The 576716-nt window shown below is 45.2% G+C and overlaps 5 protein-coding genes and 1 long non-coding RNA gene across 9 annotated transcripts; 3 read left to right on the top strand and 3 right to left on the bottom strand.

The window, feature by feature from the left end:
- Positions 1-10417: 10417 nt before the first annotated feature.
- On the bottom strand, positions 10418-17118 carry LOC128837294 (uncharacterized). The gene is made up of 2 exons (XR_008444925.1): positions 16355-17118; positions 10418-12832 (listed from the first exon to the last, which is right to left on the bottom strand). It is a non-coding gene; the product is annotated as an uncharacterized LOC128837294 (long non-coding RNA).
- A 121599-nt stretch (positions 17119-138717) lies between these two features.
- Positions 138718-155508, top strand: CHST1 (carbohydrate sulfotransferase 1). 2 transcript variants are annotated; one of them, XM_054026738.1, is made up of 2 exons: positions 138718-139587; positions 153599-155508. In XM_054026738.1, exon 2 carries the CDS (start codon positions 153643-153645, stop codon positions 154900-154902), a length of 1260 nt encoding a protein of 419 aa, XP_053882713.1. In that variant the 5' UTR covers positions 138718-139587; positions 153599-153642; the 3' UTR covers positions 154903-155508. The 2 variants fall into 2 exon arrangements, with proteins under 2 accessions (XP_053882713.1, XP_053882714.1); XM_054026739.1 differs by lacking the exon at positions 138718-139587 and adding an exon at positions 152666-152732.
- A 4868-nt stretch (positions 155509-160376) lies between these two features.
- On the bottom strand, positions 160377-491120 carry LOC128836747 (transmembrane protein 263-like). 3 transcript variants are annotated; one of them, XM_054027296.1, is made up of 4 exons: positions 490987-491120; positions 450419-450509; positions 373564-373629; positions 160377-162551 (listed from the first exon to the last, which is right to left on the bottom strand). In XM_054027296.1, exons 1-4 carry the CDS (start codon positions 490990-490992, stop codon positions 162265-162267), a joined length of 450 nt encoding a protein of 149 aa, XP_053883271.1. In that variant the 5' UTR covers positions 490993-491120; the 3' UTR covers positions 160377-162264. The 3 variants fall into 3 exon arrangements, with proteins under 3 accessions (XP_053883271.1, XP_053883272.1, XP_053883273.1); XM_054027297.1 differs by lacking the exon at positions 373564-373629; XM_054027298.1 differs by lacking the exons at positions 373564-373629; positions 450419-450509; positions 490987-491120 and adding an exon at positions 208343-208463.
- Positions 491121-501280: 10160 nt separating this feature from the next.
- LOC128836148 (hatching enzyme 1.2-like) lies at positions 501281-513825 on the top strand. The gene is made up of 12 exons (XM_054026166.1): positions 501281-501349; positions 501588-501612; positions 502990-503052; positions 503961-504101; positions 505645-505762; positions 506654-506832; positions 508136-508217; positions 508438-508565; positions 510229-510344; positions 510577-510799; positions 511172-511290; positions 513565-513825. Exons 1-12 carry the CDS (start codon positions 501281-501283, stop codon positions 513823-513825), a joined length of 1524 nt encoding a protein of 507 aa, XP_053882141.1.
- An 11958-nt stretch (positions 513826-525783) lies between these two features.
- LOC128836642 (astacin-like metalloendopeptidase) lies at positions 525784-543765 on the top strand. The gene is made up of 14 exons (XM_054027106.1): positions 525784-525852; positions 526025-526049; positions 527238-527375; positions 528994-529111; positions 529372-529550; positions 533014-533095; positions 534711-534838; positions 535113-535228; positions 536538-536763; positions 538753-538871; positions 539855-540077; positions 541103-541375; positions 543336-543381; positions 543658-543765. Exons 1-12 carry the CDS (start codon positions 525784-525786, stop codon positions 541114-541116), a joined length of 1437 nt encoding a protein of 478 aa, XP_053883081.1. The 3' UTR covers positions 541117-541375; positions 543336-543381; positions 543658-543765.
- Positions 543766-548171: 4406 nt separating this feature from the next.
- LOC128836643 (astacin-like metalloendopeptidase) lies at positions 548172-563560 on the bottom strand. Its single transcript, XM_054027107.1, has 12 exons — positions 563492-563560; positions 563231-563255; positions 561012-561077; positions 558824-558892; positions 557849-557989; positions 557090-557207; positions 556094-556272; positions 555878-555962; positions 553051-553178; positions 551528-551643; positions 550841-551066; positions 548172-549726 (listed from the first exon to the last, which is right to left on the bottom strand). Exons 1-12 carry the CDS (start codon positions 563558-563560, stop codon positions 549704-549706), a joined length of 1245 nt encoding a protein of 414 aa, XP_053883082.1. The 3' UTR covers positions 548172-549703.
- Between the last annotated feature and the right edge of the window lie 13156 nt (positions 563561-576716).

Raw genomic sequence — 576716 nt, 5'->3', positions numbered from 1 at the left:
GCAGCTCAGACAGTTTCAAGCACTAGTCTCCCCCTGCATCAAAACCCTCAGAGAATCCCTTTTTTAAAAACCGGCCTTTGAAGGTGCTAGTTGCCATGGAAACATGCTTTAAAGAGTGCCTTTTTTTCTTTGCTTGATCTTGAGAGCTTGTTACCATAACAACTGGGCCCTGCCCCTCCCTTAGCTCAGTCTCCCTATTGGGTTTTGAGCCCCGAACCAGGTCATCACCATTTGCTGAAGAAAACCACAAAAATGGGGTGAAATCTCAAAGCAGTCAAATGTGTTGCTGGTGACTCCGACTTGCAAAAGGAAGTGACAGATGCCCCCCCCCTTCTGTCATTAGGACTACTCCTAAGTGTAGGGGGGTGGAGGGCACTCGATGTTGGAGCCTAAGGGCTTGTCTAACACATGCAGAATCTCACCCCAGCGGGGTGAGGCTGTGTCTTGCAGTCTCTTTATTGTGGTAGTACACAGAGTCCCCCTGCATCAGGATCAGGGCCCAATTGAGCTGGGCACTATATTGACATAGAAGGGCATGGCCCCTGCCCCCATGGGCTTAGATCTCTGCGGTCCCTGGGACAGCTTGTTCCCTGCCTCACTTCTCTCTCCTGTCAGTACTGTGGCAGCTCCTTTGCAGTAGGCTTTTTAATTGATGGGGTGGGTGGCCTACTGGACAGAGCACTGAACAGGGATTCAGGAGACCGGAGTTCTGTTCCTAGCTCTGCTGCTAGCTCTGCTGCTGGGTGACCTTGGGCAAGTCACATCACCTCACTGCGCCTCAGTTTCCCCATGTGTAAAATGGGGATAATGATACTAGCCTACTTTGTAACATGCCTTGAGCTCTACCGATGAGAAGAAATATATAAAATCTACATGTTATTATTAATTTCCCCCAGCTTCATCCGGCTGTATCAGTGGCCAGGTGAAGTACTGGACTTGAACTGGTGTGATGCCCTCTAGTGCCTTGCCAGTGACACACATGAGAAGGATGCACACTTGGGTGATTGTTCCTGAGACCGGGTTGCTGTTTTGGCAGCACTTGGTGCCTTACAGAAGTATAGCCCAAAGAGAGGGCAAGAACCTAGTGAAATGACCCAGCCTGTCCCCTCACACCCTACCCCCCAAATGCTGGTTACCACACTCTCCACACATGGGAATTGAAACAGCTCCTGGAGCATTAGAGAGACAGACTTCACACTAGGGTTACCATATGTCCGGATTTTCCCGGACATGTCCGGCTTTTGGGGGCTCAAATCCCCGTCCGGGGGGAAATCCCCCAAAAGCCGGGCATGTCCGGGAAAATCGGGAGGGAGGGCTGGGCCGGGGTTGCGGGGCCGGGCGCGCAGTGCCGGGCCGGGAGCCGGGCCGGGGCCGCGGGGTCGGGCCGCCGAGGGGGTGCGCTGGGCCGCGGGGCCGGGAGCCGGGGGGTCGGGCCGGGAGCCGGGCCGCCGGGAGGGTGCGCTGGGCCGCGGGGGTCCGCGGGGCCGGGAGCCAGGGGGTCGGGCCGGGAGCCGGGCCGCTGGGGGGTGCGCTGGGCCGCGGGGCCGGGCCGGGAGCCGGGCCGCCGGGGGGTCGGGCCGCGGGGTCGGGCCGCTGGGGGGGTGCGTTGGGCCGCGGGGCCGGGAGCCGGGGGGTCGGGCCGGGAGCCGGGCCGCCGGGGGGGGGTGCATTGGGCCGCGGGGCCGGGAGCCGGGCCGCCGGGGGGGTGCGCTGGGCCGCGGGGTTGGGCCGCCGGGGGTGTGCGCTGGGCCGCCGGGGCCGGGATCCGGGGGGTGCGCTGGGCCGCCGGGGCCGGGAGCCGGGGGGTGCGCTGGGCCGCCGGGGGCCGGCCGGCAGTGCTGGGCGGGCCGGGGGTGGTCGGCCGGGGGCCAGGGCCGGCACCCCAGGGTCCGAGCCGACCCAGGCTGGAGCCGCCGGGGGGGCCAGCCTGGGCCGCACCTCCTCCCCCCACAGCCCCCCTTACCTGCCCAGGCTTCCCGCGAATTAAATGTTCGCGGGAAGCAGGGGAGGGGGCGGAGACTTTGGGGAGGGGGCGGAGACTTTGGGGAGGGGGAGGGGCGGGGCTGGGGGCGGGGCCAGGGCCCCGTGGAGTGTCCTCCTTTTGGAGGCACAAAATATGGTAACCCTACTTCACACAAGCCTCCATAGCAGTGCGGGGAGGTACAAAATGGGTTGTGGAAACCTCATTTTGCTGCCTGCTGGGAGTAGGGGGGTCCCGTGAAGGCTACACCTGGGTGAGGAGTCAATCAATCCAGTAACAGTGTCTCTAGCAGAGGCCCCATCCTTCAGCTCATGGTAAGTTACTAATAGGGACCCTCTCACATGAATAGTTTTAAAACAGCTTTCACTCTGAGCTTGTTCAAACAGAGGGGACATTAAATATTAAATGAACTCCTCCTTCTTGTTGCTTTCTGCTTCCCAGAGGTATTTTTTTCAGTTTGGACAAGAAGAATAGATTGCTCAGTTTCTCATTTATTTCCAGCCGGTTTCCCATTCTGTGTCTCATGCACTAGCCCAGTGCTGCAATGCTAGGACCGCACACACGGTAGAGGAACGTTAAAATACTTGATCTCTGATTTCCACTGGAATTTTTAAGAGTTAATGGAAATGTTTCCATTTTGGTACAAATCCCAGATCTGAGTCAAACGCAGCCTAAAATGTCACCTTAAACAAACCGTCTGCACAACATCAGTTTTGGAGCAATCTATGACAGCAGCAGGCCCTTGGAAGCAGGCAACTTAAAGTTTCAAAGGACTATTATATTGAGATGTGCTAAGCCAGATGGGCCCACAGATTAGTCAATCTTCTGTATCTATAAATATTATATGTATTTTTGGGAGCTGGGGATTGTATTCTAGCTCCAAGGGGGAGGATTACCAAGCTTCTCCCAGGAATCAAAACTAGCAAGGGAGTAATTACTGCAGATCCCAGGAAAGCTAAAACAACTCCAAAGAAGTCCCATCTCCTGCGGAGAGTTGCTCAGACTGGGTGAGAAAAGGCCCAGCAGACAAAGAAAGTCTTGGGGGTAAGGGATCAGCCTGAAGTAGCTGAGGGGTCCCTCATTTTGATCCAAAAACTGACATGAAATGGTAACCAAGAGGGTAATCCTGCTGGAAGGGATTGACAGTAATCTGCCAGGGTCTCCCTGTAGAAGAGCAGTGGCTGGGGGTAGACTGTTTATTACTTTAGGATATGTTTTCTCTGCAATGCTTTTGTCCTTGTGCTGTGTTTTGTGAAAGCTGGCTGGACACTAGTAATCAGGGCAATGGACCGGGGGCAGGGGAGTAGTGGGGGCTAGCATCCCTGCAATGGAAACATTGTGGGGTCTAGTCTATGTTTCCATCCCTGTGCGTTGTTCCATTACACATGCTGGGAACTAATGTTCCCTGTAAATTGTGCACACAGGTGTGGAGACAGGGAAGGAGGTGAGAGTGGGACCCAGAGGGGCTGCAGTAGCTGTTGTGGTGCCTGGGATCAGGCTGGGGAGCACGTATGAACCAGGGTGATTGTGTTGGGTCTAGGAACAGCCATTGAGAAAGATGCAAACTGCAGGGACCCCCCTTCCCAGCCTGGAGCCAACTGCCCCCCTGCTGAGTCTCAGTAGCTCCCCCCACTCCCCATGCTAGAGCATCCCCTCCATTCCCCACACTCAATGTGAGCTTCTCCTGCTAATCATTGTCCCTTGCGAGAGCCAAGCTGAGGTGCTGGAGTAAGGTCAGAGCTGCTGGGATGAGCAGCGTGAACTGAGGGAACTGCAACCTAAATCCCCAGTCTGGAGGGAGAGTGACACAGGTCCCTGCTCATAAAGAGGTGAGACCTGAGCCCTACAGGAGCACCCTTAAGTGGACCACGAAGGGGGCAGAGTAGAGCAAACCCCAGTGCTGTGACACAGGCCCCTAGAGGGAGGTGATTGCTGTGATTCACACACCTTTCCCTTCCTCTCCTCCAGCCTCCACCTCAGACACACACCAATCTGCATGCACGCAGGCAAACAAACCTGTGTCCTAGACACACACTCTTCCCCCTGCATACTCTCCTTCCTGGTGCGCATGCACAGACATCCACTGACACGTTCGCCTCGGTCTTCGATGTTGAAGGGAAATTGCTTCCACTGCTGTTTACACCATTCTTTTAAATTTAATTTTGAAGATGTGCAAGTTGTGAGAGTGAGACACTAATGGGGGAGTAGGAGCCAGGTACCATGCAGACAGGCTCTACATAAGTTATCCATGAACAGCTCTGCCAATGCACCTCAGTCCTGACCTGCACCTGGGGCTCAACCATTCCAGCCCTAGGCTCCCCACACTCAGCTCTACTCAAACACCTGCTTGTTGTTCTAGCTGGGCATTTCCTAGTACACCCTGCTGCTCCAGTTCTGGGTTCCCATGTGAAGTCCTGACCTGCAACACCTTCTGCTATGCCAGTCATGGGTTTCTTCTGGGTAAATGCCTGTTACACTGAATTTCATAGTGGATTTGGAGGGCTGACAAATGTACACTAGAGACTAGGCTGAGACCCAATAAAATGGAACAAGTTATGTCCTAACCACAGTTTGAGCTAAGTCTCCAGAGACTTATACCCCAGGCGGGTTATGCCCCCCGCCTCCCTTCTCAAGCCCTGTATTGGCAATAGTAGAAGCTTTTCTGCACCATTTATCATAAAGGCCTTGATTAAACAATTTCCCCACAGATCATTAGGCAGCTTCCAGGAAGAACTCAAAGGAGTATCTGCATTTAACGTAGCTTTAATCTCCCCAATGCTCTAGGTATTACCAGTCTTGACTCTTCTCTGCAAGAAGCCACAGATGGCAGGGCCTCTTGTTCTTACCGTAGACCTCAGTCTGGACTGTCTGAAAGATGCAAATCAGGGAAGGGGGCATGAGGACTCTGTCTCTTTAGGAGAGGACCCTCAGGTTCCTTGGCCTTAGCTTGGGAGGAGAGGTTTGGGCTGGGCATGCTGCCTGCTGCTGGCCATACTCTGGTTGTCTCACAGCAGCGGCAGCCCTGTGAATCTAGTTTCTATTCCAGACATGCTATAGCAAATAACTTGTTTCCTTCTGATCTGATTTGCAGCCAACAAGCTGCTGTGGCCACAGCTCCAGGTTCCTCCCCAGCAGCTGAGTGATTTTGCATGTGCTTTGAATCCTGCATAACGGGCGCTGCCATCTGGGAGGGGAAATTTGGGATTAACAGCAACAAAATGACAGAGGAGTAAAGCAACCCCCTTATCCCCCCTCCAACAGCTTTCCAGTTTGTTGTATGGACAGCAGTGGGAATTTATGGTCATGAAAGGGAAGGCATAAGATACACAGAACCTGGGACCAAAAATCCTTACCAAGCTCTGCCAACATGACTCAATTCTGACCCACAACATACATGCTGCTATTTTGGTCCCAGGCATCCCCCCACAGCTTTGCTAATGTCCCTTACTCCTGTCTGACAACACTTCTGCTATTCTAGCCCTAAACTCCCCACCCAGCTCTGCTAAAGCTTGTCAAACCTGACCTGCAGCCCTGCCGTTATTCCAATCTCAGGTGTTGCCTGAGCAACGGCTTCCAATTGAGTCAAAATCTGTGATTCACACAGTTATACTAGAAACCAGACTGAGACCCAGTAAACTCATTTCACCCATGAACGATCTAAAGAAGATTTGTATGCAGGCCGCCATGACTGAAACAGAAACTCATTAGCACCACTCTCTCAGGTCTCTTCCTCTTCTCAGGAAACTTAGGGTCTCAGCCAGGTTTTCTAGCGGCAGCAGAGACAACACAATGGAAAATTGGATTCTGACCCCTATGGGTTTGCTTCTTCCATACAGACTGCTGCAGAGCCAAGACTAACTGAGAGCACATCCCTGGCTGCAGCCATTCCAATTAGTGTCCTGCTTGCTTTAGCAATTACCTGCCAGTGGCTCACAGCCCACTTACAGATGGAGATCAGCTGTCAAGGTTTAGAACAGGCAAAGTGAAGAGCAAGCAGGCAGGGCACTCTTCTCCAGCAAAACCCCAAGCTCCAGTGGACCAGGCTCTCCCCTGTGACAGGGGCTCTGTGCTATGTGCATGCCTGGGGTGTGTGTATGGGGAAGAAAGTGTTGAGTCTGAACTTTTGATGAGCTTAAACTTAACCCAGACTTGATGTCTCTGTCTGAACTTTTAACCAAAGCTCTGACCTGCGAACTACTCATGACACCCTCTCCCCTTAAGTAGCCATCTCCCCTTTTCTCTTTCTGAATTTACATTTTAACCTGTTTTATCCTGTAGAATCTTGATTGATTATGCATGACCATTATGATCTGTTAATCACTTTGTTTACTTCTGTGTATAAATATTGATGCTCACCCCTAATAAACTTGCCACACTTACTCTGAAGCCTTTCAAGCTAAGGATAGTGTGAGCCCGTTGATCAATGAATTGGTATCTGGTCTCTGACAGATTGTGAGCCCCATACCAACTCCGCACGAACTCGGGTGCTGGAGAGGTGAGTAAGGACTTGCTTTTTACCTAACAATTTGGGGGCTCGTCCAGGATTTCCTTCTGGTGCGGTGCCTCTGTCCAGTGGTCAGACCACTCATATACGAATTGGCAGGCGCCACGGGAGATTTCTCCCAGCCAATTCAATATTGAGGGGTCGTGTACTGGACAGCAGGGTAAACGCCAGTTGGAGGGCTCCTGTCAGACACCATGGGTCAAGGGACTAGCGTGCCTCTTGAGAGTCCGTTGGGGATTGTAAATAAGTTATGGAACGAAGGGAAACTCCCAGTACAGACAGGAATGTCTAGGAGGAAGTTGTACACACTGTGTGTAAGGAATTGGACTGGGTATACTGCGGTATTGGCCGACCCGGAGATGAGGTGGCCTTCGTATGGCTCTTTCGAACAGGCTGCCTTAAGAGGAGTAAGGAGCCAGATCGAAAAAGACCATCCGGGACAGTTATGTTACTGGTTTTGTTGGGACACAGCAGCAGAGCTGTGGAAATCTTTAAAAATTATGGCAGTCAGGTATTCTCCTGAGAGTGAACCTCCTCCATGTTATTTCGATGAAGGGTGTAAACCACGGCGTGTTTTGACTCGTCAGTTGGTCCCCACTGCACCTGCCCCTATTCCTTCGCAGGGGAACTCTCTCCAGGGCGCAGAGGGGAATCTGCAGGACTCCAGATCGGAATCTCTGCAGAGGGATAAGGGGGAAATGGAAGGGCACACCTCGGGAGGAGTAATTACTAGGCAAAAGATCAAGCAGATGCAGCAGGTTGCATACCCCTCCCCTGAGAATAGCCCAGAGGCTGCCTCCGCCAAACCTTTTGTGAGTGATAAAGGTGCAAGTAGAGAAATGCCTTTACAGGTGCACGACCAACCTTTTGTGGGTAATGATGGCCAGTTACTACATACTAATATTGTGGAATATAAAGGATGGCTAGAATGGGACTTGAAAGAGTGGGGACGGTTGTCAGGGTCTTTTGGGGAAAATCCCCAAAAGATCACAGAACTTTTAGAAAGATTGTTTTCAAGTCATAATCCTACTTATACGGATGTAGATCAGTTGTTAAGTAGAGTTTTGACCGGAGAGGAACGTAGTAGATTGTGGATGGCAGAAAGGACATGGGGGAATAGCGATGCGGTTAATATTACTTGGATGGATAGGCGGGATCAAGCCGCTGGCTGGAATCCCCTAGACTGGAGTCAGCCAAGGCTGACTCAGCTGCGAACAGATCGAGAGCGATTGTTAGAGAGACTCAAAGAAATGGCTCGCCGCTCGCCTAATCAGGCTAAGTTCATGCAGATTCGGCAGGAATCTGATGAGCCACCCAGAAAGTTCTGGTCGAGGCTATTGGAGGGGGCCCGAATGTTCACTCAGATGGATCCTGAGAGAGAAGCAGACCACCCTACTCTTATTTCGTTTTTTGTGAATCAGTCAGTGCCCCCTGTAAGGGATTATTTCTTAAAGTTTCGCCCTGGTTGGGGAGGTGAGTCAGACACTTCAGTGTTGGACGTAGCTGATTTTGCATGGGAGAAAGAAAGGGAAAGTAGTAAAAAGAAAGAGAAAAAGGAAGAATATAAGTTGATGGCTTTAGCTTTTCGCGGCGGTGTTCGAGGCAGAGGCCGTGGCCGTGGCAGGGGATTTCAGGGTGCTCGGGGAAGAGGGTCCTGGCAACCCCAGCCACCAGGAAATTGTTTTCAGTGCGGACAGCCCGGTCACTTTAAACGTGAATGCCCCTGGGGACGCCCAGAGGGTCCGGTTGCATCCGCAGATACTTACACCAGGGACGAATACACCCCTGCACCACCAGCTCAGCCTGTTCCCCAGGCCTGGATCAACTACGGGCAACAGCAGCAGCTGCAGCAAACTCAGCCTCCTCAATGACGGTACCCCGGGGGCGAAGGCAAACAATGTGATGGTCTTATTTCCTTAATGTCTTTAGCCGGCTCCTTCCTCACTTTCTCCCCTCCCAGCAAAGAGCCTCGTCTAACCCTTTCAGTCCAAGGACTGCCTGTCTCCTTCCTCATTGATACTGGAGCTACTTTCTCTCTTTTAAATCATGCCCCCTCTCCCTGGCTATCCTCTGAGGTTAAAACTGCAACTGGGGTGGAGGGCAACCCACAGTCTCTGGGACTCACTTTGCCTCTAAATGTTATTTATGCTGATAAATGTTTTTCTCACCGTTTTCTTTTTTCCCCAGCTTGTCCGATCCCTTTGATGGGCCGGGATTTACTCTGTAAGCTTGAGGCTACTTTAACCTGCACTCCTGAAGGGGTAGGATTATTGATGACAGTGTTAGGAGATTCGGCCCCAACTCAGGGTAATTGGGAAACCCCCCCCCCCCCCTCTCCCCTGACCTCACTGACTTGCCTTTAACCCTCTGGGGAATTTCTGACACTGATGTTGGCCTGCTCCTTTCAGCAGAGCCAGTAAGGATTCAAGTGAAGCCCTCCTTAACCCCCCGGTCAGTCCCTCAATACCCCCTGTTGTTGGAAGCCCGGGAGGGCATCTGCCCCATTATCGAGGGATTCATTGCACAAAAGCTAGTCCGCCCTCAGCGCACTCCCTGTAACACCCCTATACTGCCTGTCAAAAAGCCTCCTAAAAAGGACGGAGACCCTATTCGTTGGCGCTTTGTACAGGATCTACGGGTTGTTAATCAGTATGTGGTCCCTCTTCATGCAGTAGTTCCTGATCCAGCTACTATCATCAGCCAAATCCCCTGGGATGCTGAGTGGTTCACTGTTATTGACTTAAAATCAGCCTTTTTCAGCATTCCTGTGCACCCAGACTCTTTGGTTTCACCTGGGAGGGACAAAGTTATGTCTGGCAATGACTTCCTCAAGGCTACAGAGACAGCCCCACGATTTTCAGCCAATGCCTCCGCCACGACTTGGAAGGTTTCACCAGTCCGCAGGGATCCACATTAGTCCTATACGTAGATGACATCCTATTAGGTAACCGCGAAGAAGCTGCCCTCCGCATCGATGGTAAGGCACTTTTATTATACCTACACACCAGAGGCCACAAGGTAGACCCTAACAAGATTCAGTGGGTCTCACAGAAGGTCCGATATCTGGGCTTCCTGTTAACCCCAGAAGGGAGACAAATGGACCCAGTCCGCATAAAGACTATCCAAAACTGCCCTCTGCCAAACACCAAGAAACAACTTCAAGGTTTCTTAGGATTAATTGGCTTCTGTCGCCCCTGGTTGCCGTCCTGCGGGGAGTTAAGCAAACCGCTCCACCGACTCACTGCTAACCTTGCTCCTGACCCTTTGCAGTGGTCCCCGGACACAATCCAAGCCTTTCAGTTACTCAAGGACAGTGTGGCCTCCTCCATGTCTCTCCGCCCCCCCAATTACAGCAAACCCTTTCACCTTTTTGTCCACGAGAGGGGCGGAATTGCTAGTGGCGTCCTTACCCAGCTGAGCGGGCCCCACCATTTCCCGCTTGCTTTTTACTCTCAGCAGATCGACCCTGTCGCTCAGGGAACCCCATCCTGCACCCGGACTCTGGCAGCAGCTGCCCTGCTGATCACAAAGGCAAAGAGCCTGACTCTGGGTCATTTTACCACGGTTTGGACCTCTCATGCCTTGTCAGCCCTTCTGCGTAGGGGCACAACCCAAGTCTTTTCGGCCCATCGTCAGCAACAGCTAGAGGCTGAACTCTTAGAAGACACTAACCTAATTTTTGAAAGGTGTGGGCCCCTTAATCCAGCTACCTTGCTTCCTGACCTGCCAGTCCTCCAGGATCAGCACGACTGTGTGGAAGTAGTTTATAGCATCTTACAGATAATGGACAACCTGTTTGACGTGCCACTGGACAACCCTGATTGCATCCTCTTCTCGGACGGAAGCTCCTTCTATGCTGATGGTGTTAGCCAAATGGGCTCGTTTCCCCCTGGAGCTGCCCAATTACCCCAAGGAGGCACGGGAGTCGAGAAGACGGCTTCAAGTTCTTTATTGATCAGTCAGCTGAGCGGGTGTCCCCCTCGACTCATGCCAGAGGGAGGAACACACCTTACAAGCACAACTGGGCTTTTTTATACAGAGAGACAAACAACTTAGCGTGTCTAAATTCTGCTAACCTATGCATTGTTTAAATTCAGTTCTAGTAGTAATCAGGATACATCTGTTTAGCTTCCCGTCCTTCACATTCCTTTCCCAGGGTCCGTCCAACCCCCTCCCCTTTTCCATATATCTTCTATACATCCTGTATACGTGCAGCTTCATGCATGGGAAACGACAGTGAGAACTGAGATAAGCATGTTTACTGGGATAACAAGCAGAAGCCGAGATAAACATGTTTTTTGGTTTTTGGGCCTAACAAGATTCCCCCCTAAAAAGCATTTTGAGAGCCTTATGGCCCCCAATCCTCAGCCTTCACCGGCTGGTATAGGGCCATCATTTGTTGGTGTATAATTTGATTAGCCATTCGTCAGACTAATGCAACTACACAGGGAGCTAAGCAAGCTAGGGTTAATAGGGTTGTAATAAAGAGTACAAAGAGAAGAAGGCCTTCTCGGAGCCATCCCAGTTGCGGTAACCAGGACGTGAACCAGTCCATATTCCACCCACCCCATGTTTGGACCGGGACATGGGCTAGCTTCCTCATTTCTTTTGTTAGCTGTTTTACCGCCTTTCCATTATCATCTATTTGTAAACAGCAATTAGATTCGTTTAATTTTGCACAGATTCCTCCTTCTTCTGCCAGCAAATAATCAAGAACTAGATGGTGCTGGTAGAGCACATTCCTCATCTGAGTGGACTGATCGGCCAAAAGATCAAGAGCTGCAGCCGTCTGATTAGTTATTATTTCTAAAATGGCTTGCAGCCTAATTATCCGATTCAAGTTGTAAATGGGCTCCCTTGCCCCTGAGATCCACTCATTAGGATTCCATGTAGCTGGACCATAATGTTTTATAATTCTCTCAGGGGGCCACTCCTGAGCCCCCCATGTTTGGGAGCTTCCGGCGGTCAGGGTGGAATCCATGAACCGCCTTTCTCTAATTAAACCTTAATTCCCAATTTATTTCCCTGCAACTGGGATAATAGAAAGAACAAGGGTCTTATATATCCAACATAACATATCCCAGACCAATTTGGAGGCAATCTTCAGTAGGCATAGGACCCGCAGATCCAATAATGGCCCTTTAGAGCCCAGGTTCCATTAGCAAAGGGGCCATCCCAGGTTTCCTCATTCTCATCGTCCTCTAGATGGTCAAAATATAAAGGATTACCTGGCCCTAAAGGTCCCCCCACCATTCCATCAGCTGAACTGCAATAATCACATCTCCACGCCCCAGCTCCTGCTTTCCAGACTCAATCGCAGCCCCATTTTGGCTGATTGGTGCTAGACCAGAATTGTTTAAAACCCCATACTCGAGTTCCATTTTGATTTTGCCATGCCCATTTGAAACCACCGTACCACGTGGTCCTTGCTAGTGGTATTGTCTAGCTGGCAACTCGTGAATAGGGCGTCAAAGAACCCATCCTGTCCTACCGCCCTGCAACCTTCGGCCGTAGGGTAGTATTGTTTGGAGCATTGCACCCAACTATTATTGGTGAGCCTCACATGGGTCTGGTTCCATTGCCCCTGATATTTAGAGCAGTCATACAGATGACAATAAGGGTCCCAGCAATCAAACCCTGGGGATAGAGTCCAATCACACTTGCTTTCTCCCAAGTACACTCCCTCCCGCCTTGTCCAATTAAGGCAGAGAATACCCTTTCCAGAAGAATACAGTCGCCAGGGGCTACTATCCTCAGTCCAAACCCCCGTTCCATCGTGGACTATACTCAAATTGCTGAGCCACCATTTGGGCTGTACCGGCTGGGCTACCCAAGGCCATTCATTTAATTCCCCTGGGCCTCCGCATACCCAACAGTTACTGAGGTTAATGGATTTTGCAAATGTCTCCCCCCAGCTGTAAAAACCTATTTTCCCAACCATAATAGTGGTGGAAGCACATAAACAAAAATATTAACAATAATTTCATTATCTTTTTCTAAACAGTCCCTTTAGTCCGTCTAAGTACTGATACTCCCAGGTGGAGTCTTCACCTGTGCCACCCCGGGCATCCGGAGCCGGGGCGGGCAGAGGGCTGGTGTCCTCTTCCGCTAGTTCAGTCTCCGGGTTAGGGTTCAGAAACCACTTTACCTGTGTATGGTGTGCCCATTTGTCACTCCCAAGAACTTTGACTGCAGCTTGGCTGATAAGCAAGACAGTATGCGGGCCGTCCCACCGTGGTGTAAGGGGGTCACGCTTCCACTTCTTGACGAGGACCTGATCACCGATCTGGAACGGGTACATGGGCTGGTCCAAGGGAAGGGCCTGAAAAGGCACTGCGTCGATGCAGCTGTAACAAAACAGATTGCAACCCAGAGACCTGTTTCCATAAGGAGTCCTTCCCCATTTCCCAGTTTACATCCTCCCGGAACCCCGGGATAATGGTGAAAGCTTAAGACCCTTACGTGGGGCCCTTCGAATGCGGTAAGGGCGAGTGGTAACGCATCAAGCCACTTTAAACTAGACTCTGTGCATAGTTTAGTGAGGGTATCCTTGAGAGTTCTATTCATTCTTTCCACCTGTCCCGTGCTTTGCGGCCTCCAGGGTGTATGCAACTTCCATTGTATACCGAGTGCCTGGGACACCTGTTGCAAGACTTCAATACAGTCATGAGTGGGGCTGGTCTCATAGGAAACCCAAGGGTCAGGCAATAGGGTAGCTAGGTTGAGGGAGCTAACTGTCCTAAAGGTTAAGTTAGGGGCTAGCAAGGGCCCTACCTCATATCTGGTATGTCGACTGGGATTTAGATGCTTTTCCCCAGCGCCTGTCCCCAGTATTTGAGGCATCCCGTGGGGAACCACAACCTCAGTGTCCCCCCCAGGGTAAACTTTTCAGCCTCCTGTACAAGGAGAGCGGTTGCTGCAACGGCCCATAAGCAGGCAGGCCACCCCTTGGCGACAGGGTCCAAGACCTTTGAATAGTATCCAATGGGTCGCCAGGTTGGTCCTGACCTTTGGCACAGGACTCCAGCTGCCACCCCTCCTCTTTCATGAACGTATAAGGTGAATGGCTTCCGGGAATCTGGGAGGGCTAGAGCGGGAGGCTGAACCAAGGCTTCTTTAAGCTCTCGAAATGCTTTTTCCATTTCCCTGGTCCATTTCCAGTGGAGCAGACCTTCTTTAGTTAAAGACTCATATAGTGGTCTGGCTTTTCCCCCCTAGTCAGGGATCCAGAGCCGACAGAAGCCAGTCAGTCCCAGAAATGCCCTTAGTTCTCGGGGGTTCCGGGGCTGAGGGCTGTTAAGTATAACCTGGATTCTTTCTTTGCCCAAACTGCGACTCCCTTGGCAGAGGTGGTATCCAAGGAAGGTGACCTGCTGCTTAACCAACTGAGCTTTTTCCTTTGATACTTTATACCCCTGTACCCCAAGGTGATTGAGGAGCTCTACAGTTTGCTCCTTGCAGACTGTCTCTGTTCAGTACTCAAGAGCAGATCATCGCAGTACTGATCTATGTTACACGCAGGATGGTTAGCCAGGAATGGGGCCAGGTCCCTTTCTGGCTGGCTGCCAAAAATCTCTGGTGCGCAGGTGAGTCCCTGTGGGACAACAGTCCAAAGATATTGGGCCCTGTAATGGGTGTCCGGATCCTCCCATTCAAAGGCAAACAGTCTCTGCTATTAACTTGTTAATTTGTCTTAGGTCCTGGACCAACCGATACTGCCCATTAGGCTTAGGCACCCCCATTATTGGAGTATTGTATGGGGACGTGTCTTCCTTTAACCACCCGCACTGCAAAAACTTTTGAATCAGGGGTTTTAACCCGATCCGAGTGGTTAGCTTAAGGGGGTATTGTTGAATTCGGACTGGGCTGCTTCCCTCCTTAAGGGAAATATGCACTGGTGTAGCATTCCTGGCTCGGGCCACGCCTCCTTCTTCCGCCCAGACCTTGGGATTTACACCCCCCTCCCAGCAGCTGGCTTCCAGGGAGTGATCTCTAGCATTTATGAGAGCCATCTGGTAATTAGAGGCTTGTTGCTTAGGGATTCTGACTTCCATTGTCCCGTTATCGAATGAGATCTCCGCCTGTAATTTAGTGAGGATATCTCGTCCAAGCAGCGCTATGGGGCAGGAGGGACTGCAAACAAACTGATGGGAAATTTGACGGTCCCCTATTTTTACTAGGAGAGGCAAGGTTTTTTCCAAAGCTGTAGTTTGTCCCTCTATCCCCTGGACTATGGCACGTCCCCGAGCTCTATCTCGGGGAGCCTTATTAAGGGGGAGCAAACTAAGAGTGGCCCCAGTATCAATAAGGGCTTCAATTGGGCGGCCCTCCACTTTAATTTTTACTGTGGGATCCAGGCTGGCAGCTTGTGCTGTCAGGAGGGGCCGCTGGGTTCCCCGACCCCCCCCCTATGGGGAAGACTCCTCCCCTGAACGTCCTGTACTGTTGTAGAGGATGGGAAGGGACGGGGTTTTATCTTTACGTTCCTTTCCCATGGCCTGTCACCGGGGGCATTCATTCTTCCAGTGCCCCTCTTTCCTACAGATAGCGCACTGATTTCGACCCAGGCGGGGGCCCCGCCCCTTCCCCGGTGGCCCTGGCCGTCCCTTAACTTTGTCCCCCCTTTCTTCATATCCTTTCCTTTGGGCCATGGCTAAAACGTGGGCCCCTTTCTTCCGAGAACGGGGGATTCTGTTGCTTCCAATTATATAGATCACTAGTGGTAAAGGGAACATATACCATAGTGAGATTACCCTCAGGGGCTACAGTTTCCTGCAGTGGACACAAATAATTCTGTTGCAGGGGCCCTTGGAGTACCGGGCCACCCTTGCTCCTGGTGTGGTTAGACACCGGGGAGCTCAGAGAGATCGGAGGGGGCTCCCGTTTGGAAAAGTCCTGGTCGCTTGGCTCACCCCTTTCAGTTGAGCCATTATCCTCAGAGGAGGGGGTGGGGATTTCAATTGAGGATACCGGAGCCAGGAGGCCGGGATACAAAGGGGGAGAGGGCATAGGATCAGGGGCAGAGGGAATCACAGCCCGCAGACAAGATTTCTTAACAGGGAAACAGGGTTTCCTAACAGGGGCACGGGCCATTAAGGTTTTAATAGTTTGTGATCTACATTTTTGCAACCATGGGGGATGATTGGCCACAAGGTCCTGCCAAATATCTATATAGGGATATTGGTCCCAATGCCCATCCCAGATCACAATGCTATGTACTGCTTGTACAACCCCTGGTTTGAGCGTCCCGCCCTCGGGCCATTCCACCCCAAATGTCATCCATTCAAGAGTACAGAATTTTACAAGCTTGTCTTTACATAATACAATTCCATAATTAGCCTGGCGTCTAAACGCCTTCCAGTTATGCAGCATACATCCCAGGGGTGTCCAGGAGAAGGTGCTTTGTCCGGACCCCATTATGCTTTACCCAGAGTTTTCCGAGACAGAGATATCAAGAGGGGGAAGAGGTATAGATCTAGTTCTAACTCAGATATCCGCTGGGTCACGAGGTTCGGCTGACCCCCCTTGCAATCAAGATATCCTGGTCATCGGGTTTCCCCTTGCAGGAGTCTTGGGGCGGCTGAAGTCAGCTTAAGCCTCAGACCTGTCAGCAGCACTCATTCATCTTTCACACAGATCCTTTAATCAGTTACAATCTCGGTTTCCAACACACCATTAAGAGGAGAAACAAGATTACCCTTCCTATAGACAAGAGTAATCCCTGAGGTTGCTCCAAGTCCCAATAATTGTTAAAAACGGCCCATGGACTTGTGGAGTTAGTTACGTTTCTCATTGGCCGTTATTTGCTTACCCTTTAACCAAAAACACAACAACAAGACATTTACAAAGCTACAATAATGTTAACATACCTTCCCGTATACAGGCTGCCTAGGGGATTTCCACTGTCCAACCCACACCTCGGGGGCGTTATTCCTCAAACCCAGGAGGTAAACGCACTTACCGCCCGAAGTGGCCGCGTCCGGCAGTCAGACTTCCCCTCCTTCTGAAGCCGTCTTGCTTCCGTGTCCTTCAGAGTTCTCTTTAGAGAGGACGCAGCCGCCCCGGCCGATTGTGACGATCCGAGGCCCGAGCAAAGCAACAGCTCGAGGTGGCCACTCCTCGGAATCGCCCTCGGCCGTCGGTCAGTGCCCTCTACAGGGAGAGAAGTCCCGGCGGAGTCGCCATTTGTTAGCCAAATGGGCTCGTTTCCCCCTGGAGCTGCCCAATTACCCCAAGGAGGCACGGGAGTCGAGAAGACGGCTTCAAGTTCTTTATTGATCAGTCAGCTGAGCGGGTGTCCCCCTCGACTCATGCCAGAGGGAGGAACACACCTTACAAGCACAACTGGGCTTTTTTATACAGAGAGACAAACAACTTAGCGTGTCTAAATTCTGCTAACCTATGCATTGTTTAAATTCAGTTCTAGTAGTAATCAGGATACATCTGTTTAGCTTCCCGTCCTTCACATTCCTTTCCCAGGGTCCGTCCAACCCCCTCCCCTTTTCCATATATCTTCTATACATCCTGTATACGTGCAGCTTCATGCATGGGAAACGACAGTGAGAACTGAGATAAGCATGTTTACTGGGATAACAAGCAGAAGCCGAGATAAACATGTTTTTTGGTTTTTGGGCCTAACAATGGCAAGCGTTTCACCGGTTATGCAGTCACCTCTGAATGGGACATTCAAGAGGCCGCCTCACTGCCAGGCAACTGGGGAGCCCAAGCCGCCGAACTTTATGCCCTGGCCCGAGCTTGCCAGTTGGCCGCTGGTAAGACCGTTACCATTTTTACTGATAGCAAGTATGCTTTTGGAGTTGTGCATTGTCACATCCACCTCTGGAAGTTTCGAGGTTTCCAGACAGCTGCCGGTAAACCCATTCAGCACCTCCCCCTCATCCACAAGCTTTTGGACGCCCTCCAAGAACCCTCGGTCCTGGCTGTAGTTCACTGCCGGGCCCATACTAAAGATGATAGCCCCGTCACCCGTGGGAATGCCCTGGCTGACGCCTCCGCCAAGACGGCTGCCATCTTACCCTTAGCCATGCCCACGTTGGCTATTGCAGCCTCCTCCTTTACTCCACCGCACCCCGTACCAGTACCCGCTGCTGAACTACAGTCGTGGGAGAGCCTCGGAGCCTCTCTGGTCAAAGGGACCTGGCTTATGCCGGATGGCCGAGCCTGCCTCCCTCGCTCCACATACCCCGTGGCAGTTCGCTGGTGTAGGGATATTAAAGAAGGTACTAACAGTGATTCCCCCAAGTGACAGTGACCCCCTCATAATTTGGCCCCCATACTTTAAAATCCAACAGTTTCACCAAGTACAAAAATCTCTTGGGTCTTCTGTTAAAACTTGTAAGCTACTGTCTGTAGAAACCATTGATTATATCTATCCTGTGAAAGATATTTTACTACTATGTAAAACTTACAAACAAGTTAACTGACTTTGTTCTTGAAGTAATTGATACAATGTAAACAAACACTATAAGCTGTTAAGTGACTTTCACTTCATTCAATGGCTCCTAGGACAGACCCCCACCCTCTGTGATTAAAGGGCTGGGAGTCTCAAATGAATTAGCACACACTCTGAAAGTGGTGGAGACAGTAAATTAAAATATGATTAAGGGATGGAATGTATGCTGATGAATGCTTGATATACATGGATGGTTAGGGAGGTGCCAGCCTAGAAAAGGAGTATCCATCGGCCGAAGAATGTGTCAAGTGGATGACCAGAAACCCCCGGAGGGTAAACTGGGACCCACCCCATCACCTGGAAGGATGAGAAACACAAACTTTGGACAGTGTGGAGCCACCAGGAATGTGCCACTTTGGACAGGAATGTGCCATCTGCTGATTGAGTCAGCAACAGCAGGATGAAACAGCTCCCATAGAATAACATAGGAACTAATTCCTATAAGAATGGACTCTAAAGACTGATGACTTTGAGTCTCTGGTTCTGCTGCCAGCCTCCAGGAGCATCAGGTGCACCTGACACAGACTCGGCTCCATCCTCATGACCAAGATACCTGGCCAGTAACTTGGCATGAGCAACTTCTAGGCTGGTAACTATAACACCTATACAGAACTTGAATGAATGATTGTGTGAATGAATCTCTCTCTCTCTCTCTCTCTCTCTGTATATATATATATATAGAATGTATGAGTGTATGTATAAGAAATAAGTAGTCAAACAACGTTGTTTACTTTTATCTTTTGCTTTATCAGTATATTTATAATAAATGTGGCATCTTTGCCTTATCCCTCTTAATAAGATCCTGCTGGTTTTTATTCTATTGGTATAACATTTTGGTGGAGAATTGCGAAAGGGGGAATATTGGTAAAATGCCTCAGTTATTGTGAACATTGGTGTGCACACAGCCGGCTCTATAGAGAGCGGTTCTATTTTTGGTTAACCAAAGCCTACTGACCTCCGGTGGGTAGAGGCTTCATAAAAGAGCTCATAGAAACTTTAAGCTACAATTAATCTTATCCAAAGTGTTCACTGAGAAATCAGGGGTAACAAGAGCCTATAGGGCAAGGTAAAGCTGCTCGCTGAACGAGATCAGGGGTAGCAGGATAAGATAATTTAGGCTGTGTCACTCGCTGCAAGGGTTCAGGGGTGACAAAGGAAACTATACACGTGTTAAAAATGTTTAAGAAAAGACAAGGGAGAACAGTCTCAGAGACAGGAATGGAGTTTGAAGGAGCTCCAACCTCACCTTTTGTAAAAGAAATAACACCCTTTAAACAAATCCTTCAGAGATATGGGCACAGTCCTTAGACTGAACAAGCCCTTGCAGATGCTTGCTCTATTTCAGACCTGGAGGATAGATTGGCCCACTATATCCTCATATGTAAACCCCCAAATGCAGCAAAAAGAGACGCTGCAGGGATCTGGCTGCTGTGGGAGGCTTGTAATGACAGCTACCTCCGCCTAACAGCCTGTACAGAGGAAAACTTACTGTTTCTCGCTCTGATCCTGGGAAGGATTTTTATATTTGGTGGATGAACCCTCGGTGGTAAAAGCCCGAGCAATACAGAGGGAAGCTTAGCATCTCTCCCTCTGGCCCAAAGTGGGTTAAAATCATAAGATACAAATCTTGTTCTGTTAAACCAAACTCTGAAGAATATAGGAGTTTGGGCAGTGTAGTGTGGTTTATGTTTGTTTGTTTGTTTTGCTTTGTTTTGTTTTTCTTGTGAGTGATATTGTGGTCATTTCACAATATTGAAAGAAATGTTTAAGGAAAGGGACCAGGAAGGGTGGGGGCTGGTTGAGAAGCCCACCCTCCTTGCTAAATTGGTAGTGGAACATAGCTTGTGCCCATGGAAAGGAAAGGTTCATTGGAAAAAGCAGGATCAGGCCCAGACAAGCAGGCAAGCAACAGATAAAGAAATTGGTTGGAAGCCTTAAGGGCATAGTGGCAGGAGTAAGAAAGCAATAAGTGCAAGCATGAATCCCTGGAACAATACTTAAAACGGTAAAATCTAATTGATAAAGGTGTCATTTTGGGAGATAAACAGTAATTTAAGGAAAGACCCTGAAAAGTTAACTCTACAGAGGCCGAACAGAATTAAGCAGTTAAACTTTGTGAAAATGCTAGAAAGTACCATGTTAAAGAGAAAAGGAATTCTTGGTTTCTTTGCAGCCATTCTGAAGGAAAAATGGGCCCTTTTCCAAAGGAATGTCTGTAAATAATCCAGGTATTTGAAATAATTTGACTATGAACAAATTAGTCAAATTTGTTAAAAACATGAGGGGATTCTATTGGAACTTAACTGACCCAAATGTATGAAGGGAATATAATCTATGTACAGCTATGTAAAAACAGCAATGTAGAAAAGATGTTAAGGGAAAGAAAATGTGTATGTATCTATTTGTCTGTGGAAATATGTAAAGTTCTAAGAACCTAAACCAACACATCTGGTTTGTAAAACTCCTGTTTTGTAAGTTTAAGATAAATTACTTTTGTTTTGTTTTAAATAATGCCACTAAAAATCCATTTAACTATTTGATTCAAAGTTGCAAAACTGACAGACCTTTTTGCCAGACACAGCTAATCAGTGTTGGCTGGCTTTTGGGATTTGGCATTTAACCCTTAAGGGGTAACTCGGTGCTTTACAAAATTTAAAATGTTTTTAATAAAAACCAAAGTTGTGACCGCAGCAGGGCAGTCAAAATCAGGAGAATAGGAAAAGATTCTGGATTCTTGTTTGTTTGTTTGTTTAGTTGTTTTTGTGTGTGTAACAAAATAGCAAATGAGAGCTGTAGTAAAAGAATAAGAAATTAACAGTGCCCCTCTGAAGCAACAGCAGGGGTGAGGTGCACAAAACAAAAAGAAGCAGTGCTAGAAACACTGAGCCTTAAGATGGCTCTGTGTAATCAGACTGTCACTTTGACGAGGGTACATGAAAACTCTGTAAAAACAAAAGGAAGCAGCTGCAGTTTGGCTTCTATGGAAGACCTGTAACAAGGTATTCCTTCAATTGGCTACATGCAAAAATTAAAAACTGCACCAAGATTTACAAGCCTCTGCTGCAAAAGCAGAGAAATAAAATGTATGTCCATTAGTACCCAAATCCAGTTAGATGTCCTTAAGGTTGGGTACAGAGAGTTAAAACAGCACTCTCAAATCTTACAGCAGCAGTAACATCAGAAGAAGGAACATTTAAGACCCCAGAAGGGGCAGATTTTTGGGACCCCTCTGGAAATTGGGAAGGGAGATATTTGGGTAAATTCCTCCTTCCAGGGCCAGAATGCCCTTGCAACAGTAATAACAGTGCCTGCTTCTGCCTCAGACCTCCAGGCCATGGCAAAGTGGCTGGGGATTTTAAAATGAAAAAAAAAAAAAATTTAACTCACAAGAAATGCACCACTTAATTAGCATTTGTGCAGCCCCAAGTATCAAACACACTGTGGCAGAGACCAAGCAGGTTCTGCCAGGGTGAAAGCATTGTGCTAATTTGTTTCCAAGCTTCTATCTTTCAGGCTCTGAACCAGAACATCAGGAGAGCTGGTACCAGCTGAAGAGTTATAAAAGACCATGGTTATAGTGTCGCGACAAATTCTGTGTTCAGTGTTGCATGTTCTGTGTCTGTCTCTAGTGGTGTCCTGTGCTAGCATTGGGTCCAGAGAAAAAGGGGATACTACACTAGACAAGACAAATGTCTTTTCTTCTACTTCCCCCATATCCATCCAACTTATCAATCACCACTTGTGTCCAAAAGACTTTGGTCCCCAGTGCATCAGGTTTATTTTTTGTTAGGTTCTCTAATAGTCATTTTGTTGTTAATTTTTGTTATTGATACATTTGTATTGTTAGTTACATTTGCTTGTACTGTTAATTCCACACTTTCCTCTATGCACTCTGTATTCTACTTCCCCAAGCCCTGAAGGGTAGTTCTTGGGCCCCCATAACCTGTAAGACCTTGGCCCATAATTGTATGGCCCCATCTTTCAGGTCCCCAAAAACCTCTGAGAACAACTGTTAGAAATAGGGGATTCTGCATTAAAAAGGTCCTAACCTCAGTAACTTTTATTGTTTGATGACTATTGCAGCATCAAACTTGGACCTCATTTTATTTGTCAATGTACCTAATTATTGTAATGGTTTTAGGTTTTATTGTATTCCCAATTATTATAATTAATTGTTTGCATTTCTGTTTATATTATATCTGGTGTTTAGTCAATTGTAATGATTTTAGTTATACTCACCTGCTTATAATTGTTTGATTTGTTTACAACAGATCACCTGTGCCCTACAATGACAACAACTACTGTACTGTAATGATCATAGATCAAGGGGCGGAGTGTTGTAGGAGCAGCAGTGATCTGTATGTAAATGGCTATAGCTATGGGATGCACTGAAATGCAGATACTTGCCCTATCTACTTTGGAACACTAAATGTTTTGGGTAATATATAGGTTTTAATGCATTTGTTAAAACAAAGGAAATGATCTCTGTTTAATACTTACCAATATGACTGGATGCAGTATGTTTCCAGAACTGTGAAAGCAGACTTGTTAATTGGGAAAATAATTGTAAAAATAGCACATCAACAGTCTCTGGAGGCAAAGGTATGGAAGGTTAGCCCACTCCCCATATTACACATGGGATCATTCTGGCTGCCTCGGACCTCGAGCCAGTGGGCTGGGGAGGGAGGAAAACTATTGGACACTAGAGGTTGTACCGAATGGACTCCTCAAAAGTGGCTATGCCTCACCTTACCTGTTGCCCCAGAGCCTTGTAGTAAAGATGTTTCATTGGGATCATGTATGTGGGATGAATTGGACAATGACACCAAAGTATTTTACAATGGACAATGTGTATGTATCCACTCATGGGAGGAAGTATTTTGGGAGGATGGGAGTGTTAGCAACCCCCCCAGTAGATGAATGTAAATGATTCTCTGGATGGTCCCCGACTACCACTGGCATCCTATCAGTAATGCTACACCCCTTGATAGTAGTCTTGATATTAAATTGTATTTGTATAATTGGTATGTATGGCATGTGTTTTCAGATAAACAGAATGTATGCTAAATTGGAATCACAAACACGTTGCCTCACAGTACCTTCTCTCAAACAGGTTAAAAAGAAAGTGACACTAACGATTATATAAATATCGTAGTGTCAAAAGGGGGATTATGTAGGGATATTAAAGAAGGTACTAACAGTGATTCCCCCAAGTGACAGTGACCCCCTCATAATTTGGCCCCCATACTTTAAAATCCAACAGTTTCACCAAGTACAAAAATCTCTTGGGTCTTCTGTTAAAACTTGTAAGCTACTGTCTGTAGAAACCATTGATTATATCTATCCTGTGAAAGATATTTTACTACTATGTAAAACTTACAAACAAGTTAACTGACTTTGTTCTTGAAGTAATTGATACAATGTAAACAAACACTATAAGCTGTTAAGTGACTTTCACTTCATTCAATGGCTCCTAGGACAGACCCCCACCCTCTGTGATTAAAGGGCTGGGAGTCTCAAATGAATTAGCACACACTCTGAAAGTGGTGGAGACAGTAAATTAAAATATGGTTAAGGGATGGAATGTATGCTGATGAATGCTTGATATACATGGATGGTTAGGGAGGTGCCAGCCTAGAAAAGGAGTATCCATCGGCCGAAGAATGTGTCAAGTGGATGACCAGAAACCCCCGGAGGGTAAACTGGGACCCACCCCATCACCTGGAAGGATGAGAAACACAAACTTTGGACAGTGTGGAGCCACCAGGAATGTGCCACTTTGGACAGGAATGTGCCATCTGCTGATTGAGTCAGCAACAGCAGGATGAAACAGCTCCCATAGAATAACATAGGAACTAATTCCTATAAGAATGGACTCTAAAGACTGATGACTTTGAGTCTCTGGTTCTGCTGCCAGCCTCCAGGAGCATCAGGTGCACCTGACACAGACTCGGCTCCATCCTCATGACCAAGATACCTGGCCAGTAACTTGGCATGAGCAACTTCTAGGCTGGTAACTATAACACCTATACAGAACTTGAATGAATGATTGTGTGAATGAATCTCTCTCTCTCTCTCTCTCTCTCTGTATATATATATATATAGAATGTATGAGTGTATGTATAAGAAATAAGTAGTCAAACAACGTTGTTTACTTTTATCTTTTGCTTTATCAGTATATTTATAATAAATGTGGCATCTTTGCCTTATCCCTCTTAATAAGATCCTGCTGGTTTTTATTCTATTGGTATAACACTGGCACCATGATAAGGGGGGTCACTACGGCACGCATGCCCTTGTGGACACCATCGCTCGCTTTTGGTATGCTCCAGGCATTCAACCCTACTGCCTGTCAATAGTGAAAGCATGCAGCACATGTCAGCGTAATGGACCTGCTCCGCCTCTTAAAAAAATTAAGGGTGGAAGACCTCCGCCTGCTGCTCCATTTCAACATCTTCAAATTGACTTTGCAGATATGCCAAAGGCTTTTGGGAAAAAGCACCTCCTTGTTTTGGTTTGTCCTCTGACTTTCTGGGTCGAAGCTTTTCCTACTGCTAATTGTACTGCTGCCACAGTGGTGAAGATTCTCCTTAGAGACATTGTACCCCGTTTTGGCATCCCTCTCGTGCTTGACTCAGATTGTGGACCTCACTTTACTGGTCATGTCCTTGGCCGTTTAGAACAAGGACTGGGCATTTCACACTCCTTTCATACACCGTACCACCCTCAGTCTAGCGGGAAAGTTGAGCGTATGAATAGGGAGCTTAAGTTTACATTGGCTAAATACTGTCAGGAAACAGGATTAAAGTGGCCTCAGGTACTTCCCTTGGTCCTGTTTCACCTTCGTACTCGCCCAACCCGTGTATTGGGATTATCCCCCTTTGAACTGCTCTATGGACACCCCCCTTTCAAAGGCGGGGCGCTACCACGTGCTGATGTTTCACTATTGGGAGGGGATCATATGACCGCGTGCCAGTTTCTCTCCCTACAGGCTCGCCTCCATACCCTTTGGAAAGCCTCGCAGTTTTCCCAGACCGTGCCGCTGGAAGAACAGATCCACCCGTTCCAACCAGGGGACTTCGTCTGGGCCAAAAAGTTCGTTCGTGGCAACACCCTCCAGCCGAGGTTTACTGGACCCCACCAGGTTCTTTTAACAACCCAGACTGCAGTGTTCCTGGAAGGACACAAATCCTGGATCCACCACTCCCACGTCAAGCCAGCCGTAGTGGACCACAGTGACGGACCAGCAGCTCTTGCCACCACTGAGGACACTGCCTCCGACCAGTGGACCAGCTTACCTCTTTCAGACATCAAACTTAAATTGACTCGGAAAAAATGAGAGGACCTTTTATTCTGACAACTGTATGTTTTTTATTATGCCTTTTTAGTTTATTTTCTGCTTATGAAGACAATGCTTTTATTAGATATTCCCACTAGGTTAAAACTCGTATTTTAGGAAATAGAAGTAATTGCTGGGTATGTACTCAATTTCCAGTAAATGCAGAACAGGGACTCCCCTTCACACCCATTCCCCTGACCACTGCTAATATGACTTGGATGCCACCGGCTAGAGTAAAAGATCCAGTCCAACACAATCTTACATGGGACAAAACAGGAGTGCCAATTAACAGATATCTCAGGGTAACCAATCAGACAGGATCACTGTGTTTTGTTAAAGAAAAGGGGTCAACTTTTGTGGGAACAAGTAAATGCAACATGTATTTTAATGGCACCGCCTTTAGTAAAAATCTTGGCTTCAAGCCTTGCGCATCCCACTTATCCCATATGTGGATCCCTCACCCCGATCCAACTTTTTCATGGGTGGGCAGGCCTTCAGAACCAGCTTTTAAGAAGCCCTGCTCAGATCACGAGGGTGTCCAACTAATTGCTAAGGGACATACGATTGCCTTCTACAACTGCTCAAGCAGTACTACACTGCCCTTTGAAAACACCACTACCAAATTGTGCCTCTGCAGTTCGCACAACGACCCCTCTGTGTTACCAGGGGAACAGTGGTCCAACGGGTGGTGGGTTACCTCCTACTTTGAGAAATGGAATACCCGAAATGCATTGTATGGAACATACTGGGTGTGCGGGCCCAAAGCTTATTACTTTCTCTCCCCTGATTGGGCAGGGTCATGTTATTTAGCGTGGCTAACACCGCCTTCTCGCATCTCCCTCACTCCCCCTCATTTTCCCCACGTTCGTAACATCCGTGAAACCTTCAGAGATATTAATATCCGTGATGGTTTGTCGTGGCAGCGGTGGGCTGGTCTCATTAGCTTGAGGGGTGGTGTCATCCGTCTACAGGGACTACTAGAATCTTTAACCAATGAAACTGCGACCCTATTTGAGAATCAGGCCGGGGAAATGTCCCAGCTGCGCCAGTTAGCTTTGCAAAACCGAATGGCTTTAGACATAATGTTAGCAGCCCAGGGAGGAACTTGCGCCCTCATAAATGAAGAATGCTGTGTTTTTGTAAATGACACCTACTCTGACACTTTTCAACGTACCAAACATCTAAGGGAAATAGCTAAGAACTACTCCTCTGGCCAGCCACCTTATGATTGGTGGGGAGCCTTATAGAATTGGCTGCCTGGATTTGGGTGGGTTAAAAAACCTCTTGGTGGGTATTGTTGGGGCCATAGTAATCCTTATAATACTGTGTTGCTGTATTCAGTGTGTCCCCTCCCTCATAGACTCATGTAAGTCAGTTTATTCTTTTCCTACTTCAGCCAAGGGCCTTACTCTCTTCGAGTTGGCCCAGGCTGAAATTGCCAAGCAGCCCTTGGCTCCTTAAAATGGGGTGTAGCTTTTGGTAAATAGTTATCCCAAAGCTACAAATGGAGGAATGTTGAGTCTGAACTTTTGATGAGCTTAAACTTAACCCAGACTTGATGTCTCTGTCTGAACTTTTAACCAAAGCTCTGACCTGCGAACTACTCATGACACCCCCCCTCCCCTTAAGTAGCCATCTCCCCTTTTCTCTTTCTGAATTTACATTTTAACCTGTTTTATCCTGTAGAATCTTGATTGATTATGCATGACCATTATGATCTGTTAATCACTTTGTTTACTTCTGTGTATAAATATTGATGCTCACCCCTAATAAACTTGCCACACTTACTCTGAAGCCTTTCAAGCTAAGGATAGTGTGAGCCCGTTGATCAATGAATTGGTGTCTGGTCTCTGACAGATTGTGAGCCCCATACCAACTCCGCACGAACTCGGGTGCTGGAGAGGTGAGTAAGGACTTGCTTTTTACCTAACAAAAGCAATAGGAATGGTGGGAATAAGCCTCTCATATTAGCAACACTCTCATGCTATGTGGGTTCCAGAAACAGGGAAGATACACCCCTACCTCTAATGGTAACGCTGAGTGGGAAATGGTCCCCATCCCCCAGTCACAGAAGTGTTAGATCTAGATGGAGTTGGTGTGCCTGGCCCTGTTGGTAAGGCAGAAGGCTAGGAAAGCTGTTGGGACCAGGGCTGATTCTGTGGTGATGTCAGACATGCACTCTGTGCAGCCTTTTAAGTACACGCAGGAAAGGATGTTACAGACCCTTGCCAGTGCCGAGTGCGTTCCAGGCAGATGATTATGCTAGCCAAATATTTGTAGCACTAAACAACAGACACAAGCTACTCTCTGCACAGGAAAATGACACCCTGCTGAAAAATGGTATCAGCATCGGGTAGCAATATGGTGCACCCTTCAGTGGGTAGTTGACAGCAAACCTCAAGCTCTTTGTCCTGAATCCCACATGACCTTTATACCCTATCTCTTCCCATTGTTTCTGCTTGTCTCCCCCCCCTTCTCACTAGTGCCCCCCCCCCAAGCATTGTCTGTATTGCATTTTCAGATCAGGTAGGGTGACCAGACAGCAATGTGAAAAATCAGAACAGAGGGTTGGGGGTAATAGGAGCCTATATAAGAAAGAGACCCCAAAATCAGGATTGTCCCTATAAAAGCAGGACATCTGGTCACCCTAAGACCAGGTCTTGTCTGATCAGGTGAGTTCTGTTAATACATCTGCAGATTTAAAGTCAACCCAGCTCACTATGGAAGTATTATAGGGAGCTGAAACCCTGCAGCAAAGCACGGCCCCAGTCTGCTAAACATAATTACGGCAATTCTAAGTCAGTTGAAGTATTAACACAAAATGAAGTTACAAAGGCAAACACTATTCCACAGGTAAAGCATAAATGTCTCCAGCATTCTCCAGTTTACTGCACGTACCAGCTGCAGTGACTTTAACACTGATTTAAATGACCATAATGCAATTTCATTAAAATTTTATCTAAAACTGTTACCAGACTTCAGTTTCAAACAAGTTACCATTGTTTCCATAGCATTAGTATTTGCTTCATACTTTTCAGAGCCCTAAATTCAGTCAGAACATTTTCCTTTTTGGAATTCTATGCTGCAGCTTTTTTGCTAAAACCAAAATAACCACCTCACTTTTCTAAAGTCATCCTTTAGAATTGCTGTTTAAGCTTTACAACATCTCTACAAATCAACATAACAAGGAGAGTTTAACTAGAAGGATTACACATTCACAGATCTCCCAACTAAAACCCCTACAGTAGAGTGCTTTGTGGTCACCTGAACTGTTGACCTGGAAATAGAGTGTCAGATTTAAAAAACAGGAGTACTTGTGGCACCTTAGAGACTAACAAATTTATTACAGCATAAGCTTTCGTGGGCTACAACCCACGTCTTCGGATGCATATAGAGTATATGCATCCGAAGAAGTGGGTTGTAGCCCACGAAAGCTTATGCTGTAATAAATTTGTTAGTCTCTAAGGTGCCACAAGTACTCCTGTTCTTTTTGAGGATACAGACTAACACGGCTGCTACCCTGAAACCTGTCGTTATGCAAGATTTAAAGAGACAGAGCATGGACTATCTAGAGCTCTGGTATTTTACCCACCTCTGTGTGGAACTAACTCTTTTAAAAATAGCCTACATTTCTATTGAAGGAATACTGCAGCATACAACACAGCACTGAAGTTCTACATCTGTCCTTGCCTAGGGTTACCATATTTTGTGCCTCCCAATGGAGGACACTCCCGGGGGCCCCGCCTACGCCCCCAGCCCCGCCCCCGCCCCCGCCCCAACTCCGCCCCCTCCCAAAGTCTCCGCCCCCTCCCCTGCTTGAAGCTTGAAGCAGGTAAGGGGGGCGGGGGGGAGGAGGCGCGGCCCAGGCTGGCCCCCGGCGGCGGCCAGCCTGGGTCGGCTCGGGCCCTGGCCGACCACCCCCGGTTCCCAGCCCCGCGGGCCCGGCTCCCAGCCCCGCGGGCCGGCTCCCGGCTCCCGGCTCCCAGCCCCGCGGGCCTGGCCCGGCTCCCCGACCCCGGCCCGGCTCCCAGCCCCGCGGGCCGGCTCCCGGCTCCCAGCCCCGCGGGCCCGGCCCGGCTCCCCGACCCCGGCGCCCGGCTCCCAGCCCCGCAGGCCTGGCTCCCCGGCGCCCGACCCCGTGGGCCCGGACCGGCCCCCGGCCCCGCGCCCAGCCCGGCCTTGCGACCCTGGCCCCCGGCCCGGCACCATGCCCCCGGCCCCACACAAAGAGGCCCCGGCCGAGCCTCCCGATTTTCCCGGACATGCCCGGCTTTTGGGGATTTCCCCCCGGACGGGGTTTGAGCCCCCAAAAGCCGGACATGTCTGGGAAAATCCGGACGTATGGTAACCCTATCCTTGCCTCAAGGCAGAGGCCTTATTTGTATTTGCTAAGCATGCCTGGTACAATCCCCTGTCTGCAACATCATCAAGCTTGTGGCACCAGGTGATTTGTGTTTCTGTTTGGTGACTGGGAATGAGCAGTGATGGGAAGCATCTGGGGCTGACTTTGGTAAATCAGACCTGGCAAACAGCTCAGGCTGTGGTCTTGTTTGATCATAAGCAGAGCAGCATCAGGCCAGGTGTGTGGATGAGAGATCTATGAAGAATGCCCAGACACCGTAGGAAGTAGTACTGGGAATTCAGCAGGGAATGCTATTTCTTTTGGGACAGCACTAACCCCAGTGCTCCAGAGTGGTTGGGTTTTTTTTTTTTTTTTTAAAACAAGGCTTAAATGAAATCCTGCTTGCTAAACATCCCATGGTGCTGTTTGTAAGAATCAAAGCATTAACTTGATGTTCTGGCCAAATTCTAACTCAGGTAATTCTATTTTACCTCCCTAACTCCCCTGAGCAGTGTCTATTGGATATAATATTATTTTACTTCCTGTTTTAAAATGTTGTATAATATTGATGGGTAGCTATTAAATGGCTGCTAAGTTTCACCCCAAAGGTAGTTGCATTTCTATGGCAGGTGAAGTGATTCCTTGTCTAGAGTCCATAATATAATTGGACAAATGATGTTCATGAACGGTAGTATGGAGCTCTAGAAAGTAGGGGCTGGATTCTTTTGACATGCAGCCTGCTGTACCCCCATTTGGGGAGCCCTCTCTGAGCTCAGGTAGCAGCAAATGGCAGTGCATTAGGGATGTTGCTTAGGGAGGTGGTGGAATCTTCTTCCTTAGAGGTTTTTAAAAATCAGGCTTGTTGAAGCCCTGGCTGGGATGATTTAGTTGAGGTTGGTCCTGCTTTGAGCAGGGGGTTGGACTAGATGACCTCCTGAGGTCCCTTCCAACCCTGATATTCTATGATTTGTTATAACACCACACCCGGATGCCCTTTTTTAAATCTGCAGGTGGCTATGAAATTCCATGAAGCATCAGCGTAGCCAGAAGCAGCTGAGCTGCACAGTCTGAGCCCAGAGCCCTTTCACTCAGTGTAGGGAGGGGGACCCTACAGGGGTCAGTGCCCTTAGATTGTGACTACCATGGGTCCTTGCTGGGAGCCACACCTGCCTGCTGTGATAGTGCACAGTGGGATGTGGATAAGCAGAGCAGCGTGTGTGTGTGTGGGGGGGGGCGGGGGGGGGCGTGCAGGCACGAGGTTACTCTCATTAACACATTGTTAGAGACAAATTAACAAGCTGCATGCTTGTTTGCTCCATTTCCTTTCTGGTGACCCTGACTGGCAACTTCCTCATGCTGACTGGGCAGCAGGCAGATCTTCAGTCCTGGGTGCGGCTGCTACCAGGACTGCCTCTTAAATGTCTGGGATGTGTCTGAGAAGCAGGAAGGTCCCTGGCCAGTGTTTGGCTAGAGCCCACAAGAGACCCAGAGTATATCTAAGCAGCAAAAGCTGTGGCCAGGCCAGCCTACCTGAGCTACCTTGAATCCAGATAGTGAAGCAGTACAGCGCAGACTTCAGAGCGAGCTAGCAAGCCCAGTATGTACCCAAGGTCTGTGCCAGGCTTGTATCACATGCTATGAAAGTATTCACTGGTATTGTTACCTGCACTAGCTGGATACAAGCTGGTCTGGGTACGTTACTCCATGCAGACCATTTGCTGTGTAGACATATTCAAGTCTCCAGAAGCTCTTGGGGGGGGGGCACTGAATTAGCTCATATATATAGACAGCAACAAAACCCCCTGACTGGCCCCCTCCCAGTCCTGTTTCTAACACATCCAGCAGTCTGACAAAAAAATGAATCACTAACTCCAGCTGCAATCACAAAATGCTCACTGGAGTCAGCAGATGGGCAGCAGCCCTCACCTGCTCTTCCAGTCCTGGCCTCCCCCAGCTCTGCCAATGTACCTCAATCCTGACCCATAAGCCATCCTGCTAACCTAAGTTGCCATCTCACCTCTGCTGGTGCTGTTCAAAGTAGTCTTGTCCTTAGCTGTCAGGATCATGGAGCTGAGAGGGCAGGGAAACGGTCACATGGAATAGCAGGGGCTGCTGTAGGACAGGCCTGAGGTGCATTGGCAGACCTCAGGTGGGGATGGAATAGCATGGCTGCGGGAAGAGCTGCCCCTGAGGGGCACAATTCCCTTGTGGCAATGGAAATATCCCTGGCCCCGCTTGCTGAGTGTGCAGGTTGTGTCTGACAGGCCTGTGCTGGCACAAGATTGATGTCCTTTTTGTTCCTGATAAGGATCTGAACTCTCCTCTGGGTTCCACGTAGCAATTCTTTTATCCTTTCTGATAGTGGCATCCATGCTATGAGAGTCCTCAGAGGCGCATCAATCGCGGGGCTGCAGGCAGGGTGGCTGCTATCGGCAGAGATGATGGAAAAGCTACAGGAGCAGCTGTCATTTCTCCCTGTTTGCGTATTGCTCTCAGGCTATCAGCAGGACGTTTTCCTCCAGACACCTATCAATCTACCATGGCATAGCTCAGCTCTGCCTGCTGAGGCGTGTGCTGCAGTTTGCTCACATGGCCGACCTCTGCTCCATGTCAGCCCCTCTGCCTCCCCTCACATTGGGCCCAGCTTCCAAACTAGCAAAAACACAACCTCAGTTTCTTAGCTCTGTACTGGAGTTGAGGGGATGTAAAACTTCCAGGGCTGCAACCAGGATCAGAGCAGACATGGGCTCAGGCACTGACAGACAAGCCTCTGGTGTTGGCGGGGGGAGGGGGGCGCAGATGGGAGCCCTCAGTAAGAAATGACTGAGTGAAGCTAGTGCAGGGCAGCCCCATTCATTTTTGCAAGGGCTCATACGTTTGACAGTGCAGAAAGCCACTGACCAGTCTAGTGTCCTCTGCATAAAAGTTTGTCTCCTGTCCAAGGCCAGTGGAAAGGTGTCCATTGGCTCCAGCAGGGCTGTCACTATTCCATATCCTGGTCTGAAACCTGACTGAGGAAGAATACTGGATAGAAGAAAGCTCCCCTTGGAGAGTGGATGCCCCATGTTCTCAATGACGAGGCCTACAAAGGAGAGGTTGGAAACAGGGGCAATGGATGAGATTGCTGGTGTCAAATCTAGGCTTCTTCTATTGCATTTTCCAGGATGGCTGAGAGTCACCTTTGAAGGAGGCGATGATTATCTCCATTATCATGGGGCCCAGATGCTCTTTCCTTGCCCTTGCCATCCAGGAGGGAAGGACTCAGTTTCATAGGTAGGACTGTGCTAGCAATGGTGAAGAAATTTTAGAGGAAGAAAGCAGGTGGGATCCTGTGAAAACTGATCTGCCCAAGCCTACCCTGCTCAGTAAACACTCCAGGTCTCTGCTTCTGTCACTGAATGAAGGTGCTTGGAGTTTTTCCATCATTCCTCTCTGGACTGTCCCAAATGGCTGTTCACCATGCGAGGCTAGACCATGTCACTGTGTGTAGGACTTGGGATAGGGACAGCAAGAGGACAAGGAACAGCGTGACTAGATTATAAGTGTGACCATTGTGCAGTGACAGAAATAAAGGAACTGGAGGGGCTGGAGTCTGTGCTAAACCCCAGGCCTCCAGAGTGATGTGCTTCATGAGGGGCTCGGAGAGCAACGGATGGCAGAGACTGGCAGTAGGAGACTCATCAGGAGGTGTTCCTCTTTTTCCCCTTTTCCTGGCAGAGGAAGCTGAGCTGCTGTGTCTGACAGCCCAGCCTCTGTGTCCCCAGCAAGTTCTCACCTGTTCTACCACAGACCGTTTTACTGCTCCCTTCATTGTGAGTTATTACAGGTAAAGGGCTCACACCTCGGGATTCCAGAGGGGGACTTGGAGTTCAGCCTGTGCCCTTAAGGTCAAGTGGGATGCAGTGGGACCTGGAAAATACAGTGGCACAGCTGAACTAGTGGGAACAGGGGCATAGCATCAGCCAGTGGGGAAATCCAGTGCCAAGATAGATGGGGGTGGGGGGGTGGAAAGAGGAGGGGAGAGCAGGAACATGGCATCGGATGGCAGGCAAATCCATTAAACTCCTGAACTAGAGAGAGCAGGAACCTAGTGCCAGCAGGGGCATGGTGCCAGGTGACTGGCACAGCTGTTATCTGTCAGGCACATGGGCATTTCCAGTGTGAGGTCTACAGAGTTCATAATCTGGAGAGGCATTTTGGATTGTACCTTAATTCTGCCCCTGCCACCTCCCTGGCCCCTTCTGTACATAATCCGCCCCACATGATTTGGGAATCATTCCTTGAGGAGTATATACACAACCTCAGCCTATCGCATCTCAGTGTCTATAGTGCCTATCACTATAGTACCCAGGTCTTAAGTTCCTGCTCTGGGCAGTTTACTGATAAATTGACAGCAGGGGGCGTCCAAATGCAATAGATTGTCTCCCTGTGCAGATGCTGTGCTTTGGGGCTTGGATGAAAGGGACTGAGCACATGAATGAATAGGGTGCCCAGACAGCAAGTGTGAAAAATCGGGACGGCGGTGGGGGGTAATAGGATCCTATATAAGAAAAAGACCCAAAAATTGGGACTGTCCCTATAAAATCGGGACATCTGGTTGCCCTGTGAATGAAGCCTCCTCTGAGACACTGAAGCAGGTGCCTCAGCAGGGGTCTGGGGAGGAGGCTGCTTCCTGCTGAGCAGCCTCCTAGGGGCGGGGCGACTTTCTGCATGCTGAGAGCCCTGTGGAGAGGCAGGGGTGCTTTACTGCCCTCAGCCCATGTTGTGTGTATAAAAAGCAAGTTTAGCAGCAATGAATTGGTTTTGGGTGTGAAGAATCGGAGCCCACCCCTCACCATTGCTGCTCCAGGACTGGAGGTTTGGCAGCTCCTTGTCTGAAAGCGTGCAATGGGAACCCAGGAGGAGATGCTGTGGGTGCAATGGCTGGTGTCTGATACTCTAGGGCTTGCTAGGGAGAGGGAGACGAGGAGAATGTGTGAGGGGTGAGAGTGGAGGTGGAGACACGAGCTCTGCAGCTACCTAGCTCCCCCAGGGCTCCGGGGGTGGGTGCGCTGTAGGGCCTTTTGAAGAGAAGATGGGCTGGGGAATTGCTGAGCAGTATTACTTGCAAAGGGAATCCTGTGGGACTAAGGATGCATCTGAGTGGAGTGGGCTGTAGTTCCTACCCCTCCTGGAATAGCAGCTGCTTGAGACAGCAGGGTTCTGTCTCTCCCCCGCCCCAGTAATGAGTGTCTATTCCCCCAAGTCAATAGGAGACATTTGTCTCCTGCAAGAGCAGCATTGGGCCTCTAGCCGTGATCTAGGGCAGGAGCAGAACCCCCCTCCTCCTATACAGTCATTCAGCAGGCAGGAGGCCTGGTCCCTAGGCTCTGCCTCCCTAGTGCTCTAGACCAGGGGTCTCAAACACGCTGCGGCCCGCGAGCCCCTCGCAGCCCCCCGCCCTCCCCTAGTGTTTACCAGAGCGGCGGCCGGACGTGCACCAGGAGCAGGGCAGGCTCTCTGCCTGCCCTGCTCCCACGCCGTTCCGGAAAGAGGCTGGAACGTGGGGCAGGGGAGCGGAGTAGGGTTACCATACGTCCGGATTTTCCCGGACATGTCTGGCTTTTTGGGCCTCAAATCCCCGTCTGGGAGGAAATCCCAAAAAGCCGGACTTGTCTGGGAAAACAGGGAGGGAGGGACTGCCGGGGCCGGCGGGGCTGGGCTGGGCCGGGCCGGGGCCGGTGGTGCGGGGCCGGGAGTGCTTGGCTGGTAGTCGGGCCTGCCCGGCGGTGCTCGGCCGGGGGTCAGGCCCGGCGGTGCAGAGCTGGCGGTGCGGGGCCCAGGGCCGGCCGTGCGGAGCCGGGGGCCGGGGGCTGGCGGTGTGGAGCTGGGGCCAGGCGGTGCTGGGCCAGGGGCTGGCGGTGCGGAGCCGGGGGCCAAGCAGTGCTCGGCCGGGGGCCGGCGGTGCGGAGCCGGGGGTGCTCGGCCCAGGGGCCGGGGCCCGGCGGTGCGGTGCTTGGCCCAGGGGCTAGGGCCCAGCGGTGCGGTGCGGGCGGTGCTCGGCCCGGGGGCTGGAGCCAGCGGTGCGGGGCCGGCGGTGCGGAGCTGGCGGTGCGGGGCCGGGGGCCGGCGCCCCAGGGCCCGAGCCAAGCCGGGCGGGAGACACCGGGGCCAGAGCCTCTTGGCCTGGGCCAGCCGGCCGCCAAAGGGAGCCGCTCGGCTGGGGGGGCCGGACTGGGCTGCGACCCCCGTCCCGCCCCGGCTTGCCTGCTGCTTCAGGCTTTCCGCGAATCAAATGTTCGCAGGAAGCAGGGGTGGGGAGGAGCAGGGGGGGCCAAAGTGTCCAGGGGAGGGGGCGGAGTTGGGGCGGGGCTGGGAAGGGGCGGGGCAGGGGCGGGGGAGGGGCGGAGTTGGGCGGGGCTGGGGCCTGTGGAGTGTCCTCTTTTTGGACACTTAAAATATGGTAACCCTAGAGTGGAGGGGCTGTGTGTTTCTGTTGCTTTAGGCAGCGCCCCCAACAGCTCCCATTGGCTGAGAACGGGGATCTGTGGCCAATGGGAGCTGCTGGAGGCGGTGCCTCAAGCAACAGAAACACACAGCCCCTCCGACCCTCCTCCCCACATTCCAGCCTCTTGCGGGGGCAGGGCCAGCTCTGCCCCCGGTACGCGCCGGGCTAGATCCTGCCCCCCCGAACTCCTCCTGCAGCTGAACCCCTTGCCATGAGCCCCCTGCCTCACCCTGCACCCCGACCCCCTGCCCTGAACCCCCTGCCACACCCCACACTCCTTTTGCACCCCAACCCACTGCCCTGAGCTCCCTGCTGCACCCCATACTCCTCTTTGACCCCGACCCCTGCCCTGAACCCCCTGCCGCACCCTGACCCCTTGCTGTACCCCTCACCCCTCCTGCACCCCACACCCCAACTCCCTGCCCTGAGCCCCCACCACAGCCCTCCTGCACCTCCTGGGGGCAGGGAGGGGGCAGAGTTGGGGTGGGGATTTTGGGGAAGCGGTTGGAATGGGGGCAGGGAAGGGGTGGGAAGAGGTGGGGCAGGGGCGGGGCCTCATAGAAGGGGTGGAGTGGGGGTGGGTCCGAGGGCGATGGCTGGGGGAGGTGTCAGTAATGCGGCCCTCGGGCCAATGTACTAGTCCTCATGTGGCCCTCATGATCATTTGAGTTTGAGACTCCTGCTCTAGCCCATTCTCCTGCATCCGCTTCCCCGTGACTCTAGGATGACATATCCATTCAATTGCTTGTTTAAGCTATGTCATGCCCCGCACGAGGGCTCTGCAGCCCCAGCATGACATGTGCCCTATAGAGAAAATGAGAGGCTGTCTGCCTTGGAAAGTGCACAGCAGTAATGGTAATTTGTCTAGCTTGCCCAGCAATAGCAATCACCGCCTGTACAGGGACTTTGGCATTTGGAGCTAGAATACCAGAACTTGTATTCACATTTTTCACAGGCTTTTTTCAGCACTTTAGTAGGAGTGAAAGAGCTAATGTGAGCCCTGGTTTCCTTGGGGTGTTTCCATCCCCTGAGGAGACCAGACCTGATGTAGGACCCTGTTACTGCTCTCCGAGGCAGTGAAAAGCCCTTGAAAACGAAACACAAATACTCCTGGCCTGGGTCCTAATCTTGGTTGGACCACTGACTCCCTGCATGGCCTATGGAAGTCATTTCCCCTCTCTGCACCTCAGGCCTGGTCTACATCTTAAAATTAGATTGACCTAGCTACAACACTCAGGGCTGTGAAAAATGTCATGGCCTATGCAACAGATAGGTCGGCCTAATCCCCTCGTAGACACAGCTAGATTGAGAGAAGAATTCTTCCACTGACCCAACTACTGCCTTTCAGGCCTGGACTACACCTATATTGACAGAAGGGGTTTTTCTGTCGATTTAGTAAATCCACCTCTCTGAGGCCAGGAAGCCTCTACACTACGGCGGTGCTGCAGCACCCTCGCTGTGCTGCTGTAGTGTAGACATAGCCTCAGTTTCCACTTGCAGATGCAAATGATTGCTATTAAATGCACATACCAAGCTATAGAACATTATTCCTGGGACCTGGGTGCACAGCCTTAATATTCCCCAATGGCACAGGCATAATTCTGCTCTTAACTCCAAGCTGGCATCTCTGCTCTGACATCCTCTGACTCACCCCCACCTTGCTCCCTACATTCCTCCTTCTCCTCCCTGCACTCTTGGCCTCCATCTCAGCTGTGAGCCTTTTTTCTGGGCTCCCCCTACATCTGGACCAGACTGAAATCCCTCCCTCTTTCTGCAAAGCCTTTTTGGCTAATCCTCTCCCCGTTGTTGTCCAGTGCCAGCTTGTGCCCGAAGCCTTGTCCCATGTATCATATACTCTGCTAGCACGTCAGGACTGGGACTTTGCCTTCTTCTGCAACAGAGAAAATGCCATTTACCTTAAAGGTGAACTACAAAGAGGGAAGAATGGTGTTTGTGCCCATTGTTATTTTTCTCTGGTGCAGGTGTTCTTTTCAATTTTTTCCTGTTGTTGATGTAACCCACTGATGAGTGTGTGTTACAGGTCCGCCTCTGTGCCTGATCCACAGAGGACAGGAGTCTGTTACAGCCCCAGCAACAGCCTGAGGTACCTGGTTTAATCCCTGGTGTGTTGGACAAAAGATGGTGGCCAACACACTGACATTAGAAAAATCAGCCTTTGACCTAAGTGCTTTTTCCTGGAGGATTGGAATGGGATAGGGACATCACAAGACACTCCCCTCAGCTTAGACAAGAAGGGATTTTTTTAGTCACACAAGTTTAAAGCAAAATAAATCATTTATCTAAAACTCCTGACAAACAGCTGGGAGAAAGTCTCTGGGTGAAACATTCAGGCTCCCCTCTACCTTTCTGTTGAGCTGCAGTTCAGGGTTCAGCCTGTTGTGCTGTTCCTATCTTAGTCCAGCTCGTCCGTCTTCCAGGCCAGAGATCCTCCAGCAAAGCCAAAACTTGATACTCCTGGTATTTCTGAAATGAAAAGCAGACTGGAAAAGCCTTGTAGTTGCCTTTACAAGGAGCAGTCAAAGTACACAAGCAAATCACTCTCTTCCTTTGTAGTTTACTTTGAATACTGCTTCTTGGAATCACATCTGCTGCCTGCACCCTGCACTGCTAACTGCTGCTGCTTTCCTGGGCCCTGTACTCCCTAGTGCAACCTTATCCCAATCCAGGTTATGATTGCTCTAATTAAACAAATAAATCTCAATTCTAATGAATATCTGCAATGGGATTTATGTGACAAGTCACAGCAGGACGTGTGTTGCCAGTCAGCTGTGCAATTTATTGGGCCTTCCGGCTAAATATCCTTCTCTTGTGTCAATAAACTTTAATGGTGATTGAGATCTCCAATCTCTCTCTGCTTGGGGTTAATCCTCTCTTGTTGTCTTTGTGCCCAATCCTGCCATCCCTCCATGTGCAGAGCTTCCTCCTTGACTTCCTTGGGAGGTCCTGAAACAGAGGGGGCCCAAAGTCCCATGCACCAGGCCAGTGAGTGGTGTGTTGCTGATTGGATACATCTCGGCTTCCGATTGGCCGAGTCTTGTTATTTATTTGCCTTGTGCAATAATGGGGTCAGGGACCTCTTGTCTCACACAGTTTTGCTTCCCATAAGCCTAGTGGTACAAGAATTAAAGTATTAGCTAGAGGAGAGGCAAGGCCCAAATTTGGGACCCTCAGGACTCCTTGTGGGACTTTCCAGGGATACTCAGGTTGTGTTGAAATGCACCGACCTACCTTCTAGGATATATGGTTCTAACACCTTGCTTGATTGTCCTTACCTCTCTCTTAACTGATTAATACCACCTAGCTCTTGTTATCAGTAGATCTCAGAGTGCTTTACAAAGGAGGTTGGTATCATAATTCCCATTTTACAGAGGGGAAGACTGAGGCACTGAGAGGTGAAGTGACTTGTCCAAGGTCACATTGCAGGTCAGTGGCAGAACCGGGGGTGGGGGGGATGGACCTAGAGCTCCTGAGTCACAGTCCAGTGCTCTGTTCATTAGGCTACATTGTCTCATTTGTTCCATTCTTCATCACTGAAACCAAACAGAGGTGTTTCCAGGGCCACTCAAGAGATCTTCAGCTCTAGCCTGCTGCAATCCTCCTCAACCTCCTTCACAGCTGCTACTCCATTAGCAAAAAGGGGATCTCAGGTTTGCATTTCAGATTGCAATTCCCTACCCCCATGTGCCTTTGTTCCCTAGATACTTTTCAATTAAACCCCACTTGTCCTCATCCTGATAAGATACAAAAATCCACATCTGGAATTGGGGTCAGATGTTTTTGTGAAGTTCTGTGCATGGGAACATCCATATGGACTTTTACATTCAGTCAGGATCCCAGTTCACAGGTCTTGGAGGTAAACAATGGGTTTCTACTTCTCTGGTAATACTGCAGCAGAGATCAGTATCGTGTTTACAGCATCCCTTCTTTACACAATGTAGAGAACAGGTGTAAGAGAGCAGTAGAGGTGGCTCAGCATCCAAAGTGGAGGGATAAGCTTCTTCATGGGATCTCTGAGGACTCTTCCTTCTGGTAGCCCTCCTAGGAGAGGTATCACAGAAGGCAGTTTCCACATTCCAACAACATTGCATGTTGTCTGTGTGTCAGGCCAGTGGGCTCCGATAATGCTGACACTAGTAAAGAGTAACACAGGAGAAATGATTGTGATGAAACCACTGTCTCCTCTTTCACTGAGGCTCCTCATCCGAGGTGTTCTTTCTTTATTCTCACTAGCACTCCTCAGGATAGTCTCATATCAGGAACATGCTTGCAGCTTCCTGAAATCCAAGGACAATCTCCAGGGGTTAAGAGTGCAGTCCAGGCTAGAGCAGGGAGGGGTTGATTCCTTTCTCTGCGGAGCTGGTCAGGCCGTGCCTGGCACACTATCTTCATCTGGCACCTGGTCAGCAGGGGATGTAGACAAACTGGAGAATACACCTCAGAGAAGACCAAAACAAACAAATAATGCCCATGTGCCTGAAAGGCTCGTGTAACCAGAGGTGAAAGTAAGCCCGTATAGGCCGGCATGCCGGACCGGACTGGCATCTCTGGCGGTGATTTAAAGGCCCAGGGCTCCAGCCGCTGCGGGGAGCCCTGGGCCCTTTAAATCACTGCCAGAGCCCTGGCAGCTGGGCTCGGGCAGGGATTTAAAGGGCCCGGGGCTCCCCGCAGCGGCCGGGGCCCCGGGCCCTTTAAATCACCACCAGAGCCCTGCCACTGCTACCCCAGCCCTAGCCCGAGCGCTGCCGCCCTGGGGTAGCAGCGGCAGGGCTCTAAAGGGCCTGGAACTCCACGGCAGCTGGAGCCCCGGGCCCTTTAATTTGCCCCTGAGTCCTGGGGCTCCCAGCCGCCTCTGCAGCTGGTAGCTCCAGGGTGATTTAAAGGCCCTGGGGCTCCCAGCCACAGCCGGAGCCCCAGGACCTTTAAATCTTGAAAGGCCACCCCTCTTCCCATTGAGGCCACGCCCCGCTCAGGACTCCGGCGTACTGGTAAATCCTTTAAACTACTTTCACCCCTGCATGTAACCCACACATTTCCTGGGTGGGGTGTTCTGTCCCACTTAGTGGCACCGAGACCACTTAGAGAGAGATTGAGTCTGCTCTACAGCCTTAGCTAACAGCCATCTGGCTTTTAGCTCCTGTGGTAGAGATTCATGCACGAAGCTCCAGAGGCCCCAGGTTCAAACAGGACCGGTTTTTGTCAGCGTTACACTTGATTAATCAGAGATGAAAAAACAAACAAACCCCGATCTATCAAGCCTGGCTAAGCAGCCAGTAAGGGGGCAGGAGGCCAAGAACAGTCTAAGAAGAATCTGAAGAGACACCCAGGAGGGGGAGGGATATTGAGAGGGATCCAAGGAGGATAACTAGGAGGAATGGGATGGATTAAGAAAGAAATCCCTGCAATGTGCCGTGGGAGACTGCAGGCTCATCCTCCAGGGCATGGGGTGGGAACCTTTCAGCCATTTCAAGCTGACTGGGCAGAGCCTGGAACATAGGCTGAAGGGACCCAGAGCCTGGAAGGATGAACTACATCCCTTGTGGGGCTTTTGCATCTCTAAGGATTCCCTGCACACAGGGATCTCTCCCAGTTAACATGAACCTGGGCTGGTCACAGGTTTCAGTTGCTTTGGCCCAGTGAGGGGGTGATTCCCCTATATCCCCTTGGTGCCAGTCCTTCATCCCAGGCCTTTCCCAGGACACTAGTCCAGGTATGAAGGCTGCATGGGCTCATTTCTCAGCCATGGCACTAAGGTCTTTTTGTGCCCCTTAATCAAGGCCCTTTAGCCAGTCTGCCAGGGTACGAGGTTAATATTATCGGGGAATATTTCTATTGTGGCAGCATGCAGAGGTCCAGTTACAAATATATATGAGGCGATACGGAGGCAGCACTGGGACAGGGATTAGCTGAGGACATCTGCTGCTCACTCAGGGTGGGATTCCCAGAGTGCCGGGCCAGGAGTTCACAGCTCCTGTTCTGCTCCCCCTCTGCCTTAGGGCTCATTAAGTGTTTAAATCAGCTCATAAATATTCCACTTGGATTTCATGCTTAAGTGAGCCTGGGGCCCATTGCTGTATCATCATTCATTGGCTTGCAAGATTCACACTGCCATTGTCTTCCATTCCCCTCTGGGAGGGACAGTTTCCAAGGGAAAATATGGGGTGGGTGTGACGCTGGACTCCGCAATGTTTTATGGAAGTATGCTTATGAGTGTAAATATAATGTAATTAGAATATGCCTTATGCAAAAGGTCTCTTGTAATGTATCATTACAAAGCTTATAATCTACTGAGTGTGTTCATCCTATTTGTATGTATGTATCTATCATTCTTGTATCTGAAGTTAGAAATATAAAGTATAACTCTGAGGTACTATTGTAATTGTGCAAAGCGTGGGCCATTGATGATGGTTTAGAATCTTGATGGCTCCCATTAACTAGGACAATTGGTTGTAAATGGCTCTGTTTACTTGCAAGCCTTCCTGTGTTCGTATAAGCCAGCCCAGGAAGAATGGTGGAATCCATCTTAAACCTGGTGCTTTTCCATTTAGAAGGAGAGGTGGGGATCCAGACAGACAAAAGATTCCCGCCTTGTGCCAAAGCTATAAAAGGGGGTGGAAGAGAACAAAGGAGGGTCCCAGTTATGAGAGAGCCCCTGTTTTCACCTAAGATGCCTGCTGGAACTAACAAGGACTGTACCAGGGGAAAACATTGGGCCCAGACTAGGAAAGAGTCTAGTCTGTGAAAGAAGCTTATTGGAACATCTCTGAGGGTGAGATATTATCTGTAAACTGTTTCTTAATGTATTAGGCTTAGACTTGCATGTTTTTGCTTTATTTTGCTTGGTGACTTACTTTGTTCTGTTATTACTTGAAACCACTTAAATCCTACTTTTTATACTTAATAAAATCACTTTTGTTTATTAATTAACCCAGAGTAAGTGATTAATACCTGGGGGAGCAAACAGCTGTGCATCTCTCTCTATCAGTGTTATAGAGAGTGGACAATTTGAGTTTACCCTGTATAAGCTTTATACAGAGTAAAACTGATTTATTTGGGGTTTGGATCCCATTGGAAGCTGGGTGTCTGGGTGGTGGAGTCAGGTAACCTGCTGAGCAGTTTTTGGTTAAAGTCTGCAACTTTGGGGGCGTGGACCAGACCTGGATCTGTGTTGAAGCAGGCTGGTGTGTCTGGTTCAGCAAGGCAGGGTTCTGGAGTCCCAAGCTGGCAGGGAAAATGGGCTCAGAGGTAACTTCAGCATGTCATGTGGCAATCCCAAAGGGATCTCTGTGACCGAACCCGTCACGGGGGTACTTGCTTGTAACTCCCCTACTCCCCAAAAGGACAGCAACTGTCTCCTCATCTCAAGCTTGAAGGCTCTGTCCCCTTCCTGCTCCTCTCTGTTACTTTTAGGACTGTGTCTAATTAGCACTGCACCCTCTGATTACTACCTTCAGCAATCTCACCTGGGGCAGGAGGGGAGTGTCACTGGATGGCATTACTGTCTAAGCTCAGCTACAGGGGATAGAGGTCTCTGGAAAAAAAATGTGATGAATGCAAAGTAATGCAGATTGGAAAACATAATCCCACCTATACATACAAAATGATGGGGTCTAGGTTAGCTGTTATCACTCAGGAAAGAGATCTTGGGGTTGTTGTGGATAGTTCTCTGAAAACACCTAAAAAGCTAACAGTGTTAGGAACCATTAGGAAAGGGATAGATAATAAGGCAGTAAATATCATGTTACTATATAAATCCATGGTACACCCACATCTTGAATACTGTGTGTAGTTCTGGTTGCCCCATCTAAAAAGATATATAAGAATTGGAGAAGGTACAGAGAAAGGCAACAAAAATGACTAGGGGCATTGAACAGCTTCTATACAAGGAGAAATTAAAAAGACTGGGACTGTTCAGCTTAGAAAAGAGACGACTCAGGGGATATGATAGAGGTCTATAAAATCATGAATGGTGTGGGGAACTGAATAAGGAAGTGTTATTTCCCCTTCACATAACACAAGAACTAGGGTCACCCAATGAAATCAATAGGCAGCAGGTTTAAAACAAACAAAATAAAGTACTACTTCTCACAATGCACAGTCATTGTATGGCTGTGGAACTCCTTGCCAGGTGTTGTTGTGAAGGCCAAAACTGTAACTGGGTTCAAAACAGAATTAGATAAATTCATGAAACATGGGTCCATCAATGGCCAAGAGAGTCATGCTCTGGGTGTCCCTAAACCTCCAACTGCCCGAAGCTGGGACTGGATGACAGGGGATGGATCACTCAAAATTTCCCTGATTTGTTCATTCCCTCTGAACAACTGACACTAGCCACTGGAAAATGACAGGATACTTGACTGGAAGGACCATTGGTCTGACCCAGAATGGCCGTTCTTATATTTTCTTTGCTCTGCCACACACTCCCCTACTGTGGGCATGAGCATCTTCTCCTCTGTAGCTTCTGGAACAGTCTCTTTGTAGCTCTCTGCCTCATGCACGCTCCATCTCATTTGACTTCTTTCCTCCTGCCCAGACCCTCTCTTTCTCAGCTACACTCTACTATTTCACACCATGACCAGGCTAGCTGACTCTGGTGCCAGTTTACAGCTGTCTCATGTCCTGGCAGCATTAGTCAGGTCCTGGCTGGGAGAGGATTCTAGCAGGCTGCTGCTGTCAAAAGGGGCCATAGAGCTCTGGGGAAGAACCATCACCTCCTCTGCTTCAAAAGGGTGTGGATTCTCTGAGATCCTGATAGCTTTCCTCAGCACATGATGGATAGGCTCAGGTGGCACCTGTGCAGCTTGTGAAGGAGCTCTTAGGAGAAGCCACAGCAGTGAGCTTGTAATGCTAAGATAGCAGGGTGGTGGAATCCCTACCCCATCTCCCCTCCACTCCTTAGGGGGTCTGTGAAGAGTCCTCCTGCTTTCATCCTAGCTCTATCTGCACCATAGCTGCCACTGCTTGTAACCTGAAGAATGTTCTCTTCATCTGGCTATATGCTGATGGCTATGTGCCTGCTTCTTTCTGTAGGACCTGGTGCATGTGGTTAGCATGGCCATGAAACAAGAGGAGCTCTGTGCTGCAGGGAGGGGCCCGTACCGTAAAGATCAGTGCTGGCAACTGGGAAACTATTACCTCCTCCCCTGCCTTGCCTTTCAGTTACATTGCCCTTCATTAACTCTTGGGCTAGGTTTAGCAGGGATGCTAAATGTCACTGCTCCCTGAAGAACCTGCTTTAATAATATGAATATTGTAACAAACCAGCATAAATGCACCTCTCTTAACACTTGTGCACCACTGCCCTCTTCTGGATAGAACTGTTCAACCTTGTGTCATAAACCCCATGCTGCTGACATTCAAAGGAGAATCCCCGTTAGCTCACCTTGAAGGCATCTCTGTTCTGAAGCAGAAGAATCCGAGTTCTAACCTCAATTAAATGAAGCACAGCAGGGTCTAATAACATTGTGCAAGTCTCCGTAGAAGCGTTAAGCTGGAGAGGCAGCGTTATTCAGAAATCCCCACTGCAATGGCTGCTTTCCCAGAACACTCGACAAAAGCAGCCAGCATCAGCCTTCCCTTATAACAGAGGATCTCTATTCAGGGAGCTTTACCATCTTACAGCCCTTTGTGAGTTATGGGGTAACAACAAATCCCTCCATTCCCCCCGCTCCCTCCCCAAGCAGCAACTGCAGGGCAAAGAGATCAGAAAGCAACAACCCTGTGCAGCCCCATGTGTGGGATCTGACCAACGCGCTCTGTAATTCATTGAGTGTCACGTTCACTGTTTTACAGCCACAGTGCCCAGGTGCCGGAAAGCTTCGGCCTGTGCCTCTCAGGGGAAGTGCCCATTTGGGGTAAGCACAGAGCAGCTGTGTGTTACTGCTACCACATCGGGACAGTGGAGAGCCAGATGGGAGCAGGGGGTGGAATGCAGCAAGGACTTTAGCCCCAGTGTGCCTTGTTTCTGAACACTCAGCAGAGGGTTGACTTAATGAAGCTCATTTACCTAATTATTCTGGACCAACCTCTCCATCATCCCCATAACGTCCCAGTGCTGGCTGGCTGGGCATTACTCATCTAGCCAGTTAGTGCCTTTGCCCCCCTCCTCAGTGCCTGTGGCAATCCATCACTGCCACCTGGCTGGAGCGCTGGCTTTGTGCTGCCCCATCGCTGCACTACAGCTTCCTCCTGGCTGATTAGCACAGCCTGAAGTTCACATGGACACAGAATGGGATGAGGAAATGGGGCCAGCTCCAGAGTGAGATGAATGGAACAGGGAGGCAGGGACGGGGAAGTCCGGGCATAGCTGCATCAGGACAGAGAACAGGGGGACTGGCTCAGGGCTGTGGGAGGAGAACAATGTGCATAATTTTAGGCAAGAAGGTATCTGCAACTGTGTACACAGCACAACTGTGGGTCAGAGGTATGAGTTACTGGGGAGTGAGGACTGCACGTCCAACACACATCAGCAGGACACATTTGTGTCTAGGGTGCATATATACAGCAGACGGGTCTCCCTTCTCCAGTTTGGTCAGTGTCCCCTTCCCTGGTTCCCTCCCTGCTATAGATGGCCATGCTCAGGAACTACCACCTGCACCTATCTCCTCTGACTTTTCATTACTACTATGTATCAAATGTACGAGGCAGCTTGGTGATGCAGGCTAGGGGAGGGGGACCCAGCCTCCCCCACCCTTCCCTGCAGCTCCTTGCATCCCACCCTGGATTTCAATACCCGCCCACTTTGGGCCAGTGTTGAGCAGATTAAAATCTTACCACATTCCAGGCTTAGGAGCAATTAGTCACTGTAAACGGGGCTTTTAATTACCCCTGTGATTTATGGAGCCCATGCCGCATAATTAAGATTCATTCTCAGATGCGATCAATGAGCCAAAGAGAACGACCATGTTTTTATTTGTATGATTGAAGAACCAATTTCCCCCGGGAGGGCTTGCGCCAAGTTCATTCATCTCAGAGGCCCCTTTGAATGTTTTCTGCCCTTAATTGAAGGCTTTGCACCATCTTTTCTATTAGCCACATTGGCATGGGCCTGCCTCAGAGCTGTGCGAGCTCCCTCATCCATCATCCTCTCCTTTTCGGATCCTGTTCTCCCTTTTCAGACTAATGAGAAGTGAACTGAAGTCACCTGTAGCCTGTGGGCCCAGAGATGGGCCACCACACTTCCGTTCCCCTGTCCCTCATATTTCTTATGTACTGAGCAGCTTGGTATGGAGGCTTGTTTCCTGTAGAGCTTTACATCAGTTTGCTTTCCTGCACTGTACTCCAAGCTCCTAAACAGACTATCCCCAGCAAGTAACTTAGACACATTTCTGGTGCGAACTCTCCGCTGGTTGTCTGTGGTTTTTGGGCATGTGTTTGTTAGTGAATGGGTGGTTTGTACATAGGGTGACCAGATGTACATAGGGACAGTCCTGATTTTTGGGGCTTTCTTATATAGTCTCCTATCCCCCCCCAACCCCCCCCCCCACACACCCTGTCCCGATTTTTCACACTTGCTGTCTGGTCGCCCTAGTTGTACAAACATAGTTCAGCTCTTGGAACCAATTTGCTGCAACTGTTGCTTTGGAGCATTTGCAATTTGCAATCTGTGACTGGTCCACTCAAATCACATGGCCCCATGATCCTGGCTTCCTGACTGGATGACTGAAAGGCTGAGAACTAGCATGACGGCTTAGGTAAGCTGTGTGTGGCATGTACCCAGGTTTGCAACATGTTCTTTTTACATTCAGTGTGAATAAGACCCGGCTTGGGAAACAAAAGCCAGGGGATGGCACCAAAGCGAATTTTAGCGTTGCATTTGAACAATTGTTGGCGAGTACTCCTCTCACACTTTCCCCAGCTCTGGTTGCAGGATTCCAGCTCCTAGTCACAGCAATATCTCGATATTTCTGTACTCAGGGGCGATCTGTATCTCAGGACTGAACTGTCACGGGGCTGGCTGATCATCACTCTACCCAATGGGGCTCCAGGGTGTGACGTTACCTTGTGATTAATCATAAATTAGCTGTTTCACAGGGCTCCAGTTTTCCATTTTCTTGCTGTTTCTGAGCTGTCAGAGAAGAGCTTTATCTCATGCCAAGTCCCCCGTCTGTGTTGGGGGACTGGGGTGAGCCAGGCAGAAAATGAAAATAAATCGCTAATTCCTCCTAATAATGCCTGATTTCCTGATTTGATATCCCACATTAATTCTAATTACTCACCCAGAGTCAGGGCATTAATCAACATGTTAAAACTTCTTCTTGCTCAGCAACTGATGTGCCAGGCATCTGGCATGGCACCCGTGCCCAGGCACTGGGGATATGTCTCTGTCACACCAACTTGGGTCTCCGACACCCTCGCAGGGGGGCTCTGTCTCATGCCTTGCCTTGGCAAGGTGTCCGTGTACACTGACTCTGGTGGGCAGCTGTTCCATGGGCCTCGGAGGAGAAGGGCAGTGGCACAGTTAAGTCTGTGACACCTGCTCTTGGAAACTGCTGCCACAATTGCTTGAGAGGCAATGACTTGTTCTGGGGCTTAAAGGTCACAGAGGAAGAGACCCACACCCTCACAATCATTATCTCCTCTATTGGATGTAAGGGAGGTGCCATGCAGAGCAAAGGAGCTGCCACTAACTGCTGGGTGGGAGGCAGAAGTGACTGGCTGTGAAGGAGACATCAGTGGCTTCTGACAATGGAATGTGGGGCAGGATTAGAATAGTTGGGGGACCGTGGGTCAGGACTGAGATGTATCTGCCAAGCTGCATGGGGGAAGCCCAGGGCTAGAATATCAAGGAGTGCTCTAAGAGAATGGAGATGCACTGGCAAAACTGTGTGGGAAGCCAGGGTAGGAATAGCACGGAGTGCTGCAGGACAGGATTGAGGTACCTTTACTATGTCCTTAATGACAGGCTTCGGCTAGCACAAGACAACCCTTACTTCTATGAGCACCAAATTCCCCCTAATAAGCTTAGATATACTGCACAATACCTCCTCTCCTGAGTTTCACGAGTTGCCCACTCTGCTGCCAGAACCCAATCCTGCAACCTGCTCTCCCCATGTCCTGATACCTGCAGGAGTGACACTGCCTCACTATGGGCTGGTCCACACTAACCCCCCACTTCGAACCAAGATACGCAACTTCAGCTATGTTATTCATGTAGCTGAAGTTGAACTATCTTAGTTCGAACTTACCGCGGGTCCACATGCGGCAGGCAGGCTCCCCTGTCGACTCCGCGTACTCCTCTCGCAGAGCAGGAGTACCAGCGTTGACGGCGAGCACTTCCGGGATCAGTCCGGGATCGATTTATCGCATCTAGACAAGACGCGATAAATCGATCCCAGAAGATTGATTGCTTACCACCGGACCCGGAGATAAGCAATAGACATGAATATCTACCTTCCCTTCCCATTGTGCCTTGTGTCAGCATCTGCACCATTAAGAATGTTGTAAGTCCAGGATGAGCCACTGTCCCCAGTCCATTTCACTCGAGAATTTAGGGAATGGTCTGTGACCCCTTAACTGCTTTGGAACATTTTGCTGTTCAGAAATAACGCTGGATCGGGCTCAAGCAGAACCAGATTTCATTGCCTGGGCCACAACCGACACCCTTTTTGGCCCCAGTGGTTAGCCAATATACAGGACTTTGCTAGATTGTTTCTGTTACCGGGAGAAACTGAGGATACGCATCATGTATTTCTTTGGTGCAATCTTGTTTATTTACGAAGACGGTCCACAAAGTCCTGTTTCCCTGACCACAGTAGGGACAAACAACAGCCGGCAGTTTCCTTGCCTTCCATTTCCAAGACAATTTTCCCCACCAGTCCTGTGCCACGAGGAGCTCTGTCTCTATTCCCTCCCAAGGCCACGCTCTCCACAGCTTGTTTCTCAGTTTGCTGGCTTACTTGGCCATAGGTGTGGGAACTAGGTTCTGCAGCACCCCCAGCTTCTGTGCAGGGTCCTGCCCGCCATCCCGCACCCAGAGTCCCAGTGCTGCCAGCCCGGCACCCAGGGCTCCGTTCCTGGCCCTGCACTTGGGGTCCCAACTCCCGGCTGCAGGACCCACGCCTGGGGCTCTGTTCCCAGCCCTGCATGGTGGGTTCCGGCTGCCACCAGCCCCACATGCTGGGGTTCTGCATGCAGGATCCTGGCTTCCGCTGGCCACACACCCAGGGCTCTGTTCCTGGCCCCGTGCCTGGGGGCTCCGCTCCTGGCTGTCACCAGCCCTGCGCCTAGGGCTTTGTTCATGGCCCCCACCTGAAGTCTGCACGTGGGGTCCTGGCTGCCGCCGGCCCCACTCTGGGGGCTTTGCTCCCAGCCCCACACATGGGGTCCCAGCCTTGGCCCCCCTACTTTTGTTCATCTGGAAGGTAGCACCAGGCCCCCTAGTGACCTACTGAGGCATTGATTCAATACTGACAGAGTGGAGTAACACCTGCTGAATCACCAGCACCACTTTCTGTAGCCCCTAAGTTTTCCTTAGAGGTTTCTCATCTATCTACTGATCAGACTGACCTTGCTTAGCTTGTAACATCCGAGAGAATCACAACCCAAGGTTGCATGGCACAAAACACCAATTAGTACTCATGTAAATTACAGGAACAGAACCAAGTACCACTGCAATGCTCTCCCTCCCCATTTTGTTTCTTTCCTCTGCACACGCAGCTCCTTAATTCACATCTGAGGAATTTGCAACTACAATGCGAGGATTGCCAGCAGCAGGTCTAGTGTGGGCCTGGGAGTAATGGAGGAGGATTTGGGTGAAAAGTTCCTCTATGCAGAGTGCTGGGCAGGCAGCTGAGGTGTGCCAAGCATTGATGCTGATTTTTTTCTGGCCATACAAAGGGTGCTGGAATGCAGATTATGGCTGCTGGAGTCCCAAGGCACTGGCTGAAGAGCGGAATGAATTTACTGCACATCATGCAAATCAGTAGCCACTCCAAGCTATCAATTTCACCTGGTATTACTGAGCTGTAGAGTACTGTGCCTGGGGTGAAAGTAACTTAAAGGACTTGCCGGTACTCCCGAGTCCTGAGGAGGGGCGTGGCCTCCCCCGGAACAGGCGGGGCCTTTAAATCCCCAGGCCCTTTAAATCAGGCTTTAAAGGACTCAGGGCTAGGGCTGTGGTAGCAGCAGCTGGGAGCCCCAAGCCCTTTAAATCACCGCCTGAGCTCCCAGCTGCAGAGCCCTGGGATTCGGGGGTGATTTAAAGAGGGTGATTTAAAGGGCCCGGGGCTCTAGCTGCTGCTACCGCAGCGGAGCCCCGGGCCCTTTAAATTGCCGACGGAGCCCCGGGGCTGCAGCAGCAGGGCCCGGGGCTCTGGATGCCACTACCCTCCAGGGCCCTTTAAATCATCTCTGGAGCTCTGCTGCTGGAGCCCTGGGGTAGCGGCAGCAGGTCTCCGGTGGCTATTTAAAGGGCCCGGGGTGGTAGAGGCAGCGGGAGCCATGAACCCTTTCAATAGCCACCAGAGCCCTGCCATCGCTACCCCAGGGCTCCGGCAGGCTCCGGGGGCTAGGCCCTTTAAATTGTCCTTGGAGCCCTGGGGTAGTGGCAGTGAGGCTCCAGCGGCGATTTAAAGGGCCCGGGGTGGTAGTGGTGGCAGGAGCCCTGGGCCCTTTAAATCGCCACCCGAGCCCCGCTGCTGCTACCCCAGGGCTCTGGCAGCGTGGCTCTGGCGGCAATTTAAAGGGCCCTGGGCTCCAGCCCTTTAAATTGCTGCCTCAGGAAGCCGGTCCACCCGGTATGGTGCACCAGCTCTTGCCGGCATGGGTGGCAGGTTTGTAGAAATTTTGGTGGTGCCCAGAACCTGCCCTAACTCTGCCCCCCCCAAACTCCACCCCCCACCTGCCCAAGGCTCTGGGAGAGAGTTTGGGTGGGGGAGGTCTGGAGTGCAGGCCCTGGGCTGGGGCAGGAGACTGGGTGCAAGAAGGGTGCAAGGTGCAGGCTCTGGGAGGGAGTTTGGGGATGAGAGGGGGTGCGGAGGGAGGGGGTTTAGGGGTGAGGGCTGTGGGTGGGGATGAAGGTTTTGGGGTGTAGGAGGGGACTCAGGGCTGAGGCAGAGGGTTAGGGTGCATGGGGATGATGGCTCTGGCTGGGGCTGGAGATGAGGGGTTTGGGGGAGTTGGAGAGGTTCAGGGCTAGGACAAAGGGTTGGAGTGCGGGAGGATGAGGGCTCGGGCTGGGAGTGTGGGCTCTGGGGTGGGGCAGGGCTGGGGACAGATGGCAGGAAATGCTGGAGAACCTGGTTCCTTTAGAACAACTCCCTTCAGGCACTGAGCTCAGATGAAAACTCTGGTGTATTCTAAATCGAGCGAGAGCTGGGGTGGCACACACTGGTGACAGTATGACCAAATGGAAGGCACAAAACAGTCCTAAACATGGAGAACCTAGGCACACACTTGAACATTTCCTGATGTAGCACCCCTGTTGTATGTGAAGTAGTTGTAACTGTGTTGGCCCCAAGAGATCAGAAAAACAAGGTGGGTGAGGTAATATCTTTTATTGGACTAACTTCAGTTGGTGAGAGAGACAAGCTTTTGAGCTACACGGAGCTCTACTTCCAGTGTAGTGCCCCAGTCAATCCTTGCTCCTAAGGAACTAGTCAAGATAAGTGACAATGGCCAGCTCTTGGCTGCAGTTTTGGAGAGGCAAGCTCTGAGGAAAAGTAGCCACTGGAGTGAAGCAACTGGGGCCAAACAATCAATCTCTCTCTTCTCAGCACTCCTCTAAATTACAGCTCTATTACAGTGGGTGATTTATTAGCCCTCTGATTGCAATGGTTGTTGCATCTCTCCATGCTGCATATGCTGAGCTGGTATATAGATGGATAGCTGGCAGTTGAAAGGTTGAGTGTATGTCTTTCCCAGTTGCTCCTGGTGAATGGTGTGGGCAACTTCCTTGGATTCATACATCGATTCAAAGTCCAGTAGAGACCATTATGCTAATCTAGGCTGACCTGCATAATGCAGGCCATTGACTTTTGCTCCGAGATTCCTGCATCAAGCTGAGTTAGAACAGATCTTTTAGAGACACCCCATCTAGCTGTAAAGACTGCCAGGGGTAAAGAATCCACCACCTCCCTAGGTAAATTGTACCAGAGATTTTCTTTTAAAGCCTTATTTCTTGTCTGAATTTGTCTAGCTTCCAGCCACTGGATCTCCTTCTACCTTTTACTGCTAGATTAAAGAGCCATGTACTGTCAGAAATCTCTTCTCCTGTGGGTGCTGTAGATGATCAAGTCACCCCTTAACCTTCTAAAGATATTGAAGAGGATTTGGGTGGATCAGAAGAAAACAGCAGAGCTCACAGTCACTGGGCACACTGCACCCCTGTCTTCTCCTGGTCTCTCCAAGGGCACCCCCTCCAGCTCTCAGGCCTTGAGCCATCATCTGAGCTCTGGGTGGAATCATGTGATTCTCCCACTCTCAGACCAGGCCTTGGGTTGCAGTTCCATGGTACTAATTGGGATTACCTCAGAAGGTCTGATTTATGTCCAGACCTTGCAACTCTATTCCCTTCTCTGGGGCATGGACAGTGGTAATCTTGACCAAACAGCCTTCTTAAAGCAAAGATGTTATTTATTTAGAACAAAAGCATTTCAGAGAAAGCACATCACAAAAACTATGAACCACACACTACAAGCCTGTCTGCTTACCAGGCGTTTAACCATTTTCCACACAGGGACTCTAGTAGGACAAGCTCCCTATAGACTCTCCTGGAAAGTCTCTCTCCGTCTCTGTCTGAGCTCACTGAAAGCACCCTGGACAGCCCCTGGCAACTCAGCCCCCTTCACAGGAATAAAGACACTCTTTAAATGTTATAATCCTTTGGTCTGGCAACTCCCAGCTCTGGCAAAACAAGGTTTACAACAGGAGACAGGATTTCTGAAGCTTACAGCCTGCCCTATAGTCTTTCAAGCGTGTGCCTAGATGTTCTTACCTGGGAAGCTATTGTGTTGCTTCCCTGTTTATTTTTCCCATTGCCCCCTACTAAGCTAGATCAATGCATTCACACAGGCAAGTCTTAACCCCAATATACAACTTCCCCTCACTGCTCAGATCACATTCAGGAGTAATAAAATTGTTACATCTCAGTATTCATAACATTATTACATAGCAGCTCCACTTCTGTCACAATGCCCACTGTAACAGCAGATCAAAGCGGCACCCATGAAGCCCCCTTTCCCCTCTGCAGAGGGACCAAAGATTTCAGTGATTTCCCTTTGCTCTGGGGTTCCCACTAAGGCAGTGGTTCCCAAACTTTAACAACCTGTGAACCCCTTTCACTAAAATGTCAAGTCTCGCGAACCCCCTCCTAAAAATGAATATTTCCAGGGATTTTCTCCTTTACCTGAGTATAAATTATAAAAGCAGTGATCTTGGAAATATAAAATTTGTTTTTATGACATGCTTATTACACACTATTATTAATTATTATTATTTTTATTACATTATGAAAATGGCAACACTCTTCCAAGATCTCACTTCAGTAGCTTGTATCACTTTGAATAAGCCTGTTATAAGACCAGGCTCCTATGTTTCATCAAGGAGTATCAGATTTGAAACAGCATGAAGGTATTTAAGAAGCCAACTCAAAGAGTTCCTCCTGCATAAGCATTCAGGTCTTGAGTAGTCCAGGCAAACAACACACGTTACAACAAAGCTTAAACTTGTTCTTTATAATAATTTTAAAAACAATACTAGCTGCCTATTTAATTTTAAAAACAGCAAAAAATATCCACCTCCCTTTCCATTTCTTATAAGGAGTCTTGAAGTTTAAATCTCCTCAATATGCTAGATATGCTTGCTTTGATCTGCTTAGCTCTTGGAAGTCCAGGGGCTCCAGGCTGCTGGCCCGTGCTGTCCGGGGTCCCTAGGGACAGCTCTGTCCACCATTAGGGAATGTTTTCCCGAGAACCCCCTGTAACATTTTGTGAACCCCCAGGGGTTCACAAACCCCAGTTTGGGAACCACTGCACTAAGGTGAGCTCCTGCTAGAGCACCACCCACTAAGGAGAAATTGACTAACTCAGCCTCTGCTTGCTCCCACTCCACTGGTTTTAGTAAGTTACCTATCAGCATGGTATGGCAGGTGAGTGCTGACAGGGGCTCCATTAGTAGCATAGCTTCCCAGTGCCATCTCCAGGACCCCGTGTGCAACTGAATCATCCGGCTCAGAACAAATTCACCAGAAAGAACTAATTAGCTGAGCAGGGATCTCGGACACAGGGAACAACAGTGGCCCATAAAGCAAACAAGCAGCAGCGTGCTTTGCTGCTGCAGGAGCTACTGGCACACACTTCCAGAGAGATTAATATGCACCAAGCAATGGCCAGGGGCGGGAGACACTCCAAAGGTTCTTCTCATTAGCTCATTGTTCCAGCTGAGTTAATGACCCACCCGCTCCTTGCAGCCCTCGCTCTACCTCCTGTTAAACGGCACCACAAATTAGTGGAAAGTCGAGGGGGGCTATGGAAGCTTCCTCAGGCCTCTGAGGGGAGAGAGGAGGACAAGGGGAAGACATCCCTAGCGGGCTGGGATGCAAATAGATACTGGAGAAAGAAGCCATTGCCCAGCTGCTGGCAGCCCTTCAATCAGCCCTAAGTATGTGCCGGAAGCAGGAGAGTCTGGCCTATGTGGGGGAAGGGAAGGCGTTCAGGGTTTAGTTTTAAAGGGAATTGGTGCTGGCAAAACTGGAGAGCATGTGCATGGGGGAAGGGAACTCGGGGCCAGGAGCGTGCACAGGGGAGCAAGGGGGAAAATGAGCACAGGCCATGGGGAAGCGTGTTCCAGACAGAATAGGTGGCAGGATAACAAGGGAGAAGGGGTCACAGGGAAGCATGAGTTGCAACAGGGAATACCCCTATCAAATTGCAAGGGGCAGCATCCACTGCCTTCTGTTATAAGTGGCCCCCAGTACTGCACTGCGCCCTTCAAGATGGCAGGCATCATGCAACTCACACCCCCTCGACCCTCGCAAAGTGATCAATCACATCAAGTCCTGCTGCCAGTGAGTGTAGGAGACACACACTAGCAGGAGTGGGACTGTTCTTAGGAGCCCAGCCCCCGGTAGGTATGACACAGCGCCACCTAGTGGAATAGGGATTGCACATACATATGTGAAAAGTGTGACAGAATGGCTTGTATTGAGAAGATTTACAAAACAAATACATACCACTCTGGGGCAGGGATTAAATTTAAGGAAATAGCTGTTGAAAAGAGAATTGGGGAAAAGCCTGTTTCTGTAGCAGGTTGCAAATGTGTGCAATCGCCGGCAAGGACGGCAGCACTAAACCCTTCCAAGGAAGAGGAAGGATCATCCTATGAAAAATACCAGGTGCTGAAAAAATTGTTCAGACGAACGATCAAAGCAGAAATCTATAGTGAGGAACTCAGCAGGGGTTGGGGTCAGATCCTGTTCCAGATGCAAATGTTTGGAGGGTCTTATCCGAGGCTACTCTGGATATAGGTTCACATCACAAAAGCACCACAAAGTTTGGAACAATTTATCATATCTGGCAGTCTCTGTTGAGGAGCCAGGACTGGGATAGCAGGTGGTGAAGCAACTCTGTATTGGGGGGGGGGGGGTATTGGTAGAGCAGCTGGACTGGGATAGCAGGGTCAGGGTTAAGCTGCATCAGCAAAACTGTGGGTAGGAGTCTAGGACAGCAAGAGCAGAGGGCGGAGCTGTAGGTCAGGACTGAAGTGCATCGCAGAGCTTTGTGAAAGTCCATGATGAGATTAGTGAGGCACAGCAGGTGTGTTGGACAAGCTGCATATGTGAACCCTACATGATGCCTGCTTGCACTAGACCTTGTTGTAGCTGGTGCCCTCAGCCTGTCAGTAAAATGTGTTCCATTCACAGAGAGGGAGAAAAACAGTTCTCATGTCACACTAATTTATTTGGCTGAAAGGTCAAGAAATCTTCCGCATTCCTGTCTGGGCCAGCAAAGCCAGCTGGCTTCTTAGGCCCCATCCTGCTGAAGTCCTGTGCTGCTTTCTGCTGCTGACACTCTGCCAGCCCAGTGCCACAGCTCCGGCCCCAGCAGACTCTGACTAAGGCTTCTGAAAAGGCATCTGCTGGGTTCCCCTATCTTTCAGCACCACCTGCAGCTCCACAGCCTGCATGCTTGTCCTGTTTTCTATTGTTCACCTTCAATAGCTCAGCTTTTGTGTTCCAGCTCTGGTTCCTTTGTCAGGCAGGCGCCCTGTGATAGCCTCCTCCCACAGCTCCGAGTGGGCCAGCCATATGGAAGAACAGGAGGCAGATTCTCCCCCTTATCTTTCTTTCTGATATTTCTCTCTCTTCCCTCCCCTTCCCTTTTATTCTTTGACTCAAGAGCAGAATGAAAACACCTCCCTCCCACCCCCAATAGCCCCAGATGGCAGCAGGAGGGAGTCAGGCTTCATCTTATTGATTTGCAAAACGAAATACATAGACACGACTTGGTAGCATTGTATCAAAAGCCACTTCCGTGCTGCACTCAGATCTGTCCCAGGAGACTGGGACTCATCTCTGCTGGCTGCTTGAAGGCTCAGTTATTCTCCGGGGATCTCTGGTGCTCTAACTGACTGCCACTACTGAGTGGGAGAATCATATGCATCCGCTGATGGCAAAGGTTTCCCCTGTCGAAATCAAAGGAGGCTGCATGGAAGCTGTATAGTTTCAGTACAGCTGGGGAGGAATAAGATGTATGAAGAGAGGCTGAGGGAGCTAAATTTATACATCCTGGAAGACAGAAGAGTGGGGGGAGGGGAGAGAGAAGAGGACATGATCACAGTCTATAAATACTATCAAAGTAACAATATAAAGGAAGGACGGAGGATTAGTCACAGTCTTGCAAGATGGAAGGACAAGAAGAAGTGGCCTTGGAACTTGAGAGCAGGAAAATTTATTCTAGTTAGGAAACGGCCCTCAACTGTGAGAACAAAGGGGCAGGAGAAGTGACTCAAGGGGGTGAGGGGGAGAGGACAGGTGGGGTGGAAGTGCCAGAGGTCCAGGAATAGGGTAGCTGGAATATGTTGCCATAGGAAGTCAGACTCAAGGACCCCAGTATTCTTTCCTAACTGTTGCCTGATTTATAGGGGGTTAATATCTGTATCTTATAGGCTTGCCAATAGATCTGACCAGAAGATAAGGTTCTTGTCCCAGAATCAGGCTACTCAGAGTTAAATGTAGTGAGTTCAATATCTTGTAAGGACCCTTGGGGTCTGTGGCAAGAACACACACGCTGAGCACAAAACAAAGCCTTAGAGACTTTTATTAAAATAAATGAAAAAGTTATCAAAGCTCCAATCCACAGAACCAAAAGGGAATAATACAGTATTGGGGTTATCTGTGGTTTCATCCCTTATAAAAGCTTCCTAAACCGGCATACTCAGCCTCTTCCTTGGGAACCTGGTGGTAAGAGACAAAGGACCAGCCTCATTGCTGGTATACCCAATGGGTCAGGTTCCTCAATGCTCGAGATTGATGGTGAATAATTGAGCTGAAGGGTCAAATGGTGAATAGCTAAACAGCAAAGAGACTCAAAACTAAAGGTGGCAGAAAAGCTAAAGCAGACAAAAAAAAAAAACCCAAAAGCTCAAAGCTACTCCCACGTGGTGGTTTGCCCTCTTACAGGTCTGAGCATTATCCTGAATATTCGTGTCAGTGCCCAACCTTCCATGCCCAAATTTAATTTCTGCACCCACATAATATTGGGGAGCACTTATTCTATAGGCTAGTATATTCATTCCTATTAATGACAATTAGCTCATTCTCGAAACCTGTTTCTTCTTGCCTGAATTGGTTTCTGGTTGATACTTCCATGTTCTTGCGATGTGGTCTGTGGTCACCGTTAAGTCAGGGGTGCTGGAACAGGGGCGGGCCAAGGGGACATGCCCCCACCATTTTTTTACTGGCCATAAGGGCTAGTGATTGGGGGTGGGGGTAGAAGAGTAAGTAGGGGGCAGGGTCATGGGGGGGAAGAAGCGGCACAGGAGCCGAACCTTGGGGGAAGGGGCGGGGGCTCAAGAAGAAAGGGCAACATGAGGGGGTGGGGCCATGGTTTGGGCGCTGGTGGCCCCCCCACTTTTAGGAAGCTTCTCCACTCCTGTGTTAAGTCCCAACTTTCTTAGGTAAACATCTGGTTCCCCAAAAGCTAAAAGGATAATTGTTAGGCCATTTAACTGTGCCAAAGGTCACAAACATACTTAACCATGCTTATGCTAACTTGCTTAAGCTGATCATATATGATACAGGCCAATAGGTTCCTTGCATTACAGCCAAATACAATAAGGTAATCCAATACAAGAATACTAGCCAAATGTACTACAAAGAGCAAACCAGAAGTAAAGGCAGAATATAATAAAGCATGCCAGCAGGTTAGCCTTGTGGGCTACATGGCTCTACTCTTTGTGACTCATAATGATGGTTATTTAAGGGGTGGGGCTAGATTAGCAGTGCATGTGTGTGTGTCTGTACTTTCACCATGCTCCTTGAGGAGCCAGTGATTCTGGAACAACATTCCCGGGGAGCGTGTGTGCTAATGGCTTCTGAATAGTTTGGGCAAGGATCATGGTATCACATGGCAGAGACCCAGCTCCATCACCTTCTCCAGGCTCACAGGCTTTTGCGTTGTTGTTGAAGCTCATCTGTAGAGATCATGACCTCACCCACCCACACACTTGCTTCTCATTTTTGCTCTTGTGCCCAAAGCCTGCCCCTGAGATTTTAACACCAGACGCAGGTGTGGTGAGCAAGCACTTCTGGGGAATGCTCTTCTGTGGCCTTCCCAGGTCAACTGGTCTGAACCAGCGAAATACAGACCACCTGGGAACCAGGATCTTCTTCTTTTGTCACCTTCCATGGGTTTAAAGGGAATTCTGAAGAAAAGGTAGGTGTTAGCACTGCCCTTCCCTGACCCTATGAGCCTGACCACTCCTGGGACTGAGGATGGCAGCTGAACGTAGGATTTGTTGAAGAATATCCTGCCTCCTGAATCTAATAGACTCACATACCCCAAGTTCCCATCAGTCTCCTCTCCTGGGCTCCCGGTGTCTTCAGGAGAGAAGGATGGAGCTAGCCCAACACAGGCAGGTGATGAGAATATTTCATTGCTGCTTATTGGGGCAGAAAAACAAAAAGTTAATGAGGATCCTTCTGTTCTCAGCACCGTTCCCGGGTACCCAGATTGTATGTCATCTGCCATGCTTTTTATGGTGATTCACACATTCACCACTCTGGCATCAGTTAGCAGCTCCCTGTTTACTACCAGATTTAGTTTAAGCTCCTGATCTTCAAAGCCCTCAATGAATTGGGCTGTGGCTATCTCAGGAACCACCTCTCTTCTCTTGGCTGTGACAGCTGATCCTGGGAGGAAACAATGGAATTAATAGCATCAAGAATGAGAATAGTGAGAACTTGTGACCAGATCCACTTAGCTGGAGACCCAGGATGGCTGTGGAATCTCCTTTCCACCACCTCAGGCTAGTCATTAATCTAGCTATACATTAATCATACCAGAGAGAGAGAGATAAAGCTCATCTCTCTGGCCTCACTAACACCTCCAGGAATACCTCAGGGGAGGGGGAGAGGGGAAAAGATGGACAGATACATGAAAAGAAGAGAAGGAAGAGGGATAAAGAAAGAACAAAATCAATTATGCTAGCACTCTGACAGTACAAAGGAAGACAGTCTGGGATTTTCAGCCTCTCTGATTACATGACTGCTAGTGCTCAAATGCTGTGCTGATGGGCACATTACAGGCTGAATGCCTTTATCTCAGACACTGGGTTTGTGAGGGATGGGACTGCACCTGTCCTAGAGATCACTCCTGATCCCAGGCAAGGTGTCAACTTGGGATCAGGTGAGCACTGTTAGCACCCAGTATAGTTAACTCTGGTCTCCAGTAAGGAGCCAAGCAGATGGGCTGGGAGGAAGAGGCTATTTCACAGCCCTCTAGATGTTTCCTAGCAGGTGTGCTGTATTGTGAGCTCCGTTGATCAAAGCTCCCTGTTACCTGCTGGAACATTCCCTTAGTTCTGAAACACAGATACCAATTGCACAGAGGGGTCCAGAGATAGAATGCTGCCTTCCCACCTGTTCCTGCTTCTGGCCTCAAGCCATGTGTGTATCATTTATAAAGGAGACTTGGACCAGACAGTAGGAACCAATCACACCCTGGCTCTCCGGGCATGGAATAGATGAGGCCTAAACTGGTCTCTGCCATCTTTAGCTACTAGGTTTAGTTAGCATAGACAATTTTCAGAAATGACATTATTGTAAAATATGTGTGTGCATGCACACAAGTGCATGTAGTCATTATGTTAACTGACCAAGGTGTTATCTCATCAGGTACATTCATTAGTATGTCCATACATTCAAAGACTGTGCTCACTGTGAGCTCGATTCCCGCCCCCCTGCCACACACTAAGTTTACACTGATTTCACTGGGCTGACTTGCAATGAGACTATTCCAGAGTAAGGGACTACTCAGAATGAGAAAGGCACAGGGCGGAGGGTGTCACACTTGCCCTATGGAAGCGTGACAAGTTGGGGTTGGTCCTGCTTTGAGCAGGGGGCTGGACTGGATGATCTCCTGAGGTCTCTTCCAACCCTAATCTTCTATTATCTCAAATTTAACAGCTAAGCTCTAAAAACTCATTTCAAACATCCTAAAGCACTTGAACTACTAACACATAATACTGCTACAAAAGCAATACTATTTCACAAAAAATACATGGATGTCTTCAGAGTTCTCAGGAGTTTCCAATTATATTACCTGCAGAAACTGCAACGTTTCTTAAAAGCTGATATTAAATAGGCTACATGTATTTGAGGTCCCTGGAATGGATGTTTTAGAAATAGATGTGTACTGTTTCTATTTAGTAATAATTTGAATATTTGTTTATTATTGTATACATTAAGAGAAATGGGAGCAGCCCCTTTAAGAATAGGGTGGGGGTACAGTGAGTCAGCTACCGCAGGGGCTAGAGGAGTGGTGGGTGTGTGTGCGTGCACGCGCGTGTGCTGCTGCAAGAGGACGCTGGTCTATAGCTGAGGGTATGTAAGCCCAGGGTCAGTGGGACTCAAGTCAGCTGACCTGTGTTAAGGAACCTTGGGCTTGAGCAGCTACACTGTATTGTAACCGAACATTAAGAATTTTCTAACCCTGCTCGAACCTAGGGCTCTGGTGTCCACACTGCAGTGCGCAGACCTGAGTCAAAGTAGCCCTCTCTCAGAGTCCTTAGCACCACCACCACCCTTGTAATGTGGCTGCTGTAGCCCATTGTGCACTATGGGAAAACTTTACTGCCCGCCTTGCACATTAGCAGGAAGCAGCTCATTTTGCAAAAGGCTTGCTTGGTTTGCTCTCCATTGCAGACCCAGGAGGCTCTCCAATTGTGCGCTTGCAGATCAGTGATCAGAACAGAATGGGTTAATGCTGACCTAATCTGCTGCTGTTTGCCAGGTGTGGGGGTAGTCCCTTCCGTTTTCAACAGAGTGGATTGCAGATTGTTGGGACAGGGAGGACTAAGGAAGTTACCCCATGGAATTGTGGGATACGTCTGGATGACCCTCATCACGGAATCAAACAGGACTGTGGCTACACTGCAAAGCAATAGGGCTCAGACCCTGAGTCCCAGCTTGACTTGAGATCAGCCCTTCAGTGTTTGAGGACCCTGGGTCAGCACAATTGCAGTGTAGATGCAGAGGAGTTAGCCTCGAGCCAGGGCTCAAGCACAGGCTTCCACTACAGTGTGGATATACCCTGAGAAGGCTTCTGTCTGCAAGAAACTCCTAAAACAAAATATATGAATCCCAGAATAAAGAATGTTCTCTTTGAAAAGCTGAGCCTTGTGACTAAGGGTGTAGCATTTACACGGACAGAGCACCTCAGTGCTCAGCAACAGGGGCGGCTCTAGCTTTTTGCTGCCCCAAGCACGGAAGGCAGGCTGCTTTCAGCAGCATGCCTGCGGGAGGTCCCTGGTCCCGCAGATTCGGCGTCCCCGCTGCCGAATTGCCGCCGAATCCGCGGGACCGGCGGACCTCCTGCAGGCATGCCGCCGAAGGCAGCCTGACTGCCACCCTCGCAGGGACCATCAGGGTGTCCCCCACGGCTTGCCGCCCCAGGCACACGCTTGGAGCGCTGGTGCCTGGAGCCGCCGCTGCTCAGCAATGCTTGGACTGATACACAGTGTCCTGAGGGCGTGATTCAAGGCACAGCATCCACATGGGCGCCAGCTAGAGCCAGGAAAATGTTGGAGTTTTGAAATATTTTGACAGAAAAAAGGAGACACTTTTTTTGTGAAAAAATATTCCCATTTCTTGACCAGCTCTTGTGCTGAGTGGGCACCTTCCGTTAGCGAGGCCCCAGCAATCTGCTCCACCCTGTCACAGGGGGGAGACGAACTTCCAGCAGTGTTGGCATTTCCCACTCACAATAGGATGCCTTTAGAAAGTCACAGAACTACAGTGCACACATGTATATGCACAAACATGGCAACATCTACCCTTTAGGGTTACTAACTTTCTAATTGCACGAAACCCAAACACCCTTGCCCCGTCCTTCCACGAGGCCCTGCCCCAACCCCACTCAATCCAGCCCCCCCTCCCTCAGTCGCTCACTCTTCCCCATCCTCACTCACTTTTACTGGGCTGGGGCAGGGGTGCGGCCAGAAATGAGAGGTTCAGGATGCGGGAGGGGACTCCGGGCTGGGGGGTTGAGGTGTGGGAGGGGGTGAGATCTCCAGCTGGGGGTGCAGGCTCTGGGGTGGGGCTGGGGATGTGCGGTTTGGGGTACAATAGGGGGCTCTGGGCTGAGGCTGAGGGGTTTGGAGTGTGGGAGGGAGCTCAGGACTGGGGCATAGGGTTTGGGGTGTGGGAGGAGGTTCAGGGTCCAGGGGGGAATTTGGGTGCGGGAAAGTGCTCAGGGGATTGGGGTGCAGACTCTGGGAGGGGCTCAGGGCTGGGGCAAGGGGTTGGAATGCGGGAGGGGGTTCGGGCTGTGGGCTCTGAGAGGGTGCAGGAGGGGGTTCCAACCTGTGGCAGGAGGTTGGGATGTGGGTGTGGGGTCTGGTAAGGAGTGCCAACCTGGGGCAGGGGGTTGGGGTGCGGGAGGAGGTTCAGGGTGCAGGCTCTGGCCGGACGGTGCTTATTTCAGGTGGCTCCCGGTCAACGGCACAGCTGGGTTAAGGCAGGCTCCCTGCCTGCCTTGGCTCCATGCTGCTCCTGGAAGTGCCGGCATGTCTGGCCCCTAGGCAGAAGCGTGGCGAGGCGGCTCTGTGTAGCACCGCCCCTGCAGCTCCCATTAGCCAGGAACCATGGCCAATGGGGGTGCTGGGGGCAGCAAGCAGAGCTTCCCTGATCGCCCCTGTGCCTAGGGCATCAGGGACATGCTGGCCACTTCCGGGAGCTGTGTGGAGCCAGCCTTAACGCCGCTGCTGGGCCTTTTAACGGCCCAGCCAGAGGTGCTCACTGGAGCTGCCAGGGTCCCTTTTCGACCACCCGTTCTGGTCGAAAACCCAGCGCATGACAACCCTAATACAGATGTGAAAATATTCACAGGCAAATATCTAGGTGGATTTATGCATGGATTCTGGGAGCCTGATTCACCAGGAGTCATCAGTTTTAAGCCAGTGCACGATCACTCCTTTGTTTAAAAGGCTGTAAAATTGGAGTAACTCAGTGATGAACCAGGCCTCATATTTATTCTTTATGGGTTGTTTGTTTTTTGGGTTTTATTTTAAGTCTCTCTCCTTCCCTGGACATCCATATATGCAATCTCTGCAAACTGGTAGGGCAGGTAGAGCATCAACATGCTCAAAACTTCATAGGTCTCTCTCCCTCCCTTCAAGCTACCATGCATCCATCTCAGCTGCTCCCATCCCCACTGCAAAGCAAAGGCCTCCACTGTGCTATTCCTATTATTATTAAACATGTATTTTACCAGAGTGCCTAGAGAGCAACCAGTTCAGGGCCCCGTCATGCTGAATGCTGCCCAAACACATAGGAAATGATGGTCCTTCCCCGAAAGAGCATCCATCCATCCCAGCTGCTGCTATCCCCACTGCAGGGTGAAGGTGTCTCTGCACGGCCTCTGCTCATCCATTCATCTCAGCCACTCCCATCCTCATCATTGTGCGGGAGAGGCCCTTGCCTTGTTGCTGCGCACCCAGACCATGCCTGCTTCACCATCCTACCTGTGTTTATATTATGAACAGATGGGCCCTGTAGTGAGAAACCGGGAATAATCCTCACCTGTTTCCCCCCCCATATCCTGGCTATGCCCCCATCAGCATCTCCCTTAGGTCCAGTTTCACCCCTTCAACTTCTACTGAAAAATTTCTAGCATTTCTGTTCTCCTTGCCTCTTAGCCTGGACTGCTCCCAAAATACACATCTCCTCCACCAGTGGGAGAGGTAGATATGGAGAGGGGCGGCCCTGAGGGCCTGGCTATACCAGGCTGGCATGCTAAGGAGCCAGCTGCCTGGTAAGCTACCCAAGACACACCATGTAAACATGCCTGGCCCATATGTTTACTCAGGAATTGCACCACTCTGCTAGACCCAAAGCATTATTATTTTGCAAGCAAAGACACACTTCCATGCTCTCTCTCACTCACACACTTCAACTCAGTCATGCTTGATTGACATGACATGTTATGCAGGTGCTGCCAAATTGTAGGACAGCTAGAACCCTCAACTCTCTGTCCAAAGATGGTACGGGGTACCTAGGGCAGGGCCTCAGCCTGTGTTGGGGGTAAATGGCCAGTGGTAGGTCACGCCGTAGCTCTATGCTGTCTCAGTGACTCGCCCTCCACTATGCCCAGGCCGGCTCCTCCTCCTCGCCCCTTTTTGATGAAAAGTCTTTTCTTGTCCCTGATCATTTGGGGACTTGCTTTCTGAGTCCCTCGTGTGTGGACCCTGGAGCAGAAAGGGCCTCCCTGCCCAGTCTCTCCCTGTCCTGCAGTTGCTTCTCGCTGGGTTTGGCCCTGGGCTTTTTGTTGCCATTTATGTGTCTGGTTTAGGGTCACCAGTTCTGCATGTGGTGTGAGTCTGCCTTAGGTTTGCACGGCTCCCTGCAGTGAGGGATCTGCTGGGGTGAGAGATCCCTGCAGGCATCTGTAGCAGTCTAGTTGGTGGCGGTGGTTGTTGTTGTTGTTTCTCTCTCCTGTTCTCCAGCTCCGACACTGCTTTCTCCAGTGTTGCCATAACAACAGGCGTTAAGAGCTTGTTGACATTGCCCTGTTGTACTAATTGCACATTTTCCTGCCTCTGTTACATGCCAGTTGTTCCTTTCAAAAGGCTGAAATTGCTTTTCGCCAGTCTGTCTGTTCCCTTGCTGACTCTGTGGGTCTGATTAGGGAGCTTGAGTGAGGGAACAAATGATCCTGAAATGCTCTAGGGGAAATGTTGTTTAACCTGCTCAGAGCAGGTCTAGATGACTCAGTGGCTAAAATGCTGATGGCTACCAGTGTCACATCTACACAAGTGCTCCCACTGTTGCTCCTATTGATGGATCTGAAATTGTGGTAGCAATGAGGAGAAATTTTAGGGATGAATGTCTGGTGTCTACAAGATCTATGGGTCTGACTGTGCTGGCTAGAGCCAGCCAGCTATAGTGCATACACCTGGTGCCGTGCAGACTTCTGACACACAGCTTAATCCTTTGCTGAAGGATGTTGATAAATTGAGGAGGGTTCACAGAAGAACCACAAGAATGATTAAAGGATTAGAAAACCTGCCTTATAGTAACAGAGTCCAGGAGCTCAATCGATTTAGGTTAACAAAGAGAAAGTCAAGGGGTGACTTGATTACAGACTACACATACCTACATAGGGAACAAATATTTGATAATAGGCTCTTCAGTCCAGCAGATAAAAGTATAACATGATGCAACGGCTGGAAGGTGAAGCTAAACAAACTCACACTAGAAATACGGGTTACATTTTTAACAGTGAGCATAATTAACCACTGGAACAATTTGCCAAGGGTTGTGGTGGATTCTCCATCATTGACCATGTTTAAATCAAGACTGGATATTTTTCTAAAATCTCTGCTCTAGGAATTATTTTAGGGAACGTGCTGTGGCTTGTGTTACACAAGAGGTCAGACAAAATGATCACAATGGTCCCTTTTGACTTCAGAATCTATGAAAACCTGACTTCAAGGCCCAGGACAGGTCAAAAGCAAGGGATCTTGTGGGTCAGGAGTGACGGTGACTGGCAGAAGGGTGTGGGGCCCAAGGCTGGAGTAACAGGGGTGCTTCAGGTCAAGACTGAGGTACATCAGAAGGGCTCCAACAGGGAAACTTGCACAGAGCCCATCTTTGCTATTCTTGGCTGTGGCCAACTCCATCAGACTCTCACTCTCAGTTTTAGAAAGGAAGGGGGATGAAAATAAGGGGCCTGGCTGAAATCTGTAGCTGGCCTGGCTTCACTCAAGTGCTCCTGAGGCTCCTTAGGGCTGAGGCCAGCAGGGATCAGGTGAAGTGTTTGGGGAAGGCATTACTCCAAGGCCATTACCGAGCACTCTGGCTATGACAGCAAGGAAAGGGGAAGAGATTTTGGAGGCAGAGCCGAGTCTCTCGCCTGTGGGCAGAGCGTGGCAGTGGGAAAATTCTGCTAATTAGCGTCTGGCTCCGATCCATCTGGAACATTCTCTCGCTAGGAGGCCTCCTGCTCTCGGCTCACCTGACAGAGTTACCTCTCTGGGTCTGGCAGCCCTGCTGGGCTTGGGCCTGGTGCTTTCTGAGGTGGAACAGCTGTACTGGAGGTATTGAGTCCAGGCTTGCTCTTCACAAGGCTGGGAGTGCTGTAGAGACTAGGACCTTGGCCCAGTGTCCTACCCACTTGGACAACAGGACACAGGGGACCTTATTCTTTGCCTCTCTGTTCCTGTGCTCAGTGCAGGAATGATCTGACTGTGGGCAGCTGTAGGACTCCTGCCTGGCCCTGGTATTTGCAGCCCCAGGGCTACTTTGACTGATGTTCTGTTTTCCATAGAGGGCTAAAGGAACCAAGAAAAGCCAGAGCAGCATTCAGGATAAATGCCCCTTCCATGCTTGTCCCCAACATGCTTCATACACCACGATCTAGCATAGAGCTCCTCCTGCCACTCTGCACCTTCTGGGGAACCTCCGTATGCCTCCTTATGACTCTGGGGTGCAACAGACAAGCATTCATTCCCTAACACATCAGGGGCAGAGTAGGGGCAGGCAGAGTAGCATGGAGATGAGCTAAGTGCAGTTCTCAGGTCATCTATGCTAGGTGGGGGGGCTGGATCTGAGTAGTTTCTCTGTCAGGAGCACCTCTCCTCCCCTTTCTCAGACAAAGTGATCCCTTGCTCTCCCATCTCTCCACGTTTATCCCAGAGCTTAATTTGTAATGAAAGAAGTGCCAGGGCTCAAGCAATTTTTTTTTACTTTAATAAATGACAGGGCAAACCCAGAGGTGCCGGGTCTATGAACTGCCAAGCCTAGAGGTGCCAGTGCTCAGCCCTAGCACAAATTAAGCACTGGTCTATCCCTCTTACTCTCTGGGTTTTAGGCCAACAGTCCTACTTGTTAGTTCACAGTCTCCGCTCTCTGCTGAGAGGGAAACGATTAGCAGGATCAATTCCATCGATCCATCTAAGTTTCTAAACTGCACTCAGGTCACCTTGAGAGTCTCTCTGTTACAGTGCATAGCATCCCAGACCCCTCAGCCTCTCTCCAGCCTGGCTCACAAGGACTCTTCTCAGCCCCTAAGACTAACACTCCACTCTGGCTGGAATATCAAAGTTCCCCAGTACCCCATTGTCATCTGGGGTAAGATGGAGGCTAGTGACCAAGCAGCTCTGCTCTCCCGTAGTGAGGGGCACTGCCAGCTGGCAAATCTTGTTACTGATCTACTCTGCCCTTTCCATGTGGCAGCTTGGGGTGGACAGCTGGGATCCCAAGTAGGGATGTCAGTGTCTTACATCAGTGCACAGAAGCTCCAGGCAATGGAATGTCCCACAAAGCCTGAGGTTGGCTTCCAGCTGTAAACAGAGTCACCAGCACCTGGGAGGCTGCTTGGCAAGGACCTCCACCATCAGCACAGTCAGGAAAGTGCAGGCATTGCAGATAGGTAGAGCTATTACAAGAATTCAGTTCACGGCCATGCCGTACACATTGTCAAGGGCTTTTTCCTTCACTGTCCCACTGCCAGTGCCAGCAACACCAGGATAGGGTTACCATTCGTCCGGATTTACCCGGACATGTCCTCCTTTTTGTACTAAAAATAGCATCCGGGGGGAATTTGTAAAGCACTCACAATGTCCGGGATTTCCCCCCTCCCCCGGCAGAGCAGAGCGAGCGGCTGGGAGGGCTGCAGGAAAGTCCCGGGCTGGACTCCGGAGCAGCTGTAGAGGAGCCGGATCCGCCCTGCATTCTGAGCAAGTGTATCAGCACAAAGTGCAGCCCTCCCCTTTTGCAACTGGGAGCGGTTTCTGCCATGCAGCGTAGCAAAACGGGAGCGAGAGCACTTTGTGCTGATACAAGGGCAGCTCTCCCCTGCAGCCCGGTCCGGGCCAGGGACCGGGTTTCGTTGTGCTGGGGAGCTCAGCCACGTGTCCGGCTGCACAGAGCCCAACACCCTGTTCTGAGCAGCAGGGTAAGGGGGCCAGGAAGGTTCTGGAGGTGGCAGTCAAGAAACGGGGGGGGGGGCTTTTTGGGGGGAGTGGAGAAAGTTTTGGGCAGTCAGGGTACAGGTAGGGGGTAGGGTCCTGGGGGCAGTTGGGGGGGGTCTCAGGAGGGGGCAGTTAGGGGACAAGGAACAGGGAGTCTTAGGTAGGGGGTGGGGTTCTAGAGGGCAGTTAGGAGCAGGGGTCCCAGGAGGGGGCAGTCAGGGGATAAGGAGTGGGGGGGGGGTTGGGAGTTCTGGGGGGGGGCTGTCAGGGGGCAGGAGTGGGGAGAGGGATCGGAGCAGTCAGGGGACAGGAAGCAGAGGGGTTTAGATGGGTTGGGAGTTCTGGGGGGAGCTGTCAGGGGGCAGGGGTGGGGAGAGGGATCGGAGCAGTCAGGGGACAGGGAGCAGAGAGGTTTAGATGGGTTGGGAGTTCTGGGGGGGGGGGCTGTCAGGGGACAAGGAGCGGGGGGTGGGGGGCTGGGAGTTCTGGGGGGAGCTGTCAGGGGGCAGGAGTGGGGAGAGGGATCGGAGCAGTCAGGGGACAGGGAGCAGAGGGGTTTAGATGGGTTGGGAGTTCTGGGGGGGGCTGTCAGGGGGTGGGGAGTGGTTGGATGGGGCGTGGGAGTCCCAGGGGTCTGTCTGGGGGTGGGGTTGTGGATAAGGGTTGGGGCAGTCAGGGGACAAGAGGCAGGGAGGCTTAGATAGGGAGTGGAGTCCTGGGGGGCAGTTAGGGGCAGGGGTCCCAGGAGGGGGCAGTCAGGGGACAAGGAACGGGGGGAGGGTTGGGGGTTCTGGGGGGGGCGGGAAGTGGGAGGGGCAGGGGCGGGGCTCCTCCCGTCCTCTTTTTTGCTTGCTGAAATATGGTAACCCTACACCAGGACCAGGGGGAGGGTGCATGAGGAGCTGCAGCCTGTTGGCAGATCAAAGAGCTCACAGCATAAACAGCAAACCTATCTGCAGCTGCTGCCCCATCCTGAGGAGATACTGCCACAGGGGAGGGTGGGGCTGAAGGGAAACCCAACTGACAATCAGAAGGGGCAGGGGAAGGGGACCTGAGGGAGCACAAGGGACCAGCAGCTTTCCAGAGCAGAGGAAGAAGGCTCACATCCTCCACATAATCAACAAGACCCCGAGAGAGCCCACCTACAGTTCCTCAGCCCTCATCTCACTAGGAAACTGGATGAGGGTGAAAGCGCTCAACCTCACCCATCCCATCAAAAGACTATATTATAGAGGGGATGGGAAGAGGCTTCAGGCCACCAGCTGGATTTCCGCCCCCCCCCCAGTATGTGGTGCTGTGACTACCTGGGGAGAAGCACAGCCTACCACCAAATGGAGTTCAGGTCTCAAACCTTTCACCCCAGTGGATTAGTGGAGGAATGTCTTCTCCATCCCTTGTCCCCTGTTAGCACCCCAAGTCCAGCGCAGTACCCAGTGACGTGGCCAATTACTGTGCTGGGCTTAAGGAAACAGGGAGAGTCACTCCAAGGGGAGTCCCCAGCATTCATCAGGTTCCACCACTTGAGGGGGGGGAAGGCTGCTCTGTTTTGTTCCTTAGTAATTTATGACCAAGGCAGTCAGCACCTTATAAATATTGGATAAAGGGCTCCATAAATCTTTAAAGCAGAAATAAAGCTGCATTTGGTGGGGGAAAATGTCACCCACCCACTCCATCCTCGTCTCTCTCCCCCTCATCTATACTAGACAATGGCACCATTGCAATTCACACTGCTATGATTGTAAAGGCAGTGTGAAAGTCTGTGATCTGTGTTCACAGCCAGGTACTAGCTAATCAGGTGTGCTCTGTTAGTTCAGCTACAGCTTTAAGGCCAACTCAGCTCACTATGGAAGTGTTACAAGGAGCTGAAACCCTGCAGCAAAGCATTTCCCGGAACAGCTAAATATATTTGATAGAAATTCTAGTTAGTTGTAGAATTAACTCAAAATGAAGTTACAAAGGCAAACACAGTTCCACAGGTGATACATAAACATCTTCCACATTCTCCACACTTCCTGCATAACCAGCAGCCATGATTAACAATGGTTTAAAATTATCACCATGCAGTCCCTTAAGAACCCCTACCAGACTTCACTTCTAAACCAAATGCAATTCTTCACTCACCATCAGCATTTGCTTCATACAATAGCTGCTTTTCAGGGCACTAAACTCAGGCACAATGTTTGCAACCACACACTTTGTTTGCTTTGCCTCTGCCCACCACAGCTTTTTGTGGAAACTCACAGTTTTATAAAGTCATCATTTGTGATTGTTATTTCCCTGTTGGACACTTCAAGGTGTACAACATCTCTACAGATCATCATAAGAAAGAGAGTTTAACTAAAAGAGTTACAGTACCTTCATATCCAAAAAAGCCCCAGTTTCCTCAGAGGGAAGTGGGTGGATGAATTTAACAGGTAGCTCATATATCTTCCTGCTGTTGCTGGCCTTGGAGAAGTCTCAGATTTAAAGAGACAGATGGTGGAAATCTTGGAGGGAATTCACCCTTAAAGGCAGCCACCAGGAGGAAGATATTATTCCCAGGAGCCACTAGAAAGGAGCCCAAGAGTGATACATCCATGGGGAGAAGATGGAATCAGAGAAGTGAATCCCCCGTGACAGAAACAGGCCAATTGCAAAGGTAGTGCAGGGAACGGATACCCCTAGTTTCTGGGGCCCTACCCCCTCATAGCATCTGCCTCTTCAGGGCAATGCCAGCGTGTCTGGTGCCCCCGTCTCTGGTGCTTCATTCACTTGCAACTAACAACCCCTTTCAAAAGAAAATTCTAATCACAAAATGCTTCCACTTACAGCATCCACATTCAAACATGGGACCAAACAGGACAATGGGGATTGTAGACATTGCCTCTATGCAGTGTGGTTATAAATCTCTGGGGTTGATTTGGTGTTTGCATGGGTGAGTGACCGGTAGCTCTCAATGCAATTCAGACACAATTTGGAGAGGAGCAGTTCAGACCTCTGACCTGACCTCAGCAACTCTTATTATTCTAGTGCTCCCCACACAACTCTGCTCATACACCTTGATCCTGGCCCTACAGCCCCCTGCTAGTCTAGCACTGGGCCTGGACAGGACAATAGGACTTGGTACCATGGTTTTGTTATGTGATTGGGCTGAGGTGCCAGTTTCATGTATGTATAACTTAACTAGGATCTGAACCCATTAATTGAACAGTTTGTGACTTTACCCACCTTGCCAGCCTCAGTTCTCTCCCCTCACCAACCTGAGATGATGTCCACTGGTTCTCCCCTTTAATACCATTTCAGATATGGAGCAGGTGTTCACTGGTGCCTACTGTACTGAGCCATGAAGAGCAGCAATCACCTACTTTAGACTGAGCAGACAGGCATAATAGCCATATAACTTTGTATGGGCTTGTGTCCTGAGGGCAAGGTGCTCAGGATAAAGACTGACCAGCTAAGGGAACCCATGGAAATAAACACAATTTTCCACATTGCCCATATTACAGTGGATGAAAATCTCCTCCACCAGCTACAGAGAGAGAAACACAGAAGAACCCCAATGAACTCATTAAGACAGGTGTTAGTACAGCCAAGAGCAAATCAACAATGATTGGACACGTGGCAAATAATAGTTTTTTGCTCAAGTGTGTCACTCTTCTGAATTCAATTGTGGTTCATTATGCTAACCCCCAACAGGTGTGGGTGATGTTTAGCAGGGTCACAATGGCCACACTCAGGTTCCATCAGATGCCCTCCTGCAATTCAGCTGCAGTTAAATCATCCCACTTGCAAGCTAAGGATTAGTGGTCATGGGTATGGGAATGGCCCATCTAATCAATCCCCCTATTGATACCATACAGAATCATTATACTGAGCATCTGATTGCCTTATAGAAAGTGCAACAAAGCAACACCACCTGAAGCCAATTTGAACTGTGTCTTTTGTTCCCTCCTGTCTAACCTGTGTGTACTGCAGGAGACCCTTTGCCTCAGTATCAGCTATTGGGATGGCAAGACTTGCAGCAGTCCCTGCTAGCACAGTCACCATCTCCAGGAAACAATGGCACCTTGCGAACACCAAAGGATCTGTTGGATTCCTGCCTGGAGGAGAAGGCAATAATCTGGGGTCCCCTCGGTTAGCCCCTGCGAAGTGCAATAGTGATGCAGAACGTGTCCCCTGCTGATTAACCCCCAGTGGGAAATGGAAATGAATTTTGACCTTATTTTGCAGCAGGATCTCTTTTTTCAAGCAAATCTCAGAAACACTTGTGAGATTGCTCCAATGTTATGGCAGCTCCAAATTGAGCTTAGTTTTGCAAGATTTCACTATTTCCCTGCCAGCTGAGGAGCTTCACAGCCACAGCTCATAACGCTGTATGGATACAAAGTGATTAGCCCACATCCTAGTGAAACAAGTGAACAACCACAATGTGCCACTTCCCTTCTGCATGTGAAACAATCCCTGCTGCCATCAAAACCTGGGAGAAGCTGGCTAGGGAGACCATACTATCTGAAAAGGCTTTTCTTTAGCTGGAGCAGTCTCTAAATAGCTAATACCCTACTGATTGTCTAACCCCACCCAGATGATTTACAGCCTCTGATTCTGGGGTGTGCCCATTCATGTCATGAATGATATTATTGGTCAGCACTGTGGCCCCATTAAGGGCTCCATCCTGTTCCCATAGATGTCAGTGGCAAAACTCCCACTGACTTTAATGGAGCAGGATCATGCTGTAAGCCAGCAGGAGACTCAGAAATAGCCATCTGAATGAGATATTTTAATTCCAAGTACAATTCTCATCTTATACAAAGTGAGAAGGGCCTCTACTGCCGTGCGGCCTCTGAAGAGACCACATGGAGTCTGGTGATACTAGCTTTGTGCTCACTGCCTTGCCAGAGCTGTATCTTCTCTGCCAAATGAGAGACCTCTAAGATAAGACCCTGCATGGAGCACAAATTTAGTCCAGCAAAGTCCTGGGCTGTGTTTTCAGCAAAAGGGGCATCTGAGGTTAGATGCAAGCCGGATCCTGGCAGCCTGCTAGTGCTGAGTTGCCTTAGAGGGATGCTGCTGCGTGAAACACTTTCACACATTTACTGTCAAATAATGGAATGAGAGCCAAAGAGGGAGACTCAGCAAGTGATTTGATTAGGTGTGATATAAAGTGTATAGCCAGGGATGTTATTACCCTGGGTTTATTACACTTGTTAGCATGGCACCAGGGCAACACACAGAGAGTTCACAGAGGTGCTGAACAGAGGGGGAGCCTACTAAATGGAGGGATCAAGTCATGCTGGGAACTTTGTCTAGTGGTATCAGGTGCCTGTGCTTTTCACTCTGTTCTCAGCCCTTAGGGATCCTAGTAGCCTTACCTCCAGTCACTGCACCTGGGCAACAGGGAGAAGGAGATAAAGGGAAAGAGGAAAAGGGATAGAATTGATTTTGGAAGGTTTAAGTGAATTCATATAGATGGCTAAATGGAGCCAGGAAGTAATGCTGTTGGAGCACCAACCTCCATCCAAAGGCAGAGGAGGACTCGGGGAGGGTAGGAGTATAAGCGGGGGAGGGGAGAGAGATCTTTGGTAATTTAACATTTCTATTCTGCAAAACGTAAGAGTACAACACATAACTGAACATTTGTGACTGGTGACCCTGCCCATCCTTGTCCCCATACTCATGCTTGTCCTCAAATCCACTCACCCCTGACCCCCATGATAAACCAGCTGCCCTACCTCTATCTCCATGCTCTTAGCCCCAGGCTATCTGGTTTTATGAGTCTGCAGGACATGGGAAGAGCTGCCTAATACAGCCTGACCTGCAGAGTCAAGGGAGATTTCAATAGGTTCTCAGGGGGTGGGGCATTGTTGCACTGATATGGGGTTCTGCTCTGTCAATGATGATGGACGATTAAATATCAAAAGGAGCTAGCATAATGAAACGGCTTTTACAAAGGGAAAACATGCCTCACCAATCTATTAGAATTCTTTGAGGAGATGAACAAGTATGTGGATAAGAGTGATCCTGTGGATATATTGTACTTGGACTTTCAGAAAGTCTTTGGCAAGGTTCCTCTCCTAAGACTCTTAAGCAAAACAAGCAGCTATGGGGTAAGAGGGAAGGTCCTTTCATGGATCAATGACTGGTTAAAAGACAGGAAACAAAGTATAGGAATAAATGGTCAGTTTTCAGAATAGAGAGAGGTAAACAGTGGTGTCCTCCAGGGATCTGTACTGGGACCAGTGCTGTACAACATATTCATAAATGGTCTGGGAAAATGGGTAAACAGTGCGGTGGCAAAATTTGCAGGCAACACAAAATTACTCAAGACAGTTAAGTCCAAATCAGACTGCAAAGAGTTACATGGGACTGGGCAACAAAATGGCAGATGAAATTCAATGTTGATATATGCAAAGTAATGCACATTGGAAAACATAATCACAACTATACATACAAAATGATTGGGTCTAAATTAGCTGTTACCACTCAAAAAAGAGATCTTGGCGTCATTGTGGATAGTTCTCTGAAAACATCCACTCAATGTGCAGCAGCAGCAGTCAAAAGAGCTAACAGAATGTTGGGAACCATTAGGAAAGGGATAGATAATAAGACAGATAATATCATCATGCCACTATATAAATCCACAATACACCCACACCTTAAATACTGTGTGCAGTTCTGGTCGCTCCACCTCAAAAAGGATATTTTAGAGTTGGAAAAGGTACAGAGAAGGTCCAAAAATGATTAGGGGCATGAAATAACTTCTATGTAAGGAGAGATTAAAAAGACTCGGACTTTTCAGCTTAGAAGAGAGATGTCTAAAGGAGTGGGATACGACAGAGGTCTATAAAATCATGACTGGTGTGGAGAAAGTGAATAAGAAAGTGTTATTTACCCCTTCCCATAACACAAGAACCAGGGGTCACCTGATGAAATTAACAGGCAGCAGATTTAAAACAAACAAAAGGAAGTACTTCTTCACACAATCCATAGTCAACATGTGGAACTCGTTGCCAGGGAATGTTGTGAAGGCCAAAAGTATAACTGGGTTAAAAAAAGAATTAGATAAGTGCATGGAGGATACGTCCACCAATGGCTGTTAGCTAAGATGGTCAGGGATACAACCCCATGATCTGGGTATCCCTAAACCTTTAACTGACAGAAGCTGGGACTGGATGACAGGGGATGATTTACTTGATAATTGTTCTGTTCATTCCTTCTGAACCATCTGACATTGGCCACTGTCAGAAGATGGGATACTGGGCTAAATGGATCATTGTTCTGTCCCAGTATGGCTGTTCTTATGTTCTGACTGCACTGACTGCCTAGCATCTGGTCTCTGGGGGAGAGAGAGGTCTAGGTTAGGGACGTGCCTGTGACCCGCGCCTTAACCAGTGACCATACCTCACGAGAAAAGCTGCACTGAGCAGGAGACATGATAATTCAGGGCAACATGCAGGTTTAGTTTCACTCTCCTGGGAAACCCCAGAGCCCTGAAGCTGAGTGGTTTCCAAGGGATCAGTCAAAAAGAAACACACAAAAGACAACCTGCAGCTGCTGTGCTCATCTTGTTAACATTCCAGATAGTACATGGACCTGTTGGAAATACCACACAAGTCAGATAGATTCTCCTGAAGGAGAAGTGAGAGCTGGAACTGGCAGACAGAGGATCTGTAAACACGTCCACATGCTGCCTACCTCACCTTCTGAACATGGAGCTTTAGAGCTTTGAGAACCTCCAGCAAGATTACCCTAGGGGCTCTCCATCCCAATAAGAAGGCAATAAGATGAGATTCTTTAAATACAGTCGGAGCAAGAGAAAGACGAAGGAAAGTCCAAGTCCTCTACTTTGTGGGGAAGGAGAGCTAATAACTGCTAACATCAAGAAGGCTGAGGTATTTAATGCTTATTTTGCTTTAGTCTGCACTGAAAAGATTAATGGTGACCAGATATTCAACACAATTAATATTAACAACACGGAGGAAGGAACTGAAGCCAAAATAAGGAAAAAACAGGTTGAAGAACTATTTAGATAAGTTAGATATGTTTAAGTCAGCAGGGGTTGATGAAATTCATCCTAGGGTACTTAAGAAACTAGCTGAAGCAATCTTGGAACCATAAGAAATTATCTTTGAGCACTCAAGGAGGACGGCGGAGGTCCCAGAGGACTGGAGAAGGGCAAACATATCACCTATCTTTAAAAAGAGGAACAGAGAGGACCTGGGGTATTATAGACCAGTCAGCCTAACTTCAATAGCTGATTATTAAACAATCAATTTGTAAGCACCTAGAGGATAATAGGGTTATAATAAATAGTCATCATGGATTTGTCAAAAACAAATCATCCCAAACCAACCTAATTTCCTTCTTTGACAGGGTTACTGGCTTAGTGCATGGGGGGAAGCAGTAGGTGTGATATATCTTGATTTTAGTAAGGCTTGTTTTAACACAGTTCTGCATGACATTCTCATAAGTAAACTAGGGAAATGTAGTCTAGATGAAATTATTACAAAATGGGTGCACACCTGGTTGAAAGACTGTACTCAAAGAGCAATTATCGACTGTTCATTTTCAAACTGGGAGGACGTCTCTAGTGAGGTTCCACAAGGGTCAGTCCTAGGTCCCCTACTAGTCAATATTTTCATTAATGATTTGGATAATGAAGTGGAGAATATACTTGTAAAATTTGCATGACACCAAGCTGGGAGGGGCTGGAAGCACTTTGGAGGACAGGATTAGAATTCAAAATGACCTTGACAAACTGGAGAATTGGGCTGAAATGACTAAGATGAAATTCAATAAAGACAAGTGCAAAGTACTTCACTTAGGAAGGAAAAGTTGGGCAAGGTGGAAGTATTGCTGAAAAGGAATTGGGGATTATAGTAGATCACAAATTGAACATGAGTCAACAATGCTGTTGCAAAAAAGGCTAGTGTCACTCTGGCTGTATTAACAGGAGTGTTGTATCTAATACACAGGAAATAATGGTCCCACCCTACTCGGCATTAGTGAGGCCTCAGATGGAGTATTGTGTCCAAGTCTCCCTTTAGGAAAGATGAGGAGAAATTGGAGAGAGTCCAGAGATCAAGAAAAATAAATGGCTTAGAAATCCAGACCTATGAGGAAAGGTTTTAAACACTGGATATGTTTAGTCTTGCGAAAAGAAGAGTGTATGTGTTGGGGGAACCTAATAACAGTCTTCAAATATGTTAAGGGCTGTTATAAAGAGGACAGTGGTCAATTATTCTCTATGTCCACTGTAGGTAGGACAAGAAGTAACTGGCTGAATCTGCTGCGAGGGAGATTTAGGTTAGATATTAGCTTTCTAACTATAAGGGTAGTTAAATTCTGGACTAGGCTTCCAAGGGAGGTTGTGGAATCCCCATCATTGGAGGTGTTTAAGAACAGATGAGACAAACACCTGTCAGGGAAGGTCTAGGTTTACTTGGCCCTGCCACAGCGCCGGGGGCTGGACTAGATGACTTCTCAAGGTCCCTGACAGCCCTACATTTCTATGATTCTATCCCTTCCCACCCAGATCAATGCCCTGAGAAGAAGACTTCGTTACCTTTGGTGATGACCTCCAAACCGAGGCTCCCTTTCCCAACGCTGAATTGTCAACCCACCCCCTTGGCTCTGGTTTTGGGGACTCACATCCCAAAAACCTGGCTCTGATGATCTGGGAAGCCATCAGCCATCTCCAGGGAGGAGCGTCCAGAACTTGCTAGGCAGGTGTTGCTCTGTGCAACAGGAGGATGGATAGGCAGGAGGCAAGGCAGAGAGGGGGATGGGACAGGGGCAGGGGCAGGAGAAGGGCCAGCACAGCTTGGAAGCCCTTTCTTCCACCAGAAGCTGTCTGTGGGAGTGGGACTATACCTTCCTCCCCTCTCACCATGGAAACTGAATGCAACTGCTAGTTGGAAGTAGCCATGTTTGTATAGAGAGCATATGGTTGTTTGGAGGAGAAAGTGACACCCCCTAATGCCCTTGCCAAACCTACTATCTTCTCCAGGTAATCATCATGGGGGAGGGTCCTTGGCATTTGCCTTGGATAATTGGGATCCCTTTGCCATCGCACTGTGGGAAAACTCCCACTAAGGGACAGGCGGACCCCTCCCTCTCCTAACAGCTGGCAGCTCCCCATCTCATCTCTCACCATTGTGATCAGTGAGACACCCAGCCAGGTGTATATATTGGGGGCCAGAGGTAGGGCTGGGAGGTGCTGCAGTGTGACTCTGGATGCTGTTGCTATCAGGTTATCAGACAGACTGAGCTCCCCAGAGAAAAGCTTGTAAGGGATAGCACAGGAGACTGGTAATAGCTTCACCTCTAGGACACTGTTTGAATACCGCCTAGGAGTTCAGCCATGCTCCTGTTGAAGCCAATGACAACTTTAATTGATTTCAATGGGAACATGAGCAGGCCCTACCTAGGTAGGTAATGACCAAAAGTTGTTAGCCACAGTTTGGTGGCTTGTGTGAGAAAGGTTCTGGGTCTCAGTCTAGTTCCTAGTGGGCAAATGTTCATAACACCAAAAACACACAATAGTAACTAACTGCCCCCTTATTGGCAGCCTCCGCAGAGAAGCCAAGGACTACATGGGCCATGGAGACTGAACTCACCTCGCACATTAGAGGTTGACTCCACACGACAGGGTGAGGCATACTGATGGTGGGGAGCTGTGTGTGTGTGTGCGCGCACGTGCATGCGTGTGCGTGTCTTTGTGTGTGTGTGTGGGAGGGGGAGGCAAGGGGAAGCTTGCCATGTCAGTGTCCCAGTCCTGTGGATAAATGAGGACTCCAGTGCCCAGGGCTGTCAATCTACACAACAGAGTGAGTTTCTATTTTGTTTGATGACTAATAAAACCAATTTAAAAAATAATGGCGATGTGTTTGTTAAAATCCCTGCTCAGTAGGGTGTGGGGTTATTGAGTACTTTCCTGCCTTCTCATCACACTGTGGGATTGCCCCAGACACCGGGGGTAGAGTGTATGACAAGGAGAGACAACGATCAATGTTTAATATTGCATATTTAAGCAGGCTTGGGCTCTAATCCATCATATCCCCCAGCTTTTCCTAAAATTAATCTTCAATAGCTTATCGAGAACTTCACAAAATTAATATCCCAGCATTTCACCTTAGGGGAAAGTCGAATATGCATGTGTGAGAGAGAGAGAGACACACACACACAGAGCTGAAATGCTTCCCTGAAAAACTCCTCCTCCAGGTTCTAAAGATGATCTTAAAAAACCATCATCCAAATTTGTAGGAATCAAACTCTGTGTCTGCCCCCCAGGCTCTTCTCATGTCACTGCTGTAGTGCCAGGTAAAGTCATTTCAGAAATTGCATAAGGCGGAGAGCGACACAGACTTCGGGAGCCCCCCAAAGCCCATCCAGGATCCACTGCTGAGCCCCTGCCATCCCCTACATGACTAAAACCAATTGGGGTGGAACACAGCTTTTGATTGCTAATGAAGGCAGGACAAAACCATTTCCAGTCCCATTCCAGGAAGTGTGACACACACACACACAGCCCCACGTTTCTCGTAATGGGGCTGAAAGTGATTTAGTTCCATCTACTCTAGTAGCAGCTAAATTATTCTCAGCACCAGTCCAGCAGATCATGGGGTGGGGAGACAGGAACAAGTAATTTTCCTAGTGTAGATGGACTCTCATACCGCTGAATGAATAATGGGTTTAGCACCATGGGCCTGAAGATCCATGCACTTTGGTGGTGATAGACACAGGGGGAGTGAAGGCCACTCCCTGAGACTGTTCTGACATTCATATCTGAGGATTGTTAGAAGGTCCCAGCTGATCTCAGGTCAACTTTCACTGCGATTGGTGCATATTAGTGAGACATCTTTGAAGGACAGCCAAAATCCAGACCCCATGTGGCTTTGTAGATTAAAACCAACACCAGGAATAGCCACAGGAAGTGAAGAGAAGACTGGTGCTGTCTATGAATCACAGGTGTAATTTGTTTTATATGGCTCACACACTGCTGCTACACTAACCACACGATAGAAACACCTCAGTCACAAATTAATATATTTTTAGGCCACAAGGAACCATTATGATCATCTGCAAGAGGGTCGTGATGTATAACAGAAGCCTCAGAACTTCACCAAGTGGTCCCTGCATCAAGCCCAAAATGTCTGGCTGAGCTAGATCAGATCTTTGACAAAGTGATATCCAGTCTTGATTTAAAGACTTCAAGTGAAGGAGAATCCACCACATCCCTGGGTAAGTTATTCCAATGATTGCTGACCTTCACTGTTAAAATATATGCCTTATGTCTAGTCTAGATTTTCAGCTTCTAATAATTGGATCTCATTATACCTTTATCTATTAGATTGAAGACCCCTCTACTGTCAGAAATCTTCTCCCCATGTAGGTACTTAGGGATCACGATCTTAACCTTCTCTTTGTTAAGTTAAATAGATTGAGCATCTTTAGTTTTTCTCTGTAAGGCAGGTTTTCCAGATCTTGACTCATTCTTGTGGCTCTTTTCTGAACCCTTTCCTGTTTGTCAACATCCCTGTTAAAGTGAGGACATCAGAACTAGACACAGGATTCAGTCATGGTCTCACTAATGCCAATACAGTGGTAATAACACCTCCCTTAATTCTTGCTTATGCATCCAAGGATTGTATTAGTTTTTAGCCACCAGATCACTCTGGGATCTCATGTTCACTTGGTATCCAGCATGACTCCCAAGTCTCTGTCAGAGTCATTGCTTTCCAAAATACAGTCCCCAGTCCTGTAAGAGTGGCCTACATCCTTTGTTCTTGGATGTATAACCTTGCATTTGGCTGTTGGGTGAGCATATTATGGACTCAGATCCATCTTCACTGTCTGCTCATGGTGTCCGTACAGTTAAAGGTCAATGTACGCTATTGCGAAGGTCATAGAACTAGCCAGTGGCAGAGCCATACAGAGCACATTACTGTAGCAGGTAACCACAGGCCTGCACACTCTACCAAGCATGGGTGGTGCGTGCACCCCCCTGTTCTGGGACGCTAGCTCTCTGCCCTGCCTCTTCCACCTGAGGCCCCACCCTGCTGCACCCTTTCGCCTGAGGCCCTGCCCCACTCTGCCTCTTCCCCCCATTCACCAGCCGACTCGCCAGCACAGCCCGGAACCCCAGCTGGCACCTGGAGCAGCCCTGAGCCAGGGCCGAGCTCTAATCCCGGGCCGCCCAGAGGAGCTCTGAGCCCTGCTGCTGCCTAGCCCCGGGGCTGCGGTGGGGAGCATTAGCGGAAGTTTGGGGAGTCTTAGCCTCCATTACCTGCTGCCCTGGCTACCAAATAGAGGCTGAGGTATCTCTGTCTGGGCACTGCTGATATTCAGCAGTACCTGAATTTTCACTGTTTGAGGCTGGACTGCCCATCACCTCCCTCCCATATTTCTTTCCTCCCTCTCCCCCAGCCTCCATTGTTGTCTCTCTCCCTGACAAACTCTGCTCATGTGAGCGCGAGGCACGTGCTGGCTATTAGATTTTAATACACTTGCAACGATCTCTGGATATGTTAGCTGCTCTGGCTTATTTTCGAGGCAGCTTGTCTCTGAGACACACGAGAGATGACAGCACACGTGGTGGGAGCAGCACAGCCTGTCGGGTTGTGTGCTGAGGCAGAGCCTCATGTCTCTTCCAATCTGACTGTGGGGCTTGGCAAGCTGTAGAAATGAGAAGAGATGCCACAAGCTCTCTGCACAGAAGCCCTGGGTTCCCCAGTGCAGCATTCCATACCCCGTTTGCCCACCATAATGAGGGACAGATGAGTGACAGCTGCTGCTGTCACTCATGTCCTCAAACACAGGCTTCCATTCAAAGGGAGAGCTCAGAGGTGGGAGTGGGACAACTGGAGACCCTCGCTGAGGAGGAGTACCACTGCCAGCTGAACTAAAAGAGCAGCTCATCCCTAAGGCCCTCAGAGAGAGGCATCTGAGACTGTGAGATAGAAGAGAGCAGCCCACCTACTCACTGCTGCAAGTCACACACAAGTTCCCTGTAGGTCACGTGGAGGTGCCCATTTCATGTGGGAGCTACCTTGGGTCAGGAGATCATCGCACCCAGAAGCCCATTTCTGAACACAATAGACCATAGAGGAACCCACTGGCCCTGAGAGGAATTTGCCACAAAAGCCAAATCTGTACCTGTGGCTGTGCTTCGTCTTTAAAACTGGGGAGCTGGGGAGGTTCCCTAAGCTCTGATCTTCCATAGATCCGTGGGCAGCATGTAACCCCTCCGCCACCTTCGGGGAAGCTAGTCTCCTGGCACCACCCCTTCCACACGAGGCCTCACCCCTACCCTGGCCTTTTGCTTCCCCTTGCCCACCCCCCCCAAAGCCAGAGGAGCCCCAGCCAAATTGCCCCACTCCCCAGGCCAGCCCCAGGCCCGAATCTCCAGGCTGCCTGCTTGAGCTGACCCCCGCCAGCTTCGGGGGAGAGCGGGAGCAAGGGCGGGGACTCAGGGTGGAGCATGGATGGGGCCATGGCCTGGCTTAGGGGAGGCTTCTCCCTTGGCCTATGATACCCACCACCCATGCATAGATCAGTGGATTTCTTCCACAGGGCTGCACCTAGCATAGTGGACTCGGAGAGAGGTGACCGGATGGACCGATTTTCAAGGAACGTGGTACATTTGTGGTTGATTATACACCTCTACCCCGATATAACATGAATTTAGATATAATGCGGTAAAGCAGTGCTCCGGAGGGGTGGGGCTGTGCACTCCGGTGGATCAAAGCGAGTTCAATATAACACAGTTTCACCTATAATGTGGTAAGATTTTTTGGCTCCCGAGGACAGCATTATATCGGGGTAGAGGTGTATTGAAATCAATTGTTTTGGCTTCAGAACAATCAGCTGGTTTGTTGTCTTCCCCATGCTCTGTGACATCTGCCTCATGAGGAGGGACTGGGTCAGTCTCCTATTAGATCTCATGAAATTACTGTCTAGCACAAGAAGAAATGCAAGGTTCCGTGAACATTAAACAGGATTCAGAGGCAGGAATGTGCATTGTTGAACTGATCGGTGCATGGGAGGGATGGAGAAAGGCTTGAATGACAGAGCAAATAGCTGAGGGCTAGACGGGAAGCCCAGGGCAGTTTCATAGAAGCCCTCACTGGCTTCCTCATTAAATAGCAAATAAGATCAGAGGCTCAGGGATCATGGGTCTGAGGCAGAGATTGGATTACTCGGAGCAGAATTAAGTGGGGATAATCTCCAGCGCAGCATCTGTCAGTCAGGACCAGGTCACGCTACTTGTTAAATCCACCTGGCATTGGAGAGCTTTGAGAGCCCAGCATCCCTTCATAAAGATGGTGGCCAGAGGGACTGTCTCTGAGGGATTCATAGATTCTAGGACTGGAAGGGACCTCGAGAGGTCATCGAGTCCAGTCCCCTGCCCTCATGGCAGGACCAAATACTGTCTAGACCATCCCGGATAGACATTTATCTAACCTACTCTTAAATATCTCCAGAGATGAAGATTCCACAACCTCCCTAGGCAGTTTATTCCAGTGTTTAACCACCCTGACAGGAACTTTTTCTTAATGTTCAACCTAAACCTCCTTTGCTGCAGTTTAAGCCCATTGCTTCTTGTTCTATCCTTAGAGACTAAGGTGAACAAGTTTTCTCCCTCCTCCTTATGACACCCTTTTAGGTACCTGAAAACTGCTAACATGTCCCCTCTCAGTCTTCTCTTTTCCAAACTAAACAAACCCAATTCTTTCAGCCTTCCTTCATAGGTCATGTTCTCTAGACCTTTAATTATTCTTGTTGCTCTTCTCTGGACCCTCTCCAATTTCTCCACATCTTTCTTGAAATGCGGTGCCCAGAACTGGACACAATACTCCAGTTGAGGCCTAACCAGCGCAGAGTAGAGCAGAAGAATGACTTGTGTCTTGCTCACGCTGGAGCAAAGGACATGGTGGTGTATTGAAAACTGTGTAAAAATTACCCAATCACTCTAAATTGTAAGGGTTTTCCTGCTCTTGCTTGCAGGCTATGGGATGCCATAGGGACGTGTTCAATCTAGGCCTAGCAGCAGTCAGTTCGCAGACAGCCTAGAGTCAGGTGGGGTGAGTTGTTCCTCTCTATTTTAGAGAGCGGCCTGCTTTGTCTCTTGCTGGTTTGAGGTTCCTGGGTGCAATCATGTTGAGTTCTAAGAAATAAAGTGTCCTATTGCAACCTTCCAGCAAGAGGATTTTGTGTTTTTATCTAACATCTCTATTTCTATGCCATGAATCTAATGGACAGTGCCTCTGGCCCCACTATACCATAATCAAAACTGAGCTCAGGGCTTCACCCAGTCTGGGCTGTGACACCAAAGCCCAATACTAAGCATATTAGTAATAGGGTACAATTTACAGAAGCAATCAACCCAAGTGTATTGATGCTGTCAGACATTTGGTCTGTTCCCCCTCCTGCCTTTGTCATCACCCAGTGCATGCAAAGGGAGTCCCTTAGGGGATTTGCTTGATTGTACAGTGTTTAGACAATGGAGAAAGTAAGGTGTCTAGTGCAAGGAGCTTTGGCCTCTTTTATAGATAGGAAGCAGGTCAAGTTACGTGCCCAAGCTCACACAGAGAAAAGTCAGTGGTAGAAATGGCAGCAAAGTCTAGGATCTCCTGAATCCCAATCCAATGCTCAGTCCAACCGACAGTGTTGGGGTCAGTCACTGGGTCCACCCGATCTCTGCTCAGGGCAGAATTCAGGAAGGGAGAAATGGAGGTAAGCTTCTAGGGGACACTGTAATAATTAGGCCTACAAATTTACCTAATTGCGAGCTTGTGTGTAAAAAAGTAAGTGGAAGTTCATAAAATATCACAATAACTTGTTGATTGGAAAAGATACAAAAGGAAAACAGAGACTAAATTAGTCCAAACAAAAGACCTCCTACAATAACTCAAGGACTGTGTTAAGATCATGTCTGGTAAACAAGAGAAGTGTAGGACCAGAAATCAATGGATCAGAATTGGTTGTGTAAGAAATTAGGCCTAAGTGGTGGCCAAAATAAGAAAGGGATGGGCTATGCCACCCTACACTCAATTTTGGGACACACACAAGACTGGGGAACGGAAGGAATTAGTAGACATGAACACAGCAATTACTGAGAAAGTGGGGAAGGAACGAATTTCATCATCATGGCTGCCATCCCCCAAGTCTCCTGGGACCCACTGTAACACTGTTGATCCTCCATCAGATCAGGCCAGAGAGAGGGTCCCAGATGACGTTGCCACTTCCACCACTTCCGCTGTAAGATTTTCTTTCTCCCCCACCTTGTGTGTCCTTTTCCTTCCCTACCTTTTTTCTTCTCTCTCCCCCCCACTCCTTTTGCCTTGGGTTTCATAACAGTTTGACTTAGCCAGCCAAGACTGTATATTTTGCAACACTTCTGTGAGCCTGTGACCAGAGAACCAGCTAAAAGCACTGTCTTAACAGCCCAATGCTGGTACAAGTTGGCCAAGTTTTGGATAGCTTGGTAAGACCACGTTTCATGCTTGTGTTTCTCCAGTAGTGAGGTTGCAAGTGAGAGTCAATACCAGAGACAGCCACTGCATGTTCAGTCTTTGCTGTTTCTTTCTCTCCGCTTGTGTGTGTGCCAGGATGGGCAGGGATTATGTCCCTAGCCTCTGTTCGCCACAAGCTAGGAATGGATCATTTGATGATTACCTGTTCTGTTCATTCTCTCTGGGGCACCTGGCATTGGCCACTGTCGGAAGACAGGATACCAAGCTAGATGGAGCTTTGGTCTGACCCAGTATGGCCGTTCTTATGTGTGTGTTTGGCTTGATTGTTTTCTAGGAAATGGGATCAGACTTTAATAAACAGCAGCAACAGTGACAGCTTCAGCCCATCTCAATAACTTAGCAAAAAGGATAGTTATTACCTTCTTTAATGCCATTGAAAAGATGGTCAGACGGGGTTCTCCTAGTAAAACCTCTCTCCCACTAAAGGAAAAGGAAACAAGGGACATTGTTAAAAGACAGCTTTACTGCAGGCTTTACATTTCAAATATTTTAACTTTTTCCTTCTTTTCTGTATCTTTCATAAAGGGTTTACATGATTTGTAATGTTGCCTTTGCCATGGCAGGCCAAAAATCTCTGTACTAAAAGCCACAACCTTGTTTAAAACTTAATGTTGGACAGTGACTGGTCATTTTAACACTGTTGACTCTCTGGTCCCACAGACCCCACTGAAATTAGTACAATAGGGCCAGGTCAGACCTCAGCATAAATTAAGCCTTATGGCTGTTCTAATTTACACAGGCTGCTTATGGCCCCCTTGTGTCTGTCTTAGGTACTTATATAGCTCACATTGCTATAAGTATATCAGTGCCTTACAGTCTTTAAGGGATTGATCCTGGGAGATAGGGAAGTGCTCTTACCCCAGCTTACAGATGGGGAACTGAGGCAGAGAACCTAAGTGACTGGCCTAACAAACAGAAGATGTTTGTGATAGAGCAGGAATTGAACCGAGGTCTCTCACAGCATTCTAAACATTGGTCCACTCTTTAAGGCCCTTAGTGGGGAAGGAGCACAGATTACTGAGTGCAGCAGTATGTCCCACCTTCAACGCTAGGGGGCAAAGGCAGGGTCAAGCGAGGGTAGGGCACAGCCAGTAACAGCCATCCTATACCATACAGAGATTCCACATGCCCACTTAGGGCAGCTTTATAGTCCTTTGCTCTGTAGGAACACTACAAAGGAGCCATGTCTGGGGCCAGGATCTAGCCCCTTGCCTCTTATATAAAAGCAAAATATGATTTAAAAAAAAATCATTGAATACCTGAGAGGAAGGTGAGCAAGGTGGAGCCCAAACCTGAGCAGATCCCTGGAGAGTCAGATGACAAAAGTCCTTGGAAGCCTTTGAGCCATAGACCATTCCTGTAACCCACCTATCAGCATGTTGGAGCCATATGCATGAGAATTACAGTACATCACGGGGTAATGGAAGGGGCTGAAAGGGGACAGGAAGACAAACTCAACATGGGGGGACATGGAGGTGTGAGGTTGAGACGGGCCAAGGGGTGATGGCAGAGTGCAGACAATACAGGAGCTCACATTGTGACATCATGGGGAGAAGAGCCAATGGTGGGGGAACCAGATCTCACACTGGGGTAGCGAGAGAGGCCTTTCCCCTGGAATAGCGTTTGCAGCTCTGGGCCCCTCCCAGGATTAGAAGATGACAAACTTGATTGTGGAGAGAAGGAGAAGAGCCATTACAAAGGAGGGCAACAAAAATAATCCTCACTTGGGAGGACGAGAAACAAGGAGAGAGCAAGGGAGCTAAATTTATACCATCTGGCAAGGCGGAGACTCAGGCATGGGATAGCAGATTATAAATACCTTCAGGGGAGCAGTCTCCGCTAAGGAGGGGGAATTAGTCACAGGCTCAGATGGCAGCAGGACAAGGAGAAATGGATGGGAATGAACAATGCTGAAGTTCTGTCTCAATATCAGCAGAAAATTCTGAACAGTGCCAGCAAGTCCCCAATTAGTGTTTGCACCACGCCGAATAATGGGTACAGAGGCAACACCCCTGGGAAGGCAGGGGAAGCCCCCTCACTGTAGAGATGCACAAGAAGGTTAGATAGGGTGCTAGAGGAAGCAGGGAGAGGGTGCAGCCTGGATGCCCATGTGTCCCTAATATCTGTGAGTCTATAGTACTGTTGTGTTGGGGGCAGAGATCCATGGGATGAGGTGACTGCTGACATCTTGGACAGTGGATATTTCATATGACAGAGAGTTCCATTAGTGGAATAGGAGATCTGGACACAGCTCCTCCAATTCTGCTGAATTTTTTGGCTTTGTTCTCTTATTTCCTGAAAGGAAATTGTGTCTCTCTGGTTAGCTGTAGCCAGCTGCTCTCCCTCCCTTACCTCCCCCATTAGAGTGAAAGGGGCAGATGCCCACTTGTCCCTTTCATATTAAACTGATAAGTACCCTTTTAAACATTAAATGGACCCTTATGATAATTGCATTGTATACTTGTGGCCCACAGAAATGTACACTTGAGAGAAAAAAAAATACATGCTACGCTAAAGAAAAGGGCATTTCCCTAAAATGTCCCTTAAAATGAAGTGTTGTCCCTTATTTTTCATGTGGTTTTCCCTTATTTCCCATCCAACAAATGTGGTCACCCTCATTGTGCCTGGCCTGGCCTGGTGTTAGCATGTAAGAATGGTGAGGAATGCACAGGATGACTTTTCCCAGGAGGCCCTCACAGGCCAGTCACTGTTGGTGGAGGAGAGGGCATATGCACTGTGCTAAGTTAATGCTGATGACAGGATTGGCTTCCCCAAAGGGATGGCACAGGGTGGGGAAACCCCCACATAATCACTGTGGCAGCACTGCCATTCTAAATTGGAACATATCAGCCAGGGACTAGACTGCTGCATAGCCCCTCCACACCACCCTCCAAGGCGGTGAGTGACTCATATCCGCAACTTGGCCCAGGACAAAGTGTGTTTGTAGCAGGCAGTTTCTTGCTAGAGAGCATGCCTACCTAACAGTCAGGGGCGGCTCTATGTATTTTGCCGCCCCAAGCACTGCAGTGGGGCAGCCTTCGGTGGCGTGCCTGGGGGAGGTCTGCTGGTCCCGCGCCTTCCGCGTACCCACCGCCAAATTGCCGCCCAAGCCGCAGGACCAGCGGACCTCCTGCAGGCACGCTGCCAAAGGCAGCCTGACTGCCACCCTCATGGCCACCGACAGGATCCCCCCCGGCGGCTTGCCACCCCAGGCATGCGCTTGGTGCGCTGGAGCTGCCCCTGCTAACAGTGTAGACTGCATCCCATGGGAACACTTGTGTAACCTGGCATAGGGGGCTAGTGAGGGGATATCCAGCTGCCTACAGGGCTTTTACAGAACTAGTGATGCCAATGTCCTGACCCCCACCCCCTTGCCTGTCTAAAAGCCACGACTCATCCACCATGTCTCCTTTGAGTCAAACCCTTTGTTCTTCAAATAGTGTCCTACGGGTGCTCCACTGTAGGTATGTCTGCATCCCTGTGCTGCTGATCAGAGAACTTTGGTAGCAGGGTCTTGACTGTCTCTCTCTGTCAAGAACACCAGACTCCAAACTTCCTCACTTCCCCAAACAGCTCTCTGGAGAGATGGGTCACTGGGTGCAGGTGGATGGGGCTGGACTGACAGCTCTGAAGACTGATGATCCAGTTACTGGCCATGCAAATTCCTTACTTAAGGCTTTTTGAATCAGGTCCAAAGCACTCATGCTAATATGCCTCAGACTTGTCCTGGAAGGAGGGAGTACAATATTCATGGCCCATTCAGGCCTTGTCCTTTCTGGGGCTGCCAACAAGACAGCCAGTTGATGACAGTCATATCGTTCATGGGTGAGACATGGACACCAGGACTGATACTCATCAACTCATTCCACACAGGATCCACTCAAGAGCAACCATATGGGAATGGCCAACCTGGGCTGGACTGGAGCAGCTGACAGAAATGAAAGGTTCTGTAGCCCGTTAGTTAGCTCCCTGAGCCAGCCAGACAGCTCCCCTTAAGCTAATTTCTAAGAATCTGTGTTTCATTTGCAAACAGCTGGTCTGTTTCATGCTGCTTATCCCTTTTTCATTTTCAGCTACAGACATGCTCTCTAGGGCCAGCACAGGAAATATGTCTACCTTGCTGAGCTCACAATCTCCCCAGTTATGGGATGTCACTAGCCAGTATTGGAGGTGCTTAAAGCAGTTATTCTCCAGAAAGAGCCACCGTGTATTTCCATAAAGGTTACATTTACCATGCTATCAAATATGTCTGTTAGTCTATAACAGGACTCGGTCGCTTTTTACCATGCTATGTTCATCTTCTCTAATACCTCCCATAATAGGGCCTCAAATGGCTTTATAAACAGCAATGAAGTAAGCCTCATAGCCCTCCTGGGAGATGGGTCAGGATCATTATCCCCTTATTACAGAAGGGGAAACTGAGGCACAGATTAGTAAAAATGAGTAAATCAGTGGCAGGGCTGGGAACAGAACCCAGGATTCCCCACTCCTAGCTCCTACTCCAATCCACTAGACACACTTGCAACCATTTTGAACCAAACATAAGTCCTTCAAAATTTGGAAATCTGAACTAGTGAAGCCAATAAAAGAGGAGCATAAATTAAAGCAGCCAATAAGAGGGAAATTAGATTAGCTAAAAATATAAACAGTGATTCTTTTAATGTATCAGAAGCAGGAAGCCTGTGAAAGAACTGGTGGGTCCGCTGGATCAACAGTGCTAAGGGGAGCAATTAAGGAAATTAAAGACATTTCTGAGAAGCTAAATGATTTGGATCTGTGTTCACCAGTGAGACTGTTGGGGAGATTTACCCCAATCTCTCTCTCTCTCTCTCCATAAAGGTGAGGTGGTCTCAAAGAGTGAGGTGTCAGAAGAAGAGATGCTGGAGCAAACAGATGATTTAAAAAAACAGACACCCAGGCAAATTGTTTACACCCAAGAGCTCTGCAGGAGCTGAAATAGAAGGCAGCTGAGCTGCTAACAAAAATATGCACTCATTAAAAACCAGTTACTGTTCCAATGGATTGGAAGGTAGCAAATATTTTACCTATACTAAAAATTAAAGGCTGTAGGGGTGATCTGGTGAGCTATAGACTAATAAATCTTACCTGGCAGATTGGTTGAAATGATAATTAATAAAAAACAGAGCAACAAAACATCAGGATATAACAGGGTCCAGTCAGCAGGGATTCTGCAAAAGAAAATCATGCCTCACTAATTATCTTAGAATTCTTTGAACAGGTCAATAAAGTAGTGGCTAAAGGAGAACCAGTTGACATAATTTATTTAGATTCCTTTCAACAAGGTCTTGCATAAGAGGCTACTAAAGAAGTTAAGTAGTCACAGGCAAAGTATTGTCATGGATCAAAACTGGCTAGGAGACAATACAGAGAGTAGATATAAATGGTCAATTTTTTATCAGGCAAAAGTTAACAGTGTGGGGGCCTCAAGGTGCTGTACTATGTCTTGTGTTGTTTAATATAGTTATTAATGGCTTGGGAGGGGGAAGCCATGAGGCAGCAAATGGTTAGTCAGGACCAGAGAGATGTGCGAGGAACTTCAGTGAAATAGACAAGCTCTGAATGGGCAACATAATGGCAAGTGAAATTCAGTGTCCATAAATGCAAAGTAATGTCGATTAGAGGGAAAAATTTAAGCTACTTATACACCATGGAGTTCTAAGTTAAATGTATTAAAACAAACAAACAAACAAAAACAGGGAGACATAGGCATCACTGTGGACAGCTCAATGAAGACCTCTACTCAGTGTCAAAAAAGCAAACAAAATGTTAGGATGCTTAAGGAATGGGGTGGCAAATAACAGAGAATATTATAATGCCTTTATATAAATCAGTGGTGCTGCTTCATCTGGAACAGAGCACACAGTTCAAGTCATCTCATGTCCAGAAGGGGATTACACAGGTACAGGGGCTCAGAGAAAAGCAACGAGTCTGATCAAGGATCTGGAAAGAGCTTTCCTATGAAGACACTTGGACTATTTGCCTTAGAAAGGGGACAAATAAGAGCAGACATAATAGAAGTATATAAAATAATGAATGGCACAGAGAAGGTAGGCTGAGAACTTGTGCTCTCCCTGTTTCATAACACAAAACAAAGGGGACATTTCTCAATGAAATTCAAAACAGATAAATACTGTTTTACACAAGCTGGGATTAGACTGTGGAACTCATTACCTCATTAACACAGGAAGTTGTCAAGGCCAAGAGCTTAACAAGGTTCAAGAAGGGGTGGGACATCATAACTGAGTTTACCTCCACTAGGGCATCTTCCTACATCCAACTGCAGCCATACAGGCAAGTCCTGCCTCAGTTTCTGCTACATTCCCTGGGACCAATGAAGATGCCCATCTTTTCCACCAAACATCAGACTGAGGGTCACCTCTGCCACCCAGTAAAGGAATGTTGTCCCTCTTAGAGTCCAATTCAAGCCTGCTTCCCTGCATAATTTGTATGTGAAACCATCAGCAGATCGCTCAGGGTAAGGCAACCTGCAAAACCACATAGTAAAAGAGGTCACCATCTACAGGCCACCCACCCAAGTGTCAACCACCACTCCATTCTGCAGTTCCTCTGCCTAGTGCCAGGCCAGCTACCTGAGTTAACAGTCCCTCTTCTTCAGTTCCTGAGTCCCCATTCCTGAGCCCTCACACCTCAGGCAATTCTCAGGGCTTCTTGGAACTCTTCTCCCGCAGCCCCCAGCGCAGATCTTCTGAGAGAAGACTCCCCTCAGTGTTCTACTCCCCAGGCCTCCTGACCTCTGCCGAGCCCCTGGTCATGAGAACCTCCCTCCAGAATTAATCCTCCTTTCCTGGGTTTGGGCTACTCTTACAGAGCTGGTTCTCCCCTTTTTACCTAGGGCCCCCATGGAAGCCTTCTACTCAGCATAGCTCCCCAGCTCTGGCTAGTTTTCGCTAACAGTTCTCATCAGTCCTCCCTCTGGGCCAGCTCTCTTCACTAGCATCTCCCAACCACATCTCTCTTGATCTCATGTAGCAAACAACTCTGATCAGCTCCCTGCTATGCCTTCCTGGGTCTTTATAGGGGCCAGGTGCCCTTTATCAGCCCCCACTGGGAGGCCATTGCCGATTCCCTCTTAATGAGTCCAGGGAGCCTGTGACAGACATTTATATGGATAACAAGACTATCCACAGTTACAACTGGTGACAACAAATTTTAGAAGAGACATTAAACCTGGTGCTTCAGGGCTCCAACTGATCTGTAATAACAAACATCAGGAGAACTACTGTGGAGGCAGATCATCCCCTGACCTGCCTACTGTGGAGTTTTACACTAGCCTTTGAAGCATCTGGTATTGGGCACTATCAGAGACAGGATACCTGATGGGATGGACCCCAGTTCTGATCCAGTCTGTTGATTCTTATGTTTTTATCTGGTATCCTTGAAGGTGGATGCTGGGAATTTGTCGGGTTCATTTGCTTCATTGAATCAATTGCTAAGGGGCAAAGGAACTGGTAAGATCCTACCCATCGGGGAGGGGAGCCTGGAATGGAGAGGCAGCCACAAGGGAAGTCTCACAGGCAGCACAAAGGTGAAACATTGCATAGTTTAAAGAAAAAAAAAGGCAAAAAATTACCCATGTTCCAAGGGCAGATTTTGCTGAAATACAATAAGTAGGTGGAAAATAAATGTTTACAGAGTTTTTTTGGCAACACAAATTTAAAAAAAAGAAAAAGAAAATCTTAGGTTTTCTGTGTAACCACCTGAGCACCATGTCCCCGTGCAGAGCTACATCTGTAGTGTTCCTGAGTGTAGACTACATCAGGTACGTGCGTGCAAGACAAATAAAGTTATTAAAAAATAGAATGTTCGTCAAAGAGTGAGAGACTTGCTGAGCCCACGGAGAATTTTACACTGAGAGAATATTCTCCCATCCTTGTTACAAAAAAAATCTCACCAAGTGAAAAGCAGGAGATTGGCTGTGGCCTCACAGAGTATGTCTACACTGCAATTAAAATCCTGCAGTTGGCCCATGTCAGCTGACTCAGGCTCGCAAAACTCAGGTTAATGGGCTGTTTAACTGCAATGTAGATGTTTGGGCTTGGGCGGGAGCCTGGGCTCCAGGACCTTGAAAGGTGGAAGGGTCCCCCCAAGCCTGAATGTCCATACTGCAATTAAACATCCCTTTAGCCCGAGTTAGCTGGCATGAGTGTCTAATTGCAGCATAGACATATCCACAAAGGCTGAAGGGGTGACAGCTACAGGTGATGGGACCAAATCCCTAATATATAGAGACGTGAAGTCCAAGGTTCAAGGTCATATAAAACATGACCTGCAGTCCCCCCTGCTCTTCCATTTCTCAGCCTTTCAGAAGAAGTGACTGCTGAGCATGCCACATTGAATGGTGATTTGTGATATCTACAACTGGAGGCTATTGTAAAATGAGAGAGGCCTAACATCACTTTAATTTGTGATGAAATTCAGGTTTGAAGCCAGGTCTGCAGGGATGAAAGGTGAGCGCATTAACACCCTACTCCTTTCCCTCTTGCCATCTCTTGGGAAAGGAAGTTTGAAAGGCATCTGGCATTTCTCTCTGGCTCCTATCCGATACAAAATTATTTCTCATTATAGGGAGCAGATTCCACTCTCTTCTTATGCAGAAATCTGGTGACTCTGGACTTGACCTAATCCCATGGTTCATCTCACTAAACACAAGATAAGACTCAGGTTATTACATTGGGAATATTACAGCCCTGCTTGGTTGCCAAGCACCCCTTAAGAACTAATATCTTCCCATTATCTGTCTCCTTTTTAATGTATAAATTTAACAGAGGAACAAAGAGCTGTGTGGAAGGTGAGAGCCAGCTGGGCTGTGTGAGACAGGGCTTTGAGAGCTGTCTGCAAAGCAGCTTCCAAAAATAAACACCCAGGCCAGATGTGTGTCTTGTGAGCAGAGGGGCAGGGAGAGGCCCCTCTGCTCACAATTGGAATTCTAAAGCAACACATGATCGATAAACGGGACCATTTGTCATCTGGGAACTAGAGTAGCCAACTTAGTGCCTATCACAAACCTGACTCCCTTCTTCCAGGAATCAAGAGAGTCCTGCTGGGAAACCTCCCTCTTCACATCTCATCTGACCCAACCCTACTTTCCCCCTTCCTCTCTCTCATCCGTATCCCAGCCTGGGTGTGCTGATGACACACTTTCTTCCGGGGCTAGTTTCAGTCTCTCTCATGAGTGCTGACCACTTTCTGGCATATATATATATATATATATATATATATATATATATATATAGCTGGTGTCCTTCCATCTTTGTACTGATAATGAATCCTTTGCCCCTATTTTTAATCAAAGGAAGGAAGACCCTGTTAACATTCTGCCTATGTGACCCCCTGGAAATCCATCTCTATTTATTTTTAAGAGAGGAGACACTCCCTCCCTTCCAACTTCTGTACTCCAGATCCATCATCATTAGTAACCATAAACATCAGTGCAGGAGCCAGTTGGCTGCTGTTCCTAGATAAATAGTGCTTTCCCATATTTAATTTATAAGTGGTTGCAGATACTCTTTGGGGTGCACGGGGTTAATTAAGAGCTGAATTTGATGGAGATCCTTCTCCCTGAGGAGACTCAATTAAACTCTTCTTGCATAAAAATAAGAAGTGTCATAATTTCTCCCTATACAATGTTGTGGTGTGAGCTGGGCGACCAGTCTGGTGAGTGGTGACTGGGTTGCCATATCTATTCTTATCGCTTACCACGGCACAGGAGTGTGTGCTCACCTACCAGCATGGGCAGGCTAGCTTGTCTAATTGGTCACAGGTAGTGGGCTGGCTGGCTGAGTCAGATTCCCGTTAGACAGAAGGCAAAGAGAGAAATAGGAGGAATGAGCCAGGGGAGAAAAATGAAGAGGGTTGGAAGTAGTTGTAGCGACTGTGGGTTCACATCTCAGGAGCCGCTCAGGACACAGCCATGGAGATAGTGATCTCCTCTAGTTATCTCCCCTCATTGGGTCTGAACAACCTTCAGGATAAAAAAGGCCTATTGGCATGCTCTCTGGGTCCCTGTGTGTGGCTCCAGCAGTGATGATGCTGATTAATGCTCCCTGCTGTGCACAAACCAGCTGCTAAGTGCACCCTCCAAAGAGGGTGGTGGAACATAGCCCTGCTAGGCAAGTAAGGGGAGTTTCTGAGTCCAGCATTACCCTGTTCTATGCTTCTGCTCAGCAGCAAGAAGTGCAATCTAAGGGGGACAGTGGGAAATTGCAGGCTACCATAGCAAGACATGTGGGAAGAGGGCAGGATAAACAAACAGCTCCCTTTCCTCCTAACAAAGAAAGCCTGGGATGGAGCAGGTACTGTATTCAAGGGTAGGAGCTAGAGAGTGGGAGAAAAAACTCTAGGGCGAGGAAGTAAGATCTTCTGGAGGAAGGGCAAGTTATTTATTTGGACTTTCCCATAGACCCTTTGTGGGGAGCAGACATGCCCACAAGAAGGAATCCTGGGAGAGTTAGGGTTTTGTTCAGCTGAAGAAATAGACAGCTGTAAAGAGAGCTGTCAAGTGGCAAATACATCCCATCTAGAGACTGATCAATCCAAACAAGTATCCAGTGGCCTCATATATGCAACACTTCCCATCACCTTTACGTATCTGTAACTCCACCAGGAGCCTTCAATACCTCTGATCCATCGCTCTGCCAGTTCAGACAGATACAGCTTACTCCATTTCTTTGACTCTGTTCCATATTTCCTTTCAACAATTTGACAAAATAAGTTTTATGGTACAAATGACCCTTCTGCCACTTTTCACACACTTCGGATAGTCCTAGACTCCAGCGCAGAGTAGGGCTCAACACGCCACCTCAGAAATGTTTTCCAGAGCTGCTATTGGGCAGCTACTACCTTGGCTAAAGGTGCAATTCAACGTTCCTGACAAGAGCTAGTAACTATAGTGTTCGACTGCTAGCCGCATGCATTGACTGAACAGATTATGGGGACACTGTGGCAGGGGCATTGGAACAATGTGTATAGTGGGGGTACTGACAACCACTGAAAAAAAACTATAAAACCTGTATATAATGGAAACCATTTCAAGCCAGGAGGTGCAGCAGTCTCCCCCCACCCTCCCAGTGCTCCTAGTTCCAGCACCTTTGTACTGTGGTGGATTTTACCTGGAATTCCACCACTGCAAATCACGAGTAGCTGCATTGACATGGACTGATTGACATGGACATAAAGTTGGCATGTGTGTGGCCAGAATCAGGCCCATTCTTCCTTTAACTATGGAGTTGCTCAGTGAGAAATGGAAGGGCTACTGCAGCAGCGTCCTGCCCTTTAGCCTGAGAGCTCATCTGGGCTCTTGGTCAGGGCAGTGAGGCCCTGTCTTTGCAACAGAATGAACTTGTAAAACACACTTCAAATAGGGCTACATCCTAAAGCAGTTCTGAACACAGTCTGCCAGCTGGCCAGTGAGCGTAGGCCCCATTTGTCACCCACGCGTCTGCCAACTCATATCTCCTCCTTGGCCTTTCAGTTTTCCCCCTAGGTTAGCTGGCCACCATCCTTTGCAGGATACCCTAACAGGAGAGGAAATCTCTGTTTATACCCTGTGTGACTGACACCATGAAGGGGGGAGCCTTAGGCTTCAGCACTCCTGATATTCAGCACCTCTCTCTAGAGATCAAGGATTCTTGTCTCATAGGGGCCATGAGTGTGAAGTTACACAGCAATCTTTTCAAAAGCAAGATTTAATTGAGAGAGAGTGTGGTAGCAAATCAAAAGAAACACAGTGCATAACATATCTCATCTGACTACTTTACAAACCCCTCCCCCCCTTAACCTAGTTACTGAGAAAAGAAATCCTTCCATCTCTAGAAATGAAGCCCCTCTCTGCCCACTCCCTCCCCGGTCAGCCTGACAGCCTCTCCCTGCTGTGTCCAGAGAAGTCTTGTCCCTACTCTCCGCCCAGCCTGCTCATCAAGTGCCCAGGGTTAGAGTTTGCAGGTTGCATCAACCTTTCCACAAGGAGTGTTTGATCAGTAGTGCCTGGAGCACATACCACAGACTATGCCCTCCCCATTATCATCTTGGCTATAGATGCTAGACTATGCCCTCATGCTGGACGCACCCAATTTCTGTGTTAGCTGGTCACATGGTAGTACGGATTTATAAGTTTTCCCCTTGTCAGGAAATATCAGTTATTGCCAGCCCCTAGGCCCCTGACACACCAAGCAGGCCCAAAACTGTATGCAAGCCTAAGTGATGGTTTGGTCTCATGTGCAACAGTCATTAGCCAACGCTGTGCTGTGATTATTTGTGCAGGGGGAAGGAGGGAGAGGAAGAGGGACCAGGTTTGTGCTGTAATCATATTTGCAAACATAGATCATTCTGCAGAGAGGATGGAGACTAACTCTCCATCAAACATGCCACCTAGTCCTGAAGGAACATCTTGGAGCTCCTCAGACCAGTGCAGGTTCAGCTTTGCTGAATCTCAGGTTGCACCATAACATTTAGCCAGGCTCTCTCCCTCTCAGTGCTCGAAGCAGTTTGCTCTTCTATTGCTAGGCAGGGTGTGAAACAAACCCGTCTTGCTCCAAACCTGCCCTAGATGAAACAGGAACGTTTAAGTTGGGAGGTTGTTAATGAGAGAACCAGTGTAAATCTGAAGTAACGGCACTGACGTCAGAGGAATTCTCCCCAGCTGCGCCAGTGAAACTGAGATGAGCACATATACATCTTAGCATGTTGCTAAGGCCACGGCTGCTAAGGCCACAGGCCTGGTTAGGGACCCAGCTGCTGTGTGTATGGGGTAGGTTGCATTTTCTGGGCACACATCTGGGTTGCTAGGGCAGGTTTCCTCTTGTTCTTGCTTCTCTCCTCTTGTGTTGACTCCTATGCGCTGGTCCCTGCAGCATGGAGACAATGCTGCTCTGCTGACCATCACCCTGAGAAGACCGCAAAGGATACCCCAACAGCAGCAGGAAAAAGATTATAGGAGAATGTCCCTAGGCCCCGAAACCTCCCTCGAGCAGTGAGGCAAGAATCAGGCCACACATAAAGCCCAATCAGCTGACCGGGCTGCCCCAAACCTGTTGTTTCTGAGCAATGTTGAAAATCCCCAGACAATTTGGCTCTGTCTTCTAGCCTAGGTCAGACTCCAATCTGGGCAGCTGCACCTGCTGGCTGGTTTTAAATTGCTAGGCCACAGCCAGGGGAACATGACTCTGCCAGACGTGCTGGGAAGAGCCTGGGACTCTGTGTCTAACAGATTCCCTGCCCTCCCTCTGCCCCCCGCCCCCAAATACGTTTCGTATGTAATTAGAAACTGGGAAAACATTGTCCTTGTGTGGGAGTGAATCATCGCTCGGATGGCTGAGTCTCTGCCTACAGGAAACTGACCCCAAAGGAACACTGAATCCCCTGCATGGTAGCCAACCAAACCTTAGACCTGCAGGGACCGTGCTGTGCAAATGTTGTACAGTAACATTCAGTATCAGTAACAGAATAAGCATCACCTGAACAATCAGCTACCTCACTGTGAGCCCTCCCTGGGAGAGAGGCACCAGGCAGCCAGTCTGGGTGGACTCTGCCAGATCCTCAGGAGCACTGGGCCTGGTCTTCACTACAAATTTTACCAGTGTAATTTGCCTTTTGGCAGCACAGCCTAGTATGTGGCCACACCAGACTCAATTTTGAGTTCTCCCAACAAAACCCTGAACTCCTGCCAGAGAAGCAATGCGAGATCCCCAAGTGATGTGAGATCTGCTACCAGCCCGGTTCCATGGGCACTATGCCTCTGTGGACGCTTCATTACCCGTACTATACAAACAGACCTCCAACAACAATCCCACAATGCCTCTGTCCCTGCAGCTGTGACTGCTTTGGTTGAATTTTTGGCCTCTACTGCCCAGAGGTCACAAGTGACCATAAGCTCTTCCCCACTTCTAAAACCCCCAGGGTGTTTTGGAACGGCCTCTCTTCCTGCTAGCCCACCTTTGCAAGCACACCAGTATGGCTCCAGGGAAAGCTGCAGCTAAGGAAACCTCAGGCAAAGCACATGCTGCTGGCTGGTCCAGGAAAGATCCTGGATTTCCTCAGCCTGTAGGGAGAAGAGGTCGTGCAGGCACCGCTGCAGAATTCCTGCAGCAATAAAAACGTCTATGGGGACATGTCAAAGGAGATGCAGAACCTGGGGCATGACAGGGATGAGTGCCAATGCTGGGCAAAAGGGAAGAGGCTGCGGTGGCAGGCCTACCAAAAGGTAAAGGAGGGCAACAACACATGTTGCACTGTTGCTGTGGTACAGCATTTTCATTTGTCACCATTGACACCAAGAGGAGACACAATTGCACAACAGCAGCCAGTCACCTATCCTTGTCCTCCTAGAGTGAGCTTCTCTCCCTGCTCTGCTCCCAACCCCTCTGAATCCCCAGGAGGTGAGACTCATGCCAGCCCCAGGCTGTCATTGCTGGGAAATTAGTCTAGGTGCCAGTCACATTGCTGGGGGAGAGAGAAATAATTCGGAGCCAGATCTCTGTGGTATACTGTGTGTACACACAGTGGATTTGTGTGTGTGCTGTGCGTGTCTAATTGGCTGAGCATATGAGGCTTTACGCTTAACTCAATGGCATTTCTGAGTCTGTCTGTAACATAGGTGGTAACTCTAAAATCTCCGGGATTGTTCTAAACAGAGTGGGCAAAACCCTATTGATTTGGTGAAAATTTGAAAACCAGAAAGAAACAAACGGGAGACATGCAGAGCCCCTTTCCCAGCACAGCCCCAGCTTCAGACAACTATGCAATCATCTATAGAGTTTAACATACTGACACCCTGAATTACCTAGCTCCCTGACAGAAAGAAGAAAAATGGAGGGGAGGGGCTTCGACATAGCCCCGGCAGGTGAGGGGGAGAATGGAAGATCCTGGAATGGGTGGAGAGTGGAATGGGGGGACGTGCAAAGCCTGAGGTATAAGGAAGGAGGTGGGGGAAGTTGCATGGAGCTCCTGAAATAAAGGAAGATGCAAGAGTGGCACACAGAGCTTTTGGGAGGTAATGGAGGGGCACCTGGTGTGTGCACGTGTTCAGCCTACAGAGGCAATACAGTAGCGCAGACATAGCATACACATGTACCCACATCCAGAACGCTCACAAATGCACTCATCCATCCACCCACACTGCTCACAAATACACACGTGCATGCACACGCACACTGCAAACAATACACAGACCCCTTGCCTGCTCTTTCCTATATGCACAGTCTAGTAGGCCGTACACATGGATCAGAGCTGTTAATCTGAGCTGTGGGTGTTTTGCTTGTGACCCTTCTGCATTCTGAGAGCTCCTGCGAGTGGAGAGACATTAATGATACTGCCTTTTGATATGCAAAGGGAGTGCTCATTACGTCTCTCACCCCACATCCTCTGAGCTGTTAATTAAAGAGTGTGCAGCAGGCAGAAAATTATCATTGTCTCCTGCAAAATAAACCAACAGTGTCTGGGTGATTGACACCCCCCCCCCCCCCCCCGCATGGAGAAAGACCTTCTTCGCTTTGCCAGCCTGACAGGCCCAGACTAGCCTGGAAACACCCAGTGTGCTGGAGCAGCGGGCAGGTCATCCATGTGGACTTCACACAGAGAGGGACACAGGAGTGATCAACACCATGCTGCATGTAACTAATATGTGGCACTGTGAGGCAATGTGAAGGCAGCTGTACTTGCCAGCCTAGTGGGTCCACCTGCCATGAGACAGTAGCCATGGTAGATGGGGAAGTTCACAGCCCCCAGTTTGAAAAGGAATCAGTGAGGAACCACTGCCTTTGCCCCCAATTCCATCCTCTAGCATCTCATCCCACAGCACCAAATCCCCAGACTGCTTGATTGGTTTCCCATGCCCATCCCAGCCTTTTCTAGGGCTCAGTGCCCATATGCACTGGAAAGAACCTGTTCTGGGTGGTTCAGCATCTGGGAGATGTCCCCACTCCTCCCTGCCAGGAGCAGAGATGCAACAGAATGGCTCATTTCAAGACTAACCTCCATGGTGTCTCTGCTTCTCCTGGGGAGAGGGAAGCCTGGCTCCTCGTCATCTCTTTGCAGGGAAGCAGCGGAGGCTGGTGTGCCCTTGACAGTGAGCCCTGGAGAGTTCCCACTGCAGAGCTCACCTGCAGCCCTGAGGCAAGGTTAATTGGGCTGATGTGGCAGAAACAAAGCAATGTTTCAGTCTTGACAGGCCTTTTGGGGAAGAGAGGGGGTAAGCAGATGGGGAATAAGGTGTGTGTGAAGATGCTTTGATTTCTTGCATTAGCAATTCCTCTCCAAGGGGCTGCACTCCTCTCCACCTGCCACACTCCTGTCTCACTTTGCTCTGCACAAACCTCTCCCACACTCTCAGCTTCACCCCTACACCCATGCTGCCCCCTGCTTCCCATATACCGTGCCCCCTCCCTTCTCCCCTCCTTTAGGTCTCTTGCCAAACTCCAATACCTTAGCTGTGCTGGCCTGGCTGTGCTCTTTCTGCTGCATGGGATACGTCACAAAACTGGGCCTGAACTGCAGGGCAGAGAGTTGGGCTGGCCCCCAGTGTTTTGCTCACTCCCTCATGCCACACCCAGGCAGCCCCTGCCAGTCTGGACACAACTGAGTATGGCAGTGGAGCAGAGGACAAAACCCTAAGTCTGTGGGCCAGCGCCTGTTGGTCCGGAGAGCAGGTAAAGCAACATGGCACTGGGCAGAGAGCCCTGCTGATGGCCACGGACCTATGTGGTGATAGTTGCTGGCACTAGGGATGCTGGGGGTCAGGGACAGCTCCAGGCACCAGCGCACCAAGCGCGTGCCTGGGGCGGCAAGCTGCGGGAGGCGGCCTGCTGGTCGCTGTGGGGGCGGCAGTCAGGGAGCCTTCGGTGGCATGCCTGAGGGAGGTCCACCGGTCCCGCGGCTTCGGTGGCAATTCGGCGGCGGATATGCCAAAGCCGTTGGACTGGTGGACCTCCCATAGGCATGCCGTCGAAGCCGCGTTACCAGTGGACCTCCTGCAGGCGTGCTGCCGAAAGCCGCCTGACTGCCGTGCTTGGGGTGGCAAAATACATAGAGCCGCCCCTGCTGGGGGTGCTGCTGCACCCCCTGGTTTGAAGTAGTTTCCATCATACACAGGATTTACAGTTGGTTCAATGGCTCTCAACAGCCCCCACTATACAAATTGTTCCATCACCCTTGTGTGTGGTTTTATTTATAAATGCTAGACCCAGCCCTTGGCCTGTCTCAAAGATTCAGCAAGAATAGTATTATAGGAGATTCCTACAGCACTGATTGTCCCTGCCCTAGGCCCAGCCAGGCAAACGGAATGCTCAGCTCAGATGATCACCCACAGGGACTTCATGTGAAACTGCTTCACTTGGCTCAGGGGGCTTTACCGCCATGTAATTGAAACTGGTCAGCTCAAGCCATGGGGATGCATATAGGCCCTGAGGTTGGCCCAGAGATGCTGCATGAGGCACCTGAGCCCTGATTTGTTGGTCACCAGGCACTGTATGAAATGCATTCAATTTTGTTATTTAATTCTCAGAGTGACTGAGATTTATTTCTTTGCTACTATCGGGCCTCTGCTGAGCCTGCCCTCCCTCCTTCTGCTCCTCCCTTCTCACCTCCATAGGGCAGAGAGAGGGTCCCACAGCCTGTGTCCTCCTGGTATTGCCTGTTGGAGCCTGTTTGTGCTCTCTGCTAAATATCAAAGCATCTCTCAAACAAGAAATGCAAAGGCTGCCCTGCAGGAGTAGTTTGCTCCCCAACATGGCACCTTCCTCTTCAAGTCCTCCTCTCTCCCTTTGAGAGAAATACGTGGTGGATCACATTTGCCATGTAGCCACCAGAACTCAGCACACAGGGGCTATTGATTAAAGCACCCTTTAACTGCAGTTGCCTTTTATTAGCACATGTCTTTCTTAGGCTCTCACTCTCTCTGGTTTGGGATTTATCCTAACTAAATAACTGGGAGATTTCTACAGCTAGTTATTGACTCAGCCAGTAACAGGTGCCTAGGGCAAGCACAACTGATCAAAGGAAAGGATGGGAGTTGGGTGAATGAGGCACCTGAGATTTTGATCAAATTAAATGCAGGATCAGATTAACCAATTAGTGAACTGAGGAGAAACCTCTCTAACCCACTTTAGCTTTTATGTTTGTTTCTGTTTAACTCCAGATACTAAACTTCATGTTTTGCAACTTCCACGGGCTGTTTGCTCTCAGCCCCGCCATTTCTCCCAATGAAGTGTTCTACATCTTTAATAGAGCTGACACCCCCAGGTGTACAGCTCCAAACATGCACTGGTCCTTCTTGAGACAGAGGGGAACCTTCCTCCCTATTGAAAAAGGAAGTGGAGCCTTCAGGCTACTGCCTCTGATGCCAGTTACATATGGCTCTATGGTGGGTTGCCCACACAACCCTGGGTGGGGCCTATTTTGGGTTCCTTGTGTCACTCCAGGGATTAGGGTTGCCAACTTTCTAAATGCACAAAACTGAACACCCTAGCCCTGCCCCTTTCCCAAGGCTGTGCCCCCTGCCCCACTCCTTCCCCTAGGCCCTGCTCCCCTCTCACTACATTCCCCCTCCCTCAGTGGCTTGATCTTCCTCACCCTCACTCACTTTCACTGGGCTGGGGCAGGGGGGTGGGGTGCAGGAGAGGATGAGGGCTCCATCTGGGGGTGCAGGCTCTGGGTGGGGCTGGACATGTGGAGTTTGGGGTACAGGAGCGGGCTCTGGGTTTGGGGAGGGCTCAGGTCTGGGACAGGGGGTTGGGGTGCGGGCTTACCTCCACGGCTCCCGGTCAGCGGCGCAGCAAGGGGGGTAAGGCAGGCTTCCTGCCTGTCCTGGCTCTCTGTGTTGCACCCCGGAAGTGGCCAGCAGGGAAGGAGGAGGGAAGAGAGGGGAAGGAGGTTCTGTGTGCTGCTCTTGCCCGCAGGCACCGCTCCCACAGCTCCCATTGGCCATGGTTCCCGGCCAATGGGAGTACGGTGCCGGTGCTCAGGGTGGGGGCAGTGCGTGGAGTCCCGTGGTCCCCCCACCTATAAGCCAGACCTGCTGGCCGTTTCTGGGGTGCAACGCAGAGCCAGGACAGGTAGGGATGAACCTGCCTTAGCTCTGTAGCACCACTGCCTGGACTTTAAATGGCTCGGCTGGTGGCGCTGACTGGAGCCACCAGGGTCCCTTTTTGACCGGGTGTTCTGGTTGAAAACCGGACACCTAGTCACCCTACCAGGGATTTGTCACTGCTTCTCAGGGATTCCATCTCGAGAAGGTGGCACTCTCCTCAGCAAGAAGCAGGAGGCAGGGCCCTGTTTATCTTCCAGGCAGCTTTGAAGACAGTGTGTGCATTTTTCTCTGCTGTTGGAAAACATTATTGCAAGAACTAGAACCACACATTCACTCCTCACATGGAGCTAGTTCGAAACAATTCAAACAGCCTTCATGCCTGAAGACAGCAGCAGGCAGAACCGTCTCTCCCCTTATCTCCTGGAAAGCAGCAAAAGAGGGTCTCATTTATGACCCGTAGCCACCCTTAGGAGAGAGTTTGCAAGCTGGAAACTTGCCTCAGAGCCCAGAGGGAGGCAGCTTCTTATAATGTAGTGCATTTTTATCATCATTCTAAATGTAAATAAACCCTTAAACACAGCATTTACTGTAGGCCTTACAGGTAAACAGGGGGATGTAGTGGTTAATGCTAACAAATGATGTTCCCCTTGGCTTTGCTTATACAGAGGGCCTACAGACTGTGCTCTGTATGTGCCTTGTTATCCCCCACATCCTTTTCCTCTCCCCATTTCCCATTAGCTCCTCCCCATTTTCACTAGCTTAAGGTTGCTTGCATCCCCTAGAAGGTCCATTCTCCTTTTTGGCTGGAGAGACTTGTCCATTTCCTCTGCAGCTAGTAGCCTAGCACAACTGAGCATCTCTTGGCTAGTCTAGTCTCTGAGCTGCACATGTGCAGAGCACTTTGTTTGAGGGTGCTAGGACCCATCAAGCCAAACTCTATGTGGCATCTTCTGCCTTTATCTCTCACTCATTTCTAATGCTTCCAGTTACTGTAGTATTTAAGTGCCATCTTCTCTTCTCTGATCTCTGAGGGGCTGACTCAGCTCAGCTGGGGCTGCTCTGAAAGACAAACAAGACACAGCCTCTCCATCGGCATTTGCTCTTTCCATTGCACCAGGTTATTTTCCAGCCCTTTGAGACCCTGCACCAGGTGCTTCTAGACTCAGCCGAGATATTTAAGAAAGGCTGGAAGAATGCTTTTCCTGCTATAGTAGCAGAGAGGGCAGCCTCAACCTCGGCTCTTGGGAAGGTTTAGCAGAAACAAAGGGCACTTCGTGCGCAAGATTCCTTGAGAACTGTTTTCACGTCTCGTTTCATTTGTTAGCTTACAGTCGTCTTTGAGTTGCTTAGTAGACTGGCATCGCTGTGAGCAGTGAATTGCTGTGTCTGACTCATTATACATATGCTGCAACCACAGTGCTGATCACGCTGGAGGCATGACCACAGACTGCTAGGTGAAGTCTAGGCTCCTGGTTATCCACTCACGTAGGTTGGTTACAATGACCCTGACAGGCTGCACAGAGGGCCGTATTGAGTAATGTTTGCCAAGTGCTTTGAAATTCTTCTCTGGAAGGAGGCGCTAGAGAGAGATGCAAAGTACCGGTGTTAATTATGCGCCTCCATTTTTGCCTGAGTGAGGCAGATGGAGGCTGATGAATACTTACAAATCCAATGGCCAGGCAGGGGCCTGCTGGGATACAGACAGACACGGGTGATGGCTGAGGGAGGAGGATTATTGCCTGAGTCCCTGGATGATTTATATTGACAAAGGAAGTACAAAAGCCAGAGATGCAGCTTTCTGGAGGGCAGGATTTGCCAGCACAGAGGATATACGGTGACCAGGGCCCAGCTACTTCTCCCCTGCTGGCTCCACCGTGACAACTTGAGGAAGCGGCAGGAAGGCTGACATCAAGCAGTTTTTGTGTAGTGCCAGGTGATGCTGAGTAGCTGCTGCTGCCTGTGCCAGCAGAGACCTCAACCTGCTTTGCCTGCTGGACTTTGCTCCGTTATCAGCAATTCAGGGATCCCCTTGGGGCGCAGGCTAAGGAGAGGCAATCTCTGGGTCTGTCCAGCATTGCACTAGCTCACCCCACATGTGGAATGACTCCCTTCCAGCAGTTGTGACATGCACCACAGGGGCTTTGTAGCTTAGTGCCCCCAGGCTCTCATTGGACTCTCCCTCCCAAGTTCAAGTCCAGCCCCTTCAGATGCTTGGAAAGGCAGCATTGGCTAGTGCCCAGCGCACTGACCTGGGAGTGAAAAGACCTGGGATCAATTTCTAGCTCTGCTGCTGACCTATTGTGTGACTTTGGGCAAGTCACTTCATCTCTGTGTCTCTTTGCCCTTCCACGCTTTGCCTCGTTCGATTGTGAGCTGTTTGGGGCAGAGACGCTCTCTTACTAAGAGTGTGTACAACACCTAGCACAGCAGCTGTGATACAAATATTAAATGGCAGCGAGCCAAGTCTCTGCCCGCTTGGTGAGCCTAGCGCAGTGTCCAGAGGCACTGGGGAGAGCAAGGTGCTGCATGCTACAAGTGCTGGGTTTGATGATTGTGCTGAGTCATGCTGATGCACTGAGCTGTGCACTGTGCTGTGTTGCATTAGGCTCTCTCTCTTGGTGTCTGGACAATGCACATTATCATGGTGACTGAGTCCCTGGAGCCCCATTTGCATTTGAACATTTAAAGGGGCCAGGCCCAAGAAGCATCACCCCAAGTTCTGAAGGCAGTGAAAACAGAAACAACCTTGGCTAAGATTTTGGAAAGCTCTAATAACAGGGTTCCTACCTAGAACTGGCAGGCAAGGGGCTAGTGTGGTGGGGAAGGGTCCTGGGATTGAGACAGCACTGCACGCAGCAGGCAGTAATTCTGTCTGGGGCCATTCGCCACAGGGATTCATTAAGAGAGGATCAGGATGGCAGCTGAGGAATGTGCTGGAGACCCCGATTACATTACTGCACGGTGGGATTAGAGCAAACAGACAGCACTGATCCGCATTACAGGCAGCCATTTGATATGGTCCCACAGTGCAGCCTAAGTTCAGGGTTGAGGGAGTATGGCAGAGGGAGAACAGTGCAGCTGATTAATGATAATCCCCTGCCGTTCTCCAGCACCTCCCACCTGAGACCCTCAAAACCCTTCACACATAGCAATGAATTAACCCCTCACAACTCAGGATGTTTATCTCCTTGGGAGAGAGGGGTAATTGCATGGGCACAGAGAGGGGAAGTGTCTTGCTCAACTCCACTCAGGGAGTCAGTGACAAAACTGGGAATAGATCCCCAGGACTCCTGACTTCCAGGCCTATGTGTTACCCGGGATTCTGTCAACGAAAGCTCTTGGTAACTTTTACTCTGTGAGAGATGGTGTCAGGAAATAAATCAGGGGAGACACAGCTGTACGATAGATGGCTGGCACAAACAGGACAACACAAGAGGGCTTTCACTTAAAGCTAAGCTTTACTTAGTCTCAAGCACTTACACACGTCTGCAACAGGTTAGTAAAACACCCCCAACCCTCGATAATTACTGACGCTGAGTGTGGCTCTCGAGTGGCGCAGTGGCAGGTGGGGAACACCAGATGCATCCAGAGGGAGAGACCAGTCCCAGAGAGTCCCACTACCTCAAACTTTTCCCCCTTATTTATAACACAATGACATGTCCCTTAAAGAAAACTTGTTACAAGCAGTTTCAATGGTCCAGCAAGAGGTTTCCTTCTGATTATTGATTAACCAGGTGTGGGTTTTTCCCAGAGTTTGCAGCCTTGAGGCCCTAACAGACACATTCCTGAGGGCACATCCTGCTCTTCTAAAATGCATGTATCAGCAACTTCCACACAATTCTTATCAGGAAGGACACGGGGTCAAGCTGCCCTTTCTGTGGCACCCAAAACCCCCTCCCCTCCTGCCTTGGTCAAGCTGAGGCTGCTGCATGGTCACTTTATGGCCTGCTGACTTGGCTGCTTTTAGCAATAAGCAGTAGAGGTTTCAGGCACTTTACTGGTTTGCCAAAATCTCCCCGTACATATGGTTTACCCACTAGGTCTTAAGCACCGGCCCTAGGGCAGTAAAGAGAAGTGAGTGAGTAGGAGGCGGGGAGCATCAGGGAAAGGTAATGGCTCAGTGGGGAGAGCTAACGGAGGGCTGTCTCTTCTCGGAGGGTGACATCTGTAGAATTGGTGCCTACAGTTTGTTGAGGGAATGAGGCTAGAGATTTGGCTAAAAGGGAGCAGGAATGAGGTGGGAGGGTAGCAGGTAGCTCAAGCACAGAAGTGAGAGCCCAGGTGAATGGGATGCAACACACCAGCCAGGGTGGGGGCAGGTACCCCCCTCTGGCCACAGGGATCAGCTGGGGCAGCTCACTCCTCCCAGTGTGGGACCCTATGAAAGCTCCTACTTGTTAAGCCACCAATATTCCTTTAGCTTTCTTGGATGTTGCAGAGACCCTGTAATGGTGTCCTGCCTACCTGCTCCCCAAGGCCTGGCCCAGCCTGTGGGTAAGTCTGTTGTGTTCTGTTCATCAGACCTTGACAGACTCTGCTGTCCCCTTTCAACTGATTGCAGGCACCATTCCCATCCACAGAGGCAGTGGTGTCTGCTCCTCAAAGGGCAGGGACGGTCTTCAACAGCCCCAACTGGAGAGGGATCAATTCAAACCACAAGCATGCTAGTCTTCCTGGAACTGCACAGCCAACATGAGAACCTGCTGCTGGGCAAACTGCTTAACTTGAAAGGAAACAAGCCTGCCCCTTTCCCGGGACAGGGAAAGGGTTGCCAAGAGCATGGCCAACGCTCTTCACCTGATAGGAAATACACTCCCTCAGCACAGCAGGTACCCCCGTGTGCCTGGGCAGCTCTAGGACCTGCCCATACCACAGTTAAAACCCTGCTAGCAACAGCATGTGTCTATTTAAAATCATGATGTTACCTGCGGGTGAAGCCACTGCTCACCAGGGTCACTTTACTGCCTTTTGCTCATCCTTGGATAGTGGCACCAGCCAGTCAGCTTCCCTTTGCTGTTGCATAGATTCTAAGGCCAGAAGGGACCATTATGATCATGTAGTCTGACCTCCTGTGTAACACAGGCCCTAGACCTTCTCCAAAAGAATGCATTGAGCATCACTTTTAGAAAAACACCCAGTCTTGACTTAAACTTTGTCAGTGATGGAGAATCCACCCCCCCTAGATAAATTATTCCAATGGTTAAATTACTCTCGCTGTTAAAAATGTAAGCCTTATTTCCATTCTGAACTTGTCTAGCTGCAACTTTCAGCAATTAGAGTGTGTTGTAGCTTTCTCTGCTAGACTGAAGAGCCCATTATCAAATATTTGTTCCCCATGTTGGTGCTTATACACTGTAATCTAGTTACCCCTTATCCTTCTCTTTGTTAAACTAAATAGATTAACAAAGATAGATTAATAGATTTAGCTCCTTGAGTGTGTAACTATAAGGCAGGTTTTCTAATTCTTTAATCATTCTTGTGATTCTTCTCTGAACCCGCTCCAATTTATCAACATCCGTCTTGAATTGTGGGCACCAGAACTGGACACAGTATTCCAGCAGTGGTCACACCAGTGCCAAATACAGAGGTAAAATAACCTCTCTACTCCTACTCGAGATTCTCCTGTTTATTTATCTCACGATAGCATTCGCTCGTTTGGCCACAGCATCAGACTGGAAGTCCATGTTCAGCTTATTATCCACCAGGACCCCTAAATCTTTCACAGAGTCCTTTATCCTGTAAGTGTGGCCAACATTCTTTGTTCTTAGATGTATACAATTACATTTAGCCCTATTAAAATGCATATTGTTTGCTTGTGCCTAGTTTACTCTGAATCAGTGAATGTCCTCTTCATTATTTACCACTTCCCCAATTTGGGGGTCATCTGAAAACTTTATCAGTGATGATTTTATGTTTTCTTCCAGGTCATTGATAAAAATGTTCAATGGCATAGGGGCAAGAACTGATCCCTAGGCGACCTTGCTGTAAAGAGACCTGCTCAATGACAATTCCCATTGACAGTTACATTTTGAGACCTATCAGTTAGACAATTTTGAATCCATTTAATATGTGCCATGTTAATTTTATATTGTTCTAGTTTTTTTTAATTAAAAGGTCATGAGGTACAACATCGAATGCCTTACAGAAGTCTATGTATGCTATGTCAATACTATTACCTTTATCAACCAAATTTGAAATCTCATCAAAAAAGATATCAAGTTAGTTTGACAGGATCTATTTTCCATAAACTTATGTTGATTTGCATTAATTATATTATCCTTCTTTAGTTCTTTATTAATTGAGTTCCGTATCAGCTGCTCCATTATCATACCTGGGATCAATGTCAGACTGACAGGCCTATAATTACCAAGGTCATCCCATTTACCTTTTTTAAATATTGGCACAGCATTAGCTCCCTTCCAGTCTTCTGGAACTTCCCCAGAGCTCCAAGACTTAGTGAAAAATCAATATTCTGTGTTCTAGACCAATACTGCTCTGCCTGAGGTTTCTTCAGCGGTGCATGATAATTTTGGACCCTGCAAGTGGCTGGCATATTGGAGAGGTAGGGCATTGAGCCCTAAATCTCAACCAAAAAATGAGTGAGCTGAAATATAAATTCTGAAACTTGACATTAGAGAGTCTGTAAGACCCTGCTCTTTCCACTTCCAGACCCTGGGACAGATCCTCAGCTGGTGGAGATCTGACAATTTACACAAGCCAAAGATCCACCCTACATTTTAGACTGACGCTCCTCAATATGAAGAGAGCAGAGGGAGCGGGGCAGGATTCCTCATGCCCAGGATGGCCAAGCAATAATCCTCTGGGATTTCAGAATTTACTTGGATCCCTGTGAAATTCAGTGACTTTCTCAACAGCCAAATGAAAAATAGCAACATTTCAGAGGTTTTGGGAGTGGCTGAAATTAACTGATGGGGCAAGTTGTGAGTGGAGTGGAAGAGGGGGGCACCAAAAACATTTCCTCAAAATGACACAGAGCAGGATTTACGGCAAATATCTAGCCAAGCAAAAGATAGGAGGCCAGCTTTGGTGCAGAGTTCTCTTCCACCACTAGGCCTGGGACCAAGCAAAGGTGGGCAACGGGGGTGTTTGCTTTCTGTTCCCATTCTCTGGCCTTTAATTGGTCATTTCAGCCAAGTGATACATAATTACATTAAAAAAATATGTTTTAAGGTTGCAAAGTCAAGCACTCCAAAATTAGGAAATGCCACAGTTAAGGTTGTTGTGCAACTTCAGTTTGGCCATCTTGTGTATATGTGTTATGATACAGTCATTAATTATTCCCCCCCACCCCCACAGCACCTCAACCTCATTTAGTGCACAGAATGGACCTGCCTGGGGATGAATCAGGGTTGTGTAGCAAAAAAAGGCTGTTGTCTGTAGGATCCCTAATTCATTTGTTGCAAAAGTTGGAAGGTAGGCAGTGAATGAGGCAGGAGATTGCAGGGAGAGGAAGGGTGGTCTTGTGGTTAAGGCAGTTTCATGCTGCCCTTTGGAGAGTTTAACTGTGGTCTAGCAAGTCTCTTTTGAACATGTGCAAACTGTCATTTTTCAAAGGCTTGGCCACATTTAGGCAGATTTTCAAGGAGATGGTAAAAGGCTCATTCCTGACAGAGGCCACTATCCTGCCAAATTTCAACTCCTTGTTCCAAAGCATGTGGACACTTAAGCTTTTCTTTGAAAAGCTCACCAGAATTTTTTATCATCATGAGCCAAACAACATATTTTTCCCCTGACTCATTATTGGAAGTGACTGAACCGTTTTGGCTGAAAATTTCTAATTAAAAAAGAAAAATTTAACCCGAGGCATAGAAAATTTCAGCACAAATAGATAAAGTTAGGTAATGTTACTGAAAACTAGGCCTTATCATGAGACATGTCAAGGAAACTTACTAATAAGTGGTGCTACCAGCTCTGCCTATAATGTAATAACTGTGATGAATTAAGAACTCCCCCGATGTTGTACACCACAGCCATACTGAACTTCACAACTACAGTGGGGAAAGAATCAGATCCACTTGTTTGAACAACACAGTTCTCAACCACATGACCTTAAAGAGGACCTCAATTAGCTGTTAGCGGTACAGGGCCTATGACCAAAGGAAGCTGAAATGAATTAGAGCGGCTCACATCTGATTTCAATAGCTGTGCATTAGGAATGTATACCCCATTGGGAGGAGGGCAGATAGGAACATGTTATCCTACCACATTAGTCAGATAAAGAAATAATTACAGCAGTGTTTGCTCTGATCCATTCAACATAAAGAACCCAGCAGGAGAAAACTGTGATGAAAACTGATCGTCCCACCTCCTGGGCTGCCATAATAACAGACTCTATAATAGCACTGTGGCCGTGATGCTGATGTCAAGGATGAGGTGGCGCTTCCAGTCCATAGCCTTACATAGAACATGGGTACCAAACAGGCCTAATTTGATATCCCATAAAAGATATAGGGCCATCCCTTCAGCTGCTCCACAGAGCTATCCCAATTTACACTGGCTCAGGATTTGGCCCACAGGGTGAGTCTAAATATCATGTTCTATACATTACATTTGCTTTTAAGGTAGGATGCAGCCAAACAGCAAAGAGGTGAAAGGTGCCAGTTTGGCCCTGCAAGGCTCACATCTATGAGGCTCATTATTTCAGGGAATGGCTGAAGAATCTTTGCTTTTGTTCGGATAAAAGAGTCTCGCCTTTTGCTTTTTGAGGAACCTTGACAATATTAACCAGCATAGAAGCCTGAAATCTGCTTGCTAGGTACAACAGCATCAGCTGCCTCTTATTCCTTTTCTGGGGTCCAATTTATTAAGTCCTGGACAGTTTTTCAAAATAGAACTCAAGCCTACAGTCTTCACCTCACTTTCAAGCTGGGCCCAGCCCCTCCATCTGAGAATCTGTCCTTTTTGAAGTTCCTTTCTTTCACCCCAGTCCCAAGCTGGGCACAGCCCCTCTTCCCCAAGGGTCTGTCTTCTCTTTGGAGTTCAGACACTCTTCTGCTCCAGTCCTAACTTGGGCACAGCCCTTCCTCCCTTGCCTGCAGTTTGGTCTTCTCCACAGGCCTCCTTCCCTGCTGCTGTCAGCCAGCCACTGACTCAGGACAGTACAGGAGCCTTCTACTACCAACACCCATCTGCTACTCCTTCTCTTGCTCGCCTCTTCCTTATCTACTTCTGACTGGGTGACCTGATCCTCCTCATTCTCCCCACCTGTGGAGGAGAGCTGGCTAGGTCACAGGTGGGGCTTTGCCCATCTCCCCTTAAAGGGGCCAGCCACCCTGTGACACTAGGGTTGAAAGGAACAAGTGACTGAGCTCCACTTCTACAAAAGAAGAATGGGGAACCTGAAGATCCACAAGTCCTTTGTACGTTAAGTGAGTCTGTTACGTTTGCGGGTGTAACCAGGAGTGTAGTCGAGGGTAAACGGAGTACCTACCCCTACTTCTCATTTGGGGAACATAGAGTTTAGTGTAGATCAGTTTACCCACTTCTTTTTTTATCGCTAGACTACAGGGTATATCCCAAAGAATCATCTCATTCATGCTCTCCGCTATGGTGATAGACCTCAAGATCCTGCTGCTCAGGTGGTTGGTGGCCTCTGATGGTTAGCCACAAGGTGCTGGCAACCCACAAGGAAGCACATCAGGTGTGGAGCCCTGGAAGGGTCACCCATGTCCTCTCTGCTTTTCAACATTAATATGAGGCCGTGTGAGTATGCCATACAATATGCTGTCAATATGCATGACCAATACACTGTCAACACTCAGCTCTGCCTTCGCTACATTACTAAAGCTTATGGCACTGATAACACTGTGCTAGCAGCAGATAAGCACCTGGAAGCAAAGTAGCTGCCTAGAGCTCAACCCTGGGGGTCCCACTGGTGAGGAGAGAAAAACTCTTTAAGGAGCTGGCTAAGAAGTTCCCCACACCTTCCATGGAGGGGTTTGTCCTCCTGCTGTCAGACATGCATAGACTGGATTCACTTTGGCTTCTGGATAGTCAAATAGTGACAGTAGCAAGAATTGCCTCCTTGCACGTCTGAATTGCCAGGTGGTTACACCTGTTCCTTTGGATGAGGACTTAACAGCCATGATCTACATGCTCGTCACTTAAGACTGGATGGCTACAACTCTTTCTTTTAGGTTTGTTGGGGGAAGCTTGATGGAAAAACTCCTTCCTGTACAAGTCAGCCTGTTTCCTGAGCAGTACTAGCTGCCAAAAGACGCTCACCCCAGTGCTCCGCTCTCTCCACTGGCTTCTCATTTGGTTCTGGGTCCAATTCAAGATGATGTCTGGGCTTTAGCTTTCTACTCTCGGTGGTCTGGAAACAGGCTACCTTAGAGACATCCTCACCAAGACAGCTAAGATCACTGGGGATGCAGACACTCAGAGAGCCTAGGGTACTGGAAATCTTCAGTGTTAATTCCTGTAGTGAGTTTCACCCTTTGAAGGAGGGCATCAGCATGTGCCTTCGTCTGGCCATTGTAAAGCCACCTTTTTGCAGACGTTGACCTACAGTAATAGGGAGAGGATGGGAGAAGGGAAAAGGATAGAAATTCCAGTGTAAGTGGTTGAACCCCCTGCAGGCATGGAAGAGTCCAGTTCAATGATTCCTCTGCTTTTCCTAGAGAGTATTTTACAGTGATTGGCTCCTTATAAATACATGAAAGAGAGAGAGAAAGCAAGAGATGGATAATAGCCACATTGTTAAAACCCCTTTGCCATTGTGAAACTCACCCTATAGATAGCTGATATATTAACTTTGGCAACCCTCCTAACTAGACATCCCAATAAAGCTACTGAAATTGACACAGAGAGGGGAAAAAAGAGACAGCTGGAGACAATATTCAAAGAGTTGTTTGGAAACTTCGAGCGGAGGCCCCTGCCCTCAGTGAGCCATGAGGAGCTTCATGGTGAATCTCCCTATGGAGCTGGCTGCTCATTGGCATTTGACTAATACACAGAGAGGTTAGAGATGGGAAAAGCCCTAATAGGTCTATTCCAGCCCATCTCCCTGGGGCCAAAGCATTCCCTGTAGTCTATTTGTGGTGCTTTGTCCAGTGTAATATTAAAACATCCCACCCCTTCCCCATGGGGACAATTCTACAGACTCACCAACCACACTATCAGCAAGTTTCAGCTATTTCCTCTAGTTTTATCCCCTTGGGTGCCCACCACCCTAGATGATTTCTCGCCTTCCTTGGTGTTTACACTCCTCCATTATTTGCAGTCTGCTATCAGGTTTCCACCTAGCCAAGCTAGACACATTAACCCCTTTTCATGTCAGTCCTTCCAGCCCCACTTAATATTTTCTCTTGCCAGCTATGAACTCCTTCCGATCTGTCTCGGTCTCCTTTGTGATGAGGTGTCCATAACTGAAGGCCATGCACCAGGTGCAAGCAATATGCAGGATTGTTGGGGTCCCGCTAGCCAGATGTGCAGATCGCTCCCTGACTATCTCCACCAGGCCAAGAATGTGTCCAAAAACAGATCTAGATCCTGCTCTTGGTTACATTCCTGCAACCCTAGGGACTTGAGATACCTGTGGCATGGATATAACTCAGAGCAAAACTTGGACAGGTGGTACTGCAAGGAACATGCTTCTCTAACAGGCATGCCAGCCCCACAATCCACCATCCCTTCCCGTTCTTTCCACAAGAAGCTGGATGGGGACTCTGTTCCCTCTCAGTCCGCCCTATTATGGATGGAGTACAGACCAGGCTTTGTCTTTGCATAGAACTCCAATGAATCCTCTTCTGAGGGTTGAAGAATGTCCATTAACTATTCTGTTCACATTCACAGCTGCCTCCTTACTTCCTGTTTCCAAACAAGACAGGAAGTACTGCCAATATGGCATGAGAGAGGCTGTTCTGGGCATGCCAGACCTCCTAGCACAGGGTTTCCCCAGTGAGGCTGTTCTGGATGTACCTGGCCCCTGACAGTCGGAGGCACTAAGCATGTCTCCCCAGGGGGGCTGTTCTGGTGTATCCAGTCTCCCAGCAGAGGGAGACATTGGGTCCCCCAGGGAGGCAGCTCTGGGTGTGCCAAGCCCCCCTCCTCTCCTTGGCACTGGGTCTCTGCCGTGAGACTGCTCTCCCCACCTAGGTTTGCAGACCTGGGAGCTGTGCCTAGTATGGTTACACATCCAGACGTGGGGCTGCTTCTCTGGAACGAATCCTGACTCTTTTGCAAGTTGCTTGTGGCCCTCACCCTGCCCCAGCTTTGCTCCTGGGCACCATCTTCAGTGACATTCCCATCACAATCCCTGAATCAAAGCCAGAAACAGCTGTAACCAGCTGCCTTGTCATCCCCCCACCCCTGCACTGTGTGGGGAGGCTCCCTCAGTTTCCTTCTTGCCATTTCCCAGCGGGAGAAGCTCTCTCGTATGCCTGCCTGGCGTGGGCTCCATTGTTACGCTGTGCTCCCATCACCATGCCAACGAGTCAGATCTCATTACGCTGGGCTGCCTGGGAGGCACTCGTCCTCCGCCTGGTGAATGGAATAAAATGGGCAGAAAATGCACTAAAGCCTTTGCCACTTGTTTACGGTTGACAAATTAGTTTTGCATTAAGTTTTTAATGTGCCTGGCTTGTTCGCTCTTCTCAGAGAATCGCTCAAGCAGGCAGCAGTGCTGGGAGATGGAAAGAGAGGTGGGGAGTGAGGGAGGGGGCGGCAGAGACAGGCTGTATCTCGCTGGAGCAGATGGCATGTGTGAACGTTTGGATGCATCCCCACTGTTCAGGCAGACCGAGCTCCTCCAGCGAAGGTGACAAAACAATTAGACTTCTCATGTGCACATCCAAAAGGGTCTGGAGGACTTCCATGCATGGGGCAAGGTTCATGCTTCAGGGAGATGGAGTGGCTGGGTGGGCACCTCCAGGGGGCACACTTACAGTCCTCGAGGTGAACCCCTCCTTTCACCAGCCACACTGGCAACCTGAGGTCAGCCCAACCACCCACTGCAGTTCATTGAATTTCACCTGGAAGCTGCACCAGAGCCCTGTAATGAAGCCTTGACATAAGTGTGGTCAGACAAACTGTGATGGCTCCCTGCTCTGGCCCCTACATGCCTTTCTTATAGTGTATAGGGGCCACAAAATGAGCTGCAAGGGACTGGTCAGAATTCCTCTGGCACCTGAGCAACATATGATGCCCCTGTGACGCTTCTGGGGGTTACCTGAGGTGTCCAGGTGAATTACTACCACCTACTTACAGCGGGAGGGAGCCCTGTCTGTACCCACCAGGAGACACTCTTCTCAGCCACCAGCTGCTGGCCACACAGATGTTCTGCTCTGGGCTCCGTGAGCCCAGCTCTTTCCTTCTGCAGGACAGAAATGTACACTTTTTTTTTTTTTGTTACACTTGGGTGCCCAGGCCCCTATCTTCTGAACACCAGCACTGCACACTGACCTGCTGCCTCCATTGAAACAGAGCACCCTCGTTCACTGGTTTGACCTCAGTTCAGCACTCGCCGAAGCACAAGGCACTTAGACAGGTTTACAGTAAAACCAAACTGAAGTTCATGTCATGAAGCTTGAGAGACAGATTCAATACAATAAAAAGATTTGGAAACATAAGGTTACAGGTAAAAGAAAAACGTAACATGCAATTAGCCTATACTTATTAACAAGCTAGTTTCCTGTCTAACAAGGTATTTCTCACCCAACTGTCAGTTCTCATCCAATGGCACTTGTCCAGTCCAGAGAGCTGGGATCCACTTTTCAGGAGACACTCTTGCTGGCGGAGTCTTTCCTCCATAATTGATAAAAGTGTGTGCCATTTCTTCTGCTGCGATACAGTTACCGATTATTATCTCTTAGCCTGGGGGTCCCCTATTCAGGGATCTTTCCTGGGGTTTGTTTGTCTTTGCAAATGCTCAAGTCATCAGCTGGTCCAGACAGAGTGCTGGCTCCAAAGCTGTCCATGGTTAGCCTTGAGACCCACCTCATCTCAGGTGATGAGTTTCACCTCAACCGTTTTGAAACCTAAAATTCTACATTTTGCATCTCCAACTATTTCCTGTACAAACCTCTTGCAATAACCATGACAACCAGCTACACCTCCCCATCCCATTTCAGTGAAATACTGAGCAGATGGCTAATATAGCTGTCTGGGGATGCTCAGACAGGTCTGTGTCACAGCCCCCCACGCTTGAGCCCTGGCATAGAGAGGAAGATGGAGGTGGGACAGGATGGGGAGTGGTTGTAGCACTTAGTGTATGGGTAGAACTGGTCAAAATGCTTTTGATGGAAGGAACAGTTTTCAGCTGGAAAAAGTTTAGTTAAAATCAAAACGTTTTGTGGGTATGTGTCAATTTCAATGACATTTTAGATGGGGAAAAGCCAAAATGATTTGTTTTGATGCTTATATTAAAATATTAACTAGAATATACATGAAATATATGATCCATATATAAATACATGTAATATAATATATGAGTCAACACAAAACGATAAAGTCTAAACAAAATGTTTTAACTTTATCAAAGTGAGACATTTGAATTGAAACAAAACAATCTGACATCATCTAAATGAAATGTTTCAATAGTCCCAAACTGGGATTTTTCTGAGTTTTCATTTTGTAGGAAATTTCAATGTTTTGCCTTTTCATTCTGATTTGGAGCAAATATTTTTTGGAAATGTCAAAATTTCCTGAAGAATGGGAATTCTGGTTCCTGAGCATCTCCAGTTTCTGGCCTAGTTAAGGCTGCCATAAACCAGAGCTGTTCCAAGACTGCTCTAATTTACATGGGTGTGGGCTGTTTCAGCCCCTTACTGGATCCCAGATCCTGGGTGGCACAATAATGAGATGCCACTTTTGTATCCTCCCTCTGGGCTGTACCTTTCTGAAATGCACCTTTCAGGAGACACCGTTCATCTCGCAGTTCCTTCTGTCCCATGGTTGGAGGCCAGGGATGTATGGATCCCATGCATGCATCCCAAAGCCCCTTTCTCCTGTGACCAGTACACAACTACCCATAGGTTTTAGGCAGAATGGGGCACGAGGCACAGGTGCTGGGGAAGCAGAATGGCTGGCATGGTCAGGGCAAAGCAGAAGTTACAGAAGTAGCAGCTCTACAATGAGCCCTGCTGGCCTCTACCCTCCACCTCAGAGGAGAAGGTCAGAATGTGGAGAGCCAAGTCAGAGGGATAAAAATGGTCCTCACATTCTAGTGAAGGGATCCTGGCCTCCCACAAGACAGGGAGGCAGCCCCAGTTGAACAAACAGTGAGGGAGGCAATTTTCTAAGCTGAGCTGAGATTCAGCTCTGATAGTGGAGCTAACAGCCTGGCTCTGGGGGATTAGGAGACCCTAATGTCCAGAGGTAGTCAGGGAAAAGGCTGGGCTTGGTTTTACTGTTTGTAACCATGAGCTAACTAAAAGGGGCTCTGACTGCTCCCAGCCCCCAGCTGAAGCTGGAGAAATCAGTGCAGCTTCTTCCCATGTCTGTAGGGTGTACAGAGACAGAAAGGAGTATAAGAGGGAGAGCATATTACCCCCTTGGCTGCTGGGCCCCCTACAGACAGTTTGTGGTATGACACCCCCACATTTCCTTGGAGTCTACAATGGAGACATTTAATGAGAAGATCTTTGCTGCAATATTGACACTGTCTCTGCCCCCTCAGCTCCGCAGACAGACAAAAACGCTCTTTATTAAAGGGACCTGCTGATTGAGACCTGGATTCTCAATCTTCCAGGCAGTAGCTCTTTACCCCCTGGCTTTATAGAAGCCTCTACCATGTATCATCACCCTTTACTACTATTCATCAATCATTCTAGAGATCTCTTAATTTTAGGGTCAATTTAGTGCCCATGAAGCAAACGACAGTCAATGCTGCTTAAATGTAGACAGAGTTGGGCAGCTGCAGTACTGTTCCGCACTCTGGTTCAAACTAACAACCCTCCCTGCTATTACCCTGTCTAGCAGCCCATGCACACCTCTGCCAATACACCTCAATCCTGACTCACAGCACTTCTTGCTATTCCAGTCTTGGGCCTGTCATACAGCTCTGCCGATGCACTTCACTCCTGACCTGCAGTCCCCATACTGTTCCAGTCCAGGGGGCTCCTCCCACCTTTGCCTTTTAAACGCCTCCCATCCTCTCCTTTTAAACTTTCATGGCCCTGGGCTGGTCAGACCTTCAGCACTGTGCAGTGTGAAATTGGCCAGAGCACTGTAAAGTGTTTGTCAAGAGGATGGGTCAGATATGAGGGAACATTGGGACTGGAGGGGGAAGGCTCCCCAAGGATGCGGAGGCCCAGAGAAGTGCTTTGTTATTCACCTCAGACTGACGTTTGCTATTCAATTCTGATCTTGTTTTTCCCGGAAGGCATTTCCCAGCACAGAGCACGTCCATTCAGACTGCAAAGTGGACGCCTCACCTAGCAGCTTGTAACTATTAGCGTGGTGAGTGTCTTCAAAGGAAACTAAGTGATGGGCTCCTGCATTGGTGAAAGACAACATCCATGTTTTATAGCAAGCAGCAGCATTTGTAAAAGTCACATAAGGAGGGAAATCAATAGAGTTCTAAAACAGACACAACAAAGGAACAAATAAAAATCAACCCCCTGCAAAACAAGGGGCAAATGGGGATCTGACAGCTACTTGGGATGGCAGGGGAAAGCCACTCGATAATGGCATGTATATTTCCCATAGAGTCACAGCCCGGGAAACACAGGAAGCTGTACAAAGCAGGGGGTTTGAGGTGTAAAACCTCTTGTAAGTATCTTGTAAGTATCCACACTGACTTGTCCCATTCTGAGGACAGCCTCCCCACCCACATACCCTCCTCTCATGTAGCTGGGATCTAGGAGGGATTCCTCCCATTTAGATGGGTAGGATGGTTGTGATCCCTTCAGATTCGACCAGAGCTCCTCCTGTTTAGGGGTCATGAGAGTGGAGAAAATATATTGTATGTGGCTTCCATTTACATGCACTAGTGACTGAGAAGGAATTCGTTTCTGGGTAGTTAATGACCAGTTGGCTGGAGGGTTTGGGCACCCCACCCCAGCCTTAACAACTAGAAAATACCCAGGCTGGGATCAGTGCTCTGCTTAATTATTGCAAAAAATAGATGCAAGAAAACAAAATACAGCAGTTGCCCTGTTTCTGCACTGGAAGGTTGAATGGTGATCTGCAGTGCGTGGCTATGTGAACAGGGTTGATCTTCTCTCCATGGTAATAACTGTAGAGTAACCAAGAGAAAGGCAAGTGGAGAGTGGGGGGCAGCATTGTGGTTAAGGAACAGGAATCAGGACTCCTGGGACCCATTTCTGTCTCTGCCACAGACTCACTGTGAAACCTTGGGAAAGTCCTTTCCCCTGTCTGTGGCTTGTTTCCCATACCGGTAACAAGAGGATAACAACAGTGAAGAACTACCCCTGGTTCTTCTTCCACATGGAAAATACTCCCTGAGCTGAGCTGTAAAGGCCCATACCGTCAAATTCCTCCTCAAGATCCCCTTTGCTATGAAGCTTATAAGAAACCAACCACCTGAGTTTGACTAATCCATTCTCTCCGCATCTCTCACCCTTATATACAGAGATTTGCCCCATCATGCGTCACTGAATCACTGTATTACTTTTATCAGGCCTGCCCCATCCACCCTCCATCCTTTCTTTTCCCCATTGCTGTGTCATGTCTGACCATGTTTGTAACTTCCTCAGGGCAGGAATTGTGCTTTTTAGCTGGACTGTGAGCTGCCCACTACATTCTCTGCTGAAAGAACACATAACCAGTCAATCAATCTATGGGACAGGTCTCATTTTTGGACCCAAGAATATTGAAAGAACCTGTGAGATAAGCCAAGAAAGTGTGTGCATGGGAAGCAGGAGTTAAAGCTCTGGAGTCTCCTACTGGTGACTCCTTTAGGCCGTGGGGAGGCCCCTGGCCACATCACTTTGTCTTCCTCCTGCTGGGAGATCTGTCAAGCCCTCTCAGAGCTGACTCAGCATATCGTGGAGCCATTCGCCTTGTTGTGCCTTGAGGAAGTGCAGCACCTGGAGGTGCTGACTCATCAGAAGAGTGAGAGCTGGGGGTTGGAATGGGACACCAGATGAAAAGCTGCCTCCCTGCCCCCACCTCAGAGACCACTCTCCCAAGGAACCAGTGAAGCAGTCCAGGCTAGAGCTGCCACACAGGAAGAGGGAGACACAGGGCAGGGAGACAGAGAGAGGATGGGAGCAGGAAAGAGCCAGAAGGAGAAGCTGAGATTTGGCTGCCCCTCGGGCTCAGAAAGCACCTCATAAATTCTTTCATGTCTTTGGGTTAATTTGGGGGATTTCAGTGCTCAGCAAAACTGGAAACCGAGAGCACTGGCTACAGCTAAGCAGGTAGGTGCTGGAAAAACATCTCCAGCATAACTCAGCCGATGTGCCTCACCCCTGCCCCACAGCACCGCCTGCTATCCCAGTCCTAGGCTCCCCAGGCACAGCTCTCACTTCGGAAGGTAGTGCCCCACCTGCCAAAGCCTCTTTCAGCATTTTGCCCCACTCTGCATGTAAGGCCAGATCCTGCAAGTGCACAACATCCTTAACTCTCATGGGAGTTGGAGGGAGCTGAGGTTACTCATCTCCTTTCAGGATCAGGCTTATTGAAGGTAAGTCCTGCCTGCACAGGTCCCCCAGGACCAGTGTGGCTGGGGGACCGGAAGTTTTCCAGGGGTTGTGACACCAGCAGGGAGTTTGCTTATTCCGGATTATAATTATTGAGCAGCGCAGTGCACAAGGCTGGTGTGATCCTGGCCACTCCCAGGGCCTGTTTACCTTATGCTGACTGCTCTCTCACACATGGCCCCTGGCAGACAAACCAAGAGTGTCATTGTGTTGGCTCCAGGGCTCCCTGAATAGGCTCATTGTTCCTCAAAGAGAGCGAGCGAGGAGGCTTTGACACAAGGCAGCATTGACACTGGGCTCTACATCTCACTCCCTGCGGTTAGGTAGAAGACAGGATGTACGGCTGAAGCTCCACATGGCTGGGGCAGACAGTATGGAATCACCCTGCCTGGTGCTGGGGTGTTGGCAGTGCTGGCCGCTGAGCCTTCATATGAAAAGGCCGCTTTATAACACTGTCCATCGTTGGGATTGTGGCAGGGCCAGGAGGACTCGACAGGAGCAGAGCTGAGCTGATACACATTTCTAGTGTGCCCAGCACTAGGGTATCTGGAAGAGAGAGGCCTTCGCAGTTAATCCACTCTCTCCCTTCCCATCCCTCTCCCCCTTATAAAACAGCAGGGACCTACAAAGTGCAGATCCTCAGATCAGAGCCCTATCACTCCCGCACCCAGCCAAGGTAATCCGGAAAGCTCCAGCCAGACAGCAGGCATCCCCACGAGCTGCCCTTCCATCCTGGATCCCTCTAAAAGCAGCTGCTTTGATGCTCTGAGTTGCTTTACACTTTCCCACTTTCTGTTTATTCAGTACAGGATAAAAATGTTGAGTTGGAGCCTTGGAGATGGGGAGACAGGCCCCTCCCCCATCTCAACGTGCAGCTCAACCCCAGGATCTGGCCATCTGTAATGCCCTAACATTAAAGATGGGATGGGGGGAGGCTCTGGAGGACACTCCAGCTTCATGTGGCATCTGCCCATTATTGCTTAACTCCCCCTGGTGGACTGACTCCTCTACTCTCTGTGGCTAGTCTTCTGGCTTATTCACTATGTTCCCCTCCCATCTATCAGGGCTCAAGACTGTTGTGATGGGACAAGCACCAGCACCTGCCAGAACCATGGCTGGGAGGACTGCGAGTAGGCTCTATTCTCTTCTCGCTCGTTACCCCTCAGTTGAAGAAGTGACTGTCCCCAAGAGATCCTAGAGAACAGAAATGGGAATGTCCAAGGTAAAACAACAGGGGTGGCAGCCGGGCCTGGGCAAAGGGGTGTGCTGAGCATTTAGTAGAGCGCGATATTGCCTCCGAGTCATTACAACAAGGGGAGGCAGGGGTCCCTGTTAAGAGAGTGAATAACTGACACTGTGCTGCGTGTGACAATCCAATATTGCTAACAAATAGCCCTATTTCAGGACACTACTGCGATTCGCCCTTCATGAGCCCTGGAGGACAGGGCAGAGCCCTCAGGCCATGGCAGTTATGAGATTTTGTAGGGCATCACTCTGTAAGGGGTTACACGGTAAGCTGGGGGTTATAAGAAAGACGGTAGCTCTGTCCTGTCCCCACTGTAACCGACCAACCCTGCTGCAGGGTGCTGCTGTGGCATGCCCGTCCTGCTAGGGGTTTGGTAGTGCACTCTGTGTACTGCAGGCTCTGGGCAAGCGCTGAAGGTGCACCAGGCTCCAGCCCTGGGAGGTTTTTCTCCTAAACACTTGCACATTTTCCACAACAGAGGGTTCCTTTAGAAGGGCAGCCAGAAATAAAATACCCAAGACAGCATGACTTTAACATCAGCCACAAAAGTTTAACCCATCAGTTCCCAACCTAGCCCCTACATGCAGTTCAGCACATGGGGTAGAACCATAGGGGCTTGTTGTACCTTCTTCATTCTGACCTCTGCCTGCAAGCTGCTGCCCTGTAGCTTCCTGCTGAGGCTACTGCTGGTAACAGCGTGTGTCACTGCCTGGCCTCTCTGCAGCCAGCTCCCAGCTTGCGGTTCCTGACCGCTGCAGGGTCCAGCTCTCCCTGATCTGGTCAACTCTGAGCTCAGGCTGTACTCCATACTCTGGGGATTACAGGGCCCTCTCTGGCTGGATGTTGACCTGGGGATTAAGTCAGTGCCTGGTAATGAGCCAGTAGGTCTGAGGTCACACCACTCAGACCGGCTGCAAAGTTTTTCCTCCTGTTTCTCCTATTCTCAACCAAACCGAACGGTACCAAAAAATAACCAGGGCTGACAGATGGGTGTTTGTTAGTGCAGGATAGGGACCAGGGCAGGAGGATTAGGGCAGATGGGGCTCAGGGCAGGGCACATTGGATAGATGAATCCAAGACCTTGGTTCGTTAATATCATGGGACCTCCTGCGAGTGTGTAAAACAGCAAAAGGAAAGCGTGACTGAGATGCTAAACCCCTCTGCTGCCAGCCCCGGCCCAAAGTGCTTGAGCCTTTGTGTCCAAGAGGTAGGTACACTGAATTGCCCCCTCTGGATTTTTGCCCCCCGTTTCCACGCCCTGTCTCTAGTGTTGAAAACAGCCACGACTCTCTTGGCCCTGGACCCAGCTGCCTTTTGCTGAGTTCATTCCTGACAGTGCCATTATACGTGTAGGTTGGGACTCTCTGCTGCCTGGTTTTAAGAGGCCTCAGATTCCTATCAGGATTACCCCATAAAGAGCTCCTTTCTCTTCCTGCGGCACAGTAAACCTGAGCCTGTTTTCACCCAGTGACTCTTCTCAGGGGCCCTGGCACCGTGCCTGGAACCCCATTTGTGATGGGATGTTGCTGTGTATTGTGAGAGTGTCCAGGAGCTGAACGCTGTACCGTCAGGCAAACCCTGGATTTATAAAACAGCCCTCACCTCACTGGCCAGAGAGGCTTCTCTACAGGATATTGCTTTTGGCACCAGTATGTCTAATGGTAAGAGCAAAGTACAGGGAGTCTGGATTCTTGCCTTCTATTCCTGGTTCTGCCGTTTCATTGATCCATCAGTTTGTGTAACTAGCCAGCTCTACTCTCTCCTGAAGCTACAGGTGTATATATTTGCAGCAGCTCAATCATATCCTGTAGCACAATAAGCTCTGTAAAGAAGGGCTCCTGCCAGAGATCAGCTCAATGTGGATCCTACCAGGTCAGCCAGGCGAGGACTCTCTTTCGGCTGCTGCTGCCTACAGCCCATGATTTGCGTTCCCAATATGATGCCTGGCTGTGCACAGTGCTGGAAACGAGCTCCCTGCCTCAAGGAGTTTATAATCGGAGAGAGACACCGGGCTCCAAGTCCTCCCCTGCTTCGCACCTTGTCATGATTGACTCTGTGCAAAGTGGGTGCAAAAATGCTACCACTTGGGCCAGGGAGTGAAGAATCTTATTGGATAGCATCTTGCCCCCACATTATGCAGGAATAAATGACACAAGACACAGGGGGGTGTCAGGGCCAGACAGTCTAAACACAACTGGGCTCATACATACCTGTTACTATACATGACACATGGTGTGGGTGAGTTCCATCTGAGACCGGATGGGGACCATGGCCGACTGGCGAAGCCCGATCCAGTATTGGGCCTCTGGTAGCAGTGACAAAAAGCTTCTGTCACACTATCTAACCAGCTCCTCTTCCTTCCATTCCTGAAATCACTGCACCAAATCATGGCGAAATCCTATTTGAGGCAAATCAGATAAGAAATTGACAAATCAGGGATTATGAACTGGTGTCATTGATTCACACAGTTGCTTGTGCTGCTTGCTGGAATCATTTTCTCTGCTCTCTGGATCTGTCTCCCTTTCTTGTTTCCAGGGGTTCCAGTACCACTGGTGTTGCCACCGCTCCCTTATGTAGTACTGACTCTTCTCTTCTTGAGGTTCCAAAATGCAGCAAAGATGCAATTCACTCCCATGTGGAGGGCTGGTCAACACAAGGCACAAGACCTTCCTGGTGGGAAAGCTCTCTACTCCATTGGGAATCCAGGCCAGAAGAGCAGCTCAGGTACTTTCATAGTATTGATTTAACTTGACAATGTTCACCTCCCTGTATCTCTTATGAAATATATGTAACAACGTTAGAAACAATGTCTTAAAGGACATCGCTTTAATGGGAAAAAGTAGTAGAAAACACGGTGTGCGCATTTTAATGCTTAAATAACTCTGCATTTGGAGAGCTTCTGAACTTCCTTTGTTACTTTGCACTGTGGCATTTATAAACTTGCTTCCACATGATAGATTCTTCATCTTTGGAGAGGGATTCTCCACTAGCTGCAGCCCCTTAAACCACCCAGAAGCACAGAGGCACCAGGAAAAGCCCCACAGCAGGCTGATGGAGAATTCTGCTGGTGTAGCTCTGCTTATTTTGAACTCTCAAAAGCCAAGAAAATGTAAAGGCCTCACCCTCATGTTGGCTTGGCCACAGCATTCATCCTGTATGGTTTATGGAACACATTTAGTACATCACAGGTTGTGTCATTGAAGTACACATTTAGAGAGGAAACCAAGAATAAAAAATATCGCATGGGCGCAAAAGCTGACTGGCTACATGATAGCCTGCAAAGTATGTCTGAAACACCTGTGAGCAGGTGGGAAAGGGAAGGTCTGTGTTGTAGATTCATTGCCTTGTTATAGAAAAGTTGTAGCATTATATTGTTTACAAGGCAGAGGTAATATTTCATCCTTTCCATGGATAGTCGATGCATTGTGCTGCTACAGTATGTTATAAGGCTAGCAGCCTGTTGTTGGTTTACACAGGTGAGTTAATATTTTACTGTTTTGCTCCTGAATTTCACATTTGCGTTTGTCTTTAAAGGGATTATGCCATATTGTGCTGATGTCAATGTGATGTCTTCTTGCAATGAAGGTGTGTTCTGCACTTATAAGAAGCATTTGCTTCAGCTTGCACTTTCAGGGGCCCAAGTGAAAGCAGGGTAATTGGTTAGTAGTGTAATAAACAAGTGAACCACTGTGCTTTCAAAATCCAAAATATCATCATCCCCAAACCAGCAGCCTTCGTACTCTCTCATCCTTCTACAGATCATCCCAAATCTAGAGAACAATGCAGTCCCATCTCTCCAGACTTGAGGCCCTAGTCCTGAACTGCTGTTAACAGTGGGAACTTCATCCACCAGGAGGTAATGCAACCATTCTCTGAAATCATACTTGTGGATCCTACCTTCCTGCTACAAATCCTGCTCCCAGGCTTTTTGCTGGTAATGCTGGAACAGCCACCACTGCGTCTCTGCAGAAAGCTGGGATGACTTGTAGCACATTCTGATGGATCCCAGGCAAAGCTGTTCCTGATGGGAAGCTCTCTACTCCGCGAGGAATCCATGCCAGAAGAGGAGGTCAGGAACCAGTAGCCGAAACAAGTTGGCCGCCAAGGCAGCTGTTCACAACTGGAGCCTGCACTGGGAAAAAATCAAATTGTTAGGTGGTTTCCAGGACCTTGGAGGAATTATGGGAAAGTTTATGGAGGGATGGTATGACGAGATTGCCTACCACGGCACATGGCCCATTTGTGACTGCTAATGCAACCATTCTCTGAAGTCGTGCTTGTGGGCCCTGCTAAGCATCCTGCTCCCAGGCTATTTGGTGGTAATGCTGGAATAGCCACCACTGCCTCTCTGCAGTCAGACGGGATGAGTCGTAGCTTATCTGTATGGAGTGCAGGAAATATCCTGGTGGGATACCCTCTGCTCTGTGAGGAACTGTAGCAGGGCAGACCTTTGCTCCTGTTTTCTTGCCCCACAGAAGCAACACACTCCACTAGTTGTGCATTCACAGTGACATTTATTTTTGAGTTCCTTCCACCAATATCACAACTGTCCCTGTGCAACGGTCTACTTACAATACCTTCTGTGCTTGTGGCCCTCTCATCAGTATCTGAGGGGAACAGAGGTCCCCTTTCGCTGAGGTTCCTGTGTGGCTGAGCTCAGCTAGCCCTATTTTATTCCCCTTTCTCCCCCACACCTTGGTACTCCCTGTCTGTGCCTCTTTATCAGATTTGGGCTGATGGACTAATTGACTCTTTATCCCATCCAGTCTGCCAGCCTGATTATTTAATTACCTCAATCAGCCTTCCCTGGGGAACAAATTGGCATCTAAGTGACCAGAGTGCAGGCTCACCTGTTCTCTCCCTGCACTCAGTCTCAGACCTGCCCACCTTTGTCTACTGGCAGGTTTCTCTTCCTCTGCACCCTCCCTTCTTTAGAGGAGGCGCTGGACTCCGGCTCATGCTTGCCACCAGGCTGGTTGTCCACATTCCACCCACAGAAGTAAATCACATTTGGGAGTTGTCCCTATAAGTCCATTTCTGCCCATAGGCCCTCAGACCATGGGCAGCCTGTTTCCTCGCTCTCTTTGCCCTTTCCTTCTTCAGTTTTGGGCAGGGCCTGTTGCTATCCCTTCTTTTTCTCCTCCACTAGGGACTCTGGTTTCCCCCAACCCCACAAATTGGTCCCAGGATTCCTCCTCCTGCTGTTCTGATGGTGAGGCTCCTTGGAACTGTCCGATTTTCTCCAGCAAGCTAGGGACACCATTTCTCCCTATGTCTTGTTCTAGGATGTTTTCCCCCCCTCCCTTCTTTTCCCTACTGAGGTCCCATTTCCCTCCTGGCTTGTGTCCTTTTGTCTAGGGTGTTCTCTGATTTTTCTCTGTCAAGCCCATTTGCCCCATTTCTTGTTAGTTTTGCTTCCTGCTGAGTGGGACTCTGGAACCCCATTTTTCTCTTATAAGGGAAAGGGCTCCAGTCTATCTCTAACAACTGGATGAGGCAGTTTATCTACCACCCCACCCACTTCTACATCCCCTTCACCTCTAAGGGTATTTCTGCCATTGGGCAGAGACTTCTCTTGCCATGGATATGTTCTAGTTTTAAGCTCCCACCCGGCAGCATCTAATGGGGCTTCACCAATCTCTCTGGACCAGTGAGCATCCGGAGGCAGCATCCACCAGTCCCGTCTGTTGTCTCCTCTTACAGGGATAGAAGGCATTTTTGTTTTTTGCCCGGCTCCAATAGTTTTAGTCCATCTACGATATTCTGGGAACCCACATTCCATAACTGGGCAGTCCTGCTTTACATGCTGTAGCTGCCCATACCAGTAGCAAACCACTCCCCAGTTCCCTGAAGGAGATCTCTTGTCTCCTCCTTTTCCTTTTCAATGGTCTCTGGTGTGGCAAAATTGCCCCCTTTCTTCTCTGAGTCCATTCCCTGAAACAGCCGGAATTATTTCCTGGGAAAGTCTGTGTCCACAAACTCTCCTGCAAGCTTTACTGCTTCCTCTAGGGTCATTGGCTGGTGCCTGTGGACCCAAATGTGTGCGCATTTGGGAGCCTCTGGAGAAATTGCTCCAATATTATCATATCTATTTCCCCTGCACTTTCGGTGTCCGGCTTTAGCCAGTGTGTGCCCAGTCTGAATTTTTGCCTGAATGCTTTGGGTCACACGCCCTGATCCATCTAGCAGCCTGAAATTTCCATCTGTATTTTTCAACTGAAAGGCTAACCTGGTCCAGAATGGCTGTCTTTCCCCCTCATAGTCTTGGGCTTGGTCTTCATTCAGGGCCATATAGGCCACCTGGGTTTCCCCTGTCAAATAGGATGCCACTCGGAGGCCCATGATCCCTTCTCCCAACTAGCTACCATTGCTACCCTCTAAAAAGTAAGTGAAGACACAGCAGGGTCATCTTCTGGGCCCATCTTACACAGTCTAACCCGTGTGTCCTATTCCTATATCCCACTGTGGGACTCACCCGACCTTATACCAGTTGCTGCTGCATTTGCGCCTGTTCCGTTATGAACTCTTGCAGGTTCTTCAGTTGCTTGGTCTGTCAAGCGAGATGGGTCTGTCTTTTCAGCCAATAGGATTCCTGGAATGAATGCATGGTCTTCTGCATCTCTTTTTGTTGCTCCACCAACTGTAGAGTCTGCTCTATTGCCCAAGTCCCAAATCTTCACACCAGCTTCCCCTATCTGGCCCTCTGTCGTCACACATGGGGGAAATCAGATCCCTGGCCTAGCCCCCATGTGTAACAGAGCTCAGCTCTGCTCTTCTTCCCCTGCAGAAACTGCACAGACTGCCCTAGCTGTGCATTCACAGTACAGTCCCCATGCAACAATGTATTTACAATATCTTCTGTGCTTTTGGCCCTCCCATCAGAGCCTCTGTGTGGCTGGGTGCCATTAGCTTTGTTCCTTTCTCTGTCCCTAGCACTTCCTTCCTGTGCCTCTTTTTCAGATTTGGGCTGATGAACTAATTGGCTCCTTATCTGAGCCAGTCTGATTATCTAATTACCTCAATCAGCCTTCCCTGGGGAACTAATTGGCCTCTAAGGGTATGTCTACATTGCAATTAAAAATCCAAACTGGCCCATACCAGCTGACTCAGGCTCATGGGGAACAAGCTAAGGAGCTGTTTAATTGTGGTGTAGACATTTGGATGTGGGTTGGAGCCTGGGCTCTAGGACCCTGTGAAGTGGGAGGGCCCCAGAGCTTTGGCTGCAGCCCAAGCCCGAACATCTATACCACAATTGAACAGCCCCTTACCCCAAGCCCCACAAGCCTGAGTCCACTGGCATGGGCCAGCCACAGGTGCAGGCATACCCTAAGTGATCAGAGTGCAGGCTCACCTATTCACTCCCTGCCCATCTATTGACCAGGAGGAGGATGCTGGATGGGGAAGTGCTCTGTGACTGTAGGGCCTATTTCCACTCCTCCCTGGGTTCACGTATCTGGGCCACCTCCGCTGGCTCCCTAAACACCTTCGAGGAGCAGTGGGTGCTGTCCGGGGTTTTCTGCCCGATGTCCCCTTCTGGATCCCTGATTTTGAACATGTAACCCTCCCTCCTGTCCCTGTTTTCTCATTACTTGTCCCCCATAATTACCTGAGCCCGGGTTCAGTAGCTGGGTAGGGGCCTTCAGATATGGGCAGGCTTGTGCCCACCCACTTTCCAGGAGCTCAATAGGTGTTTGCTCCCTGCACTCTGTCACAGGAATCCAGGCCAGGAGGAGAGACCAGGAACCAGTTAGCCAAAAGAAGTTGGGTGCCAGGGAACCTGGAGACTACCGGTTGGTATTTTGGATTTTGAAAGTGCAGTGCTTCATTGTCTTATTACACACTAACTGATTACTTACCCCGCTCTTGCTTGGGCTCTTGACAGCATTAGTTGAAGCAAACACTTTTTATGAGTGCAGAACACAACTATATTGCAAAGAGACAAGCTGCTGAGGCACCAGAGCAGTATACGCTTTAAAAAACAAGTGCAGGTATGCAATTCCTGGAGTAAAACAGTAAAATACTACCTCTCTCAACTCTGTAAGAAACAGCAGGCCTTTATGACTTTATAACATAACAGCTCAGTATCAATTTGTGTAAATTCTAAATGACAAGTGAAATATTAACTCTCATAACCTTTTAAATAAACTACATAATGCTACAACTTTGTATAAATAGAGTGTGTTTGCCCTAAAATACGTACAGCGAGTTCAGAATTCTGGGACATGAGCCACGGTGCAAGACCCCAGCGGTAGTGGAACTGCATCTTTGTTCTCTTCACCTCTTCTGCGCATTGAGTAGGGTGCAAAAGGTAAGGTTGAGACAGGTTGCTATTGCTGAGGTGTCCACCCAAACCACTAGAGATCTGCATATTCTGGAGCACATGGTAGTGTTCTGGATAGGCAACAGATTAAGGTAGGCCACGTATAGCCATTTGTCTTTGGCGTTCCCTGTCTCCCTTTAGCATGTTCCTGTCATGCTGAGTGCATTCAGCCATGGCCTCCTTGTTTTCCTGTTGGGGTTCAGCCTGCAGCCTCATTGTTTTCAACTCCAGCTGATGGCAATGGTCATACTTCTGGCTAATGTCCCTCTGAAGGTCCAGAAGACTGTCCTCCTTTATTTGTCTTTTTCTCTCAGACTTAAGGTTGACAAACCTGGCCAGTGGTTGCCTGGCTCTTTTTGAAGGAGGCTGGAACCAGCATTGGAAGTAAAAGGAAAAGCCAAAGTTTCGTATTAGTGGCCATGGAAACATAATCCAAGACATTTTCTAAATAGGAAAGGGAAAAATGGATACTTCTATTTACACTTTCATATTCCAGTGCTGTATTCCACACCTCTCCACCAAGAGAGGCAGGCAGCTTCATGGAGAGGTTATCTTAGCTCTTTATACCTCCCAGTGACTAGAGACCCCGAGACACATCCTGAGACTCCAGTTCTTCCAGGTCCTGAGACTCAAGTTCTTCTTCTCAGCTTCCAGGGTCTCAGAAGGTGGGACTCATCTAGGCTTGGAGAGGTGGTCTGGGACTCACCAGGATCATGGTTACTGTCCTGCCTACCCATATTGATGCGATTGCTGTGGAGGTGTCCATTAAGTCTTTTGCTCTCATACTTGGGCAGTCTCTAGTTAGGGTATTTGCTCTATTTCTTGAAAGAATGGATAACATACAGGTGCCCTCCCAGACTTCTGTTATCATCAATGGCTGCCTTCAGACCCTGGATTTTCTGCTGGCACTGGTTCCTGGTCTAGTTAATGCCGAGCTTGGCAAGATGCCTTGAAATCCTGCCATAGATCTTTTGGTTCCTGCACTTCCAATGTCTTGGCCCAAAAAGCAATTGGAGACCTGATGTGGCCACAGGCCAGATGGAAGCCTGCTCATAGCTCCTCTCCATCACACACTGTAGATCTAGAACATATATCTTTAATATACCACTAATATAGACATCTGTTGTAGATCTGTGAAATACAGCTGGTCTGTACAGAGCTATGTAGTACTGATCTGTACCATAGCAGCTATAGGTCTGTACAACAGAGTTGTGCTATATGTGGTAGAGACGGATCAAATGTGGCTCAGATGGATCAGGAAGAAGTTTACTGAGCAGCCATCAAAAGAAGATGGTTGTTGTGGAAGCAGCTCACAGCCCTTGTGGTTGTGCTGGGAGCATGTATGTAGTTGTCTGGCTGGATTGATCCCTGGGCAGAGGAGGTTAAGGAGATCCACACAGAGGGCATTTTTGCAGTGTGAAAGAGTCTGTGAAGTCTAGATCACATTGTTTGCTGTAACCTCCATTCACATGGGCCTCAGCACAACTGAGCTGGCACAATTGAACCTCAGCCCTGGAGCACCTGACACAATGTATAGCATGACCTCAACACAACTAAGGCACTATTGTGTTCAGGCACAAGGCATGTTAAGTTAGAGGGAACAATGGAGATTAAACATGTCCAAAATATCTATGCAGACATGGCCATGGTGGCTGCCTGCTTCAGTGCAGGGCGGGGAGTGGTATGTGACATTCAGAAAAAATATTCATAAACCTAGCAGGGTTCATCACACAGCAATGTCCTTAATAACATTGCTCCACAAAACTCTCCCAAACTAGCAAAAGCCACCAGTCCTTGCTGAGACCAACTGACTAACCAAACGTGGAGCTTTTGGGCCAAATAACGGAGTTTAAATGAGCTTAAGAAAATAGAAACAGGTCCAAGAAAGAAGATCATCTCAGTTTTAAACCCTCACTCTCCCAAATACCAATTTGCCTCATACCTTCAGAAAAATTCTGCCCTGTCATAGGAATGAACGTGTGTAGTGTCAAGTGGCTTGATTTCATTTTGGTTCAGAAGAGGCGGTAGGTCAAAACTGGCCTTACAGCAGCAGGTTTGTTTCAACTTTAACTATGGACAGATTTGCGTCTTTCCACAGCACAGTGAATGGATCAGGTAACTGCACTGGCTCACTTAGGTTCCCCAGCTGGGGCTGGCATTGTCTCTTGCTCAGGTGTCTGCATAGCGTGTATGTCCAAAGGGAAAGCTTTAGTCACTGGGTCCTGAGTCAGTGCTTGATAGCACCGTGGAAATCCTAGGGGAGCATGCAGACCTCCTCCTATCCCAGTTGGAGTATTTTTATCTGAGACAATGATGTGCCAAGGGCTATTGTGCCAATATTGTTTTCTTGTTTCCAGAAGTACTGGTGTTTCTAGGAGCTGGGGTGAAGTTCAGGGAAAACAGGAGTTTTGAACACGGCGACTGGTGTTACCTTGTAAATGTCCTCGCTAAGATCCAGGTAAATGAGAGAGGGGAGACCTTAAATCAAACAAGAGGCCATCAGTCTAACAGTGGACGATGTAATAAATGACATGAATGGCACTAGATGCTGCTGCTATGGACAGAGGTGTGATATTAAAAAGCAATAATTGCACAATAAACAAACAAACAAACAAACCCTTTGAAGTGGCCATTGGATGTCCAGCCACTGAAAGAATGAGGACATAGTCCCTTTCCAAAGTTTTCTGCAATTAGATTAAGGGACTAGTATTGATGTGATATTTAAAAAAATAGGAACAAAAGGTTAGAGAATTTTAGACATCAGCTTTAAGACCCTGATATTCCCAAAGTTGGAGATTAGATCCTGAAATGCAAAAGATACAGGTGAAGATTTTGATATTCCCAAATTATGATTCATGGGACTTGAATTAAGAGCCTGGTAATTTTGAATTCCGCATTGCAGCTCTGGAATGTTAGGATTCCAGCACTTCCAGGAATGTCTCTTTTTATTGATACAATTCCTGAGAATGGACTTAGAATCCACTGTTCCTCCTACCCTGGTTACCACTCTGCAGGCTGCTAACGGGAACGGAACATTTCTGAGCTTCTTATTAACATTCAAATATCATGAATCCTTAGTTACATTTTGTGAATTCTAGAGTTTGAGGTGGAAATTTAGCAATCCCTGAACTGGAGAGACAACTTCCAGCAAACCCGAGTGTTGTTAGGAGTTGAGTATTTCTAAAATTAGTGTTAAAGGAAAACTGCTGTGATTCTTTATAACATCTCAGACCATCCATAAACAAATACTAAATAAGATGGGATACATAAAAAAGGAACATTCACCGTACTGTCTCCAGAATGATCAACAGTGTCCCACTGGAAGTTGCCATTTAAAATTAGGCCTCGTCTGACGATGTAGGTTAGGGCACAGAAACTGCAGATCAGCAATGCATGGCAAAAAGGAAACATTCAAAGTTGTTGGAAGGAAACTTCTAACCTATTTTAGGTAATTTAGTTGGGACACTTTGAAATAAACCAAAAAATACTGTAAAAACGGGACTTAGAGCAGCTTTGAAAGTCCCTACTTTCCCCTGCATTCAAATGGGAGCTGCATTTCCTGACCCTCACTCGGGGCCCCCTAGACTGTCATGATGGCATCTTTCTGTCTGATTTTTAATTATTCTTTCATTTTAAATGATACTGTAAGTCTCTTCTCAGACTACTGATCCCTAGCTGCAGCAGAGCTACTAAGATCCCAGGAGGCATAGAACCCGAGGCATTCCTAACACAGGTAATTGTTACAAAATAAATTTTAAAAAAATTAAAACCAGGCCTCATCAGCCATTCAGAAGCCAGCAATCTGGCCTGAGGCAAGCAAGTGGAGTGGTGAAATGATGCTCTGTCAGTTCACAGTTGGAGACCTGAGTGAGTCTCAGCTTAACCCCTAATGGATGTTCGGTCACGTTACAAATTCACAGCCCAGTCTGTCTTGTTGGCTGCCTATGCTTACAAGCAGGACCGGGTTACTGTTCTTCCATCCCCCCCACCTAGGAGCGGCTTTCCTCATTTAGTTCGCGACTGTCCAGAAACAGCAATGAGTGATTTTTTTATATAAACGGAGCATGAAAATCTTTAGGGGGTTGGCCCCTTTAAGACGGAGAGAAGACTTATCTGGAAGCATAAAAGTTCTCTGCTGGTTGGGCAGAACAAAGCAGCTAATGCTGAGGTCTAGTGCCACTGACTTACCCTAGGCAGAATCCACTGGCTCTCCTGCTGCCAATCTCCATTGAAAGTAGAAGGAAGGAAGCCAGACTAGAGATTTGGAACGGGGATGTTTCACCTACTGAGGCAGTGCAGAGCATGGGCTGTGCACTAACCCTAGAGAGGGGTGGGGATGATGACAGAGCGAGAGAGGGGGGCTGGCTGCATATTTGGCTCTGCTGAGCAGGCTGCTTGTTGTGCAGTTGTAGCTCAAGCCCAGAGCAGCTGCCAGCCTGAGAAAAGCTGTGCAAGGAGGGAAAGAGAGAGAGGCTCTGCTCTCACATCCTGGACTGTGCGTGCTGGAAGAGGGACTCGGGGGCTGCAAGGGGAGCTGAGCTGGAGGGGCGTGGACACGGGACCTGCACCCCATGCCTTGTTTGCTGCTTTCCCTGCGGTCTCCGCACAGGCAGCAGAAGGATTTCCCTTGCTTGTTACAGGCATGAGTCCCCATTGCCGCCCCTGCTGAAGCGCCCCCCAGGTGCCTGGCTCTCTCTCTCAGTGACTGGGGGAGGCTGGTCCCCCCCCCCCAGAGCTCCCAGGGAAGGGGGGGCAACTTGTGCCTAGCTCTGTAGAAGCTGTTCCCCTGGGCTGCAGCAGGAGGGGGCAGTGCAGCAGGGACCCCCGGAGGGAGCCGAGCTGTGCGGCTCTCCTGCCTGCCCCCTGGGCCATGCAGAGGGGCCAGTGAGGGCTCAGCCTGCCAGGAAGATGCTGCCGCCGCTGCTCGCCGGGACGGAGGGAGCCTGAACTGCGGCTAGAGGATGGGGCCAGCAGCCGCCCTGGCTCAATGAGCTGCGGGGAGTTCCTGCCGCTGCGCCCGGAGCGGCTCCGCACTTCATCCCCAGGTAGGTGGATGGGGGCGAACCCGGCCGCTCAGGCTCCTGCAGGGGCGGGCTGGGCACGGATGTGCGACCCCCTCCTTCCCGGGCAGCGAAGAAGAGCTCACCGGCTGCTCCTCCCAGGAGAGCCAGCAACGGTGGGTGGGGGCGATGCCTGGGGGCCAGGACTGAGCCCCCATTTTGGGGGGGACCGTACGGTGGGAGCAAGGGCTGATCCCCATTTTTGCAGGAGGGAAACTGCACTGGAATATGGGATTTGCTTTGCTGGCTCAGACCGGGGTGTCCACCCAGCCAGTGGCCTATCACAGGCCATGGCCAGGTATTTCAGAGGAAGAAATCCCTTAGCAAAGGGATGGGGAGGCGATTCCCATTGAGGCGAGAGGAATGGGGATGATACCAATTTAAGAGGGTGGCATCAGCGTATGGTGGATGATTCCCAGTCAGGGCAGTGAGGCGGCTCAGTGCTGGGTGCTTAGGGGGCTTTACTTATCACCCTTAATAAGGCTAGCAACTGTACCAAAAATGCTAGAAAGTTCCAGCCTTGTGCTGAGCTGGGAGGCTGCATTGAGGACACACAGGGCAGAAGGCTTCAGACTCCCATGGAGCTGATCTTTCCTTGTGCAAAAATACTGGGCACTTGAGCTGTGCCGTTTCTTCCCAAGATGAAAGGCATGGGGCGGCAGAGTAGGAAGATTTCCTATTCCCCAGCCATACCAAGCACAGGGCAGGGCTCCATGGGAATGCCCCGTTGGCTACTTCCTTCTTCCTACCTGCCCCAGAGGTGATGGGGTGTCTGCTACTTTCCTACTCTCCTGCCCTTGCAACCCTGTCCTTAGTGTTACCTGCCACAACTTTCCAGGGGAATGAAAAATCACCTGGTGTGCCTAGGCGGAGTCATTTCTCCAGCCATTCCTATTTTTCAGACCTTTGTTCTGTCTGCACAGACCAGAGTGGCCCTTCTCCTGCCAGATTTGGATTTCCTCTATTCACAGATCCACAATGGCGCCAGTCCTGGGATATGATCCCTTAGGAGCTCCCTCTGGGGCAAAAGGGGAAGCAATTACAAGTGGGTTTTAGCAACCTCTTGATCAAAACCTGGCGGTAGAAATGAGCCTCAGTGAAAACTTCCTTTTCTTTATAAATGATCACCATTGCTTGGAATAATTTCCCTAATGCCACCAGGAGGCCAGACTCCCTGTCCCTTTGTGCAGCCTGGTCTGGTTTGCTTGGGTATTTGTAGCTCTTGGAAGGACTTTAGAGGCTGGAAACAATCAGTTGCTTATATAACTGGATGCTGGAGCATCCTTTAGTCCCAAGCTGGTCTGAACTACCTGAAACAGGTGAGGGGCAAGGGGGTTGAGTTCTCACCAATACCCAGCCTAATGTAAACTAAGGGACTTTTTATAATGGAGATTCCATACAGGAATGCTGAATAGTTAAGGGGTTGGGCTTTTGAAGGATCCAGATATTTAATGAAAAGGGGAAACAGGGGGAGGAGGGATGGCTCAGTGGAGATCCAGGTTCTAGTCCCTGCTATGCCCTGAACTACCTGTGTGAGCCTGGGCAAGTCACTTAGCTTCTCCAGGCCTCAGTTTCCCATCTGTAAAATGGGGATAATAATGCTTTCTTACTTCATGGGGGGGTCCCAGAGAGGAGATGAGAACTGCTGGGATGAAAGCACCACCCATTGAAATATAATGAAATGATGCCCCTATGAACAAGTTGGTCATGGGACAGACAGATAGAAAGAGGGAGTTGCTGTAAGGCGGTTATAATGAGCTTTCAAATAGCCAGAGAAGCTCCTGGTGTGAATTGACAGAATGGGCTGGAAGACAGTTCAGAGGAAGATGGAAGCCAGGAGAAGCTGTATTAGGCATAGCCAGACAGTACAGACTGAAAGGTAGATGCTGTGCAGAGGGATAACTAGATACAGGTTGATTGTTGTGATAGGAAAACATTTGGGTTGGCTGGGGCTGGAGTTTGTTGCCAAAAATTAATTAGCTCAAAATGCCGGTGCCAGCAAAAATAAGGCTCTAAAATAAAATAAAACAAACAAACAAACAAATCACAATCAGAAATCACCATGGAGGATTTCAATGGGGGTGGGGGAGGGCACATTGTCCTACTGCACATTGTGATGGTGCCTTTCATCCTAAAGGATCCCACAGCCACCTCTGGGGTGGAGGAGGCAGCTTGGTGGATGAACAACACACCACGTAAGAGTAAGAAAGGTTTAGAGCAGGGACGCCCTACCTTTAGGAAAGGTACCATGGGATCTTTCATGCAGAACAGACAGGTCCTCAGCTTTTAAGGTCCCATTTGAAGTGCTCACCTTAGCTCGTCAGGAAAATGAAGGGTGCGTTGACCCTGCTGGGATTTGTAGAGAAGCTGTATTCCTACAGGACTAAAGAAGCGGCAAGACTATTCCATGGCAATACGGGACCCCTCCCCACTTCCATCTTGACTGGCCTTGCTGTGCCTAGGTGCCGGGACAGATAGTGCACATGCCTGGGTCCACTGCAGTACCTAGCGGTGGGTGTCTGCCATTAGTAAGGGGTGGGTAGGAAATGGCTCCTTCCTGTTATTTTAAGACCAGGTTTCCCAGTTTGATCCCCCTTTGCTTCTGCAGAGCAGTGTGTGGCACAGCTTATAGAGGGAGATACTAACAGCTCCATCAGAGGCGTCCCAGGTGGCCGCATCTCACCCCAATGGCCCTACAGATTTCCAGAGACTCAAATCTGACTAAGTCACTGTAACTGAGCCAAATGCTCGGCATTAAACCCCATCAAGACCCTGTCTCCCCTGCCTGAATGGCCTCAACAGTTTGTTTTAAGAAACAAAGTCATTCCTCAATCACGGGGTGTCAAGAAGCAGTAGAGCCAGAGCCTGCTGGTCCCCACTGGGCTTTGTTTTGCAATCCTGCAACTTCATTGCTGTGGCTGGGCTGTGAGCTCCTGCAGAAACAGCCCTGCGAAGTGAGAGTCTGGCTGGCCTGTTAACCGGCCAGTGCCGCGAAGAGGCACTGCTGGTCTCTCCATGTCTCTGCTTCCCTCTCTGCAAAATAGGGATAGTAACCATTCACCCTGCCCGGAGAGCATGGTGGGCTCCAGGGATGGAAGGTGCTATGATGAGACAGTGCTACTGAATTATTCTTAGTTACAGGGTCAGGGGTAGGGCAGCTGGGCTAAGATTGTGTAAAAGGTAAAGGGAACTGCAGCAAGTGCATAATGGTTGGTACGGGTGGGTGTGGCACCTGTGCACAAGTGTGGCTAGGCCTTGGGGCAGGTCTGTTTTTTGGGTGTGTGCCCCCAGAGAAGCCTACTTCAGTAATGACTCCCAACTGCTGCAGTAACGCCAGTGTCAGTGGAAGGGGTTTGGCTCGAGGCTGTAGACTCATGGAGTGGATTTGATATGGCTGTGCGTGTGCACTGCCCTGTGTATCTGTGTAAGTGTGTGTACGTAACTGCCTGCCAGGGGGGTGTCGGCACTGCAGTCCATCTGCTGCTGTCCCTTTCGTTCTTAGACTACAGGACCCTAAATCTCCCTGAGCATTTGATATTCACAATCATGTTCTAAGCTGGTCCCAAAGTCCTGAGTCACTGTATGGTTTCCATGGAAACAGACTTGTTCCTTGTAATCAGTTTTGGGGGTAGACACAATGTTTGGTGGCAGCATTGCACACCTGCAGAGAGGGGTCAGCCCCCATCCAGACCCACTGTGGTGGGAGCAGTGCAGGGCTCTACTGGATAGGAATGAAGGGCTCCTGCTTCACTCCTTCTCTCAGCCACAGCAACAGGCTGTCAGCAAGGTGGCTGGCTTTTACTTTAGCTCTCAGTAGGGCTGCGCATGGTGTGATGTGGCACCTCCACTGCCTTCAGGTGCCTCTGGCTTCCAACCCTTTGCCCTAACGGCACGGTCCCTCTCCGCCCTGCTGGCTGTCTGAATCTTCTCCTTCCCCCTCATCTCCTCTCCCCGCTAGCCCTATTTTCACCAGTGAGCCGGGCCTCAATACAGCCCCTCATTTCACAGAGATTGCATAGATGGGAAGGCAGGAGCTGCTGAAAGAGGCTGGGGCACCCAAATCCGGCTAGCAAAGCCAAGAGCATGAAATAGTGAGGGAGAGAGAGGTGAGCAGCCTCAGCGACACACCAAAAGAGGAGTGAGCAACCACAAAACATAACCCTCAGGAGCATCAGTAAGCTTCCTAACAGCAACGATAATACATAATTATTATTATTAACACCTTCCATTTTAAAGCATATGCCACTCCAGAGGAATCCAAAAGTACTTTACAGACCATAGGAATTACTTCACTTGCACTGGGTGCAGCCACCTTTTGGGAGGAGCAACAAGTAAGGCATCTGCACAGCAATACTACACAACCTTTTAGGGCAGGGGGGAAAAAAAGATTCCTGTATTCAGTCAAAGCTACAGAGGGAATTTAGGGCAGCAGAATGGACTAACTTGCATTGGGATTGGATCAGATGATGGATGGGAGACACACCCCAGCTTCAAAGAAGTGACATGAGCTCTTGAATGACCACAAGAGATTTGACAGCACCTCCAGCTGCACAGCACCTCTTAGTACCAGGCTGGAACGTTGGGCCCAGCAGATTCAGAGAGCGGAATATCCCCTACACCAATCACTGCAGCAGCTTGCGTTTTCTACTGACCAGATGTATCCTGCTTAGCTTGTAAGATCAGCCATGATCAGAGCATACAGCTGTGCACTCCCATTATGGAGCTATAAAAGCAAGTCAGTAGCATCAAACTTGTTAAGAGAATCCCTCGCTCAGGGACTCCGTCCCAGGGGCTTTGCGGTGTCCAGCCACACTTGTTGCTCAGTTTGAGGGTAATTCACTTATACCATTCAGGTTAATTCACTGCGCTTATCTCTAATGCTCCTGGATTGTCAGGCTGGCTTTCTGCCTGCACTGTCAGCAGGGTAGCTGTGCCAGCCAGGAGAGGTGGATGCAGGTGTTTGCACCCACCTTTGCCTCCTTTCATGGGTGTTTCACTGCCTTTAACCCTCTTCCTATGAGGCAGTGGGAATCTGGGGTGGGGAGGGGAGACTGGAGCAGCCCCTCTGGAATTTTGTTTTTAAAATTGACACTCTCCATATCCCAGTGCCAAGAATGGCTGGGAGCATCCTGCTACAATTGGCACCATTCCATTGGTCATTGCATGGCATCCTGGGGACAGCATGGGCCGGAAGTGATCACAGACAGTGTTCAGAGGTCAAGGGGAAGGAATGCCAACCCCAAAGGTTCAAAAATCAGGATTCCGGCCCACAAAATAATGAGATTGGCCCCAAAATGATGATTTAAAAAAATGTATTGTTTTTGGCTTGTCATTTGATTTTTGAATTCACTATTAGCAATGCCCACTCTCCCAAATTTACTGGACAAGGTGATTTCTGGCCCCCTGTGCAGGCACTCTCACCCCCACATCTGCCTGTCCTCTGCCCAACAATTTATTCTGTCTACCCAGCCTCTGAATCAATCCTGTCCCCTCAGTCCCTGCATCAGTTCTGCCCAGATGTTAGTTCTGGTTGTCTGTGCAACCCCAGCCTCACCTCTACTCCTCCTGCAGCTTGTGGGGTTCTTCATTCTCTCTTTCCAGGCATGACGGTGGTGGGCTGCAGCTAGGTCTTTCTCCCACTTCCAGGCTGGGTATGGCACTGAGGCAGAGGAGCGGGGAGCAGAGCCTCCCTGAGCTGTTGGGATCTTTCTTCTCCCTCCTCCTCTCTGGTGAGACTGGTGTGGGCTCTTGAGGGGTGGGGAGGAAGCAGTGAGCTCTGCCTGCTTCCTGCAGCTGCACTGATAGGATGCTCTTCCTCAGGAGGTGGGTCAGTGGGGCAGGGGACCAATCAGAAGGGGTTTCCCACAGGCAGGGGTGAAATTCCCATGTGGGCTGGAGCTTCCCTCCTCACCACAAGATGGGATCCAGCCGTTGCAAAAATCCTCTCACTTGCAAAAAAATCACAAGAGTTGGCAACACTGAATTAGCCTAGAGCCCTTCCTGGTAGTAGTGGCAGGCACTGGCAGATGAGGGTCATGAACAAAGGACAAGGAAGGGCAGAGTTCAGGTCCCCGTGCTGGGCGCTCCCGGCACATGAAAGGTCACTCCTCCCTGCTTGTAGCTGGTGTATTGAGGCAATGCAGCCCATGCATAGCACTGTCAGGTGTAAAAACAACTCACATATAAAGAGGACAATGGGAGCATACAGGCTCAGGTGGTGGGGACAGCTCTCTGTACTCCCCCACCCCATTATCTCCTTCCACAGCTGGGTAGAGATAGAGCCTTGCGCTCCACCTACCCAGGGGAAACCCTGGGTCTATAGCTCCAGCACCGAACAGTTCCAAACAGCCCCATCTCCCTCAGCTGGAAGGAGGGTGGCTTTGAGATAGGGTGTGTAAAGCCAGGAAGGGTGGGGACAGTAGTCTGCTGGGGGGGAGGGGGCTGTGTACGAGGGTGGGGGAGGGAGGTCCTGGAAAGCTGTGCCTTCCAGAGCTGGAGAACCCTGGCGAGGTTACACCATGGGCTCCCAGGACTGGGAAAGGCTTTGCCCCTGGCAATGGCTATATTTCACACTGCTGCAACTAGTAGTTTATCTCCACCAATGGCAGCACTAAGTTACACAAGGTGCTGGCATTTCTACCACCACATCATCTAAGTCTGCCTGGAGCAGGTCCACAGGACACAGTGGGTACAATTCTGGCACCCACCAGTCCCGTGTCTGCCCTTGAATCGCCATTTTGGGGGGGAGCAGGAAATTCTAGACCAATAAACCTAGCGTAGCAGCACCTGTGGGGCCACGTTTTCAAAAGAGCGCAGGGCTAGATTTCCAAGCTCTGGGCGCCCACCAGTGGAGCTGGATTTTCCAAAGAACTCAGCTCCCATTTAGGCTCCTAAATATGGGGCAAGTTCTTGTAAGTGCTCAGCCCCCAGCTGCTGCCCCGTGACACCAATGGGCAGATTTCCAAAAGAGCTCAGTGTGCAATGTGCCCACCTCGTCTGATTATGGTGCTTAAATGGCAGCTGGGCAATTCTGAAAATCTGGCTGCACGGGTGGGGGCTGAGCCCTTCTGAAAATTCTAGCCCTACCACGTGCATGTGTGCCTGCAGCGGTGTGCTGTGTGTTAGGTGTAGTGAGCTGGGGTGTGTCTGTCTCCCCCTCTGGTGGCGTTTGTTACAGCAGCCTGATTATAGGCTCTATGTTTGGCAAGCGGAAGCCAGGAAAAGCCTGGATGGAAGATGATACCCACCCTTGCCAGCAGCTGCTGCTGGGTTAGCACTGTCTGGAACAGCAGTGCAATGGGACCAGGAGCCGTCTCAGTCACAGCCTTGCCAAGCCACTTGGAGAGGGGAGTGTCCCTTGGCCTTCCTGGGGGCTGCCTGCCTTTCCTCATTCACTGCTTCCCATCCCACCTCTGCATCTGGAGGGGCTGCAGCACAGACTCACCTGTCTCCTTCCTGGGGTTAGACTAAACCCAATAAGTGCAGGACTGAGAGGTGGACCCTCCCCACCTTCACCCTGCTGGGGAGGAGGGAAGGGGGGCTGGGATGCCCAGGCAAGTCCTTAGATGATGAAAGCATCTCTGCTTAAGAGGATGCCAGTTTCAGTGAGAGCAGAGGGGTTTCTTTTATACAGCTGGTAGGAGCTGCACTGAACTGGTTTGGAGTTACCTTCCACTTGGGCTGCTCTGGTAGGCGTTGAGCTGTGCCGGTCCCTGCTGGGAGTCGCCTCTCCCTGGCTGCGCTGAGCTGGGCTTGATGGAAAGTTGCTCGTTCTAGATTTGACAGTGACCCAATAGCATGCAATAGGGCTGTTGATGCTGAGAGGTCAGCTCTCTTGCTGAAGTAGCTGTGACAAGCACTGCTGCTGGGAGGCATGAGAGCCTGGCCCTGGGCAAAGGGAGGGAAGACACTTCACACTTTCTTTCAGAATGCAAATCAGGCATCCTGGATGCCTCACCCCAGCAGCTCTCCACTGTCTGCAGCAGGCCAAGGGGCAACAGCCTGCCGGACCGGCGGGTGCTGAGACCTATGAAGGGGGCAGAGAGCGGGCACAATTCAGGCAGGTCACTCACCCCTAGAGTGTTGCCCAGGTTGGGCTTCAGATTTGCTTTCGGTCTCACATGTGTGTCCATACGAATTTCTCCCCCTCTCCCCAGTGCAACCTGGCATAGCTGAAATAGCAAAGGGTGCTGCAGGTCAGGAGCGAGGGTTATCAGCAGAGCTGTGTGTGTGTGGGGAACCTGAGAATGGACCAACCGAATGGGTTGTAGGGCAGTATTCAGGTTTAGTGGCAGAATCTAGGCTCCGGAAGCTTACACAGCACCTGGCTTCACTCTGTGTGGCTGTGGCTGGCATGGTATATCCCGTACTTTCCAAGCTCATAGGCCACACCTGCCCCAATATAGTCCAGGAGAAAGGAAAGAAAGTTCAGAGCCTTTTAGGAGGCCGCAGTGGAACTGGTGGCCACCAGAGGGGAATGGAGAGTTCTCTGCTTGGATATTGCACATAGAAAACTGAAGCTGTTTGGCAACGACTCTGCAGTGCCTGAGAGCCGTGTGCGTGTGAGCCTCCCTTTCCACAGGGCCAGGAGCAGAGAGTAAACCAGGGTCTTGCTCTTCGTCTCTCCTAATTGTGAACAATGAGCCTTAGTAACTGGAACGGTGCGATGGGCGTGTGGCTGGGGAAGCATGGGAAGAACATGCAGAGGTGAAAGCTGTGATTGGAGGCGTTGGAGGAAGCAAGAAGTGGTAAGACATAGGCGGACCCAAAAGAATTCTCTGTGGGTGGGGGTTCGACAGGACACTAGAGAAGCTGTGAGATTTCCTGTATGGATACACTGGTGCCTGGGTCCCTCTGGGGCACCCTCCCTATGCAAGATGGGTACTGATATGCCAAGGCTAGTGTATAGTAGGATCACCAATGGATACATCTCCCTGCTCCCAAGCCACAGCACGGCACTGGCAGGCAGCAGCCCAGAAACCTGTACTAAAACAAAGTGTGGTATATATTTAACACTGGTGAAAGGTGCTAGGTCCAGACCTGATCCTCCTGTTTAGCCCCAGAACAGGTTCAATATGGACAAGGGCAGACTTCCCTCTGCCCCATCAGTGTGGCTCAGCCTTGCCTTAGAGTCCTCGGCCCCTCTGCTCAGGCTGTCAGGAAGAGCACAATTTAGTAATTGTGCAGGTTTGGATCATGGACACCTGCCCAATGGGGGTTGAACTGAAAGCCACCAATTCCTCTGTTCTAGGGGCCACCAAACAGCCATCAGAGAGGAAGAACTTGTGGTCACGGTCAGCCTGGGATGCTGGAACTAGGGGTTGGCTTGAACCCCTGGCTTGAAGTAGTACCACCAACCAAATACATGGTAATAGCTCTCAGCACCCCCACTTCAACAATTGTTCCAGCACCTATGTTGGGATGAATTTGACATGGTGGTGAAAGGCGCCTTGCCCTATTCCCAATGCTCCAAGTCATCCCACCCCCAGAAAAACATGCCTGAGCCTCATGTAGGATTATGAGAGCTGGATAAATAAAATCAAGAGTAAAAACACTGGGGGTTTATGCTGGGCTCCATCTCCCACCCCCGTTGTGTTTCAGAGTGAATGATGCTCGCAGCCTCTCCTGAGAGTCAGGCACGTCAGGGTGATGGGTGTGTCACATGCCTCCAACAGCAGAAACCTCTCAGGGGGAAAATCACCAGGAACTTTGTGCTTTTCCAGGCCTGTTAGGAATTTTAATATGCTAAAGCCACAGAAGCTTTGTGGTTGAACAGGCCCTGCATACTAAAGCTGGCCTGGCCAGTTCAGCTCCCTGATAGAACTCAGAAATCCCCACCTAGTGTTATCCCTTAGCTGCTTCTTTCATTTGCCCTAGAGGAGCCAGCGGTACTGGGTTTTAGTGGCCAGCATGCTTGGGGGGGAAGGGGGAGGGAAGGAAGGAAGGAAGGGAGAGAAAGTGTGTCTGTGTGTGTGTGTGAGTGAGAGAGAGAGAGGAGAGAGAGAGAAACAGGCCTCCCTGCTCTGCTGGGTGTACAGGAACAATGGATTAATTCAGGGAAATCTCAGAGCTGTTTCTCTGGATCAGCGAGTGAGTCTGTGTGTAGAAAAGAGAGGAAAGAAGAGGAGGAATTGGCTAAGGGGAGAGCCTCAGAGGGACCTACTAATATCACTGGGTGATTTGAAAATGTCTGGGTCCATTAAATTGGTTTTGCCTGAAGTTACTGGTCAGCACTTTGATTAGAACCTCAAAGTCCTCTGGCATCTCACTGATGCATATGCAGACACACGGATACACAGGCAGCAACATGCAGGCGCATGCACCATACTCTCACAGAGACACGGATACTGGTACATGCAAAGACCCAGCTGCCTATGGTTCTTCTATAGCACCCATCACTGCAAAATTTAATTGTTAATGTGCAGATCACACAAGCACATATGGGGGCCTACATACATACATAACCGTGTGTGTCATGGCTAAAGGCACACAGATAGTCACACAGAGACACGCATGTGACACATGCAGAGCCTTATTCACAGATGGAGACATGCACCCAGCGCTGCAGCTACAAGTGCACAGAGCTACATGGAGGCACATTCTGTGAGATGTATGTGTAAGGCACTAAATCAGGAGGGAAAACAGAATCCCCAGGGGAAGCTCGTAGTGGGAAGGTTGAGGCTGGGAAGCGTCTAAACCACATTGCTACCCTCCAGGGTGGACTGGCTTGGTCACTGCAGTTAGCATTAGCCATTTGAGTTTGATTTCAAACTCTCCTGGGGAGCAGTCTGGGATAGGGGAGGATAGGATAGGCCCCTCCCAAAGTGATGGAGGAGAATCTGGTTGTGATATCACTTAGTTGTGTGCGCACACACCCTTGTGCATATATGGACACAAATGCCAGTGTACATAGAGATAGCCGTCATTGCAATGCAACGCGTGCGCACGCACACATGCCCCCTCCCATCCATACACTGAGAGCAGGTGCCCCGAGCCTGGTTCACAGCTACTCACGAGAGAGAAGAATAGGATCAGTTGCATCACAGCTGTCTCCAATTTACCTGCTCTGCCAGTGAGCAGATGAGCAGAGTATCCTGCGGGCAGCAGGAAAGCCGCGTGCTGGGCCAACCCTTTGTGGCAGGCTGCAGCCAAGGCTATGAGAGAGAATAGTGTGTAGGAGAGCAGGGGAGCTGCGGCAGCTGCTGGCCAGGGCTGCCCCCCCCCTTTCCTTCTGCTCCAGCCCCTGTACATGCTCTTCTCCTTGCTGAGCTCAGGGTACTGTTACGGGTGAGCAGCAGCTGCACGCTGGGCTGCCCCTGGAGCAAGCGGATGCTGGTGAGTTCAGACAACAAACCAGCACAGACACCCTGGGGTGCAGAGGGGGAGGGGCCTATATTATCCAGCTCATTAAACAGGACTTTCAAATATTAAATCTTCAAAGGTTATTTTCAATATTTTAAACGCCTGTTTCTAATGCTTGGGGGCCTAGCAGGCCACGTGGGTCACAGTAACAGGGTTCCGCCCCTTCTGTTCAAGGGGGCTGGGCTGCAGCCTCACCCCTCTCACCCCCAGGAAACGCTTTCTACTCTTCAGCTTCTCCATCCTTTGCTCATGGTGCTCCCCTTTCGCTTGCTCTTGCCTCTGTGTCACATCCTCACTGCACCTGCCATTTGCACACCCTGTCCCACCTTCAGAACTGGGTTCTGCCACTGACCCCCTTTTGCCAGACTTTCTAGGTTTCCCTTTGAGGCTCTCCTGGGACGGATCAGCGCCTTGCCCTGTCCATGTCTTATAAAGTCTGCCACAAGCTGCTGAAAACACCAGACAACTTAGAAGGAGGTGTCGTCGTCATCGTCACCATCAGCTGTTGTAAGGGAGACCGTGTGCCCTAGGGGATAGTGCACTAGATTGGGACTCAGGAGATGTGTGTTCTATTTCTGACTCTGCCACTGGACTGTTGAGTGACCTTGGACAAATCACTTTGCTGCCCGGGGCCTCAGTTTCCCCATCTGTAAAATAACTATACTGACCACCTTGTAAAGGTCTTTGAGATCTACAGGTGTAAGAGCTTGCTATTATTATTGCAATATGGAGGAGTGTCTAGTCATTGCCCCCAATGCCAACAAGGAGGAAATCACTGTAAAAAAAGTATAAAGCAGAATGAATTAATAAGCTGCCGGGCAGATAACTGTGGTTGTGACAACAGGATGATGTAGCGTGGGGCTGGGGCCCCCCTCCATTTGAATGCAGGAGGCAGCAGGGATGGTGGGAGGTTGGTTCTCATGTTGTTTGTTTTCCAATAGTCTGATTCTATGAACAGTTTTCTCCACCCCAGACATTGAACATCTCCGGCTTTCGCATGCGCTCAAACATTGCTGCTTCCCCTCATCAACACCAGGCTGGGCTCCTGCCGAGCTCTGCTTCCACCAAGAGGCCCAGGCCCAGCTCTGCAGGTAGCAAAGGAGTGACAGCTCTTGCAGAAAGCTGCTGTTGTGAACGTACATTCAGTGAAAGCCTCACTAAGGTGCTGAGGGTTTTAGCACTAATTGCTGAGTCTCCATGTTTCTTGCTTTGAATGCTCACAGGCTTGGAAGCAGTGGTGTTTAGGGCACAATATGGGAAGGTCAGTGGTCTTCAGCATAACCCGTCTTTCAGCAGTTTTATTTGCTGCAGCGTGCAGAAGCAGGAAAACCACCTCCCTCCACTGCCTCAATCAATCATCTTCCACTCCTGGCGAATATACCCTGTTGTCACATCTGTATTGGAGCACGTGGCCTCATGGCTGCCCTCGAGCCCTGCACCCACATCAGCCACAATCCATTTTTCTAGCTGTTTCTAGGGAGCTGCTCATTCTGGGCTCTAGCTCCCACCGGCAGTGAAAGGAACATGTCCAGCTCCAGGAGCTCTGCCACATGTTAGCAAAGTGCCTTGCATTCGGTCTGTGGTGCTGTCTTTGTCGATAGCCCAAACAGGGAGAGAACATGTGGTGTGTGCGTGTTGTTTCTAATATGCCCAATATCATAGTATCTAGGCAGAGGATTGGCCCCAGCTCATGGGGACTCCAGCTGAGAACAGGATCTGAAGGTGGTGGGATTGCACAGCAGCAACTGACGGCAGAACCATTATCACAGGTGCGAGAAGACAAGAATCTTGCTTGATTGTCAGATCCCAGGCTGGGTTTGTAGGGTTGACAGTTAGAAAAGCATGTTGGATCTGGAAGCCCACAATGCTGTGTCAGGCCCATCCAGCTTGCTGAAATCCCTTGAATCTGGACTCTGCACCGTGACTCAGGTTTACCAAACTACCCTGGCCAGGGGGGACTTTGGCAGCTCTAGGAGAGAGAAGTGAATGTGCTGTCACTAGCCTCACTCTGAACAGGCACTTGCTGGCACACACTGGTCACTCTACTGCACTGCCAGCTGGCAGAAAGATGGACTCACCCCGTCTCTAGGTCCCCCGCCCTGTTCTTGCACTCCTACCAGGACTGGCTGCTAGCGACTTTGATTGATGGGGTGACATCTGACTTACATACATTGCACAGCACACAGCCTATGTTTATTGGAGTCCATGAGTTTGCGCAGCTGCCATGAACTCCCCTGGACTGACTGTACATGAAGGTATGTCCATAGTGTAGCCAGGGCCATTGCTCACCTCCTTCCCACAGTCTCGGGTGCCAGGCACAGAGGGAGCTGAGAGCCATACATTTTCTACATGCCTTTCATGCAGGAAGGACCCTATTTCCTGGGTTGAAATTCTCTGTGGATATGGCTTCTGAGGCTAACAGGGTGTGCCTTAATGTTTATTCATCTTGATGGGATAGGATGGGGAGGTGCGTAGCATGGGAATGACTCCCTGAGTTATGGCTGATATCCACCTTGCTAGAGTGCTTACTGGCCTCATTTGTCATTTCACAGTCCGAGCTCCATTCAGTGCAGGGAATACCCAGGGTCCTGAGCAATATTCCCTGCTCAACTTGTGACCTCTCTTTGTGTTGCAGATACTAAGACAACCTGTAAAGAAGCTCCATGAAGGTGACCAGCCATGCAATGTTCCTGGAAGGCTGTCCTCCTACTAGCCTTGGCATCCATCGCAATCCAGTACACGGCGATCCGAACCTTCACAGCCAAGTCCTTCCACAGCTGCCCCATCCCCAATCCCATGAACTGCAGCCTGAGCCAGGAGACTGAGTCGGCTGACAGACTATGTGACGAGAGCCCAACCTTTGCTTATAACCTCTCCAGAAAGACGCATGTCCTGATCCTGGCCACCACCAGAAGTGGCTCCTCTTTTGTTGGACAGTTGTTTAACCAGCACTTTGATGTCTTCTATTTATTTGAGCCCCTGTACCATGTCCAGTACACCTTGATCCCAAAGCTGACCCAGAGCAAGAGCACCACTGACAGGAGGGTCATGCTGGGCGCCAGCAGAGACTTGCTGAGGAGCCTTTATGACTGTGACCTCTACTTTCTTGAGAACTACATCAAACCCCAGCCGGTAAACCATACAACGGACCGGCTCTTCCGCAGGGGGGCCAGCAAGGCCCTGTGCTCGCTGCCAGTTTGTGAATCACTGGGGCCAATTGACATCCACCTGGAGGAAGGGGACTGTGTGAAAAAGTGTGGCACCTTGAACCTGACATTGGCCACTGAGTCATGCAAAGAGCATGGGCATGTGGCCATCAAAACAGTGCGGGTGCCAGAGGTCAGTGACCTCAGAGCCTTGGTGGAGGATCCCAGACTAAACCTGAAGGTTATACAGCTGGTGAGGGACCCCAGAGGTATCTTGGCTTCCAGGAGCGAGACCTTCCGAGACACCTACAGGCTTTGGAGGATCTGGGATGGTACTGGCAGGAAGCCCTACAACCTGGATGTGACCCAGCTTACCACGGTCTGCGAGGACTTCTTGAACTCTGTATCCACTGGACTAAACCGACCACCTTGGCTTAAGGGCAAATACATGCTGGTAAGGTACGAAGACCTGGCCAGAAATCCCATGAAAAAGACTGAGGAGATTTACGGTTTCCTGGGTATTCCCATGGACAGCAATGTTGAGCGATGGATACAAAACAACACAAGAGGGGACAGGTCCTCGGCCAAACACAAATATGGGACTGTCCGGAACTCGGCGGCGACAGCAGAGAAATGGCGGTTCCGCCTCTCCTACGAAATTGTGGAGTTTACTCAGAACGCCTGCCAGCAGGTGCTGGCGCAGCTCGGCTACAAAATGGCGGCCTCGGAGGAGGAGCTGAAGAACCTCTCCATCAGCCTGGTGGAAGAAAGGGACTTCCTGCCCTTCTCGTAACCCAGGCATTGTGCCCTCTTTTTGATATGGACTGTTTCTAATTGTTGCCTTATTTGATTTGATTTTATTCCCCCCCCCCTCTCTCTCCAAAATTTGCACTAAATCTTGAATGGGAATCTCAATGGCATTAACGCGAGGAAGCTGCTCCCTCTCACGGTGCGCTTTGGACGCAAGGGCATTGGGTGTCTCAGAGCAAGAGCTAGAACTGTGGCTGGGTAACAATGTTTACAAAACACACACAATGTATAAAACAACCTTCAAGTTTTCCAAACCGAAGGGTACCTGGGGTACTGTACTTTTGCACTGTTTACTTTTACAATGTAAGAGATAAATATATATAATTTATGAATGGTGGTGTCCCCTTGACCATAATTCCCCTTGCCTCCCGGTTCCAAGCAGGTTATGCTGTTAGCTGAATGTGGAATAACCTCCTCGTTTTTCAATCTCGTTTCGATATGTCTGTTTGTTTAAGTCGTGTTATTGGGCTGGGCAGTTAGTCGGTTGCTGATCCATGGTTGTTTGGTAACACCTGTGACATTTCTTTGTGCCAAAAAAAAAAAAATTAGTTGATTGGGCGGTTTGCTAAAAACAAACAAACAAAATTAATGCTTTATCTCTGTGTTTTCTGTAAATAAAAGAGTGCAATGAAACTGACCGTTCCTGGGGGGTGAAATTCAACTGGAAGAGCTCAGTAAATGCAGCTAGGGCATAAATATGACATGACTCCCCCGGCATCAATAGGACTGACCCACCCCGTGGGGTAGGATGTAGCTGTCCCCTTCAAAGCATAGGAATGGCACAAGGGAATGAAGGTGAGGGAGACAGGGTACAGAGATGCAAGCCAAGAGTGGGCTAGGCTGACCCTGGAGACTCATTCGTCGCTGGGGAAGGAATGGGGTTTCAGAATTTGCCACTGGCTGCAATTCACTCTCTCTCGCTCAGGTGTGTGCATGTTCGTATTCAAAGTGTGTAAAAATGCAGCTCGTTCAGTAAAATAACAATAATTTGAAAGCGTCTTCTGGCCTGAGGCCTGCTTAGAGGGGATCTTTTGGCAGAAGCATTGACGGGGGCCCATGTAGCGTGCCCAGCAGCCTGGGTATTGCACCGAGAGAAATCACGTGCCCAGGTACTGATCCAATCAACATGGCCTCTGGCCAAGGCATTAAAAATAACATAGCCAAAATCCAGTGTCTGACTCCTTTGCTGTAGAATATTAGGGGTTAGTAGGGTGCCCTGCCCTGGAGGTCCAGGTAAAATGCTGAAGATCAGTTTGTAAATTGAAGGGAAAATGGACATTTTTCATCCTTATGATTTATTTGTGTCACAGTAGCCCCGGGTGTCCCAATTAGATCAAGGCCTCATTGTGCTAGAGCCTGTACAAACACATGGCAAGAGACAGCTGCGGCCCTGGAGCGCCTACAGTCTAAATAAAGAAGCCAGCTTAAGGGTGGGAGGGAAACAGAGGCACAGAAAAGCCAAGTGTCTCACCCAACATCACACAACCAGTGAGCGGAAGAGCAAGAAGCCAGATCTCCTGGATCCCAAGTCCATCCCCTTATCCACTGGAGCACTCCATCTCTTGTCCTTGGAGCAGGCATGGGGACTCACCTGTAGGAGAGCTCCACTGGACAATGGAGCACCTGGTTCAGGGGTTCTCTTGGGGGAAGGGGGGAGAGAGGTCATCCTAAGGGGCACTTTCTACTTGATTTGTGACTGAGCTCTTAGCAGGCAGTGGAGCTGAGCTGGGAAACTGCAGTTGCTGTGCACAAAGACAGAAAAAAACCCCACCAGCAGGAGCTGCCTGCTTTCTGCTCACTTAAAAGCCAAGGAAGGAAGGAGGAGTGGGAAGGGGGTGGGAGGCTGTACGGATTCGCTATTAAACTCTCTTTTAAGGGCCTTTAGAAGGGCGGGAACGTCTGCTGCAGCTGCCTGAGCTCATCTCGCTGGCCGCATTTTGCAAACTGGCCCAACCTGGAAGATGAAAACTCATTTTAACTGGGAATGGCTGTAAAAGGTCAGCAGAAAAATGAGTTTGGTGGCCTCTCCTCAGGGATTGCAGGGAGAGAAGTGGCACCTTATAAATCATCTGAACTGGCTGCAGGGAGCGGGATTGGCAGCCTTGACTCAGTGAGAGGGGATGGGAGAGAGACCTGCAACAATCACTACCACAGCTGGCCCTCGCTCATTGCCGGCCTTAACCATGTGCTACATCTGGTAACTGCTCGGAGCACCAAGACTGCAGCTGCTTTCATCTAATACAGCCTTGCAGAGATGGTAGGTCCCAGCCTGTGATGCCTCATCCCCAGCTAATCCTGGGATGAGTTGTCTCTGTGGGCTGAATCTCCATATCAGAGATGAGGGGAGCTGCAGGCCCCCAGAATTGCCTGTTGGTCACCCCCTCATTAGTAGATTACACACCAAACACAGGCAGGGGAAAGAAGGCCATGTATTGTTCTGCTGCAGAGGTGCCGTTGGGCTGAGCTCATCAGGGCCCCTGTGGCCCAGAGAGCTATACAGAGAAATCAAGCAGTCCTGTTCTCCAGAGATGATGAGCATGCTGCTGTGGAGACCAGGGCTTTGCCTTCTCCTCACCTTTGAAAGGCTTTAGCTGGGAAGAGGGGCATTTGGGTAAATCTTGATAAGAAACAGCCAGTCCTAAAGACAGAAACTCCCATTCTCCAGTAGATATAGCCTGAAACAGTGGCCTTTGGAGTTTAGTTTAGTTTTGATGCCCCACCTGGCTCTGAACAAAACCTTGGACAAAAGCCCCAACTACACGGGAGTTTTAAACCAATATTAGGAACCAGCTTTAAATACTTCTTCTGGTTTCCAACAGTTTGACCAATTAGTGTAGCTGGGGCAAAACGGCTTTGGAATCACATTTGAAAACCACGTTCTAGTGTAAGCAGGGAGAGAGATTCAACACTGTTTGGTGCCCTGACACATGGGTCCTAGGCGTGACAGTTGAGTTTCCATTGAATTTCTAATGTCTTTCCTTAACAGTATTATTTTTGTTCATTTCCTCCCACTGGAGACAAGGACCGACCCAAAAGAGGTATTTAGCCTCAAATTTTACTGTAACTGAAATACAGAGATGGAGAATATTCCCAGAAATGTACTGCAAAAAAACCCAAGAAGAATCTCAAACCCAGGAACAAATTACAGAGATTTAAATTATAGAGAACAAAAATATCCCCGAGCCTCAGGCATTCTCTCTAGCATGATGGTGTGGGCAGGGATGTGGGGCTGGAGGAGTTGTTTAGCGTGTGAATGTTTCAATAGAGTTGGCTTACTCCAAAGGGTGGGAAACATCTGGAGCCAGAGGTGGTTAGCAACATCCTTCCCCTGGCAGCTCCACACCCCACTTCTGTCTCTATATTTACATGCAGCCTCTATTTTATAAGAACTACTTCAGGACCATGGAAATAGAGACAAGACGACCCACTCACAGGAGGTGCAGCCTAGGAAGGTACACAGACAAAACGGAAACATTTCCACAAGCAGAATGACTGGACAGTCAGCAGCAGAGGAAATGTACGCCCTTGCTTCCCCCAGTCAGAAAAACAGTTTGAACGAGCGGAGCCTCCCTTACCCGTCCCCTGTTTCAGGGCCACAAGGGTGGCTTTTTAACAAGAGGCTCCCTCTCAGTAGGCATTCTGACCTGGGAAGGAGAGACAAGTAAAGGAAGAAATAGAATGAGAGAAGGAAAAGACAACAGAGAGAGAAAAGCGAAAGAGGAAGGCAAAGGAACCACTAGTGAATGGATGGTTCTCTCCTTCATAGTGTAGGGCACATTCTCTAGCACCCACAGCTGAAGCATTCACCAGCTTTCCACTCACAGCAAGCCCTCCACAAGACAGACAAGAAGTCATCACCATCTGGCTTTGAAGTCGCCACAGCTCCTGGCTGTGAGCTCCTTTCGCTCCTAGTTTCACCTTCGCAAACTATTACTCAAGCGGTGGCCATTCCTGAGCTAAGGGAGATTTTTATTCTATTTACTTAAAAAAGAAAAAGAAAGAACAGAAGAAAGATGCCGATGGTAGGAGAAAAGATGAGAAAATGCATTGTATGCACCAGGGGCCTCTGAAGTCAATGGAGTTGCACCAGGGATGAAAATATGTGCTTTCACCTTGTTCTGCTAGTGCCATTCCAAACATACTTCTGGGAACTGGTGTCTCGAGATGGATCGAGAAGTGCAGAGCTCTCCACCCCACCAGAATTGATAGCAAAGGGCTAGTGGAGGAGAGGACAGTTAAGAGTTTCTTGATCTTCTTCTCATCACCCCCTAGAGCAGTGGTTCTTCTCCTTTACTGCAGCTTGCACCTCTTTGGTTCTCAAAATATGTTCTCACACCCATCAAAAATCAAAATACGTTCTCGCCCCCCTTAAACCTAAAAAATACATTCTCGCTCCCCTTAAACCTAGTTTCAAAGTAGTTGTACTTACGTGCTGTGCTTAATTTGTGTTTTCGATGATTTACCTTCTAAAAAAATCTGGCATGTCTCGCTCCCCCAGAAAGGGCATCTCGCACCCCCAGGGGTGCATGCACCCCAGGTTAAGAACCGCTGCCCTAGAGGGAAGCTGGAGGAGGAGGATGGCCTTTTGTTCTCCTTGCTCAGCAAATGGATCAGTTGGGATAGATTTGCTGACCGCTTAGTTAAGGACATTTATTAGCTGAGAGGTCAGAACAGGATTCTGATGCCATGTGAAAACACACATAATAAGAGAAGACTAGGGGAGGGTGAGGAACAGTTGGATACACAGAGCAAGCTGACACCATGCTTTGCTGAGCACTTGGTAGATGGGAAGAGCTGAGTAAGACTTCCCAGGGCCTCTCTGACTGCTGAAGAATATTTTAGCAAGGTACAGGCAAATAACACACACACACACACACACACACACACATATTGGAGCCTGCTAGCTCGGTGAAGTTACTGTCTTCAGAGTCAAACCCAGCATGTCTGTGTCAGTAAGATCTCCAGAAAAGACACCAACAAAGCAGATTCCTCTCTTAAAAACGAAGAAGCAGCTTAAGCCACTTTCTTTCTACCAAGAGCAACATACTGTGCTGATCAGCTATTCATTATTACTGCAGATAGCAGGGTCAGTGCACAGTGCAGGTGATGCAGAGACATCTGGACATGCAGTTTGTCTAGTGAAGGGACACGGTCCACTCAAATCCTACCCCACAAATGGATTTCATAAAGGACAGGATCCAAAGGCATTCACAGGTATAAGACAATTAAGTGAAAAGGGTTTTTTTCTTGTTTTCATTTCCTGGTGTCAGAGGCAAGCATAGCATCATTGCTACAGCACAAGAACCAGGAAAAGAAACTGACTACCGGTAGGACTAGGAGCTTCCAAAAGGAGCCAAGGGCAACAAGTAAACAAACAGCAGCAGGGGGAGAAAGTAAAGGAGATTTTTAAACATTCTTTTGGTTTTAATAAACTAAGTATTAGGCAACACAGGGAAAAACATCTTCTAAAACATTATTTTTATTCGGACAGCGTCCCTATATAAAAAACTATATGCTGGAACTGCCAAAGATGAATATGTAAACAGATCTGCAGCAGTAGCACAGTTTAGTTTACCTGGTTGAAAACATGCCTGTGTACTGCAGATTACATACGCACATGCTAATATAGATGCATATTTATAAAATACATTGCAAACACTGCGTCACTTTTCTATGTACCCCAAAACCTAACAATCTAGGCAAAAAACCTGACAAAAGCCAGGAAAGGCAGAGTTAATGCTGGAACCTGGGGCATTCCTTATCCCATTAATCCTGGGGATTGCAGGGGACTCAGGGAGAGAGAGAGAGACAGAGACAGAGAGAATCATGTGACACCTGGAACACCATGAGTGGGTTAGGATGGAGAGGCAGCAGCAGACTTAGTTTCTGGGTTTTTGCTGAGCTAAAGAACACAGGATGACTATTTAGTGCCACATGCTCGTTCTACTGAGGCAGGTTGGAACCCCATGAGTAGTGTGTGGTGTACGAATTGCTGATGCATTGTGCATTATCTCTACGCTCACTGGCTTCGGCGTGTACTCCCACTAATCCAGGGAAATCATTCTCTAAAGCAGGCTTGTGTGCTCACAATGATGCCACCACACCTCAGGGAGCTGTTCTTTGAGGTGCCAAGCCATAGTACAGGGAGCTGTTCTTTGAGGTGCCAAGCCATAGTAAGAATGGTGTCGTAGGCTAACCCCTACTGCAGGACTCAAATGAGGTTCAGAAACATGCTTTGCCAGGGTTTAACATTACATCCCGTGGAGGCGAACCAGGGTCCCCACCTTCAAAACATATGTTCTTTAACACGGCTGAGGAGCGGTACCGTGAGCAAGGCATGGAGCCAAACTGACTCTGCTGTGCATGGGAGAAATGCCAATGACTTCAGCAGGTTGCACCCGCTTACATTAAGGCCAAGTTTGCATCACCTGTGACAAAAGCATTGGTGCCCCTTACTGCTGAAACTGCACTGGCTGCCTATTGCCATAATAGTATGGCAGCAGTGCTGCCTCCTGCTATAACATTACAGGGGCTTGGCCTCCCTGCTGTGACGTTGCAATGGTGCCTCTGACTCTGGCGCTATGGTGACCTGGTACTCCCTCCCCCCCAGGCTACAGACACAGAGATTCCCTCCTCCATTCACCCCTAAACTAGGAAGTCTGCTCCAGTTTGTACAACATACTTGTGATATCACCGTGAGAGCTGCTCTGTTAGGGCTGAGGGGTCCCTCTTCCAAGGGCGCACACAGCCTGAGTGCCCAGAGCTGGGAGGACCAGCTTGGGGACTAAGACCTATAGACAAAGGGATATGGGTACTCCCCTCCATTTCTCTGGGGGAGGAACAAGCCTTCGTTAGCCACAGTATCTCTTCTTCATGTTAATGGGACTTTGTTATAACAATTCCCTCTTTCCCCCAGCAAACCTTAAGAATACCTCCCAGGGGCCTGAAGCTGAACCCTAACTAAATACAACGAAAGGAACATCAGGAGCATGTGTGGGCTTCATGCTGGAGCACAGTTCTTCCCACCCACCCCCTGCCATCTCCCAGTTCCCACTCCCACTCCTCTGGGCTCGGGAGAGTAAGAAAGGGGAAGGAAACTGCAGGGTAGAGACAGCTGTGCCTACAAAGCCCTCGGAGGAGAGTGGACCCCCAGGGGGTGATAGGAGTGAAAGGAATTTGCAGTGACTCTGTGAGCTCTGAGCCAGGCAGGTGGTGCTGAGCGGGCTGTAGCTGGAGTCTGCACTGGTGCTTTGCCCCCTCCCTGAGGTGGCTGTTTCCAATCTGAAGAGGTGCTGTGGAGAGGGAGCGTATGGACTGATCTTTTGTAAGGAAGCTGTAATCAGGGTTAGTCAGCCTTGTCCTTCTTCTTTGTGGTGAAAGGGACTTTGTTGGCAACGGCACTGCCCACAGCTCCCACGCCGCTGGTCACCACCGAGACGCCGCCCTTTACCAGTCCAACACTGGCGGCAGGGACGCTGGTCACAGCTGTTTTGGTGAGTTCCAGGCTCTTGCTGCCAACCCAGGCAACTCCTCCCAACGTCGCCCCCACAGCTCCCCGCGTGATGCTGAACAGGCCTCCCGTCACTCTCCAGATCACTCCCGCCTGCTGTTGTGGATGGTCCTTGCTGGAGTCTGCAAGGAGAAAGACAATGGGGAAGCGATTAGATGCATTATCTCCTAAAACTCTTCTCCTAGATAGCGCTGGTCAAGTCTAACTTTGAAGGGTTCCTCATCACCACAGCACGCTAGGAAAAGGCAGGACCCCAATACCTAGAGTCTTCCCCAGGAATACCCCTGCCTCCCCACTGCCATGTCCAGGACATTGGAGCAACCAAAGCTGAGACTTACCAGGGAACCACAATTTACACAGTCCAGTGCATAATAGGAGAAGACTTTGGGAAGTTAGTGAGTGCTCAGTGAATGCCCATGCAGTGCAGAAAGGATCAATAAAGCTCAGTTACATAACTGTCAAATCTCAGTGCCTCAATTTAAGGTGAACCCTGTTAACAAGAGACATAATTCCTCTCCCCTCCACACTAAAATGAAGGGATTGCTAGCATGAGATGCAAGTACTGCAGAGCTGTAATGGCTGAGATGCCACCTGTCTGGTGGGCACTTAGAAGTTCTCTCTCTGAATGGTATGCGTGGGGCAATGCTCACAATTTGCCAGGGCTCAGGAGCTGGTTAGCTCCAAGCTGCTACTTATGGGGTTCTAACTTTTCAACTCTGAAGTTATCTTCCACACCCCCTCTCAGCTTGTGTCCACTGCCAATACTGGATGCAGGCAGCAAAGTGGTAACTGTTTTTCTGGAGAGGGGTAAGATGTTTTAGGTGCCAGGACTTCTGATTTGCTGCCAGTTCTATATACAAGACATGTTACAACCACCCACATGAAAACAGCAAAGGAGTCTTGCTGGGTAGGAGAGAAAGCTCCCCCTGGAAACATTGGAGTCCTGGAACTAGTAAAGTCCTTTCTAACCCAACACCTGCTTAGAGGGCCGATAGCTAACACACATGGACTCATTTTGATAAAGCAAAACCATGCAGCAGGAGGGCTTTTACTGGGATGTGTTCCCCATGTTCTGGGAAGTGGAGAAATTGTGGAGATGAATGGCAGGCTGCTGAAAGCCTGCATAATAATGATGTGTCTGTACAGAGCCCAAGCCAGGAGTTCTGTCAGAATTAGTCAGTCACTTGGCAAGGAGAATCACAGGGTCTTTGTAAGCACTCTGAAGAGAGAGGCTCTTCAGAGCTCAGCAGCGAGATCCGCTAATGCTTATACAGTCCATGGGACATGCAAAGAACTCGCCTGGAACACATTGCCACAAACAAAAGGCTGAGACCACTCAGAGCTGTTCAGCTGGGGAATCTCCAGCAAAACGCTGCTTCCCATTCCTAGCCACATCCCCGGAGTGAGAGTGGATAGATGGGTCACTGGATGCCAAGATGTTACAGGCAATTCACTCGCACTGACCCAAGTGGCTGAACAAGGGAAGAACAGGTTACTGTAGCTAACCAACAGCTGGCTGTGGTCTGTCCCCTTGGATCTTCATAGGGATTTTCATGTCTCACGCATTAGGTTGTGCTCACAGACACACACCATGCTGCAATGATCGCTGCTCATTCAAGAGGGAGCCCCATATCTATTAACTCAGCTCAACTAGTCAACAGTGTTCCACTTGGAATGCTAATAATATTCCAGGCAACAGGAAATTCTACTTGGAAACACCCTTTTGAGATCACCACTCACTTTCATTTCCATGCAGATTGCGGCTGATATTGATTCTGTCAGTGCATTTCCTTTGCTAGCAAGTGAAGGGCTTGGGAACTCCAGAAAGCAGAGGCTGAATAGCTAATAGCATGGCAGGGCCTTCGGATGCTGGACACCATGGCTGATGGAGACATCAGAGCTATGCCTTCTATGCAAATCCTGCTCCATTTACTGTTACTTTTGCCTCCCACCCTGCACCTCCATCCACGTTTGTTTTGCCCACCTGTTCCTTTTTGTCATTCACTTAAATTGTGAGCTATTTGGAGCACGGACTGTCTTGGGATGTTTTGTAGAGCACTTGGCACAAAGGGGCTCCTTAGTGCAGCTGTTAAACAGGTCCCCGTGTGTTCCACATATTCTAAGCACACCTGTAGGCTAAAGTTCACCCATCAGATCAGTTACTAACAGGCTGTGCCACTGTCACTCCATGGGGAAGGGAGTGGTTCTGGATCCTTTACAAAAAATAGCTATCAGGTGCTTTTAAAATCGGACTAGTCCCTGCATCTGATCAGGTCTCTTACTTGGCATGTGTTGGAGCCTTCTTGATTTAGACAATTTTGGGTGCTCTGCTTGCTTTCATGGAAGTTGCTCGGGAGGTGCCATCAGCTGCCTGTAGCTAAGTCCTGAGGCAGTGCTCTTGCTAGGAGACATTGTTGGTGTCAAAGGGTTTGGATAAGCCCCTGATATTTTTAGATCCTTACCTGACTTAACCAGTCTGCAAAATTGGGTTAGAATATGCTCTCTGCATGATTTCTGGTACAGTCCCAGGTGATTAAAATTCCACCTGTTCTACAGGAAAGTTCCTGGCCAGTGGGCTCACTGCCACAGAACACTGCACTTTTGTAAGAAAGCCCTTCTCTTCCTGTGGGGCAAGGAGCAGTTAAAGATTCCAGGACTCCATTTTTGGTCTAGTTTGAACCCACTCCCCCCGCCCAAAAGCAGCCTGTCTGGTATGGCAATTTTGGTGCTTTGGCTTCTCACTTGGACTAGGAACGGCAGGGATGTGTGTAAAAGAGGAGCACAGAAAATCAACCACACCTCAGAGCAGATCCATTTTGAGGGAGGGGTGAAAGTTGGCACTGGTTCCATTTTATATTCACAAGTACTAACCCTTCTATGATGGGATGGGATCACTGGAGTCTTGTGTTCACTGTGCTGTATCATCCCTCAGAAGTGCACTACATGTGCCACCTTCTCTAGACATGGAGGGCAACAAGCCTACTTGTCCCAGGAGGGGATCATGGTGCAGAAGCTCAGGGCACTAGTAGGTCTAGTAGGTCTGCATGATAATGGCTTAGTGTCCCCATTTCCAATCAACACTAGAGAGAAATCGATCAGATGAGATATGGAAGCCTTCAGGTGACTAGCCTGGGGACCAGAGAGGAGGGGGCACATGCATATGAGAAGCGTTGAGATGCCACATGGCCTGCCGAGAACTAAAAAGTGTTGGAGAAAGGGTCAGGAAGCATTAAGGAGTTAAGACAAGAACAACGAATCCTTCTAATTATGCTAGGCACAAAGTCAACAATGCTGCAGCGAGCGCTAGGAATCCCAGACTCAGAGATCACCAAGGCTAAAGTGGCTGCCAGCACTTGGGTTCTAGCTCTCGTGTGCTGCTTAACTTCCACGAGCAGCAGGAAGCGAGGGTGGAGCCTTCACCCTTGGTAAATTGATGGCCACTCCAACAGCATTTCAGAGCTCTGATTTCCTACCCCTGAGCTGATGAGGAACCAGAGTGTCGTGATACAAACTTCAACTCAGAGTGGATTATTTTTTGACTCTCTTAAAATGGGTTACAGCAAAATGCAAGGGACAAAGCCCAAGCTCTGATCGGGGAGCCGGAGCAGATGAGACTGTGCCAGGGTGGGAGTACATCCTTCATCCCAGTCAACCTGTCTAAAGCTCCCTGGCTGTCTCTGGATAGCTTGTCTTCAGGACTGCAGTAAGCCCCATAGTAAGCTGTCATGTAAGATAAGCATCAGATTTACAGTGCAAATTAGTCTCTCAGACAATGGAGTGAGCTATGCATCTTGGTGGCACAGAGGAGCCCAGATTAAGAGAGAGAGACAGCAGAGATGAAAATACACAAAATAATCAGAGACAGACAGACACACAGCCAGAGTGCGGGCAGAATGCTATTCCCTGGAGCCTGTTGCAGCCCATCCTGCTGATGAAAGCTCTTCACCATCTGTCAAGCCTTTTCCTTTCAATCAACGACCTGGCCTTTCCAAGGATCCCTTCAGCTTCACCTCACCCCAAGCCAATTTAGAAGGGAAGGAAAAAAGACAGGAAAAAAAGCACCTCTGCATGTATGCTGATTCTCTGCTTTGAGGTCAGCACCCACACACAATAGACTCTCATCCTTAGCCAGGGTCTTTCGCAATCCTGATTGGTGTCTGTACAGAGCAGTGAATCTACCTGCTGGGTCTGCAGACAAAGCCACACTTTCTGACCCGATAAGGGAAACATGAACTGTAAAGAGCATATGAGGAGTGTTAGGATGGCAATGTGCACATCAGAATTGACACACACACAATTTTCAGAGGCATCGCAGCAAATGCCTAGGGTTTTGCATTTATTTATTATACATGAAATGACAAAACTGTATGCTATGTTAGTGCTGAGTGCGACTGGACCCCGGGTTACTCCTTCCCTCAGCAGCTGATATGATGGACAAGGAGAATCCTTCTCTCTAAGAGGATTTGTGCAAGCTGTACTTGCCGCTTACCTATGAGAAGAGAGCAGGGTCAGGTGAGCAGAGTGTTTAGGAATGGGATACAGGGCCTTTCATTTTTAGGCCACTAATTTCAATCCAGTCCCAGGCTAGAGGGACTGGCTTGGCTCAGGGAATGGGAAACAAAGCCTTTCAACCTGCATGGTACTGTCTTCCATTTGGTCCTAGATTTCAGGGGCGGGAGAGGCAGGCTGGTTGGCTCAAAAAGATGGGGCTATTAGTTCAAATCTAATCCAAGCTGATAGGCATCAGAGGTTATCTGCTTCTGCTTACTGTTTGGTGCCAATGTGAAATGAGTTGGGAGGACTCAGTCTAGCAAACAACCACTGTTAGGTAGCAGGGTCTGGAGGAATGAATGGGGTTGGGAGTCAGCTGGTTACAAGTTGTAATCCCATCCCCAACACTGATTTCCTGGGCAAGTCACTTCCTCTTTCTGTGCCTCTGCAATGTTGCCAACATTTATGATTTATCATGAGCCCCATGATTATTTGCATTTTTCTTAAAGCCCCACCTCTTGGAGTCATGTGAATGTGTGTGAAACTTGTAAAAGAATAAGTTTCTAGACTCATGGTTAGGGAGAAATGCCTGAACACAGGACTCGAGTGCTTCCTAAAGGCCCAAAAAACAAAAGGCAAATAAAATAACCCAAAATATGTGGTTTATACAAAATCTAATGATTGTTTCGGCCCTGACTTGTGATTTTGAACGTTTCGCAATGCTGTGTCTGTTTGCCCATCTAAAGCACAGGGACTGGACCTGATACTTACCCATAACTCACAAGGATGTTGTCAGGGTTAATTTGCTCATATTGGTGCAGTGCTTTGAATACAGAAGTGTTGTGAGTGTATCATCACAGCTGGCACGGACTGGATCCCACTGATAGTCTTGGCAAAGATGCCAAAGACTGAACTTCCCATTTATCTCAACAAGGGTGACTCCAGTGAGAGGGCAGGCAAAATGACAAGGCAGAAACTTGCCCTGCTGCTGTGTTGCCTGTTCTGGGGATAAACAAAGGAGTTTGGTCTGCAATCTTTTCAGTCTGGCAATGCACTCCCTTATAAGCAACAGCCTCCAGAGCAGGCAGATGCAGCAGAGACAGACCCGGGGGGTGGGATAGCTCAGTGGTTTGAGCATTGGCCTACTAAACCCAGGGTTGTGAGTTCAATGCTTGAGGGGGCCACTTAGGGATCTAGGGCAAAATTGGTACTTGGTCCTGCTAGTGAAGGCAGGGGGCTGGACTCAATGACCTTTCAAGGTCCCTTCCAGTTCTAGGAGATAGGATATCTCCATTTAAAAAAAAAAAAAAAAAGGAAGCTTCTGATGTGTGGGCATAGGGATAGCTGTGTCTCACAAACGAAATCACAGCTTAGGTCTTTTGACCTGTGAAAAGCCCCTGCACCAGGGACACTGCCTAGTTTTAAGTCTCTCATGTGCAGCTGGAAGAATCCTGCCTGATCCATCCTGGTGGCATCTGTAATGAGCCATAGCTCCACCCTGCAGCCCCCAAAGGAACTGCAGTTCATTCATCCCTCCCTTCTGTGCTGTTGGGGTTCAAAATAACCCAATGCCAAGTGCAAGGGTTTGCTATTTAACAACTAGCTCTTTGTTTGAATAGTCACGTTATAATCCTGCTCACTAATCCCATGACGCAGCTGGATGGAAGCTGGTTTACAGTCTCAGCTGCCTTGTTCTCCCCATCCCTGTGGTATCCAGGCACTGAATGCTGTTGCTTTCCACCAAGATGGTTGCCACCAGCAAGAGGCCCAGAAATGCCAGCTTGAGTTTAGCCATTGATTTTTACATGTTAAGTCACGGGGTCTGCAATCAGTGAGACATGCTTGCCGCCACCGGCCGCTCGGGAGGCTGCTGCACTCAGCAAAATGGGGGCAGCTGTCTCCCAATCCCAGCACACCACAGGGCTCCTCAGTGGCACAACGAGCTTTAATTGTTCCCTGCACATGCCCTGTGAGCATTATTAGCTGCTGTAGTGTCTACCTTGAAGCACTCAAAGACAGAGTTCAGGAGGGTAAACGAACAGTGATATAGAGTGGCTTGTTTTCCTCAGCTGAGCCTTGAGGGTGAAGCAGTGTAAACTCTGATTGTGGAAGTGTGAGGATCTGTGTTGCATTTAGTCACTGCTGTAAGTAAGGAACTGGGAGGGTAGCCTTCAACTGGGGGATAGTGGCTGGGTCTGATACATTTTAGAAGGTGTTTTGTTCGTTTTTGATTCCTGATACACTGTTTCCATTCCAGCTCCACACCTTTACTGCTAAGGGTCCACTGCAGAGCACCTGGTTATGACATGGTTACTTTTGTAGGCTAGATGGGACTAGGGTGATCTAATTGCTGATAACCGGACCCCTGAGGCCTGACTCCATGCCCCTCAAAGGCCCTGCCCCTGCTCCGCCTCTTCTCCCCAAGGCCCTGCCCTCATCCCCGCCCATCACTGGATCGTCTCAAGGAGGCTGCCTGCAGGGGGGAGGCAGCCCCAGCTGAGCAGGGGCTGGCACAGGTTAATGGTCTGGCGCCTGCCCCACAGTAAGCAGACTTTTGGTTTGGATACCATTTAGGGTTGCCAGGTCCCCTTTTCGACTGAACTTTCCGGTTGAAAACTGGGCCCCTGGCAACCCTAAATGGCACCCGAATGCAGAAGCCAAAAACCAGACTGTCTGGGTAAAACCTGGATGAGTGGCAACCCTAGATGGGACATTGACTATATCTTTGAACTGAGGACAGCTCAAATCTTTAGCATGGTTAACATTCCATCTGCACTACAAAAGGTAACTGCATTCAGGAACAACCCGGTAGAAGCAATATTGGACACTAGCCTGGGACTCTGGAGACCAGGGTTCCATTCTCAGCTCGACCACTGATCTGTGTGTGACCTTGGGCAAGACACTTCCCCTTGCTGGGCCTGAGTTGTTCATCCATCCTATTTATTTCATTTGCAAACTCTTGAGGGTAGCGATTCTGTCTCCTTTTGTGTTTGTACAGTGCCTGGCATACCGGAGCCCTGATCTCTGTTGCGGCATCTATGCACATTATAATACAAATAAACAACATCTCCTGCCACATGGTAGAGGTTATAATATAGATGGGCCCACATTAGGGCCTTTGGCAGGATAAACGTGGCATCCCCCACTCACAATTTACCATTAGGGGGAAGGAAATCTCAACAAGCCATTTCCTAAAAGGGTCTGCAGCACAGTAACATTTCCTCCTCTTCCCAATGTACAATGGATGCAGAAGGCCAGAACTTGTGTGTCTGGTTGGCTGGGCAGGTCATTCAGGTACCTACAGTATGCCAAAAGGCTGGTGATACTGTCAAAGGAGATACCTAAAAGGATTCAGATTTCAATCTGCCCTTGAAAAATTCTGAGGGGCACCCAATTACGTCACTGCTCATCCATCCACCCACAATCTCAATTTCCAGGGTGAACCACATTAACCCATAACTAAGGCATGTCAGAGTAACGAGTGGTTGCTATCGACTGGACTTTACCATACGTAGTCTCCCTCTTTCTCTTGCTATAAGCCCTAAAAAAGCCTCAACCCTAGCTTGGCTGAACATAATTTTTTCAGTGGTCTCAGTCTGCCATCAGCTTCTCTTCCCTGCTCAGTCTCTGAGCTTTTGCATCAGACAAAGCCTTTGATTGAAGGCCTAGTAGGAATGGATAATCTAAAATAGCATCAGAAACCCATGCTATTTATCTTCCTGCTGGGGTCACATGGCCACTAGGAGATTTAGAACTGTAAACTCTTTCGGGCAGAGACCATCTCTTACTTGTGCACGTGCAATGCCTAGGACATTGGGTCCTGATCTTAAGTTGGGGGTCTTTAGATGTGGCTGCAGTAAATATTATTGTTATTTTCCACATTCAAATCACCAAACAAACCCACAAAGCAGTCCCAGGGCTCAAGAGAGTCTCAGAGGCATGACACTTTTATAATCGGATAAAGCTTTCAGAATCGAGATGTTATTTTCTTTAAAAAAAATCACCTGCCACTCAGCTGAAGAGATTTTTTTTAACTTCTCTTTTTGTAAGATCAATGCAAACTCCAGTTTTTTGTGCCCCCTCCTCGCCCCCACTGGTTTGGTAGTGGTAGTAGTTATGCTCCATTCTCAGAGCTGTTTTTAGCAGATAGTTATGGTATCTGGCATGAAAAGCCCTTAAATGAGCTAGAGGCTCCAGTTAAAAACAGCCCTGTTAATTCAGCGCAGATAAAAAACACAGGAGAAAAATAATTAATATTTGTGAAAGTTCAAAATCTGTAAAGAAATAAAGGTCATTGTCACACTTCTATGAGGTCTTGACAAACAATGGGAGTAAACAACATACACCTCTACCCGATATAACGTGACCCGATATAACATGAATTCGGATATAATGCAGTAAAGCAGCGCTCCGGGGGGGGAGGGGAGGGGGCGGGGCTGCGCACTCCAGCAGATCAAAGCAAGTTCGATATAACGCGGTTTCACCTATAATGCGGTAAGATTTTTGGCTCCCGAGGACAGCGTTATATCGGGGTAGAGGTGTACTTCAACCTGCTGTAAGAAATGGCTCCTCTTTCATGCTCTGGTACTCCCTGGTGGGTTTTACACTATGGCAGACTCATAGATCCCTGCAGGCTCCTCTGTCCCACATTGGCTATGGGTCCTTCCCATCACAATGTTGCCACATTTGAGGATTTTATCTGTAATAACATGATTTCAGTCCCTGCTGCAGGCATAGGAGAGCGGCAGAACTTACCTGACAGGGAAGGAGGCCTGAAATGCAAGCCCACAGATTCGGAGTTAGTACTAGCTCTTCCATTGACTGCTGTTACTATATCTGTGCCCTTCACAACCCTTATTAAACAAGGCTTCATATGGCTACCTTTGAAGAGGTGCCCGTCGTTCACGCATTTCACCGGCAAGACATCTGAGAGCTTGGAGAAGGACACTTCAGGCAGGCCCAGCAATAGAACCTACCTCTCGATTATAACAGACTCAAGGCTCATCCACTTTGCCAGAGTCTTGCAGAAGAAACATGGCAAATTCGATGATTCTATAACCCACACTAACACAGCATAGCTCTGTGTCTAGCAGCTTGACCCACTTTAGAGGTTTATGATTCTGCTACTGCTTGTGCACAAAGAGATCAGGTTCCTTTGCTCAAGTGGCAGAGGATCATGCTTTTACATCAGAGGTCCAACATTCAGTTCCTGCAGATGACCCAAATGGTGTGTTGTTACAATAGAATATACTGTCTGCAACTACTAGACTACTTCCCACAGTTAGAAATCAGGAATCTTGCTGCCCAGTCTTTGTCTCACATATATACTTATAAAAAGCAACAGTAGGGTTACCATACGTCTGGATTTTCCCGGACATGTCCGGCTTTTTGGGCTCCAAATCCCCGTCCGGGGGGGAAATCCCAAAAAGCCGGACATGTCCGGGAAAATCAGGACATGCGGGCGGCGGTGCTGGGCCGGGGGCCGGGGGCACCGAGCGCCGGCGGGGCCGAGGACCAGAGGGATTGGGGGCCGGGCCGGGGGTAATTGTTGCAATGATTTTATATTGTAAAACATTGTGCTTAGAAGTTACTTTCATTGTTGTGTTAATATTTATTTTACTGTTGCAATTTCTAGTGCTTGTATATTGGTTAACAGGAGCTGTCCCTTCCGGAACAGGACATGGAAGGCTGAGGGCTTGTCTCTATGAGCACTTGGTTGGTGGCATGCTGGGCTGTTAATCTATCCCGCATGAACCTGCTGTGCACTAACAGTCCGTGTGGAACCTGCTGCTGTGCACTAAAAGTTCCCTAGTACACTTTGATCTACCTGCTCTGAAACAGGAGTAGATTAAAGTGCACTTTTAGTGCACATCAGCAAGGTCCACATGAGCACTTAGTGGGCGGCAGGCTAGAATGCGGTAGATTTACACCCCCATTTACTATGAACTAAGTGTTCATGTAGACAAGCCCAGAGTGTGTTTGAGAGTGAGAGCAGTGTGTAGGAGATTTTGACTGTGTTTCCAGAGAGCAGAAGACCCTTCCCTTGTAAGTTCCTAAAGAGCAGAACACGGATTTAGTAAACTTCTTTCCAGAAAGCAAGCCTCATACTCAAAAGGTGACACATCAGTATTCCTAGAGAAGTGGAAACCTCAGGGCGCTGCTAATAAGCTATAGAGTTTTCCACCTGTAGGTCACCAGTTTAACTCCTGCCCAGCTCAATAAGGATTAAAACGAGGGTTGTCAAGCAATTAAAAAAATGAATCACACTTAGTCGCGCTGTCAAACAATAATAGAATACCATTTATTGAAACATTTTTGTATGTTTTCCACATTTTCAAATATATTGATTTCAATTTCAACACAGAATACAAAGTATACAGTGCTCACCTTTTATTTATTTTTATTATAAATATTTGCACTGTGAAAATCAATAGTGTTTTTCAATTCACTTAATACAAATACTGTAGTGCAATCTCTTTATCATGAAAGTTGAACTTAAAAATGTAGAATTATGCACAAAAAAACCCGCATTCAAAAACAAAACAATGTCAAACTTTAGAGCCTACAAGTCCACTCAGTCCTACTTCTTGTTCAGCCAATTGCTCAGACAAACAAGTTTGTTTACATGTGCAGGAGATAATACTGCCCGCTTCTTGTTTACAATGTCACCTGAAAGTGAGAACAGACATTTGTATGGCACTGTTGTAGCCGGCGTTGAAAGATATTTATGTGCCAGATATGCTAAAGATTCATATGTCCCTTCATGCTTCAACCACCATTCCAGAGGACATGCGTCCATGCTGATGATGGGTTCTGCTCAATAACGATCCAAAGCAGTGTGGACTAACGCATGTTCATTTTCATCATCTGAGTCAGATGCCACCAGCAGAAGGTTGATTTTCTTTTTTGGTGGTTCAGATTCTGTAGTTTCTGCATTAGACTGTTGCTCTTTTAAGACTTCTGAAAGCATGCTCCAAACCCTCAGATTTTGCAAGGCACTTCAGATTCTTAAATCTTGGGTTGAGTGCTGTAACTATCTTTAGAAATCTCACATTGGTACCTTCTTTGCATTTTGTCAAATCTGCAGTGAAAGTGTTCTTAAAACGAACAACATGCTGGGTCATCCGCCAAGACTGCTATAACATGAAATATATGGCACAATGCGGGTAAAACACAGAGCAGGAGACATACAATTCTCCCCCAAGGAGTTCAGTCACAAATTTAATTAACGCATTATTTTTTTAATGAGTGTCATCAGTATGGAAGCATGTTCTCTGGAATAGTGGCCAAAGCATGAACGGGCATACGAATGTTTAGCATATTTGGCATGTAAATACCTTGCAATACCAGCTACAAAAGTGCCATGCGAATGTCTGTTCTCACTTTCAGGTGACATTGTAAAAAAATAAGCGGGCAGCATTATCTCCTGTAAATGTGAACAAACTTGTTTGTCTTAGCAATTGGCTGAACAAGAAGTAGGACTGAGTGGACTTGTTGGCTCTAAAGTTTTGCATTGTTTTGTTTTTCAGTGCAGTTATGTAACAAAAAAAAAATCTACATTTGTGAGTTGCACTTTCACGATAAAGAGATTGCACTACAGTACTTTTAGGAGGTGAATTGAAAAATAGTATTTTTTTTGTTTATCATTTTTACAGTTCAAATATTTGTAATAAAGATAATATAAAGTGAGCACTATACACTTTGCATTCTGTATTGTAATTGAAATCAATATATTTGGAAATGTAGAAAAACATCCAAAATATTTAATACATTTCAATTGGTATTCGATTGTTTAAAAGTGAAATTTCAGCTGCAATTAATTTTTTTACTCACGATTTTTTTTTTATTTAATCGTGTGAGTTAACTGCGATTAATTGACAGCCCTAATTAAAACTGGTTTCCATCTAATGAATTTTTGCATGCTCCTATATGAGATGAGTTTCCTGCTCCTATGTCAAACTCACCTCCATGAGATTGCAAGGTCTCCAGGGCAGGAACTGTCTCTATGTGTGCAGTGCCTATAGGGTGACCAGACAGCAAATGTGAAAAATTGGGATGGGGGTGAGGGGTAATAGGAGCCTATATAAGAAAAAGACCCAAACATCGGGACTGTCCCTATAAAATCGGGACATCTGGTCACCCTAAGAGCCTAACACAATGGAGCCCCAGTCTCAGTTTGAGTCTCTACTGAGAGCTCCTGCAGTTTGGGGCCAAAAATCACACTACTCGTTATACCTTTGTCAGTGTAACCCCACAAGTTAGGGTTACCATACGTCCGTTTTTTCCCGGACATGTCCGGCTTTTCGGCAATCAAACCCCCGTCCGGGGGGAATTGCCAAAAAGCCGAATGTGTCCGGGAAAAATACGGACGGGCACTTCCTCTCCCGCGGCTGCTCTGCTCCTCCCCGACTCAGACTTCGGCTCTGTTTAAGAGCCAAGCTGCCCGAGCCAGCGCTACCGGCTTCAGGCAGCCCCCTTGCCTCCGGACCCCAGCCGCCGGCCGGGCACTTCTTCTCCCCGGCTCCAGCTGCTCTGCTCCGGCGGCGCAGGGTCCGAAGGCAAGGGGGCTGCCCGAAGCCCGTAGCGCTGGCTCAGGCAGCTTGGCTCTTAAACAGAGCCGAAGAGTCAGGGGAGGAGCAGAGCAGCCGGAGCCCGGGAGGGGAAGTGCCCAGCCGGGGGCGCAGGGTCCGGAGGCATGGGGGCTGCCCGAAGCCCGAGCGCTACCGGCTTCATGGTTTGCCGGGCAGCCTCCAGACCCTGTGCCCCCGGCTGGGCGCTTCCCCTCCCGGGCTCCAGCTGCACTGGGGAAGCGCCGGCCGGGGGCACAGGGTCTGGGGGCTGCCCGGCAAACCGTGAAGCCGGTAGCGCTCGGGCAGCCCTTTTCGCGTGGCTGGGAGAGAGTGGGGGGAGTTAGGGCGGGGACTTTGGGGAATGGGCAGGGAATGGGCAGAGTTGGGGCGGGGCCAGGGGTGGGAAAGGGGCAGGCCCCGGGCCCCGTGGAGTGTCCTCTTTTTTTATTTTCTAAATATGGTAACCCTACCACAAGTTCTGTTTAAACAGTCATGTTCTAACCCCGTCCTGTCCCTTAATCCCAAAATGCAGCTGGATGGAAGCTGGTTTACAGTCTTAGCTGCCATTGCTCTTCCCATCTTTGTAGTATCTGGGCAATGAATGCTGTTCCTTTCCATCAAGATGGTTGTCACCAGCAAGAGGCCCAGAAATACCAAGTTGAATTGTCAGACTCGCACGGGGGGAGCTCAGAAATCAAGAGAGAGAAAAGAAGACTGAAACATTCTTTGAAAACAAATCTCATGATTTTTTGGAGTCTGACACAGTTTTTGAGCTTTTGGCATTAGCAATACTGTAATCAGGGGAGTTGCCTTGTCAGTCTCAGAAGCTTTACATGACTTCTTGAGCTAAAAGACCATCAGGAAAAGAACAGACTGCTCTGATCACACATTACACTCATCAGGGATGCAAGACTAGCTACGCTTGCCCACCCCAGCGCAGTGCAGCACTAGACAGGTGCTAGAGCCAGGGGAAGCCCATTGTTATTCTGCCAATATGGCACATTCAGTGGCTAAGTCTCTAAAGCTTGCTTATAATCTTAGCTGTCAGTTTTACAGAGGAGAGTGTTGCACCCCTGCGTGGGCAGGCATCAGGGAGATGGCAGATGAGTGCCTAGAATGCTTGTCCCCAGCAGCAAAGCTGGAAGAGAAAGAACACAACCAATTCACGTCTCACATGTCCCACTGTCAGACCTCATCCAGAACAGAAGTGACACCCCAAGGTAAACCCCTTGTTCCAAAATTCACCTTCTCCTTCTATCACTTCTTAACACACACAACCTCCACCTCCCCCAAAATGGGGACAATAGCACTTTCCTACCTCTCAAGTGTGTTGTGAGGATAAACATATTAAAGACTGTGAAGCACTTTAAGGTGTGCTGATGAAAAGCACTATATAAAATATTGTTATGCAAAGCCTATCACCATGGTATCTAAGAGCTGAATACACAAATTAAGGTGGTACTAACATTGTTCAAGGAGACAACAAATCTCCCTTCCTTGCAGTCATGGCAGGGTTTATATGGTGCTGCATTTGTGGATCCTTCAGTAACTAAGGCTGCAGATGCCTTGGAACGGTCACTGCTGTGACATATGAGGCAGCTTTTCAGTGGAGTTGGGGGTCTGGTTTTGCTCCAGAGCTGGCTGGATATTTAGGCCTCCCTCAGGAAGTTCCCCCTCCAATAGTGGATGAAACAGCTGGAATAACTGAGAGACAACAGCATTAAACTTCCCTCCTCCTCCCCCTGAAGACAGATGCACTCCTCAAGTTCCACTCCAGAGGTTTGCACTAACTTACTGCTGCTTTCCTTCCCCACTCCCACCAAGCAGGCAATGAGGAGACTAAGCCCACGCTAAGGAGTGTAGAAGCCCCAGACATCTCTTGGCTGGTTGATTCCTGAATCAGTCTTGACATTATCTCTGGGTATTTCCTGTAACTGCCTGGAGAAAAGTGGCCAACTCTGAAGTATTTCCATAGTGCCCTATGGGTTGAAGGTCTCCTGTCCTCCCCACTCTGCTTTCTGACCATCCTTGTTTGCTGATGGACTTCAGTCTGCAGGGCGTATCTCCAGGCAATGGGAGAAAGACAGTCAAACAAGACCCTTTCTGCAGGTTACCTTTCCACTAGGTGACTCATTTCATATACTGCTGTAAATCCTGCTGCATACATGTCTGGGACAGTGGTAAAGATAGGGAGGACTGGAGAAGCATGGATATTTAATGACAACATATGCATGTTTCTTCCCGCATACACAACCACCCAGGCAGTAGAGGGAACACAAGTTAATTATCAACTCTGCCGAGCTGGGCAGAAACAGATCACCTAAGAAGGGCAGAGAAGGTAAACAAACAAAGCAAGAGTCCCGTTAAGGAAGTTGGGGGACAGGGGAACGAGGAGGTAAAAGTTATGGGCAGGGAAGGAAATAATTTGTAAAACCCTCCTAGAAGCTTCAGACAACAAGCAACAGTGACAATTACAGGCCAGATCTACAGGGGCCCAAGCACTTGCGACTCCCATTGACTTGATTGGGATTGTCCGCTTAGCACCTCTGAAAATCTGGCCCATCTCTCTAAAAACCGATAATGGGAATTTTCTTTTCATGCTTGGGCTAAACAAAGAATGATTAGAAACCCTTCCCAGAGCCAAAGCCATGAGTTTGCCTATAGCTGTAGGAAGAGCCTGTTGTGTTCAGAAGACCGGTGGTGGGGGGTATTCGCAAGACCTGCTGGACGGACCTCCAGCCATAGGCACACTTTTCCTTAATACAGCTGCTCTCGGATGTGACAGGGACAGACAGATATGTCAATGGAAGATGACGTGCGAAGGTTTCAGGAATTCCATTGTCCATGGCATGTATGCAAAGTGTTTTCCCTGTCTGTGCTGTCTTCCTGCATTACAGCATGCATGCAGCAGGGTATGCACGACACTTCTTCAATGGAGATTAGGGGGCGCTTTGGTGATTGACACATTTACATGGGGGAACAATCAAGTCACCTTTTCCAGCAGCACATATGCCAAGAGAATCCCAGCCACTTGCAGAGGGGGCTTTGCCCCTCTTTGTTATCGGGCTGTTCTGGTTGCAAAGCCAAAATACCAACTAATATTCCTGAGAGCGCAAATGGCCCAAAGAGAAAACAATTCAACAACGACACCAGTCTTTTAGACCTGCAATTTAAGAAGAAACTTATTAGCCTCAATGCCCTGATGTAGCCCAGCCTTGCCATGCTGATATATTTTTGCTGCTGTAAAACGTGAGGCAATACTGGGCGCCCCACCACCACTACACACATGCTGTGGATTGCTGCTCAGAGGGACACAGGAACAGGTGCTGAAGACAGAGTCACCAATAACTCAGCTGAACTGAAATACCATTTCTGACTGTGCTGCAACATCCCCACCCCACACTGGGCCAGGGTGGCTTTATTCAAAATCCGTCCGTCCATCTATCCATCCAGGCAGTAAGTCCCCAGGACCTTTATTATTCTTTTTTCATACCCCTCCCATGACCCGCAGCACTTCAGACATTGCAGCTTGGAGGGCAGGATGGTTGGTTTCTTGAGAGATACCACATACGGCTACTTCTAGGTGCCACTGCATTGAGCTGCAAGATCTGCCTGTCAGCCACTCCTTTAGCTTCACTTCAGAGTGCCCAAACTCAGCCTGTAGGCCAAAGGCAGCCTGCTGTTGCCCTTATTCCTAGTATAAAGTGCAACCTTCAGAGACTACAGGTCCCAGCATGCACTGTTCCATCTCAAGCAGAGCAGTCATTAGAGAGCATATGTACCTTTTACTTTCCCACTTCCAGGGCCGGCTCCAGGGTTTTTGCCGCCCCAAGTGGCGCAAAAAAAAAAAAAAAAAAAAGCCGCAATCATGATCTGAGGCGGCAATTCGGCGGGACGTCCTTCGCTCCGAGCGGGAGTGAGGGACCGTCCGCCGAATTGCCGCTGAATAGCTGGACGTGCCACCCCTCTCTGGAGTGGCCGCCCCAACCACCTGCTTGGCAAGCTGGTGCCTGGAGCCGGCCCTGCTCACTTCCTTTCATAACAAGCTTATCTGGGGAAGGGCCAGAGTGGCAATGATCTAATCAGAAGCCATTACAGCAACAGGAATCCCACCAAGTCACCTCTCCAGTCCAAACAGGCCCGTCACTTTTATTAGTATGTCAGGCATTACAACTAGGGTTGTCAGGCATCCGGTTTTCAACTGGAATGCCGGGTTGAAAAGGGATCCTGGCGGCTTCAGTCAACACTGCTGGCTGAGCCATTAGAAGTCCAGTTGGTGGCGCAGCTGGGTTAAGGCAGGGCTCCCTGCCTGCCCTGGCTCCGCGCGACTCCTGGAAGCAGCTGGCATGTCCCTGTGGCCCCTAGGTACAGGGGTGGCCAGGGAGGCGCTGCGCGCTGCCCCTGCACTGAGTGCTGGCTCCACAGTTCCCATTGGCTGGGAACTGCTGCCAATGGGAGTTGTGGGGGCGGTGCCTGCGGGTGAGGGCTGTGCACAGCGGCCTGGCTGCCCCTGCGCCTAGGGGCCATAGGGACATGCCAGCTGCTTCTGGGAGCTGCCTGAGGTAATTGCCACCTGGAGCCTGCACCCTGAGCCCCCTCTCATACCTGAACCCCCTGTCCCAGCACTGAGACCCTTCCTGCACTCCCAACCCCTCGGCCCCAGCCCGGACCTCCCTCCTGCACCCCAAACTCCTCATCCCCAAGCCCCACCCCAGAGCCTGCACCCCCAGCTGGAGCCCGCCTCCCTTCATATACTCCAACCCCCTGCTCCAGCCCAGAGCCCCCTCCTGCACCCTGAACCCCTCATTTCTGGCCTCACCTGAGAGCCCGCACCCCCAGCTGGAGCCCTCACCCCATCCCACACTCCAATCCCCTGTCCCAGCCCAGAGCCACCTCCCATACTCCGAACTCCTTGGCTCCAACCCCCAGCCCAGAGCCCCCTCCTGCACCCCAGAGCCCGTAACCCCAACCATAGCCCTTGCCCCCCCCACCCTAACCCCCAGCCCCCTTATCTCTGGCCCCACCCCAGAACCTGGACCCCCAGCCGGAGCCCTCACCCCCTGCCACACCCCAACCCCCTGCTCCAGCCCAGTGAAAATGAGCTATTGAGCGACGGTGGGGGAGAGTGAGCGACAGAGGGAGAGGGGATGGACTGAGCAGAGGGCGAGGCGTTGGAGAAGGGGTGGGGCAGGGGCGGGGCAGGAGCGGAGGGTGTTTGATTTTCTGCAATCAGAAAGTTGGCAATCCTGGACTATTTGAATTACTGTGGTGCCTATGAGCCCTGGTATAAAGGTGGTGTTATTGCTAGAGAACACCCAACGCACATCCTGATCCAAGCAAGGATTTAAAATGGGATCAATACCTGGAATATTATTTTGGTTTAACAAAGCAAGAACAATCTTCCTCAAATTAAATAACTCCCAATGGGCCTTTTCTGGACTCTCCTCCCACTGACAGACAGACCTTACACTAGGGCATTCTCATGCAAGAAACCCTCTGAAATATCAAACACCACCACAAAAAAAGCCAAATGGTTTAAAAGAGTTTGCGCACATACCACATTCCTGCTAGGCACCGGCATTCATCTGCCCCCATGAAAGCTCCTGGAATAACCCATTTGTGATCATGCACACACATATTCTGCCAACACAATGTCGGTGACCATTTCTGAGCACATGGTTCAAGACACATTAAGCCGGGAGACTCCAGTTATGACTAGAGATGGGTGTGACCACTACCCGGGTCCTAACATCCCCAAACCTTGTAAAAGTTTGTGTCTGGATCAACTTCATGGCTGATTCCTGTTTCTATAATGGGCAGAATCAAAAAAGACTGACCTGGATCCCAATCTGAACTCTCTAGCTCTCTACCTAGGAATTTATACCAAGCTCCTTACCATGGCATTCAAGTGCCTTTCTGGCGAGGGCCCATTAAATTCAGACTGATGCTGCCCACTCAGCTCTCAGACCTCCTTTCCTGCACAGCAGCTTACCAAGTTCTAGCTGGTTGATGGCAGCCCCGGGATGCTGTTCAAAGCTAGCACCTTTTTTTGCAGCTGAATATGCTTTGTCCCTTCCCTAGAGTTCATTCTCCATTGTTTATGTTGCCAATTATCCCCCAGAAACTGGTCCTTGCCTGCAGTTAATAACCAAGGGTATATGATCAGCTATTATGGTTGTAACAAACTGGTTGTTAACTTCTCTGTCAATCTATTTCAGGTGGCCTTTTACTGCTGTTAGAAACTCAGCTCAATGATTTATAATAGAAATGGATTTTTATGTGACAGAGTTGGGTGAGGCCAGGTGAAGGGAAAAAGAGTCACTTGTTTTACTTGGAGGTATCAGTTGGAAGTAGCAATGGTCCCAGCCTGCCATTAATGCACTTTTCAGCATTCCCTCATGGCTGGGACAATGACATAGAAACATCTTCTTTTGCAGACTACTTTAAGGTCTTTGTTTGGCAACAGATGCATCTGGATCCTATGTGCAGATGCATATGCAACATGGGCTTGTTCCGCACACATAACTCAACTGCCTCATTTCTAAACCTTAATCCCTAAATTAGGGTGTTGGCCTTTCCATCAGTTAAGAAGTTTGGGCCATTGGCTTCAACCCCCTTTTAGGGGAGGGGTGGAAAAAAGAGATCCGGGGGGGGGGGGGGGGGAGAGAATAAGGACATTAGGTACCAGGGCCCAGTGAGTAAAACCAGGTCTCAGGCCTCAAGGGGTGAGCAGGCTCATGTAGAATCACAACCACCAACCTCTCCCACAGGACTGAACCTACACTCAAACCTTGCTTTGTAAAGGACTGTGAACATTTGCAACACAGTGAATAAGAAACTGGGCAACAGAAACTGGTATTTTTCCAGGCAGAAAATGCTCAGGTTGCTTCCATTTTGTGGTTCTTTCTTCACTTTTGGATACTATTCTGAGCTAGAGGGGCTGAGATATCAAGAGAGAGGTTGCTCTTGTGGGATTATCAATCTTAATGGATGCAGGAAGCACTGGAAATCTCACAAATAAGCATTTTTCAGAGAGATTTATCCATCCCAGCTGTATGGAGCCCAGAGGTTGGGGTAATCCCTATTTTGAGGCTTTATCATAAATATGAACCTTTGAAAGTTTGCCCAGCACAAACTAAAGGATGGGAGGAAGAGTGGTTAGAGCAGGCCTCAGGATTCCTGGGTTCCCTTGCGTGGCTTCAGTGGAGTGCTGCCAATTTACATCTGGTGCATGAGAGTCCTGTCCTCTTTTTTCACATCCTTCAGGACCCACCTCTGCCATGACAGCTATAATAAGCAGCATATGATTATCTTTCTCTTATCCCATCTTCACATGTCACTGGTCAACTTAGATTGTGAGCTCTTCAGGGCAGGGACCATGTCTTATGTTTGTATAGTAACGAGTACAATGAGGCCTCCATGTACTATGGAAATGCACAGTAAATATGAAAAGAAATTAAAAGTAATATGCAGCTATATTCTGCTTCTGCGGCATGAAACTAGGGGACCCAAAGATCCTCTGTCCCTCCCATTTTAATGTTAGGGATGTATTCTAATGGATCAGCTCACTGACCCTCTCCAGAATTTTCAGGTAGGGCCTATGCTTAGCAGCATGATACCTGCAGACAGAACTTGGATACATTTGGCAGGGAGAGGACAAAACACCATTTCATACCCTGCACAAAATGCTAAGGCTGGCTCTGCTAAAGTTTCCAGTCCTCTGAATGTGCACACATTGCTTGATCTCAGCAGTGGCTGCAAAGGGAACTTCCTTCTTGCATCTCCCATCAGTGTGTCTAGGTGCACAGAGGGAACTGCATCATGTAGCATTTTCAGCCTTCCCATCCTGATGCCCCTGGTACCTGGAATGGGAGAGAGGAAGCCAAGCTGCTGCACTGAATGAGAGTCCTGCAGCCTGCCTCTTCTGCTTCAGCCTGGAGTAAAAAGAGCCAGTACTGGGAGAGACTGAAGGCCCTTTTCCCCCCTCTAACCCTATTCTGAATTGCCCGAGAGAGAACTGCTCTGCTACATCTCCATACTCCAGCTAGGAAAGAATAAACAAATTGGAGAGACCCTCAAGAACGAAAGGGATCCCCATTCCCCCCCACACCCAACCATTGCAGTCAGAGGTAACAAGATGACACGCTTACTACCCGATCAGTGTTGCTACTGTGAGGGAGGTGCATAGTGGGTATAATGGTAGTGGTGTGGGGTGGGGCAAATGAAGAACCAATGGATTTAGGGTAAGTGAGGTGAGGTAAGAGAATGGAAGCAATAGGGTTTCTGAGGCAGGGCATGGGAGAAATGTTTTACCTAGGGAGTGTCGCATGTGTCACTGACTGAGGTAGAACATTTTTGTTAAAGCTTTGCTAGCACGTCTCCGCTGGTTCTGTCCTGCTCAGTGTGTTCCTGGCTGCTTCCCTCATAACCTTGGGAAACTGGTTGCAATTTCCATGCGAGCACAGCCCCATTTATCAGGAGATTGCAGCTGCTTTCCACAGGGAGGCCCCTTCAGCGGAAGCCCCACAACCCAGCTTCCCCACAAAGGTGGCTGAAGTGTAATTACAACAAGCACAAACACATGTTTGTGGTGTAGGGCCATGCTCGTAAGTCAACAGTAATGGCTCCTGACATCAGTTAGCCGACCGCGTAACAGCAGACGGGAAGCCAGCATGCCTGAACTTTCTAACGTGGAGATGAGCCAATGCTGGATCTCTGGCTGTCATCCTCCAGCAAGGCAGGGCAAGAGGCACATGGGCTGGCCACTTATAGGGACTATCCAGGAAGCTTTACACACAGTCCAGGAAGTCTCTCTCCCTCCCCCCCTTCTCTCTCTCTCACACTCATGCTGGTTTATATATTCATGTATTCTTAACAGAAACATTAGCTGCCATAATTGGCTCCATTACTGGGCGTTATTAGAGCTTTCAATCACTGCCTCTGTGGCCTCATGTAGTGCTAGGGAAATGCATGGGCACAACAAACAGGGCACAAGCATGACCAGCAGCAGAGCTTTTTAATTATTCTTTCTCTAGCTTGTTGCTGTGGCAACTCAAAAAAAAAAAAAAAATTCTGGCAGGAACTGCAGCATGTGGAGAACTGTAAACTTCTCCGTTTGTGGAAAACATTGGTCATGTCTCTGAAAAGCCAGAGAAGGGCTCTTTTCAAAGAGTGCTACTGCAAGAGCCAAAAAAGGTCTGCTTGCAAATTTATTCTCACGGCTGGCCTGGATCACTACTGGTCTTTACACACCAAACCTTCCCAGAAGCTAATGCAGTGCAGAAGTGATGGGTTCTGGGAGGGAGTTCTTCTGAAATCAGCTGAATCAGGCTGTATTTAGACCCTGGCAGCATAGGGCCTTCTTGCTTCTCACCAAGCTCCCCCACAAATATATTATGACCGAAGGAAGAGGCCTGTTCCAATAGCGGCTCTACGGAACTGAACTTCTTTTTGATGAAAGATTTTGAATTCATATCCCAGGAGCATCAAGCTTTCCATTCATACACGGAAGAGAACAACAAGAACAACAGGAGGAATTGTTGAGTTCTGAAAGCATTGCAATTTGGCCAGAAAACTTGTGCCTGATCTCAGAAAAAGTGCCATGGGGTTCAAAGCATTCAGTGTCCTCTGAGCAGTCAGAAGAGCAACAGCCATGGATATGGATATTGCATACCTAGATATTGTTTGAAGTAAAGGACATTTAGAAGGCCTTACTACGTGCACTGAATTCTAGCATTCCAACGTGAGGCAGGAATGACCATAAAAGGATCAGTATCAGTTTTAATTTATAACACAACATCTCCAACAGCATTGTCCCCTAGCACCACAGTGAAGCATTCATTTAGTGGGAAGAACTCTACTGTGTCCATTACACCACTTCCTGGAGGACCCAGACAGTTACTGACCAGGTTGGACCTTGCTTAGCATGCAATTTCCAACCAGGGCACAACCAAAAGGGGTAGTGCTGGCTGGCCAATTCTCACTCTGTGAAGGTTCTGTTTTGAACACATATTAAAACACAGGTTTGCTAGTCTCGGGAAAAGTGCAAGCCCACAATGCAGGACATTGTGAATTCTCTTCTATGCTTCTTAGTGTGTATGTAAGAGCCATTAGACAGGGGGAGGGGAGAAAAATGGGTGGATCGTGGATGCAGAGTAAAGTATGGCAGCAGTAGTAGCCGCTGCTCCTGGCACCGCCACCAGGATATTTGCTACAGAGAGATGCTGCCTTGTGAAAATGCATGAAGAAAATTTAATTTTCCCTCTGCAGTCAGTGGCTCAGATGGTAATAACTTCCTGTGAGTTAGACTCACTTGCTAGGACTGATTTCCCCTGTGAAGGGAGCTGCAGAGGGGATGGGAGGACAAAGATGAGGTGCTCGTATCAGGTCAATGGGGGAAGCAGATATTCAAGCTAGACACATTATAATACAACCTCTATTTCCGCCCCTTCCTCCCCAGGTGGCATGAAGGCTCATGGCTTCCTGAACCTCACCTCAGCATTCACGGAACTGAACTGCATTAATGATCTTGGGGTGAATTCTTTAAGCAGACTGACAGCAACTTGGGAAAAACAGGAACTGTAAAACTGCACCTCAGCCAATGGGGAGCTTTACCCAGGGCAGAAAGGAGGCACTGGCCAGACATACATGTGCTCTCCAGAGCTGCACACCAGCCCTGCTCTGTGCAGCAGTAAAGAGTGAGTCTGCAAGGTGATGAAGTGAGAAAGAACTATTCCAAAGCATTAACATCATTAAATTCTCAGAGCAAGTTTCTAAATATCCAATTATTTAAGGGAAAACACCCTTTCAAAGAAAACAGCAGTTCTGAAAACCCAAAAGGCAGAAAAAGCCTGGAAATTCACAGTCAAGTTACACTTAGAAACACACCCAACCACTAGATATTCAAGAGAGACACAGTTTTAAAGGGACTCAAACAACCTTAACTCTGCCTCATGCCGTTACAACCTATCGTACAGACCTTGCCTATAAGATGAAGACGTTTTGATCCAGAATTGTTAATGAAGGGTGTTCAGATAAGAACTTTAAGGAGTGGCTGTGGAAATCTTAAGTCTGCTTCGTGTAACTTGCCTGCGTAGTCAAGGAACTCTTATTTTATAGATGTGCTATAGCTCCCTCCAGTCCAATTCCGACCAGTCTGTACCTCTGTTGTGCATGAAAGGGTATTCTGCACATCAGAAACCTCATTATGCCGTGGGGGAGTTGTCCTGAAGAAGAATCCAGGTCCTGATTACTTTTGGTGAACAAATAGAAAGCTTACTTCTGTCCAGCACTGGCTTATGATTTTGAAGGTAAGAATAGTGCTGGTTTAACGCTGAGACACATGCACTTTGGTTTAAATGCTACAGTTGAGAAAAATCAGTCTATCAAATAAGAGCTAGAAAGGCCATACAGAGCACTTCTTAATTTCCAGAGGCACTGATGTGGTGAAGATATATGTTGCTTGAGGGTAGGATTGTCACCTGGCTTCGGGTGGTGATACAATGGCAGAAGTTAAGGTTGGGCATGTGCTTTTCACTGTGCACATCTATCCGGCTTATTTCATATTTTGAAGGTGTCCAGCACATTAGCTTCTAGGTATTTCCATATTTTTAAACATATGTGGGTTTTTTTTTTGAGAAAACTGCAGTGTTCCTTCACAAGTCAGGCCACTTTGGTAGTTCAGAGATATTAACAATCTTATCTTCATGGGGGGGAAGGGAGGTTGGTGCTGGAATTTCTTAAGATTTTTAAAATATTTAAAAAATACAGCGTGACAGGAATCCGTATGAAGGCTACAAGTTGCACACAGTTTGGTGGACTCCAGCCTGTTTCACTGGAGAGCTTGGCAGAAAGCACCTCGCTCCATAAGGTGTTTTAGGATGTGCTACAACCAAGGACAGTGGGGGCACCTGGCCTCTAACCAATACTGTGCACTAGCTGAAAGGAGCTCCCTGCCTGAGCAAATCTTCCTGTTCCAATTACTGAAAGCAACAGAGGAGGTCTAATCCCCAAAACAGAGCACAAATTAATTTATTCCAGGGAGTTCTTCTAAACAGTGGATTTATAATCCTGTCATAAGCAAAAGACCTTATGGGCTATGTCCCCCCACCCACCGTCTCAATAGCACACTGTGTGGCTTTGGATGATGGCATGAGAACCACTGCATCTGGCTCTGTCCATTACTGCTGGGTGCTAACAGACCTTAGTACGACTAAATTCTATCAGAGGGACGTGTATTTCATCTGACTGCATCTCTCTTCCTCTACTGTAAGTTCCTCGTCTTGTTAGATTGTACCTTCTTTGGAGTGAGGGCTGTATTTTTGCATGCAGCACTTAGCAAGAACTACTGCAATACAAATATGAAAACATGATTCTAATATTCCTCTCTGAGAGAGCTCGTGGTGCCTAGATACCATGGGCATTTTCAAAAGGTTGATAGAGATCATTGACGTAGCCTGGCTGTAGTTTACTACCTAGGCAGGTATTCTGCAGTGCTCACAGGAGCTGCCCCTGGCTAGGAGTCTTGGTTTAGCAGGAGTCAGAAATTTTTCCATTTGCCTTTGGGCCAAAAAGCAAATTGATTAATTAAAACACCATCCACGCGGGGCTGTAGGCTGCAGAGCAGAACCGAGGATCTTGCAGGAAAGGAAGGGAAAAGCCTGGCCCTGTGCAGGCCATTTCCAGTCCTGTTTACTCAACTATTAGTGAGGGTAGCTTCTTCTTAATTTATTTACATAGAACGCTTCCGTAACCATCTGCTCTTAAGCTAAATGGAAAATTATCTTTTTCCTGTCACTATGGAGGCTCCCTTGGATGTTCTTAATAATGCAAAACAATCTATCATTTTAATGCAGACAGCTTGGCTAATAAAAATGATCTGTGCTATTCGTAATTATGCCACAAATACAATGCAAACAAGCAATGTCTCCCTGCAGAGGCCAAGCACAAGAAGCCCCTCTCACCAATCAGGGCCCAGAGATGACAGGATGGGAGGCTGATTTGGTGAACCTCAGTGTGAATTGGCTACAAAGAACTCAAGGAGTAGGCAATTAAAGAGAAGAGCAGATGTATTAGGATGACTTACTCCGGTTATTCACTCATTTAACTGGTGTTAGGGCCCGATCCTTCAGTCAAGTTTGCCTAGGCCTTATTTTGACAAAGAACATTCTTTGGAGTCTTAATATAAATGTAATCTCAAATCTCCAAATATCAAATGACTAATTCTATTTCAGGTACTTATCTGGCTCCCATTCCTGCATCTCACAACCTTTGATGTATTTATCCTTATAACATCTCTGTGAGGTAGGGAAGTGCTGTTATCCACATTTTATACATGGGAAACTGAGGCACAGAGAGAGACTAAGTGAATTGCCAAAGGTCACACAAGAAGTCTGTAGCAGAGCAGGGAAGTTAACCCAGGTCACAAATCCATTAATGAAAAATATTTAAAGTAGGACTCACATAAAAATATTGTGTTAAAGTGATGAGCTCCAGAGCTGGCAGTTGCTGACTATTCTATTGATGGCACCAATGATGCTGGTCCTCTAATTCAGTGTATTCTGGTGAAGAAGGCACGGGACTAGGAGTCAGGACACCTAGGTTCTATTCCTGGCTTTGACACTGACCTGTTGTATACATGGTGGCAAGTCACTTACAAACTCTGTGCCTCAGTTTCCCAATCTGTAAAATGGAGATACTTCTCTTCGTTTGTAAAATGCTTTGAGATCCAGGGATGAAAAATCAAACTGGGTAGGGAAGGAAATGTTATTCTCTTCCAAAGAGCATGGCAGGAGGAGGAGGAAAGGCTAAAAATAAACCTCAAATTATATAAATAAAATGTGACCACGTCCTTTTATTAAATAATGTGATTGTTAAAGTAACATGAGTAAAGAAAGCTGATCAATGTCCCGGAGATTTTCAAACACTTCTGCAGAGAGATCAACATTGTAAGAAACAAAATGTGAACAAACTGGAAGCCCAGAACATGTTATGAATTTCTATAATCCAAAGATCTAATGCAACTTTCATGTGCTATATACAAAAATAGAGAAAGTTACTGTTCTGAGAGTGAGGCTGGGGGCAGGGGTAGGGTTGCCATCATTTTAATCTCACAAAACTGAACACCTTGCCCCGCCCCTTCCCTGTGGCTCTGCCCCATCCTGCCTCCTGCTCACTCCATCTCCTCACCCTCTGTTGCTCACTCTCCCCCACCCTTACTCACTCATTTTCACCGGGCTGGGGTGCAGGAAGGGGTGAGGGCTCTGGCTGGGGGTGTGGGCTCTGGAATGGGGCCAGAAATTAGGAGTTCAAGCTGTGGGAGGGGGCTCCAGGCTGGGGCAGGAGGTTGGAGTGCAGGGAGGGGTGAGAACTCCAGCTGGGGATGCGGGCTCTGGGGTGGGGCTGGTGATGAGAGGTTCAGGAGGGGGCTCCGGGCTGGGGCAGGAGGTTGAGGTGCAGGAGGTGGTTGGGGTTAAGGCTCCAGGAGGGAAGTTTAGGTGCGGGAGAGGGCTCAGGGCTGGGACAGGGGATTGGGGTGCAGGAGGGGCTGTGGGCTCCAGGAGTGGGCTCAGGGCTGGGGCAGGGAGTTAGGGCATGGAAGGAGGTGGGGGATGTGGGCTCTGGGCGACGCTTACCTTGGGCGGCTGTATGCGATATACGCTGCCTTTTCCTGCAGGCACCACCCCTGGAGCTCCCATTGGTGGGAACTGTGGCCAATGGGAGCTGCGGAGCCAGTGCTTGGGGAACGGGCAGCATGTGGAGTCCCCCTTGCCGTGCCTTCACCTCAGAGTCAAGGGACATGTCGCTGCTTCTGGGGAACTGCGCAGAGCCAGGCAAGGAGCCTGCCTTAGCTCCACCGTGCCGCTGACCGGACTTTTAACAGGCCAGTCAGCAGTGCTGACTGAAGCCACCAGGGTCCCTTTTCGATCTGGTGTTCTGGTTGAAAACCCTAGGCAGGAAACTACTGGTTTGAGGACAGGACCAGGAGCTTTAATCCCAGCTCTGCCACTGACTGGCTTTAGGGACTTTGACAAGTCACCAGCTCTTTTTCTGTTTCCATTTTTAATTCTGTAAAATGAGAATAATGATATTTACTTATTTTGTGAGAGGTTGAGAGATATAATGGTTAATGTCTGTCAAGTACTTTAAAAGACAAAAAGCACAAAGGATTAAAATTATCTGCTAGACAGCTAAGGGAGCGAGTCGCAAATGTCCAAAATCTGCCTTTTGGTATCACACTGGGCTAGCTTGTTGTGAACAGATTGGCTCCTCTCAGACAGAGGTAAATCTCACTTGCAGGTATTTCTGGGAAACACCCAAGCTGCCTCCAGCTGTGCATCACAGAACAGATCTTGCAAAACACAATCCGCTATTTCCTGTGCTATGCCAGAGGAACTGATCCATGAGGAAGAGGAGTGTGGCAGGCAGTGGCTCTGAGACAATCACAAAACTGCAAGACTATGGGAGTGGACAAGGGGCGAGGAGCATTACTGGCTGATGTGGTATATTGAGTTTACAGATGCATACAGATCATTGATATGGATGATATCTCACCCAATTTAACGCAAGAGTTGGATGCGATGCCGCAGCCTGGGAAGGAGTCATCGGGAAAAATGGAGTGGGAAAGTGTAACAGCAATGGCCTGTTACTGCTGAAAACTTGTGCAGCACATGGCCTTCTGATCAGCAATACGGTCTTCCGCCTTCCTACCCGTAACAGGACTTCGTGGATGCATCCCCGTTCCAAGCACTGGTATTTGATCGAGTATGTCATCATCAGGAGAAGGGACAGACAAGATGTCAGGGATACAAAAGCTATGTATGTGTGGCGCTGACTGTTGGACGGATCATAGGCTCATAGTATCCAAAATGAAGCTCCGTATCATGCCGAAGAGACGACCACAAGGCTGTAAGGCTCTCAAAAGGATCAACGTGTCGAAGCTGAAGAACAGCCACATCACTGAAAATCTAGTGGAAGACCTAGAGAATGAGCTTGCTGATCTTCGTATTGAGGATGATGCTGAGAAAGACTGGGAGCGATTCCGCAACCGTGTCCATACAGCTGCATCGAAGGTATTGGGGCCCTCCACATGCAGGCGGCAAGACTGGTTTGATGAAAATGATGCAGAAATCCAGGCCTTACTTGCCGAGAAGCACCGCCTGCATCGTGCATATCAAAACGATCCATCCTCAGCGGCAAAGAAGATCGCCTTTATCAACGCTCGCAGGACAGTACAGAACTGACCGCGCAAAATGTGGGACTTGTGGCTGAGCGCCAAAGCAGATGAAATACAGGCATATGTGGACAGGAACGACTATAAGCGGTTTTATGAAGCCCTTAACACACTCTATGGTCTACAGTCTTCTGGGAGCTTTCCCCTCCTGAACTCTGATGGTACTGTGCTCCTTACAGAGAAGACGCAGATTCTCCAGAGATGGGCTGAACACTTTGAAGCAATTCTCAATTGCCCCTCAGTCATCAATGATGAGGCCATTGACAAGATGCCCCAGGTTACAGTCAATGACTCCATGGATGCCTCACCAGAAGAGGACAAAGTGAAGAAAGCTATCAATCAGCTGTCAAGTGGCAAAGCCCCAGGGTCAGATGCCAAACCAGCAGAGGTGTACAAAGTTGGTGGACCCGTGCTGCTACGGAAACTCACTGAGCTGTTTCAGTCCTTCTGGAAGCAGGGAACCATTCCACAAGAATATAGAGACACGTCCATCTTGCACCTCTATAAGAGGAAGGGCAATCACCGTGGAATCTCGCTGCTTTCTACAGCGGGGAAAGTTATTGCACGGGTTCTGTTGAACCGATTGATCACTCACCTGGAGAAGGGCTTACTGCCAGAATCACAGTGTGGCTTCCGCAAGGGACGTGGGACTATTGACATGATCTTCGCTGTGCGTCAGCTACAGGAGAAATGCCAAGAGCAGAATTGTGAACTCTACACAACTTTTGTGGACCTCACGAAAGCATTTGACTCTGTCAATCACCAGGGCCTGTGGAGGATCATGGCGAAATTTGGCTGTCCAGACAGATTTAGACGAATGGTACGTCAATTTCATCACGGTATGATGGCTCGTGTCCTGGATGACGGTGAAACATCTGAGGCCTTCCCAGTCACCAACGGCGTCAAGCAAGGGTGTGTTTTAGCACCCTCTTTGTTCAGCATGATATTCTCTGCCACTTTGACTGAAGCCTTTCAACACTGCACTGAAGGAGTAGGCCTGAAGTATAGAACTGACGGGAAACTATTCAATCTGAGGTGACTGCGTGCCATCACCAAGGTGAAGGAAACTGTACTTCGAGACTTTCTCTTTGCCGATGATTGTGCTCTGAATGCTAGTACAGAGCCAGAAATGCAAGCCAGTATGGACAAGTTTTCAACTGCATGCAACAACTTCGGTCTCACCATTAACATCAAGAAGACTGAGGTCATGCACCAGCCAGCTCCCCACGCTCCGTACTCAGAACCGTCCAACACTGTAAATGGACAGTGGACCACTTCACGTACCTGGGCAGTACTCTTTCCCGAGCAGTGTCAATCGATGATGAAATAAACTGCAGAATTGCTAAAGCCAGGTCTGCATTTGGCTGATTGCGCACCGTTTGGAAACGTTGAGGGATCAGCCTACCAACGAAGCTGAAGGTCTACCGAGCAGTGGTGCTTCCAACTCTGCTGTACGCCTGCGAGACGTGGACTGTCTATCGGAGTCATGCACAAAGGCTCAATCACTTCCACATTTCCTGTCTGCGAAAGCTTCTAAAAATCAGATGGCAGGACAAAGTGCCCGATACTGATGTCCTTACTAGAGCCAGTCTGCCGTCAGTTCACACATTGCTGATGAGAGCCCGGACCAGGTGGGCCGGACATGTTGTGAGAATGTCAGACGAACGCATTCCTAAACAGCTCTTCTATGGAGAATTCACTCAGGGAAAGCGCTCCCATGGAGGACAAAAGAAGCGGTTCAAGGACACGCTGAAGACCTCTTTGAAGTCCTTCGAGATCAACACCGCCACATGGAAAACCTTCGCATTGAACCGTCCAGCATGGCGCAGCCCCATTCACACAAGCAGTAATACCTCTGAGGAGAGGCGTATTGCTGAGGCTGAAAAAAAGCCTGAGCTGCGCAAGTCCAGAGCTGCTCGTACATCATCGACAGTGCCATTACATGTCTGCCCGACGTGTGACAGGACGTTCCACGCCCGAATCGGACTGATCAGTCATCTTCGGACGCACAGAGCCCGGTCATCGAAAGAATGAGTTGTTGAGGTCTTCATCGATAACGATGGACGAACATCATCATCTCACCCATGGAGGGAGGTTATTAGAGATAAGCCAAGTTACTGGTACTTTTAAAAAACAACTCTCTGAATAGTCATGGAGCTGATGTTGGTTTGTGCCTGGGCAGGGATGCTGGGGAAGATTGAGGGCTGGCAGACGAGTCTTCTCTCATGGATCAGATGCTTCAATTAGACTCACACCACACACAAGCAGCAGGCTGCGGAGCTGAGACTGGGTCTGGAAAACTATCAGATTGAAGAGCATCTTCAAGTTTACCAGGGTTTTTGAGTGACAAGGCACAGGCATGTGCAGGAGGGGGCTAGGCGAGACAGAGGTCATGTTACATCGTGTAACAGTTACTTTCCCTTCCCCATCTTATTTTTCCAGTCTCATCAACAATTTTGCTTTGCATTGTTTCAAATCCTATTAATATTCATTAGTGACTTTCCATTGTTTGCACTTTTCTATCAGGCACACAGCCCTGATCCCCACTTGTCTTAATAGGATGCAAAGCTCATGAAATCAGATCTTATTAGCAAGTCTCCATCAGACGCCATCAGCACTGCGGTACCTCAGCCTCCGTTCCTGCTAAAATGACATGGGAGTCTTTCACAGCAGTAACAACTGTAGAGGTCTTAATCTAATATGACTTTTCAATCTGAACTGCAGAAACAAATAGGAGTAAAACACTTAGCGCAGAAAACTCTATTGAATTAAATGGCAAAAACCTTCATTAACTCAGAGTTAAGGATGCTGGCGATAGCTTGTGCCCTTCCAGAACATCAAATTCAGCAAAACTCAAACTTCTGTAAACCAGAAAATACAGAGTGAAGGTAAATGCGCACACAACCTTAACACTGCCCCCTTGGAGCTAGTAATAGCCACTGGGAATAATCTGCATACACTCCAGCTGCATTCACTGTGTTAGGTGTAGCTGCACTGAATGGTGGAAAAATAAAATGGAGCAGCTTGGAAGAGCTGGGATTGTGATATGGTGAGATCATTGTGTGTGTTACCAAAGGAAAGAGGTGCATGTGTACCTTAAGGGTGCATCATTTCAACTCAGAATTGTGGAAGCTGTGTTAGCAGTGGGGCACCGGGGTCTTCTCATCATGGGTATTGTCAGTAGTGAGGTGGGATATGAGAGCAGCCTGTGGATTTAATGATGAGGAGGGAAAGCATAGGTTTAGGTGGTATGCTGTGTGAAGAGGTTGTAAAAGGGTATGAAGTGGTTGTAAAATTTTACAAGTGTGGTATTCTGTCACAGGCGTAGGCTCAGTGTTTGAGCGTAGGACAAGTGCAGGTAATGCTGTCCATGATAGTGAAAAGAGAGTGTGTTTGTTTATGGGTGTTGCAGGGCATCACTCCAACAGGGCAGAGTTAAGGTTGTGTGGATGCTTACTGTAACTCTGTATTTCCTGGTTTTCAGATGTTTGAGTTTTGCTGAACTCGTTTTGCAAGTGGCACAAGATATCACCTGGCAATCTTAGTTCTGTGTTGAAGTATTTTTGCCATTGCCATTTCTTAAACAGAAACAAAAATGTTTGTTGGTAGGAGTTAGTGATCACTTAGATAGTTATAATTCTGATCTAGGTTTGTAGTTGCTTTAGTGTGGCTGTGTAATAATAAAAAGATCTAGCTTTTATACAGATTGCTTTTCACCAGCATATCTCAAAGAACTTCACACCATTATGCCCATTGTATAGATAGGAAACTGAGGCTTGGAGAGTTGGAGTGACTTGCCCAAGATCACGCTGCAGGCCAGAGCCAGAACTAGGAATAGTTCCAGTCCAGTGGTCTTTGCAATAGGTCACATGGTTGGTATGTGACTCCTTGTGACAATGCGGTTCTGGCGGAACCCAACTGAGAGTGCCAACTCAGGACAAATTGCTCAAATAGGGCAGTTACAGCCCAAGGCTGGGGTTTTTTCCACCTCTAAGGCAAACCAAACCAGCCAGACTAGGAGGACTTCGGTCTCACCCCCTGGCTAACCGCAAATCTCACAAGCAATTTCCTTAGACACTCCAGTTTCCCAGTACTCCCACCAGTGCCACTCGTTATGGGGACAAATGGTTATGAAAACCAATACCCCAGTAAAAGAAAAAGGTTCTCCTAATCCCAAAGGACCAAGCCCCAGACCCAGGTCAATATACAAATCAGGTCTTACCCACAAATCACGCTGTTGCCAATCCTTTAGAATCTAAAATCTAAAGGTTTATTCATAAGAGGAAAAAGATAGAGATGAGAGTTAGAATTGGTTAAATGGAATCAATTACATACAGTAATGGCAAAGTTCTTGGATCAGGCTTGCAGCAGCGATGGAATAAACTGCAGGTTCAAATCAAGTCTCTGGAATACATCCCCCACTGTGATTGGGTCCTCAGTCCTTTGTTCAAAGCTTCAGCTTGTAGCAAAGTTCCTCCAGAGGTATGAAGCAGGATTGAAGACAAGATGGAGATGGGGCATCAGCCTTATATAGTCTTTTCCAGGTGTAAGAACACCTCTTTGTTCTTACTGTGGAAAATTACAGCAAAATGGAGTCTGGAGTCACATGGGCCAGTCCCTGCATACTTTGCTGAGGTACAAGGCGTATCTGCCTTCTCTCAATGGGTCCATTGTATAGCTGATGGTCCTTAATGGGCCATCAAGCAGGCTAGGCAGAGCTAACACCAGTTTGTCTGGGATGTCACCCAGCAGCATAGCATAAGTTTGAAATATAGACAGTATAGAGCCAATATTCATAACTTCAGCTACAAAAGTGATACACACATATAGACAGCATAATCATAACCAGTAAACCATAACCTTGTCTTAGACACCCCATTTGACCCCCTTTATGCAAGATTTGCGTGCCACTACAGGACCTTGGTTGCAACAATGATCTATATGGTCCCAGATTATATCAATAACGTCACACCCCCAACGCAAAATTGATGCAGGAAGGGATGACACAAACATCACTGACTGCATCCCAAGAGCTCCCCATCCTTGGGTTTATCTCACTATGGCTAGTATCGGGGTAGGCACTATGGCTTAGCTGGCTAAAGAACAACCGAAATGGTTTATCAAAATTGTGTTCAACAACATGATTGAACCTCTTTACAAACTCAAGGTAAAACTTGGTTAGAACAATAGTGGATTGGATCTGCTCTGGCAGCATCGTCCCTGTATGTCTCATGTGATCTTGCCAAGAGCTAAAGAAAACAGCTACTTTATCCATACAAGCTCGGGCAAATGTTTGGAACCCAATTAACATCAAATAAATGCAGATATTAATGATGTTCATAGTACAGGACTCTTGGCATTTAGCCATGAAAGCAATATGGTAGTGTGCCTTAGTTTCCCTTCTTATACAGTACATTAGGTCTGGAATGTCTTTTCTCCTGTGAAAAGTTCCAATACTGTTTACAGGCATCAACTGTGAAACATTAGTATAGCAAGACCTTTTAACATAAAGTGTGTTCTCATGTATTACTTTTAACATGTTCAAGGGATTTTCCAACAGATTAGGAACATTGTACATTCTTACAGTTCTTGGTAATAGCAACACATTAGTTACAAAATTACCATTAGCATTAACAACAAATCCATTGCAAGTGTCCATTCTCATGCCACACCTTTGGCTCAATACCATTGGAGTTTGGGCATTTTAGGGTTAACCTGTGGCTTTCCTTTGCCAAATTCAGTTTTCTCTTTCCTCCTTGTCCTGCAGGATCACACCCTGATTTTTCTTGCTTAACAGAATTCACTGGCTGATGGGGTGGGCTCTCTGTGCTAACAGCTATTAGCAAGTCCTTCCCCTTCCAGCCAGACAAGTAATTTGCCTTACCACAGTCAGAAGCCAGTCCACCAGTTTTCATATCCTTAACTGCTATCATTTCCAAGGCTGGACTCTGTCTTAAAGACAAGTTTCAGAGTAACAGCCGTGTTAGTCTGTATCCGCAAAAAGAAGAACAGAAGTACTTGTGGCACCTTTGTTAGTCTCTAAGGTGCCACAAGTACCTCTGTTCTTCTTTCTGTCTTAAAGAGATACCACACACATCCAAAGAGTCTGAGGGTGAGAGTTTGCTTGCTCTCCCCTGCATCCTCAAGCATTTAGCCATAAAACTGTTCTGCTTTGACACCCCATTAACCGAATCTGTCTTCAGACCCTGAAGCACAGACTGCTCACTCACAGAATTAGCATGGAGACATTCCTGTCCCAACACCATTGTCTTCCCAACAAGCTGGCCACACACAGCCACTTGGTTATAGGGCTGCTTAACTTTCTTAACAGCTCTTACTCCATTTGAGACCTTCTCAAAGCTACCCACACTGGATCTTTCGAAAGGAAAGTCAGTGGATCCATTCACAACAGAAAATTTCTGGCTGTTAGGAACTGAAACTTCCTTGATTAAATCACTCTCACATCCTTCAGTTGCAGGGAACTGCTTGCACAGATTACCATGAGGATTTCTTTCCCCAGGAGCTTTTCTAAGCAGCAAATCACCCCTCACAGGAATTTTGCCCTTACCCTCTTCATCTAGGGCCTGCTCTAAAGGAACACTTTCCTGAGAAACGACAGACTTTTTTCGGGTCTTACTTACATCCAGGATCACCTTTGGCCCATCAGGCAGATTTTTACACAATCCCCTTTCAGGCAAACCCATAGACTTCCTAGATAAAAGGTTAGAAACATTTCCCTTCCCTTTGCCACACACAAGTTCAGGAATCCTTTCCTTCTTGCTACAAGTTTCCACACCATCAGTAGATAACACAACCAAATCACCTTCATGCTCTCCTTGTGCCCTGGCTAGGGTATTACCCTGATTAGACAGAGTTGCTACGCCCTTTACCAACAACACACTAGCAATAGGCAAAATATAAGCACCAGAATTGTCTGGTCTCTGGGATTTTGCTAAGACACTAACTGGATGCAACTTAGTTACAGTGCCATTCTCCCCAGCAGACACAGACTTAGGACCATTCCCTTCCTGGGCTTTAGTTGAATTCAGAACCAACTCTGAGACAACTGCACTATTCTCAACCATCCCAGGCTGAAAGGCACCTTCTTTTTTACCAGACACACAGCTAGGGATTTCATTTCCCTCGTCCCAGCACACAGGGCCGTTCACAGACAACTGCTTGGAGACTGAGGTAGCTTCCTCCATAGGCAAGTCAATACCCCTGACAGATACAGGCACATTTCCTTCACTATCACTATTCTCCACACAGGAAACAGGTAAGGTATAGGGACATTCATCTTCCACTATCCCTGCCTTCCCAAACTGCTGACTAGACAAAGCCATCAGCTCACAAGGCTGCCCAGGCTCCTCCAAACTTTTCCTGCCTTCCTCTCCTTTGTCCCAGCACACCGGGCTGATTACAGACAAAGACTGGGAGAGTGGGGCAGCTTCCTTACCAGGCACCTTGCCACTCCCAACAGATAAACTGCTCTCACTACACTGAGCCACTGCCAGCAAATCACAGTTACCCTTTTCAGGTTCACTTTTGCAAGCTGTACTAGCCACCAATGCATCACCCATCAAAAATCCACCCTTTCCTTCCTCAGTTAGGGCTTCCACCTGACCATCCACTTTAATCTGCTCCAGAGAAACATTTTCCTGCCCAATAAGATTTTGCTGCTCTTGATTTAACTCCAGATTCACTTCTGAGACACTAGACCGACATTCAGAAACTTCATTTACAGACAAATGGCTCTTCTCAGACAAACCTTTGGAGCAACCCTCCCCAGGCAAATCATTGCCCACAATAGACACAGGTTTAAGATCATTCCTGTCCTGTGACTGACCACCTGGACTGAACAAAGCTTTAACATTTTCCCCAATCAAAAGATCCTTAGGCAATAACTTCCTTACCCCAGCTATAACTTCATGCTTAGCACCATTCCATTCAAGGTGGATTCTGGCTAAAGGCACGCTTACAGTAAACTCATAGAGGACTACAACATTCACACTCTGATTTGGTAAATAATCTTCCTCTTTAACAAGATCTGCTTTAACCAGAGTGATGTTAGAAGCCATCATTTGCCCTAAACAGCTTTTACCATTGACTTTTACATTCTCTGTGAATTTTTCATTACCACTCCCATACAGAGCACTAGCACAAGTTATGGAGCCACTCTTTACTGAGCACACAGTAAAAGCATTTACATAAAAGGTGGCAGAATTGGGGTACATTTGGTTACACCCAGACAACTGCTCAGAGTTATACAACATACCAACATTGTTATACACTGGACTTTCAAGAGGATACAATTTCTGCTTTTTTTCCCTTGCTTTTTTGACTTGGAGCTGAAATCTTTGCACTTTTGCCTCAGCTTCTAGTTCCTGCAATCGAATTTCTGCCAGTCTTTGTTCATGCTCAAGTTGCAGTTTACTTGCTGCCTTTTGCTTTTCAATTGCTTCTGCCTTCTGATCACTGGCCATTAACAGATCTCTCAGTTCTTGATTTGTAGCTTTCTTTCTAAAGCTTATCCCCTTTTCTGAACACAAATCTTTCAGGGCTTTTTTGTCAAGGCCCTCATATGCTCTTTGCTCACCCATTGCAACTCTTCTTTAACCAACCAAACTCTCAATCCCAAAATTCAAATTTGGACAGCGTGGAGTTCTGACCCAAAGCTTAATTGACCTGGTTCTGTGGATCCTGCCGACTACGCCACTGTGACAATGCGGTTCTGGCGGAACCCAACTGAGAGTGCCAACTCAGGACAAATTGCTCAAATAGGGCAGTTACAGCCCAAGGCTGGGGTTTTTTCCACTTCTAAGGCAAACCAAACCAGCCAGACTAGGAGGACTTTGGTCTCACCCCCTGGCTAACCGCAAATCTCACAAGCAATCTCCTTAGACACTCCAGTTTCCCAGTACTCCCACCAGTGCCACTCGTTATGGGGACAAATGGTTATGAAAACCAATACCCCAGTAAAAGAAAAAGGTTCTCCTGATCCCAAAGGACCAAGCCCCAGACCCAGGTCAATATACAAATCAGGTCTTACCCACAAATCACGCTGTTGCCAATCCTTTAGAATCTAAAATCTAAAGGTTTATTCATAAGAGGAAAAAGATAGAGATGAGAGTTAGAATTGGTTAAATGGAATCAATTACATACAGTAATGGCAAAGTTCTTGGATCAGGCTTGCAGCAGCGATGGAATAAACTGCAGGTTCAAATCAAGTCTCTGGAATACATCCCCCGCTGGGATGGGTCCTCAGTCCTTTGTTCAAAGCTTCAGCTTGTAGCAAAGTTCCTCCAGAGGTATGAAGCAGGATTGAAGACAAGATGGAGATGGGGCATCAGCCTTATATAGTCTTTTCCAGGTGTAAGAACACCTCTTTGTTCTTACTGTGGAAAATTACAGCAAAATGGAGTCTGGAGTCACATGGGCCAGTCCCTGCATACTTTGCTGAGGTACAAGGCGTATCTGCCTTCTCTCAATGGGTCCATTGTATAGCTGATGGTCCTTAATGGGCCATCAAGCAGGCTAGGCAGAGCTAACACCAGTTTGTCTGGGATGTCACCCAGCAGCATAGCATTAGTTTGAAATACAGACAGTATAGAGCCAATATTCATAACTTCAGCTACAAAAGTGATACACACATATAGACAGCATAATCATAACCAGTAAACCATAACCTTGTCTTAGACACCCCATTTGACCCCCTTTATGCAAGATTTGTGTGCCACTACTGGACCTTGGTTGCAACAATGATCTATATGGTCCCAGATTATATCAATAACATCACACTCCTCAGTGCTTGTCTCCCCTCCAGTACACTGTTATAGTGGAATGCAGATAATTGTCAGCCTTGAAAATGTTTGTAATGCATAGCTGCTAAGAGGGCGGGTGAGAAAAATCTGAACCATGGTCTGTGTCTGAAAACCTCAACAGTTTTATTACATGGTTGTTACAGTAACGTTAAGCATGGGAAAGAAGACTGGTGTGTCTCTGTTCTTCTCCAATCCCTGCCCCAGGATTCCAGCTCCCCTCCCCCTCCCATCCCTTTAAGCCATTAGTTGGCAACTTGGCACTGGAGAAGCCATTAAGATGGAAGAGGTTGCTCCTTGCTGACTCCTGCCCAATGCTGCTCCGTGCACATATCACATTGGAAGGCCACACACTACCTTGGTTATAGAGTCTGATCTGCACACTGAGTTGGGCCCCCTCCCTCCCATTACCTATTCCAACTGGGACTCCTGCCCCTGCTTCAGGCAGGCTTCTGCAGCCTGCCCCAGGTCCACCTAGTCAGCTTCTCCTCCAAACTGTGCCCCTGCCTCAGACACTCTGGTTAGCCCCCCTCCACACCACACAGGGGTGATGTGTATCTTTATGATTCATTTTCTGGATTTCAGATGTTTACATTTGAATAATCTTTGGTCCCCCATCCTAGATCCCTGCTCACATGGAGGGGCATGGAGAGGTTCTCAGCTCCCCCAGAAAGGCAAGCCATCCTCCAGAATCTGGCTACCGTGGGTGGGGGCAGGGAGGGAGGGGTCAGACCCCTATAGATGGGCATGGCCCCCCACATTCTGTCACACACACAGGGAGGCAAGGAGCAGGGCTCAGACACCCTGGGGACAGAGACTGCAGATCCCAGCTCACATGGGGGGGGAGGGGCTCAGACCCCACTAGAAAGGCAAGCCTCCCCAGAACCCAGGTCAAATGAGAGGGCACACAGAAGGGGGTCAGACCCACAAAGATGAGCATGGGTCCATCCCCCAGGTCCTGGCACACAGGGAGTGGGGCTCAGATACTTCCGGGGCAGGATCTCCCAGATCCTAGCTCACATGGAGGGTAGGCTGAGGGGCTCAGACCCCCTGATCCTGGCAAAAAGGGGAGAATGTGGGACTGACAGGTGCCCCTGCCCCTACTCCCCCCCCATGCCACTCACCCCACGTCCCCTTCCCAGTGTCCCTCACCCTTCCGCTCTCATAAGCCCTCTAACCTTTCTCACCTCCCCTACTGCTCACCCCCATTGATCTCCCTCCCCTTGATGCAGACCCAAACTCCTCACCCCTGTTCTCTCCACTCCTCCACCCCCTAGGATGCCCTTCCCCTGCCAGCAAACTTTTGCATTTCTTTTTATAAAAATAATTTTACAAAAATTACATTCCCCCCAAATACTCCCCCTTCAACAGAGATAGATTTTAGCACTATGCCCTCCAACCTTTTCTAAATTTCTGCCCAGGGTGGGACTTGGCCTGAAACTGGCTGAGTTGGTCAAGTTCAAAGGACTACTGCTTATCCCCTTGAGCAATCCAGCTAGTGTGAAACTTGGAAGACTAACAATCCTGTTAGCTCCTCTGTCCATGCATGCTCAGTGTAATCTATGAGGCACGAGAATAGGCTTGAGAGCCTTAGCATGCCTAACTCGAGAAGCAAAGTTTTTCAAACAACATTTTAATTTGATTTCCTCCGAAGGACTAGTGGGTGTCATGCACTTTCTTAGGGTAATCCTAGCATTTGAGACCATGGTGTGATGATCTGTGCCCTGGTTTGATCTCATCTGTGAGCAAAAATAGCTGTTTTTTCAGGGGCTGTATCTCAGGAACCCCTTGGTGAAATGACCCCAAATTTGAATAATGAACAGAACCCCACACCTCCATGAGGCACACCAAGCTTCAAGGCAGTCTGAACAACAATGTAGATTTTAGAGCACTTAGAAGAGTTGGGTTTTAAACAAGAACTTGGTTTTAACAAACTATAGCAGAGCTCTTGCTCTGCTATAAAGCTGCTGATTCAAGTGCCACAGAATCACAGCCATTAGAGGTGGAAAAGACCTTGAAAGCACATTTCCAATGCTGAATTACAATAAACCTGAGAGAACAATGGTACTGGCTCATTAGCACCCCTTATCTTATTGATAAAAGACTGCTGACTTTACCCCAAAACGACTCCCTTTCAGATTGTCCTTCCTAAAGGACAGAATTCTTGGCTCTCCCCCATCTGGTAGCTGCAGTGTACCCATGCATAGCCTTGCCCCTGAGAACTAGTATAGACTCCTTCTCCTATGCACAGATGGAATTCAAAGGAACCAGCAGGAAAAGGCACCACTGCAAAGTGATTACCTTCTTACTCTGCTCCCTGTCTCTCCTCAGATCAGAAACTTCTGATGCACAAATTGTGACTCCTCTTGGCCCACAGAGCCAATATGAAAGACTGAGATTGATTTTACAGTGTCTCATGCATCGTCAACAAGGATGCTTTGCACTCCTAGAACACCTGCCCTAAATCCTGTTTTGTCTTCTGCCTCATACATCGTCACTGGGGGTAAAGACTCTGCATGTTGAGTTTCAGTTCCCAGCTAGAGTCTGTGGCAGTGGCAGGAAGAAAAATCATATTTTGAGTAGTTGAGCAGATTTAGTCCGGAAGTGAGTGAGAATAAATTCTCAAGATCACAGTGTCACATTTGCACTTTCCCTGACTAGAACGGTCCATTAACAAAGTAATTTAAAAAGAATTCATATCAGTAATAGCTAACACAGGTCTTGATAGCAGCCTCTTACCCTTTGACTAAGAACTGCTTAAGCCTTGGCCCTGAACTACTCCAGTTCTTTCTGCTTAATTAATGACCGTCATTCTGTATCAACAACAACAAAGAGTAATCTGATGGAAAATTGCTGACCCAATATTCTGGCCACTTCTAGAATCGAATTTGACAGAGTTGCACTCTGGTGTACCTCCTGCTGTGGATACGCAAAAGATCACCTCTTACTCTGACAGACAGTTAAGAAATGTGACTAGACCTATCAGATTCCAAATTGCTGAGGATAAAAGACAGGATCTAATAATAAGCCTCCTCATCCCCAAGAAGTGAAAAAGTTCCCCGAATCCAAAGAGTGGATTAGACAGGGTGTCTTATTACTTCTATATCGCCATAAGGCCCCGGGTGCAAGTGGTTTGCAGTAGTAGGCTTATTGCATAGCGCACATTCTGAGATGGGAGGAGTGACAGGTATCTCGCCTTTGGTTGCTTCTAACTGGTGTAGGTGTAAATGTTTCTGACCTGTAATGTGAAAGTCAAGGAAAGAAGAAACCTGGTGCTGTTATGACCTATACATATGCTCCAGAAGTTCAGCCATGTGACAAAACTCTTCCACTTGCTATGACTATAAGGATTCTTTCAGCAAGCATTGAAAAGATTAAGGGGAACTGGCCTGTTGACACTGTAGAACAGAATCTGCATGAAGACCAAGGGATACTTTTTAGTTTCAAATGTGTACTCGGATATTTGGACAATAAAATTACTATACAAGTCCCACACTGAAACTAAACTAGGAGAAAATATCAGTGTGCAGGGTTGGTCCTCTAGTACTCCAAACAAGAGAATTATTGCATCCACTATGGAATTAGGAAGGGCTGGCATCATGCCTCCTAGGATCTTGAACAAAATTGCAGTACAGCATCCCCACCTATGAGTGGACAGAGGGGAGAAGGGATTTTCACTCATAAGACAACTTTCTGAGCTCCCTTCCTGTCACAGGGAAGTTGTCCATCCTCTTTGAATCTAAATATCCTTTCTGGAATTCTGGATGTGATTTATTTACAGACCTCACAAGATGCAGATCCACAAATAACCCAGGAGCAGAATGTCAGGAAGCTGCAGCAGCTGCTAGCTCAAGGTTATATGTATGGCAAACTAAAATATTAGCCCATTGGAGTTTGATTAAGAATGCCCTCTAGATCCTAAACATCTTAAAATAAATAAATGCAAAATTCCCCCAAGCTCTCCTATCACTGTCACTGATAAATGGAACCATCCCTTATCTTCATATAGCAGTCATTGTTTGTGTAGTGCCTGGGCAAAAATGATGCTTTGTGTTCCTCTGCAGTATTTAACTAGAACTTTAAGAAACGTTGTTCCCAAAGCCGTACTGACATCATCGCGGATGCTGCTGCACAAACAAGGAAGTAAACAACAAACAACAAAATCATGTTAATTTCAAGCTCCATTAGAAAGCAGAGTTAGACTGGGAGAAAAATCAATGTTTGTCCAGTAGGAAAAAAAACAACACTGGTAGGGAGAGAAGTGCGGTTTTCAAGTTTCTGAGAGGATGTAAAAATCAAGGCACTCTCTAATGTCCTCTTAACTAGAGAGAAAATTATTTTCTTATCACAGAAGTTATTTGATTTTGACAAGAATTATTCTAGCCCCAGATACTGTCTAGCAACCTTTTCTTTCTTTATACATTTGATCAGCTCTGACACTAGGACCAATTGATTTTCTTTTTTCTTTTTTTTTAAACTCCCTAAAGATGTTGTCAATTCTGGTTTGTTCTGATGAACTCTACAAATTCTGCACCAGTTACATACAGATTTCTCCGAGCTGACTTCAGGTTTAGCTGGGCTGGATAACAAGCAGAGAAAAGATAATTCATAGGTGTTTCTAGTTGTCTGCGAAAGTCTTATTCACTGTGTCAAACAAATTTAAAAGGGCTGTGGGGCTGACCTTCTAAAGCATCTAAAGTGAGGCCTGCTAGAGTTAAAAAAAAATCCTTTGCTGGTCTCCTTTAGGGAACCAGCATTGTGAAATTACTAAAAAAACAGCAGTTTTCCACTGAATGAACAGTTTGTTCATCTTTGCGTAAAACTGTAGTAATTGGCTACCACGGCTGTATTAATTTATACAAACTGAACAGATTTGTAAAGCTCTGGGAATTTTCAAAGAGCCAACTAAGCTGCACTGAGCTTCTATCTTATCTGTAAATTCACCCAAACACCAGGACCTAACGAGCAACAGCGCCACAATTTTCCACTTCCTATTAGTGTGTCTATATGTTATAGGGCAAATTCTTACTCAGATGTGCACTGATGTGGTGCTCCATTTGAAGTCAATGGGATCTGCGTGCATGTGCACTCAATGGCAGAATTGTTTTTCTCCTGAATTTTGACCACCCCCTCTCAACCCCCCCCCCAATAGGGTTGCCAACTTTAATATTTAAAAATTGGACACTCCACCAGGAGTGCTGGAACCTCCCCCCCGCCCTGCATCTTCTCCCCAAGGTCTCGTCCATGCCCCTGAGGCCCTGTCCCACCTCTTCCCCAAGGCCCCGCCCCCGTTTGCTCCTCTTCCCCTCTCCCCCGTCGCTCGCTGCTTTTCCCTTCTTCCCCCCCTCCTTTGCCCGGGTTGGGAGGGACTTGTCTGTGGAGCCGGGGCTGGGAGCTGTAGCCACCTGAAGCAGGTAGGAGACAGCCCCGGCTGAGTAGGAGCTGGTATGGGTGATGACCCGGCGCCTCCCCACCTGCAGTAACTGGACTTTGGTTGTCTGGTCAGTTGATCTGATCGGACACTGTCAGGCCACTCTTTTCGATTGGACTTTCCAGTCATCATGTGCACTACATTTTCCTCAAAAGAACAGTAAGATTTTCTATTGTTCAAATCCCACCCCCCACCTTAACAGTGGAATAGCTAACTTAAAATAATATATTAATTAGGGCTGTCGATTAATCGTAGTTAATTCACATGATTAAAAAAAATTAATTGCAATTAAAAAAAGTAATTGTGATTAATCACACTATTAAACAATAGAATACCAACTGAAATTTATTAAATATTTTAGGATGTTTTCTACATTTTCAAATATATCAATTTCAGTTACAACACAGAATACAAAGTGTATGGTGCTCACTTTGTAATTATTTTTGATTACAAATATTTTCACTGTAAAAACGATAAACATAAGAAATAATATTTTTCAATTCACCTCAGACAAGTACTGTAGTGCAATCTCTTTATCATGAAAGTGCAACTTACAAATACAGTTTTTTTGTTACATAGCTGCACTCAAAAACAGAACAATGTAAAACTTTAGAGCCTACAAATCCACTCGGATCTACTTCTTGTTCAGCCAGTCGTTGAATAAATGGTATTCTATTATTAACAGCACGATTAATCATGATTAATTTTTTTAATTGCATGATTAATCACAATTCATGTTTTTAATCGCTTAGCAGCCCTAATATTAATATTTCTGTATTCCAGCTGGACATTAAGCATTCTCTGTTAATACATTAAAAAAAAAAAAAAAAAAGAGAGAGATACAGACATATGCAGATTATACATGCACAATGGAAGGCACAGAAGTTTAGAACTCTAGAAGATTAGATTGTCAATGCATTGGAATTTAATACATATGTACTGTACATTATGGTAGGTGTGCACAGACCACTGAAAGCACAGCTTTGGGATTTTATTAACAGACTAAATCTATATTGCACAATAATCCTAGCCTGGAGAAAGTCCTTCTTCCTTTTGGGGAAGTAATAATTCATTCTTTTGGCCCCAATAGATTAGGTCACAATCTTCACAGCAGTGCCAGGAATGACAATTCTCCACCCCAAAAAGATCAGAGAGACTCACTCAGCACAGACTACTTATTAAAGGGTCCACATCATTAAAGGCTAATACTTTTGTCCTTTGGCAGCTGCATCCCACCCATTCACAAATCAGAATCATCACCAAGTATGGAAAGTAGCAACTAGAACATTGGCCCATGGTTTGCTATCAAATAAAGTGGACTTTTGGAAACCAGATAGACACCAGGATTGATGCACCAGGAGTTCAAGCTTACCTCTCAGCATCAATGGATTCTCGACTTGCGTCCGTCTGTTATTAACAGGCATGTTGCCATCACCAAAAGATTGACATGTGAAAGTGAAATGCATAAGACAAACTAGAATAACACATCTGGGTGTCTAAAGCACACCATCATGATCAGTAAGCTTCTCTTGTGATTTACTAAGGAAGCTAATGATTTCTAGAGCTGGCTGGTTTGGTACATGACTCATGACAGGTTTCTAAACTTTGATTTTCAGTGAGCTCTAACAGAAGTGAACGTTATCAGACAGGGATTTCTGGGAGAAAGTGTGTGCTGACAAATGAAATGGACTTTGTGAAGCTCTCTTTTATCTAAAATTCCACTCATATATTGTATATACTAACTGCAGACACACACACGAACCTGCAAGTTACACCACTGGGTGAGAATGATGCAAACCTCCATGAAGAGGCATCATCTATTATACATGACTGATTTAAAAAAATCAAGGCATTTCTTGACTGATTTAAAAAAATCAAGGCATTTCTGAGAAAGAAATTAGGTCAGTAATTGCAGAGATCTGTTCTTTGTGAATAGCTTCAGAACATATTCACGTGTTTACAGACTTAGACACACAAATCTAAGCTAAAATACAATGAAAGGCTGTCTTTAACTTAGAATTTTCTGCATTTTACAGTTTTAAACAAAACCTCCAGGGAGTACATTCATCTTGTTTTTCCTTAGATTTTATGGCAGACATACATTGTGTGTCAGGGGAGAAAAAAACAACTGTTGGTGCACTTGTAAAACAGAAGCTACAGTAGCTAGGTATAATGGGGGAATAAAAGATTCAGTATGAACTCTGCATTTATAAAAACTGGTTTCTATATTATAGATAAAATAGCTGTATTTAAGGATGCAAAGTGATTTCCATTATAAAGCCCTATTCTCAGATCCCCATAATTTTGCAAATTAATCTTTTGATCTTAAATTTTACAGGCTTGGTCTCTGCCCAAAGATACATATTTTCTGGGAAGTTTGATTTAAAAAGTTTCAGCCATTTCTGAATGTATTGATAGCTAAAAGAAGGCAATTTTCTTAGGTTGCAAGATTTTTTCCTCATTTTTTAAAAACAGTCCTACAGTCGAAAGATTTGAAAGTTGCAGTTGGCAGGGAACAAGTTCTCCCTAAAGGACTTAGAAGATGAATCTCTGAAGGACCCTAGGCATGGCCTAATTCCAATGGGAATTAGTTTTCATTTGACCAAATTATGTGTTTGAAAATGCATACTGAGCATGCACAGGAGAGTTTTCTGTTAACCTCATTAGGGATGTGATTCTGTTACATGCCAAGTAGTCTAGCCTGGTCCGACAACACACTTAAGGATGTACTTTAAGCATGCAAATAGTCCCATAGAAGTTAATGGGATGTGATGACTCACATTCCTAGAAGTTAAGTGTGTGCTTTAAGTGATTTGCATTAAGGTTGTGAACTCGAGAATCAGGAATAACCAAAATTAAGGTTGAATGTTTAAGCATAATTCTTTCCCCTGTGCGTATCCATTATGATACTGTCTTTAGTTACCTGTTGACAGACTGTTTCTCAAATAGAATATAGTACTTTTTCAACAATGTTAGATACACTTGTGAAGCACTTTGTAGTACTGTGTACATGAAATAAACACAGTTAATGATAGCCATTTACACTGAAATTACACAGTAAGTAAACTATACAGACATAATTTAATACAGATTAATTTTGTGGAAGAGTGGCAACTTGGTGGCACAAATAGATCACTGAAATTTGCAGATAATTCCCTAAATTACAGCAAAGGAATGCTGCACTGTGCATTTGTGCACGTCAGTTAGGTTCCTGGCTAGAAAAGGAAATGTATAATATATGGGTACTTGCAAAATGATTGAAATAAATAACTTATTGAGGACAGCTATAAAAGTTTAAATCAGACACGTGACCATTCTGATAGTTAAATCAGCCTAAGTATACATGAATGAGAAAATATGACAAGATGCTACACAAGTGTAGCTGAAGCTGCAGAAACATATCATATGCTAACATGTTGTATTATTTGAGAAATAGTATGTCATGTGATTAACTACAGTTCTGTAATGCATATAAAAAAAGGGTAGAGATATGCCAAAGCTGAATGTAGGCATTTCCTGTTTTTTTCATGCTTCATCTTACAACTTTAAAGTTCTCTTAATGTAGTTTTTTGATGGAATATACATACACCTGTACATTCTATCCGTCTGTCCACACTAGAGGTCTACAACTCTATGAAAACAGGGCCTACAAAGGAATCACTGCTGACTCCAAACTGCAGCAGCTTTAGCATGAGCTTCTAAGCCACCCACAAAGAGCTGTTTCCTAGCACATTTTCAGCTCAGGAAACACAAAGTGCCACAAGTAGGTGAATGAAACACCGATAGCCAAGCTGAACCCATTCACCTGCTGGCAGAGCTGCCTCTAAATGAGAAGCTGGAGGAGGACGAACCCCACTTGCTGCCAGCACCAGGCGGTACAAATCTGCTGAGGCCCATAAAACAGACAAATGAATATTTGATAGAAATATAATTGGAGAGAGTAAAAGCTGCCGTCAGCCTAACAGTGAAATACACTGGTTAGCTGACCTCTTGGAGAAATAAATCTGCAGTGCGCACTAATTATATCCAGCTGCAACATGAAAAACCCTCCAAAACCAGTTCCTGAGGAAGCAACATAAACCTTTAACAGGAAAAAAATTTACTGTACACCAAGGCTTTGCATTGCAGAGGTCACTGGTGGTGTAATTTAATTGCCTGCCCTATTAGTACTGCCCAGACATCATGTTGCACTGATGTACTTATGCTACTGCAGCAGGCTGAGGTACTGCCAAGCTTTAAGCAATCTCTTACATGGGGCTAGCTATTTGGTTTTATCCTAAGGACAGCTGTGAAGGGAATGAGGCAAGACTAACTATGAAAGTTTGTCTTCAATGAGCAGGGCACCACGAACAGGATGCTAGAACAAACACGCCTGGTGGATTTCATATAAACGTTCATAGAACATAGAGGGCTTTGTTGGGCTGCAAACAAAAAGTAGCAGGAAAAGGAGAGAGAAATTAAGACACAGAAGGTAAGGGAGAAATACAATTGGAGACTTTGATGGAGTACTGCAGGCAGGCTCTACACCTCTCATCAGCCACGTTGCCTCTTTCCCAAGCTAGACCACTGGAAGGAAAAAGCTGGAATATCAGCTGGGGTTTGTGGGGAGCCAAGACCTAGCTATGGTTACTCCCCACCCAACATCCCCCCTCAGAGCCAGAACTGTGCAAGGGAGACCCCCCCCCCATACACATACACTGGCCACGGAGACTATGGCCCATGTATGTCCCCATGCAAGCCAGGGAAGAGAAAATGCTGTGAGGAGCCATCAGAGACTACGTGGCAGGACGGAGCAAAGAAACAGTGCAACAGGAACCTCTGGGACTAATGGTGTCATCAGTGGCCGTCTGTTTATTTCAGTGTTGACACTGAACAGTCTCTCTCCTGTGCTGACTGGCTATTTGCTCCGCCTCCCTCCAGCCTCTCAGCCAGAAACTCTTCACTCCCTTCAATGTCCCTGCTCCGTGCCTTTGGGGGCTGTCCATAAATCATGTGACACATTTTTTTGTTGATTTTCAAGAGCCTTCCTCCCATAACTCTCTAATATTGAAACACACACACAACATTAAAGACCCACCCACTTCCTAATGTGTTACGTAATTCATGGACAGCCCCTCGTCTCTCTTTAGCTAATCCTTTCACACCCAAACCCCTCCCAAAAAATGAAAGCAAACCAGACCCAAGATTGTGGAGCTAACAGGACATTTGCAGACCATCACATTGTTCACTTTGCTTGTATGGTCTATGCCTTCCTCCCAACCCTTTGCCTATCTTGTTTTTAGACTGTAAACTCTTCAGGGTAGGGACTCTCTTATTCTATGTTTGTACAGCACCAGAGGTGTTGGGTGTTACTGTGATATCAGTAATTAACAATACTAAGGCTACTGCAGATGGCAGAAATCACAGAGCAAAGGCTCACATACCAACAGTGGTAAGAATTGTCTGAAGACAGGAATCAGGGACCAAAAAGTTGGATAGAGGGCAGGAGGCTAGAAGTACAAGATCTGTACATAAGCTTCAAGCATGTCCCAGTCTTGGTTAAAAACAAAACCAAACCAACCAAATAAAAGCCAGAGGGAAATTTCCATAGGCTTTTCTTAAGGAGTTAATGTGGATTTTTACAGCTACTGTCTGGTTTGAAATGGAGGGTTTAATTCCATAGTTTGACATGTATGACACATTTTATAAGTAGGAACGGGGAGGGAAGGTAGTTTGTCGCTATGGTAAGAATGGAGCTGAATACACTGCTAGCCTCGGAGCCAGACACAGAATTAGCATCACAGGAGTGAATCATGCTGCAGATTGACAGTTTGACAACCCTGACCTGCACTAAGCTGAGAAGCCTAGTTTCCAGGACTACCCACTCCTTAATTTTCATCAGCACCTACGTCAGCCACCTCCTCTCGCTGGCTGCAAAGTTTGCTCACAGTGCTATACTTTCTGGGGCCAAAGCTGGTGAAGCATGGCTGATAGTCTTCTTGAAACAAGACAAGCAAAAATCCTGTGTCATGGCCTGTCCGAACATTTACGTGGTATCTGCATCAGAGATGTTTGGTTTGTCACAATACAGGCTTCCGGAACACAACTACATTAGTTTTCATGTGTTCCTGTGAGAAAGGGCTAAGGAAAAAAATGGGGGGGGGGGGGCGGGGGGGCGGGAAGGGGGAGAGTTTGGGTGCTTGAGTGAGAGGGTGAGATACAGACAGTGGAAACTCCTTTCCCAAGTTAACATCTCCCCCAACTGGGAGGGAAAGTTGCGTATTGGGTATTAAATCCATGAAGCATAAGAGCTATTAGAGCCCATATGCTAAAATGATCAGACAGCACCTGTGACCAGCACTCAGAGCATATCAATTCCACATTACCACGCTCCTGACACCAAAGAGGAGACAATGTTACTGGTACAATTGAGTCACACTGTTCTAATGATTCCCTTGCAACAGCCTTAAACGCACTAATGCCATGGCCATTACGGTCTGTTCACTTTCATACTGGCTACGCATTTAGTTGGCCTGTGGGATGCACAAGAGTGTTGTGTTTCTAACATAGGTCATGAGCTGGGCTATTCTACAATTTGTACTGCAGAAGCACCCAAAGGCTACAATCCCCTGTGCTGAGCACTTTCCCAACACACAGAGAAAGACTGTCCCTGCCCAAGAGAGTCGACAACCTAGTAAGCCAAAAACAGATACAGGATGGGGGATAAGGAATACACATATAAGCAAAGTGAACAGGGTGATGATGGTTACAGGTGCTTCCAGACATGGCAGTCCTCTTTTTCTTCCAATTGTCTAGACATGAGACCACTAGGGACTGAAAAGGTCCTGGTCCTTCAACCCTCCCTAGTGCTAGGCACTAGCCCTTGCACTGAGTGGTAGTAGCTCAAGAAGATCTGAGCAAACAATTCTCAACCTATAATTTATTTGGCAAATTTCAACTTCCCCCCTTCTTCCCGTGTACAAATTGTCTGTAAACAAACGGCAAAATCTCAAGTCTATTTGAAAGTATTTATGAACTTCTTCAAGACCTGGTCTGCAGATTATAGTCCAAATTGTAACCACCACAGGTACACTTACTCAGATAATTAGCTCTCATCATGCAAGTTATGAATTGTGAACCTGTCAATCCAGTCAACATTTCGGAATTTGCTTTCAGAGAACATTTGAGCTGAATGTTGCCTTTGGTGATTACTGGTACTAGTATAGCTAGACTGCTCAAATGCTCACAGAAAACTGGAAGGGCATATCAAGTGGGGTCCCTGAGGGATCAGCCCTGGGTCCGGTTCTGTTCAATAGCTTCATCAATGATGTAGATAATGGCATAGAAAGCACACTTGTAAAGTTTGCCGATGATAGCAAACTGGGAGGGGTTGCAAGTGCTTTGGAGGATACGATTAAAATTAAAAAAAAAAAAATCTGGACAAACTGGAGAAAAGGTGTGAAGTAAATAGGATGAAATTCAATAAGGACAAATGCAAAGTACTCTACTCCGGAAGGAACAATCAGTTGCACACATACAAAATGGGAAATGACCGTCTAGGAAGGAGTACTGCGAAAAGGGATCTGGGGATCATAGTGGATCAAAAGCTAAATATGAGTCAACAGTGTAACACTGTTGCAAAAAAAAAAAAAAAAAAAAAAGAGCAAACATTCTGGGATATATTAGCACAAGTGTTGTAAGCAAGCCATAAGTAGTAATTCTTCTGCTCTACTCTGCACTGATATGGCCTCAGCTGGAGTATTGTGTCCAGTTCTGGGTGCCACATTTCAGCAAAGAGGTGGACAAATTGGAGAAAGTCCAGAGAAGAGCAACAAAAATGATTAAAGGTCTAGAAAACATGACTGTGAAGAACGACTGAAAAAATTGGGTTTGTTTAGTCTGAAAAAGCGAAGATTGAGAGGGGACATGATAATAGTTTTCAAGTACATAAAAGGTTGTTACAAGGAGGAGGGTGAAAAATTATTCTCCTTAACCTCTGAGGATAGGACAAGAAGCAATAGGCTTAAATTGCAGCAAGAATGGCTTAGGTTGGATATTCGAAAGAAATTCCTAACTGTCAGGGTGGTTAAGCACTGGAATAAATTGCCTAGAAAGGTTGGGGAATCTCCATCATTGGAGATTTTTAAGAGCAGGTTAGACAAACACCTGTCAGGGATGGTCTAGATCACTGGTTCATAACCTGGGATGCACGTACCCCCTGGGGGTGCAAGATGCCCTTTCTGGGGGTGCGAGACATGCCAGATTTTTTTAGAAGGTAAATAATTGAAAACACAAATTAAGCACAGGTACGTAAGTACAACTACTTAGGTTTGATGAAACAATGTATTTATTAACATTATCCATTTTTTAATGATTTCTGTAATATACAAAAATGTATTTTCAAGTTTTTAAGCTAATTGTAGTGAAATTATCTCGCTACAAAATGCAGTGTACCGCCACGTTGCAGGGTATTTCTTGATGCATGTGCAGATGATAATGTGGCAGTGCCATGGCTTTGTTTGAATTCAGTTAGCCGATAACTGTTAGCGCGTCAGTTACAGTTTACTTCCACAGCAAAACTCCGCAACATCTCTGGGTAGTACTTGCGTATTTTTGTGTGCCTATTGTACTATTATTTGTGGTGAGTAATAACATAAAACTATTTTACATATATTTAATATGCATTTAAAAGTGTATAGACCCCTCTATCTTCATTTATATATGATACTTATATATGATAGTTATTGCTGCCATGAGTGCAGGAGACTGGACTAGATGACCTCTTGAGGTCCCTCCCAGTCCTACAATTCTATGATTCTAAAACCAACAGGAAAGGGTCAAATCTAAATTCACTTTTAAATGTCAATGTGCATTTGTGGAAATATTTCCCCATTATTTCTTTTGCTTAAGTCTTAACACCTCTTTTACCCCTTAGTATGTGATAAAAAGGATGGGAAGTGGTTGTTTCTGCAGAGACATGGGGCTTAGCATGATTTTAAGCATGCTGAGACACTTAGCAATTGACTCCCACTCAAGCCTCACTCCTGCTACTACGCAGGAATAACTTGGCAGCTATACAGCAGCATCTCATTAATGCAGGAATGGGGTCCCTTGCATTCCCCAAATTGCTCAGCACTTTATACCTTGTGTTTGTATGCATGTTTCCCATCTGCACTGGGCAGGATCAAATCCTTAGGGGTCATATACTTGCAAACTTTCCCGCACACTGAGGGAGGAAGTGAACCCACCACTTAGGAGGCAATCAAGCAATATAAAAAGTAATCCAAGCACTGGGCCTCTCAACTCTAGAGCAAATTTTAATAGTGGAATACAATCAATTTGAAAGTATGAGTTTCTGAGTAGAAACAGACACAACCCAACAGAGGGTCCTGTGGCACCTTTGAGACTAACAGAAGTACTGGGAGCATAAGCTTTCGTGGGTAAGGACCTCACTTCTTCAGATGCAAGTAATGGAAATCTCCAGAGGCAGGTATATATCAGTGTGGAGATAACGAGGTTAGTTCAATCAGGGAGGGTGAGGTGCTCTGCTAGCAGTTGAGGTGTGAACACCAAGGGAGGAGAAACTGTTTCTGTAGTTGGCTAGCCATTCACAGTCTTTGTTTAATCCTGATCTGATGGTGTCAAATTTGCAAATGAACTGGAGCTCAGCAGTTTCTCTTTGGAGTCTGGTCCTGAAGTTTTTTTGCTGTAAGATGGCTACCTTTACATCTGCTATTGTGTGGCCAGGGAGGTTGAAGTGTTCCCCTACAGGTTTTTGTATATTGCCATTCCTGATATCTGACTTGTGTCCATTTATCCTCTTGCGTAGTGACTGTCCAGTTTGGCCAATGTACATAGCAGAGGGGCATTGCTGGCATATGATGGCATATATAACATTGGTGGACGTGCAGGTGAATGAGCCGGTGATGTTGTAGCTGATCTGGTTAGGTCCAGTGATGGTGTTGCTGGTGTAGATATGTGGGCAGAGTTGGCATCGAGGTTTGTTGCATGGGTTGGTTCCTGAGTTAGAGTTGTTATGGTGCGGTGCGTGGTTGCTGGTGAGAATATGCTTAAGGTTGGCAGGTTGTCTGTGGGCGAGGACTGGCCTGCCTCCCAAGGTCTGTGAAAGTGAGGGATCATTGTCCAGGATGGGTTGTAGATCACTGATGATGCGTTGGAGAGGTTTAAGCTGAGGACTGTAGGTGATGGCCAGTGGAGTTCTGTTGGTTTCTCTTCTGGGCCTGTCTTGTAGCAGGAGGCTTTTGGGTACACGTCTGGCTCTGTTGATTTGTTTCTTTATTTCCTTGTGTGGGTATCGTAGTTTTGAGAATGCTTGGTGAAGATCTTGTAGGTGTTGGTCTCTGTCTGAGGGGTTGGAGCAGATGCGATTGTACCTCAGTGCTTGGCTGTAGACGATGGATCGTGTGGTGTGACCGGGGTGGAAGCTGGAGGCATGAAGGTAGGCGTAGCGGTCGGTGGGTTTTCGGTATAGGGTGGTGTTAATGTGGCCAATCTACACGGGAGGTCCACTTCCTGGACACCACCGTACAAATAAGCGATGGCCACATTAACACCACTATCATCAGGATTCTGAAACATAAATATGTTTTATGCTAGGGGACTTCAACACAAGGCTTGAAGCTCATCATGAAGCATGGACCAACTGTCTTCGTCAACATGGAACTGGTAAGATGAATGGAAATGGTCAGAGACTGCTGGAATTTTGTTCTTACTACTACTACTTTTGTATAACAAATTCATTCTTCCAGATAAAGCCACAACACAAAGTCTCTTGGAAACATCCAAGATCTGGCCATTGGCACCAATTGGATCTTATCATCACAAGGCATACCAATCTTAACAGTGTCCTCATTACCTGCAGTTATCAAAGTGCTGATTGTAACACAGACCACTCTCGGATATGCAGTAAGACTTAAATCAAAGAAAAGACACAGATCTAAAGTAAAAGGACGTCTTCGTATTAACATCAGCACCATAGTGGACCAAGAAAAGTCACAGCAGTATAAGAACATACTACAACAAGCCCCTGAGTGATTGTGCCACAAGTGCCTAGCTGAAGAACACAATCTATGATTCAGCTCTGTCAGTCTTTGGGAAGAAGGAAAACAAGACTAACAAATGGTTTGATGCATATTCCAGTGAGATGACACCAGTCATAGAGGCCAAACACACTGCTCAAGCCAACTACAAGAGAGAACCAAATGAAAAAACTTTACAAGCATTGAGAGAGGGAAGAACCAAGGTACAACAAACTGCTCAACATTGGGCCAATGACTACTGGCTGCACTTATGCGAAAGCATTCAAGTAGCAGCTGATACAGGTAACATCAGAAACATGTATATGGGAAGGCCCCGGAAAAGACTGTATACCATCAGAGGTCATAAAACGTGGAAAACTTATCCTACTGAAACACCTTCATGAGTTGCTGTGCCTGTGCTTGAAAGAAAGTGAAGTACCACAAGAAATGAGAGATGCTAACATCACTCGCTACAAAAATAAGGGTGACAGGAGCGACTGTAACAACTATCGTGGCATTTCCTTTCTTAGTATCATGAGAAATGCCTTTCCTCGAGTCATCCTGAACAGACTTCAGACCCTTGCAGACAGAATCTATCCTGAATCACAGTGTGGCTTCAGAGCCGGAAGGTTACTATCGACATGATCTTCTCACGGAGACAGCTACAAGAGAAATGCAGAGAACCAAAAGAGCCCCTGTACATAGCCTTCATCAATCTTACAAAAGCTTTTAACCTTGTCAGTAGAAGTGGACTATTTGCACTTCTAGAAAAGATTGGATGTCCCCCAAGCTCTTAAACATGATTTGGTCCTTCCACGAAAACATGTGAGGCACAGTTCAATACAGTGGCTCAGTCTCTGAGGCTTTCCAGACTCATAGTGGGGTCAAGCAAAGCAGTGTACTTGCCCCAATCCTTGGGATCTTCTTCTCCCAGCTACTGAAACAAGCTTTTGGTCTCTCAACTGAGGGAATCTATTTGCACGCAAGATCTGATGGAAAGCTGTTCAATCTTGCAAGACTCAGATCTAAAACCAAGACTTGGGAGGCCCTAATCCTCCTCTTTGCTGATGATGCAGCAGTGACAACCCACACAGAAGCCCATCTCCTAAACCTCATGGACAGTTTTTCCAAAGCCTGCGAAGACTTCAGACTTATCATAAGCCTAAAAAGATGAACACAACGTGCCAAGGAGTTGAAGAAGCACCCTCCATCAAGCTCAACAACTATGAACTTGAAGTGGTGAATGAGTTTACATATCTGGGGTCCACTATCACAGTCAATCTCTCACTTGAAACAGAACTCAACATCCAATACCAGAAAAGCCGCCACAACAATATCTAGACTGAGCAAGAGGGTATGGCAAAACAACAAACTGACAGAACATGCAAAGATCTGTGTGTATCGTGCATGTGTTATCAGCACACTTTTGTATGGGACTGACACATGGACCCTATACTTTCATCAGGAAAAGAGACTCAACAGCTTTCATATGCATTGCCTTTGTTGAATCTTTGGAATCTCCTGGAAGGACAGAGTCACCAACACTGATGTGCTCAAGCAGGCCAGCATACCCAGCATGCAAACACTCCTCAAACAGAGATGCCTCCGCTGGCTTGGGCATGTGTGCCGAATGAATGATGGGCACATCCCAAAGGACATTCTCTATGGTAAACTGGCATCTGGAAAAAGACACAACAATGCCCAAAATTATATTTCAATGATGTGTGCAAGTGAGACTTCAAAGAAATGGACCTGGATGTGGACAATTGGGAAGATCGCACTCAAGACCAAGGCCTTTGGAAACAAGAGCTCAACAAAGGTCTCTGGAGGTACAAGAGGAAGCAGTCCAGCTTAGCAGAGGAGAAAAGAGCTCACCGAAGGCAGAGTCCAACATGTCAGAACACCACCTTTAAATGTGACAGATGCGGCAGAGATTGTCTCTCTCGAGTGGGTCTCTTCAGCCATATAAAACCAATTGAGTACATTTTTTCTCTCTCAGGGGCATGTATCCGTGGTCTCTAGAGATCGAAGGATGCCTACTTATAGATGGTCAATTCAGGACGCTGAGGAAATCAGAGCATTAGTATGTGAAATGCAAGGCAATGGATGGAGAACAGAGCAGAAAGAATGATAAATCATCATGAGATCTATAGACCTAGAACTCTGGAAAGCACAGCTTCTTCAGACTCCCCTGGATTTTCCTATTACCATCACAGAGCCAGTTATATTCTTACATTCATGCTTCTATTGTAAAATAAATCCATGTATGTGGTTGACATGACATGTTGTTAAATATACTGGCCAAACACCCGTATTATCTACCAGAGCTACAGCTGCATTTGGTGCACAAAAGGAGGAGACAAATTGCAGTGGTAGCTCCTCAGGGTTGACCCTGCATACCCGCTGCTATAACTTGTCAGTATGCAATCTAACCTGTTCATTTTGCTTACCTGCATTCAAAATGTCACCAGCCTCTACTGCCTGACAGCCATGTCACTGATAAAGGCCAGTGACTCCCAGACATCTCATTGTTTAGCTACATTTTTTCCAGCACATTAGCTATGGATAAACTACTGTGACAAAGTTCCTCCTCTATCTTGGTGGGTCCTGCGCTTATTGGTGGATTTTCTTGCCTCAGAGATTCACCATATGGGTTGGGGAACAGCCCAGAGACCTTCCCCTCTGGAAGAACCCACAGTCCAGGTCAATTGGGAGGTTTGGGGGGAACCCGGGCCCGCCCGCCCTCTACTCCGGGTTTCAGCCAAGGGCCCTGTGGACTGCAGCTGTCTATAGCGCCTCCTGTAGCTGTCATGCAGCTGTTACAACTCCCTGGGCTACTTCCCCATGGCCTTCTCCAAACACCTTCCTTATTCTCACCACAGGACCTTCCTCCTGGTGTCTGATAACGCTTGTGCTCCTCAGTCCTCCAGCAGCACAACCTCTCACTCTCAGCTCCTTGCGCCTCTTGCTCTCAGCTCCTCACACTCGCACCACAAACTGAAGTGAGCTCCTTTTTAAAACCCAGGTGCCCTGATTAGCCTGCCTTAATTGATTCTAGCAGCTTCTTCTTAATTGGCTCCAGGTGTCCTAATTAGCCTGCCTGACTTAACTGGTTCTAGCAGGTTCCTGATTACTCTAGTGCAGCCCCTTCTCTGGTCACTTACGGAACAGAAAACTACTCATCCAGTGACCAGTATATTTGCCCTCTACCAGACTCCTGTACCCCTCTGGTCTGGGTCTGTCACAATACTTTCAGATTCAATACACATGACAAAATAAGGTAGGAAACAATGTAAAGATCCTCTGGGACTGTCCACATTGTAACAGCACCATGGCTCTCAATCTTTTTGGCAAATCGTGCCAGTTTACCAGATTACAACCCCAGCTGCTCCAGTGACTGCTGCTTCTTATTTAGTACTGTGCACTCTAACCTGCTATGGTGTTTGGACTTCTCTAAACACCAGACTAAGTGCAACAGCTGCTTCTCCATTTCACACCTGCATCCCAAGCTCCAGTGCACAGTGAGACCCCAGCAGAGTCACAACATTTAAGTAGGGAGCTCAGAGAACCAGCCCCCAAATCTGAAATGCCAGCCCCAGCAACCTCTTGAATACTGCAGTAGGACAAGTTTTCTTCTGCATTGTTGCCATCACAGATAATCTATCGCCTTTGTTCTCCCATCCCCTACCATCCCTACTGAGTTACCACTGATAAAGTTCTGTCTGTGCTTACACGGCAAGCTATTTTGGGGGCATCTAGTGTGATGCTGCACTCCATAATGCTTTATAAAATATGCTTATGAGTGTAAATATGACATACCTGGAATATGTTTTAAGCTAGATAGGCCACGTAACATATTTTTGCAAAGGTCATGATCTACTGAATATATTCATCCTAGTCTGTGAAAGAAGCTTATTGGGACATCTGAAGATGAGATTTACCTGTATTCAGATTCCTACTATATTAGGCTTAGACTTACGTGTTTTGTTTTATTTTGCTTGGTAACTTACTTTGTTCTGTCTGTTATTACTTGGAACCACTTAAATTCTACGTTTTATACTTAATAAAATCACTTTTTGCTTATTAATTAACCCAGAGTAAGTAATTAATACCTGGGGGAGCAAACAACTGTGCATATCTCTCTATCAGTGTTATAGAGGGCAGACAATTTATGAGTTTACTCTGTATAAGCTTTATAAAGAGTAAAACAGATTTATTTGGGGTTTCAATCCCATTGGGAGCTGGGTGTCTGGCTGCTGGAGACAGGAGCACTTCTTAAGCTGTTTTCAGTTAAGTCTGCAGCTTTGGGGGTCTGGTTCAGACCCGGGGTCTGTGTTGCAGCAGGCTAATGTGTCTGACTCAACAAGGCAGGGTTCTGAAGGCCCAAACTGGCAGAGAGAATGGGCTCAGAGGTAGTCTCTGCACATCAGGTGACAGTCCCAAGGGGGTCTCTGTGACCAAACCCGTCACATCTAGTATACTACATCAATAATACTAGTCTCCAGTGTGAGTTTTGGATGTGCAAGGACTGCAGCATTGGTCTCAACATAGGGAATTCATGTGGTGGTGCTCTGGCATTTTTGGAGGAGATCTAGTCTGGAATATTATCACCAGCAAAAGCAAAAGAGGGAACTGACAACCATTGGGACATATCAGTGGGTTTCACCGGCTTTTCTCCACTCTTGTTGAAAACAACTAAAAGGTTAGGGGTTTCCAAACTAAACACAGCTGTGCAGGAATTTAGCTGGTGCTTTCTTTTGCATTCAACATGGAGAATACACACAATTTAAGATTTGTTGTTCTGAGAGACAAACTGTAAACACTGAAGGGGATGGAAGCATCCAAGAAGTATGACGGAAACATCATACCAGAACACAAATCTGAAGGGAAGGAAGGTCCCACTCTTTTGAACTTTCCTATTTCTTCTTTAACTGCCCAGTTTTGTATTTTGCCAGCCAGGGACTCTAGGTGAACTTTGTCTGGAAAGCAAACATAGCTTGCACTTCAGGAAACAGCCTACATTTCAAGCATCTTCATATGAACGTTTCCCCATATGGCCCCTTACTGTTACTTTAACTTCTTTTATTTGGATTAAAGAAAATGAAGTTGTTTCATGTTAAAATAAAAAGTTGTGATATTCTCTTAACATCTCCCTGCTCTCTACCTATAGAGCACACACTCCAGATACCTATGCCACTATACACACCGGACACAAACATCCTCTCACCACATGCAGACAAAAAGCAGCTCCAATCTCTGTTTGGGAACGAATCCTCCCTCCACCCTATAGTACATTATCTCTAAAACATCTTCCAAAGATCAAATCCATCCCATGGTTCCTAGAAAAGGTCACATTTTGCAATGTAGCCTACAGAACAATGACATTTCAAGGATCAAAGAAAAGGTTAAAATATTCCTATAAATCTATTCTTGGGACTTTTAAGTATTTCCTACGCAGAGGGAAATGTCATTTTTCTCACGAGCAACTGTGGGCTGTATGATCAGTAATGGGTCTGTTAGGTTTTATATGGTAAAAGAAAGATGCACTTCACTCCCAGACTCATGCAAATGAAACCTAATTTAATTTTAAAACTCATTTATTTATTTAGATTTAATCCAAAACTCCCACATCAAAGCAGACAGAAAAACAACAAATACTATCGGGGCTTTAATAAAAAGAAATTGCAGCAAGTCAAAATAAAACTCGGAGGAGCAGCTTCTGCATAATGTTATAAATTATGGCCTTGTAGAGTAACCCAGCCCGTGAAATCCTTTACTCACTCAGGCTGACTCCGAGTGAACACCGAGGATTTAATTCAGTCGCTTAATGCTCCGTAAATCCGAGACAGCACTGAATTTTGAGATTTGGAGCTTGGTGGTTAGAATTACAGCACTGGGGTGGAGCAGCTTTTGTGGAGAGAAAGCACTCAGTTCTCTCTCTAGGTTCCCAGGAGTCCATTTCCAGGTTCTAAATGAAATGAGTTTATGGCTCCCACTCACTCCTTAATTGGCACTAAATTACACTCACACAGATGGCAGATACTGTACACAGGGGACAGAAGGTGGCAGCCTAGAAGAGAAAACTTGAAAAAAAACTCATTCTTTTTTTCCCCCTTTTAAATGGCATGGTAGCCCCATCTCCCCAAGCCTGTCACATGGTTCCTATGGCTCATTTTCACTATTTTGAACTTAACAGGATCTTCATTTGAAAAGGGGGCACTGGGCAGCTCAGGGAACCTTTTCAGCTCCAGGACACAAGGATGTCCTGTGCATGAAATGAGTTGGTAGGTCTCAGACTAGTTCACGCTCAGACCAGTGTCCACCCAATAAAAACCTAAACAACTGTAGACTCTCATTGGCACTGTCTTGTTGACAGTCTCACTAGAGAATCCATGTAGCACTGAACTACCCTCTCATCCTGTGATCCACCAGAACAAATATAAATACACGTTAGTAGGGAAAGTACGTCCTGTCCCTGCCCATTTTGCTCTGAGGATAAATAGAGAACTTCAGTCTACAGGACAGTTGTCAATGCAAAAACTATGTTCATTCACAAAATTAGCAGAAAGACCTTTAGGGATGAGGTATATTTGAGGGTCTAATCTTCATGCTGGGCCAAAAACCCACCTCATGCTGGGCCAAAATTAGTTTGTTGGAGAGAAGGAAAAAAAATGTCCATCCTGTCTCCTACATTAAATAAATCTGCAACCTCCCCACATTTTTATAAAACTGGGTAACTGCATCCCTAACTGCCCAATATGCTTTTGTAAATGTGGAGGTTGTGCAAACTCAGATAGATGTGCCCTGAAGTTTTGTGGGTGTATTGACAGAGTCTGGCTGAAAATGTAGGCCTACTAGCTGAGACATCCTGTCCAGACTGGGCAGAACCAGCAACTGATTGCTGGTGGCTTCTCTTGCCTTATATAGATGGGTCTCTTTCCTGAAAACAGGTACTTTGTGGAAAGCAAGTTTCAAAATGGTCAAGATATTATGGCCATCCTCTGTATCCCATCTAAATTCTGCTTACACCATAAAACTTCGGTAAACAACTAAACAAATGCTTTCAAGACTGAAGTCCTCTTTCTAGATAGAGTCCTTATCAAACGTTTCTGATTCTATCATGTTCCTTAAGCAAAACCTTAACTTCTCTTGTATGGCCAGTTGGAGTCATTCTCATCTGTGAACTTCCTTTCTCTTTTGTATCACCCTCACCTCTAAGTCGCGTATCAGTAAATCATGCCAGAATTTGTCCATACCTTGGTTCTGCCTCCACTGAAAGCGTTATTCTTGCATTGCTTCCTTTCTCAATTATCACTTTTATAGTTTTCTTAACCCCCCAATTTCTAAGTTCTGGAGTTCTTGAACGCTGCAGCCAGACTTTTCTTTGTCTACAGGAAACAGAACCATCTCTGCCCCCATCCTCCGCTGTTACCTCATCCATTTTGGAATCAAGTTCAAAATTGCCCCCCAGGGTTCTTAAAAACTTTCCATGGACTTGTCCCATCTCATCTCTCTGAGGCAATATGCGACAAAATGGAATTTATTGGGCTCTGATTGGAAACCAAATTCTATTAGTCCTAATGGCTTCTGTAATACACAGAAGGCAGCTTTGTACAGAGAGTTATGTCTATGTAAAGCAACTGTCTTTGCACGTTTAGAAGAGCCTATTTCTCTAGGCCAGCCTGGCCAGATGGGGTAGTGTGCACTGCCTGATGCTTACAAGACAGCCAGAATGTGAACAAAAGAGCCCAAATTCCAGCACAGCACACATTCAGCTGCAAATAAAGAAAGGCAAGAAAGTTAAAAACAAGGCTGTGTTATTTTAGAATTGCCTTCATTACTTCTGCTAGACGGTTTTGCTATGTCACATAAAATGTATTCTGCCCCACTTTCTTAAAATAAATACACAAATCGGTCTACAGCTTGTCATCCAAGCTCCATTTCCAGTCATCTGGGGAGACTACGCAGAGCGTATCCTACAATGTCCCTGTCCGTTTACAGAGTGGTTTTTGGCACTTTAGGCTAAGAGCTCTTTCTGTTTTGCCTTACAGTGATTTGCTGCTTAACATGTGACAGATTTGTGGTGACATCTGAACTTTGAATTTAAGGAAATCCTAAAGGGGGATATTTATTGACAAGCATCTGTTTTTGGATCTGAAAGTTTCCTCATTCCATGGTAAAGCAACAAATAAATAGAGAAAATGCAAGACGACAATGTAGTCTTTAACACAAGAGAGGAGGGTTTAAGCACAGATCATCTTGCAGGGCTTAATTCACAATACAACCTTTCTGTCAGAGAAGCAGGAGTGCTCATTTTCTGCTTTCAATGGGAGCCGTGGTATTTACCTTTCGTACTGAGGGTTACATCTTCACCTCCTGTGGAGACAGGCTTAGCAGGGAGAAGCGTCTGCAAGGATTTCAGCAAAGGGAAAGTTATCAAGGACGCAAAGAAGAAAAATCAATCTTTCCCTCTCCCTAATGAATAAGCCATAATCCTACCTGTATGTAATGTAAAGGATCTTTAGTCCTTACAGTGCTGCCTGGATTAAAGGGAGATTAATGCAAAAAATTGGGTGAGATATTAAGATTCCTGAATGTGTGTAAGACGTCTAGAGTACTTGAGGTATGTAGTTTGTGTTGAGAGGTAATTTGCAACACTCAAGGCTAGCAATGAAAAAAAAAATCACCTGCTTACCCACAAGCTGCCTGACTAAAACCTTTATAATCAACAGTGATGTGAGAAATATACTCCTTAGCTCACTGGGCAGGGCAAGAGTTTACAGGGGCAATCTGAAGAGAGACATGATTGTCCTATTCTTTTTGGAAAGCTCAGTGTAGGTGACTCTTCAGAGAAGAGACAAGCAGGGAACAACTGTGAGAAGACGCCCATGAACTGTGGGGCGCAGCTATTCAGCCTGCATACAGGAGAATCATGGAGATGATGCTTTTATTCTGCTGACCTGACTAAGGAAGATGACAGTGAAGAGGAGAAATGGAGAGGGGTGTGTGTGAAGGACAGCAAAGGACTCAGAACTGGTCTAAATAAATCAGCACAGTTGGATCTTGATCCTGACTGGGGCCCCAAGATGGAACCGGAATACAAGCAATTAATAAGAAGCATGGCCCAAACCAGATCTTCGTTGAACTGTGATTATGTGGCATTGGAAAAAGCAATGTAAATTCTGGAGGAGATGAGGGAGAAGAAGCTGTTGGAATAGCTCATGGAGAAAGTGGTGCTGACAGCTCTGCATTAACAGTATATGATAGGGAAATGGGCACCGGAACGGGAAACATACAAAATCTATGGTACTTATGAGGTGCCTATCTCTTGTTACCTATGTGCTAAATATGGTTGGAAACGGAATAGGCAAGAACCTACCTTGCTTTTGAAATTAGTGAGTGTGGAAGAGAAGTAGAAGATGAGGGCTGAAAAGGTGTAGGAGTGTCAAGATCTTAAGAAAAAAGGTTCTTCAAATAAGAGAACTTGGTTCTGTAACTCCACCCTTTTGGAAGGAGGAATCCCCAGACAGTGGAAAGAAGAGAGGCAGAGAATGTGGGAAACTGATCTCCAACTGGGATCATAGTATCCTCTCTCTCCCCTAATCCTGAAGATCTGGGGTGGGGGACCAATTCCTTAGACAACTGGTATATAAGCAATAGATCCAGAACTGTCAAGTATGATTGAAACAGCCCTGAAAGTGCTAATAAAAAGAGACTTGTGTGGAACTGGAAAGCTTGACGATGTGTCTCATTTGAAGAACTGTAAGAAAAAAGCAGGTTTAGGCATGACTAATGCCCCTGGTTCAAGTGCCAAGTGCGATTCTTGCAGCAGCCAGCATTAGAAATGTTCGGCTTTAAGAGTTGACATGAAGCTTTAGAAAGTCAGGTGGATTCTTGCTGAAGGAGTGTTCACAGAAGTGGCCAAATGGAAGTCTTTAAAATGAAGAGATATAGGAGAGACACATAGGAGAAACTGAATACCAGGAAATCACATGTACAAGGATTCCACAAACCAGAAGAAGAAGAAACTGTTCCATGCAGTACACAAAGGATAATAAACGTATATAGAATAAACTAGGAGCTGTAATAAAAGACACAGACCTTTTAAGCTATATTCACTATGCTTTCAGCAGCCTTGAAGTGGCTTTTCAGTTCTTTCTTTATACAAAAGATACAATAGTATTTCATAATGAGAGAAAGACTCAGTGAACCAATGAATTTGAGAGAGAACTAGAAAGAATTTAGAGATAAAGAGGCAAGAGGGGATTCTGGGCACATGGAATTTCAGGGAGTAGAAAGAAACAGTCCAAATGGAGTCAGCAGTGCTTCCTGCATGGCGGATAATGTTTAGGTTTGACAAGAACAGTATAAAAATAGAAGACTTCCTATGTGATTCGGGTAGCAGTGGTTTAACAAACTGTGGAACATGGAAGATAGTTTAAGCTGTTGCACAGACTATGGTATTACATGCATCAGGACAAGGAAGACAAAATGAGTGCCTAGCCAGAAGAGATGGAGGACACAGTAATCTGGTCCAGCGTGCAGCTGGCGTATGCAGAATCTCTTGTGAAGAGTTTATAAAGAGAAAGGGAAAATGTGAAGTGAAGGAACTTTTTACTGTGTCAATTAGAAAACCTGGAGAGATACGAAAGCACCCTTAGGTTGGAAGCTGGCAGGAGTAATATAACTCCTGCAGTTGCCAGAGTGCACCTAGAACTTGGACAGGATGATGCAGGAAAGCCATTGCATTTTCAGAGAGGACAAATATGTCCTCTTCAGACTTTTATAGTGTGCTGAAAGTATGGCAGATCTCTGTGGGTGTTTGTGGATTGAAATTAGGCTCATCACTCAATACCTAGGAGTTGCTGGAACTGAATAAATTATCAGGGAAGGGCACAATTTGTCTGAAGATTAAAGATGTATTGTCAATAAGGTTTAAAAAGTGAAAAGTTTATTTATTTCCTTAGTCATTTTCCCCCTTCTCCTCCAGCTGGCACTCTCTTGGTAATGAGAGACAGCGGGAAGAAGATACAGCCAAGGCTGTGAACATTACCACCAGATATAGAAGACGATAACCCTGCTGCCCTTCTCTTAGGAATTCTGGCTTCTACCCTAATGGGTTTTGAAGATGGAATAATGAGAGATTTTAACCTCAGGCCTCCAAAAGTCAAGAACAATGGTGTGTAACTGAAGAAAAGTTACATTATATAGCACCACTAGAACTTTACAGAGAGGTTAGAAGACGAGTTTGCTGCCTGAAGAGCTTATATTACTGGAGAAGACATTTAAGTTATGCTGATCAGAGAAGGCGAGAGAAATCAGAAAGGTGAAGAAATGCATTCTTAAAGCTTACATTATGGCTTTCCTCAGACAACAGCAATAATACAACAGCAAAACACCCCCTGTTAGGGGACCCTTGAAATAGTAGTATATATTATAGAGAGGGAAGAAAGTGTTTAGGTCTAGAATCCTGCTGTACTTGTGGGAGAGAGCTCCTTCTCTTTAGTGAAGGCAGGACGGGTATTTTTTTGGAATGAAGCATGCGCGCACACACTGTGTTTTGCATGTGCGTGCATTCATGGACATATGCTAGAATAGTTTGGATCTCTAGGCAGTTATAGGTCAGATTCCCATTGAAAATTATCCTTATTGCTGGTGTCAAGTTTAAAAAATGTTTGTGACTAGAGTTATTGATTGCGGATATGGGGCATACTGGGTTCCAGTTCCATGTGAACAACCAGGACTCGCCATAAAAGCCTGGTTAAGTCATAGCATCCTTCTACAGCTCACACTATCCATATGTAGAATTGGGTGTAAAATAGGAATTTCATTAAAATCAGATGCTGCAGCTGACTGGAACTTTCCTGGGGAAAGATATTACACAACAAGAAGGGAATCTATGCACTAAGTAAACCTGTCCTGAAGCTAAAAGTAGGAATGTTTGACCTGCTGTATTAAGCTAAGGGTCAATAACAAATTAATGGGATCAGTGGCCCCATTAATTTTCCTATAATGAACACCAGCTCAAGCAAACCTTCCTTCCTGAGATACTTGAAGACATTTTATATTGGCAGCAAATTTACCTTATAGAACGTGGAATCATATAAAAGTGATTTAAAGGTATTGAATTCAAGACATTCTCTCAAAAGCATTGCAGAGGGCAAATTGGCACAGTAAATTAATGCACTAACCTTCAACCTCTGGAGAGCTGGCTGAGGTCGCCAATGAAATAAATGTGATGGCAACTATATAGTCCTTGGTGGATATTTGTCCACATCATAAAAGTCACAGTATGGCAACATGCCACAATTGGCAGCGTCTGATCAGAAGTAAACAGAATTGGGGCAGATAGGAAATGCTGCTGTCAAGGACCAATCTCATTAGCAGAGCTGGAGAAAGAAAGGATGCAGAAACTAGACTGGAATAGCAGGAGTGCTGTAGCTCAGCATAGAGGTACATTGGCATAGCTATGTCTGAAGAGCCCAGGGCTCGAACATCAGGGGCTGATATAGTTCAGGAGTGAGGTGCTTTGGCAGAGCGGAGGGAGAAATCTTGCCCAGCACCGGCCCCTACTCTCTCTTTTGCTCTGTCCATAGCTGTGAGTCCTGCATTTTCCTGAGCTCTTTCACACAAGGGTCTGTACAAACAGTATTAAAACTGGGCTGTCAATTAATTGCAGTTAACTGACGCGATTAATTCAAAACAATTAATCACGATTTAAAAAAATTAATTGTGATTAATCACAGTTTTAATTGCACTGTTAAACAATCAAATACCAATTGAAATTTATTAAAAATTTTGGATGTTTTCCTACATTTTCAAATATATTTATTTCAATTACAACGCAGAATACAAAGTGTGCAGTACTCACTTTATATTATTTTTATTACAAATATTTGCACTGTAAAAGTAATAAACATAAGAAATAGTATTTTTCAATTCACCTCATACAACTACTATAGTGCAATCTCTTTATCGTGAAAGCGTAACTTACAAATCTAGATTTTTTTGTTACATAACTGCACTCAAAAACAAAACAATGTAAACCTTTAGCACCTATAAGTCCACTCAGTCCTACTTCTTGTTCAGCCAATTGCTAAGACAAACAAGTTTGTTTACATTTACAGGAGATAATGCTGCCCACTTCTTATTTACAATGTCACCTGAAAGTGAGAACAGACATTTGCATGGCACTTTTGTAGCCACCATTGCAAGGTATTTACATGCCAGACCTGCTAAACATTTGTATGCCCCTTCATGCTTTGGCCACCATTCGAGAGGACATGCTTCCATGCTGATGAACCTCATTAAAAAATGCATTAATTAAATGTGTGACTGAACTCGTTGGGGGAGAATTGTATGTCTTCTACTCTGTATTTTACCCACATTCTGCCATATATTTCATGTTATAGCAGTCTTGGATGATGACCCAGCATGTTGTTCGTTTTAAGAACATTTTCACCAAAGATCTGACAAAATACAAAGAAGGTACCAATGTGAGATTTCTAAAGATAGTTACAGCACTCGACCCAAGGTTTCAGAATCTGAAGTGCCTTCCAAAATCTGAGAGGGATGGGATGTGGAGCATGCTTTTAGAAGTCTTAAAAGAGCAATACTCTGATGCAGAAACTACAGAACCTGAACCACCATAAAAGAAAACCACCCTTCTGCTGGTGGCATCTGACTCAGATGATGAAAATGAACATGTATTGGTCTGCACTGCTTTGGATCGTTATCGAGCAGAACCCATCATCAGCATGGACGCATGTCCTCTGGAATGGTGGTTGAAACATGAAGGTACATATGAATCTTTAGCATGTAAATATCTTGCAATGCCGGCTATAGCAGTGCCTTGTGAACACCTGTTCTCACTTTCAGGAAGCATTGTAAACAAGAAGCAGGCAGCATTGTCTTCTGCAAATGTAAACAAACTTGTTTGTCTGAGTGATTGGCTGAACAAGAAGTAGGACTGAGTGGACTTGTAGGCTCTAAAGTTTCACAGTGTTTTATTTTTGAATGCAGTTATTTTTTGTACATAGTTCTACATTTGTAATTTAAACTTTCATGATAAAGCGATTGCACTACAGTACTTGTATTAAGTGAATTGAAAAATACTATTTCTTTTGTTTTTTTACAGTGCAAATATTTATAATAAAAATATAAAGTGTGCATTGTACACTTTGTATTCTGTGTTGTAACTGAAATCAATATATTTGTAACTGTAGAAAATATCCAAAAATATTTAAATAAATGGTATCCTATTATTGTTTAACAGCGCAATTAATCGCGATTACTTTTTTTAATTGCTTGACAGCCCTAATTAAAACCAAGCATAGCTGTTAGTGTTAGCAAATTCAGATGCTGCTATCACCAAAGTCTGGTGAGCTAAAAGAAGTGACTGATCAGCACAGGCTCCCACCAGACTGAAAAGTGCCAGCTGGAGTTCCGCATGTCTTTCTGCAGAGGGAGTAAGCAATGAGACACCTGACCAGCAACATCTGAAATATGTAGGGTTACCATACATCCTCTTTTTCCCGGACATGTCCGGCTTTTCGGCAGTCAAACCCCCGTCCGGGGGGAATTGCCAAAAAGCCGAACATGTCCGGGAAAATGGCGGCTCTGCTCCTCCCCGACTCTTCCCCGCCCGGGCTCCGGCGGCGCAGGGTCCGGAGGCACGGGGGCTGCCCGAAGCTGGTAGCGCTCGGGCAGCCCGGCTCTTAAACAGAGCTGAAGAGTCGGGGAGGAGCAGAGCCGCCGCGGCTGGAGGCTCTGCTCCTCTTTGGCTCTGTTTAAGAGCCGGGCTGCCTGAGAGCTACCGGCTTCGGGCAGCCCCCTTGCCTCCGGACCCTGCGCCACCGGAGCCCGGGAGGGGAAGTGCCTGGCTGGGGGCGCAGGGTCCGGAGGCATAGGGGCTGCCCAAAGCCCGAGCACTACCGGCTTCACGGTTTGCCGGGCAGCCTCCAGACCCTGCGCCCCCGGCTGGGCGCTTCCCCTCCCGGGCACCAGCTGCGCTGGGGAAGTGCCGGCTGGGGGCGCAGGGTCTGGGGGCTGCCCGGCAAACCCTGAAGCCGGTAGCGCTGGGGCAGCCCTTTCCCCCTGGCTGGGAGTGGGAGGGAGGAGGGGGCGGAGTTAGGGTGGGGAAGGGGCGGAGTTGGGGTGGGGCTAGGGGTGGGGAAATGCGGGGCCAGAGCCCGTGGAGGGTCCTCTTTTTTTATTTATGAGATCTGGTAACCCTAGAAATATGTTCTGACAGACTTGAACATAAAGTGCCAGATTTTCAAAAGTGCTCAGCAGCTATAATGAGGGCCAGATTTTGACAAGAATTCATTTCCTGCTTATGCACCCAAATGAAGTGGCCAGGTTTTCAAAAGTGTTTCTGTGGAAACTGCTGGATGCTGAGTGCTTTTGAAAAATCTGGCCAAAAAAGGGTCTACTCGGGACAAGTAGTTGAATCCTGCTTGGGACCAGAAGCAGGAACCCAGCTGAACTGGGAAAGAACAAAGTTATATCAACAGCAGCAGCAGCAGCAATCTTGTGTGAGCATGCCAGAGCTGAGATATCTTGAATGGAAACAGGAAGCATGAATTACAATCACATTTACTGCTAGAGGGCTGCTTCAAACAAACGCACATCATCAAGAAATCAAGCACTGAAGGAGTTGAACAATAAACCTAAGGAATACCACTCCACTTATTTCTAATCTGTTTCGCTGCATTGCAGGCTGGGGAGAGGAAGGAAGAAACCTCTGTGCAGAAATACTAATCCCCAACTCATATGTGGTATTCGTTAGTAGAACAGGAGGAAAATAAGCATGACAGCAATGTGCACCCAAAGGGTGGTAGTGTGGTGATGCACAAGTACCGGGCAGTGTGTGCACGCTGGTTTTGCTTTGGGGCCAGGGACTTTTCTCACATATATTGCCAGATCTCCTACCAAAACACATTTTTTCAGATCTACTCTCTGCATTCTGTAGCAGGGGCCATCCACTCATTTCAATGCAAACAAAAAAACAAATGCTTTAGGGATTTGACTTTTTTTACCCAGAAGGCACTTGGAGTCTGTGCAACTCCTGATGGGAATGAAGTCACAGACAACCATCTAACCAGAGCGCTCTCTCCACCAGAGATGACACTGGCTGTGAGCCTGTCATGTTAGATTTCTAGAGAAATAAAAGAATTTTAAATGCATGGAATCTAGGTAATTTTTCATTAGCATGAGCTACAGATTGGAGCTCACCTGCCAACTGGGCTCACCTCAACATTTGCAATTCTGTGTATTTTGTACTGTGAATTTACTTATGTTATTAATTGTTACTCAGAAACCAGAGCTGTGATTGAAACACCGAGCATAAAGCTCAAATAACTCTCTGCTAAAAAGCAACTCAGATGAGAGAGGTGACAGATGCTACTAGAAAAAGACTAAGTTATATTTATATATATATATATATATATATATATATATATATATATATATATATATATATATTAGACATCCACACTCACATTCCTTCCCTTCCCACAACACAATGGGCTTTATTCTACCCAGATCTTAAATGAGGTTTGAGCAAGTTTTTACTGAGAATTTCCATTTAAATACGTTGTGAATTTCTGTGCTTCACCAGTGAAATTGCTTAAAATGGCATGAAATTGAACCCCCACAAAATGAGGGCAACCTGACAGGTCTGATAATGCAAGTATTGATACAAAGATTAGACAAGATTAAATTCTGCTATTTAGAGAGTAACAGTTCATAATTAGGGGTGCAAGGTTCTTTGTTGAAAATTTTAAGTGGTTTCCCACTGAATGCATTACAAAGATCATCACATTCCATTATCGTTTCATAGCTCAGAATAAAGATTTTATCACATATTGGGGAACTCTTTAACAAACACTTTACCTGATAAAAAAGTAAACTTATTAACATTGACTACTTCCCTGCTTATCTCCAGGTGCCACACAATAGCAAAACTGAGATGCTGAAAACGACAAACCTATTGAGTCAAAGCCATTGGTCTCTCCTCAAACTCAACCATTTATTATTAAGAAATAGCATTAGGACGCTGGACGCAAATGGAGTTTTCCAACTGACTACTGGTTATGTCATACTTGCACCATTGACATGATGCATAATAAATAATCAAGTGAGATTATTCCTTATTGCTATTTTATTTGCTTTGCAATTTCCATTCATGGCAGCAACAGGACACTCTAACAGAACATTTTTAGGATATCAGTGTTCTACCCAGGTGATTAAAATCACTTTGTCTTTGGCCTTGTATTATATAATACCACCTGAGGCAGTGTGCTGTAATTGCCCGGCAATGCATGACTTTAAGTGTATCTTATTGCTGTACAATAGAATGGAACATTCTTAAACTAATACCTGTTAAAGTAATTAATCTATTATAAAGAAAAAATAAATCAGCGCACCAAGGTTATGCATTTAAAAGAACTCCACTGTGTTTCTTTCATTTAAATTTCAAAGCGGATGTCAATGTTGTTTCAGATCTACAAAGACAATTATTTCATGCACTGTCAGGTTACTTGCAAATCATCACACATACACCAGGGTCTACGATGATACAGATTTCAAAGAGCATTGATATTCCACAATCTTTGCTCTGTAGTAACTGGATGGATTGGATTCCCTAGTCTAGCTTTCACTTATTAAACTTTCCCCCCCTTTCTCCAGATGAAATGGATGAATACACAATACAGACACTTTATGTTTTCCTGCAAGGTCACCTGAGGTTTGACCTCTAGAAATGTGGGTTGTCTCCAGGCTGTCTTGTTTGTTTTCATATGGATTGCATTTTATAGCTCTCATGAACAGGACTATTCTGTAGGACTGGCAAACGTGTATGGTCTCGCAACTATGCTCTTTTCAGATTTCCCTCTCGATGATGCTTCTAGCCTCTTTCAGGTGACTGAAGATGCCAGGGCTCCAAGGTTCATCTCACCCTTGGGTCTGTCCTATGAACCAGTAGGCTAGTATAACCCGCACACCTTCTGGGTGGGGTGTTCTGTCCCATCTAGTGGCACCGAGACCACTTAGAGAGAGAGAAAATGAGTCTGCTCTACAGCCTTAGGTAACCTTAGTTGGCTTTTAGCTCATGCAGTAGAGACTCATGTACTAAGCTCCAGAGGTCCCCTGTTCGATCCTGCCCGCTGACGACCGGGGTCTGTCAGCGTTACACGAGCACAAACCTTAGTGTTTAAGGCTGGGACTGGAAAGAGGCCTATCGTGCCTGCTGAATTTCAGTGGGAGTTGGGTATCTATTCCTTCGGGTTCCTTTGAGTAGGCCTACAATGATATAACTTGCATCATGCTCCTGATATGAACTTTAAAGTTCTGAGTTTCGAAACTTAATTTTGATCCACAAAGCAAATATACCTGTGACCCCCTTACTTGGAGTGTGCCAGCTCCTGGAGTGCCAGACTGAGCCTCTCGGGGTCCTACCCTTGGGACAACAACTGTAATGACTACAAGAGCCCTCTGACACAATTTCCCAGCAGACTTGGAGTCAGGGTGGGGACAGAATGGACTGGAAACTCTTGCTGAGGCCAGTTGGGAGATTTCACATGGGGCGATGTGGATAAGCAGTTTACTGGGCCAATGGTGAGCCAAGGCTGCTCAGACCCACAGGGGATGTCTACACTGCAGCTGGAAGGTGTGGTTTCCAGCATGGATAGACTGACTTGCACTAGCTCAGCTCGACCTAGCGAGCTAAAAATGGCAGTGTGGATGTTGCAGCATCGGCAACAGCTTAGGCTAGCCACCTGAGTCCAAGCGTGGGTGGCTAGCGCAAACTGCTGCCCGTGTTGCAACCTCTGCATTGCTAGTTTTAGAGTGATAGTTCGAGCTCAGGTAGTGCTGCCAGTCTGTCTGCCCACGCTGGGAATCACACCTCCCCACTGCCGTGCAAACATGCCCTCCGTGGGAAGGGACAGCCTGACAGAGACAAAAGACAGTTTTTGTTTCAGTTTTGAGCTTGGGAGCTGTGAGAGAAAGAAGCAGAACAGCTCAGGGAGTCTCTGATTAACTCCCACTTCTCACAAAGCGAGTCTGAACTGCTGTGGGAAGGTTGCATGGATCAGGATGATCCAACCCTGTGGAGACCCACGTCCAGAGTGGCAGAGATCTGACCCAGCGCTGCCTACTGAAAGCCAGATGAAACCTCCACAGGACTCCAAATCAGAGAGCCAGCAAGCTTGGTAAGAGCCAGTGAGGACTGTGCCCCACCCATGGGCAAAGACGTGGTAAAGGGACCCTTTCTGTTTACACTGGCCAATGTTCACAGCGCTGCAGCACTCATCTTAGGCCTCAATCTCAGCATGCCATCTACCTAGGAAGATGCCAGGAAGGGACCTGGGAGTTGGGAGACGGGGAATTTGTTGAGTTGTTAGTATTAGTTAACCCGAATAATTTCCTTTCCTATTTTCGTGCTTTCAGTAATGTTTCCCTTTGTTATACTGTTATTTTGGGGTGCATCATTTCTTTGCTGGGGTGTGTTTTGATGTACTTTATTGTTTGTGTGTACTTCAGAGGCTTTTCATATTCCTTGTCCATTAGTAGCATTGTTCATTTCCCCAAGGGACAGTACGTCTCGGATCTCGGGCACAGTGATGAATCACCTGGAGTGGAAGCATCAAGAGTCAGAAAAAGAACCTATAACCCAACCCATGCGAGGAAATGGGAGAAGTCACTCCAAGTGGCAAGTACCAGAACGAGGCATGAGCCATACCTGGAGGAGGGGCTACACACCAGTAGTATGCTAGATGTTAAAGACCTATTGTACGACCTTGCCCAATGCAGAATTGTTTCCTGCTTTAAAAATTTAGTGTTTTGTACAGTTTAATGTTAAAGATTCTAAGTGATGGGACTTCCATCTCTTACTATGGAAAATTATTCTGTATTTCATGGTCAGGAAGAGTTCTCTGATATTCAGCTTAAATCCCTTTCTTAAATATAATACCCACCCCAGCCCTCCACATACTCAGACTATGTCTACATGGCCCCCACTTTGGACTACAGGGTGTGAACTGCGGCGTGCCCTAATGTGCTGCACTGTAACTCCCCCGTGTGGATACTGTGCAAATTAAAAGGTATCTAGTTCACATTAAAGTTTGTTAACATGAACTAGGTACCTTTTAATTTGCACCTACAGCATCCACACGGGGGAATTATAGCACAGCACACTAGTATGTGCTACAGGTCACACCCCTGTAGTCCCAACTGCAGGGCCTTGTAAACAAACCCTTAATTACACCCCTTTGGACCACCCTAACTAATTCCGCTCCCTCTGTGGTGTTTGCCAGCTCCAAATACAGTTACGATGTGTCTCTTTAGTCGCCTTATAGTCATGGTAGACAGATTTAGTTTTTCAAAGTCTGTGCTCATAAGTCAATCAAACCAGCTCCTTACTAATTTCTATTGCCTCTCTCAGCATGGGGTTTCAGTATTAACCTATGAACAAAGAAACAGACGTCAAAGAAAAAAATTACATTCTATTTTCTCTCATAACGTGTGTGAAGTGAGTTCTCTAATGTAACAGAATGCTGGAAAATGATGTGCCATGCCCAGAGCCAGCTCCAGGCACAAGCCCTCCAAGCATGTGCTTGGGGCGGCACCTGGAGGGGGGCGATGCTCACCCGGGGAGATCGGGGCCGCGGCTGGGCTAGCTGCCCTCCCCCCGGCGCTCTGGCCGGCCGGCTGGGGGAGAGCGGGGCCGCCGCCGGCTCGCCGCCCTCTCCTGGCGCGCCGGCCGGCCGGGAAGAGCAGGGCCGCGGCGGGGAGAGCGGGGCCGCGGCTGGGCTCGGCGCCCTCCCCTGCCGCGCTACCCGCCGGGGGGCGGGAGGGGGGGGCAGCAGGAGGCTTTTTTGCCTGGGGCGGCAAAAAAGCCATAGCCGGCCCTGGACATGCCTATTTACAGCCCACACTACTGGACCACTACTGCGGGCTCCTGATATGTAAAAAATATACCTTATGCTTGAGAGCTGAATGGGAATGCACTGATCACCAGGCTCTAAACTGGCCGCTGAAGAGGTTGAAAGCCACAAGGAGTTTTTGGCAGAGTATTATGATCTCTGGCATTTTCTATCCCCCAGGCAATGGTTTGCACCTACTGTCTTAAAAAAACAGTTTGCTATTTGCATATGGAGAGTCTATATATTACACCCCCACCCACCACCGCTCGCTGCTATCATCTTTATCAATAAGCTTTCCACCTCAAATACCACAAGAATAAGGGTACTCTAATGGGAAAAGCTTGAAGCCTACATCATGCACATAAAAACAGCAGCCGAAGGTCATGACCCACCCCTCCCTGAACCGCCAGAGAAGCACGCACTCCTTTCCAGGGCTGCATGTGCCTTTCATTCCAAGAGGCCTCACTGACAGAATGACATTCAGAGAATGACTTTGGCTGATGGTTGCCGCAGAACAGATCTTACAAGGCAACCTTTGGAAATGCAAACAAAAGATGCTTCTCCCTTGAGCACTGAATACAATTCCATATGCTAACAGGTGTCTCCAGTGCAGGCGGGTAATAAGGATGTGTGCATAGCTCAGAACAAACTGGGGAGGGGAGAACTGATACTGTACCACCAATGGTCCCTTAATATACACCTCTCTCCTCCCAGAAACATACAGGATGAACATCAGATTCTGTCTCACAGAGTGTAGAAAGTTCACCTCACGCACATTTCCAGACTAATGAGACTCCTCTCTAGTTGCACCTCCTATTAGCAGATGGACAAATCCCAAAATTTAACAGTCGGAAACACTTTCCCTTTAACAATCTCCAGCCTCCCTAACCAGATTGTCAATAAACAGAGCATATTGCACAGATGGACTAATAACGCAATCCTAATTCAATTGCCTAGAACCATTTTCTGTGCACACTCTATTAAAAACAACCACTCAGCTAGTAATGCCTTAGAAACCAGGACAGGATCTCCTTCGGAAGAAGAGAAAGGAAATGTACTGACTTTGATTAGCTGACATCTGTGAGACAGCTCTCCTTGATAGCATGCTTAATAGTCACCAGCAATTCTGTGTCCATGGACAGTGGCTTCCAGCCACACTAACAATGTGATCAGCTTGCTCTTGCCCTGACTTAACTTTCAGCTTTGTGACTCCTAATCGATTCACCCACCTGATCTAGAAGCGTCCGACAGCCTTTTCCATTAAACTGAGCAGATACTTGCGTTGAATGGGGAATAAGTCAATGCCATGCACACAGGGCCTGTTAATGTTCTTTCCTATTTCCCAGGGCCAGTGTGTAGAGAGGAACATACTCCCCAAAGAGAGGAGAAGCAATTTCTGTTTGGTCAGTGGACAACCTGCCCTGACATAAATGCTTCTTCTCTTTCTTTACCTTATGCTAAATTTCTTGGTTGATTTTCATTCACTACATGTTGTCTTAACGTTCAGTTCACTCACTAACTGGGGAGTGTAATGAGCAAAGCTTGGTATGGGGGAAAGTGGGAGAAGGAACAAGAGTCCACTGGTGTTATGTTTAAAGTTTGCTCTTCCTATTATATAAAGCTAGACTGCCAGAAGCCACGGGCTGATGCACAGCAAGGGATTATCTTGCACAGGCGGCACCTTTGAAGTTCATGAGTTTCAAATCAGTTGCAAAGAGGGGACCTGAGGCCCATCAACAGAGGTGGTGCTTGGGGCCAGGAAAGACCAAAGAGCTGGCTTACTCCTCCATCTGCACTCCAGATTGAAGGCATATAAAAGGGGCCATGCAGAGAGTAGCTCACGTTCCATGTGCTATTAGACTCTCTTTGCCCTGGTTTGGGGGGGAGTGGAAACTATGTTTGAAGTTGGGCAGTGTGACTAAAGCTTGCACACATAGGCCTACAAACTAAGTTTTGGAAGTTTTTTTTCATTGCATTTACTGGCCAGGCTTCCAGATCTGCTGTGCTATTTGAGTGACCTGGAGCACGACGCTTTCTCCTCTGATGGATGTATAGATACAGTACTATGACAAGCTTCACATCTCCCTTAATCTTCTTTCACTAACTGTCACACTGGAGATCCATCCTGCCACCTCTGGGATATCCTTCCCTCTTTCTCCTACTCCTGTGAGGTATCAATATGCTTGAGAGAACCTCAAACTACTAAGAACTCCTTTGAAGGTAATGGGTGTGGATGGCCCATCACAGCCAGTTGTGATTGATTCATGCTCTACTCACTGCAGAAAGCTCTCTCCGGCTCTGAGCCTGACAGCATTAGCTACCTCTTTGCTATTTTGCCTGCTTAATTTTTTTAAATTTTCAATATACAGTATTCTTTATTTTGGCATTACCTCGGGGGAAAACTTGCTGTAGATTATCTTGCACACTGTCTGGGTAATGGCTTAGCCTTGCACATCACTTTTCTTTTCCTCTGGCATCTTGACAAGCTCTTGGGCAGAACTGTTTGAGAGCTTGAAGCAATGTTTCCATTTCTGAAAGCTCTCTCACAATATGAGCAGGAGCCAACACTGGAGAAAAAGGCCAGTGAGTCAGCAACTAAACAAGGAGAGCTCTCTGCATTAGTCAGTACAGCCATGGTACATTAACTTATTCGGCAATATGTTGAGAAACGGAGGCTGTGTGCTTACTACCAGTTCTTTCGAGAGGGCAGCTGCAACACCTCTGGAAAGCACCATTTATTCAAACACTACTTTGGAAAGAATAACAAAGAATTAGCTGAATTTAGGGCTTGTAACAGTGAGGCACTGAATAGATTTGGCTAGAGTCAGGCATAATGGGGAAAGATACACTGCAAGCTTCCCTCTCAGGTCCTGCCAGTCATGTCCCACACTACACGCTGTTATACCAGCTTCGGGCTCTCTACACTGTTCTTCTAGTGCACCTCAGTCTCGACCTTCAACATGCTCCGAGCCTCTCTTTTAGCAAAGGAAGTTGGTAATTGTACCTAATTGTTGGGAAATAAAGTGATGATACAAAGCATTCAGTAAGTTCTAGGCTGAGGGCTCCAAACTCATTTTTCTTGTGATCCACTCAGAATTTGAACACCAGGGGGAATAACTCAGTGCAACACTTAAACCCCTCAGAAACTGGTAAAAAAATGTGCCAACACAGAGATATGCTTGATAGGCAGAAATCTAGCTGGATGATCTTGCATACAGATAATATGAGCTCGAGAAAAAAATTGAAAAGAAGAAAAATGTCTATCAAAGTCCAGGTATGGTAATTTTCAAGGATTTAATGGAAACTCACTTTCTGACAAACTGCATGTTAAGAAATTAGACAGAATATTGAATATTTTAATACCAGATCTCCCTTGGGGGTGGGGGAGGAAGAGAAAGAGAGCGAGAGAGAGAAAACAAAATTGTTTTCTTCAAATAAAAAAATCTCATTTGAAAAGTTAGCTCCTTTTGTGCTGAGCTACTGGGAAATAATATAATATATCTGTCCATCTCCAGAATATCTGGTGACACTTCCAGCAGGGACCTGCAGCAGGTCCAACCTCTTATAATATCCTAATTAAATGGCTGTTATTCATACAAGGGAGACACAGTGGTCGAAGTGACACACCAGATAACATGACAAGCCAGCCTGGCCTGTTGACAGCAACTGCTCCAATAAGTCAAGTCTAAGTGAAAAGTGGAAACCTGAACACAGGTAAAGTGATTACAGAGGGCTAACTTCTTCCTTTCATCTAATGTATGTTGACAATGTGGGCTAGTATGATTTAAGTGGCTGCCAAAGAACATCCAGAGATTAGTCTATATAGTCCCTCCTGTAGTGTATTTCTGTGCATGTACATAGGCATTAAACAAAGGGCAGCAGGCACTGCTCTGAAATACCTGGATGGACTCTTAGAAAGTTATTGCAGAATCTTGATTAGCCCAAACTGACCTGAATCATCTCTTAATTGTGTCAAAGAGAGCTAGAAACTGTATGAAAATCATTTAATTCAAGTAACCAATTGGCACTATTGTGATACTGCTGAATGCAGTCCCCGAGAGCCAGAACTGCTAGGCTTTTCAGCTTGTGGGGAGAGAGGATGCTTTGTAAATTTTAAATCTAGCCAGATAGCAGAAGAAAACCTAATTTGCTGGCTGTCCAGTTGGTCATCTAAAAATTTAAATATTTGGAGCTAGGCCGTCTTAGCCTGAAAAACGGAATTGGGTATTTCTCTCAGCTTGTTTAGTTTTGTCCTCTGCTGTGCTGGTGATCTGGAAAGGTGTTGGAGTAACAGCATAAGGAAGAAAGAAACCCCTCTGTACCCCCACCCATAAAAAATTGCCAGCTGTGTAAGATCACCAGCCAAGTGCAGGTTCAGGGAGGATAGCAGCATATTAATCTTACAGCAGTGATACTCAGATTTCAGTGGTTTAAGGAGCCAAATTAGCAATCAACATTACCCAAGAGTCACAATAGTGTGAATTCATTGTTTCATTTACTATAGTACTATATATTCTTATTTAAACAGTATGATGGGGAAATATTTAGGTTTTATATATATTATTTTCACAACAAAATGACTGACCAAGTATTATTATTTTAGTAACCACAACTGGCTAATAACATAGTAAAAGCATTCTGATTTAAATCACACCCTGTTTTAATATCATGTGCTGCAAAGAGCTGCAAGAGCCACTTGCAGCTCGTGAGCCTCAGTCTGAGTATCTACAGTGACACAGGGATACAAAAGTCATTTTCTGAGACTTACTGCTCTAGAAAAGCCCCATTCAGACTACATCCAGAATGCTTAGGCCAATGAAGATCTCCTTCCTCAATGTCTGCATGGCCACTCAGAGAACTTGACTAGATGGACATTCAGTCGCTCCCCTAACAGCCAGCAGTTGTTTCTGTTCCCTGTTCAGTTGTGCTGCTCTTTAACAAGCCATGGAACTTGGGCTGCTCTAACGCACCATCCCCAGTCTCATGGCTCAACTGGCCCGAGTTCCATGGTGTGCAAGATCGAAGGGGATGAGACCAGCACACTGAGGCGTTCAGCACACTTTCCATTAAGGTAGAGGATGAACGGGAGGGACCTATTGTGAAAGCCTGACGTGGCAGTTGGGAACCACTGATTTCTAATGTCTTCAAAAAATAACAATTGATTCTGACTGAAAGAAGCAGGGGAGAGGGAGATACAAACACCAACAGCAATTGAGATAGATGCAGTATCATAATTAAGAGATGTAAATCTAATATCACAGTCACACTCATCTCCAGCTGGCTCCCAGAGTTAACAGAGGGTTTAATTGTCACTGTAGAAGCAACCATGTTAATCCTTATTTTCAAGGACAGTGATAAACCATTGATTCTCCAAACAGTGAACATCTAAGAACGTCCAGCTCTCTTTAAATAGAAAGTAGGCTTGTGAAGGCTGAATAAGTGAAACAGAGAAGTCACGTCAGTAAGAATACCAGGAAGAGCTGTTGCCCTTTGCCCACAACTTCTAGGGATGCCATTAGCTCAGAGAATGAATATCAGAAATGTACACACTGGAACTGACTTATATGAGCCCACCCAATCCTTATCCCAACCTCAAAGAGACTCTACCTTCTTATTCCTTTTAAATCCATTGTCCTCAGTCCTGGTTATGTCTCTTTCTTCTCTTTGCATCCTCCGCTGCTACACCAGCAGTCATGCCTAAGCTAGCAGTCTCTGGTAAATCCTAGGATAACATAGTGGTGCTTTAACATTTTGCCTCCTCTGAGCCTCCATATTAATTGACTGGAGACAGGATTATGATGGGATGGCATAGAAGAGAGATTTTGCACTTTTGCCCTAATGCTGTGGCACAACTATGGGACATCCGAAATCCTTGGCACTCATCACCCTAGTACTGTCTAAGAAATGCCAATAGTAAAATAAATATAGCTGTCCTTTTAAAAACATACCAAGAGTAGAAGGGGAGTACTCCTAGAACTGTGCCAAACGCAATCAGTGAAGGAGAACAAGCATTTAAAAGAAGGCAGTTCAGAAACCCTGGTCTCTACAATGTCCCACCAGGGGACAGGTTAGATACAGTAGGATACTCACACAGCAATACTATACAGGAGAGGAGGACATGAAGTGAAGAATACAACTCAAACTGTAGAGCGAAACATAGGCTGGCAGGGTGCAATTACCCAAATTGGAATCTGGCCAGAGCCCGGGGGTTAAACACTTCAGCTTTTGAGGACGTGTCATGCGTTCTTTAATGGCCAGAAGGTGACAGGACATCCGTTTCAAATCTGATTGGAAATACCGTGTGGGGGTAGGGAAAGGCGGGTAAACCAGAGGTCAGTGGGGCAGTCATGCCAGCCTGTGAAGCCACAAGATCTCTTTCCCTCTCCGGTGCTGAGGAAGGTGGTGTGGGAAAGATGAGGCAAAGCCAAGATTATATTAAATATGTTCAGGTGCTTGGCAACATCAGTGCACCAGTAATGGCATTCCTGTCCTCTCCATGGCAACGCATCGATATTGTATTAAAACACGGAGCAGCGCAAGTTTCCAAACAGTTACTGAAAAACACAAACAAGGCAGAAGAAGCCAAAAAAAAAAAAAAAGGGGGGAAATGAGCGAGGCCAGTTTTCAAAGGGTGGTTTGGAGATTTCATTTCGTTACCGGTTCTCCTCCAACAAATCTTCTGTTCCTGACAGCAGGGTTGGGACATGTGAGGGGGTAGAGGAGACACACACAGAAGTCTCATTTTGGTTCAGAATTGGAGCCAACGCCTCACTCAAATCTTGTTAATTTGTGAAGCTGCTGGAGTGATTGATGCTCCAGGCAGCAGCAGCTTTCCTTGCAGCTCACAGAATTGCTATTAGAGAGCTACAGAGCCTAGCGCTCCTTCCAGGAGCCCTCGCGCTGAATACAAACATCGGGACCTCTCCTTCGCCAGCTGCCAGCCTTCCTCCCTACCCTCTCCACCCCCTTTGGGTTACTTTGAAGGAGCCTCTGCCTTGGAAACAAGAGATTTTGAAAAGAAAGGCTGGCTGTCTAAATGTTGCATGCAGTGCAAACACAGGGGGACACGTTGGTGCGTGCGTGCCTGCCTTCCGGGGGAAGGCATTAGCTGGGGGCAGGACTGCCTTGCGGTCAGTGGAGATTTGCAGGAGAATGGAATGTAGATCTGTGTGTTTTTTATCTGCAAAATGAAGTTGATGTGCTGCCTGTCACTAGTGCGCTAGACCAAGACACACTGATGTATTCACCCGGCAGGGTGGAGGCTGAGAAGGACAGATTGCAGAGGACCCCTTCCCATCTGTCAAACCTTAGCAAGTACCTCCCAAGCTGTATGAAAAGATGGGGTTATCCCCCAGGCAGCCAGGGGGATGTCCTCCCTCCATCCAGAAACTCCCCTCTTCCCCAAAGCCATCTTCCTCTCTGCACAGGCCATGCACGTGTCAGGGCCAATCTCCTGCTTCTTCAGTGGCAGAGAGAGATAGAGAGCGGGCTCTGCTTTCATTTTGCAGCCAGAATTCCAAAGGGAGGCAGGCGGAAGGGGGTGGGGGAGATGAACAACATTTTGACAGAGTGCAATAATGAAAAGATGACAGAAGCCTCAGACGGAGGAGCAAAGAGTCTCTCTGCTTCCCATGCACAATGATGGATGAAAGGGAACAGATGAAGGATCATGCAGCAACGGGGCTGCATGCAGAACAGAAAGTGCACAGTTCCATTCCACCAGGGACCACAAAGTTTGAGTGAACTGGCAGGGGGCTGTTGTGCTTCTCCTGTGCTTTCCCTGAAGGCTTAGCCAGAGTGGAATGGGGCAGTTGGGCTTCCTCTGGCTTTACTCTGCAAGGTGCTGGTCTGGGTTTACAATGACCTGTACAGTACTACAGCCCCTAATTTCAGTAGTGCTAGATGAGAGAGGTTTTAGAATAAACTCACAGGCTCTCACTACCTCCCTCAAACAGGATTTCACCTTGTAGTCTGGAGGAACAGTCTCTAAGGAGTAGGTTTGAAGCAGCTCCGATTTTGCAGGGCACCATATAGAAAAAAGTTTCACCTAACCTATCTGCCCACTAATTTAATATACCTGGAGCAGACTGAGGAACTGTAGGAACTTACAAGGGGAGAGGAATCTCAAAGGGGACTGGGAATGAGGGACAGAACCTTTCACCACTGGGCTGTGGGCTCAAATCTCAGGTCAGCGGTGACTCAAGGCTGTTACCATATTGTTACTACTTCGTGACCAATATGAAATGAAGTTTGGGGGGCTCAGTTGCTTCCAGCAGATAGCTGTCTACTGACTGCTCAAGTGGTCATTCAAGTCCCCCTTCCTCTTGTATGTAATTCAGCAGTGGGACCAAGGCTATAGAGAGGGGACCTTCCAGGACACAGGAAACACACCCTGGTGGGATGATGTGCATGTGGGAAGCCTGCCTTGCTGCTGGCCCTGCTGCACCTAGTCTGTCTTTGGGGCTGTCAGTTCAGCACCTTTTGACATACGTGTTTGTTTTTTTTAAAGGAAGAGTGGATGGCAAGTGAGTCAGGTGGGGCTCATTTACCTCAGCGGGGTCACTCCATTTGGATCCCCTTGGTGGATTATCTCTTCTCTTCTACTCAGATGGCCAAATCTCTCTCTCTCCATGCCCCAGTCTATCCTCTGTCACCAGGTCTCATGTTATTAGCTTCCTCTCTGGCACCCTGCTGCCACCTCCAACTCATTTTCTCCAAAACTGATCTCTCCTCTGAATCCTCCCCCTTCCTTTTCTGTCTTCATGATCAACTCCATTAGCCTTCCTCCCTCCCAAGCTTGTTATCTTTCGCTCGTCTCCTCTTCTCTCTTCACTCCACATTACACTCTTGCCAAGGAGTCTTGTCTTCTTCCTTTTCTATCACAAAATCTGTCTCTTTTCTTGCTCTCTGCCCCCACCCCTCTGCTAAAACCACTGCCCGTCTCTTGACCTTGTCTCACATGGAATAGTATTTGCCCTCTCCTGTCTCAATCTCCTTGCCTGTCAACTCTGTCTCCTCCAGTGTACAGAAATCAGAGCTGCTAACAATTTTTCTTTCCCCCTCTACTCTGACCATCTCTTTTTTTCTTGTCTCCTTACATTGGTTTCATATCCCCAACAACATTTAATTGAAGCTCCTTATCTTCCCCCCAAAGCCCTGTACATCTTACCCCACATTTTCCTTTGCTCTTATTTCCCCTTTATCTTGCTCTAGATACTTTTCCCAATCCTTCCTCCTTATTTCATATTAGCGGAGGAAGGATGGCCATGTGGTTAAGGCATTGGACGGATACTCCGATATGGGCTAAATTCCAGGCTCTCCCACAGACTCCCTGTGTGATCTTGGGCATGTCACATACTCTCTCTCTCTCTGCCTCAGTTCCCCATCAATGAAATGGAGATAACAGAACTTCCTTGCTCTCCCCCTCTGCCCATCTTTTCGATTTAGATTGTCATCTCTTTGAAGCAGGAATTGTCTCTCTATATAATTACGTACAGCACCTAGCACAATAGAGTCCTTTTGGGGCTCTCTAGATAGTAGTGTAACATCTTCCTTGGTCATCCACTCCCACTCTCAGCTCTGCACCTTCTTTTATGCCACCCCCTATGCCTGGAGCAGCCTTTCTCCTCATCAACCAAACTTTCCCAAATCTTTCAGGTCCTTTGAAACTCCCTCTTCCATTAATCTCTCCTCTCCCCTTTTAATCACTTCTAATCCTATCATTTGGGGGCTGATTTTCTGTGACTTTCCTGCCTTAGTGCCTGATTCCATCAGGTGTCAAGCACCTTCTGCAAGTGTGAACATCTGCAGCTCTTTGAAGCCAGTAGGAATTGAGGGCACTTGCCACCTCGCAGGATCAGACCCTTACATTGGAACCCATCAGGTTTGTAAAATCCACCCTGTTTGTAAGTGTCACATACCAGTGCCAATAAATAAATAATAAGGATGAGGTAATAATCCATAGTATCTACATGGGCCTTTACATTTTTCCACAGCACTCTGCCAACACTGATGGACTGACTGTCGCCACATTTTGCCCAGCTGGGATCCACATACTTCCCATCATTATGCAGCTCACTGCTGAATCCATTTTGTTTAAGTCTTCTATTCCTCAGGACCAGAGGATGTGCTCACTCGTTACACTAAATGAGGTAGCTTCCCAGCTGGAAGGTGCATTTTCCTACCTACTTTACTTAATCATTCTCTTTGTAAATTTTAAATAGCTTTTTAGAATGAATAATTCTAATGGTGAAGGAACAGCAGCTATAGAAACCAGAGCGCTCTTTGGACAGTGAAGGTATGTCTACATTGCAATTAAAACCCTGCAGCTGGCCCATGCCAGCTGACTCTGGCGTGCTGGGCTTGGCAGGAGCGCCGCCAGCTTTTCCGGCGCCCTAGGCAGCGGAAGGTCCCGCCCCAAAATGCCACCCCTCCACAGAGGCGGCAGAAGGTCCCGCCGCGGAAATACCGCTGCGGTCGCCGCCCCCCAAATCGCAGCGCCCTAGGCAACCGCCTAGGTCGCCTAATGGGTTCCGCCGGCTCTGGGGCTTGGGCTGTGAGACGGTTTAACTGCAGTGTAGCCTGAGCTCTAGCTTTCACCTTGCAGCATCCTACAGCCTGGGCTCCAGCCCAAACCTATAAGTCTACACAGCAATTAAACAGCCCTGCAGCCCGAGCCCTGCAAGCCTGAGTCAGCTGGCATGAGCCAGCTGCAGATATCTAACTGCAGTGTAGACATACCCTAAGAGTCTTGAGCTTTCTTTGCATGCTCTGCTCCCTTATGACTTCAGTGTTGACCTGGAGGGATTTCCTGCTCCATGGGGGAAATATAGTTCGGTTTCTCAATTAACACAGCACGTGCCATGGAGATTGTGCAGAGCTTTCTCAATTTAGGAGTGGTAGTTTTGGAATGTGGAATCTTCTATTGTTCTGCGGACTGAGTGCACGTGCAAAAAACTCATTTCTCTTCCCCGTTGACTCAAACACAGCACCAATGGTGAACGGTCTATTGCTCAAGAACTGAATGTCAGAATACGGAGCCGCCTGAGGGAAATACCACCTTAGAGATAATTTCTTAAAGGTCACCAGCTGTGAATCTCTCCAATCTGCTGATGCGTATTGATAGAATGCAGCTGTCCAGTGGGAGTCAGGCTGCCAACGCAGGCATCTCCATCCGACTGGATTCCTCCCACATGCAGTGCTGCTGCCACAGGAAGGTCATACACTCACCAGGCCATGTCTTCCCTTAGAGCTGTGGGCCGTGAGCCCTCACTTAATTTTACAATTAACTTTTTGAACCATCTGCTGAGCACAGAAGGCATTTTTAGTGCTTTGGAAAAGTGGTGGAGATGGAACATGTAGTAGAGGAGAACCCCTGACTGGCTAATACAGTGCTGAGGAGTGGCCTCTCCTATAACGCCACTGTCAGCAGCAAGGATTACTCTGTGCTGACAGGAGCTTGTACTAATAAATCCTGTTGTTGTTCAACCATCCCCCGTAAAGGCAACGGGAGGGGGAGAGATGTGTCAGCTCAGAGATGTGCTGACAACATCACAACTCAGCACGCAAAAGGCAAAAAGGTCTCAAAGGAGTCACTTGCTCAGCCCTGCATTTTTAGATGAAGCTGTGCTAATATGAACGCTAATAAATTGCTGCAGCAACACAGCTTTCTGCATGCAACCTCACACGTACACAGCTCTCATCTGGAAAACCTATGCTGTGTGCTGCTTTCAAGAGAGACAAGCCACCAATTGCAGGACACTAATGCTGTGACACTATTTGTTTCACATATAGAAAAAAGGAACCAGATACACTCGATCCTCTTTGATATCAGGGATTAATAGACTTAATAGATTGTTAAAATGATTCACAATATATCGCTGATCTATATAAACCATGTGCTTCCTTCACTGTAATATTTGTTTTCCTTCCTCCATTCCCTCTGTTATATCCACTTGTTGGGTTTTGTCTCTTTGGAGCAGGAACTGTCTCTTGCTATGTGTTTGTGCAGCACTTACCTCATGGGTTCCTAATTTTACTGGAGCTTCAGGGTGCTATTTAAAACAGGGAATAAAATAATAAAAATTGGACAAACCTGGAATAATGCCACAACCAATCAGCATCTAGCCTCCATATAAACCATAGAGAAGATTCTGTCAAGGATATCCCCACCCTCTCAAACACCTTCTACTTGAAGACTGAATAGCTAGGGAATCCACTGGTCAATGTGTTACAATTGCTTAGAAGATCAGAAAAAATGCTGAATCAAAGGGAAGTAATACATATAGGAGAGTGATATATGGGGTGAAACCCACAATGCACAACAATTGGTCTGTTGTTCAGTGAAAACAGGTAATATTAGTTAAACAACATTCAATTAATGACTGACAATATGATAAAATGAAATGCAGTATACAAACTTTATTCCTTTAAATTGCAAGAAGTGTAGTTTGGAGGGGGCACAGCAACCCTGGCATTTCCTCTCCTGGCTAGCTGACAGTCATTGGGTAATTTTTAAAGTCCCACCTTTCTTTAGGGTACTGTGTGTTTCATAGTTCAGAGTTGGAGTAACATAAGAAAGTATGACTGCTTCAATCTTACTTCAAACAGGACCACTTTTTAATAAAGGTGGAGGAGTACTAATGCAGAAAACAAGACTGATACAACTTACCCTGTTTAAATTGCACTGCTGGCAATATTCCAGAGGAGCAGTTGTCCATTATCGAGCAGGGTTTATAATTTGGTCACTTAAATCATACCATATATGGCTTACTTTGCTATTGATTGTTTTGGATGGCAATGCTAACCATGAGCTAAACTTCAATAGCTGGTTAATCTTATTAAGCTTAGGTACCGAAAAGCCCTCGAGACGTCCAAAGTTGACTAATATTTTTTAACAATTTACATCCCTTACTGTCTCTCTTAATGTGTTTGTGCCTGTTTAATCTTCTGTGAACTCTTTTCTCTGTCCTTCTGACATGTATAAAGTGAGTTTGGGGAGTATGGCTAACAGAAATGGGAATTCTTGGAAAACAGAACTGGACACATCTCCTGGTTACAGCTTGTGACATTCTTTGGGAATGACATATTCCAACTGGAGTCCTTGTGGTGCGGACACCACACCTGGCTGCAGCAAAAGCCCCACATTGCAGCCCCTCTGGCACCCCTTTGTTATTACAAAACACGCCTCTCTGGGAAATAGTGGTTTTCATATATATCAGTTTTGCTGCACGGTTGGTCTTTCAAAGTCAATTCCACCGTCTAAGCAAAACTGGGCACGTTTCTGGCCGCTGGTGGGTGAATTTTCACTTCACGGAATAAAGAGAAAGAAAATCATTTTGTTACTTTGATGAAGGCGCCTTGCACATTTTGACAAACTGAAGTCCCTGCTGGGTGCTTACTGGCCATGAAGCTCTTTCATATCTCATTCATTATCAGAGAGAGACAGGAAAATACTTCCTCGTTTCTCTTGCGTATGAGTAAATTAGTGAAAACCACAGAGACTCAGTTTCATTAAAAGTGATGGAGTGAGACTGGTTGCAGCCTCTGCACAGTGGGGACTGGGCTGAGCTGACTCAGTGCAGCCTGCCCTGCAATTCAAGAAAGAGATTACTTGGAAATTTCTCTACTGAAACGCTAACTGCTTACATAAGCTGAACCTCAAGTCAGGATATGATGCTGTAAAGTCCAAATCCAAAGCTCAAGACTCAAGCTCTATCTGAAAGCCCCACGTTCCTCAGCTCGATACCCACACCTTAGCCACCCTCTCCAGTAACCCAGAGATCTTGCAAGTCCCAAGTATAAATATATGTGCCAAACTTGTGATCCCTGCATGATTTTTATCACTGCTATTAACAGCAACAACCATAATTATAGTTTATCTTAAGTGATATAAATCAAATAATACGAGTAATTCTGGAGTTTCTTTCAACCTCATATAGAGGTGATTTCTTACCAAAAATAAACCCCAGCTCTCACATATTACAAGGCAGGGGGAGCTGAGTGTGGGGAGAGAAAGCAAAGGGCTCATTTTAATACTGACTGATTCACACACACACCAGCATCCATCTGAAGCCTTATCTCCACTAGCTTATTTTCTCTAAAATTTCCACTGTTACTAACACCGATGCAGCTCTAGTGTAGACAAGGTGGTGGTGGCTACTGGTATTCTTGCCTCAATGTTGCCTAGACTTGCTCTGGGTGACATGGTGAAAATACCATTGATTAATGGGGCCTTGTCTAAATTAAGAGTCCCAACAACTGCTACCGCTGTGCAGCAGCAGTGGCATTAGCAACGGTGGGAGATTGTAGGGGGAAAAGTTTAGTGTAGATACTGTAGATTTGGGACTAATTTTGAATGTTTTGGAAACCATCTCTTGGAGAACAGGTAGGGGAGATTTAGTGAACAGTGGGTTAGTTCAATAGCCTTTCATTTCTGGAAGCAGGGTAGCAAGGGACAAGGAGTATCATTGCATCAATTCTAATCTTTATGTATTAACATCTCAATATCACCGGACAGCACAATGCAAATCAATATCATAATAATACTTAGCACTCAATAGTGCTCTAAGCTCTCTGCAAGCATTAACTAATGAATTGGCTACAGTCTGTTCAAGAGAGTCCTAGAACTGGAAGAGCAGGGAGTTCTGTAGTCAAGGATTCAAGTGCAGCGACAGAGTGGAAGGGTGAAGGCTTGCATACTGCCTGCCTGTTCTATGCTGGGCTCCGGCTCAAGCTCTGGCTCAAATTTGGCTCTGGCTCAAGGGACTACTTAACTCCCTGACAAATCTACAAAACTCACTGACATCTATAGCAGCAAAAGAACCTGGTGGATGACTTAACATAACTCACTCATAGTGCTGCTTGGCTCTACCTTCCAACAAGCCTGAATTCATACTGAGCCTGGTAATATAGAGTGCATACTCCTTTTCAGTGGTTTCTCTCTCTGGGTAATGCACATACATACAAGCCTAGTCTCTTGAGGAAAAAAACTCCATTATTCCATGAGTGTCACACTGCATGTAGACTCAGGAGTCATGACATTTTCACACAGCGCCTGCTCCACCACATGAAAACTCGCTGGACTATTGGGACCTCCAGCATAAAAGCCATTTATCCATGTTCTTTCATGGCACTTGTCACAATGGTATCCAAGAACTTACCTATGCTACTTCCTTATGTAACCCACACACCTCCTGGGTGTGGTGCTCTGTACCCTCTAGTGGCACCGAGACCACATAGAAATTAATGAGTCTGCTACCGCCTTAGTTAAGGGCCACGCAGTAGAAGCTCATGCACTAAGCTCCAGAAGCCCCAAGTTCCATCCCAACGACCGGGGTCTGTCAGTGTTACACTTACCTGTGTTACTGTGATGGTCTCATGTCCACAGGACACAAAGGAGGGCATTGGGAATGACATGACACCAAGCTATTTAGACACTTAATCCTCAGAAGAACATGACTCATGGATACACAAACAAGGGAAGAGGATGATAATATTCCAGGCACATGGCATGGCAGTCATCTGGTCTTTTCTGAAAGCTCTGCCACTCAGTATCTCAGAGGGATGGCCAACCTCAGAGCTGGCAAGATAAACAGAAAACCTGAAGAAACAAATTGATGCTACTGTGTGCCACCAAGAAAAACTAAACCCATTACTCAAGGACAATAGGGCTATAAACATCTTCAAACTGCAGCAGACACAGAGTTCACACCAAATATAAGACAAATCAAAATCAGCTCTGTTCTCCGTGAGTATTGATAAGTCAAGAGCTCCCTGTTAGTTGAGAGGCAAGCATGCTGGGAAGAGCAACCACTTCCAGACAAGCTGCCTCATTCAGGCTGCCAACAAAATGCTGTCTGTTGCAGACGAGCCATCTCAAAATACTGAGCCACAGAGCAGCACTGGCCAAAAAGCTGATTAATATATTGTTTCAAAAGCCACAAGCAGATGCAGATATAACATGCACAGGTGGTTATCTGTCAAGGTTCAAGCTTCTCTCTAACACTGCAGGATGGCAGCATTTGCTCAAAATCTCCCGTATTACACAACAGAGGCACACAGTGAACATTCGACAGGCCATGGAATTTTAGAGTGCTTCCCACAACTGTATCATCAGTCCAGGGCACCAAGTATGCTCCCACAGACACTACATACCTCAGTACAAAATGCCTTATTTTGAGCTGCACAACCCCCAAACCACCTGTACTTCATGGTCCATTGGTTAGCTCACGTGAGCTCTTCTCTGATCAGTACACAGGAGATGTACATGCCTAACTTGCATTTCACATGTTGGGGGCGGCGGGAAGAAGTACTAATAACTGTGGTGTACTGAAAACGTTCACCATTACCAGAAGGAAATTTTGGCCAGTAGTATTGCTGTTAAACAGTTACTGTGTTCATACTGAGAGGTGGCTACACTTCAGTGGTGGGGAAAATAGCTCCCTACATACAGAACAAAATTATGGCTTTGCTCTTGTGAAATGGGCATAGAGTAGTATGGAGCCGCTTTAGTGGCTTTAGATAGATGCCAACTGGACCAGGGACTGCACCATTTAGTGTTCTTTACACCTCCGGCAGAAAGGTCAACATGCATCCCCCGCCCCCGAGCCTACTGCCAGACACAAATAGGAATGCGGGAGTGGGGGAGCAAAATTCTGGTCACTCCTAACTTGTACAGCCCTGTTGTATCCTATGAGATGAGAGAGTCTATAACTATAAGACAACTTTATTAACATAAAGAAAAACAATTATTTTGAAGCAGCTGAGCTTCCTACCCTTCTCTCCCCCCCCCCAATAACTGACAACTCACAAAAGCAAGGAAATGAACGTGGCAACGACAAGGTATATGTAAGATTAAAGGTACATACCGTTAAATGGTTTGACTTTACATATCCTTGCTTTCATGGGTTTGTATCAGGTATGTGGTGTGTGTAACAAGCCTAATTGCTTCACAAACAAGTCTTTGTGCATTAACCCTCCTAGGGTTTTGGTTTTTTTAATGCTCAAGTGAAGGACATGGAAGAGGGCAGGAAGACCTTTAGGGAAGTAAAACTGTGTCTGACGATGGAGAATATTCTACCCCTTTTTGTTGTGGTATAAAAACTGACCAAAAAGTGTAGCACCTGAGGGAGATAGTTTTATGCTCACCCATGAAATTTCAAACTGATTGGCTACCTAATTTTTAAAAGAAAAATAAGAATTAATGCTCCATTTTAAGCCCATGTTAGAACACAACCTTAATTATGGAATCACTACCAGGCGCCTCCATAATTAGAGCCATCATATGATTTTCAGGGATTTTCCTGCTTTTTACCTAGTTCTAGAGCAGCTAACTGGGGCATAAGGAGGTTCCTTCAGGTCACTTGCATGGGGTCACACAGTGACAGAACCACGATTACAATGAAAGATGTTTCTGACTCTAGGCATTTACTCTCATCACTAGACCTCCCCACAGGCTCAGCACTTTCATTACAATGGCTGAAAAAATATACTCAGCTCAGAAAGAGCAAAGCACACAATATCTGCAACAGAGTCAGACAGAGTCCAGACTGGAGTAGATCACCACCAAAGAATGCAAATCTCCAAGTTAGAAGCCTGAATCACATCACTTTGAGCAGTGAGCAGCACAGGCTGAACAGAGGGGTCACTGTATAACCAAGACTATACAGGATTGTTTATTTCTGTTTGCACTGATGTAGTTATTTGTTTAAAACCTCTACCCCAAATATTTCAAAAGCACAGTGACCTCACCCAGCCAGTTGGAGTCAGACCCTGGAAAATTCATTCATAGCTCTACTGACACCCTTCCAGACCCAAATCATGCTGGGTCTGAGGAAAGGAAAACACTGACTCCTTCCTTCTCTCCCCCTTTCTGCACCTGATTCTGCTTCTTGTTATTTTCATATCAATGCCTTTTCATCCTCAATCCCACCTCCTCTGCAAAGAGGCTTTGTGCTCCTGCCCAAAAGAATAACCAGTGCCAAGTTAGAAGGAATGAAGGAGTGTCACTAACCTCCTGACAGCAACACCCAGACACTATCGGCTACTGTCTACCTGTTTGTGCACTCGCTGCTCCGCATTAGCTGGCTACAATCTTCCTCAAGCACTGGTGAGCCAAAAAAAGCTTCTTAAAATCATTCACATGGCAAACCCTTAACTCCAGGACTGAGCAGTTGTTATGATCACTTGTCAGGGTTAGTGAGGAAGCATGGTCTAGTCAGTGGGCACAGCACAGGACCAGGAGTCAGAAGACCACAAATTTACTATGAGAACGTGGGCATTTCTCAAAGTCTCTCTCTGTGCTTTCTGGCCCACAGGCACACTTGCACCTATCAACAACAAGTTGTGAATTAAAGTCAGTTTAGTTTGTGGACACATTATTTTGCAATAAAAGTAGTTAGAAGTGATGTTAGCTAAGGCCTTGTCTCCCCCAAAGCTTGCACTGGTTTAATTAAACTGTTGCAAATCCCTGTGTGGACATTTTAATTCTGGTTTAAGAGGAGTTTATTTCAATTTAGCTTAAACCTATTCCTAATCAATTTAAGCTAAACTGAAAGGAAAAGTAAAAATAATGTAAATAAAAATCTGTTTAAATTCACAACTGTTTCAATGCTCTGTATAGACAATGTTAAGGTCAGTAACAAACTGGACTTTGTCTCAATCTACTCTACCTACTTCTATTCTGAAATGAGAGCATCCACATAGAGACCGGCACCAAAATAACTAAACTGGTTTCAGTTCATACCTTTTGTTCTTTCAGGGGAATCATGCATGTATGCCATCACTTGGCTTCCTTAACTGTCAAATGGAGACATTGGTGACCTATTTTTCAACATGTTTTGAGATGCTTCACTAATCAGTGTTTGTTGCATTTTGAGATGCTCCAATGGAAGGGACCAGAGAAGCACAAACACCAACCCATCACAAAAAGCAAAACACAAAAATGCTACATCTTCCGGAAAATAAACCCCCAACCTGGCCTATAGCCATCCTGTAGTGTGAGCCTATACACGTAGAGCTAACTGGAGGATGACAATTCTGCTTTGCGGCAACTTTCAAGGTTTCAAAATTTGTTTTCATTATGCACCAGAACAAAACCAAAATCTTTTGAATGTTCTCATGAAAGCGGAATGGTGTGGAAGTGTCTGCTGTCAGACGGAAAAGCTCAGTTTCCGATTCTGTGTGGCGTGGGATGTGGGAGACCCACATTCAAGTCTCTGCCCTGCCTGATTCAAAGTAAACTTCTTCATCCCAGATCACTTTGCATCAGCAGAGAAGGGCCTTGAACCTGGGTCCTCTATGCCCCGGCCAGTGCCCTAACCACCAGGATATAGCGTGAGAGAGTCTCGTTGTTTGACAAAAACATTGTCAAAACAGAGACATCTGCCCCAAATATTTTGATTTAGATGAAACAGTACAAAATATTTCAACAAGTGCTACATACAAGATAAGCAGGACCAGGCTGGATCAGTACTTGGAGGGGAGCCCTCTAAGGAAACCCCAGAATGCTGCAGGAGGTGGTGCTGGCTGGTGGAACTCTACTAGCCCAGGCAGTACTGATATCAATGCCCCAGCATAATGCTAGGGATACTGTGCTGTGGAAGGTACAGCCTTTAAAAGAAGACAAACAAGAGTCAACCACTTGTGGTTAGAGCCCTGCACGGATACAAATTTATAGCCGCGGATGCGGATATTCGCGGATATAAATCGGTATCTGCAGAACCGCAGAGCTCTCCCGGCAACTGCAGCAGCAAAAGGAGCAGAACGTGGGGCTGCCGCTCCCAAGAGCCAGCGCCCCATTTCAGCAGCTCCTCCAGTGTGGCTGTACCACCCCCAGACCTGCCCCTGTTCTTTCCACGCAGCTGTCTGCGTCTCCTGTCCGGGGGTGTGCACACCGCTTGAACATAAGAGCGCGACCAGGGACAGTTGCCGGTGAGCCTGGTGCCCGCCCCAGTAGGTGGGCCGGGGGGCGATACAGCTGCGCCGGAGGAGCTGTCAGTGTGGGGCGCTGGAATATTCTGCTCCTTTTGCCGCTGCGGTTCCTTGGAGAGCCCTGCTGTTCTGCAGATACCAATTTATATTGGTGGATATCCACATCCGCAGGTATAATTTTGTATCCGCGTAGGGCTCTACTTGTGGTCTTTGAGAGTCCTGGCACTTTACCCAAAGCAGTCAGGGTGTTAGGCCTGCTATCTTTGCCAAATTCCACCTCTCACCACATTTGCCTTCTCAAATTCCCCTGTGGTTTCAATTGGATATGAGATACATCACTTCCTGTCCTAAACTATTGTGCAGTGTTGCTCTGTATTGTATAACAGATGCTATGGTCCAACTTAAAGGAGTCTGCATTTCTGTGGTGGGAAAGGTATCCCTGTGCATGGCTTGTATATCATTTCAAGCATGTATGCAGTGTTGTAGCCGTATTGGTCCCAGGAGCTTAGAGAGACAAGGTAGGTGAGGTAATATCTTTTACTGGACCAACGTCTGTTGGTGAGAGAGACAAGTTTTGAGCTGACACAGGCTCTTCTTCAGGTCGTGTAAGACAATGTGGAACCTTTGGGATGAAAGGGGCTACGTACACACACACACACACACACACACAAACACACAAAGGTACAGTAATATTTTGTAAAGCTTGTCCCAAAACACTTTACAGAGTTAGAGATATCCAAGGTATTAATACTATAAGAGATAATTCTGACAGGAGTCCCCTCTGGTGAGCCCTTGGTGTGTATACCAGAACCGAAAGCCTTTTAATCGAAACCCTTTCATGTGCACCCGGAGCAGCCCCAGGCCATGTAGCCTAAACGTGGCACTTTATGAAAGTACAGGAACATTTCAAGCTTCAAAACCTCATGAGAAAAACTTCTACTTGTTAGAGGGGGAGAAATGTGCATGAAAATATGAAGGGTTGGCATGGCAGTCTAGAGGGAAAGCAACTTGCTACCATGGGGGGTGGGTCGGGGAGACTTGAGTTTGGAGATAGCGGTCTCAGCCCCTTGATGTTGGGAGACCTCACATCGCTCTGCATTGACTTCTCTGGCCAAGCAAGGAGCAACAATGCTAGACTCTGCAAAAAGCCACAAACTCTCCTTGGCTGGGAGATGGTGCCTGCGAGGTGGGGGTGGGGAGTGCGGAGAAAGGTCCAAAACAGGCACAGAGAAAAACCTAGCATTGTGCTCAAAGGGAAAAAATATCTGCTCCTTGCGGGGGCTGCTGAGTGGTAACACTATGTTCTTGCTTCAATTTCTTACCAGGGTCCTTTCCCCCGTAAGCTGTGAGAGTGAGAGGCCACACTCTTGGCCCTTCAAGGGAAAGAGGCTGGAAAAAGAGAGTGCCTGGCTTTAATCAGCCAGCTGAGGTGCTACTGTTGAATAAAGAGTGGCAATAAGTTCTGAACAGTTCCCCATAAGCTGGAAAGATGGAAGCTAGAGCAAGAAGGGGAATGGGGGTGAGGGGCAGGAGACAGACTTGAAAGAAGACACAAGGGGCCAAGTTTTCAGCTGGACTCCATGATCATGTCAGGATTTTACATGCACCTGCTGGGTGCGCCCTCTATTTTTGTAGGCATTTTAATGTGTCAGGGTGGGGGCGTTGCTGACAGTGCAGTCTTTGTCAGACTCATCTGCAGCTACAAAAAATTCTTATTTCTTGTAGTACGGCACGTGCTGTAGTTCTCTGAAAACCCAATTACACCGTCCTCTGTTCTGATCCGTATTAGGTATGCCTCAGCGGCAGACCAGCTCGGCAATAATTCCATCCGCGAGAACTCTCATCGGAAGAGCAAACCTCCAGTAGCAGAAACAATCAGAAAGCAGGCAAGAGCAAGGCTAATCCATTTAAGTGAGACTAAAACAGCCTTTATTATTATTAATAATAAAAAAATAGGCTTAACTAGTGATGCTAGAAATTATCTGTGTCGGTCAAGCAAAGCATAGACCTTGCAGCAACTGACTGGCAACCAGAGCTTGGGGGAGGGAGGAGAGAAGGGGAAAGGAGGGGGCCTGGAAAAAGGCAATATACTCTATCAGCTCTCAGAGTCTCTCCCAGCTTTTCATTGGCTTCACCCCATCAACTCAGAAATCAAAAAGCTTCAAGCATCAGACATTTGCGTCTGCTCCATCTTCATCACTGCCAGACACAGCCCTGTGATTAAAAGAATGGCGAAATAAGGAGCTTACAGATTCATTTTCCCCAGCTGATATGGTGACTTTCTGCACTGAGGTATCGATCCATGGGTCTGGCCTCTGCCGATAACTACATGCCACGGGGGTTAATTTAACTCTCCGCAGCCTGGCACTGCTTCTGATGCTGTGCAGAGAATGGTTATAAATTATACAGCCCTACAAAGACAAAGCAGGAAAGAATTTTCTCAGCACGTTTCCTTTGTCTCTCATCCTTCTGCAACTGGACCCGTTTTGCTGCTTGTAAGCCTCATTTATTTTCTTCCTGAAATTATATTAGAACCATTCACTCAAGTATAAACAACCCTTAGGGTGCTGTGAATTACAGCCGCAGACAGGAAAAGGGCAAAAAGAGAAGCCTTCCAAAGTGGCTAGTTATTTTTATTTACACACACACAAACACACATGGCCTAAAAATGCAATTGCTACTAGCAAGTTTTAACTGAACTCACACCCTACAGCCATTCTCCATGTTGCAGAAATGGTGGCTATTACTCTCTTGAAGGGGCTACTACACAAGTCACTCACGTCAAGTCCGAGAATAAAACAAAGACTGAGCAATGTTAACTGGAAGGACAGTCCATGCACAGATTCTGCTTTGATGATACATGTCATTGTGCTGTGATGACAACATATAGCAACAGTAGTTCAACTCAAAATAAAGTTAAAACTATTTTAAACCTTATATGCCAAATTCTAACCTGCAGTGTGTGTTAGTCACAAACAAACTCTAAACATGTCAGGAAGGTTTGAGATCCACTCTTGAGCCTTATAGATGTTTCCTACTTCAAGCTCCAGCAAAATTTCCTGCTAATATGGCCCTATAGAGAATTCCCTCCTCACCCCAAATTGGACCACCATTTTAACCCTGTACTCCTAAGCAAAAACTGCTGCATTTACGCATCTGATCCTAATCCCTACTAAATTCTCTCCTTCCACACAGGCTGAGTGCACCAATGACCACACATTCCATTGTCTACTGCTAGCACTGTACATAACTGTATGTTCTTCAGAGCAAGGCTGGTATTGTATGCATTATAACCACTGTCAAGTGCCATGTACTCACGTCTCAAGGATGAAAATCCCATTTGTATCCCACTATGATCTTGGGATCTAGATAAGTTTCCACTTTTTCTCCTGAATACTACAGCAGAGAAATTTATTCTATTACTACCTCCTATCTATTGCAGTAATGCGTAAAATGCTTATTCATTTGAAATGTAAATGCTGAACTCATTCTGGGGCAGAGAATTCCAAACCCTGATTGCCCTGTCAGGAAAGAGCCACGCCCTCTATGGAATCTCTGCTTTGTTTCTCCTAGTTCCAAGAATGCCCATACATTTTTCTATTGCTGCTTAGTTCAATCAGATCTTTAACCAAGTTACTGTGATTTTACTTTGAGGTACCGTAGTTCAAGACATTTCCACTTCTCCAGACTACTTGAAGTTAAGATCTTCATCTTAAAAACAAAGGATTACAATGAAAATGACCAGATACCAGTAAATGAAATCAATATTTGGGCTGTTGAAGGATTTGGTTTGGAAGTATCAGAAAATGAAATTCTGTTTTATGCACTGGCTAAGAGAGATGCCTGTAGCAATGTCGTCAGCACTGCCTGTAGCTCTGCCATAGGAGACTTAACTCTTGGGAACACTGGAATTACCATACTGTATCAGTGACTAATGAATCATCTAGTGGTCTATTCTGTCTCAGACAGTGGTCAGCAGCATATGCTTCAAAGGAAGGTAGCAGGCAATTATAGAATTATTTGGTCAAAGGAGAAGTTTTTTCCCCTTATTTCAGACAATTAGTAGTCTGGGGAAGAGATGAAATTCATTCTTTATGGACAGGCCAGACCTGATTGTCTCCTGAGTACCTGCAGCTAACAGTACCTTCTTGTGGGGGAGACAGGGACATTTACCTAAGCATGACTACTGGTCTGTGGGCTTTGAAGTGAATTAAACTAAACTGAATTAGGGACACTTTACATCTGAGTAGAATCATCCACACAGGGGTTTAATGGGCTTTAGTTAATGCACTTCAAAGTCACACCTTTATTTAATCCAGATGAACTTTCCTGAGCATCCTTGTGTAGACATACCCTTAGATGCCCACGTGAGACAGACTGGAGTGGAACACTAGAAGTGAGACAGGCTGGTGTGAGTCTACTGGACATGGCACATGAACAAATGAACAAACTCACTCTTCTTTATATTTAATCTTGTCAGATCTAGTGCAGACACTTGCTTCTCCAGAGCTGCTTTTGTCAGCAATAGAGAGACAGGAGATACATATCTCAGCCTGAGATATGTGGTACAGTTTTGGCAGTCTTCTGCATAGAGTATGTGTAAGATGCAGTATAACAATTCTTTCATTCTGTCTCATCCTTTTGAATGCTGCTTTTAGAAACCCAAGTAGGACATTTGTGCATTGCATGATTATAATTTTATTGACAGAAGGAGATATAACAGTTACAGCTAATGTATCCCTAAGGGTTGATAATTGGCTGTAGATCGTATTCTGGGATAGGAGATCTGACTTAAATGCATCTAAATCTCTGAAATAGACTGGGATGTGATGAGCTGGAAGGTAGAGGCGGGAGAATTATGTATCAGGTACGAATATAAAGTGCACTTTCATTTTATCATCCCTAGTGAAATTTAATGGTTCCATCCACTGTCCCGCCATATTTCTCACTCAAAAGTGTATAGCAAACAATAAAGAAAAATGAGAAAACAATCATTGCAGACAAAGACTGACGAGCTTCGGGCCACTTCCATTTTCTCTATCAACAGCCAAAGCATATTAGTTTGTTAACTATGACTTATTCAGATCCACTCCTCCAAACTGAAGCCCGGTGTCTGGAATAGGACACAAAACACCACCTGCTAGCTATTAACATCTCATTAGATGAAAACAAAACCAACAGTTATTATATTATAACTATCCTGGATCAGAATTGCAGCTTCTTTTTTACTTTCTACACCAGCAGGAATGGAGAGTGCTGTAGAAACTGTGGTTATCTCCAGGGCAAGGGAGAAACTCATGCTCCCCACTGCCTTGATTCAGAAACAAACTCTAGGCTACAAGCATTGCAGCATGAACATACCCAATTCCTGGGAGGCAGAATGCTTTGCTTTTATAGCAAGCCTTTGGGTAAAGGTACAATTGTTACAGCGGGGAACACCAAGGGTGTGACAAACTGACAATATCTTGTAATATCCTGAATGCCCTTTACTGAATTAAGTTACACTTTATTGAATTAGGGTTAAAACCTTTGGGGTGCACTGTTTTAGAAATGCTAAGGTTTATGTACTATTGTGAGATTGCATGGAATTTCTTCAGCGGGAAAATAAGATTAATGCAATCTCTGGAAGGTCTGAGGAAGTTCAAATATCTTTTAGGAACAATAGCATGAAATGGTGAGGGAAATGCAACTTCTCCTCTCCAAAGCCAACCTTTTGAAGAAACAATTGAGGGAGAGACCCCTTGTATAGTAATTACCTGCTTCTGGAAACTCCAGAACAAAGACCCTGATCTGTATAAAAGGGTGGACTATATTTATCATGAGTGTGCTAGTTCTGAAGCTGTGACGAGCAAGGAACCACAAGGAAACCCTGAGGGTCGGGTGTTGAAAGACTGCTCTTGTCAGAGCCCATGTGAGAATTGGGATGAGCTCTGGCCAGCTTATTAGCATGCGTGTAGGTTCTTTTATTGTTTCTAAATGTGTTTTCTCTGTAGTGCTTTTTAAAATATATGGAGATATACTTATCTCATAGAACTGGAAGGTCATCAAGTCCAGCCCCCTGCCTTCACTAGCAGGACCAAATACTGATTTTTGCCCCAGATCCCTAAGTGGCCCCCTCAAGGATTGAATTCACAACCCTGTGTTTAGTAGGCCAATGCTCAAACCACTGAGCTATCCCTCCCCCCCCAAAAGCTATTCCTTTACCTTAAGAAAAGAGTGGCTTGCTTAGGAAGAATTGCGTGGTAACTTCTATCAGTAATAATCACTCTGTTTTCAGTCTCTGAAGAGAAAGCAAGCAGGTCTGTTTAGGCAGACTGTCATTGCTGGGAGTAACACAGGGGACTGTTCAGCCTGGACATACCTTGGACAGAAGGGAATGAGATGCAGGTCTGCACCCGAGAGAGGCAACAGCTGAAGAATGTGCCTGAGTGTGGGTGCCTTTCCTGGGCCACTGAACGGGAATACAAGTGCAGTTGCCCTGAACTGTGACAGAGGGTGAGAAGAGTAAAGGGAAGAGGGAGGGGATGGCACAGAATCTTCGGGGCTTTATGAGGTGCTTGAAGGGACCTGTTCCCTTGGTGGGGAAACCAGGACACTCTCCTGGGTTCAGCAAACATGAGTGGTGCTGAGGAAGCCTGGGTGTATTGCAACCCTTTAGAATCCTATTTGCTAGGATACTGTAGGAAGACGTGCACAAAGCTCAGCACAAGTGGCAATAGTCCAGATGATAACTTGGGTTGAAAAATCCCTGAAAATGTCCTGCTACAGCAGCGGTTTCAGCGACTGCAATTACCATACTGTAGGCTGTTACGTGAAAACTCACCAGACTAAGCAGCAACCCAACAGTGAGTGGGAGAGAATGCAAGGCTGTGAGGAAAGGCTCAAAAGGACACTGACGAGTTTAACCTCAGAGTATTCTGATTAAGAAAAGAAAATTCCATAGTATTCAAAGAATTGAAAGAGAGATGCATGTCTTCTAGTTCTATTGTTTCAGCAAAACATCTACCACTGAGCTCCCACCGCTTCCCACAAAGCTCTAAGTCCAATGTATTACAATGAAGTTAGAAGGGGGGGTTTCTATTTTGTTGCCCCAAATGTCCCTGTTTATTGCATTCAAATAATGGCGAATCTATATGAAAGTGTTCCCTAGTACATGGGATTGTTCTGCAGCATATGCACTAGAGTAGTATGGCTGTTATAAAGAGTGTGGCTTCCTCTACAGTAATCATAAAAACACTCATGTCATGTTGATTTGGGAAGACACAAACCTCTCCTGAATTCTGCAAAAACTGGGAGGGCAAATATATAGCACTGAGGTTTTCCTGAGCCAGAAGTCAATCCTCTCAGGCTGCATATCCCTTTGCTGACAGGAACTTGGCTGACAGGAATGAGTTAAACTGACATAGAGAGGATTATATTTCTAAATACACTCTACTGGGGTGCTGTCAACAGGTCCAAGGTACCAGTGAGGAACTAACAGAAAGTGTGACAGATCGAGAGCATCCTGTTCTGCAGGTGAAAAATTACTTGTCCAAGCTGGAAGGTGCCTCTGCCTCTAAGAACGCCAGTTTTCAAAGAGGGAGTTTGGGATCTGAATGAAGCTTCCCTTGAGATTCTGAGAAACTACAATATCCACATGCAGTAACAGTGTTAGAAAGCTGCTGCCACCTATAGACAATCAATAGCACTACCAACAGCTACAGGTTAATCAGAAAACTGCAAACAGGGAGCAGGCAGCTGAACAACTGGCTCATACAGGAAGTGAAGATGAGAAGGTATACTCCCAATTTTCTCTCTCTCTCCCACACACACACACGCACAGACTCTTTCAACTGTCAAAGCAGCTCGTCAGTGTCCTTGAAAAATAATGCCACATATAAAGGAACTGAGGTTAATCTGAAAAAAGGGCATAACTGAGTATGGTGCTGCCCCAGGCCGACTGCCTGGTCCATGCAGAGTGGTCTCAACAAGCCTGCTGAGGATACAGTTCTCAAGCTGTCGGCCTGTCTGCATGGGGCATGCTCAACAAAACTGACTGTGTACTGCCGCAAAACCACTGGTCGGTCTTTACAGACAAGCAAAGGAAATATCTCTAGCTGTAGAAGAGGCGAGTCCAGAGCTATTCAGTCATAAAGGAGCAGAATCCCTGTCAGAGACAGGAAAGGAAAGCAGGCAGGACAACAAGAGTGCGCCCGGAGTCTTGGCTGGGAGCCTCACTCAGTGCCACCAAAGAAAGCTAACATGGAAAAACCCTTAAATCTGCTCCCACAATAGCTCCAGCCTCTCTAGCCCAAAATCCAGGGGGCAGGACAGTAACTGACAAGCTACACAACCCCTTATTGAGGAAAAATCTGTGTGTGATAAGCGGGTTGGGGGAGAAATGTTTGAAATGTGTTTGCAAGAGGCAGATTAGGCAAGAAAAGCTGAGTCTGCTTCCCTGTGGCCTGCACCAGGATTTCTATCCAGTCCAATCTCCTTCGATAGCTGATTGTGAGACAGGGAAGAAAGCAAATGTGATTCCTCAGAGATCAACCACACCACAAGAGATTTAAAATCCAACCCCAAGAAGGGGAGCAGAGAGAAATGCAGCAGGGAGCTCATGAGGGCCGAGGGTGACCAGATGTCCCGATTTTTTAGGGACAGTCCCGATTTTTGGGTCTTTTTCTTATATAGACTCCTATTACCCCTCCACCCCCCGTCCTGATTTTTCACACTTGCTGTCTGGTCACCCTATGAGGGCCCTATGTGGCTGGAGAGGAATCAGCTGCTTATTCACCCTTCTTCCCTCATTAACCTCTCTGAACAGGATACTCATGCTCCTGCAAACCAGGTACCCTGCACATCACCTGCAGACAAGGCGGCGGAGTGAGGAGCTCTGGGAGGAGGCACAGAAAGCAAGGAAGGCAATCAGGAACTTTCCGAAAATCAACCAGACTCAATCCTGACCTCCCAGAGTTCCTCCATTAACCCTCCCACCTAACCTAACAATTTCCAATGCCTGTTGGAAGCAGGGTCCAGGAACCTTTTGTATCCAACTCTTGCCTACATGACTGTTATTGTTCATTCAAGCTGTATCTTTCATATAATATTGTACATTGCACTTGTCAGACTGGGGGAGGAATCTGATTAGCTTCTAGAAGCAATTTAAGCAATAAGACGTAGTAGACTGAATTTCTGGGTAGTTACAGGCCATCCTGGGGGCTGTTACAAGACTTTCCCATCAGGATTAGGGATGAACCTGGCTGTATACTTGCTTCAATGTGTGTGCAGCTCCCATTAATGTTAATAAGAGCTGTGTATGTGCACTGAGAATCTGCCAAGTGACAGGTGATAAACAGCAGCCATTTGCTCAGCATACATGAGCAAGAGAGGGTCACAAAACACGTAGATATCTAATGCGAGTGTCTGAAAAATGCTTAAATATTGAGTCACACTTGCAAGCCTTAAATAGCAAAATAACACACAGAACATTCATTGAAAGCTAATGTAACACAGTAGACACACTGTAAGGCTTTATGGCATGATACTAGGTGACAATTCCAAGAAGAGGATGTAATATACATACTGAAATATATGATAAGTTCTTGTGAGCTTACCTAGTGTGTACCAGAAGCCTGAGCACCTAAGCTGAGTTCTCATGCAGCTAATAAAAATGCTCAGCCTTCTTCTCCAAGAAACTTGACTACTTAATGCTTGGTCTATTCATTAGATATAATTTAGGAATAAAACCCAACCATGGGGAAAAAAAGACCAAAATTGCCAGTGCCCTGCCCCCAAAGTAACACAAAACAAGGAAGGTGTCAGAGTTGGCATGCAAAGGGACACACGCTAATGCAATGAACGGGAACTATTTGCTCTAGGGGGAGGGGGAAAGCGCAAGAACACATATGCTCAAATTTTCAAGAGTGGACTGTAACTGTAAACGCTCAATTTAAAATATCGTGAGGCGGGGGGATGGCAGGAAGGTCTGAGCACCCACAGCTCAAATGGACTGCACTGGGAGCTCCTGGTGTCCAGTCCCCCGACCATCAAGGTCAAAGTATATCAATTTGGGCACCCAAAAATAGAAGCCCCCCAAATTAACGGTTTGCCTATTTTTGCCTTAATGTGAGCCTAGGTTGGGTTGAAACATTATACCTAAGCTCTTGTCTCACTAAACAGGCAAACATGCTATCAGTCAAACTACAGGAGCAGAACAGCTGTGATTCTGTGCTGTACAGTGCAGTTTTATGCTGGGCATACCAAATATTTCATTTTATAGTAATAATAATAGGAATATGTTGCTGGGTATGTTTATTGAAAGCAATAAATTTTGCACAACTCCAGATAGCTCATTAAATATTTACTAAATAAGAATATTTAGTATTTAATAATAGTTACTATAGAATGATAAAAAATAATTGCTATTTTGCCGATGCTTCTATGCATTAGTTACAGTCACATGATGTCCTCCAGTTTGAGTTAACAGAAAACACAGCTCAGCATCTGAATGCCTAAGATGATGGTCAAAGTTGTTATAAGGTATGTGCAGCTATTTTTGTAGAAAACATTTTTATAGTTATTTTAACAGTGTTTAAAGTTAATTGAAATGAGTTCTTAGATTTACCTTCCCCCCCCTTTAGGGGCTGTTGGGAGGATTAGTCAAGATTTGCTCACTGCTTTCAAGATGGAAAATGCTGCATGAATGTTATTATAATATTCTTACAAAATATCCTTTAGTGGCATAATCTTGTCTGCAGCAATCAGACTGTATTTTATCAACATATATCATGTGACTCCAGAGGGCACCTTTGCCCTTCTAATGACATCATTGTTTTCCAACTAATGACCATCAAATAGACTAATCATACCCAAAGAAAAGGAGGTATTCTGCAGGTATATTCAAAATGAAAGGAATGATGCCCCCTCCACTCTCTTTCTCACACTGCCTAGGCATTGAAAAATTAGCTAATGATAATGATTTAATAATGGAACAGATGCTTAACATAGCTCAGTGCCATAACCCTACTGGCAACTACCATCCTGGACCCCTCTAAGCATCCATAGGCTACTCAGGTGAGCTTTGCTGAAAACCACGGAGCTATCAGTCTTTGCTTTTCACATCTCAGTACCACAACGTTGACAGATTATGTTTCACGTATTGTAGGGCTTGCCTGAAATTCTCTCTGCATGGTTCTCCCCTCTCTTTCACGCTAGTATGGCCAATGGTATTAGAAGGCTCAGTTCTGGTGGACACAAGCATCAGCGAAGTAGGACTATAATGGTGGAGAAGAAGAAGGGTGCAAAGACTTGCCCTCCTGGAGATTTCTGACACTAATTACAGGAGAACACCATCCACATGGCTTTGACGATTAGCTTTAGAGAATTGCTTTAGGAGGAGTGGAGAGCATACAAGACTGGTGGGATTTTCAATTTTGGGGACTTGGATTCAGCTCTAGTGCCTCAGGCACAATGAATGTCAGTATGCTAGGCCTTATATTAGCTCCTAGGAGTCATTTGTTCAAAACTCAAAGTCACTGCCCATAAATATGGCATAACTCACAATCTCTGCTCTGGAGAGGCCCAAGACTCCAGAGGATAGAAATGGCACTCCAGCACTGTCCTGAAAGCAGCAGGACTGGCACATGCCTAACGTATGCCATGTAATATGCCTGGCCCAAGAGGTCTTGATTAATGTGCACAAAATACATCCAATGTACCAAAATAAAACAATAAAAATAAAGCAAAAACTATAGCAGAGATAGGATAAGGCGGCCAATTTTGGGGGTACAAAATTAACGAAATGGGGGTGGGGGTGGTTTGGATTCAGGCTCCAGGTTATACAAATCCCTAAAGTTCAGGTGGGGAGGGAGAGTGTGAAGTTCAAGTGAAAGGCTCTCAGACTCTCAAACTGCCAGCGCTCTAACCCACAGCAAACACATCAGAAGAAATGTTTCCCAGTCAGCACAGATAATGGCCTTGCAGGCTAAGTGCTGCAGAACCTCCATTCAGAATCCTCAACCCTTCTGTCAGTCACACTGAGAATCCAACGGGGAGGCTGCAAGGGATTAAATTCCATCCATAGATAAATAAAGTCTGCATCAGTTCTTTCAGAACAAGACAGAATTCTCTTAAATTACACAATGGAGGCAAAGGAACAGTCATTGATCAGCTACAAACAAATTCTTACTATTTTTGATACTGCTATGAATCTTCCAACAGGGAGGAATTGGTTGCGAATCTGAAGGTGGAAGGTAATTTGGGTGAAAGTGATCATGAAATGATGGATTTCATGATTCCAAGGAAAGGAAGGAGTGAGAGCAGCAGAATAAGGTTAATGGACTTCAAAAAAGTAGACTAACAAACTCAGAGAACTCGTACATAAGGTTCCATGGGAAGAACATCTAAGGAATAAAGGAGTTGAGGAGAGCTGGATGTTTCTCAAGGACAAAATATTAAAAGACAAAATTGCAAACTATCCCGATGCAAAGGAAGGCTAGGAAGAATGAATCAGGAGCTCTTTAGTGATCTGTAAAACCAAAAGGAAGTTCCACAAAAAGTGGAAACAAGGACAAATTGCTAAGAAGGAGTACAAAAGAATAGCACAAGCGTGTAGGAACAAAAATCAGAAAAGCTAAGGCAGAAAATGATTTACACCTACCCAGGGACATAAAAGGCAGTAAGAAGAGGTTCTTTAAATCCATAGGAGCAAGAGAAAAATGAAAGAAAATGTAGGTCCTCTACCTACTGTGGAAGGAGAGCTAATATCTGATGCCCTCGAGAAGGCTGAGGTGCTTACTGCCTGTTTTGTTTCTGTTTCACTAAAAAAAGTTAATGAAACCAGATACTCAGCACAATTAATATAACAACAAGGAGGAAGGAACACAAGCCAAAATAGGGAAAGAACAGGTTAAAGGCTATTTAGATAAGTTAGATGTATTCAAGTTGGCAGGGCCTGATAAAATTCATCCTAGGATACTGAAGCAATTTTAAAACTTCTAGAAAATGCCTTCGAGAATTCATGGAGGAAGGGTAAAGTCCCAGAAGACTGGAGAAGGGCAAACACAGTACTTATCTTTAAAAAGGGGAACTAAAAAGGACCCGAGTAATCATAGACCAATCAGCCTAACTTTGATACCTGGAAAGATACTGGAACAAATTAATCAGTTTGTAAGCACCTGGAGGATAACAGAATTATAAGGAATAGATTGCATGGATTTGTCAAGAACCAATTATGCCAAACCAACCTAAGTCCCTTTTTGACAAGGTTACTGTGGATGGGTGGGAGGGGGCAGCAGTAGGTGTGATGTATCTTTATTTTAGTAAGAACTTTGACACAGTGCCACATGACATTCACATAAGCAAACTAGGAAAATGTGGTCTAGATGAAATTACTATAAAGTGGATGCACAACTGGATGAAAGACTGTACTCCAAGAGTAGTTATCCCTGGTTTGCTGTCAAGTTGGGACAGTGTATTTAGTGGACAGACAGTTTTGGGTCTGGTAATGGAGTAGAGAGTATGCTTACAAAATTTGCAGATGACATCAAGCTGGAAGGGGTTGCAAGCACTTTGGTGTATAGGATTAGAATTGAAAATTATCTTGACAAATTAGAGAATTGGCTTGAAATCAAGGCAAAACAAGACAAGTGCAAAGTACTTCACCGAGGAAGGAAAATTCAAATGCATACATACAAATTGGGCATTAACTGGCTAGGTGGTAGTAGTTCTGGAAAGGATCGAGGGATTCTATGAGGGGCATGATACAAGAACAGAAATAGACTCATAGAATCATAGGACTGGAAGGGACCTTGAGAAGTCATCTAGTCAAGTCCCCTACACTCATGGCAGGACTAAGTATTATCTAGACCATCTCTGACAGGTGTTTGTCTAACCTGCTCTTAAAAATCTCCAATGATGGGGATTCCACAACCTCCCTAGGTAATTTATTCCAGTTTTTCCTAATGTCCAACTGAAACCTCCCTTGCTGCAATTTAAGCCCATTGCTTCTTGTTCTATCCTTAGAGGTTAAAGAGAATTTTTTTCTCCCTCCTCCTTGTAATACATGCCTTTTATGTATTTGAAAACTTATCATATCCTCTCTCATTCTTCTCTTCTCCAGACTAAACAAACCCAGTTTTTTTTTCAAATCTTCCTTCATAAGTCATGTTTTCTAGACATTTAATCATTTTTGTCGCTCTTCTCTGGACTTTCTCCAATTTGTCCACATCTTTCTTGAAATGTTGCGCGCTGAACTGGACACAATACTCCAGTTGAGGCCTAATCAGTATGGAGTAGAGCAGAAGAATTACTTTGCGTGTCTTGCTTACAACACTCCTGCTAATACATCCCAGAATGATGTTTGTTTTTTTGGCAATAGTGTTACACTGTTGACTCATATTTAGCTTGTGGTCCACTATGACCCCTCATATCCCTTTCCACAATACTCCTTCCTAGGCAGTCATTTCCCATTTTGTATGTGTGCAACTGATTGTTCCTTCCTAAGTGGATTACTTTCTATTTGTCCTTATTGAATTTCATCCTATTTACTTGAGACCATTTCTCCAGTTTGTCCAGATCATTTTGAATTATAATCCTATCCTCCAAAGCACTTGCAACCCCTCCCATCTTGGTCTCATCCGCAAACTTTATATGTGTACTCTCTATGCCATTACCTACATCATTGGTGAAGATATTGAACAGAACCGGACCCAGGGCCGATTCCTGAAGGACCCCACTCGATATGCCCTTCTAGCATGACTGTGAACCACTGATAACTACTCTCTGGGAACGGTTTTCCAAGCAGTAATGCACCCACCTTATAGTAGCTCCATCTAGGTTGAATTTCCCTAGTTTGTTTATGAGAAGGTCATGTGAGACAGTATCAAAAGCTTTACTAAAGTCAAGACATACCACGTCTACCACTTCCCCCCCATCCACAAGGCTTTTACCCTGTCAAAGAAAGCAATCTGGTTGGTTTGACAAGATTTGTTCTTGACAAATCCATGCTGACTGTTACTTATCACCTTATTATCTTCTAGATGTTTCCAAATTGATTGCTTAATTATTTGCTTCATTATCTTTCCGGGTACAGAAGTTAAGCTGACTGGAATAGATTTGCCTCTTACTGGAAGGAACAGCAGTGAGCACACATTAAGTAAGGTATCTTTCAGGGACACCTTTCACTGATATGATGGGAACTCCCCTTGCTGGCTTGTATCAATATCAGCAAACACACAGGTTTAAAGTGACACTACCTTTTAGTCCATGGCCTTTTAGAAGTTCATGCTAACCCTGGTTCTTCAGGTTTCAGATGTAATAACCTTGCGTAATCATGGCAAAGCTAACATTGCCCAATCCTGACTCTCCTGCTGATTCCCAATCTGAGGTAAGAAGGATACCCCCCACGCCAAGCCCAAAAGGGATACCCATCATCATCACCTGGCCAAGTTAATGAAGATCTCAACATTTTTCAGTCATTTCAAACCCTACGCCAAATGGCGTGGTCACATTTCAAAATTTATGGTCGCTAATGTAGCCTTTAAAACAGAGTTTTTCTTAACCTTAAATCAGCCAGTCCATTACAGAAGTGTATAAAAGCCAGGAGTTTAATGGACTTAAAGTGCCGAGGTATTGATGACTGTGAAATGGAAACTATTTATCCTGTAAATACTGGAAAAGCTAAGAAAGCCCATCTCACCTCCATTTATTTGTTAAAAACCCTGGTGAAGGAAAGTTTTTGGCAGCTGGGGATCTAGTTACTGGAAGGGATGTGGGATAGGTTTGCAGCAGCAAGCCTGAGGTGGGAGCACTTGTCACTTTGAGGGTGGGGAGTGGGGATCTCCATGTGTCAGATATTTCCCCCTTTCCCTGGTCACATGTTGACTTTCAAGCCTCTTTTCAACAACCTCCACATCTGTGTGTCTTCCTCTTTACTTTTGAAGATTTCTTCTGGGACCAGCTGTGCAGAGCTGCAGGGTCCAGCCATTTCCCATGGAATTGTTACACAGTTAGATGTGCAACTGAAGCTGGAGTGCTCCATCATCTGGGATGGGTTCAACTGCAGGAAACAGGGCACACCAGATTCTGCTGTTCACTAGAAGGAGCAATGGTCTGGTGGAGAGAACCTATGCCAGGACTCAGTGCAGACAGCTGAGCAGCCCTAAATTCATTCTGGCACCAGCAGGTTGAAGCCCATGGGATAAATCACCAGTTGCAACAGCATTTCTTAGGACACCCTGATGAGCTGAGACACACCCAGAAAACTGGGCCAGCCAGGTCATCCTGCACTTGCAGAGCCTCAAATACAACTGTGTGTGTGTGTGTGTGGGGGAAATAAAGAGATAGGAAAGATGGATTTTTCAGCCAATTAGCAGCACATAAAATAAATATCGAACTGCACCGTCCAGATAGAAGCCTATGGCTGTCCTAATACCTGTAGCTTACTGATTCCAGATCTCCAAACCATTCAGCTCTATATACCCCCTTGACTGAATTAGCTGAGAAAAAAATTGGGAGATAATCCCAGCGATTTCCACGCAAAACCCTGCTGGGCTCTGTGTGCCATGCATAGGTGGATCGGAGTGAGAGAGAGTTGGAGGGTGGGGGCAGACAGTCGATACTTTGCACTGAGGGTACATCTACACTACAGGGGGGAGTCGATTTAAGATACGCAAATTCAGCTACGTGAATAGCGTAGCTGAATTCGACGTATCGCAGCCGACTTACCCTGCTGTGAGGACGGCGGCAAAATCAACTTCTGCGGCTTTCTGTCGGCGGCGCTTACTCCCACCTCTGCTGGTGGAGTAAGAGCGCCAATTTGGGGATCGATTGTCGCGTCCCAACGGGACGCGATAAATCGATCCCCGAGAGGTCGATTTCTACCCGCCGATTCAGGCGGGTAGTGTAGACCTAGCCTTACTGTATTTTTCTTCACTGTGCAGAGAATTTATAGGAGGGTTATTATTTTTTTTTTTTTTAAAAAGACCTGTTGGGCTGATGGCTAAGCAGAATAACAAAGGATGCAGAACTCTGCTATGCCTGTGCTGGACAACACCCAGGTGCAGACCTACGGTTTTTGATCATGCCTAAAAGATTCTACTAGTCTGCATGCAACAATCTATGGACTTAGGGAAACATCCCCAGTACCCACTTTTCCTGAGGGTAGGATTCCTTGCCATTTGATAATAAAAAAGCACATAACTTTACATCTTCTAAGCATTTTAATCATTAAGTAACACACAATACCCATAGGTATTAAGGAAATATCCCCATTTTACAGATGGGGAAACTGAGTCAGAAGAGATTTCTAATTACGAGTGCCAACATTTGATGCCGAGGGCCTGATCTTCAGTTGAAGCTGTGTGTGCTCGGCACCTCTGAAGTCACAGAAAGCTGTGGAGAGCTCTCAGAATAGTGCTCCATGTATCTAAAGTGGAGCATCCAAAATCTGAGGCACCCAGAGCTATAATTCTGAAAATATGATCTTAAAATCTACACACAGCATGTCTAGTTGGGTGCTGGGAACAGCAGTGCTCTCTACACTCGCACTGTTGCTAACTCAGGTGGAGCTTCACTCGGGGGGAGATTTAAACCAAAATGCTGGGGTACATGAAGCCATTTTATGAGGCAAGGGTCCCTTCTCCCCAGATAACTTTAGCTTCCCTCCTCTAGAAGCTGTTAATGACATGTGCTTGTTTGGCTCTCAGTACATTGCATTTGATAAAATTAACACTTTTTTCTTTGAACACTAACAAGCTTGTTTTCCTTTCGCCTGTACCAGCCTTTAGTTCCTGATTTTAGGATGCTCCTTGGAAGTGTCAGCTAGCATCTGGGTTTGGGGTGATGCTCCATATTGCCAGTACTATTTAGGCCTTTTCATTATTTTGCAACCACAGAAGAATGTCCTCAACTATAATAACACATCCTCTAACATTAGGATGGGAAGGGCAGGCTCCCCCCTCCCTTGGTAACAAACATTCTGTCCTCACCTTGTGCCATCACCCCCTCTATTTCATCCATGTTTTTTCTTTTCTTTAGGCAATTTTTAGGCTATTTATAGTGATGCAGAAATATGAATTGAGATCCCTGGGGGGTGCTTTCTCTTAGTTATCTGAACAATTTGGAGGTAGGGCTCCCCAGCTGTATCCAATAAGCACCTCCCTCTCTAATTAAGTGGAGTAATCTCCTTAGAACTTTTTACAAGTTTGCCCATCTCATACACAGACATCATAAAAATACAATTTACAAATAGGACCCAATACCCCAGCAGGCACGCATCCCTCTGAAACCCCACAAGGCTCTTCTTCCAAGAGAGAGACTTCACCCAACCCAGTATGCATCCCTCCCCTTCACCAAAACCCCAGGAGAACCCGGTGACAGTGCACCCCATATGATTATGACATACTCATAATGTATTTTATGCAAGGTAAGTCATGTGAGGTATCACTGGAAAAGTTATGATTTGCTGAATATGATTATCCTATGTGTATGCATGTATCATTTTTGTATCTGAAGTTATGAATATTGACTATATCTGTATTTCAAATATAATTACATCTGGATAATGCCCACTAGACAAGATGCTTTCAGCAACTTTCAGTCTAGATAGTGGGTGGGGAAGGGCCTATTCAGGGCAATGGGCCATTAGGAAAGAACAATGGGCCTTAGGAGAAGCTTATCACCCACCTCAGGAGCCTTTCCGAGAACGCTACAGACAGCCTCCAAGTAATGGCTGCTATGACTCTACAAGGACATGTGATCAGACCATGTGATGCTGGACTTGAGATGCTAGTATTTTTCCACAGACTAGTCTGGGAACCAAGCTTTTAAACACAGGGTTCCTGCCATATGCAAAAGCTCTATAAGGCAGGGAGTGACATCATCTAGGGTTCGTCAATCCCCACACAAGAAGATTCCTGGAAATGCTTGTGGAACAAAGGTTGAACTGGAAGAAGTGCTGGACCCAGGCTAAAGGGATTTCTAACCTGTGAATGAAACACCTGGGGATTCCAAGCTGTAAAGCAAGTGCAGCTTGCCCCTTAAGAATCTGCAGCCTGCTTGTATCATCTTTTAGGGTGAGAATCTGGTAATTCATATCCAATCTATTTAGTATATTAAGCTTAGTTTGCGTTTTTTGTTTATTTGCTAGGTTATCTGCTTTGATCTCTTTGCTATCACTAATGATCACTTAAAATCTATCTTTTGTAGTTAATAAACTTGTTTTTGCTTTATCTAAATGAATGAGTTGGAGTGAAGTGTGTGGGAATCATAACTCAGGGGCAAAGGCAGTTGCATATTCCTCTCCATATTGAGGGAGGGGGCAAACTTTATGAGCTTGCTTTGTACAGGTCCCTGTGCAACACAAGATGGTTTAATTTTGGGTTTATACTCCAGAGGGGGCACTTGGAGTTGCCTTAGCTGTAGCCTTTCTATTGTTGGTTCATTGCAGAGGCTGGACAGAGAGCCTGTATGTAACTCATATTACCTGAGACGAAATGCCTCTCAAACCAGCCTCAGAGTAGTGCAATAAAGTTTCACATTTTAATTCATTTAGATACAATGCCAAATCTGCTTGATCTTTGCCCCACAACTCTGGTTGGGAAGCCTGGATTTAAGAAACTCTGGTGTTACCAACAAGATCTTAATTGTTTATAATGTGTATATACAAGTCTTCTTTGTGTTAAATGAGAATTGTGATTCTGTCTTGTTTATATGAACCTTCCATGCCTGGTGCATGCCTGAAATAGCAAAAGCCATCACCTGAACTTAATGCGGCCCTGTTCTACCTGGATGTTAACTTATAAGCAACTGCTCCAAGAAACGGGTGACGAGCAGAGCAGAAAGCACAGGGGAAGCCGGATCAAACATCCTTGAGCAGGGCATTATGCACCTGCCTTCAATTCTGGAAGAAGGTGTTGGGAGTGGTGGGTGGGAAGGGAATTAGGCACTGAGTTGATGCTCTGACAGAAAGGGGATGATGCTTGGTTAGACAGGACCAGCTTCACAGGCAATACCCTGCCAGAGCAGAGGAAGAGTGTCTTCTCAAAGGGGCCCAGACTAAGAGGAGAAAACAACTAACCTTTACAGGGGTTTTATCCCTTTATTTGTACGATCCTTTAATAACCCTTTCTTCAAAGCAGTGCACCATAATAGTGATAGCCCCTGGGAGGAAAAGATTTGGTGCAACCACGCCCCGACTCACGGTGAACATTTGCAGCAGTTTTAATAGTACTGAGGTGCCAACAGTTCCAGTTTGCTTTCCCCTCATCACTTGAATAACCCCAGAGTCAAAGTCATCAAGATCTAGAAACTCCCCGCAGACCCATTCTTTGTTTGAGTATTGAACTGGAGCCCCTTGTGGCATGTGCTGAGACCCCACGGGCAGTGAAAGGCATGGCTACAGCTATGACTAAATGGATGTAGACTACATTGCACAGTGGAAAGAAAAAAAATAGACTGGAGAGAAAGGAAAGAAAAGCAAAAGGCAACCACTGCCATTAAATTACACTAACATTGCCACTGATTGCACTGAGACTCCCAGCTCAACAGACCAGCTTGCCTGCTCACTCCAGCTGCCCAGTCCTAGCCTGCCCTTCCCTCTCCTTTTCAGATACACGCTCCCTTACTCATTCAGCTACTAAAACCAAACAAGGTAAAGGACTGAAAATAGAATACAACACACAAGGCCAACCATTCTTCTACCAAGTCTGGAGCCCCTGCTCTCCACCATAGCCCAGCCGAGTGCTGTCTCTGAGGGTGCAGGGTAAGCACTCAAGCAAGTTATGTGCTTGAGGCAGAAAGGGTATTTGAACAAGTTGTTTGCAGAAGGGCTGATTAAGCTGTGATTCCCAAAGCACAAGGCATCTAAAGGGCTCCAGAGATGCAAGCTCTTCAGGGAGAGTCCCCTGCGCTTTACAGTTAACCCTCACAAGATTGCTGGCCTTGTGGAATTACTTCATTTGTCTCACACAGCAGGAGGTCAGAAAGGATCCAAGCAGAGGAGCAGCAGATTGCCAAAGGCCCATGAAGTGCAGGAGGGGTCAAGCAGTTTCAGACATTATAAGTGCTTATTCAATACTCCCTCACTCCTTTCTTCCTCTTATGTAGGGTTACCATATGTCCGGTTTTTCCCGGACATGTCCGGATTTTTGGTACTCAAATCCCCGTCCGGGGGGGAATTGCCAAAAAGCTGAACATGTCCGAGAAAGTGTTCTTGGGGGGAGAGCAGAGAGAGCAGCCGGCTCCGGGAGATTGGGACAGAGCTTGGTGCGGCGCGGGGCTGGCGGGCTCTGTGCCTGGCCATTGTGCACAGGCTGAGAGCGCAGGGAGCAGCCCGCTGGGAAGGTGCTTAATCAGCCTGGCTGCAGCAGCCTCTGGGCAGCTGAGTACAGCCACAGCCTGCAAATGAGACCCCCCTGCCGGCCCCCGGGCTTACCTCCCGCTGCCTCCATCCCCCCGAGGGCAGTTCGGAGACACGGCGGACGGGGCACAATTTTGCAAAGCTCAACAAAGTGTCTGCTGGGATGAGCGGCGGTAACCCTTTGGCTGCCAGCATGGGCTGCAGTGAGCAAACCCAGCTGCACAGACCTATCTGCAGCTTGTGGCGCTTTCGAAAAGTGTTGGGAGCTATTCAACCAAGCCACAGCTCTGCCCTTTGCATTTTCTTGTCATTTCCCTGGGACATTGGCCAGCAGCACATGGGATCCTTGTTACTTAAGGCAAGGCTGACCTATGTGCTTAACTTTACACGTGTGAGTGGGCCCCCAATCTGAAGTTGAGTGGCTGTGCCAGGGTTTGCAGGATGAGGGTTTAAAGCAGGAGGCTGAAGAGGTGATTGCTGACGGTTGTAGTTTCGCTGGGGTGCTCAGTTCACCTGCATGCACTAAAATGACTAATAATCTAGCTTGTATTTGTTCATTTGGATTCAATCATATAAAAAAGAGTGCTAGAAACCAGCCCTGGGCCCCCTGACAACAATTAAATACGCATCCCTATCAGATAGCACCCTGCCGCACCACAGCATATAGGATCATCCCCGCCAATCAGTGTAGCAGCAAAATCATCCCTCATTTCACTCTGCCCTGACCTCACTCCTGCAGCTCCCCCCAGACACCTCAGCTCTGTGCAGCTGAAGAGCGGAGCTGCCCGAGCGCTACCGGCTTCACGATTTGCCGGGCAGCCCCCAGATCTCCAGACCCTGCGCCCCCAGCCGGGCGCTTCCCCTCCCGGATTCCAGCTATGCTGGGGAAGCGCCCGGCCGGGGGCGCAGGGTCTGGAGATCTGGGGGCTGCCCGGCAAACCGTGAAGCCAGTAGCGCTCAGGGAGCTTCGCGTGGCTGGGAGGGAGGAGGGGGAATGTGGTGTGCTCAGGGGAAGGGGCAGAGTTGGGGCGGGGCCGGGCTGGAGTTGAGGTGGGGAAGGGGCGGGGCCAGGGCCCTGTGGAGTGTCCTCCTTTTTTAAGGTTTAAATATGGTAACCCTATCTTATGCTTTCTGACTGGGCTATCCTCTCCTCTCCACATGAGAGAGGCAGAGAAGAACAGGGCCCTGATGGAGACAGGGTGACAAGGAAAACTGGTAAATAACCAACCAACTAAACGTTCAGGGGTACATCTTCAATTCTTCAATGGCTGATGATCAATCAAACACTGTTCTGAACCCTCCAGCACTCTCCTTTCCAGGGTTGCCAACTTTCTGATTGCAGGAAACCGAACACCCTTGTCCCACTCCCTGACTCACCCTTTCACTGAGGCCCCACCCCACACTCACTCCATCCACCCTCCCTCCGTCGCTCGCTCTCCCTGACCCTCACTCACTCTTTTTCACTGGGCTGGGACAGGCGGTTGGGGTGTGGGAGGGGGTGAGGGCTCTGGCTGGGGGTGTGTGAGCGGAGATAAGAGGTTTGGGGAATGGGATGGGGCTCAGGGCTGGGGCGGGGCGTTGGGGTGCAGACAGAGTGAGGGCTCTGGGGTGGGGCTTGGGATGAAGGATTTGAGATGCAGGAGGGGGCTCTGGGCTTGGGCCGAGGGGTTCGGTGTGCAGAACTGCGTGCGGGCTCCAGAAGAGAGTTTGGGTGCGGGAGAGGGCTCAGGACTGGGGCAGAGGGTTGGGGTGCGGGAGGGGGTTTGGGTTCCAGCTGGGGGTGCAGGCTCTGGGGTGGAGCTGGGGATGAGGGGTTCAGGTTGTGGGATCCGGGCAGAGCTTAACTCAGGCAGCTTCTGGAAGCAGCCACTGTGGCTCTGAGGCCCTTAAGTGCAGGGGCGGCCAGGGGGCTCCGCATGCTGCCCACAGGCACCGCCCCTGCAGCTCCCATTGGCCGTGGTTCCTAGCCAATGGGAGCTGCAGAGCTGGTACTCAGGCTGAGAGCAGCACAAAGAGCCTCCCTGGTTGCGCCTGTGCCTAGGGACCGCAGGGACATGCCATCCACTTCCGGGAGCTGCACAGAGCCAGGGCAGGCAGGGAGCCTGCCTTAGCCCCACTGCGACACCAACTGGACTTTTAATGGAGCCGCCAGGGTCCCTTTTCAACTGGGCATTCCAGCAAAAAAAAACCAGACACCTGACCCTCATCAATTAATTAACTACCTCTTAAATAGCACTGGATATGCGCCCGGCTAAAATGAAGTAAACATGTGCAGATTAGAATACCATTAATCTGATATCATATATGTAGGCTTGGCAGAGTTCAATTTCACATATTTTTGACAGGCAATATCAACGTTTATTTTGAAGCATATTTTTCTATTTCATCTACTTAAATTTTCACAGTTGCACAAAATTATGGATTTTAAGCATTTTTTAAATTTTATCAATTTAAATTTTTACAGTTGCTGGAAACTGAGGGGGCAGGCAATAATTATTTAATAGCAATAGATGTTGAGATTCGAAAGTTCAAGCTTTATAACCGTTAAAACACAGACTGAAGTGTCCCTGACTCATTGAAGAGGGAGGCCCAGGGGCTGAATACCGAGGCGCACAGCGTGAACCCCGTTACACTGCTCTTAAGAATCTCCAATGACAGATTCCACAACCTCCATGGGCAATTTATCCCAGTGCTCAACTATCTTGACAATTAGGAAGTTTTTCCTACTGTCCACCCTAGACCACCCTCGCTGAAATTTAAGCCCATTGCTTCTTGTCCTATCCTCAGAGGTTAAAGAGATTTTTTTTTCCACCCTCCTCCTTGTAACCTTTTATGTACTTGAAAAGGTATGTCCCCTCTCATTCTTCCCTTCTACAGACTAAACAAACCCAGCTTTTGTCAATCTTCCCTCATATGACATGTTTTCTAGACCGTTAACCATTGTTGTTGCTTTCCTCTGGACTTTCTCCAATTTGTCCACATCTTTCCTGAAATTTGGCACCCAGAACTGGATACAATATTCCAGTTTAGGCCTAATCAGCATGGAGTAAAGAGGAAGAATTGTTTTTCGTATCTTGCTTACAACACTCCTGCTAATACATCCCAGAATGATGTTTGCTTTTTTTTTGCAACAGTGTTACACTGTTCACTCATATTTAGCTTGTGATCCACTATGACCCACCCAGATCCCTTTCTGCATTACTCCTTCCTAAGCAGTCATTTCCCATTTTGTATGTGTGGAACTGATTGTTTCTTCCTAAGTGGAGTACTTTCTATTTGTCCTTATTGAATTTCATCCTATTTACTTGAGACCATTTCTCCAGTTTGTCCAGATCATTTTGAATTATAATCCTACCCTCCAAAGCATTTACAATCCCTCCCAGCTTGATATCACACGCAAACTTTATAAGTGTTGAGACAAAGTTCCTCCTCTATCTTGGTGGGTCCTGCACTTATTGGCGGATTTTCTTGCCTCAGAGATTCACCATGTGGGTTGGGGAACAGCCCAGAGACCTTCCCCTCTGGGAGAGCCCACAGTCCAGGTCAATTGGGAGGTTTGGGGGAACCCGGGCCCACCCTCTACGCCGGGTTCCAGCCCAGGGCCCTGTGGACTGCAGCGGTCTATAGTGCCTCCTGTAACAGCTACGTGACAGCTACAACTCCCTGGGCTACTTCCCCATGGCCTCCTCCAAACACCTTCCTTATTCTCACCACTGGACCTTCCTCCTGGTGTTTGATAATGCTTGTGTTCCTCAGTCCTCCAGCAGCACACCCTCTTACTCTCAGCTCCTCGCACCTCTTGCTCCCAGCTCCTCATACACGCACCACAAACTGAAGTGAGCTCCTTTTTAAAACCCAGGTGCCCTGATTAGCCTGCCTGCCTTAACTGGTTCTAGCAGGTTCCTGATTACTCTAGTGCAGCCCCTGCTCTGGTCACTCAGGGAACAGAAAACTACTCATCCAGTGACCAGTATATTTACCCTCTACCAGACTCCTATACCGCACTGGTCTGGGTCTGTCACAGTGTACTCTCTATGCCATTATCTAAATCATTGATGAATGGCATAGAGCGTATGAGGGGGCCTAGCAAACTGTTCTTGCAGGAGTGGCTCCTTCCACTGTCATCTCCTACAGGGGCTTCCATGTGGCGTTGTGGTAGGGTCCCAGATTGCCTTAATTCATCCCTGACGGTAAGGAAAATGCCATTGAACAACAGTGAGTTCCTGAATTCCCTCTCCCTGCCAAAAAAAACCCCTACAAAAAAATCACACTTCTGACGGGCTGGTGGAATTGCAAGGCACCTGTTCTACCTTGCATTAAAATCAGATAATATAAGCACCATTCCAATCTGTCTAGTGAATGTTTTGGTTTGGAGGCAACAAAGAAGTTCTCTGTTACTAATAAGAAAAATAATTTAAAACCTCTGACAGGGGCTGACAGTTCACCAACACTGGGCAAACCTCTGCAGGAGCGACTGTCCCCATGGGAACTGGCAAGTACAGAGTAGGGGAGAAAAAGAACTGTTTGAATTAAACTGAGAACATTTGCTCTAAATAAAAGCTATTTTGAGAAATTAAAGCAAACAAATGTCAGCCCCATGCAGCGGTGTGTTGAGATGGGATGTGCTGTAATGGGTTGTGACACTTTGTAAATTAAAGCTTTTTCTTCTCCCCCGAGGGAGAGAATTCAAGTGCAGTCAAATGCTTGAACTTGGAAATTCTACTTGCTTGACACTTTTTACCATGTTGTGATTCCATTGATCCTGTAAGGCAAGACACCTTAGTGCCTGGCCCTTGGATAGTCCCTGCTCTCCCTTCCTCTGCCTGAAAGAGGGGACTGTGCATGGGAAGTTTGCAGTTAACAAACACACACTTGCATATAGCTTCCACCTCCAAGCTTCTGCTGTCAAACTCCAGCGAACACTGATCATGTTTTCTTGATCACTTCATACTATAAAGACAGGTTTCAGAGTAACAGCCGTGTTAGTCTGTATCCGCAAAAAGAAGAACAGGAGTACTTGTGGCACCTTAGAGACTAACACATTTATTAGAGCATAAGCTTTCGTGGACTACAGCCCACTTCTTCGGATGCATCCGAAGAAGTGGGCTGTAGTCCACGAAAGCTTATGCTCTAATAAATGTGTTAGTCTCTAAGGTGCCACAAGTACTCCTGTTCTTCATACTATAAAATCAACTGATGTAATCCCCAGCCTCATATCTTAAACTCACAGGCCCAGGCTAGGAAAATTAATTCACAGTATACCTACTTAACCAGCTGGAAGTTGTTTATAATTCTATATATTATGAAGGCCTCAGCCTCTTGAGTAGTCTGTGGTATGATATGTAAACAAATGCCCATGCTAGTTTGCAAGACAGAAAGGTTGACTAGGCAAAAATAAGGATGTTTAAATGCACAAAGGAAATCCTACATCCAAAGCTAAAAGGGTCAAACAAACATAGAACTACTAAAACTTCGTGAAAAATAACACAATCCTGCTTAGATGGTGGCATCCACATTTGCTGCATTACTTTGCCCAGCTCCTTTATTATTTTCAAATATATTTAGGAATAAAGAATGAGAGAAAGAGAGAAACAGAAGAACAAGAGAAAGGAATATGGAGAGAAAAGTTCTAGATGATCTTGCTTAGAGTAATAACACTCCCTCTTCTTCAAAGCACTTTACAATTATTATTAGTAAGGTGCCAACAATGGGCTCAGTGCTGTACAAGACTCAAATATCAAGAGAGATCCTGCCCTGGAGAGTTTACCATCTAGAAAACAGATCCAGAAAGGTAAGACAAGTTGGGAGAGCCAGAGGCAGAAGTTACTTTATTCCCTCTTCATCTCACAAGTTTTATTTATGTTTTTAAATAAGAGTCTCGAGGAGGAGGGGGTCTTTAAAAGGGAATTGAATAAGCAGTGACTAGGAACCTGGTGTATTGAGATGGTTTCATGCAAAGGGGAGTAGGCACAAAAGGTTGAATTGGTTATGGGACACAACCATTAGTTACCAAAATTAACAACTTAATCCTCAAATCTCTCTGGGAGGTAGGTAGATATTTTCCAATATTACAGAATTGGAAACTGAGGCAAAAATTAAGTGACAGTGCATAGATACTACAATGATATTGCTTTAGAAATACTTGGTAAAACACCTTATTCCATAGGAGTTCATGTCACAGCAGGCATTAGGTTTTGTAATATCCTCTCATAAACCTTCCAATTTCCTAGCCAGGTCTTTGGGATAACCAGAGAAAGACCATCCCCCAAAGTATCTCTTATTTATGCTGGGAGAGGATTCTGCTAGTTTAGGACCCAGTACTGTGCCTAATGAAATCAATAGCAGAACCCCTATTAACTTCCGTGGGAGCAGGATTAGCCTGTTCAGTTAGATCTTAGTAATTATCCACGCCGAGTAGACATGCTCAGTAAGAATGACAGATGCTTCAACGTCAAGTCTTTGAGCTTTTGTCTCAGCTCTCAGTAACCACAACTCAGGAACTCTTGGTTCCCACTTGTATGCTCTGACCACTACCAGACTGAGACAGATGCTGTCTCACTGTTTTCAAAGGAACATTTCAAAGTTTTCATGGAAGTGTCAGCTGCTCTGTATTAGCTAAAGGCAATGACACTTCATTTTTGGAATTGAGGCAATTTCTTATTTATAAATGTGAAAATGGAAAGTATGCAAAATCACAACCCTGCCTCTCTCTGCACATCTGCAGTTTAGACAGCTGAACTGATTTGTCACCAAACTGAGTCGAAAGTCTTTAATTATGCCCATGCTGAGACTTTGCTCGCCTTACTTCAGTCCAGAATGAAAGTGCACCAATACGTTTTAACCCTCTGAATATAGATTCATAGATTCATAGATTATAGGACTGGAAGGGACCTCGAGAGGTCATCGAGTCCAGTCCCCTGCCCACATGGCAGGACCAAATACTGTCTAGACCATCCCTGATAGACATTTATCTAACCTACTCTTAAATATCTCCAGAGACGGAGATTCCACAACCTCCCTAGGCAATTTGTTCCAGTGTTTAACCACCCTGACAGTTAGGAACTTTTTCCTAATGTCCAACCTAGACCTCCCTTGCTGCAGTTTAAACCCATTGTTTCTGGTTCTATCCTTAGAGGCTAAGGTGAACAAGTTCTCTCCCTCCTCCTTATGACACCCTTTTAGATACCTGAAAACTGCTATCATGTCCCCTCTCAGTCTTCTCTTTTCCAAACTAAACAAACCCAGTTCTTTCAGCCTTCCTTCATAGGTCATGTTCTCAAGACCTTTAATCATTCTTGTTGCTCTTCTTTGGACCCTTTCCAATTTCTCCACATCTTTTTTAAAATGCGGCGCCCAGAACTGGACACAATACTCCAGCTGAAGCCTAACCAGAGCAGAGTAGAGCGGAAGAATGACTTCTCGTGTCTTGCTCACAACACACCTGTTAATGCATCCCAGAATCATGTTTGCTTTTTTTGCAACAGCATCACACTGTTGACTCATATTTAGCTTGTGGTCCACTATAACCCCTAGATCCCTTTCTGCCGTACTCCTTCCTAGACAGTCTTTTCCCATTCTGTATGTGTGAAATTGATTTTTCCTTCCTAAGTGGAGCACTTTGCATTTGTCTTTGTTAAACTTCATCCTGTTTAACTCAGACCATTTCTCCAATTTGTCCAGATCATTTTGAATTATGACCCTGTCCTCCAAAGTAGTTGCAATCCCTCCCAGTTTGGTATCATCCGCAAACTTAATAAGCGTACTTTCTATGCCAATATCTAAGTCGTTGATGAAGATATTGAAGAGAGCTGGTCCCAAAACAGACCCCTGCGGAACCCCACTCGTTACGCCTTTCCAGCAGGATTGGGAACGATTAATAACAACTCTCTGAGTACGGTTATCCAGCCAGTTATGCACCCACCTTATAGTAGCCCCATCTAATTTGTATTTGCCTAGTTTATCGATAAGAATATCATGCGAGACCGTATCAAATGCCTTACTAAAGTCTAGGTATACCACATCCACCGCTTCACCCTTATCCACAAGGCTCGTTATCCTATCAAAGAAAGCTATCAGATTGGTTTGACATGATTTGTTCTTCACAAATCCATGCTGGCTGTTCCCTATCACCTTACCACCTTCCAAGTGTTTGCAGATGATTTCCTTAATTACTTGCTCCATTATCTTCCCTGGCACAGAAGTTAAACTAACTGGTCTGTAGTTACCTGGGTTGTTTTTATTTCCCTTTTTATAGATGGGCACTATATTTGCCCTTTTCCAGTCTTCTGGAATCTCTCCCGTCTCCCATGACTTTCCAAAGATAATAGCTAGAGGCTCAGATACCTCCTCTATTAGCTCCTTGAGTATTCTAGGATGCATTTCATCAGGCCCGGGTGACTTGCAGGCATCTAACATTTCTAAGTGATTTTTAACTTGTTCTTTTTTTATTTTATCCACTAAACCTACCCCCTTCCCATTAGCATTCACTATGTTAGGCATTCCTTCAGACTTCTCGGTGAAGACCGAAACAAAGAAGTCATTAAGCATCTCTGCCATTTCCAAGTTTCCTGTTACTGTTTCTCCCTCTTCACTAAGCAGTGGGCCTACCCTGTCTTTGGTCTTCCTCGTGCTTCTAATGTATTGATAAAAAGTCTTCTTGTTTCCTTTTATTCCCGTAGCTAGTTTGAGCTCATTTTGTGCCTTTGCCTTTCTAATCTTGCCCCTGCATTCCTGTGTTGTTTGCCTATATTCATCCTTTGTAATCTGTCCTAGTTTCCATTTTTTATATGACTCCTTTTTATTTTTTAGATCGTGCAAGATCTCGTGGTTAAGCCAAGGTGGTCTTTTGCCACATTTTCTATCTTTCCTAACCAGCGGAATAGCTTGCTTTTGGGCCCTTAATAGTGTCCCTTTGAAAAACTGCCAACTCTCCTCAGTTGTTTTTCCCCTCAGTCTTGATTCCCATGGGACCTTACCTATCAGCTCTCTGAGCTTCCCAAAATCTGCCTTCCTGAAATCCATTGTCTCTATTTTGCTGTTCTCCCTTCTACCCTTCGTTAGAATTGCAAACTCTATGATTTCATGATCACTTTCACCCAGGCTGCCTTCTACTTTCACATTCTCAACGAGTTCCTCCCTATTTGTTAAAATCAAGTCTAGAACAGCTTCCCCCCTAGTAGCTTTTTCAACCTTCTGAAATAAAAAGTTGTCTCCAATGCAGTCCAAGAATTTGTTGGATAGTCTGTGCCCCGCTGTGTTATTTTCCCAACATATATCCAGATAGTTGAAGTCCCCCATCACCACCAAATCTTGGGCTTTGGATGATTTTGTTAGTTGCTTGAAAAAAGCCTCATCCACCTCTTCCACCTGGTTAGGTGGCCTGTAGTAGACTCCTAGCATGACATCTCCCTTGTTTTTTGCCCCTTTAAGCCTAACCCAGAGACTCTCAACACTTCCGTCTCCTATGTCCATCTCTACCTCAGTCCAAGTGTGTACATTTTTAATATATAAGGCAACACCTCCTCCCTTTTTCCCCTGTCTATCCTTCCTGAGCAAGCTGTACCCATCCACACCAACATTCCAATCATGTGTATTATCCCACCAAGTTTCAGTGATGCCAACAATGTCATAGTTGTATTTATTTATTAGCACTTCCAGTTCTTCCTGCTTATTCCCTATACTTCTCGCATTTGTATATAGGCATCTGGTTTGATCTTTCCTCCCAGTTTTGTCCTGACCCTCCTTTCTCTCTGCCAATATAGCCCACACTCCCTCTTGTTTCCGACCCATCTCCCCGGTCTCCATGTTCCCCACTTACCTGTGGGCTTTGCTCACCTGTCCCCGTCGAACCTAGTTTAAAGCCCTCCTCACTAGGTTAGCCAGTCTGTGTCCGAATAGGGTCTTTCCTCTCCTCGAAAGGTGAACGCCATCTCTGCCTAGCCATATACATATGAACAGAGTAGCTACACTGACAGATCCTTCATTATAACTAGAGGTGTATAGCTATAATTAAAACCCAATCCCTATATCTATGTGGCTATGACACTTTCCCTCAGAGATGCACTGACACTATCTTTTTGTAAGGTTAGGTTGTCAATACGATTAAAAAAGTATAAGGCAGAGCAACAAATGGGGTTTCTAAGTAAAAGCAAGACTTCAGCCAACTGTAAAAGGAATGAAAGAACAGTGGGATGGGTAGCACTCTGGAGTCCAACCTTTCCCCTACTTAATACACAAAAACTAGTAAATTCAAATTCCTAGTTCCCACAGCAACTGCAACTCAGCTCCTTGTGCCGATGTAGTATTTGGATTTATTGTATATGCAGGTCATTGATAGTTTAAAACGTGTGTGCAGTGTAACCAGGTAACAGTATCGTTGCTCTGGGAGCCATAACATCTGTATGTCTGGATAACCACGCTCTGCAACGCACTTCAGTCTATAGGGAAACATGTTTTCCCCCTACTTGGTTGTAACTTATTTCTCATCTAATCTTTTCAACCCAGCGAAGAGCATATTCCTCACTGAGAGCTGCACTTAGCACATGCCAGGTTTGAAGTCAAAAAGGGTTTCTGAATTATTCAAATACCTGAACAACTGATGGTTGGAAGAAAACACACTTTGATAACTGAAGAATGACAACATAGATATTTATACACATTGAAAAATGTCTGGGCTGAAAAGAATGGAAAATGTCATCCCCCTCCCTAATAAGAGGTTTGACAGGTTTGTTTACACCTGAGATGAAAACTAAGAATAGGGAGACCTTAGAGGGACTTATGATAAGCCTCACTCTTGGCCACTGTGACGGGGCACATCAACTTCTGAGTCCAGAGGAAGAGACCATCTCACCATGGTGTACAATCCTTTGTAATCTGGTGCCACACTTTCTTGGGGCATCCAGAACTGTAAAGCAGAGCTGGCACTAGACATAAGCAGACTAAGCAATTGCTTAGGGCCCCAACCTGCTCAAGGGGGGCCCCTATTTGATTTTTATTATGTGTTGTGTGTTGGTGGGGAGCCAAAAATATTTCTGCTTAGGGCCCCAATGGGCTAGCACCACCTCTGTCTGTAAATCACCCTGTTACCTCTCGGCCTTAGCAAAAGAGGGATTTCTTGGTCTTACACTGTGTGGCAGCTCCCTGCAACCTCCAGCCAAACAAACTCCTTAGGACTCTGCCAGTCCTAACTTCATCTTGCAGATTAACCCTTGGTGTATTTCAGTTCCCGACCTCTCCAAAAGTGTCTCCCAGCTGCATCTGACCCCAGTCAATGGATGCCCACAGCAATATCAAGTCTGCTGTCTCCAAAGAGACTGATACACACCAGCCTGTTGGCTCAGCTGAGGGTGCATACCTCACTTCTGTACAAAAAAACCCAAGAATAAGTTAATTAATAAAGAAGAGAGATATTAGAAACAAAGTGGTTACAAATAAAACAAAAGTATAATTGCGCTTTCTAGTGGCTAAAACTTAACACATCAGGTTACAACCTTTGTCTAAGGCACTTCTCAATGTCACCAACCCACATGGTTGGGGATCCACCATTCATAGATGCAAAGAGCGCTGACCTCTTTGTTCCCTCAGTGATAGATAACCAAAGTGTCTTTTTGCTTCTCCTTATATTACCCAGAGTTTATTATTTTTTGTCACCAGAGTCAGGATGGACTCCTGGGGTTCAGACTCCAGCATCTTCCCATGCTGATTTTACATCCTCATGTAAATTTGCTCCTCTTGTTTACCTCCAGTGCAAACGAACTGTCCATTGTCTCTGGCATCACCATGCTCAACTTCCAATAGAGACGGGGAGTTAACTATCCTCCCTCTCATCTGGAAGAAAACCTGTTCCTCTCTTTGTCTGGTAACCGAAGTTAAGTATAGTATCAGTAAGTATCCATAATTCCTCATACTGTGTTATTACATACATTCCGCAGTGATATCAATGGCCAGTGTTTCACAGGCTTTCATTTGAAATCTTACATGACATTCTTTATAGATAAATATCATGAGAGCAATGTGTTAGGTGTAGTGAGTTTGTCAGGCTTGATAGCAGTTGCTGTTACATGGCAGTGAACTCTTTGTCAGTGGGCACTGACGGGCTCCTAGAGTCACATGTGGGCAGAAACCTGGAGTGGGGAGGGGAAAGACAAGGAAGGAAGCTTATGTTCCACCATCCCAACTCTATCTGCAAACATCCAGATGTAAAGTTGTCCATGTTCTTGGCCCACTGGATGACTGGGTGGGAAATGTCACCTCTATTTCCCAGGTACCTATAGGGCAGACTGTCAGGAACCATCTTGATTTAAAATAAGGTTTGCCCAATTCATACCTGCGAATTACACCTGCATATTCCAGCTCAGGGTGCCTTGGAGCTTTACAACTTAGACTGGTTCTAGGTTGTTGTAAGATACTTTCTTTGCACTAGTCTGACCATCAGTTTAGGAATGGAAATCATTTCCTGCCCTAGAGGTTGTTAAAACCAGTAACAGAGCAGGCTCTAGCTAGACCTGGGGCTGATCCTTGAATCTTGCATGAATAGGCATCTTGCTTTTTAGGCATCCCCCACCATCATATCTGAAATTGGCAGGCCATTGTGTCCATGTTATAGGGGTCATAGGGATTTGCTGCCCCAGCACATCTATCCCAGCCCATACATCCCCACTTTCAAACTACCACTTGATATTCGCCCTGTGATAGGTTTTTTTCTTTAGTATAATCACTCTTGACCCCACGTTAACATCCTCCCCCTCTCTTTCTGGCAGACTTTCAGTTTTCAGAGGGCTGTTGAGTGCTCTCTCTTTACTGGGATTTTTATGTTTCCCTAAATATTACTGCGTTGCAGTTTGAACTGCTGTGGTGCAGTAGCCCACGTGGCTTGCAGGGAGAGGTAAAATAAAGGCAGCTTATAAGTATTATTACTCTTATTCTTTTTGAGGTTTAAGGTTATCTCAAGGGTTTTATACATTTTCTGTATTTATTTTTTTTATCACTTGTCCTGCTCTGTTTTCCCATTTACAATTTGTAGGCAGTGCAAACTCTACCATCTAAGTCTACAGCGAAGGACACACAAACCATTTCAGGTCAAGCAAATTGCAGCAGTGGGCAGCCCAGCTGGGCTTCTCATTTCAGAGGAGCAGTTCTGAGCTGCAGACAGCTTTCCCTGGGATTGCCGAGTGCCCCTGCTAGTCTCCTATCAAGTCACGGAGGAAAAGAATTTTATCTGTAATAAGCTCTATTTTCCTGAATTGTCGAGGGGGAGGAGAAAGAAAATGATTCCTGTAGCAGTTCTGGAAAACTTTAAAATGTTATTGCTATGGTAACAGTTCCCTGTCACCAGTGAAATGGGGGGAGAGGGAAGAGAAGCATGGTAGGCGGAATCTGAATTTAACACCTTAGATTTAATCTGCACACCTCTGGCAGCATGGTCTGTTGTGAATAACATCAGCAATTTGCCTTTGGTTTGGTATAAACAAAACTGCAGGTAATGGAAATTCAAGTTGAAAGCCTGAGAACAGTAGGGAGAGTCGAAAGTGGAACCAGATTAAAAAATCCCCACAAGCCAAACATGTTACATATGGTGGTGGGAAAATCAGGTACAGAGCTGGGCTAGGAAATGCTTCCACCAAGTCAACCCTGTGCAGTTTGCAGTGGAGCTCATCTATGTGAGCCAGAAGGACGTGGCAAAAGGCCGAACTTCTTTCTAGTATTCTCAGAAGGGAAAGTAAAATAGGCTGGAGAAGGCCTTTAAAGACTCAGAGCTGAAGAAGAGGTAGAAGAGAGGACTCTGATTGTATCAGACCAGAGGAAGTTTCATTAAAACAATGGAATCTGGTGAAACAAACATCCGTTACAGGAACAGTTCTTAGGCGAGAGAAAGTCTTTCGGGTAACAAAACGGTGGGCAGGGGCTGAACAGCTTTATGTTGCATCTCTCAGGAGACACGACCCTGCAAACAGACTCCATATGCATCTCAGGAATTTAGGATCAATTCAATATTGGACCTGAATCCCGCCCCTTTTGCGTGTGCGAGTGCTTGCGTGCATGCATATATGCAAGCATATACACAGGTGTTCTCTTTGATTAGGGTTGCCACTCCTCCAGGATTGGCCTGGAATCTCCCAGAATTGGCATCGACCTCCCGGTGACTGTTGTAAGCAATCTGGGAGATTTTAATAGGATATTTAAGAAAATGACATTATGTCATGCTGGGAAAAAAAAAATCTCCTGGAATAGCTGCAGTCAGAGTTGGCAACCCTATCTTTGATGCACAACTGCAAAACACGCTCAATTTTCAATGAACATAATGGAACTTAAGCAAGTGCTTAAGTGCTCTGCTGAATTGGGGCCTGTATCACTATAGACACATCCCCAGCAATCTTGAAATTAGAAATGACAACACAAGTACCTGTTACATAAGAGCTAGGTGTGATTATTGTGTGATCACACCATTGTAGTGGTTGATAGCTCTTTGGCTGAACACTGTTCGAAAGAAGGGTAGATCATCAAGAGGGGAAAAAATGGATCCTGACACAAAGAAAGCTTTTGAAAGATTGTTTCCTTTTTGGCTCAATGAACATTTGTAATCCCAAATTCCTGTCGCTATTCCTACCACCTGGTGAAAATTAAACTAATCCAACACATAGACTCTGATCTCTGCCCACACAATGAACATGAAAGACCAACATGCATTATCCAGGCCCATTACAACAACGTGCCTTTAAATCTGCAGGTGCTGTGCTTTCTTTTATATCAACTCCCAACGTTTCATTTTGGATGGATCTCTAAATGGCACCGTTGAGGTGGCCTCTCCCCTTACTTTGCCAAGGAAATCCACCAAAGGAGAAATGAGTGTGAAGGTCCTCCAAGGAAAGGACATATACACCTCTACTCTGATATAACGCTGTCCTCGGGAGCCAAAAAATCTTACCGCATTATAGGTGAAACCACATTATATCGAACTTGCTTTGATCTGCCGGAGCGTGCAGCCCCACCCCCCCGGAGCGCTGCTTTACCGCGTTATATCTGAATTTGTGTTATATCGGGTCGCGTTATATCAGGGTAGAGGTTTAGTAAAAAATCTGCCCAGGGCTGGTAAGGGTTAACCACAATACTGGCGTACATTCTCATTTAGTGTCTAAGCTTTCGCGGGAGGAGAATTTCACAAATAAACTTGCAAGCTTTGCAGATCAATTTTCTACGTGGTTTTATCGCTCTGTTTCTCTCTTAATCAACCCCTATCGTTTCTTGGTCTCTTTTTCAGACACATTTTTAGTGCTCAGTGCCATCTCTGAAACAATACAAGGCCCTCTATTCCCCCCCTTTCCAATATTTGAAACCATATTGGGCGCTTTGGTGGCATTTGTATTTCCGTCAAGAGTATTTAGGAATAAACAGCTATAGAAAACATTACCCTAGGGCTCCAGCACTGCAGAGCATGCCATACAGACCTTGAATGTCTGAATACTCAGCAAGCATTTAAATGATAATATTACATTAGAGCTGCAGGAGCTGCTGTGTAAATAACTGTGCACTGTCCTTGCTCATTGATTTTATACACACACACATCCTGAAAAATTGTTTGAAAAAATGGAAAACCCAGGCAGCAATAATTTAAAACTGTAAAGTGAAAAAACAGGCTGTTTAATGGCAGAGAGATAAACGGCATTTAATGAGAATTTGAAGGGATGGAAGGGAGGCTCTGTGAAGCTTTGATCCAATCGGCAACTATCAGGAACACCGACACCAAGGGCAAGGGAGGTTTAAATGGACAGAGAGACCAGATCACACACAGGACACAGCCCTTCTAAAAGCCCTCTGGTATTAAAAAATATACACAACAATCACAAAGAACCAGGAGATCTCTTGAGGAGTTGTTTTTAGTTTCTGCTAATGCAGATATTTACACACATTCAGAAGCCACCTATCCAAAAGACAGCTCTAATCTGACTGCAGCCCATGGTGACATATTTAGTACTTAGCAGTTTTCATCGGAAGGCCTCCAAGTTCTTTCCACAAGTAGGTTAAATTTAAGAATGAGGACACTGAGGCACAGAAGAGTTAAGTGGTTTGCGCAAGGTCAAACCGGGAGTCAATGGCAAATCTAGAGAGAGAACACAGTCCTCCTGATTCCCAGTCCTTTGCCCTATTTACTGGGCCATGCTTCCATCTTACCTCTTGGCTGTCTTAATCTTTAATGTCAAGATGTGACTTATGGAGACTACAGGTCCCAGCATGCAATTCAGGCAGATAAATCCAATAAAGACAGAACGATACATGCCAGGACCTCCTCTTCATTACAGATCAGGACACTGCAACCTTTTCTATTTTAAGCAAATAATGGGAGACCCGGAGGCTCCTGGCAAGTTACCACTGTGACTGTTAATTGGGCAAAATCCTTATTCCTTTTTAAAATAGGAACTGTAAGTATACATGGCATAAAAATATTTTACACTTATGAGTTCTGTTAAATGAGTTCATTGCTGTAAATACATCAAATCCTAGCAAATCTCCATAACAAAAATTATCCCTCTATGATGCCCAGATGGTGATCTTTACAATCCTGAGACACTGAAGTCACTACTAGAGCTGGCCAAAAAAAGGGAATCCTTTTCCATGAAAATTTTCCTTTTTTTTTTTTTTTTTTTTGAAAAAAACAGTTTAATCCCAAGGCAGGATGAAGCGCCAAAAATACAAAATTTTTAGTGGAAAGAGATTTCAAAACAAATTCCATTTTGGGAGAACAGAAACAAATTTTTTTGGCTTCCCAGCTGCCCTGGGGGAAGGCTCTTGTTAGTTTCACTTGTGAAATTGACAAGATCTTTCCAGCCCTGCAGCTGAAGAGGCAGAGAGCCCAGCTGCTCTCTCTCCCCGCCAATCCTCCAGCTTGGGGAGCCAGAGAGGCACTGCCTGTTCCACAAAGCTTGAGGGGGAGGCAGAGTGCCCCTGTGCTATGCATCTTCATCCCCTGGAGCTAACGGGGAGGTGGGGAAAGCTGTCTGTTTTGACTAAAGTGTAGTCAAATAGGTAGTAGATTTGGTGACATGTTTGGCTCTACTGTATTGGCATTTTCCAATGAAACGAAGCTTCATCAGAAAATTTCCAACCAGCTCTAGTCACTGCACATCTAATTATCTTTATTGCTAACCTAAGAAAGGTTTCAGAGTAGCAGCCGTGTTAGTCTGTATCCGCAAAAAGAAGAACAGGAGTATTTGTGGCACCTTAGAGACTAACAAATTTATTAGAGCATAAGCTTTCGTGGTTATCTTTCAGATGACACGCTGGTTCCCCTCACCACCTAGCTCACCTGACTTATCTGATACATTAGAATCTACATAATTCTGTGATGACCAGCCCTCTGAGGTGGATTCCAGTGAACTCTCCAGAGAAACAACAGAGAGTTTGCTGAAGGGCTGATCAGTTCCACCACTGAAACTATTCCCTTTTATGGGAGCAGAGAGATCTCTTAACTCAAATGTAATCTTCTCTTAACTACTTCAGTTGGCTGGGTGCTTCTATGAAAAAAGATGTTCCATTATTCTCTGATCTTCCATTCATCTGAGTGGACATTCTATAAAAAGCTACCTTCAAAATAGGTGCAACTACAGGCAACAGTGAAAAAGGTGAAGGGAGAGATTTTTCAAAGGCACAAGTGGCAGTTAAGTGCCTATCTGACATGTTCACCTTTGAAAATGTCTCCCAAAAACAGCATTTGTCATTTCCCCACTCCTCATGGTGATTTGAGTTTGTTCAACAAGGAAACAAAGGAATGCCGTTATCAACAGAGTTAAAGAAAACACAGGAACTGGCAGCATGAGGAAACAAACTGGCAATGTGATGGCAAGGAGAGACAGCTCCCATGCCAGACAGCCCAGTCCCTTTGAAGTCTCACACAAAGGTTTGCCCGTGCTTCCAAGCCACATTTCTTACTAGAATTGCATCTGCAGGGCTGAATGGAGCTGCACAGCCATCCAACAAATTCACGGAAAGGCCACAAGTGGTGCTAGTTCCAAGCCAAATTGCTTCTCTCAATAGACCTGCTACTCCTTCCAGGTGGCACTGAGGAGAAATTCGTCATGAACATTATTGCTGCAGAAGTAGACTTACTCAAGGGCAGGTTTAGAAGTGGCATACAGTGTTGAGCTGTGGGGAAAAAACAGAGTCCATCCTATTTCCCACCCTCAAGGATTCCCCTTGACATTGTTAGCATGGAGCTATACCTTCTGCTTCATAGGAGGTCTAGTAGTTTTCCCTTTTCAACCCTAGCTTAGGCATTATGCATTGAAAATGGTATTGCAGAGCTACAGCAAGGGTCCGAACCGGGGTGGGGATGGGGGTGGGATGGGGTAGGGTGGCCGATGCAAAACAAGGGCTGGCAAAATAAGGGAAAAAAAGAACAAGGTGTTAAACTGGAGAAAAGGGTTCTTATAGTTTGTGTTATACAGAAGGTCAGACTAAAGGATCATAATGGTTCCTTCTGGCTTAAAATCTATGAAAAGCAACAGGAAGCAACTATGGTTTTGCAGCACAGAAGAATACTGGCAACAATTCATAACTATCCTCAGCAGAGAGGCCAAAGACTGAATAGGCAAGAGAGCCAGCTACTTTCTTTTCTCTCCATGTCAGGTCTGAGGCACATTGGCAAGCAGAACTGGTGAAGATGAACCTGGACTGTGGATTGGAAGAGATTCCAGACTCCAGCACCAGCACTGTCAGTACGGCTCCTTTCCCCAACACACTTTGAATCAAGAATGACAGCATTGCCCAATTGCTAGAAAGGTTCTTTCTCCATCTTCTTTTCCTTTGGGAAGGGTCACGTTTTGCTTTAGAGGGAGAAGAGAATGGCTATCACTATTAAGTTTATATTCTTGATGCTTTTCAATAAAATAAAACCTTTTTATAAGTCAATCACGTAGAATGAAGTGGAATTAAAGTCCTGAATTCCATCAATGCAGTTACTGTGACATTAGCTCTATTAGTAACATTTCTTTCCACTCCCCTTGGAGTGCAGGACTTAGCACTTCCTGCTTTGGTTGATCAGAGGTGGAGCTGTAAGACAAAGCAGAGAAGAGGCCAGCAGTGATAAAGGCAGCTGTAGAAGGAGAAAACAGGCTCAAATCCACAAAAAATGTAGGCTTTGATTATAGCAAAAATCCATTTAAGAGTGCAGTGGTTTAAGTTTAAAAACCAGATTCGCTGTTTAGGTACTCACATGCTCCCAATCAGTGTAGCATCCAAGCAGGTTCCATTTTACATTTTAATTCCCCTCTCCATCCCAATACACAGAGTTGGGACTGGGAGAAAGAACAAAATTGAAGAGCGGTGTAAGTAAAAGTGAGTAAACTAAACTCCATATTCCCCAAATGAGAAATGGGTAAACCTACCCACTTAGCATTTGTTACTCAGCTAGTTCACAAAAGGAAAATGTAGTTACTAGGGCTGTCAATTAATCGTAGTTAACTCATGCAGTTAACTCAAAAAAATTAATCGCGATTAAAAATTAATTGCAATTAATCGCAGTTTTAATTGCCCTGTTAAACAATAGAATACCAAATGAAATTTATTAAATATTTTGGATGTTCTTCTATATTTTCAAATATATTGATTTCAATTACAACACAATACAAAGTGTACAGTGCTCACTTTATATTATTTTTATTACAAATATTTGCATTGTAAAAATGATAAAAGAAATAGTATTTTTCAATTCACCTCATACAAGTACCATAGTGCAATCTCTTTATCATGAAAGTGCAACTTACAAATGTAGATTTTTTTTGTTACATAACTGTACTCAAAAACAAAACAATGTAAAACTTTAGAGCCTACAAATCAACTCAGTCCTACTTCTTGTTCAGACAATCGCTAAGAGAAACAAGTTTATTTACATTTACAGGAGATAATGCTGCCGGTTTCTTATTTACGTCACCTGAAAGTGAGAACAGACATTCACATGGCACTTTTGTAGCTAGCATTGCAAGGTATTTAGATGCCAGATCTGCTAAACATTCGTATGCCCCTTCATGCTTTGGCCACCAATCCAGAGGACATGCTTCCAAGCTGATGACACTCGTTAAAAAAAAAAAGCGTTAATGAAATTTGTGACTGAACTCCTCAGGGGAGAATTGTATGTCTCCTGCTCTGTTTTTTACCTGCATTCTGCCATATATTTCATGTGATAGAAGTCTCGGATGATGACTCAGTATGTTGTTCATTATAAGAACACTTTCACTAAAGATTTGAGAAAACGCAAAGAAGATACCAATGTGCAAGGCCGGCTCCAGCATTTCTGCTGTCCCAAGCCATTTAGAGATCCATCCAAAATGAAACGTTGGGAGTTGATATAAAAGAAAGCACAGCACCTGCAGATTTAAAGGCACTTTAATTTTTTTTTTGCTTGGGGCAATTGGGGGAAAAAAAAAAAAAGGCCGCGATCGGTGGCGGCAGTTCAGCAGCAGGTCCTTCGCTCCTAGAGGGAGTGAGGGACCTGCCGCCCCCGAATTGCCACAGGTGCCGCCCCTCTCCCTTGGCCGCCCCAAGCACCTACTTGTTAAGCTGGTGCCTGGAGCCGGCCCTGCCAATGTGAGATTTCTAAAGATAGCTAGAGCACTTCTGCTGGTGACATCTGACTCAGATGATGAAAATGAACATGCGTTGGTGTCAAGGCTGGATCCCCACTTTGAACTTTAGGGTACAAATGTAGGGGCCTGCATGAAAACTTCTAAGCTTAACTACCAGCTTAGCTCTGGTTCGGCTGCCACCATTTCAATGGATTCCATTCCTGGGAAACCTTGAAAAACCTTCACCAAATCCCTGGTGAATACAAATCCAAACCCCTTGGATCTTAAAACAAGGAGAAATTAACCATTCCCCCTCCTTCCTCCCACCAACTCCTGGTGAATCAAGATCCAAACCCCTTGGATCTTGAACAAGGAAAAATCAATCAGGTTCTTAAAAAGAAGGTTTTTAATTAAAGAAAAAGGTAAAAATCATCTCTGTAAAATCAGTATGGAAATTAACCTTACAGGGTAATCAAACTTAAAGAGCTCAGAGGACTCCCCTCTAGTCTCAGGTTTAAAGTACAGCAAACAAAGATAAACACTCTAGTAAAAGGTACATTTACAAGTTGAGAAAAACAAAGGAAAACTAACACGCCTTGCCTGGCTATTTACTTACAAGTTTGAAATAGGAGAGACTTGTTTAGAAAGATGTGGAGAACCTGGATTGATGTCTGGTCCCTCTCAGTCCCGAGAACGAACACACTCCCAAACAAAGAACACAAACAACCAGCCTTCCCCCCCCAAGATTTGAAAGTATCTTGTCCCCTTATTGGTCCTTTAGGTCAGATGCCAGCCAGGTTACCTGAGCTTCTTAACCCTTTACAGGGAAAAGGATTTTGGAGTCTCTGGCCAGGAGGGGCTTTATAGTACTGTACACAGGACAGCTATTACCCTTCCCTTTATAGTTATGACAGTTGGTCTGCACTGCTTTGGATCATTATCGAGCAGAACCCATCATCAGCATGGACGCATGTCCTCTGGAATGGTGGCTGAAACATGAAGGGACATACGAACCTTTAGCACATCTGGCACGTAAATATCTTGCAATGCCGGCTACAACTGTGCCACGTGAATGCCTGTTCTCACTTTCAGGTGACATTGTAAATAAGAAGTGGGCAGCATTATCTCCTGTAAACAAACTTGTTTGCCTGAGCGATTTGCTGAACAAGAAATAGGATTGAGTGGACTTGTAGGCTCTCAAGTTCTACATTGTTTTATTTTTGAATGCAGTTATGTTTTGTACATAACTCTACATTTGTAAGTTCAACTTTCATAATAGAGAAATTGCACTACAGTACTTGTATTGAGTGAATTGAAAAATATTATTTCTTTTATTGTTACAGTGCAAATATTTATAATAAAAAATAAATATAAAGTGAGCACTGTACACTTTGTATTCTGCACTGTAATTGAAATCAATATATTTGAAAATGTGGAAAAAATCCAAAAATATTTAAATAAATGGTATTCTATTATTGTTTAACAGCATGATTAATCGCACGATTAATCGTGATAAAAAATTTTAATTGAGCGATTAATTGTGATTACTTTTTTTAATTGCTTGACAGCCCTAGCAGTTACCCAGCCATTGTAAAACAGAGTTAAAGGCTATGCTGACAAACTACAAAAGCAGGGGCCTGCAGTCTTCTACTGTTTGCACCAGGTGGACATGTATTCCTTTTCTTTCAATTAAGCAGAACTTCATTTAAGGCAAGGTGTGGTCACAGTCTACGTAACAAGGTGCAGTCAGACTACCCTAGAGCTAAAGCAAACACACTGTCAGTGGTGGCCCACACTTTGTGACCCCAGTCAGATTCAAGACAAGCTAAAAGCGCTCTTGAAACTAGAACAAAGGAAACAGTAACCCGGAAAGGGAAGAGACAAAGGATGCCCACATGATGGAGAAAACATGAGAGATACACGGTATGTAGAGAAGAAACTTGGGCAAATAGGAGTGCAAATGGCATTAGAGCAATGAGGACCCAGCAGCAAGGGAGCAACACACTAATGCTCTGTCATGGGGCCTCTGTGCCACACCTCCAAGCTCAGGTAAGGCAGAGCTAACACAAAAGAAAGATGATGGCAACAGTCTTTTCCTGTTTTGGTTGCTGCTAAAAGACATTAAAACTACAACATGGGAGACGGGGAATTAATTGTACTCAAATTATTTTTTGCTCTCTACATTGAAACTAAAAATTACTTCAACTCCAGATGCTAAAAAAAATCCAGGCTCATTAGTTCCAGGTATTTTCCCCACATGCCTGTCTTCATTCCAATTAAAGTAATTCAACAGAATTAATTACATTTGTAATTTGATTAATAAAGATATACATTTTGTTAAGCAACCATACAGGATAAGCCTTGATTCAGACTTGCTGCTCCTAGCTGGTAGGAGAGAGTGAGAAAAGTGAAAGGTTTTCAAAACTACTCCTGCTAACAAGAATAAGGGCAGGCAGCGATAGCCCTGGGATCTCTATGAATTGCTCCTCTGCGCAGATTCTCTCTTGGAAGCGTCCCCTGGTTGCACTGGAATTCCAGTTCTACATATTTCCTCACCCCAAACTGACCTGGCAGCAGGAATAATTTTGGCCACAACCTGTGACTGTTGTCATCTTTGGGCATCTTCTAGTTGTGCCTATGCTCACCGTTTTGGTGAGGACCAAATTGGCAGATTGTGCTTAGTTATCTTGAGTTGGATTTAGGTAGCACATTGGTTTTCTAAGGCTTTCTTGAGTACAAAGGAACTGACCCCATTAAACACTTCAGCTGACTATGCAGTGCTGGTGGAAGCCACTCTAGACATCTGGATCTGCATTTCTCAGTAAGTGCTATGGAAAAGCTTCACGGGGCCTTGAAGTGACACTCCTGCTTTCATTTCAAAAACTGTCATGCTTAATGGAAGAAGGAGTAGTACCTTTTATGGCCCTGAAGGTGGCTGCCAGGCTGTAAGGAGGAGTAGAGCTCTGGCTAGTTTAGACTAAGATGAATCTGTGGAAGGGAGGCATTTCTGAACTATGAGCAGTTATTTCAATTAGCTTAGTTGAAATAAAATGCAAGAACACTGAATGATTTATGATCAAAGGGGACTTTTTTATTTAATAATACAAGCAAAGTAGGTTTCTTGGGAAGATTTATAACTCCTTTCTGTTCACTAAACAGCCATTTCATAGCCTAACAAAAGACCTTTTACAATCTGAAAACTTCCTCATGTCTCAGTGGGGTGCTACACCACACTGGGAATTGGGAGAGACGGACATTGCAATTTTACAGATCCATTGTGTCGCTCCCTCATCAAATGGAAAAGAAATAGTACTTCAGGAAAGAGCCCTTCCTCTGCCATTTCACGTCAAATTTATCCTCGGGCACCCAATCAGCATTTTCATAGCAATCAGCATCCAGGATAATGGCTTTCCATCACTCCTCCTCCCCCACCCTCCCGATGTCCCAGGTATCCTGGAGGAGTCAAGACCTTCACTAAGTGGATCTGCTAAATATCCTTCTTTCCTGGCCCATACCCACCCCTATGCTGAGCTGTGGTTGGGTCTCACATAGGTGTGATTCTATTCAGAGAGACCCACCAGGGCACTTGATGGCACTGGTTTACTATTACATGTGGTTGCAGCAGCAGCACAAAACTATAAGTCAACTGCACGAGACAGTTTAAAGGATCGAATGTACACTTAATCCGTATTGTGTATTATCCAATGGGAATCAATCCCTTGGATTTAGACCACCCCACACTATGTAAAAGCCCATATTGCTCTGCAAAGCTCAATTTGAGGGAACAGGATTGCTAGTCTCCCTCCCAAAATTCTCAATGCCTCATCCAAGACGAGCCATAGCCAAAACCTTAAAGCCGTTTTTCTTAAACTGCACTGTCACTCCAAAAAGAGAAACTCCTTTTGCTACAATAAGAAGTGAGCAGTATTATCAAATGTTTTCTCATACTACTGTAATCACAGTCACACCCATACATAGGCCAATACTGGGATGGTCCTAGTACTGCCCACAGGTCAAGTCCAGCTGTCTGGAGTCCTGCAGTCTGCTTCACATCTGCCCAGGGTCGGCTCCAGGCACCAGCCCTCCAAGCATGTGCTTGGGGCAGCACCTGGAGAGGGGCGGGGCTCACCTGGGGAGAGCAGGGCCGCGGCCGGGCTCGCCGCCCTCCCCCGGCGCTCCGGCCAGCTGGGGAGAGCGGGGCCGCGGCCGGGCTCTCCGCCCTCCTCCCGGCGTTCTGGCCAGTCGGGGAGAGTGGGGCCACCCTCCCCCGGCGCTCTGGCCGGTCAGGGAGAGCGGGGCCACGGCTGGGCTCTCCGCCCTCCCCAGGTGCTCCGGCTGGTCGGGGAGAGCAGGGCCACGGCTGGGCTCTCCGCCCTCCTCCTGGCGCTCCAGCCGGTCGGGGAGAGCGGGGCCACCCTACCCTGGCGCTCCGGCCGGTCAGGGAGAGAGGGGCCACGGCTGGGCTCTCCGCCCTCCTCCTGGCGCTCCAGCCGGTCGGGGAGAGCGGGGCCGCGGCCGGGCTCGGCACCCTCCCCTGCCATGCTCTCCAACTGGGGACAGGGAACGGCGGGAGGCTTTTTTGCCTGGGGTGGCAAAAAAGCCAGAGCCGGCCCTGCATCTGCCTTTATTTTTAATATAAAAAACGCTGCCTATGGAAACAACATATTCCAGTATGCAACATGGTGGAGCAGCCCCTCTTGACAAGAGAGAATACTGTATTCCAGGACTTGTAGTCTACGTGATCTGCTTGTCTGTATTAAAAAACAGGGCAAATAAAACCTGCTTCATTTCAGGCAAAGTAAATGAAATAAATGTGGCCCTCAAATTTCTGAGGTGGATTTAGGTAGCAGATTGGTCTTCTAACGTGGCCACTGACTGGACTAAATCTGGGTGACTTTTCTTAAACTAGGACAAAATTAAGCATGATAGAATTTATTTACTGCCAGCCAAAGGATTCCTAAATAAAGATTTCTTTCCCAAGTAATAAGCTATGCTTTAGAGCAGGATTAATTTTACAGCTATAAGAAAGTCTGAGCCCTTCATTCTCAGAAAGTTCCTTTTGAAAAATAAATCTTATGTAAATGCAGAGCTGGTGTTGGCAGCAACTAATGTTTTGATCATAACTTCAGTAAACAGACATAATTATCATAAAACAGAATAGGTCTGACATAAACGAAGAATTCAACATGTGAAGAGAACAGGGGTAAAATGCTAAGAAACAACACACCTCACGGGCTTGCTTCAGAAAACCTCCTTTTCATAGGACTCCATCTGGTCTCTCCAGATAGCTGTCAACAACCAGGTGAGGTTTAGCCTCATGATTCTGGGCAAATTTGCCAACAGCAAAGAGGGGCAATCGTGGAGTTAAATTGGTAGACTGAAATGTGCATCACCTCATCACAGCATTCTTATTCTACATGGTGGCCAACTACAGTGATATTAAAAGATAGTTAGATCTCAGACATCCAGGCATAAGTTGATCATTACAGTTATGTATGCTTGTGTAAGGATGGTATGAAGGGTATTTCATGGCAACAGAATATGTTAACATGGCTATAAGAATTTAGGGGTTGTTGTCGCTGTAGAAGTTGATGACAATGTGCCACGGAGTGCACAGAGTGCTGCTGGAGGTGCATTATGGGGAGCAGGATTTCACTTCCCTATCTTTTAAAATATTATTTAGTTTATATTTATAAGATATTAGTAAGGGATCTAAAAGACAAATTGTGGCTGCCCACGTGCAGACAGAGTAGACAACTTCCGACAGCAATCAGGATTCTCAAGACTCTGGATATTGATTCAACTCATGGGTACATCACATGACTAATATCCCACCTCCAGTGGTGGCCAACACAAGACATTTTTATGCCTTCAAAGAGCATGGTGATGGGCATGATATAAAATTCTAGATAAATAGAAACATGTTGTATTAACCGCAGCTCGGGACAGATATCAGTCATGGTGACTTAATGATCTGATTCAATATGGCCAGCCCTGTACCCTCAAGTGCAACAGAAAATTATCTGTTCCTGGGCAACTGCAATTTGTCTTAGTAGGTCATATTAAATAAAAAAAACTAAACTGGGTTTCACATAAGTGCTCTATTTGCAGTTACCACTTCTGAATTTTCCCCTAACTGAGAATGCTTGGAGCAAAAGCACACAGTTCTTCAGTCCAAAAGTAGAAAAGGGTAATATCAGACTCGTATAGGTCCTGTATATATTGACAGTCTTTCTGCCTCTCAGTACTGGATACGGTACAATTCTTATTGGTGCTGGTGAGAGTTCATGCACCTGTCAAGGAGAAAATAGATCAGTTAAACTACTACAGTATGTTCAACAATGTTTTGGCATCATGGTTAAGAGGATACATGTGTGGGACTTGAGAGAAGTGAGTGTTGGAAGACTGACACATCGCACAGGTCTGCTGGATTCTACAAAGGGGGTTACTGAAAAATATTAGTGAGCACTGAATAAAGTATGAGGTAGATTTAGCCAGTGGGCCAGCATACTGTAACCAATATACCATAGGGGACCGGCAGGCTCAGAGAATTAGCAATTGGATATGGAACTTAGCATCTCTAGTTTACCAGTTTGAAACCACTCTAGATCAGCAGTGAGTGAAAGTTCTTACTGTAAACAGCTTTTCTGTGACCTACATGCAATAATTTAGGGATCTCAGATCAGCTTCTAGAGACAGCACCACAAAAGCTATCACCAGAGCTAGAGCCCTCGAAGGTTGTATTCTCGAGAGACCAAGAACTGAATGTGGCCTGGAGAACCTGTTCCTCTGTCATCTTTCCAGATTAGGTTTGTGGCACATTGATAGGTGGCTCATAAGGGGAAGCGTGCCTTGCCTCTGCTGTACATTCATCTGTCTTGGGAAGAAGTATGGGACTTCAGTCTTGAAGACTTAACACAAACCCTTTCACAAGCACCAAACTCACTCAAAACTCTACCCTTTCAGCCTGACCTATTCAAATAAAAAACTTGCAGCCTTGTTGAGAACTGTGGCTGGGATACACATAGGTCCTGTTAGGATTAAAAAGGCTTAAAACCAACAGGAAAGAAAGTATGAGCCTCAAACATTTTCCCTTGACAGTTATTAAGCTTGACAGTGAAGTTACCATGAGTAAATTTACAAAAATAACAAAAAATCCTTGTGGAGAAAGCTCCCCGTAAAGCAGAAGCAACTGCAGTTTTCTCCTTTTCCCTTAACATTCTGTCAGATGTTCAATAATCCAGTGCATTTATTTTCTTTCCTTTCATCTCCTTCTTCAGGGCTGACATCCAGGCACTTACCAGATATATATACATAAAGGTTTCACCTTGCAACAGACCCCTTTGTTAAGCAGTATTTTATGGGCCTTGTTTGCAGAGCCAGACAATGCTCTGACCTCTTGAATCATAGTATCTTTAGTGAGATGGATTTCCATGCCTATCAAGGACAACTTGATAGCTCTGAAAAGAATCATGAAAAGGGACACTGAAAACCACAATGTTATTTATGAATGAGAGGAATAAGGGGAAGATTAAAGAACATTTTGAACTTTGAAATTAGTAATGAGTTTGCCATTTAGTTTGACAGAGCTCAGGGTTGTAATTATTGATAAATAAAATGGTAGCATGGAAAACTCCTCCTTTCTCCATTCCACATGCTATTTGCTTTCAATTTATTCCCCTCCATCCCCTGAAAACTCAGAACAGTAAGTTCATTTGAAAAACCATCACTATCTTGTGAATTTATTATGTGTACGGTATGAAGCAACTTAATTTCTACTCATTCCAGTGACACGAACTCTCAGGATTTTGTCACAAGTCTTCCAATATTTGGTATATTTTAAAGCCCCAGCTTCTGGAGTCATGTAATTAAATGAGAATCTCAGCTTTCAGTTAGATAAAAAGTAAGATTCTTGCCATTGTGGTTGTGGAGAAAAGTTTGAAAATGTGATTTCTCGAGATTCAAAAATCAGAAGGCAAATAAAAAAAATCTAAGATTTATTATTTTTTCAAAATCTCTTGATTTTGGGGGTCTGACTCATGATTTATTGATGTTTAGGGTTGACAATACTGACTCTCACTCCTGTTGAGGGACAGAACCCCAACCATCAGTGAAGCCTCAAATGTAAATCTGCATTTCCAGTAAGTAGCTTCCTTTATTAAATAATTTGACACCTCTGGCCTCACGCCTTCACTTGTGTCTCCCTTTTCCCATTCCACATGATTCTCTTTACCAAAAGCATAAGATTAATTCTTCCTCCAACCTTGCAATAGGGTAATTATAACAGAACATAAGCCTCACATGTAAGCAACACTAAAGTAGAACCAAGAGGCTTGCATGTGTCAGCAGAGCACAGAGGAGAATTGTTCTGCAGTTGCATGATTGTTTCACAACATATAACAAACATTGGGTGTTATGATATGGGATAAAATAATAAACCTATCATTTAAATTCTCTGTGTTTGGCCTTTGCTATTTGATAGGATTACCATACGTCTGGTTTTTCCCGGACATGTCCGGCTTTTCGGCACTCAAACCCCCGTCCGGGGGGAATTGCCAAAAAGCCGAACATGTCTGGGAAAATGCCGGCCGGGCACTTCCCCTCCCGCGGCTGCTCTGCTCCTCCCCTGACTCTTCGGCTCTGTTTAAGAGCCGAGCTGCCCGAGCACTATGGGCTTCAGGCAGCCCCCTTGCCTCCGGACCCCAGCCGCCAGCCGGGCACTTCCCCTCCCGGGCTCCGGCGGTGCAGGGTCCGGAGGCATGGGAGCTGCCCGAAGCCGATAGCGCTCGGGCAGCTTGGCTCTTAAACAGAGCTGAAGAGTCAGGGGAGGAGCAGAGCCTCCGGCCGCGGCGGCTCTGCTCCTCCCCTGACTCTTTGGCTCTGTTTAAGAGCCGAGCGCTATGGGCTTGGGCAGCCCCCATGCCTCTGGACCCTGCGCCGCCAGAGCCCGGGAGGGGAAGTGCTCGGCCGGGGACGCAGGGTCCGGAGGCATAGGGGCTGCCCGAAGCCCAAGCGCTACCGGCTTCACGGTTTGCCGGGCAGCCTCCAGACCCTGCGCCCCCGGCTGGGCACTTCCCCTCCCGGGCTCCAGCTGTGCTGGGGAAGCGCCGGCCAGGGGTGCAGGGTCTGGAGGCTGCCCGGCAAACCGTGAAGCCGGTAGCGCTCGGGCAGCCCTTTTCACGTGGCTGGGAGTGGGAGGGAGGAGGGGGCGGGGTTGGGGCGGGGCTGGGGGTGGGAAATGGGCGTGGCCAGGGCCCGTGGAGGGTCCTCTTTTTTTATTTGTTAAATATGGTAACCCTATATTTGATATTCTGAGATTTTTATTAAATCACAGCTTGACAAATACACAGCAGAATGTTATGACAAAATAAAAGCTAAAGTCCAAGATTAACACACATGATATCTTGGAGTTATGTATTACACTGGTCTACAATTTTTGAGAAGTCGTCTGCTTCAGAGATAAAATGTGCTATTTATTATGTATTTTGATGTGCTGAATTCAAATATGAAAATTAAAACAACTGATTGGCTACTGTTTCTAAGATATTTAAGTTTTTACATTTTATGTCTATGTATATTGTGTAGATAGGTTTCAGAATAGCAGCCGTGTTAGTCTGTATCCGCAAAAAGAACAGGAGTACTTGTGGCACCTTAGAGACTAACAAATTTATTAGAGCATAAGCTTTCATGGGCTACAGCCCACTTCTTCGGATGCATATAGAGGGGAACATATATTGAGGAGAGATATATACACGCATACAGAGAGCATGAACAGGTGGGAGTTGTCTTACCAACTCTGAGAGGCCAATTAAGTAAGAGAGAACCCCCCCCCCAAAAAAAAAACTTTTGAAGTGATAATCAAGATAGCCCAGTACAGACAGTTTGATAAGAAGTGTGAGAATACTTACAAGGGGAGATAGATTAAATGTTTGTAATGACTCAGCCAGTCCTTATTCAATGGCTGAACCATTACAAACATTGAATCTATCTCCCCTTGTAAGTATTCTCACACTTCTTATCAAACTGTCTGTACTGGGCTATCTTGATTATCACTTCAAAAGTTTTTTTTTTCTCTCTCTCTTACTTAATTGGCCTCTCAGAGTTGGTAAGACAACTCCCACCTGTTCATGCTCTCTGTATGCGTGTATATATCTCTCCTCAATATATGTTCCACTCTATATGCATCCGAAGAAGTGGGCTGTAACCCATGAAAACTTATGCTCTAATAAATTTGTTAGTCTCTAAGGTGCCACAAGTACTCCTGTTCTTATTGTGTAGATAGTAGAGTTTGAATCATAAATTGTAAACCTAGGTCTTTTCATGTGTTTATGGTTGCTTTACATGATAATATTTCATCTGTCCTGTTTATGTAACACTTTAAAAATCAGCAAAAGGGTTATATAAATAAAATTTATTATGAAACAAAAGGCAAAAAACTATTATGTACATAGTTTAGTCTTATTCAGTGTCTACTCAGCGCTTCTTGGCTTGTCTTTTGTATTCTTTAAATGGAGCATCTCTTGTCACTGTCCAGCAATAGTCTGCAAGCATTGATGGGCTCCATTTGCCCTGATAGCGTTTCTCCATTGTTGCAATGTCCTGGTGAAATCGCTCGCCGTGCTCGTCGCTCACTGCTCCGCAGTTCGGTGGAAAAAATGTAGATGAGAGTGCAAAAAATGTATCTTTAGTGACATGTTGCAACCAAGGCTTTTGTATGCCTTGAGGAGGTTTTCCAGCAACAACCTGTAGTTGTCTGCCTTGTTGTTTCCGAGAAAATTTATTGCCACTAACTGGAAGGCTTTCCACACCGTCTTTTCCTTGCCACGCAGTGCATGGTCAAATGCATCATCTCGAAGAAGTTCACGAATCTGAGGACCAACAAAGACACCTTTCTTTATCTTAGCTTCACTTAACCTTGGAAATGTTCCACGGAGGTACTTGAAAGCTGCTTGTGTTTTGTCAATGGCCTTGACAAAGTTCTTCATCAGACCCAGCTTGATGTGTAAGGGTGGTAACAAAATCTTCCTTGATTCAACAAGTGGTGGATGCTGAACACTTTTCCTCCCAGGCTCCAATGACTGTCGGAGTGGCCGATCTTTCTTGACGTAGTGGGAATCTCTTGCACGACTATCCCATTCGCAGAGAAAACAGCAGTACTTTGTGTATCCAGTCTAGAGACCAAGCAAGAGAGCAACAACCTTCAAATCGCCACAAAGCTGCCACTGATGTTGGTCATAGTTTATGCACCTCAAAAGTTGTTTCATGTTGTCATAGGTTTCCTTCATATGGACTGCATGACCAACTGGAATTGATGGCAAAACATTGCCATTATGCAGTACAACAGCTTTAAGACTCGTCTTCGATGAATCAATGAACAGTCTCACTCATCTGGATCGTGAACGATGTTGAGGGCTGCCATCACACCATCGATGTTGTTGCAGGCTATAAGATCACCTTCCATGAAGAAGAATGGGACAAGATCCTTTTGACGGTCATGAAACATGGAAACCCTAACATCACCTGCCAGGAGATTCCACTGCTGTAGTCTGGAGCCCAACAACTCTGCCTTACTCTTGGGTAGTTCCAAATCCCTGACAAGGTCATTCAGTTCACCTTGTGTTATGAGGTGTGGTTCAGAGGAGGAGGATGGGAGAAAATGTGGGTCCTGTGACATTGATGGTTCAGGACCAGAAGTTTCATCCTCTTTCTCGTCTGACTCAAGTGAGAATGATTCTGGTGCATCAGGAACCGGCAGTCCTTCTCTGTGGGGTACTGGGCGTATAGCTGATGGAATGTTTGGATAATGCACAGTCCACTTTTTCTTCTTTGACACACCTTTCCCAACTGGGGGCACCATGCAGAAGTAACAATTGCTGGTATGATCTGTTGGCTCTCTCCAAATCATTGGCACTGCAAAAGGCATAGATTTCCTTTTCCTGTTCAACCACTGGCGAAGATTTGTTGCACAAGTGTTGCAGCATATGTGTGGGGCCCACCTCTTGTCCTGATCTCCAATTTTGCAGCGAAAATAAAGGTAATAGGCTTTCTTAACCATAGTGGTTAAACTGCGCTTTTGTGATGCAAAAGTCACTTCACCACAAACATAGCAGAAGTTATCTGCACTGTTCACACAAGTACGAGGCATCTCTGCTCACTTTGGCTAAACAGAAATGTGTCCCTTTGCAAAATCAAACACTGACAAATAAGAGAGCACGACATTATGATTTCTAGAGCTGATATAGGGCAATTTGTTCAGCAGAGTGATGTAAGCTTTGTTATGATTGCATCATCCATGACTTCTAGGAATAACATGATGCAATTCATATCATGTATGACGCAATACCAGCTTCAGATTGCATCATTCATTGTTTTGCCTAAAAAGCAAGTACTGTCCAAGCCCAGTCATAGATCTATTCATAGATCCAGTCAAAGATGCATTTTAGTCATTTCTGGTTTAAATTGAGATCCCTTCCCTTTATAACTCACTTATCCTCCGCCATTCCCAAGTCAAGGGTCGTATATATTGACCCAATAGCATATCTTGAAAACTAGAGCCAATCAACAATTTTAAGCATCATTTTCGTTCTCAGTGACCCAGAATTAGTAAAGTTTGACTACATTTATTTCAGAAGCATTTTGGCTGTAGAGCAGTGTTATTAGTTTGTGTTGTATAAAATGTATTGATATGCTTCAGTAGAGAGCTACATTATAAAAAAGAATCACAAATTACATGAAAACGGAAGTAAATGAAAAAAGGATACAGGGTACCTCTTGCCACACTATCAAAAGAACACACACACACTTTTCTATGTGCCAGACAATCTTCTAAAATACTATGAAACATTTATATCATTTAAAAAAAGAAAAAAAGAAATCTTCCTCTGCCCAAAAAACAAAACAAAAAACCAATTAGCGGAGAAAGCCTTTGCCTAGGGGTCGTAAAGTGCAAGAAGTAAACAGACATTCTTTTCATAATTTTCAAACATAAGCCAAAACTTCAATTATATGTGAAATCTGTTACAAACAATGATTTCAGTCTCCTGCTGTGGGCAGCCATCTTATTGAAACAAGGAACGTAGTTTGGGCTGCTTGCAATTCTATTGCAGTTATTTTAGCATTGTTATACTACACCGAAAACAATGTTTAAAAATTAAATGCTGTGTTTAAATATTAAAGGTTGGAACTCTTTTTAGTGATCATGCTACAGCTGGATGACAGCTGGGTTATGGCCTCTGACACTGGGTTTCTCCCACTACTCTAGTGTCACAAATGGGTTCACCTTTGCTGCAAGGTGGATGCTGCTAGAGGAGTCACAAAAACAAAACAGAAACAGACAACTTAACGTTCAGATGTATTTTCAGTTATTGGTGAAAATGCTTATCTTCCTAATAATTGGACTGCAGAGCTGAATAAGCCTGGAGTTTTCTTATAGCCAAATCCTTAAGTTTCAATTAGAGTCCCGTAAATCTGAATGTCTATACACAATAGGAAGATCTGTGGTTTCCTTTCCTCTTTCCATCGCTACGCTCCCAACATGTGTATTGGTTGCAGATGGTAAATTTCAGTGGTCAGTATCCTCTTAATATGAAACATGATGTCTGATGGGAATGAAGATCATTACTTCAAGAAACAAAACACAAACATTTGCCATCTCTAAGGCAGTGTGTATACATACTCATTTATTTAGGATCTTTCAGGGCAACCTGGGGATCAGAATACTAACAACTAGGGCTGTCAAGCGATTAAAAAAATTAATCGCGATTAATCATGCTGTTAAACATCAACAGAATACCATTTATTTTAAATATTTTTGGATGTTTACTACATTTTCAAATATATTAATTTCAATTCCAACACAAAATACAAAGTGTACCGTGCTCACTTTATATTTATTTTTGATTACAAATATTTGCACTGTAAAAAACAAAAAAATTGTATTTTTCAATTAATCTCATATAAGTACTGTAGATACTCATACAAGTATCTCTTTATCATGAAAGTTGAACTTACAAATGTAGAATTATGTAGAAAAAATGCATTCAAAAATAAAACAACGTAAAACTTTAGAAACTACAAGTCCACTCAGTCCTACTTCTTGGTCAGCCAATTGCGAAGACAAACAAGGTTGGTTACAATTTGCAGGAGATAATGCTGCCTGTTTCTTTGATCCAGCCCATCAACCCTTCTAAGTGTCCAGGCTCACAGAGCCTAAGAGTCCATTCTGCTAGGTGGTAAGGAGAGTTTACCACTATGCCCAAGCAGCCCCAAGGGCACATGCCAACCACGCCTTTGCGATTTTTTAAAGATTTGTTTGAAGTTGCCTGTGACTGAATTCAGTGAGTGGCTGGAGGTTTTGGTTTACTCTAATAAGACTTCTAGCCAGACAAACAGCATGGGATGGCATGCAAAGTCATCAAGGAACTTTCAGAATCAAGGTGGGGGAGGCAAAGATGGCCTATGGAAATTAGGTAGGGCACAACAGGAGGGAAAGACGCTCCCCTTGCATGCAGATGTTTAAATTGCTGTTGGTGCACAGACTTACAAGACTCCACTAGGCTACTAGACAAATGTGTGTGGTGGTGACAGTTTTGCAGACAGGACCACACAAAGGATGGGCAAGGGGTTGCATTGCCTTTGATATAAAGCTTTCCTCTTTTCTTTCCTGGGTTAAGGCCTGAGAGGGCAATGTCTATTTATTTTAGGTCTTTATTTAGGCTATTTTAATCTGGGGCTGGGTAACAGCCAGATTAGAGAGGGTAAAATCTTGTAGTTACTATTTTTGTTAAAATAAACTGTAAGAGATCCTCAGAGGCTGTCTGTGTTTCCAGCGTTTGCTGCTAGACCCTAAGGTGCTGGCAGAGAGAGCTATTTGACCCATTGCACTGGCCATCAGAGAGGCTTCCCCACCTCTGTAGCTCTTTCCTGGTTTATACTCCCGACAGACTGTAGTGAAAGGTGTGAACCCTCATCACCAATCTAGTTATCTTGTGTGTTAGCACACAGACAATATTATCTTTATTTCAACACCTTTGAATAAGCTCATTAGGCTGTTTCCTCTCTGGCATGCGTTCAACTGTATCACAGGTTCAATAAAAAACAGCGTTTCTAGATGTGCAATCTTTCCCAGCCACCCCACCAAATTTCTTTGATATAACAGAGAGACAAGGTGGGTGAGGCAATATCTTTTATTGGACCAACTTCTGTTGGTAAGAGATACAAGCTTTTGAGCTTACCCAGAGCTCTTCTTCAGGTCTGGGAAAGGTATTCAGATATGACACACAGTGTTTCAAAAGGAACTCTTAGAATCCCCAGGAAGGTGTTGGGTATACAACTTTTTTGGGATATTCCTTTAGGTCACCACTTTCCCCATCCTACCTCTTCCCGTCTGTGGTCTTTCTGAATGTCTATTAGGCTCACCCTGTATCTGTTTTAAGCCAAATGTAATGCTTGCCCTTTTAATAATATTTAAAGTTACCGTATTTTATTCCCATTTATCTAAAATAAGATTATTCTTGGATGGTATGCAAATTATCACCTCCTAATATCATATTGTATTAGTAAAAGTGTACTAGTGATAGTGCTTACTAACAGTCCATTATACCAGACTGGAGCACTGGAATTTCAAGATACTGAGAACAAAGCTGCCATTAAACATCTTTCCCTGTAAGGACACCTGCACAGTAAATAAGACCTTTCCTCATGACCCTTTGCTCCTGCAGTAACTGCTCTTATTGAGAAATGTGGATCTGTTGCCTTCATCCATGAAAAGGTTTATCAGCTTTGGCCTCCCAGCAGTCCCACCTCAAGGAGCAAGCCCACCAGCTCCTCTCTACCTGGCTAAGCCATTCACGCAACACTTTGATGAAGGAAAACAGATATACATTCAAAAGCTTGTGTAGTACTTGTGGCACCTTAGAGACTAACAAATTTATTTGGGCATAAGCTTTCGTGGGCTAAAACCCACTTCATCAGATGCATGGAGTGGAAAATACAGTAGGAAGATATATATACATACACAGAGAACATGAAAAGATGGGGGTTGCCTTACCAACTCTAATGAGACAAATCAATTAAAGTGGGCTATTATCAGCAGGAGGAGAAATCACTTTTGTAGGGGTAATCAGGATGGCCCCTTTCAAACAGTTGACAAGAAGGTGTGAGTAACAGTAGGGGGGGAAATTAGCATGGGGAAATAGTTTTTAGTTTGTGTAATGACCCATCCACTCCCAGTCTTTATTCAGGCCTAATTGAATAGTGTCCAGTTTGCAAATTAATTCCAGTTCTGCAGTTTCTCGTTGGAGTCTGTTTTTGAAGTTTTTGTTGTTGAAGAATTGCCACATTTAGGTCTGTAATTGAGTGACCAGAGAGGTTGAAGAGTTCTCCAACTGGTTTTTGAATGTTATAATTCTTGATCTGATTTGCGTAGAGACTGTCTGGTTTGGCCAATGTGCATGGCAGAGGGGCATTGTTGGCACAGGATGGCATATATCACATTGGTAGATGTGCAGGTGAATGAGCCCTGATGGTGTGGCTGATGTGATTAGGTCCTATGATGGTGTCCCTTGAATAGATATGTGGACAGAGTTGGCAACGGGGTTTGTTGCAAGGATAGGTTCCTGGGTTAGTGTTTTTGTTGTGTGGTTGCTGGTGAATATTTGCTTCAGGTTGGGGGGCTGTCTGTAAACGAGGACTGGCCTGTCTCCCAAGGTCTGAGAGAGTGAGGGATCATCCTTCATCCTTCAGGATAGGTTGTAGATCCTTGATGATGCACTGGAGAGGTTTTAGTTGGGGGCTGAAGGTGACGGCTAGAGTATCCAGAAGTCACCTACTACAGGACAGGCCCAACTAAGAAAGTAACAGAATGCCACTAGCCGTCACCTTCAGCCCTCAACTAAAATCTCTCCAGCTCATCATCAAGGATCTACAACCTATCCTGAAGGACTATCCCTCACACTCACAGACCTTTGGAGACACTACAAAAGTGATTTCTCCTTCTGCTGATAATAGCCCATTTTAATTGATTTGTCTTGTTAGAGTTGATAAGGCAACCCGCATCTTTTCATGTTCTCTGTATATGTGTGTATATATATACACACATACACACCTCTACCCTGATATAACGCGACCCGATATAACACGAATTCGGATATAACGCAGTAAAGCAGTGCTCCAGGGGGGGCGAGGCTACACACTCCGGCGGATCAAAGCAAGTTCGATATAACGCGGTTTCACCTATAACGCGGTAAGATTTTTTGGCTCCCAAGGACAGTGTTATATCTAGGTAGAGGTGTGTATATATATATATATATATATATAATCTTCCTACTGTATTTTCCACTCCATGCATCTGATGAAGTGGGTTTTAGCCCACAAAAGCTTATGCCCAAATAAATTTGTTAGTCTCTAAGGTGCCACAAGTACTCCTCATTCTTGTTGCTGATACAGACTAACACGGCTACCACTCTGAAACCTGTCAAAAGCTTGTGAATCCCTTTCTAACCTCGAACTGCATAGCAGTACAGCGCACGGCTACTTGCAATGTAGCTAGGCAGAGGTACTCTATAAATAAAGATCTACTATTTAATTATATAAATGTACAATGATTAGTCCTTTTAAGGCACCCATATTCTAATCTGAGAATCTCCACACTACTGGAAGTTGTGACTGAATAGATAGAGTGCAGAGCGAGCTCTGCTAATAAAAAAGCGTTAACCTCATACCTGAGTGTATGCTTAGATTCACTTCTACAAGACAGTACAGCATTCATTCCTCAATTGCCTGATTCCTCAACCCAATGCAACCCGTCTTATTAGTTCACGCCAACTACTCGGTTACAAACTGCCATCTCCAATTAGCATAGATCACAGTTTTTTTCTGATCCCCACTTAAAGTTACAAAAAGGAAATTGAAGTGTCACATTACAAAAACGATTAATATTATATTCTGAAAATATAAATTGAATATGAATTTTGGGTTGCATTTGATTTTAGAATCCAATCTCCTAAGTAACCATAACTAGTTACATATCTTCCCACCTCTGCAAATAAAATACATGAGCCCAAAATCAGAATTTATACTATGCTGAATGGATTAAAGAGTTTCACTACTACTGTGTAGGTCCCTTAGAAATATCTGTAACAGAGAGGTGCTCTTGTCATGTCACAGTCCTCCAGATGGGTGCCAAGCCACCGGCAAGAGCATTACCTTAGCTCAAACACCACTGCGATGCAAATTCACTGGCCTCTTCTTGAGATAATCCTCAAAGCTAGAAAGGTCTCCATTAAGGCCTTCACTCTTCAACAGTACAGCTCCCACTATAAACTTACATTGGTTTAACGACATAATTCAGGTGTATGAAAAATCCACACCCAAGTGACGCACTTATAACGACCTCATCCCCAGTGTAGACAGTGCTATGTGACGGGAGCTCTTCTTCCGTCAACATAGTTGACAAGCTCTCCCATTGGAGTAGAGTGTCTTCACTAAAGTGCTACAGCGGTGCAGCTGCACCACTACAGCATTTTAAGTGTAGACCTGCCCTTAGTTGGGAGTAGAAGATGCTTAACTACTTGCAGGGTTGAGCCATCAGATGGTAATTTTCCTCACTACCCAATGTTAGCATTCTGAGCTGTGGGTTTCTAAGTATTTTATACAGAATACAAGATGATGTGGTGTAGTGAAAAAGCTTTATTAGGTGACAAGCAAGTTATGCAGGTCACTTCAAATGGAGCATCAATAAAGCCTTTATATTGTTCTTCACACCACTCCATATATGATACATTTTACAGAAAAGCTATTTTATAAGTGTTTTAGAAAGTTTTGAATTCTTTTTATTGGCGCTATTTCCATATTTCTCCACCTACGAAACCAGGCCACCTTAATCCTCAGAATCCAACTGTGCATGCCTTGGAAGCAAAGGAAAATGGTAACTATATTTTAGAAACCTCTAATATTTCCTAAACCAGTTATAATAATGGTGTTTCAATAACTTGGGACTTTCAAGGATTAGAAGCAAGTGTGCCCTATGCAATTAGATAGCTGGGAGTATCCCTTTTCCAGTGATATAAAACTAGTTTTTGGAACCCTTTTAATTCTAAAAGTCACCCAAGGAAGGGGGTGTTGCTAATTAAATAATGTATCGTGTAATCCATGGCTGCTAGCTATTGCCCAAATCCTTGTGCCTATACTGAGACCCACTGACTTCAGTGGGACTCGAGAGAAAGGAACTCGTATAAAAAGTCTATAAACATCCTAAACTATTAGGCTAATGAGAGCAGTGCAAATACTCAAGAATGAAAAAATGTAGAAGATGCTATACATGGTATTTAAGGTTGAACAAAAAAATGCATTTGTTTTTGAGGAACAGTATATGATCCTGTAATTAAAGACTATACCATACTACACATACACAAAAGGAAGGAATCAAAATTGTGCAAACAGTCTTAACAATATTCCCTGACTTTTGAACATGCATACATAACAATCTCTTAATCTTTATTACTTATGTACATAGAATTTCCTGGGACGGTTGAAATTAAAAAATAAGAAATTTCATAAATAAGGAACTATTCAGTTTGACATCCTCAGAAAGTCTTGACACCCTACAAAGTCAGCAGTCAACAGTCCCTCTCCTCCTTAGGAACTGGGCCTCTCTTATTGTATAAGAGGCTCAGCAGGGGACGGAAAGGTTCCTTCTCAACAAGGGCCATCTCCATGACAAATTTCAGCTTTCTAGCTGTTTGGTACCACAGCTGTAAAAAATAAAGTTACAGGCATTTTCTAAGAATATTTTATCCACTCCCTTTGTATTCAAAAATGCCTGAATTGTTCTTGTTGGAATTCCTAAAAACATTCACCTTTGGATGATTTCAGGCATCAAAGTTGTAATATTCGTGAGTTCTTATGAAGAAGACTTTGACAAAGCTGAGGGAGATGGTTATTTATCAGAAGTAAGACTAAACCATTTGCAAAATCTGATCACTTTCTGGGAATCTCTGTAGCACTGTAGCTCCTTGTGCTCAGTCAGGCTAGATGGAGTTGACTCCCAAACATGGCTCTCTTAAAGAAATGTTCTCACAAAAGTGACAGGTTGAGCATCAAAAAGTTTGAGATACGAGTGACTGAGAACAGGGTGTTCAAATGGAAACACTTATGTAACTTTAAATAGGCTACTCACTTCTGCTAAAATATGTGCACACATATATGCATGGATTATAAATACATAGGGTACATGTGACACAGAGGCAAAATGTGTGTCATGTCTCCCTTTAATTGCTGTTCACTGAGGATATAACAGCCTACTTCTGATACCAGCTAATGCAGTTGATCTGGCTCATGCAGTAGTGGACAATGCTTTGGTGTAAAAGGGTTGAACCTTGCTGACAACCCACATGTGCGCGAGGAGGTCATTATACATATACACAAGTGTAATATATAGGCATAGATACACACAAATGCTAAAACTATCAACTGTGCATTTAAACATCAAACATTGATATTATGAACTTATTCCTAATTCATATGTGATTCCCTCCTATTCTTTGAAAACAGAACTTCAGCTTCACAGAGGAATCCTGACATCTAAAATTAGAGTGTGGGTTGGAAGCAGGAGGACTGCTTCAAGATGACTGAAAAGTACTCATTTCATCTTCTGCTGAAGTCTGAACGGAGACAGTATAATTATATGTGGGAACGCATTCTGTCCCTCAAGACAATGATTAGTAAAGGGGGTTATCAAAAAGAACACGACAGAAAGGTAGATTTTCAAATGGCTGCACTGATGTTGCACGTGTAAAAAACCCCCCATGTATCAATCCAAAGCAACAGCAAAAAAACAACGTCTGTTCAAAAATGATTTCCCATTGATAAGACACTTGAAGAGACTGTAAACATAAACGGTTACCACAAAGAGCATCCTGAGTCAGCAAGGTTCAAAGTGGCATTAAAATGGTGTGGTTGTTTCATGGAAACAAATTAAAATAATGATGCACACCTTCTATAGTCTGCTAGCTGAGGATCTCAAAACACTTCAGCACCATTAACAAGACTCACTCATGCACCTCTAGAAATAGGCTATACAGGTTGAGAGTTACATACAGGATATGCAAACTGAATATTTCAGAGGCACAAATGCCCTGGAAATCCAGAGTTGACAATCTCTGACAGGTTGAAAGGAAAGGATCAGATTTCATCATAGTCACAAGTGCCCTTTGGCTGTTAAGGTAACCACAGCCCTGAAACTCCTGATAAATAGCAACTTCTTTATGTCATTGTCAGTAGAACGAGGCCACAATTTTCAAAACTGGGTGCCTTAGGCGAGGCTCCTAAATTTACATTCAGTCACCTAAATGTAAGTGACCTAATTTTCAGAAGTGCTTATCACTCAAAAATCCCACTGACGCCAGGGGGAACTGCAGATGCTCAGCACCTCTTAAAAAAAACCAGGCCACTTAAATATCAGTGAAGCAATACTGGCATAAAACTGGGGTAACAAAATGGAGAGCCAGGCCACTATATATTTCAATCAGATTTAAAATTTTCCCTTGATCAGTGACATAGCAGAATACAATCAAAAGGGTACAGTGAAACAGGAGTACGGTTGGATGTGTAAAATAAATGCATGTTATAATTCAAAAATAGCATTATTGCTCTATAACAATGCTCATGCCAGTTAAAGGCTCTTCTTTTTCTGTAGTAGCACATTAGTGATCCTCCACTGCCTATCATAAAGAAGTGGCTGGACAAGCAGGAGTAGCTGGGAAAGGACTGATAGTGAAGGATACTGAAGGGATGTTAATGAGGCTGTTCTAGTAGGCATGTTTCCTGTGTAAGTGGTTTAACTCAGTCTGCTTAGGAGGGGAGTTTTCTATCATTGTGTTGCATATAAAATCATGGGCTACCAAAATCTGTGCATGGTTGTTCTGTACTACTTTACCTAGTGGTGGTTTTATGAGAGTCTGTCAACTGCTCTTTGTGCAGTCTCCTTTTTGGTGTCCCAACTTTTCATTCAGGACAAATTATCCCAGTCTATCAATTTAACCAAAAATGAATCAGCCTTTAAGCTCCTCGGCTTGCAGTCCTCCTTTACCTCCCTATCAGTTCGCTAGAGATGGTCTGGTGTGGGACTGTTGATCCTCTGTTATCCCAGACTCTTGTGGCTCTCTTCTTCTTCTTCTCGTGTCTTATGGCAAAGCAGACTCAATAGCTGAATCTATGACAGCCAAGCGGTCTATGACTACCATCATGGATAATTCAAGAATTAAAGTTTTTCACCTTTCCCAGTATTCTTTAAGAATTGCAATACTGCTTTTTTCATATGGCCCCATTTTCTTGATGCTCTTACTAGGTGTTGCAGTGAAAATGTTGATACTTTAAGCCTCTAAGTTTTTCATATAAATACCCGATTTTGATGGAGCACTCTTTGATCTCCCACAGATGATCAACTATTTCCTGGACCTTGCACATCTCACATAATCCATCTTTATGTTTATTAGAAACAAATACTATTTAAGCCACAATGGCCGGTTAAAATTTGAAATAGAGCCACTTCACTCTTGTTCTCAGGGCCTTGGAATATATCAGCATTTTTGACTCTGGAGCATATCTTTTCCCTTTTGTTTCTTTTGCCCATACGTCCTGCCATTCCACTATTAACTCATTTTTAATTAGATTTTTAAACTCCAGTTTATTTAAAGGGATTTCTCAAATTGCTCATATTTGACAGCATTTTTTGCCACTTTATCTGCCACCTCTACACACGCTGGTATCCATGCTATTACTATCACACCCAACTGTGCCAATTCTGTTGATAGCAATAATATTTCATTAAGAATATAATTTCTGCTATCTGAAGTGCCATTTCTGGTTGTCACTAGTCCTAATAAGGAATCAGAGAGGACGACCACAGCAGGTGGGTGCACATCTATGATCCAGTTTAATGCCAGAATTATCCCTGCCAGGTCAGCTAGCAAAAAGGCTACCCAATTTGATATCCTTACAGCTTTCTTGATTCCAGGTGAAGGAATGCAGAAGGCTGTTCCCACTCTTCCTTTTCTTACACCTTTGGAGACATCAGCATACAGTTGGCAGTAGCATCCCCACTTATCAGAAACATATTGATTTGCTATATCTTTCACCTTTAAAATTCCTTTTCCTCTTTTAATTTTCCTATACAATTCTATATCTACCTCAAAAGGTGCAATTTTCCAATCATAATGCATTTTCTCAAAACTATAGGTTTTAACCTCTTTTAGGTCTTTCTTTTCACCAAAATCTTTGTCCATGCTTCAACTCTACTTATGTGAGCCAATCTGAGTTTTCACCCCATATGTTGACCTCTTCATTCCCAGCATTCATCATCTATTAGCTTAGTGTTTCCAGTGACTGTAGCCCAAAAGGTTAAGTCTAAAAGCGTAATTCTTGAAAGAAATGGCATTTCACCCACACTATCTGTAGTAACACAGCAGCGTGGTGATGAAGGCACCACATGCAATTTGAAACACCTGAGCTTGGATTGAGTCAAGCTTACTCAAATTCACTTTCAATGCCCAACTGAAAGCCAAGCACCTCTAGTCAATAACTGGTCTCATTAGCGATTTGTATAGCATTAGCACTGCTTTCTTATCCACACCCCAGGAAGTTCCAAAAATAGTTTTAGGTAAGTTGATTCTGCCTTTACACTCATCTCTAATAGTTTCAATATGATCTTCCAAGTGAGCTTGCTAGCAAATATCTCACCTAAAAATCTGAAGCTTTTTACTGTACTTATTTGCTATCCATATAGCTACATGCCTCTCTTCTCTCTCTGCCCTCCTTCCTTTATAGCTGAGCTTAGTTTTCCTTATTGTTCCCTGCTATTGGTGCATGTCTCCATGATTGGCAATTTTGGCAGCTGTGCTGAGGTGTGGTGAGTGTGGTTGCCTGTAAGTGGGGAAGGCTCTCCTCTCTCTTATGCCAGTGCTCTGTATGGGGTTTGTAAACCCCATTACAGGGTCCATCACTGGCAAGAAAAAATGAGGTGGATACTTTTGGGACGATTCAAGCTTCAAGGCATACATAGATTGCATAGAGAAGTCAGGAAGGAATTCCCTCTGCCATTCGCTCCTCATCCCCACTTCCTGGATAGCTTTGCACAGTTCACTAGGGCTGGGGTTTTCAAAGGAATCTATACAGGTTAGGTGCCAAAATCCACTGAAAGTCAATGTGAGTTAGGCACCTCGCTCCCTTAGGTTCCTTTGAATATCCAAGCCCAGGTATATCAGATAGAAGAGCAGATTCTGTTTCCCCTAAAGCATTATGTAAATGTTGAACGAGAGTTAGGATGCTGGGCTAGATGGACCTATGCTGATACCATATAACTCATCCTATATTATTATGGGGGGCTAGCAGAATTATTAGGAATTAGGTACTGTTACTAATTCATTAGTATATAATTGGGAATCTCAGGTCTGGTATGCATTAATGGAAGTGAGACATTGGCTTAGTGCATACAGTAGAGCCTCAGTTACAGACACCTCTGAAATGTCCATACCTCTGAACAAAGCACACTTCGGGCTCCAGATCCAGCAGCTGACATTCCAGGCCAGGCTTCGGCTAAGTTTACAAGCTTGTTTTGTGTGTGTGATTCAGCTAAGTTTGCAAGGTAGGGGTGGGTGGGTGGGTGTGGGGACAGCCAGCCCAGATGTGCCCACTTTTAAAATGCAATAAAGGCATGGTACAGTATTTGCTTTTTTGGAAGTTGGGGGTGGGTGGGGAGCTCTGCTGCTGCCGGACTGGTTACTTCCGGTTTCACTCGGTGTCTGGTAGACCAGTCAGTCTGTAACTCTGGTGTTCGTATCGTTGAGGTACTACTGTACTCAATGTTATCAGTAGGAAAAGGCATTAATAAGCAAGAGGTAGTCCTGTAGGGGTGACAGAGGGCTAGAAGAGCCAATGCAGAGGGTCTTGTAAAATCAGTTTAGATTTGTTTGATATCAATATGTTAAAAACAAAAAATAGCCCTTGGTCTAGTGTAAGGGAAATTCCCTGTCTAGTAAGTAGAGAGAAATGGGAGTCCCTGATCACAAAGCAAGCCCTGATGAACTCTGCTCACTTGTTTAAGAGAGCCTCATGCTGGAGATCTGGGGACTGGAAGGTTTAGTAGAATGAAAACAATGAAAATGAAAGTAAAAAGTCCAGAACCCTAGATTGCCTTTGAGTGTTCTGCAGTGGCTCCCACAGTTGCAGCTTTTCCCCCTTGTTTCTTTAGGAAGGTGTTTAATGAAGAGGACAGCAGCTCAGATAAGGCAGCCTGATATCAGCCAACAATGTATGCCATTTAGCATATATGACTGGTGGCATTTACCCTGCCACTCAAAAATGCTTTGTCTAAAGTCTGCCGCCCACCTGGTGTTCACTAAACCTAGATGTGAACCGGTCCCGTCTGAAAACAGGTATTACTTCAGGGAGAAAGAGCACCGTCAGTGACTGAACCTGAGGAATGAGGCACATTATTGGGCTTGAGGAGTTAGCTTCACCCTAATTTCACAGCTTTCAGTCTGAACATGCATCTTGGAAAGGTTTGCTTGTGGGTACATCCCCACAGATCCTAGATAAGAAATGTTCTGCCGTCACTATGTGCTGTGTAAACAGCCTAATTAGAGATTCTTATTGCCAGAGGCCATCTGCTTCACAGCTTAATATTTCTGCCAAGTCACTGGAAAGGAGAAATGTCCCAGTCTTCATAAAGAAACCTATTCCAGTTTTCCCTTGATGAAGCGTTAGACATCCTTGTCAGCTCAGCGGGTCTCTCTAGTAGCATCTGAGCTGGTCTCCTAATTAATCCACTCGGCAATATCATTAATCAAAAAAGGTGTACTCAGCCCCCCTTATTACAAGACCCCTTTATGCCTTCACTTCCCTCACTAGATTTAATTAACACTCTGGTTGGTTGGTTGAACGCTCTCCTTTTCTATCTTATAAAGACCAATGTTACTTTTGCTGTGATCATCTGTAACAATTATGCTTCAAGCAACTAGGGCACATTCACTCACATTTCCCAAGACGGTAGCCAGAGAACAGAGAGCTCTCGAGATACCGAGATTTCTCACTAAAGTTACTAGGGAAGCCAATTTGGAGAGAGACCCACAAAAGAGGTACTCTTAGTTAGCACATGTCTGTCCTGCTTGAAATTTACAGATAGTTTCCTATAAAGCCTCTCTTTTAAAGCATCATTATCACAGAATAATTTATGATCAGCTTCATCAGTTGCAGAAACAGCCTCTTGCAAGTTTATAAAAAGAACGTTGTAGCAAGAAATGTCAATTAAAACCACATTAAAACTGATGTACTTAGTCTGCACTGCCACACAAGACAGCCAGGTCCCAGTCCTAAAGAATAAGAGATGCAGAGACAGCACGCCTTTGCAGCACCCCATGAGGGTGTGATAGGAGAAGCACTGCTGGATTCCCAAGGGAGTCTCATATAGCCCTTCTTGGTTGAAGGAAGGTCACCATGACATGAGTCATTAAAAGAAAAAAAAATGCAACTGTCTAGAGTACCCCCAAAAAGTTGTAGAGATCTCCCCCAGCTACTGTGCCTTGCACATTTCCTACAATCACATTTACGACTGAAATTGTCACGTGAATTCCTTTGGTTTGATATAACTGCGTCATCCATATTTAAAGCTTGTAATTAGAAACCTCTCTCTGCCTGTGCCCAGGAGATGCACTAATGGCTATATACATTCTCTTTTGATTCTTATAAATGCAAAAAAAAAACCCTAAATATGCTAATTCAGACAACATTATTTTAAGTAAATTAAAGCAAGCCAAGGTTAAGATTTTGGGTTGGACAAACCAATCTCACCTCTTCTCCTTATTGTGTCTGAGAGCAAGAATCTCAGTACAGACAGATTTTGTACATCCTGGGTTATTTGTACTAAGATTGATCTTCAAGTGCATTTTATCATCAGAGCAGGAAAGTAAGGAAGGGGGTGAATGCTGAAGACCCATTAACTAGAGCAGGGCTGTTCCTAGAATGATCAAACTCAAGTTTAACAACAGCATTGTCTTTTTCATCTTACAATGAAGGAACAGGAGGGGCTTGATACAGCTTATAAGCTTTTAGTATAATTGACAAGAAAAAACCCCTAATTAATAGAATCCCTATATCTGAAAGAATTAATGGTACTAGTGACTTAACAGCATCACCCAAATGTAATGTACTTGGGATACCTAATTGCTCTGATGTTTCTCTTTGCACCACTTCTGCAGAAGAATCGGGGATATTAAGACTACTTTCACACAATGGATGAAAAGAACACAAACGATATAAACCGTAAGCTTTAAAAGCGCTGTAGCCTTCTGAAGAAAAAGTGAGATCATTATGTTCCAGTATTCTTCTCAGCTGCCCTCAGTGGGTATCAGTCATCATTATAGCACTGTGAATCATAATGGGCTCCAACAGTTTAATAATGATTGCAACACCCTTCCTAATGAGGTTGGTGCTGCCCTCTGATGTGAATATTCATAAAGCAGGTTTGGTAATGGCCCCTCTCTTGATTAGCAGGCTGTGGTTCTGCACCAAGTCTGAGACACATCTTTTGATGCCAAAAAAAGAAAAAAAAAATTAAATCCTTGTTTCAAGCAGAGCAAATGAATTTGACTTTAGGTGATCAAGAGAGGAAAAACTTCCAATTAGAGATGCAAGCTATCATGCTGTGCAGTGTTCTTTCAAAGCAGGGCTCTAGGGACACAGAATCCTAATAAAATTTCCCCCAATCACCTTTTAGATAAATGTTAAGGATTAAAATTAAATGTAATTCAAGTTCGCCAATCTGAGGTGATTTTCATGGATCGCTTTTGATTTCCTCCAGTTTTCCTTTGATTATTCCCAACTCCCTCTTCCCTCCTTTCCCATCAGCCTGATCTCTTCCGGCCAGGACGGCCAAATGGCAAGTTGCTTCCTGGAATAGCAATCTCCAACTATAATCAATGGATGGGTTGGCACTCTCCCTCATGTCGCAGCTGCATCTGCTTTTCTTTCTAGGTAATGTTATGGCCCTCTTCACCACAGAATATGAGCACCTCCCAAGTAACTAAAGACAACAATTACAAAATAAACTAATTCTCTCCTTTCCCCACTTGCAGGGTGAGCAGGGTGCACTGGAACCTCCTTTGAGGTTACAACCAATGCCACTTCATGACTACACCAGTAAGGGGCTCCCTAGAAGAGTAAATGGCACAACCTCCAAAATATTAGGGCTCAATCCACTGAAAGACTCCCATTGACTTCCGGGGGCATTGGATCAGGCCATTAGACCCTTTCTGGTATGCACCTGGGACAAGGCCGATTCAAGGAGCTGAAATACAGAGGTTATCCTTACAGTCTCCTGCCTGACAAAACGAGTCTTCTACTGACCTGCTCCTCTTCTAACTAGAAAGAGAGAGGGGTTGATTTGAGCGAAGCTCCCATTTGTGACTGGAAAGAAAGGAAATCAAACATTTTTTCCCTTTCAGTTCAGATGAGGTACTCTGTAAAAGTCAGAAAAAAACTAAGAAAAGTGGGTTTAGGGTAGATTCCTGTTCATGATAGCAACAGGACTAGCTGGGAGCTCACTAATAAGATGCACTACTGCAATCCACCATGAGAATCATGGCACAGAGCAGTCCAAAATAAGCAAGGGATTTGGTTAAATGTTAGGGAAAGAAAACCAGAGGCAGGAACGGGGATGATTCCGCAGGTAGTGAGTCTCTGCGTCTCAGTTCTGAACCTAGTGCGGCTGCATGGTAATTGTGCGTTTGTGAGCTTTCAAACCTCTCAAATGACCTCTTAATTCTAGGTCTTCTTTCAAACACAGTTTCAAGTATTGCTAACAATCTGTAAGATGGGGGCAAGAGTGCCAAAAACATAAAACAAACAGCATCTTTTTTTTTTTTTTTTTCCTTTCAGCCAGCCAGCATTGACTTGGGCAAGATTTCCATTCCCTCCCCTGCTCAGACACTCAATGTGTGAAGAAATCTTTAATTCATTATTGAATTCAGCTCCTTGTTTCTCCCCAGCTTCCCCTCATTAGCCCCCGTACCCCAACACCCTTTGGAGAGAGAGAGAAAATGCTGTTTATAGAGCTGCTGTTTTCTCCTCCTGGCCGGTGACATTTTAAAACCCCCAGCACGTAGGTGCTCAATTGCAAGAGCGGCTCAGTATCTCGGTGAGCAGATGCTGTGTCACTGACAGGTTTCTCCTGCTACAGACCTGTGACTGGCCTCTGTAGCTCTGTTTCAAGCCCAGAGACCACCAGGGGCCTGCAAGCAGATGGCTTATCTCAAAGTCTAATTATCAATGCTGACTGAAGGCTGCAGCCAGGATCAGCACCAAACAGGAGTTTGTTGAGTTATTGTTTCAGGGAAATGGGAATGAAGGAGGGATGGGAGATGTTTCTGCCAACGCCCCAGCACAGCATGAAGAGGAGTTGGGGGAAGGATGGATTAAAGTCTGAGCTGAGGTTCTTAGTTGATTTCTTGCTTGATGGGGATAATAACTTGAATATGTTAAAAATCCCTTTTATAAAAAGCAAAACTTTCCCCCCCCCTTTTTTTTTTTTTTTTAAAAGGTCTGAGGAAAGATGGTGCATCAGGTATCAACAATACTTCCCTTCTCTTTGTCTGCAGTAAAGACTTCAGATGCTCCCTGTACTGAGAGTCGCACAGACCATATTTTGGCCAAACTGGTGGCTCAGAACAGCTTTTGTTTATGCTGTGCCTCTTTTCAGGTTTGTGATGGAAAAAAATAATCCCACAACAAGCAAGCCAGCCGCCCAATTTTATCTTCACCTTTATTACAATTGAAACTCATAGGGGATTTTCTTATGAAAGTTAGTGTCTAGTGATACTGCCCCAAGCCCCAGCCCCAACCCCAGCAACTCTGTCAATGGACCTCAATCCTAGTTTTCTGCCCTATCTTGCTATTCTAAGACATGGATGTGTGGTGCTCCACCAGTGTATATCGGTGCTGATCTGCACCACCACCTGCTCTTCCAGGCCTGAGAGGAAAGGTAGCAGAGCTATGACCTTTGTTACCCCAGACACTGTCAAACTATCCCTTTTCTACTAAAAACTGTGGTGGTTTTATGATGTGTACAGGTATGTTACGGATCAGGCTGAGACCCCACCAACTCATTTCACTTTTGCCTAAAACAGACTAGAGCTCCTGCTGCTATAGTGATGGACTCCAGTGTAAAACCCTTGGATAGACAGCTAGAACTCAGCCTGAGAGATGCAGTACATTATTGCACCTTTTAACCTCATGGACAGTGGGGTGCTCAGAAATGTAATGTAAATATTGTTTCTACATCAACTACCTTTGTATATATTTAAATACTATAGACTGACTTCTCATGTAAGTTACGCTAACAGTCAGTAAATTCTCAATGACAATACAAGAAGTTATGTCATAACTACTAGCTACAAAGGGGTGAAAACCACAAAAACTAGGAGGAGACACACACTGTCCTGTCCTAAGTAAAAGAGATAGAAACCACCATATTTAACTGAAAAGGTTAAGGAAAGAGAAGATTATGACATTCTTCAGTATGGGGTATTCGAACAAAACTTTCTCCAGCATAGCAAATTAACTACAGTACTAATCAAGAAGCGATAAGAGGGTCAGGTGTTGTTACAGGATAACCACATGGCTGAAAGCATCTGAAGGGTTCTTTTAAGAGGACAGCATTCACGTCAGCATCATGAGCTGTCTTTTTTATGCATCGCTTTCCACAGGCCTGAAACTACCAAACATTTACTCCGCACTCAGTATGTTACTTATTCTGTCTCCCTCACTAATTCTTTATTTTTGTGTTGACATGTGCAGAAAAGACAGACACAAGTCAGTTACAGGGCTTTGGAAATTTGATTCCACCTGACCAGGGATTAGAGGTAGAAGAGAACTACAATAGGAGATCTCCAACTCCATTCTCCTGGCTACAGTGAGACATAACTAGAATGTAGGGGCGCAGGGGTACCAATAGATGGGGGCCGTTTATGGTACAGTTCTGTAAAACACATTATATGTAATAAAAAGGGACAGTAACATCCTATATATTTCCTAACACATTGAATTGCAGGTTTCACTGGACACAGCTGAGGAGGGATCCAACAGGTTAAGGCTCCCATTCCTGTGGCTCATTCTAAGCTACCTCCTGTATAACTTGAAGCAGTCTGAAGTGTAGTCTAAATTATGTTGGCTGGCTTTATTTCCCATGTGGCCATCTGCCAGTCAAGGATCACCAAAGTGCGGTATAGCCAGAAGGCTGCAGGAAACTAGTGTGTCTGTCTAGGCCATCTCTCTATCTATGGGAGACTCTCCTACCGAGGGAGAAATCCCCAGCAGCCATTTTCTGCTCCTTTCATGCCTTCCTGAGTAGCACAAAGGGAGCAAACTGGGGCCAGGTACTGGCTCTTTATTGTCACATAGTACATTAAGTAACATCACAGAAAAATACATTATGCTGTTAACATTCACATCTCTGGATTTCAGTTTTATGCTATAAAATGTAATTAGTAACAAAGTAAAAATTATTTGAAAAGTGTCTAAAGTATTTCTAATGAGCATATTACCATACTGCCAAAGCACTGGTATGATTTTAAAGTTCACAGTATCCTTTTAATGATTTCATTAACCACTACAGTTGTACTGAAATAAAGCTACCATAACTATGGAAGTGTTGGATATTAAGAAGGAACGTTAGTACATTGGAACATTTCCTCCAGCATCAGCACATTGGAATAGTCAGAGAGAATCAGACCACAGGTCCACCTAGTTCAGAATCCTATCTCCAGCAGTAGGCAGTACCAGATGCTTCAGAGGACAGTGCCAAAGAATGCATACTGGAATTAAGATGCTCTCAGGGGAACTTATGTCCTAACTTGTGTTAGTATGTCCTGAAGCATGAGCTTTGACAATTCTTATACTAGATAGGATAAAAAATGTGTAATTCTGAATATTCTTTTTAATTGTGTGTGTTCTTTTTATGCATACAAGTATAGAACTCTTTTTTAAAATTGTATTATTGTACCAAACTTACATGGAGTGGTACATTGAGCTCTTGAGATCTGGCTCTCTGCCCACCTCTGAAGGGCACTATTTTGGTGGTCATCAGCTCACCCAGGAGACTTTCAGACATCATTAACCAACCTATCTTATACCATATTCAAGCTACATATAAAATACAAGGTAGTTCTTAGGATTCGCCCAATTTTTTTGAGAACATGGTTTGTAACTTCCATTTAAATCAATCTATTTCTCTGCCGGTATTCTTCCAAAGCCCCATAGGCATCTTAGGAAGGGAGATTGCACGCCCTGGATGTCAAGTGCTGTTAATTACTAATTAGGCAAAACTAAGCAGTTCAGGAAATCAAACAGGCTATTTGTGGCCTTTGCAGACAAATCCAAAGGTAATGTCATCTCAGTTCAAAACCTGTCTACATAGATTAGGGCTGTGTATCCAGCCCTGTTATGAACCAGCACTAGCTAGTCTCTCTCACAGCCAGGGAACTTTACGGCTCACTCTTTTATGGTGATAGCAGTTTCTATGGCATATATTCATAATGTGCCCTTGATAGGAAGAAGTTACTCACCTTGCACAGTAACGATGGTTCTTCGAGATGTGTCCCTATGGGTGCTCCAAGACCCACCCTCCTCCACTCTACTTCGGAGGTCTAGTAGTTGACTCTGTGGTAGAGAAGGGACTAAGGAGGGATTGCCCTTGCACACTGGCTAGCCTCGTGGCAGGTGGAGAGCAGCGCATGTGTGGGCAGGATGGACTGCTGCCAAAGTTCTCCGATCAGCAGAACAGGGACGCAGACACACTTTCAGTGGAGCACCCACAGGGACACTACTCAAAGAAGAATCTATAGAGCTACTATATGGAGTTCAGCTCACCCTTTCACAAATGATGCTAGTTTTGACAACAATGCTTCAATTACTATTTATCTAGCAGGGACCCCAGCCCACTTCATCAGGGAAGTCACTGCTAGCTTATCTCTTACAACAGAGCTTCATGAAGGAAAAAAGGGGTTACTGACCTTGCGTGTTACTGATCTCTGAATGTATTGCCTTCACAGAGCTGCACTGACCTCTCTCCTCAGTTCTGTTTCATAGCTCAGTTACAAATAGCGCTTCTGGAGATATAGGATCCAAGGGACTGTTGATAGGGGGTGACTGATTTATACCTTTGGCCCAGGAAGAGAGGATGTGAGGGACACGTGTCTGCAGGCATCACTGCTATTTTCAAAATGTTCCAAGGCTGTGTGGCCCTTACAGTAGGGATCTGTCAGTTGTTCTTCTTTCTGATATGAACCTGCAACTTTAATTTCACCTCAAAGTTATTTATATGGGAGTTAACTAGTGGTTAGTCCAGTCCAATTGTAAGTGTCCCCAAAAGATGGAGTGCCCAACACTTCCAGTGGGAGACTGCTCCATAACATCTCACTGTTAGGAAAGTTTTCCTGAAATTCAAGTTAACTTTTTCCTTCTTTTACCGCAAGATTAGTGGATACTTCTCCTGCTGCCCTAACTCATACCATAGTATTCTCAGTCAAAATCCTTGCATGAAAATTTTCAAGCACCAATATTTTTTCCCCTCTTGATCTAATTTCTGGCTGTGATGAACCACCATACATCTGGAGGTTCAGTTCAGTTCAGTTAAGCCCCCCAAATTTTTGATGTTCATCTAAAGATTTTGCAAATCTCTATGGGCGTGCAAAGTTGAGCATGAAATCTTGTGAAGACAGTCTCCCTTCCCAAGATTCCTAACAGCATTACTGTAAAGTTGGATCACTAAGTTAATTACTGTAACTCCCTTCCAGACCACAGACTTGCCGATCATCCAGAATCTCCTGACACGCAAACCTAGCTACAAGAAAAACTAAGATAAAAAGAAAAGATCTAAAAATATAGATGTAATCCCCCTGCCCCTCTCTGCAGACCTCAAACTGTTGCTCCTCAGAGGGTCAGACCTCAGGAACTATGCCTATTTCCAGCATCTTACAGGTCTGAACTTCTGGTGAGAGCTATTTGATAAAACTATATTTCACAGAACAGCCTTGATTCACTCCCACTGAGCCTCCTAGATAAGAGTGCATATGGACAAAGGCAGTACTGTACAGTATAGCTCTGTAATGTTGAACATGGATAGTCTGTTTTATCTACATACAAGGCTCATTTAAATTAAAACACACATCCTGTTTTTGCAGTGAAGGAGCCAGACATGCATGCATCCATCCATCTGCCCCCTCAACGCCTCTCCCCATCCTCTCTCTTTCCTTTAAAATAATTTGAGAGAGTTTTTCTGTTGATGTGAGGAGAAGATTATGCCACATCTTTGTTGTTACCACAAGAACTTCCCTAGATTTAGCCCACCACTTCTTTCCACCTTTGCTTTCTTGTGTCAGCAACAACCTTCCAGAGGAATGGGCACACCTTTAATTATGCAGCCATATGAAGCCAGAATATCGTCTCAGTCTAGAAAAAGGAAGAGACCTATATGGGTAATTCACTTTCTCCCAATATGAAAAGCTATCCTTTAGGCAATAGAAAGGGATAGATAATATACGGTAGAACTCCCTTATACTGAAAAGAAAAATATACTGAGATGTGCTGGTTTGATTAGAGTTAGAGTCTTTCTTTAATTTTTTGTCTAGAATAAGCATTTTTTGTTAAAATCCTTTAATATATAATGTACATATACAATATACACACACACTCTCCCTCAACTACATCACATCTACATCTTCCTCTTCCTCTATACACATTATAGGAAGACAAGCATTTCCATATTGCTTTAGGCTATCAATTGTTCTACCAGATCTGATATCTTATTCCTAAGTAACAGCCAATATTTTGGTTCAGAGGAAGATGCAACTTTGTGCAGTGCTGTACATGTAAGAAACAATTCCTTCCTTTGTGGTTACTGTTTGCTGCTTTAAAAATGTGCCCTTGGCTCTTAAATACCTGGAGTGAAATCTTGGCCCCACTGAAATCAATGGAAGCTTTGCTATTGACTTCAATGGGGCCAGGATTTCACCTATGGTTTCATGTCAATTTTGTTGAAAAACAGAAATAGATACTTAGACAAAACAATGACGCAGAAACGGCATGGGCAAATTGCAAATATCTTCACTAAAGTTGCAGCCTTAGGAAACTTGCTTGGACATTTATTTAGTGTCTCAATATAGCTGATGATTGCATTCTGCAATAGTTATTCTGAAAAGTAAACAAATGGCTACTGTGCTGCTGTGTCCTCCGAGTGTGTACACTGAAATTTATGTATTAGAACCCAGGAGAGCTGAAGTCTTTGGGCAGAATGACCTGCCAAAATATCTCAAGCAGGGCTGAGACATTAAAAAATAAAAACTCCTTTTACACAAGAGGTCCGTATATGGAACTGGGTTCAGATTAAAATGTATCTATTGACATTAAATGAGATTGTGCCTAACTTTTAGGGATTAGATGCCTGCATCTTGAAGGCTATACACATGATGGTTGTTCATGCAATACATGTTCACTGGGAAACCAACCATCATTGCTGCTTAGAGTTAACAGACGTTTTATATCTGAGCTGCAGTTTCAGAAATTCTAGCTCCTTGGCCTACATATTACATTGGACAAGGTGAGCAAGGCCCTGAGAGCAGTTTTGCACACACATAGGTTTCCCATGGGACACAGAGAGCATCTTATTCCTAGGTTTGTTATTTGAATTTCATTCATTGAACAATCTGGTACTTGTTTGGGTACTCAAATTCCACAGTTTAATGACACAAAGTGAAAAGGGTTTTGCCTTCATCAAAACAAACAGTATAGTGTTCTATGATATGGGAACAAAGCTTTATGGAATCTGGGATTCTAGGCCATCATTGTAGGATGTGGACAGTAAGGGGGTGAATCAGAATTTTTTTCTTCTAATAAATGTATTTTTCCCATAGGTGTTCAGGGTAATCTTGAGTTTCTTCTTTATTCCCTTTTAGACATGACTGAAAGAAACATCAGAAGAGACAAAACTAACATGTCTGTTTACTCTGTTTTTGGGCTTTGAATAAGGCTGCACATCCTGTTCTTTGCTGCATAGTATCCTTTTTTTTTTTTTTTTTTTTTTTTTTTTTTAAGTGATGTTACCAACTGTGAAGGAAATAAAAAAGAAAAATCACATCACAGCCTGGGGAAGGAGATGTGCAGGTGCCAGCTGGTCTCTAACTTGGTGAGCAAGAAAACTCTGTGGGGTCCTCTTCTTCACTTTATCTGATTCAATAAACCCCAGAGGCAACAGATTTTACTCAGCCAAGGGCACAAAGGTGAAAAAAAATTGAAGCACAAAGCACGCTGGGTTTTAGTTTTGCCAGGACACGTTATGCAGGGAGAGCAGACTAGGAGGGCTATATAATACAGGATGAGTCACAAGCTCTATGATGGAGCGGGGGCGGGGGGAATTCAACCTAGATTGCTCCATCTCCCCAGCAATACACACATAAGACTATTACGTGACAGAACCAGAAATGCTGGCAATTTTACATGGTTGGCCAATGGGTAATACAACGATGTTTCACTCATATTTAGCTGCCTATTTAGGGTAAGAATATAACCACTATACTTGAGCAAACTATTAATTCATCCAATTTAACCCCTTTTTCTGTTTCCAATTTTTCTACAGATTTCAGTTTTAAAAATGCATTTATTTGACTTTGGTAGATGCAAACATATTTCAGTCCGTGGGTTGCATGAAAGCTATTTGTTTTGAATACTTACTATTCATAATTTGCTAGTCACACTATGTGATTGGTCACCTAAAATCACATGGTTTTTTTTCTGCTCCCTGATTGGATGATGCCCAAACAACATCTCATTGAGAATGTAGAGGAGGGATTTTGTGGTTATTTCCTATATCCATGTCAGTGAGCAGGGAAGACTCCCACAATATCTGTTTTTACATTAAACGGCTCTAGGTCCAGACCATGCTCTCCCTCAATGTCCAAAACAAATATCCCCACTCCTGTTTAATCCTCTCCTTTATTTCCCATGGCCATGACAGGTCATACACTGACACTAATTTACCGGGAAAAGAAAAGCAGCAGCCCATCAGAGAAGATCCACAATAAGCACAAAGGCACAGAGGCAGTCCAGGGGCAGGTTCTAGCATTAAGGCCTCATCTTTGCAGATATCTGGTGTTGGATCCTGCTACTGGTCTCCGATTCATTCAAAGGAAGCAGACATTGGGCTGACAGGGTAATAAAGTGAAGTTTGAAAGGGTCCTTCAACCCAAATAAGAGCGGAAAGCCAGTCCAAATGACAAAAGTCTTGTCTATACAGGGAAATATTCCAGAATAGCTATTCTTGATTAACTTCATGGGTGGATGCTTTTATTCTGGAATAAGGTACGATTACTCCTGAATAAGAACATCCACACATGAAGTTAATCAGAAATAGGTAATTCACTTTAAATTCACTTCCAGTCTTAATCTAGATTAAATGTCCTGTGTAGACAAGCCCTAATAGAATGAAGTAATCTTGGGCATCTAACCTACAATATGGAAAGTAAGATGACTGTGGGCAAGTCAGCAGGTCCACAGGAGCTATCACCAGCTAGAATGGATACAAATTAAAGACAAACCAATCTTTATGCTTCAGGGCATCAGTAACTGTGGCCAAGAAGAAACCCCCGACCATGGTACAGAATTGCACAATTAGCCAGGTGCACTACGGGATGTTTATATCTTACAGCATAGGCCAGACAGGAGAATGTACTAGATAGACTATTGGTATGTTCCAGCACAGCAGCATGTGTATTTGCAGAGGATATGTTCCTGACCTTAAAGAGCTTTCAAATAAAAATAAGACAAAGCACAGCAGGTGGTGACAAGCGACAACAGGGGATGGGAGAAGGCATTTATATCTTATTTTGCATTTTGGGGTAAAGTTAGGAACAAGAGCAGGGATACTGGTAGATGGCGCTGGAGGGAAGTTTTTAGTGGAATGTTAACTAAAAAAAGGATTTTGAGGGAAAAGGTGGAGGGAGGACACTCTGGGTTCTCTGCAATGGGATAGGAAGTCTGCATAAAAAGGCAGAGTCATGAGTGAGAGAAAGAGGTGAAGGGGAGTAGCAAGGCAAGAGAGCTGGGAAGCATGGACAGAGCGGGAGGGGGAGAAAGTGGAAACAAGGGATAGTTTTAGGCGAGGGCAGAACTGTGTAGATGGACAATTGGTTTCTTCTTGCATGGCAGGAGGTTGGATACTAACTAGGTGGCGCATTGGTTTATTCCTATACAGCATTTCCTAGGTTTCTGGCATCACTCATTACTTTTTCATTAAAGTAGCTTTTTTGTTATTATTTCAGTTAATCTCAGTGAAGTAATTTTGTGCCTCTGGAAGTGGAAGGCCATGTCTCTGACCTGAATACTGACAGGTTAAGACGTTTGTTCACAGAGCGTTTTGTAATTATTACTGCAAATTCTCTGTCCATGGCTTCCTCCTTCCCATTATATCTATTTTTAAAACAGCTGCTGAATCCCTTTGGATCTACCGGCTTTTCTGATGTATGGCTATTTTTCTCCTGCTGTACGTACAAAGCAGTGTAGATTTTTAGTGCGGCAAGTCGGGATTTAGCCGCGTGACCCCCATTAACAATAATGGCTGCCTGGCAAAATCCCTTCGCCAAGAGGGTACTCTACAATATGTTTTTATATATAATTTATACAGTATGTTGTAGTTAAATAATACATCTATCAGAACCATGCAAGAATGATGGGCAGACTACTGCTGTGCAATGCAGGACATTGTCTTGCTGATATAGCCCAAAGACACCTTTAAAAGGCAAACAGGTCAATAATTTGAACTATGATATGTACTTAAACACATAGCTACAGGATATACACTCTAAAGCAAGCATGAAAATACGATATATTTATCAACCTTGATGCAGTAGCATCACTTTAAAAGTGTGGCAAACCCACAAGAATATGCATTACAGGATATATTATCGTAATTCAAAGAGCATTTTAGGGGGGATATTATAGATGGTGAAAGCTCCAGAATGGGCTACGAGGAACTCCCAGGCTGCTACTCTGGAGTATCTTCCCCAGTTGCCATTATGGATTAGCTTCTTCTGCGCTGGGAATCCGCACCATTGCTTCTGCAGATTTTAGTTTTTAAATGCACCTTTGGACATTGCCTATGCTCAAAGAGCCAATTCAAACGAAGGGAAGCTTTTAAAGTTTCAGAGTGTGGTCATGAGATTTAGATGCTATGTGATAAGTCTCGCAGAATTCTGCATACAGGTCTGCCCCAGGAACAGCACAGTAAGCGCCCAAGGGTTTGGGGGTTCTTTGAATGTCTTACGAAGTTTCCACTGAAGAAAAACAAAATAAACCCCACAAAAGCCAAGACCAAACAGACAAAAAATAAAAACACTGAGGCTGGGCTGCACTAAGAAAAGCTGACCCAATTGTGCCTGGGCTCTACCAGCTTCAGATCTGTATGGGAAGTTATGCTGCACGGACGTTACATTACAAAAGAGGAGTTACAGATGGAGCCTTAACTTTGAATTGAATTCATTTTCTTGGTCCGCATCTCAGCAAGATGAAGAAGGGTTATTTTGGGAGGAGGTATTTTTGGAAGGGGGGCGGGAGGGGGGGAAGAGTCTGGTAACAGGATAAAAAAAAAAAAGGTTTTAGGAAAAATAATCAGTTTTAGATGAGCACACATAGGGCACATCTGTCTACACAGCAAAAGAAGTCCCATGGCAGCAAGCGCCAGAGCCTGGGTCAACTGAGTCAGGCTTGCAGGGCTCATGCTGCAGGGTTAAAATTAGTGTATTCGTTTGGGCTCAGGCTGGAGCCCCAGTTCTGAAACCTAGTGAGAGGGGAGGGTCTCTGAGCCTGGGCTCCAGTCCAAACATTTACACTGCTATTTTTAGCCCTGTCGCAGGAGCATGAGTCAGTTGACCCTGGCTGTGAAACTCTGCCAGGTTTTTTGTTTTTTTTCTTTTTGGATGTGTAGATGTATCCTCAGGCCTTGTCTTCACTGCTCAACAAGATGTTTTTTACCCTGGGATAATGAATGCATGCGAGCTATACCAAGCAAAAGAACACTGAAGACAAGTCATTTGGTTTTACTGTGACATCAACTGCATGTAGTCAACCCCAGGCAGAGGTATAGTGCTGACCTAGTCTAATTTTCCTCCTGGTAAAACCAAAGTGCCTGGTCTTCAGCGCATGTGCATTTGTTATCCTGAAGGTAAACAATGCACCTTGTTTTGCAGTGGAAACAAATCCTTACACTTGACATTCTCTCTCTTTTACACACACACACACACACACACACACACACACACACACCCTTCACCTTTGTCCTTGCTTCCATTCACAGGGCTATGCATGGAATGACTTCCAATCCTGCGGCACCAAACTCTGTCCCTCTCCTTATTGGAATCATTGTTAAAGGTCCTTACAAAACTTCAATGCCTATTTGTTACCTTTGGCTCCTCAAGCCCTTCCTCCTCCTCTCTCCCTTTTCACCCAGGATCTTGCTGACTTTCAGGAGGAGACTGACAAGCTCTGACATGAACACCCTCCCCTTCTAATTCTCATTCTTTCTCCTAGTTACTGATTCTTAGGTTTCTCACCTACTCTGCTTTCAACTCCTTCAAGTGGGGTTGACATCATCAATTCTAGCTATTCATTTCCATTGATTCTAAGCCCAATTCTGCAGCCTCAATTTCTCCCTCTCTGTGTAAGAACAATCTCTAGCATCCCCATCCTCAAAAAAGTCCCTTTATTTCCCTGCTACCTCTACCTCTCAGCTCCTTGAACAGACAATTTACCAATGTTCCTTAATTTCACTTAATTCCCTTCTGTGCCTTCCGCTCAAATGGAAGTGTTCTCAATAAGGTATCTAAAAAATTCTTCATGGCCAACTCCCAGGATCTACAGCTACATTCATACCAATTTGCTTACATAGTAAAGAATGTACTTTTAAAAAAGGAAAAATAAGTGAAGGGAACTGAGAACTGAATAAAGTCAGTCTTTATATTTATTATTATTATTTATTTTAACATGACTGGGGGTGCAAGGGAAAAGAATATGGTACATTTGAGACCACTGGCTTGGGAAGACCTGTGTACATTTACACCATATTTGATACCAACACTGGCCAATTTGAAAGATAAATTAGAAAGATGCATTTTGGGGGCAACTGAGAACCTGGTTTCAGGCAGCCAGACTCCATTCCACATTTGATTCAGAAAATTCCCCATCCCACAAGAATTCTGCTTTTCAAGGCGTTCCTCTCTACATACAAAGGCCTCAGTTTTCAATCAGGTGTGCATCCTCTGGGTAAGTTAAAAGCATTTGCACAAATTAACTCAGTAAGTGCATTTGCCAATGATGTCACTGTGTGAGCTATTCCCCAAAGTGCAAATTTTTGTTCTGTCCACACAAATACCGTATATTCTAAGGATTGTAGGGACCTTTGTGGTCATCTAGTCCAGGGCCGGCTCTGGCTTTTTGGCCGCCTCAAGCAAAAAAAAAAAAACAATCCAAAAATGGGGCGGCCAGAATGGCAAAGAAAAAAAAAAAAAAAAAAAACCTGCGGCGCGGCTGGAGTCTGGGTGCAGGGGGACTCCCTGCGCTGCAGATGTGCCCCGGCTAGCAGGGGAAGGGGAAGGGGGAGGGGGAGGGAGCAGGCGGGAGAGAGAGAGAGAGAGAGAGAAGGGGGGCGGCCAGGGCTTCAGCGGGGCGCTGCCACGCAGCCCTGCCGCCTGCCGGGAGGGTTCTGCGCTGCTCCGGTCGGCTGGGAGGGAAGGACATGGGCTGCCCTGCCGGGCTTGCTGCAGGGCACTCCCGTCCTCCGCACCGCTGCCCCCTACAGGGCAGCCAGAGTAGAACACCACCAAAAACAAACAAACAAACAAAAAAAGCGGCCATGCCGCCCTAGGATTAGGCTGGTGCTGGAGCCGGCCCTGATCTAGTCTAACCTCTTGTGTATCAGAGGCAGTAGAACTTCCCTAAAATAATTTCTTTTGAAATTGAGCTCATCTTTAAAAAAAAAAAAAAGAAAACAAAAAAACCCCTAAAAAACCAGCCAATCAATCTTGATTTAAAAATTGCCAGCGATGGAGGATCCACCACAACTCTTGATAAATTGTCCCAATGGTTAATTACCCTCACATAAAAATGTACATCTTATTCCAGTCTGAACTGGTCTAGCTTCAGCTTCCAGTCATTGGCTCTTGTTGAATCACCGTCTGCTAGACTGAAGAACCCATTATCAAATATTTGTTCCCTGTGTAGGTACTCACAGTCTGATCAAGTCACCCCTTAACCTTCTCTTTATCAAGTTAAATAGACTGAGCTCCTTAAATCTCTCTCTATAAGACACGTTTTCCAATTCTCTAATCATTCTTGTGGTCGTCTCTGAACCCTCTCCAATTTATCCACATCATTTTTGAATTATGGACACCAAAACTGCATACAGTATTCCAGCAGCAGTTGCACCAGTGCCAAATACAAAGGTAAAATAACTTCTCTATTTCTACTTGAGATTTCCCTGTTTATGCATCCAAGGATCACATTTTAGCCCTTTCGGCCACAGTGTTGCACTGGGAAATCATGTTCAGTTTATCATCCACCAAATCTTTCTCAGAGTCATTGCTTCCTAGGATAGAATCCCCCATCTTGTAAGTATAGCATACATTCTTTGTTGCTACATATACATTTACATTTAGTCATATTAAAATGTATATGGTTTGTTTGCACCTAGCTTACCAAGCAATCCAGATCGCTCTGTATCAGTGACCTGTCCTCTTTCATTATGTACCACTCCCACCAGGGCCGGCTCCAAGTTTTTTGCTGCCCCAAGCAAAAAAAATTTTCCCACGCCCCCATCCCGGCCCCGCTCCAACTCCGCCCCATTCCAACCCCTTCCCCAAATCCCCGGCCCCGCCTCCTCCCCCCAGGCGCGCCGCATTTCTCCTCCTACCCCTCCCTCCGAGGATTGTAACCCTGTGGGGAGGGGGGCAGAGGAACCGCCCCCCACCGCCGCAGCTCACCTCTGCTCTGCCTGCTCCCCTGAGCACGCCGCCGCTCCGCTTCTCCCCCCCCCCTCCCTGGCTTGCCACGCCAATCAGCTGTTTTGCGGCAAGCCTGGGAGGGAGGGAGGGAGAAGTGGAGCGGCAGCGCGCTCGGGGGAGGAGACAGAGGTGAGTTGGGGGGGGGGGAGCGGTTCCTCTGCCCCCCCCAGGGTTACTTCCTGCTGCCCTCCCCACACCCCCAACTGTCGCAGCTCACCTCCGCTCTGCCTGCTCCCCTGAGCGTACCACTGCCGCTCCGTTTCTCCCCGCTCCCTCCCAGACTTACCGCAAAACAGCTGATTCACGCAGCAAGCTGGGGGGGTTAAGGGGGAAGTGGGGCGGGGGCGCCGCGCTCAGGGGAGCAGGCGGGGCGGAGGTGAGCTGTGGCAGTGTGGGGCTGTTTCTCTGCCCCCCCCCCCCGGGTTACTTCCTGCGGCCCTCCCCGCGCCCCCACTGCCGCAGCACACCTCCGCTCAGAGACGGCTCCCGGCTTTTTGCACCCCAAGCGCAAAAAAAAAATAAAGCGCTGGTGCCTAGTGCCGCCCCTGACTCCCACAACTTCTATATAATCTGAAAATTTAATCTATGATGATTTTATATTTTCTTCCAGGTCATTGATAAAAATGTTAAATGTAGTTGAGCCAAGAACCAATCCCTCTGGAATCCCACTAGAAACACTCTTGTTCGATTAAAGTTCCCCAATTACAGTTACATTTTGAGATGGTACCAGTTAGCCAGTTTTTTAATCCATTTCATTTGTATTGTGCTAGTTTTGTATTGTTCTACTTTCTTAATAAAAATGTCATGTAGCACCAAGTCAAACATCTTACAGAAATCTAGGTAAATTACATGATCAATTATCAATCACTATTACCTTTATCGGGGTTTTGAGTGAAAAACATGTGCATGGACATATTTGTGGGAGTACCCATTGTACCCACAGATGAAAAATTGGCTATTTGATTTTTTATTTTAATCAGAAGTTTGTTTATGGCTACATTTTGGTCTCATACTGCAATAAACTTCACTGTAGGTACCCTATTGATAATCACAGAAAAATATTATCTTGCTGTACACCTGGAAGAACGATCAGTAGAGATGTATTAGAAAACATACTTATTTTACAGCAGTAAAACCTGTGGAGCTCATTCACAACCAAGAGCATTATTTAAAATTGGGAGTTCTTAAAGTCTGACTATTCCTACAAGGTAATGGAAACTCTGGATAGATTATAACTGAGCTCTTAATGATTACTTCTCCTTCGTTAGCTGTAGGGAGGTAAAGTAAGTAAAGGGCTGCAAACATGTATTCATGACTCTCATTAGCAAAAATGGCACTGTGCAAATCAATTTCCATGGATCCTGCTAGGCTGGGCTTTCTAATTTTTAGTCCATCATTAGAAAGCTAACTTCTCACTACTTCTCAAACATCAAATAGCCCTTCACCCCAACGCATCACCCAAGCTAACAAGGAGAATTTTAATGAAAGCACACCAATCGGCAGCTCCCACAGAAGGAACATAATAGGTTTTGTTGCTAATCTCTCTTCCATCGCCATTCCCATTCTGCTCCCTAGTTTCTGCTGTTTTTATAAACCTTTCAGTTTTCACAGAGTGTCGAAGCCTGCCATTGACAAAGGACAAAACAGCAGCAGCATGGGGGAAAAAAGTTGCAGATAAAAACCAAATCAAGGTACAAGCTGAGATTTCTACTGGGTATTTCAATATCCTAAAACGGAATGTTCTGAAGAGAAATGTCAGCTTGCTGCTTATGGTTTTAAATGGGAGCAGTGTGTGGGAGGAGGGCATTTGGCAGGTTGGCTCAGTGGTCTGACATAGATGTGCTTCTAGCATGGTCCTCCTACTTTCCCCAGTGCAGGTGTTCCATGCTGAATTGGGGGGAGTCAGGCTCTCAGTAAACCTATCAGCTTTCAAAAAGGGGTGTGTCCTTAATATTAACAATTCTTTAGAACAAATTTATTTGCACAGGAATAAAAAAAAAAAAAGAGCTTGACATAAGGATAAAAACCCCCGAACATGCAGTCTCTCCCATAGTTGAGTGAGAATATTTGTTTGATCGGGTTTTAGTCAAGAAAAAAAATCGATTTAAAAATAAATTCTTCTGGTTAGACATGTCCCAGATTTAAAATAGCTGCTCCTGCCTGAAAGAAAACCATGAGCCCCACTTTTTAGAAGCAAGTCTGCTCATATTGATTTTCGGTTTCCCTCCCCCATTGTATTTCCCCTCCCCTTGTTCTTTATTACCAGGGACATTTACATGAAACAGCATTTTTGTTTTTAAGAGTTCATCTGTTCCCGCTGCTTATCCCTCCACCTGAAGCCATAGTCCTCTGTTTGTGACAACATAATAGTTTCCACTGCAACCAATAGTGATGCCACAAGCAGAGGATTATGACTTTACGTGGGAAATAAACAGCAGGAACAGATGAGCACTTAAGAAACAAAGATCCTGTTCTCACGCAAATGTCTTTTGTCATCAAGAACAAGGTTAGAGAAATGCAGAAAATATACGATAAAGCAAGCAAGCAGAATGGGTGCTAAATAGAAACAGTTCAACGTTTTCCAGGAGGCATTCAGCTGCTCTTTCAAATTAACTTCCTACATAACTAGGAATTTTAAACGTTTCTGAAACGTAGGCAACTGTGTTGCTGATTGAATTGTCAGCATCGTGCAGAATAATGTGATCTGAATTATTGACGTCTTCTCCCCAACAGGGCTAGTGTACTTGGCCCTGGGGTTCAAGATCAGATCTGAATCAAGAACAAATTCATTGTAATCAGACTAGGAAAGATCCCTGATGTTAATGGTAAGTGGGGCCAAGTATTTTCCTCCCCCTTTTCTACAAAACTAATTATCCAATTTCAGGAATATCATTATGTGAAGTAATATCCAGGAAACAACAAAACTGGAAGTAACAGCAGCAATTTTCATTTTAGACCAGTTTTGTCACTATTATTGTTCATTAGAGGGATTGAACCAGACGATCTTTAAAAAAATTCCTACTGGTTCAAATGGGAGATTTGCCTGACCGGGGGCTGCAGGATAGGACCCAGAAGGATGTGTCCTTACTATATTCCTAGTTGAACCCATGTGATTGCACCATTTTAGGCACAAATGGTTCATTGCATCCACACTAGCCCCACTAACTTATGTGAACCGTTGGGGTTTGCCCCAAGTCGAAGCTACTGCTGATGAGAACTTTCAGTTGTAAGACCTATTCCCAGTTCCCAGCAGAGGTTCCAGAAGCAGTGCATTCTGGGAGACTTTTGAAAGGCCATTAGGACACATTTGGACAGTAATGAGAGAACTGTCAATCATTTCAATCTGCACTGACTAACCAGTACTTAACCCTAGTGAAGGCAAGTCTAATCCAAACAGTTTTGAACATGCATCTAAAGCCATGTGGAGCACTACAAGGCGGGGAGGGCGGGGTGATGTGTTTTATAAATATGCTCAGGTGACCACATGGTTCATAGCACAGTGAATGTATCATATGTAGACAAAGCCTAAGTGTGTGCCAAAATTGATGTATGGGAATGAAGTGGCATTATGGGATTTAGCAGTTAATATGAACATCACTTCTACTATTCTCTTCCTTCTCAACCTTTCAGGATCTTATCTCACTTTCATAGTTTCTAATCCCTATTGGCAGAGGCTGGCTCTGCCTTTATGTTACCTGATTTCAATGTACAGTGTTATGCAGCAAAGCACTAATTTTGGCCTCTGGCTTTCAATTTCAGTATCTTATCTCTATGCTGTTCTTCCGGCTACGCCTACACTACAGAGCTTATAGCAGCGCAGCTGTGCCCCTGTAGCAATGCTAGTGCAAATGCTCTAAGCTGATGGGAGAGAGCTCTCCCTTTGACTTAATTACTCCAGCCCCTGAGAGCGGCAGTAGCTATATCAGTGGGAGAAACTCTCCCGCCGACATAGCATTGTTCACACCGGCGCTTAGGTCGGTCTAACTTACGTCGCTGAGGGCAGCGGTTTATTCACCCCCTGGAGCAACATAACTTATAGTGATGTAAGCTGTAATGTGTACATAGCCTAAGTTTCCACTCTCACTCTTAACAGTGCAGAGATGTGAGATCTTAGGGTATGGCTACACTGCAATTAGAAACTTGCGGCTGGCCCGTGCCAGTTGACTCGGGTTGGTGAGGCTCAGTCTAAGGAGCTGTTTGTGGTGTAGACGTTCTGGCTCGAGCTCTGGGACCCTTACATCTCGCAGGGTTCTAGAGCCTGGGCTCGAGCCCGAGCCTGAACATCTACTTTGCAATTAAACTGCCCCATAGCCCAAGCCAGCTGGCACTGGCCAGCTGTGGGTTTTTAATGGCAGTGTAGCGTTTAAGGGCATGCACATCTGCATAACTGCATATAGTACTCCATGTGATGATGGAGACATGGAGAGAGGGCATAAGGGACACTCAAGGAGAAGATGAATCATCCAGAGGCATTTTATTAAATCAGTTAAAAGTTAGGACAAGGATCCCAGGAAGAGCAGGGAGGGGAGTAAGAGATACCTGAAGTAATTTTTTAAAATGTGCCTTCTTTAAAGTATGTTTTTCATACAATCATCCCTTTAAGCCAACAGCAGAACTGGATAGGGCATAGAAATGAACTCTTTAAAAATTGGTCTTTAATAACTGAGTTACACAAATTGAACATAATTAAGTTATACCAGCTGAACATGTATTGTGAGTATTTGAATGATGAGTTGGCAGTAAAAAGTAATAGAGAATAGATGTTAAAGTAATTTCTATACAATTTTCCGCTTATGTTAAATATGTTAAGATATTCAAACAGTAAAAAGGTCTTACACCGGAGCAAGAAACTAGTTTAGATTTAAAATGCATTTAATAGATCAAATTAAAAAATGAAAGTCATGAAAAATTAGAAGTGTATCTCTATATTGTCTATTTTTGATAAAATAACAAGGAAAAAAATTAAATCATTTAACTCTCAGGAAGTCTGTTTGCAGTTTTGGATATGACTCTTAGCCATAACTCTAAACTAAAAGCTCCCTTATGTGTATCTGATAGACTCTAAAGGTGAATATTTTCTGTAGATCCTCCTTCCTGAATACTGTCCCTTGCATAGGATCTGACCAGCAAATCTAGAACCTCTTACATAAGACAGTCAGTGTACATACCTTATGGGGGAATATATTGAATACAGTATTCATCGTATTATATGTAATGAAAACAGATTTGCAGTCCCGGTGGGTTGAATGAAAGGAAAGTTCATACTGGAAAGCGCACTGCTTATAGAACTCAGTTTACAGGCGCATAAGTTTTCCTTTTTCCAAAAGATAAACATCAATACCTAGGATTATTGCAAGTTTCAGAGTAACAGCCGTGTTAGTCTGTATCCGCAAAAAGAAGAACAGGAGTACTTGTGGCACCTTAGAGACTAACAAATTTATTAGAGCATAAGCTTTCGTGGACTACAGCCCACTTCTTCGGATGCATTGCTTTACTCCTAATACAGCTGGTTGATTTATCAGAAAATGCCAATTTGATGCAACCGAAATGTTTAATGGAAAAACGTATCAATTTAAACAAACTTCTGTACGAAACTTGTATGGTTTTCTGCCAGCTCGCTTGGCTGGCTGCTGGGGAGCCTGGACTACCATGGTCTGTGGCTCCAGGGTACTCCTTCATGCAGCCCCAGCTCAAGGTGGAGCTCCCAGGGATTCTAGGTTCCCCAGTCCAAGGCAGGGGACTCCAGAGGCAGTCTGAGGGTCCCTCAGAGACAGGGACAGACAGCTGCTTCCTTTCGTTTAGATTTTTTAAATCTAACAGGAACAGTTCAACTTCCCCCCCCCAAAAAAAAAAATTGTACAATTTCCTTTTTGTGAGAAATTCTGAAATTTAAATGTTTTGTTTCTAATTGGCACAATTTTTTGAGATCCTGAAATTTCCCACAGAATTGAAATGTTGAGTTTTGACCAGCTCTTTCCCCTAAGATGCATCTACCCAGGTTTTTAAACCACTTTCAAAGTTGCATACAGGTACGCACCTGGTATTTACTTTGCACGTACATTTCAATCTAAGTAATCCCACAACAAAGAGTGCCCATCCAAAGCTCTGGGCACACTTAACATACATTTAAAACCATGTCAGCCAAAGCAGCAGCATATGAAGAACAATGGAATTACAGAAATGATCTCATTATGAAAGAATATACAACCAGCCAAATGACATGTATACATTCCCCAATACATAGTAAATGGATAAAACGAGGAGAAAACAGGGCTGTTAACAAAACACAAGTAGTGCTTGAAACAAAATTTCAGACAAAAGTTGAAAGCCTCTACTTTCTAGTAACCTTCAAAAAGAGGTACCTATATATACTTTTGCAGGAATACTACTGATCATACATGGATCAAGATACTCACTCTCCTCTTTCCCATTTATAATCTTTCAGACTATTATTCAGAGAATGATGAGCTTTGGGTTCTCTATGACTCAAATGAATAGAGCTGTTCATTGATATTAATAGATACAACAGCGTTTTGACAAACTTCACCTTCAGGAGAGGCCAAATGGTAAGATATTATCTATGCATCTGATTCTTATTTCTAGGGTGTCTTTCACCATATTGTCTGAACATGAGTTATTAGGAAGATAAGTTCCAACTTCTTTCCTAGAAGTTGTACTAACAAGTATGTTGCCTTAAGATAAAATTTGGCTCTAATCAACCTTGACAGTACCTTTGTGAAGGAGGTTTATACAAGAGGAATGTAAATTCAATAACTTGGCCAAGATCATACAGAAAGTCCATGGCAGAACCAGGAATAGAACTAAGAAATCCCAGTTCCTATCCCCTACTTTAAAGCACTAGAGTCTAGACCACTCTGCTATAAGTTGTAGGAGGAATGGAGGGGAGTTCTCTTTTCTGAAATTATAAACTATTTCAGTAGATCTTTTAAATACAAACATACACCTGATGTGCTATGACATTGGGAGTCATCTGGCTCATTTCTTTCTCTAATTAGGAGTGGTATAAGGGCAGGCAAGGGGTGGCAGAAGACAAAAAGCACGCTAAGATATAACCGCAATACGAATGTTAGGACCACAACCTACTGGTCCTACTTTAGAAATCTGATTTTATGTGATGTATTTCTCTCTCAATAGCTGACCACCAATTAATCTCTTTTATAAAAGAGGTTTAGGATCATAAACTTATATTGATTTTAAATCAAAAGAGAAATTGGAGTATAGCTACATACAGAACATTCTCCAAAGAGTTTCATCAGAGACACCTTTTGCTTCATTGAATAATCTGCAAATTTATGTACTGTGAAAACCCAAAAGGACCTCGGCACTAAATCCAGGTACATGAAAAAGCACAATGGGAACTAATGCAACAAGAACCAACTTACTGGAGCACCCAGTGCTCTTCACCCTAAAGAGGATTTCATAAATGCTATATAGCCATTTGGAGTCAACTCTTGCCCTACACGTGAAAAGTCATGCGTCTTCTGTCCTTGACACAGCTTAACAACCTTGAAAGCTAGGACTTTTTGAAAGACGTCTCCAAAGTCATTGAATTCCCCATCTCAAAGCCTTCTGGGTCACCTCAATACACATACATTTTGGTGAATAACCGTTTCTCTACAGGAGGAGGATCTTTTGGAATACCTGGTTTCTAAGGCCTAATAAATAAAGCACCATTCATGGGCCCCCATCATTCACAGGTACTTGGGAAACATGAACTCCAGCCTGTGATGGTCCTAAGAGGCTTGTTATTCCTGATGAAAATGCTTAACTGGATGAAACCACAAAATCCATTTCTTGCCAATGGTCATTTGTAGTGAATCACTTCTAAACTGTTTCTTGACTAATGCACTTAAAGAAGGTAGGCTTACAAAATATTAAGAGCTGACATTATTTAACCCCTTTTGTTGTTATGCCTCCACTGTGCCGTTATGCTGTTGTACTCAATTAATATTCTACAGAAAATCAGTAGTTGTATTCAGCAGCACATCAAGTGTGTTCCAGTTAGACGTTTCTGATATATACACAAAGATATTAGACCATCAAGGTATGTGAATGCATCACCTGCTTCATTAAAGGGTTTTAGGCTTTCTCATTTAAGCTTAGTAGCAAAGTAATAGGGATATATAGAAAGCAGACAACTTTCCTGTTCTATAAATGTTTTATTTCACCCCATTCCAAAGCACTATGCAAGTTTTCTTAACATTCCAATTCACCATTCCATAGCTGGGCATAGTCAGTTTAAAATCTAGCAGATGATGTGTGTTTCGATGCTTGTCAAATAGACCACAGACTTAGATAATTGACAACTGGAATACTCAGGGGCGGGGGGGAGGGGGGACGAGGGTTATTCTCACCCTGCCACTGACTCACTCTCTCTCTCTCTTTGTGTTTGTATTTGAGGGAACCAAAACAAAATAAACAAAAAATGAGTTAAAAAGTTATCCTCCCAGCTCAAGCATTCCCTCCAACTTGTTGAGGATAGCATCCAGTATATTGAAAGAGAAAGCATCCACTCAGAAGATGTAACATTCCAAGTAGATTTTCCTGTTGAAAGTTTATACTGGACCACAGGTGCTATGAAAGTTATTGATCTATAATGTAACATTACCAAATTTTATTGAAAAAAAAAATACAATTTATGTTTTAATTTCAAAACATTTTCAGGAGGGGGCAAAATAGAACAGTGGCACAATTGGGAAATGATGCATTATTAAAGCTATAAATCTACCTAGGAGGAAGAAAAGTGGGTTTATCCTTCAGATGTGTGGAGAATGAGGGCTGGGAGAAAGTAGCTGGTTTCCCTACAAGTTCAGTATATAATGTTTTTAATTTTATTTGACTGAAATAAGCTCAATGTTTCTTATGCTGCATTTTTTTGAGGAAGTTCAGTGGATGTGTAAGAAGTTGTCTTCAGCCATTCCTTAGCATAACGTGTGCACTAAGGCCCAATTCAGAAAAGCACATAAACATATAAAAAGTTAGAGGACAGGAAGGGACCTCAAGATGTCATCTATTCCATCCTGCTGTGCTGAGGCAGGATCATCCCTGACAGGTGTTTGTCTTACCTGTTCTTAAGAACCTCCAATGATTGGGATTCCACAATCTCCCTAGATAAGCTGATTCCATCCCTAGTCAATAAGGCACTTAAGTATATTCCTAAAGCTAAGCATATGCTTAAAATGCATCAACTTTAATGGGACTTAAGCACAGCCTTAAATGCTCTCCTGACTAGGGATGTTTTCCTAAATTGGGGCCTAAAAAGAATGACCCTATAGTCTGAAGGTGCTTAGATATCCTGTTAATGGATGAGATGTAAAAACTTTAAAAGAACAGAATCATTCATACAGTAAAATTTGGGATTATTCAAATATGAACTGGGTCCACTTCCCCAAGTCCTGTTAGTTACACTGAAAAAGTCCTCAGTTATTTGAACTTATTTGAGGTAACATTTTCAGAGGCATGCATTCACCATATGTGCATGTTTGTGCATCTAGTTAATAAATCACTTTATCCTCATGTTGCTCTTCCTGCTCAGATGAAATGTAGCAAAACTCTACAGTCTTTTTTACTCCTTTTACTCTTTAATTTAAAACCATAACAACCCCCACCCCACCCCTAGTTCTTTCAAGGCATTCTCTCAAACTTCCCAACCCTGAGCTGCATATAAGGCTAATACTTCTCTTTTTGTCTTTATTTTCTTTTGAAACAGTTTATATCACTCATTGTTTAGCTCCTCTGACAGGCTTTGGCTTTGCCATTAGTTTCACTTAAGCCCCAGAGCCTGGAAGCAGCATGGGTAACTAGCAAGAGAGGCAACCATTTGTTTTAATTCTGGCTGGGTCGGGAAGTCAGGAAAACTGGGTGGTGGAGAGTATGAGATGCAGTATGCCTATATATATCCTACATCATTACAGAGTGATGAGAAATTTCAACGTTACCACAGCCACCACCTAGCAGGCCACAAGAACCACATTCTGTGAGACCCATAGCAAATGTTTTCATCACTATAAGAGAGGTGAATAAAACACATTAATAGTCAGTGTTTCACTAGGAAGCTGCTATCTGAATGTATTTCTTCTCTATAGAATGAACTGCCATTGTTAGACACTGAAAGTTACCACAACATGATTGAATTGAGCAAAGAGGTTAAGATCTATGCCATATCCTCTACATTGCCTCTAGTGTGGATGCAGCTTATAATGGTAAGCTGTACTGGCAAAAGTACATTTTTATTTCATTCCACCCACGAACAAAACATGCTACAAAGGTACAGTTTTTACTGGTATAACTAGGTCTACACTAAGGGGCTTTAGCTGGCACAGCTATGTCAGTGGCAAATCATCCCTCATCACATCCCTTTCTGACATAGCTACGCCAGCAAAAATTTATAGTTTAGACCTGGTCTGAGTCTCTCTCTCTCTCTCTCTCTGTTGTACAGCCTCCTTTCTGAGATCTGCAAACCTGACTGTGCCTTCAGTTCTAAAATCTAAGAACACCCCTGTCAGCCTTCTTTCCACCCTAGTTCAGTCGGGACTGGTGCAGACATTCTTACTTCTTCAGAAAGTTTCAGACACTGGTCCAATCTCTCTGTAATTACGCTCTGCTACAAACCTTGTGCTTTTAATTCTGCAATGTGTCATTTTTCTTAGTATTGTCAAGATTACATAGTCCTCTTCTCTCACCCTCATCTTCTTTAAAAGCAACCACCTTGCCATCTTGCTTTCTCTTCCTTCTCCCTACCAGGATGAGAGAGCAGACAAACAGAACTAATGAAATGTCATAATTTACCAGTGTGTGTAGCTGGTGTACAGGTTCAAAGCCCCTATCTGTCACAATTCCACAGCAAAGAGAAAGAAAATGCTCTATCACAGTTTCATCCATTTGGTGACATATCCCAGTACAGAGCACACTCAAAAGGAGAAAATAAACCAAATTTAAAAAATAAGTTTCTATTAGCAGCTGTAGTGTGAACACCGAAATAAGGGATTTCATAGGAGAAGAATCTCCTTCTACAACTTTACTCTGAGACGAGCTCTGAACTAGATTTACAATAGTATTTAGGCATCGGAAGATGCAGATATGCACTGAGTGGGATTTACAAAAGTGTCAAAACACGCTATGCACCTAACTTCCATTGACTTTCAATGGGGCTTTGGACCCTAACTCACTTTTGAGTTAGGCACCATTGAAAGTCAATGGGAGTTAGGTACCCTTTTGTAAACCCCACTCAGCTCCTATCTGCCTCTTCAGGTGCCTAAATACCTCTGTAAATATTGCAAATCATACTCTTGGTAACACCTGTAAAAATCTGGAGTCAATAAAGCTTCTCCAGATTTATACTGGAAGATGAAAGTAGAAATCAACCTCCCGCACTTTAACTAGCTTCCCAAACCCATCACAAACTTATTGCTCACCACAGACTACTGAACTCCTTTCATGAGTGATCAGTAGACAAGAAGCCACATCACCTTTTGCCATTGCCATCATTCTGAAGAGGGCTTTTTACAGAACATTTGTTTCCAGGGTGGAGAGGCAGGGCAGTGAGAAGCAGGGTGGCGGGGGGGGGGGGGGTTAGGAGGGGGAGAGGGGCCTTTCATAGGCATTTCATTTAGGAAAGCCTAACCTGAAACAGTTGCAAAGTGAGATAGACCTTAGCAGGCTTTAAGGGGCTAGGAGGGGGAACTGAATAAAATCTGACAAAACCGGTCACTACTGTGGCTAAGGGAGTCCAGTGTCAGTACCTGTTAATTTTGTAAATCTATTCTGTTTCAAAAGCAAACCTATTGTGAATAAGATGAAATTCTGATTCCTGCTCTGGCTTTCCCCTGTTTCTTCACTGGTGGAAGCTAGGGAATGAGTTTCCAAATCTAGTAAAACAAGCATTGAACATTTCTCCTCTAGATGCATCACTGGATTCAAAGGCTTCTCACTATCCAGCATACATTACTTATTTTTAACTAGATTTTTAAAAGGCACTTCTAAAACACTTATCCTTCTATGTCAGAGGTATTCAACCCTATCTGTTAGGCTTCCCTTCAACTTAGTAAAGAATTGCAAATACAGAGATGCAATCAAGTGGCGCTGAAATGGTCAACTTTAGTGATCATAGTGGGCATGACTCCAAAAAAGTGTCACTCACAGGACACTTGCTGATTTTAAGTTCACAAATGCAGTAGCTGTCAGTGTGATCGTCCAGCAGCCTTTATGTACACTGCAAGGAGAGCTTGCAATGTACACTGGTGCTCCAATTAGCAGATGAAAGCTGACCATCCCCCCCTGGGTTATCTAAATGGGAATTGGATACCCACAACGCCTTAAATTGGAATGCGTCTACAGCAAGCATCTGAGAATTATGTTAAATAGCGACTACACAAGGGATTATGTTTATTTCCCAATCACTCCCCTCACCAGCCTTCACTCCAACTGAGCATCGCCAGTTTGCTTCCCATGAATCACTCACTAGAGCTGGCTAGATCATGAGCCTTCGAGAGAGGCTGATGGTTCTCTCCCTCTCCTCTTTCCACCACCATAGAGAGGACTACTGCCTGACAGGATCCAGGTCAATCTCTCCAGTGGAACCGTTCCATACACAGTTTCTCCTGCTTCCCTCTGAGAGAATGGAGAAAAACTCATTTTAGTGTATCACTTTGTAACCAAGTAGACAATGAGGTAGAAATTTACCATACCAACAGCTCTTGTGGGAAGGGACTCCTAATGGCCTGATCAATAACCAGGGAAGAAGGCCTGGTCTATATTAGAAAATTAGGTACGTTTAAATGCATCAGTCAGGGGTGTGAAAAATCCTTATTCCTGAGCGGCATCATTAAGCCGACTTAAGTCCCCTTGTAGACAGCACTATGTTGACTGAAGAATTCTTCCATTAACTTATCTACCACCTCTTGCAGAGGTGGATTACCTATGCTGACGGGAGAAGTGTAGATAAGTGTAGACAAGCCTGAAGAACTTGAATCCTTTGACAAACGCCAGCACTCAGGGGCATACAAGCAACTGCTAATGGAAAAGAAGCTGGAATTTCCTCTCAAAGAGCCTGCAATGGGCCAAAACTTCTGCAAATAACCATTGCTATTCTTGGGACAGCAAGAAGACATGGCTTGCTGATGGCACCTAACTGGTACTTAGAGAGCACTTTTCATCTTCAGTATCATCTACCGTACTAACATTTACTCAGTGGTTTCAGAGCACCACTGCAAGATGTGGCAATGTTCTTCATAGCTGGGACAGTGAAGGTAGGGAGACTAGTTGGCTTGCTCAAAGCCAAAGAGGGAGTCAACCTCGGAACTGGGATTAGAACACAAATTGCTGGATCCCAGTCTGATCCTCAGACCAGGACTGCCTCCTTAGAGTCACTTCTAGAGCTGAGCATTCTGTCTCTCTAGCATTCTCAACCCATGCTGGCCCAAGGAACAAGGGCCAGAGTTTGGTTTTCCATTCAGTCACCTGCATGGCCATACTTGGCTACCACGAGGGGAACATTTTTTTGTTTTTTTGTTTTGTTTACGCAGGCTCTAACAGCACATGTATAGATTTCATCAATGTATGAAAAAGAGAACCCTGCGACCTAGACAGCTGGCAATCATGTTACTTGATTAGTCCCCTTGGGGGAAAAAATCAGGCAGGTAGGCTAATAAATTGTTCCCCTGGTTCACTTGCTGGCTCAGTATGCATCAGTTCTACCACCACCATAAACACCATGGGGTGACTTCAGAGAAAAAGGTGCAAAACAGATGCAGCAAAGGGGAAGAGAGGCAGCCCCAACTAACAGAAAGGCCATGGAGGAACGGACATTGGAAGACAGACTGAAAATTAAATATATACAGTTTGGAGAGAAAAGGAGACTAAGAAATGACAGGATAACAGTCTACATATACCTCCAGGGTGTCCAGGGAGAGGAGGGTAAAGTACAGTGTTCAAGGTGTCAAGGAGAGAGGTAACAGTATGAAATTGTTCAAGGGAGAATTTTGACAAGGTATCAGGAAAATTTTTCTGCAGTTAGAGGAGTAAGAATGTAGAATGCTCTCTAGGGCAGCAGTAGAAGCATCATCCCTAGAATATTTAAAAGGAAGTTAGATAAAGCACTTGTAAGTATTCAGTAGGGACAATCTTGCACACCACAGGAGCTGAGGGAACTAGATGGCTGGCTGTGTTTTTGACACCTCTAATATCTAGGATTATATTAGTTTGAAAAACTGAAAAATCTAAACGGAGTTTAAATACATATATGTATGGAATACTTTAATGCATTAGACATAAAAGGACACTAAGGGAACAGGTTATTTTCTTTTCTTACGTGCATTTTTAATGCTCATGAAATATGCTCAGTTTCTGGTATTAGAAACTGAAGTCTCAGCTTATCCACCCAAGACATACAAGATGGGCAGTATCTGTGCAAAACTTCCCCTGTATCCTGCCCGTCCCCTCTGACAATGTACCTCCGTGCTGAACTAAAAGGGATACATCTCAAGGCAAGAGGTCAGTTCACTCTTTCATTCAATCCTTGGCCTTTGGTGCCACTGCAAACAAGGGGAATAATTAATGCTGGATGGTTCAGGCAGTTTGTAGCTAGAACAGAAGAAGACTGTCTAGCAGTTCAAGTGCTAGCTTAGAACAGAGAAGACCTAGGTTCAAGTCCTTGCTCCACTAAAGGCTTCCTGTGTGACCTTGGGCAGGACACTTGGTCTCTCTGTGCCTCAGTTGCCCATCTGTAAAATGGGGACAACAGTACTTCTCACAGTGATGTTGCGAGGATAAATACATGAAAGGCTGTACTCACATACTACAATAATGAGGTACATATAAATATCTACGGTCGATCTGAGCTGTCCGTACTAAATTCTTACATTTTCCACTTGGTTATGAGCCCTAAGTAATCCTTTTAACTCCAATTATGGAGTCAGCTAACCTAAATTTTATCCTTAGGTTACAGCCTAACCTGTTTAATTTCTTTACCTTTACTCCACTAGCAACCAATTTGACAGCTGACTTCCCTTAGTGAACATTCACATACAGTATCAGAGGGTAGCCATGTTAGTCTATATCTACAAAAACAACAAGGAGTCTGGTGGCACCTTAAAGACTAACAGATTTATTTGGGCATAAGCTTTCGTGGGTAAAAACCTTGCATCCAAAGAAGTGAGGTTTTTACCCACGAAAGCTTATGCCCAAATAAATCTGTTAGTCTTTAAGGTGCCACCAGACTTCTTGTTGTTTTTTCACATACAGTAGAACCTCAGAGTTATGAACTGACCAGTCAACCACACACCTCATTTGGAACCGGAAAAGTACACAATCGCAGCAGCAGAGACAAAAAAGCAAATACAGGACTGTACTGAGTTAAATGTAAACTACTTACAAAATAAAAGGGAAAGCAGCATTTTTCTTCCACATAGTCAAGTTTCAAAGCTGTATTAAGTCAACGTTCAACTGTAAACTTTTGAAAGAACAATCATAACGTTTTGTTCAGCATTATGAAAATTTCAGAGTTACGAACAACCTCCATTCCTGAGGTGTTCGTAACTCTGAGGTTCTACTGTAATCCAAAGTCTGGCCATCGCTTCGAAAATTTTCATCTGACTCAAGTCCAATAACATTTTTGTTAAGGAAGACTACACTTACGGTAGAGTACATGCACTGCACGTCCCCCTAGCGAGCAGAGTAAAGATACACCCTAAGGTTCTGGTGTATACCCAATACGGCACTCTGCATTCCTAAGCAGTGCCTCCCTCCTTTACATTGCTATTTTTTCGAAGTTTAGCATCATGTTGCCTCCCCACTGACAGAGCCTTTCCCCACTGTTTCCCCCCATCACAGCCTTTAACAGCAGCGTGTAGCTACACGTACCCTACGTGCCATTGGCAGTTTAAACAAGGCCTAAGAAGCTACAAAATACTGGTGTATCTCCTTTGTTTTAAAGAAGATTTACATTCTATGAGAAACTCACAACAGCTCCAGCACACTGGAAGGAAGCTGAGTAAAAAAAGTGCCCCGGTTAGCTGGAAATCTAGGGTATCCTTAGGCAGACAGAAGTGTGCTTCATAGATGACACACATTGTCTCTGTCTACACCACTGAAACTGCTGGCTGAAACTAATTTCAAATGGCGATTGTAACATTTGTGTAGAGAGAATATAGTTTTGCTAAGATGATTTTAAAAACAAGGTAATGACCTAGGCTGGAGAAAGGATAAAACTTTGCTAAATTGATTAAAAACCTATCTGCCCTGGTGACACAACTGTGCCAAATGAAACAACTTTATAAATGTCTTTTTCTGCAGTGTAGATGAGGCTTGCAACATGGTAGCTTGCCCCTAAGGGCTGGAAGGCCTGGGACCAGCCATCCCTGATTAGTAAGGAGACACTCCTGAGAGGAATCAGACACTTTCCATTATAAGACCAGCAGGAAGCTGTAGAGAGAGGGAAGTTTAGGAAGCTGTAGCAGAGACTGAGGAAAAGCTTCTGCAGGAAAGACCCTGAGACCAGGAGAGCTGCTCTAGCTAGCTAGCTAGGACTGGGAGTAGCCTGATAAAACAGAAGGAAGATGACCTAGATAGAGGGGTGTTTGAAAGTCAGAGCCTGAAAGCTGAGCTCGAACCAGGAAAGTCTGGGAGTGATGACTGAATTGGGACCCAGCTCTGGGAAGGAGTGCTGGGAGAGAGAGAGAGTGAGTGAGACTGAACTGGGGTTGGGGCCTGGAAGGCCAGAGTGTGTAAGGACTAAATAAACTGGACTCCAGAAGGGAAATGTTTAAACTACCTTTGGTCTGGAGGTGTGCAATTCTTACGGGGCTGTGAAGAGAGGGAAAACAGAGGCAGGTTGCTGCAGAGTGACCTCTTGCCATGTGGGGGTACTCCAGAAGCACCTGACCCTGTTACAGGACTCTTCCAACTTCTAATTAATTTGATATGTTTCAATCTTAGTTCTTTGGTTGATCTTCCAACCCAGCGAGAACTATAAAAGTCAGTATATAAAATTCCATGGCTTGTGTCTTGATGCGAGACAGCTGCAGAGCTATAATTTAAATCTCTTGGTAAGAGACAGTACAAGACTGGTTTCTCTTGGGACATAGCCTTCAGTCAGATAAACTGTACCACAAGCTCTCACAGCTAAAACAGTCCTAGATCCCAGACAACTTCACAATCACAGTTCAATTTTTGACTGTATTGTAGACCGTATTGTCTCATTTTAAAATCAACGCATCTTCACGAAGGACTCATTCAAAGACCTGAATGATGAACATCGTGTACTAGAAATGGAGGAGAGAGGAAGGAAAAACAAGGCTGAGGGCAAGAGTTAAAGTGTCTGAGGATATGTCTACACTATGAAATTAGGTCAATTTTATAGAAGCCAATTTTTTAGAAATCGATTTTATACAGTCGATTGTGTGTGTCCCCACTAAGCGCATTAAGTTGGCAGAGTGCGTCCACAGTACCGAGGCTAGCGTCGACTTTTGGAGCATTGCACTGTGGGTAGCTAGTACTTGCAGATTCCAGGTCACTCTCTTCTTTAAGTTTCGTCTCATGGCGATTCAGTCCTGCCTGGAATATCATGCGAGCTGGAGGTTCTGCCTCAGGCTGCTCTCCCAGCCGGCAGCACCGCGTGGTCGCACCTACCCCAGCCTACCCCTTGCTCCCATGGCTCATGAAGCCTGGACAGTAATAAGGAGCAGTTCAACTATAGGCTGAGCAAGTGCAGAATGGTGGTAGAATGTGCATTTGTACGTTTAAAAGCGCGCTGGCGCAGTTTACTGACTCAGTTAGACCTCAGCGAAACCAATATTCCCATCATTATTACTGCTTGCTGTGTACTCCGCAATATCTGAGAGAGCAAGGGGGAGACGTTTATGGCGGGGTGGGAGATTGGGGCAAATCGCCAGGCCACTGATTATGCGCAGCCAGACACCAGGGCGGTTAGAAGAGCACAGCAGGGCGTGTTGTGCATCAGAGAAGCTTTGAAAATCAGTTTCATGACTGGTCAGGCTATGGTGTGAAAGTTCTGTTTGTTTCTCCTTGATGAAAACCCACCCCCCTTGGTTCACTCTACTTCCCTGTAAGCCAACCACCTTCCCCTCCCGCCTTTGATCACCACTTGCAGAGGCAATAAAGTCATCGTTGTTTCAAATTCATGCATTCTTTATTAATCTGTCACACAAATGGGGGGATAACTGCCAAGGTAGCCCGGGAGGGGTGGTGGAGGAGGGAAGCACCGGGTGGGGTGGTGGAGGAGGGAAGGACAAGGCCACACTGCACTTCAAAACTTATTGAATGCCAGCTTTCTGTTGCTTGGGCAGTTCTCTGGGGTAGAGTGGAGTTCTGATAGCATGGATTCCTCTCCCCATACAGCAATCAGAACCAGTACCTCCCGTTCGGTCTATGCTGGAGATCTTTTGCTATTCTGGGACTCCATGGTCACCTCTGAGCTTGCCACGCTAGCCAAACAGGAAATGAAATTCAAAAGTTCGTGGGGCTTTTCCTGTCTACCTGGCCACTGCATCTGAGTTGAGAGCGCTGTCCAGAGCGGTCACAATGGAGCACTCTGAGATAGCTCCTGGAGGCCAATACTGTGGAATTGCATCCACACTACCCCAAATTCGACCCATCAAGGTTGATTTCAGTGCTAATGCTCTCATCGGGGAGGAGTACAGAAATAGATTTTAAGAGCCCTTTAAGTTGACAAAAATGGCTTTGTCGTGTGGATGGGTGCAGGGTTAAATCGATCTAACACTGCTAAATTCGACCTAAACTCGTCGTGTAGACCAGGGCTAAGGAAAGGTAATAGCAGCAAAGTCACAGGCATTAATGCTACCGCAGAGGTTAAGTAAAATAAGAGGATTTTTACAAGTGCATTATGAAATTAGAAAGTCATTCCAGAGAAAAGGTGGTCTATAGTGACAAGATTTAAAAATCTCTAACGACACTTCAATAGTCTCAGATTAGTTATTTCAAGAGACTTTCCAAACAAAAATCCATCCTGAGCAACAACTAAACAAAAGCATTTCAAACTTTTCTAAAAGTGATAACCAGACCATCCAGCATTCTAGATGATCTGCATCTTTTCAAACTAACAAAACGACTGGACTGCATGGGACTGGCATATATATGGTACATCTTATAAACTAAGTGCCCCATTATCCTATTATATTGGTCAATATAGATAAAAAAGAAAAACTTGCAAATGTTGGCCATATTGTTGCTTCCATGAGTCTTGCCATTGGAGGTGAAGTTTTATTAAGAAATCTCTGCAAGGATTTCTTCTTACTGTCCCGATTGGGCTTTTCTTTCTACCTCATGGAAAAGTCACCCAAAGCCTGGTGTGGGGAAACTCATTGGGGACCTGGACCACCCCTACAGAGGCCTTGTATCCCTACCATGGTTCTGGTACTGTAGCCACACTCCCAGAGACTTCCTGCCTCCAGCAGCAGTGGCGAAGCAGGGAGCACTCCTATCCACTTTTCTGGCTATGTTCTGCAGTTCCAGAGGAGAGATGCAAAATATGCTGCCAACAATGCCTCTTTCTTCCCAACTCCATGCCAACCCCACTGCCTTCCTTGTATGGGCCCTAGACCAGGTGAAGAGTTCTCTGCTGAGGTTGGGATGGCAATGCTGTGGAAGTACATGGACTCCCCCTCCTCCCTCCCAGCACATGAAGGAAGGGAGACCTGCACATGGAAGATGTCTCCACATGTAAACTCAAGAAGAGTATGATCTGGACCAGTGGATTTACAGGTTTTAAATCATGTGAGGGTATAAAATCAAAATAGACTTGGCAAATCGTAAATGTCCTTAGAGCCAAGGTGCTTGCTTAAAAAAATATCCCACATTAATCCATTTTAGCCTGACCAAAAAGAATGCCCTTTAGTCAATCTGATTTTCCTCAATAAAATATCTACACACCATACTCCATAACCAGTGCAGCCACACTGCAGTTTAAGAGATAATGTAAAATATACCCAAGGTCTGCATGGATTCATTTTGATGGAGACAAGAGAAATGCAAAATAGAAATTACTTCAATAAAGACTACAGCATGAAATTTATAAATGATTATGTCAAACGTTTAAGTCAGAAACATGTTGAGATGCAATGATGCAGATTACAAATATATGTTCTGGGAATGTTTTAAAAAATGCTGTGTGTCTGTGTGAATATTGAACGCAGGAAAATACAACAGAGATTGCTCAAGGATCCATCCTAGGACTGGTGGTGTTTAATATATTTATTAAATGATCTGGAACAAGGGACTAACAGCAATGAAGCTAAATTTGTGGATGACACAATTGTTTAGGTTAGTCAAGTCTAGAGAATATTGTGAGGAATTTCAGAAGGCTCTAACAAAGCTGGGTATTTGGAAAATACAATGGCAGAAGATGCTCAATGTAGGCATGTACAAGGAAGTGTACGTTGATAGGCACCAATCTGACCTCAAACATTGCTGGGTTCTAAATTAAATTAGAAACTCAAGAAAGAAATGGGCATTTTTGGAGAGAGCCCCATGAAAACGTCTATACAAACAGCAGGAATGTTCAAAAATGCAAACGAGACATTAGGTTATACTAAGAAAGGGAGATAAAATACCGAACATATTACAATGCCTTTCTACAGAATGATGCATCCTCACTTTGAATTCTATGTTCAATTATGGTCATCCCATCTCAAAAAAAGGATACAGCAAAAGCAGAAGAGGTCCTGAGAAAGAACAACATTTGTTGGAAGCCTTTAAAGACCTCCGTATGAGAAGACATTATACAGGTACACAGAATAATAAATGACCCAGAGTATAATAAATGAGAACTTATATTTACTCCCCCTTTAAAACCAGCCAGTAAATTGATAATCTATTTAGTAACTAGTAAAAAGAATATTACAATATTACAACAGAAAAACTTCAAAAACAGACTCCAAAGAGAGACTGCAGAGCTAGAATTGATATGCAAACTAGACACAATCAACTCCGGTTTGAATAAGGACTGGGAATGGCTGAGCCATTACAAACGTTGACTATCTCCCCTTGTAAGTACTCTCACACTTCTTATCACACTGTCTGTACTCGGCTAGCTTGATTATCACTTCAAAAGTTTTTTTTTTCTCTTAATTAATTGGCCTCTCAGAGTTGGTAAGACAACTCCCACCTGTTTATGCTCTCTGTATGTGTGTATATATATCTCCTCATTATATGTTTCACTCTATATGCATCCGAAGAAGTGGGCTGTAGTCCACGAAAGCTTATGCTCTAATAAATTTGTTAGTCTCTAAGGTGCCACAAGTACTCCTGTTCTTCTTTTTGCGGATACAGACTAACACGGCTGTTACTCTGAAACTAGTAAAAAGAAATATTTTTATACATACCATGTGTAATTAGCCTCTAGGATTCAAAAGAGGAGTAGACATCCATATGAATACTACCACCCTTCAGTTACAGTAGCTGAGGTAAAATGTAAGATGTATAAATTCTCACACAATCTTTGGGACATAATCCAACCAATTATTCCCTAAATTTATGAAGGAATCTCTCCGACAGACACATTTTTGGACAACTGTTTCCTATGGGAACTTTACCCTTTCCTCTGAAGCATCTGGTACTGACGCTATTGGACACAGAATACCAAACAAGGTGGACTGAATCAGTAGGACAGTTTCTAAGATCCGCATGTATATGGGGGAAAGTGAAAAATATAGACAGGGTTGGTAGCACTGCCTACTTTATTACTACCTGATATTTCCCATTATATGATCCATTTTCATTTCAATATAACTTTGCCAAATGAACCATCTGGGCTGACATTTTCCATGCTGGGTGTCTGCCTCAGGGTTGGTGCAGAGGGAGGGGACGGTTTGGAAAAATTCAGCCAAATTGGCTTAGCCATTTTTGCCAACAAGGCTAGGGAAAGATACATTGGCAAAACAATGTTATATTAATCTCTTCTATAAGCAGCCCTAGCACTCTCATGCTTTGGAGCAGGAATTGAAATTTGGCAGCAGGTGGCTTTTTTGTCAGGCATTTGTCTTGTCATCCCTTTGAAAATCTGCCCATATTTGGACGAGTTATAAATCTTTGAAAAATTGAAGACTTGCTAGAGCTTCGCATCTTAAGTTTCCAGAGATTCTGTCTGCACTGGGAATACTCAAACCCAGTACAGAGTAGAACTTTTCCTACAAGTGCATCTCTGGGCTGCTGCAGTCATTAGTCCAGACATCAAAACTGAGAGAGGGAGACTGTTTCTCCTGTGCTTGTTATGTCACTTCTGCTGGGGCCAGACAGTAGGAGGAAACTATCCAATTTGAAGGCAGAAGGGCCAAGAGTTGGACAGGGGGAGTAGAATGGGACAAGGAGCCTTGGAGGGAGGGGGTCAGAGACAGAAACTGGGAGACAAAGGAAGAGAGAGATCTGATGTGGAACCAGAGTATGGAAGGAGAACTGACATTAGCTGGGCAAAGAGACTAAGACAACAAGCCAAGCAGAGGTTGGGAGGAGCATCGGACATTGGATAAGAACATAAGAAAAGACGGTTACTCACCGTTGTAACTGTTGTTCTTCGAGATGTGTTGCTCATATCCATTCCATTAGGTGTGTGCGCGCCGCGTGCACGATCGTCGGAAGATTTTCTACCCTAGCAACACCGGCGGGTCGGCTGTGGAGCCCCCTAGAGTGGCGCCTTCATGGCGCTGAATATATACCCCAGCCGACCCGGCGCCCCCTCAGTTCCTTCTTGCCGGCTACTCCGACAGTGGGGACGGGGGGCGGGTTTGGAATGGATAGGAGCAACACATCTCGAAGAACAACAGTTACAACGGTGAGTAACCGTCTTTTCTTCTTCGAGTGCTTGCTCATATCCATTCCATTAGGTGACTCCCAAGCCCAACTTAGGTGGTGGGGTCGGAGTGAGACATTGCTGTGTGCAAAACCGCTGATCCGAATGCAGCATCGTCCCTGGACTGCTGCACTAGTGCATAGTGAGCTGTAAACGTGTGGACTGATGACCAAACCGCCGCTCTACAAATGTCCTGGATCGGAACATGTGCCAGGAAAGCAGTCGAGGAAGCTTGGGCCCTCGTGGAGTGAGCGGTGAGGTGCGGTGCTGAGACACCTGCCAGGTCATAGCAAGTCCGGATGCAAGACGTAATCCAGGAGGATAGGCGTTGTGAGGAGACCGGAGAGCCTTTCATTCGGTCGGCCACTGCAACGAAGAGTTGCGTCGTCTTTCTAAAGTGCTTTGTGCGGTCAATATAGAAGGCCAGGGCCCTGCGTACGTCCAGAGAATGCAAACGTTGATCCTGGCGAGTAGCATGTGGTTTAGGGTGAAAAACCGGAAGAAATATGTCCTGGTTGATATGAAATGGAGAAACCACCTTAGGGAGAAAGGCAGGATGTGGACGAAGCTGCACTTTATCCTTATGGAAAACTGTATAAGGGGGCTCGGATGTAAGCGCCCTGAGTTCAGAAACGCGCCTTGCTGAGGTGATGGCTACGAGGAAGGCTGTCTTCCAGGATAGGTACAAAAGTGAACAGGTGGCTAGTGGTTCGAATGGAGGACCTGTGAGTTTGGAGAGAACCAGATTGAGGTCCCACGTCGGGACGGGATGACGCTGTTGTGGGTACGTCCGGTCTAAGCCCTTGAGGAATCTAACGACCATCGGGTTAGAGAATACCGAGGACGTGAGTTCCCCTGGGTGAAAGGCTGATATAGCGGCCAGGTGAACTCTAATTGAAGATATCGCCAACCCTTGCTGTTTTAGGGAGAGGAGATATTCCAATATGAGAGAAATAGGTGCCTGTAACGGGGACGTGGCTCGTTGTTCGCACCAACAGGAGAACCGCTTCCACTTGGCCAAATACGTGGCTCGTGTTGAGGGCTTCCTACTGCTCAGCAGAATCTGTCGGACAGAGTGCGAGCATTGCCGCTCTGCCTGGGTGAACCATGGAGCAGCCACGCTGTGAGGTGGAGTGATTGCAGGTCGGGGTGACGCAGCCGGCCGTGGTCCTGAGAGATGAGATCCGGACATAATGGAAGCGGGATCGGTGTCTGAACCGAGAGTTCCAACAGTGTGGTGTACCAATGTTGTCTCGGCCACGCTGGAGCGATCAGAATTACCTGTGCCTGGTCTCTGCGCAATTTGAGCAGTACCTTGTGGACCAGAGGAAACGGAGGGAAGGCATAAAACAGGTGGTCTTTCCAGGGAAGGAGAAATGCATCCGAGAGGGAGCCCGGAGCTCGACCTTGTAGGGAGCAGAACACGTGGCACTTCCTGTTGTCTCGCGATGCAAACAGGTCTATCTGGGGAAACCCCCACTTCTGGAAGATGGAATGTATGACGTCTGGACGGATAGACCACTCGTGCGTCTGGAAGGACCTGCTGAGTCGGTCCGCTAGAGTGTTCTGGACTCCAGGGAGGAACGATGCCGTGAGATGGATTGAGTGGGCGATGCAGAAGTCCCACAGGCGAATGGCCTCTTGGCATAGAATTGACGAACGTGCTCCTCCTTGTTTGTTGATGTAAAACATGGCCGTGGTGTTGTCGATGAGAACTAACACACAACGGCCACGTAGTTGATTGAGAAATGCCTGGCACGCCAGGCGCACCGCCATCAGTTCCCGAACATTGATGTGCAGGGCTAACTGGGGTGCAGTCCACAGGCCCTGGGTATGGTGTTCGTTGAGATGGGCGCCCCAACCCAGAGATGAAGCGTCTGTGACCAGATGCAGAGAGGGTTGTGGGGCATGAAATGGCATCCCTTCGCAGACCACATTGTGATCTAGCCACCAGGTGAGGGAGGTCAGGACCGAGTTCGGGACCGTGACCACCATGTTCAGGCTGTCCCGATGTGGACGGTATATTGATGACACCCAGGTCTGGAGTGGGCGAAGCCGAAGTCTGGCATGCCTGGTTACGTACGTGCAGGAAGCCATGTGACCCAGCAGGGTAAGGCACGACCTCACCGTGGTAGTTGAGAAGGCCTGTAGCCCTTGAATGAGGCTCGTGATGGTGCCAAAGCGGTTGTCTGGCAGGATGGCTTGTGCACATCTGGAGTCTAGAACTGTGCCGATGAAATCTATTCTCTGGGTAGGTTCTAGAGTGGATTTGTCCTTGTTGAGTAGGATGCCCAACTCGTTGAATGTGTGCACTATTCTGTGGACGTGAGCTTGAACTTGCTCTTTGGTGCGACCGCGTACCAGCCAGTCGTCTAGGTACGGGAACACCTGTATCTCCTGCCGACGAAGGTACGCTGCCACGACAGCCATACATTTCGTGAACACTCTTGGGGCCGAGGATAGGTCGAAAGGAAGGACTGCAAATTGGTAGTGCACCGTGTTTACCACGAATCGCAGGAAGCGTCTGTGAGGTGGGTAAATTGAGATGTGAAAGTATGCGTCTTTCATGTCGAGGGCGGCGAACCAGTCTCCAGGATCGAGGGAAGGGATAATGGCCCCCAAAGAGACCATGCGGAACTTCAACTTTACTACGAATTTGTTGAGTCCGCGCAAGTCCAAGATGGGCCGCAGACCTCCTTTGGACTTGGGGATCAGGAAGTAACGGGAATAAAATCCCCTGCCCCTTAACTCTATCGGAACCTCCTCTATGGCCCCCATGGCCAGGAGCGTAGAAACCTCCTGTATAAGAAGTTGCTCGTGAGAAGGGTCCCTGAAGAGGGACGGGGAAGGGGGGTGGGAGGGGGGGATAGAAGAAAACTGGATAGCGTATCCCTTCTCCACCGTGCGGAGGACCCAGCGGTCCGAAGTTATAAGGGACCAAGCACGGTGGAAGTGGGAGAGGCGATCCCGGAAGGAGGGGGCTGGATCCTGGGGGATGACTGGGGCGCCGTCCTCGACCGCACCTTCAAAAGTTCTGCCTGGGGCCTGAAGGTGGTCTAGGTGGCCCCTGGTTCTGGCCGGGTTGAGGGCCGGTCCACCTTCTTCTACCACCTCGCCCTTGCCTCCGGGTCGAGTCCTGTCTCTGACGAGGCGGGGGGGGGGGGTAGAAGCGTTGAGGCTGCGGCCTAAATGGTCTGCGCTGAGGGCCCGCAACATACATCCCCAGGGAGCGCATGATTGTTCTCGAGTCCTTGAGGCTCTGCAGGCAAGAGTCCGTCTTGTCCGAGAACAATCCATGTCCCTCAAAGGGCAGATCCTGTAGGGTTTGCTGCAGCTCCGGGGGCAACCCCGAAACCTGAAGCCAGGAGATCCTCCGCATAGCGATACCCGAAGCCATGGTCCTCGCAGCCGAGTCCGCTATGTCCAAGGAGGCTTGCAAGGAGGTCCGAGCCACCTTCTTACCCTCCTCTACCATGGCTCCAAACTCCTCCCTGGACTCTTGGGGAATCAACTCCTTAAACTTCCCCATAGAGTTCCAGGAGTTGAAGTTGTAGCGGCTCAGGAGCGCCTGCTGGTTCGCCGCTCTAAGTTGCAGCCCTCCGGCTGAATAAACCTTACGGCCAAACAAATCGAGCCGCTTAGCCTCCTTTGATTTAGGCGCTGCAGCCTGCTGACCGTGGCGCTCTCTTGCGTTCACTGATGCCACCACCAGTGAACACGGTTGGGGGTGGGTGTACAAGTACCCATAGTCCTTAGACGGGACAAAGTATTTCCTTTCCACCCCTCTCGCTGTGGGTGGGATAGAGGCAGGAGTTTGCCATATCGTATCCGCATTGGTTTGTATCGTGCGGATCAGGGGTAACGCCACCCTCGATGGGGCATCCGCTCCGAGGATGTTAACGATAGGGTCCTGCACTTCCACTATCTCCTCCGCCTGCAGGTCCATATTACGGGCCATCCTACGCAGGAGATCCTGGTGAGCCCGAAGATCTATCGGAGGGGGACCTGTACATGACGTGCCCGCCACTGCCTCATCCGGAGAGGAAGAGGAAGATGCCTCCGGTGGTACTGGATCCAATGGAGGGTCCTGATCCCCCTGCTCCTGGGCCGGAGCATCACCTGTACTTGGATCTATGGTGTCGGGTGGCGTGGACACGGAAGCCTCCATGCCCCCTGGCGGAGGCCGAGAGATGGTGGATTCCGGGACCCTTCTAACTGAGTGACCCGAGCGAGAGGTCGATGGTATTGGAGCCCCTTGCTCCTGGTGGTACGCCCACGGGGTCCAAAACGACCAGTGAGATGGGCCATGAGAGTGGTCCTCTGCCATCTCCTGCCAATGGCCCAAGTTCCGTTCCTCGGCTTGCCCTTGAGGGGGGTATGCCGATCTCGACAGGTCCTCCGAGGAGCGAGACACCGATCTTGATGGCCATGGCAGTGCCGAGAGAGACGAGACGATTCCCGTGGGCTGCGGTGCTGCACGGTGCCGGTCCGGAGATGATCTATCTCTGCGCGGTGCCGGCGAACGGTACCTGGACCGCGATCGGTGCCGATGATCTCGTCGGTGTCGGGAGCCGGATCTGGACCTCGACGAGGACCTGGAGTATGCCCGGTGCCGGGAGCGGCCTCTCGACGTCGAGCGTCGACCGTAGCGGTGCCGAGAACTACGTCTCGACGTTGATCGGTGCCGACGATCATAGCGGTGTCGAGACGTAGAACGGTGCCGCGACGAAGATCTTGGCCGCGAGTACGACCGGTGCCGAGGTGATAATCGGTGCCGGGACTGCGAGCGGCGTGGGGACCTGCTTCGGGACCTGGACCGGTGCCGAGGTTCCAGCCCTTGCGATGGAGGGCGCATCAGGGCAGGTTTCCCCCTTGACTGGACCGGGCGAGTCAACGGTGCCGTCGGTGCCAGTGGTTGAGGCGGTGCCGGCTCTGTGAGAGCTATCAAGTCTCTCGCCGCCACGAAGGTCTCCGGAGTCGACGGGAGTTGTATTATCTCCGGTCTCGGTGGAGACGCTATCTGCACCGGACTCAACGGCCTCGGTGCCGGAGTCGACAGTGCTGGAGGCACCTGTTTCCGGTGCTCCACCGGCGGACTCGGCTCTACCCCCGGCACTGGGGGAGCCGGCGCCTTCAGCACGGAGGTCCCCGTCTTATGGGCTTTTTTATGCCCCGGGGATAATGACCGGCATCGAGGTACTTGCTGCGGTGCCGACGAGGTCCGGTGCCGGGGAGGCTTGTCCGACACCACCCGCGCGGTCGGCATTGCCGGTGCTGCTGGGGCACTGCGCACCGAGGCGCTAGGTGCCGTGGCTTGGCTCGTAGAGGGAGTGTCCGGACTAAGTGCCGCCTCCATCAGGAGTTGCCGGAGCCGAAAGTCCCGCTCTTTCTTGGTCCTTGGTCTGAAGGCCTTACAGATCTTGCACTTATCTGTTTGGTGGGACTCTCCCAGGCACTTCAGACAGGAGTCGTGCGGGTCGCTCGTGGGCATAGGCTTAGCGCAGGAGGCGCACTGCTTGAAGCCGGGAGCTTTGGGCATGAGCCCGGGCCCGCGGCCGGGGGAGAAAGGGGGAGACGACCCCCTTAGTCCCCTGGACTACTATAACAACTTTAAAACTATTTAACTATTTAACTACAAACACTAGAACTATAACTATAACTACAACTGCAAATAACTAACTAAGCTAGGGAGAGTGGAGGACAGCTATGCCGCGCTCCACAGTTCCAACGACCGTCAGGGGCGGTAAGAAGGAACTGAGGGGGCGCCGGGTCGGCTGGGGTATATATTCAGCGCCATGAAGGCGCCACTCTAGGGGGCTCCACAGCCGACCCGCCGGTGTTGCTAGGGTAGAAAATCTTCCGACGATCGTGCACGCGGCGCGCACACACCTAATGGAATGGATATGAGCAAGCACTCGAAGAAGAATGGCCATACTGGGTCAGATCAAGGTCTATCTAGCCCAGTATCCTGTCTTCCGACAGTGGCCAATGTCATTTGCCCCAGACGGAATGAACAGAACAGGTAATCATCAAGTGATCCATTCCCTGTCACTCATTCCCAGCCTCTGGCAAACAGAGGCTAGGGACACTATCCCTGCCCATCCTGGCTAATAGCTATTGACGGCCCTATCCTCCATGAATTTATCTAGTTCTTTTTTGAACCCTGTTTTAGTCTTGGCCTTCATAGCATCCTCAGGCAAGGAGTTCCACGGGTTAACTGTGAGTTGTGTGAAGAAACACTTCCTTTTGTTTGTGTTAAACCTGCTGCCTATTAATTTCATTTGGTGATCCCTAATTCTTGTGTTATGAGAAGTAAATAACACTTCTTATTTACTTTCTCCACACCAGTCATGATTTTATAGATGGAGGTGGCCCACAGAGGAATAGGGAGGGTGTGAAGCAGAGACTGATCTGACAAGGACACAGGCAGGGCAGAGGAATTGGGACTGGATGAGCAAGGGGGCAAAGGAAACTGAGATGGGGAGCAGATGATGGTGATTGCACAGGCAGGGCAAAAAGTGGGACTGGGAGCCTGGGAGGAAAATGGAGATCGGATGAGGAGCTAGGTGGGGGGACTGGAACCAAGATGAGAAGCCTAAGGAGTGGAGACTGGGATTTGGACAAGGAGCCAGGGTGGGGAAGAGACAGGACTAGGACAGGTTGAAGAAGATGAGGCAGAAGGGAACAAGTTTGTGGGGAAATGAGCAGAAGAGTCTATGCCCACCAAAGCATGCTCCCCCCAGAGTCTAGAATGGGAATGAAGATTTCCAAGTTTCACCGTTCCTCTGCTGCGAAACCCGCTGGGCAAAGCATCCCATCTCCCAACAATGTACTACTGCTATCGGTTATTCCATAAACTCAAGTGACAGAGATCGGATGTAAAGGTTCCAAACCTGCTGATGACCCATGTGAGTGTGTCAATGCGATGCCACATGATGGAATTTGTTGTTTTCTATTTGCTTTAAAAAAAAACAAAACAAAACTGTGAAATTATACACAAAAGTACATAAAAGAACATTATCAAGGCTGCACAGCCAAGCACTCAGAAGTTAGGAAGTGTAAGAATTCAGGTTCCATGCACAACCTTCATTTGGCCTCCTTGTGCATATGGATTATCTTTAATTATATGATCACATACCTGTTTTTCCACAGGGCCCCAGCCTTATTCAGTGTGAACAGGATAGAGCTGAATCAGGGTAGTGCCATGAAGAGACTGATTGTAGGACCCTGGCTTCATTTATTTCAAAAGATGGAAGTTGTGTAGCAAATGAGGCAGTGGATTGCAGGAAGAGAAAGGCTGATCTCATCTACAGCTGGGTGAAATGTTTTAGGCAAATAGTAAATTCACTGAAAAGGGCAGTTTCAGGCAGACTGAAGTTATTTGTTAATTTGGGTCAAATTCGGCAGACAGTTCCGTTCGAATAAAGAAATGAGGAAAACATTTAGGAAGCCAAAACTGTTCATTTCAACATTTTCGGAATGAAAATGTAAGGGGGTGGGTTTTCTCCCTGGTGCTCCCTAGAGGCCAGGCATGCCAGCTGCTCCAATAAGCACCCACATGACACTTCTTAACTCAAAAATTTTCCCAAAACAGGTTTCTCTTTATTGAGTAACCCGTGTCAGTCGGGCCCTGAATCAGTCCAACAGAGAGGTTTTAATGCAAAACAGGAAAAACAAACAAACAGTCTCATGTGCAGTGTAGTCCTGGCAGGGCCGGCTCCAGGCACCAGCGTAGCAAGCAGGTGCCTGGGGTGGCCAATGAAGGGGGGGGGTGGCACGTCCGGACGTTCGGCGGCAATTCAGCGGCGGGGCCGTCACTCCCTCTCGGAGCGAAGGATCTGCCGCAGAATTGCTGCCGTAGAATCAAGCGGCGGCAGTAGAGCTGCCGCCAATCGCAGCTTTTTAAAAAAATATTATTTATTTACTTTTTTCCTCTCCTCCTGCTTGGGGCTGCAAAAACGCTAGAGCCAGCCCTGAGTCCTGGCCATTTCCTTCTCTCAGGTGACGTGCTTCCCATCCTCCTGTCACCCAGAAGCACATTCTCCACAGTACTCTCCAGCCTGAACCATTTTACTGGGCTACTTTGGCTTTCTTGCAACCTGTTTTGGTCACCCACTGCCTAGAATCCTTTCCAGACAGGTCTAGCTCACACAATCCCCTTTCAGTTGCCTCCCTGCTCTGGCAGCCTTCCTCTCAGAGAGAGGGCTTGTGGAACTAGTAATGACCTAACTAGCTACAGGTGTCTTTCACGAGGCTCAAAACCCTCCTCATAAGCAGGCTGCTGGTCATAGGGGACTTGGCCCTGATCCCTCCAAAAGGGACCAAGCACCTGTGACAGACCCAAAGGTTTAGAAAATGTCAATTAGAATTGACCTGCACACTTTTTTTGTTGTTGTTTTGGTGAGGAGAAAAAATAAAATCACTAGACTGGGTACAAATCAAAATTTTTCAGTTAAAACAAAATTAGAAGAAAATTATCAATTATTTGCTGATTTCTAGTTTCATGGTTAAGCCAGTTTAATTCTGCTCTGGAGAACTGAATTCCCTGCCTCTGCCACTTAAATTTTCACAGGTAATCACAAATATGTGTTCCTCATTTTCTGGATGCCTTATTTAAGATTCTGGGGTCTGATTTCCAGAAGTGCTGAACACTCACAACTGTAGTTGAAGTCCATGGGAACTGTGCTTTGAACATATAAAGTGTTATATAATGCTAAGTATGCAGTAAAATCAGGTCCCAGGTATCTCAAACAGGGCACCCAAAATTAGTGGATCATTCTGACCTTATACTCTCTCTGTGCCTCCATTCACCACCTGTAAAATGGGAATAGCCCCATCTCCCACGGATGCTGTGAAAATAAATGATTTGTGAAGCACTCAGATACTCTTCTAGTGATAAATACCATGGAAAATCCCACGAGGAAATAAATAATTCAGCCTTCAGAGCAGGATTAGAACAGCATGGTGGTGAGGGGCCACGCACTGAACTCTGAAGAGAAAATAAATATTGAATAGCTGGTCATTAAGTGAGCACATCCATCCTGTGAACTGAGAGAGGCAGAACTCCTGTGGAAAAATAATATAGTATGTGATCATGTAGTTAGACTATCATAATGCACAGGCACCAGAGGCCAGATTAAGGTTGCACAGGCAACTTTAATCCTAGCATTTCATAACTTTTGAGTGCTAGACTTTGCAACCTTAATAATGGTATTTTAATGTAGTTTTGTGTAATATTTATAAATACCAGAAATATAGTGGGTTCAGGGAATAAGCATCTTGGAGTGCTAAAAGTATGAACTGGTGTACTTAAATGACTGAATTGTGTTTGAAAATGCATGAAGGGCCGTAGGAAAACCAAAGATTAGGGGGAGGGAGAATGTGGAACAATGCTTCAACAACAAAAACAATCTTTTCAATTACTTTATAGACTCTGACTTCAAGGCCACAAGGGACCATGGTGATCATCTAGTCTGACCTCCTGCACATAGCAGGCCACAGAACCCTACCCACCCACTCCTGTAACAGACCCATAATTTCTGGCTGAGTTACTTTCTTGTACTCCTACTTCAGTAGGGGAATATTAGAGCAAAAACATTAGACGGGTATTTAATTATCCAAAGGAGAAAGGGACCATGAGCAAAAAGTAGTATGGGGTTTATGAAGACGAAATAACACAAGGAAAACTTGGACTGCTTTTTATAGAATTGGTGGATAAAGGGAATGCAGCAGATGAAATATTTCTTGAAAAAAGTCAAGTCAAATACATGTGACACTCTTAAGGAACAAAATCCACAGTGCATGTTTAACCCCAAACCCTAGCACATCTTTCATTCACTGGTGTCCACTTAAACTCAGGACACATTCTTTCAGTGACAATAGTGAGAACCAACCTGGAAAAACACATGCAAGTCAGGGTGCTGCATTCACTGGCTGACATTCTGACTTACGGATATTTCTCCCATGAGAAGCCTATCTAATTTCCGCCCTATGAAAAGCTGCTGTCTTTCATACAGAAGCAATGCCCTCTGTGGCAACAGACAGCTGTTTCAATAGGATTTAATTTACCTGGGAGATGAAGGAGAGTATGAAAAAAAATCTGTATCAGAGATGGTGCCAGGATTGCAAAACATGATAGATGTAAAATAATTCAAGGTTGTGCACTAAAAGTTTTTCTTTTGGTGAGATAGATTATTAGGAACAAAATGAGGGCCGTCAACAATTGATCCGTCCAGTACGTGCTCTCTTTATATTTTCTCTTCTCAGTGCCTCACTCTGTCTTTAGAGCATGCACTTTCAAGAAGTCAGCCAACTTGACAAAGCTCACTTGTCCATCCCTATCAGAGAAAACAGGGCACAGGTATTCTACATTGTCACTTGCCCCCTTGAAAATCCACAGACAGTCCTTAAGTGTATTATATGCTGGATAATGTTATATGGATATATTTTATTGCTTGTGAAAGTAAGTTAATACAGCATTGTAGCCATATTGTTCCCAGGATATTAGGGAGATAAAAAAATATTACCTAACCCAGTTTATTAGTCCAACTTCTGTTGGTGAAAGAGACAAGCTTTCGAGCGACACAGAGCTCTTCAAGTCACTGTGTAGCTCAAAAGCATCTCTCTTTCATGAAGTTAGTCCAATAAAAGATATTACCTCACCTAATTAATACTCTAGGCAGAGACAGTTTTATAGTGCAGGCAGGTGCTGTGTAAACTACCACTTACAGAACTCTGACAATGCACTTCATTCATGACCTGCAGACCACTCTGCTATTCCCATCCTGAGCCGCATAGGTTCTGCCAGCTACCTCTCTCCTGGCCTACAGCAGCCTCTGCTCTTCTAGTTCTAGCTTCTCCAACCCCAGCTCTGATGCTGCACTTTGCATCTGATTTGCAACTTCTCCCACTCCTATTATTCCTATCCTGAGAGTCTCCTCAGTGAGCTGACAATAGCAGTGAACTATGTAGAACCTATATGGTGTGGGCCAAAAGCTATTAAGAGTTAGGCTAAGATCACCAAACTCCTTTTCATTGAGGATTGGTCTACACTAGTAACTTACGTTGGTATAACTACATCACTCGGGGTGTAGAAAATCTGTGTGCAACACAGTTATACCAACCTAACTCCGGATGTACACAGCGCTATGTCGAGGGGAGGACTTCTTCTGTTGACATAGCTACCACCACTCAGGGAGGTAGATTACCTACGCTGCACTGGCACTGCTGGAGCCTTTTAAGTGTAGACTTAAAAGTAAAGGCAAAGTAAGATTGCAAAGGTAAGTGCTTTCATGTTTTTCTAAATGTACACTTGTAGCACTGTATACAAATACATAATTTAAAAATAGACATTAAGGGGTGAAGGTTTTTAAGCCCGTTTCAACTGGACACACAGTTTAAGTTTAGTACTTGTAGTTAGACTTTAAGAATCATAGACTTTAAGGTCAGAAGGGACCATTAAGATCGTTTAGTCTGACCTCCTGCACAAGGCAGGCCACAGAATCTCACCCACCCACTCCTGCAACAAACCCCTAACCTATGCCTGAGCCATTTAAGTCCTCAAATCATGGTTTAAAGACTTCAAGATGCAGAAAATCCTCCAGCAAGTGACCCGTGCCCCATGCTGCAGAGGAAGGCGAAAAAACCCCAGAGTCTCTGCCAATCTGCCCTGAAGGAAAATTCCTTCCCGATCCCAAATATGGTGATCAGCTAAACCCTGAGCATGTGAGCAAGACTCGCCAGCCAGACACCCAGGAAAGAATTCCCTGTAGTAACTCAGATCCCACCCCATCTAACATCCCTTCACAGGCCATTGGGCATATTTACCGCTAATAGTCAAAGATCAATTAATTGCCAAAATTAGGCTATCCCATCATACCATCCCCTCAATAAACTTATCAAGCTTAGTCTTGAAGCCAGATATGTCTTTTGCCCCCACTGCTCCCCATGGAAGGCTGTTCCAGAACTTCACTCCTCTGATGGTTAGAAACCTTTGTCTAATTTCAAGTCTAAACTTCTTGATGGTCAGTTTATATCCATTTGTTCGTGTGTCCACATTGGTACTGAGCTTAAATAATTCCTCTCCCTCCCTGGTATTTATCCCTCTGATATATTTATAGAGAGCAATCATATCTCCCCTCAGCCTTCTTTTGGTTAGGCTAAACAAGCCGAGCTCTTTGAGTCTCCTTTCATAAGACAGTTTTCCATTCCTCAGATCATCCTAGTAGCCCTTCTCTGTACCTGTTCCAGTTTGAACTCATCCTTCTTAAACATGGGAAACATAGTTCTATTGCTTCCTTGCAGTTACTGGAGTAATAAGACTGCAGTGTAACCTTTTAAGTGTGAACTCTGAATTTGTGCTGTCATAACCACGTCGCCAAAGCAGAACAGTGTTCTATTCGATCTGGAGAGTGAAACAAGATTACTGGGCATGAGGGCATTTGGGGGTACAACAGGGACATTTTAGAAATATGGAACTTTTACATAATATTACATAATTTACATAATAAATTCTTGCTCCTCTCCAGTATTCATGGTCATACTCAATATATCTTGCAGCTCAACTTAATTCACGCAGATCCCTCTTTCCTCAGAAATAAGAGATTCCATAGGACGCGGGCAATGAAATCTCTTTCCACCTTTTTTATTGCTATTTTATTTCTAAACTAAATGAAACTAGATTCAAAATTTTACTACAGTGAAATTATTTCAGCTGCTTTTATATAAGGCGCAAATTTAGATTATAAAGCCTGATAACATTGGCTCTAACCTTGGTCAGAGACTGCCACGTTTTCCAGTTATGTGGAGTGCCTCCTCAGCTATTTTCCTCTGCTCTTTTTGCTTAATGTTCCCTGAAGACAATGGTTTTGTCCCACAAACAGATTTCAGGTTACAGTATAGCCTTATCTCTCTCACCAATCTGAAACCCCATAGCCTGGTATTGTCATACCTTGAGCTCAGCTTCATGTTCTGAGCCACTGGAGGAAAAGAGTTTCTTGGGTATTTTAAAAGATGTCATGAATGCTCTGGTGTATCAATGCATTGACCCTTTACATCGGAGTCTCATTGGAAATTCAAATCCTAGCACTGCCAGGTGTACTGCAACCTCATTTTGAGAGTAGATGTAACCAGAACTGATGGTCCCTAAAGAATTATCCACCTTTGAGAAAGTGGTGACACTGAAATGGAGGAATGGAGTAGTTTTTAATAAGAAAAAAAAAACAAGCTTGAAAACACAAACACACAAATTCCAAGTGTCTGGGACAATCATGACAGGGGAAGAAAGAGACAATAGGATTCTGATTATGGGATGAATCACCTAGGCACAGCTGATTCACTCATCTACAGCAAAAATGTGAACATGTGCAAACCAACACATCATGTTTTAATTTTAGGCACATAAGCCTAAATTGGACTCATTTTCAAAGGGCCAGTGCACATTTCAGCCTGAGAGCTGCAAATTGTGACTAATCAGCTCAAGGTCTGAGAGAACCTAAGGAGCCTACCTACTGTTGTGACCCACCAGTAAAACTATTCTGTGGGGGCTAGTGATTATATAAGTGAAGGTTGTAATTATCTGATCGATTTGATTTTTCAGTTCTACCCATTTTATAAATGCAATTGACTAGGAAAGGGATGCAAATACTTCAGTTTCACCCCAACAGCAGAGGTATGAAAATGATAGTCCTTTGCCACACTAAACCAGTGCAAACCCTCTCAGAAATGATGAAGAGGAGAAGAGAATACCAACGTGAAGGGAAAATGTATTTAAAAGGTGAAAGAAAGCCTTGCTTTTGATCTGACAGCTCCTTTTCAACTTATGAAGTCTGAGTCACTTGGGTTAAAACATCTGTCAACAGTCTACCACACTATGCCTTATCAGGACCCTAAAATTCTTAGATCTGCCTTCCAGGTACTTATTGTTTGCCAGTACTGCTCAACCTCCAGCAATTAATGGATTATTAAATCCTACAGCTGAACTTTTACCTCTTGCTATTCAAACAAACAAACAAACAAAAGCAAACTAGGAACCTTCCTAGTCTGAGTATCTTGAGTTTGAAATAATAAAGTTGAATAAAGTCTACTTCATATGTTTTGAACCCAGACTCTGAACTCTGAAAAAGCTTGCAGTAGCAGTCCTCTTCCACAGTCCTCCAGCATGGACTCCTTACTTTTGACAGCCAAGAAGGCAATTTATGCAACTGAGGTGCACAAACAAGCTTGCAAAGTCATTTCTGATGCAAAAGAAATTAAAATGTAGAGCCTCAAAGTCCTGATTGATCCAAGGAATGGAAAACAGCAGCGAATTTGGCTGACTGTGCAAGACACTGAGTTTAAACAACACTTCACGTCAGTTTAATGAACATTTCAAGACATCACAACCACCACCGCCGAACAGCAGGAGCTCTGCAAGCAATAGGGATCTGTTAAAACTATTTATATCCTACCTGTAAATTGACAATATAATCACATTTTTACCTTGCATTGACTTTCATTATAAAGACAGCATTAACATGGAAGGGTCTAATGGGTCACTGGATGTCCCATGCTGCAGGAATCTTGAGAACCAAGAAGAAAAGAATCTCCCTGCCCCCCAAAATATTGTTTTCATTTTAAATTGGGTTATTATGCCTTCCACAGAGGCAGATGTAATTAAGGTTGAATGTTACTATTAATACACTGCCATTGGTGTGCATAGTGCTTTACAGACAGGGAACCAGCCCCAAGGAGTTTATGATCTGATTTAGACAAATAACTGAACATAAAAATACAACACAGACAAGAAAGGAAAAGAGATACACACAAAAGAAAAAGAAGTGGAATGACAAAAAACAAGAGGATAGGGAAGTTGATTAAGATACTATCGTGTATATTGATAAATCCTGTAGCATCACAAGTTTCAGAGTAGCAGCCATGTTAGTCTGTATCCGCAAAAAGAACAGGAGTACTTGTGGCACCTTAGAGACTAACAAACTTATTTGAGCATAAGCTTTCATGGGCAACAGCCCACTTCATCAGATGCATAGAATGGAACACATAGTAAGAAATATACATATATACATAGGACATGAAAAGGTGGAAGTAGCCATACCAACTGTAAGAAGCTAATTAATTAAGATGAGGTATTATCAGCAGAAGAAAAAAAAAACTTTTGTAGTGATAATCAAGATGGCCCATTTTAGACAGTTGACAAGAAGGTGTGAGGATACTTTCTTTATACCAGGGGTAGGCAACCTATAGCATGTGTGTCGAAGGCGGCACTCGAGGTGATTTTCAGTGGCACTCACACTGACTGGGTCCTGGCCACCAGTCCGGGGGGGCTCTGCATTTGAATTAAATTTTAAATGAAGCTTCTTAAACATTTTAAAAATCTTATTTACTTTACATACAACAATAGTTTAGTTATATATTATAGACTTATAGAAAGAGACCTTCTAAAAACGTTAAAATGTATGACTGGCACGTGAAACCTTAAATTAGAGTGAATAAATGAAGACTCGGCACACCACTGCTGAAAGGTTGCCATCCCCTGCTTTATACATATCGAATCTATTTCCCCATGTTAAGTATCCTCACACCTTCTTGTCAACTGTCTAAAATGGGCCATCTTGATCATCATCTGATGAACAGCTTATGCTCAAATAAATGTGTTAGTCTCTAAGGTGCCACAAGTACTTGTGTTCTTTTTTGTAGCATCACAGTAACCTTATAAAGTGGTGGCATTACCAAATCCAGTGATGACTTATATGAAAATTACTACAAAGTAGTGCTCAGTAGGACCAATTTAAAAAAACAGTGTGGCAAATTGCCGGCACTACTATGATGGGTCTCGCGCTCTCTCTTCTTGGGGGGGGAGAGAGGAGGTCAGAGCGCCATTTCTTGCCCCTGAACTGGAATATTAACTGCCCCACTGGTGTCCTAGAGGAGGGGAGTGGAGAGGGAGGGACCCAGGCCCGCCCTCTACTCTGGGTCCCGGCCCAGGGGCCCTAGGGATAGCAGTAAACCACTTCAACTTCTCTGGGCTACTTCCCTCTCCTGCCCTTCAGCTTGTGGGGAATTCCTGCACTCCCTCTGCACAAGCCAGGTGCCTCTTTACCTAGGGTCTTGGTCTTCTTAACCCACCACAGCACTTCTCCAAACTTTCCTCTGCTTCCCTCCAAACTGCTCTCTGCTCCAACATCAATCCACTCTGTTTCTACTCCTTCAAATTGTTCTCTGCTCCAACACCAATCCTCTCTGCTTCAACTCCTCCCCTGTCTGATTGAAGCAGGGTTTTTTTTATCAAGTGACTGGCTTCAGGTGCTCTAATTGGCTTCAGGTGCTCTAATTAATCTATAGCAAACTTTCTTCCCTGTACAGGGAATAAGGCTCCCTTCTAACCTTCTCCTGCTGCCCTTTAGCCATGCTGTATCACATATCCCACCCCCACTCAACAACAGGGGGTTGGGCTACTTGGGACGAGAGGCAGTGCTGTCGTGATATGCCATCAGTGTTGCTGTGTTGGCTTCCGGCCCTATTTTGTACCCGGAAATGGAAGGGCTGCAGGGATAGGAACCACCTAGTCACTCTTGCGTTCCTCTCCTTGTTTCTGTGCATCCACTGGAGTGGGGCATGGTCTGTCACAAGGATAAACCCCCACCCCAGTAGGTAGTAGCGGAGAGTCTTCATAGCCTATTTTACCACCAGACATTCCTTTTCAACGACGGTGTACTTTTGTTCCCTGGGGAGGAGTTTCTGGCTGAGGTACAAGATTGGGTGTTCCTCCTCCCCTACCATCTGCGAAAGGACGGCTCCCAGCCCTACCTCCGAGAAGGAATTCATTCTACAAACAGATGCCTCAAAGTCTGGGGCTATGAGTACTGGATGGCAGCAGAGGGCGGTCCTTAAATCTGCAAATGCTTCTTCTGCCGTATCAGTCCACTTTACTATCTCGGGGCCCTGAGCCTTTATTAGATCCGTCAATGGCCCTGCTCTTGTGGCGAAATGAGGGTTGAATCTGTGATAGTATCCTACTATCCCTAGAAATGCTCTGACCTGCTTTTTGCAGACTGGTCGAGGACAACCTTGTATTGCCTCCACTTTGTTCCACTGGGGTTTTACCAAACCTCTCCCTACTACATACCCAAGGTATCTGGCCTCAGCTAGTCCTATCACAAACTTGAGAGGGTTAGCAGTGAGGCCAGCCTTCCGCAGGGCATCTAGCACTGCTTCTCCTTTTCCTAGGTGTGTTTCCCAGTCAGGGCTATGGATGACTATGTCGTCTAGATAGGCGGCGGCATACTTGGCATGGGGTCGCAGCAAATTATCATAAGTCATTGGAATGTTGCAGGGGCCCCATGGAGTCCGAAAGGGAGGACAGTGTATTGGAACAGGCCATCGGGTGTAGAGAAGGCAATCTTCTCCTTGGCATTCTTGGCCAGGGGAATTTGCCAATATCCTTTTATCAGATCCAGAGTGGTTAGGTATCGGGCCTTGCCTAACTGATCAACTAGCTCGTCAATACGTGGTATCGGATATGCATCGAATTGGGACACTTCATTCAATTTCCGGAAGTCGTTGCAAAACCTCATGGTGCTGTCAGGCTTGGGGACTAGGACGATAGGGCTGGACCACTGATTGTGGGATTCTTCAGTAACCCCGAGTTCCAGCATCTTCTTCACTTCCGTCCTAATTTTGTCCCTTTTAGCTTCCGGTATTCGGTACAGTCTTATCGTCACCCTTACTCCGGGGCCGGTGACAATATGATGTTGGACCAGTGTCGTACAGCCCGGCTGTGTACAGAGCATGTCCTGGTTCCGTTGGATCATATCAATGACCTCCGTTCGTTGTTCTGGGGTTAATTCAGGAGATATCTTCACCTGCCCCTGTGGGTCGTCTGTCTGGGGTGGAGCTCCCCGAATGACCAGGCACGTCTCTCGGTCACGCCAGGGCTTCAGTAAGTGGTAGATTTGCTCTGGCTTTTGGCGGTCTGGTTGTCTGACCTTATAGTGGAAACCATTGGGGAGGTGTACTATATCATATGGTCCATGCCAGCTGGCTAGGAGTTTGCTTTCTGCTGTCGACACTAGCACCATCACCCGTTCCCCCGGCTGAAATCTCCGTACTTTCGCCTGATGGTTGTAATATGTCTGCTGGGCCTCTTGTGCTTTTTCCAAATGTTCTCGTACTATAGGGGTTACTCGACTTATTTGCTCTCTCATCTGTGTCACGTGCTCAATTACATTCTTTCCTGGGTTGGGTTGTTCTTCCCAATCTTCCTTGGTGATATCTAATATTCCGCGTGGGTGGCGTCCGGATAGTAGTTCAAAGGGAGAGAAACCAGTGGACTGGGGGACTTTCTGTATAGCAAACATTAGATACGGTAGAAGGGTATCCCAGTCTTTTCCGTCCTGTGCTACCACCTTCCGGATTATACTTTCAAGTGTACGGTTAAACCGCTCGACCAGTTCATCTGTTTGTGGATGGTAGACGGAGGTCCGTATGGCCTGGATGCGGAGTAGGGTACCCAAGTCCTTCACTAATTTTGACATGAAAGGGGTTCCTTAGGGATGCCCACTCTGGCAAAAACCTGGAGTAGTTCTTTTGCTATGGCCTTGGATGTGGGGTTTCTTAAAGGAATGGCTTCTGGATACCACGTGGAGTAGTCAAGGACGACTAGAAAGTTTCGGTGGCCCCGTGCCAATCTTTCCAGTGGGCCCACTATGTCCATGGCTATCCTCTTGAAAGGGACTTCAATAACAGGCAAAGGTACTAATGGGGCCCGCAAGTAAGGTTGGGGGCTATGCAACTGGCATTCAGGGCAGGAGGCACAATAGCGCTGGACCTCTGCGCGTATTCATGGCCAATAAAACCTTCTTAGGACTCTATCCAGTGTCTTGTCTATTCCTAGATGTCCCCCAAATAGATGACTGTGAGCTAACGCTAGTACTGCCCTTGTGCGTTTCCATGGGACTAAGGATTGCTCTACTTCTCTCCCTCATATTTGCTCTATCCTGTACAACAGATCGCGTTTGAGCACATAATATGGCCTTGGGCCTTTGATCTTTCCTTCCACGGGTACACTATTTACTTCCACTACCTCCTCCCTCACGTTCGCATATAGCAGGTCATTGGCTTGGTCCTGCCCGAAATTCTCACACGCGGTACCGATCTGACCTAATTCTATGGGGCCTATTTCTACTCCGCCCCCTGGGTTGCTCCTACTTGGACTAGGAACTGCCTCCGAGTCCTCACTGGCCTGAATTATCTCCTGGCCTCCTCAACGGGTTCGCCTACCCACAAGGGAGGTTTTTTGGTTCTCTGCTAGAATCCTGGTCCCTAATCTTTTATCTGCCCTCCTTTCCCGCCTAGACTTTTGGGGTTTTCCGGGGCATGAGAATAACTCTGGGGCTAATTCGGCAAACATTGGGGTGAGGCTATCTGTAGGTGCCTCCGTCTCAGCCCGGGGGTTGCTACCCTCCCCTGGCTCTATTGGGGGGAGTAAGCTCTCAAACCCTGGGAAGTCCCTACCAATTAAGACAGGGTAGGGGAGCTTGGGGACCACCCCTGCAGTCACCCTGGTAGTATTCCCCGGGATCTCAATCCATACCGGGATTGTGGGGTAGAAATTTACAGTGCCATGAACTCACATTACCTCTGTGTTTTTGGCCCAGGTTAGTTGATCTTGCCCCACCAGCTTCCCTGAGACCAATGTGACAGCACTCCCAGAATCTATTAATGCTATGGTCTTAATACCATTCATTTTTACTGATCTTGTATACCCATGTGAGGTCATTGTGACCTCTACCAGGCTGATTAGGCCACATTGCTCCCTGTGATGCCCAGATTACACTGCATAGGCTCTTCCCTGTTGGGGCATTGGGCTGCTATATGCCCCAATTCCCCACACTCGTAACACCGCCCCCTTATTCCGGTTGTCACCCTCTGCCTGGTGCTATTTGTCCGGCCCCCCCAGCCCTCTCTTCCCAAACCCCCAGATCCCTTCTTGGCCTTGGGCCATTCCTCGATGTCTTTCCTCCCATTATAGTTCTCGACAGTCTGGGGCTTGGGTTTGGGGTTGGCTTCCTGGATTGCCGTGTCTTCCTACCTGGGGTCTGGAACAGTTCACGGGCTGCCAGCTGTCTTTCCACAAGGGAGACCAACTCATCATAGGTGGAGGGATCATTCTGGCCAACCTGAGCCCGGAGGCCTGGTGGTAGCCCCCTCATATACCGATCCAGTACCAGGAACTCCATCATCTTCTCAGAGCTGAGGTCCTCAGGGCGTAGCCACTTCCAGGTCAGGTGGATCAGGTCAAACAATTGCATCATGGTGTCTTGTCCTCAGTATACTGCCACTGGAGCCCATGGAACCTCTGGGCTCGCAACACCGTCGTTACTCCGGATCTGGCCAGGATCTCTGCCTTCAGCTGGGGGTAATCTGCTGCAGTCTCTGTGGCCATATCGTAGTAGACCTTCTGGGCCTCCCCACACATGAACAGGGCGAGGATACCAGACCACTGATCTTGGGGCCAGGCCTCCCGCAGGGCTGCTCTTTCAAAAGCCAGGAGATATGCCTTCACATCATCCTCCCATGTCATTTTCTGTAGGCAATGGCTGGCCCATATGGTCCGGGTCCCTTCGCAGTTGCGGTTCAGTTCCATAAGGACCTTCATCTGGTTCACCTGCTCTTTCAGCAGGGGTCGGTCCTGGGCAGCCTGACTCATCAACAATGATTAGTCTCCTGCTTCATCCGAGTTGCCTCCTGTTCGGCGGTTGCTTGGACCCAGGTAGCCTCCTGCTGGGCCACGGTGGTTTGTATTAGGGCCTTGACCACGTCGTCCATCTTAAGGACGGGAGAGTTTTAGCTAACCCTGGTTTAAAGTCCCCAGCGCGTAAATTCCTCTGCTGACACCACGTGTGGCAAATTGCCGGCACTACTATGATGGGTCTCGCGCTTTCTCTTCTTGGGGGGGCGGGAGGGGGTAGGGTGCCATTTCTTGCCCCTGAACTCGAATATTAACTGCCCCACTAGTGTCTTAGAGGAGGGGAGTGGAGAAGGAGGGACCCAGGCCCGCCCTTTACTCTGGGTTCCAGCCCAGGGGCCCTAGGGATAACAGTAAACCACTTGAAATAGCGGTTCCTTCCCTTGGGCTACTTCCCTCTTCTGGCCTTCAGCTTGTGGGGGGCTTCCTGCCCTCCCACTACACAAGCCAGGTGCCCCTTTACCTAGGGTCTTGGTCTTCTTAGCCCACCACAGCACTTCTCCAAACTTTCCTCTGCTTCCCTCCAAACTGCTCTCTACTCCAACACCAATCCACTCTGTTTCTACTCCTTCAAACTATTCTCTGCTCCAACACCAATTCTCTCTGCTTCAACTCCTCCCCTGTCTGATTGAAGCAGGGGGGTTTTATCAGGTGACTGGCTTCAGGTGTTCTAATTGGCTTCAGGTGCTTTAATTAATCTATAGCAAACTTTCTTCCATGTACAGGGAATAAGGCTCCCTTCTAACCCTCTCCTGCTGCCCTCTGGCCATGCTGTATCACAAAAGTAAGAGAACTAAAAAAGAGCATAAACAACAAAGTAAAAGAAGCAGTGAGAGGCAAAAAGGCATCCTTTAAAAAGTGGAAGATAAATCCTAATGAGGAAAATAGAAAAGAGCATAAACTCTGGCAAATGAAGTATAAAAATATAATTAGAAAGACCAAGAGAGAATTTGAAGAACAGTTAGCCAAAGACTCCAAAAGTAATAGCAAAATTTTTTTTAAATACATCAGAAGCAGAAAGCCTGCTAAACAACCAGTGGGGCCACTGGATGATCGAGATGCTAAGGGAGCACTCCAAGACAATAAGGCCATTGCGGAGAAACTAAATGAATTCTTTGCATCAGTCTTCACTGTTGAGGATGTGAGGGAGATTCCCAAACATGAACCATTGAGGAACTGTCCCAAATTTAGGTGTCATTAGAGGAGGTTTTGGAACAAATTGATAAACTAAACAATAATAAGTCTCCAGGACCTGATGGTATTCACCCAAGAGTTCTGAAGGAACTCAAATGTGAAATTGCAGGACTACTAACTGTCATCTGTTACCTGTCATTTAAATCAGCTTCTGTACCAAATAACTGGAGGATAGCTAGTGACATGCAATTTTTAAAAAGGGCTCCAGAGGTGACCCTGGCAACTACAGGCCAGTAAGCCTCACTTCAGTACTGGGCAAATTGGTTGAAACTATCGTAAAGAACAAAATTGTCAGACACATAGATGAACATAATTTGTTGGGAAATAGTCAACATGGTTTTTGTAAAGGGAAATCATGCCTCACCAATCTACTAGAATTCTTTGAGGGGGTCAACAAGCATGTGGACAAAGGAGATCCAGTGGATATAATGTATTTAGATTTTCAGAAAGCCTTTGACAAGGTCCCTCACCAAAGTCTCATAAGCAAAATAAGCAGTCATGGGATAAGAGAGAAGGTTCTCTCATGGATTGGTAACTGGTTAAAAGATAGGAAACAAAAGGTCGGAATAAATGGTCAGTTTTCAGAATGGTGAGAGGTAAATAGTGGTGTCCCCCAGGGATCTGTACTGGGCCCAGTCCTATTTAACATATTCATAAATGATCTGGAAAAAGGGGTAAACAGTGAGGTGGCAAAATTTGCAGACGATACAGAACTACTCAAGATAGTTAAGTCCCCGGCAGACTGTGAAGAGCTACAAAAGGATCTCACAAAACTGGGTGACTGGGCAACAAAATGGAAGATGAAATTCAATGTTGATAAATGCAAAATAATGCACATTGGAAAACATAATCCTAACATACAATGATGGGGTCTAAAGTAGCTGTTACCACTCAAGAAAAAGATCTTGGAGTCATTGTGGATAGTTCTCTGAAATCATCCACTCAATGTGCAGCGGCAGTCAAAAAAAGCGAACAGAATGTTGGGAATCATCAAGAAAGGGATAGATAATAAGACAGAAAATATCATATTGCCGCTATATAAGTCCATAGTACGCCCACACCTTGAATACTGCGTGCAGATGTGGTCGCCCCATCTCAAAAAACATATATTGGAATTGGAAATGGTTCAGAAAAGGGCAACAAAAATGATTAGGGGTATAGAACAGCTTCCGTATGAGGAGAGATTAATAAAACTGGGACTTTTCAGCTTGGAAAAGAGGCGACTAATGGGGATATGAAAGAGGTCTATAAAATCATGAGTGGTATAGAGAATGTAAATAAGGGAAGTGTTAGTTACTCCTCCTCATAATACAAGAACAAGGGGTCACCAAATGAAATGAATAGGTAGCAGGTTTAAAACAAACACAAGGAAGTATTTTTTCACGCAACGCACTGTCAAGCTCTGGAACTCCTTGCCAGAGGGTGTTGTGAAGGCCAATGCTATAACGGGATTCAAAAGGGAGCTAGTTAGATTCATGGAAGATAGGTCCATCAATGGCTATTAGCCAGGATGGACAGAAATGGTGTCCCTAGCCTCTGTCTGCCAGAAGTTGGGATAGGGTGACAGGGCATGGATCACTTGATGATAACCTGTCTGTTCATTCCCTTTGGGGCACCTACCATTGGCCACTGTCAGAAAACAGGATACTGGGCTTGATGGACCTTAGGTCTAATCCAGTATGGCCATTCTTATGACCATTACTGTTAAGGAAGAGTTGCCATTATGTATTCTATATTCCAAGGGATTAAGAAATCAGCAAGAGACTTGACACCCAAGTTGCCAGGCTGGATACAACATCTCTAAGACTTGGGCAAGACTGAGGTGGAAAAAGCTAGAAAGAGTGGCTGTCTTCCTCCTGGATCTCCTACCTTTGATTGCTTTCTAGACCTCTACTGTTAATGATTGCTGCATTTATGTTAATTCTTGCAGAGACCTTTCTAGTACTGTGTGTTCAAAACCAGTCTTCACAAGCTTAACAGCTGGGAACACAATTCTCTCTTCCTACACACCAAGCACCCTGCCTCTTCTTAAATCCCACTTTCCACCTAGCTTCCCATAACTGATTGAATAGAACTCGGCTTGCTCTTATCCTTGTCCTTTAACTTGTTTGGTCCTGGAGCTACTCAATTTAGATTGAAAGCTCCACAGAGCAGGGACTTTTCTAACTAGCTGTTTTGTTCATCACTGTTGGTATTATTACAGCGAAGAAAAAGCAGAGTTTTGTTTTCCTTTTGTATGAATTCGGGCCAATCATGGTTTCAAAAAGCAGCTGGAGAAATTGACACAATCTTCTTTTCACTCAAAAACCCACAACAGATTGACAAAGTGAAAAATATGTAGTGCCAACACATCACCCACTCCTGTAGGTTAATTTTAAGTCTTGCTCCCGTAACTCATCACTTGACGTAGAATACAGCTGCCACTTGTAGTGTGACATCTTATATCAACTGAACACCACCGTGCAGCCCTTCAGAGTTGTGCTCAGAAGACATAATTTCACTGGCAGGAATGGTATTTCTATGCTTGGGCAGTCAAATACCACTAAGCCATGACATGTTATTTTGGACGGGAGCTTCTAGTTGCTGAGGAAAGTGAATACACATTTGGTTGTGTTTCAGGATCACCAGTTTGCTAGTAGCAGATTAGCACTGACTTTTTGATTATGATCTACCATAATAGCCAATATATCTTCTATGGAGGGCTGTGGCAGGACCCACCTGCCTGAAAGGTCGTCTTCTTCTGGCTATGAGGATCCTATTACTTCTGGGTGTCTCCTGGCAGCAAGTCACCCACTGTAAACTATTTGAATTTGATTGTGGGCATGAGACCTGATATTCTATATTACCACTTGTGAACAGACATTTTAGATTTGAACTGAAAATTAAAAGAGGGATAACAAGGTATTATCCTACCCACAAATCGCAACAGATATATTAAACCCATTTATAATATAGCTTTTCTTCCCATGCTTACAAATTCCCAGTACTACAGTAATTGTGATTAAATGCTAGCATGATCTCTCCAAGCCCAGCTGCTCTTGACGTCATGCTGCTTATTTTGAGATGCCACAAGCATTTTCATGAGCAAAGATTGTGATGCCACAAGAAGAAAATTACAACCGCATGGCAGGATGTTGCAGAAAAGACACAGCACAGGGTGGGAGCACTTCTAAACATCACAAATATTATCAAGGAAAAGAGAGTTAGTGTAAGCAATGAACAAACATGCATCATACACAGGATAAATGTGACAAACTTCTGGTGCTGAGCTCCAAGAATGTGTGGTTAAAGCAGATTTACAGGTTATGTACAATACCAAAACCAATGCTACCTATTGAGATATATATTGCTGCAAAAAACCCTGAAACAGCTGTAGCATAATGTTAGTATATATGTACACACACTCATAAATCATCCCAAATGGCATTACACACAGAGTATATCATGGATCCCAGCCTATACACCAGTCCTGCAGAGGCTGAAGCACAGAAATCCAGTCTGCACAATTTCAGGTCATGGGAGGTTCTCCTATGCTGTTTACAAGTACTTCTCCACACAGAATGGTAGAAAAGCCCCATGTTTTAGAGTGGGGATGTGGCAGGGCCGGCCCACAACATTTTGACAACTGAGGTGGGGAGCTCAAATGTCGCCTCATGCCCCCTTGCTTGGGCCAAAGCTTTGAAAGGTCTCAATTCTGCCTTCTTCCTGTTCTACTCCTCTCATGGTACTGCTCTGCTACCTACCCCAATAAAGGAGAACTAACAACTTAAAATGCCTTGTTCAAAAATTTTAAGTAACACTTAACTTTCAAACGCCTGAACAGCAAATGTAACTTTTCTTGTCTGCATAGTAAACACTGGCATTTTTATCTGTTTGAATAATCAAAGTGGTGCTTTCCGTGCCTTCTTGGTTGCAAAGATTTGAACTGCTTTCTGCTGAAGTTCCAAAGTCTGGGCCAGCTCATGCTCTAGGATGGTTGCAAGGCCGACCAGCCTCTCCTGTGTCATTGTGGTGCACAGATGTGTTTTTATTAACTTCAGCGTGGAGAAGCTGCGTTCTCCACTGGCAACTGTTACAGGAAGTGTTAGAAGTATGTGCAGAGCAACAAAAGCATTTGGAAAGAGGGTGGTCATCTTATTTGTGCACATATATTCCAGAATAGCCTTTGGAGTTGATCCTACTGAAATGTATCTTGAAAGGGCTTTCAGTTCATCACTTAAATCACTCGAATCAATATCGCGCATGTCATCATGTGTCAACGCTGTCTCTAGTGCCCTGCATTGCTGGTGTAGGTCTTCTGCAGGTATAGTGAGGAGTTTTGGAATATCATACAACATCCCAAGTATACTGCTGTGTTCCTTGAGCTGCATGAAACGTTCTTCAACTGACTGTATTGCACAATCTAGCACCTGGTTAAAGAATTCAACTTTTAATTGTTGTTTGGGGTCTCTTATGGGATTATCCTGTGCCTCATAATCAAAATGTCTTCTTCAGTTGACTCTTGTATTCTTGAACGGGTGGGGAAATATCTTCAGTGTGAAGTTCCTCTGCCAACTTCTGTGCACTCTTCAGAACATTTTGAAATCCCTCATCTGACTGGTAAGACTGTAGGTATGACTTTGCTTTGTCCAGTTGCTCCATTGCTCCAGAAATATCAAGGTCAACACTTTGGAGTCTCTTGTTTACAACATTTATTTCAAACATTATGTCATGCCACCAGGGCCGGCTCTGGCTTTTTGGCCGCCCCAAGCAAAAAAACAAAACAAAAAAAAAATGGGGCGGCCAAAACGGGAAAGCAAAAAAAAAAAAAAGGACTGGACGGAATGCCGCCTCGTTCAATCTGCCGCCCCAAGCACCAGCTTGCTCGGCTGGTGCCTGGAGCCGGCCCTGCCTGCCACAACACTAAGGCACACAGAAATTTGAAGTTATGTATGTTTGTGGTGATTCCATTTCCCTCTGCCACTGATCTCCCACTAACAGTTCCTGTCATAGCATTATCCTCCATAATGGCAACTATGGCATCTATCTTCCCAATTTGGTGTTTGCTAGGCTTTATCGCCTCCACTCGACTTTCCCATGTGTGGCACTCGGTGGTTTCAGTGTCAGCGAGAATGTTCCCAGATGTTGCTTCAAAATTTGCCGTAGATGAGTTGATGCAGAGAAAAATACATAGATGTTTTGAATTACATTAAAAAATTCAGCAGCCTCACTAGAGGCTGATGCTACGTCACAGATCACCAAGTTCAATGAATGAGAACTGAATGGGACAAAAAAAGCTTGAGGGTTTAATTCTCAGATCCATGTCTGCACTCCTCTGTTCTTTCCTCTTATGTTGGCACCATTACCGTAGCCCTGACCTCTCATCAGTTATCGCAATTCCTGTATCTTCCAGCTTTTCAAGAAGCACATTTGTCATACTAGCTCCTATAGTATCATCAATGTCAATAAATTCTAGAAAATGCTCTCTGACAGTCACCACTGCACGGACATTTTCACTAGGTTTTGTTGTTGTTACAAAACGCACCACTAAATTCATTTGTTCTGTGTGGGTGATGTCAGGTGTGCAGTCCAGAATAACAGAGTAATATCTTGCTGACTTCAGATCTGCCACAATCTTATGTTTGACTTTTGTTGCCAGGAACTGTATGATCTCACTTTGAATTGTTTTTCCCAGGTAGTGGTATGTACATTTCTTGGGTGGTGACTCTTCTTAGATTCTCCTGGAGTACAGAATCAAACTCAACCATCAGCTCCACAATTTTAAAGAAGTTTCCATTGTTTGGCACATACAGCTGATCTGAAGTGCCATGCAATGCTAGGTTTTGGGTAGCAATGAGCCTTTTCAGAACATTTTGTCAGTAAAGAGACTCTGATGCAATCTTCTCTTGATACTGATCATCTATGGTGGCCTTTAACCTTCGTCTCATCTCAAGCTCTTTCCACCTATGGAATGCTCTCTGGTGATTTGCTGCCTTCTCATGGCATGCCAGATTTTTCCAGTCCTTTGTTCCTGTAGAACGCAATGTGGCTGGAACATTAGACTGGAAGAGTTTGCAACAAAAACAGTATGCAGCATTCTGGGTTTTGGAGTACATAAGCCATGACCTCTCCACTTTGTCACCATTGGGGATTTCACACCAGTAATGTGTTGGATGGAAACTTCTATTTTCATGGTCTTTGGGGAACATGAAGTTTTTCACTTGCTGTGGCCCATGCAGTACAAGGAAGTCCCTCAAGCTACTGCTAAAGTGGGTCCACAGTCCTGGATCATCTAGACTTAAGGAACTAAACTCAGCAGCAGCTGTTTCTTGAGCCTCCACCACACTCTTCTCTGATCTACCCTTTTCTTCAGGAATGTGCATGATTACATCCATTTGAGATGAAAATAGGGATGCTGCAGTAGCTGCCAGGTCACTTGCATTAACTGGAAGATCAGGCATCTCCTAACCACTCACATCCTCACTGGAGCCAGAAGGCTCACCATGAACATTTGTGTCTATGTATCTCAGGAAAGCTCCTTCCTGCTTAGATAGAAAAGCTTCCTTTGCTTTCTTTCTTTTTCTGAATGCTGCCCCAGCGGGGCATTTTCTTCTTTCACTCATGACTGCTGTTCTGTGCCAGCTATAGTGGCTCTCAACACTCAATTGAAGGGGATAAATAAGCAGGCTGGTAGCTGGGCCTGAGTGAGGGAAGATATCAGCATCTTAAGGGCCTAACTGGCTCCTACTACTACAGATCCATCTCCCCTTAAGGGCCAATCACCTTGTGACACCTGGTTTGAGCAAGAGATTCTTAGAAGCACATCAGGGCTGCTGAGCACAAGCCCCAAATCCTTGGCAATAAGAGATGATAATCATTGCCCATGAGCTTCAGGAGAGGAACAGCATTTGTTTGTCTCTGCTTACCAGTCACCACTGAAAACATGACTATCGTAGCACAGGCAGAAGGCTTGGTCTCCCTGCTAATGCCCACCTGCCTGAGTATTAACCACAAGCCCTGCATGCCAGCTGTGTCAATCCAACACCTTAAGTATGTTTCAGCCCAGACTGCCAGTTCTACCTTCCAGTCTTTTTGACTGAGCAGCTTTGGAAAGCAGGTGATGATTCTACTTGGTGAAGAACAGAAAAGGGGGAAGAAAGCAAGGAGACAGAGGGAGTGGGGGTTGTAAGGTTTCCTAAATTAAAGATTAATTCACTTGGTTTATGAAAGAGGGGAGGAAATTAAAAATTACATAGAAATAAAAACCTGTCTCACACTGTGATCTCTTTCAGAAGTTCAGTTAGGCAAAGGGATTCCCAACCACATTTCCCTAATACAATTTTAGGAGCTTCAAAGTTGGGACTGCTGTTCTTGGCCATTTGGACTTCTCTCCCCCCACCACACTTCCCTAGTTCTCACCACTACTGCCCATCACTCAGCTGTCTCCCTCGGCCTCCCTACATCCACCCATCTATAGCCCTTTGAAATCTTGCTCCACCTCTTCCCTAGTTAATTTGCAACTGAATCTCCCCCCGCCATTGCTATGTCATCATCTCATCTCTCTGTGGTCCCATACCTCTAATCTTAGAGAGGCCTGGAAAATCATCTCAGAAGACCGTAGAGTTAGTTTATGTACACAAGTCTCCTGCCGTAACCAGTCTAGAAAGATGATGCATCCTGAGTGGTACTCATGCATCACAAGCCCAGGACCTCAGGTTAATGGAATCTCTATTTCCATACACACTGTGTTATCACTTTCCCCCTTCATTTTCTTATTAACAAGCAATGGGGAACAGAGGCCTGTTTGACTGACTTTGTGAATTCCATCTTCAAATTCTTGACTTGTTTATGTAGACTTTACAGCTTTCAACTGCAGTCTCTGCAGGGAACTAAAGAGTTGCACTCAATTCTATATTATTAAATACAAATATATAAATGTTGCCATTGGTCATAAAGTGAATATAGCATGGAAACTGAGTTGTCTGTGTGCTAGAAAGTGATGAGTGTTTTAACAACTAGGCACAAGGGACTGAGTGAAGGATGCAGCAGGAGTCTTAATTCTCCATTTCCTTCTTTTTAACCGTTTAAACCCTTAGGAAACTTGTCTGTTTCCCGGTGGAAAATCTCTCAGTTTCCTGTATTTCTCCAGGGGTCTCATGAGAGATGCTGAAAGGTTGGGGAGATTTTCTGACAGCAGGGAGGTAGGACAGTTACCTCAAGTGTCTGCCTGAGCTCTTTGCTGCTGGAAATCTTCCAGAATCCCCAAACTTGCACACAATTTATTTCCCCAATTGCTGGTTCCTGACCTGATCGCAGGACGTGAAATCAGTTGGGGACAGGCACAATGAGCAATAGCTCAAAGAAGGAAATGGCTGAGAGTGGGTACAAACAGGGAATGGCGCCACCTCAGTGAGTAGGCAAGTGAAGAGACAGGGAACTGGTCTAGGCAAATTATGTAAGTTGGAATGTGTTGTGAGCGGGAGGATTGCAGGACACAGATGAAGACCAGTTCATTCATCAATTCTCTAAGGACTAAGTCAGAAGACACAGTTACTCACTTGTACAATAACTGTGATTCTTCAAGGTGTGTTGTAGACATATATATTCCATTGTAGGTGCGTGCATGCCCAGTACACTCAAACTGGAGATTTTGGATAAGCTGTACTCATTGGGGTGGCACCTGTTCCAAATGTGTTCATGCCTCAAAACAAGGGCGTAAAGGGTAGGGCCACTCCAAGTGCCTCTGAGTACCTTCGCTACCAGAAACTTGATGATGATAGATTCTGTAGTAGCAGGGATAGAGTGTGGGCTGTGGAATATGTGTGTGCAACACATCTTGAAAAAGCACAGTTAAAGAAATGGTTACTTACCTGTACAGTGAGTGCTTGCACACATGTATATTCCACTGTAGAGGATTCCCAAGCAGTGCTCTTTTGGAGGTGGAGACTAGGAGTCTACTTAAAATAGTGACTGTAGAACTCTTTCCGAAGAAGTTTTCATTGACTTTGGTTGTTTCTCTTTTGGCATAATAATGAGCAAATGTGTACCAAGGACCATGTTGCTGCTCTACAAATGTCCATGACTGGAATATGTCTCAGGAAAGTCATTAAAGTAGCCTGAGCCCTGGTAAAATGTGCGCTAATTCTTTCTGAGGGTATCATATTTGCTAAGTCATAAGTCCTGATACACGAGGAGCTCCAATTAGCAATTTTTTGTCCTCTTATCCTTTCACCATCAGCCACAAAGATTCTAAGAGTATCTAAATTGCTTTGTTGTGTCAATATAAAGGTGAGAGCGCTCTGCTCACATCCAATGTATGTAGCCTCTTCTCATCCTTGTGAGGAAGTGATTTCAGAAAGAACAGGTAGATGTATTATTTGATTTAGATGGAATTCCAACACAACTTTTCATAGGCATTTCACCTGAGGTCTTAAAGAAAATTTCTCTTTATAGAAAATCATATATGTCCTACCATCAAAGCTTGTAACTTTCTCACTCTTCTAGCAGATGTTATTGTAACTAGAAAGACTGTCTCAACTGACAAGAGAAAATTTAGAGAGTAAGAGGCTAACAGCTCAAAAGGCAGTCTCCTGAGTCCTGACAAAACAAAGTTAAGGTCCCGAAGAGGAACTGGTTCTCTTGTTTCACCAATCTCCCGACCATAGGGTGAGAAGATACAGACTGTCCCTGCACAGGAGTATGAATGCCAGAAATGGCTGAGGTGAACTTTTAATGAGCCAATTGAGAGGCCTAATTTTTTTTTTTAGCTCCAATATTTTAGGATCCCTTGGACCTGACCTTCGGCTAGAGAGAGCAGATGATGCTGGGCCCGAATGGAAAAATCTTTTCCACTTAAGTAGATCTACTCATCTAGCTAAGTCTTTCTTACAGTTAATCAGAATGTTTTGGAAGCTTTCAGAACAGACTGACTCTGATGCAGTTACCCACTCAACATCCACACTGTGCGGTGGAGATTATGAGAATTGGGGTGCATAACATGGCCGTGGCATGTCCTGGAGGAAAGGTGACATCACTGGAGGTTGTACCAAGAGGTTTTGAAGATCAGAGAACCAATATTGCATCAGCCACTCAGGGCTATTAGAATGATTTTGGAGTGTTCCTGTTTCAACTTTCAGATAACCCTGAGAATTATTGGGATTGGAGTCTATGTGTGTAAGGATGTTCCAATCTCCAGGGAAGCAGGAACGTATCTGTTACTCATCCTGGGCTCTGACTGGACTTGGAACAGCAGTGTCATTTTTTCTTTTCCCTGGTTGGGAACAAATCCAGGCCAGGAAACCCCCATTTGCTGAATGTCATGTGCCCTATAGTTTTTCAGGAAACAGTCATGATTTTCAACTAACTTCTTGGAGACGCTATCTACTAGGACATTCTGCACTCCAACAAAGTGTGACACCCTGAAAGTAATGTCATCCTGAATATGGCACCATATATGTAGAATGTGTCTAAGTAAGATTGTCAACTGGTGTGCACTCAGATGTGAGGAGAGAAGAGGAGCATCTGGGAGGGATGAAACGAGCAAGTCTCTGGCTGCCAAATAGGGTTGCAGTGTAGATGGTACTCATAAGGTTGGTACTACAGATGACGATAATAAGTGTGAGGTGGAAGGTATCATCAGTACCTGACTCACTGGTGCCAGTGGGGCTGACAGAGTCATCAGTAACAGTTTGGTTGGTACTGAAGTTACCAGTACCAGGATCATTGGTGTTTGTGCAAGTCAAACCACTGGAAATGGTGTTGGAGACAGCAATTCTAGCTCTTTTGGTGTAGTTGGCTAGATGCCAGACAGCTGGTGAAGTCAGCTCTCAGCTAAAGAAGCCTCATGTTCAGGGGTGAGATGGGTGCTTGAGGAGCCTTTTTTGGACTTTGAGATTCCCTTCCTTTCAGATGATCCAGAGGTCTTGAGGGCCTTGGATGAGGGCCCTGGAGATGGAGACCAGAGACTCTTTTCACTGTTTTTTTGGGGCTTCCACCCTCTTTCACAGGCAGAGTGTTTTGGTGCTGGAGCAGCCATCGAGGATAGAGAAGCCACAGGAACACTTCTGGTGAGGCACAGCCCAAGTGCTCAGTATCGGGATAGCCAGGGTCAAAAGCTGAGTGGATTCCCTCCGTTTTTGTGTCCATCTGGAGAAGGAATTGACTATGCTGCACCTCTACAGGATGTGTGTTTCTGATGAGATGCCTTGTGTTCCCATCATTTACAGGCATCACTACCTCACAAATTGGGCAGTTTTTAAAACCTGGGAATTCGTGGATTGACATCCTGAACCCCCCTCCCCCTGCCCAACACACACATACAAAACACCCCAACATGGTATCAGAGTGCCTTATCAGGGATAAGGAAAAGGTTTACTCCTGAAAAAATGGAGAACAAAGGAAACTAATAACAGCTCTCACTAACTAGTGACTAATGACTATACTAACTCTTTACAAAAAAGGGTGCTGATAAACAGTGAGTGTGAGGCATCCTTGTGAGCGCCAAGGAACTGAGGATGGTTGAAGTGGCCAGATTCTTCATGTGCCTCATTTGCAGGCACAAGGCCATTCAAGATGCCCCCGTCACCACAATGGAAACTGCTAGTCAAAAATCTGTCTTGGGTGCACTGGGCCCATGTACAACTACACTGGAATGAACGCATATTATATATATATATATATATATATATATATATATATATATATATATATATATATATATATATATATATATGCACAAATACTCAAAGAATCATATTTTCCATTTTCTATTTAATCCTTTGTTTTAGTTCTGATGGATACAGGAGAAAGGGCACAGAGTGAATTGAAGAAGAGTGAACTCTTGCTGTAGTCTGAGGTCTCCAGTTTTCATTTCAGATTATGCTGGATGCTCCCAACACTGGGTTTATTATTATTTGTATTGCAGTTGCACCTTGAGGGCCCCATTAAGGATCAAGGCCCCACTGTGCTAGGTGCTGTACAGACACACAAGTAGGAGAGTCCCTGCTTCAGCAAACTCATTTGAGAATAGCAAGATACAACAGGTGGAAGAAATACACAAAACGGGCAGAAGAGGAATAATTGGCCAGCTATCTAAATCTAGTGGTTAGACCAGACTGTGTCAGGATACCTGGGTTCTATTCCCAGCTTTGCCACTGACTGGGACTTTGGGTAAGTCTCAGGTTTCCACATGTATAGAAGAGAGACAATAAAACACCTAGCTATCTAAACTTAAACATCTAGGCACCAACCTGACACAGGTGTCATGAGGATTAATTCAATGTTTGGAAAGTGTTTCAGAGCCTCAGGAGGAAGGTGCTAAAGAAAGACAGAGGATTACATTATACGTTGTGCAGCTAACCTGCTTAGGGGGTTGCTTCTAGGCTCAGAATTTGTACGTTCAGTTTCTACCTGAAAGTAGTTCAAACATCTGAGCTAAAGGATAAGCCATTCACAGGGGAAATTTATAATGGAAAGACAGAGCTGCAAATACTGTATACCAATCCTGCCGGGCACCCCTACAATCCACAGAAAATTCTCTAAGAGGGATCTTAAGAGCAGAAACAATAAGTGGCATTCAAGGTGAATACCTGTAACCACTCAAGGCTGAATTTTCACTCTCAAGCAACACATGGGAAGATCATCTGAGCTGCAAGCATCATTGTTGAAGTTCTGAGAGAAATGCTTGGTCAACAGTAGGGCCCCAAGAGAGAAAAGCACTTTTACTGTAGCTAGAGTCACCCGATAGCTTTAAATACCCTGCATTAATGAACCACTTTATAAAAGTCCTCTCTTCTTAGACAGAAGGGCTCCCCCCATACTTTGGGGAATGTGGGAAAAAAAGTATATTGCTAACATTAAAGAACTGATTCCACAAGAGCTGTCTCCATAATGAAACCTATTTACAACAGTAAATCAGAGTTCCTGTTTATTCTGCATGGCACTGGGAAAGTGCAGTTAAAAATAGCTATGATAAACTTGAGAGCACAAATCCCACCATGACATGCTCCCTTCAAAGTGCTGATGTACCTCCCTAGCCCAAGCCTCTGCTTCAAACTTTTATGGCTACATAAAAGCTGCTCTTGATAGGACACTGAGTGGTGCCATTTGGCCTGTACATTAAATAGGATTCAGAGTTTGTTATACAGTTAGCATTGCACAGGGCAATAATCAACAAGAAATGTTGTTAAACCCTAGTCTATGTCTCCACATAAGGGTGATGGTGAAGACATACTTCATGCAGAGAGGAAGTTCCCTTCACTGGAATATGGCACCTTTGACCATGGCATGAAGACTACATCTTCACAAGAGGTAGAACAGGGGATGAAGTACTGGGATTTCTGGGTTCTATTCCTAGTTTTGCCACTAACTCATTGTGTGACTTTGGACAAATCATTTAGCTTCTATGTGCCTCAGTTTCCCCACCTGTAAAATGGGGATAATATTTCCCTGCTTCTCAAGGGTTATGGGAATTAATTAATATTTGTACCAGGGTCCATAAAAATACAAAGTATTTTATCTGCTTGACAAAGGCCATTCTAACCACATGATGAAGAAAGAAAAGTCATACAACCATATTCCACCATGGCAAATGTAGATTCTTTGACACAGTATATTAAGTATGTAGACTCTTAGCCATTAGCCAGGATGGGTAGGGAATGGTGTCCCTAGCCTCTGTTTGTCAGAGGGTGGAAATGGATGGCAGGAGAGAGATCACTTGATCATTACCTGTTAGGTTCACTCTCTCTGGGATACCTGGCATTGGTCACTGTCAGTAGACAGGATACTGGACTGGATGGACCTTTGGTCTGACCCAGTATGGCCATTCTTATGTTCTTATTTGAAATCACACCTCTACCTTCCTCCTGGCCTATTACTGGCCATATTGTGATGTCTACAGCAGATAAAGTCGCGCAATAACATATACAAAATTATAATCTCAGAATTTTCAGAGTCTGGCCAAAACAGTTTAGAATAATTTATTAGTGGGAAAACTTAATGAGGCAGATTTTTTCCTTTAAAGTTTGTAAATTGGGAGCTTCTGAAAATGACCAATTATTAACCAAGACATGCAAATCACCATAGTACTGACCTGCAAGTCTCCCCTTTAATACAGCCCTAAGATCCCCACTATGCTCTGCCAATTCACCAACCTGCAGCACCCCTTGTTACTCCAGTCATGCTAATTATGGCAAATATGCAGAAGCAGGCTAGTCAACAATACAAGTTCCTCTCTACACCACTGATGCTCCATCTCTGTGGATCTTCAAATACTCAGCACAACGAAATGAGTTATAGAGGGAATTTCAAAAAGCCTCATGAGGAAAGGATGAGAGTTATATAAACAGCAGTTAACTGGCCAGTAATTTTCTCCATTTTGCTCGCTATTACTGCAGATCATTCTGTTCTGAAGAGCTTTTGTCCACGTAACACATGCAGAGGAAATACTGGACATTACTCATTAGTTATTTATGTAACCATATTAATTATGGAACTCTCTCTAAACGTTCATTTTGTAATCTTTTTCTAAAGTAACAACTAACATAAACCTATGACAACGACACAATCTGTTGCCATGGAAGCAACTGAGATGCCAAACATTAATTCTTTATCGATAAGGAGATGAAAAATGGGCTGTGAGGAAGATTCCCTAATTTAGGCAACACATAATTAGTAAAGTGATGAAGTTACCCAAGACATGGGCTACGATAACTGCATCCAAGGAAAGGATTTTACAAGTTTCCTTCATTCACAGAAAGAAAATTTATCTCCTGCACATTTGCAGTAACAAGTTACCAGGCTTATTCATGAGAGAAAAATCCAGTTATCTTTCATAAAGGGAAGGGGGGACTCCGGCACATGAAAGTTGGGTATCAGAGGAGCACCCCTTAGGGGGTGCAGGGCCTGGAACATAGGCACCAAGATTCTAATCTGCCAGGGGGTGCTTACCCCCCAGCCCCGCCCCCGCTCCACCCCTTCCCCCAAGGCCCCACCCCTGCCCTGCCTCTTCCCTGCCCAGTTCTGCCCCCTCCTCCGAGCACGCTGTGCCCTTGCTCCTCTCACCTCCCCCCACAGCACCTCCTGATGCTGCGAAACATTTGATCCGCAGCAGGCAGTGGGCACTGAGAGGGAGGGGGAAGTGCTGAACAGCGAGTCCCGCCAGCGGGTGGGAGAGGTTCTGGTAGGGGGGCTCCTTCTCTCCTTCCCCGCCTGCTGCTCTCCTCCCCGTTCGCCTCCTCACCCACCAGCCTCCCACCTCACCTCTCTGCCCACCTCCTCACGATTTTATCAAAGCGCGGGGCCCAGTCAGCTTTGTGAAATTAATTAGCTTATTCAATCCAGTTTCTACTGAAGAGGAGTCCACTCCACAATTGATTGTTTGACCGAAAGGCCAAGACTAGAATGAGTATGGAGATTATACTCCTTCAGTCCTTGGTGTAGGCCCCACCAACTCAGAGTTAAAAGACATTTGCAAGGCACAGTGGGGAAGCTTGTACCATCACTCTTGTACTTATTCTGTCAATCCAGTACCTTTCACAAACCAGTAGTTACATCATTTTTTTCCCCTGCAAAAGGCACAGAAAGTAGGTGAATGCGATAATGACACAGCACACGCTTCAGTATCACAACTCTATAATGAAGACAATGATCAACAAGCAGATCAGATTTTTCACACGGCAAACTAACTAATTAATAGCGGGGGTGAGGGGGACAAACAAAAAACAGATGGGATACTGCAGTCTGCCTCAAATGCTAATTTAGACAAGATTTCACTCTAATAAGGTCTACAGCAGAAGGGGGAAAAAAACAAACCTCCCCCCCCCCCCAAGAACAGAATTCCCCCCTGACCCCAAGTCCATTCCCAGTTCCCACATACACAGCAGTTTTTAGTTAAGCAGATAGCTAGGGCTGAAAATTACAAGGGGAGACGATGAATCTGCTAATTGATGCACACAGTTGTATCATTTCTCCCCCCCCCCCAAATCAGCACTCAAAATATCTTCTAAGTGCCTCTGTAGTAGGGCAGCTGCCCCACTCTGGCATGGAAGGGGTTAAAGCAAGCCAGAGAGGCTGCACAGAGCCCCAGCCAATCTTGGAAGGGTTTATTGGGATCCAATCAAGTGGAGGCTTGAAAGCAGCCAATCAGGGCCAGGCTGGCCCTATAAGAAGGCTGCAGGGTAGAGAGGAGGGCAGTCTCTCCCTGGAGGGCAAAGGGAGAAAAACTGGCTGATGCACCTAAGACAGAGTAGTGCAGGGTAGGGTCAGCAGAGGCTGGGAGAGCTCTAGGCTGATGACTGCCAGACTGGGTCCTGACACAAAGGGGCAGAGTAAGTGGCTGCCACTAGAGGGTCCCTGGGTCGGGGCCCAGAGTAGCAGACAGGCCTGAGCCCCCACTTGACAGTGATGAGAGTGGCTAAGCCAGACTGCAGTTTCCCCTTGGAGGGCACTGTCGTCTGGCTGCTTGGACACAGAGAATGGCCGACACTCTGTATCCTGGCAACTGATGGCTGGGGGCTACCTTCTGCAAGAATCAACCAGAGGTGTTGAAGAACAAAGTGAGAGGTGCAGGCTAGGTGACCTGTTTTCCCAGGAAAGAGACAAAGGAAGGAGGTGGAGCAGCAGGTTGTGATGGAGGCTGGCTGCTGGAAGCTGGTCAGTCTCCTGGTTTGGGACTCAGAGGCAGGAAGACCAGGATCCTAGGCTCTCCTCCCCCCCCCCCCCAAAGAAGCACTTTGCCAAGTGTTCCTAATTTCTACACTAACAATATCTGTTCTATGTGGTGTTCCCAATTACTAATAAACCTTCTGTTTTACAATGCTGTCTGGAAGTCACTGCTGACTGTTGAGATGGGGGGCATGGCCCCTTTGGAGGAAATGTGGGGGTGCATGTAAGGCTGCCCCAGGTGTCCCATCCAGGTGGACTCACTGTGGGAAACTCATGGTGAGAACAGGGGTGCAAGGACGCTTCTTGCCCTGGTGAGAGTGTGCTCTGAGGGGAGTCACACTGCACTCAAGTCCTCACTGACTTCATTCAGAGGGTTCAAGAGCACAGAGCCTGTGACTCCGTGACAGGAACTAAGAGTGTCTGTATAGCCTTTTGCACCAGATTGGCCAAGTCATCTAAAAAAAAAAAAAAAAAAAAAAAATCACACCTTTCAGAAGAGCAATGAAACTTTCTGGTATAGGGCAGCACTATATTTCCTCAACACATCAAGTTTCCCCATCCACAGCTGGATACCTGTGCTAAAGAATGAGTGGTTCAAAATCGTATAGGCAGAGACATTATTCTCTACACCAAGCATTTGGAGAAGTCCTAGAGTATTCAATGTTAGTATGAAGGGGGTTAAGTTTGAAGTCAGCTTAATAAAGGGACATGACCTCCTAGCAACAGATGCTGTGCATGACTTCTGAAAACTATTGAAACAAACAGTGCTTAGAGGCAAGTCTTATTGTTCCTAATAGCCCAATAGTGTTTCTAAGGCTGAGAAAATTGTGCAGACCTACATACAGAGATTTATTAGCATTACAGATACATGCAAGAAAAGGGGAACAGTACACAAGCATACACCCTGCAGAGGTCCTGGATGAAGGTAGGTTCTGCTTTACCTTCTGAGAATTTTCTGAACTCAAGTTTGATAGTTCAGTTCACTGACTAGTTGTGTCAGCAGTGAACTTACTTTATAAACTGTAAATAAAGGCAGATCATACCTTACAGATGCATATAGACATCTTCACTGTAGTGTAAGATTTTGCCCTTACTTTTTAAACAGGGCTTTTCTTGTTACGTTGTGATTGGATATTGGTCACCGGTGTAATTTTACAGGAAGATATAGAGGAAGGCTAAATCACAGATGGGGGATTTGAGGGAGGGTGAGGTTGCATGGGAGACATGATCAGGAAGTTTATACCAGGCATGCTCACAAATTACGTAAAGGCTAAGATATTCAAAGGGGCCTAAGGGTGTTAGGGGCCAGACACCTTTATCCCCTTTGGAAATCCCAGGAGGAAAAAAATGACAAGAGTGCATTGACATTTACATACAAAACTGTTCCTTTAAAGAGCAGAACCAAAAACCCAAACAGCCCGCACACTAGTGTCAGCTTGTTGGGGCTGAGAAGTCAACCAGCCTGACAATCTGTATAAAACACAAGTGTCAACACTAGAGAAAGAGCAACTCTACCTGAGAGCAGATTTCAGTTCTAGGTTACAAAATGTGTTAACAAAACTAAATAAAATATCTGAGAAAAGAAAGATTAACTCTACCGTGTTCCTTAAATTGTATGACTTTGAGAGAGCGGCTTTGCACATCAGAATCCCAACAGCGATCATTCTAGCCTCAGGCTATTGGGACAGATATTCGCACACCACAGTCCAAAGACACACTAGTTTGCGGGAGTGATGTCAGACCCTTTTAATCTCTAGTCAAATACAGTGGGACTTTATCACTCATCACCACATTCCCCTCCCTCCCCCTGCACCACCTCTGTTTGAAAAGTACACCGAGATACTCAAATGTAACATGGAGGCGAGAGCAAAGTTATTGTTATGTACATTTTTAAGCAATCAAGATAAGAAATGGGAGGTTGGGTGGGGGCAGGGAAGGCTGTTTACCATATTTTAACATAGCATTTTAACTAACCACAAATGGCTTTACCTTCAAAGCTACAAAACCCTGTAATTCATCCCCTTCCCACATACAAAGCCCATCATTGGCCTCCTCTTCAGACTGGAAATAAGGTTGCAATTTTTGAACAAAGAGGGTAATTAACTATTGGAACAATTTACCAAGGGTGGTGGGTTCTCCATCATTGGCAATTTTAAAATAAAAGTTGGATGTTTTTCTAAAAGTTATGCTCCAGTTCAACAGAAATGTATTCAAGGAAGTCCTGTGGCCTGCATTATACAGGAGGTCAGACTAAATGGTCACAACGGTCCATCTGGCCTTATAAAATATTAATCTATTAATAATCTATTAATCTTCCCCTAGCCCAGCTCAGTTGTTACACTGCAGCAACAGGTCATTTTAATAATTTTACTTTCATTTACAGAATTGAAGTGGAAGCACTGAGTTAGCTACCAAGTCAGATTATGAAGTAATTTTAAAACTTTAAGTAGTGCAGCTACCCCTGAAACATGGCTGGGAGGTGACAGACTTTGAAGTACAGCTGCTAGCAAGTTAATTAATGTTTGTACAGTACTTTATACATGCAAGGCAGTATTATCCACGAGGCACTTCAAAAGGAATCCATTGATGCTTCCTTCTCGTAGGCTGGCCTGCAATGCACCTGGGCCTCTGGGACGGTTCACTGTCAGATGAAGAGAAGGTGAGTTGTAACACACCTGAGGTGCACATCAATGGCCCAGAAATGCCCACCTTTTCACAGTGGCTTATTGCTTTACCATCTTGAAATCAAAACTGTAAGCTAACACCCACCAGATGGTGGCAAAATGAATCCTCGCCTTGTTATACAGAATGATTGAAGGAGCCATCAAACACAGCCCTCATGGAGAAAACTTCATTTAGCAGACAGCACAAATGGGTAATATCTACAGACTTGGTGTCATGTGAATTTGTCTCTGGAACCTGACATTAGATCTAGCCTAGTATCTAGCCAGTTAATCATACTACAGAACCATTATTCTGGGTTTCTAGTTCATCAGAAAGGAAAAACCCTTGCTTTACTCTACATACATTACAGTGTTACACAATGAAATGGATTGTTTCCTTTTGCCTTGTGCAAGGGTCATTACCATTTATTTTTGTGCACATTCACAAATTTTTTTTTTTTGTTTGCTTAGGAGCTCATTTCAGTTTTTAAAAATTGAACAAAGCTCCTCTTTCCCCCCCCCCCCCGGCTCCATTTATCTTGTGTTTAAACCAAAACCAAAACACATACCACCATTACTACCACCACAAACAACTACATACACACAACTGGGCCTCCAGGCTGGGAGGAGGCTCTAGGTTCAGGGAGAGATTTTAATAAAACCTTGATTTTCTTCTTCAAACCTTATGCTATCCTTCAAAATACAAGATCAACACAGGAGACCTAAATAAAGCTTCACACAACATTTGGGGGGAATCACACAGGGTTCCCCTACAGATATTAGCACCTTCAATGTGAGCGCATGGCTTAGACAGATCAGTGATTCTCAAACTCTTTCCACCTGGGACCCAAAACCCAGCTGTATTTGTCATGACCCAAAGTCCCACAATCCACTGGGTCCATGGGTTCATATCCCCTATATATTAGACACTTGATAATTAATATTCTAGTTAACCAAGCTGTAAAGGCACAACTCTCATTGATTTCAATGGGGTCAAAATTGCACTCCTCATCTCTGTTTTATTCACTGAATTGTGAACTCTTCGGTTTTACTGACATTATAGTAGCCACAAGAGCAAATGGTCTGAATTTTGGAAATTGATGGCTAGTTCCAGCTTACTGACAGAGAATCTTGTGACAACAGGACACAGATGCATGCAGTCTCTCTGCATGGCCTGTAACAACTAAATTGACATGGGTCTTGGAGTCCAAGACACCTTCATAGATTGATACAAACCAAAATTAAGGTCAACGGATCCTAGAGATCTGGAAATGGCCCTGACTCAGAATGCACAGAGCTCTACGTGAACTCTGTTGCCAAGGTGAAGCATGCAATGTTGAAGGTGAAAACCGTCTGCTGGAGCAGATTTTAGGGAGTCTACATCAACATCTGACTGCATGTCTGACCTTTCAGAGTTACCCAAATAGAGAAAGGACAATCTCATTTGGTTACCTGTACAGCTCCAAGCACGTTGAAAGCACAAATAAATGACTTCATAAATGATCATTTTTGACTATGCAATCTAACATTCTCTACTACCTCTGCTGATAGAGATCATGCTATCCTAAATACCAGACATGTTACTAGAATACATACAGTAATATCAAGCTATGTTTACATAGCATTTCATCATGAGGGCTCCAAAAGCACATTGAAGTGCACAGTACATATAGAGATTAGTCATCCACCACTGAAATGCAGCTCTCTCTTGGGCAGAACAAGGAAGCCTTTCTGGACTAGGAACTATTAGTTAGAAGGGCAAGTGAACATTAAGCTTTCCCCCAAATTTGTATGTAGAGAGAATGTCAGGATTAAATGCTGCCACATTTATGAAAAGATCTCATGGTATTTATAGAGATAAGCAGTCAGGACCTCAGCTTTTAAGTTACATCTAGAAGACAGCACCTGCAGCACACAGTGCTCCTTAACCAATGCATCAGCAAGGTGTTAAGCACTGACTCAGAGGGATAGTGCTACTACTAAAATCAAATCTTCTGTCAACACTTATGTTTTTCTTGGAGATCTTCCACACAAGTACTAGTCAGGAATGAACCTGCTTTACTCATGAGATCTGACAAGATAAGCACCCAAAGAGGAAGACAAATGTGTGTGTTACACTACCTATTGCTAGTCACTCGAATGGGGAGCGTAACATTAAAAAAAAAAAAAAAAAAAAAAAAAAAAAAAAGGAGGGGGGAGATACACCAAGGACATAAAATTGAAAAAATACCCTGATATTTAAAATAACGTGGATGGTCTGATCTGAAAGCCACAATGGGGAGGAAAACTGAGATGTCTCTCTCTCTCTCTCTCTCTCTCACACACACACACACACACACACACACACACACACACAGAGCTTAAAACAATCCTTGCTGGTTTGGAGTACCACAACTTATTTATCTAGTGGCAGCAAAGAGTGTCCCAGTGGTGCTTGATCTTGCATTGTAATACAAAAGGATGAATTAAGGGGCGATTTCTTCATTTGACTCACGGAAAACATACCTTCACAGACAGGATTATTTTAATGCGGTTTTCATATATATATATATATATATATATATATAAATAAATAAAAAATACAGCAGCAGTGCATTGCACCTTAAATTTGTGTCCTTATTAATGAACGCTGCAAAGTCTAAAGAAAAATGGGAAGAGAAGTGCTTTCAACAGAATCATTATGCATTAAAAATTTAAGGAATCAAGACAGAAGCACAGCTCAGCACCCTTGTGATAAACATATTTCTCATTTACATAGATCTGAAGCATAGCATCCTGCCAGTACAGCTGGTAGCAGGCTGCTAGAGTGTGTGAAAAGCATCACTTGCTGATATTTAGTCACTTTCTTCTTGTCTGTGCTCAAGATGTTAAAAACAAAACAAAAAAATGAAAGAGGTAACCACTGACAATTACATATATATCAGACAACTGATTTAAAACCTAATGGCTTTTCAACAAAAATAACATTTAAAATCTACAATTTTAAATAAGGGCATTTAATTTTTTTTTTTTTTTAATTTAAACGTAATGTCTCAGCCTCTCTCCAGCTGAACTGCCAACCTCATGAGGAGCCATAGCAAATTAGTTCATGGCAGTGTAAGTTTCTGCTTCATTACACAGCATAGTGATAATTCAAGAAAGACTCCAAACTCTCTCTCCCCACCCCTACTAATTCCCTATAGGAAGTGCTCTCCTGGTGATATTGTTAATGCCTAACAAGTTTATCTGACTTTCAATCTGTACTAAAGCTTTATAATTACTTTTAATTTTTCAAATCCATTAATAGAAAGATTGATGTCCCAAAAGGATAAAAAAATAATTTAGGGCAAGTGAGAAAAAGGAGCCACGCACTTCCAAAGGCAACACTTACAATTGGAAATAATGCCTCCTGTTCCAAAAGAACCTGAAGTGTCTGACTGGGGTCTGTGCATGTGTGGTTGGCACATAACCTGAATTGCCTGCAAAGTGCTTAAGTCCACAGTGCAGATAACCAACCTGAATAAAGAAGAGCACTGCACTTCCGTGACACAATGGTTAAGATCCCATATCCAGTTTGGGCATTAGATGTCTATTTCTCCAGTTTTAAAGAAATATTTAGGGTAAATCATGTTTCCCCCCACTCCTATCCACCTCCCACGTGGCAGTGATTGTGTGTTATTGTTTTTCAAGAAGATTCAAATCAGTACCTGCAGATTAGAGAAAGTATCTCCCTGATATGATTCGAGATCAGCAGTATGCTGCGATGCAACATTTTAAACTTCTGAACAAAGCTCAAGATCCAGTTGTTGAAGGTTACTGGCAGCTGGAAAGCTGCAGATGGCCCAATTCATAGATTCTAGGACTGGAAGGGACCTCGAGAGGTCATCGAGTCCAGTCCCCTACCCTCATGGCAGGACCAAATACTGTCTAGACCATCCCTGATAGACATTTATCTAACCTACTCTTAAATATCTCCAGAGATGGAGATTCCACAACCTCCCTAGGCAATTTATTCCAGTGTTTAACCACCCTGACAGTTAAGAACTGTTTTCCTAATGTCCAACCTAGACCTCCCTTGCTGCAGTTTAAGCCCATTGCTTCTTGTTCTATCCTTAGAGGCTAAGGTGAACAAGTTTTCTCCCTCCTCCTTATGACACCCTTTTAAATACCTGAAAACTGCTATCATGTCCCCTCTCAGTCTTCTCTTTTCCAAACTAAACAAACCCAATTCTTTCAGCCTTCCTTCATAGGTCATTTTCTCAAGACCTTTAATCATTCTTGTTGCTCTTCTCTGGACCCTTTCCAATTTCTCCACATCTTTTTTAAAATGCGGTGCCCAGAATTGGACACAATACTCCAGCTGAGGCCTAACCAGAGCAGAAGAATGACTTCTCGTGTCTTGCTCACAACACACCTGTTAATGCATCCCAGAATCATGTTTGCTTTTTTTGCAACAGCATCACACTGTTGACTCATATTTAGCTCGTGGTCCACTATAACCCCTAGATCCCTTTCTGCCGTACTCCTTCCTAGACAGTCTCTTCCCATTCTGTACGTGTGAAACTGATTTTTCCTTCCTAAGTGGAGCACTTTGCATTTGTCTTTGTTAAACTTCATCCTGTTTAACTCAGACCATTTCTCTAATTTGTCCAGATCATTTTGAATTATGACCCTGTCCTCCAAAGCAGTTGCAATCCATCCCAGTTTGGTATCATCCTCAAACTTAATAAGCGTACTTTCTATGTCAATATCTAAGTCGTTGATGAAGATATTGAACAGAGCCGGTCCCAAATCAGACCCCTGCGGTACCCCACTCGTTATGCCTTTCCAGCAGGATTGGGAACCATTAATAACAACTCTCTGAGTACGGTTATCCAGCCAGTTATGCACCCACCTTATAGTAGCCCCATCTAAATTGTATTTGCCTAGTTTATCGATAAGAATATCATGCGAGACTGTATCAAATGCCTTACTAAAGTCTAGGTATACCACATCCACAGCGGTGGCAAAACTTCAGCAGCACCAATGGCCATACTGGCAATAGCCTGGGGCAGGAACCACACCTAATTTAGGGTTATCATACGTCCGTTTTTTCCCGGACATGTCCGGCTTTTTGGTAATCAAACCCCCGTCCGGGGGGAACTGCCAAAAAGCCGAACATGTCCGGGAAAAATACCGCCGGCCGGGCACTTCCCCTCCCGCGGCTGCTGTGCTCCTCCCCTGACTCTTCGGCTCTGTTTAAGAGCCAAGCTGCTCGAGCGCTACCGGCTTCGGGCAGCCCCCTTGCCTCCGGATCCCGAGCCGCTGGCCGGGCACTTCCCCTCCCAGGCTTCGGGGGCGCAGGGTCCAAAGGCATGGGGGCTGCCCGGAACCGGTAGCACTCGGGCAGCTCGGCTCTTAAACAGAGCCGAATAGTCAGGGGAGGAGCAGAGCAGCTGGAGCCCGGGAGGGGAAGTGCCCGGCCGGGGGCGCAGGGTCCGGAGGGATGGGGGCTGCCCGAAGCCCGAGCGCTACCGGCTTCATGGTTTGCCAGGCAGCCTCCAGACCCTGCACCCCCGGATGGGCGCTTCCCCTCCCGGGCTCCAGCTGTGCTGGGGAAGCGTCGGCCAGGGGTGCAGAGTCTGGAGGCTGCCCGGCAATCCGTGAAGCCGGTAGCACTCGGGCAGCCCTTTTTGCGTGGCTGAGAGGGAAGAGGGGGAGTTAGGGCGGGGACTTTGGGGAAGAGGTGGAGTTGGGGCAGGGAAGGGGCAGGGCCGGGGATGGGAAAGGGGCGGGACCAGGGCCTGTGGAGTGTCCTCTTTTTTTATTTTTTAAATATGGTAACCCTACCTAATTTACACATATATTTAGATATGATTTTAATAGGCAACAAACACTCAAAATGGAGCAAGCATGCACAAGATATTACAACACAACACATGGACAAAATATGCTTTGAGCACTGCAGGAAGAGGCATGATAATGGTAGGACTTCACTCTCTCTCTAAAACCTGTTTCTTGGCTGTCTAGCTTTATCTTGGTGGTGACATGTGTAATACAGCAAGGGTCCAACTCTATTAGAGAATTGCAGTACTTTGATTTCTTTTCCCCTCCAGAGTTCCTATTTACAAATAAGAATTCCCAAAGAAGCTTGCACAAACAGCAGCCCTCTTATTGGTGGGAGGCAGCATGGCCTAATGAACAGCGGCTTAGGTTTAGTTTAGGTTCCAAGAGGCTTGGGTTCTAATCCCAGCTCTGCCACTGACCTGCTAGTTGACCTTGGGCAAATCTCTTTCCCGCTCTGTGATTCAGTTTCCCCATCTGTAAAAAAGGGATAATGATACTGACCTTGTTTGCAAAGGACTGAGATCTATTGATAAAAGCACACTACAAGTAATAAGTATTTCTATTTGTATTATTGTGGCATCTAGGAGCCCCAGTCACAGACCAGCACCCCATTGTGCTAGGTGTTGTACAAACAGAGAAGAAAAAGATGGTCCTTGCCGCCCCAAAGCTTACAATTTAAGTATAAGACAAGAGCCAACACATGGCTAGACAAACAGATTGAGTACCAGGAAACAATGAGCCAATATGGTTGGCATGGTCGGCTGTGGTCTCAGCACTCCAGCAGCCTAACTGTTGTAAATGTCTTTGTAGGCCTTGTAGCAAGGAGAGTCTTAAACTGGATTTTGAAGAAGGATGATGAGTTAGTTTTGTGGATGCTTACAGGGAGCTTGTTCAAGGCATGAGTGGCAGCCTGGGAGAAGGCCCAAAGGTGCTTGTTTGAAAATTTAACAAGTGGTGGATAGAGGCTATCATGGGCCAAACAGAGGCAGGAGTTGGCCTTCTGATGCTGACTGAGAGATAGGTAAGGGCATAGGCGCAGACTTTCCCTCTTTCCCCTGGGTGCTCGACCCCACTCTGTCCCCGCTCCCGCTCCACCCATTCCATGAGGCCCCGCCCCCATTCCAACCTCTTCCCCAAAGTCCCCACCCCAACTGCGCTCCCTCCCTGCCCCTATTCCAACTCCTTCCCCAAATCCCTGCCCTGGCCCCGCCTTTTCCCCTGAGCGCATCACGTTCCCGCTCCTCCCAGAGAGTGCTAATGCTGCCAAACAGCTGTTCGGCGGCGGCCAGGCGGGAAGCGCTGGAAAGTAGGCGGAGGACCAGGGATGCGGCATGTTCGGGGCGGGGAGGAGGAGCTGGGACGGGGGAGGAGGAGAGCTTGGCTGCCAGTGGGTTCAGAGCACCCACTAATTTTTCCCCGTGGGTGCTCCATCCCTGGAGTCGGCGCCTATGGGTAAGGGGGGGATAGGTCATGAAGGGCCTTGAAAGTAAAGACAAGCAGGTTATATCTGATATGATAGAGCAGTGGGAGCCAGTGAATTATTATGATGTAATTGTGTACATCAGTCAAGCATTGGGCACTGAGAGAAGTTCAACAAGATTGCTTTACAGAGCGTGGGTCTGAATATTGTAGCTGAAACACCAGCACCAGAACCAGGGAGGCCATGGTCCCTCCACTTTTTAACAAAAAGAAACATATGCACTGTGGGAAAAACATGATCATGCTGATTAAGGCCAAGATGCACTACGAGATCGGCTGCATTCCTAGATATCCACTGCAATCCTAGATAATCATGTAATCAAAATAGCATTAAGTTTACATTTTTTGCTTAATAGATATCATACTGCTTCTATCTGCTACAGCCTGCTGATGGTGTGTTAGGTTTTCTAAAAATATATTTTTGATTTGATTTTTTTAATAAAACATTATAAAATGATTTTTCTATGGCAGCTCATATATGGGAACACGTTTATCTCCCTTCAAAGTTTTTTGTTATTCTTATTATTTTGCTGATGCCTATTTCCAAGGATATTTACAAGTTAGGGTTACAATTGTTAAAATATACATTATATATAAACAAGAATGATTCAATGGTAATGTTGCAGAATTGCAAGTTATAGTTCAATAATAATAATAGTGCAGTATTAATAGTGGAGTATACACAGAAAAATGATAAATGCAAGTGAAGTATAATACATGAAGTGCAAAAATAAAATGTTCCAATGTTTAGAACTAAAATTCTTTTTTTTGTTTGTTCATATCAGAATTATAACAAATATTATAATGTAGTTATATTTTGTATTCTGGGTTATTTATGTTACAATTGTATTTTGTGGAATATTTAAATAGTATTTTAATTCCTCCACCACTTTGGCCTTGGCCCCTCCACTTCTACAAAGGTTCCGGGGCCCTTAAGCTCAATCAATTCTAGCTACCTCTGGGTTCAGTTCGAGTCCAACTGAAAAATGGATCTGCAGACAACAACATGAACATGTGTGTGTCACCTGAAAAATGTTACCGATGGTCAACAAGATCTTGAAGCTTCTGGATCCTTTCAGAATAGGGACAACTGTCACACTCCTTTTTTTTTCTTTCCTTGAGCATTTTTTTTTTTTTGCCAGATGGAAAGTAGGAAAGGTCACGTCAGTTAAGTTGCTTATAAAAATGTCTGAAGCTGCAAGCCAAACACTCTCTGTGCTCCCATCAGTGATAAACAAAGATCCACGCTCCTCTCAGAAGTTCAGTGGCTCGTGCCTTAAAATATTTTGTCATTGGTTGAGTCAAGTGGATTCAGACTTACACAGAGAGGTGATTCTTACAGAATTAGCTATAGAATGGTCTTTCCCCAGGCTACCTCATCCAGCAGCTGCTGTATCCTATTGAGCATATTCTTCCTCCTTTCTCTCACTGATACTCCACTTTTCCAGAGGCATCTTAAAGCTCGGGGCAGCCAGTCTACATGCTTCAGCTCAAATGATCTCCAACCAAGGAGCTTTAGCATGCAATTTTGCCTACAATATGAACTGTCATACGTAGCCAGACATTCTAGCACTTAAAGTATAGAATTGGGGGAGAAGGGGAAGAAAAAAAAAAAAAAAAAACAAAACAACATAGGAACTGCCATCCTTGAGAAGACCTGAGTTCCATCTAGGCCAGTATCCCGTCTCTGATAGTGGCCAATACCAAACGATTCACAGAAAGGCACAAGTAGCACACTACCAGAAAATTATGGAATAACTTCTTTCTAATCCCAAACAATTTGTGCTTGGTTTGTGCTCTGAACCAGAGGTTTTAAATGCCATATTGTCTATCCCAGAGGTTCTCAAACTGTGGTTCGCAGCCCACCAGTGGTCCACGAGCTCCATTCAGGTGGTCCGCGGATAGTTCCCTCTAAGGTGCGCGCCTGGGCGGCTGCACACAAGAGAATAAAGGCCCACTCACCTAATTAGGTGCCTGGACTAATAATTAGGTGCCTGGACCCTGGAGAAGATGCACATGTAAGGTGAGGTGGTGGGCTTGGGGGGGAACAAGGTGTAGGTGGGAGGGGACAATAGAGTGAGAAGAGGGGGTGGGGGGAATTTGGGATGTGCAGGGCTGCAGCGGCTAGAGAAAGAGGTGACTTTCCCCAGCTCCAGGTCTGTGGCTCCCAAGGAGAGACGGACCTCCTTCCCAGCCCCAGCTCTGTGGCTGCTGTGGCAGGGGAGAGACCCCCCTCCTTCCCAACCCCAGCTCAGGGGGCTGCTGCAGTGTGGGAGAGAGGACACATCCATCGCATTAGAAAGATAAGGCTACTGATATTAAAATATGAGTTGTGCGCTTTTATTTGTAGAACAAAAAAAGTTATTCATTTTTTTATATAGTGCTTTTATCCAAAGCGCTTTACAATAGTTAGCTAACGGTACAAACAATATTTGGAAAGACCATTAAGTGGTCCGCCGAGACACTCAGCAATTTTCAAGTGGTCTGTGAAAAAAAAAAAAAAAAAAAAAAGTTTGAGAACCACTGTTCTATCCTATATAATGAAGCTCTTAGGCTTGATATTATCAAGTGAAAGTTAGTTCCACAAGTTAATTATGCATTATTTCATTGACCGTCCCCTTGTTCTTGAATTTTTCTTTTGTCATTGATCCTCTTCTTACCACTAATTCACTGTGTGTCCTTGATCGAGTCGCTTAATATCTCTCCTCTGTTTAACCACCTGTGAAAGAAGGATGATACTTACCTCAGAAATGTGTTGTGAATCTTAATGAATTAATGCTTGTAAACACTTCACGATCCTTGGATAAAGAGGACTAAGGGCAAAGTATCATTTTTAGAATTATTACTACATCATGCTGAATTCTGGACTTACCCAACCATGCTTTGTTAATACCTATTCTCTATACAGCTACTTCTGCTGTAATATTATTAGCACCAGATGACAATCTAACCAGATGAGGATTTCCCCATTTTCAAACCACAAACACAATCCTCTTAAAATCATCCTTTTTTTCATAGGGAGGGAACTAGCAAGAAAAAAAAAAAACCCACACCTTGTTCCATTAACCATCATTTGGCACTCTGAATGTAGAACATCTGACTAATAATTCCTTTATCTACAAGAGACCCATTTACTGGATTCCGATGATAATAAATGGTGACATTTTCCATATCTTTGCCATTACAACACTGGCATGTTGAGAAGGGTAGAAATAGCAGCTGACATCCCTTAGAACAAGATATTTACTGCTACACAAGCTACTTCTTTCACTAGTCACTCAAGGACTGGATGAACAGGTACACATCTTATTCTATTGGATTTCAGGTACAGACATTTCACAGCTTTAGTTCATGGATTTCTAGAGCTTTGCCATTTAAATGCAAGAATTTAAGATATCCTAACAAAACCAGAAAGTTTCAGATACAGTATTTTAGAGAAGGAGTGAAGGGAGAAACATCTTGTTTTCTTTCCAGAGGTAAGATGATGTTCAGGGTCTCCCCAGATTCTCTGGCTGCTTTTCACACACACAGACCTCTTCATTCTTTCCCAGTGATTGCTCCTTGAAACTCAATGAAAGGTCCATGAAGCCAGAGAAAAAGTGATAGGATATCAGCAAACAAGGTATGAGTCATTATCATCTGCCATCACTCAAGCACATGAATGTGAACATTGGCACAAACCTAGACATTAAATGCAGTGATAACACTGACTCATAGGATGCAGGAGTTAACCATCAATATAGTCATCATACCCTCTACACACTGAGCTTTGAGTGCACTCTGCAATAATGAGATTCTTCATGCTCTAGACAAATCTGGCAATAGAAGGCCTGAGGCCCCACATCAATTCAGCCTGTGTCAATGGCTAAAAATGACAGACCTGTCTAGTTTTAAATTCCATCAACGAGAATTCCACAGAGTTTAGAGTTTATTATACCTTTTATCATTCAAACCCCAGTGACAAAGTGGAACAACATAAAATGGAGAGGGATGGAGAAGAAATATGTTTTTTTCCATACAGAAAAAAAAAAAGCAAACAGCTCTTCCCCCCTCTCCCTGTAACATCTCTCCATGAAATGAATCACAAAAGAGAGATCAATAACCCAAAACAAGTCAGAACGACAATGAAAAGGGAAGGAAAAAGGAAAAACAGAAACAATAGGTAGGTTCAGATGACTATTTTCATCAACCACATCATGTGAACAAAGTTCTCTTTCAAAAGCATAGGTACAGCAGAACCTCAAGAGTTATGAACACCAGAGTTACGAACCGACCAGTCAACCACACACCTCACTTGGAACTGAAAGTATGCAATCAGCCAGCAGCAGAACCCCCCCTTTTCCCCACCAAAAAGCAAATACAATACAGTACTGTGTTAAAGGTAAACTACTAACAAAAATAAAGTGAAAGTTTAAATAAAAAGATTTGACAAGGTAAGGAGACTGTTTCTGTGCTTGTTTCATTTAAATTAAGATAAAAGCAGCATTTTTCTTCTACACAGTAAATTTCAAAGCTGTATTAAATCAATGTTCAATTATAAACTTTAGAAAGAACACTGATAATGTTCTGTTCAGAGTTATGAACGATCTCCATTCCAGAGATGTTCATAATTCTGAGGTCCTACTGTATTGTATTAAGCAAAAGTAAATGAAAACTGATCGCTGGGAGTAGTGGGAGAGAAGAAATTAAGGGTGAAATTCTGGCCCTATTAAAATTAATGGAAGTTTTGCCAACAATTTCCAGAGCCAGAATTTCACCCAAAGAGAAGAGAAACCCATTTTACATTTATCAACATACCTGTTAATTTTTTTTCTTAATGGTAGAAACAAGTTCTGGCTTAGATAAGGTTATCTTCTACTCCATCTAAACACATTAAAGACTGAAACATCTGTAATGGAACTGAAAACCAACTTTGTTTTTAGTGTTTAAATGACTAAAGTTGAATATGGTGAACATTTAGTCATGATCTGCTTAGTGGGTGCACATGAATACACATTTCAAACTTTTTAAAAATTGCTTTTATTAAATTCCATGTTGGCAACAAGAATTATGGAAAGGGGGATCTAATTCAACATCTTTGGATACGTTGGAACACGCTCTAAAAGTCAGAGTACTTGAGATCCACTCACAAGTTCTGAAGAACAGTATTGATAGGATTATTAATTTATGGAGCACCAGAATTTTACACAGCTCTTCACTATTTGGGACAGGGACTGCATCTGTGACTTTCTGTCTTTATTTGGCAAATACCTAGGACATTTTCAGTGCTACAGCAATCTAGACAAAAAGAGGTCAATGGTCTCTACCCTAAGCCACTTTCAAACTAACTTGGACATCTTGGGAGGTCTTCCCAAGGACAGTTCTCCCCTCCCAGTTCCACACTTCCCTGCAGTAACTAGAAAGCTTTTTAAATTTTACTCGCCACACCTAATATTTCTGGAAATTGGTTCATTTGTTTCAACAAGCAAAAGGGGTTTTAAGATTTAAAACCATTTCCCTACATGTCCGCAGCCTTGCAGCACTGAGATGTTACATGAGAACTAATATTAAAACTGACTATTCTAGTATCATTACTTTTTGAAATTTGCATGGACATGATGTAAATGGAGAAAAGCCTTTAATTCCATTGATCATCAAATCCCATTGACTTACTTGGGGACCTTAGCAGGGGTAAGTGGAGTGGTTCCTAGCTTTCTGATTGAACCTAAAGCATTATTGTGAGCAATTGTTCCTCTGCCCTGAAGTTCTTCCCCTACAGGGTGCACAACTATCTATACTCTGACCTCTCTTATTCAATGGGTATCCGAGGCTGCAGAGAAGGGTAGTGAGGCGATATGGGCTGTGATGAAATCAGCAAAAAAAGCAATAAAAGCATGCTGATTTCACCTAGCTTTACACCTCTATTTCTGACATGGCTGGAGCAGAAAACAAATTACCATGTCTAGAACTGTCTGGGTTGCAACCACATGCAGACGAGATGGGAAATAAAGCTGATTGGTTGGGGAAAGCCATGAGAAGAGCTAAAGGAACTTATAACAGAAACCCTGATATAGGGAGACAGATCATCAAAAGGTAAGAAACTTGTATGAGATATTGAAATCTAGTTATGGATGAAAATGTTTATCTACAAGGAAACAATCCAGCTTCTTATTTTATACATAAAATTCCAGTTTCCAAAAGAATAAGCTTCTTGCTTTAGATTCCAAAAACCCAGTGGTATGGGATTTTTGCAAAATCCCTCACAAAGTGACTCAAAATTTCATTTTACCAAGCAGTGTTGTCAAGCAGCATACAGTGAAACAAGTTAAAACCACAAATTCCATAAACTGGTACAATCTAGTGGCCCCTACGTCTACTGCAACATACGCGATGGGTAAACTATCAATTTCTTCCTCCTTCCCAGAACAGATGAACAACAACAAAAAACCCTACCACTAATATTCCTTATTATTTCTGCATAGATCTCCCTTGTTCTCCTTATACTGACTCGGTCATAGCTTCCCTGTGGTGATGCTTTATGGCCTGTGTGAAATTAAAAGCAGGAAGCCTAATGGGTCTTGTTAAAGATTAAACAGGCACAGTGTTACCTAGTGCAAATTAAATTTAACATCTCAGGTTGCTCGTGTCAATTTTCTCAAACACAGGGAAAAAGGTAATTGTCAATTAATGAGACCATCGACTAAGGGTGGTAGAAATCTATAACATGGAACAATCTGGAGCTATATAATCTCAATCAGCATTCTGTAATGGAAAGGCTTTCAGACAGATACACAGAGTAATTGGCTGCTCCCATGTGGCCCGTCCTCTAAGCTATACAATAGTCCAATTAAAATGTAACATTGGCAGCAGCACAATTATTTGGTTTCTATATCACAAGTCAATGTTTGTTGAATCAAAAGTTGCAAATATTAACGACGCATGCATGGAATAGTAAAATGTGGATTGCTGCCATGGGATCAACTTGAGCATCAGACACAACAGTCAAATGCACCTTAATAATGAAACATTTCCAATTCTCCACATTCACACATAGCATATGTAATACACCACAGAATTCATATATTTTCTTGGGCTCTGCATGGAAATCCAGGTGGCTCATCATATAGAAATTCCTTTTTCCACTCTTGGGGGTAGTTCCCCTGAATACTTTTTAACATCATTCACAGATAAGATGAGAAAACACTGGTTTGAGATCAACCTCCCCTTGTTATCCCCTTGCTATTCCAAAACATGACAAGGTTAAAAACCTAGGCATTCAGTCTGAAAGCAAGAATTAAATAATCAAGTGGATCTGTACGGTTCTGTCCTAGAAAAGTTTTGGAACATGTGTATGTTAACAGGCTTATGCTCAAGAAAGGAAATGTTTTCATAGTAATCCTTCTTTCCATTCCCTTGGATTTGATCTCCTCAAGCACACCAAGGAAAGAGATGGAGAATGGAGAATTAAGTGTAGACAATAAGACCAAAGGATTGACGTGGGGATGCCAAATGCAATTGTTGTTGTCAAAATGGTCCCAGTAGATTAAGGCCTTCAAGGTACTCCGCTACCATGTTGATGGGTGTGAGATAAGGACCTGAATAGAAATCAAAAGGTACAGCAAGAAACATTTTCCAGCTTTGTCCCATGAGGTCGCATCTCATCAGGTAGAATGATCTGCTGAAAGAAAATGAGTTATCTTGACCCACATTTCCTTCCTTGATGCTGAACCTTCCCAGTTAAGTTAGGATAAATCAGGTTTAGAAGAGATTTTCTAAAGGGAAAAATAATTTTACCTTACCAGACTTTTGTTTTACTTTATTTATTTATTTATTTTTTTAAACAGCCCAATAGCTAGTAAGGAACAGAGTCTAACATTTTCTCTCATGAGGCAGAGATAATATTTTGTCCCCACAAACTGCTAATGACAGAGCAACTCAAATGTCTACGATGAAAGCCAGTATCTTTCTATAAAAGTTGTAAATATGTCTGAGTATTACATGGTTGCTTACAGGGCCAGACGGAATGTCTTCTCTTAGCCATCTTGGAAATGTTTTACATTCTTTGTACAGAGACTTTCCAGAGAGCCTATATGTCCTTTAACAAGGAAATTCATCATATGATCCATCAATTGGAAAACAAAGTTAGATAACCAACACATAGTTTTAATATAATAATAAAAATATATGGAGTTATACCTATCTCATAGAACTGGAAGGGACCTTGAAAGATCATCGAGTCCAGCCCCCTGCCTTCACTAGCAGGACCAAGTATTGATTTTTGCCCAGATCACTAGGTGGCCCCTCAAGGACTGAACTCACAACTCTGGATTTAGCAGGCCAATGCTCAAACCACTGAGCTATTCCTCCCCCCCACTAATGTTCACACTGAAGGTATGGAGACTGCTGGACATATTAATGTGGTATATCTGACTAAAAAAATTACAATCTGGAAATTATAGTCATATGCTAAGGGGTCCTCTTTGAAGCTCTAAAATTCTGACTTGACTCTTGTAGAAAGAATAAATTTGAGAGACAGGCAGTTTTCTTTAAGACTACTGCTACCGTGCCACAGTCATCTACAGGAATGATGTCTATCAGTTTCTTCCCCCATGGAGCATTATATAAGTTCTCCATTGACTACCTAATGAGAGGGATGGAGAAAAGTTTCCACGGTTTTAATAGTATTTCACTTAAACACTAGGCACTAATTTAACAGAAGACAATATAGATATTCAGTATTTATTTCCCCTCGTTCTTGGTGAAGACAGATCTGTTTTTGAGGGTTCAACTCCTACATTTTATTCCTAAATTGAAGTCCATTCTGTTTGAGACATCACAGTTGGGTTGCTGTGAAAAGGATGATCCTAGAGCACAGCAGAACGAGCAGCACGTTACAGGCAAAACAGATGAACTCTGTTGAAACAAAGATACTGTTTGCAAGCAAATATGATACTTACAAAATAAAAGTTGACTTATTTTTATCTATGTACCCCAAAATTTTTCCAAGGTTTTCCATAAGGCACCAGTAGCTCCATAATAGTATCTTGCAATCTAACTTCAAGCATTGTTGTGGGTTATGCACAAATCAATAGGTCAAAATTATCTCCCTGATAGGAGTTATTACACTTTACAGAAATTTGCTTCTGTGGTTTGATGGAGCCTTGACCAAATCTATTCCATTCCAGTCAGGTCCTTATACTACATCCATCTCCATGGTATGTGCGTGCACCATTCTATTTTCTGTGGTGTTGCGGATAGATCCAGCATTGAAGATTATACTGTAGTTTGAATGCTATGCTAGCCAATGAAACACAAGTCTGTTCCACTTAAGACATATTTGTTCTAGAAAATAGATGAGAGCAGATCTTGGATTCAGATTCCATCATAATTTCTGAGTAATAATCTAGGGGGAAAGAGAGTTAGTATACCTAATTGAAAGCTAAATGCTACATTGCCTTTATTTTAAAGAAAAGCCAACGCAAAAAGTCATTTTAACAGGCAAGCTGTAAAGCAATTTGATCTCTAAATGTCTGCATTTCATTCTCCTTTATAGTGTTTGCATTCTTTAAGTACCTCATTCCAGCTACCAGATATTTTTAAAACAAGAGGAATCATTCCTCAGGCAAGTTTTTTTTTAAACTGGTGATTTCTCTTTTAATAGATTTACGTTTAGAACAGTGAGTCCAGCTGTAAGTGGCAGGTGGACATGCTAACAGACGCCAAACAAACAGAGGTACACAGATGGCTTATGAAAAAGGGTTCTCTGAATTCCCAGTACTGCAAGAGTTAAAGGAAAGAAAGGAATATGACAGACAGTTCAACGACATATAGCTCTAACCCAACCCATCACCCTGAAATTTCTTCATGGAGAGCTGTAAAAGGGAGGCCTCACTTCACTGACTCAGATGTCAGTTTCCAACAATCACATGAAATACATAGGTGGGGTAGAATAAAGAGGAGTCTGGATATATCAAATCTTGGCAAGTAGGTTGGGTACCAGTGCCATTTGGACACCTGGATCTTGTAGGACTAGATATTTAGCCAATGTGGCAGAAGTGACCCAGAAACATTTAGGCTATTTTTTTTTAAATATAAAAGACAGGTCTGATATATCTTTTTTAAAGTGAGTGTATCTTTGGGATTCTGAGCCCCCAATGAACACTTGGGTTTTACTGCTGTGCTTAGTTTTTGAAAATCAAATAGATTTTTCTTTTCCCTTTAATGAAAAATAGCATCAGGTTATTACTTACAGGCTTGAAAGAGCCAGCAGATACTCCAGATGCCCTGATAGTTGATGATGCAGAAATACCCAAGAAATACTGGCAAAAAAACGCCACCCCAAACAAACTGAGGAATAAATATTGTGTTTAGTGAGGATTTAATATTCCCAAGGGGATTTCAAAAGATCATTTAGGGCTTTTGAGAAGCAATAGGATGGGAGGGGTGTCAACATCCCATTAACAATACATTCATTACCCATGTTAGATGGAAAACACTACAGAGCTTGGTGTCTCATTAATATCAGAGCCACTCATTTGTTTACGAATAGAATTTCACCCTTGAAACAGAACTCTGAATTTTAAGCACTAGGAGCGTCACAGTGTGTAGGACACTGTCACACAGGCTATTACAGTTTTAATGCACAAGCTAAGCAATAGCACAACAGCATTGCAGAGATAGGCTGAAGAACTGTGTTTGAATAGCAGCGTGAAACGGTTTCATTAAGGCATTTTTTTAAAGAATTATTGAACTTATTACATTTAGTGTCAAGCTTGAAATTAAATACTCCAATGAATTAAACATATTAAAGATGAGAAAATCACTATAGTACCCGGCATTACATCTCTCGGCTGTACAGTGAACTCCCTATAGATGGAAGAGAAAAATCAATGCAAACTGGATCAGTTCTGGTCTAGCAACAAGAGACTGAAGCTGGTGAGAATGATGGTAAGTCCAGCAATTATTCTGGTGCTGGATTTACAGCAGCCATCACCAGAGGAAGACAGAAGTGAAGAGAAGTGTAGTAGGTATTAGAGGGAACCTCCATTATAAAGGCAATTGCTCTGCAGGAAAGGGTGATACATTTTCTGTGATGGCTATCATTTTGCTTCTTTGGATTCATTCTTTTTGGCTGTTACACCATCAAAAGAACTCATCTGTTGCAAAATCTACTAGTTCTACGGTTACCTAGTTGATTAACAACTTCACAGATCCTATAACACACAGTAACATTTGCTGAACTTGCTGGGGGTCAAGTGCACATGCTTGCGAAAGCAAAGGGTCAGTGGCAAACTGTGCTTTTGAGGGGGAGGAGGGAGCAGACCATTAAAAAAATTGTTAGAAATCCATGAGTGACAAAAGAAATTATGTGAAGGAATGAAGTCAACTTATCCTGACTAGCACACGGGCTCCCCACCTGCATATGCTGACCTTTTATGATGAAATTATCAATGAATATCCAAGACCCCGCATACTCCATAGCAAGAAAATCCTAAATTCTGCATCAGGATTCCTGAATTCTGTACAGCTCAGGTAGAAGTGCAGTGGCAGCCTCATTTAAATTAATAAATGGAAGTTTTTATTTAATTAAAACATGAACATGAATAATATAGGCAGAGCAGATGCCCCATCTTATTTATTATGATATTAAATTCAACGTATTCTATCCTGTCCCCACGTTCAGTTTTCGTTGTGCCAGAGATTTTTCTACTCACAGTGCATCGCTGCATAGTAGAAGTTGTCAGGGGAAAGCTGGAGGCTTTGGCAGTTGAGCAGAGGGATTGTTGGGACTTTTGACACTCAAGCAGACAGGAGAGGTAGTTTTGGTTTTGTCAGATATATGCATACACTAGATGTTTCTGCTAAAATGATTAGCAATAACATAGTTAATGATGACATTTTTAATTACGATCATTAGGGTTCAGAGTTAGCACCCCACTGAGATGAAGAGCACAGGTTGGAGCCTATTTCAGGCTGTTTGGAGACTTGAGCAGATGTCACTGCATCAGCAGACAGTTCACATTTTCAAGGTTTTCTTTGCAACCACAAGAGCTAGAAACAATGTTTTGTCTAGATCCCACATAAGAAGATGAAGTAATCCTCATACTGGATAATTCTGAACTAACCTGCCATAGGGAAATCATGTTTATTATGGAAGTGCGTAAGGACCAATCAAGAAGGGGTCCCACTGGGATAGGCACTGTACAAACACAAAGTAGAAGATGCTCTTTGCCTCAAATTGTTTCCCTTAACCCCAAGCAGTAAGTGGTTGGTTTGTGACTTGAAAACTAAGGGTTTATAAGCCCTTTCAGATTTCCAGCTGTGGATCCACAAACCTGGAAATCCTGGACGCCCCATCATCTCGGGCATTGGCACTCTCACTGAAGGACTGTCTGGATATGTGGACTCCCTACTCAGACCCTACACCACCAGCACTCCCAGCTATCTCCGTGACACCACAGATTTCTTGAGAAAACTACAATGCATTGGTGACCTCCCAGAAAACACCATCCTAGCCACCATGGATGTAGAGGCTCTCTACACAAACATCCCACATACAGATGGAATACAAGCTGTCAGGAACAGTATCCCTGATGATGACACAGCACAACTTATTGCTGAGCTCTGTGACTTTATCCTCACGCACAATTATTTCAAATTCGGTGACAATATATACCTCCAGACCAGTGGCACCACTATGGGCACCCGCATGGCCCCACAATATGCCAACATTTTTATGGCTGACCTGGAACAACGCTTCCTCAGCTCTCGTCCACTCATGCCCCTTCTCTACCTACGCTACATTGATGACATCTTCATCATCTGGACTCATGGGAAGGAGGCCCTGGAAGAATTCCACCATGCTTTCAACAGCTTCCACCCCACCATCAACCTCAGCCTGGACCAATCTACACGGGAGGTCCACTTCCTGGACACCACCGTACAAATAAGCGATGGCCACATTAACACCACCCTATACCGAAAACCCACCGACCGCTACGCCTACCTTCATGCCTCCAGCTTCCACCCCGGTCACACCACACGATCCATCGTCTACAGCCAAGCACTGAGGTACAATCGCATCTGCTCCAACCCCTCAGACAGAGACCAACACCTACAAGATCTTCACCAAGCATTCTCAAAACTACGATACCCACACAAGGAAATAAAGAAACAAATCAACAGAGCCAGACGTGTACCCAGAAGCCTCCTGCTACAAGACAGGCCCAGAAGAGAAACCAACAGAACTCCACTGGCCATCACCTACAGTCCTCAGCTTAAACCTCTCCAACGCATCATCAGTGATCTACAACCCATCCTGGACAATGATCCCTCACTTTCACAGACCTTGGGAGGCAGGCCAGTCCTCGCCCACAGACAACCTGCCAACCTTAAGCATATTCTCACCAGCAACCACGCACCGCACCATAACAACTCTAACTCAGGAACCAACCCATGCAACAAACCTCGATGCCAACTCTGCCCACATATCTACACCAGCAACACCATCACTGGACCTAACCAGATCAGCTACATCATCACCGGCTCATTCACCTGCACGTCCACCAATGTTATATATGCCATCATATGCCAGCAATGCCCCTCTGCTATGTACATTGGCCAAACTGGACAGTCTCTACGCAAGAGGATAAATGGACACAAGTCAGATATCAGGAATGGCAATATACAAAAACCTGTAGGAGAACACTTCAACCTCCCTGGCCACACAATAGCAGATGTTAAGGTAGCCATCTTACAGCAAAAAAACTTCAGGACCAGACTCCAAAGAGAAACTGCTGAGCTTCAGTTCATCTGCAAATTTGACACCATCAGATCAGGATTAAACAAAGACTGTGAATGGCTATCCAACTACAGAAACAGTTTCTCCTCCCTTGGTGTTCACACCTCAACTGCTAGCAGAGCACCTCACCCTCCCTGATTGAACTAACCTCGTTATCTCCACACTGATATATACCTGCCTCTGGAGATTTCCATTACTTGCATCTGAAGAAGTGAGGTTCTGACCCACGAAAGCTTATGCTCCCAGTACTTCTGTTAGTCTCAAAGGTGCCACAGGACCCTCTGTTGCTTTTTACAGATTCAGACTAACACGGCTACCCCTCTGATACCAGCTGTGGATGTTCTCATTCCCCTTGGCCCCATTTCTAATCTTTTTGAGTCCCAATAAGCTCTCCATTCTTCCCAATGATGTCTTGTGGCAGCAAGTTCCACAAGTTAATTTGGCATTTTGTTAAAAAAAAAAAATCTCTCTCTTATCTAAAGGAGAACACAGATGTGCAAGAAAAAGGCCGTGTGTGTGTGTGTGTATATATATATAAAGTGTTTGCTTGTTTTTCATTGCCTAGCTATATTTTGTTTTAAAAAATCAATAATGACTTAGAAAAAGAGAAAATTGCTGTTTGATTTCTTTAAAATCTATTTGTACATTTGAGAAAGTATAAACCAACGAAGGGGACACATGTCTCAGTTTCACACCATTCAGTGACCTTCCTCCTAGCCCCACTGGTACACATATATCATGTTCATGTTAGAGTGCAAGACTGAAAAGGAAAATATTTCTCTGACTAACTCTGTGGTTGACGACACTCTGCTCCTGTCAATGTGGCAAATGGAGTCTACCACAGCATACTCATCTGTACTTCCAGAGAAATTACTCCTGCCTGTCAGTCAAGGAATGGAAGAGAGATGAAACCCATTTCCATGATGAATAAATCAGAGGTAATTAAGGTCAGGATGTCTTCAGTGTGTGCTGGGACAGAACTTCATTTAATGTTATTACATTCCTGCTGAAATCATGACCAGGGTCGTTTACCTTTCTCTTCCCTCCCCTTGTTCCCCCCACCAGCCATTCAGCTTTACAGATATTTATTACTTTACATTTTGACAGAAGTTTTTCTTCTTTGGAGCGGGGTAACTTAAAGGGAAGCAAAGTCTTAAATCCAAAAGAGCAGTAGCGCCTGTTACAAACGGAAGACAGATTTTAGTACTATAAATGGAAAACCTGTTGTAAAAGGAGTGTGAAATTCATGGGTGTCCAAACTGCTTGGCCTGCAAGAAGCCCAACAAGGGACTCTATTGATGGTTGTGTCTGAAACAATGAAAACCTGAAAGGACGTACCTGACAACAATTTTTAGAAACAGAAGCAGTGTCCACAGCTGGAGTTGCTCTGCATTTGAATGACTGACCCTTCCACTACTTATCTGTTACAATTGGGCAAACACATCCTAGGTATTCCAAGCGAGGCTGAAGACTCCATTTTCCTGTCAGCTCTTTGCCACATTGAAAACTAGAATAATGAGTAAAGAGACATAAGATAACACAGCAGGAGCCAGCGTTTTTGACTGAGGGCTTTGCTAGGCACAAACTGGGGTGGTGGGGGGAGTCTTCCTCTCCAAACCAACTGATGGTCTCAGAGCAAACCTGACAGCTTTCCTCTAGTAATGGAAATCCGCAAGATTTTCTTCTGAGACTCCCAGCCACACATGCTTTTACAAACTGTAGCCTCCCAGAGTCCTCATTTCACCACACCATTTTCTGAAACACTTGCATACCAGGGGGGAAAATGTAGGGGCTGGCAAAAAGAATTGATTATTCAGCACTAATAATAAAGTTTAAAATACCCTGGGGCTTCACTGCACCTTTTAATGAGCTGCTGACATAACATGAAAGACTCTGGCTATTGAAAAATAGTTCTGCTTGTGTTGTGTATTACATATCTTCTGTATTTCATCTCTATGGACATAACTCATGACGACATCAACATGAGAACAGGATTTCTCTCAACAGTTCATTTTCTCCAGCTGCTTTTGCTCCACTCTACTCACATTCCTCCATCTGCAAGAGCACAACTTGTTGCTCTGGAAAGGATCATGCCCGACAGAGGAGTAGGATTTCACTTTTGGAATGAGGAGGTGAACACAGAAGTTTTGTGGATAAGGGAGGGATATGAAAATATATTGTATACAATGCAAGCAGAACTGCTTGCAGAGAGGCCCGTTTTTCATTCCTCCATGAGGTGTCAGCAGCTCTTTAACAGATTATTCTCCCACTTGCAGCTGTCAGAAGCGTTAACCTTGTTGTTTGAGATCAGCTTGCTGGGCAGGCTCAGAGACCATTCAGTTCACACTATTACAGAGCTGTCAAAACCAAGGAAGCCCCGCTACAGCCATAGGGCCATGCACCAGAGCGGTCTACCTCCATAGCCTTTCAGAGTGGTGGTGGTCGGGGGAGGCAGGCAGCTGCAGCTATGCTCTCTCCCATCAGGGGACATTGAGTACCTTCAGTTCCCACCTGAGACATAGCAGTTGAGGGCACTCAGCTCCTTGCAAGATCAAATCTATTATAATTCACAACTCTGGACAGCATTATTTGTGTATTTGAAACCTTGCATGTGGTGTTTGAACGCAGCGTAGAGGACGTATTTGGCTTTAAGTTGCTCTGTGGGGCCTACTGAACTGGCTCAGCGTTCTTTTGTGATGAGTGTGGGACCTAATTACAGTGGGTGATGTGAAAATGTAACTTAAGGCCACAACTGTTTGTTTCCATGCCAATGAATTAATACCGTGCATTCAACAGTCCCTCATTCTTCAGACATTGTCTTATACACACAACTCCCACTCACTTCTCACACACACCCCATTTAATTATGTTCCACATATGGGTGATAATTTTGGAATGAGCTGTACACCCAGAACCCTGACGAGAGAGAGAGAGAAGGAGAAAAAGGAAGAAAGGAGAGCAGAATCTGAAATTAAGAAAGGATGGAGAACTGGGGAAAAAATCCCTTTACCACCTTTTCAAATTTTATCTTTGAAATGAATTAATTATGACATGGAAAAAAGACAGTCTGAATGTCTTGGAATTTAAACTCAGGGAAGCAGCAAATGTAAGCTCAATGATATAAAAAAATTGCCAATCTATTATTCTAATCATAACTGTCATCACAGATTTAAGCACAGTTTAATACTCTGATTAATGTCTACTTTGGCCCTCTGCAGCCCTCTGCAGGGCTGTCTGCAGTAAGAGCATAGCAAACGAAAATTAAAAAGAGGTAGAAGAATGGAAAATTCCCATTACTGGATAGCTTTCCCATCAGAGAGCTCACTGTGAACACCACACTCACAGGAAATGTCTGTATCTGTTCCTTAGAACACTAACCCACACAGCACCAAATGGAATTAGTGTGAAGCATTCTACATGGACAACGCAGTCAGAACCTGCCTTTTGCAGTCCTCGATTTTGTCAAGAGCAACTTGTCTACATAGACCATGTAAAGCAAATATTCCCAACTATCATTTCTTAATTAGACCAATGAACTGGAAAGTTACAGATGTTAGCTACGGAGATGGACAAAAAGGAGAATATCCTGAGTCTAGGTTGTTCAGACTGTCCCTCCACTCCCCGAGCACATTTTCTTAATGTTTTTCCCAATCTAGATTTAAATATTAATTGTATAGAACACATGACCATGCTGGGAAATGTCTTGAAATCACAAGGAAGGTGGCTGGACTTGGTCCAACGGGAACAAATTACAAAGCCAAGGTCAATCATTTGAGAAAGCTTTGACATCAGATATGGAGTATACCAACTTGGGTTGTGACAAGAAGCGTTTTCCAGCTGATTTTAACTACTGTGGATGCTGCAAAGCTGTTCAGATATTTAAGGAAATAAGCATGGACCCCGCAGCCTTGTTCCTCATTACAAAGGCTATGTCTACACTGCAATATAAGCCTGGGCTCAGATTCAGGCTCGAGCCCAACCCCCACTTCCATCTACACCCAATTCTGCCTGACTCTGGCCAGCAAGTCCTCCGGGCCCAGGATCTCCTGTGGGGAGGGGGTAGGAGGTTCAAGCTCAAGTCACATAAGGACATGGGTGAAAACTCCATTCTTTTGAAGTGTGGACACAGTTTGGGCGCAGGTCCCCCACACTCAAGTCCTGGAAGTCCTCTAACACTATCCCATAATCCCCTGGGTCGGTGTTCCTTCTCCTTTCTATTCCAGGACTCCTAGGAAGTGAAAGTTGCCCCCTTGGTACAAGTACAGCTGCTCGGCATTTAACCCTTCCATTTTATTTATTCTGCTGAGCTGCAAGCAGACTGAACTTCCTCCTGCATTTGTGATGGCCACTGACAAGAAGCCTTTGTCCAAGTGCGCTGCTAATAGATCACAGGAGCACAGAGATATTTTGGTTAATCACTGAGTGAGCAAAGAATACAGCTTCAGCAAGAGTTCCAGGAGTGACTGTGCATACCAAGAAATAGCAAAGAAGCTGGAAGTGTTGGGGATTCACAGGACTGGTGACCAGTGCAAGGAGTGGATTAAGCAGCTCAAGAAAGCAGGGTTGAGAACCACATCTCTGGGAACTCCCTGTTATGTCTCTTTTACAAGCAGTTTGACCAGGTGCTGATAACATGCTGAGCACTGAGCTACCGGTGCTTCACAACAGTCTGGTCAGCCACAATGTGACCTTCTGACCCCAGAATCCAACGTAGGATCAGAGGGAAGCTGGCAAGTGCCAGATTCGGGCTGCCAAAGTGACGTGTGCTCACGCTGGTCCCCACTGAGGCTTTGCCACTGGAGCAGCTGCAACACATCCAGAGTCCCTACTCGGAAGAGCCTTTTGCTGCCCCCTTGGTGGAGCAGCCTACACGCAGAACTGGCAGCAGAAACACAAGAGGCAAAAGTAGCCCCAGAGCCTGGTAAGTTTCTGGCTCCATGTTTGTTAATATAGAAATGGGAGGGATTTCCGGTTCATAACCCAATACAAAATGAATTACAAACTGCAGGCAGTAGCGTGTATCCTTTAATAGTAGATTGCACGCCAGTGCCTTCATGTCATCCCAACCACATCAAATTCAAAATGGATACCAGGAAGCACAAACAGTGAAACATGCATTTACAATTAAAGTTTTACTAGAAACTTGAAAATTCTTAAAGATGTGCCAGGGTGTTAAAAGTCTGAACCTTATGTTGCCTTCCCTTTTAACACACCATGGCATACAAATCAGCCATGCCACAGCATGGAGAGGTTACTTGTAGTCTGCGGGTGATGAAATCCATGTCCAAAGTACAGCTGGGGGCTTGGCTGCATGAAGTACACAAGTGTGCTGGGAATTGAGAATAGATATTATCATGTGTATTTGCACATAGTCCACAGGATGCCTTCAGAGCAGGCTGCATTGGGAGCCACAGGGAGGCAGTAATCCATGTGGATGCTAACACAGCATTTTGTTGATCCCCCAATGAATCTTGACTCAATTGTGGGCGCTGATAGCCACAAACTGTTCCCATACTAGAAACTGCAGATAGGCAGTCAAATTTCAGGGAAGAGTATCTTCTGGGCCACCTCTGTAGGTCACCAGCCTGCTCTACTTGTACATGTGCTGCTCAGAGTTTTAAACCCTCTGTGGCATACACAGCTGACTTGCCACCAGTAGGTTGAAATAAAATGTCCCTTTACTATTCAGAAACCCCCTGAACTGTTATGTCCTCCAGAACATGGAATGTCTGGAAAGGACAAAGACAGCTTAGGCAGTAAGGCACCCCTCTCACTCTCCGCAAGGCAGTCTGCAATTTTTAAAATGAAAAGCAATTGTAAATTTTAAATTTACCATTGTTTGTGCACTCTTTTCACTGTGATTAACTTAGTTGTGTCCATGGACTGTCTGAGAACTGAAGTGTTCCTCTCACACTCAATTGAAGCTCGGTTTTACAAAGTATCATGTTTTTTGGCCTTGAGATTACACAAGGCACTTTTGTCTGCAGATGCCCTGAACCTGTTTTAATACTGAGACACTCCTTGATGTCTGCTTTTAGGTCCTTCAACCTTTGCTGGTCCCTCCACCTCTGCAGCATGGGCACACTCCAGCACGTCCCTGGGATTCAGAACTGTCACGGACCAGTCCAAGAGGAAGTGTTTCTATGATGAATTTATGGTGGACATTCTGGACAGAATGGAGAAGATTTCGTGGAAAGGCACAGACAGGCTACAGAGTGACAGGACAGAATTGCAATGTGCAAGGAGAGGCATGCAGCACAGTTTATGGAGCAGGAACAAGAAAGAATATGGCTGAGGGAAGAAGATAGAGCACAGCATAAAGACCTGTTTGAGAGGCTGCTTGTACTTCTGGCTGCAAGAGTACAGGTTCCTACTGTACCCACACCATGTCCTGAGTCCCCTCCACAGTACCATGTACGGCAGACCAGGAATACTGTGGAAAATTCCATAGTTGGCTGGCCCATGCAACAGTAGCCGGCAGTACAAATGTACCATCTGCAGGCCTTCACCCTGTGAAAAGGTGCCAAGTGCATTCTAAACATGCAAGAAAGGAAAAGGAGAACAGGGGCCCAGGGAATATGAAACATTAGGGTTTTCATTTCTTGATACTGGTCAACAGTGTTTGCACTGTTAAATGTTCAGTTTATACACTATTTCATTAATGGTTTTGGTGTTGGTTTATTACTGGTGTTTTGGTGTGCTAATGGCAGCTGGCTTGCCTGGCAATGGTTTAATATATTTTATGTACAATAATACATCCATGTTAAAAAAAAAATAAAGGCTTTTATTTGATTAAGAAACTATTACCATCACTGCATCACATCATGTAATGCATATTTCAAATAATAAACAAACACATAAGGGACTACTAAAGTTGTACCCAATTTCTCAGTACATTTATTTACATCAATCCATAGTTCTTGTCACATGCCCCCCTCCCCATTTCATAAGCAGTCATGTTACCAATAAGTACAATGTACATCAATCCTCACCCCCAGTTCATAAGCCATCCTCTCATCCATAACTAAAATACTTAACTACCCCCCCCCCACTTCACTGCATGATGTGACAGTACCTCATTTACTGTAATCATTCTACATAACATTCATAAACATACTAGTCTCCCTCTTCTATTGGCCCATGCATGGGTGCCTCCTGCTCCAGGTATGATAGGTTCACTTTCTGGTTGAGTGTACCAATTCAGCAATCCATTACTGTCATAGGTCCATTCAGGGGAAAATGGCTCACCTTTGGCTTCACAATGACAGTGAGCAAACCACAATAACATGGACAGCATTGATGACACTTGAATCCAAAAACCGGTATGTAAACAGCACCAATGGGATTTCAGTCCACCAAAAACACATTCAACCACCATTCTATACCTGTTGAGAGTGTTATTAAACTTTCTTTCATCAGGTTCTCTGAGATCAGGACATGGTTTCATAAACCAAGGCAAAAGTTGTAACTGAAAGGCTGGTTGTTGGTGTTTCTAACCTCACAACATATTTCAGTAACACATATAGTAATATTCACATTCAATGATAGTACATTCAGTCCAAACAGGATATTAATGTTCAATAAACGAAGGCATACTTTGTACAAAAATATCATAATCATATCTCCATGGCAAATATGAGGGTTCCATGGTGCTACTTTGAGGTACAGAGTGTCTCAGGTATCCTTTGCAGTTTATGTATATGTCCTTGAGGAGGGCAAACTATGGGCATGAGTCCCACCAATGGCCCCGGCGCACTTTGGAAACCCCATTCTCTCAAAGCCAGCAATTACTTCAGAGATATCATTTATGCTCAGCAACTTTAGGTAAATCACACACCTGACTGCCTCAGAAACCTCTGCCACATTTTATGGACAGTTGCCTTTCAATGCCAAACTGATTAGCAACAGACTGGAGCAGTGTGCAGTAGCCAGCTTTCAGACGGTGATAGCAACCTGCTTCTGGACCAGTGTGGCTACCCTCATACATGCATCATGATGCTGGAGGGTCAGAGAAAGCAGCTTACAAAGCTCCAAAAATGTAGCTTTTTTCATGCGGAAGTTCTGAATCCACTGCTGGTCATGACAGGTCTGCACGTGCTAGTCACCCTGCTCCAGAACCGCCGGTGTACACAGAAGGCATCAGCGCCTATACTGAGAGTCATGAGCGGCATCAGCCAGTTCGAGTCTTCCATATCGGTATCGTTGGGGAGGGTGCTAGGAAGCTTAGGATATGGCAGTTTGACTCAGGTGGCATCTTAAACACTAATAGATTTATTTGGGCATAAGCTTTCGTGGGGAAAGCACCCACTTCTTCAGGTGCATGGAGTGAAAATTACAGATACAAGCATAAATATACTGACACATGAAGAGAAGGGAGTTACCTTACAAGTGGAGAACCAGTGTTGACAAGGCCAATTCAGTCCAGGGTGGATGTGGTCCACTCCCAATAATTGATGAAGAGATGTCAATACCAAGTATCTGTATTTTTCACTCCATGCATCTGAAGCAGGGCCGGCTCCAGGCACCAGCCGACCAAGCACGTGCTTGGGGCGGCACCTGGTAAGGGGCGGCCAATCTTGGGGTGGCGGGGGTTTTTTGTTTTTTGGGGGGTGGGGGGTTGTTTTTGTTTTGGCGGCTGGGGGTGTGTGGGAGATTCGGCAGCGGCGCTCCGGGGAGGTGGGAGGTGCTCCGCGGGGGGTTGGGGGGTTCGGCAGTGCAGGACTCCGTGGGGGGCTGGGGGGATTTGGCGGTGCGGCGCTGGGGGGGTTCGGTGGTGCGGCGCTCTGCGCGGGGGGGGTGGCAGCACGGTGCTGAGGGGGTGTGTTATGGTGGCGCTATAGAGGGCGGCACTCTTTTTTCGCTTGGGGCGGCAAAAAAGTTAGAGCTGGCCCTGATCTGAAGAAGTGGGTTTTTTACCCACGAAAGCTTGTGCCCAAATAAATCTGTGAGTCTTTAAGGTGCCACCGGACTCCTCGTTGTTTTGGTGGATACAGACTAACACGGCTACTCCTCTGATACTTGACTCAGGTCTGCGTACTGCTTTGTGGACACTGGAGTCTGGGGCCCAGGCCAGAAATTCTTAACTGAAGGTCACCGAAAAATGTGGACAATCTAGCCCTGGGCTTACAAACCCAGGATTCACAGATTTGAATCCCACTAACCCAGTGCTTACATTGCGGTGCAGACATACCCAAAGAGATAAACGTATGACATTTTTAAATAAACCCTGCTCATACAGCCTCTGTTCCATATTCTGGTCTCAGTTCACAATGATATGGAGCAAAGAAATCTGAGGAAATTAAGTGTAGCTGAATTTGACTTATCACCACATTCTCAATTACCATCCCTAGTGATGAGGCTTCTATTATTCTCTTATGATGATGTACCACAGCCCAATCGATCTCATAGGCAAGACATATTCACTGCTATATAGACATTTCCCTTTTTTAATCACATCCCATTATACCCTATGTATGCCCCTAAATAAATTATTCTCCATGGAAAACATAAGATGTTTTTCAAATCTGAAAAATTATTACAGAGACTCCACTGTAAGACCACGTGAGGTCCACAAGCTTGATAGCTCTGGATCAAGACACTTACAAGCTTCACCGCAAGTGCTCTGAATTTTTTCTTATTTGTTATTTAAAGTAAAACACCCACCAAGGTGTTAAATGCAAAAACCTGCAATATTGTAACATAACATCAGGCTATAAAACGCACAGTACAAGCAGCACAGCCAACGATGGTGTTAAATTGGAACCTTACTTTGCATTTTCCAGTGTCCTGATTTTAACAGTGTGGTCTTAACATTTAGTCAGTACGGGGTGGGATTTTTTTGGCATTTAATATAATTAAGTAGGTGGTTCCTTACACATTCTATTCAACAGTAGTCCCATATCCCTCTACATACCAACGGTTGGCCTAACCAAATATAATTATTTAGACAATAAGACATAATGATGGTGTGTTTGGAGCCAAGAAATGCAGGAACTCTCTGGAAGATAAATGCATATCAGGAAGAAACAAGAAAATAGTAGCATTGGTGTTTAACCTTAGCATGGATCAATTTAATTTTTTATGATAAAGTTCAGTTGTCAAAAAAATGAAACTAGTAGTAGTCAATATGAGCACTTGCTTCTCTCTAGTAGATTCTTGATAGATACTAACTAGCTATTTTAGTGACAGGTTTACACAGACATTATAAACTGCTCATCAGTTGCCCATCCTTTGGAGAGACCACACTTATATGGATTACCTCACAAGCTGCAGGTCACACACTGATGCTGGAAAGTAATGACAATTCTAAATGATCAAGTTCTTCTTCCACTTGTAAGCTAATTTCCAACCTGCTGCAATATTGACTTAAGAATCCCAGATCCTGGCCCTTGTTACAGGCCAGGAGTGTCTGGTGTGACCATTTTAATCTTTAAATTTCATATTAAAATCAGTTTATACAGGGCAAGAAAACTATTCTCACTTTGTTTGCTTTTTGCAGGCTCTACAGAGGACGCAGACTTTAATTCAGTGCCAAGCAAAATACAAAAATATAAGCCACCAAAAAATGTTGTGACAGGAGACAGATAATCCCCATGTTGAGTTTCAGAATTCAGGTAATGACGACTGCAATATTAAGTATGCTAGTGACAGTAAGAGTACACACCCCAGTAGGCAGAGGAGAATATTAAAAACTCAGCATTAGCTAACTTGTCTCTTAGCAAACAGAGACAGGCAGGCAAAGTGTGGGAAATGGAGTGGATAGGAGATGACAATTCCAAAACGTTAGGTCAGAGAAGCCCACTAATATGCTTTTAGAGCATCCTCCACACATCATTAGAAAAACATCTTATTCCTATCAGTAGTCAGAGATTCAGAGAAAGTAGAGATCGATAAAAGCTTTATTACATCGCCATCTAGTTGCTAGTGCAAGGTTGCACCCTACATTACATTTTCTAACACATTGTAGAATTTGTTTTTAAATGTCTCAAGCAACGTTGCTTCCATCTCTTTCTTTGGGAGACTATTCCACAATTCGTGAAATGTTACGCTACGAGGGTAAGATCTAACATTTAACAATTTTTTACAAAAATTCTATTGTTTTGTAAGCGTATTTAACAGTATGAAAACCAAATGACTTTTCATTACCATTTTTCTCAGTGTTCTTTTGGCCTGCTGCTATTATATTACCTTGGACATGATTTTGTTAGAATTCTACAAGGTAAGCAGAGGTCAGGTCAGTATTGGAGACCACCAATAAAAACCCAGAGTACTGCAAAAAGTGCTGCAGATGACTCAGAAGGTCGTGCACTGCCCTCCAACTCTATACCAAACCTACATGCCACGCTGGTGTCAAGGAGCACCAAAGTGGCAGAGGTGTCTTCTTTTAGATAATGCAATAGCGTAGGGAAGAGAGAAAGCCAAGAGGCCCTGGCCACTTGTAGTCACTAACACTTATTTGGCATTTAAAGAAAAACAAACAAAAGCAAGGGTAATATTAATCCTAGTGCCCAAGATAAATACTAGATCAAGTGATTAAATTCTGCTTCCCTAAAATTAGAATAGGAAGAATAAACTGTTGAGGTGTGTTATTGCTGCAGCCGTTAAACAGTTGTGCTCATTTGTACCAGATGTGGCTGCATCTGAAGAGGTGGATGAAGTGAACTTTGTGCATTTCCATTTGCAAAAAATCTTTGTGATGAAAACAATACATATTGCCCTTCCCATACCTTTCACACCTGGGTATCTAAAATTAGGCAACTAAATCCATATTTGGGCATCTAAATAAAAGCCATTTGATTTCTCACAGATGGATAAGTGCCCACAAATTCCATTGAAGTCAATGGGAGCAACAGGTGCTTAGCTTGATTTTCGGACATTGAGCATCTGCTGCTTCTATTAACTGCAGCAGAACTTATTAGTGCTTAGCACATGCGAGAAATCAAGTTACATTTATTTTGGTGCCGAACTTGAAAATTCTGTGTGTGCAAATATCTGTTATTTGTGATATACATCCCATCCACACATTCAGATTTTACACATTTTAAAGTACAAAACATAGACTGTCACTTTAATTATGGAATAAGATTTGGTCCCATGCCATACGAAACAGACATGACCGGAGGTACTTTTTTTTTTTTTTTTTTAAATAGACTCATTCCCAGAACCATTTACTAATAACTAGAAAGATTTATTTTCTGTCTAAAGAAGAGAACCTCTGACAGAAGTTCCTACTGGCTCTTCCACTTGAAATTCCTTTACATTTCGATGATGCATATTTCCCATAAATACTGTACGAAGGCAAACCATGAGTATACATGTAGAATGGGCAGAGTATGAACACCTTCAGGGGAAAACTAGACATGGTGTGGGCTGGAGAGAGAGTTGCTGAGCAGCCAAAGTAACATCTCATTACACCATCTGAGACCAGGAGAAGTAGAAGCAAGAGTAGGGCTGAGAGAGAAAATGAAGCCAAGAATTTAAACAACATTCATGCTGTTTCTAGGAGAGAGTGTAATATGGCTGCTGAACTGGAAGTTCATGCTGTCAATGATAAGTCTATTACTGCAATAACACCAAGCGGGCACAACACCAAGAATCTAAAAACAATCTGAAATTAAAAATACCAAAAAGGAGCTCATCAAGAAGTGTAGTGAAATAAAGCATGCGAAAGTACAGCTGACCGTTGGGGAACCGGGAAACATAAAAGAATATCTTGGCTGCCTTTAAAATAAAAGGAAGCGGGATAGGAGGTGCATAGGCTAGATCGGGGGTCGGCAACCTTTCAGAAGTGGTGTGCCAAGTCTTCATTTATTCACTCTAATTTAAGGTTTCGCGTGCCAGTAATACATTTTAATGTTTTTAGAAGGTCTTTTTCTATAAGTCTATAACATATAACTAAACTATTGTTGTATGTACAGTAAATAAGGTTTTTTAAATATTGAAGAAGCTTCATTTAAAATTAAATTAACATGCAGAGCTCCCCGGACAGGTGGCCAGGACCTGGGCAGTGTGAGTGCCACTGAAAATCAGCTCACGTGCCGCCTTCGGCACACGTGCCATAGGTTGCCTACCCCTGGGCTAGATTGATGTTAAAATGTTTTACAAGCCTGGCAAAAAATGTTAAGGCAGACCCCATGTGGAGGGTGGGGCTGATGCTCTAGGTCAGTTCTCTCTGCAGACACACAAACTATTTTGGAGGACAGCAGAGAAATCAGCGAAGTCTGTTGGGGGTGCGGGGGGGTGGGGAGGGGGAAGAGGGAGGAAGTACTGAAGCCAAAGATAAATAAGAATTGTTGTTATTCTCGTTTTATGTGTGTGTGGGGGGGGGGAGAATTGATTTTCAGAGAAGTAACTTGTCCAAAACCACACAGTAAGTCACTGGTATAACCAGGAACAGATTACAGGTCTCCCAATTCTCAGCCCTTTATCTTAACCACAAGATCATCCTTTCTCCCCCTTGGGGCTTCATGGACGTAACTTAGGGCAAAACGTTTTCCACTAGCCATAAACACAAAAAAAGCAGAAGCTGTAGCCAACAACCAAGCAGTTGGTTTAAGATCTACTGTGCAAAAAGATGCCATTGTCAGAGATTTAGTTGGACAGAACCTTGGAAAGCGTAATTGACTGATGGCAGCCCCAGTATGGCTTTACAAAAGATGTGGTTTTGCTTAACTGACTTGCCAGAGCATGACTGAAAACAGTTACGTAGCAGACTAACTGAAGGCAGTGGATGAAACACTCAGTCTCACAAGGCATTTTAATAAGGTTTAATTCTTTAGATTAGCTAAACAAAGATTATGGTACAGGTCTTAATATAGATCACTTGAAGGGAAACTGGGAGCTGGTACAAATAGGAACTTCTTTAGAGGGAACCACATCACAAGCATTTGGATACCCCAGGGGTCACCTTTAGGGACTTTTTTATACCATGCTTTAAAAGTAAGACAAAAAACTTGCAGGTAGCAGGACTGAGACTCTAGTGTGGCTTATCTTTGGAGCACTCCTGGTATGGGATTTAAAGCTATGACCATTTGGTCTCCTGGTAAATGTTCGTCTCCAGGGCAGATACTGCAGTGCTAGGGGTAAAAAGAGGAGAAAAGCCTATACAGTTAATTTGTCTCGGTGACTGCAAATAGAGAGACTGGCTAGAGCAATATTCTAGATGCACAACAGTCCCTGGATTTAAATGCATAAAGCAGTGGTCAGAACCTAATAGAAGTTACCTATATAGCCAAAATATTTAGGTCTAAAGTTGAAACTGAGCATGTGGCTGGCCCTTTCAGAGCTCTCTGATCCTCAAGGTAACACCCAGAGTCCACTGTTTCCAGAAAAAACATGGCCTAGCCCATCAATTTATGCACATATACCCAAAGACAGTAATCTGTGAGCAATGCCAATACGCGCTGTAAAACTCAGCTGTGAAAGTGCCCCTGTTGATCCATATATCAACAAACAAGAGAGAGTTCGGTCCTGCTGCAAGGGCATAGGAAACACCCTGATGCTTAGATACACTTGGCTACCACATGTACTGCAAGTGAGATAAAATATCACATCTTAACCCCCACATCTTTATTCTACAATAAAAGTCAGTAGCTGTCAAATACGCATCCATGGAATGGATGATAGTTTTAAATCTGGTCCTAGAGCCTAATATCAGCTATTTATATCCTGCTGCAATAAACACTACTGCACATTGGTGTAGCACTTTTCTCCTGAAGGATCCCTCACGCACCATACCATGTGCCCCCTGTGGTAAATAGGCTCAAATACATTTTGGTGCTGGGGTACATATGGAACTAATGAAATGCAGCTACTTTTTAGGTAGTGGCAGCAAGCAAACAGTGCTCAGCATATTGCAGCACAGTAGGTGAGGGTAAGTTTTGAGAAAGTCCCTGCTGTCACACCTTGTTAAACAGTAAGTCTTCCAGGATCTATGACAGGCGTGGCCAAACTTACTGACCCGCCAAGCCACATACAATAATCTTCAGAAGTTCAAGAGTCACAAGACGCACAACCTGCCCTGCGGACCAGTGCCTGCTGGGGCCCGGAGCTTCTGCCCTGACATCCCCTTAAAGGGCTAAAGCCATTAAACTTCCTTCGCTGCAGTGCAGAAGCCTCTAGTCCCACCACTCTACCGTAGGGCGGATGCACCGATCTCCCCCTGCCCAGTCTGGTAGGGAGACAGTTGGGGAGGGGGTGCGTGGGGGGCTCAGCAAGCCGCACTTTAACTGTAAAAGAGCTGCATGCGACTCACAAGCCAGTTTGGCCAGCCCTGATCTATGATAACCATGCAGAGCTGATGGGACCTAGTTTTTAGAAGTTCTCATTCAAAAGAACCCTCCTAAAATGAACTAAATAGAATTCAGTGTGTCTGCCTTAGTAGAGATGAAGTTGTCTGCCTGGAATGGAACTTATGGTGCAGAGAAACACAGATGGTTCAGATACTAGACTCACTCAGGGCCAGCCCCAGGGTTTTGGCCACCCCAAGCAGCCAAACAAACAAACAAAACAAAAACAAAAGCCGCGATCGTGATCTGCAGTGGCAATTCGGCGGGAGGTCCTTCGCTCCGAGCAGGAGTGAGGGACCGTCCGCCAAATTGCCGCCAAACAGCTGGACATGCCGCCGCTCTCCGAAGTGGCCGCCCCAAGCACCTGCTTGGTAAGCTGGTGCCTGGAGCCGGCCCTGCTCACACTTTAGGGCCATCTCCTCCAAACAGTTTGGTAATAAGAACTTTAGTGTTTACTACTTACAAAGATCTCAAACCTCCATCAGAAGAGAACAATTGGTTTATAAACTTCCAACGGGGGAGCCAAGGGGGCTCCTCCTACTACTGTCATAACCAATAATGCAGCCTTGCAGTCAGACAGGACCCACCAGTATTAAGGTTAAAACATGCTATATCTAATTTATAGCTTTATGTTCCCACAGTTTAACATGCCACAACAGACAGCCCAGAAGTAGGACAGGTCACCAGGTGACCAGAGCAAAACAGGGGGCTGCCTTTAAAACAAACTTATTACACTCCAGAATTTGCTGACCTTCATTGCTAGGTTCTGTCAAGTCCTCTGAACTGCTGTATACTGGATTTAGCGCACCATCAGGGTGAGAAGCACTTCATACAATGCAAGTTACCATCATTAACCCTTTACTAAAGGCCCTTATAACATAGGATATGGACCAGATCAAAGAGTAAGGAGATGAAAAAAAGGAGGTAGCATGAAGTCAAAAGGTAAAAGACTGCTAGGCATACTAGCGCCAATCCCCTAAAATTGAGGGGGCTGATAAAGCCACCCATGTAGTATCACAGAGCAGTTTGTAGGACTAAATACTTTATCTCACACCCATCCAAGGAAGCGAGCAAAGTATCTAAAACGTCTGACACATCACAGATTTCGTGCACCAGAACCTATAAGAACATTTTCTCCAAAGCAGCCCCTGGGAGAAACAGGACTGGACAGATTTGGCAACTGCTGCATTATTAAGCATGCAGCGCCCTCATGTGTCTACCCAAGAAATTCTCAACAAAAACCTTAAAATTGGTGTCTGGTGAGAACGTTTGCTCTCTGCCTTTTGGCAGGTTTAATTTTGCAAGAGTAATAAACTTTGATATCATACTAGGGGCCTGACCTTAATCCAGTCCTTTGCTATCCTTAACAAGACACTCTTACATCATTCTCCATTTGAATTCAAGTAAAAAGGGTGTATTGATATAGTCAGTAGTAGGGTCATCTTTCATCACAAGCTAAAATATATACAGTCACCTACAACAGTTGGATTCAGAGCAGAGTGCACAAGTAAAACAGAAGTTAACAATAGCATTATCAAAAAAATATGAAATATTAATAGTACATACTGGAGCTTGGTTAAGGATAGAAACCCCCCTTACCAATTTCTAACCTAGGCCTGGTCTAAACTAGGAACTTACATTGGTATATCTACATCTCTCATTGGTGTAAAAAATCCACACCTCTGAGAGATGCAGCTATACCGATCTCATCCCCGGTGTCAACAGAACTAGGTAAATGGAAGAATTCTTCTGTCAACCTAGCTACCACCTCTTGGATGGGTGGATTACCTATAGCAACGGGAGAAGCCTTCCTGTCGGCATATGTAGTGTTAAGTGTGAACATACCCCTAGACAATTACCTTAGCTGGCGTAACCAAAATTTCTTCCTTATGTGATTTATTTGCAACTATACACTATAGGAATATTTTAATGCCTCAAATGTTATCAGGCTGACAGAGGGACATTAGAAAGCAGAGCAACACTATATTACTCATCACACTTATGTAAGCTTATCCAAGATAAAAGTAGTTTTAATGTCACCATTTGAAATTAAGCTTTTCCCTACTCATGTTGCACTTGTGAAACTCATATGCATGAGAAAAGGTGCTTTGTCGCTAGACAGCTCTGTTCTAGTCACTGAGGGTACTGGAAAGACAAGAGAGTAAAACCAAACGAGTTAAAGTCCTGCATTTGCAGAGGAGTGCGCTACAGTATTATTCAGAAACACAATACAACCCCTGTAGGACCAGCTTTTGATTTTACTTTATCTTTACATACAGTACAGTACCTTCCAATTCCCCTCCCTCCAGGATGAGATTAAATGCACTTCACAGTCTGGAAACTGAAGTCAATATGATGCAACTTAGTGAAATATTGGACTGAGCCAAAAGAGCAAACACTCTGGAAAGCCTGCCGTCCCTTGTGCTCATTATAAGAAGGCGAACAGACACTGTCTCCAATTCATAGATGCCAGGAAACAAGAGAGCAGCACATTTACAACATAATTTACTGTATTTTTTGCAAAGCATTTGATTTAACTGGGAAAATGTTATCAAGAGGAACAGGCAGCAATAAAAGAATGACTGCAAGGAGATGGTGCTTAATTGCATCTTCTATTAAAAGAACTTCAAAGATCTATTCTTATTGTATGCCATTTTTGTAATGGCTCTTGTAGCTAAGCTCTTTCGCCATCTCCCAGAATCTCTGTAATAAGTGTAGCAGGTGTATATTGTTAGAACCACAGCCTGTGAATGAACAGAGCTTGCTTAATTTCACCAACATACAGGACCACCTGTAACCCCAGCACAATCCTATGGTTTATTTTATGGCAGTTTTTCCACCTCTCCTTTGCTTCCCAGAGGACAGCACAGAAGAGGATAGATATTCAGCATCCTGAGAATCCATCCCTCTCATTTTGCTACATTTAATTGCACTTTACAAATCAAAAGTAGGCTTGGAGCTCAGTATTTAAGACCAGGGACGTATCAACTGCACTTATTGTTTACCTATTGAGTATTTCACCTGTCACATCATCCCCAATACATTTCTGTCCTACTATCAGCAATGATGGAAAGAGCTGGAGAACATGTGCTTATCCTAGACTGCTCAACAGTGCACTCAAGATGAAATATAGCTGCCAGCATTACACGTTTTTCTATCACCCTTCAACCTAGCTGGATGACAGGCAAATGCAAAAGGCTTCTCTTGCAAGTTTCTTGACCAAACATTTTATCACAAGCCTTACATTAATTGCTTCAGGAGAATGAAGCCACTGGTCAAAGGCCAGGTATGGTGAAAGCTGCAAAATGTATTCCCTGTATCGTAGGGCTACCATATGTCCGTTTTTTCCCGGACATGGCCGGCTTTTCGGCAATCAAACCCCCGTCTGGGGGAAATTGCCAAAAAGCCGAACATGTCCGGGAAAAATACGGACGGGCACTTCCTCTCCCGCGGCTGCTCTGCTCCTCCCCTGACTCAGACTTCGGCTCTGTTTAAGAGCCAAGCTGCCCAAGCCAGTGCTACTGGCTTCGGGCAGCCCCCTTGCCTCCGGACCCCAGCCGCCGGCCGGGCACTTCCCCTCCCGGGCTCCAGCTGTGCTGGGGAAGCACCGGCCGGGGACACAGGGTCTGGAGGCTGCCCGGCAAACCGTGAAGCCGGTAGCGCTTGGGCAGCCCTTTTCGCGTGGCTCGGAGGGAGGAGGGGGAGTTAGGGCGGGGACTTTGGGGAATGGGTGGGGAATGGGCGGAGTTGGGGCGGGACCGGGGGTGGGAAAGGGGCGGGGCCAGGGCCCCGTGGAGTGTCCTCTTTTTTTATTTTTTAAATATGGTAACCCTACTGTATTGTAACATTGATGTGAAAAAGATGACATCCTATGTTTCACCATTTGAGGATTATTCAGTCTTTAAATTCACTTTAATCCTGACTCAGAGCAGTAACTGAGATCCTTACCCCCATGATGTGTGGTGGTTGCGTCCTGGCTTAACCTTATTACAGACAGAGATGAGACCATTACATTTCCCTCACTTAGGTTCAAAACACTGTCCCAAAGACTAACAGGCCAGACAGACAGGCCTCTGTTAACCCACCAATAATTCTAAAGCTCCAGAGAGCTTGCAGATTCGAGGCAAAAAAGAATTTGAACAAAACAAGCATTCAGGTGCCTTTTGGTGACCATTCAGATGTTACAGCCATCACAAGAAATCATTGACTGCATTTCTATTTCACAGAAACACCATCATATCTGATAGTTTGATGGCCTCACAGCTGGCAACACACCAGGATCCCCACTGGTTCCACAAAGAAGTAATATTGTGGCCAAAGGAACAGCAATCCTCATATATTATGTAGTTAAAAATCCATTTAGTCATCAACTTAAATACAGTATGAGAATTCACGGCCCTTCCACCTGGTCCCAGTACCTTGAAAGTTTAAGGTAGCAGTAGGAAGAGGACCTGGAGAAGTCAGCGTTGCACCTACCTCCATATTACAATCTACTGGTAAAGAACCAGCAGAGCATGCAAGGCAGGAGAACCAGTGCTTGGCACTCAACAAGGAAGCTACAGCAGGAATGCTGAGCAAGAGGTGACAGAGCTATTCCACCCAGTACAAATCTCCTTTGAGACTGTGACTGTCACTGCGTCGCCTACACAAAAGATGGGCTCTTCCCTTTAAGAAAAGTAATTAGAAGTACAAAATAAAAGGGTTTATGTTCCCATTGACATCTGACAGGCTAGAGATCCTCCATTTTAATAGTAAATTGTTAATAAGAGCTCAGCGCTTTCTGGGTTAAGCCTTCCAGAGAGATTATGAATAACTGTATTTTTAAAAAGTCACTGAATTGAAGACAAGTAAAAGCTAGAGATGAATCATATGTGCTGCAGTGTTCGCAGCTTCTATTCAAAGGAAAGCAGCACCTATTTTGCTCAGCACAGCATTGGAAACATTCAGACAGTGAGAAGAGATTTGTTCCCTGTATAATCCAGGCCACATAATTGGAAATGAGGTTTTTAATTAAAATTGGCATTTCTGATCCTCCTGCTGACTGACAGCCTCTTCCTCAGACTGCTAAACCAGTTTCCAAGAAATGGCAAAAAGAAAAAAAAAAATCTGGCAAACCTATAAAACCTGGATTTGATTATTCTGCACTGGGGATGGTTCATATAACAGGGTACTGCAGAGAGAGGCAAGGAGAGACAGCAGATAACCTACTAAGGAAGTTTTCCCCATGATTACAGTAAATCACAAATAAGACAAGATAGGAACTAGTTTTCTTTGGTCCACAAGCAGGACAATTTTAAATCAGAAGCCTTATTTTCAGAGGGTATGTCTAAACTGGAGCTGAAAGTTGTAACTGTCACATTGAGCAGATAAGCCTATGCTAGCTCTGATTGAGCCAGTGCAAGAAAGATAGAAGTGTAACCACAATAGAGCAAGCGGCAGGAGGGCCTACCCACTCTGAGTACGTATCTACAATCCTGTCTGAAAATGTCCTCATAGTCGCAGAGGTGTGAGTGACAGGAGGGCTAGCTGCCCAAGTATAATCCCGTCTGAAACCATAGGTACATACTCAGGGCTGCTAGCCCCTCCCACTGCTTGCGCTGTTATGGCTATATTTCTATTTTTAGCACACTAGCTCAGAGTAGTGTGTGTATGTCTACTTGAGCTGGAAATTGCACCTTCCAGCTCCACTGCAGACATCCTCATGTAGAAACTGGACTTTTTGGGTAACAGTACACAGGGCCGGCTCCAGGGTTTTGGCTGCCCCAAGTAGCCAAACAAACAAACAAAAAAGCCGCAATCGCGATCTGCAGCGGCAATTCGGCGGGAGGTCCTTTGCTCCGAGCAGGAGTGAGGGACCGTCCACCGAATTGCCGCCGAACAGCTGGACGTGCCGCCCCTCTCCGAAGTGGCCGCCCCAAGCACCTGCTTGGTAAGCTGGTGCCTGGAGCCAGCCCTGACAGTACATGTGCTTCAACATGTGCAGCTTTCTTTGAATAGAAGCTCCTGCCGAGGCGCCAAACTCAGCTGTCAGCATTAGCAAAGGTTCTTACCCGCCCTTCAAGACAGAAAGGCCCTGTGTCAGGAAAGCTGTATTGGCCAATGAAGAACAATCTCCCAATCGGTTACAAGGAGCTCCTCCTAGTGGTGGTACTGTACCTTCAGGAGGCTCCTCCCGCAGATGAGGGGGCAGTTCTTCACTGGTTGTCTCAGCTTCATCTTCCACCATCTGCGTTTCCAAGCTGGGACCCTATAGGAAAGAACAGCAAGGAGGAGTTAATTTTAGAAGATCCACCACAAGAAGGATTGAGGATTGGAAAATATGCTTTATAGTGAAAGGCTCAAGGGGCTCAATCTATTTAGCTTAACAAAGAGGAGGGAGAGAGGGAACGTTTTATTTACCCCAGTTTACATTACGGTGAAACTCAGCCGGAGAAGTTAAGTGAAGTGAGTTGATCACAGTATAGAAGTACTATATGGAGAGAAGAAATTTGATTAGAAGCTCTTCAGTCTAGTAGACAAACTTATACCAAGATCCAACCACTGGAAGTTGAAGCTAGACAACTTAGACTAGAAATAAGGTGCAGACTTTTAATCGGGATGGTAATTAGCCATTGGAACAATTTACCAAGCGCTGTAGTCGATTCACCATCACTGGAAATTTTTAAAATCAAGATTGGATTTCTTTCTAAATGATATGTCCTAGTTCAAATGGAAATTATTTAAGTCCTATGGCCTTTTATATAGGAGGTCTCAGACTCATAGACTTTAAGGTCAGAAGGGACCATTGTAATCGTCTAGTCTGAACTCCTGCTCAATTGCAGGCCACAGAACCTCACCCACTCCTGAAACAGACCCCCTGACCTCTGGCTGAGTTACTGAAGTCCTTAAACCATGCTTTAAAGGCTTCACATTACACCATTTAAACCATTTACACTAGTTTAAACTTGCAAGTGACCTGTGCCCCATGCTGCAGAGGAAGGCAAAAAAACCCAGGGTCTCTATCAATTTGATCTGGGGGGAAATTTCCTTCCTGACCCCAAATATGGCGATCAGTTGGACCCTGAGCATGCAGGCAAGACCCACCAGGCAGATACCTGGGAAAGAATTCTCTGTAGTAACTCAGAGCTCTCCCCATTTAATGTCAGACTAGATTATGACAATGGTCCCTCCTGGCTTTATAATCTAAAAATGAAAAAGGCATAAAGGAGGCCAAGGGGCATGAAGTATTTTCAAGGCAAGGCTGAGTGGGCTAGTTTATAGTTTAGTAGCCCAGTGGACTATCAAAAGCTAATTTTGATTACCCACCCCAAGCTATACATGTACATAGTATACAAAACGGATTCTCAAGCACAATAGCATTTTACCAGATTCTTTTCCATGGCACTCAATTTAATACCAGTAGTCCAGGGGCCTTTCTAATCCCTATGATTGATATATTCATAACCTCACATCAGTATGCCCCAGGCTACCAGATTTATCATGGGCCCTGGTGACAGTCACTTATAGTTAAGGTTGAAGAACAGTTTCCATAACTGCTCTCACTTTTCACACATGCAACTTAAAAAGAAAAAAAAAAAAATCACTTTTGGATAAGAGATTTCCAATGATTTACGTGTGCCTAAAAGCTTTTTTGGTTGAAGGTCAAAAAACAAACAAAGCCTCTTCATCCCTTTTTATATTATGAGAAAGTGAACAAAATACAGAATACAGACTTCCATTTCAAAAAATTCTAACTACATGATTTTCGGCACAATCCTACACTAAAAACAAGTGAAATCTGAAGTTTAGTGTGGACAAGAGTCTCATTAGGGAGCTGGGCTTTTGCTCGCTTTGAAAATAACTGGGTTTGATTTAACAAGAGATTTGATTTTTTTTTAATCAAACATATGAACATATGCGGCTGGAAATTTACAGTGGCTCACTTAAACATAGGTGTGCTGCTAACATGCTTACATTTATGTCCAATGAGCAGTGGATTCTTTTTCAATTCGAAAATTCAATCCTAGAAAGTGTTACTGTGTTGCATGATCTTTTCCATCTTCCAGCTTATTGAGTTTAAGACTAACCCTGCAGTGTTGCACATTCTGTACGCTCCCACACACAATTTACAACAGATGTGCACTATTTTCTACTCCCATTCTTCTTGTTGAACAGGTAGCTTAAATACTCAGCTACTTAGCCACTGATTTAACATGACAGACAGGAAAAGAAAATTGCGTATTACTACATCACAAAGGGTCTGTTATTAAAACAGACAAGGTATGCTACTCTATCATATTAACACTGTGTTTGCAACCTTGACTTCTGCCTATTGTGACTTGTACAATTTTTACTTGTAGCATTAATGTTGAGTTAATACATTCCCTCACGCAATTTGCTGTAATTAGTAACAGCACTTACATAGCACCTTACATCTTCAAGTGAAGGCACTGTATAAACATTAAATAATCACACCTCACAAGAACCGTGCCAGGGACAGAGGTAAAGCTTTATTTACCCCAGCTTACATTAGGGTTAAACTGAGCCAGAGAAGTTGCACTAGGCTGTCACAGCCATGATTAATGCCGAGGAGTTCTTGGCTGCTAGGCCTGTTCCCTGATTATCCCAGATCCCTGAGGTGAACAAAAGGGACTGATTTTGAGAAAGGTAGAAATTCTGGACTCTGGCAGTAGCTGAGTATACAATATTTAATATGAGGTTTTAGAAGACTCCCATACTATATTACCCCCCTGCAATCTTTAAATATCTTGCTCCAAATCTATCTTCCCCCCCCGCCCCATTTATGCCTTAAGACAGTGGTCTCCAAAGTGGGGTGCGCAACAGGATCCTTCAGGGTGTGCGGCAGGAGGAGCAGCGCCGCTTTTTTTCCCCTCCCTCGGCAGTTTGGCCGGGAGACCGAGCGGCTTTTTTTTTTTTTTTTGCTTCAACAGTTCAGCTGTGAGCAGGGGGTGCGTGCTCAAGAATTTTTTTTACTGATTGGGTGAGTGATCAACTAAGTTTGGAGACCACTGCCTTAAGGAGAAGAAAGAGCACTGGACCACACACCGCCACTGGCAAAACTGAAACATTATTTGTTTATATAAGATTGCGTCTATCTGGAGCTCTAGATGCAAGTGCAGACAATTGACAAAGACACGCACAGAAATCTAGTAGGACCAACATTTATATTACGAACGTCTCAGAATAGCAAAACTAAAATGTTCTCCCTGCATCACCTCTGCATCCCTTCCCCATGAGAATGCCTGGAATAAACAGATGAGCTTTTAAAATATGCTCTGAAGGTTAACAGTTTCCACCAGCCCCTGATTACCGAAGTCCTCTATCCTCCACCGAGTCATGCTTAATACTCCTTTCCTCTCTCTCCTTCATTCATAGGAATTTTTGCACTGTATTTCATGCTACCCCTTAGGCGGTAGCAACCTACACAAGCCTGTTCACCAAGCTACCTCTCTTGCCTCATTCAAATCCCTCCCCAAAATGCAAGAGCATCTACAAAAGAGTAGAAAGGTTAAAAAAAAAAGTTAACTGAATGATGGAAGGGGAGGGAAGAGAGGGTCTCTAAAACAGGCAAATCTCAATCATGTAGAACTTTGCAGATTAAGGCAAACAATTGGAATGGCATCCATAAGTGAAATGCAAGCCAGTGCAGTACTCTAAATACAATTGTAATATGCCTAACTAGATAGCTATAAAGGGCAATAAGATATAAATGTAATAAATACTTTATTTTTTTCACCTGTAGATGTATTTTCTTAATGGGTTTAATTCCCTGTGAATCAAAAGTATTTTCATGAAAATATCTCCATAGATTAGCGGGTACTGTTGGGGGTGAAATTAGAGCAGCTGTATATTTCAGTGGGTCCAAGAAAGAGAATAATTGGCATCAGCTAATTTGCTGATGACTTAGTTTGGAAGATAAAGGGATTTTCTTAAGCATTTTGATATCTTCAGTTCAAAATTGTGCATATTCTACAATGTCAAGCACAAGTTATTTAGTGCCAGATGACCCATTTTGATTTACAAACCAAATCAGCAAATCTAACAACCCCACATTCTCACTCCTTAGTGGAGATTTCCATGAGCAACCCCTTATTAATTAATTATTATTATTAGGAAATAACAGTTCAACAGATGAGAAATATGCTTAATATAAAAATATTAAACCTACTTGCCAAAAACACAGACTTTATAGAGGAGCTTCAACACCATCTGCCCCTCTGTCAGACAACATGAGTGAAAAATCACTACACTCAAATTTGGTTGTAAGAGACACCATCAGTGTCCAAGCCAGAGATTCTTCACTGCTTGCAGCTGCTTTGCACCTTTTGTCTTTTACATATGTACACAGAGAGTGCAAAATGCTACCAGATGACAGCATTTTATATTCACTTCGCACAAGTATATGTGATGATGCAAAGTATGGCATGGAGAATCAGGTTCTCTCCATTAAGAAGCTAGTTAGATTACAGCAGGCTGCAAATATATGCTATTTATCCCAATGGCAATTCTGGTCTGTATTAGATGCAAGCCTACTCTAGTCCTGAACCATGTGTTCTAGAAGGAAAAAGACAGAACCAGCTATGATCATGGCAGAGGCCAGTAGAGATGTTCTTGTATCATGCTGGCCTGCCAGCACAAACCATGGACAAGACTGAAATAGTTCCTTGCAGTCATCCTTTCCCCCATTCAACCCAGACTAGAAGAGTTGTTGCCAGAGACACAGGCTCCTGAGAAAAAAGAAAAAAGTGATTGAAGAGAATTATTCCTGTTCAACTATCTTAGTATCTAGTAGAGCTAGTCAGAAATTTTTGGAGTATTTTTCATTTGGAAAATGCTGATTTGTTGAATTGAAACATTTCATAGAAACATGTCGTCCTCCGCAAAAAAAAAAAAAAAAAAAAAAAAAATTTGTTTCAAAAGAAAAAATTGAAAAACAGTATTTTGAAAGGTTTTGCTTAACCTTCTTGGAATAGAATGTTTTGTATTTTCCATTTTGAAATGACTATTTGTTTTAATGTTATATTATAGAATATCAAATAAAAAGTCTAAATTGGAACAAAATGTTTTGATTTTGTCAAAAAAGAAACATTGCAACCAACCCAAAACATTTTTGTTGGAACTTCATTTGACAGAAGTTCTGAAATATTTGTTTTTTTTTTTAATTCTTCCATTCCAGACATAACAAAAACAAGAAATCTGGTTCCCATCCAGCTCTAATATCTACTCCCACCTACTTACTAGCTGATCTGCCCAAGACAGACTGAATAAGAAATAGCCAGGACAATTATAAGTGATTTGTTATGCATCTATATTTGTCAAGTCTCCACTGAGGACTTAATGACTAATCTCACATACTAAACAAGAATGCGTACTGTTAATCCTGTATTGGGACTACATCATTAAAACATCTGACAACTACCTGCTATTGAAAGCTTACCAGTTAAAAAGCACATTTAAAAGGTCCTCAAAACTGTGACAAGAATTATTGTTTAATAAGATTATACAGTCTTTTTATAATGTTCTTTGACTTTCTAGATTAGCATGTACATCACTGTTTGAACTCATTTACTGAGTTCACGGTATAGCTATTGCTGCTAGTTTGGTAATGTATCTGTCAATATCTAATAACAAGTTGAATTCATATCCTGCAATTCCATAATCCACTGGCATTTTCTTTGATTGCTGCAGCTGTCTCGAAGAAATAGTTTTATAATTAAACTATAATTTTATTTGGATTATAGTTGTTCTTTTCTCATTATTGAAAGAGTAGCCAGGGCAGCCTTTAACTAGGTGTGAGATTCTACCCCTTCACAGATTAAGTCAGAGCAGCACAATCTTCATAGCTGTGTGTAATAGGGTGATAGATAGCAAGATAGCAAGTGTGAAAAAAATTGGGACATGAGATGCGGGGGGTAATCGGGGCTTTGTCTTATATAGGCACTTAATACCGGTACTGCCCCTATAAAATCAGGACACTTAGTCACCCTAGTGTGTAATGAACTAAATTATAGTTATAGATCTGCAAAAATCACATGACACTGCTGGGTGCAATCACTCTTCCTTGGGTCTATAAGTACTGCAGAGGCAGTCCTTGCTATTTGCTCTAAAGCTCCCCCTCTGGCTGGTCACACAACATCTACAGGCACCCAACTACTTGTCTTTGGAAGAGAGGCTGCTGGGCTCTGGGGGGAAAATGTCTGTATATCTGTACAAGCATCACTTAAACACTCTGTGTTAATAGAGGCAACTCATTCCAAGTAACTACCATTAGATTTTTTTCAGTGCAATATGTAAGGATAACAGATAGTGCAGCTCTAGTTAAGAGTCTGTCCCAATCTCTGTTTCAGAAGCCTTTATTTCTACGGGCGTGCCAACACTTACTGCTCTGCAGCAGCACAACTGCACCGGTGCAACTATGCCATTGTAGTGCTTAGCAAAGACGCTACCTATGCTGACAGGAGAACTTCTCCCATTAGTGTAGGTACTCCACCTCCCCATGAGATGGTAGCTGTGTCAAAGGGAGAAGCCCTCCCATGGACATAGTGCTATCTGCACAGTGAGTTCTGTTGGTATAACTGCTTTGCTCAGGGGTGAGGCTTTTCCATTCCTGAGCGACGTAATTATACAGACATAAATTCGTAGTGTAGACCAGAGCTAAGGATATAATTACGGATTTTTTTTTTTTTTTTTTTTAAAGTTGAATGATTGATTGGCTCCTACCATTTATGTGATAATCACATTACACCTACCTGGATGAATTATCAATATGCCAACAAACAATAAGGAATTTAAAGAGGCACTGTCAAAGTTGTTAGACCACAAACCTGTCTGAACTAGTTATGCACCCAGATACTTTGATAATGGGCATTGCATAAAAAATGGGTAGTAAATAAATATTGCTTTGCTTTCTACATAGGAGATCACGGATGAGAAGAACGTGAGGAAAGAAGTTACGTGCATACATTTTAAAATATTTAGACAAACATTAACATGAGCAGTAGGATGTTGTGATGAAATGCACCCCTGTATTCACATCCTACACACTATTGTAATAATCTTTATATAAAATGCGCCCTGTGAGGTATGATTTGAAAGCTAATAACTTGGTGGTCAAAAATATCATGGTGAAATGTATGTAGCAACATTGTGTGTAAAGTTATATGTTAAAGGCACATGTTCAAACTCTCACAGCTCCGATTAGGTAGAACTGATCAAGTAGGCCTGTCTTAAACAAAGGGATGTGTGTTTACCTCAGTTTGCATATAAACTGTAAACAGTGTCCTCAGACAGCAAGAAAGGGAAGAAAGAAGACATATACAATCTGGTTTTCAGCATACACAGGTGAAAAGAAACAGCATGAAGCCTCCTTCCTTCACCAGACTCCATGTCTCCTTGCTCTCAAGCTGGAAGGAACTTTAATGAGGGGTCACATTCAAGAAAATGCTTTTTAAAGGGTGACAACTATAAAAAAAAAAAAAGTGACACAAAAACACCCCAAGTTCTCTCTGCCTGTCCATCTCTCTTTTCATCTAAGACAAGAAAAGAAACAGCTGTTGGACTGTGGGAGCAGATTCTGGCCTGAGAATTTGGTCAGCAATATACTGAAAACCTGTAGTAAGAATTTCATTTTGAACCAAGTCTAGCATGTTCTCTTTAGTACTAGGAAGCATTTTATCTTTATTTTTTCTTGTAACCATTTCTGACTTTATTGCCTTAATATCTGTACTCTATTAAAGACATCTCTTTGTAGTTAAATAAAAACTTTTTTTATTCTTCAATCAAAACTAATCTAGTGATGTGAATTGTGCGGGTAATTCCATTTAAAGTGGCAGACTGTTGCCTCTTGATCCCCTTAGGGTACATCTACACTACAGAGGGGAGTCGATTTAAGATACGCAAATTCAGCTACGTGAATAGCATAGCTGAATTCGACGTATCGCAGCCGACTTACCCCGTTGTGAGGACGGCAGCAAAATCGACTTCTGCGGCTTTCTGACGGCGGCGCTTACTACCACCTCCGCTGGTGGAGTAAGAGCACCGATTCGGGGATCGATTGTCACGTCCCAACGGGACGCGATAAATCGATCCCCGAGAGGTCGATTTCTACCCGCCGATTCAGGCGGGTAGTATAGACCTAGCCTTAGAGGAGCAACAGACCTAATATATATGGACTGTCCAGGAGAGGGCTGGGCAGTGCAGAACACATGTTTTTTGGGGGAAATCCAGGACTGGGAGTGTGTTGGTTCACCCTACAAGTAGTAACCAAGGCTGCTAAAAGCTTGAATGTGGCTGGTGTTTACTAACAGGCTGCTGGGCTCAGAATTACTGGACCATGGCTATGGCTATACACAGACACTCAGGGTGTGTTCTGCATGCTGTTTGTGAGGAGCCCACATTGGGAGCCACAGCAGCACAGCATTGTGAGGCACTCCAGGGCAGGTTGTGACACCCCCCATCACTGGTCTGAATTGCATCCTGAAATGTCAGAGATGTACAGAACTGTAGTACTACCTATTCTTAGTGGAAGAAATAATTAGGACAGTCCAGACACTATCATGTGGTACATGAAGGTAACAGTGAATTTTAACAGCGACTGACACACTGCAGGTCACATTTCTGGCAAACTAAGTTTGAGTCAATTCAGTTAAAGATAACCCCAGCCTGTTCAAAGGAATTTTTAGCCAGTTGTGGAAGAAAACCTCTCGCCTCATAGCAGACAAGCACCTGCAGCATTTAGGTCAGCACCACCGACGTCCCATGTTAATTACCATACACTTGTTCATGATAAGGTTCTTTAATGTAGTGAGCAACATATGAATTTGGATACATTTTATTTCCATATAATGCATAAGGCATAATCCCAAGTAATTAGTGAAAAGAGTCCTGATATTTGGTCCTCCAAATTATTTCAGGGGAACTAGAAATAGGGTGCAGAGCTCTGGAGAAAACACTTCTAATAGAAAACAACAATTAAGCACAAACCCTATAGGGAGTCTCATTAGAAGTTGCTGCAGGAGCCTATTGCCCTATATCCTAACTGCACTGCACATCTATTGACTTTAAAGGGCAGTTCTGACTCGAGCACTGTGGGTCTCTGAACACTAATTTAGCAGCTCACGGTTGCTTTAGAAGAGGCATCCTCCTCCCAAATCTCAGCTGGCCTGGCACTCTTATGTATTTGTGGATGTAAAATCGGCTGGTATTCTCATGAGAAGCAAAGAGTAAAACAAGAGGACAACTACTGGCTGCAGCATAAGATACATAACCAGTTCTGGTTATACTACATATTTTCTCCTGAGTTACTACGCCTCTGAATGCAATTTTGCAGGCCCTCTGTGTTATACTTGTTATTTTTTAAATAATTTTTATAAAATATAGTTCACTGGTAGTTTACTGAGCCAATGAGTGGGAGAAGGTAAGAAACTTCTCTGGAGACCATGAATTATGATTGAGACCAAATGATTTCACCTTGGTATTATGGCAGTGCAAATAGCGATACCTGTAGTAATAGAAAGTGTCGGGCAAACTTAACAAGACCCTGTTTTCTGTTGCTTATAACTTTGGCAATCTAACTGAAACTTTCTGTGCTGAGTATCTATATTTGGAAAACCTTCAGCAAAAATGATTCAGACTCTCTTAGAATGAGTATCGGGTACATTGATTTGCCCACAAAGTTCTTACAACCATTCTATTGAGAAGCTCTACCACATCCATACTTTGGAACAGGGACTTGAAATTTGACAAGGGAATCACCTTGGTATCAGCGATGTGTGTTTTTGCCATCACCACGACAATTTGTTCCATTTAGGAGTCTCTGAAAAATCTCAGTTCATATATATTCCAGAGAGACTTGCTAGAGATTGGCAGTTAAATGTTCCCAAGATTCCATCTCTTCTGCATCACAGCACAGCTGGGGCTAAACAGGACTTTTCTTGCAATTGTTTCTCCTGGAAGTCGCAGCCACTGCAGCACAAGAATTGAGAGCAGGGAACCTGTCACCCTGTGCTCTCAATGCTCCCCATTATGGTGCCCAGGCAGCATGCAGGAGAAAGAGATAGCCACCTGACTGAAATGCAGAGGGATGAGAAGCAAGGCCTGGGAGGTAGGAGGAAGATTGGGACAGGGACAAGGAGCCAACGGGAGGGGATAGAAGGGATGACAGGGGTTGGGATTGGGGCTAGGATGAGTACAGGTTGGATGGACTAGGGGCAGAAGGAACTCAAACTCCTTGAAGGACAGAGTTTACAGACCAAGGACTGCTAGGCAAGGCTGAGAACTTCTTAACTAGGCCCTAGCCTGCCATCCTTTGATACCTAATCTCTTTAGGATTCCTTGACAAGGGGATGAGGCTAATTCAGAAAGAAGCGGGTTTAAAAAGCCAGTTTGTAAGCGACCAGCAGGGCTAGCAAAGAGCAGCAACAAACGGGAATTTTGCAAGGGAGCGCAAAAGCCTGATACACCTAACAATCATTATCTAAACTTAGGCCAATAAAACACACACACACACACACACACACACACACACACACACACACACACATTAACTACCCAATTTATTGCACTGAATGCAGCATGTATGATTCCCTGCCTTGTGGGCAGATGGCATATGTGTGCATTCAGTACAAGCAGCTCATGGCCCTCCAAGACACTATGAGCTCTAAAGACCAGACTGGCTGAACTGGTGGAGCTAAGGGAGACAAGACTTTCCAGGAAACAGTAGAGCAGTCCAACCCCCAGTCTAAAAGTCTCTTTGCTATTGAGGAGGGTCTGGAGCAGAGGGAAATGATCCCATAATTGGGACCCTTCTTCCAGATAATGGCATGGTATCCTCTTGTATGGAGGATTCCTCTCTGGGGGAGCAGATTCCTGTTATTAGGAAGAGACAGGTAATAGTAATGGGGGACTCGATTATTGGAAATATAGATAGCTGGGTTTGTGATGAGCAGAAGAACTGCATGTTGAATTGCCTTCTGGGTGCAAAGGCTGCAGACCTCTCAAGATATCTAGACAGATTTGTGTGCAGTACTAGGTAGGAGCTGGTGATCGTGGTACCAATGACATAGCGAAAGATAGGAGAGAGGTCCTGGAGGCCAAATTTAAGGCTGCTAGGTAAGAGATTAAAGTCCAGGACCTCCATGGTAGCATTCTCTGAAATGCTTCCAATTCCACATGTAGGGCCAGTTAGACAGGCAGAACTGCAGGGTCTCAATCCATGGATGAGATGATGGTGTAGGGAGGAGAGATTTAGATTTATCAGGAAGTGGGGAATCTTCTAGGAAAGGAGGAACTTATACAGGAAAGATGGGCTCCACCTGAACCAAAACAGGATCAGACTGCTGGCATGTAAAATTTAAAAGGTCTTAGAGGAATTTTTAACTAAAGGACAGGAGGAAAGCTGACAGGCACGGAGGAGCACAGGGTTAGGACATACACATCCCTTAGGGGAGGATTTAAAGAGAATGCTCTATATCCAAGTAAAGAGGACAGGTGATGAGTTAATAAAATACACGTAGGAAGCGAAGAGAAACAATCAAATGAAAAAGAGTCCCATTCAATTACATCACATGAAGGCAGGCAACTAAATACACCTCTACCCCGATATAACGCGACCCGATATAACATGAATTCAGATATAACACGGTAAAGCAGTGCTCCGGGGGAAGCGGGGTCTGTGCACTCTGATGATCAAAGCAAGTTTGATACAACACGGTTTCACCTATAACGCGGTAAGATTTTTTGGCTCCCGAGGACAGCGTTATATCGAGGTAGAGGTGTATTGACAAATTTTATAAATGCTTGTATACAAATGCAAGTCTAAATACTAAGATGGGTGAACTTGAATGCCTGGTATTAAATGAGAATATGGATATAAATAGATATCACAAAATTGGTTGAATGATGATAATCAATGGGACATAGTTATACCAGGGTACAAAATATATAGGAATGATGGTGTAGGTCATGCTAGTGGGGGAGTGGCACTATATGTAAAAAAAAAAGCAGAGTCAAATATAGTAAGACTCTTAAACTAATCTAAAAGTAACATAGAATCTCTATGGATAGAAATTCCAGGCTTGCATAAATAAGAGCATAACAGGAATATATTATTGACCACTTGACCAGGATGGTGACTGTGTTTGTGAAATGCTCAGGGAGATTAGAGAAGCTACAAAAAACAGAAAAGCCAATAATAATGGGGGATTTCAATTATCCTCATATATAGACTGGGAACATGTCACCTCAGCAAAGGATGCAGAGATAAAATTTCTAGACACCGTCTTCTTGGAGCAGCTAGTCCTGGAACCCACAAGGGGCGAGACAATTCCTGATTTAGTCCTAAGTGGCACACAGATCTGGTCCAAGAGGTAAATATAGCTGAATCGCTGAGTAATAGCAACCATAATGTAATTAAATTTAAACATCCTTATATTGGGGAAAACGCCAAAACAAAAAAACCCCACCACAGTAGCATATAAGTTCAAGAAGGGGAACTACACAAAAATGGGAAAGCTAGTTAAATGGAAATTAAAAGGAAAGGTGAGAAGAGTGAAATGCCTACAAGCTACATGGAAATTTTTTAAAAACACCATAATAGAGGCTCAAATTATATGTGTATCTCAAATAAAAATACAGTAAGAGAACCAAAAATTGCCACCAGGGCTAAACAGAGTGAAAGAGGCAATTAAAGACAAAAATACATTGCTTAATAATTGGAAGTCAAGGCCTACTGAGGAAAATAGAAAGGAGCACAAATTCTGGCAAGTCAAGAGTAATTAGGCATGCACTTAAGAGCAACTAACAAAAGACAGAAAAACTAACAGCAATTTTTTTAGTACATTAACTGCAGGAACCTGCCAAACAACCTGTGAGCACTGGACAGTCGAGGTGCTAAAGGAGCACTCAAGGAAGACAAGGCAGTTGCGGAGAAACTAAATGAATTCTATGCATTGATCTTCCATACAGGAGGATGTGAGGGAAATTCCCACATCTGAGCCATTCTTTTTAGTTGACAAATCTGAGGAACTGTCCCAGATTTAGGTGTCAATAGAAGAGCTTTTAGAACAAACTGAAAATTAAACAGTAATAAGTTACGAAGACCAGATGATATTCACCCAAGGATTCTGAAGGAACTCAAATAAGAAATAAAGAACATTAGAATGGCCCTACTGGGTCAGGCCAAAGATCCATCTAGCCCAGTATCCTGTCTTCTGACAGTGGCCAGTGCCAGGTGTCCCAGAGGGAACGAACAGAACAGGTAATCATCAAGTGATCCATCCCCAGTTGCTCATTCCCAGCTTCTGGCAAACAGAGGCTAGGGACACCATTATAGCCCATCCTGGCTAATAGCCACTGATGGACCTATCCTCCATGAATTTATCTAGTTCTTTTTTTGAACCCTGTTATGGTCTTGGCCTTCACAACATCCTCTGGCAAGGAGTTCCACAGGTTGACTGTGCGTTATGTGAAGAAACACTTCCTTTTATTTGTTTTAAAACTGCTGCCTATTAATTTAATTTGGTGACCCCTAGTTCTTGTGTTATGAGAAGTAGTAAACAACACTTCCTTATCTACTTTCTCTACACCAGTCATGATTTTATAGACCGCAATCATCTCTCTCCTTAGCAGTCTCTTTTTCAAACTGAAAAGTCCCAGTTTTATTAATCTCTCCTCATACAGAAGCCATTCCATATGCCTAATGATTTTTGTTGGCCTTTTCTGAACCTTTTCCAATTCCAATACCTCTTTTTTAAGATGGGGTGACCACATTCTTCATACAGTATTTAAGATGTGGGCATACCATGGATTTATATAGAGGCAACATGATATTTTCTGTACTATTTTCTACCCCTTCATAATTATTCCCAGCATTCTTTTTCTTGACAGCCGCTGCACATTGAGTGGATGTTTTCAGAAAACTGTCCACAATGACTCCAAGATCTCTTCCTTGAGTGGTAACAGCTAATTTAGACACCATCATTTTATATGTATAGTTGGGATTATGCTTTCCAATGTGCATTACTTTGCATTTATCAACATTAAATTTCATCTGCCATTTTGTTGCCCAGTTTTAAGTTATCCTTTTATAGCTCTTCGCAGTCTGCCTGGATCTTAACCCTCTTTAGTAATTTTGTATCATCTGCAAATTTTGCCACCTCACTGTATATCCCTTTTTCCAGATCATTTATGAATATGTTGAATAGGACTGGTCCCAGACCAGACCCCTGGGTGACACCACTATTTACCTTTCTCCATTCTGAAAACTGACCATTTATACCTACCCTTTGTTTCCTATCTTTTAACCAGTTACCAATCCATGAGAGCACCTTCCCTCTTATCCCGTGGCAGCTTACTTTGCGTAAGAGCCTTTGGTGAGGGACCTTGTCAAAGGCTTCCTGAAAATCTAAGTACACTATGTCCACTGGATCCCCTTAGTCCACATGCTTGTTGACCCCCTCAAAGAATTACAGTAGATTGGTGAGGCATTACTTCCCTTTATAAAAACCATGTTGACTCTTCCTCAACAAATTATGTTCACCTATAGGTTTGACAATATTGTTCTTTATTATAGTTTCAACCAGTTTGCCCGGTACTTAAGTCAGGTTTACAGGCCTGTAATTGCCGGGATCACCTCTGGAGCCCTTTTTAAAAATTGGCGTCATATTAGCTATCCTCCAGTCATTTGGTACAGAAGCTGATTAAAATGATAGGTTACAGACTACAGTTAGTAGTTCTGCAATTTCACATTTGAGTTCCTTCAGAACTCTTGGGTGAATACCATCTGGTCCTGGTGACTTATCGTTGTTTAGTTTATCAATTTGTTCCAAAACCTCCTCTGATACCACCTCAATTTGGGACAGTTCCTCAGATCTATCACCTAAAAAGAATGGCTCAGGTTTGGGAATTTCCCAGCCAACCCCATCCTCAGCCATGACGACCGATGCAAAGAATTCATTTAGTTTCTTCACAATGGCCTTATCATCCTTGAGTGCTCCTTTAGCACCTCGATCATCCAGTGACCCCACTCGTTGTTTAGCAGGCTTCCTGCTTCTGATGTACTTTAAAAAAAATTGCTATTACTTTTTGTGTCTTTGGCTAACTGTTCCTCAAATTATTTTTTGGTCTTCCTACTAGTATTTTTACATTTCATTTGCCAGTGTTTATGCTCCTTTCTATTTTCCTCACTAGGATTTAGCTTCCACTTTTTAAAGGATTCCTTTTGGCCTCTCGTTTTTTTTACTTTGTTGTTTAGCCACAGTGACTCTTTTTGGTTCTCTTATTATGTTTTTTTAATTTGGGGTATACATTTAAGCTGAGCCTCTATTATGGTGTCTTTAAAAAGTTTCCACGCAGCTTGCAGAGATTTCACTTTTGGCACTGTACCCTTTAATTTCTGTTTAACCAACCTCCTCATTTTTGAGTGGTTCTCCTTTCTGAAATTAAATGCTACAATGTTGGGCCACTGTGGTGTTTTTCCTGCCACAGGGATATTAAATTTAATTATATTATGGCAATTGCAGAATTGCTAACTGTGGTATGTAACTGATCGCTTAAATCGGTGTCTGTACCAGATGACTGGCAGATAGGTAACATAATGCCAATTTTTAAAAAAGGCTACAGAGGTGATCCTGGCAATTACAGGCTAGTCAGCCTAACTTCAGTACCAGGCAAACTGGTTGAAACTACAGTGAAGAACAGAATTATTGGACACATAGAGGACATACTGGGAAAGAGTCAACATGGCTTTTGCAAAGGGAAATCATGCCTCACTAATCTATTAGATTTCTTTGAGAGAGTCAACAAACATGTGGACCAGGGTGATCCAGTTGATATAGTGTACCTGGACTTTCAGAAAGCTTCTGACAAGGTACCTCATTCAAGGCTCTTAAGCAAAGTAGGCAGTCATGTGATAAGAGGGAAGAGCCTCCCATGGATCAGTAACTTGTTAAAAGATAGCAAACAAAGGGTAGGAATAAATGGTCAATTTTCATAGCAGAGAAAACTGTGGGTCCCCCAAAGATCTGTACTGGGACCAGTGCTGTTCAACATATTCATAAAGTGATCTAGAAAAAGGGGTAGAACAGTGAGATGCTAGAGTTTGCACATGATACAAAATTACTCAAGATAATTAAGTTCCAAGTTGACTATTAAGAGAGTTACAAAGGGATCTAATAAAACTGAATGACTGGGCAACAAAATAGCAGATGAAATTCAATGTTGATAAATGCAAAGTAACGTACACTGGAAAACATTATCCCAACTATACACACAAAGTGATGGGGTCTAAATTAGATGTTACCACTCAAGAAAAATCTTGGAGTCACTGTTGATACTTCTCTGAAAACATTTGCTCAATATGCAGCAGCAGTCAAAAAGCTAACAATGTTAGGCAACATTAGGAAAGGGATAGATAATAAGAGAAAAAAATATCATAATGCCACTATATAAATCCATGGTACGCCCACATCTTGAATACTGCATGCAGTTCTGCTCACCCCATCTCAAAAAAGATATAATAGAATGGGGAAAAAGTACAGAGAAAGGCAACAAGAGTGATTAGTGGCATGGAACTACTTCCATATGAGAAGTTAAAAGACTGTCTATTAACTTCATACAAGGCCCATATTTTCAACCAAGTGTTTGGCCAACAGAATCTAAATATTTAGCTTTTTTTCCCCCCAGATGGCCAGGTGATTAATGGGATAACTTGGTTGCCCCCTGTGACCAGTATTTTCACATATTGTAAAAGTCATTAAAATAAACTTTCATGCCCTCAAACCAATATTCTTAAGAAAGTGCAAAGAATTACATGCATTTACAGGAAACACATTGAGGAGCATTCATTATAAGATGTCACCATGGGAGCAGAGAAAAAAAAATTAATCTGAAACTTTTTCCACCAAAAAAATAAATAAATGCAGATTTGGGTCGACCAAAATTTTTTTTTTTTCTCCCACACAAATTCATGTCTATTTTAGTGAATTATTTTGGTTGAAATGAAAAAAAAAATCTAAAATGTCAACACGAACCATTCCAACATGCAACAAAAAGTCTCACTTTGATTGTCTGGGCTAAAATCACATAGCAACATACGGGGAGGAGGTAGTGATTTTCAGAGATTCCAAGTCCAGAAAGGACCATTGGGAGCATCTTGTCTGACCTCCTGTATAACAAGGGACCTACCAAATTCAGGACCTTTAAAAATGCATCATGGACCGTAAAAATCAGATCTCCCCCATGAAATCTAGCCATTGTAGGGGAGAGGGAGGAGCAGGGCCAGGGAGCGCTCCAGCCGGGGGCTCCTACCCTGCACCAGTCTTCAGCTGCTAGACCTGGCAGGGCTGGGGAGGGATGGGACTTCCTTTTCCCCTGCACTGCTGCTCTCGGCAGGAAGAGGGGGCCCATCACACCCACCACCGGAAACGTCCCCCCAACTACATGAAGCTCCAAAGATGCTGCCTTCAGAGCTATGCAGCACAGAAGTGACTGTGGCAATCCTGCAACTCCCCTACAAGTGCTTTACAATCTCCTCTTGACCTCCTTTTGGGTAGGGACCCTCATGGTTACACCACCATAAAATTTCAGATGTAAACATCTGAACCATGAAATTGATTATTTTTAAAATCCAATGACAGTGAAATTGACCAAAAAGGACCATGAATTTGGTATAATACAGGCCATAGAACTTTTCCAGAATAATTCCTATAGCATAACTGGTGGTGGTGCCACTTTTATAACTTTTAGCCCAACAGGGATGTGAGAGACCCAGATTCAAATCCCCCACTTGGGCGACGGAGCTTGAACCCAGGGCTCTGCTCTCCCAGGTGAATGTCCTAATCACCAAGCTATAGGGTATTCTGGGGTGGGTCGTTTTCAATCTTTCCTGTTCAATCTGTTCCACTTTCTGTGAAATACTTAATACTCATTTGGGGAGGAAGGAAGAGCGAGAAAGTGATTCTATAGCCCAGGGGTTAGGGAACTCACCCAGAAGGGAGGCAAAGAGAAACGACACCTGGGTTCTAGTCCCTGCACCAGTGAATAGCTAATTATTTATACAATGTGAAATAGCTTCAACAGAAGAAACTGAATGAGACTCATCCCAGAATATAGTATAGCCTGGGGGGTAAGGCACTCACCTGGGGGAGATATGAGGTCTCTGACTTGGGTTCAAGTCCCTGCTCCAAAGCAGGTGTTTGAACCTGGGTCTCCCACGATTAGCAGAAGTAGTCAAGGCCAGCTCCAGGCACCAGCTCAGCAAGCTGGTGCTTGGGGCGGCCAAGGGGAAGGGGCGGCACGTCGGGCTGTTCGGCAGCAATTTGGCGGCGGGTCCCTCTCGGAGGGAAGCACCTGCCACTGAATTCCCGCCGAAGAAGAAAGCAGCATGGTGGAACTGCTGCTGCTGGAGTGCCGCCGATTGCGATTGTGGCTTTTTTTTTTCTTCCCGCCGCTTGGGGCAGCAAAATCCCTGGAGCCGGTCCTGGAAGTGGTTTACAAAACAGTCATGATTTTATCTCTACATGAGAGAAATTCAGTTGTCCTTTGCAGTATAGTAAGTTTGGAGTAACTCCACTGACTAGAAAACTGAAGCCCAAGGATTTTAAAGCCCATATTAAGTGTAGTATTTTAACTTTGGAAAAGGTTGTAGAAGCAGAACATTAGTTCTAGACTCCCACTCAAATTCCAGTTTTGCTAAGGAAAGAGATGTTCATTGCCTAGATCATCAAATTTCCTTGCTCCTCCCTGCTGAATGCCCTGCTCCCACCTATTTGTTCCCTTCTCCCACGTGACTCTTCATGCTCTCTCAAATGCTGCACTTTCTGCTTAGAACCCTGTCTCTTTCGCTGCTCACAAAGCAGCCTCCTTCTTCCATTCAAAAATTTCTCCTTAAAATATGTGCAGTCACACTTCTTTTTGTGTCAAGTTTCATCAGATTAAACAACCCCTCTTGGACTGTCCTGCCTGAACCAAATTCAGTCCTAGTGTTGTAAGCAGGCACAACTCCACTCAAGTAAATGGATTAATCCCCACTAACGCCAGCGCAGACTATAACCCTCCATATACAGCAACAGAGGGTCCTGTAGCACCTTTAAGGCTAACAGAAGTATTGGGAGCATAAGCTTTCGTGGGTAAGAACCTCACTTCTTCAGATGCAAATATCAACCTCCATATACAATTTCACGTGTAAGCTTCCCAGAGCAGGGACAATTACCTTCCTCTATATTCAGACAGCACCAAACACAATGTTGGTCCTCCACCTATGAAACAGTTGTGCTGTGTACTGCTAAGCAACTACTGCATATCCTTTGGTCTGTAGATGGAAAGGGTTGTGGTAATTCCTAGATAAGTCACTTAGATCAGTTTGGTATGAAAGGGAACATTCATAGTTCATCTTTCTATAGTGTCCCAATAATAACATTGTAAATATTTTTGCCTTTTGTTTAAAACTGTTACTATTTATTTTGTAAACATCACACAAAGTGGTGCAATTAAACTGGACACCTGCACTGAGTGTCTGAGGGCACAAGGCCTTCCTACTGCACATACGGCACTAAGACTTTGTCTACACTAGCACTTTTGTTGGCAAAACTTCTGTCGGTCAGGACTGCGGAAAAAAAACACACCCCGACTGTTTCACCAACAAAAGTGCCGGCGTGGACAGCGCTATGTCATTGTGGGGAGTTTAATTATATTGGCAGGAGAGTTCTCTCCTGCTAGCATAGAGCAGCTACACAGGAGACCTTTCAGCAGTGCAGCTGCAACAGTACAGCTGTGCCGCTGTAAAGTCAGTAGTGTAGACGTAGCCTTAGTTAGCCATGTAACTGAATACTTCCCCACACATTATTGCTCAGATATCACATGGAACACTCAGACATTAGAGATGAAACCAAAATATCAAGGCATGTTGTAGTAGGTGTGAAAGGGAAACAGTTGCGACTGGGTGTTCTATACCTCAGCAGTGAATTTTCAGCATACTGTGGATTTAAGTCAGTTTTGTTTAATATCATATTTTCTAAATTACATAGGAAAGTGCCATTGGTTCAGCCAACCCTATTGACCGTATGTCCTTACTTGAGGGGTTTCCAAAGCTGCTGGATTTTCTGCAGAAAGTGAAAATTGATCAGTAACCATAAATAGGAATTTTTTTTAGCACTCATCTGGGTTTAAGAAAATCTCTTGACAGAGACTTTGTTTTTAATTTTACAAAACAAGGTTCTGTTGTAATGAGAACTTCTGTGCCAGGTTTCAGCCCAATGGGAATTTGAATTGCAGAGTTATAATTTCCCCAAGCACACGATAGGGGTATGGAAATAGAAATGCTGAATGTGACATTTAATTTATAAATTTTACATTTTTTGCAAGTTGGGACACTGACAAATTAACAGGACCAGAACACCAGACAGCCCTAGACATCTCAACACCAGAAAGATGGCAATAAAAATTATTATGATGATAATCTTTTTTAAAAGACCAACATATTGTCTAGCTTGGCTATGTGACAGTGTTGTTGTAGCCATGTTGGTCCCAGGATATTAGAGACACAAGGTGGGTGAGATAATATCTTTTATTATACCAGCTTCTGTTGGTGAGAGAGGCATGCTTATCGAGCCACACAGAGCTTCTGGTCTGGGAAAGGTACTCAGAGCATCACAGCTAAATAGTTAGTTAGTTTAGCATAAGTAGTTAGCAAATATTGTAAGGGATCAATCAAGGTAGAGTGGCCCGTTAACACCACTGCAGTCCTAGGACCAAAAAGGGGTTAGTGGGTTACACAATGTTGTCATAAGCCATAAATCCAATGTCTGTGTTCTGTCCATTTTTTAGTGTTTAGCAGAGTTATGAATTTAAGCTCTGAGGTTCGTCTTTTGAATGTGTTGTGCAGGTTTCCTTTGAGGATGAGGACTGATAGCTCAGATATAGTGACTGCTTTGTGAAAGCACAGCACATATGATGATTTTGTCTTATTTTCCTGTGTGAGTTCATTCGAGAGCATAGTGATGTGATTGCCTGGTTTTATACACATAGTTGCTATTGGGGTATTTAATGCACTGGACGAAGCATACTACACGTTGTTAGAGGCATGTGTAGGATCTTGACAGGTGTGTTGTTGGGGGTGTTGATCATTGCAGCAGTGGAGATGTCTGCAGATTTTGCATCTGTTGTTCTGGCAGGGTTTGGTGCCTGTTACTAGATTATATATTATTGAAATTCAATCTATAACTCACTACCAACTCTCCCCCACCACAAGCTGCCTTTATTTCCCCCTCCTCTGCCTTCCTTCCCCCCCCATCCCCATGATTGAAGGGGTGTTAACGGCCCAGGTCACTTCACCTTGAATAGTCCCTTGAAATAACTACTTATGCTAAGCAATTTGTTCCAGCTTGGATTTAGCTGTGACATTCTGGGTCCATTTCCCAAACCTGAAGAGCTCTATGTAATTCAAAAGCATCTCTCGCTCTCTCTCTCTCTCATCAACAGAAGTTGGCCCAATAAAACACATGACTTTACCCACCTTGTGGCTCTAACGAAGGAGACTGAGCTCTAGAGGGATTTGTAAGGTGTAAACACTTCAGAGAGAGAAATTGTTCAGTGTGAGAACTGGAGGAATGGAATGAAATGACAACAGAAAAGTTAGTCTACACTTTTCCTAATGAGGAGATCTGGTTTCCCCAAAGGAAACTGCAAAAGTCCCATTGTTCAAACAACAGAACTGGACAAGACAAAATAAATCCCTTCTGAACATACAGTAGGGATCAATCCTACTTTGGCCACCCGGGGAGCTGAGGGGATGGACTGGATGGCACCTAAAGGCTTTTCCCTCTCCAATGTCCTATCAACAGTGTCAGCTCAATATACCGAGTGGTTCTGTTGCTGTGAAAACAGAAGAGGTAATAATTTTTCTACCAAAGACATTAAGTCAGGACCACTTATGACATAAAAGTTAAAATTTTCTTTAAAATCTACTAAATGATTTACAAGACCCACTCGTGGCAAGTGTCAAATGCTGAAAGTGAGGGCATACGCCATTTCGCTTGTCTCAGTGAAATGATTTGATAACCTACCGACATAGTACCATCATATCGAGAAAAAGGTGAAGTGAAGAATAAACCAACTTCAAAAACAGTGAATCCAAACCATCCAGGGTGAAATTCAACCTGGATCAGAGGGCTAGCAAGAAGCCCTGGAACCTCTTAAATCCCCACTTACTCTCTCAAGATAGAGATACATAGACCTTATGCTGGTCTGAGCCTGGGAGCCCCTCAATGGCATCTGGCAGACCACCCACCAGATCATAACTCATACAGGCCTGACGCACATTACACCCCCAACACACAGTTGGCATACAATGTATCTAAAAGGTGTCTGTCATGTAAGGTATGTAAACTGGTAACATACTGGTCCAAAAAAATCATCGTGTGATACATGTATGGGTTGTGTACAAACGATTGTGAGAGTGCTGGAAATATGCCTCCCAAACACATTTTAAGAACAATGCATAAACCAAGCCTGTCCTAGAAAAAAGGAAAGTGTATTTAATCGGTCTGATTGGCTCCATGACTTGCTGAGAACAATGAAAGTCCATTTATAAACACAGTAAACAAAGCTATCAAGTTAACAAGCAGCAGTTTAATGAGCACCCCAGGAGACACTGTCTGTACCCCAGGAACCTTTCCTGGATCCTGAGCCGGAGACAAATGCACTTTGGGTAATATACGGGGAGCAAAAAGACATTTAGTTATCCATCACTTAGGGAACAAAGGGAATAGCACCTTTTGATTCTGTGAACAGAGGGTTCCCTGGTCTGAAGGGATAGAGATGCTGGTAACTTGACATGCGTAAGAAAACTACTTAGGCAAAGATTGTAACTTACTAAAATGTCATTTTTTAGCCTGTGTTTTGTTTTGTTTGTAAGCATACCGGTCTGTTTCTCTTGCTTAGTATCACTTAAATCTGTTCTTTGTTAATAAACTTATTCTGGGTTTTATTATGAACCATCTCAGAGCTTGTCTACACTTCAAGCTCTGCAGTGGCACAACTGCACCATTGCAGCTATGCCACTGTAGCATTTCAATGAAGATGCTACTATGTTGATGGGAGAGCTTCTTCCATCAGCGTACTTAATCCTCCTCCCCAAGAGGCAGTAGCTAGTTAGACAGGAGAATTTTCACTGGATTTTTCACACTCCTGAGTAATGTAGTTATAGCAACCTAATTTCCTAGGGTACAACAGGTCTCAGTGTTATTCTATTGACATATAAAGTGAGTCCTCAGCTAAGATGATAAGAACGGCCATCCTGGGTCAGATCAATGGTCCATCTAGCCCAGTATAATGTATTCCGACAATAGCCAATGCCAGGTACATCAGAGGGAATGACAGAACCGGCAGTTATTGAGATCCATCCACTGTTGTCCACTTCAGCTTCTGGCAACTGGAGCATGGGGTTGCATCCCTGACCATCTTGGCTAATAGCCATTGATGTACCTATCCTCCACGAACTTATCTAATTCTTTTTTGAATCCCTTCATTGTTTTGGCCTTCACAACATCCACTGGCAATGTAGTTCCACAGGCTGACAGAGTTGTGTTAAGAAGTACTGTCTTTTGTTTGTTTTATATCTGCTGCCTGTTAATTTCATTGGGTGACCCCGGTTCTTGTGTTATGCGAAGGAGTAAATAACACTTCCTTATTCACTTTCTCTCCACCAATCATGATTTTATAGACCTCTATCATACCCCCCTTTAGTCATCTCTTTTCTAAGCGGAACGGTCCCAGTCTTTTTAATATCTCCTCATATGGTAGCTGTTCCATGACCCTAATCATTCTTGTTGCCCTTCTCTGTACCTTTTCCAATTCTAATGCATCACTATTTACCTCTCTCCATTCTTAAACCTGACCATTTATCCCTCCCTTTGTTTTCTGTCTTTTAACCAGTTACTGATCCAGGAGAGGACCTTCCCTCTTATCCCATGACTGCTTACTTTGCTTAACAGCCTTTGGTGAAGTACCTGGTCAAAAAAATTTTGATAGTCCAAGTACGCTATACCCACTGGATCACCCTGGTCCACATGTTTGTTGACCCCCTCAGAGAATTCTAATACACTAGTGGGCCATGATTTCCCTTTACAAAAACCATACAGATTCCCAACATGTCATGTTCATCTATGATAATTCTGTTCTTTACTATAGTTTCAACCAATTTGCCTGGTACTGAAGTTAGGTTTACCATCCTGTAATTGCCAGGATTGCCTCTGAAGCATTTTTTTTTTAAATTGGCATCACATAAACCATCCTCCAGTCATCTGGTCCAGAAGCTGATTTAAGTGATAGGTTACATACCAGTTAACAGTTCTGCAATTTTATATTTGAGTTCCTTCGAAACGCTTGGATGAGTCCTGTCTGGTCCTGGTAATTTATTTCTGTGTGATTTATAAAGCAAAAGCCTGATGTGTACTCTGTCTCATTAGAAACTGCAAATTCAGTAATTTCTGTGAGAGAATGTTCATTGAGAGGAACTGGACATTGCAAGAACACATCTTTGGGGAACTTGGGAACTGGAGTTCATTGATTGTTAACTGCACACCAAGGTTAAAGCTATGTCTACATTATGGACCTTACATCAGCACAGCTGTACCACTGAAGCTACACTGCTGTAAGGTCTCCTGTGTAGCTGCTCCATGCAACTACCCCAATGAGCAGGCAGTAGCCAATTTGGCAGGAAAGCATCTCCCAACAACATAGTGCTGTCCACATTGGCACTTTTGTCGGTGAAATTTAGGTCAGTCAGGGGTGTGGTTTTTTCCACACCCGGACCAACAGAAGTTTTGCCAAAAAAGTGCTAGTGTAGACAAAGCCTTAGACTGGCAAAGGCTCAAGGAGTTTGCTGTTGAGACAGACAGACTCATGTAGCAGCAAGCTGACACACAGTGACATCCAGTAAAGCTCATTCTTAGGCCTGGTCTACACTGGGGCGGGGGGTCAACCTAAGATATTCAACTTCAGCTACGAGAATAGCGTAGCTGAAGTCGATGTATTTTAGGTCGATTTACCTCGCATCCTCACGGCGCAGGGCTGACTGCCGCTGCTCCCCCGTTGACTCCGCTTCCACCTCTCGCCATGGTGGAGTACAGGAGTTGACGACAGAGCCATCGGGGATTGATTTATCACGTCTACACTAGATATGATAAATAGATCCCTGATAGATCGATCACTACCCGCCGATCCGGTGGGTAGTGTAGATGTACCCTTACTGAGGCTGTGGGGTAATACAGTGGCTTACAGTTCTGGGTGTCCTGAGAAGACCATCACAACCAGTCATCTGCAAAGGGTGAATCTGACCTAGTGATGCACACACTCCATTTACCAGATGTTGTTAGGTAGGGTCCAATCCCTCCTTGAACTCCTGTTCAGTTTACTATTATATTTATAACATATGAAGAGGAAGGATGGTCCATGGGTTAGGGTGTTAGCCTAGAACTGGGAGACCTGGGTTCAATTCCCTGCTCTGAAACACACCTCCTGTGTGACCTTGTGCAAGTTATTTTGATCTCTCTGGACCAGATTTTCAAAGGGATTTAGATGCCTGAAGATGCAGAAAGGTGCCTAATGGGATTTGCAAAGGCACCTGAGAAGGTTAGGCATCTAAAGTTCCACTGATTTCAATGGGAGTTACGTACCTGACCTGCTTAGGCACTTCTGAAAATTCCCACTATCTTTAGGCACCTAAATGCCTTTGAAAATCTGCCCCATGCCTCAGTACCCTGTAAAATGGGCATAATAGCCCTTTCGTACCTCACTGGGGTGTTGTGAAGATAACTACATTAAAAATGGATATAAACTGTTCAGGAAGGACAGGCAGGGCAGAAAAGGTGGGGGAGTTGCACTGTGTGTAAGAGAGGAGTATGACTGCTCAGAGCTCCGGTATGAAACTGCAGAAAAACCTGAGAGTCTCTGGATTAAGTTTAGAAGCGTGAGCAACAAGGGTGATGTTGTGGTGGGAGTCTGTTAAGGACCACCAGACCAGGGGGATGAGGTGGACGAGGCTTTCTTCCGGCAACTAGCAGAAGTTACTAGATCGCAGGCCCTGGTTCTCATGGGAGACTTTAATCACCCTGATATCTGCTGGGAGAGCAATACAGCGGTGCACAGACAATCCAGGAAGTTTTTGGAAAGCATAGGGGAAAATTTCCTGGTGCAAGTGCTGGAGGAACCAACTAGGGGCAGAGCTCTTCTAGACCTGCTGCTCACAAACCGGGAAGAATTAGTAGGGGAAGCAAAAGTGGATGGGAACCTGGGAGGCAGTGACCATGAGATGGTCAAGTTCAGGATCCGGACACAAGGGAGAAAGGAGAGCAGCAGAATACTGACCCTGGACTTCAGAAAAGCAGACTTTGACTCCCTCAGGGAACTGATGGCAGGATCCCCTGGGAGAATAACATGAGGAGGAAAGGAGTCCAGGAGAGCTGGCTGTATTTTAAAAGAATCCTTATTGAGGTTGCAGGAAAAAAACATCCCAATGTGTAGAAAGAAGAGTAAATATGGCAGGCGACCAGCTTGGCTTAACAGTGAAATCCTTGCTGACCTTAAACACAAAAAAGAAGCTTACAAGAAGTGGAAGATTGGACAAATGACCAGGGAGGAGTATAAAAATATTGCTCAGGCATGCAGGAGTGAAATCAGGAAGGCCAAATCACACTTAGAGTTGAAGCTAGCAAGAGATGTTAAGAATAACAAGAAGGGTTTCTTCAGGTATGTTAGCAACAAGACGAAAGTCAAGGAAAGTGTAGGCCCCTTGCTGAATGAGGGAGGCAACGTAGTAACAGAGGATGTGGAAAAAGCTAATGTATTCAATGATTTTTTTCCTTCACGAACAAGGTCAGCTCCCAGACTGCTGCACTGGGCAGCACAGTATGGGGAGAAGGTGACCAGCCTCTGTGGAGAAAGAAGTGGTTCGGGACTATTTAGAAAAACTGGACGAGCACAAGTCCATGGGGCCAGATGCGCTGCATCCGAGGGTGCTAAAGGAGTTGGCGGATGTGATTGCAGAGCCATTGGCCATTATCTTTGAAAACTCAAGGCGATCGGGGGAGGTCCCGGATGACGGGAAAAAGGCTAATATAGTGCCCATCTTTAAAAAGGGGAAGGAGGATCCGGGGAACTACAGGCCAGTCAGCCTCACCTCAGTGCCTGGAAAAATCATGAAGCAGGTCCTCAAGGAATCAATTCTGAAGCACTTAGAGGAGAGGAAAGTGATCAGGAACAGTCAGCATGGATTCACCAAGGGCAAGTCATGCCTGACTAACCTAATTGCCTTCTATGAGGAGATAACTGGGTCTGTGGATGAGGGGAAAGCAGTGCATGTGTTATTCCTTGACTTTAGCAAAGCTTTTGATACAGTCTCCCACAGTATTCTTGCCAGCAAGTTAAAGAAGTATGGGGTGGATGAATGGACTATGAGGTGGATAGAAAGCTGGCTAGATCGTCGGGCTCAACAGGTAGTGATCAACAGCTCCATGTCTAGTTGGCAGCCGGTTTCAAGTGGAGTGCCCCAGGGGCTGGTTTTGTTCAATATCTTCATTAATGATCTGGAGGATGGCATGGACTGCACTCTCAGCAAGTTTGCAGATGACACTAAACTGGGAGGAGTGGTAGATGCGCTGGAGGGTAGGGATAGGATACAGAGGGACCTAGACAAATTAGAAGATTGGACCAAAAGAAACCTGATGAGGTTCAACAAGGACAAGTGCAGAGTCCTGCACTTAGGACGGAAGAATCCCATGCACTGTTACAGACTAGGGACCGAATGGCTAGGAAGCAGTTCTGCAGAAAAGGACCCAGGTGTTACAGTGGACGAGAAGCTGGATATGAGTCAACAGTGTGCCCTTGTTGCCAAGAAGGCTAAAGGCATTTTGGGCTGTAGAAGTAGGGGCATTGCCAGCAGATCGAGGGACGTGATCGTTCCCCTCTATTCGACATTGGTGAGGCCTCATCTGGAGTACTGTGTCCAGTTTTGGGCCCCACACTACAAGAAGGATGTGGAAAAATTGGAAAGAGTCCAGCGGAGGGCAACAAAAATGATTAGGGGGTTGGAGCACATGACTTATGAGGAGAGGCTGAGGGAACTGGGACTGTTTAGTCTGCAGAAGAGAAGAATGAGGGGGGATTTGATAGCTGCTTTCAACTACCTGAAAGGGGGTTCGAAAGAGGATGGATCTACACTGTTCTCAGTGGTACCTGATGACAGAACAAGGAGTAATGGTCTCAAGTTGCAGTTGGGGAGGTTTAGGTTGGATATTAGGGAAAACTTTTTCACTAGGAGAGTGGTGAAGCACTGGAATGGGTTACCTAGGGAGGTGGTGGAATCTCCTTCCTTAGAGGTTTTTAAGGTCATTCAAGCCTGATTTAGTTGGAAATTGGTCCTGCTTTGAGCAGGGGGTTGGACTAGATGACCTCCTGAAGTCCCTTCCAACCCTGATATTCTATGATTCTATGCTATGGCAATGAGGGCTGTATAGGTACATCAGACAGACAGACACACATTACTCCCTTCAAAAGCCTACTCTTGTACTGATGTTTTCCATGTATTACCACAGCCAAAAAGTGAATGGCTATGAAAATATTGGAAGACTATCCACTGAGATATTGGACTTCAGTAAAGGTAAAAAAATAAAATAAAAGCAAAAATAAAATTTGAAAATTGGATGGTTTTCATTTTTTTTTTTTTTAAAACATTCTAAAAAGTCCATTTTGTTTTACAAACTTCCAGCTTGTCAGGAACAGAGCACTCAATGCTGAGTGTGATCTTTGCTCCATTTGAATAAATGAAATTAGACGTGATGAAATACCGCACACGTGCAGTGCTTCATTTTCCTAATGAAATCAGCAAGTGCCATTCCAGTGACGTGCACACAGAGAGACGTGCACAGCAAAAGAAATTCAGCTGAACTAGTTCAATGAATAATCATTCACTTAAAGATACAGGCCTTTATTCAATTATTTTCTCAGCCATCCTATTAAGCAAATGGAAAACTCCCATTGGCTTCAATGGAGCCACAGTTTCACTCTCAGTAACTTAAGGAAGCCATGTTGAGGGAAAATTAACAACACTGGGCACATGTGACTGACTTTTGAAATATCTGATTTCTGTGCATGTAATTAATTGTGCTCCCTACACACTCCCCCAAAAATTAACATTTAACCAATACTTTTTTTGACTACTTTTACTATAGAAACTTCTGAAAATACACATTAAGGCACTGATTTTGGAAAGTACTTAAACATATGCCTAACTTTAAGCATACGAGCAGTCCTAGCAAAGTCACATACTTAAGTACCTTCCTTGACCATGGGATGCTGTTCCAGGAAGAAGGACTGGTAAGCAGAAATGGGGTCCACTTATTGAGGAAGGGGAAGAACATATTTGGATACAGAATGGCTAACCTAAAGACGAGAGCTTTAAACTAGATTCAAAGGGGGCAGGTGACCGAAGCCCACAAGTAAGTCAAGAACATGGAGACCTGGGATAAGGTTTGGAATTTTGGGGGAGCATGGGCTGTTATAGCAGGGATAAAGGAGAGATAAGACAGAACTGTGTGTGGGAAAATCAAATCAGTATCTTAGATGTCTGTATATTAATGCAAGAAGTATGGGGAATAAGCAGGAAGAACTCAAAATGCTCGTAAATAAACCCAACTATGACATAGTTGGCATCACAGAGACCTGGTGGGATAATACACATGACTGGAATATTGGTATAGAAGGGTACAGCTTGCTCAGGAAGGACTTGCAGGGAAAAAAAGGGAGGAGGTGTTGCCTTATATATTAAAAATGTATACACTTGTACTGAAATTGAGATGAAAATAAGAGACAGACTTGTTGAAAGTCTCTGGGTAAGAATAAAAGGGGTAAAAAGCAAGGGTGATGTCATGGTAGTGTTACCCAGGGTTCTTTTAACCCAAAGCTCTTGGTAACTTTTATTCAGTGCAAGGTGGTGTCAGGAAATAAATCAGGGGAAACACGGCCGTCCGACCGAAAGATGCCTGGCACAAACAGGACAGCACAAGAGGGCTTTCACTTAAAGATAAACTTTACTTAGTCTCAAGCACTTACACACGTCTGCAACAGGTTAGTAAAACACCCCCAACCTTTGATAGTTACCGAAGCCAAGTGTGGCTCTCGAGTGGCGCAGCGGCAGCCCATCTGCCTGTGGGGAATACAAGATACATCCAGAGGGAGAGAGTCCAGTCCTCAAAACTTTTTCCCCTTATTTATAAATTAGTAATACAATGACATGTCACTTAAAAAAACCTTGTTAAGCAAGCAGTTTCAACGGTCAAGCAAGAGGTTTCCTTCTGATTACTGATTAACCAGGTGTGGGTTTTTCCCCCCTCCAAGAGTTTGCAGCCTTGAGGTCCCTAAAATGCATGTATCAGCAACTTCAACACAATTCTTATCAGGAAAAACGCAGACGTGGGGTCAAGCTAGGGTTACCATACGTCCTCTTTTCCCGGACATGTCCGGCTTTTCGGCAGTCAAACCCCCGTCCGGGGGGAATTGCCAAAAAGCCGAACATGTCCAGGAAAATGGCGGCTCTGCTCCTCCCCGACTCTTCGGCTCTGTTTAAGAGCCGGGCTGCCCGAGTGCTACCGGCTTCGGGCAGCCCCCATGCCTCCGGACCCTGCACCGCCGGAGCCCGGGAGGGGAAGTGCCCGGCTGGGAGCGCAGGGTCCGGAGGCATAGGAGCTGCCCAAAGCCCGAGCGCTACCGGCTTCACGGTTTGCCGGGCAGCCTCCAGACCCTGCGCCCCTGGCTGGGCGCTTCCCCTCCCGGGCTCCAACTGCGCTGGGGAAGCGCCAGCCGGGGGCGCAGGGTCTGGGGGCTGCCCGGCAAACCCTGAAGCCAGTAGCACTGGGGCAGCCCTTTCCCCGTGGCTGGGAGTGGGAGGGAGGAGGGGGTGGAGTTAGGGCGGGGCTAGGGGGTGGGGGGAAATGGGCAGGGCAGGGCCCGTTGAGAGTCCTCTTTTTTTATTTATTAGATATGGTAACCCTAGTCAAGCTGCCCTTTCTGTGGCACCCAAAACCCCCTCCTGCCTTGGTTAAGCTAAGCCTGCTGCATGGCCACTTTACAGCCTGCTGACTTGGCTGCTTTTAGCAATAAGCAATAGTGGTTTCAGGCACTTTACAGGTTTGACAAAATTTCCCCATACAGTTGGGGTCTACTACAGACCACCTAACCAGGAAGAAGAGGTGGATGAGGGTTTTTTTAAACAGCTAACAAAATCATCCAAAGCACAGGACTTGGTAGTGATTGGGGACTTCAACTACCCAGACATCTGTTGGGAAAATAACACAGCATGGCAGATAATCCAATAAGTTCTTGGAATGTATTGGAGACAATTTTCTATTTCAGAAGGTGGACACAGCTACCAGGGGAGAGGCTGTTCTAGATTTGATTTTGACAAACAGTAAAGAACTGGTTGAGAATTTGAAAGAGGAAGGCAGCTTGGGTAAAAGTGATCATGAAATGATAGAGTTCATGATTCTATGGAATGGTAGGAGGAAGAACAGCAAAATAAAGACAATGGGTTACAAGAAGGCAGACTTTAGCAAAGTCAGGGAGTTGGTAGGTAACGTCCCATGGGAAGCAAGTTTAAGGGGAAAAACCAATAGAAGACAGTTGGCAATTTTTCAAAGAGACATTATTAAGGCCACGAAAGGAAACTATCCCACTGTGTAGGAAAGATAGGAAGTATGGCAAGAGACCACCCTGGCTTAACCAGTAGATCTTCAGTGATCTAAAAATCAAAGAAAGAGTCCTACAAAAAGTGGAAACTAGGTCAAATTTCAAAGGATGAATATAAACAAATAACACAAGTATGTAAGGACAAAATTAGAAAGGCCAAGGCACAAAACAAGCTCAAACTAGCCAGACACAAAGGATAACAAAAAAACATTCAACAAATACATTGAAAGCAAGAGGAAGACCAAGGAGAGGGTAGGCCAGTTACTCGATGGGGGGGGGGGGGGAAACAACAACAGAAAATGTGGAAATGGCAGAGGCGCTTAATGAGTTCTTTGTTTCGGTTTTCACCAAGAAGGTTGATGATTGGCCGTCTAACGTAGTGAATGCCAGTGAAAATGAGATAGGATCAGAAGAGGCTAAAATAGGGAAAGAACAAGTTAAAGATTACTTGGACAAATTAGATGTCTTCAAGTCACCATGTCCTGACAAAATGCATCCTAGAATCATAGGCGCCAACTTTCCCTGGCACTGGTGGGTGCTTGCACCCCCCCGCCCCAGCCCCAACTCCACCCTTGCCCCGCCCCGATTCCAACTCTTTCCCCAAAGTCCCCCGCCCCAACTCCACCCCCTCCCTGCTCCTATTGGACCCCTTCCCCAAATCCCCACCCCGGCCTCGCCTCTTCCCTGAGCATGCCGCATTCCCGCTCCTCCCCCCTCCATCCCAGCCATGTGAAACAGCTGTTTTGTGGCACAAGCGCTGGGAGGGGAAGCGGGCACGCGGCCTCTCAGGGGAGGAGGTGGAGGTGGGGCGGAGCTGAGGCAGTGGTGAGCTGGGCAGGGCAGCGAGGAGCTGCCGGTGGGTGCAGAGCACTCACCAATTTTTCCCTGTGGGTTCTCCAGCCCCGGAGCACCCACTGAGTGGGCGCCTATGCCTAGAATACTCAAGGAGCTGACTGAGAAGACATCTTAGCCATTAATCATTATCTTTGAGAAGTCATGGAAGATAGGAGAGATTCCAGAAGACTGGAAAATGGCAAATATAGTGCCCATCTATAAAAAGGGAAATAAGGACAACCCAGGGAATTATAGACCAGTCAGCTTAACTGGAAAGAAAATTGAACAAATAATTAAGCAATCAATTTGCAAACATCTAGAAGATAATAAGGTGATAAGTAACAGTTAGCATGGATTTGTCAAGAACAAATCCTGTCAAACCAACCTGATAGCTTTCTTTGACAGGGTAACAAGCCTTGTGGATGGGGGAAGCGGTAGACGTGGTACATCTTGACTTTAGTAAAGCTTTTGATACTTGCATGACCTTCGTATAAACAAACTAGGGAAATGCAATCTAGATGGAACTACTATAAGGTGGGTGCAAAACTGGTTGGAAAACTGTTCCCAGGGAGTAATAATCAGTGATTCACAGTCATGATGGACGGGCATAACCAGTGGGGTCCCGCGGGAATCAGTTCTGGGTCCGGTTCTGTTCAATAGCTTCATCAATGATTTAGAAAATGGCATACAGAGTACACTTATAAAGTTTGTGGACGATACCTAGCTGGAAGGGTTTGCAAGTGCTTTGGAGGATAGGATTACAATCCAAAATGATGTGGACAAACTGGAGAAATGGTTTGAAGTTAATAGGATGAAATTCAATAAAGACAGATGCAAAGTACGCCATTTAGGCGGGAACAATCAGCTGCACACATACAAAATGGGAAATGACTGCCTAGGAAGGAGTACTACAGAAAGGGATCTGGGGATCATAGTGGGCCACAAGCTAAATATGAGTCAACAGTGTAACACTGTTGCAAAAAAAAGGCGAACATCATTCTGGGATGTATTAGCAGGAATGTTGTAAGCAAGACATGAGAAGTAGTTCTTCCGCTCTACAGCTGAGGCCTAATCAGCACAGAGGAGTATAGTGCCCAGTTCTGGGCACCAAATTTCAGTAAGGATGTGGACAAATTGGAGAGAGTCCAGAGAAGAGTGACAAAAACGATGAAATGTCTAGAAAACATGACCTATGAGGGAAGATTGAAAAAATTAGATTTGTTTAGTCTGGAAAACAGACGACTTAGAGGGGACATGATAACAGTTTTCAAGTATGTAAAAAGTTGTTACAATGAGGAGGGTAAAAAAATATTTCTTAACCTCTCAGGATAGGACAAGAAGCAAAGGGATTAAATTGCAGCCAGGCAGGTTTAGGTTGGACATTAGAAAAAGCTTCCTAACTGTCAGGGCGGTTAAGCACTGAAATAAACTGCCTAGGGAGGTTGTGGAATCTCCATCATCGGAGATTTTTAAGAGCAGGTTAGACAAACACCTGTCAGGAATGGTGTAGATAATTAGTCCTGCCACAAGTGCCGGGGACTGGACTAGATGACCTCTCAAGGTCCTTTCCAGTTCAATGATTCTATGAATTGGGACCCAGGTAACTAACAGTAGACAAAAATGTGGACTGCTTTATTTATCACACAACAAGCACTGGTGTTTTTGATGGCTGGATGCTTATTCCTAAAGGCAGCAAATTAAACAAAGACTTCTTGTAAAGAGACCTTCTGGATAGCTTTGACCCCAAATCTGAATTCTTAATTTGGTGGGTTGCTTTTTTAAGTGGATGTATTGCTCACAAGTGGTAGATTCAGAGCCTTCCAGACTGAAGTTTTATTTATCTATAGAATAGGTGCATCATCGGCAGTGGCACTGCAAGGTTCTCCAACACTGCACCCACTGATGGGCCTCAATCCGACCTGCAAGGACCACTTCTGTCAGTAAGGATAGTTTCATTTCAATGGCCTATTGAATCTTAGTTTTAGCAAGAGAGAACAAACACCTGTGCTGATGGGCTATGTGAGGAAGTCCCCTGGAAAGTAGACCCCAACCAACACTTCATTTCACACAAGCTACTAAAGACCTGTCAGGTAGTGATAACTTTTGATCACTACTAAGGTGAGATTGGACTTGTTGTTCTAGATCTGGGCTGCATACAAATAGGCTATTAGGTGCTCTTTGGTACAGAATATCCTCTGAATCACAGAAATGTGGGGCTGGAAGGGACCTCAAGAGGTCATGTAGTCCAGCCCCCTGTAAACCTAAACCAGGCCTAATATGTGTTTGTCCAATTTCTTCTTAAAACCTCCAATGATGTTGATTCCACAACCACTCTTGGAAGCCTAGTTCAGAGCTTAACTACCCTTCTAGTTAGACTGTTCTTCCTAATACTTAACCTAAATCTCCCTTGCTGCAGATTTAGTCCATTATAAGAATGTCATGTGGAATTGTGTCAAAAAAGTCTTACTAAAAATCAAGATATATCACATCTACTTCTTCCCCCTATCCACTAGGCCAGTAACTCTGGCAAAGAGGAAATTAGGTTCAGTTGGCATGATTTGTTCTTGACAAACCTATGCTGGTTATCACTTATAACCCCATTATCCTGTAGGTGCTTACGAACTGATTGTTCCAGTATCTTTCCAGGTATCGAAGTTAGACTCACTAGTCTATAATTCCCCAGGTCCTCTTTGTTCCCCTTTTTGAAAGGCAGATAGTATGTTTGCCCTTCTCCAGCCTTCTGGGGCTTCACGCATATTCCATGAGTTCTTTAATATAATTGCTAACACTTCCAAGATTGCTTCAGCCAGTTTCTTAAGTACCTTAGAATGAATTTCATCAGGCCCTGCCAACTTGAATACATCTCACTTATCTAAATATTCTTTAACAAGAAGAAAAGAATGAAAGCCAAAATGAGGAAAGAACATTGAATCCATTACCAGACGGAGAAGAGCCGCTCGCTCTAAAAAGGATTACTTTTCTTGAGAAACATGACTAGTGCTGTATAAACCACTGTACAGACAAGTAATCAATTTATTAATAGTACTGATTTTAAAATGGCTTTAAATAAACAACCCACACCTCTCTCAAAGAAATAGTTTTCTTTTTTAGGAGTTAGACTGGCAGTTGCCCACGTATTCATTGAAGACATGTGAGTTTCACAGAATCTCCATTTGAACAAGTGAGCAAAAGGTAAATGGCATTTCCTTACAAGCAAACTGAATGAAAGATTCACACAAACTTATTGTGAAGACAGGCCACCCCATAAAATTGAAGATAACAATGTTTATTAAGCTGGGATATTGCATTAGCCCCTTTGTAGTTCTCAGTATATTCATGTTGCACCAAGATATTTTTGTTTTTGAAGATGTAAACAAAGCCTATAATTCATAACCTGGAAATAAAAAGTTTGAGAGTTCTCTTTGTTTTGGACAGTCAATCTCTGACTAAATAAATCCTTGGTCTTCTTGATTAGGGGAGTGGGGTTAAGAAAAGTCTTATGCATCTTTCATCGTACATTGGCAGAGCAAAGCCAATTTCATCTTTCCCACAGGTTTGCTTACAAACACAACCAGATAGCAATGAAGCCTTTTGAACTCATTTGCTTTAAACAGTATTATCTCCACACACAGCCTTTTCAAAGGCTATGAGTGAATGTTGTTGGTTCCCAGCATGTTGGAGTTCAGCTGGAATGATAGGGAAAGAAAAATCTTTAATGTTTGTAAACAAGCTTCTGTTGAAGTGCAAGTTAATCTCCAGACTACAGATGGACAGAACAGTTGTTCCTTGACTGAGTACATTTCATTTAAATGGTCAAGAAACCAGCTCTGCTAGGCAGGATTAATATTACTACACCTGGGAGAATTCTGCACCACTGCGTGTGCGCATAAATAATGAGCTGTACATATTTTTAATAATTTGTGCAGAAAAAAGCTTCTGCTGGAAAGTTGTGCTGTGGCAACAGAACAGCACAGCAGTTGCCCGCTAGCTAGGGAAGAGAAAGAGCCTGCCTTCTTCACAGCAGCTGTCAGGCCAGGTCAGGAGACAGGGACTATGGGGAGACAGACAGCCTGGGGCTGCTGGAGCGGGGTGGGGGTCAGATGGGGGTTCATAAGGGCTAGTGGGGGAGGACAAACTGGGGCAGGGGCTGAATGGGAGTGGAGGCAGAGGGCCACAGGGTGGAGGAAGGTGCAGGGCCACATAGGGATGGAGGTTGGCTGAGTGGGGGCACAGAGACACGTAGGGGCAGGGGGAGTAGGTGCAGGGCCACATAGGGATGGGGGAGTGGGTGTCTGTGGAGGAACACATGTAGAACAGGGAGTGCAAGGATACATGGGGACAGGGGCAGATGTGCCTGACTGAATGGGAGAGGCTAGGGGTCAGCCAGGGTCTGCATGGGGGAAGCTCCCTAACAATCCATCCCCGCCACTGCAAATAAGTTGTGTTATTAGGTTTTGCTGGGATATAAAGGGTTGTTTTATTAATATGAGGCCTAGTGTGATAAACTTATGCTAAGGATTGAATTTAGGTGAACTAAACAAGACCCAAGGGCTTAACTCAATGTCACGAATTATGCCTTCTCATTCTGTGTAACAAACCAATGAACACAGAAGGACAGGCATGCTGCAAGATTATGAAAGTTATTTTGAAATAAGGGGACGGTTTGGGGGCATCTGTATTATTGTAACTAGGTAGTTAGATCACATTGACGGATCTGATTTATTAAGAAATTGACTGATTTAAATGCTTAGGTCACTGATCAGAAGCAAAATTACAGAAATCTGGAATGCCACATATGGAAAATGGGCAGGCACCTACCTTATTATGGTCATGAACCATATGCACATGAGTAGTTACATAAAGGAGGTGGTACAAAAGATCTAACCAAATTCTCTAAAATTTGGGTGCAGAGGATTCTTGAAACAGTGCCAACCAATTTGTGACTTGCTCTGATGTGCTCCACTGACTGAATTCTATATTTGTTTTCCATAAGGTTTAAGGATATGAGAGTATGCTATCCATCCTAAAACCTCTCTATCTGCACATTGCTTTATATTTGGATATATTCATGAGTGGACTGATTTGGTTGGTCATAAAAGCCTTTATCGATGGAATATGCAATAGAGACCAATCTCCCAATCAATGAAAATCTTCTGTGTACCCACCTATCAGGGACGGGACCGAAGCTAAAACAATACTAATTATCCTGGTACAGACATATCCTGTACTGCCTTTTGGGATGAGCTCACATAAGATCGGTGAGAATGCTCATGGCCTAAGTGGAGTAAAGTGCACAACTAAGTAGAGACAGGAAGAATTTAGAAAAAGTAATAGGTATATCAGAAAAATTATCCATTTCTTCTTTCTTCAAGGAAATGGTGCCTGCAGGAAAACTTTTCATTTTCTGCCTCAGATGGATGTGCTGTTCAGCAAGCACTTCAGTGGGTTTTGGTTTTAAAAGATAACTCAGCAACTTGTCCAGATGCATTAAGCAGTTTAATTATATTTGCTTGGAGTGGATTTTTGGTTGTCCCATGCTGCCATAGGATTCTTTTTAGCCTAAAGTAACAAGCATTCAGAGACAGAAAAATCCCATAATGTCAGGGTTGGGAGGGGAGGGGGGGGCGAACGAAACCACTCCACACACTGGAAAACAGCAAACTTTCTTTTGTAAAGCTGTGTATGTGATATGAAGAATTAGGCTAAAACATCAATTTCTGCATAATTTAAGAACAAATTGCATTTAACCTCTGATTATAATATATATATATAAAAATGGCACCTTCTTATGGCAGAGATGTGCTTACTGTGTATATCAGGCATATCTTCTGACTTTAGGGACTAAAATAAATCTTCACTGCTTTTTTTTTTTTTTTTTTTTTGAACTTATGTTAGCTGTGCTGGCTCTGCAGGACTGAGCTTGTGCATCAGAATAATTATTAATCATGTTCCAATCAGTGACACCGGTGTGCACAGCCACAAATGGCATAAGTGTCCCTGAGGGCACACACTGAGGAAAATGGAGTAGACTGGATACATAGGTTGAAGTACAAGACCTGAATAGTTACTTACATTACAATAGTGGCTAATCTCCCATTGTCCTAGGTCCTGCACAAACACAAAGCAAAACACATAGTCCCTTCCCCAAATAGTTTACAGTCTAATTTGGCCAATGCAACCTTTATTGCTGGGGAAGATGCATGAGAAGATGAGAACTCTGCTTGATGCCAGATTGTGTCTGCAGAGAAGATAGGAAAGTCAGTTGTGCTTGTAAATAGAGCATATCTGACACAAAGTCATTAAGGGATAATGAACATGAAAATCCACAATGCCGTTTTTAGTCACTTTTCAGGGTACTGTGAAGATAACATTCCCAAATCAGAACTGATACAGTGCTGTTTTTACAACCAGGCAGCTCTAGTGCCTGCCTTGGCCACTGCACATAAGCACCCAGAAAGTGAAATTGGCATGACTCTGGTTAGCCCATTGCTATTGAGAGCCCTAGGACGGCCATGAAACTGGCAAGTTTGGAACTGAGCTGTTTGGAAAGGCTAGGAGCAGCAACAACAGATGCAGACACTGGAGCTATTCCTGGAGGTGGAGGACTTTAAAAGAACCCATGAAAGATGCAAAGATTGTCCACACAACTCTTTGCAGGAGGTAGTAGGAAAAGCTGGGGAGTCCCTCCCCAGGAAAACAGGAGCATAGGAAAGGGGTAAAGAAGCGAAAATAAACCTTATTTGACCTCCTAGCTAGTCCTATTTTCAGTGAAGAGCCTAAAATAAATCAGTCTTCCTTTCTTCCCCACTAGACAGCAAACTTGTTCAAGGGGCAACATTATGCAAAACCAATAGAACAAATAATACCAAACTAGAGGGTTCTAGAAACTTTAATTTCTATAGCATCAAATACAAGTACCTCTGCTCTTCCCCATGCCCAAGCAGAACTCACGAATGAAATAGTAACTGACAACTATGAAGAAAGAAGACAATTGATACTTGCATGTTTCTTGGCCATTTGCTGCCAAATCACCTCAGAATGATCTCCTTAGAAGTCATAAGCTAAGCATAATTAAGCCTGATCAGTTACTTAGATGAGTTATTGACCAAGAAAAAAAAATCAAGCATGCTACAAAAAAATGCACTAGTAATTTAGCCTCCTGAATCAGTACTGATTTAAAGGAGCTGTAGTGGCAAGGATTGATTTTAAGAGAACTCTTAAAGAGGAGTCATAAAGATGAGAGCCTGACCACTTCTTGAAGGATGGGATCTTCAACAGTAGGGGGTGGATCTTGGAATCCTAGTCTGAAACCATTTTGGGTTAAGTTTTGCCTTCCTTGCATTTTCCTGCAATGTCAAGTGAATGTGGAATTCTTCCTTCTTTTTTTCCTATCCTAAACTATTAGGTAGCATTAATGTGAGCTGTTTAAGAGCTACAACGTCCTGCCCAAAATGTGCTCACACACATTCCATTGACAGGTGATGTGACCCAAGTATACCTAGTTTTCAAAAAGTCTGCTGAGTTCTCCAAATAGAAGGCATTATTTAAATGTCACGTCTAGAAGATCATTAACGGAAAGAATAGATGAATTAAAGCCCAATAAACGGGAGGCTACAATCCAGAGACTGTAAGCTTCATGAGGCAGGATCCGAGTCGTTACCTGCGTTTTGTACAGCAAGAGCAGCACAACCGGTGCTCCACAAAAGAGCGCCCTGCAAAGCTGGTACACTTTTCAACCCACTTCGCTCCTACGCGCCCCAGACTGATTAGCGGCAATTATAATAAACTAATGACATGCAACAGAATCCCAGCTGTCAGCGCCCTGCCCATCACTAACCCCATCCCACACTTCGTAAATCAGGCAAAAGCAAGCACTGAATGCCATTAACCAGAGGCACCCTCGCTGCCTGCAGCTGGAGGGAGGCCCCTGCAGGAATGCCCCTCACTGCTCCTTGCTCCCCAGATAGCCTGGGGGAGACGAGCCTTCGCTCCCCACATTCTGCTCTTCCTCCCCCTGCAGGTGGCCCCCGCGACCCCCCACTCCCAGAGCCCGCTTGCTGCCCAGCTAAGGAGGCGGCGACACCCATCCCTGTCCCCAAGGCTGCGGGCGGGGAGAGCCCCGCACTCCCCGGGAGGGGCAGGAGCCCCCTACTCACCTTCATGCCGGCGCGCTCTTGCCCTCCCGCAGCTCGGGGCCGATGGAGCGCAGCAGCGCACGGAGCGGGACGCGACGGCTGCGGAGTCCCGGGCTCCTCCTGCCCGATGTAAACACAGAGCGAGGGGCGGGACAGAGCGCCATGGCAACCCGGCCGGAACCGGAAACGCTGTGGCCTGGCAGGCTGCTTGGGGCGCCATCTTGTGGGGGGGGGGGGAGTGGAAGAGGCGCTGTCATCAACGCTGGAGCCTTGGGCAGGAGCTTCTTCCGCGCAGTGCCCCCCTCCCGGGGCACGGGCCCGTCACTGCTGGGAGTGAATAACCCCCCAAGCTCTTCCCTCTCAGATCTTGAGTTCCCCCGCTGGCATTGCACCTAGGACACCTCTTCTGCCACCTCTTTCCTTGCCCCTTATGCTTTTGGGCACATCAGCTTCCTATTCCTGCACCTCCTCAGCGGCTGGGGAGCTTGTCAGGTGGGGGGATGATTTGCACTAAGAAAGAGCATTGGAAGTAGTTGGCATTGAAGGTTTATCCACTCGCAACCTTCCCTGGCCATCCACTAGCCTTCTGCCTGCCTGCCCAGCCACCTCTATCACTCAGCAATAAATAATAGTAAACCCATGGAGGCCTTTCCATGTAATGGTTACATGCTCTCAGGGTCAATGGGCTTTTGAGATGTGCTATCCCACAGGAGTGAGGGCATGCTAAACTGCATTTTACCCTTAGCAATTGTTGCCCTTACACAGTCTCTTTCATTTTCAAAGAATTTCACAAACTTTAAGAACAGACAAATGGCCACACTGCATCAGACCAATGGTCCATCTAGCCTGGTATCCTGTCTCTGACAGTGGCCAGTGTCTGATGCTTCAGAGGGAATGAACAGAACAGGGCAATTATCAAGTGATCCATCCCGTCATCCAGTCCCAACATCTGGGAGTCAGAGGTTTAGGGACACCCAGAGGATAGGGTTGTATCCCTGACCATCTTGGTTAATAGCCATTGCTGAACCTATCCTCCATGAACTCATCTTTTTTTGAACCCAGTTGTACTTTTGGCCTTCACAACATCCCTGGCAATGAGTTTCACTGTGCATTCTGTGAAGAAATACTTCCTTTTGTTCATTTTAAACCTGCTACCTATTAATTTTGCCAGGTGACCTTGGGTTCTTAATCACAGAAACATTGAATAGTAAGTTGCCTACCAGGCTCCAGGACAGGTGGCATTACCCCAGACTGATGCTGTATCCAGTGATTTGTAGTGGGGTGCTAGTCTACTGAAAGGGAGAAGGTCACCCAGTTTCAATATAATTTACCAAGCCACCCCCATAAAAACTGTGAAATTCCCAGAAAGCCAATGAATCTGGTTACCCTTGGTAAATAGTGAGAAATCCAACAAGCCGTGCCTGCTTTTCATTAGTATTGTAATAATATTTTGCACATCTATATCATCTTCCAGCTGAGGATTTTGAAGCACTTTACAAACACAAATTAATTAAACCACACAATGCCCCCCTGATATAAATAACTACTCCCATTTTATAGATGGCAAAATTGAAGCATATAGAAATTAAATGACCTGTCCAAAATCAAATAGGAAGCTTTTGGTAGAGCCAAAAATAGCACCCTCTTCTCCTGACTGCCAGTACTGTGCCTTAACCATCAAACCATCCTTTATGCCCTATATTTATTCTGATTTAATCAATACTACTACTACTCCATTAGACTATAATCCTTATTTCACCTAGGAATTGTTTAAAGATGAAGATGAGGGAATCTGGCAAGAGAGTTTCTAGAGTTCAAATTATTCTATCTTTCTTGTACAATGTAGTAAAGTAATTATGGGGCATTCCAGAGGACGTGTCTACGCTGATGATGGGTTCTGCAGTTATGTAACCAAAAAAAAAATCTACATTTGTAAGTTGCACTTTCACGATAAAGAGATTGCACTCTGGTATTCAGAATCATAGTATCATAGAATCATAGAATATCAGGGTTGGAAGGGACTTCAGGAGGTCTTCTAGTCCAACCCCCTGCTCAAAGCAGGACCAATTCCCAACTAAATCATCCCAGCCAAGGCTTTGTCAAGCCTGACCTTAAAAACTTCTAAGGAAGGAGATTCCACCACCTCCCTAGGTAACCCATTCCAGTGCTTCACCACCCTCCTAGTGAAAAAGTTTTTCTTAATATCCAACCTAAACCTCCCCAACTGCAACTTGAGACCATTATCCCTTGTTCTGTCATCAGGTACCACTGAGAACAGTCTAGCTCCATCCTCTTTGGAACCCCCTTTCAGGTAGTTGAAAGCAGCTATCAAATCCCCCCTCATTCTCCTCTTCTGTAGACTAAACAATCCCAGTTCCCTCAGCCTCTCCTCATAAGTCATGTGTTCCAGTCCCCTAATCATTTTTGTTGCCCTCCGCTGGACTCTCCAATTTTTCCACATCTTTCTTGTAGTGTGGGGCCTAAAACAGGACACAGGAGTCTGGATGAGGCCTCACCAATGTCGAATAGAGGGGAACGATCACGTCCCTCGATCTGCTGGCAATGCCCCTACTTATACAGCCCAAAACGCCGTTAGCCTTCTTGGCAACAAGGGCACACTGTTGACTCATATCCAGCTTCTCGTCCACTGTAACTCCTGGGTCCTTTTCTGCAGAACTGCTTCCTAGCCATTCGGTCCCTAGTCTGTAACAGTGCATGGGATTCTTCCGTCCTAAGTGCAGGACTCTGCACTTGTCCTTGTTGAACCTCATCAGGTTTCTTTTGGCCCAATCCTCTAATTTGTCTAGGTCCCTCTGTATCCTATCCCTACCCTCCAGCGTATCTACCACTCCTCCCAGTTTAGTGTCATCTGCAAACTTGCTGAGAGTGCAGTCCACGCCATCCTCCAGATCATTAATGAAGATATTGAACAAAACCGGCCCCAGGACCAATCCTGGGGCACTCAACTTGAAACTGGCTGCCAACTAGACATGGAGCCGGTGATCACTACCCATTGAGCCCGTCGATCTAGCCAGCTTTCTATCCACCTTATAGTCCATTCATCCACCCCATACTTCTTTAACTTGCTGGCAAGAATACTGTGGGAGACTGTATCAAAAGCTTTGCTAAAGTCAAGGAATAACACATCCACTGCTTTCCCCTCATCCACAGACCCAGTTATCTCCTCATAGAAGGCAATTAGGTTAGTCAGGCATGACTTGCCCTTGGTGAATCCATGCTGACTGTTCCTGATCACTTTCCTCTCCTCTAAATGCTTCAGAACTGATTCCTTGAGGACCTGCTTCATGATTTTTCCAGGCACTGAGGTGAGGCTGACTGGCCTGTAGTTCCCTGGATCCTCCTTCTTCCCTTTTTTAAAGATGGGCACTACATTAGCCTTTTTCCAGTCATCCGGGACCTCCCCCGATCGCCATGAGTTTTCAAAGATAATGGCCAATGGCTCTGCAATCACATCTGCCAACTCCTTTAGCACCCTCGGATGCAGCGCATCTGGCCCAATGGACTTGTGCTTGTCCAGTTTTTCTAAATAGACCCGAACCACTTCTTTCTCCACAGAGGGCTGGTCACCTTCTCCCCATGCTGTGCTGCCCAGTGCAGCAGTCTGGGAGCTGACCTTGTTCGTGAAGACAGAGGCAAAATAATCATTGAATACATTAGCTTTTTCCACATCCTCTGTTACTAGGTTGCCTCCTTCATTCAGTAAGGGGCCTATACTTTCCTTGACTTTCTTCTTGTTGCTAACATACCTGAAGAAACCCTTCTTGTTACTCTTAACATCTCTTGCTAGATGAGAGAGACCTCTTCTGCTTTTCTGAAGTCCAGGGTCCGTATTCTGCTGCTTTCCTTTCTTCCTTGTATCAGGATCCTGAACTCGACCATCTCATGGTCACTGCCTCCCAGGTTCCCATCCACTTTTGCTTCCCCTACTAATTCTTCCCAGTTTGTGAGCAGCAGGTCTAGAAGAGCTCTGCCCCTAGTTGGTTCCTTCAGCACTTGCACCAGGAAATTTTCCCCTACACTTTCCAAAAACTTCCTGGATTGTCTGTGCACCACTGTATTGCTCTCCCAGCAGATATCAGGGTGATTAAAGTCTCCCATGAGAACCAGGGCCTGCGATCTAGTAACTTCTGCTAGTTGCCGGAAGAAAGCCTCGTCCACCTCATCCCCCTGGTCTGGTGGTCCTTAGCAGACTCCCACCACAACATCACCCTTGTTGCTCACACTTCTAAACTTAATCCAGAGACTCTCAGGTTTTTCTGCAGTTTCATACCGGAGCTCTGAGCAGTCATACTCCTCTCTTACATACAATGCAACTCCTCCACCTTTTCTGCCCTGTCTGTCCTTTCTGAACAGTTTATATCCATCCATGACAGTACTCCAGTCATGCGAGTTATCCCACCAAGTCTCTGTTATACTTGTATGAGGTGAATTGAAAAATACTATTTCTTTTATCATTTTTACAATGCAAATATTTGTAATAAAAATAATATAAAGTGAACACTGTACACTTTGTATTCTGTGTTGTAATTGAAATCAATATATTTGAAAATGTAGAAGAACATCCAAAATATTTAATACATTTCAGTTGGTATTCTATTGTTTAACAGTGTGATTAAAACTGCGATTAATCGCGATTAATTTTTATTGTGATTAATTCTTTTGAGTTAATCGTGTGAGTTAACTGCGATTAATCGACAGCCCTAATTTTTTCATAAACTTTATTTGTACATAAATATGTCTCTGTCATACTGAGGCAAAAAAAGTTTATTTGAATAAACACTTATGTGGGAGTGAAATCTAAAGTATTTGGTATTTGCTACACCTAGTAAAGCAGTAGATCACTCTCCCTCAGGAGCAAGAGAGAAGCAGGAAGTAATTGTGACTGATCACCCCCAGAGTCACAAAATCCTCCCTGAGAGACACTTCCTTTCCAGGGCTCTTTCTGGGTGATGCAGCTATGTATTACTCTATACTCAGGATATTCAGTAAATGCTCAATCTGGCCCTAAATGTTTACACAATCTGAGACCAACAGAAATATTTCAATAAGAATGTTTTCAAAATAATTTTAATAGAAAGGGTTTGATTTTTATTTTAACAACTGACTGTTCCCCTGTTATGTTGTTAAGCTTACAAGCCTATGGGCAGGGAGAATGGTGAAATTCTTTACTGTAATGGACAATGGGGGGATTTTGGAGGAAAGATCTGAGCAGATCAATTTTCAATATTTTTTGTCAAAGTTGGTGGTTGGAGTTGTCAGAGATGCGAGTCTGAACAAAGAATTGGATCCCAAATTTTAGCACCACAAAAGACAATGCTTTCAATTACACATATTGTAATACAATCAGATAATGAATGTATATCGTAAACCAGTCTAATTAGACTGAGATATGAAAATAAGAGATTATTGTTGATACTGTGCTTAAAGTCAGACCTTGAGGTCATATTTTACCTCTCCGGGATACCCACCTGAGTGCAGGTGACCTGTATTGTAAAACATAGTTGACCTACATTGTTGTGCCTGTTTACTTACACACTGCATTCAGCACTGGTTACTTGATGTCATGTATTGTACTGTGTGGCATTTGTACTCCCTGTCATTAAAATGAGAAATATTGCAAAAAAACAAGTGAAAATTGTATGCTATGTAATGGAGAAAGAATAAATAGTGGTAATTCATTGTGACAGGTGGTCATGGCCTGGTGGCAGCAGATTGGCAATATGCTAAAGAGCACTAGTACTACTGGCATTATTTTCAGCTAAATAACTTAACCATTAATTAGGGCTCAGTGCTTAGTAACCAATATTCACAACTTCCCAAGCAAATAAAGACCTACACACAAAACAAGAAACCATCCATCACCCTGAGAGAAACAAAGAAGCCTAAACTGCTCCCAACACACCTAGAACATTAGCAAACAAATAACCCAGTACCTCCCCGCAACGAGAACAAGAAAAATGTAAACAGAGAACAGTTTTGATGGAAAAGACTAAAAGCCCCATTTAGTCCATCCCCTGCATTTTGGGAAGGAACATCTATGTTTGAATAAGTACATTACCACTTAAGAGATGATACTAAATCTATCTATCGTATATGGCCCCCATTACTGTAGTTGTCTGAGTACCTCACAATCTGCTTTTAAATGTATTTAGTCTCACAACACCTCTATGAGGCAGTGCTATTATCCTCATTTTACAGGTGGGGAATGGGAGCACTAGGGCCCACTGGACTACAGAGTCATTCTCACACTCTCTGCCTCTGGTCCAATGACTGTTCCATTCTGAATCAGTACTTAAATAGTCATTGGGCCAGAATGTGAGAGAGAAGACTCTGTTGTCTAGTGGTTAGGGTACCCACCTGGGACATAGAAGGCCCTGGGTCTGGTCCCCCTGTGCCAATCATGCTTTCATTATATCCACAGTAGAACAGCTTCAACAGGAGAGATTGAGAGAGCCCCACTTCGGAATATCACATAGCTCAGTGGTTAGGGTACTCACATGGAAGACCTCTAGTTTCAAATTTTTCTCCCCTTTAGTAGAGGAGGGGAATTGAACAGGGTCTCTCACATCCCAAACAAGTACTCTTAATCTGAGTTAGATGTTAGAAAGTGGGTGGTGGTAGAAGCACCCTCTCCTGCCATTTTGTGTGACATGATGCAGGCCCCTAACTCATTCCTGCAAGAGGTGCCTAAGCTGCTTGACTCCAGGTGGCTGGTTCCAGTTTGTGGGTCATTAAGCAGAGATAGGCAGCTCCCGGCAACTTAGATTTAGGTACCTATGTCCAAAAGAGAGGTGGGGCTAAGCACATACCCCTGTTGTCCAAATCTCCCATTGAGTAACTGAGGTGGCTCTGCGCTTAGTGTGCTGGCTTTTGTGAATTGCATTCTAAGGTGCCCATCATTCTCCATTCCTCTATATATGGAGTCTATGCACCTAACTCAGCTTTGTGTATCACAGCATGTTCCTGTGATTTTATAGGAACTGCCCACTCCGGATGGCAATGTCTAAGTCCCTTCATGGCTCCTACCCAGAGAGATTAAGTGACTTGCCCAAGATCACATGGGAATTCTGTGGCAGAGAAAGGAGTTGAACATAGATCTTCCAGCTCCCAGCCTAACACCAAGGATGTCATTTGTCCATCCTTCCTCTCTACACGCTGATTACTACTGGGCTTAACATACCCAATAAATCATAACAATAAAAAAGCCCAATTACTTGCTAGGCATCCTTTGTTTTCAGCCACTGAACTATTCAGCTGTACAGAGGGGAGCCACCAAGCTACAGCACCAGAGAAATATGTTCAGAGATCCAGGTGTGTCTACCTCTGCTCAGGATAGTCTATGGATAGATCATCAAGTGCCTGATAGCAGCCAATGGCATTCAAGCTGCTTTATGAGGAATGGATTTTCTCATCCAAAGGAGGCTATTCCATAGGAAGATTTCAACAATGCGCTTTTTGGAAGGAAAAAATTTGCTGAAGTATTAGAAGAGGAGCTTAATGCATGTGAAGTAAAGATAAGCCAACTTTCTCTAACTAGAAAGGGAAGTCTTTTTACCAGGGATGTAGGAGGTGTCAAAAGTTAGTGGGGCCTCATGTGAAAGATCACCATAAAATTTTGGTTGCCTAGTTAGTGGATAGAAACCATCAGAGACTTATGCCACTAATGGCTATAAAGTTCCTGATAGCCCCGGATGGCATGTCATGGCATGGTTGTGGACACATGCCCTTTGGCTATCACAGAAGGAATGGAAGAGGCAGTGATAGTTCAAAATCCTGGATTAAGCTCTTTACTCCTGGGGAAATTCTGCACAAAAAAAATTAAAATTTTGCCCACAATATTTTCAAATTCTGCAAAATTCTGCATATTTTATTTATCAAAATAACACATTATAATCACACCAGTTTCAATTATTTTTGGTCATTTATTTCAAAATACCTGTCAGCAAGTACGTCTGTAACAATACAGACAACAAAAAAGATTCAGGAAATATTTTTTGACAAATAGATCCCTTACTAGGCATATTAATACAGAACTCTGAGTAATAATTCATTTAAACTACAATACAGAACCGTATTTCCCGCACCCCTCAGGAGCAGTGCAAAGGCTTGGGGGAATCAGGGGTAACGGAGGAGCTGAGAGAAAGGGAAGTGATTGCTGGGAAGGAGCGTGGGTATGAACTTGGTGGGTTGTTGGGTATGGGTGGGAAAAGTATAGAACAGGTTTTTTGGGGGGTGGGAAGAGGGGAATTGTTAGGAAGCTTCCCCCGTGCAGACCCTGGCTGACCCCTAGCCTTTCCCATTCAGTCAGACACATCTTACCCTATGCCCATTTGTCCCTGCACCTCCATGTGTCCTTGCACCCCCTGTCTATATGTGTGCCTCCACCCCCACAGACACCCACTCCCCCATCTGGCCCTGCACCTCCCTCCCCTGTGTGGCCCTGCACTTCTACTCCCATTCAGCTCATTCCCCAGTTTGTCTTCCCCCACTAGCCCTTCTGAGCCCCCATCTGCCCCCCCCAGCAGCCTCATGCTGTCTGTCTTCCCATAGTCCTTGTCTCTTGACCTGGCCCCACAGGCCCTGTGAAGAAGGCAGGTTCTTTCTCTTCCCTAGCTGGCAGGGAGCTGCTGCTCTGTTCTATCGCCACAGCGCCCTCTGGTGGGCAAGAGGCAGAGCTGCAGCAACTTTCCAGCAGAAGCTTTTTCTGTGCAAAAAAATAGAAGTATGCATGGCTCATTAATTATGTGCACATGCAGTGGCGCGGAATTCCCCCCGAAGTAGCTCTTTATACTCTTCTACAGAAGAACCGGTGATAATAGATAATAAAATAGGATGGTTTGTAAAAGCTCTGATATACAAGTTAAAGCAAATGGAGCTACATCTGGAAGCACTTGATAGTTGCTTGTAAAATAGTTTTCTACCCATTTCTGTGCATTACCAGTAAAATACTGTGAAAAGAATACAATATTTTATATAAAGGGGTACATGCTTGACCCAATGCTGGGAGATTTTGTTCTGCAGCTACACTGGCTCAAAGGGCAGCTGAGCACTGAAGCCCTGAAGAAACTGAGAATATGCCCTTAACATTTGCCTTGTTCTGACTGCGAGTTATTAAAGAAAGAGGGATATGCCTATGCTCAAATTCTGAATCTACCATTGAGCCAAGCCTGCCAAAAGCTTTAATGTGGGAATGTATTTTGCATGGTCCTTAAATCTGAGTAACTTACCGTCAATGAATTATTATTGAAATATTAAGCCTTTAATGTGTAGCCTACAGCAGCTTAAAAGACAGACAACACAGTAATTATTATCTGGACTATTTTTTGGAAGTATGTAAACAGCAACAGAGAGTCCTGTGGCACCTTTAAGACTAACAGAAGTATTGGAGCATAAGCTTTCGTGGGTAAAAACCTCACTTTTTAACGAGGTTATCTCCATACTGATTTATACCTGCCTCTGGAAATTTCCATTACTTACATCTGAAGAAGTGAGGTTTTTACCCACGAAAGCTTATGCTCCAATACTTCTGTTAGTCTTAAAGGTGCCACAGGATCCTCTGTTGCTTTTTACAGATTCAGACTAACACGGCTACCCCTCTGATACTTGGAAGTATGTGTTTCTGCTTGTCAGAATCCTCCAATGATGAGATTAAAATCAGCATTGTTTTTGAAAAAGAAACTTTCAGAATCAGTAATTTTAAAACCAAAATTTATGGTTTTGGGGAAATAAGTTACTAAATTTTATATTAATATAAGTGTTACATATATTTTATATTAGTGAAATCTACTTTTGTTTGGAATTCACTCTTTCCCTGTAGTATTCCTAACCCAAATGGAGCAGCTTTTTGATAATGCATGAGAACTGGAACAGGAAACTGCTTAGAAACTAAGATGAAACTGACTAGTCTATTTTCACTATCTGAGCTGAGTGAAATGCCAAAATAAGAAAACAGTAGATATGGAGAAATGGAGAAAAGTGAATTATAGTTACTAGATTCTTTTAGTTTTAATAACCAAAGGTATTGTAATGATTTTTTAAAATTGTATTAATGTTCATCTGACACTGTCATTTGTGATAAGACTCTGGACACCTTTCTCCAGAGATCTCTCATGTTTGTTTTAAAGTCCATTGTTTCTCTAATTCTCTGTTTCTGGCAACAGATTGGCCACACCTTCTTCTTGCATGAATAGTCATAATCTGGTAGAGGCACAGCAAGGTACCAAAGAGTTTAAACAGATATCTCCAGAACTGTGAGTCATAGTCACTATTACAGAGAAGTTTTCAGAGGTTGAGGATGGACTTGAAAATTCAACTAGCCCTTTTTGCATCTCACTTTTATTTCAGTGTAAGCTTCCCTATCCAGGTGAGAGTAAAACAGAAGAGCCATTCACAGATTTGTTTCTTGTATGTGATTTTTATCTCTTTGCTGGATGGCTGGGATACCTTTCCCACCCTCTATCCTTTTAACATGCTAGGAAATAAGTTGGGACAATTATTTTTAATTAATCTGAATTTTTTTATTCTTTTCAGTTTTCCTTTTTCCAGATGTGTTACATTTCTGACAGAACTGGCATGTGAAAAAAAATGTATTTTTCTTGCAGGTGAACACTGAACAAAGCTATGAAGGTAAGTGTGATTTATACAATACTAGAAAATTACTGTAATCAAAAAACCAGGAATGTACCAGCCTTCTTACTGAGCTGAAATCATTTAAATTTAAAGTACATACATGCAAAGAGCTTGGCATATCTTACTGCTTCAGGTTACAAATATTCCTAAATGGTACTTGTGTTGCACCCTGTTATTTATTGCTTCTTAAATAGAAAATATTCTCTCCTAATGTCCATTATTAACGCTCCGTTATTAGGACTCCCTTGGTATGAAGTTAGACCACTTTGCCATTAGTTTCTAGAGCTGTTCTTGTCATCCTTCCTCTCTGCTCCAGACTGAAAGCACTTTGCTTTATTGTGAACTTCAAATAGCAGCTTTACTTCTTTTGCAATTACTTTTTAATCTTAATTGAGTTTTCTAAGAACAGCTTTAACTGAGGCAAGTTGTTTAGTGCATGTGGGAAACTAATATACAATCCACATAAGATGAAAGGTTATAATTGACATCAGGGAGCATATGAGGACATCTTGAACTGTAAGCTAGAGCCATTTGTCCTCAGAACACTGAAAGAATTATGTGGTATTACACTATTGCGCACAATATTTTTGAAATGTCTATATTATATGATTAGGGTATTTACAAATGAGGCCATTTTTGAGGGAGATCATATAAAATGGGTTTTAAGAAAGGGCAAATGATTGGCTAACAAGGGTTATTAGGACCTGATCTCCACTGTGATCCTCTAGCCCCATTTACACTTCTACAAATTGAGTGCAAAATGGGTGAAAAATGCTACCACCAGCATGAGTGCAAAATTCAGATTTGGGAGCATTTTACACCCACTTTGCTCAGGTATAAATGATGACACAAAGTTCAAGACAGTGGAGAGTCAGGTCCTCACTATCTAATTATATCAGTCTAATTACATAGCACCTTCCGTTCTGAATAATCATAAACTGCTTTTGGACTTATCATTTGTATTGTAGTAGTACCGAAAGGTCTGAGTCGGGATCAGGGTCCCTTTGTTCTGAGAACTGTCCAAAGGCATACTAAAGAGTCCCTACCCCAGTGAGTTTATAATTAATTTAGGACTAAAAACAAGTGAGTTTAATTAACAATAGGAAGGAGCGTGGGAGGGAGGACAAGGATAATTGCGATAAGAAAGAACACAGTTACAATAGATTTGCCTTTTATACTGTTACAGCATCACATAAAGGATATAATTCTGGCCCCATTGAAATCAATGGCAAAATTCCCATTTACTTCAGTAGGGTCAGAATTTCCCCCGACATTGAGAAGAACATGCCAGGTACCCGGGTGCTGTATTTTTATAATCCACTTTCTCACACTGTTCAAGCATAAAAAGTTTCACATCCTTGATATCTCTTGCAGGAGTTGCCTTCCCAGAGAGTGAGGAAGAATCCATTTTTAGTTTAATTTTAAAATCCAATAAAGGTAATCAATTTAAAACAAAATCCAGTGAATATGTTTCTTATGATTCTTTACATGAGCTATCCTTTATAAATTTAGCAGGACTAGGAAAAATCCCTGGAAAGCAGAACCTTGTATTGAAAGTATGACTCAGTTTGTTTAAATTACATTGTATTATACAGAACTCTTTGTTCTCAGATTTCTCCTTCTTTTTGGCCTTGGGTGTGCACACCTTGCTCCCAGTGCTGTAAGTATAGCTACGTGAAATATCAGCAAAATCCCCAAACCACAAGGAAGTAATCTGGTTCCAGGTTTTGTTGCAAAATGGAAACTCGGACCAGAGTAATTGAAAAGTTTGCTCAGGTTCACAAATCTTGCAAGCATAAAAGGGGCTCCATTTCAATTGAACCCAAGTGATACTCTGTTTAGCTATGAAATGGGGCAAAACCTCTGGCATTGAATATTTTTGGATCCAAATATGAAACTAAGTGGTTTGGGCTTGAATTTTTGGGGTCATTCATAGTTACTGGGTTTCAAACACTGCTAGTTACGAGATCTGAAGTCAATGTCATTTTTAATTTAAACTTCAGAATCTTATAATTAGAGATCAGCCTGAGCCGTGAAGCTAGGATGCATGCCTGATTTCGGACATGGACTTCCCAGACTTCAAAGGTGTTCTGAATTGGGGTATAGGGTCAGGCCTATTCCTACTTCTAATCCTATGAAAATACACCCAAACTGTACAGACTGCAAGGCTGAAGCTCTGTTAGTGGGTTCTCGTGACATTCGGAATCACCTGTGATCTGTTCTCACATTGGCAGAACAAGGCCCTTGGTGGAACTTCAGTCACTATATGTACAGTAGGATACCCACGGTTCTGTTTTTAAGTATTTTTTAACTGACAGTAACAGTTATTTTTTTCATCTACACAGGCAGCAAAACCCGTTTATATGAAGGTGACATTACCCCAAAAAGACATCGCAATGCCATAGTTTGTCCATTTAACTGGTGCTTTTGGCCCAAATCATCGAATGGACTCGTCATCATCCCCTATGTTATCTCTTCTTCCTACAGTAAGATTTCATTCTAACATTGCTAACATGGGTGAGGAGTTGCCAACTAGCAGCCTCCCAGGCCAGTTTTTTCTGCCCATGAAGAGCTATTGAGAGCATGGGACTTGTATTTCAGCATGGAACGTTCAGCACAATGATGCGGCTGCATTAAGAGTTGCACTAATTAATGTTCTGCTGGCTCTGTCAAACACCTTCCCATAGGATAGAATGAATCACTGGAATACTTCCTCCCCCTTCCCACACCTCATCCCCACACCCCACACACCCACAGGAGAGAAGAGAAAAAAGGCAACAATCTCTCCCTCCCATCAGCCAAGAGGCGAAGGGGAGGAGGAGAAAGAGGGAAAAAGAAGAGAGATAGGGAGGTGAAAGTCCTCTCCTTTCCAGATGCCAGGCCAACGCTTGTGGGCACGGAGTAGAGGAGAGAGCCAAGAGATGCCCTTCCTCCCAGCCAGAGGTGGATTAAGCTTTAATAGGGCATGGGTCAATCAGGCTTTCAGGCCACCCCGCCTCCAGTACACATCCACCAAAAATCTGTAGGGACCTCCTGAGGAAGACTTTCTCCCAGCCTCTTCCCCTTGGCCAGATGTTGGTGAGTGTGTAGTAGGTAGATTTTTCTCCTTCATCCTGACTCCTCTGCACAAACTTATCTTTTCTGTAGATCACTCCTAATGCCACATGTAGCAATTGGGCTCTGAAGCTGGCCTCTTAAGACAACATATGCAGTAGCTTGTGTGGGCTTTACTTCACACACAACTGCCCCGCTGTTACCCTCCTAAGGTTTCCACTTCCCTGGATGCCAGAAGGCCAACGATGGGACACAACTTTCCCTCCAGCTCTTACCATTCTTCCTCCTTTAGAGGGCTTCCCCCATCCTAGGTGTTAGAGTTGGGTCTCAGCAATTCCTTTTCCCCTGTCCCATTTGACCACAGGGAGAAGGAGGTTTCCCAGTTCCTTCCTGTGGCCTCCCACATGGGCATACGAACACTCCAACACTACTGGATCTTTGTGCTGAGCTAGCTGATTGGTGCCTAGTTTCCTGTACTTGCTGTTAGACAATAGGAGCCAAGTGAGAAACAGGTCAGTTGGAGATAAGGCAGATAGACCCTTGGGGTGAGCTGCTGCTCCCACACCACCACCATGTGTGATGGAACTTTGCCACCCAGGGCTCTATGGTCTCAAATCCATAGCTCCTTCTTAAGTCAGGGTCTCGGCTATGATGCTCTAAAGATCTTGCCTTAGAGCCTGATGTTGCCAGTGCTGTGCATAGGGAGTCCCATTGGAGTCAACGGGAGCCTTGTGTGCAGAGCACTTTCAGGATCAGGCCCCTATTTCACCATTGCAGCTAGAATGTTTGTTCATTTATGTAAATATATTTGTTAATGAGGTGCAGCCCTATGGCTTCTGGCAAGTTGTTAGTGCCAGAGAACTAGGCTATTGCTACCCTAAAGCATCTCTCTCTCTCTCTGTCTCACACACACACAGAGGTGTGCTAATGACTCCAGTTTATATTAACTAAGCACTATATCTATTCCTCCCCCAGCTCATGAGGAGAAAGCTCTGATTGTTGGTGCCATCCAAGAATACGAGACCTTGACTTGTATTCACTTTGTAGACCGCACAACGGAAACTGACTATATATATATTTCTCCTAAGGATGGGTAGGTCCCGGTGCACTGAGTCTGTTGCTTTTTGATTTATAAAACTAATTGTGAGTAAAATGAGTACTCCTAGACTTGAGGGACTACTCATTGGCTTGATCGAGAGCAGATAGAATAGGCATTAAGCAATTAGACCTTCCTGACATTGTTGATGCACCTCAGTCTTGATCTGCAGCCCCCCTGATATTCCAGTCCTATCTCTCCACATCAGCTTAGCCCATAGGCCATGTATCTTGACATATGGCACCTTCTGCTATTCCTTTCATGCTTACACCCCAATGCAACCAAAGTACCTCACTTCTGCCCTCCAGCACCCCTGATGTTATAACAGAATCTGATCCCTACAGACTCCCATTAACTTCAATGGACTTTGGATCAAGTTACTATTCCTGACTCAAAGCAAGCATAGACCTGGCCCTTCTTGAGTAGAGACAGCCAGTGAATTGGTTAGTGAAGCAGGTAGAAACTTTAACAGACTTGTTTTCACTTGTAATCTAAAGTGGGATTTTTACCTATCTCTCTGGAGGTGAGCGTTCCTAGCTTGGCTTAGTAACTGTGACAGGTACTGCACTTTCCACATGCTGTTCACAGCTCACACATTTTGAAGGGTTTTTAACAATTTCTTTCTTCTATGGATTCTGTTCAAGAGTAAAATTATAGCTACAAACCAGCTCAAAGTGCACACTAATGTTGGCTGAAAAGTCCAATCACTGGGCAAGAATTAAAAAAACCAAAAACTCCCCCAGGAACAGAAGGATTTTGCTAGCCAGCACAGGTGATTATTTCTGCAGCAACAGCCCCTGAACCAGTCAGCTGTGGATTGCAGTTAGGGTTAGCACCAGCCTTTGGGTTTCATCAGCAAATTCTGAATGATATTCTCTTATTCTCTAGCTGCTGGTCTTACTTTGGAAAGGTTGGGGGCTCCCAGGTGGTGTCGGTGCACAAAGGGGGTTGCATGAGGAAAGGAATCATTCAGCATGAACTAAACCATGCACTGGGGATGCTGCATGAACAGAACAGGAACGACAGGGACAAATATGTAGTGATTGCATGGCAGTACATTAGTCCAGGTATGTACCATATTATATACTTGAACTAGTTTGACCGAGAGAGAGAGAGAAATGATACTAACTCAACTGTTCCGAGGCCTAAAGTATTACGTTCTGAACCTTGTAACTTTTCCTCAAAGTAAATTCCCCACTATCAGGGGCTGACTGTGCAAGAGTGTAGAGCTGGCCTCCCCATTAAGTGCTCAGAAAAAGGTGCAAAAAGTAAAAAAACAGTTTGTAAATGTCTCATCTTGATGATCATTTGAATATGGATTTACCTAGCTCTTCAACTCTGTGTTTGAAAATAGAAGCACTGCCCTGTAATTTCTTGGCATTCTTTATTCTATTTATTTATATGGCCACCATCACCATAGTATCATCCCTCCATTAACACCATGAGAGGCAAAGAAATATGATTAGCCCCACAACACCCTTGAGGCATAGGCCCTGACTCTGTGGGTGCTGGAGCACCCCTGGAAAAAAATTAGTGGGTGCTTAGTACCCAGGGGCAGCCAGCTCCCCTCCAGCCACCCCAGCACCTCTGACCCGGCGGTGGCCCACTGATCAACTCCTCCCCTTCCCTCCTAGCGCCTCCCACCCGCCACAGATTAGCTGTTCCATGGAGTGCAGGAGGTGCTGGGAGGGATGGGGGAGGAGTGGGGACAGGGCGTGCTCTCGGGGAAGGGGGCGGAACTAGGCAGGAGGATATGGGGCGGGGGTGGAGTGGCATGGGGGCAGGAAAGGGTGGAGTGGGAGTGGGCCCTGGGGTTAAACGGGGGTTGAGCACCCCCAGGGAAAGGAAGAAACTGCTGCCTGTGTTGTGAGGTAGTGAAGTGCTATTATTCTTATTTTACAGATGAGAAACTGAGGCACAGGGTAATTAAATAGCATACAGGAATTCTGTGGCAGAACTAGGAATTGTTCCCCTATATCTCGAGTCCCAAGCCAGTGCCTTAACTTCCTGGCCATCCTTCCCCATTCAATATGAATATGAAGAGAGTTTAGGTAACCCACAGGTCAGAGTGTGTTACACACCCCATCTGTGCCCAGGCAACAGACAATATGGGCACAGAGGTGGATGCAAATCACATACAGTACTGACTAGTGGGTTGCACATATAATGCCAGATACACAAATGTAGATGACTGTAACCATAGATCTAAAGCATATTACCTTTTCATTTCAGTATGTGATTGTCTCTTACTGCAAAGTGTGAAGGATGCTATGTTGATTTGATGTAGAAGTAGAAATTGTTGCTGTGCTGATTTAGTTTGTTACTGGACTATGATTCACCTTTTAAAACATGATGTATTGTAACTGACAGGTGATTTTTATCACTTTAAGCCAACCAGAGCTAATAACCTGGGCCTCAAGTATGACTATTCCTCCGTGATGCACTATCACAGGTAAGAGAATGAGGTTAGGTTGATATTGTATTATCAAACACTGATTGGTTAGTAGCATCTGAACAGTAAATATAAAAAGGCAATGTTTAATTTAAAAGTATATTTTTCATAATATTACACTCAAAAATAGTCCAAATTAAATAACTCTGCAGAGTTTTGAAGGTAAAACAATGGAAAAACTCAGTGAACTTCTAAGTTGTTATTCTTCATATCACTACAGATTTGCTTTCTCCAATACATCTGGAAAGGCAACCATTACACCATTCCCTGATAGCACAGTGCCCATTGGACAGAGGTTTGGACTGAGTAACCTAGATGTGGCCAAAATCAATAAGTTATATGAATGTGGTAAGTAAGCCCAATATTACTCCTTATTCATTTTAATCCACTCTTGTGCTACGATCTCATGCTTTATTTATTTAAAAATAAATATATTTTGTACAGTCTCTGAATGAAGCAATACAATCAATATGCAACAGATTCCAGGCCTGTGAGTTCATGGCGCAGATCTGTGGATTAGTTGGCATATACTCCCCTAGAAGATGATTGCAATCTGTGATAAAAATGGGTGAAATGTGAAACCCAAATGATAGAGCATCATTTAAAAAAATGTAATTGCTCATCATATTGGTTTTTGCAAATCAGCTGGGCAGTTAGGGAGAGCCCGTGTAGAGATCAGACATTCGCACATATCTGTGCAGTAATGCACATTTTAAAAGCCATTTGTGGACATGGATGGCATTTCTGGAATGACAAGAGGTAGTTCCTCTGGAAAAAGTTCCAGGATGAACTGGGATGGAAGGAAAGATCCTCTGGAATAACCAGCCAAACAAAGGAAAAATCAAAGGCCCCCTGCTCAACACTAATTAATTTAAGCATATAGAGCAGTGGTTCTCAACACGCAGGCTGCTTGAAGCCCAGTCAGCACATAGTTGCAGCTCATGTGACATCCTCAGGGCCATACAGGTAGTATATATATCCTGTGGGTGCATCCCACATAACGAGCTGCATATGACAGGTTTCAGAGTAGCAGCCGTGTTAGTCTGTATCCGCAAAAAGAACAGGAGTACTTGTGGCACCTTAGAGACTAACAAATTTATTTGAGTGTAAGCTTTCGTGGGCTACAGCCCACTTCATGCATAGAATGGAACACAAAGAAAGAAAGAAAGAAAGAAAGAAAGAAAGAAAGAAAGAAAGAAAGAAAGAAAGCTGCATATGAAGCCCACAGTGGTAAATAGGTTGAGAACCACCAATATAGAGGATAGCATATAGAGGTAAAATTCACCCCAGTGCCAGTATGCAAACCTCTGCACATAGGGCTTATGGGAGGCTTAGCTGGTGCATATCTGCCCTTTTGCTGGCCCCATGCACAGTAGTGAATTCACCCTGGAAAGTATACATAGTCCCAAATCCACCCTCGGTCCCATAACAACTTGTATGGGTAAAGACTTTGGCAACTGATGGCTGGGGGGAGGCTGCAACAGCAGACAGCTGCTGGGGATTGGCCCAGGCTAAGAATGTGGTACAGCCAGATTGGCCGAAGGATGCGTTGATTCAGTAGCCTTCATCAATAGGGCTTTTCTGTAGCCCCAGAATATCCCACAGCTGTTGTAGCCTCAGCCATCGACTAAAGCTGTCCTCCTCAAGAGGGAAACCCTGATAAAGTGTTGCAGCTTCATTACTGGCCACCATGCCTCATGGTGACTCCTCCCAGTGGAACAGGGTGGGACCAGGCTAGCATATGGAGATGTCATTTCTACCACGCTACAACAGGTTGAGTGAACGTGCCCCCTAGTGGTTATAGATAATCAGAACGAGACATTCCCTTCTGGATTCCAACCCTTTGTAAGAAGTCAAATTAAACTGTCCTCCCTTACATGTGTTTCCATATCAGACTCATTACTTTGTCTGGAAATTAAGAGTGTGTATATCATACTGAGAACTTAATTCTATTATTGCTTTTTCTGTGCATCCAGTATCATTAAGATCTTTTCATTCTCCCCATCCCCAGAGATCCATAGTACTTTGCTCTCTAATTTGACTGGAAGTTTTTCCTCTACTATCTACCGGTCATCATACCCAAAGAATACCAACTCTGTATGGCTGATTCGTATCCCAGCAAACAAAGTAAGAAGTGGCTATGGAATGAAATGCTCTTTGCTGACTGTTGAAGGCTAACTGTGCAATTGGTTTCCAGGAGCTCTTATAAATGAAAATTGAACTTATGAGATAAACATTTTAGATGAAATACTTTTACTTGAGCAATTGAACTAATAATAAAATCAACCCAGCTGCTAGGAGTGAACTGTTGGAAGAGTTGGAGCTGTGTTGGTAAATCCTTTCATGATCTTTTCTCCAGATTTTCCTGCAGTTTAATTCCTTATATATCCAGTCCTCCTCAGACTGTGCTTCCAACCATATTCTGGTTTACGATGGAGGCAGCAGGAGAGACACTGTTTTTCTGAACAAATTGTGTCGACCAAAGCAGCTCCCCGCAGTAGTGTCTTCTGGGAACATGATGCTTGTGGAGTTGGTCAGTGATGGCACCACATTGCCCAAATTTAAGGCTTCTTACAGTTCTGGTAAGTCTCCAGTCTCTCCCAATAAGATCTGAGACCATGTCTGACAACTTTCATTTATGCCTCAGCGCTGTGGATGATTATTTTAAATCAAACGCAAGACAAATGACATTAAAAATGTTCAAGTGACGATGATGCAAGGCGTCGCCATTACAATGGGATGGAAAAAAGTCCTTCAGTGGGTGTATTTTGTACAGGCTGCTCAACCCCTCTTTATACTGCTAGAGTGGCATAAGGAGGCCTCCTTGTAAGGCATAATCCATGTCAATGTATGCATAGGGTTATGTGTCTGCGTGGACATCTCTGCGTGGGAATCTGTGTGTGTTTGTGTATAAGGGGGTCCACATGTACATTTAATCCCTTTTCTGTTCCCAGTGCAATGTGGCAAGACTTTTACTGCCATGAATGGGACATTTGAGTCTCCACTGTATCCTTCTCATTATCCTCCGCTAACAGACTGTGCCTGGATAATGATAGCACCAGAAGGATCCAAGGTGAGCTGAGGTTACCTGCTGTAGGGCTGCCCTGGAGATACAAGCAATGGCAAATCAAATGGATTCTGCTCAGTAGAATATCCAGCAGCTGTTTGGAATGTCAAATTATCAAACTGGAAGGGCATGCTTCTCCTCTGTGCCCACTGAGAACCTTGGCGCTGCCCCTGGTTCTTCTCTGCCCAATCCAGGCACAAGTTAAAGCTGCAAAAGTGGCACCTTTAGGTTTACTACTCCCAGAAAGCCTTTCACCGGTGGAGAATGAGGCATAGCAGAACCTCCTTCTGCCACCTACCTTCCCCTTCTCTCCCCACCCCTAACTTGCCCTCTCTTTTTCTACCCTGGTTGGTACACAGGCAGAATTCTCCAGATAGTTTCTCCAGCTGATTTAAGTTCATTTTCTACTGCAACCTGTCTGGATTTAAAATATCTGTGTAAGAGGGTTGGTTTCAGTGGGCACAGAACTGAGAGAGAACATTCTTGAACTTGCCTTTTTCAAAGAAAATGAATAAAATTGTGGGGAACCGCACCTACTTTGCAGGTAGGGGATCATCACCTGCCTACCAGTGCAACAAATGGAGGAAGGCTTGAATTTTCTGACCTGTTTAAACATCATCTACTTTTTTAAAGTAAAGCCAAACCAGACTAATGTTTTTGTGTTTCTAGGACACACCGGGCTGAAAAGAACAGGAGTATTTGTGGCACCTTAGAGACTTACAAATTTATTTCAGCATAAATTTGTTAGTCTGTAAGGTGCCACAAGTACTCCTATTCTTTTTGCGGATACAGACTAACATGGCTGCTTCTCTGAAACCTGACACAGGGGTGAGTGAGTTGAGTTAATGGCAATTTCACCAAGATATAATGAAATATTGCTGGAATTTTCCAGATAGTAAACCAAATTAATGCAGATCCATACATCTCTATCTCCAAGACTATAACAGGGCTCAAAAAATAACTAGATAAGTTCATGGAGGATAGGTCCATCAATGGCTATTGGCCAGAATGGGCAGGGATGGTGTCCCTAGCCTCTGTTTGCCAGAAGCTGGGAATGGGCGACAGGGGATGGATCACTTGATGATTACCTGTTCTGTTCATTCCCTCTGGGGCACCTGGCATTGGCCACTGTTGGAAGACAGGATACTGGTCTAGATGGACCCTTTATCTGATCCAGTATGGCCGTTCTTATGTTCTTACAGTCTCCAAACGGGACACATTAGCATGCTGACTTACCACCTGTCAGTGTGAGCCCATCAAGTCTCACAAGCAAACAGCGCTGAGCCTAGTTAATATTTGAATAGGAGACCTCCAAGGAAAACTCAGGAAAATGCAGGAACATAAGAACATAAGAGCGGCCATACTGTGGAAGTGGTGTTGGTGACTCAGTAAGTAGCTTTCACTCCTCTGAGTCAGAACTGACCTGTTGCCACAGCATGGTGTTTGCTTTGTGGATGGCGATGCCATCTTTCAGATAAAATTTAACATTGAGGTCCAGATCCCCTGTGGTTACTAAAGATCCCATGGCACATTTTGTAAGAGTTGGGCCATTAGGCCTTAAAATCTTGAAAACAAGCATCACCTCTTAAGGGCTCTGAGCCAAAGGATGACAACCATGTTAAACTAGCTCCCAGCTCTTTGCTTCTCTCTGATCTTTCATCCCTCATCACGGCTTCTGAATAAACCTTCTCAGACTTCTCTGATGCTCCATTCCTCCAACCTACCACAGTGTCCTCTCACGTCTGCCCAAACTCTTAGAAACTGGCCAGTCCTGTAGAATTAAAACCCCACAGGATTAGTGCACATAAGGTTAGCATTGGTGACCTGTCCACGTTTCAGCTTGAGTAATTACATTCTAGTCACCTAAATATCTTCACCCATTGGATATGGATTTGCCCTCCTTTCCTATTACAATTGTACATATACAGCTGTTGTGCAGTGGAAAGCAGTTGCTATGGTGCACCATCAGTGATGAGTGTAAGGGATCCCTTTGTATAGTTTGGGATGAAAGGGACTATCTAAATATTGTTATTTCCAGTAGTGCCCACATTGTGCTAGGCCTGTACAAATGCTAAAGGCTCTGCCTAAACGGCTTGTTATTGGATAAATCATCAGGTTACTCCTGCAGAGAATTTGGCTCATTATTAATTGAATGTTTTCCGGCTCCCTAACCCATACAATAATATCTCAACAGGCTGCCATTAATGGCTGTATGATTCACAGAAATGATGCACTGAGAACATAGTGGAGATGTCCACTTTGCTTGTCTCTCACTGACAGATATCATTGACTATATTGTCCTTCCTTCTGGAGGATTCGTTTCAATGCCAACATGACTACCTGGTTATTTACGATGGAGGTACAACCACAGCCCATTCTGAGGGTAAATACTGTGCGAATGACATAGTTCCAGGCTTCATCTCCTCTGGAAACTCAGTGCTTGTCCAGTTCCACAGTGACTACTTCCTGCAGTATCTTGGATTCCAGGCTGAATACTCATTCAGTAAGTATGAAGGCAGTAAGGAATGCAGTGTAATCTAGTAAACTGAGCATGGGGTTGGGGGCCAGCAGCCCCTAAATTCTAACCCCAACTCTGCAGCTGACTCACTATGTGACATCAGGCAACATTTTCAAAGCCTAAAGTTAGGCTTCCCCTGACTTCAGTGGGAGCAGGAGGTATTTAGACCTGGAAATCAGGCGACTAATTTCAATGCTTGAATATGACTCTAAGTGCTTTATTTCTGCCCAAGTTTGAAAATGTTGGTCTTTGGCCATAACCTCTGCATCTGTTTCTCTATCTGCAAAATAGGTATAGTAATGCCTGCCTCGCACACAGGAGGGTTGTGTGGTTTAGCAAGACAATCTTTGAAAATATAAAGCTCTGTGAAATACTAGTATTACTACTTTGCAGTAGAGTGTAGTGGTTAGAGCTGGGGAGGGGGACTCAGGTGACCTGGGTTCTAATCGCAGCTCTGACACTGACTTTCTGAGAGTCACTTCCCCTCTCTGTGCCTAAATTTCTTCACCTGTAAAATGGGGTTTAATCGTACAGACCCACATTTGTAAAGTACTTTGATATCTGCAGACAAATGACACTATGGAAGCATTAGGTACTATTGCTAACTTGTAGATTATGTCATTTTTAGCATAAAATACTATACTTCCCAAGTATATGTCATCTCTGCATACAAATAGAAATGATACCTATTCCCCTTCTTTCTGCAGTTTCATCTTGAGAGATGCCTGAAAGGCCTACTCTGACCCATACATCATGATGATGTAGGCAGATGTCTGACAAGTGATTTCATCTGAAAATGGAATCTGCCATTTATATATTTGCCTGTTGTAGTCTTTGTACTTGGAGAATATGTGTGAACGCCCATTTCTAGGATATGTAATGATATACATTTGTAATAGAGTATTGGAATCTATAGTGTGTCAGGTTTTCTTTCAATTTTTCTCTCTAGCCAGCTCTAGCTAACATAACCCATCTAACATCCAGCTGGTGTAGACCACAGTGGCTCACTTATTGAGCAGGACATCCCTCTGGGAGTACATGAAAGCAGTGTTCCAGTTTCTCCACTGACTGCCCATCAATCTCTGGGTAGAGTTTAAGGTGTCGATTGTTAGAGAGCTTATTCCTTCACCCTCTCACTTCCCTGGTCCTTCTCGCATGAACAGCGCAACAATACCCAAAGTCCAAAGGTGCAAACAATTCAATGTTTATTGGGGTGAACTTCCAGCAAACTTAAATCCAAGTTCCTTTTTCCTTATTTTTGAATCCCAACTTACTTCCTGTTTGCCCCTAATTTATATAGTAATAATCTCAGCTATATCTTAACCAATCATTCTACTGAAATTTACCCAACCAATCCTAACCTATTGTAACATTATTAGCTAACCAATTATATCCCACCACCTTAATTAGTTTACACCCAGCAAAATTAATTATACAGCAGACAGAAACAATCACAGAACCAGAGACCATGCAAATAAACATAGCAAAGTGGGAACTATAATGACAAAACAATACAGAAATTTTGATTTCACACCTACATCTATAAAGACATAAGGGTTTCCCAGCTGTGTCTATTGATAAGTGAGGTCTTACCAGACAGAAAACTATCGAACTAAATTTCCTTTTACATCTTCTAGGCTCTTCCCTTTCTCTGGAGGTGATAGATCGGATCACCTTCTTAACAGCCCCAGATTGCCTTATTTGAATATGACTAGTTTGGAATGTGAGGATGTGACCATTCGCTTCCCAGCTTATGGCTGCCTCTGCTGCTTGGCCAAAGGCCTTAGCCCAAGAACAGGGCCTCAGACTGTCTCAGTGAGAGAAGGCCCATACACAGATTCTTTCTTTCTTTTATACTTCTATAACTAGCTAAATGATAACCATATACCTACATTCTTAAAGTATAGGCCTTTGCTAGGGTGACCAGACGTCCCAATTTTATCGGGACTGTCCCGATATTTGCTTGTTTGTCCCGCGTCCCGACCGATGTGCGGTCGGGACACTGGACAAACAAGCAATTTTGCCCTCCCGGAAGGGCTCTCGCCCCCACCCCCACCCCCACTCCGTCCCCTCCTTCCCCCATTGGCTCCCTCCCCAAATCCCCGCCCTGGCCCCATCTCTTCCCCAAGCACGTGACATTCCTCCTCCTTCCCAGGCTTGCTGCTGTAACGGCGGCAAGCCTGGAGGGAGGGGGTGGTGGCCGGCTTCCAGTTCCTGGAGCTGGTGAGTACGGGCACCGGTCGGGCAAGGGGGGCTGGCAAGGGGCTGCTCCCCCAGAAGGGAGACGGGGGGCTCCAGACCCCGGCAGCGGCGGGGGAGAGCGGCTCGGGACTGCACGAGTGGCCATGTAAAGTTTATCGGCTCGGGGGGAACCCCGGCCGGTGTCGTCACACTGGCTCCTCGCCCCTATAGGGGGGTAGCGTCCCCGCCCCGCGCCAGCATGTTGCGCCGGCCGCTGCAGGCCAAGTAAGGAGCCGAGTCCCCCCCTCGTGCTGGCTCCTCAGCTGAGCCCTCCCATTGCCCTCCTGGGGGAGCAGCCCCCTTGCCAGCCCCCCTTGCCCGCCCGGTGCCCCTACTCACCAGCTCCAGGAACTGGAAGCCGGACACCACCCCCTCCCTCCAGGCTTGCCGCCGTTATAGCAGCAAGCCTGGGAGGTAGGAGGAATGCCGCTCAGCTGAGGAGCCAGGACGAGGGGGGAGGGGGAACTCGGCCCCTTACCTGGCCTGCGGCGGCCGGCGGGACATGCTGGCGTGGGGCGGGAACGCTACCCCCCTACAGGGCAGGGAGAGGAGCTGGCCGGGGTCCCTCCCCCAGCCGATAAACTTTACATGTGCCGCATGTGCCCGGGGCCTGGGGGGGGGGGCGGCGGGGCAGCGGTAGCGCGGCCGGGGCCTGCTAATTCCCCCTGCACCTGCAAAACGTTTTTTTTGGTGTTTTTTTTTTTTTTTTGCTCCGCTCCCCTGTCCCAATATTTCCTGTCAGTGATCTGGTCATCCTAGCCTTTGCAGACAGGCCTGAATATCTATATCCTCACATTGATTATGACTTGTAAAGTCCTATATTGTCTGGGACCAGCCTACTTAAGGGATCACCGCTTTCCCCGTGCTATACAGCTGGGGTAAGAAGGGGAACCTGGGCTGGATTTCCCTCCTGATAAAAAAGGGAGGTGACAGCTGGGAGAGCCTTCTCTGTGAGGGCTCCAAGTCTCTGGAACTTGTTTTCCCACTTGGTCCAAAATAACCCGAATGTGGTGACCTTCAGGGCATGCTACAAAAGCTATCTATTTGATAAGGTTTTGGGAGAAGGCTGAAGGCATGCTTTCCATGATGAGGAAGGGATGGAAAGGAATTCCCATTGCAATGACAACTGAACGCTGCTCAGAATTTATTAGGCTATTACTGATGTTAGGGCACCTAGAGCCTGGGAGAAGCTTTTTTTCAATTATTATTATTATTATTTTAAATATAAATAAATAATTGAAACAAAGACTAGCCTGCTGTTTAGTTCATTAGAGATTCCTGCAGTGCGAGCGCCAGAGAGTTCCTCCTGCCTCTCAGTTAGAAGATAGCGTAGTTAAAGAGATTGCAATTTACCTGCCAGGAGTGACACTGACTGAGGATATGTCTACACTACACAGCAATCAGGAAGTGTGACTGCAGCATGAGTAGACATACCCGAGCTTGCTCACTAAAAATAGCATTGTAGCCAGGGTGGCACAGACTAGCCACCTAAGCACAGTTCCATCTGGGACCCTAGGTATGTACTCAGGCAGCTAGCCCATGCTGCCACATCTGCACTGATAGTTTTAGCAAGCTAGCTCAAGCAAAGCTAGCTCGGAGATGTCTACACTTGCTGTCCCAGTTGCAGTGTTGACATTTCCTGTGTGACTCTGAACAGGAGGGGCTCACAGGGGCACAGCTCATGAGCCAGGTGATTATTGCTGAAGGGATATTTATTTAATTGTGTTGCCTGTTTGAGACTGTCAGTCTAGCCATGTCTCTGTGTGCCATCCAGCAGTCTATCCAAAACATGGTCTGGGGTGGCCTGGGAGGGTGTGTTCTCTTTGCACATTGATCACCAACATTTAGCAAGACCACAGCAAAACATGAGATCTTGCATAGTAATATTCATAATCCTCTCTCTCAGCTGATGAATAAAGCTCTCTCTATAATCAAACCTATGCATGACATATAATGTTGGTTGGGATTAAAATGCACTTTCATATTTGTTGCTTAACCCCTTAGAATCGCATGTGCTTGTGTCCATATTTCTTTCCTGTACCAAAAGGCTGGGAAGACACACACCACCCCTCCTGGGATCTGGAGAAAACAAGTCCCTTTATTAGGATCAAGTTCTCTTTCCCAGAGCAGACTATGGATCTAGACCCACTCCTGTATTTTTCTAAGTCCTGGTCACACACCTAGCCAGGCCAACACAGGCAGGGTTGTAAAGTCTAAGAATTCTTTACAGCTAGTTATTTGCTGGGGTATTTATTTATTTTTTTTGGCATTTTTTCAGAATCTCAAAAACTCCCCCCCTCACACCATTTTTTATAGCAATCTGATAACCAGGGAGAGAGAGATTCAAAGGATGGAACACAAGTCCCTCCAAACCAGTGATACTCAGTCATTACACAAATTGAATCTATTTCCCCATGTTAAGTATCCTCACACCTTTTTGTCAACTGTCTGAAATGGGCCATATTGATTATCACTACAAAAGTTTTTTTTTTCTCCTGCTGATAATAGCTCATCTTAATTAATTAGCTTCTTAGAGTTGGTATGGCAACTTCCACCTTTTCATGTTCTCTGTGTGTATATATATATCTTCTTACTATATGTTCCATTCTATGCATCTGATGAAGTGGGCTCTAACCCACGAAAGCTTATGCTCTAATAAATTTGTTAGTCTCTAAGGTGCCACAAGTACTCCTGTTCTTTTTGCGGATACAGACTAACACGGCTGCTACTCTGAAATCTGACTTTGTTGCTGGCCTTCCAGAAGAAGCACTGGCCTCTTCCGGTAGCAAGAAAGGTTGATATAAACTCCTAGCAACTCTAATTAGACTTACAGGCATGTTTTGCTGGCATGGCAATTTCTGGTGATCTTAGAACCACAGTTATGGTAATTTTCTTCGATAACTGCAAATTTGATGAGAGCTTTGCAGCAGCTGAGCTACATACTTCAGGTGGAATCGTGACCCCACTGAAGTCAATGCTGCCATTGGGGACAGATTTCACCATTTAAATCTCATGGCTCCAGGTCTGTCCCTCTTTCTATCCCAGCCTCCCTCCCTCTCTCCTCATCTGTCTTCTGCCAGCCCCTCCCCACTTCTGCAGTTACTCTGATCACAGCAATGTCACCCTGTCCCGTCTTCAGTTCCCACCAATCCCTCTGCAGTTACTAGTGTTGCCATGGGGGGAGATGAGGGTGTTCATTTTTGACAGGATGGCAGGGCTCCCCATCATGACAGGAACTGCATATACCCGGCACAAGAAAAATGCACCAGAACAAAGTTTGAACCTCAGAAATGTTTGGTCCCATTGGAGAAAGTGGCATTGCCTGTTTCTGTTACACATTCCTACTGTCCGCTCTCAAAGCCCAAACTCCATATTTCCTTCTTAGCCACTGGCTGCTGAGCTACATCTCAACAAGCAGACTGGAAACCTCATGCCCAAAGTTCTGATCCTGCTCAAATTGGAGTCAATGACAAAACTCACATGGACTTTAATGGAAGCAGGGATAGGAGCAGACCCATAAAGTTTAGCTGGAAGATCATATGGCTTTTGGCTGGCTGAGTAAAGGTGAATTTTACTGCAACTCATTTATTCTTCTTACTCTTATGTTTGTACAGAAGGTCAGATCATCCTGGGTGGTTTGCCCATGCTCGGCTGTACTCCACAGAGTACTATGGGGCTTGTGGAATGGAATACTCCCTCCTCCTTCCCTCCCCAGGCACAGGGCAACATAGCCTACTTCAGCCTGGGTGGCTGTGCTATTTCCCTTCCTAATCTTTAGAAAGATTAAGTCACAGGTTCTCTCTCCACTTCCTTCCCCGATGCTCTCCCAGCCCACTCCCCAAAAACAAGCCTCGGCTATGCTGCAGGTGGAGCCCTGTGGAACTCTCTCCGCTCCGTTGTTTGAGCCTCCCACATACTGCTTCTGTTCAAGCAAATCTGCCCCATCCCTGGTGCTAAAAGGCTCAAGATTCAAATTTAGACTTTCTTCCCCTGCCACAAACTCTTATATCAGCTGGGAGGAGGAATCTGTCCTCCTGAGATTAGAGGGGGTTTGGACACTAGCAGAATAGGGAATGTGTCCAGTAGGTAAATGTGTTTGTGGAGGGAAGTAGAAGGTTGCATGGCCTGAAGTTTCTGGTGAAAGAGGAGGAAGGAGGTTTCTGCAGTGGGTCTGAGGCACAGACATTACAGAATGGATCCTGGTTCCATACAGGGCTCAAACTGTTCTCAATGCAGAGTTCTTTTTGCATAAATCAGATACTTCTCTATACCACACAGCACTGGATTGTGGGTGGTAAACATGACCCTCACATTGGTGGAGGTCCCTGGCATTTTCCTGAAAATAATCCTAGTAACAGATTACATGGTGAGCCACTAGAGTGCAGTAGCAGATCATGTAGACTTTAGTAAAGCTTTTGATACTGTCTAGCACAGTAGTTCTCAAACTTTTGTACTGGTGACCCCTTTCACATAGCAAGCCTCTGAGTGTGATCCCCCCCCCATACATTAAAAACACTTTTTAATATATTTAACACCATTATAAATACTGGATGCAAAGGAGGTTTGGGGTGGAAGCTGACAGCTCGCAACCCCCCATATAATAACCTCACGACCCCCTGAGGGGTCCCGACCCCCAGTTTGAGAACCCCTGGTCTAACATAACCCCTGGTCTAACATAATCTTCTCATAAACAAACTAGGGAAATGCAACCTATATGGAGCTACTATAGGGCACGTGCAAAACTGGTTGGAAAACCGTTCCCAGAGAGTAGTTATCAGTGGTTCACAGTCATGCTGGAAGAGCATAACGAGTGGAGTCCTGCAGGGATCAGTTCTGGGTCCAGTTCTGTTCTTCATCAATGATTTAGATAATGGCATAGAGAGTACACATAAAGTTTGTGGACGATACCAAGCTGGGAGGGGTTGCAAGTGCATAGGAAAGGATAAGATTAAAATTCAAAATGATCTGGACAAACTGGAGAAATGATCTGAAGTAAATAGAGGAAATTCAATAAGGACAAATGCAAAGAACTTCATTTAGGAAGGAACAATCAGTTACACACATACAAAATGGGAAATGACTGCCTAGGAGTATTGTGGAAAGGGATCTGGGGGTCATAGGGGACCACAAGCTAAATATGAGTCAACAGTGTAATGCTTTTGCAAAAAAAGGATCATTCTGGGATGTATTAGCAGGAGTATTGTAAGCAAGACACGAGAAGTAATTCTTCCATTCTACTGTGCGCTGATTAGGCCTCAACTGGAGTACTGTGTCCAGTTCTGGGTGCCACATTTCAGGAAGGATGTGGACAAATTGGAGAGAATCTAGAGAAGAGCAACAAAAATGATTAAGGTCTAGAAAACATGACCTCTGAGGGAAGACTGAAAAAATTGCGTTTGTTTAGTCTGGAGAAGAGAAGACTGAGAGGGGACATGATAACAGTTTTCAAGTACATAAAAGGTTGTTACAAGGAGGAGAGAGAAAAATTGTTGTTCTTCACCTCTGAGGATAGGACAAGAAGCTATGGGCTTAAATTGCAGCAAGGGCGGTTTAGGTTGGACATTAGGAAAAACTTTCTAACTGTCAGAGTGGTTAAGCACTGGAATAAATTGCCTAGGGAGGTTGTAGAATCTCCATCATTGGGGATTTTTAAGAGCAGGTTGGACGAACACCTGTCAGGGATGGTCTAGATAATACTTAGTCCTGCCTTGAGTGCAGGGGACTGGATTAAATGACCTCTCGAGGTCCCTTCCAGGTTTATGATTCTATGATTCTATGTTTTCAGCTGTGATGGGCATGAATAGTATATGTAAATACAACTAAGAAATATCGTGAAATCTTGAGTTTGAACCTTTGGTTTGGAACCTGAACCCTGTGGAATGATAGAATCAGAGGAAGTAAAGACAGATTAGTCCCATCTGGCCCATCCCTTGGAGACCAGTGTATAGAAGCCACCATGGCAGGCCTTCCGAAAAATTCTACACCTGCAGCCAGTCGCAAAAAACTCCATCAGTAACAAAGCATTAAATGTTTGCCTCAGGCTATTAAATAATAATAATAAAACCCCCTTTAACTTAGAGATGCACACATTACTTGTAACAATACTACAAACAAGGTAAAAATTGCCTACCTGAATCTTCCGTGAAGAATATTCCTGTGGGCAAAGTGAGAGGCTCAATGAATCTCTGGAAATTTCCAGTTAGGGCAGAAAAATAAAAGCAGATGAGTTTCACCTGACTTGGGGGATCTTTTGAAATCAGCGGATGTGGGGCAGGAACCTTCTCGCCGCAATCTCCTCCAACAAGCCCCAAGCACCCGCATTAGCTCTAGTCCTCTGCCAGGCAAAGTCCCCCTGGCCTCAGGTTCTGGAATTCCCTAGGCAGCCTGTTAGCCCACCACCTTTATTGACACCTTGGAAAGAAGGCCTACCAATGGGCCCATGCCACCAAAATCCCTCCTGCGCCATTTCCTAAGAACTGAGGACTGCACATTGGGGATTTCCCTGCATCCCCATGAACTCTGGAGGGACACTTAGCCCAGAGTTTAAGGAATGATAGTAGAGAAGTAACTGTGGAGGAATTTCGTGGTCTCACTGCTACAGAAAGCAGTGGTGAGTGACTGCTTCCTCCTCCAGAAGACGCTGCAGAGTAAAATTAAGTAGAGGGGGCTTGCCAGCTGTCTGCAGAAGAGCCAGATGGTGGAACCAACTGCAGGATAAGATGGCTGAAGGTAAGAAAGGAGAACAGCATGTTCTGAGAAGGCCGTGAGAGAGTTTAGTGGGTTTTGTGACACAGCCTGTGGAATCTGCTGTGGTTTCTCTCTGAATTTCTTTTTTAGTTCTGGAGGCCATCTGAACTCAAACGTCAGAAGAAAACCCAAGTGTTGCTGAACCACCAGGCTGAACATGCCAGAACCATTCACTAAAACACACAAGCACCAAGATCATTGGCTTTCATCCAGCCCCTTTCTAACCATCAGTAGATTTTAAAATTGTATTAATGAAGTCACTTAAACAAGTTGTGGTCTGAAACCAATGTAAATTTATCTCCCTACAGATACACAACACCTAGTCATTGTTTCTCTACCATAATATCGACTATCTCCCGGGGAAGCAATATCTGTGTTATGTTCATTATGGGGTTTAGGTCCATAAGACAATTTATTTGATTTAACCTTGCACCCAGCACTAAATTCACCAGGAATTTCAGGGCAGATGAACCTGCCATTTGGCAAAGTGGTTTTGTGGCCATTTCGCAAATGATATATGGCTTATGTGATCTATGAATCATTAATCTGGTAAACTGGGGGGTGAAACGTGCATGCACAATTTGCATGAAAGCCAGTGGGAACTGTAACACACTCATTCAAGGAGGGCACTGACTGTGTCTGCCTTCTTATTGCTTAACCAATAAGGGGGCCCTATGCTCCTGCTTCAGACCTGGTGTAATAAGAACTTTGGGACCTGACTTGATGGCCATAAGGAGGAAATGATAAAACCGTGTTTAATTTTGTTGGGATTTCATATGAGTTGCTTGGTGATACTTCTCCTGTAGTTGGTTATTGTGATGTTTGGCTGAGGAACTTCACTAATGTTTATTCCAGGAACTTAGACTCCAAATTCCTGGTGTAACTAACCCCCCTAGGGGAGCGCCTAGCTGAGCTAACCCTTGATTGCCTGCAATGACCTGCTCAAGACTCAAGGTGGACAATGGTGAGGCTGAAGAGAGTGGTGGGTCTACACAGGGTCCTTATCAGGAGCCAGTCTGGAAATCCTTTGTGTAGATAGAGCCGTGCTATTTCTCTCAGTGTTGTGAACACGTGTAGTCGCTAGCATTCCCTTTCAGAATGAGTAGATTATGTTAGGTCCTACAGGCCCCCTGCTAGCAGAACAACAGGTCTAAATAGGAGAGGGAATACACTGATTCCAGTTTTATAAGGACAAATACAATTCCAATATTTTAGATAATGCAGAAACATTTATTAACATCATGTCAGAGTTACTAAGAAGGAACAATGATAATACATCAGATCAAGGACTATGTGGCTAAAAATAGAGTGTCATAGAGCAATAGAAATGAGAGAAAAGAGGGAGGGAGGGAAGGAAAGAGAATGTAAACTACAGTGGTGTAGTCACATTGTTTGGGCATGTAATGAAACCCAGCCCTTAAAATTATTATACCAGAATAGTAAGGCAGATTGCTGCAGACAAACAGATGGTACCAGAAAGAAATTCACTTCTGAGAGATGCTTATCCATGCTGTACTAGACTAGCAGTTGACACCAGAGGTTGGGTCACTGATTAGCCTGGAGATGTATCTGATTCTTTGTAGCTATCAACAAATTAAGTTAATTCATGATGTAATTCCCTTGACTTCAAGGATGAATCTGACCCATGGTCTGCAAGTGGAGTCAATAAAGGTTCCGCAGAATGACGATGGAAAACTCCATGACAGAACTTCAAAGGTCCCTTCCAGCCCTCCTTGATGCACACTCAGACGAGTGACCCATATTCACACTCTACTTGGTGGTCTGGTCTTTTGTTCCCCATGTTTTTGGCATTTAATAATTTTTGCTGTTGGCTCCCCTGGTCATTTTGTGATGTGCAGCTGCGGAAATGTGGTTTCTGAGTTTGATCTGCAGCAGCTAGCGTGGAGGGTGGCCCTGGGCTTTTCAGCCTCTTGGGAGGCTCACCAAATACTAGAGTAGCAAACTGAGTAAAGTAGCTGTCTGCTGCTACGGCTTCTTTGTGTCTGCCCCTCAGTATTGTATTATGTGCTGTATGGAAAACGCCACAGCATAGGTAACCCTAAATGTCACAGAAATATGTGAATAGGGTTAATGATGTGTTAGTAAGTTTAAAAGCATGATGTCAAACTGCTCCCGCAAATTCACAAATAGAAAAGTACACCTCTACCTCGATATAACGCTGTCCTCAGGAGCCAAAAAAATCTTACCACGTTATAGGTGAAACCGCGTTATATCGAACTTGCTTTGATCCACCGGAGTTCACAGCCCCGCCCCCCCGGGAGCACTGCTTTACTGCGTTATATCTGAATTTGTGTTATATCAGGTCATGTTATATTGAGGTAGCGGTGTAAATGGATTTGTTCTCACTACAATGGGAGTTTGCTTGGCAGAGCCAGATCATTCCTCTACCTGGAAATAACCTGCCAATGGAAAGGGAAACAATATGAGATTCTCCTCACAGTGCTCCCTCTCAGTTCTTCTCTGAAGGACAGTCAGAGGTGGAGATTGCCCTGGTGCAGAAGAAACCAGGGATCTGGACCCCGTGTGGTTCTGTCCCAACTCCCTGACAGCATGGCTCCAATTGTGTTTTCATGGGGGAGGGAGAAATGCTCATCTCCCCTAAGACAAACCCACCCACTCCCTGCCCCTGACTGCTCAGATTCCCAGACCCTGCACTGGGGGTGAGGGAATGCTGTGGCAGCTCCTGGGATCCTCATAGAGTTAAACTTGAGTCATCTAAAGGTTACTTTATTTTCTTTCCTATTGCTCCACTTCCTCTATTTTCTAAAGATAAATAAGTAGGAAATGAAAGCCTGCAACTCTGCTGGGAATTTGTGCAGCTTGTTTATTCTGTGAAAATACATCATGTTATCTAAGTTTGGTCCACTTATTAAAAGCAGCAGCTTTCTTATATAAACATCTTTCAAGTAAACTAGCTGGGGCTTTGGGGAACAGAGCTCCAGAACACACAGGACTTGCTCAGAAATTTGAAGATGAACCTTATTCCACTGTCAGCCCTTTTAGCATTTTTCTATAGCTTTGCACTATGTAAACCTGTCCAGGTGTGTTCATGCTGCCATGGCCGTTTAGACTTTGCATCTCTGCAGATCGACCTGTCTGTCCAAAAATAAGTTATAATATTTCAGCGTAGCCCAGAGTTTGTTGTGATTCTACCTAATGATAGTTTTCTTTTGATGATGTGAACATACTAAAAGATTTCCTTTCCTTTTGCAGGTAGCCACAAGAAATAATGAAATGGGTGAGTTTGATTTTAACTATTCTTTAGATACTCGGGGTTCTTATGGATAAGGCTGTCCTTTTTATTCCGTACACTTAAATACTTCAGGCCTAATTTTCCACTCGGTTATACAAGGCTTATACTAGCATAACTCCTATCACTTCAAAAGAGCTACCTCTGATTTACAGTGCTGTAACTGGGAGGGGAATAGGGCACATAAGCTAAAATTTTCAGACCTGGATGCCTTCTAAACCCATATTTAGGCCCCTAAATATAAGTGATTATGGAGATTTTCCAAGCTGATGAATCACACTTGCAGAGCCTGTCGACTTCAATAGGAGCTGGAGTTGCTCAGGACCTCTGCAGGTTAGGCTACTACAATAATTTCAATTTTAGGGACTCAGAGCTTGAAAATTTTGGCCATAATTTTTTATCACTTCAAAAATAATCCTCTGTGTCAGTACCTAATGGTGGGCCCTGGAAAACGAATCCAGTTGTCTCCTTGAAACTCACATTAACTTGATGATTTATGTTGGTACGATAAGGAAATCAAGCAGGGTTACTGAATACAGGGCCGGCTCCAGTGTTTTTGCCACCCCAAGCGGCGGAAAAAAAAAAAAAAGCCGCGATTGCGATCGGCGGCAGCTCCACCGTGCCACTTTCTTCTTCGGCGGCAAGTCCTTCCCTCCGAGAGGGACAGGGACCCTCCACTGAATTGCCACCAAAGAGCCCGATGTGCCGCCCCTTTCCCTTGGCCACCCCAAGCATCTGCTTGCTCAGCTGGTGCCTGGAGCCAGCCCTGACTGAATAATTACCCCAAGGAATGCTATTTTGCCAATGAATACAACCAGTAAAAGAAGAGAGCAGAATCTCTTCACCCTTTTTATATAAGTGATCCCCATCCTGGCTGTCTGACGCTGGGCCAGATTCAGTCTTGATGTAAGCAAGCTCAGCTCTCTTCAACATCAGTGGTAGATATGTCTGCTTATGCCAGAGCTGAATGTAGTCATTTGTCTCTACCTTCTCCTCTGGCCACTCTCCACACTTGGGGGTCACTCATTCACTTGTGCTGTCCCTTTTTATCTTTCCTGTGTGACATTGTCACTTCTTTGTCTGCACGCACAAAACTACACGTGTATTTGGCGCAATAATCGATACTTACTGCCCATGAAAAACACAGGATGTTCTTTATTCTCTTTATCTGCCTAGAGAGCGATACAACTCTGCATGAGGGTGACATTGTCTTGAGAAGGAAACGCAGTGCCATAAACTGTGACAGCAGCTGCTTCTGGCCCAAGTCCCGTGATGGGCTAGTTAACGTCCCAGTTAATATTTCTACAGAGTTTTGTAAGTCCCGTGTAAATGTACCTGTGAAATTAGCATGGATTTTAACACCAGATTATGAGGATTATTTCACGGCGGTATCTCTGTATCATGTGTCAAAAGTGATTTTAACCCAAGGCAGCCTTTATGACTATTACCCTTCCCATCAGCTGCTCTTAGGACAGTTTGGCTAAAATAGTATATAATTTAGTAAAATGGATATTTAAAGGTGTGGTTAATTGACAGTATTTAGTTACAAAAATACCAATGGATTCATACATACTAGTCTATATTTACTGACATTTAACAGCTATGGACCAAATAACATGTCTAATCTGTTACTTCAGTGAATATATTTGTATTAATATATTATTACTTTTAGTAATAAATATTTTGTCCTCACACACTAGTTTTTATGGAAGGATCTCAGAAAGAGCCATACCAACAGTAAGGCCTTATTGTCCTCTCCCATGGGAAATGGTGAAGAGGAAAAGACAAAGGAAATCTCCATGAGGTTTTCCCTGGAGAGATTTCTTCCTAATTGTTTTGCTGGGGTCAGTGGATCCGTGGTCAGTCAGTGGATTTGTGGAACAGGCTGCAGAATTGGTGCCTTAACCTGGAAGATCTCTATAGAAGCCCTGTCTTCATATGAGCTCTGTGCCACTTTCACCACCCTGCTCCCTTGCAGATTGATTCCTTTGGAGCAGCACTGCCTGTCTGCAACCACCAGTGACTTCCCTGGGGACCCCTCCTAAAGAGTTATTCTCACTTTCAGGGGAAGAGGCATGGACATTTAACACAGCCTGGGTCTGGGTTAACTTTTCATGGGAATCACTGTGGTGCCATTTGGGGGCAGGTGGACAATGTGGTCCCACCTATCCGTACAACTGTCCCGCTCATTCCTCATCCCTTTCTTATTTGCATATCCCTGGACCTGCAGAACCTCCTCTTGAGGCAAGGGGCAATGGGGTACACTGATGCAGAGGCATGACTGTGCCCAGTAACTAATTCAGTTTTACAACATCCCTGTGGCTAGGTAAGGATTATTTACTGTAATGTTACAGATGGGGAAACTGAGGCACAACATTGTTGTGGGACAAATTTTGAAAAGTGGGTTGTAATTGAGGGGGCCGACCTAAGCCAAAAGTTTCAAATATAGTCAAGCACTTAAAGGCATGTTTAGGCACTGAATAAAAATGCTCTGATTTTCAGGAGTGCTGAACACCTGCCTCTTCATGTGACTTCAGTGGGAGCTGCAGGTGTTCAGTATCTGTGATAAACAAGCCGCTTTTATTTAGCTGCCTAAATGTAGTCAGCTGTCTACCTTTACACATCCCAGACTGACTATTTTGGCCTTAACCTCTCTGTTTTAGTTTCTCCATCTGTCTAATGGAGATAATAATACTGACCTACCTACCTTTTATTGCCTGTATAGTAGTTTCATCGTGCAAGGCAATGTACATAAGGGATAAGTATAATTATTATTACTACCCTAATCACTTTGAAGATCCCTTAACCCTCCGTACTCTTATCCAATTTGACTTCTGTGATAGGAAAATAACTAGGTGCAGAGATTTAGTGGAGTGGACTGCCACATAATAATCAAAATACCATTGTTACGTATTCCCCCTTTTCTTCCTAGCTGTGGAAGAGAGGACTTGGATTGCTGAAGCAATGCAGGAGTTCACAACCCTGACTTGTGTCCAGTTTATAAATCGCACAACAGAAACCAACTACATAAGCGTTGTACCTGGGGAGAGGTCAGTTCCATCAGTCCTAATTGTGACTAGAAGCATATTCTTCAGTTTTCTTTCTTTCCTGCTTGACCTGGATTTAAATAGTCCCAGCTGGTAGCAAACTCCAGGAGCCTGTGATTAAGAGAGTGAGTTGTCAGAGCTCATACAATTTTTCATTTTTCTCTTTTTGTTGATATTTTTGGTTGATTACGTTGCTTTTCAGCTATGGGACTATAGCTTGTTGCACGTGACATCTTTGGTTATTGGTTGCATGTTCCTTTCAGCTGCTGGTCTCACTTTGGAAAGATTGGAGGTATGCAGAAGGTGGGCCTGATGAAAACCGGTTGCATGAGTAAAGGAGCAATTCAACATGAAATGAACCATGCGCTGGGTTTTTTACATGAACAGGCCCGGAGTGACCGGGACAACTATGTTAAGATCATGTGGGAATACGTTATGGCAGGTATGTCCAAGGGAGTGGTGTGTGGTGTTGATGGTGATAGTAATAGTGCTTATCCTAATTCTTTACAACTTTAAAATGTTTACCAAACATTACATAATGAGGGATGGGACTGGGGAACAGAATACCAAATAGTGACAAATTACTTCAGCAAATGTATTTGATTCTTCCTTCTCAGACACATTGAAATATATGTGCTTTCCCTGTGAGTGGGATGTGAGCATGTTTGCTCCACCAGACCCTAAAACAGTTTGCAGCACAAATTTTCAGCCATTCCCACATTATCCTGAGTAAATTTCAATTGTATTATCTTGTGCTTAGACATCACAGGTGGTTTCTTGCAAGATATTATAATTATTTGTTATTTATATAATGCCATAGGGTTCTGTGGTGCTTTTCAATGAAGTATAAAGAGGAGACCCCTAAGAGAAGGGGCTAAAAATTCAAAGTTTTACCAAAGGTAGTGGACTTGGTTCTGATCTAATTCACACCCATTTTACAGTGGTGCAACCCCACTGACTCAAATGTAGTTACTCCCAATTTACACCAATGTAAATGAGATCAGAATCGGGGCTCATAATGAGAGGACAACCCACCTGGATGCTGTGAGGACAAGGCTAATGAAAAGAAGGGATTTAGCCCTGGAGTTTCCCCAGAGACCGTGAGAGATTAAAGCAGGTGGCTTCACAGGTCTTTATAGTTATTACTTATTTTTATGATGCCAAGAAGAGTAAAAATAAAAAGACAAAGAAGGAGTTAGTATGCAGTGTCGGTGTAATCGTATCAGTCCCAGGATATTAGAGAGACAAGATGGGTGCAGTAATATCTTTTATGGGACCAACTTCTGTTGGTGAGAGAGAGAAGCTTTTGAGCCACATACCCTTCTCAAACCTGAAAAAGAGCGCTGAAGAAGGCTCTATCCTTTTCCCATGGATGTCAAAGGCAGAATTCCCATTGACTTTAGTAGTGCAGGATCATGCCCTGAGATCTTTTGCAATTTCCCAGCTCTTCCACCTACTATTTTTTCCCAGGGTTTCAGTATTGCTTTTTTTTTTTTTTTTAAATAATAAAGAACCCTACAGTTCACCTTGGAAGTTTTCCCATTTCTTTGCTTTGACAACATATTGCCTGCTGTTTTGTTGCCGTCCACTTAGATCCTTGAAACCTGGCTTATTTTTCTCAGGTTTTTTTTAATACAAGATACTGTTCTGCTCCTTAGGCCAGAACTTCTATTCTAGCTCTTTCTCCTTGCTTATAGTGTTTAGGTTCTGGGGCCCCAATTCAGCAAAGCACTTCAGCATATGCTTAACTTTAATCACATGCTTAAATGCATTCCTGAACACAGATGGATTTAAGCATGTTTCTGGATAAGCACATGCTTAAATGTTTTACTGAGCTGGCGCCTAGGTAGTCTTTTCCCTCTGTCCATAAGACTCCCCAAATGATATGTTATTTTTTACATTTGTTTGCCTCATCAGTCAGCTAAAAAGAATCTTTTATACCTTTTTTTTTTTTTAAGTTTTTCTCTGTAAATGTTGGTGGGCGACTCGGGGCAGTTTATCATGAGAGGAAGGATGATCTTGTGCTTGACGAGATCTGGGTTTTATTCCTGGCTTTGCCACTGGCTACCTGTGTGACCTTGAACAAGTCACTTAGGCCAAAATATTTACATTTGGGTGCCGGCAGTCAGGCATTGAAACCCGCATTTAGGCACCTGAACAAGTGTCCTTATTGTAAAAGGTGCTGAACACCTTCAGCTCTCTGAAGTGAATATAAGATGAAGGAATGTGGTAAACTTTATAATTTAAGAGAAAATTTTGGCTGTAGCTATTCTGTGCCTCAGTTATCCCAACTGTAAAATGGAATTGTACTAACTTAACTCACAGGGGACTTGATTAAGAAAATTAATGTGTCTAAAGGTGTTTTGAGATCCATGGATGGAGGGTGCTAGAGAAAGGCAAAGGATTTATTGCTTACATGGTTTTGACATTTCCATATAAACAACTGATGCTGAGACCCTTTCATATCTGCTGGTTAATAAAAGAGAACAGCATACAGGGGGGAAAATCACAGTAAACTGTAGCAGCTTTTCACTCCCCTCCTCTTGGCTATAAATGGAGCAAATGGAAATTATCATGAAACTATACATTGGCCTGGTGGAATCAATGCTGATAAGAACCAACCTGAACCTTTCCCCAAACCTCCAATCAGTTTTTTGAGATATGAAAAAGTTCAGTTAATTTTTGGATTTTCCCTGCATTTCATAGTCCTGGATTGGCCCAGGAGTGAAAGCGCTAAATGAAGAGACTGGTTTTTCCTTCAAGCTCTCTGGCTCAGTTTTGCAGACTCAGACTCAAGAGACTCAGATAGCTGGGATGAATTTCCGATAAGCATTCAATGTGGGGGACTTATCCAACTGGTTCCTGCTTTGCCAGCCACTAGTAACAATAACAGAGAATCTCAGGTCAAAGGGTGAAGGAGAAAGGAAGGATGGCCCAGTGGTTTTGGCACTAAGCCTAGGATTTAGGAGACCTCCCTGCTCTGCCTCAGACTTCCTGTGCGACCTTGTCAAGTCACTTTGTCTTTCTATGCCTTAATTCCTTATGTGTAAAATGGGAATAAGAGCATTTTCCTACCTCCCAGGGCTGTGGTGAGGATAAATACATTACAGGTTGTGAAGGTCTCAGATATTACAGTAATGGGTAGGGGGGTAAAAGTATCTTAGATAGAAGGAACATTTTTACTAGGATCCTATTCTGTGCTGTTATGTTGGCTATAGGCAGGTTGGGAGTGAAGTCAATGGGAATTTGCCTGAGTAAGGACTGAGCAAAACCTGAATAAAGATCTCGGTGTTTGGCCCTTAAGAGGTATACTTTGGTACAACTCCATGGCAAACCCTCTCCCTTCTTCTGCAGTTCTAAAGCTCCTTTGGCAATGGCCAAGTGCATTGCTGCTGCACAAGGAGGAAAGTCAAGGTTTTGCAGAGCAGCACCTTAGCTATCTCTGCACACATCTTCCCAGTGCTCAGCCTAGCTAGTCAGCCACGTTTTCCTCTCAGGGCATAGATACAACTATGGGTACAAACTCTGCTCTTGGATGCACAGGTGCAGTTCCTGTTGAAGTCACTGACATTCAGATGCCAGTGAAGCATACCATAGAAACTCCTAAGACAGACAAGTGCATGCACAACACAGGGTGGAATTGGGACCATAGTTCATGTGGATCAAATTCTGAAGTCCTTACTTGGCTTTTAGGACTGGAGCCAAAACCCTCTGAAGTTGATGGAAAGACTCATATGGGCTTAGGTGGGCTTTGTGTCAGGCCCATGCTCAGGACAATCTCCAATGGGAATAAATATATTTTAAGTATTCTAACAGCCCTGTGAGGACTGCAGTAACACTTTAATAGTTTTTTTCTGGTCTTGATCCTGTCTTGGTGGTTGAAATGTTGCTTTCATACCTTACAGGGGAACAAGGAAACTTTAGGAAAGTGAATTCCAATAACCTGGGTCTTCCCTACGACTATTCCTCAGTGATGCACTATGGCTTGTAAGTTGGAGTCTGGGGCTTCCTTTCATAGATGCGAGTGGGGCTCTAATCTCCTATTCAAACTTAGGAGACAGAATTGCTCTTTCTAGGGCATGGCTATTGCTATCCACTTAAGGTATGTCTATACTCCAAGCCGAAGGTGTAAATTCCAGCTTGAGGAGACATACCCGTGCTAGCTACAATCAAGCTAGTGCACTAAAAATAATAATAATAAAAAAAAAGTATAGCCATGGTGGCATGAGCTACAAGAGGAGCTATCCGCCCTGAGCACAATCCTGTCTGAGACTCCAGACACATACTTGGGTGGTTAGCTCTCCTGCTGCCACAACTACACTAATTTTAGTGCACTAGTTTGATCACATGTGATACGTCTCCTCAAGCTGGAGTTTATACCTCCAGCCTGAAGTGTAGACATACCCTTAGAAATGCGGGAACACTTATGACGAAGGGAATCTATTCCTACTGTCTGACTTAGCCCTGGCAAAGGTAAAGAGGGATGGGGCTGGAAGAGAAAGACCGTGGAGTAACAGGTTTCAGAGTAGCAGCCGTGTTAGTCTGTATCTGCAAAAAGAACAGGAGTACTTGTGGCACCTTAGAGACTAACAAATTTATTTGAGCATAAGCTTTCGTGGGCTACAGCCCACTTCATCGGATGCATGGACTGGAACATACAGCAAGAAGATATATATACATACAGAGAACATGAAAAGGTGGAAGTAGCCATACCAACTGTAAGAGGTCAATCAATTGAGATAAGCTATCATCAGAAGGAGAGAGAAAAAACCTTTGAAGTGATAATCGAGATACCCATAGAAGGTGTGAGGATATATTAACATGGGGAAATAGATTCAATTAGTGTAATGACCCAACCATTTCCAGTCTCTGTTCAAACCTAAGTTAATTGTATCTAATTTGCATATTAATTCAAGTTCAGCAGTCTCTCTTTGGAGTCTGTTTTTGAAGTTTTTTTGTTGCAAAATTGCCACCTTTAAATCTGTTACTGAATGGCCAGAGAGGTTGAAGTGTTCTCCTACTGGTTTTTGAATGTTATGATTCCTGATGTCAGATTTGTGTCCATTTATTCTTTTGCGTAGAATACAAAAACAGACTTTTATTTATTTATTTATTTAGCCCTTAACACAGAAGCCTGTAGGAGGCACCTTGCCCCACATTTGCACTAATGGGCAGCAAATTTCTGAGCATTTTCCCAAAGCAAACCAGTAATTAAGATAAATAAATCCTGTCTAGCTGGAGGCAAGAGACAGCAAGTAGCAGTTTCAAATATTCAAAGAATCAGGAGCTCAGACAGCAACCTTGCTCTTCAGAGCATTCTGGTTGGGACACAGAGTTCATTCTGATGAAAGGTTTGGAAGGAATCATCCCCCAAACAATACATTCTCCCCTTGTTTTTTCATTTCAGTGTTGCTGGACACAAAGCTGCTTCCTCAGTGCTCTTCCAGAGATATCTGTGAAGGCTCTTTGCTTGCCCTTTCCTAGTTAGTTAATCTCTTCAGAATCTTAGACAAATGTTACTTAGAATATTTCCCACAATAATACAAATGCATCACTTAAAGTGGGATTTGAATTAGACACATGATTTCCCCTGCTTCTGCAGATATGACTTCTCTAACACCTCTGGGAAAGCAACTATTGTACCGATTCCTGATCCCTCTGTACCCATCGGACAGAGAGAGGGACTGAGTAATCTTGACGTGGCTAAAATCAACAAGCTCTATAGCTGCAGTAAGTGCTCCAAACACTATGTACTTAATTAAGAAACTTTATGATAGCTGCTAATTTCCTTCTAGCTTATTTTACTAGCTCCATTATTTTGCTTACAGTTATTTAATGCATTTAGTAGATGAGCATTGACACATTTGTGAACATGACAATTAATTTCTCTTTTATAAATTTGACTGCCGTTAATGGATGGAGATAGCTGTGACTGGATTTTCCCTTGAAGAGGATTTCTCTGCATCTTTCATTTTCTTTACAACTGTTTTCTTTTGTTCTTCAGATTGCTGTAGCAATGTGCTGCATAAACCTAGTGACACCTTCTCTTCTGTCAATTACCCATCCTTATATCCAGACAACAGCAACTGTCTGTGGCTCATTCGCATCCCACAGCATCAGGTGATTTTTGTTAGGAAAAAGGAGGTTTGAATAGGTGTTAATAATACATGGCATTATTTATCAGATTTTTAATGTCATAATTTTAATAATATTATATATTAAATATTATTTAACTGTGTCAGTGATTAACCATAGGAACAAACTACAAGGGAAGTGGTGGATTCTCCATCTCTTGATGTTTTTATATCAAGACGAGATGCCTTTCCGGAAGACATGCTTTAGCCAAACACAAGTTATTGGGCTCAGTGCCTGAGTAACTGGGTGACACTTAATGGCCTTTGATATACTGGTGGTCAGACTAGATGATCTAATGGTCACTTATGACCTTAAAAAGCTGTGAGATAATATATCACTTTCCGCTGCACAGGTTAATAGCATAACCCTTTTGGGGTCTGATTCTGCTCTCATATATATCAGTTTTATACTGGTGTAACTCCATTGATGTCAGTGGAGTTACTCTGATTTACACCAGTGTAAATGATCTCTGAATCAGGTTCTAGGTGCAAAGATTTACTGCTGTTCAGGGTTTTCCTTTGGCCACTCTGGGGAACGGTGGCAGGGAGAGGGGAATCTCTCTGGCTGCTGGGAGGTGGAATCCGGATGAGACTCTCATGCAAGTCCAGTCCCTCACTCTCTGTTTTTCTATACTTGGTCCTGCTGTTCTTGTCATACCAGGAAGCTTCATGGGCATGTAGCATAGAGAAGTGGCTGGGGACAGGAGAGTGGGGACTGAAGCAGCACTGGCAAGGTGAAGAGCTGGGGAGAGCAGACTGGGAGCGAATGAAAGGTAGGCAAGGAGCAGAAGGGTCTCTATGGTGGTGTCATTACTGAAGGTAGGTGGAGGGGACTAGAGAGATGGAAGAGGCACTACTGAAAGGAGGGGAGGGTAAAGAAAGGGTAAGAAGGGGGGGATGGAAGCAAGTCTCCTGATGACAAGAAAGGAGAGGAGGAGAGCTCTCCTGAGAAGGGAGGACAGTACAAGGAGTTCAGGATTTCAGACAAGATCCTCTTTGACAAACAGATTCACACTGAAATCCACACACAGATATGGGATGTAGGTCAGGGTCAAATAAGGATGGAAAAGAGTAGAAGTCAGGGTCGACGCAACCCATTAGGTGACCTAGGCGGTCGCCTAGGGTGCTACAATTTGGGGGGCGGCGACCTTGGCGGCGGGACCTTCCGCTGCCTCTGTGGAGGGCAGCATTTCGGGGCGGGACCTTCTGCCCCCTAGGGCGGCAGAAAAGCTGGTGGCGCTCCTGGTAGAAGTCAGGGCAGATTTGAAGTGTTTAATTTTCATGTTCCTCTTCAGGTTTTCCTGCAGTTTGATGCTTTTGATCTTCAGCCTTCCTCAGACTGTACCTCTGACTACATCAGAATTTATGATGGAAGCAGCAGGAATTCCAGTGTCTTACTGGACAAGTTGTGTGGGATGGGGTCCTTACCCTCATTGGTGGCTTCTAGAAACATGATGCTTGTAGAGTTTGTGAGCGATGAGGCTACTGCAGCAACAGGTTTCCAAGCCTCCTATAGCCAGGGTGCGGACAGTGCCTCATTTACAGAGCTTGGTGACATTTCTGATTTGTGCTTAGCAAATATTCATGTGCAAAACAGAAAGTTTTGTGGAATTTGTGTTTTTCTATATTTGAATTTTTTGGTGGTAAACCCTTTTTTCCATGTTATCCCTTCCACCATCCATAAGAACTGTTCAAAGCCAGCAGCTTGTGAAGCTAGGAATGAAGAAAAAAAATAAATGAAAAATAGGACCCTATCTGGCCCTCACACCAACAACTCTCAGGTCTCACTCATTCTTCTGGAGGTCAAGGAAGCCTTGTTGGGCTAGTTGAGGTCTTTACAGCTACCTGTTTAAAAAAAAAAAAGTAACTGAGCAATAGGAGTTGCTAGCCACAGAGTGAAAAATGGCTGCAGAACACTCCACTAGCCATCTGGATATCTATGCAACTTTAGATCTCATGAATGACAAGGTAGAAAGTAGGGGCCACATAGAAGGTATTTTTAACAATTGGGCGCGGGGGAAGTGAGGCAGGGGGAAAAGGGATGGCTTGGGTCTACAGGTTTCAGGCCTATCATTTTCTAGGTTGGTTCAAATCAGCTTATCTGTGGACTTACTCCCTTGTGAGGTCTGGGCTTACTATACAAACTAAGTAGGATAGGGCCCTGTTAGTATTTGGACAGGGGAGACCCTCCCCCAAGAAACATCCAGGTGCAGCAGAAAGTGGTTTTGGTGCTTCGGTGGGTGGCCATCTGACCCCCAAGTCAGTGCTGAACCAATGATTCCACAATGCCAGAGGGTACTGAGGAGAATTCTTTCCAATAAGATGTAAAACCAAGGTCCTGGCCACTTGGTGGTTATTGAAGGTCCCATGGCACTTTATCTAAGACAGGATACTGACCCCAGCGTCTTGGCAAGTTTCAGAGGAAGTAATTACAGGCTGCCTACTTAAACTTTTCCTGTACTTTCCCTTGGCTCTGGTAATTTTTCACTTCCTGATTTCAATGCTTCTGTGTGCATTTGGGACCCTCCCAACTTCTCTTGAGAGGTTACTGTATTTTGGGGGGAGCAGTGGGGAAATAAACTACTTGGCGGCTATAGTTTCTCTGTCATTAGTGAAATGCTATGGAAGGAAAGTCATCAAATACAAGTAAGATCATTATTACTTCAACTCCAAAATGTAACTTTGGTTTTTATGGGGAAAAAGTGGAGGACACCTCACTGTTTGACTTTTCACAAAAGGAAAAAAAAATTTAATTAATGTTGTAGCCAGCAGTTTGTTCCCTCCCACTTCCCTCCTGTTTTTGTCACTCTCCCTTGCTGTAGGACTATGATACTAGGTATAATTTTCAAAAGTAAATTTTACCCAGGATCTGATTCCTTAGCTACTTTCTTGCAATTGGAGCTGCACAGGCACCGCATAGAAAATTATTAACTCTCTACATCAAATAAGTGCTCCTGAAAGCTCATTTCCTTTATACTGACTATACAAATATATAAGAAACTATTTCAGACACATTTTTGGGACTAGTTTACTAGAACAAGTTACTGTCTATCTATCACAAGCCTGGTCTCAGAATCAAGCACTGGCTGAATTCCTGGTGAACAGAGAGGATGCTCTATAAGTAGAAATGTGTCATATTTACAATTCTGCTCCCTGCTGGTTGAAGAAACAAAAATTGTGAAAAAAGTGGGGATGGGCTTGGGAATGTGCCAGGGGAGGTGGGTATGGGGCAAACTCTCCCTTGTCTACATTAAAGTTATTTAAGTTCAGACCTTTATTCAGCATTAAGTTGCAGTTTCCCCCTCTTCTCCAAAGGAGAACCAATACTATGCTCTAAGCTCCGTCAATACAAATGGAAGCACAGATGCTGGCCATAGAAAACTGAGTAGGAGACATTTTCTTTTGGCTCTAGAATAGGCCCATATTGATGTCCCTTTGGATTCTTTCTTCCTGCTCACAAGCTGTTAATAAGCTCATTAACATTATCTGTATGGTTTCTTTTCTTCTTAGTGAAATGTGGAAGCACTTTGACGGGCACAAGTGGAGTGATCACCTCCCCGAACTACCCCAACAGGTACCCCAAAAACCAGGACTGCTTCTGGATCATCAGTGCTCCAGCAGATCGCAAGGTGAGGTGTTGAAGGGCTATTCTGCTGGCTCCAGCAATACCTTCTGACTGCTTCTCTTTGCAGTACAGAATACCAGTTGTTCTAGCGCATCCTAAGAAGCAACATCAGCTACTCAAAGAATGAAATTTACCCCTATGCACTGTGTAAATCCAACCTAAGCCTTCACAATAAAGACTTCAGTAGGTGCCATAGGCCTTATGTGATAGTTAAAGAAAACCATTTTAGCCTTGGATGTGAACTGATGGTGACGTTGTCTCATAAGTGGTAGGTTTAGCTCAAAATAATCTCTAGGGCTATGTCTACACTATGAGCTACCGATGTGATTCCTCCTGCTCCTCTACGCATATTTGCAATAGCTCTCATTGAGCTAGTGAGAGTCTGAAGAGCAGTGTAGCTGCAATAGCACAGATAACTGCGGTGGAGGCATGGCTTAGCCATGCCGAGTACATACTCACTGGTTTTGGGGGGAGGGGTGCATAATCGGAACAGCTAAGCCTTGCCTCTGCTGCCGCTACCCCTGTTGTACTGCTATTTAGACTCACCCTCGCTGATAGCTAGTGCAAGTACGTGTATGGGAGCAGGGGAATCACACCCCTAGCTTGTACTGTAGACATAGCCTAGGTGAGAGCCAGGAAGCTGAAATGCTACACTGGTATTTTGAATATTTGCTTCTAGAGAGATTCAAAACTGTATCTGATGCCTTACTGCCAAAGAGAGTGAAATTAATCCTGCCACAAGACAGGAGATTACCCAAATGACCCACCCTCCAAACCAAATGCCTTTTGAGTTCAAACAATTTTATAATAAAATAAATTTACATTCAGTAACACTTAAAGCCCACCCAAGATCAGGGCCAGACTCCTGGGGCACTGTACAAATAGCAATGGACAGTCTAGGCCCCCAAAAATTTACAATCTAAATAGACAAGATAAAGGTTAAGGGAAAGGTTTGCAAGCAAAGTGTTCTTGTTGTATTTTCTATAGATATCTCTAACAATGGTCTCCTTTGAGCTGGAGGACATTGATGACTGTAAGTATGACTATTTGCTTATTCATGATGGGAGCCGATCCACATCTCCAGCTGTTGGCCCATACTGTGGAACAATGCAGATTGCAGACTTTACCTCCTCGGAGAACTTTGTGCTGGTAGAATTTCACAGCGATTTTGCTTGGGTGTTTCCTGGATTCATGCTGAACTACACTTTTGGTAAGTCTAATTGCAAAAATTTAGGGAGGGCTGGTGAATTTTCATGTTGATAAAAGTGTGAGACTAGTTTGTTTTGGGCTAAGTTATTATTTTACTGCTCTAAAAGTGTACATTGTGAATCACACACAAATAAAGGACAATGTCCTTGATCTTAGGCCCAGGTCCTCAAGGTATTTAGGCACTCAACTAAATACTTTTGAGGATCTGGGTCCAACAGTTTAAGGGCCCTCTCAGATACGAGCATGTAGTTATAACCTGCCCATCACCAGGGCAGGGGCATATAGTCATTTTGTTACAAAAATAAATGGCCACATTTTCAAGAGTTCGGCGTAATAGGTACTGAGCTCTATTGAAAATCTGACCCTAAGTGTCTGAGTGAGCATTTCTGTGCGCTGAGAACTTGTGAAACTATGGCTATCTTTTAGGTGTCTAAATGGAAACCAAGCTCTATTGAAAAGCTGTCCCTAGAGATGAGACCTAAGAAAGGATGATGACAAATGTTGTGGGGCAGAAGGATGTGAGATTAAAGGCTACAGCGTTAAGATTATGGCCGATTTTAAGTCTTGAAAGTCCCACCGCTTTTTTGACTGTTTGCATATGTATAAAACACACTTTATGTGAGGAGACGTTTTTGCATAGGCCAAACGAGTCCTCAGAGTGATTTAAAGCTCCTCATCTCTAATGATTAAAGTCCTAGTCCAAAACCTGTTGAAGTCAAAGGGAGCCCATTGATTTCAGTGCCTGATCCAAAACCTATTACGGATCAGATCAAACACATTTAGCTGCCTAACTCCCATTGATTTCAATGGATTAGGCACATTACCACCTTTGAGGAGAGGGACCTAAGTACATTGTGTCCACAGTGCTCTCAGCATCTGATGGCACAGGATTAAGGAAATGAACCAGACCTTGAATTTGGATCTCCATAGGGTAGTGTACAGCACCAGCACACTATACGTCAACGCTGTATATACATGGTCTTTGCATTAACAGATGCTACAGTTGCGAATGTTCTGTAATTGCAGTTATGCCATCATGAAGGAAAACTCAAGGAAAATCTTCCCCCAGTGCCAGGAAGAAAGAAAAGAGTGCCTGGAAGGATACCGATTTACCTTGCTCTTTACCATTTGCCTGCAATATATTTTTTCAGACACTGGTTCATTTTCAACACCAGAATGAATGCTCTTCGCTAATATAGATGTGGGAATCTGAACTCTGAGACTGGTACCAAGATGGGAGGGAGTACAGAGAAATGGAACTTGGGAATACTATGTGGACACTACACATTCTCAGCTCTGGTAAGAGCCGGCTTTCCAGGAGCTGTAAAGTCTCCCCATATTGCACATGGTTGCCTCTTTGGATTTGCACCTTGGAAGGAGAATGTAACAAAATTTTAACTTTACTCATCCATGCTGTGGTCTCTCTCTGGCTTTGTCTTCACTGCTGAAAATGTGCATTTTTTTTTACCCCAGGTTAACTAATGTGTGTGAGCTATTTTAAGTAAAAATGCAATGAAGACAAGGCACTTTAGTTCTACCGCAAGGTAAACTAGGTGACGTCAACACCAGACTGGGGCATAGTGCTGATCTTGCCTAGTTTAGTTTTACTACGAGGAAAAGTGCCTGTGCTTTACCTCAGGATTGCCCACAAGTGTTAGTTACCCCAAACTCCCCCCTCCCCCCAAAAACCCACCCAATGACAACAAAACCCAATTTTTTTTTCCAGATAAGACAGTTTTGGGTTACAGCACTCAGGCCACGCCTACATGGGGGCACTCCAGAAAGTTAAGGCAAATCAACTAAAAGATATGAAGTCAATGGGCATAAATTAAAACAAATCTGTCATCTCCCATGCCCCTATGGTTTCATTCAGGAGTAAAGTGGCCTTAGTCTGCTGTAACTTAATCCTATATGCATGCAGTGTTGTAGCCATGTCAGTTCTAGGATATTAAAGTGACAAGGTGGGTGACATAATATCTTTTATTCAACCAACTTCTGTTGGAAAGAAGAGCTCTATGTAAACTTGTCTCTCTCACCAACAGAAGTTGGTCTAATAAAAGATATTACCTCACTCACCGAAGAAGTGGGCTGTAGTCCACGAAAGCTTATGCTCTAATAAATTTGTTAGTCTCTAAGGTGCCACAAGTACTCCTGTTCTTCTTTTCACTCACCTTGTCTCTCTTAATCCTAAAGGCATTCTACTCCTGAATGAAACCACTCATGGGGGAGTGCAACTAACACACTTTAATTTATGCACTTTGGCTTCACACTTTTAGTTCATTGCCTTAACTTTCCGGAGTGTCCTTTGTAGACATGACTGGCTTAAGTCAAGACTACAGTGTCCTCTACTCACAACATCTTCACCCTTCACTCCTTGTTCATGCCTACTTGCTTCCCTATTAACAGCTAGTTAAGGTATGTAGCTGCAGTGGCTTTATCTTCAACCTACTGTCCTTTGGCCATTAACCTTCTACATAGCAGAGTCACTGTGGCTGCTTTCCCAGCTTGATTTTGTATTGGAACATCTGTGCACATAGCCTACCTGCATCAGATGATAAACTTTCTAGGGCAGAGTCTGTCTCTTCATATGCATGTATGTAGCACCCAGCACAATGGGGCCCCAATCCTGATTGTATTGCAGTAGTGCCCAAAGGCCTCAAATAAATTATTATAATGATGATCTATAACGGAAGCAATTTTTTTGAAATAATAATAATCCCTATTGGTAGATATCAAGCACTTTACAAAAGAGGTCAGTATCATTCCCCCATTTTACAGACAGGGAAACTGAGGCACAGAGCAGGGATGTGACTCGCTCAAGATTACCCACTAGTAGAGCTGGGAATGGCCCAGGAACTACAGCCTGTAGCAGATCTTTGGCTACTGGAACAGCCCATGGAAGCCTGTAGCAGGGTATACTGGCCCTCTAAGGTTATACCTTTCTCTGCTAAATTAAAGAGCCTTTAGAACCTGGTATTTTCTCCCCAGGAAGGCACTTATACTGTAATCAAGTTACCTTGATTTTCTTTTTGATAATTGAAACATATGGAGCTCTTCAAGTCTCTCACTGTAAGGCATTTTTTCCAGCCATCAAATCATTTGTGGCTCTTTTCCGTACTCTCTCTGATTTTTCAACATCCCTTTTAAAATGTTGAGACCACAACTGGATGCAGTACTCCAGGTTCAATCTCAGCAATGCCTTATAAAGAGGCAAAAAATCAATTCCCTACTCACTATGCCTCTGTTTATACATCCACAGATCAAATGAAGCCCTTTTTGCCAGAGCACCACAGTGGCCACACCTGGTGAGTCCCTTTTTCACTATGACAGTTAAATCCTTTTTCAGAGTCACTGCTTTAGGATACAGTCCCCCATTCCATAGCTCTTGCCTGCATTCCCTTGTTCCTAGATGTAGATGTTTGCATTTGTCTGTATTAAAACAGCGTTTGTTTAAGTAGGCCCAGCTTACCAATTGATCTAGATGCCACTGTATGATTGGCTTGTCCCTATCATTATTTACCACTCAGCCAATCTGTGTTGTCTGCAAGTTTTATCAGCAGTAATTTTATATTCACTTCCAGATCATTGATGGAAATGTTGAATGGCATCAGGCTACTATCAATCCCTGCAGAATTCCACTAGAAACACCCCTCTTCAGCGATGATTCCCCATTGACAACTACTTTGAGATCTGTTAGCCAATTCTTAACCCATTTAACTTGTACTCTATTGATATTGTTGAGTGCAAATTTTTTAGTCAAAATGTCATGCAGTATTAAGTGCAATGCCCTACAAAACTCTAAGTATATTACATCTACACAATTACTTTTATCAACCACACTTGTAATCTTGCCAAAAGAACAAGGTCACGTTTCTTTGAAAAAACCTCTTTTCCATAAAATCATGTTGATCGGAATATAATTAAACCCAATTCTTTATCAACTGAATCCCAAATCAGCATTTCCATTATTTTGTCCAGGACTGATGTTTGGCTAACCAGCCTATAGTTACCCTGGTGAACCTACTTGCCCTTTTTGAATATTGTTACAGCATTGGTACACTCTTTCCCCCAAATATTCCAAGATTTATTAGAATTATCATCAAGGTCAGGTATCTCAGTCAACTCTTATAGGACTCTTGGGATCAAGTTATGTGGATCAGTTGATTTAATGTTTTTTTTAACATCTCTAGTAGATGTTGAGTAACATCCTCCTTAGCTACTAATGGACTGGAAAGTACTTCATCATCCTTATGTGATAACTACATTATCCTACTTCTTTCCAAATACAGAATATAAATATTTATGAATTTTTGTTCCTTTACTTCATCATTAACGAGATGGAAATCATAATATTGTAATAGCCCTATAGAATTGCTAGGATTTCTTTTGTTCCTCTTATACTTAAAAGATTCCTTGTTGTCCTTCGCTCTGCTAGCCATGGATTTCCCCCTGACATCTTTAGCTTCTTTATCAATTTTCTACACTTAATGATTTTAAATTTACATGAATTTCTGTCTACTTCCCCTTTATTACACTTGTTAGGTATTGCTTTTTTATTTTTAATTGCTGCCTTCACTTCACCTCTGAACCAAGATGGGTTTTTAGCCAAAGTTGCCCTCTTCCTTAATTGTGGAATCATGACTTTTTGGCCATTTTAGTTCACATTTTTCTGACTATATTTTTCCCTCTGACTCAGCTCCATTCATGATTTCCCTCAGCTTTGGGAAATTAGACCTTTGAAGCAGCACATGTGTGTATGTGTAGGGCTAGTTGGATCTGTCTTTTGTTTGCTCATATTGACTATAACTGGGTCATGATCACTGATCCCTAGGCAATCACCAACTTCCATGTCTCCCGGGATTATTTTTTCTTTATCAGTCAGTGGTCCAAAAGAGAATTACCTCATGTTGAATCAACACCTTGTGTGTTAGAAAGTCATCTATAATTTTAAAAACTCTAATAATATTTGAATTATGTTCTTTGGTGAGTGAGCCAACCTCTGAGAGGGTTTTTAAGGGACAGGGCCAAAGCAAAGTAAGTAGACTTTGGAAAGAAGCAGGGGAGGTGTCAGGCCTGGTGTCAGCTTTATTTATGTCAAGGTCCCAAACCTGGCGCTAGTGGAAAAGGGAGGACACATGTTCCCCTTTAATTCTGAGTGACCAGCAGAAAGTGTTGCTGCTACACCTGGAGAAGGGTAAAGATTGATGGACCCTCCAAAGACCCCTAAGGGAGGGCTGTGACACAGAGGAGACTGTAAAGATTTTCATATTATTTGGGACTGCAAGATGTGGAGTTGGCTGGTTTAGCCTGCTAGCTAAACCAAGCAATCAAGTCAGGAAACTGAGGCAGCAGCCACACTCCATGAAGAGAAGATGTTATGGGGCCACAAGCAGCCAGATGTAAGAGCAGCTGAGACTGCTCTGTCTGGCAATGGGGATCACCCTGCCACACAGTTGCCCTGGGCTTGGGGTAATGCAAAGGTGATTTACTGCCACCCCCAGGGTTGTATTAGGTACAGCATGTCAGAGAGTTGGCCCTATTCTCCCTGCTGGTGGCTCACCAGCTTACTTGGAGGACATCCAGCCATGTGTTTTAATCTTCCTTGGGTCTCAGCTGGCTCCACACTGTTTCCTCCCTTTGCTTCTCTGGCACTTTTCCTGGCACCAACTCAGACTGTTACCTCCTCACAGAAATGGAGCCCCACAACCCACCTGCAGGATCATTGCTCCCTCCTGCTGCCAAAATACCAGAGTAGCTTAGACATAGCCTCTCCTAGAGCTCCACCCCAGAGGTGTGAGCCTTCTGGCTTGCCTCCCCAAGGGGCATCTGAGAAGATGTAACACATCAGGCACATGGACATTTTGCACAGAATTCTCACTTCATGGCTCTTAACATAGATTACAGATCATAGTACACAGACATCCTGAACACACTGGCCCCCACTCTAGCTCACTCTTCTGTGGGAAGTCCTTGGGGTACTATTTGCATTCAGGTAGACAGGATCTTCTCCTACCTGCTCAGGATTCTGAAGCAACTTCCCTCATCCTGAGCTGGTGAAAACAGCCAGAGACACAAAAATGATCAGGTCTTGCCCTCTTATAACCTTCCAGTCCCTCTGTCAGATGACTCCCACATCTACCGCTTCAGCTGATCCCAGACCCCTAGCACATGACTCTTCTCCTGGAGAGGAGCCAGCCTATTGTTTGGAGCAATTTTATTTCAGTAGGAGAGCATTTCAGTCAGTGACCCTATATTGTTATAGCCCTTTGCCACCAGCCTTTGGACTTGTCCTGTTACCTCTGCTGTGGAGGTAACAGAACAACAGAGAAGGTAGAGAGCCCTACATTCAAAATGGCATCTGCAGTTTAAGGTAAATACATATAAAGAACTCTGTAGGAAAGTGGCCTCACCACTGGTCCACCCTTTCCTACTGTGCAGAGCATGATCTCCTCTAGCACCTCCAATAATCCTCTGGCTACATCAATTATAGCCCTCCCCTGCCAGAGTAACTCACCAACAAATAATTCAAAGTCCTTATTACTTACTTACTGGAGATATCCTATCTCCATCTCCTAGAACTAGAAGGGACCTTGAAAGGTCATTGAGTCCAGCCCCCTGCCTTCACTAACAGGACCAAGTACTGATTTTGCCCCAGATCCTTAAGTGGCCCCCTCAAGGATTGAACTCACAACCCTGGGTTTAGCAGGCCAATGCTCAAACCACTGAGCTATCCCTCCCAGTCCCTCACTCTGACTCCAGGCCCAAGGAGTCCTTACAGACCCTTTTTTCCAGGGTGTCATGATCTCTCCAGCTTTGCTGGCTCCACAGCCTCTCAAGGTTGACCCTCCTTTCAGGGGAGGTGCTTGCTAATTTAAACCACTTATGACCTCTTCAGGCAGGAGGTTTCATCTCTCTTAAATTTCCTCTGGGCTCTATTCCTCAGTTGACTGCCTCCCGGGGTTTTCTCCCTGCAAGTCCAGGTCCTGCCCCTTTTATCAGTGCTCACCTCTAGAATCTGTGCCACAATGGTAACTTCTCTATGTCTTTCCTGATCTCTTGCCAGAGTTCTCTACCCAGGAGAGGATCCTCAGGCTAAGTCTCCCTCTAAACTTCCTCCAGCAGGTTTCTCCATGTGCTACTGCTAAGAGAAGGACTACCGAGATCTTTTCCCTGAAACCCTGCCTTCTGCTCCAGATTTCCTCTCCCTATAGTAACCACTCACCTGGGACTCATCTTAAATTGGACCTGGCCCACCCTCCAGGTGTGAGCAGATGCCCTAATTGAGCTCTCCAATTGCAGTTAATTCTTTCAGAGCCTGTGTGGGGTATGTACCCCATCACAAGCCCCCAATATCAAACAGAATTCATAAGTTGTACATACAGATTCCCCAAAGTGTCATAGGCAGTCCCTATGATCTGGGTCTATATGTTTCCACAGGCTTCAACAGACTCCGACAGAGCTGAGTGCTTGGACAGTTGATAAACAAGTTCTGGGCTCTCTCTCTTGATGAACTATTGAATTCTTATTTAACATTACAGTCAGGATCAGCCAGGCCTTCAGTATTCACACTCAGGGCCTGATCTGGCATTCAGAAATGGTCTTGTCTTATTATTTACATTTGTGCAAAGTGGATGTAGACTGTTCCTAAATCAGAATAACTTTTCATGGGTATAAATGACTCTGCAAAGCAGCAGAAAGATGCAAAGCAGCAGAAAGTCAGGCTCTCAGTTTTTCAAGATTATGGTGCCCTGTGGCTGTCTAAATGTTTTCCGTAATATGTGACTCACAAATCTCATGAGATCTGAAATGTTCACCAGCATCCTTGTGAGGTGACTATGGGGGCAATATAACATGAAAACAGGAAAGGGTTTGTGAGATTGGACGTGCTTGTACAGGGTTTTTTGGTCTGCTGTTCATCTAAAAATGAATTGTAAGTTTGCTTGCAGCATCACAAGCAATATCTTGACTTAATTTTTCTGGTTAAGGGGCATTCTTGTCCTGTTATTTTACCTGGAGTCTACAAATCATGTCTGTGTTCGTCTGCTGATTGCTGTGGCGTGTAATACTGTGAATAGCTTGTATTTTTAAATTAGAATCTTCTTTAGCTGTTGCGGTATTGGGACTTCTCACACACCTGTGACAGATATTGCAACCCCATGCAATATCTTTGGAGACCATATTGTATCACCGTGGGCCAGAAATTGTATGCTGTTCTAAGGGAGAGGTTTACCACAGCTCCTCCAGGAACCAAAAACAGTGAGGGGTGATTAAGGTGAACTACTTAGGTTGTAAACACATCCATAGAGGTACGACCCCCTGGGATGGCTTACATGTACAAGTTCAAACTGGATTTACTAGAGACCAACAGACAAAGAAAGGGCTTTCAGTATAAAAAGGCTGCATTTAAACTAAGAGTCTTTTTTTTGGTCCAGCAAGTGGACAGGACCTTCTGTCCAAGTGGGTCCCCAACCTTTGCAGAAGGGTTGGAAAGACTTTGGCCTGCTAGGGCCCCATATGACTGATGGGTGACACCTGGTATGGTTAGTGTGTGATTAAATCGGTTTGTTGTTTTTATTATGTTTTCTCTGTAATGCTTTTAACATAAAAATAAATGGGCTTGCTTAGAAAGAGCTGTGTGTTAACTTGTAGCTGCTAGCGATGCACTGCTCACAGCCCTTGGGGAGAGACAGCAATGCACAGGCACTGGCCATTAGATAGACTGGCTTGCTGGGGATATCACAGGGTAAGGGCAGGGAGATGTGCAGCCTTAAAATCCCTGGGCAGAAGGGAGTGGGACAAGAGTCCCTGCCCACAGATAGGTGATGGCTGGAAACCTAAGACCTGACTGGGAACTCCTGGAATGGACCAGGGAATGGGGGATATAGGTGCAGTTACCCTGAAACTGTGACAACACCATAGAGCAGTTCTAATTCCATCCAATAGAGGACAGGAATAACAAATACTGTGGCCATTATATACATAAAAATGTCATTTCTACACTGTCTGGCAGGATGTGATCATGAGTTTGAGGTGCTTTATATACTTTATAGTGAGCATAAAAAAAGGTAATAGGAATAGATAGTTTCTATTAAACGTTAAAGGAAGAGAGATCCAAATAAGGCATATAATGAACCCCAATATCTTAACTCTGGATTTACAAACATCATCTCTATTGTAAAAAACCCAGATAATTTCTTTATACGGAAGCACAAAGGCGAAAAGAGGTCCATTAAAACACTAGAGAACCCAAACTAGAAATTAATGCAATGAGTGCCAAAAAATAAAAAAGTCCAAGAAAGGGAGAAGGTTTGTTTTTTTTTAATGAAGATTTTATTAAAATGCTGTTAGTTAAATAAAGAGACAATAACTTAACTGTGCAGACAATAAGATTATATACCCTTGTCGAGGGCAGATATCATATGACACGAGGGGGTGGCATAGGGTACATAGAACTCCCATTTATACCTGAATCAGGGAGCACACTTGGTACAGAAGCTGGAGACTTTGATTCATAACAGAATTAAAATTTCCTTTTGATCATAGCAAGAAAAGGAAGCAAAGTAGAAAAAGCATAATTTAGATTTTCACAGAATAGGCTCTTCCCTTTTGTCTCATATGCTGATCCTCTCACGTGGTGCGTGGTGTCTTTACTGTTAAAAAAAAAGAGAGAGAGAGAATATTTAGCTTGCAATACTATCTTGCTGTGTGAACATTGGTTTCTGTGAACTATATGAATACTGGAATGTCTGACCATGCTCTGTTTTACAGTCAGGACACTTGTGCATCTCTCTACAGTAATTGATATGTAGTCCCGCAAGCTGACACACAAATCCGGCATGGAGAATTAGCATACTTTCCCCTCCATACATGTCTATAACCACCATTAATGTGAATGGATGTTACACAGGGACATCAGAATCCAAAGCTTAGTGATTAGATAAGTGGTCCTGAGAAAAATGTCTCTTTGGGGAATGAATTCTAAAGATCTTTACCTGGTAGAAAGAATTATTGGTCAGAAATATTGCCTGTTATTATGTGACTTCTTTCCCAAGTAATCTGCCTCTGTCTGATTCTATCTGGTCCCTCTGAATTGTAGGCTTGTGAGCTGCATCCATCACAGAGGAGCCACATTTTTATACATAACAATGATTTATCTTGTGTAATAAAATAATATATCAGACAAACTGTATTATTGTGCTGTTATTTAACACATATTTTTGATCCTCTCAGCTGGCTAATGTAATACAATTTTCATTAGGAGGGCTACAGTCTTAGGGGATATCTTCAGAAGCATTCTCCATTGTCCTCTGCTCCCACTGAAGTCTATGAAGCGAGTTTTACCCACTGATTCCAATGGGGGCAGTGGTAGGCCAACACCGAGTGCTTTTGAAATTCTGCCCTTCGCAATACATTAGGCAAACGTGATCCAAATTTTACTTAAAATTCATCTATGATCCGTTGTGGTAAAATTCAGATGATCATATTCTGGTGGGCACAAGTTTTATTCGAGTCATAAAAAGAGATTTGCAATGGCATGAATCTGAGAGATGATTCAAACTGTAGAGTCTGGGAACCACATCACACTGATGACCTCGTTAGTGTTAGTGAATGTGCCCCATTTACTGAAATTAGTTACAGAATCATAACAAGACTGAGCTGCTATATCCGCAAAGCAAGATGAGGGATGATGGTAAAGCTAAAAGACTTTTGATTTTACATTGTTTACGTCTGATTCTCTGCCATTCTTCCTGGGCTTGGACCTACCAGAGGTGTAGGAGATCTTGAAGCCAGTGGCTGCACCAGTGCCATCCCTGACAAACTCCACAAGCATAGTTCTACCAGAAGCTGTTACGGTTGGGGGACTCTTTGTCCCACAAGTCTTGTCCAGTAGAACCTCAGAAGACTGGCTGACCCCATCATATATTTTAACATATTCAGTTTTACAGTCTGTGGAGGACTTCAGACTAAAAGCATCAAACTGCAGAGAAACCTGAAAGAGAAGAGGAAACAAACCTTTTAATACCCACCAGCCTAATTCATTTCAGGCAGGTTCCGTTAGATCAGATTGAGTCAAAACAGATATGAGCCCGAACTGGAACTAGTTATCCAGCCTCTTCTCCCATACCCTGAAAGTTCAGATAAAATAGAATCTGAATGTGAATTGCCACTTCCATTGGTTTTGCAAAACTAAGGTCCAACCAATGAAGTTTTCCAAAATCAAAACTACTCCTGTCTTTTCCCATCCGTAGTTTAAGCATGTGACTATGAATGTTATAAATTAGAGAAAGAAAATATCTATTATGTTAGCTGCATATCCCAAGGAAGGAACTTAATTTGAAATTTGTATTATGTCCATATGTGGAAACTGGACTGTAGCAAGCACAGCAAAATGCATAATCACACAGATATCAATTCAATTACATGTAGAAGCTATCAAATCGTTGTAATTACCCGTTTGGATGGGATTCGGATGAGACAGAAACAGGTAGCATTGCCTGAGTATTTTGACGTGTAGTTGTCAGAGCTCAGTGACCCAGATGGGCTATCAAGGATGGTGCTGCAGCGATCTAACAGAAAAAACAATGATTGTACCAGAATCAGATTTAGAGACTCTTTTATATTCAAGTCAGGTATAGTTGTGCTCTGTTTAGAATGAAATGTTCTCCATATTGTCATCTGCCAGCCAAGGCCGGGTCCAGCATTTCTGCTGCCCCAAGCAAAAAAAAAAAAAAAAAGCCACGATTGCGATCGGCGGTGGCAATTGGGGAAAAAAAAAAGCCACAATCGGCGGCGGCAGTTCAGCGGCAGGTACTTTGCTCCTAGAGGGAGCGAGGGACCTGCCGCCCCTGAATTGCTGCAGGTGCCGCCCCTCTCCCTTGGCCGCCCCAAGCACCTGCTTGTTAAGCTGGTGCCTGGAGCCGGCCCTGCTGCCAACATTAATTTCAAGGTCTCTGCACATCTGTGATAGTTAAAATTCAGACCACTAAATGAAGAAATGTGTAATTCTAATTTTCAGATCATTCATAAATATCTATATTGAAATGGTAAGTACATTAGCAAAAGGGAAACGCATCAGCTTTTTACAGATAAAGTCCAGAACAGAGCAAAGGGACATTAATTTAAGGTTTCTTTTTGCATATCTAAGAAAAATGTTAATTTTGCTGAGGTAGTGGCAAATAAGCTGCATGGGTTTCCATTGGGGATGAGGGAAGTCAAGCTATATAGTATATTTAAACAAAAATGAGATGACACCATGGTATTTATATTAAAGGGGTTTTAGTCAGTTTTGTGCTTGGGAGGAGTCAGCAGACTATCCTCTTGTCAGGAGGAAATTTTCTATTTATCCTGCTTTCCCCTGAGACTTAGAATTTGTTTTTGTATTTTGCATGGGAGGGGTTTTGCCTTCTCTGGTACAAAAAGTTAAAATTAAAGATTTAAATATTAAAGTTTTTTTAAAAGTTAATTAAAACTTAACTGTTTAAAAACATGTAGGTTTTGGATGGAGGAGTTGTCACAGAACGGTTCCAGATGTGAGAGGCCCCCAGCTGTTTCTGGTCTTTTCAACTCTGAAATTACCTATGTCTGCAGTCAGAGACACATGTGATAACAAACTCTTTGAAGTTCTTACAGTTGTTTTTTGAGTTCTACGGAAGTCAAATGACTGAAAGGAGGTACACAATGGAAAGATTACATAGGCCAAATTCAGTGCACTTCCATGGAACTGCACCCACTTACACCTGGGCTGAATTGGTCCAACAGAGTTGGAAACAAATCACATATTGTGTAATCAAGATGGGTCCCAGTCTTCATCTTTGGTTTTCAGGTGCATCCTCTGAATGCCATGTGTTTTTAATGTGTACAACCACGGATTTAGTGTAGAAGTTTCAGGATGTTCCAAATACAGCATCTCTCTGCAGGGCTACACTTGTGCCTCTGTGAAGGCTCTGAACAGAAGATAGATATGAAGCACTTACTGCAGTTATAGAGCTTGTTGATTTTGGCCACATCCAGGTTACTCAGTCCATATCTTTGTCCAAGAGGTACAGATGCATCAGGAATTGGTATGATAGTTGCTTTCCCAGGGGTGTTAGAGAAAGCATTTCTGCAGAAACAGGAAAGATCATGTTTTCTAAATCTAATTGTTTTTTACAGTATTTAATTGTGTAATCCATATGCTTTACAGCAGTAAAAATACTTGTACATCACTTACTCCCATCCCACATTGCAACTGTATAACTCTTAGAATCATAGAATATCAGGGTTGGAAAGGACCTCAGGAGGTCATCTAGTCCAACCCCCTGCTCAGCGCAGGACCAATTCCCAACTAAATCATCCCAGCCAGGGCTTTGTCAAGCCTGACCTTAAAAACCTCTAAGGAAGTAGATTCCACCACCTCCCTAGGTAACCCATTCCAGTGCTTCACCACCCTCCTAGTGAAAAAGTTTTTCCTAATGTCCAACCTAAACCTCCCCGACTGCAACTTGAGACCATTACTCCTTGTTCTGTCATCAGGTACCACTGAGAACAGTCTAGCTCCATCCTCTTTGGAACCCCCTTTCAGGTAGTTGAAAGCAGCTATCAAATCCCCCCTCATTCTTCTCTTCTGCAGACTAAACAATCCCAGTTCCCTCAGCCTCTCCTCATAAGTCATGTGCTCCAGCCCCCTAATTATTTTTGTTGCCCTCCGCTAGACTCTTTCCAATTTTTCCACATCCTTCTTGTAGTGTGGGGCCCAAAACTGGACACAGGACTCCAGATGAGGCCTCACCAATGTCGAATAGAGGGGAATGATCACGTCCCTCGATCTGCTGGCAATGCCCCTACTTACACAGCCCAAAACGCCGTTAGCTTTCTTGATAACAAGGGCACACTATTGACTCATATCCAGCTTCTTGTCCACTGTAACTCCTAGGTCCTTTTCTGCAGAACTGCTTCCTAGCCATTCAGTCCCTAGTCTGTAACAGTGCATGGGATTCTTCCGTCCTAAGTTGTCCTTGTTGAACCTCATCAGGTTTCTTTTGGCCCAATCCTCTAATTTGTCTAGGTCCCTCTGTATCCTATCCCTACCCTCCAGCGTATCTACCACTCCTCCCAGTTTAGTGTCATCTGCAAACTTGCTGAGAGTGCAGTCCATGCCATCCTCCAGATCATTAATGAAGATATTGAACAAAACCGGCCCAGAACCGACCCCTGGGGCACTCCACTTGAAACCAGCTGCCAACTAGACATGGAGCCATTGATCACTACCCGTTGAGCCCGACGATCTAGCCAGCTTTATAGTCCATTCATCCAGCCCATATTTCTTTAACTTGCTGCAAGAATACTGTGGTCAGAAGAATAACTCTTCTGACCAACCATTTCATATGGAACAGTAGTAATGCATACTGAGTACATGGTATTCTCTGAATATTCTGTTAGAGTGACATTCATCCCTATGTAGAGGACCAGCACAAGGTTGGCCTACACACCACTTAAAGCATACTTAAGCCTTATGGTTATAATGGGCCAAATTGATGGAGTTACCCTAAAGATGAATTTGGCCAATAATAATACTTTAAAGTACACTTTAGCTTAAGTGATACATAGGTTTTATTGAAGGAAAATAGTTTCCACGGTGTGTGGGGGGGTAGGGGGAATCATTATGACATTTCTCTTTGTCTTAAAGCTTATTTTTACAAAAATCTAAATTTGAGGCCAAATTTGAACTGACAGTGGACTTTAAGATCACCTGAAGAAATGTGTCCTTTAAAGCCACCAGACTGGACCTGGAGAACCCCAGTTCTACTGAGGGCTTAACACAGAGACCAATTCAAGGTCAAGGTCCTGATTTTCAAAGCCTTGCATGGAACTGGTCCTAGATATCTGTGAAGCTGCACCTCCCTCCATGATCATGATCTCCTGCGAAATCTGTTTTCCATGGGAACAACAAAACTACAAGGAAATGATGGAGGATCATGACCATGGAAGAGAGAAGCTTCACAGGAGCCAGTCTTAAGACTACAGACCCCACTACCACATAATAGAAGGACCACTAACCTCACTGCACTGAGAGTTAAATGTAAAGCCCACCTCTTCGTTCAAACTTTCCATTGATTCACTAAAAACAAAACAATCCTCAAAACCCAAACCAACCACCCCTACCCACTGTGAAAAAGCCCTCTAAGTCTGCCTCTTAGTGGCTGGGAAGAGAGAGAGAGCACACTGTTGTCATATTTAACTTGGTGGTGTTCAGATACTATGGGGATGAGGTCCACATGAGTACCTGTAGAGATAGTCTAGTGCACGTGGTATTGGAATACAGAGAAGTAGTATGTAGTACTGCTAATAACAGAGCATTAGCCCATGCCTATTTGTGTGCCTGGACTCACTTCCACAACACACTATACTCACCAATAGGTCATATATACACCTATCTATGGTTGAGGCCTAGTAATCAACGTCCTCAGCAGTGACAAATGAGGAGCTCTTCTCGGAAGCTGCTGCCTTGAGACTTTCAGATACAAGATCAAACAACAGGGCTGGCAAAAATATATTTTGTATAAATTTGATCTGGATGTCATGTAAGGAGAGTAAATCTGGAACAACCCTTATCTCACTTTCAAATGACTTTAATGGGGAGATAAAGGACAATGAACTTATCTCGCAGAAAGGGTCTGTTTGAATTGAATCACAACCATTCATATTTTCCTCAGAAAAAATGTAAAGCTGATAATTATGAAGAGTAATTGTGTCTCCTAAGTTTCAACAAGAGATTTGAGCTCTATGTGCCTTCAAGAAAAGAAATCCCACAATCCAACTTACGTGCCATAGTGCATCACTGAGGAATAGTCATATTGAAGGCCCAGGTTGTTGGAATTATCAGTTTTCTTAAAGTTGCCTTTATTACCTGTAATATACAATATCATACTTAGAAGATGTATCAATTTTCCCTCTTTTCCAGGAACAAGGACCAGCTTGGAACAATAAAACATTAATTAATCCAGTATCTGCATTAAAGAAGAGTACAAGTGTACCTACCTGAACTAATGTACTCCCACATAATCTTTACATAACTGTCTCTGTCACTTCGACCCTGTTCATGTAGAAAGCCCAGTGCATGGTTCAGTTCATGCTGAATTACCCCTTTCCACATGCAGCCTTGCTTCATCACAGACACAATCTGGCCACCTCCAGTTTTTCCATAGTGGGACCAGCAGCTGAGAATGACAAACACCAAAAGAGAGGAAAAGTTTGATATCAACTAGCCTTGGGGACTGTGCAGAGAATTTCAAATCACAGTTTATTAAAGGAGTGAATGGTCATTCTCTTCTGTCTGTTGTGATATTAGGGGCACATACTAGGGTGAAACTCACCCCAGGGTGGAGGGCCAGTGCAAGACCTAGGCAACACTTAAGTTCCACATTAGCCCTTAAGTGGTGCAGAGTCCTCTGTTCCGGTGTGCTGGCCTCCTGCACAGGGGGAATTTCACCCACTGTTCCTTAGAAACATGATTTTTTTCTAAAACTACTGTAAAGTTTAGCTTGCGGCTTCTTTTAGAGAATGAGCAAACTTGAAGGCATTTTGAATCACAGGGATATTGGACAGTCCTCCTCTTGGATGGATTTTTGGCCTTGACAGCCTGCTGTACCCCTGACTTAGAGGACTAATTCTTCCATACTCTATTAGAATTGATACGTCCTGATGCAAATTAAGAATCATGGCAGCTTGCCATGTATTGTGCTCAAGTGTGTGTCACAGTGCCCAGGCACAGCAGCATTGGGGATGCAGTTTCTACCTTAATGCTGCTTTTCCTGGATTTGTGAGCTGTTTTAAGTCTGCATTTGGTTAGTTCCTAATGTTGCTCCTCATTGCTTAACACTGAGCAGGATACTTTGCACACTCAAACGGCCTGGAGTTTCTCAAATAAATCCAGTTCACTGTCCTCTCTACATCCTCTAAAGGTTAAAGAAGCAGCGACATGAAAAGTGGGCTAGAATAACATTTTTAATAAGAGTCAGTGCCAGCAGGACTTACCCTTTCCCTGACTTAATATTTAGATAGTCAGATTCTGTTGTGCGATTCACAAAATCAATACACGTTAGAATTTCAAACTCTGCCATGGCTTCACTAATCCACCGTTTTTGTGCCTCATCTGGGGAAGAAAGGGTTAAATTACTTGTCACACAAGAACAATTATTTGAAGCATAAAAGTCAATGTATGCTCAAAATAGTGCTTATGAGGAATTTAAGTGGCAAGTCGATCTCATGCTGAATTTCACCCTAACTGCTTTTATGGCCTAGTGCAAGATCCTTCTCTGTATTCAGGACTTGGCCTGAGAAGGGTTTGGACAGCAGGCTGGTTTCTGCGTTTCTTGTCTTAGATGAAGGGGGTGGTGGTTGATTAATCTGGGGATGGTCCAGCTACTGTCTGTTATTATGGGCACCCCTTTTGCTACACGTGTGATTCAAAAAATAATGAATGCATCCGAAGGGTGATGCAATAGATACGTCTTATAAAGTGTATTTAATAATAATACCTCATTACAGAGAAGTGCCATCACTGTCTACAAGAGAATAGAATAGTCGGCAGGATGGGTGCAATCGCCTTGCGACGATTTGCTCCCTTTTCTCACTGTAATGTACAGCTTGTCTATGTATGTGTGTCATAAGTGAACTAGTGGCATGTGTTGCATCAAATATTTGCATTGTCCCTTTTTTCTAAGTTTGCATTTGGAATTTAATTAACATTTCAATGACAATTAATTAAAAAAATATTATAGAAATGCAAATCACCATAGTCGGGAGCGAAGACATAGGGGACACGGACAATGCCATCGCTGGATTGGGGCCAAAAACATGAGCGATCTGAACAGCCAATAGCACTTCGGCTCTTTGTCATAACAATGTCACCTTCACGCAAGCGTTGGGTGGTGTCTGTGCAGAGAGAAAGAGGAACGTAATATGAAAAGATGAGAGGGTTGTTTTCATTGAATGGAAGTTCTGGCTCAGTTAGGTAGGGTTTAGATAGGGAGGGGTGATGGAATTGGCAGAGAGAGGCTTATGCTACCTTAAAAATATCAACATTTCAATAATCAAAATTCAAAAGAGAGAGCAAAAAGGGCGTAGGAATGGAGGATTCAGGAATGGACAGAGAGAAGAGCGTATGTAGAGAGATACATGAGAGACTGTTTCTATGTGCTGGAGTAAAGTCATTTCAAAAGACTGTTGGAAGGGGGAAAGGGGGAGAAGCAGAGAACAGAGGGAGAAGAAAACTAACAAAATAGATCCAAAAGCATCCAGAAGACTCAAAAAAAAGAGGCTGAAATGGGGACAGAGTGGGTCTGATCAGCCACCAAATATCAGCCACATATTCTGAAGCCTTATCATGGCTGAAGACCCATGGCTACTCACAAGATGTTTGCATTCAAGACAATTAAACAATGACTTAAATATTCAAAGATCTTTTTCTAAATCCAAAAAGTACAAAGACATCCAAAATTACAGCTGAAGCCATTATTAATCTGCCTCCACAGTTCAGATGTCTCCAAAATATATATAATCTTCAACACTAAATGTGCTAGGCACAACTGGACAGATTGGCAGATTTAAAGACTGCTTAGCAAAAAAGTATGTGTCTTGTCTCTAAGTTTATCTAGAGCACTTCATGTTCATAAGACCAGAGAAATATTTGGGCCAACTACTATAAAAGGCAGCAGAAAAAAGACACTGAAAACACCCAAGATACTTCTATAGCTTTGAAGTTATTACCTGCGTTAGCTTTCAAAATTCGGTTAAAAACGTCTTCCTGTGTATCTGTCTCTGTAGCTAGCTCAGCTTCTGCACAGAAATGCAAGGATGTCAGTTTGCCCTTCCCAAAGCATATACCGGTCCTGATCGTCACACTGGGGTAACTCCATTGATTTCATTCAATATATTCCTGATTTACACCAGCATGTATGAAATCAGAATCACGCCCAAAAGAAATTTATGAGCAGGCATGACATAAAGCCATGTATTTATGCTGCTAAGAAGCACAAAATCTTGCAATCCCCCAAGAGCTGTGATTATTTTTTAGTTAAAACAATTTCATGAATAAGTCAAATTATTTTTTTTTTACTACCACCCTTTAAGGACCCAATCTTTGGCCCCACTGAATCTGGTTTGCACAACTCAAACCAAATGGATTGACATGAATGGATGTTACACAAACATAGGGAGAACAGAATAGACCCATCTCTTCTTACGTAATGAATAGTTAAAAGCCACAATAAAAATTCCTTTTATAGGGAACAAATTCCAAAAAGCCTTTGGATCTGATTCTCCACTCTCTTACTTTGATTTTATATCAGTGTAACGCCACTGAAATCAAATGTAACTGTAGCAAACTTCAGTCAATTCTGATCCATTGAACCTGAAAGTTCAGTGCAACCTGAAAAATTCTTCAGTGGCAGTAAATTTTAGAGATGGTTTGAACTAATTGAGAAACATATGAAAAATCACTAAACATGGAGGACTCTATTAGTCAGTCAAGTGCCTAATTCATTTAGGTGCTTTTGAAAATCTCACTAGGCACCAATTTCCATCTTTAGGCACTTAAATACATTTGTAAATCTGGCCTTAGATCTTGAACTCCTGGCCAAAGGCCAAATTGCTTCCTCCAGTCCTATCATAGATGGAGCTCTGGCAGAGCAGGTCTGGGACATTCAAAGGGTGCAGCCCCTTCAGCCAAGATTTTTTACTATCTGCCTCCCCTGCAGAGTGGAACTGCCATACTTCCACTGCCTTTCAGACCCTACATGTCTGCCGAGATGTGACCAGTAGAAAATAAGGAAGAGTGGTTAAGCTTTTCCACTAAAATGTATCTATTTTCTAGAGAACTTTTCTTTAAATGTGGCAAACATAAGTTTGAAGTTTGGACATCTAGACAAGATGACACATTTTTTATTTGTGCACCTGTGTTGGCATTTCACTGCCAATGTTTGGTACCTACGTACTGAACTGAGTGTCCACATGAAAGAGTTTGAAGCCCTATTTAGGTGTCCTGTCTTGAAAATCAGAATTCACAGGACACAGCTTTTACATGGCATTACTGGGTACCTTTTTTCTTAGCCTTATTGAGTTTGAGAGAGACAGATGGAAAACTAGATCTTATTTTGTATTGTTGCATTTTTATATTGTTTACATTGGTTGGCTTGTAAAATCCTAGTAAAGCCAAACCCTTCATTTTCTGTCTACACGGTGGAGGTGTAGTTTGTAGAAGGAACCAAAGGTGTTAAAGCTTCCTGAAGTCTTACTCAGGGGTCTGGAGAATGGGGAGCACGATAACCGAGTATGTAGTTCCAAATCACTTCCAAGCTTGCTGCATTTCTTTCCTTGGGGGAAAGGTTCTCTGGGTGATTTTGAGGATCCCAGCAAGAATTCTTTAAAATGCTAGAAGCATCAATTACAAACAAAGCACTGGTGCATATTGTTCTTTTAAGGCAGCTGCACCACGCTTTCAGAGCACAACACGAGGAGGCTCCACTGGCCTGTGTGAAAAAGCAGGATGCCTGGCCTGGCCCCTCCTGGCTCACTTTGCGGGGTTTAGGACAAGTTTCTGGGGAGAACAAGGAACAGAATGTGCCCAGGTGCAAGAAAGTGAATGCTCCCTTGCACGCCTGCACATGACGCGGCACTCTCAAGCCTAACTTGTCCAGAGCACATTAACACTGTGTACCAGGAAACACTCCAGCTATATGACACTCCTGTAAACAAGCAAAGATAGAGACAATGCAGAGCAGTGCTTCTGATCTCACAGTAAGATGCTTGTGATTTACAGTCTGAGTAAACAAGATGCTGGATTTGCATTGCTTTATCTTAGATCTATATTTTTTATCATGACTGAATTTATTAGAGGCAGACATATTAACCAGGAGAGGACTGGAAGTTACTGGGCCCAGGTTTTTACATCATTTACCTTGAGAGGACTGTAAAATGTCACTAGAAGGGGTCACTTCACTCTTCGTAGGATAAACAGTAACATCTACAAGAGGAAACATGGATGTTAAAACCGTAGCAAGATAAACTATCCAAACCTTGTAACTTCACCCCTGAGCTGAAGCATAGTAAGAGGGGCACATCCTATGTGCTTGTCTGTCTGTTTTTATGCTGCATTCATCATAATATCTGTGCACCTCTTGAGGGAGGAAGTTGGTGCACCACCTGGGAAAAGCATGAGGGCTTGACTGGTGCTTGTTTGGTGTTCACTAGGAACCTCCATCCCTCCCGGACCTGCTCCCCTCTGGGCTGTTAGTACAGGTGGCTTGACCACAAACTCCCAAGGGTTGCCAGCCAAATTATGCTTGCCCCCTGCATGTGTGTGCTGAGTGGAAGGAAAGATTCCTTGCACCCTCTTTCTCATTTCCAAGCTGCCATTAAATGGTCTTAAATTATTAGGGTGTCTACAGATAGAAGTCCCAGAATGCACCTGTCAGTGCCACATGCCTGATTACATGGGCTTAGGGTATCAGGTATGACATAGAATGATGCAGTTCAAAGTTTCCTTAGTGACGCCATAAATACCAGATTTCACAGAAGAGATAAAAATTGTAACAAAGGTAAATTAAAACTTCTTCTGTGCTTTGTGAAATTCAATCATCCCATAATATTTCCATCAAGGACCCTCTGCAGCTGTGAGCTCCAATGGTTGACTACTCAATGGAGTGTGTCCCTCAGTTGGCTCCAAATTTACTGACCTCTAATTTCACAGAGTGTCCCTTTGTTCTCACATTATGAAACAGGGAACAAAGGAGCCAGTTAACAGTTCTGAATATCTCACGCAAATCCCTTTTAACAGTTCTTCCTTTGGGATAAATCATTACAGTCTTTGCAATTTCTTATTGCACTTAAGTCCCATTTAGAGTTCCAACTATTTCCATGGCTCTTTTCTAGAGCTTTTCAATAGCTTCCCTCTATTTCTCATGATGAAACAAATAAAAGTGAATGCCCTAGATGAGGCTTTATGGTTGCTTGTTTTATGTCTTTGTATGGTCCAGTGGTTAGGGCCTAGGACTTGGGAGGTTTGGGTTCAATTCCCTTCTCTGCCACAGCCTCCATGTGTGACCTTGGGCAAGTCCCTTAGCCTCCCTGTGGCTCATTTCCCTATCTGTAAAAATGGGGATGACAGCACTTCCCTACCTCACAGGGCTGCTGTGAGAATGAATACATTTTTAAAAAGTTTGTGAAGCACTTTGAAATCTACTAATGAAAAGTGCTCTCTCTGTCTCTGTCTCTCTCTTTAGGTGTATACATACAAGCTGTACAACAACATTACCCATTTGCAACTGCCTCCCCTCTACCTCTACTAAAAGCTTTGCCTTCATCTCCTCTCTCCAGGACTTTTGCAATTCATTTCTCGATGGCCTCTCTACCTCCCAACTCTCCAGTTGTCTGCATGTACTGCTGCTGCTACCTGCCTTCAGACCTGTACAATCACATGCGCATACATACATATGCACACCCCATCCTCAAACAACTATGCTGGCTCCCCACCTGTTCCAGGATCTAGTGCAAAATTGCTCTCTTTGTGTATAAAACCTTGGCCTTTCTCCAGTTGACACCATCTCTCTATTTCTCTTCCACTCACTATATACATACAGTACTGACCTTATTTCTTAAAACTCCCCTTGTCCTCACCACAGCTGGTCCATGTGCATTTTTCTATGCCACCTGACCAGTGCTGCTGTATGCCTTTGCCTTTGTGACTCCATCTCTTTTCACATTTCAACTGAAAACATCTTTACTCCTTTGTCTGCACCTCTTAATTTCTCATTCCTTCTGCTGATATTCATTATTGAACTCAGTAAAGTGTTTGTAAGGACAGTGCTTTACAATAAAAGTTGTATTGTTCTCTGACAGTTCATTTGTGCTTCTATGAAATAGATGGGAAATTGAGCAGAAAGCCAAAATCTCACTGGAAACCAGATAAGTGCAATTTAGTGGCACATTTATTACCAAGAGCAGGAACCTCATCTGGTGTAAATGGGTATAACTCTGTTAACTTCAATGGGGCTACGCCGAATTACTCCATCTGAGGATCTGGCTACAAGAGTCTTGTTTCATACAGTCTTATTTTGGTAAGTGGTCAGCAATTTCTTTACATTTTTATATTTAAAGTATTGTATAAATCCTACTTACTTGCACCAGCATGTCCATTGCGTTCCTGCAAAACCAATATATTTAAGTTTTCATTTTTGCATGTTAACTCAAAAAATCCAACAACAACAAATGAAGAGCAAATGGAAGAAGTAATCTCAAAGACTGATATAAAAATAATGTTACAAGCTAATGTATTTCTTTTAGAAACACAGCTGGGAAATATTAAAAAGGCTCATCCACCAGTCAAAGAAGCAGCGATCAAACACAGTAAACAGAAGGGTTGAGTGGAATCGCTCTCACCTGAACAGGGAAGCCTAGAGTTGAATAAAGGAGAGATGCAATAAAGACTAGGAGCATCTTCAGGTCCATTTTCAAGTTCTGACAGCTTATCTGTGACTCTCGCTATCTGTCCCAGATCGGGAGCACTGCTGCTAGATATACTAGCAGAGCCTGCTCTACCAGGGCTGCAAAATTAGCCAGCCAATGAGCAACTCAGAAGACAGCAAACAAACAATTTTTTTTTGGTAGCCAGAGAGGTCAACTCAGCCCTAATCAAGTTCCAACACTGTCCTATTGGCTGGCAGTTCCAGCTATCACCGTCTCTCACTTCCTGTATGCCTCCATACCTCCCCATGTTGCTTTCTGACCCTCATTCATGCTGTGCCCAATGCTTGGAGCAGACCCCTCTATCGGTGCCATGTGCCTTCTCTCTCTTCTCATCAAATCCTTTCTGAAAACCCACTCCTTCTGTGAAGCCTTCTATGCTGATGCCGCCAGTGATGTCTCTGCACCTGAACACCTGTCCCATGTGGTGTAGTTGTTGGAGTTTAGACAGTAAGTTGTTAGGGGTAGGAATTCTGTCAGCCTACGTGTTAGGTGAAGCATCAGGTACTGTCACGGTGCTCCCTATACAGTCATTTTGGAGCATGTAACAATCTCTGCCTAGTGGGGACATGTCCATATCTCCTCCCTTCCCACCCGTTTAGCCTACTAAACAAATCCCTTACCTCCCCTGCTTACTGACCTATAAACAAAATATTTTGCTTCTTACCAGGGTTTTCTGTCTTTTCTGGACCTCCAAAGCTTCTTGCCTGCCACTCTTAATTGCCAGCCTTCCGGTTGTTACGTGCCCCAGGAGGTTTTGTGGCCATCAGTCAGAGAAGAGACAGCAAGAGCAGCACATACTCTATACATTGTTCCCACTGCGACTAACAGGGGCGATAGCTTGATGGATCTCGTTGATGGCTGGTGTAAGGAAGTGGATATAGGAGGATTTGGGTGCAGGTATGGATGGAGTGTCTGGTGGTAGAGAAGAAACACAGCTATGGCTGGAAAGAAATATCTCAAAGGAAACTCACCATCCAGCAAGAGAACTGTAACCTGTTCACCTAACCACACAGTACCCTCTGACCAAGCTGCTGCACAGCTGTGCTGTCTATGATCTATGGCTGTTTTGCACCTGCAAGTGTCCATTTTCCATATGACCATCATCATAGAGAAGGAAAACAAAGACACATCAAAAGAGAGAAAATAAAGAGAGGAACAACATACATTCTCTTTAGATTGTGACAAATGGTTGGACAACCTTAGGGTAAATTTAAAAACCAAAACACAGCAACTTACATTTCCCTGCATGTCTTATCATGTCAAGGGATCTGAAAGTGCTTCACAATAATCTTGACGTTAGAAGCAATTCCATTCTAGTGAGTTGGATGGCTCAGGGGAGCAGTAATGGTCTGTGCAGCTTTTTACCTGCAGGTCACTAGCTCAAACCCCGACCACGTACACCGTGGCAGTGAAATGCTACATGAAACAGCTATATGAAATGAAGTGGTTGGTGTCAGTCTAGTGCTTACTGGACAAAAGTCCACCCCCATCACAATGTGAGACCATGGATTGAATGGGCCAGGGAGATGAACCCCCCCTTAGCCCTGAAGGGGGCAGTGTAGGCGAAGCTAACGGTGCTTCTGCCTGTGCTGTTGCTGTTCCATGGGTAAATAGAGGTTAGTATATGAACAGGGTATGAGATGACTGGTTGGGCTACATCCGCTTCCAGTGTTTTAGCACGAAAGATACATCAGACACTGAGTAGTAAATTGGAAAGTATTTCAGGGCCCTATGCCACACTGTAAAGAACAGGGATCTTGGCTCATTTTGTTGCTCTTCTCAGAATAACTTCCAAATTGCCAGTATTTTTGGTGATGCAGTACACAGAAAGGAATGCATAAGATCAATTCATCCAAGGTCTATCTTGGCTTTTGCTGGTGAAGACCATTTCTGAGGGCCCCCAGCAGCTTTTGAGGGGCTCACAGGTAGCCAACACAAATTCTAAAGTCTTGTATGGACTAGGATTTAAAGATCTGATGTTAGCATGTGTTAGCTAATATGGTCTGCCTAGCACATTTGAAAAGCCTATGTAGTGTTTATTATAAGGTGTGCTAAACAGGTCGAGTTAAAGCTCCCCCCTACACTTTCACTGAGCCATCGTAACGCATTAAAAGCAGCGCGCATTGTCTACACTAGACTTTTCAAAGATGTTCACTAACGTATATACTAATATCTCACACGTCTGAATGCTCATCTAGGGTCTCCGCTGGGAAAGGGTGTGAATATGACAGCTGGGGATGCACTGAGTCAGCAAACTACTGCACAATCCCCGCCAGCAGGGCTCCCACACAGCCTCTGGCATACTTTAAAGCTGCCCTCCCGAAGCAGTGTCCCGGAGGAAGGACAGTGGTGGAGGCATCACCCTGTGCATGAATCACTTTTGGGAGCATCATGTCAGGCTGAGCAGCTGCAATGGCTAATGGATTGATATTTCAGATATGGCTGCACCAAAGCCATACAAAGAGGGACTGTTCCCCTCCCTGCTCAGAGACGTGAAGACTCTTATGCAGATCCCAAATTGCATTGGCCTTTTCACAGCCATATTGCATTGGCAACTTCACACACTTATTTGCTGCCTACTCTCCACCTTTGAGTCCCTCTCATCAGTGCCTGCTCCTTGGGTTCCTCTCTCCCACTGAGGACCTTGGGTTTAGCTTGCTTTTCCTCAGGTGTATTAGCTTCATTTCCCCAGATTGAGTCTTGTTTTATTTCCTGCCCATTTTTCCAATCTGTTTAGGCCTCCTTGGATTATCTTCCTCTCCTCTTTGGTGTTCACAGCTGTTCCCTGTTTAGTATTGTCTGTATAATTCATTTATTCACATGCCTGTATTATCAATGATGAGCCATAATCCTGATCCCTGGCACCAGTGGGACACTTCCCTAAACTTGGTACCCTGCCTTTTATTCTGATCTTTCATTTACAGTGTCTCAGTCAGTTTTCTGTCTGACCGTGGTAGTGAACTAAATCATGTAACCTGGTGCTAAGGAGAGCTGGATGGGAAATAGTTTTCCTGTCATGTGAAAAAAAAATTTTTTCAAAAAGTTTCCCGTTCTATACTGGGACAAAACCAAGACTGTTCAAAATTTTTTTGTACAGAAACCAGTGAATGCCTGAGCCAACAGGCTATTGCCTATTCTGTGGTGGGGCTCTCTCACTCTCGTCTATGGAGCTGTTTCACTAGATACATAATCAACTATTCATTGGGCCAGAGAGAGAGTTTATAGCCCAGTGGTCAGGGCACTTACCTAGCCCACTGTAGTGGTAGGTTCCAGTGCCCGCTCTGCTTGGTTCAGAACCTGGATCTGAAGGGCTCTGAATCTGGATCTCCTATATCCACTGGGCTATTCAGGGGTCTCCATCCTGGACCCAAGAAACAGTCCCAATGACATTTTCATTGAAACCAACCCTCTCCCATGAAAAGTTTTGATTTTAGCAACAAACAACAACAACAACAAAACATTTGGTGAAAAATCCCCGAAACCAGCTGTAGTGCTAAACTCTGCTAACGAGACATGAGGAGGTAATGAACTTCTAATTGTTTTGAGCTTTTCCTGAAAGAAAGGCCAAATTCCTCACCGATATCAGGAGAAGTCATCTGATGTGTCTGCAGCCCTTAGGCGAAAGAGGTTTTAAATCATGTATTTGGCCCTCAGGACAATGCCGAGTTTAGCTGTCTGCAAAGGAATCCATGTGACAGGGTAAACTGAGAGTGGCTAGAGTAGGTGCCTGAAGGTATGTTTGGTTTCCTGCCCTCCTAATGTAGACCTGCCATCATATCACACTGCTAGTGCTATCACATTTATAATAGTAGGGAGATCTCTCATCTGCACCTGCCTGCTGATATTTCATTCAGTACCCCAGTTCCCCTTCATGTTCTCCTCTTCTTGGAATATGGGTTGTTCTGTCCTGGCTGGTATTTTCTGAGTGCCCTCTGATTGTACCAGAGATACTAACCACACTGACATGTCTTTTTATTTCTTCAACATGAGAGCTGAAAGACAGATGCATGCTAGCTCTATGCTCTTTGGGGCATGAGCATCAGAGCTGGTTGCATGTGTCCTGAGTTAACTCCACTTGTTACTGGCATTAGTATACAAAGATCTCACAGCCTAAGTCCTAAGTAGCTGAATGAAGGTTGGATTTGAGGCCCGGTTCCAGTCAGGCCTGTGCTGTGGGAGTGCTTTCTTGGTTGAAGACCCACAGCTGTGGAATTCTTCTCCCTTAACCTGGGGGACTGACTAGGTGACCTCTTGAGCTCCTTTTCAGTCCTACATTTCTCTATCATGAAGCAGAATCTTCCACTGTACATGCTAAGGCATGATTAAGTATACTTAGACTATCCCTGACAGATGGGTGTCTAACCTGTTCTTGAAAACCTCCAATGAAGTGGATTACACATCCTCCATTGGTAACCTGCTTGAGTGCTCAACTATCCTTATAGGTAGAAAGATTTTCCTAATATCTAAGCTAAATTTCCCTTGCTGCAACCTAAGCCAAACTTCTTGTCCTATCCTGAGTGGACATAGAGAGTAATTGGTAACTGTCCTCTTTATAACAACACTTTTCATACTGGAAGACTGGTATCAAATTCCTCCTCAGTCTTTTCTAGACTAAACTTGCCCAATTCTTTCAACCTTTCCTCATAGGTAGGTTTTCTAAACCTTTTATTATTTTTGTTGCTGCTCTCTGGACTCTCTCCAATTTGTCCACATCTTTCTTTAAAGTGTGGGGCCCCAAACCAGACACAGTACTAGTGCTGAGTAGAGTTGAACAATTACCTCCCATGTCTTACATATGACCCTCTTGTTAATACCTCCCAGAGTAACATTTGCCTTTTTCTCACATGTACTCTGCACTCCATCATCCATGTCATTAATGAAAATATTGAATAGTACCAGACCCAGGACAAAATCCTGTGGGACCCCACATGCTATGTCCTTCTATTATGACAATGAACCATTGATAACTCTTGAGTAGTTTTTCAACTGGTTGTGCACCCACCTTATAGTAATTTCATATTTTCCTAGTTTGTTTATGACGATGTCACGTGGAACTGTATCGAAAGCTTTGCTAAAGTTAAGAAATATCTATTGCTTCCCCTTCCAGCAGCAGTAGACTCACCGCAGTGAAGGTACCACGGTAAGTTGATCTAAGTATGTCAACTTCAGCTACGTTGTTCACATAACTGAAGTTGCGTAACTTAGATTGACCTCCTCCCCCCAGTGTAGACCAGGGCTCAGAGTACCCCACTACCAGTTGGCACACTGTTGTCATGATATACCAAAAAGGTGACATATTTTTGCATGATATATGTATAATAAATCCATGAAGGACTGTATAGATACATGCTGGAAATATGTTCTTAACATGTATTTGGTAAGCAGTGCCTAAGCCACACCTGATCCAGACAAAGGAATATGGTTCCACCTGCTTGGATGAGTCTCTGATGTAAAGTAAGCAAGGTGTGATCAAAGAAAAAGAAAAGCATATGTACATGCAAGGTGAACAAAGCCCTCAGGAGAGCAAGGGGGAAAGATGATCACTTAACAATCTCCACAGCGGATGATGACTGCACCCCCAGGAAGTCTTCCTGGTTCCTGCCTCTTGAAGGAGGGTCAATGAACTTTGGGAAGATATAAGCAGAAAGGAAAAGCCATTTTGGCACCCTTCACCTGAGGAGACAAAGGAACTGAGCACTTTGAGCTCTCTGCAGGGTCCTGGCCAGAGAGTCTGGTTAGCCATGCTGGATAAGAGACTTGGTATCAAACAAGAGACTCGAGTTTGTTAAATCAGGTTTTAGTTTTAGAAGTTTATTTTTACTTTTGCTTTCTTGTAACCTTTTCTATCGTTATTCCCTATACTTGGTATCACATATCTTTAAGGGAGCAGTGAACTTAACAATGGGGGAGGGATAGCTCAGTGGTTTGAGCATTGGCCTGCTAAACCCAGGGTTGTGAGCTCAATTCTTGAGGGGGCCCACTTACGGATCTGGGAAAAAATCAGTACTTGGTCCTGCTAGTGAAGGCAGGGGGGCTGGACTTGATGACCTTTCAGGATCCCTTCCAGCTCTATGAGATAGCTATATCTCCATCCATTAACTTCTGTAAGTCTTCAGCCAAAAAGGCTGGACACTACAGGGAAGATGCTTTTGGGGAAATTTCAGACTGGGGTTTTTTGGGGTCACTCTGCAAACTGTAATTGGGCGGTGGAAGCCAGGACATAACCCACATGTTTGTAGGCTGGCTTTTGGTGTCAGGGTTGTGAGCCACAGCGGCAGAGCATTTAAAGCACCCAGAGTTGCAGGGCAGGTGGTGACACAACCTCTTACTGGTCTGGCTGAACCCCAAAGTGTCACACTCTTCTTATCACCTTTTATGTCCCTTTCTAGTTGTAACTCATTTTGTGCTTTATTTTTCTAAATTTGTCCCCACAATTTGTGCTATTTCTTTACACTCATCTTTACCAATTTGTCCTTGTTTCCACTTTTTTATGGGATTCCTTTTTGATTTTCAAGTCATGATAAAACTCCTGATGGTCTCTTACTATTCTTTCTATTTTTCCTTCACATTGGAATAATTTGCTATTATGTCTTTAATATTGTTTCTTCTGAACTCTTTTTTTGCCTTAGATTTCCTTCCCATGGGACCTACCAGTTCTCTGAGTTTGTTGAAGTCTGCTTTAAATTTTGGAAGTCCATTGTGTTTACTCTGCTGTCCTCCCTCCTTCCTCTCCCGAGAATCATGAACCCTGTCATTTGGTGAGCTGGCTGCCTGAATGCTCTCTGGTTGCCCAGATCCTTTAGCTCTGGTAGGCGCTTCACTTTAATTTTAGTATTTTGTTCTATGATAGTCAGATGCTGATTCACAAGCATGAAATAAATAAAGGAATAGTCCATCACATTCCCACCTAGCAAACCTCTGCTTTCTGGATTTTGTTTCTTCCACCTCCTTCTGAGACTTTTGGAAGATTTTGTGTCGCAACTAAACACTTCCTCTGAACGGTTGTTTGCTAAGGTAACTCTGAGTTGTCCTCGGTTTTCACAACATCCCCACTTCCAATCGAGACTTTATCTCACGGCATCTTGCTCTATGCACCCTTTCAAGGAGAGTGAGATCTCTTTAAGGCTAGCCCTTTCCCCAACTGCTGATCCTGACTGGCTGGAGATCAAATGGCTCAATTTAGTTATCAGACCCAGCCAGGGATTTTCCTAAAAAGTTAGATGAGCCCCATTGGAGAGGGGGAGGCTCAGAGGAGAGAAGTATGTTGTGTGCTCTCTCTTGGAAGTGGCTAGAAAGAAGGCTGAGAGCAGAAGCGGGAGAAGAGCAGACTGTCTATTTCCAGGGTGAGCTGGAAGCCTGACCAAAGGGAACCCTGAGTGAGTTGAGGAGTGTATCAGCCTCCGGACTGTAGAGTTGATGGAGACACAGGAGTCTGGGTCAAGATGTGGGGAAAAGACGATGGTAGCTGAAATGTGAGGAAGAGGTGGCCTGCAAGATATAGCTTGTTGAGCTATATCTTTGATTTCATTTCTGTTTCTGTTAGACTTTACTAAAAGATTCTGAGGCTCTGGAAGGAACTGGATTCTCTAAAGTGGTCTGGCTGGAGGGCCATGTCACTCCTAGGGTGATAGTAGGCCAAAAGAAGGTTGGGGAAATGGAGACAAGTGGTGCTGCAATGCCATATCCAGTCAGGAGGGAATGTGTTGGGTCGGAAACTTTGCTGTCATGTTATATCCCTTAAATGAGACCTTCAGTATTCTCCCAAAGGTCTGACTCCAAAACTGACTCTTAGCTAGTTTTGTGTTATGTTCTAATCCACACATTGCCCTTTTTTATGCAAACAACATTTTCTGGTGTAGGCCTGTTATCTACACTGGTCACTCTTGCACCATTAACACAGATTAGTCATCTTCAGCACCATGGGCCCTCTTCAATCTGTGCTGGATTTTCTCCAGCTTTGTAACTGTTTTATACTTAAAGAGACAAATCCTGCTTGCCTTACTCACTCAGCTGGTCTCAGTGAAGTTCCTGAGACTATTCTCACATGTAAAGTGAACAGGATTTGGCCCTGGCTGGCTCTGGATTTCCAAATCTAGACATCATGCTGGGGCATCTGACTTCTGTAATTTCCAGTATTCAGTTACCCCATTTTTGAGCCCCACTTCAATGTGATTTTTCTAGGGCACTGGTCCTATACAAATGGGAGGTTCCTGGTTTGCCCTGAAATGAGTTCAGAATGCTATAGGTACATGGATCAGCATGGCCATTCCCATCATTCGTTTAACCTCTGTATCCTCCCAGTTTCCCCAAGTTCTCTCAATTAAGCTTCTTTGACACCACTTCCTATCAATCTTACTCTTCATTAACTTCTGTACTTCTTGCCCACTAGTATACAGTTATCTCTCCGAGGGATCCTCTCCCTACTCTCCTAACGCGTCTTGCAGTATGTCATTTCCAGTCAGTGCTCTTGGCAGTAGACTTGGGATCATACTGAATCCTGGAATTCAAACACCCCTGACTCTTGATCCAGACTTTCCAGCCCAGTCTTGAGTTTAGTTGAGAGCCCGTCTTCTCAAGATGGCAGCTTACTCTGCTTTCAAGATATTCTAACATTATATTTTTGATTTCCTGTCTAATTCGCACACTGTTGCCCATCATGTCAGCCAATGCCACATATGTCCTGGAACTTATCCTCCCCAAGGCAGCCAACTTTCTCACTGCATCTGTACCTTGCACTGCACTATCCAAAGTTAATTGACTTACAGATCATGACTTCTGCAAAATACCCTTCCACCAGATTTTCAGCACTGTTTACAATCAGTTCCTAGATACATATTTGGTTTAAATTTGGTCTTTGCTTTTGGACAGGTAAGTTCCTTTCTGTTGGTGGCTAGGTGAATACTATCACCTCTAGGGACAGATCTCATGCAGGGGTTCTTGGCCAGGTTCCTGACATTTATCTTTGGGGGACCTACTGTGATACATTGTCTGGAGTTCTCCTAGTTATGCTGCCCTTGCCTGCTCCTCACTACAAGATTTTGCAATATCTCAATGGGACGCTCCTGCTGATGAGAGGTTTTTAGTTTTACTATATTTCACTGCTGGCAGCTTATGTCAGTGATGTGAGCATCATGGTGATTTATAGCAATTTACTGGGTTAGCACGCTGTTCTGCTTCCTATACTCAGAAGGCAATTTGCAGTTTCCTTTATGCCTTCAGGGAAAGCAGCTTGGACAGCTCTTCCTCTTGCTTCTGACCTCGTTTGAGTCCCCACAAAATTCTCTTGTATTTTTCTACAGCAGGGTTTATATCACAAAAGTTCCTTCTCACCTTTCTCACACATACATCACTTTGTCTAGGGATATATCAGATAGTAAATGCAGCAGTAGATGGTAAAAAGGGTCCAGGACAAAAACGTGCAGCCAATATTGGGGAAGTTCAGGTCGGGATCTGCTCCAAAGTTGAACATCATAGGCAGCTCTAATCTTCATTGGACAGCTACAGTCCAGAGTCTTAGCTGGTAACAACCAAGCGATTGACATAAAAAAGTTTGGCTGATCCTGGCCTGGCAAATTTCAAATTAGTGTCTACCTAACGTTTCCTGAGTCTGCGGAAGAGCTCAGTTCAAAAAGTCACCTGCCTAGACAGAACATACTGATAATAGATGTGTGTGTGGTCTGGATGCTTTTGACTGTGACTAATAGAGTTTAGATTCCTGGAATTGACACAGAACAGTTGGCAAATTAGTTTCTATTCAGTGGCAATTGTTAGACGATTAGCACAAACTACTTAGAAGAAGTCTAGCATTGCAGTACTAGGGGTGCTATGGGTCAGGCCGGAAGGCCATCAGCAGAGCTGTGTCTGTGGTGCCAAGAACTGGAACAGTAGGGGTGGCTACCCATTGAGATTGAGGTCCATCAGCAGAGCTCTGGGGGACAGACACAACCATGTTGTGAAGTTTGGCGTGGTTATCCCAGTGAGGTAATAGCTTTAGATAAATGTGTGGCCTCTGCATTTAACCATATTATGGTATATCAGGTTTGCTGTACATTAAGACTGTGGAGCATTAGCAGAGCTGTAGTGTGGAGGGCCTGCAGGACAGGACTAGAAGAGCAAGGAAGGTGAAAGTCAACATTGCAATGTGTGGGCAGAGATGTGGTGGGGAAGCCTGCACAACTGCAGCCTAAACTGTGCCCGACGCAGGCCAATGTTATCAGCCCCTTGTTGTTGATGTACAACATTCACACAAAATAATAACAATAAATAATCAAAAAATCCACAACCTGGAGCTCCCCAGTTAATATTTATAATATTTTGTATGAAAATCTCTTCACCCTTATTCACTTAGTGTGAACCAACAACTCTTCAAGAAATAAAAAAAAATTGCCTCTTGTTGTTATGATCTATTCAGTTATATGGCTTCTGCCATCATAGTTCCTGAATGCCTCATAAACATCTAAGCATTCATCCTCACAACCCTCCTGCTGGCAGAAAAGTATTATTATCCCCCTTTTACAGAAGGGGAACCAAGCAAAGGAAAACTAGATGATTTGCCCAAGGTCACACAAGAAGTCGGTCACGGGTTGTTTTGAGAAACCATTAATGAGGCACCATTTTCAGATAAATTCCACACACCCTCCTGCACATACTCACTACCAGTCACCTGCAGGAGTTAGGAAACAAGTATCAGATGCCTGAAGTAGGGGTGTCCCTCTACTGAAAAAACTGGAAAGGAGAAAGCCAAGCACGCAAACCCCCAAAGGCTGATACTTACACAGGATGGCTTTTGAGACTTAAAAGCCTCATATTAATTTCTAAAAATGCTCACCCTGCTACCCAGCCTTGATGAGCCAGAAGCAGTGGAGACACCATCTGGGCTTGGAGGGAAGGTGTGGAGAGGCATGTGAGGAGAGTTCTCAAGTGGGAGCAGCTGAGAGAGTGTCCCCTTTCCTTTCCACCTCTCTCCCTTGCCTTTAGTATGTGGGGGCTGCTTCTTCTCTTCTCCTTCCTTCCTTGTGCTGTGGGGTGCAGGGAAGGGGAGGGAGGGGGTCACATGCTGCATCTGGGCCCAGGCTCTGGGGCCTCTCCTGCCCACTGCTGCTGCCATTGCGTAGTGGGGCTGGGTGACTGACTCCCATGAGGTGCTGATGGAGCATGAGCAGTGTTTATTTAGTTAATTTAGTTTATTCATTGTGGGCTCACTAGTTCAGCCTCACCCTTCCCATCTTTAATGTAGTTGCTGGATTTCTGGTGATGCTGGAGTCTTGACTCATCACCAATTTGGGGGGATCGGGAAGGGGCTTTTCCCACATGGCAAAGATGGCTAGCTATCATGTGATGCTTTTCACCTTCCACCTGGCATCTAAGAGGTCTGGTTTGCGGGGGTTAAATTACAATTGTTGCTACTCTGGTAGGTTCCAGTTTGATTGGTAGGTTACAAAGGGTCCCACTGAAGTCCCAGTAGCCCATTAGCTTGCTGCTTGGGCATTGATCCTGGGCATGGCATTGCATGGTAAGGGGGTTTGCCGCTATATCTCATGCAGCCTGTGGCTCCCCTTATCTCATGTCTCCTACCCGCAGCCTGGAGAATGTTGGGGGGCGAGGGGAGCAGGCTTCTGGCTTCCAATCAGGGTTTGTTGGCAGCCCAGAGTGTAGTGGGGTTTACAGTCCACTGGGACCATTTGTGCCTGTTGAGATCTGCACTGGAACAACCATTTTGTGAAGTTTGGCGTGGTTATCCCAGCTAGGTAATAGCTTTAGATAAAGTTGTGGCCTCTGCATTTAACCATATTATGGAATTTGTGTCTCACTGATTCTATGTTCACTTCAATGCAAAGCTAGCAAAAGGGTGGAAGTGACATTCTGGACAACAATCACTCATGTTCACCCAGTCACACACAGAGAAAAGTACCTTTCCCTTGAGATTACACAACTGTTCCTGTTCTACAGACAGGTGGTGAACTTTCCCTTTTATATTCTGGTTCTCAGTGTCTCAACTTTGAACAGCATTTTAACCCACAGTTCACAGAATTTGACACAATTTGGGTGAAAGGTTAGACTTTAATTCTAACTCTGTAAGAGCAAAAAACCTTTTCCTCCTAAAAATCACAAATTTAGAGTTCAGTTTTCATGTACAGGCCTCTTTATCTTTCTCACAATTTTCAGTCTGATAAGGTCATGAAGTGCCCTGAGTGGAATGAACACTTCACTGGAGTTTGGCAGTGTGGGCAGCAAGAAAAAGTTGGAATCTGGAAATGTTACGAAGCAAGAAGCCGTGGGATTTTTGACATGATCTGAATACGTCAGGTAGGGAGAAGGATGAGTCAAAGATGATCCCCAGTGTACGGGCTTGAGTGACAAGGATGATGAGCAGCAACAGAGAATTGTGGGCCGTGGATAGGGCTTGGGAAGGAAGATCAGGAGGTCAGTTTTGTCCATGTTAAATTTAAGTTGATGTTGAGACAGTCAAGAGATGTCAGAACAATGACCCCAGGTGCAGGACAAGAGGGAGGGAGGGAGACCAATCACAAGAGGAGATGCAGATTTGTAAGTTGTTGGCTTGAAGCTGGAACTGTGAGAGTGGATGAGACCATCCAGAGAGAGGGTGTAGAAGAAGAAGAGGAGGGAAGCCTGTGGCATGTGGGAGAGGAGAAGATGAGGGCACACAAAAGGAACATCTAGAGTGGGTAGAAGAACCAGGAGAGGACAGAGTTATGAAAGCAGAGAGAGAACGGAATTCAAAAAGGAGGGTGTCATTGACAGTGTCACTAAGGATGGAGCAGATGCCCTGAGATTTGGGCAAGATAAGCAAAGCAGTTTCAGTAGAGTGGAGATAGTCCAGGAAAGGATCCAAGATGGAGTAAAAGCAGAGGGACTTGAAATAATGGTTTTAAACTACACCAATGGCTGCTCCATAACTTGCTGTTAGAGAGAGAATCCTCCCACCCCTGAAAACCTCTCTCTCCCCCACAGTGTGAATGTTTTTAGCTGAAAGACCATTTATCCAGGAGTTGTGTAAGGGACCAGGATTTGGCCTTAAGGCCTGGTCCACACTTAAAATTTACATTGACCTAGCTACATGGCTAGCTAATTTTTTCACATCCCTCAGCACTGTAGTTAAGCTGACCTAACCCCTGGT

The sequence above is a fragment of the Malaclemys terrapin genome, chromosome 4, assembly GCF_027887155.1.
Source record: "Malaclemys terrapin pileata isolate rMalTer1 chromosome 4, rMalTer1.hap1, whole genome shotgun sequence".
NCBI classification, from domain to species: Eukaryota; Metazoa; Chordata; order Testudines; family Emydidae; genus Malaclemys; species Malaclemys terrapin.
Note: the sequence above shows the minus strand (reverse complement) of the source record. Positions and strands in the feature narration are given on the sequence as shown.

Excerpts from the sequence above, each read along its gene's own strand:
- LOC128836642 (XM_054027106.1), top strand. The coding sequence starts at position 525,784 with ATGAACCTTATTCCACTGTCAGCCCTTTTAGCATTTTTCTATAGCTTT. Across the intron at positions 525,853-526,024 it reads CACTATGTAAACCTGTCCAG|GTAGCCACAAGAAATAATGA; the intron begins GTGTGTTCATGC and ends TTCCTTTTGCAG. Across the intron at positions 529,551-533,013 it reads GTGGGAATACGTTATGGCAG|GGGAACAAGGAAACTTTAGG; the intron begins GTATGTCCAAGG and ends CATACCTTACAG.
- LOC128836148 (XM_054026166.1), top strand. The coding sequence starts at position 501,281 with ATGGACTTGAAAATTCAACTAGCCCTTTTTGCATCTCACTTTTATTTC. Across the intron at positions 506,833-508,135 it reads ATGGCAGTACATTAGTCCAG|GTGATTTTTATCACTTTAAG; the intron begins GTATGTACCATA and ends TGTAACTGACAG. Across the intron at positions 510,345-510,576 it reads TTCGTATCCCAGCAAACAAA|ATTTTCCTGCAGTTTAATTC; the intron begins GTAAGAAGTGGC and ends TCTTTTCTCCAG.
- LOC128836747 (XM_054027296.1), bottom strand. Across the intron at positions 373,630-450,418 it reads GCGGGAGGAGCCTCCTGAAG|CAAATAGAAAACAACAAATT; the intron begins GTACAGTACCAC and ends TTTTTTTTAAAG. Across the intron at positions 162,552-373,563 it reads CTCACATGGGTCATCAGCAG|ACTCCAGCAAGGACCATCCA; the intron begins GTTTGGAACCTT and ends TTCTCCTTGCAG.
- CHST1 (XM_054026738.1), top strand. The coding sequence starts at position 153,643 with ATGCAATGTTCCTGGAAGGCTGTCCTCCTACTAGCCTTGGCATCCATC.
- LOC128836643 (XM_054027107.1), bottom strand. The coding sequence starts at position 563,560 with ATGGACCTGAAGATGCTCCTAGTCTTTATTGCATCTCTCCTTTATTCA. Across the intron at positions 561,078-563,230 it reads CAATGGACATGCTGGTGCAA|ATGTTACTGTTTATCCTACG; the intron begins GTAAGTAGGATT and ends TTCCTCTTGTAG. Across the intron at positions 557,990-558,823 it reads AATTTTGAAAGCTAACGCAG|ACACCACCCAACGCTTGCGT; the intron begins GTAATAACTTCA and ends CTCTCTGCACAG.